The sequence below is a fragment of the Bos taurus genome, chromosome 9 (genome assembly GCF_002263795.3).
Source record: "Bos taurus isolate L1 Dominette 01449 registration number 42190680 breed Hereford chromosome 9, ARS-UCD2.0, whole genome shotgun sequence".
In the NCBI taxonomy this organism is placed as follows: domain Eukaryota; kingdom Metazoa; phylum Chordata; class Mammalia; order Artiodactyla; family Bovidae; genus Bos; species Bos taurus.
Window position 1 is genome coordinate 58,474,204 of NC_037336.1, and position 576,716 is coordinate 59,050,919.

The window sequence follows — 576,716 nt, forward strand, 5'->3', positions numbered from 1 at the left end:
AGGATAACTCAGGTCTTATCTATTAAACTGTGGTGAGATTGGAAGAAAGCATAGGAAAGGATATTCATATAAACTTATTGTGAAAGTGTAATTCTTAAAAATCATGTGGTAATTCAAGAATTACTTCAAAAACTAAAAAATAGGCCTTTCTTTTTATTGAGAAAGCCACTTCTTAACCCATAATGTCTTTTCTACTGCATAACTTGGAGTAACCAAAATGTACCACCTGTCTGTTAGTAGAAGCCCATTAATAGATCAACAGTAGTTTAATAAGACCCATAGAATAGAATCATCTCAGTGAGATATATGTGATACAGAGAAATGTTCATGACACATTTAAACTTTTAAAATATATGTATGCTGCTGCTAAGTCACTTCAGTCGTGTCAGTCTCTGTGCGACCCCATAGACGGCAGCCCATCAGGCTCTCCTGTCCCTGGGATTCTCCAGGCAAGAACACTGGAGTGGGTTGCCATTTCCTTCTCCAATGCGTGAAAGTGAAGTCGCTCAGTCGTGTCTGACTCTTAGCGACCCCATGGACTGCAGCCCACCGCGCTCCTCCATCCATGGAATTTTCCAGACAAGAGTACTGGAGTGGGGTGCCATTGCCTTCTCCATTAAAATATATGTATACATGTATGTATATGTTATTTTTATAGCTTCTGTATAAATGCATGCATATAGATATGTATGCTGCTGATATGTATAGGCAAAGAAAAACATTCTGAAAGAATAATCACCAAGTTCTTAATGGTGGTTTCAACTAGGTTAGGCTATTAGGGAAAGACAAAGAACTTTCACTTTTTACTTTTACTATTTGATTTGTGTGTGTTTTGTGTGGTATTTCCTCAGTGTGTCCAACTCTTTGCATCCCCATGGACTGTAGCCCACCAGCTGTCTGTCCATGGAATTCTCCAGGCAAGAATACTGGTATGATAGTCATCCCCTTCTCCCGGGGATCTTTCCTACCCAGAGGTTGAACCTGGTCTGCTTCACTGCAGGCAGATTCTTTACCATCTGAGCCACAATGAAAAACCTATATGTTTTTATTATTTGATTTTTGTTTACCTTGAACTTATATTAACTGTATAGTTTTTAAAAATTAAAACATGGGAAAATAAAGTAAGATCTTATTTCTGTTCTTTTAAATTGTGTTGTTAAAACTCAAGAGACTAGATAAGCCAGCAGATCTGTGTCTGAATTGGCCTTGAGTGCTAATGTGAAAGGTTAGCCAGTGTGATCAGGGGAGCTGCAGAGGACACTTTAAAAAACTGTGATGTCCCTGGCAAGATTGAGTACACAAAACTTCTTGGTGAGCCATTACTTAAAAACATGACACTCAAAGTCATTTTTCCCCACCTCACACACCATATAATAACTGTATAGATATTCTAGGTTCCAAACAGGATGAATCATTATCAAACATAATTTTAACTTGCAATTTTAATCATTAAACTCTTTCTTTTTTCCATAGACAGAGAAGTTCTGTGCCCCCTCATTCCCCACTTCATTCTCTATAGACTCTCATTGACCCATTCATCAGGGGAGTTCAAGTATGAACCCTTTCTAAATATGTAACTGAGTCTTTTGTAGTAGCTACTGTTTTCTAGTTTTCTTCTCATCTTCCATTTGACTTTAACTTTTGCCCCAAGTGATATCAAATCAAAGTAATTCCATGAATAGTCAAAGAAAATCCATGCTTGATAGTCAATATTTTAACTATACATTTCATTTTTCACTTTGTGAATGAATCACAACTGAATGCAGATTATCTCTATTCCTTTGAGGTATAATAGTTCAGAAAGAGTTTCTTCTCTTATTTAAGAGAAAACTCGTTAGGAGAAAATTTATACTTTGTGTTTTCTGCAGCAGATCCTTAGGAAGAGCAGAAGGTCAGGGAAATGAATAAATGAATGAATGAACATATGCCAATGTAGCATAATCAAGCTGAGGACAGTATTACTGTTTAGAGGTCAGATTATATGGATTAGTATTTCTTCTGTATTCCTTGCTTAATTCACTGCTTTAAAACTTGTTTTCTGGTTTCAACAGGAAGGTTATATGTCAGAAAAGGAGTCCATGTTAGAGCAGAGATATAGGTTTTATAATCCTTTCTTAAAAGAATTTAGTGCCACCCCTGGATTCAGGAACCCTTTCTGGTCAACCTCTTCATGTCTCTGTTGTGTGAGGTTTAAAATCAGGTCCTAGTGCTGAGGGAATACATTGTCTTTTTCTGAGTCAGTTGCTAATATTGGCTTCACAAATAACAAAACCAAAGTGCTCTCACTCACGTGGAATATAACCATTTTATTTTGCTATCCATTTCAATTTTACCAAAATGTTATCAAAGGATATTTTTCTCCCAATTTCCATCACCTCATATTAGCTTTGAATTTGTATTTATAGCAAAATATTTAAAAATCTTATCATAGCATAGTCTTTTAATTGTTCCTTCTTGAAAGTCAAAGTAAAGAACAAGAATGTATCAGTTTATCTATCAAACATATTAAGATCTGTAAAGGACAAGAAAGAATAATGGAGAATCTAATTTAGATTGGGTAAGATGGGAGAAATTTTTTGTTATAATAATATTCTTATACAAAAAATAAGCAAGTAGACATTTTTTTTTCTTTTTTTTAGGTAGATCCATAAAGCTAGGGAGAATATGATGCACACACACCAGTGATTTCCTTTTCTGCTAAAATTGTGGAAAAATCCGTACTAACTAACTTACCCTGCTTCACTGTGTTCAATAGCCTTGAAACATCTCATTTTCTTTACCAGTTAAAAGATCTAATGGAAGCATATGAAATTGCAGTGATGCTGTGAGGGGACACCATAGAAGATTTATTTTGAATCTTGTGTGAAAGTTTGGTGCTCATTAAAGTGGAGGATTAATAACGCTCTCCACTAGAGCCAGGAGGAGTGCAGGCAGGCCAGTGGGTGTCTGAGCACAGCTCTGCAAATCCTCATCTTGACCTGCTCCCTTCCTGGTTCTCTTGTCTCAGCCTCTTTGAGGAGAAACTCCAGATCACGCCAGATTTCCCAGTGGACATTGCCACCTGGCTATACATCCAAGGAGGTGGCTTCCTGGATGGCTCAGACAGTAGAGTCTGCCTGCAATGTGGGAGACCTGGGTTTGAGCCCTGAGTCAGGAGGATTCCCTGGAGAAGGAAATGGCAATCCACTCCAGTATTCTTGCCTGGAAAATCCCATGGACAGAGTGGCCCGTTGGGCTACAGTCCATGGGGTAGCAAAGAGTAGTACACAACTGAGCTACTTTCACATTCATATATCCAAGGAAAGTAGAAGGATACCCTGAAACTCCAATTTTTTTATCTGACTTAAAAAAAAATGCAAGTAATAGCATTGTGGTGTCTAAAATGATAGATGGAAAAGCCTTCTCTCTTTTAATGAAAATAAATAAAAACTCTTGGTGTCAACTTATGTCTACTCCAGAAGCTACAGTTGTTTCGTTCAGTTGCTCAGTCATGTCTGACTTTTTGTGACCCCATGGACTGCAGCATGCCAGGCCTCCCTGTCCTTCACCATCACCCAGAGCCTGCTCAAGCTCATGTCCATTGAACCGGTGATACCATCCAACCATCTCATCTTCTGTTGTCCCCTTCTCCTCCTGCCTTCAATCTTTCCCAGCATCAGGGTCTTTTCCAATGAGTCACCACTTTTTCTAAAGTACTAGATGCAAAAAATCTATGAAGTGAATATTATTAGTATACAAAGGGACAATCTTAATTATGGGAGAGATTTTAAGAGAGCATTTAGATGTAACTTGAAGTGGCAGAGTAAGAGGTATCTATTTTAAATACATCTTAGCATGAAGAGTACACAACACTGAATTTCTACTTTCAGGTCTTTCTGACCAAAAGTTGTTTGTTTTTAGTAATATTTATGTACTGTTTCAATACTTTCTTGTCTCCTTATTTATTCTTATATATAGTATGTATGTAAATATATATATATATATATGTATATGTATTTATATAAATACATATTCTTCACCATTGAGCTTCCCTGGTGGCTCAGTGGTAAAGAATCCCCTGCAATACATGGGACGCAGGTTCGATCTCTGGGTCAGGAAGACCCCTGGAAAAAGAAATGGCAATGCACTCTAGTATGCTTGCCCAGGACATCCCGTGGAGAGGGGCCTAGTGGACTACAGTCCATAGGGCTGTAAAAGAGTTGGACATAACTGAGCAACTCAATAACAACAACTTCAATATATTAAAATGGAATTTAATCAAGTATTTAACTGAAAATTCTGTATTATAAATTTTAAAAGGCTTTAGAAGACATATTATTTGAAATATTAAAAAAATCTTCCTCTATTTCAATCTTAAAGGCAAATTTTTCTATAGAATGAAATCTATCTAGAAAAATTTCTCTCCTTTTATTTTTTTACTTTTCATTTATTTATTTTTAAACTTTTTTTTTTTTTTTTTGGTCTCTGACAGCAAAAATAAAAGGGAGTGGGACTGCAGAGGATTAAGCTAGATCAATGTAGGCAAGTTTGGGCGGTAGAAACCCTGAATGGCAGGGCTTCCCCCATGGCTCAGTAGTAAAGAATCCATCTGCAATGCAGGAGATGGAGGTTCAATCCCTGGAGGAGGATGTGGCAACCCACTCTAGTATTCTTTCCAGGAAAATTCCATGGACAGAAGAGCCTGGCAGATTATGGTCCACATAATCGCAAAGAGTCAGACTCAGCTGAAGCGACCGAGCAGCAGCAGCAGCAGCAGCAGCAGCCGCCTCCCTGAGTGACAGCGACCATCATCTTCAATGGCAGACTGCTCCTCCTCCCACATGTAATTCTCTTCTCTCTGCTACACTTTCTCTCTCTCTCCCATTCTATTACTCTGTATCATTGCTTCTGTGCTTTCTTCTATGCTATTCACTTTCTCTTCTGTCTGCCTTTATCTTAGGCCTGATGGTGAGCCCCATAAAATGTAGTTTAGCCCTCTCTTTTGTTCAAAAAAAAAAAAAAATGTTTGTTGACTACTCTTTTGCCTCACTAATTTCTTTATTTTTCTGACATGCCTGAAATCTCCAGCATTGCCTTTAAAATAGCCACCACAGAAGTGCTGCATCAATACAATGATTTTGTAACCAATATTATCTGCTGCCTTAATTTAAATCCTGAAATCACAGGAAAGAAGATATGATTTTTCTTAGTCAAACCAGTTCCAGGAATGAAAGCACATGGTTTTATTCATTTGGAAATTTTTTGCAAGTTTTTTTTTTTTTTTATTCATTGTTTTCAGATACTGAATTTGTCAGATGAGTTCTAATGGAGTAATAGATAATAATCCCCCCAGATTTCCCTGGTGGTTCAGCATTTAAGACTCCACTTTCACTGCAGCTGATGCAGTTTCCACCCCTGGTTGGGGAACTAAGATCCCACAAATTTCATGGCCAAAGAAAAAAATAAGTATTTCCATTTTCCAGGATTTATGAAAAAGTTTATTTGTTAGGAAGAAAAATATTTACAAACATTTTATGGAAAACAGTGTATGGTAGTCCAGCTATACACATAAAACAATGGGGCTTTACCAAAAGAAAGAGAGGACATCAAATTAAAATAGCTATGAAAAGAAGAGAAGCGAAAAGCAAAGGAGAAAAGGAAAGATATAAGCATCTGAATGCAGAGTTCCAAAGAATAGCAAGGAGAGATAAGAAAGGCTTCCTCGGTGATCAATGCAAAGAAATAGAGGAAAACAACAGAATTGGAAAGACTAGGGATCTCTTCAAGAAAATTAGAGATACCAAGGGAACATTTCATGAAAAGATGGGCTCAATAAAGGACAGAAATGGTATGGACCTAACAGAAGCAGAAGATACTAAGAAGAGGTGGCAAGAATACACAGAAGAACTGTACAAAAAAGATCTTCACAACCCAGATAATCACGATGGTGTGATCACTCACCTAGAGCCAGACATCCTGGAATGTGAAGCCAAGTGGGCCTTAGAAGGCATCACTACAAACAAAGCTAGTGGAGGTGATGGAATTCCAGTTGAGGTATTTCAAATCCTGAAAGATGATGCTGTGAAAGTGCTGCACTCAATATGCCAGCAAATTTGAAAAACTCAGCAGTGGCCACAGGACTGGAAAAGGTCAGTTTTCATTCCAGTCCCAAAGAAAGGCAATGCCAAAGAATGCTCAAACTACCGCACAATTGCACTCATCTCACAGGCTAGTAAAGTAATGCTCAAAATTCTCCAAGCCAGGCTTTAGCAATACGTGAACTGTGAACTTCCAGATGTCAGGCTGGTTTTAGAAAAGGCAGAGGAACCAGAGATCAAATTGCCACCATCCTCTGGATCATGAAAAAGCAAGAGAGTTCCAGAAAAACATCTATTTCTGCTTTATTGACTATGCCAAAGCCTTTGACTGTGTGGATCACAATAAACTGTGGAAAATTCTGAAAGAGATGGGAATCCCAGACCACCTGACCTGCCTCTTGAGAAACCTATATGCAGGTCAGGAATCAACAGTTAGAACTGGAACAACAGACTGGTTCCAAATAGGAAAAGGAGTACTTCAAGGTTGTATATTGTCACCCTGCTTATTTAACTTCTATGCAGAGTACATCATGAGAAACGCTGGGCTGGAAGAAGCACGAGCTGGAATCAAGATCACCGGGAGAAATATCAATAACCTCATGCAGATGACACCACCCTTATGGCAGAAAGTGAAGAGGAACTAAAAAGCCTCTTGATGAAAGTGAAAGAGGAGAGTGAAAAAGTTAGCTTAAAGCTCAACATTCAGAAAACTAAGATCATGGCATCTGGTCCCAGCACTTCATGGAAAATAGATAGGGAAACAGTGTCAGACTTTATTTATGGTCATTTATGGATGTGAAATTTGGACTGTGAAGAAAGCTGAACGCTGAAGAATTGATGCTTTTGAACTGTGGTGTTGGAGAAGACTCTCAAGACTCTTGAGAGTCCCTTGGACTGCAAGGAGATCCAACCAGTCCATTCTAAAGGAGATCAGTCCTGGGTGTTCTTTGGAAGGACTGATGCTTAAGCTGAAACTCCAATACTTTAGCTACCTCATGCAAAGAGTTGACTCATTGGAAAATCCCTGATGCTGGGAGGGATTGGGGGCAGGAGGAGAAGGGGACGACAGAGGATGAGATGGCTGGATGACATCACCGACTCGATGGACATGAGTTTGGGTGAACTCCGGGAGTTGGTGATGGACAGGGAGGCCTGGCGTGCTGCAATTCACGGGGTCCAAAAGAGTCAGACACGCCTGAGCGACTGAACTGAACTGAACTGAAGGATTAACACCTGCATCTTCAGGTAACCCTGGAGAGGAGGAATTCTGCCAGCCAAATTTATGACCTTGGACAAATTACAAGTTCCTCAAGGGCTTCAGTTTCCTCATTTCTCAAGTGGGGAGCATGGACTAAATTATTTTCCCAATCCTATAGACAGAGACCATGAATACTGAAACTCTGATACCTTTGGCAACATTCATTATTTCAAGTTGCCAAGGGGGTTAATTTTCCACACACACTGAGATCACAATATTATTTAATTTTTACTATATTCTTTAACATTAATACAGAAGTAGAGAAAAACAATTCCATGTTCAGCTCCCATTCTGTTGGGAAACATAGCCTATATAGTTTCCTCTCTTCACCTGGTTAGTCACTGTTTTAGCATATTTTAGACTGTGCCATATTGGAATCCCCATCTGCCTTAACAGCAGTGAATTAGGAAATCCCTTAATGGTGCCCCTCTGCTTTTATTGCGAGTCCTAATCACTTTTTTATTTGAACTAAAATTTCTGATGTTATTAGTGTCATCTGTATGTCCCAGTAGAAGGCAATATAACTCAATTCAATAAATAATTGAGCAATCAGAATAGGCTATAAATGCTAACTAACTCCATGAGGAAGTGGTAAGACTTTCCTTACCAAGATCCAGGCACTGTGTAAATGTTTGATCTTTAGCTTATATACTATTTACAAAACTCTTCAAGGTAGACATTATCACCATTTTAACATATAATATGCTCAGATGATACATGGAAGGAATTAGAATTAATACATAGTGTTCTCTGAGTCTGAAGCCTGCAATAATTTTTCCATTTCAAATTTTGGGTAATATAAATTACAAATAGTAATTTGGCTTTCACAAGTCTATTGTTATATCTTTAGTTGAGCCCATATTTAACACTTTGTTTCTTTGCTCAAAGTTTTGACTTAGAAGTAGAACAGAGATAGAATTTACCTTTTCTACCTGACAGCCTTTTAAATAAGGACATAAAGATACATTTATCAAAGTAAATTTTCAGTGAAGAGGTGAAGAAATTACATTCATTTTACATTTTAGATCCTGGGCCATCAGATATTCCTTGTATGGGAACATCCAAAGGATAATCAAATTAACAAAAGCCTTTATTTCAGACTCCTCATTCACTAATGTACTAAGTTCTCAACTGTGCAAATCTTAGCCCTAGAAAGATAGCAGTAGACTTTACATCCTTCCTTTATACTTAAAGTATATAAAGAGTTCCTGATTTTCCAGCTGAAACTGAACAGTCCATTCAATCTGTGGCACTGAATAGCAAAAATTTGTAAATTATTTTATTTCAATTTTATGCCAAAGTCTATAATCGTTGTCTCTCTGTTATAAGCCTTTGTGTTTGCAATAGGAATTATTTAAGACTAGGTAGTTTTGGACCTACACTTCTGAATATTATGTGGAAGGCATCAGTGGTTTTCCCTCAGTGGGTTGTCTTAATAGAGTGGTTTGATTCCATCAGACACAGACTAAAATTGCACATGAACTTCTAATTTTAGGTTGCATCTTGAGGACTCATTGTGACATTTTCAATGAGGTTAAAGGCCAAAAAAATTCCTATTGTTGCAGTTTTCAATTACTGGAAAAGCCGCTACACCTTTCTAGTGCATGACCTGTCTCACATATTTTCTTTTTCCCCATATGTTATTTAACATGTAGGGCAAGTTTTGTGTGTGTGTTGTTAGCTAAAATATGGATCACATTAATATTTTTAAAGGGATAAAAGGGCAGCTGGATTCAGAAAAGTGAATTAAGTATTATATATCTAAGTGGAACAGGAATCTGCCTTCAACTTGTCCTTCTAAACCAGAACCCATACTCCAATGCCATAGCATCATGATCCTGTTAAACTCAACATCCTTGGAATCTCTCTTTGCCGCATGTATGCTCTCTACTTGCTGTTGTTGTATTCTAATTCTATCAATTTTGATCTCTAAAAATCAAGATTTTCACTCTACCCCAATTCTTGATTGAACCCAGTATTGCAACTTTCACTGATTTTTTGCTTCTCTTTCTTCTTTCTTTTTAAAGCAGTCAACTTTAATGATGTTCTGTTGGGTTGTCAATTTTTCTTATCCAGCACAGCATAGCTAGTGCATTAAAATGAGTATTCTTCAGAATTACTCCTATTAGCTCTTTTGATGGAACCCATGTACCCTTTCCCCAACTGAAGGACTCTTATTCTTCTGAAGCACCTTTCTGAGTTGGCTTCATGAGTCAAATGAGAAAATAAGCATAAACATATGATGGTCACAAAATGCATAGCCAATAGAGGTTTCTTTATTTTTTTTAGTTTCTTACTTTTACCAGTGCTTACATAATTCTATCTTTTATTTTCTCCCTCATGGTGATAACAAAACAATACCTAAGGTGAGCTCTCTGAATCATATTTTGCATATTGGTAGAAGAAGACTAAAATTACAGAAATTGGATATCATTTTCTCATTACTACAAATTCTTTTTTTTCTTTATAGAAATTCTCTTTCTTTTAAGGCACTGAAAAAGTTAATTACCTAGGAAAATCATTACACTATGGATCCTTTGTCGTATAAGAAGCAAAACATGAATGTTTTCTAGAATATTCTCTATATACTAATGGTCTTTGATAGTACCAAATTATGTTTGTGAGATCCTAGGAAAATCCTTCATGTCTTATGTTTACTTCAGCACCTTTTGAATGTGTAATGACATTCCTTTTCTAAGATACCTAGGGCACCGAATAAGTTAGTAAAACCTGGGTTATCTAAGCAATGAACAATGTCCCTTTTGGATCTAATCCTTGGTTTGAACTCACTGGTTGGATGGAGACAAGAGCCAACCAACCAAGTAAGCCTGTGACAACTGATCTACTGGAGATGATGATTCCTTTCTGTGAGGATGAGAACACTGTGTCGGGTCTGCTACAGAAAGAGCAGTCCCTCCTGGACTCCCTTTGCTTCTGTCAGTCTGAGCACACAGTCCTTTACCTTGATTACTGTGCACTGATCCTCTCCTGTGCACTGACCACAGCAGGGATAAGCGTAACTTCCAGCCAGGAAATCTCCATGCCACTCCACCTCCAGCTCTTCTGGGGACAGGAAGTTATAGAAGGCAACATTAAATTAATTTATGTGTATATTGTTTGGCAAGACCAAAATTTAAAACTCCACAGACAGCTAGAACTGTGATTTGAGAAGCAGTCCTTGACTATCACCTTCAAGATACTGTACAGAAAACAATAATATCAAAACATCATGCATTCCTAAAATTGACTACCCTTATTTGATAGTGTAACTGATTTTACATATGACTATGAAAAAATTGGCAAAGGTACAAAAAATTATAACTGATTTTTGTACATTTATGTGGTTTCTACAAGGATAAAATTCAAATAGAAAAGGCTGTTGGAAGGGAAATTCCTATTGCTCTAAGCAACCCAGAATGACAGTTCAGACATAGAAAGGGCCACTGTTACTAGTGATGGAGCCGAGATCAAAAAAACATATTGTACAGCAAGGAAGAATAGTACCAAAATGATGCAGCTCACCGGGTAAACGACCCATTACTTGAAGACCATGGACAACATGATAGCACTTGATAGAGTTTTTGCCATTGTTGCCTAGAAACAATGTGAAGGCAGGGGGGAGGAACTGGGTTGAGAAACGAAGGCTGAGACTTGATTTGAGAAATAATCATGAATTATAGCTTTTCATTTAAACCTTCCCACACTCTGGGTCAGTGCTAATCCCCAGTTGTCTCACGGACTCACTTATTTCCACACAAACAGCATTCATTGGCATTCTAGCAGTGAGAACCTGCGGTATACAGCTGCTTTCCCACCATTTGTAGCTGCTGTTTTACCATTGAATAGATTTTGAATAATATTTTTACTTGAAATGACTAATTGGACAAGTCTGTTTCCTTTATCAAGACAGTGTCCCCTCTCACAATCTATGTTATTACATTACTTGATATTGGCCTTTCCTGGTGGCTCAGACGGTTAAGAATCTTCCTGAAATGCAGGATACCCAGGTTTGATTCCTGGGTCAGGAAGATCCCCTGAAGAAGGGAATAGCTACCCACTCCAGTACTTTTGGCTGGAGAATTCCATGGATAGAGGAGCTCGGCAGGCTACAGTCCATAGAGTGACAAAGAGTCAGACATGAGAAACTAACACTTTCACTTACTTGGTATTAAAACACCAAAATATTAAAATTCTGTGCTTTAAATTTAAATATAAAAGATTATTGTATTCATTTGATTACATCTGTTGCTTTTATCAAAGAAACATCTGATAAAAAAAAATGCTCAATAGTCTAAATACAAGGGATGGGAGTAGGATAAGAATCTTGTTTAGTGATAAACGGTATTTTTTTTAAGTATTTCTTCCATCTGCTCTTCATGGATAGTGTTCTTGCTAAAGTGCATAAAATATGACAAGTTAACAGGTGACTAATCAAATTTTAATCAGTGAAATATCCTGGCAGGTTTAATTCCTGGTAAGAAGTCAATAATAAAACTTCAGTATCTCAGTCCATGGAGCTACTGTATTAACCACTGTGGTCAAATTCCTGTTTATTATCATGTGTGAGACAGGAAAATACTGCACTGTCAGATGATTATTTTTTAAGGGATAAAATGGCCATGCAGCACAACTTTGGAATGCTTATTGTTGCTCTGTGTCAAAGAGCCATACTATTAAACCCCATAATGGAAGTACCACTTCTTCCAGCTTTCATCAGTAGTCCAGAATGTCATGCAATGAGAATTTAATTGGACTAAAGTGACTATTTGACATGCAGAACTGAGCTATGTCATCAAGGCTCCACAGGTAGTGAGCACATGGTGACTGATGGGTAGAAGAGAATGAACATTCTAATAAGGGGTCAGGGGACCTCAGGAGTTCTACTCCGTAATTACTTGGAGTAGCAGGTGAGACCGAGCATGTCAAATAAGAAAAGTAAAATTCCAGCACTGAAGAGCAGTGCATCATACCCCCAAAATAAATATAAAACAGAGAGCCGAAGCCACAGTTATTTAAAACTGTGCTATCTGCTGATAGGCTTTTAAAATATTCTCTTTCACTGAAACATACAGTGGAAACTTTTTGTGATACTGATGTTATGGAAGAGGATGAATAACCACCTCATTGGTGAATCTATTCATAACATGTTTTGTTCAACAGGTATTTGTAGGGGGTAGGCGTTTACTTCAATAAAGTTGATTATATGTAATAAATGATCATATGTTTTATGAAATTTTTAAATGTTTGCATATTCTCTAATAATAAATGCCGTTAGAATTTACTGGTTTTTTTCTGATTATGTGAACAAGGAGTAAAAACTTTAATTTGAATTTTGTAATAAACTGAGCACTAGTTCACCTAACACAGTCAGTTATCAATGTATTCCTACTGAAAAAGCAGAGGCTGGCAGCTTGTGCCTTGAAATCCCTTTTCTAGAATGTGTGACTGCATTTGCTCCTCTCTGACTTGTGCGCTGTTATTTTTAGGAAAGATTTCCTTTATTAACCTGAATACTTCATTGTTGTTTCTGTTCATAACAAAATAATCAATCGTATTAGGAGTTGCATTGCCTAAAACATTAATTAATTAAGCTCAAATTGTTCTTTTCAAAGTCAGCTTTTAAAAGGCAGAATGTACTTTTAGTATAATTAACATCAGTGATTGTTAAATTCAGAAATCTGCTAAATAAGTCTATTTAAAGGAGGAAAACATCCTGGAAGAAAAAAAAAAAACAAACGTGTGCTAGAAATACAAAGAGTCTGATACAACACACCCTCCAGATTTATTTGTGTTCCTATTTAGGGATTTATGCGGTTAGTGCTAATAGCTAAGATAATTGTATTATAAATGGAGAAGAGTAAAGGGACTAAAAAGAATGTAAGGTTTCTAGACATTCAAACTGATGAATCAATGAGAGTCTGATACAACACATCCTCCAGATTTATTTGTGTTCCTATTTAGGGATTTATGCGGTTAGTGCTAATAGCTAAGATAATTGTATTATAAATGGAGAAGAGTAAAGGGACTAAAAAGAATGTAAGGTTTCTAGACATTCAAACTGATGAATCAATGACACCGGTAAACTTTGCTAAGTCCTGTGTATACAATGTAAAGCCTAGGGCAAGCAATCATTAAATATCCGTACAAAGAGATACACTGAAAAACACTGTGCATGAATCAAAATAACTCACTTTACCAGGAAATGTAATGGGATGAGTTGTGATTGTATCTTTATCATAAACGCCCCTGATTCACTGGTAAGAGATAAGATTCAGGGAGGAATTCTGTGTTCCATCATTTTCCTCATCTGACACATTTCCCACAGACTGGGCACTTCCTGTGAGGCTGCTGAAATGTTGCTGGAATGGTTCAGTAAACAGGAGTGCTTTCACCCTAAACTGGTTTGCAGGGTTATTGTCACAAGTTTTACAAGTTGTTATGTCTTCAATCTTAAAAATCATTCTGCTTATGTATTATATTGATACAAACAGCATCTGTGTCAACCTTGCTCTATGGCATGCTGAGGCAAAAGGGATTTTATGTCCAGGCGATCACTTTTGCCTCAATAGTGTAAAGCAAAGTCTTTCTGATTCGAGTAAATTTACCCTAATTTAATATCTTTTTGAGGTGTAATTAATATGCAATAAACTTGCACATAATTAAAACATAATAGTCACGTATTGCAATTTCCTTTATATAACATTCTCAAAATAACAACATCTACACATGTAATATAAATCTATACATGTTATCTAACATTGTTGCATAATAGTCTAGAACTACACAAGCACTATGTCAATGCTAATTCCTGATTTTGAAATTATACTATCACTACAGGAGATGTTACTATTGGGAAAGACAGGATACAGCATAAATTGGACTTCTCTGGAAGGCAGTGGCACCCCACTCCAGTCCTCTCGCCTGGAAAATCCCATGGACGGAAGGGCCTGGTGGGCTGCAGTCCATGTGGTCACAAAGAGTTGGACATGACTGAGCGACTTCCCTTTCACTTTTCACTTTCATGCATTGGAGAAGGAAATGGCAACCCACTCCAGTGTTCTTGCCTGGAGAATCCCAGGGACGAGGAAGCCTGGTGGGCTGCCATCTCTGGGGTCGCACAGACTGAAGTGACTTAGCAGCAGCAGCAACAGAGTGGTAGAAAGATAAAGGGATTGCTTGTAACTGGGTACGAGGTCATTTTTGGGGTAATGGAAATGTTCTTTAACTGGATGGTGATGATGGCTACATAACCTCACAAGTTTACTAAAATTCATTGAATCACGCTTTCAATGGGTGTATTCTTTGACATGTAAAATATACTCCGATGAAACGTAGAAATACTTTGTCATAGTGATCGTGGAAAAATAAGGTTATGTTGAATTTTTCTTAACTCATCTTTTAGAATGTAGCTCTATTGAGACTTTGAATTTCAAAGTGTCCGTATAAGAGCAGGGGGAGGGCATCCACAGCTTACTTGTGCCCTGGGCACTTAGGGGTCTTTCCCAGGCACTCGTGACCACATGTCAAGGCACATGGGTAGGGAGCGAGTCATGCAGAATGCACTGAAGGGTATTTCTTCTCTCTGTGGCTGCACTGGTTTAGAGTTATTATCCATTCCTATTGAGAGAGGAGAAGATACGGACATGAGGATTGTCCATACATTCTTTCCAGTTTGCTGTCTGTGGCTGCATATTTCATACACAGAGGAGGCTGTAAAAGGGTTGTCATGGCAGAGTGTGTGGTCATTCATTGTCAACAATTCATTTTGTCATCTTTACAAAGCCCTAAGGAAAAAGATGGACATTCACGCAAACAAAACCCCTCTAACCTCTATAATCAGGGTTGACTCTCTGTTTAGTATCAAGTTTCCAGTGTCCAGCATGAGAAAATAAGGCCAGTGTCACACTTTGCAGACTCTGCCCTGAGGAGATTTATTTCTGCCCAGGTGTGCTTCACTTGAAAAAGCAACACTTTATCTTTGTATCATTTATTTACTGCCTTGAGCTGTAATAGTGCATTCGCATGTTCCACTAGACTGTGGAGTTGGGGAGGGAGGGGTGGAAGTTATACTCAGCATCCTTGCTACCCATGAGTGGACCTTGCACCTACATGCTACTTAGCATGATTGTATAATTGATTAGTAGTTAGTAGTGAGGCTGCTGTAAGTGAAAATAGATACAGTAATAAAATTTGGAAATCAGTAACTCTCTGTAGATTATAAATCTACAACATATTATTCATAAAATACAGATAAACACTGTAAATTCTTACTGTGTTAAAGCATCTTATATCAAACAAAACCGAGACTCATCAAAGAGATAGGAATCTGAACTATTCAAGAGTGTGTGAGTTGGGATAAATATTTGAAACATAAAGGTAGAGATAAAAGGTATTAAAGTCAAGATGATTCTTTAAAAAAAGAAAAATAGGCAAAAAAGCTAGCAAACCAAAAACAGCGCAGCAAGTGAGATCATTTGAGTAGAAACTAGTTTAATAGAAAGTGGCAGTGATGATACAGCTCTGAAGTAGCCAGTATATAAAGAAATAAAACTAAATCAGAGCAAAAATCATTTTCCCCACTTAACATCAAAACTACCTGCTATGGTCTGAATGCTTGTGCCCAATTCACATTCATATGTTGAAATCTTAACACCTCAAGGTGACGGTATTAGGAGGTGGGACCTTGAGGAGGCCTGTAATCATGAGTTTGCTCACATGAATGGGATTGTTGTTGTTGTTATTTAGTCGCTAGGTCATATCTAACTGTTCTGTGACCCCATTGACTGCGGCCTGTTAGTCTTCTCTGTCCATGGGATTTCCAGTCAAGGATACTGGCGTGGGTTGCCATTCCTTTCTTTTAATTTTGTGGCTGTAGTCACTGTCCGCAGTGATTTTGGAGCCCAAGAAAATAAAACCTGCAACTGCTTCTACTTTTTCCCCATCTATTTGACGTAAAGTGATGTGACCAGATGTCATGATGTTAGTTTTTTGAATGTTGAATTTTAAACCAGTCTTTTTACACTCTTCTTTAATCGTCATCAAGAGGCTGTTTAGTGCCTCTTCAATTTCTGCTATTGGAGTGCTGTCATATGCATATCTGAGGTTGTTGATATTTCTCCTTGAAAGCTTGATTCCAGCTTGTCATTCACCCAGCCCAGAATTTAGCACAATATACTCTGTATACAAGTTAAATAAACAGGGCGACGATATACAGCCTTGACATACTCCTTTCCCAGTTTTGAACCAGTTTCTCGTTCCATGTCTGGTTATAGCTGCTGCTTCTTGACCTGCACATAGTTTTCCCAGGAGGCAAATAATGTGATCTGGTATTCCCATCTCTAAGAATTTTTCACTGTTTGTGGTGATCCACACAGTCAAAAGTTTTAGCATAGTAAATGAAGCAGATGTTTTCCCTGAAGTCCCTTGTTTTTTTCTATGATCCAGTGGATGTTGGCAATTTGATGTCTGGTTCCTCTGTCTTCTCTAAAACCAGCTGGCACATCTGGTAGGACTTGATTCACCTATTGTTGAAGCTAAGTTTGAAGGATTTGAGCATTACCTTGCTGCTGCTGCTGCTGCTAAGTTGCTTCAGTCATGTCCGACTCTGCACGACCACATAGACGGCAGCCCACCAGGCTCCCCCGTCCCTGGGATTCTCTAGGCAAGAACACTGGAGTGGGTTGCCATTTCCTTCTCCAATGCATGCAAGTGAAAAGTGAAAGTGAAGTCGCTCAGTCGTGTCCGACTCTTAGCGACCCCATGGACTGCAGCCCACCAGGCTCCTCCATCCATGGGATTTTCCAGGCAAGGGTACTGGAGTGGGGTGCCATTGCCTTCTCCGATTACCTTGCTAGCATGTGGAATTAGCACAATTCTATGGAAATTTCTGAAAGAGATGGGAATACCAGACCACCTGACCTGCCTCTCGAGAAACCTGTATGCAGGTCAGGAAGCAACAGTTACAACTGGACATGGAATAACAGACGGGTTTCAAATAGGAAAAGGAGTATGTCAGGCTGTATATTTGTTACCCTGCTTATTTAACTTATATGCAGAGTACATCATGAAAAACGCTGGGCTGGAAGAAGCACAAGCTGGAATCAATATTGCTGAGAGAAATATCAATAACCTCAGATATGCAGATGACACCACCCTTATGGCAGAAAGTGAAGAGGAACTAAAAAGCCTCTTGATGAAAGTGAAAGAGGAGAGTGAAAAAGTTGGCTTAAAGCTCAACATTCAGAAAACAAAGATCATGGCATCTGGTCTTCATGGAAGATAGATGGGGAAACAGTGGAAACAGTGTCAGACTTTATTCTTCTGGGCTCCAAAATCATTGCAGATGGTGACTGCAGCCATGAAATTAAAAGACACTTACTCCTTGGAAGGAAAGTTATGACCAACCTAGATAGCATATTCAAAAGCAGAGATATTACTTTGCCAACAAAGGTCTGTCTAGTCAAGGCTATGGTTTTTCCAGTGGTCATGTATGGATGTGAGAGTTGGACTGTGAAGAAAGCTGATTGCCAAACAATTGATGCTTTTGAACTGTGGTGTTGGAGAAGACTCTTGAGAGTCCCTTGGACTGCAAAGAGATCCAACCAGTCCATTCTAAAGGAGATCAGTCAGGGGTGTTCTTTGGAAGGAATGATGCTAAAGCTGAAACTCCAGTACTTTGGCCACCTCATGCAAACAGTTGACTCACTGGAATAGACTCTGATGCTGGGAGGGGTTGGGGGCAGGAGGAGAAGGGGATGACAGAGGACGAGATGGCTGGATGGCATCACTGATTTGATGGACATGAGTTTGAGTGAACTCCGGGAGTTGGTGATAGACTTAGAGGCCTGGCGTGCTGCAATTCATGGGGTTGCAAAGAGTTGGTTATGACTGAGCGACTGAACTGAACTGATGGTAGTTTGAACATTCTTTGACATTGTCCTTCTTTGGTATTGGAATTAAAACTGACCTTTTCCAGTTCTGTGGGCACTGCTGGGTTTTCAAATTTGCTGACATATTGAGTGCAGCACTTTAACTGTATCATCTTTTAGAATTTGACATAACTCAGCTGGGATTCCATAATCTCCACTAGCTTTGTTCGTAGTAATGCTTCCCAAGGCCCACTTAACTTCACACTCCAAGATATCTGGCTCTAGGTGAGTGACCACACCATTGTAGTTATCCTGGTCATTAAGACATTTTTTGTATGGTTTTTCTGTGTATTCTTGATCCAACTTCTCAATCTCTTCTGTTTCTATTAGGTTCTTGCCATTTCTGTCCTTTATTGTGCCAGTCTTTGCATGAAATGTTCCCTTGGTATCTCTAATTTTCTTAAAGGCATCTCTAGTCTTTCCCATTCTGTTGTTTTCCTCTATTTCTTTGCATTATTCACTTAACAAGGCTTTCTTTTCTCTCCTTCTTATTATATGGAACTCTGTATTTGGTTGGGTATCTTTCTCTTTCTCTTTTGCCTTTGCTCAGCTATTTGTAAGCTTCTCTTCATTTCTCAGCTATTTGTAAGGCCTCCTCAGACAAACACTTAGCCTTCCTGCATTTCTTTTTCTTTGAGATAGTTTTGGTTATATCTCCTGTGCAATGTTACAAACCTCCATTCATAGTTCTTCAGGTACTCTGTCTGCCAGATCTAATCCCTTGATTCTATTTGTCACCTCCACTATATAATCATAAAGGATTTGATTTAGGTCATACCTGAATGGCCTATAGGTTTCCCCTACTTTCTTCAATTTAAGCCTGAATTTTGAAATAAGGAGCTCATAGCTGAGCCACAGTCAGCTTCTGGTCTTGTTTTTGCTGATCACATAGATCCTCTCCATATTCTGCTGCAAAGAGTATAATCAGTCTGACTTCAATATTGACCATCTGATGATGTCCCTCTATGGAGTTATCTTTTGTGTTGTTGGAAGAGGGTGTTGCTATGATCAAGGATGTTCTTTTGACGAAACTATGTTAGCCTTTGCCCTACCTCATTTTGTACTCCAAGGCCTAACTTGCTCCCCATTACTCCAAGTATCTCTTGGTTTCTACTTTTACATTCCAATGCCCTATGATGAAAAAGACATCTTTTTTTAATATTAGTTCTAGAAAGTCTTATAGGTCTTCACAGAACTGTTCAGTTACATCTTCTTTGGCATTAGTGGTTTGGGCATAGACTTGGGTTACTGTGATGTTGAATGTTTTGCCTTGGAAATGAACAGAGAGCATTCTGTTGTTTTTGAGATTGCACCCAAGTACTGAATTTTTGGACTTTTTGTTGACTATGAGGGCTATTCCATTTCTTCTAAGGGATTCTCGCCCACAGTAATAGATAAAATTGTCATCTGAATTAAATTCACCCATTCCTGTCCATTTTAGTTCACTGACTCAGTTCAATTCAGTCGCTCAGTCATGTCCAACTCTTTGTGACCCCGTGGACTGCAGCACGCCAGGCCTCCCTGTCCATCACTAACTCCTGTAGTTTATTCAAACTCATGTCCATTAAGTCAATGATGTCATCCAAACATCTCATCCTGTTGTCCCCTTCCCCTCCTGCCTTCAATCTTTCCCAGCATCAGGGGCTTTTCCAGTGAGTCAGTTCTTTGCATCAGGTGGCCAAAGTATTGGAGTTTCAACTTCAACATCAGTCCTTCCAATGAATATTCAGGACTGATTTGCTTTAGGATGGACTGGTTGGATCTCTGTGCAGTCCAAGGGACTCTCAAGAGTCTTCTCCAACACCACAGTTCAAAAGCATCAATTCTTCAGTGCTCAGCTTTCTTTTCAGTCCAACTCTCATATCCATACATGACTACTAGAAAAACCATAGCCTTTACTAGATGGACCTTTGTTTGCAAAGTAATGTCTCTGCTTTTTAATATGCTGTCTAGGTTGGTCATAATTTTTCTTCCAAGAAGTAAATATCTTTTAATTTCATGGCTGCAATCACCATCTGCAGTGATTTTGGAGCTCCAAAAAATAAAGTGTGACACTATTTCCACTTTTCCCCTATTTGCCATGAAGTGATGGGACCGGATGCCATGATTTTAGTTTTCTGAATGTTGAGCTTTCAGCCAACTTTTTCATTCTCCTCTTTCATTTTCATCAAGAGCCTCTTTAGTTCTTCTTCACTTTCTACCATAAGGGTTGGTATCATCTGCATATCTGAGGTTATTGACGTTTCTCCCAGCAATCTTGATCCAGCTAGTGCTTCATCCAGCCCAGCGTTTCTCATGATGTACTCTGCATAGAAGTTAAATAAGCAGGGTGTCAATATACAGCCTTGATGTACTCCTTTTCCTATTTGGAACCAGGCTGTTGTTCCATGTCCAGTTGTAACTGTTGCTTCCTGATCTGCATACAGATTTCTCAAGAGGCAGGTCAGGTGGTCTGGTATTCCCATCTCTTTCAGAATTTTCTACAGAATTTTTCACTGATTCCTAGGATGTTGATATTCACTCATGTCATCTCCTGCTTCACCATATTTAGTTTACCTTGATTCATGAATCTAACATTCCAGGTTCTGATGCAATATTGTTCTTTACAGCATGGGACTTTACTTTCCAGCAGATACATCCACAATGAGTGTCATTTCTGCTTTAGCCCAGCTCTTCATTCTTTCTGGAGCTATTTCTCCTTTCTTCCTCAATAGCATATTGGAAACCTATCAACCTGAGTGGCTCATTTCCTGGTGTCACATCTTTTTGCCTTTGTTTGTACAGTTCTTGAGGCAAAAATACTGGAGTATCTTGATGTGAGATATCAAATATGGTTAACCAGCTACAATTAGAAAAGGTTAGGATTGTACCCAGGTCTTGCTAGTTTAAAAGCTGGTTTTCCTATTATATTAATTTTATGGGGAGGATTTTAGTTAGATGAGGTAAATATTATAGAATGTGATGACTTCATTCCCCACACTTTTTCCTTTTAAAAAATACCTGGGAAATTGTAAGTCATGAGTTTTTTAAATAATATGTTCCATGCCTCCTCAGCTAACCTTCAAGTTCAGATACAGCCCAAGTGAAAATATCCCATACACACTGACAGCCTCATACCCTTAGCTCCTGCCCCTCTCTATTTTTCTTTTTGGAAGTTTTGTTTAGTGCCATTGGAATTTGCTAAGCCCATGGGCAGGGTAACCTGTAGATAGCAGAGATTTCATACACTCAGGTGTAACCGTCAATAAAAGACTCTTGACAATCTTCAAAAATATTGTTAGCAAGGGACAACTCTGAAGAAATTTCTATTAAGATTCCTCTGAAGGTCCCCAGATGAACTGAGCCCAGTTACCCGCAGTAGCTGTACACTAACTGTGCATTTTCCAACCTACAACTCATGTTTCCTGGGTTGTTGTTGTTTAGGCACTAGGTCATGTCTTACTCTTTTCAGACCCCATAGACTAGAGCCCACAAGGCTCCTCTGTCCTTGGGATTGCTCAGGCAAAAATACTGGAGGGGGGTGCCATTTCCTTCTTCTAAGATATCTTCCCCATCTTTGGATCGAACTCGTGTCTCTTATATTGGCAAGAAGATTCTTTACCTCTAAGCTACCAGTGTTTCCTGGGATTCCCACTCAAATACAATCCATGCATGCAAGTCTTTAACTTGAAATCTGCCTTCAGCTGCCTAGACATATCCCCTAGAAGGTGATCTTTGTACCATCCCATCTCAAATTCAGAACAACTTCTGCATTATTTTTTCAAAACTAATTTTGCTTGGAAAAACATCAATTCTTTTAGAGAAATTAGTTTAAAATAACATTACCTTGTAGTATACATTTTAAAATGTGTTAACATAAAATACCTTTGTGATAATGTCTAAAAGAAAACTATTTTCAAAAAAAAACTATTTTCTTCTTCTTTGTCATCATCATTAAAAAACATTTATTCACAATGATTCTGCAAACTGTTTTTAAACCCCAGTCATTTCCAATGTCATCTATGACAAATGATTCATAGTAATCAGAATCATTGTCATTTCATTTATTTTTTTTTTTTTTGAGATTTCTGCTGCTGTAATTTGCATTTTCTCCTTGGTACCTTATAGCTATGAGTTAGAAAGGACAGCTACTACCATGATTTTACATAAGAGGAACTAAAAGCTTTGGAAGAGCTAAGGCAAACTCAGTTACACTGCTATATTTCTTTATATGCACAAAAATACAGTAATTCGTAATTCATAACTCTAAGGTTGTACAAGGTTACATTGTATTATTTATAATAATTAAATATATTTTAAAAATTTAAATGAACTTCTCTACTAGCTGCTTATTTCCTGTCTGTGCTGTGCTTAGTCTCTCAGTCTTGTCTGACTCTTTGTGACCCCATGGACTGTAGCCCACCAGGCTCCTCTGTCCATGGGGATTCTCCAGGCAAGAATACTAGAGTGGGTTGCCATGCCCTCCTCCAAGGGATCTTCCCTACCCAGGGATCAAACCCAGGTCTGTCATATTATAGGTGGATTCTTTACCATGTGAGCCACTAGAGAAGCCCATGAATACTTGGGTGGGTAATCTTTCCCTCCTTCAGGGGATCTTCCCAATCCAGAAATCGAACATGGTTCTCTGCATTGCTGCAGATTCTTTACCAGCTGAGCTACCAGGGAAGCCCCTGCCCCAGTCCATGGGGTTGCAGAAGAGTCAGAAAGGACTGAGCAACTGAGTACGCACACACGCACAGGTGAAGAGCCCAATGAAGAGATTCATAGAGGAAGGTCTGGGAGGGTCCCAAGTGCAGGAGTTGCTATTCCTATGGAGGTGGGCTGCATCAACCTCCTTGTATGTCTCCAGTTGTGTCCATGTACAGATGCTGCCATGTGAAGGAGCTGCCATTTTCACTGGCTAATCACTGCTTCCCAGAACCATCCTCACTTCCATCACCACTTGTCCAAGCCTCCCTGCTTTTTAGCAACACTACTGAGAGTAGTACCATCTAGCCAGGCTAGTGCTTGGTCTTCTCTTAATGTAGACAATTATAGACTTCAACTTCTCTGAAAATAGATGAGTGCAGTCCTAGACTGTTGTATGTGGATCATATCCACTTCTTGTGTGTGAATATGATCGTCAATCTAAAAATTCTCCAAACCCTAAACTTTGGGGATTTTTATGGAAGCTTCATCACATAGACATGCTCAGTCAGTCAGTTCAGTCACTCAGTGGTTTCCAACTCTTTGTGACCCCATGAACTGTTTCCCTATCCAACACCAACTCCCAGAACTTGCTCAAACATAGACATGAGCCATCATTAACTCTTTTTCCAGCCTCTCTCTCTTTCTCAAGAGAATGGGTGGCAGGGCTGAAAATTTTAAGCTTATTATCACATTTTGGTCTTTCTGGCAAACAACCCTCATTCAGAAGCCATCTAAGAGCCCCACCCTGAAGAGCTGTCTCATTAGAACAAAGAACATGCCTATTGCCTAGGAAATGATAAGGTTTAAGATCTCTGTGCCAGGAACTGGAAACAGAGATTAATATATAATTTCTATTATCTCATATAGACACAACTGTGTTCTTAATAAATGGTGTTTGTGGTCATGTTAATGTTATAAAGAGAAATATATATTCAAAGAGAGGACTTATGCAACATATGAAAACAGTGGACCATCATAGGATTCTGACACAAGACATCCTGCAACAAACACATTTTCCTCATTCTGAAACCATATTCTGATAAATGGGATGGGAGATGAAAATCCATTTTATAGAATACATGCTTTTATTAATTACACTGAAGAGTATAAACAAGATATTAAAAATGAAAACCATTGAGCAGACTCCTGATCCCTCAGGAGTCAGATCATGTCTCTAGGTCTGATCCACTTCACCTGATAAAAATCTTTTAATATCATTTTAATAGCTTGGCTTTGCTTTCATTAAAGTTAATTGACTTAGGCTATAGATTGCTGTGATTATACAATTTAGAAAGAAATTAGTTCAGAAACATAACCAAAAAATATTTTATAAGAAAAAAAAAAGGTTTTAATTAAAGAAATCATTCTTCTGTCATAAGTCTGCCTGGTAGTGTTCAGATGTATTGAAACTGTTAACTAATGAACTAGAGTAACCTCAAACTAATGGTGACATACTAGAGTTTTAAATAAGACTTGAGTTTAAATAGTTTCAGGTCTTTAATTGGAAGAATTCTCTTTGGTAAGACTTAAAAATGTAGCACAATTTTTTGATTTTACTTTTTAAAAGTTTTAGAACTGTTGTTTTTTTTTTTTTTTTTCCTTTTACCCATTTGATTACTAAGCTTTAGTGTCAAATGCATCTAACAAGAATGAAGTGGAGTTGAAACTTTGACTTATTATTCCCTGAGTTATTTTTATACATTTCATAAGGAACAAAGACTTAAGATTTAGCCAGCATCAGAGCTTCACTCTTTCCTAATGTTACTCAGTATGTGGAGTTTCACTGAAGAATTCACTGAAGTAAAAATCTGATCAAATAATAATGAGGATCAAACAAGGCATTCAGATACAATGAAACCTTAGAAAATGGTTAAATGATAACAATGAAGTACTTCCATACTTTATACAGAAAGACTGAAATAAAATGACTGCCTGACTTGTTAAATAAAGAAACACATCCTATCAATAAACATTTCTCAATATGTGCATTTCACATAGAGCAAAATTCTCATTGAGGCAGATGAGATGAGAATGTTTGTCATTCAAATAACTTTAGTTTAGTAGACGCCTTCTTAACTGTAAACCTTCATATAAATTGTCATCATGTCTGCCTTTGTTATCATATCTGACACTTCTCAGGGAATAATCATTTCCTGTGCTTCATTTTTATTGATTCAGTTAATGTCATATATTTGTTTTCTTTTTTTCTGACTCTGGTGCAAGTGCCATTCAAATTCAGAAGGTACTGAGGAGGTAAGTTGATTAAATCACTAGGGATGTTACTTAATTCTTATGGGAACTTCAAAAGAGAGAAATATTTACTCATTTAATTATTGAATTCCTAAAAAGTACATAGATAGAGAAGGCATTTTTATGGTTTGTTAGAATGTTAAGAATAAGACATTCTTAAGCAAGTCAGAAAGGAGATCTTTCTACATACCTCTATTCATCTATCAATGAGATTCAAAATCTGTTATCAAAATATCTATATTCCTCTAGTATTAAGACAATTTTAAGTTATATGCCTTCAACTCAAAAGATAACTAATGTTCATAACAGTTTTATATCTACTGAAAATTTTCTGTTTACTACTCACAGCATGAGAGCACCATGGAACTGCACACAATAGAAGCCTCTATTAATGGCAGAGAATTAACAATTAAACTATTTTCTGTTTTTTTTTTTTTTAACTATTATGGATTTTTTTCTAATCACTTTGTATGCATCATTATATGTGCTCAGTTGCTTTAGTTGTGTCTCTTTGCGACCCTGAGGAGTGTAGCCGACCAGGCTCCTCTGTCTGTGGGATTTTCCCAGCAAGACTACTGGACTGAGTTGCCATGCCCTCCTTCAAGGGATCTTCCTGACCTATGAATCAAACCTACGTCTCCTGCATTGCAGGTAGGTTCTTTACCTGCTGAGCCATCAGGGAACACCATGTATCATTGTAGAAACTGGTAAAAGTTCAATAAAAAGAAGAAATAAAAAGCTTGGATAATCTCACCATCAAGGATACATTGTTCTCTGCTGACTGAATATACCGATTCCTTTAAAAAAGATATATTGTTTATATTTTATTATATTTCCTCACACACACACACACACACACATATATATACACAAACAGATATACACAGTAGAAATTTTATATATGGTTTCATTTTTCAATATTTTGGAAACACTATGTAACTGGTTTATAATGTGCATTGCATTAAAATGCATTATTTTAATAAGCCATAATCTATTCCAATATTTGTTAATTCAAACTACTTCCCACTTCTGTTTCTATATTCAATGCTGTGACAATTTTTTTTTTTCCTCAAAGTTTGGTCCCCATTTCTTATATTTCATCAGAGAGAAAAAAATTGCATTCTCAGAACAAATGATATAAAAATTCAACTGTTGCAATCCATATTTGCCAAATTATTTCTGTGATATTTCTATATAAGGGTTCTGAAACCATTACTAAATCTGAAATCATATACCAAATTCTGCCAAATATTTCACTATAGTGTGTAAAATCCAAACAATTTTTGGCTCTGAATTTCTCCATCATTCTTGCATATTACAATGAAACTGTTCCAAATACTAGAGTGATAACTTATTACCATTAAAAATTGGGATAGCAATCTGTATGCTACCATTTATCTTTAAATAAGTAATGACACATTTGATAATACTTTTGTATTTGCCAAGTACACAGTGCTCTAATATTAGGATACTGTGCAGTTGTTATAGAAGAGAACAGTTATCTTGGAAATTTACAGAGTTGTCACATCCTTATTGTTTGACAATCTGGTTGAATACGATTAGAGTCATATATCACTTCGAATCAAAGAATTCCAGATAAAGCCAAAACCACTGCTAGAAACAATGAACCATAACATTGTTGGCTAAATTTTGCTGCCTCAGAAGTATCCTGTCAAATGATGTACAAATAGACAAGGGACTAGAAAACATACCAAGATACCCTGACCATCTGTTGGTAGATTATCAAACAGAAGTTAGTGCCAATAAGGCAGTAAATGTAACATCAAGGTCAGCATCTAAAGGATACGGTACTATATTTTCAAAAACCAATACATAGGTTCAGACTCAAACATCTTTCCTGTGCTAAAAATAAAAAGTTTTAGCTGTATCTTGCATGTTGTATTCAGTATCAAGTATGGACAGGGATAGCCTCTCTAATAGGTAATATGTTACTCGCTTTATTGTAAGGAGCAAGCCTGCATGTACTTTCTGACCTCCTACTTTCTTCATTCTGTCCTGCCCTGGTGTTATGTTTATAGGACAAGATACATGTTGAAATCCTTTCTCTAATTTACTAATCTACTCCTTACAAGCTAAAGTTTGGTCTCAAATTTCACAAATAGTTTGTTCTGAAACAAACTCTATCTCTACTAAACATGCTTTGACAGAAGTATTTAAACTACAGCCATTTTTAAAGGTGTAATTGACACATAACACTATTAGCTTCATCTGTACAACATAATGATTGATATTTGTGTATATTGTGAGGTGATTACCACAATGTCTAGTTGACATCTGTCACCATACAGTTACCTATTTTTTCTCATGATGAAAACTTTGAAGATCTATGTTCTTAGCAACTTTCAAATACACAGTACAGCATTAATAACTATGGACATCATAATGTACATTAAATTGCATGTATTATTTATTTCATAATTGGAAATGTATATATTTTGAACCTCTTCACCCATTCCGTTCACTTCTCATCCGCTGCCTCTGGTAACACCAATCTATTCTCTGTATCGATGAGTTCATTTGTTGTTATTATTTATAAGATTCTACGTGTAAGCCAGATAATATGGTTTTTGTGTTTCTCTGTCTTTTTTTTTTGAACTGAACTGATTTTGTTTTTATTAATTGAATTTAATCCACTTGTGATATATTGATTATTAAGCAGAGCTATGAATGATTCTTTTTTTTTAATTTTATTTTATTTTTAAACTTTACAATATTCTATTAGTTTTGCCAAATATCGAAATGAATCCACCACAGGTATACCTGTGTTCCCCATCCTGAACCCTCCTCCCTCCTCCCTCCCCATACCCTCCCTCTGGGTCGTCCCAGTGCACCAGCCCCAAGCATCCAGTATCGTGCATCGACCCTGTCTTGACTTATTTCACTTAGTATAATTCCTTCACAGTTCATCCATGTTGTTGCAAATGACAAAATTTCATATTATATGGCTGAAAGATATTCCTTTATTATATATATAATATAAATATAATAATAAATAATATATAATAATATATAAGTATATAATATATATATTGTCCATTCATCCATTGATGGACATTTGGATTGTTTCCATGTCTTGCCTATTGTAAATAATGTTGCAATGAACATAGAGGTGCATAAATCTTCTTGAGTTATTTTTTAATTTTCTCTGAATAGATATCTAGAAGTGAAATTGCTTGGCGGTGCTATTTTTAATTTTTTGAGGAGCCTCTGTACTGTTTTCCATAGTGAATAGCTGCACTAATTTACATTTCCACCAACAATGTACAAAGGGCTCCTTTTTTTCACATCCTCACCAACACTTATTATTTCTTTTCTTCTTGATAATAGCCATCTGACAGATGTTAACTGATATCCCATTGTGGGTTTGCTTTGTATCTCCTTGATGATTAATGATATTGCACATCTTTTCATGTGCTTTTTGGCCTTATGTATTTCTTCTTTGGAAAATGTTTATTTATGTCCTCTGCCTCCTTTTTAAACATTGGATCATTTGAGTGTTCTTTGATGTTGAGTTACATGAGTTCTTTGTCTATTGCAGATACTAACCCTTTATCATATATCTGGTTTTCAAGTATCTTCTCTCATTCAGGAGGAAGTCTTTTTGTTCTGTTTATAGCTCTTTTGCTGTGCACATTCATATATTCTTAAAGCTAGCCTAGAACAAGCTTGCTGTGATGATTAATTTTATGCCCAATCATTTGGCCAAACATTTCTTTGGGTGTGTCTGTGAGAGTATTTCTAGATGAAATTAATATTTTAATGGGTGGAGTGAGTAAAGCAGATTGCCCTCCCTTATGTGGATGTGCATCATTCAATTGAATATTTGAAAAGAACAAAATGAGTGACCAGGAACTCACTTCATCACAAAAATGTGACAATGGGCCCATGCTTAGGGGATTCATTAGTTTTACCATATTCCCCACCATCCTGAAGCAGCTGGCTTGACAGAATGATTGTCTCAGATACAGTGCCCGTTGAGTGGCAATACCTGAAAGAGAGGTAGGTCAAAATTCTTTGTAGAAAGTTGTGTATGCTCTGAATCAGTGTCTGATATATGGTGCTGCTTCACTTACAGCCAGGCTTTGAGGTCCAGGAATCATGGCCATAAGTGTTAAAGATATCACTCACTCTTACACTTAATGATCCCACTAGCAATATTTTCAATTCCTGTTCCCATGAGTTTATGCTCTGTTGGTCTAGAGGTCTAAGCTGAAAAGGAGGCATTTCCACCAGGAGACACAAGGAAGATTCCATTGAATTAGAAATTAAGACCAGAGACCAGCCATTGTCCACAATGCTTTTGCCTTTGGATTAACAGGCAAAGAAGGGATTTACTACACTTTCTACAGTGATAATCCTGAATATCAAGGGGAGATTGGACTACTACTCCACCAGGTAAAGAATCACAACAGGCTGAAGCACTTGCTGAAGGCAAAGGGAATACAGAATGAATAGTGGAAGAAGGTAGTTATAATATAAGCTATAACCTTGTGACCACTAAAGAAATGAGGATTGTGATTGTTATTAGTATTTTCTCCTTATTTTGTTGTGAATCTGTACATGCATATATGAAGTAAATGTGTTTGTTTTTTTCCCTCTGTATTCTCTCAGCATGTAACCTAAGATGTGTTAGCTTTATATCATAATGTTTAAGTACCACTAATTAGTTATGGAATATCAAGGAGAAGAATAAACATCACTCAAGGACTTTACTTTCTCTTCTGAGAAAGAGGTTAGTGTGTTTTCGATTGTACACAAGAGAGCTGTATTATGTTGGGTACAATTATGACCTTGTCCTTATTTGGAGCCTAAGTATGACTTAAGAAGATGCATATAGGTCCCAAGCTGACAAAGGGTGGACTTATGATCGTTAATCTTATGTGTCAATTTGACTGGGCCATCGGGTGGGTACTCAGACTTCTGGATGAACATTATTCTGGGTGTGTCTGTGAGGATATTTCTAGATGAGAGTAATATTTGAATTAAATGGGGCAAATAAGATAGCCCTCTCTAATGTGAATGGGATTCATCCAGTCAAAGACCAGAATAGAACAAAAAGTCTGAATGAGAGGGAACTCCTGCCAGACCACTTATCTCCCAGCATTGGTCTTCTCTAGCTTGTAGGCTCAGACTGAAACATTGGCTCTCCCTGGGTCTTGAGTCGGCAAGATTTCAGACCAGACCTACACATCAGATCTCTCCTGCTTCTCCAGATTGTCAGCCTCAGATCTTGGAGTTCCTGGTCTTGGGGACTAAGGCAATTTCAAACCCAGGCACCATGTTCCCTTTTATGAGTTGGGTGTCTGTCCTTTTAATAGTATATCCAGAAATTTTAACAATATATCCAGAACCTTTAATAGTATATCCAGAAACTGAACACTTCTAATCTCCTGCACTGCCACAATCTTGCTCCAAGCTGGGAGCTGCCCCCATTTCATGCCTAGATAATTGCAAAAGCCTCCTAATTTTCTTCTGCTTTGGCCCCTGCCCACCATCTCATAACCCTATTCTCAACACAGCAGCCAGAGTGAGCCTGTTAAAACATAAATCAAGCTGTATTATTCCTCTGCGGATAACCTTGCAAGGGCTTCCATCTCACTAAGAAAAAGAGCCAGCCTTACCTTAGCATGACTGAGCCTAGCTGATATGGCTACTCACCACCTCTCTTCTCTCATGGCCTACTTTTCTTGCTCTCATTTTCTCTGCTCACATACCTTCTATCCCCACTGGCCATTAAACACACTGGGTCAACTTCCATCTCTAAACCTCTCCATGTGCTTCTCTCGCTACTCAGAGGTTCTTCCCCAGATATCTGTGTGGCTTGCTCATATCCTTTTTGGATCTGTATTCAAATATCAGCTTTTCCATGAGACCAGATGAAGCTACTCTGTCTGACGTATACACACTGCCATATATAAAATAGGTAACTAATAAGGACCTACGGTATAGCACAGAGAACTCTGCTCAACACTCTGTAATGACCTATATGGGAAAAGAATCTAAAAAAGGATGGATATATGTATATATGTAACTGATTCACTGTGCTGTACACCAGAACATAATACAACATTGTAAATCAATTATATTCCAATAAAAATTTTGAAAGATAAACTAAAATTGCGGCCACCTTCTGATACTTTTTCCCCTTTCCTGCTTCATGGTTTCTTGCTACATTTACCATTATCTAACATACTATGCATTTACTGGCTTATCTTATTTATTATCTGTTCTTTGCCTAAAATGCTGCCTCCATAAAGACAGGAGATTTTTCCTATTTCATTCACTGCCACATCCTCCATCTCTAGAGCTGTGCCTAGCACATTTTATGTGCTCAGTAAATATGTGTTCTGTGAATGATTACAACTTAGAAATGCTGTATTGTATACGTGAGCAGAGGAAAAAGAAATTATTAAAGATGAAGTGGTAAAGGATCGGCCTGCCATTGCAGGGGACGCAAGAGAAGGGAGTTTGATTCCTGTGTTGGGAAGATCCCCTGGAGTAGGAAATGGCAACCCTCTCCAGTATTCTTGCCTAGAAAACTCCATCGACAGAGCAGCCTGGCGGGCTCCAGTCTACGGGTTTGCAAAGAGTCAGACATGACTAAGCAAACACTCACACACATGCACACACACACACAGTTGTCTTACAATATTGTATTAGTTTCAGGTGGACAGAAAAGTGATTCAGTTATACATGTATATATACATATATGTTTATATATAAATCTATCCTTGTTCAGATTATTTTCCATTATAGGTTATTACAAAATATTGAACATAGTTTCCTGTGCTATACAATAAGTCCTTATCATTTACCTATTCCATAAATTGTTGTTTTAGTCACTAACACTTTTAAGACCCTATAGATTGTAGCCCATCAGGCTCCTCTGCTCATGGGATTTCCCAGGGAAGAATACAGGAGTGGGTTGCCATTTCCTTCTCTGGGGGATCTTCCTGACCCAGGAATCAAACACATGTCTTCTGCATTAGCAGGCTGATTTTTTACCACTGAGCCACCAGGGAAGCCCATTCTATATATATAGTGATATGTGTACTCGTAATTGATCCCTCATCATCTCCCTTCCCCCTTGGTAACCATAAATTTATTTTCCACCCTATAAAAGAAAAAGATACAAATGAACTTATATACAAAGCAGAAATAGACCCACAGACATAGAAATGCTGTATTAACATTGCTGTATGCTGAATGAGTTCACCATCCTTAGAGAAGATTGTCTTTAAAGATGAACTTAGAGCACACCTTTTTTTTGTTTGTTTGCTTGTTTTTTACTCACTTCCAGAACTACTAAGGTATAAGACACAGTTCTGACCCTGAAAAATCTAGCAAGGAAGAAAAGGTACTTAAAATTGTAATACCCATTTTTGTAGAATGCCCACACCAGGGTTATTCCTAGGATTTACACCTCTAGCTGAGTGCTGATTGTAGGCTCAGTTTCCTTCTTCTTACTCAAAAGGCAAGAGAAGGAGAATGTGTATAAAAATGCCATCTTTATCTTCCTCCTTTTTTTCTGTGAAGCTAAAACTTCTCCTGGTTCACCTCTCAAGAATTCCCTGGAACATACTGGCCATCATGACCGCCCATTCTTTAATTTTCCACAGTGAGCTGCCTCCATTTATACACAATTTTTATCTTTTGATTTTTATTGGGGTATAGCTGATTGACAATGTTGTGATAGTTTCAAGTGGACAGCGAAGGGACTCAGCCATACATACATGTTTCCATTCACCCCCAAACTCACCTCCTACTCAGGCTGCCACATAACATTGAGCAGAGTTCCCTGTGCTCTACAGTTAGTCCTTGTTGATTATCCATTTTATTTTATTATTCAATTTTTTGTAGTTTATTTTTATTGGAATATAATTGCTTTACAATGTTAGTTCTGCTGTACAATAAAGAGAATCATTTGAAATATATATGTATACGTGTTGATCTCAAATTCCCTAACTATGCTTTCCCCCCACAGCCCCCACCTCCCATAAAGTCATAAAACCATAAATTCATTCTTTCTTTATTTTTTTTCTTTCAAGTGTTTCTCATTTTATTAAGCTATTTTTAAAAAGTAATTGTTGAGAGTTTAACAAAATATAGTTAATTTACAATATTGTGTTTGTTTCAAGTGTACCACAAAATGATTCAGTTATACATACATACATATGTTCTTTTTCAAACTATCTTCCATTATTGTTTATTACAAGACATTGAGTACAGTTCCCTGTGCCTCACAGTAGGTCCTTAATAGTTATCTACTTAAATATAGTAGTATGTACATATTCATCTCAAAGTCTTAATTTATCCCCTGCCCCACTGGCGCCATGCCTTTTCATAACCATAAGTTTGTTTTCTATATTTGTGAGTTTATTTTTGGTTTGTAAATAAGTTCATTTATATCCTTTTTAGGTTCCACATATAAATTATATCATGAGATATTTGTTTTTTTCTGACTTACTTCACTTAATATCACAATCTTTAGGAACATCCACAATGCTGCAAATGGCATTATTTTGTTCCTTTTGTGGCTCAGTAATATTCCACTGTGTATAAGTAACACATATTCTTTATCCATTCATCTGTTGATGAACATTTAGGTTGCTTCCATGTCTTGGCTATTGAAAATAGTACTATGAACGACCGGGTATCTTTTCAAATTAGAGTTTTCTTTAAATATATGCCCAAGAGTGGGATTGCACGGTCATAAGGCAACTGTATTTTTATTTTTTTAAATACTTAAAATCTACATTGTAAGAAATAAATTCACACAACCTAAACAAGGTACATCTCTGTCATTCTCTACTTTTCTGAGCTCCTCCCCAGAGGTAATCACTATTAACTAATTCTTGTTTTTCTTTCTCCTGTGCACAGTCTTAAGTTTCAGTAATAATTAACCCTTGAAATAGCTCCACTTTCACGTCATTTGCAAATTCTGTTGCCTCTACCTGGAACATTCTTTGTTTCCCTGCCTTTCTGGTAAATTCTGTGAGTCTGTTTTTGTTTTGTAAATAAGTTCATTTGTATCATTTCTCTTTAGACTCCACATAAAAGGGATATCATGCCCTAGAGATTTGGAGCTTGGTAACAGATTCTGGAAAAACCTTATGTCCCAAGACTAATGGGATTTTCTACCTCTACCCTCCCCAATCTGCTGCTTTTTCCCCCTCTTTCAACCCAGTGGAGAGCAAGTCCAAATTTGGACTCTTAATCATACTCAACCACATCTCTTCCTTTTGAATCTCACGGCTTTTCTTCCGTCAGTTGCATCATTTCCCATACGAGTTATCGTGACTAGTCTTCTAGGCTCCAGGCTGGTTTGGCTTCTGATCTTTTCGATACTCCATTTGATGAAAGATGGATTAAAAATTCAAACCTCCTAAAAGCTAAAGAGTGTGATTTCACTGCTTAAACCCATTCCATGGCTCACCAATGGCTTCAGGATCAAATTCAAACTCCAGATAGCCATGTTTGCTGGTGATCTGGCATCTGCAAAAGTCTGCAGACTTGATTTTTCTGATTCATGAAGTTTTACCATCCATCCATGTTAAAGTACTTAAGGATCTTTGAAAATGCTATGCTAGACTTTTTGTGCAGAATGTATTACCTTTCTTACCCAGACTCAGCTGGCAAATTCCTTCTCACTATTCAAAATGTAACTCAGATGTCTTATCCACCAAGAAGCTTTCCTGATCTCACTTTGCCTCTTCTTCAGTCATCTATTTTCCATTCTGGCTGGAATGCCAGTGCTCTGAGTACCCTGTACTCGCATTTTTAACAGAGAACTTGTCACACTGTGTTGTAATTACATGAACTCTTCGTACTTCATTTCCTATTTAAGTTGTAAAACCTTCAGGGCTTAACAAACTGTAACTTCTCATCATCCATCTGCATCTAAGCTTCCCATCCTCGATGTAGCCCGTCCTCTCTCAAAATGATAAACCTTGTAGGTCTTAGAATGACCATTACCTTGGGTAGAAGAGCTTAGCATGTCTCTAGAATTTTTAAATCAATGACAAAGTTAATCATTTCAGGTAAAAACACAAAGGTTTTTCTCATTTTATTATTTATGAAGTGCATCTCAGTTGATTTTAAAGGGAAGAAAGAAAGTCTTGGCTATTGAATTTTGTATAATTTTGTAGAGAAGCAAACTGACTTCACAGATTACCTCACTTTATAATTTTAATGGTAATAGACCTACAACATGTAACTAGAACCTTCATATTTATTTATCTGATTTCCCATGAAACTAAGAGTCTATTGCTTTTTTAGGGATTGTGGTTCTAATGCTACTTGTCCCCAGTCAACCACAAAGAAAGCTTTATTATCTGCCTGTTGGGGAAACTTGTGCATCAGATCCCTGACTCTGATGATATTTTCTTCTCTTCACACTGTGTGAAAAGCTGGGATATAGCTACTGTCGGCCTGTTTGCTTCTCTCCCATTCATACAAGATTTACCCTCAGGAATGGCTGACTTCATTTCTGATTTGTTCTCATCTCCCAGAATTCAGTTGCTTTAAGCTACCTTTTGGACTAACCTTCTGACCAGGGCACTTGGCAATATTCCAGTCTGTAATCTCCTCTCCATTGGTAAGTCTGCTTTCTGAGAAGCCAGGGAGAAGGAAATTTTGACTGTCTTTGGAGCTAAATATAATACCAGATCAGATATGTTAGGTATTAAATGCATAGAAATTATAAGCTGCTGCTGCTAAGACACTTCAGTCGTGTCTGACTCTGTGCAACCCCATAGACAGCAGCCCACCAGGCTTCCCTGTCCCTGGGATTCTCCAGGCAAGAACACTGGAGTGGGCTGCCATTTCCTTCTCCAAGGCATGAAAGTGAAAAGTGAAAGTGAAGTCGCTCGGTTGTGTCCAACTCTGTGAGACCCCATGGACTGCCGCCTACCAGGCTCCTCCATCCATGGAATTTTCCAGGCAAGAGTACTGGAGTAGGGTGCCATTGCCTTCTCCGAATTATAAGCTACAAGTGTTCAAAGACTACCATTTTAAAAACAGAAGTGTATGGAAGGTAACCAAAATGAATCTTGACAAGAATCGTGTAAAAGTCACAGAGCTTAAATTAGATATAGATTTGACATGAAGAAGATGGAATTGTAATAGAAAAAATAGCACATTCAAAAATTAATGATAAAAGAAATATATATCAACTGGTAAGTTTAGCCTTTTATTGGGCCTTTGGAATGGAATTCTTGAGGCAAGAATACTGGACTGGGTTGGCATTCTTTCTCCAGGGAATCTTCCAGATCCAGGGATCGAATCCAGGTCTCCTGTATTGTGAGCAGATTCTTTACTGTCTGAGCTATCAGGGAAGCCCATAAGATATGCAAGTACTATTAACTATTATTAATTGTATTATTATTATTATCATTGTTATAATCACTGTTAACCTTTCTTCTGAGATATGCATCTAAAATGATTAGAAACTTATTGCTGTTTGAAAAATAATAGAGAATTTTGAAAACATCTCACAGATGATGATGTTCTTTTAAGAATCTGAAAAATGGTGATGGCTCAAGGGTCTATTATTTTTAGAACTCATTTGGGGCAGGCCAAATATGTCCTACACTGTATTTTCATATATAGTATTCTCCTAATTACATATATTGTTATGAAAAAAAAAAACAACCCGTGTTTCTTTAGTGTCATTTAATAAAATTAAACCAATCAATCAATAAATCTCATCTTAGGTGGGATATTGCTGTGCCAGTCTGCAGACTGCCATTGTGAAGTGCATCATGGGACTGGAATGAGTACATGGTCCCCTTGGCTTACATCATCCCATATCTTAAGCTGTTTAATCCATAAAGCCCAGAACATGGTGAAATACTTTTATTAACCATACTTTTGGTAGGGGAAAGAGAATTACGGCTTGTCCTTTGTGGGTATGATGAGCTTTTTTTGAATTAGTATCTTATGAACGCTGATAATGCAGTGGCTCATAAACTTATGTTATTTGCTCCCTTGTTTAGGTTGCAGTTCTGAGCTCTTTAGTTGCTATGGTGACAGTAATACTAAAGGCTGATTGGAAGAAGACATCTTATCTGGGATTTTTGTTGTTGTTGAGAGAGGAGACCACACTCCATGTTGCCCTATTAGAGAAGATACTGGGTTACATCTATGTTGATTAGCAAGGCTCACTTTTTTTTAGAACAGATTGTTTTGGTGTGGTACTTTTTGACTAAACGCCTTAAGAATTGACTTGGGATTTAGCAAGTTTAACATAACCTAATATCCCTCCGATGAGCTTTCTCTGAGAGTAGGTGATCAGTATATGAATTATTATAAGAGAAGAAATACTACATTTAATACCAAAAAGCCAATTTCAGAAGTCCAAGCAATGGACAAAATAGCTTTTGTATTGATACGATTATTCAGTAAGACTCCATTAAACATTCAGGAAACTATAGGAACTCTAGCAATAAGTAAATTATGAGGGTTTATTTCCTTTTAATTCTCTGATCCCAGCTGGAACAAGGTGTGATTGGAGAATGGTTTAATTGTTCATGGACATCTGTCTTTGGAGTCAATTGAAAAATAATACCTTGGGCATAATATGGCCTCCAGAATTTTTGACATTTTTATATCATTCACAATCAAGCCTTTGTCAAAAAGTCAGGTAGTGAAACTCCTAAAAACTTATGGATACATTTAGGGTAGAGGGGAATAAAAACCTAGTAATATATCAATATGCACAGCTGGAAAGCAGATGTTCAATTGAATGATCTCAGTACTTAGAGAAAGCCATTAAACCTGTTACTTACTTAAATGAGAAATCCTCATAATTTATCGTCCTCATATTTGACTGACTTCTTTTGGCTCCTTTAAATTAACTCTGAAATGATTATTTCTATTATTGTTGTTGTTGTGGAAGCCAATTACCATGGAAGTTTGACTCTATGCAATACTGTAACATGAGTGCTAAGAAATGCCCAAGGCTGCTGTCAATCAAAGTAACCAGTCAGTTACGAGTTGTTTACTGCACTGGGAAATGAAGTGATAAATGTGTGCCAACCGGTAAAACGTGACACTGAGTATTAGAAACACCACGTTTAAGTAGATTTTTATTCATCTCTCAGAGTGCCAAAATGTAGTTTTAACCGAGTCCTCATTGTCAAAAGAGACATATAGCATTCAGCTTTGTAAAATACTGATGATTGTGTGGTTCGAATTTTTTAAGGGCTGTGCAGCTGGGAGGGTGCTGACATAATTCAATCTAGGTGCAGCTTCATCCTTTTTCTGTGTTACTGGCCAATCACATAAGTTTCCATCAGCTCTTTAGATTCAACCAAATTTGGGGGATGAATCAGTGTGGGCTCACAATATGACTAGTTTCCCAAGGATAGCATCAGAGCAAGCCTACAGGCTTACTACCTACAAGTTTTCCAGTCCCTGTCTTCACTGACTGTCCAAAGTGAAATGATGGTTCACCCACCTTTGGACTGAGGAGGGGCTTTTTGTTGTCTTTTTTTTTTGAGTCACTAAGTTGTGCCCAACTCTTTTGCAACCCCATGGGCTGTCCATGGGATTTTACAGGCAAGAATACTGGAGTGGGTTGCCATTTCCTTCTCAAGGGGAACTTCCTGACCCAGGAATTGAACCCATGGCTCCTGCCTTGTCTCATACATTGCAGGAGAGTTCTTTACTGCTGTGTCACCAGGGAAGCTATGACTAGTTTAGTGAACCTTAAAAAGAGACTTCACAGGAGTTTGTATCATCCTTAAAAAAAGTAAAGACCACATCTTGCTAGCATTATTTGATGTTCCATAGTTACTTTAAGTTCACATTACATGGCCTCTTCTCCTGAGATGTACTAACAGGATTCCTTTAGGGGTCCTATCAGAGGCCAAAACTGCCCTGCAGCACTAGAAACACTTAATGAGATGCCCAGAGGAGCTGGCAAGGAAGATTCCAACTCTGAAAATACCACTTAAGCATGAGTACTGTGTCCCCACTCCAGAGGGAGAAAGATCCCTTTTCTCATAGTCTCTTATTAACAACAAAAATTAAATGCTTGTGAATTGGTACTCTATGAGTCTAGCTCTGCCATCTCCCTGAACACATAATTAGATAATTACATTTTAGACAAAAGAGTACTATAGTAATTCACAGCACAAATTCCAGCTAGGGAATAGAAATTGATACATGAAATATGTATCAATACAAATATAAATACATGCATATGTGTTCTATGCAGGCTTCAGCTATTAAGGGCCATTAAAAACACTGGAGCAAATAGCTCCTGGGGATTAAGCTCTAAGAGCCCTCTTTATAATCAGAAGGCAGCTAATCCCTGCTTACTTATTTGAATGCTTAGTTTCCCCAATATAACATTAAACTATTATTTTTTATTCGTGATGCCACATGAGCAAGCAAATACTGCCCAAAAATATCACCCCCAAAAGATCTTGGGATGCTTCCAGATTGAATAAACCTAGAGGTGAAAAAAAAATACAGCTTGGATCACAGAATTTTTAAAAAGGTTAAGTCCAGGTAAAATTCATTAACTCATTTATTTCAGCTATCTTGACATTTCCCATGACTATCTCCCACTTAACTCCTTCCTCAAGCTTTTTTTCCCCTGCCAAGTTGCATTTCTAGGTTCAGAGAATAGGTCTTCAATTTTTCCTGACACCTATCTATAAATTTCCCATAAGTTCTTGGGCAGATTTTGCATCTGCTTTATCTGCTAAAATGTTATGACCTTGTAACCTTGAGGACATCAGCCTCTGTTTTGACTGAGACCATTGATGGTGGTCAGAGATTGTCATAGTTCTGTTCAGAAGGGAGCTAAGACATTCTTGAGGCTTCCTTCTTCAAGTATTTCCTGTATGTGTACATATACTATTGGCTTAAAAGCATATGGGATAAATACCATAAGCACTAAATACCAAAACTTCTGTTTTCCTATTATTAATGGATTTCAACAGAAATGCTTCTGGGCAACTTCCTTATGTTATCAATCATAGTTATCTTTTATGTAACAAAAACTGAGTAGCAAAATACTTACGTGTGCTCATTCACTTCAGTTGTGTCTGGCTCTTTGTGACCCTATGGACTATAGCCCAACAGGCTCCTCTGTCCATGGGATTCTCCAGGCAAGAATACTGGAGTGGGTTGCCATTCACTTCTCCACGGGATCGTCTCGACCCAGGGATCTAACCCAGGTCTCTTGCACTGCAGGCAGAATCTTTGCCCACTGAGCCACCTGGGAAGCCCTGCAAAATACTTTTATACAAGTCTGCTAAGAAGGTAAGTGATACATAAAATGAATAAACAAGAACCTACTGTGTAGTACAGTGACCTGTATGGTCAGTGTTCTGTGATAAACCATAATGGAAAAGAATATAGCAAGTAATGTATGTGTGTGTGTATATATATATATATATATATATATATATATATATATATATATGTATAAAGATTGCCTTGCTCTACTGCAGGAATTAATACAACATTGTAAATCAACATATTTCAATAAAATAATTTTAAAAATTAAAAAGAAGAAGATAAATCGTATAAATTTAGTAGAATTGCTTGTATTGCCTTTAAACTCACAGTTTAAATGCTCTACTACTGTATCTTTTATATTAATATGCAAATGCAATGAGAAATATTTTCTTCCCTTACTCCCATGTCCTTATTTTTATCAATTCTTCCTAAGGAAGATGGTCAATGACTTCTGATTTTCCAGGTAGTATTCTTTCTTAGACTTAAAATAATATTTATTTAAAAAGAAACCCATTATGATAATAAGTATAAATAGACTTCATATATATATATAGACTTCATAGACTATAGAAGACTTCATATAGACTTCATATATATATATATATATATATATATATGTTCATGTGTGTGTATGTGTGTGTGCGTGTGTGTGCACATCCATGCTTTGTCATTCAGTTGTGCCCAACTCTTTTTGATCTCATGGACTGTATGCTACAAAACTTTTTCCATGGGGTTCTCCAGGCAAGAATATTGGTTTGGGTTGCCATTTGCTTCTCCAGGGGATCTTCCTGACCCAGGGATCGAACCCTGTTCTCCTATATTGCAGACAGATTCTTCATCATCTGAACTACCAGGGAAGCCCATATTCATGTATCAGTTCCATTTAGTTCAGTTGCTCAGTCGTGTCTGACTCTTTGCAACCCCATGGACTGCAGCACATCAGGCTTCCCTGTCCATCACTAACTCCTACAGTTTACTCAAACTCATGTCCATTGAATCGGTGATGCCATCCAATCATCTCATGCTCTGGTGTCTCCTTCTCCTCCTGCTCTCAATCTTTCCTGCCATCAGGGTCTTTTTGAATGAGTCAGCTCTTCACGTCAGGTGGCCAATGTATTGGAGTTTCACCTTCAACATCAGTCTTTCCAATGAACGCTCAGGACTGATTTCCTTTAGGATGGACTGGTTGGATCTCCTTGCAGTCCAAGAGTCTTTTCCAACACCGCAGTTCAAAAGTATCAATTCTTTGGTGCACAGTTTTCCTTATAGTCCAACTCTCACATCCATACATAACTACTGGAAAAACCATAGCCTTGACTTGATGGACCTTTGTTGGCAAAGTACTGTCTCTGCTTTTTAATATGCTGTCTAGGTTGGTCATAACTTTCCTTCCAAGGAGTAAGCGTCTTTTAATTTCATGGCTGCAGTCACCATCTGCAGTGATTTTGGAGCCCCCAAAAATAAAGTCTGACACTGTTTCTGCTGTCTCCCCATCTATTTGCCATGATGTGATGGGACTGGATGCCATGATCTAAGTTTTCTGAATATTGAGCTTTAAGCCATCTTTTTCATGCTCCTCTTTCACTTTCATCAAGAAGCTCTTTAGTTCCTCTTCACTTTCTGCCATAAGAGTGGTGTCATCTGCATATCTGAGGTTATTGATATTTCTCCCACCAATCTTGATTCCAGCTTGTGCTTCATTCAGCCCAGCGTTTCTCATGATGTACTCTGTATATATTTGTATAGATATGTATTCATATAAATCCATATACACAGCTGTGACACTGGTTCTGTACAGTTTGCAAATGGCTTTCTAAGCCATTTCAACTGTCACAGAATTATGAATTGACACAAGACCCAAGCATGGGAATCCTTGCCATCCTGTGTTTTGACGGAGTTTCAGGGATCATAAGCCCAGAGAAAATAAATGCATTGAACAGTATAGATGCCCCTCTCATTTGGGGTCAAGCAGTCAGCACCAGCACACAGCACAACCTGGGACCCAAACCATATACTCTGTCTGGCGACTAACCTCTTTAAGACTCCAAGGTTATACTGATTCACTATGTTTTCCTTGTTTCTTCCAAAGAAAAGGTAACCACATTTGGATATAGTGGTTTATATCCCTGCTCAATTTAAAGATGGACAGTATTTCAGAGGGCAGGAGAATTGAGTTGTGGATGTGCTTAGGTAAGAAAAATTCAAATTAATGAACTTGTCAAATCCTTCTCTCAGAGAGTAAGAATGCAAGAGATTCTTGCATGACAAAGTGTTGTTTCCCAGGAGTGCTGAGTATCCATTTTCTTGCTTCTGTTCATATTCCAATTTATGGTTCCAGAACACTAAAAAATTAGCACATCAAGTACAAGACAGCTATGAAACATTTTGGCATGTAAAACAATTCTTATTATCCTTGAATTTGCATGTATGTTGCTGTGAATTTAAACATGCATGAAGTATGGAACCAATTTCTAAAATGCCAGGTACAGAGACACTAGACATTGTAAAGGACTCTATTTGTAAAAGCATATTACATAAAAGTTCATTAATTTTGCAAAAATTTAAGTTTTTATTTTTGTATATTTTTTGATTCAGTAATTATAAATTATGTTTTATATAGATAAACATTTGAATACTTAAGAGAAACTCTACTTAGGAAAACATAAAAAATATTTTTGATTCTCACATTTAATTTACTTTCCTTGAATATTTACATTTGCTTTCATTTACACTCTGTTAAATGATTAAAAAGAGAATACAATTGTATTCAAAATGCACACCTTAAGATCAGTAGTATAAACATTTAGTAAATCCCTTACTATAATGATATTATTTTGCTGAAATAAAGACAAGGAAAATACATTTTATGAAATACTATGTTATAATTTATGGAATTATTATTATTTTAGTTCTTATTTAGATGCCACCAACCCACTTAATGATAGCTAGTCATGAAAAAAATAATTCAGTTGTCTTTATATTCATTGGCATCCTGTTATATAAGTATTATGGCTAAACCAGTTTTTTGATATTGTCATTTTGAAGATGTATTTGTCATGATAGAAGGACAAAACACTCTTTACTTTGATTTATAATTTTAAAATATTTAGACGTGCAATATGTTTTCCTCATTTGTTTTTTCCAAACTAATATTCGATGTACAGTATGATATTTTAAAATGTTTTTAGAGCTGGTTTGGAAACAAGTGCTCAACTTTATATGGAAATTTTGATTTATTATGGGCCATAAAACCTCTCACCATATTCTGGAAGGCTGCCATTTGGAGAGCTATGAGATAGTTCTGTGGTATCTGCTGTTTTCTGAATTAATCGACCCCAATCTACTAAACCTTCAGAATCTTCCAGAACATATTGTCAGATAAACTTATAACAGATTTGAAGAAACCCTTGATTGTAGAAATCATCAAAACTTGAGAAATCTTAGAGTCTCAGAAAAACTAAATGTGGCATACGGTGGAGGGTGGAGAATTGGATGGCTGGGAAACAGGGCAAGAAGGAAAGAAAATGGACAATGACACCAGTTGTCCTTTCCTCCAAGCTAATCAGTCTATTTTCACAATAGTTTGCTAAGAACAAATTCATAGTTCACAGATTTAAATCTTTGATTTGTTTAATTTTACCCTTTTGACTGTTTTCTGTTGGTCTCTCTGCTGCCATGTTGCTGGCAGGTCTGTACAGGGTGGACAGATTAGGAGCTGGTGGTTTAACTTGTTATTACTGAGTAGAAAAAAGACTATTGTAGACTTTTGCCTAAATGTGAGACAGAGACCCTAAAAATTATTATTTTATTCCCACTTTATTCACTACTGGAGAGATAATGCTAGGTGTTTTAAATGACCTATTTCAATTCAATTTATGATCATTTTACACTGAGAAGAGATTTTGCAGTATATCACATATTCAGTACACTTTAACACCAATCATTTTAGGTTAAAACATCTAATGAAAATCAAGTAATAGGAATAGTCAAATACACCATGTTTCTTATTGATTTTCTGGAATAACCTGGAGTCCTAAATTTTTTTCATATTTTCATTTTCTTCTTGAATGTGGACAGTCCTATTTGAATAAACTTCCTTATTACCTATGAGCTTTGTTTTGCTTTGTTTTCAGATGTTTTATTTAATCTTCAGATTAGGGTAACATTCTACAAAATCCTAAACATTTCTAGTACATAAATAAGAGCAAATAAATTTGTATACCATTTTCCCACAGAAAAATCTTAAAACCTAAATCATGTGGGCTTTGTCAGACTGTATATAATAAATTAGACAAAAATTCAAGGGCTATCAATAGTTACCAATACTTTGATTTTCTTCTTTCCTATTCTTGTCTCTTTCTCCAAACGACCTTATTCTGTTGCAAGAGCAAATATTATGGTGCTTTTCAAGGTTATTCTCAGAAGTACAGTTTTCATTTAATATGATGTAAATGTATCCTTAAATTTATTTCTTCAAAAAAAATTGGAATATCATTATCTTCAAGGTTGAGGAACTTAATTAGCAGGATGGGTGTGGCAGAGTGAGCAGAGGAAAAAAGAACAGAGAAGCATGACTTTTTTTTCCTGTTAAGTAGAATTGTGAATTCTATGACTTAACGGTACTTAGTTTATATAATGCAAAGTATTCACATAAAGTTTGATCATTAATGTGCCTACATAAAAATATTGTTAGAAACAAGATTATGTAAGATGTACAGAAACAGGTTTCTGACTTTTCCCTCACAAATGAATCTCACCAATTTGCCAAAAAAGTGAATTTTTCTTCTGTACATTTATACTTTCTTTCAGGCTGACATATAAGATTTTCTATTTCAAACATTTAAATTTCTTTATTTTTTATAAAGGAAAAATGTACTAAAATAGGTTGAAATTTATGCCCCAAAATATCAATGAAAATTATATACATAATATTTAAATTACAATGCTGTTGATTCTATCAAATACCATTTCTCACTAGGTTACATAGTATTTTAGGTTAGGATTATATATTTGGTCTGTTTAGAGTTCATTGTGAATTACTATTTCCTAAATGAATGTTTTATTCTTCTGCAGATACTTTTCCACTCTTTGCAAAATCATAAATTGAAAGAATAAAGAAGGGACAGAGAAAGGAGAAGGAATGAAGGAAGGAATATAGGAAGGAAGGGAAGGAAACTTTTAAAATGCTATTAACTAAGTAAATGAATGTGAACTAGGAAGTAGATGAATGCAAAGTGGCAGTTTGCAGGCAAGATTCTGATACTGAAGAGTAGCAGATTTAAGTCATGTTACTTCTTATACACAGTACACTGACTGAAACAAATCTATTTTGCTTCCACATCATATATAAATACACCTGTTTGGCTATTCGATACCAGTCTATCTAGGTGGTGTATTTTTTTTATTATTATTTGAGTTGAGTTACAGTGTTGTGTTAGTTTCAGATGTACAGCAAAGTGAATCAGTTATATATGTATATCCACTCTTTTTCAGATCCGTTTCCCTTATAGGTCAATACAGTGTGTTTAATAGAGTTCCCTGTGCTATACAGTAGATCCTTATTAATTACCCTATTTTAATTATAGTGGTGTGTATGTCAATCCCAATCTCCCAATTTATCCCTCCACACCTTATCGCTGGTAATCATTAATTTATTTTCTACATCTGTAGCTCTATTTCTGTGTTGTAGATGAGTTCATTTGTGGTGGTATCTTGATCAGCTTCAAGTCTGCTATAGTCCTCATATTAGAACTGTCAGCACATCAGCTGACAATTCTTACTTAGAAACTAGGAAACAAAAGTATTTCCGTTTAAAAACTTTTTCATTTTTGTTTAAATGTCCTTTATTTTTGTTACCATAAACAGTAATATAAGTTAAGTGAAAGTAGCTCAGTCGTGTCCCACTCTTTGCAGCCCCATGGACTTTATCCATGGGATTCTCTAGGCCGGAACACTGGATTGGGTAGACTTTCCCTTCTCCAGGGGTCTTCCCAACCCAGGAATTGAATCCAGGTCTCCCACATTTGCAGGCGGATTCTTTACCCACTGAGCCGTGAAGGTAGCCCAAAATGGTTAAATAGAACTTTAGCATTTGAAAAACAATCCTTTCTAACGTTTGGAGCATCATGCAAGATTTTTAAATAAATATGTCATATGTTCTAAAATTTATACAAAACAGATTAAATGAGAATTCACATATCAGAGTTTCTAGTTACTAGGATTCTTTTAAACCAAATATATTTTAATGATTTTTCGTACTTCTTTTATCAATCCCAAGAACACTCAAGTGGTACAAGTTGTTATTACTGGAAGTTCCATTGCATATAGAAATAATAAAGAAGAGTAGCCTGCTTGACATGACAACAGTCAATCTGTCAAAACTGGCATTAGAAATAGAGGGAAATATGTTACTATCAGTATAACAATTGAAGAATTCACACAATTATTCTAATCATAACTTTGGATCAAACATAACAATATAATTCCAGCCTTGTCAATCTTTTCTATAAGTGTAGACAGATGGAGAATACTGGGTGTATTGAAAACTTAAGATCAAAAAAGAGTGGGATTGTTTCTAACAATATATATAGATGTAATTTATATTGTTAAACCACCATGTTGCTAAAACTGAAATCCGCTTATGATAATAGCATTTTTCATATATATGGCAATATAAATAATATCTGAAATTCCATAATAATGTGGACTAACATGTTATTATTTTCATCTTTGCACAGTACTCTAAAATATTTTTAATAGTGACTTCTGAATATGTAGAAATAATAGTTTGTAACTGTCTTTTTTTTTTTTAAACTTTACAATATTGTATTAGTTTTGCCAAATATCGAAATGAATCCGCCACAGGTATACCTGTGTTTCCCATCCTGAACCCTCCTCCCTCTGGGTTGTCCCAGTGCACCAGCCCCAAGCATCCAGTATCGTGCATCGAACCTGGACTGGCGACTCGTTTCATACATGATATTATACATGTTTCAATGCCTTTCTCCCAAATCTCCCCACCCTCTCCCTCTCCCACAGAGTCCATAAGACTGATCTATATATCAGTGTCTCTTTTGCTGTCTCGTACACAGGGTTATTGTTACCATCTTTCTAGATTCCATATATATGCGTTAGTATACTGTATTGGTGTTTTTCTTTCTGGCTTACTTCACTCTGTATAATAGGTTCCAGTTTCATCCATCTCATTAGAACTGATTCAAATGTATTCTTTTTAATGGCTGAGTAATACTCCATTGTGTATATGTACCACAGCTTTCTTATCCATTCATCTGCTGATGGACATCTAGGTTGCTTCCATGTCCTGGCTATTATAAACAGTGCTGCGATGAACATTGGGGTACACGTGTCTCTTTCCCTTCTGGTTTCCTCAGTGTGTATGCCCAGCAGTGGGATTGCTGGATCATAAGGCAGTTCTATTTCCAGTTTTTTAAGGAATCTTCACACTGTTCTCCATAGTGGCTGTACTAGTTTGCATTCCCACCAACAGTGTAAGAGAGTTCCCTTTTCTTCACACCCTCTCCAGCATTTATTGCTTGTAGACTTATGGATCGCAGCCTTTCTGACTGGCGTGAAATGGTACCGCATAGTGGTTTTGATTTGCATTTCTCTGATAATGAGTGATGTTGAACATCTTTTCATGTGTTTGTTAGCCATCTGTATGTCTTCTTTGGAGAAATGTCTACTTAGTTCTTTGGCCCATTTTTTGATTGGGTCATTTATTTTTCTGAAGTTGAGCTGTAGGAGTTGCTTGTATATTTTTGAGATTAGTTGTTTATCAGTTGCTTCATTTGCTATTATTTTCTCCCATTCTGAAGGCTGCCTTTTCACCTTGCTAATAGTCTCTTAAAAGCACATCTATGTGCTTTAGGATATCTTCATAAAATGTTTCAACATTGTTTGCAAACCATGAGCCAGTTCTACAGGCAGATCTTCGTTGCATCAAATATAACAACCACTTCAATTGTCATTCAAATCACAGAGGAAGCATACTGTAATGATATTTCTTAACATTTTATATGGTTTACAAGCCTGTGTTAAGAAATATCTTTATAAAATATTTAATGAAGAAGTTGAAATAAGACCTTTCAAAATAAAAAGAATATATATTTTATAAAGCAAAAGAGTAATAAAGTGAACTTGTATTTGATATTTGCCACCTGCAAATAATCAGAACATATTGAGTCAATTTATCTGATATCTAAAGTATTTTATAACTCTGAAATTTTTCCTGTAATTCTATCTTACATAAATGTGTTTAGTGAAACTATGTTACCATATATTGTAAAAGTAGCATGTTCCCAAAATGCAGGTGCTACTGCATTATATTTGATACGAGTGAGAATTGAAGCCCTCCAAAAGTACCATGGTATTCAGCATATCCCAAACATTTTGAACCTGAAAGACCTTTTTTCCATAAAAGGCATTTACAAACTATTTTCACACCAAATATTTTCAAGAGAACTTTTAGAAAATCAATCTCAATGAATAATTAGTACTTGATTATTTATACTCTCCAATGAGAAATTTCATTTTTAGCAGTAGTCTAAAGTCATGGATTTTCCATCTAGATTTTGCAGCATCATTAGGTAGCTTTATTTTTTACAATAGAATATTTTAAAAATATTCAACTTTCAAAGCAAAGCTATTTTAATAAAATTTGCTTTAAATAAGAAGTATTCTTATATAAGTACTACAATAAATCATGATGTAGTATAAGACTATGCACTTTGCCCAAATTAATCTGATTGATTTCCTGGGTTATTTAAATTCTGTAAAATAAATTTATGTTTTCTATGACAGATTGACCTATTATAAATAAACCTAACATATTCAAACCTGACATATTTAAATGTGAAAATATTTAACATAAAATAGCTAATTAATATGCATATATCATACCATTATTAATGTGTGCAGTTTAATATTAAAATAACTTCTACTCATTGAAAAGCATTAAGTAACCACCTGGCAATAAGTTAAGGACCTTATAATGAATTTGGTGGACCTATTACATGGTTTCACAGCTGTTTTGTATCTGATAGTATAGGCAAGAAATTAATACTTTCCAAATTAAAATAATGTGGAGTTATAAAAATTGTACTTAGATCAACTTCTATGTAAATTTGTCTCATACCTTTTTTTGAATATACCAAGCAAAACAACTAGCACTCATAATAAAGTTAATTATTTTACTTATAAACAGTAAGATTATCTAATGGTTTGAGCTACCTATGCACTTTTTAGTAACTTTTTTCTACTCTGCTAATAATACTATTAATATTTCCATCTAAGGTGAGAGAAAATACTTCAGGATCAAGTGTAAGGGATGTTGTTGGAGAATGTTTTCTTAAAAGGCAACTAAAATTTTGGTGCGCATAGAGTAAAGGCAGGTGAAATACTGTTCAACTATTTTCAACAATAATGATCTCACTTATGAGTTTTTTAATGGAAGTTTAAGTGCACAATAAGGTGAGAATACTTTGCAAACTAACACTATGAAATCAGCAGGTATTTTTATTTTTAGGATTTTAACATATAAACATCTTATTTGCAGAAATAAAAATGATGAAAAGAACATGGTAACCCACTATATATTCAGTAATTTACAAAATATTCACATAAAGAAGTCTTTATAAAAACTTAAACATTTTTTAATTGAAAAAAAAAGAAATAAAACCTTAAAAAAGAGTCCTTTAAATTCTCCCACTTTCCCAGGTATGTGGTGGTTGGAGAATGGCACAGTCATTTGCAATATGTCCTATCAAGAGGTAGACTCTATTTATCCACTCCTTCTATCTAAATTGGACTTGGATATTGTGGTAGTAGAAACGATGGGCAAACTCTGTATCTGTCATGAAGAAGCTATGGATTTTGTTGTATTCTTAAAACACTATAACCCTCCATGGGTACAAGCCTAAGCTAGGCTGCTGGCAGCCGGGAGGGCCTCTGGAAGAGGACCATGGCCTCCAGGCCAGCTGTCAGCCAGACCTGGACACTGACCAAGAGCATCAGCACCACGCAGAGCAGGGAGAGCTGTGAGCAGTGAAAGTGTGGACTGAGTAAGTCACCCTAAAGAAAATGTAAATTAGAAAAACCTACTCTGACACTTTTTTTTTTTTTTCTGTTTGGCTATGTTTGGTAAATGAATATACAAATGGCCTTCTTGTTGTCATTGTTTAGTGGCTAAGTTGTGTCCGAATCTTTGCAACACTATGGAGTATAGCCTACCAGGCTCCTCTGTCCATGGGATTCCCCAGGCAAGAATACTGGAGTGGGTTGCTATTTCCTTCTCTGGGGAATCATCCTATAGGATGTACACAGTCTCTGCACACAGAGACTGAACCCATGTCTTCTGCATTGGCAGGCAGATTCTTTACCACTGAGTTACCAGGGAAGCCCCAAAATGGCCTTCGACATCATTAAAATACCATGTTAGACTTGATTATTCAAATTTATCACCAAATATCCACATTCTTTTCTTAATATTCCCAGTGTTTATAAAAGGGAACAAAAAGACACAGATCACAAATGTAATTGGCAAGGTTAATTAACCTATTATTTTCACCACTCCAAAAGTGAAGCTTTAGCCCAGGAAAGTCCCCTGATTTATAGCTAAACATATTACCCTGTCTGTACTGAAGCATCATAAAACTGTATGGAAATAACTGGATCAAGTACTGAGTATTTGTGGTCACAAAGGTTGTAATAGCTACAGCAACAAGGAATGTTTTGAAAAGTAGCTGCCATGACTTAGGATAAAATATATCCAGCAAGACTCCTTATTAAAACTGAAGAAATACATTCATCTCTTGCCAAAGCTTCTACAAAAGCTAAAAAAAAAAAAAAAAAAGGAAAACAAAGAAACCTTAAAAAGGTATGTGTAGACAAAAATGGGAAGGGAAATTTTCCACCCATATTTTCTTACTTTGTACTTTGTATAATGTTCTCCCTCAGAGACGACAAATATAACTGGTGAAAAATCAATGCAAAGGCTGAATGATGCAGCTAGGAAGTCAAAAGAACCATTGTCTCTGAATAAGATGCTTTCATCCTCAAATTTCATCTCCCAGGCACATCAAGAATATTTGCTATCAGCATCACAGTTTTGCATTTTTTGAGTAACTGACTTTGTCCATATGGATTTTGTCCATAATCACTAATGCCCATAATACATTTCCCATAAAGAAAACAAAGACCCGTCAAATGATAAGATAATAAAAAAAGGCAAAGTCCTATTATTTAAACAGAATGTTGAATAGCTACAGGTAAAAATGTGTGGGGATTTCTTTATTGTATTTCTGTAGTAGTTTTCTATAGAAGTGTCTGCATTACTCAGATCATGGAGAAATCTCACAGGAAGGATCCCACAGCTCTCTTGGGCTTAGCTTTCTCATACAAAATTTAGACTTCTATTTTTCTCTTGTTTAAAGCTAATTTTCCTCAGAATCTAAATCATATATATTTTCCCAACTAAAATACCAACTCACTTTTCCGTTTTTCCATATAATTTATATTTTAGCAGATCGAACAATTGGTGTGGTTACTGTTCAATGAAACCCTCCTGCTGGGCTTGAGGTTCCTGCTGTGATGGCTGAGCCGCACACCAACCACTTACTTCACCTGGGACACCTTGTTAGTAAATTATAACCTCAAATCAACGGAAAACTGAAAACTCCTAATGTTTTCTCCAAAATAAGAAAATTAATCTCAGGAATAGAACAGAGCTATTTTAAAAGATAAAGTTATTATGCTAAAATGTTAGAGAATAAACATACAGGTAACACTTTAAACCTACTTTAAAAATATCTTACGCATGTAAAAGTTCAAATTCTCTTTCCATACACACACACACACACATAAACACACACACACACACATATATATATAAAACTTTGTGATGATGAGTTATGAAATGGAAAGCATTATGATTATTCTTTTACAAGCAAAGGTAATAACAAAAAATAGATACTGGAAACCTTTCAATATTTCTATGAAATATTTTTTTAAAACTATGTTTTAACAATAGGAAAAGGTGAAAATCAGAACTTAACTAAACATTCAGAATTAGCATAACTCATTGTGGAACAACTTGAAATTATGCAGCTTATAAAGTAATGCAATATAATGTATACACAACGATGTTTAATCTGAGTCTGATTAAACTTTAGACAGCTTCTGGTTAACAAGACATACAGGAGATGAAGAAACAAACATCACATTGAGGACATAATCAGATGAAACTCAAACATGGGAAATTCGACAAAACCATAGGCTTCAGTTCAGTTCAGTTCAGTCGCTCAGTTGTGTCTGACTTTTGCAACCCCATGAATCGCAGCACGCCAGGCCTCCCTGTCTATCATCAATTTCCGGAGTTTACCCAAACTCCTGTCTATGGAGTCAATGATGCCATCCAGCCATCTCATCCTCTGTCGTCCCCTTCTCCTCCTACCCGCAATCCCTCCCAGCATCAGGATTTTTTCCAATGAGTCAACTCTTTGCATGAGGTGGCCAAAGTATTGGAGTTTCAGCTTTAGCATCAGACCTTCCAATGAAACCCAGGACTGGTCTCCTTCAGAATGGACTGGTTGGATCTCCTTGCAGTCCAAGGGACTCTCAAGAATCTCCTCCAGCACCACAGTTCAAAAGCATCAGTTCTTCGGTGCTCAGCTTCTTCACCATTCAACTCTCACATCCATGCATGACCACTGGAAAAACCATAGCCTTGACTAGACGGACCTTTATTGGCAAAGTAATGTCTCTGCTTTTGAATATGCTATCTAGGTTGGATATAACTTTCCTTCCAAGGAGTAAGCATCTTTTAATTTCATGGTTGCAATCACCATCTGCAGTGATTGTGGAGCCCCCCAAAATAAAATCTGACACTGTCTCCCCGTCTATTTCCCACAAAGTGATGGGATCAGATGCCATGATCTTCGTTTTCTGAATGTTGAGCTTTAAGCCAACTTTTTCACTCTCCTCTTTCACTTTCAAAAAGAGGCTTTTTAGTTCCTCTTCACTTTCTGCCATAAGAGTGGTGTCATCTGCATATCTGAGGTTATTGATATTTCTCCTGGCAATCTTGATTCTAGCTTGTGCTTCTTCCAGCCCAGCGTTTCTCATGATGCACTCTGCATAGAAGTTAAATAAGCAGGGTGACAATATACAGCCTTGACATACTCCTTTTCCTATTTGGAACCAGTCTGTTGTTCCATGTCCAGTTCTAACTGTTGCTTCCTGACCCGCATATCGGCTTCTCAAGTGCTTCAAGACAATTTTATAAAATAAAAAAAAAAGATATATGGTGAGGAAAATTTTAGAGATGTAAGAGGCATAGTAATCATTTATATGTGAACATATCCAAGCTTAGCAAAAAAAACTGTTAAAAACTATGTTGGCCAAATGTAAACTTTGTATATAATTTGGATATTACAGTATATAATACTAAGGAATCATTTTTAATTTTTCTAAATATGATAATAGCATTTTGGTTATGAGGAAAATGTCCTTCTTTTTAGGAGAAGCATGCTGAAATATATGAATATTATAATTCTGCAGCAAACAAATGTACAGCATGTGTGTGTGATTATATACACATATTTTCCAAAATGTTAACTATTGCTGAACCTAGATGGAGGGACTACAGGTATTTGTTGTACCACTTTTTCAATTTTCCTTTGTGTTTAAAGATTTTTATAACACATGGTTAGAAACTATTATCATATATTTACATATATCAATGCGTATAAAGAACACAAATTTTTTTAAAATATCAATAAACAAGAAATATTCTTTAACTTGGAAAAAAATTCTCATTGCGCAGCAATGTGTGAGAGTTTGACCTTGAAGTTATAGCATTGTGATGCACCCCATTCTACTGCCTCTTTCTCACTCTCTTACTCTAAAGTTAGTGTTGTTCTCAAGGCCAAGAAGATGAGCCAATTACTTTTGCTTCTGATGACATTAGGTTGGGATAGTTAATCAATACTCCCTATAGTGCAAGGCAATAAATCTTCTCTCAGAATCATTTGATTCCTTCAGGTCAGTTCTGTCACTCAGTCTTGTCCAATTCTGTAGCCTCATGAACTGCAGCACACCAAGCTTTCCTGCCCATCAACAACTCCAAGAGCTTGTTCAACCTCATGTCCATTGAATCGGTGATGCCATCCAACCATCTCATCTATGTCATCCCCTTCTCCTGCCTTCAATCTTTCCCAGCATCAGGGTCTTTTCTAATGAGTCAGTTCTTCGCATCAGGTGGCCAAAATATTGGAGCTTCAGCCTCAGCATTAGTCTTTCCAATGAGTATTCAAGACTGATTTCCTTTAGGACTGACTGGTTGGATCTCCTTGCAGTCCAAGGGACTCTCAAGAGTGTTTTCCAACAGCACAGTTCAAAAGCATCAATTCTTCAGTGCTCAGCTTTCTTTACAGTCTAACTCTCACATCTATACATGACTACTGGAAAAACCATAACATTGACTATACAGACCTTTGTTGGAAAAGTAATGTCTCTGTTTTTTAATATGCTGTCTAGCTAGGTTGGTCATAGCTTTTCTTCCAAGGATCAAGCATCTTTTAGTTTCATGGCTACAGTCACCATCTGCAGTGATTTTGGAGCCCAAGAAAATAAAGTCTATCACTGTTTCCATTGTTTCCTCATCTATTTGCCATGAAGTAATGGGATTAGATGCCATGATGTTAGTTTTTGTATGTTAAGTTTTAAGCCAGCTTTTTCACTCTCCTCTTTCACTTTCATCAAGAGGCTCTTCAGTTCCTCTTGACTTGTGCCATAAGGGTGGTGTCATCTGCATATCTGAGGTTATTGATATTTCTCCTGGCTCTCTTGATTCCAGCTGGAATCAAGCACAAGTATTTGATTCTATACTTATCTCAGATCAGATCAGATCAGTCGCTCAGTCGTGTCCGACTCTTTGCAACCCCATGAATCACAGCACGCCAGGCCTCCCTGTCCATCACCAACTCCCAGAGTTCACTGAGACTCACGTCCATCGAGTCAATGATGCCATCCCTATAATTCCTAGGCTCTCTTCTTAAGGGAAATGATGGCTATTTATCAGCACAGTTGTCCAAATTGTTCAGGAGAATCACCCCTATTTAATATCAGTCAATTCTATTTATGAGATTTATGAATTTAATTCTAGTTCTTACAAATGAGTTAAATTTGGATTACTTAATTTTAAAATAGTGAGAACCTGCTTTATAATTCTACAGGGTTTGCTTTATTTCTACTCTACCATGAGCATTTCTTGAACTTTCACTAAGTCCCAAGCCTAGAAGTAGGAGCTGGCCTAGAAGTAGGAGCTGGAGATAGCATGGAAATATTTAGTTATTTATAGATTATTTTCTCATCCTTCTCCTTCCCTGCTTCACTCATCAGACTATACCTAGATTCATTATAAACCTCCTTCTTCCTTCATCACTGTACAGAAGTGAAATATTTTAAGAACGAGAACTCTCCTTTTGCTATATGTAACAATACGATTATTATAAGGAAAAAAGAAACTTGCTCACATCCAGAATAACAGCCTGCACATTCCTCCCCAGGGTCTGAGAGAGGACATTTGGGGAGCTGGGGGAGGGGGTTGGAGAGTGACTGCCAGGGAAGGATTACTACCTAACGTGGTTGTCAGAGGGCAGCCACGTGAGCAAGCACTTGGCATGAACGGACCATGCCTATGCCATCAGGAAGTAAGGAAGATAGAACAACTATGGCCAGCTTACCCAACAGGCATGACACCCCTTCCTTCTAGATAAAAGAAGTCCCCGAATATGAAACTCCAAAGTTGCGAACTTTCAAAGTTGCAAACATGCGTCTTGTTCTAACAAGGAACCAGAACCTGTGCCATCAGTGTCAGGGTTGAGTGAAATTGTAGCTTGCCTGCCATCTCTTATTGTTGATCATCCTTCAGCTCTACCGTCTCCCACTTCCTCTCCGTCCTCTAGTCAGTAACCCTTTCCTGTTCACTTGATGTCAGCCCCTGTATGTCAGTTGTTTTACTGTACTATTGTACTTTCAAGCAACTATAATCTTAGATTTTAAGTGTTTTATTTATTTTTTGTGTCTTTATGTATTATCTGTATGAAAAGTATTATAAATCTACTATGGTGCAGTACTATAGTACTATATAGCTGATTGTGTTAACTGCGTACTTAAACTAACTTCATTGGACTTATGAACTAATTGGCTTTATGAACAGGCTCTTGGAATGGAACTCATTCATATGTAGGGGACTTACTGTAATAGAAATTTTGTCATTGAGCCTCCTAGTGCTTTGCAGGAGGCTCATGTTCTCCCTCGGAGAAGGCAATGGCAACCCATTCCAGTACTCTTGCCTGGAAAATCCCATGGACGGAGGAGCCTGGTAGGCTACAGTCCATGGGGTCGCGAAGAGTCGGACACGACTGAGAGACTTCACTTTCACACATTGGAGAAGGAAATGGCAACCCACTCCAGTGTTCTTTCCTGGAGAATCCCAGGGATGGGGGAGCCTGGTGGGCTACCCTCTATGGGGTCGCACAGAGTAGGATATGACTGAAGCGACTTAGCAGCAGCAGCAGCAGCAGCAGCATGTTCTCCCTAGACCTACTAATTGAATTATAATTGATCACAGGCAATCACTACACCATTCCCTTTACCAACAACTGATTTTCTTCATAGACATAAGAAGAAATACGAACTAATGAATTCCTGGAAAATACCTTTTGAAAACTGCTAGGGTGGATTCCCTCCTGGATTAACATATATGCAATGGCACTAACCTTCCTATCTTTCTGCCTTTGATGTCACCGATGCCTGAAATGGAGACAGCCAACTTGTAAGCAGCCCCACAAGTACCAGTCCACATGCTACAGAAAGGTGGAAAGTATGTGGTTTCTTGATGACATCATTGAACTGCTAAATTCAACAAACTGAGAAATATCCTACCTGCAGAGTCATATGATGTGAAGTAATACATGTTCTTTATTTAAGCTGAGCCATAGTTTATTGCTTGCTGATGAAAACATACTAACTGATGCAACTATATAAGTGGAAGGGGATGATAAAATTTGTATAGCTCCAAACATGTGTTTTAGGATGTGGACATGGTGGAATAATCTGCCAAGCACTAGAAAAAAATGGAAGTATCTGGGACTAAAAACAAGACCCACACATTTGGTAAAAAGGACTTAGTGAACTGGTTTATTAGTGAGTCTGTCCTGCGATGTAGGGCTGGGCTGTTAGTCAGTCAAGAGAGAACATCTCTAGACAGCTTGAAGCCTGCAAACTTCAGCCGATGATTAGCGCCAAGGATGTCAGGGTGGGATAATGAGGTACAGAGAGGTCAGAAGATGATACAAATATGCTCTTGTGCAGGTAACAGTAGCAAAGGAAGAGTAAGCAGAAGCTCATCATCCGAGGGACAGGGGAGCCTGGTGGGCTGCCGTCTATGGGGTCGCACAAAGTTGGACACAACTGAAGTGACTTAGCAGCAGCAGCAGCAGCATCCAAAACCTCGGTTCCCAAGAAACAGGGCCTCAGGAAGTCCTGTGGTCCATTGTAGGGGACTCTGCTATTGGATAGAGTAACCAGCTGAAATTCTGAGTTGGAACTGAGGTTTATGTACTCAGTCAATGTGGAAATAGGGAGGGATACAAGTTATGATTTGAGGGAAAGAGAAAAGCACATCAACCATCTTAAAAAAGGAATAGAAGAGATGAATAAAAATTTAAGAATACAATATATGAAAGACAAGCTATGCCAAACCAACTATTCCTCACATTTTAAAGAAAGACAGATTAGGATAAGTACATAAGATGAGAGAGGAGATGCCAATAACCCATGCTGTAATGAAGAGATAAACAAGGGTTCTATTCTGTGCTGAGGCTAAGATAGGTTTTCCAGAAAGTAAGGCTAGAAGAATAGTGGGGCTTAGTTTGGGTGTGTCTGAATACATTGAAGGAAGCCATCTGGGTGTATGGTGTGAAGAGACTGTATGAAAGACACCAGTACTGAACTCTTAAGTCCAGCTCTTAGAAGCAGAGACAGTTGCTTCGTGTGTTCCAAAAGGGCAAAATCTGATTACTGCAAGCCCTATAGACCCATCTAAGTACTGGGGTCCAGAAGCTCAGGCTGATCACAGTTACTGGGGCTTCCGAAGCATTCTAAGCTTCCATATTATTTACTGGTAACTGTATGTATCATGTCTAGTTGACAATAAAGTGGATACAGGAAACAAGACAGGAGCCCCATGAACATCAGTGAGGTACTCAATGATGCAGTGTTTATACTCAGAGGCTGTGGGAAACTTGGTGCTGATGATTCATGGAGGTCATCGACTATCCTTATTTATGTAAACTCAGAGCTCAGGCAAGAAGAAGAGTTGGGGTAGGAGAAACCTATGCAGAGGAGAGGTCAATGGAAGTGGCAGTGAGCAGCTACGATAAATAGATAAAGGCTGGGAGAAAAGCGAGCTGGAGCTCTGCCCTTTGCACTTTTCATTGTGGATTCCAGAAGATTGCCTGACACACAGCAGGTGCTCAATAAATAATTGTTGGATGAATGATTTAATTAATTGAGGCTGTGTGGTAGCCCATTATGATCTAAGCGTTATCCTTCACAGCGAGAAGTGTGTGTGTATTGCTTCATCCCACAAGCTGACCTCAAGTTTCTTGGCCACTGCATCTCCCACATTTAAACTGGCCATACTTCTTATTTTATGAAATGAAATAAATGCTAATGTTCTAGCAGAGGAATGTAAACAAATGGGCTTCGACAAATTCAATGTGACTAAAAAGAAACGGTAGCAGGTGGATGAAAGTGGGTCCAATTAAGATATATTTGCTTTGTGCCACAGATTCTATGCTTTTCCAAATGCAACTGTTAGATGATAAGGGGATGGGGACTATTTTTGACTCTTTTTTTTTTATCTTGGAGAAATAAATTTTCAAATCGATAATTTATGCCATTCTCTTTTCCTACTTCGCTTTTGTGATGCTTCCTTTAAAGACTTTCTGTGCCATTTTATTTTGTGTCATTGTTTATGCTGGATTTGTTGTAGTTATTTTTGCATTTACATTCCTCAGAGAAATAATACTTAACAGCATAAAAATCCCAGAACCGCATCAGGATAAAAGAGGTGATTTATAAACACATAATAGTCATTTTTGGTACTTTTCATCATTAGTCAAGCTGAGAGAACAAATTGGAATTTGTGCTTCTGGTGGGCTTTCTGAAGGGATCCTCAGATAAATGTAGCCAAAGATGAAAGATAATTCCAATTAAAAGATAATGGATATTATACACAATTACAGCTGTGGCCAAGTCAAACACTTTGGAATTAAATGTCTTTGTGTGAGAAACCACGGTGTTAAATAAAATAATCAACAGGAATTTATTTCTGTCTTTGCTCTGATCTACTCACATCTCCTATTTTGGGTAGCAAGTGACAATTCTATTTAAATACAAAGACACAAAAACTTTCCAACCTGGAGTAAAGGCTAGCATTTAAACTAGTATAGTATTTTATTTAAAATTTTCAGAATTTAGCATCTGATTGTATTTATGTTCATTTTGCTAATTTAGAGCCCCAAACTGGAAAGCTTCTGCATGACAAATAATTTTTGATCCTAGTGATGACATCTTTGTAAATGTTCCATGTGCTAAATTTATCACATCTATAAGAAAATATGGCAAAACAGATAATAGAAGAAATGATAGGATTCTTACTTTAAAAGCTATGCTAACACATGTCAGTTCATAGGACTATACCTGAGACCCACAGAATAGTAGCAAAGAGAAAACAGTAAAATTAGTACAAGCAAATGAGTAAAACAAATGTATCATTAATTCCAGCAAAACCACTAAATCTAATGACTCATTGATATGACTGTGTCATGTGCAGATTTTAAAAAGAATTTTTAAATAATAGTCTTTTTTCCTTGGTAATCATGTTGATTATCTGATGTTACCAATGATAAAGTGCGATTCCTCTAAGGTCATGGAAGATGTATTATTTTAGTGTGTAGTTTCATCAAAAAGAGAAAGAAAAAAAAGCAAAGACAGACATATGTAGATGAAATACAGAGTGGGAGGATTATTATCACTTCATGCTTGATTGAGTTTAAAATCCCACAGCCTTCTCAATATCCAAGGCAACTTAATCTTTTGCCCCATGGATTATCTCTAGGTACCAAGTAAACATTTGACCCTGAAGCTCTGTGACTGCTAGCTATAGTTTATCAAAAGTTGTCACCCTCAAAAAATAAATCAGGTCACTGGGCTCTCCTCATTGTGTTCTGTTAGGGCTCTGATGAGTCTTGTAAATAATAAGAGACGTTGTATTTTTCCAGAAACTGGTTATATGGAGATATGCCTATTAACTTAATGTCTGTGTGTTTGTCCAGGTTGTCAATTTCAAAACCACGGAATGGGAAGGAGGACGTGAAATTAGAACTGGCTATCAAAACACTCCCCAAAGTGGACTTGAGGGACACTTTGGGAAAGGGTACAATAAGACCCCTAATGTTTATTGCTCCCACTGCAAAGAATACAATTAAGGTCCCTTAATGTTTATTGTTCCAGCCTGAAAGAACACCATTAAGTCTGAAGCATCACCTGATGGCATCCTCATCCAGCCACACTCCTTGAGCACAGATGGGACATTATGTAACACAAAGAGAGCTGGGTTGCTCACCTGGCTGCATTCGAAGAACCCTGTCAAGAACTTTTCTTTAAACAAATCCAGTAGCAAGATAATATGGCAGCCCACCTCCCCCATCTGCCAACATCCTGTAAGCTCTGTGGCAACATGAACAGAACTGAATCAATATTCATGATTCCTGTTTTTTGGAGGAAAAAAATGAAAGAAAGAATTAAAAAAAAAAACACACTATATGTTCTGCTGTATTAGTATGTCTAATGAGAATAAATTAAAACCCAGATGAGACATGACCCTGAACCTTTGCTTCCTCTTAACTGTCAGTTTAGCTTTCCTTAGCACTGTGATCAACTGCATTCTAAGTACAAGTTGACACTGGCTCAACGTTTTGCAAATACAGGTAAAATAGGAGGGGAACTGCCTGAAACTCGATGCTGATGGCACCTGGTTCTGCCCCATTACCCCTCATCTTGGTCTTCAGCTTCATGTAGCTCTAATTTCATTTCTTTAATAGCCTGGCTTTTGATAAGAGTCTTCCCCTCTCTGCCCCTTCCATTGCCAAGTTTCCTTTGTGGTGTCATTGCTAACTTCTCACAATGTGACTTCATTTCTCTAAGAAATTCCCAGCAGTGGTCTTTAATGGCAGGTTAATGGGCTGTTAAATCTCAAATTTTCCAGGATGATTTCGTTACTAGAAGTGGTCTTCCTCCTATTTCCAGTGTGGTCAATAGAGGCCTGTATTAGAGGCACTTAATGCTTTATACACTAAGGATATTGTGCTCCAAATCAGAACAAACAAGAGACACTTTTTACTCCTTTATGATATCAACACCATTTTAGGAGAATGTCTGCCATGGGTCCTATTTGTTATGCCTACATAAATCAATAAAGGTTATGAAAAATACAGGAAGCTTTGCCAGCTATGTGCTTACAAATATTAGATGAGAGGTTTCCCAGACAGCAGATCATCCATAAGCTGGTTCTTAAGCCTGTGTTATGGTATGCTTCATGACTTGTTTCATTATCTGCCACTGCTACTTTATGTTGGCTATTTCTTTCTGAACCCCTCATAAACAAAATCCTTAATGATACATAGCCCAAGTGAATTCATTTACCAAAAAAATAGAGCACAAGATTATATATAAACCAGAAACCTAGGTGCCTTGCTACAGAATTTCTGTAAATTATAATAGCCTGTTGGAGTTTATCATAATTTCCAATTGTATCAGCGCTATAGACAATTAGAAACCTGCCGGGGACCAGCCCCGGCTGATCCAGGGTATTCGAAGGAGAGACGGCATAGGCGAGGATCAGGATACGATAGCTTCAATTAGGTATTAATTAAAGATATAAAGAGTAATAGAATAAGGATAGCTCAGTAGGAAAATTCAGTGGAGAAAAGAGGCTGAGTAGCTTGGTTTACGCGGGAGACCAATAAAACTTCAAGACAAGAAGCTTGCACCACTTACGTAGGCCGCAGGCGTCCTTCCGTTCTCCCGAAGGAGAGGAGACACTGAGGCCTCCCCGGTCGGATCTTAGAAGCCCAGGCATAATTAGTAAGCATGGTGGGTTCCGCGCTCCAGATGGAGACTCAGCCAGAGTGAGAAAGAGAGCGACATGGGGAGACCAGTATTTCGAGAAACTGATCCCAATTCTTTATTTTCCAGAGTCTGTTTTTATACACTGAGATGTTATACAAAAGTCACGTGGGGACAGCAGTCCTGACTTTTATTAAAGTCAGGTGCTTCACACAAATGTATACAGAGGTCTTAGGGGTGTTACATCATCTTCTGGCCAGGGGGGCCTGCTGACAATTTACGACCCTCTCCTTGTGACAGCGGTCAGTCAATCAGGACACTTATTTCTCCAGGGCTGATTATTCTCAAAACAGACGCCACCCAAATAAAGTTACATTCCTACAGGGTGAGGGTGTAGTGGGTTTTAGTTAAGGAAAGAATTTACTTAGCCTAAGGTCTAACGTGATTAATATCAAAGGTTAATTCTATATATTCATTAATGTGTGTAAGGGCAGGGGATATGGAGACTTAGCAACAAACATTGGCTCAACAAATGAAAAACCCTTCACCAATACAATTTCTAATCAGCCCGTTATACTTATACTAATAGTTTTCTAACTTCTCTAAAGAACCCGTTTTTAGAGGGTTTAAAGCATCTTGTGCCTCTCACGGTTGGGAGGCTGTGAGCAATCACATGTGGCCGGACGAGCCTGTCAGGCAGGCTAGAGAACCTTCAGAGGAGTTTGTAGGTTAAAACACTCTTGTCACACCCAAGAGTTTTTATTGACTGGAGCTCTAGGTTAACTCCTTCTCCGAAAGAGGTGGTGGGGGACAGCCCCCCGTAAAGTCAGAGGTGTAGGTGAGCACAAAGTAGTAAAGTAGGCAGGCTCTGGTTATGGGGGTAGATGCTCGAGGAGTTCCAGGGGGACTCCTGAGGCTCGATCCCGCCTTTGCGTATGTCGAGCCTCCTTCCTCATGACCTTTGCCATGGGCGGAGTACCTCACTCTGGCCCCCAACATCTCCCCCTTTTTTATTTCTTAAAACAACCAGATGCAGCTCAGTCGCGAGCTTCCAAATGCTCTGCCGAAGAATCCTGACAATACAAGGAAGAGTGATTATGAGAAGTAGAATTAGAGACTAGGGATATTAGACAGAATATTTTTTCCAGAAATAAAGTTAGAGAAGGTGTGAAAAAAGTCATTAGCTGCTCCAGTGGCGGTAAAATCCAGTCGAGAGTGTTCCAAGGTCTGTATTTGATTATGAAGTTTCCCTAAGTCCAGGCCAATATCAGAACTGTTCCAAACACCTGAGATATGATTTTTAATCTTTTCCCATTCATAATCTGTCTCGTTTACCTTCAAAGATGTCACGCATATCCACCTGTAATCAGCGTGGCACGTCAAAACCATCTTCACCTTTAAAGCCTGTAACTCAATCCCAATATGCATAATTGCTTCTTCTAAGGCGTCTACTCTCATCTCTAATTTCCTATCTATAGCTTCCTGTGTTGCTAGAGTTAAAGAAACAATTTTAGACATGGTATCAACATATTGGGCAGTATGCACTTGTTGAGTCAATGATATTGCTGCCGCAGTAACAGAAGTAATTGTTGCTATCAAAGCTGATATTCCTAGGATAAGCAAGACCACAAACCATCGCGATCGCATTAAATCCTGCAGTTGTTGTAACACAGTAAGACCATAGCTATCATATAGGCACCATAAGATAGGATGGGCATTGTTAACACCACAAAGGAGCAAACATTACATTGAGGGTTTAAACAAGATGAAAGCATACATTGTTCACAAGTCACTACGTTAGGTCCACCTGAATAATTCATGCCTACATTAAGTTTGTTGGAGTCATTAGTAAAAAGGAGAACATAAGGCGAGGGTGGATAAGCTAAAACAGAATAAGTAGAATTATTTTCTGGTTGGAGTTCACGCTGCAGCTGCCCTGTCAGTCTCGCCGGGATCTCGATGTTTATCTTGTCTCCCCTGCCGGCGGGCTCCTCTTTTGTGATCGAAGCAATGGGGGAACTGGATGTCTGGGGGTCTGCAACATGGAGAATCAACCTGTCCCGGATCTAAATTGGAGAATTTGCATCCTGTGGAAAAATACAAGTACATCCTCGACCGCTAGTTAATAATGGGTCAGGACCCTTCCATTGTCCTGAGAGAAGGTCCTTCCATTTGACTAACGGTTTTGCATTTAATTGCTCCAGGCACCAATGACGAAGCATTGCAGTAGTTCCAGCCTAAACGGCATTTAAAATATTTATTACAAAAAGAGCAAGTTGCAAGATTTGATGGGGAGAGCTATACCTAAACTCCCCTTCTTTTAATTTTTGAATTTGAAGCTTTAATGTTTGATGTGCTCTTTCCACAATGGCTTGTCCCCGGGGATTATAAGGGATGCCTGTATTGTGTTTAATTTGAAACTGTAAACAAAATTCCTGAAAAGACTTAGAAGTGAAAGCAGGAGCATTGTCAGTTTTCAGAGCTTTTGGTAGGCCCAAATATGAAAAACAAGTAAAGAGATGTTGTATAACATCTTTAACTGCCTCTCCAGTACGAGACGTTGCAATAAGGACATGAGAAAAAGTATCTATAGTTACATGAACAAAGAAAAGTTTTCCAAATGAAGAGACATGAGTTACATCCGTCTGCCAGAGTACGTTAGGTTTGAGACCATGAGGATTAACTCCCGTAGGTAGACTATATTATAAACAGTGGGGCAGTGTAAGCAAGAGCGCACAATCTCCCTAGCAGTTTCTCTGGGAATTTGGAATTGATATCTTAAGGCAGTAGCATATTGATGATGAAGTGAGTGAGAGGCTCTGGCCTCCTCAATCACAGTAGCCACTGCATTTCTGGTTAACAAGTCAGCCAAGTCATTAAAGGCATTTAAAGGGCCAGGCAATCTGGAATGAGCCCGAATGTGTCCAATGAAAAATATTTTATTTCTTTTCCAAATTTGTTGCTGTAAATTACTTAACAAATGAAATATGGTAGTTTTATTTTCAGACAAAAAACGCAGTTTCAATGTGTGGAAACAACCTGACAATATACTGAGAATCAGAATAAAGGTTAAATTCCTCATCTCCAAACACAGCAAAAGCCTCTATGACTGCTGTTATTTCAGCTCTTTGAGCTGAAGTTTCCCGTGTTTCTAAAACCTTTTGGTGATTTTTAGTGACTATGGAGGCTTTATCATTTGCTGACCCGTCAGTAAAGGCTATTTGAGTATTTGGAACAGGAGATTGTTTACATCTGACAGGGAAAATAACTGGATGTCTGGATATAAAATTTCAGCAAAACATGCGAGGGTAAATGATGCAAAAATTTTGACCAAAATAATTTCCTACGGCAATCTGCCAGTCCTCATCAAACATTAGAAGAGCATCAAGTTGTTCCTTATTATATGGAATTACAATTTCTGATGGCTCTTTACCAAATAATTCAATGCTCTGCTTTTTTCCTTTAATATCAAAGTAGCTATCAATCCTGGATAAGCCACTACTTTTTTAGCTTGGGCGGGGAGATGGACCCATTCTAGGGGGCCGTTTTGCCATAAAACCAATTTTTTGTCTGGCTACCCCAATTACACCTATGGGGGTTTTATGGTAAAAGAATTGTCAAGCAGTTGTCAATTTAATTTTTTTAAATTTTTAAAATTTACATTTTAACAGCATAAATTTTGGGATATGTTAATTTAGGTGTAATGTTTAGTTTAAGTCTCTATATAAATTTAAATAATAAATGCATAATCTCCTTATCTCATTTTGGTATACAGATATATCTAAATGCAAAATGTATTTATATATGTATTTATACATGGCAACAAGTATAAACTTATTGACATAATCAATATACTTGAACTAATCTTTATAATTAATATGTTAATTAATATATATTACAGCAATACAACACGTACACAGCTAATACCAGCCAACACAAACCAATGTACTGCAATAATACATGTCACACATATACAATTATACAGTATATAGAACATATATCATCACAGCACATCAAACCATACCAATTAATATCAGCCACACACATTATATTACTGTAATATATATTTGATTATACAGTATATATATAATATGCATATATACTATACATATTAATTATATACAAATTAATTAAGTATAGATCTATAAATAGAATTAGGTATACCTCTATTATATTTTATTTATACCCATACCTAATTAGGCGAACTGCAATTAGGCAAATATATTTATATTATGTATTTATAATAATATATATAGTATTATTAATTGTACTGCCTGTTGATAACTAAGAAATTGAGAAAACCCTTCTCTGAGTATCTCCTATTTGAGACAGCATGTCCCTCCCCCATAGGGTAAAGGGGAGCGTAGGAACTACGTAGGGTTGGAAAGTTCCACAGGTATCTTCAAACTGCCAATCTAACATTTTTGAACTTTTAACTACTGTGGGGGCTTGAGGGCAAATGAAACAAAATTTGACCCCTGAAATCTATCAGGGCAACTTGCCAATCATCACTATTTTGTAAAAGACTTGCAGTTGATCCTTATTGAGTGGAATTACTATATTTGCTACTTCTTTTCTAAAAAGTTCCACACTTCCTTTTTCCTCCTTTTATAATTAATTGTGCCACCAAGCTGGGATAAGATAAAACTATTTTTCTTGGGGTCACTGGTAGATGGAACCAATGGGCCTTTTTGTCATAAGCACCCGGTAGGTGTATGTTTTGTGGCAAGAATAATTTAATCTCATCTTTTGGTAATATTAATCCTAATTAACTGACCATTTAAAGTCTCATACACTTCAACAAGAGCTAACTCTGTCTCATTAGTCAACTTTCTCTTAGAACTGGAATTAGGATCAATTTTTAAGCAATCAAATAAAGGCTTTAAATCTGCAGTAGTCAGTTTTAAATGAGGGCGTATCCAATTAATGTCCCCTAATAATTTTTGGAAATCATTTAAAGTTAGTAAACAATCTCTCCACAGCTTCAAAGGGGCATTATCAGTTTTTTAAAACTTTTGGCACACCTAAATATGAGAAGCAAGTAAAGAGGTGTTGCACAACATGTTTATAAGCTTCTCCAGTTAGTTTTGTAAACCAAATCTGGTCTATAGCTTTTTAGATGACAAGTAACCATCTAATCTTTGCTTGAATACTTCCAACAACAGGAAACTCACTACTCTTCAAGGTTTTAAACTCTCCCTCACCTTTTTTTTTTTCCTACAGCATTCTCACCCCGCATATCACTTTCTCTAATCCCACCAACTCATTTTCAGTATTATACGTGGGCCAGGAACTAGGCCAGTCTTTCCCAGCAATGTTAAGAGACGTCTGTTCTTGTGTCTAATAGCCCTGACATTTTATTTTCTTGAATTAAAAGATCTTTTAAAGGCCTTGGAGCTGTAATTCCCTGCACCCAAAAAGCTAGATCACTAAATCTAAATGCTCTGTGGCTCCTAGCCTGAGAAGTCAAGGTTTTTTCCTGTCTGATAGCTGTGTTACTCTTTGACCTTTATTAATTTGCACAGTTTTAGTAGGCGGTGAGAACAAAACTTTAATTTCTCAATATAATCAGAATCTACTACACCATGCACCACCGAAATTTTCTTTTTCTTTTTTTTCTTTCTTCTTTCATTTATTTATTTATTTATTTTTTTTAAGAAAGCGAGCTACGCCCTAGCACGAGTCCTACAATGCCCTCAGGTAGGGGGCCAGCCACTCCCGTTGGAATTGGAGTAACCTCGTCAAGGGTTAATATTGTTGCTAAATCCCCTTACCATTGGGCTTTTCTCTTAGCCTGGGTGAGACCCCCCTGAGGGGGTTTTCTCCAAGGAGCAGGCTCTGCATATTGTGCATGCAGTCTGTTTTAAAAGCTCCACTGTTTAAAAAACTTTTTATCTTTTTCAGGCTTAGGCAACACTTTGAGAGGCTTTGGGGGCCAAGTGGGGAACTCTTGGGCCCTGGAAGGTGCAAACGGAGGCGGCGGCTATCGCCCCAAATCAGAAAGTGGTGGATAAGTTTTTTTAAAAGTTTGCGCAGAGGGGGAGGTAGCTCGCCAGGGCGTCTGGCCACAGTGTCTTGTAAGTCCTCTCCTCTCTCCTCTGCTGATTTTTTCTTCCTTCTTCTCTTTAAATCTTTCTCAAGTTTTCTTTCCCTCACTCTATCTTTTTTCCTTCCTCTTCTCTTCTCTTTTACTTTCTATCATTTCCTTTTTGTTTCCCTCTTTCATTCTCCCTTCTTCCTTCTTACTACCTTCTCTTTCTTTCGTTTCTTTTCCTTTACCCTCTTTCTCTCTAACTTTTTCTTTCCTCCTCCTTCTCTTTCTCTCTGTGTCTCTTTTTCTAACTTCCTTTTTTTTTTCTTTTTCTATCTTGCTGCATTCCCTGATTCCTTCCTCCTCCGATCCTCTCTCCTTTTCACTCTTTAGTTCTTTTTCTATCTTTAGATCTTTCTCTATTTTCTTTCCTTTTTTCTTTTTCACTTTTTCCTTTTTTCTTTTTATTTTCTCTCTCTCTTTTTTTTTTTTTTTGCTTGGGTGAAGCCCCCCTGAGGGGGTTTTCTGCAAGGAGCAGGCTCTGTATATTGTGTATTTTTTAAAAGCTCCTTTGTTTAAAAATAAAACTTTTTAATCTTTTTCAACCTTAGGCAATGCTCTGGGAGGCTTTGGATGTAAACTGGGGAATTTTTAGGCCCTGGGAGGTGCAAGCGGAGGTGGAGTAGTCGCCTTAAATCAGAAATTGTTGGATAAATTTTTAAAGGTTTGTGTAGAGGGAGAGGGGGCTCGCCAGGGCGCCCGGCCGCAGCGTCCTGTAAGCCCTCTCACTCCTCGGGAGGTAGAGCACAGTGTCCCTCCTTTTCCTTGTCAATGGCAGAAAATATGATCTGCGCAGAAGGTGGAGACCCACTACCATCCACCGCTATAGCCTCTCCCATAGGTCATCCCACAGCCTCATGATGAGGGTCCAGAACATTTTTAATCATATTTATAGGATAAGTGTTCAGTTGTTTTTTTCCCCTTCACCCAAGTATCTAAATTAACAGTAGCTTTAACAGTTTCAAGATTACTTGTATAAAGAGTTGCCATTCTTAGTTTCAGTGTTATCCATGTCAGAAAGTTAAACATAATAGAAGATAAAGCTTTTAGCTTTCAAAAGATCAGGCTTTTCTTTGGCCTTTTAACTTCAGAAACCATTTTTTCTAACTCTAACTCTTTAACACTTTCAACACTTCCCACTCCTCTCGCCCTGTCTATCCTACAGGGGGGTCCGCGGCACCCTCGAGTGGGGTCCTAGCCGTCCCGAACATTGGAAGAACAATAGGGCTGATGGCCCAGATTGTTCCGGGGGGAGGAACAGTAGGCTGATGGCTCAAACTGTTCCGAGGGAGGAGCAGTAGGGCTGGTGACCCAAACTGCTCCGCGGGGGAACAAGAGGGCTGCTGACCCAGTTGTTCCGAGAACGGGGAGCAATAGAGCTGATGGCTCTGATTGCTTTGGGGAGCTTACCTTCGAAAGTCCCTGTTCGGGCGCCACCTGCCGGGGACCAGCCCCGGCTGATCCAGGGTATTCGAAGGAGAGACGGCATAGGCGAGGATCAGGATACGATAGCTTCAATTAGGTATTAATTAAAGATATAAAGAGTAATAGAATAAGGATAGCTCAGTAGGAAAATTCAGTGGAGAAAAGAGGCTGAGTAGCTTGGTTTACGCGGGAGACCAATAAAACTTCAAGACAAGAAGCTTGCACCACTTACGTAGGCCGCAGGCGTCCTTCCGTTCTCCCGAAGGAGAGGAGACACTGAGGCCTCCCCGGTCGGATCTTAGAAGCCCAGGCATAATTAGTAAGCATGGTGGGTTCCGCGCTCCAGATGGAGACTCAGCCAGAGTGAGAAAGAGAGCGACATGGGGAGACCAGTATTTCGAGAAACTGATCCCAATTCTTTATTTTCCAGAGTCTGTTTTTATACACTGAGATGTTATACAAAAGTCACGTGGGGACAGCAGTCCTGACTTTTATTAAAGTCAGGTGCTTCACACAAATGTATACAGAGGTCTTAGGGGTGTTACATCATCTTCTGGCCAGGGGGGCCTGCTGACAATTTACGACCCTCTCCTTGTGACAGCGGTCAGTCAATCAGGACACTTATTTCTCCAGGGCTGATTATTCTCAAAACAGACGCCACCCAAATAAAGTTACATTCCTACAGGGTGAGGGTGTAGTGGGTTTTAGTTAAGGAAAGAATTTACTTAGCCTAAGGTCTAACGTGATTAATATCAAAGGTTAATTCTATATATTCATTAATGTGTGTAAGGGCAGGGGATATGGAGACTTAGCAACAAACATTGGCTCAACAAATGAAAAACCCTTCACCAATACAATTTCTAATCAGCCCGTTATACTTATACTAATAGTTTTCTAACTTCTCTAAAGAACCCGTTTTTAGAGGGTTTAAAGCATCTTGTGCCTCTCACGGTTGGGAGGCTGTGAGCAATCACATGTGGCCGGACGAGCCTGTCAGGCAGGCTAGAGAACCTTCAGAGGAGTTTGTAGGTTAAAACACTCTTGTCACACCCAAGAGTTTTTATTGACTGGAGCTCTAGGTTAACTCCTTCTCCGAAAGAGGTGGTGGGGGACAGCCCCCCGTAAAGTCAGAGGTGTAGGTGAGCACAAAGTAGTAAAGTAGGCAGGCTCTGGTTATGGGGGTAGATGCTCGAGGAGTTCCAGGGGGACTCCTGAGGCTCGATCCCGCCTTTGCGTATGTCGAGCCTCCTTCCTCATGACCTTTGCCATGGGCGGAGTACCTCACTCTGGCCCCCAACAGAAACCTAGCCAATGCCAATATGAAATTCTTCCTAATGATTTTTAAGAATGGTAGGTAGCTATTAAAATCATGATAATTAGGACAGATGACAAAGAGTAAATGACAAAATAAAACACTTTCCAGTAGATAGTTTTTGGATCTGATACCCTTCATAGATTCTACCTTAAATTAAAATAACTCATTGCACATTTTTCATTGAACATTTAAGGTGAAGATTGTGCCAGTTCTTAACATGTAATCTTAAGGGATTTGCATATAATTTTATAGAACATAATATTCTTTCTTTCTAATTGAATAGTATAGACATATTATCATTTGTTAGAAATGAAATGGATACAATCCAAGGAACTTATTTTTTTTCTTTACTAAGAAACTTAAAATCTAGTAGGAGAAAAATTTACAAGTACACAAATGACTAAAGTTCAAAATGAAAATTTTAAAAGCTTTTGAGACACCCTATTTTCTTTCAATATGTTATTAAATGAGATATTACTAAAAGTCTTGCTAATAGTCAGAGAACAGGTAGAAAAGGTATAATGATGCATATATAAAAGAAGATACTTTATCATACACATAAAAGTTCAAAGCAGATGAATATCTTGCCTGTAGAGACTTGGGGATATAGTATCTTTCTACCTAATGGATCTACCACCCCTTAAGACCTCGCTGTCAATTGCATCTGTCTTCAGAAGGGGGAAAGGGAAGTGCAACCTGCATACCCATGTAGGGGAGGAAAAGTAACTTTTCATCTGCCTTTGTAGGTTCTTGCTCAGTCTGATGATGAAATTGATATAAGGTAGAATAAAAGGAGAAACATGTGCTTCCCTGGTGGCTCAGTGGTAAAGAATTCATCTGTCAATGCAGGAGATGCAGCTTTGATCCCTGGGTCAGGAAGATCTCTTTGAGAAGGAAATGGCAAACTACTCCAGTATTCTTGCCTGGGAAATCTCATGAACAGAGGAACCCAGTGGGCTACAGTCTATGAGGTCACAAGAGTCAGACATGACTTAGAGACTAACCACCAAAAACAACAGGAGCAGTACACACTTAATTTTGTATGGCTGTCCTGCAAATAAATGAGACTCAAAGAGAATCAGGCAATTGAGGCTTAAATACCATCTTGAGCTAAGAGGAAAAGGATCTGGGACATCCAAGAAAAAGCAGATGATCCACAAGAAGATGAGAAAAGCAAATATTTAGTAAATAAATGCTTGCTTGTCATGCATCTAAGTCTTTCAGATGAAAAAGTTATCTGTGCTATTACTACTTTACCTGGTACAGGCCCCTTTTCTAAATTATTTTAGGCAGTTAAGGGGAGGTAGGAAGACTTTCCTGAATCTGCTGGGTCTTGTTTGCCTTCAGTTCAATATGCCAAAATGGCATGCTTTGGGGTGCCTCACCTGGTTTTTAAAAACCCTTGGGCAGAGAAAGCACACATTGCTTCCATTCATATTCTGCTGGTTAGAATTCAATGGCAAGGACACACCAACCATAAAAGAAGGTAGAAAATGGATCCTAGTCGTAGCTTGAATAAAAGACAATGAATTTTAGTGACATGCCAGCTGGTGCTTCCTTTTATGGTACTGAGAAATGGAAAAATCCTACTGAGTAAACTTTCATCACTCTGAAGAGGAATCTTTAAAGCAGGAATCTAAGAGTTATTTAAAAGTGCAAAGACAAGAGAAACTCCATAAAGAGCAGAACTGATGTTGAAATCGGAATGTCACGAGCATAAACAAAGTGTAATTGTATTAGACACACTTGGGAGGTGAGTACTCTGGAACAAGGGAAAGCAGACGGGAAAGAACACCAAATGTTGGGTTATCTGGTTGTGAATGGCAGAAGCGTGAAAGAGCCAGTCCGTCCTTATAGGTTATAAGTTAATAACTAATATGATTCAGGAGGTGGTTCAGACCAGAAAGGAAAGGACATGAAATCAAGGTGAATGTGATCTGGTAGGGGGATAGTGAAAAAATGAAAGTTAAAGACCTTCCAGGACAAAAGTTCAGAGGTAAATAGCTAAGGAATAAAAGTCCACAGAAAAAGGTTTTCAAGGCAAGAAATTGGCAAGTAAATTATTTTTATTGATTCAGTTGTGGAATGGGATTTTGCCAGTGGGTAAATGGACTGGAGATAGAGATCACTGGATGAGATGACACGAAGAACTTCAGAGAGCAGGGTGTTAAAGAGGCATCAACATAAATCTGGGAGATTCTGATAATGACAGAAAGAAAGGCTCCACCAGAAGAAACTGGTAGCCACAAGCACAGCAGTAGGGAACAAGGAAAAATTTCACCCTACCCTAGATTTTTTGAGTTGAAAAGAAGTATACCTTAGTGAAGATGGTTGTGCAAAATGACACTGTGTCAGGGACAATGTTTTGCCACCCACTCCAGTATTCTTGGATTCCCTTGTGGCTCACCTGGTAAAGAATCCGCCTGCATTGTGGGAGACCTGGGTTCGATCCCTGGGTTGGGAAGATCCTCTGGAGAAGAGGAAAGCTACCCACTCCAGTATTCTGGCCTAGAGAATTCCATGGACTGTATAGTCCGTGGGGTTGCAAAGAGTCAGCCACAGCTGAGCAACTTTCACTTTCACTTTGCCACCGTACTGAAAATAGAGTTTAGAAATGAAATGATGGAATATTTAACAATGGATTTTAGGATTCATGCTGTATTTCTCTTCATCAATATAGTAAACACTTTTTTTAGTAAACACATTTTTTAAAACTTCAGGACAAATACTTTACATTAGATGTAAGGTGTGTGCCTGCAAGCATTCTCAGTCACTTTAGTCACTTCTGACTCTTTGTGACCCTATGGATTGTAGGCGCCTCTGTCCAGGGATTTTCCTGCAAGAATACTGGAGTTGGTTGCCATTCCCTCCTCCACGGGATCTTCCAGACCCAGGGATTGAACCTGCATCTCCTGCATTGCAAGCATATTCTTTACCACTGAACCACTCAGGAGGCCCTGGTGTAAGGTATCATGTTTTTAGCACTACTCTGAGAGCCCTAAAATTGGAATCTTACTAGTTGGAATGATATTACATTTGGAAGCAAGGATAACAAGGAAGAACAAAATGTAAATGCATAAACAGTGTTTATGTCTTTAATTCTACTCCTAAATCATATCATAACCTTAATATTCTTTGCTAAGTATAAAAAAAGTTTATTGAATGTAATTATTACAGCAAAATTATGATGGGCAAAATTTAAGCTTATTTTTATTTACAAAAGGCATGATAAAAAAAACAGCTGTTAGTTATTTTTAGCTGCCTTTAAGATTAGAAATGTGTGGATCAGTATAATAGATTAGTTGGCTAATTAATCTTTGTTTTCATAAACTCTAAATGTATAATTATAGTCTTTAGTAGTAGCACATGGAAGGCTCAGAGGAGCTTTCCTGGATTAAGATGCATTTTGATGAGCATAGAATCATGGCTGGCAGGGCATAGAGAGTCTACATCAACTATATTCTATAAGTAGTATCTGTATTATGAGTGTATTTCGGTCATAACTATCTACATATTCATAAAAGTAAAAATTATAGCTCAAATTTATATAACATAAGGAGAAAAGGGAAACAGTCTCATAAATGGTTTCTGGCATCTTCATGCAAGAAGGCACATTAGAGATGACAAGGAAAGAATAAAGAGAAAAGGAAGAAGAGAAGAAAGAAAATACTTTATTTTTAAGAAACACAAGGTTAGTCTCATTTCAGAAAACACAACACACACAATTATATGCAAAAGCTTCACTGAGCTGGGTGGAGAGTGATTTGATTTTCTACAAAAAGTTAAATTTTAGAATGTACAATTGCTGTTTGACTGTTTTTTGTAGTCTATAATAAATGTTTACTATAAATAATTTACAAGTCCACCACACATCACTCTGTTGAATAGACACTCAATAAATATTTATTGAATGAATGAAAGATAGGTACAATGGATCCTATTTCAAAGGGGATAAGTAAAATGGGAAGAAGACTATGAAATCTATCTTACACATTATTAATAGTCACTTCCTTTCTTACCCTTCAGAATACATTTCATGATTCCTTTTATGGCAGAGCAGAAATTAGATTTATTATTTTTTAGTATTTTTACAGTAAGAGTTACTATCAGAAAAAAAAAGGAAGCTATGGATTCCAAGTCATATAATGTTGGTTATCTAATAATAAAAAAGAAACCATCATATTCAACTGAAGTATGAAAACACAGGCTCAAGAATATGAAAGCTGCCTGTGGAATTCCATAGAGATCCACAGAAAAGTTGAATGTACTTTCTCTGTCACGATGAAGTTAGAAAAGGACTGACTTCAACACTCAGTGATTAACAAAACCGTGGAGTTGTGTAGGAAGAAGAAAGCAATGTCACAAGCAGACAGGCAGTCCCAGGGCAGTGCTTTGGTGGAAGGAGGTCAAGAGAAGCTGAGCTGGACAATGGCACTTCAAAGACATTTTCATGATGATTCTTGAGAGACTGTACAGGAATTCATTTTCTGTCTCATAAAAGAGTATAATTTGATGTGGTTTTATCCTATTTTTTGTCTTTACTTCCTTCTATACTGCTGTATCTAAGTTCATTTCTTGCTCCCTTTTCTACATATTAAATGCAAATCACTGGAAATGCCATGACTGTCCCATTTTCTCACAGTTGCAATGCCGCATGCAGGACTGTGTAGCTCATCACTTATTCATTTCTGAGGTCCTTGGGAGGCAAAGTAAGCAAACTTTCAGATACTTTCAGTTTTAGGATTTTGCTGCTTTCAAACATTTACTAATGTTACATTTGGAAATGTGTATTTGTTAGCTGCTGGTAGTCCTTGGCGGTCTTATTACAAGTGTCATTAAAGCATCATAATATTTGGAAGAATTGCTCTGCTTCGAGATATTCAGGTTCATTAATGAACATTATCCATCTGACACATTTGGTAAACACCAGAGCTTCAGAAAACAGCTCATCAGGGATAAACTCGGCCCTCTAGGCTCACTTGGAGAAGCTCATGAACTCACTACTGTTCACCCTCATTAGGCTTGAGATGCAGAGATGAAAAAAACAACACTGAAAACTGCCAATATTTGTACTTTCAAGTTTAGAAAGTCTAATGTCTTCTTTCATTGTTGTTATGGCGATTGGTGGGCAAGAAAAAAAAGAAATGCCCTATGCAAGTTCTGTTTGCTTTTCTTTGGAAAACGTCAGTGTTACCTTTGAATTAAGTTCTGAAAAAAATAAGTTGGAATTTAAATTAAAAAAAAAAAAGATTTTCTATCTAGTACCTCAGTTTGGGGGGAAAAATCAGGAATATCTTTCAGGGCACAAATATTGTTGAAAAATGGCATAGAAGAGTGTAAACATTATTTTTCTCAAAAACAACATTTCCTCTAAAAGGGTGATCTATGAAGCAGAAGGCCTGGGCCACATTTAGATATGACCCATATACTATAACCTATGGGAATATTCAATAAAAACTGAATTAGGTCCAACTTTCTAAAGCAAACATGATCCCAGGTATATACTTCTTTGGACACTTCAACTAAAATAGCTTCTGCCAAAAGCATAAAACATGCTTTCTCATCACTATGTAAACTATAGAGTAAAAATATTTGAGTATCTGTATAATTTTTTGTACATGAAAGATATGTAACCATATCTTACAATATTAATATTTACCTGGGAATCAAAGGATTTTAAAGATCATCATCAAAAAATATCTTTAACAGGTTAAGGTCTTATATTTTATTATTTAAAAAATATTATGTTGACTGAGCCTAGCACTTGATAAGACTCTCACTAATGTCTCTTTGAAATCATAAATAGTTCCCTGTTAAACATGTGAACTAAGAGCTTCCTTGGCTTGTTTTAAAGTTATGGGGAGATTCAACCTTCTGAATCCTCTGAAATCTTCATATTTCAATTGTGTCCACTGAGGCCATTCAGATATTTGGTCCCAGTGTAAAAATAAAAATACATTTGTATTTCAAAAGACTTTCTAATTATAATGAAAATGAAATATATATATATATTTACTGATAAAACAGTTGAAATCAATTGGATAATCAGAATTACATCCAAGAGAAATTCAGTTCTTAGTAGGATCAAAAATCTTCATCCATCAAATATTTATATCCCTTTTCTTCTTTTACTTTTAATTTGACATTCATAATAAAATCAAAATAATTATAAATGTGTGGGTAAAATAGTTCATTGTATTAACAAAAAGTATGTTCACTAGGGTAATTTGATAGTTTTCCAAAATCTTACAGGGAGGTACAATTGATCCTCATTTTCCATGGTTTCCATAGTTGAAAAAACTTGTCATCCCCAAATCAGTATTCATAGGGTATTCATGGTCATTTGTATTCATGCATAGAGTGGTGAAAAACTTGCCCAATGCACACGTTCTCAGCTGAGGTTGTATGAGGCAATGCTCTGCTATGTTTTGATCCATTCTGTCAAGAAGTATCCTTTCCAAGATTTATATAGTGCCGGTTTTTCACATTTTTGTGCTTTTTTCTTGGTGATTTTCCGGCATCAAACTGTCTCCAAGCATAGCGCTAAAGTGCTAGCTAGTGTTTCTATGCCCAAGAAGGGTTCAATTTGCCCCAGAGAAAATGTGTATTTCAGATAAACTTGATTCAGGGATGAGTTATAGTGCTGTTGACTATGGATTCATTGGTAATGAATCAACAATACATACTAAATAAGGTGTCTTTAAACAGAAACATAATACATAAGACAAGTTTCTGTATTATTCAGTTGGTTAAAATGTTGTGACCAGAGGTTCACAGGAACCTAACTCTGTGTTTCCCCTAAATGTAATAGTTCTGTATTCACTAATACAGAGTTCATGGCAATGTATAGAACATGACAACCACAAACAATAATAATCGAATGTATATATTATTTTGTAAGTCCTATTAGATGAGACTGGAACTGTTGATATCACTCTTTGCTTAGGCAATATACAAATTCAATTTTCATCAACACAAAGTCTTTGTATGTTACGTTCTCATTCCCATAAGAAGCAAATTCAATACTTTAAACATTCTGTCAGGTAACCAAACATTTTCTTTGGTTACCTGAGCATTTCAAAGAATGTGCATGCAAATTAATGACGACTGTCATTTGGTAGGAATAATTCTCCTGCAAATATTTTGGTAGGGTTTTGTTTTGATAAGTCATATTAAGATATTATCACTTTCACTGAAAGTGAAAGAAAGTGAAGTCGCTCAGCCGTGTCCAACTCTCTGCGACCCCGTGGACTGTAGCCCACCAGGCTCCTCCCTCCTTGGGATTCTCCAGGCAAGGATACTGGAGTGGGTTGCCATTTCCTTCTCCAGGGGTTCTTCCTGACCCAAGGATTGAACCTGGGTCTTCAGCATTGAGGGCAGATGCTTTTACCATCTGAGCCACCAGGGAAGCCCACATATACATATATATATATATATATATATATATATATATATATAGCACTATTTTATATACTGTACAAATTTTTCAGATAAGCTTGAAGATAATTATACATTTATTTTAGAAGTACTCTAAAGAAAATACCTATTTCAATGCCATTAACATAACCAGTACACAGAATTAAGAATTGAATAGCTTAAAAAATGTATTGATGATATTTTATAATAATCAGAAGTTTACAGATACACCTGACTAAAATAACTTCATTTGTAAAACAAAGATAAATGATCATTTTACTATTCTGACCCAAATTGTAAGACTTTCAAAATTTTCAAAATCTAGCCATGAAGTTGGTTGAGAATTACCATGCACTTGGACTTGATACTGACATCAGTAATCAGGAAGATAGATATAGCATCAAATGTTAAACTAATACTTACCTATAATAAAACTACATTTAGTTGGGATATGCTGCTGCTGCTGCTGCTAAGTTGCTTCAGTCGTGTCTGACTCTGTGTGACCCCATAGATGGCAGCCTACTAGGCTCCCCCGTCCCTGGGATTCTCCAGGCAAGAATACTGGAATGGGTTGCCATTTCCTTCTCCAGGGGTTCTTCCTGACCCAGGGATTGAACCTGGGTCTCCTGCATTGTGGGCAGAAGCTTTTACCATCTGAGCCACCAGGGAAGCCCATATATACATATATATACAGCACTGTTAAAATAGTTTAATATACTGCCATAGATGGCAACCCACCAGGCTCCCCCATTCCTGGGATTCTCCAGGCAAGAACACTGGAGTGGGTTGCCATTTCCTTCTCCAATGCATGAAAGTGAAAAGTGAAAGGGAAGTCGCTCAGTTGTGTCCGGCTCTTAGAGACCCCATGGACTGCAGCTTACCAGGCTCCTCCATCCATGGGATTTTCCAGGTAAGAGTACTGGAGTGGGGTGCCATTGCCTTCTTTGTAGTTGGGATATATCTAGAAACAAATGCCCTGTGAAGGGCATGATAGGAACCAGTTAGAACACCATGTGGCAGAAGAAGTGGTCATTGAAAAGACCTGAAGATCCTTTAGCTGAGGCTCTTATTGAGGGTGGGGCTGGGCTGGCAGCTTGTATCCAGGCAAAGATGAGGCACTGAGTCTTGGTAATGGTGGTGGTTTGAGCACAGAGTTTTAATCTTGGCAAGCTGGAGATTTCATGCCTATCTTATTTTCCTTTGAGAGGGACCTTTTCTTATCTCGGACACTCCTGCCTGGGATTCTTACTGTAATTTGTCATCCATAGATGGCCACTCAGCAAGCAACAGAGCTTAAGAAGAAGCATTTGTTGTTTCAGAAAGGTTTCTGGGTAGTTATACCATCGGACCTGTCAGAAAAACCAAGAGCACTGATTTAAATTCTTTGGTGTGTTACTTAATTACCTTTTTAATTAGGATAAAATGTCTTTTCACCCTCTCCTATTTGAATACCGCCATCCCTGCTTTCAGGGCCAAGTTATAAATACACTGCAATGAATAGCTCTCACCCCCTCCCTTCTCTTTCCCCAATGAGCCAGCTGCTCCTGTGTGTTCAACTGTCAGGATCTGTGCTGCAGAGATGCTCCGAGTGCTCCCTAATAACTTGGGGAATCGGTGCCGCTCAACGCCAAGGCTGACAGCTGAACACAGCTCAGGGGAACTAAATGTGCAAGAGGAGCAGAAAGAAAAGGGGAGATTGATTCTTTGAGATGCAAGGAAAAAATGCCTACAAAAATAGCCATAATCCTGCGGGGTGGGTGATGAGAGTGAGGACTGGGAAATGTGTTAGTCGACATGGGAAAAGGAAAATAAAGTTCCAGTTGGAAAGTCGAAGAAAAGATAATTTACAAGAACACTTGATTTATTTCCTCTTCTCATGGATAGAATTTTAAAACAATCTTCTTTGTCTGTTGAGACCCAGTACTGGGAGACATAGATGTCTGAAGTTGGGGACCCTTTGTCCACAGAGCCAGATTTTCCTTTGGGGAAGAGAATCTGCTAAGAAAGAAAGAGCCTGCTAGTAGCTCTCTGGATGGCCTTTATACGAGGGCTTCCAGAATTATAAAACATTCTAACAAGAATAATTCTGAGATGCAAATTTTAAAATTATGCTTAGTTGTAGCAAGATACACATGACATGAAAGTTGCCATCGTAAACACGTTTAAGCATACAATTCAGTGGTATTGAGTACATTGCCATTGTTGTGCAACTTTTGTCACCATTCATCTCCAGAATTTTTTTTTGTAAAACTAAAACTCTAGGCCCACTAAACAATAAGTCTCCAGCCTCCTTTCCTCCTACTCCTGGTCATGACCATTCTGCTTTCTGCCTCTGTGAATTTGACTGCTCTAGGTATCTTATGTAAGGAGAATCACACAGTGTTTGTCTTTTGGTGACTGGCTTCTTCCACCTCTCTTAATATCCTCAAGATTCATCTACCTTATCACACATGTCCGAGTTTCATCTCTTTTCAAGGTTGAATTAATTATATGCTCATTCATGCTTGAGAAAACTTGGGTTGCTTCCACCTTTTGGCTATTGTAAATAATCTTCTATGGGTATACAAGTAATGCTACTATGAATATGGCTATTTAATTCAGGCCAGTCACTCAGTCATGTCCGACTCTTTGCCACCCAATGGACTGCAGCATTCCAGGCCTCCTTGTCCATCACCAACTCCTGGAGTTTACCCAAACTCATGTCCATTGAATTGGTGATGCCATCCAACCATCTCATCCTCTGTTGTCCCCTTCTCCTCCTGCCTTCAATCTTTCCCAGCATCAGGGTCTTTTCCAATGAGTCAGCTCTTCGAATCAGGTGGCCAAAGTTTTGGAGCTTCAGCTTCAACATCAGTCCTTCCAATGAACATTCAGGACTGATCTCCTTTAGGATGGACTGGTTGGATCTCCTTGCAGTCCGAGGTACTCTCAGGAGTCTTCTCCAACACCACAGTTCAAAAGCATCAATTCTTTGGCACTCAACTTTCTTTATGGTCCAACTCTCACATCCATACATGACTACTGGAAGAATCACATCTCTGCTTTTTAATATGCTGTCTAGGTTGGTCATAACTTTTCTTCCAAGGAGCAAGCATCTTTTTCATGGCTGCAGTCACCATCTGCAGTGATTTTGGAGCCCAAGAAAGTAAAGTCTCTCACTGTTTCCATTGTTTCCCCATCCATTTGCCATGAAGGGATGGGACTGGATGCCATGATCTTCGTTTTCTGAATGTTGAGCTTTAAGCCAACTTTTTCACTCTCCTCTTTCACTTTCATCAAGAGGCTTTTTAGTTCCTCTTCACTTTCTACCATAAGGGTGGTGTCATCTGCATATCTGAGGTTACTGATATTTCTCCTGGCAGGCAATCCTGATTCCATCTTGTGCTTCATCCAGCCCAGCGTTTTGCATGATGTACTCTGCATGTAAGTTAAATAAGCAGAGTGACAATATATAGCCTTGATGTACTCCTTTCCTGATTTGCAACCAGTCTGTTGTTCCATGCCATTTCTAACAGTTGCTTCTTGACCTGCATACAGATTTCTCAGGAGGCAGGTCAGGTGGTCTCACTCATAATCACCTCCAGAACAGAACCTGTGAAGCCAATAGGGGAACAGTCCAAAATTAGAAATAGAGTGAAAAGGAGTATTGGGATAATTTGGATTGTGTATCTCTTTCAATGTTGAATTTTTTCTCATTAGTTCATTTATAGATTTGTGTGTTTATTTTTCTCTTATGTTTTCTTATAATTTTTGGAAAGAAATAATTAGATAAAGAGTTAAAATATAAGCAGTAAACATCAGAAAATTTTTAAAGCATTTATGTCATAATAGCCTCCATTGTATGTAGAGACTTCTGAAGAGTACCATTGGCCTTAGAACTTAGTAATGAATTATTAAATAGTTGTTCTTTGAAGGGAAATAATAGAGTTTTAAATTAATGTGAAGTCATGAATCTGAAACATGACTCAAGCTGAGTTTGTGGGGTTATTTGAAATAATATGATCTTATATCAGTTTAAAATGCTTATATGAATCCCTATATATCCTTTTTTTTTTCCTAATTTTATTTTTATTTTTATTTATTTTTATTTTTTTTAAACTTTACATAATTGTATTAGTTTTGCCAAATATCAAAATGAATCCACCACAGGTATACATGTGTTCCCTTAAAATTAGTCCTAAAGCTAATATTTGAAATACAAAAAGCTCATGCCCAGATAGGTAATGAACTATGACTCTCTCTTTTAGAGATAATCAGTCATTAAAACTTAATTTTAAGTCAACCATAGAAATAAATAGAATTCTGTAAGTATTCAACAATTCATGATTAAAATTTTTTTCCCAATGCTGTTATCTCTCCTTGTTCAAAGAAATTACCAAATTCTACCATGTCTGCATTTTTCAAATGTCTGGTTCCATACTCTCTGCTTTATCTGCCCTACCACTACCGCAGCCATGCAGAAGTCTTATACAGGATATATTGTATAAATCTGACTGGTATTTATTTATTCAAAGTCCTTCAACTTCTAATTGTTGGGGATGAAAAGAAAGATAAAAGGAAAATAAAGAATTCTTTAGCCTCCCATAGAGAATAAGACTTACTATGACCTAGCTCCTATCTGTCTCTCTCTGGTCTTGTCTTTCATTATGTCAAAAATAAATGGCAAAATAACAGAGAACGTCAGTAGTGGGAGGGATGTCTTTGAAGAAAAAGTCTTGTGGAATGAGCTACATTTAAGGCAAAATACTTTTTGAGAAGCACCAGTTGTTTGAAGCACAAAGGTAAGATCATTTCACTAAGGAGAAAACAGGAAGGTTCAAGGACTTAAGAGGAAGAAAGAGGTAACTTGAGCAGGATGAATAAGGTGTCCTATGTTGGAGATGTTCTTGGAGACAAAGGTAGTTGACCGATCACATAGACCATGATGTGGTCTTATAGACCATGGACTTATAGACCATGATGAAAAACTGGTGTTTCATACTAAGTGGGGATGGATTTAAGGAAGGAAATCACATGACACAACTTTTCCAAATATCACTATGAAAAAATAAAAGTATTTGTCACTCAATCATATCCAACTCTTTGTGACCCCATGGACTGTAGCCCACCAGGTTCCTCTGTCCATGGGGATTCTCCAGGCAAGAATACTGGAGAAGGATAGTCATTCCGTTCTCTAGGGGATCTTCCCAACCCAGGGATAGAACCCAGATCTCCCACATTGGAGGTAGATTCTTTACTGTGTGAGCCACTGAAAGTGAAAGTGAAGTCGCTCAGTCCTATCTGACTCTTTGCGACCCCGTGGACTGTAGCATACCAGGCTTCTCCGTCCATGATATTCTCCAGGCAAGAATACTGGAATGCGTTACCATTTTTTCTCCAGGGGATCTTCCCGACCCAGGGATCGAACCGAGGTCTTCCCGCATTGGAGGCAGATGGTATAACCTCTGAGCCACCAGGGAAGCCCCATAAAGCAAATAGCTTTCCCCATTTTAGAAATAATAAAACTTGATAGCCTGAGATGTTGCATCTTAAGTGGCAGAGGCAGCATTCAAACCTCCGTTTTGCCTGACTTTAAAGGCTTCTTTCTTTTCATTACACTGTGTCAAAGAGAAAGGTTTTGTTAGGATCTTTGTCGTTGTATTAGAAGAGAAAATAATTGAGTACTTCTTTTCCCACTCATTAATTTCTATAGCACTTTAAAAGCAAAATCTCATCCACAATATTTAAGCAAAAATAAATGAAAAAGTAAATACACTCATGGGGAAAGTACAGAAAAAAGGTAATAAGAAATTGGAAAAGGAAAAATAATCTTCTTTAGTATTAAAAAAAGTGGGAGGAAGAGGAGATCAAATAGTGGTTTGGCTAATTTGAATCTCCCCTGGGTGGGCAGCACCGCTCAGTTCAAAAATGCCTCTTAAAGTAGTTGAGTGCCCTCTTCCCTCCTGAAGTTGGTAGACCACATCGGTGCAGCTACACGGAAGGGTTAAATGGAGAACACAGAACAAATCCCTTACTGTGTGAAGCCAAAGGCCAACTTATGCTCTCAAATGGCTCCACAGCTGGTCGTGGCCTTTAGGGTCCTGAGAGCAGTCCGGATAATGTGAGGCTGAAGGCTGTGTGCCCTGATGAGAGATGCTGACAGCTTCTACCACCCCAGGTCCATTTAACACCGAAACCACGTGCAACCTATCTGGAGAAGTGGAGAAGGCAGTCTTTAGGCAGCCCCACAAATAATCCACTGACTTTTGATATCTCTACACATCCGTGCCTATCACTCACCCTTTGAACGTCATTATGGAAGAAGCAGAGCAGGAGAGTCAAATATCACAATAGATATTACTTTAGCTAAGTGGTGTCTTGGGAGAGAAAAAAACAAAACAAAAAAACACAGGAGTGACATTAGTATACAGAAGCAACTGGTGACACGGTTTATTTATTCAGCAAGGGATATTTTAAATCAATGCAATGGGCATGGACTCTGGAGTCAGACACAAGTAGATCGTAATGTGAAGTTCCCAGCCATCCTAAGAACTTAGGCAGGTTAACTGAATTACACTGAATCACAACATCAATATTGACAAAATGAGAAATAATAAGCAGTTTAAAATGTATTTGAAAATATGCCTAATACATAAATGTTGCTCAAAAAATATTTGGGTTTTGCCCCTTATTTGAATATTTTCTTGCAGCCCAAAGGGGTTGAGCCATGAAAGACTGCTTATTTATCCAAGCAACTAAAAAAAAAAAAAATCACTAAGATCTTGTGTCCTTCACCAGTTTCTTTAATATCTCTGAGTTTTAGTTTCAAAATCTTTCAGAGAAAACTATATCCCCAGAAAGCAATTATGAAAAAAAAGATAAGAATAATTATGATTCTCATAATCTCTACTCAGAGATCTTTACTCAGAGTTTGAGAAAAATATGTTGAAAAAACCAGGTACTTAGATTATTATAATTATTCATGTTTTTATTGAGACTAATTAATGCCAAAAATAAGCACCAAAGAGATATTTGAAAAGCAGTGCTATTTCTTTGGAAGTCGCTCCTTTCCAAAATGTATGATTTTAATGTTCCCTTAGATCGCTTTTTGTTAGAAATATTTTTACATAGATACATACCTATCCAATCCTTAGCCATTAGTACTAAAATGTATTTCTTTCTGAGATATAAATGATGTTCAAAGGCCAATCACTCTGTACAAATGTCACACTCCTCAAGATTGATTTAGCATTTCTCCAACCTTCAACAGATTCTTGAATCAGTAATACTCAGAGACACAAAGCACATCAAATATACTAGTGTAATGCTTACAAAATCAATAAATGGTGGTCTTGTGAGTCTTGTTATGTCTACTTTATTGATGGACTTTTTACTATATCTGTAATTACGTTCAAAAATACAGTTTGATGTTCTTAAGAAAAAGTATTAACTCTTAAATTCTCTAAACCATAGGCCTTTGACTTTTTCCTTTTTTTTTTTTTTTTTTTTAACTGTTCTATGGTGTAAACTATTCTACATCCAAACAAACAAGAAAGCCACAAATGAATCTTTGAGGTTCAGGGGCTGGAATGGAGGCTCTTATTGGATTAGTCAGATAGATCCACCTGTCTACCCAGAAAAGTACTGAGAAGGGCTCCTTTAACTTGGGACTTAATGGAGATAATCAAAGAAAGTGTTGAGACTGATTCATCCCACTATCTCTAAAGAGAATAGTACTTACATACAATAAACTCTAGAGATTGGGTGTGATTTCTGGTCATTTTCTGTTTCTTCTCACCGACAAGTGATGGTTACCAGTGCATGGCTAGGCAAATGGCTGTGGTTCAATTTTACTCTTCTTCTGGTTTTCTACTTCCTAGATCTCCTACAAGAAATAGACTATCAAGAACATCTTTTCTGCACTCCAATGCCCTTATTATTATTTTACAGGAGTACTAGAATTTACATACATAGGTTATGTATGTGTCAGCTATTTGGATATGGTCAGTTCTCTTAATCATAAATTCACTCCAAGGAGTAGTCAATATCTAAACAGGTGCCATTTTTGTTGATCAAACATATTTGAATATCATCCATTTCCTATGGTTCAAATTAATATAATGACCAGCATTTCACAACTTTGAGCAACATAGGCTTAGCTGTTTAGCTTAATCCATTTTCAAAGAAGAATTTTCATTGGTAAAATTAGTGACTTTGACATGCATGTTCATGGGTTTTGGAAATCATTTTTCCCTAGTAAAATTAATGCTATTCAGATATGTGGATTGGCTTTATTTCAGAGACAAACTATTCTCTTATGAACAGAATATAACAGTCTAACAAGCCCTTTAAAGCATAGCCACAAGGATGATGCCTGAGGCTTGATCTGCCTGAGGCTTGATCTTTAAATGGTCCTGTGTCCAGCCACTGGTCTCCAGAATACTTCTCATATCTGCTTCAACTGACCGTCCGATGCAAACTAGGATAGAAGAACCTACAAATATAGGAGACTGAGGTTTCGTTTTTCTTATAGAGTAAGTTGTTTAAAATGTTTTACACCTATTTGCCAACACATGATTGTTTAATATGTGTCTCTGTGGGTGGTTGAATTTGATCTGACGCTTGCTTACATTATTGCTTGGTTAGGAAGTATAGGAAGTGGCAGCTACATGATCACCTAAAATATCCTAACAGTTGCACATAACTAAGTTTTCTTAGGTCACTTGGTGACCCAATATCTTAATCTTCTAAATGTGTCCCTGATCAAAGTACAGTCTTTGTGAGGTAATTACTCATCTGTCCCTGTGGCAGACTTCCCTTCCTCCAGAAGGCTGTCCTGTGCTGAGAATCTCTGGGATGCCATGCTTCATTGACTGTAGACCAAGTGCTCTGTGTTAAAGTCATGTGGTTTCTTTCAGTTCTCACTGGGATCAGCATGCTCTCTGAGAGGATTTAAAGCCTTTTCAGCTGGAAGAGTCACTTCTTGCTTTGGGCTAGGACTCCATACATTGCCTTATCAATTTGAACAGTGATGGGGTTATGGTACTCAATGTTGATATTACTATACTCCCTGCCCTGAAGTGTTGGGCATTACTGCTTTATGGTCTTACAGGAAAGGCTTTATGTATGGCCATGCTTTATGTATGTTCATGGTCTTGCAGGAAAGCTTTTATGTATGTTCATGCTTTAAATCCTACTTTACAACTTATGTGAAAGCGAGGCACAGCTTACTATGATTTATAATGTAACATATTATCACATATGAATTTTGGAACATAAATGCCAGAGTTTAGGGTTCCCTGAAAAACAGATTTTGAAATACTGATTCATATCATCTGATCATTGGGTGTGAGCTGCTCTCGTAAAAAGGGTGTAATATTAGTCAAAGCTGCTGCTTTTTGCCAAGGAAGGTGCCCAGAGAGGGAACTGGCCATAAATTGTCAGCAACCAACACTCTCTGGAGCTTGAAGAATAAGGACCACAGTCTTGAAGGCTGGTCAGATCGGCACATCACAACATCTTTTCTAGTTAGTCTGAGATTCGGACTATTTTCAATGAGGTCCCTTTCTTTTTCTGAGAGTGTCTTCCTGGTCTGGTTTTGACTCAATCTCAACTTTGCCCTTGATTTCTCCGGCACTGCCATAATTATATGGGCTCTCCCACCTCTCCTCATAAATGTCATGAACCTCAAAGGCACAATATTTGTCAAGAGTATAGGAGAGGCTCCCTTTCCTGTTAACACCAACCCAAACTGTGTCCAGCACTAACAAATAAGGGAAAATGTAAAGGAAAACCATTGTTGAAAAGAAATATGATAATTTTAAAGTATTTATTTATTAATTTACTTGCTATATAGTAATCTCTACCTCCTCCAATGTAAAGATGGAAACAAAAGAAAACATAGAGGCTTCCAACTTGGAGCCAAGTGCCCCTGAGAAGTAGGAGAGCCTAAAAAAAGTGATTAGAGTAATTCAATATATCATATAACCTAGTAAGTTAAAAATGACTGAGAAGTGGTCAAAGGCAAATTAACACCAGAAGATTAGAGTTGTACCCCAGTGAATAAAGGAAATGATAGTAGGAAAAAGAGCTCAAGAAAATGTTAAATTACTTTGACATGATATTCCTGGGAAAACAGGAAAGCAAGAAAAAAGGAGCTGGAGTGATCAAAAGGCGGGTGAAGTGATTTCTGCTACTCTTAGACTAACAAGTGTTCTCTGATAGTTTTCACCTACAAGACCATCCTCAATTTCCTCAGGTTTACAAAACTCCATATTAATGCAACTCCCTCTCAAGGAGAGCAAGAGGGGGATTAAGTACAAAATTAAGACCTTCAGGAAAAATGTAATACTTTAAAACAGCATACTTTCTCCAAAGTTTCTAGCTAATATTTTCTAATTTTGGCCTTTTACTTAAATCCCATGTGGGCCTACCCTGCCAATTTTCACCTCACCAATTCTACTTTCATTCAAAGTGTTTTTGAAATGCAACATCTACCATGAAGGTTTCCCTCATAAGAATGGTTTCTGCATGTCTAGCTAATCTGAGTATGCAAATATATTGACATTCTCACTTATCTCGTCCTTACTTCATATACTCGGGATACTAGCTTGTTTAGAAATCTATTCCCCAGTTTTATTTATCCAGTTACCAATCCCAGAACCTTACAGGTAACTATGATGTCAATAAACTCCTGCAAAATTAAACAGTCTGTGGGGTCCCAAAGAGTTGGACATGACTGAGCATGAACAAAATGATGACATAGTTTGGCACTCAAAATGATTTCTAATGTGTCAGTATGGTCACATCTTATCCAAGAGTACACAGTACAAAAAACCAAGAAACCCTCCTGAGGGGCCACTGGTCATCCCTCAGACTTAATTTATTTATGTCTTTATCCGTCGCGACCAATATGAATATCTATAGCAAACTCTAGCTCTGTAATGTGTCATCTAAACCACAGATATAGAAACATAGATATAAAGGAAACAGAAGAGACCCATCATCTTTAAATAAAAGGGAGCAATGATCTTCACAGATTGTCTCCATGCAGAAGGAAGTCCCTGTAGAAAGGTCTATAAACAGAATAACTGTGCACTCACTATATTTTATTCAGAGATACCAGTATTTATTTTTAAACAAAAAGGAAGGTTCTCAAGGCCCATTAGTTTTTTCTTAACCACAGACAAACTTCACCCACCCCCTTTGGAATCGGTGATTATTTTCATAGTACTCTGGATCATTTCAAAAAGAATAAAATAGAATGAAGGGCTGCTCTTACAAACACAAATTTTATAGAATCCTTTGGACTGGCAGCTTTGGAAATTCTTCTCTCAAGGGAAGTAAATTTAAGTGGAGCTGCACTTGAGTTCAGTTTGTATTCCCCTCTCAATTACCATCAATGCAGCTGAATCAGGAGCTACACCAAAATTCCTGAGATAGCTTTTTAAAAATCTAAAATAAAAGAAGAAAGTGTTACTGCAGACTGAGGTGAAAGAAATTTTGATACAAGAGGGACAAAATCCCTGGAGGGAGGAGCTGAGGGCAAGAAATAATGAAACAAAAGCTTGCAATACCCAAAGCAGAATATGCACACTGTGATCTTTGTTCTTTCTTTTAATTGTTTAGGCCTGCAAATATTTGATATGAAGTTGCTTGACTTAAGAGGCAAGGGAATTTTTTTTAACAGATATAAAATGAACAACCCAGGTGATTATCATAATGTGGGAAAAGAACAGCAAGTTAGGGTAATATATTTGGAAGTTGCTGTGATTATAAAATTCCCCAACAATGGACCCCAGGCAGCAGGCAGTGGGAGAATCCAATCATGCCTTATTGCTTAGGCATACTGTAGGCCACTATTATATAAACACTTATTAGCTCAAAACAATAAGTTATGTTTATAAGACAAAACATTATTCAGTAATGCTTCTCCACTCCCAATAGCTAGATCTTTGCTTTGGCTTCGACTTTTCAGTAAGTAAGAGACGTTTTGACTAATTGAAAATGTGCAAAATATGTAAGTTTCAGAGCTGGTTGTTGGATTCGAGCAATTGCAGAAAAACAACTTTTTTGAAGATAGTACAATCCGATATTTATGAAATGCTATTGAAACTTAATACTCAAAATGGAGTAATTTTTGAGTTACTTATCTCTTTCTTACCTTCCTGTCAACTCACGCCTACGATTCCAGCCATACAAAACATTTAACTCTTTTATGAAAGCTTCAAGTGCTATCGGAGAGGGTTTTAACATAGCACTAAGAATACCCATGGGAGCATAATTATTGTTGCCCAGAATGTGCATCTTGGTGCATTACTTCTAGTCTGACAGCTCTGCTCTATCAAGCACACTCTGGTTCATGTATGCATGTCAGTACCATTGTAGCCTTCTCTGTGCTGACCTAAGTACCATTGAGCAGATTTAAATTGTAGATTTAAATTTAAATCTACACAGTGAGAATCTGAGCTCATTAGATATTAGAATCAAGTTTTCTGATTCCAGAAAGATTGATTAGGGTACTTCCACAGGCATTTTTGGAAAAAGTAGAAAACAACACAGTATTTGGTCCACATTTTGTAAATTGACTAAACAAATCAGTATCAGATTTGGGATGGTAAATGTAATGCTTGCATTTTGATTCTCATCTATTACAATAAAGAGCTTTCCTTGTGGCTCAGCTGGTAAAGAATCTACCTGCAATGCAGGAGACCTGGGTTCAATCCCTGGGTTGGGAAGATCCCCTGAAGAAGAGAAAGGCTATCCACTCCAGTATTCTGGCCTGGAGAATTCCATGGACTGTATAGTCCATGTGATCACAAAGAGTCGGAAATGACTGAGTGATTTTCACTCACTTCACTCACAATAAAGATGCACTAATTTTAAGGATTCATGGTGAGTACTGTGCCAAATACTATGGATATAGAGGTAGAACAGACCTAGGTTCTAAATTAACATATAGAGATGCACAAAATATGTAAAGTTAGGAACTGAAGGAAGTTAAGATTTTAGTAGATTCAAGACTTTGCTGTGAATAAAATCTGAGATTAAGACCTAATGCTTCAGGGAAATGGTTCTGTGATCTTATGCAGTCTCTTTCATCATCATAAACCTCAGTCACTTGTTCTGTAAAATGGATTTAATACCAAAAGCTGCCTCCTTGGGTGATTTTGTGATATAAGTGAAGTAATTATGTAACTCATTTACTATAGTATCTTGCTGATAATAAATGCTCAATTAATGTTAGCTAGATGGCATTTTAACCAGTGATTTAAAAAGCAACAAACAGACTTTGGGTTTGAAGTTCTAAATATACAACAATCATAAAGGTCCTAGTGAGAGTGAGAGAGAGGGAGAGAAGTGATGGTTAACGTGCGTTCCCCTACTAACTGGCGGCTTTAAGTTCCACTTCATAGGGGCTGTTCAAGAACATAATAACGGGCCACAAACACAACCGCCCTTCAATAACATGAAGGTGAGCTGCACGCAGAAGGTGGGCACGAGGACTACAAAGGTGCAGTGAAGCACAATGGGAGGAAACATAAAATAGCTGTTGATCACTGGGATGTAGTAACAGCAAGAGCTGGCGGGGACCAGTCAGAGAAGAGGTGGCTCAGAGGAAGGGAGACAACTGAGCTTCCCATGAGACAAATTCACTGAGCTCCAAACAGCAGGCGACTGGGCAAGTCTACCAAAGGATTTCCCTTTGTATTCTGGCCTGGGGTGCTGTCCAGGTCAGCAGGTCTCTCTCTCTCCACAGTTGGAACACAGATCCAGACAACGTCTCCTAGAGACAGCCCAGGAGAGTGAAAAGAGCAGAGGCTGTGTGTTTTCTCACAACTCCACCAGCTCGGTGAACTTGGGCAAGTCACTTGACCTCTGTGGGACTCAATAACACGGTCTATAAAACATGACAACATTGTCAACCCAGAAAGCAATCAATAAAGGTTAGTGTCCTCAGATTTCCTTCTCAGCCCTAAGTCATCTAATAGTTGGCTTATTTAAATGTGTATGTTTCTATATGAACACTAGATCCAGCCCTTAAAGCACCCAGGGGTTACTAAAGTGAATCTGTGGATTCTTTGCCATGGGGACAAGCAGATTTCTCTTCTCTGTCACAACAGGAAATCATCACCACCCATCATTCCTCTGCAATCATTTCAGCTGCAGCCGAAACAGGTCCCTTTCTTTATCTCAGGATTACTGTTACTCTGGGAAACTCTCTACAGCTTCAAAATTCTTGGTGCATTTAGTGAATTTTGCTTTCAATCCAGATTCCAGATACAGACTTTTAAAACTATGATTTAATATATATATATATTTTTTTTACATCGTGGCAACCAAACCTCAAATCTTTTCAAACCTCAAAGAAAGCCTGCTGTCATTGGTTTTGCCCTTATCCACATCAGCATGTACTTCCTTACCACAAATTAGGTCACAGATAAGTTTGGAGCTGCCAATCAGCCTCGGATTCATCAAGCATTTTAAACTGCTGGTGCCGCAGTACAGACGCGCCAGTGTGTGCCACCGATAACGGTATCATTTGCATAGTTACAATCAGTTAGTGATAGAATGCCTGAGAGGCAGAGGGGATGCATGGCAAATGCAAAGTCACTTTCAGATTTGCATTCATTTTGGTTTTAAACGGGGAACAGAGGACCTGACTGAAAGGGGCGTCACCTCCCATGCAGCTGGATTCTGCGGCGCCTCTGCCTATAGAGCGTTTCAACCCTTTGAAAGTGCTTTGTGATCTTCCTATGAACTATTCTTCTCAACAATGTCTGACATCCCTAGTAGGCATTATTATCCATAATTTAGTGAAAGGGAAGTGAATCAAAAACAGGTTGAATGACTTGTTCAACCCTGCAGGAAGTCACAGCGCAGGCAGAGGAAGAACCCACAGCTTTGTACAGGCTCCCCATCTGTTGCTAAGCCCCATTAGCTGTGCTTCCTACCTGGACCTAGTAATTAGCCAAACTAAGCGCTGCCAAATAAGGACGATGCATTGATTTTTTTTTTTTTTTAAATCACGTTCCCTTTGTTGAACTTACTTTTTGACTTGGAAAACAGTGTAAAAATCCGCACCCCTGCCCCGCAAAAAAAAAAAAAAAACAGGAGTAATTAAAAAAGAGAAGGAGAGTAAGATGAAGTTCATTTATTCTGAGGATTGAGAGCACAAGGAGTTAATGGTTCTAAATACTGTGGCCGGTGCTGGGAGAGAGGCTGGTAAACCTTGAGAGAATTGTGCTCTACTTAAATGACAAGTACCAGGATCTGATTGATATTCTCTGTAAAGTTTTCCCTGGTTACATCGTTTTTCCTTGGCACCTATGATTTATGGAATATACCCATATTAATTAGGCATATGCTAGTATTTGGGAACAAGCGGCAATAAGAAAATCCTTTTGCATTTCATTGCATAATATATACAATTTATTGAAAAGACACAAGTTTGGAAACTTGGGGAAAAGGTTAAGCACTTGCTTCAGGTCCCATAAAGGAAAATGCTGTCAAAAGTAGATCACCATCCCCTAAATATTAAGAAACCAAAAAATAAGTTCTATCATAGGGAAAAAAAAATTTAAAAACCATGGCAATCCCTGACTCAGCAAACAAAAGCAGTTGACAAATGTACCTGCTACCCTGTCAACAGCTGATCTTGCCTTTTCAGGATGGCCTTATCAACTTAAGATCTTGTTGGAGAGTAATGAACAGGAGAAAAGACACTGGTCCTCGGATTGCTGATCCTTAGAGCTCCTTACATAGCTTGAAGGGGAGCAGGGACTGGGATAAATCAGTGCTTTGAACCTCTTGATAATTGGTGTTCAAATCTCAGAATCTGGGTATTATTCTTGGCTAAAATATTTAATATCTACCACCTGGCTGGATTGTTCCCTATATTCATATGGGGAAGACATAGTAGGCAAGCGTTCACCCTTGCAAAAGTAGCTGGCAGAACTGAACTACATACAAGCCTGACCTAGTGTGCACTCCGAGCCCTCTCTTTTCTCCCAGTTTCTCCCATATGGATTAGGAATGCCAGTCATTTCTGGAGAGGGCAAGGGAGTGCACACAAGAGGAGAGTTTATTTTTAATTAGAGTGCCCCCTAAATGCAAAAGCAAACCTGTATCGCAGAAATTTAGCAACATGAATGAACCATTTGTTGAATACTGACTTGGATATAACATTTTACAAAGGATATTTCTAAACATCACAAGAACCCTGCAGAACAGGTAGCTCAGAATGACCTATGCAGGCAGCTAAAAAGCCGAGAGTGACGAGGTCTCTAACTCTGGGGTCAGAGGGCAGTGCTCCTGAAGTCCTCTTCGAATTCATTGGGCAATTCAGAGGAAGTCCCAAAGTGAGTTCTTTCTTATGTTATCTGTGATATTTAGACTTGCTCAGTTCTCAGTCAACTTTTATAAATATAATTACTTCCAGGGATGTCTTCATGTTCACATTTTCCTTATTATGCTATTTTCTTGGCAGTGTGCATCCTCAGGCATCCAGCCATCTGACCATGACCACAGGTTGACAGACACTGTCCTGTAAGTGGGAGCATTTTTATTCCTTTCTCCACCCCACCCGCACCCCATCAGCTCCAGATTCGTTCTCTTACTCCCACATGGTCCTTGGGATGGAAAACTTCTGCTCATATCAGATAAGTCCCACAAATCACTTAAAGATTTGTGGCAATCACATAACTGCAGCATCATTGGTTTTCTTTTTAACTTTTAAAACTTATTTATTTGGCTGAGCCAGGTCTTAGTTGTGGCATGTGGGATGTAGTTCCCCAACCAGGGACAGAACTTGGGTCCCCAGCATTGGGAGCATGGATCTTAGCCACTGAACCACCAGGAAGTCCCACAGAATCAGATTTTTCTAGAGTTTTTAAGATTGTAAAAAACACCAATGGCAATGATTACTCAACCTGGCTTGGGAAGGAGTCTGCTGATGAAGGACAGTCTAAGGGGTGCTCAAATCATGGTTCAGGCTGTGAACAGCCCATGGATGGTTATACCACAAAGGTCAATTTGTCCATCATAGATTTATCTTTATCTGATTTGCTTAAGAGGAACTCTTCAAATTTATTTGTCCCTGTTTTGTACATATTCAGCGAACACAGTAGAGATAATGATACTCTGCACAATGGACAAGTCTTTTTTTACTAAACCTGTCCAAGACATGCACATATATAAAATACATTGCATTTCCCAAAATAGCAAGTCTGTTTGCATCAAAATAAGGTGATTAAGAATGTATATCCTGGAGTCAGTTACTAAGATCCTTAGCTGTGCGTTTTGGGGAAATTTATTTCATTTCTTTAAGTCCTTGGCTTCCTTCTGTGAAAACAATATAAAAAGAGAACTTACATTATAGGGTTGTTTTGAGGATTAAATGTGATGATGTATATAAAGCCCACAGCACAGCATCCAACCGTACTAAACACTTGATGATTGTTTTTGCAAGTACCTCTGTCCACATGCACACACAGTGCACACACAAGGCAAGGAAGGAAGGGCGTCAGGAGGATGGACACTTCCTATAATGAATTTACTCCATTAGAGGAGATATTGCTATTCTCATCTTATCCATGAGGGAAAAGCAGAGACAGATTAAAATGGCTTCCACCAGCTCACACAGTTGGTTATTGATCAAGTCGGAATCAATTCAGGATTCTGATTGCAGCTTGTCTTCATACAAAAGCTCTTCAAATAGCTGCACTCTGCTTCTAACAGTGCTCTCTGCTATAGGTATAATCAGCCTGAACAAAAAGCAAAGGCATAATAAAAGAGCTTCATGGAAACTGCTTTCAACTTTATTCCATGATCTTTTCCCACAATTCTTCCTAACTATTCACCTTCTGGTTATCTTAGAGGATAGATACACAGGGCTGGGGCTTCCCAGGTGGTGCTAGTGGTAAAGTGTCTGTCTGCCAAAGAAGCAGATGCCTGAGACAGGAGTTCGATCCCTGGGTCAGGAAGATCCTGTGGAGGAGGGCATGGCAACCTATGCCAGTATTCTTGCCTGGAGAATCCCATGGACAGAGGAGGCTGGTGGGCTGCAGTCCATAGGATCGCATAGAGTTGAAAGTGACTTAGCACCCACACATGCACCCACACAAAGCTCATTCCAAGTCCACCTGGATCTAATCACCCACAACCTGGATAAAGCATAGGAGTAAGGATGTTGCTACCAGAGGCTGGGGGAAAAACCAGTAACACATCTTTTAAAGCTGAAATGAACAAGATTGAAACATGTTCTTAACCTTGAAGGATTTTTTTTTAAGGTTCCATTTATATGTAGTTATTTTGATAAGCCATTTTCATGTTAATTTTGTTTATACATATTCTAAGTTTCAATAAAATGTGCAGTGGCTTTTGTTTTTCCATTTTATGTAGATCTGTATCATCCTTATTGACTTTACATAATGAAAAAGTGGCTTCCCAGTGTCATTAGTATTGATCTTGATGAGGGCGAAAGTGACTGTTAACTCTCAAAATCATCTGTAAATATTTAATCATCCCCATTGATACTATGAAAAATAGATCAAGTGCTCATTTTCTTTCCTACAGTCATAGTATTTGACTCTATAAATGGCAGAAATCTGTATCGTCATGGTTAAAAAACAAAACAAAAGCAATAAACAAACCTTAGATATCTATGAGACTTTTCAGATTTCAATGAGAAAAAGGATGCAAGAATCTAAAAATAAATCTTTTTCTTAAGGTATTATTTTACCTCATTTCTAACAATAGTGATCCAAAAACATTTGAAAGAAGGTACTGCCAACATCACAACTGACTGCCAATATTCCCAGGACTCCTTTCCTCCTGGGTACCAGTGGGGCTGACCTACAGAGCTTAGTGCTCAGTCCTGTCCAACTCTTTGTGATCCCATGGACTGGAGCCCAACAGGCTTCTATGAACATGGGATTCTCTAGGCAAGACTACTGGAGTTAGTTGCTATTTCCTACTCCAGAGGATCTTCCTGACCCAGGGATCGAACTTGAGTCTCCTGTTTCTCCTGAAATGGCAGGTGGATTCTTTAATGCGCCACCTTGGAAGCCCTGCAGGCCCCATTGTAATAAGGTGTGGTCATAGGACTGTCTTTGGTTACTTAAGTGTTAGCAAAGGTAAAACATTTCAGTCTGAAACAGTTAATTACCAATGCCTTATCTCTAGCTCTTTCTGCCCTTTGAGGTTGTTTATGGAAGATTTCTTGTTGTGGAAGTTTAAGATGTTGAAGAAGCCCAAGCCATCTATTTACAGAGCTCCCTTTTACTCATAGATGGCATTGAGTGACCGAAAAGTACACTCTATTTTGTTAAGCTACTGAAAACTGGGGGATTGTTTAACCAAACCTGTCTTGATTTATTGGCCCAGCTATAAAATATTGATGTCCACTTTCTCTTTTACTAAAAGCAAAGATTAAAAAAAAATGCCCAAAGACCTCAGTAACAACGTGTGGCAAAATTTTGTCCATATATATCATTAGAAGCAAGAGATAACAAGAATTAATATTGTATGTTGATGCATATATGTGGAATCTGAAAAAAATCGGTATAGATGACCTTATTTACAAAGTAGAAATACAGACACAGATGTAAAGAACAAGCATATGGATACCAAGGGAGTAACTGGAGAGTAGAATGAATTGGTAGATTGGGATTGACACGTATACACTACTGATACTATGCATAAAATAGATAATTAATGGGAACCTACTGTATAGTGCGGGGAACTCGACTCAGTGTTCTGTGGTGACCTGAATGGGAAAGGAAAGGAAAGTGAAGTTGCTCAGTCATGTCCGGCTCTTTGCCACCCCATGGACTGTAGCTTACCAGGCTCCTCCATCCATGGGATTTTCCAGGCAAGAGTACTGGAGTGGGTTGTCATTTCCTGACCTAAATGGGAAAAAAAAATCCCCCAAAGAGGGAATATATGTATATGTATGGACTTTCCAGGTGGCACAGTGGTAAAGAATCGACCTGCCAATGCAGGAGATGCAAGAGACACACATTCTATCCATGGGTCATGAAGATTCCCTGGCGAAAGGAATAGCTACCCACTCTTGTATTCTTGGGGCTTCCCTGGTGGCTCAGAGGTTAAAGCGTCTGCTCGCAATGCAGGAGACCTGGGTTCGATCCCTGGGTCAGGAAGATCCCCTGGAGAAGGAAATGGCAACCCACTCCAGTATTCTTGCCTGGAGAATCCCATGGACAGAGGAGCTTGGTGGGCTACAGTCCACGGCATCGCAGAGTCGGACACAGCTGAGCAACTTCACTTTCACTTTCACTTTCCTGTATTCTTGCCTGGAGAATCCCATGGACAGAGTAGCCTATCGGGCTAGAGTGGATGAGGTCGAAAAGAGTCAGAAATGACTGAGCAACTGAACACACACATACACACACACACACACATATTAGAGATTAGGGGCTGAGAAGTAATGGGCTTAACAGTAATTGTCCATTTTACTGGCTCTGGATCTTAAAAAAAGAGATAATTTAGAGAGGATGTAAAATTATTGGCTCAATTATTTTATGTCACTAATTATTTTTTTTAATTTTTATTAGAGTACAGTTGCTTTACAATGTTGTGTTAGTTTCTACTGTATAGTAAAGTGAATCAGCTATACATATACATACGTTTTGTGTGTGTGCTCAATCATGTCCTACTTTTTGTAGCCCCATGCTACTGTAGTCCGACCGTCTCCCCTGACCATGGGATTCTCCAGGCAAGAATACTGGAGTGAGTTGCCATTTCCTACTCTAGGGCATCTTCCTGAACTTGGGATCAAACCAGTGTCTCCTGCATTGGCAGGTGGATTCTTTGCCACTGTGCCACCTGGGAAGCCCATAACCTCTAATAGTTTCCAGTAAGTAAAGAAAATGACTGGAACGAAACTCTATATTTATTCAATATTGTTTTAATAAAGTGAAATAATTAGACTATTTTTAAAGGATATATAGGGAAAAGAGGATTGCAGTCAAAAAGAAGTTATATTAGATTGAAAGAGTTCTGAGTTATTTTTGCCGTATTCCAGGTTAAATATAATTTGGTCACATTGCATTTTTTCTTTTTATTTACTTTTCCTCAGTTTAAAACAACATTTTTTGGCTCAGTTTCTATGGGTCAGGAGTCTGAGCACAGTTTAACTAGATTCTCTGCTTCAGGGTCTCACAAAAGTTCAATTACAAAGTTAGTCAGGAATACATTTCCATCCGAGGCTTTACTGCAGGTATCTGCTCTTATGGTTATTGGCAGCATTTAATTTCTCATGGACTGTTGGACAAAGGGCCTCAGCTTCTTGTTGGCTGTTGGTCAAAGACCATCCTCAGCTCCTAAAACCTGCTTCAATCATTCCCTGGATTTGTCTCATTAGTCCCAAGAGATCCATTCTCCAGGAGGCTGATGTCTTTGGAGTGCATCAGCTGAGTGCCTCTGCTTTCCATCTTCCAGCTGTGTTTGACCAGTGAGAGGCACCCAGCAGAAAATGTAGACAGGAAGGAGATTGAGTTTGTGTTTCTGTTTCCCTGATTTCCTCTCCTCCTTGCCAGGCATTGAGTTGGCTAATTTTTTCTAAACAAAAATCAAAGCATTTTTAATCAGGGGCCTTCAGGTCCAGCTGTTGTCTCTGGATCCTCATAGTTAATTCCCCACTTGCCACTTAGACAGAGTAGTAATGGCTTCCCAGTTGGCTGGTCCTGGGACGCTTTATTGTTCCCCTTGGTTTCCCTTAATTTGTTCATACCATTTAAGACATTCCTTTATTTAAACTCTCCCTATTTATCTTATTTGACTATGCACATGTTTGTCCAGGTCTCTGCTATAACCTACTTTCTAAAAATCAGCCTAATTTTAAATGACTCCTTAGTAGCATCAGTGACTTTCTTCTCTTTATGAATTATTTTACCCCAAGTTTTTACATAACATGAAATTTATTATCTTAACCATTTAAACTTCATGATTCAGTGGCATTAACTACATTCACATTTTTTTGTGCAACCATCTCCAGAATTCTTTTCATCTCACAAAACTGAAATTGTACCATTAAACTATAACTCCTCCTCTTCCCTCCCTACTCCCAGTCCCTGGCAACCACCATTCTACTTTTGGTCCCTACGATTTTGACTACTCTAAATATCTCACATAAGTAGAATCATAAAGCTTTTCTCTTTTTGCTTATTTTACTAAGCTTAATGTTTTCAAGCTCCATTTATGCCATATGTGTTTCCTTTCTAAGGTGGAATAATATTCTACTATGTACATATATCCGGAGAAGGCGATGGCACCCCACTCCAGTACTCTTGCCTGGAAAACCCCATGGACGGAGGAGCCTGGTGGGCTGCAGTCCATGGGGTCACTAAGAGTCAGACATGACTGAGCGACTTCACTTTCACTTTTCAGTTTCATGCTTTGGAGAAGGAAATGGCAACCCACTCCAGTGTTCTTGCCTAGAGAATCCCAGGGACGGGGGATCCTGGTGGGTTGCCATCTATGGGGTCGCACAGAGTCAGACACGAATGAAGCGACTTAGCAGCAGCATATACATATATCACATTTTCTTATCCACTTGTACATTGATTGGCAACTAGGGATGGTTCCACCTTTTAGTTATTGTGAATAATGCTACTATGAACATGGATGTACAAATATCTCTTTGAGACATTGTGTTCAATTTTGTTGAATACATAACCAGAAGTGGAATTGCTGGATTATATGTTATCTCTATTTTTAATATTTTGAGGTACCACCACACTGTTTTCCACAGCAGATATATCATTTTACAGCCCTATCAATAGTGTACAGGATTCCAGTTTTTCACATCCTCACCAACACTTGTTGCTTTCTGGGTTTTGGAGATTTTTTTTGATAGAAGTCATCCCAACAGGTATGAAATGGTAGTTCACTGCACATATTATTTGAATTTCCCTAATGATTAATGGCAGAGAGGGCAATGGCACCACACTCCAGTATTCTTGCCTGAAAAATCCCATGGCCGGAGGAGCCTGGTGGGCTGCAGTCCATGGGGTCTCCAAGAGTCGGACACGACTGAGAGACTTCACTTTGACTTTTCACTTTCATGCACTGGAGAAGGAAATGGCAACCCACTCCAGTGTTCTTGCCTGGAGAATCCCAGGAATGGGGGAACCCGGTGGGCTGCCATCTATGGGGTCACACAGAGTCGGACACGACTGAAGCAGCTTAGCAGTAGCAGTAATGATTAATGGGCAGAAGCACATGGGCTGTGATGGACAGTGCAGAACTGTGGCCAAGAGGAACTACCCAACGCCCGAGGTGAGGGGCAGCGGCCAGGAGGAGCAACCCCACCAAGGAATGGTGGCTGAGCAGGCACAGGAGGGCCAAGAGGAGCTACTCCAAGTTCAAGGTCAGGAGGGGCAGCCATGAGGAGATACCTCTCGTCCAAGGTAAGGAGCAGCAGCTATGCTCTGCTGGAGCAGCCGTGAAGAGATACCCCACGTCCAAGGTAAGAGAAACCCAAGTAACACAGTAGGTGTTGAAAGAAGGCATCAGAGGGCAGACACACTGAAACCATACTCACAGAAAAGTAGCCAATCTCATCACATGGACCACAGCCTTGTCTAACTCAATGAAACTAAGCCATGACCTGTGGGGCCACCCAAGATGGACGGGTCATGGTAGAGAGGTCTGATAGAATATGATCCACTGGAGAAGGGAATGGCAAGCCACTTCAGTTATTCTTGCCTTGAGAACCCCATGAACAGTTGAAAAGGCAAAATAATAGGATACTGAAAGAGGAACTCCCCAGGTGGGTAGGTGCCCAATATGCTACTGAAGATCAGTGGAGAAATAACTCCAGAAAGAATGAAGGGATGGAGCCAAAGCAAAAACAATACCCAGTTGTGGATGTGACTGGTGATAGAAGCAAGGTCTGATGCTGTAAAGACCAATATTGCATTGGAACCTGGAATGTTAAGTCCATGAATCAAGGTGTGATTCATGGCAAGAGTGAACATTGACATTGTAGGAATCAGCGAACTAAAATGGACTGGAAATGGGTGAATTTAATGCAGATGACCATTATGTCTACTACTATGGGCAGGAATCTCTTAAAAGAAATGGAGTAGCCATCATGGTCAACAAAAGAGTCTGAAATGCAGTACTTGGATGCAATCTCAAAAACGACAGAATGATCTCTGCTCGTTTCCAAGGCAAACCATTCAATATCACAGTAATCCAAGCCTATGCCCCAACCAGTAATGCTGAAGAAGCTGAAGTTGAACGGTTCTATGAAGACCTACAAGACCTGCTAGAACTAACACCCAAAAAAGATGTCCTTTTCATTATAGGCGATTGGAATGCAAAAGTAGGAAGTCAAGAAACACCTGGAGTAACAGGCAAATTTGGCCTTGGAATACGGAATGAAGCAGGGCAAAGGCTAATAGAGTTTTGCCAAGAGAATGCACTGGTCATAGCAAACACCCTCTTCCAACAACAAGAGAAGACTGTACACATGGACATCACCATATGATCAACACTGAAATCAGAATGATTATATTCTTTCAGCCAAAGATGGAGAAGCTCTATACAGTCAGCGAAAACAAGACCAGGAGCTGACTGTGACTCAGATCATGAACTCCTTATTGCCAAATTCAGACTGAAATTGAGTAAAGTAGGGAAAACCACTAGACCATTCAGGTATGACCTAAATCAAATCCCTTATGTTAATACAGTAGAAGTGAGAAATGGATTTAAGGGACTAGATCTGATAGATAGATTGCCTGATGAACTATGGTTGGAAGTTTGTGACATTGTACAGGAGACAGGGATCAAGACCATCCCCATGGAAAAGAAATGCAAAAAAGCAAAATGGATGTCTGGGGAGGTCTCACAAATAGCTGTGAAAATAAGAGAAGCAAAAAACAAAAGAGAAAAGGAAAGATATAAGCATCTAAATGCAGAGTTCCAAAGAATAGCAAGAAGAGATAAGAAAGCCTACCTCAGCGATCAATGCAAAGAAATAGAGGAAAACAACAGAATGGGAAAGACTAGAGATCTCCTTAAGAAAATTAGAGATACCAAGGGAAAATTTCATGCAAAGATGGGCTCGATAAAGGACAGAAATGGTATGGACCTAACAGAAGCAGAATATTAAAAAGAGGTGGCAAGAATACACAGAAGAACTGTACAAAAAGGATCTTCATGACCAAGATAATCACGATGGTGTGATCACTGACCTAGAGCCAGACATCCTGGAATGTGAAGTCAAGTGGGCCTTAGAAAGCATCACTATGAACAAAGCTAGTGGAGGTGGTGGAATTCCAGTGGAGCTATTTCAAATCCTCAAAGATGATGCTGTGAAAGTGCTGCATTCAATATGTCAGCAAATTTGGAAAACTCAGCAGTGGCCACAGGATTGGAAAAGGTCAGTTTTCATTCCAATCCCAAAGAAAGGCAATGCCAAAGAATGCTCAAATTACCACACAATTACACTCATCTCACACGCTAGTAAAGTAATGCCCAAAATTCTCCAAGCCAGGCTTTAGCAATACATGAACCGTGAATTTCTAGATGCTTAAACTGGTTTTAGAAAAGGCAAAGGAACCAGAAATCAAATTGTGAACATCCACTGGATCATGGAAAAAGCAAGAGAGTTCCAGAAAAGCATCTATTTCTGCTTTATTGACTATGCCAAAGCCTTTGACTGTGTGGATCACAATAAACTGTGGAAAATTCTGAAAGAGATGGGAATCCCAGACCACCTGACCTGCCTCTTGAGAAACCTATATGCAGGTCAGGAAGCAACAGTTAGGACTGGATATGAAACAACAGACTGGTTCCAAATAGGAAAAGGAGTGCGTTAAGGCTGTATATTGTCACCCTGCTTATTTAACTTCTATGCAGAGTACATCATGAGAAACGCTGGGCTGGAATCAAGATTGCTGGGAGAAATATCAATAACCTCAGATATGCAGATGATACCACCCTTATGGCAGAAAGTGAAGAGGAACTAAAGAGCCTCTTGATGAAAGTGAAAGAGGAGAGTGAAAAAGTTAGCTTAAAGCTCAACATTCAGAAAACTAAGATCGTGGCATCTGGCCCCATCACTTAATAGGAAATAGATGGGGAAACAGTGGAAACAGTGGCAGACTTTAGTTTTTGGGGATCCAAAATCACTGTAGATGGTGATTGCAGCCATGAAATTAAAAGACGCTTACTCCTTGGAAGGAAAGTTATGACCAACCTAGATAGCATATTCAAAAGCAGAGACATTACTTTGCCAACAAAGGTCTGTCTAGTCAAGGCTATGGTTTTTCCAGTGGTCATGTATGGATGTGAGATTTGGACTTTGAAGAAAGCTGAGTGCCAAAGAATTGATGCTTTTGAACTGTGGTGTTGGAGAAGACTCTTGCAAGTCCCTTGGACGGCAAGGAGATCCAACCGGTCCATTCTAAAGGAGATCAGTCCCGGGTGTTCATGGAAGGACTGATGCTAAAGCTGAAACTCCAATACTTTGGCCACCTGATGCAAAGAGTTGACTCATTGGAAAAGACTGTGATGCTGGGAGGGATTGGGGGCAGGAGGAGAAGGGGATGACACAGGATGAGATGGCTGGAAGGCATCTCCGACTCGATGGACATGAGTCTGAGTGAACTCCAGGAGTTGGTGATGGACAGGGAGGCCTGGCGTGCTACAATTCATGGGGTCGCAAAGAGTCAGACACAACTGAACGACTGAATTGAATGATTAACGATTCCCTAATAATCGTGTCCGACTCTGTGCGACCCCATAGACGGCAGCCCACCAGGCTCCCCCGTCCTTGGGATTCTCCAGGCAAGAACAATGGAGTGTGTTGCCATTTCCTTCTCCAATGCGTGAAAATGAAAAGTCAAAGTGAAGTAGCTCAGTTGTGTCCGACTCTTAGCGACCCCATGGACTGCAGCCTACCAGGCTCCTCCGTCCATGGGATTTTCCAGGCAAGAGTACTGGAGTGTGGTGCCATTGCCTTCTCTGCCCTAATGATTAGCCCTACATTATTTTCTGTGGATATCAGCTCAGTCTGGGGCTGAAGAGGCCATATTATCAAGTAGAAGGGATTTAAAACACTGCTTTGCAGCCATGAGTTTGCAGGTTTTACTCAATGGTGCTAATTTTTGCCTCTGAGCTCTTTCTTGTCCCTTTATATCTCCAATCCTATTTCTGCTGATCCTCATTCCCTATCACGGGTAAGAATGATGGTTGTGGAGATAAAATCCTATTGGAATAAGAGGTCTGAATTGGGTAGAGTAGAATGCCATAGAGGGGTGATGGAATACAAAACAGTCAGAAATTGGGTCTCTGCCACTCTATCAAATAAACTATTGACTTATTCCTGGCCTATTCTCTATAGGACTTACCACCAGTCCTAGACAGAGCTCTGCTGCTTTTAGGGTTTCCCAGGTAGTGCTCATGGTAAAGAACCCATCTGCAAAGCAGGAGATGCAGGTTCGATTCCTGAGCCGGGAAGATCCCCTGGAGGAGGGCATGTCAACCCATTCCAGTATTCTTGCCTGGAGAATCCCATGGACAGAGGAGCCTAGTGGGCTACAGTCCATAGGTCACAAAGAGTCAGACACGATTGTAGGAACTTAGGATGGAGGAATGATTAGTGATGTGTGTCTTTTCATGTGGATGAAGGAATGATTATCGATGTGTGTCTTTTCATGTGGATGAAAGAATCATTAGTGATGTGTGTCTTTTCATGCATGTATTAGACATTTGAATATCTTATTTGCAAAGAAAAAAAGAACATCTATGTAAATTCTTTGTTCACTTTTGAATTGGGTTATTTGTTTCTTTGTTGTTTAGATTTAGGAATTCTTTCTATATTCTGGATAATAATTCCTTACAAGATATATGATTTGCAATTTTTTTCTCCCATTCTGTGCATTGACTTTTTATTTTGTAGACAGTGCCTTTTGATGTGCTAAAGCTTTCATTTTCATGAAGTCCAATTTGTCCACATTGTTTTGATGCTTGTGCCTCTAGTGCCATATCTAAGAAATCATTGCCAAGTCAAACAATGTAAAGATTTTGCCCTATGTTTTCTCTTAGATTATAGTTTTAGATTTTGCATTTAGGTCATGGATCAATTTTGAGTTAATATTTGTGTATGGTGTTTGGTTAGGATCTGTCTTCATTGTTTCTCATACGGATGTCAATTTTACTAACACTGTTTGCTGAAAAGACTGTCTGTCTCTTCCAGGATGAGTGATCTTGATACACTCATCAAAATTAATTTGACCTTATATGAAGTTTTTTTAATGGACTCTATTATATTCCTGGGCTTCCCTGATAGCTCAGTTGATAAAGAATCTGCCTGCAATGTAGGAGACCCCGGTTTGATTCCTGGGTTGGGAAAATCTGCTAGAGAAGTGGTAGACTATGTACTCCAGTGTTCTTAGGCTTCCCCTGTAGCTCAGCTGGTAAAGAATCTGCCTACAATGCAGGAGACCTCAGTTTGATCCCTAGGTTGGGAAGATCCCCTGCAGAAGGGAAAGGCTACCCACTCCAGTATTCTGTCCTAGAGAATTCCAAGGGATCACAAAGAGTTGGACATGACTGAACAACTTTCACTATTCTATTCCATTAGTTTATATGTCTGTTTTTATCTTAGTATCACACTCTTTCCATTGCTGTAGCTTTATATTAAGTATTGGAATAGAAAGTATGAATCCTCACACTTTATTTTTTTTCAGGGTTATTTTGGATATTCTAGGGGCCCTTGAGTTTTCATATAATTTGAGGGTGGATTTTTTTAAAATTTCAGCAAAAAAAAAAAAAAAGATTAGGATTTTGATAGGGATCACATAAAATCAGTATGTAGATCACTTTGGTAGTACGATGTCTTAACAATATCAAACATTGTAATCCTTAAACATAGAATGTCTTTCAAATTGTATCTTCTTTAGTTTCTGTCAGCAATGTTTCAAATTTTTCATTGTACAAATCTTTCAAATGTTAGGTAAATTCCTAACATTATTTTTGATGCTGTTATAAATGGAATTGTTCTTGTGATTTCCTTTTTGGATTGTTCATTGTAACTATATGGAAGCACAACTGGTTTTTATGTGTTGACTTTGTATCCTGCCACTTTACTGAATTCATTTATTACTTCATTCATAAGATACTGCTTATAAGCAGAGATCATTTTACTTCTTCCTTTCCAATTTGGATGTATTTCACTTATTTTCCTTGCCTAATTTGCTCTGCTAAATTTTCCAGTACTATGTTGAATAGAAATGATGAAAGCAGGCATCCTTTTCTTGTTCATGATCTTAGAGAAAAATATTTCGATCTTTCAACATTGAGTTTGACTTTCCCTGAGGGTTTTATCCTATATGTTTTTTATTATGTTGAGGTACCTTCCTCCTGTTCCTAGTTTTATGAGTATTTTCATCCTGAAAGGATGTTGGAATATGTCAAATCCTTTTTCCACATCAGTTGAGATAATCACATGGATTCATTTTTTTTCCTGCATCTGTTCATGTAGTGTGTTACACGGCATGGTTTTTGTGTATGGAATCATCCTTTGATTCCAGGAATAAATCCCATTTTGTCATGTACATAAAATCTTCAATATGCTACTAAATTCATTTTTCTAATATTTTGTTGAGGATTTTGCATCAGCATTTATAAGAAATATTAATCTGTAATTTTCTGGCAGTGCCTTTGTCTGGCTTTGGCTTCATGATAAGGCTAACCTCACAGAATGAATTTTCTTCTCTTCAACTTTTTGGAAAAACTTAAGAATAATTAATGTTAGTTCTTTTTTAAGGTTTACTAGGATTCACCAATATCAATTAAGCCTGTGGCTTTTCTTTGCTGTGAGATTTTGATTACTGATTCCATTTCCTTACTCTTATAGATATACTCAGATTTTCTATTTCTTCACTAATCAGTCTGATAGGTTTCATCTATCTAGAAATTGGTTTGTTCCATCTAGGATTTGCAACCTGTTAGTGTACAATATAGTACTGCTTTTCAAATAATTTTACTTCTATATAGCATATCATCAAATCTAAATTTGAATTCCTTTAACAAAATTTTTATTTTTATTATTTCACTTTTCAGTTCCAGAATTTCTTTCTGTTTTCCTTTTACGTTTTCTTTTAATTGATATTAACATTTTGTTCATACATTGTTTTCTTGACCTTTTTCAGTTGAGTTCAGTTCAGTCGCTCAGTCGTGTCCGACTCTTTGCAACCCTATGAATTGCAGTACTCCAGGCCTCCCTGTCCATCACCAACTCCCGGAGTTCACCCAAACTCACATCCATCGAGTTGGTGATGCCATCCAGCCATCTCATCCTCTGTCATCCCCTTCTCCTCCTGACTCCAATCCCTCCCAACATTAGAGTCTTTTCCAATGAGTCAACTCTTCGCATGAGGTGGCCAAAGTACTGGAGTTTCAGCTTTAGCATCATTTCTTCCAAAGAAATCCCAGGACTGATCTCCTTTAGAATGGACTAGTTGGATCTCCTTGCAGTCCAAGGGACTCTCAAGAGTCTTCTCCAACACCACAGTTCAAAAGCATCAATTCTTTGGTGCGCAGCTTTCTTCACAGTCAAATTCTCACATCCATACATGACCACTGGAAAAACCATAGCCTTGACTAGACGGACCTTTGTTGGCAAAGTAATGTCTCTGCTTTTCAATATGCTATCTAGGTTGGTCATAACTTTCCTTCCAAGGAGTAAGCATCTTTTAATTTCATAGCTTCTATCACCATCTGCAGTGATTTTGGAGCCCAGAAAAATAAAGTCAGCCACTGTTTCCACTGTTTCCCCCTCTATTTCCCATGAAGTGATGGGGCCAGATGCCATGATCTTCGTTTTCTGAATGTTGAGCTTTAAGCCAACTTTTTCACTCTCCTCTTTCACTTTCATCAAGAGGCTTTTTAGTTCCTCTTCACTTTTTGCCATAAGGGTCGTGTCATCTGCATATCTGAGGTTATTGAGATTTCTCCCGGCAAGCTTGATTCCAGCTTGTGCTTCTTCCAGCCCAGCGTTTCTCATGATGTACTCTGCATATAAGTTAAATAAGCAGGGTGACAATATACAGCCTTAACACACTCCTTTTCCTATTTGGAACCAGTTTAAGCCTCCCTATCCATCACCAACTCCCGGAGTCCACCCAAACCCATGTCCATTGTGTCGGTGATGCCATCCAACCATCTCATCCTCTGTCCACCCCTTCTCCTCCTTCCCTCAATCTGCCCTTGACCTTTTTAACATCTTTTAATTCTTTGAGCATCTTTAAGACAGCTTTAATGTCTTTGTCTGGTAGATCCACTATCAGGACAGTTTTTCAGAGATAGTTCTTGCTTTATTTATTTTTTCTTGTTTAAATGGTCCATACTTCCTTTGTATGCCTTGTTTTTTTTAAGTGAAAACTGGACATTTGATATCTGCCATGACCAGAAGTAAGGAAATAACCCTTTCCCCAGTGTTGTACTTGGGTTCTGATCCCAACCACTTGCTAGGTTCTGACTGATTTCTCTTCTAGCTCAAGGTCATTGATTCTCCATTCTTGCTCCCCACTCAGCACTGCTTGATGGTAGAGGAAAGTGGATCCAAAACTGGACTGAGCCTGGTCCCTGGATATTACTGCATGGAGTCATGGATACATGGTGCATGAATAAGACATAAGCCATGGTTTTGCTCAGCTATTGAGATTCATGCACTTATGAGACCCAGCAGCTAGTCACCTGATTAATGTATGGAGAATAAAGCAAGCACACATGGTTTGTACATGTGTACTTTTTAAAATTTTATTTTGTTGTCATTAAGCTTAAAATTTTATGATAAATGCAGTGCTTATCATCATGAGTGGTTGGTTCTCTCTCCAATATAGGCAGAACCATTACCCTATAGGTTCATCTCCATCCACAATGTAGGAACATCCCAACCTGAGACACAGAAAACTTGAGCGGCTATGCATCAGTACTCATGGACTCAGAATCAGACATAATATTCACTGCTTAAGTCTTGGATCTTATTCTTTCCTCCTCTCATCATATTACTGAGTCTTGACTACTTTCTCTCAGTTCTTCTAGAGGTAAAGTATTTATTATCACAATATAAGCTTCTGAATTGCTCCTTGCTAGCAAAGTCTCTTCATCATGAACTTTTCCAAGACTCCAGACCTGTGACCAGATTTGCTGAAGATGCTGGCACAAGCCTACTGTTCACCAAGGTCTGTGGGATCCAGACAGAGCCTTTTAACATGATTTGATTGTCCACATATTCTAGGATCCTCTTATTTCTTATTTTTTGGAGAAATACTCCTTACTCCAGGCTTTTGATTCTATTCACCTGCTGAGCACTCAAATACCTGACATCCCAAAAGACACATTAAGTATCCATGTCCATAAGCATGAGCCAATGGATTAAGTTGCTTTTTTGATCACCTGAGAATCAGGGGAACCTACCTTCTTGTCCTGAGCTCCATGTTTACCTAGTCACCTAGCATCTCAAATTGCTATGTCTGGAAAACTGTATCATTCTATGCTCCAGATTTTTCAGGAACTAAAGTTATGCCTGACCTTCAGTCTTAGAGGCTGGATTTATGTATTTATTTATTATTTCCATGATTGTAAGTTCTCCCTTTTTTTAAAATTGATAACAATTACTGTATTTCTTTATCTTTTTCTTTTTGAATATAAATTTATTTATTTTAATTGGAGGCTAATTACTTTACAATATTGTATTGGTTTTTCCATACATTGACATGTATGAAGCCGCCTCCTACCTCCCTCCCCATCCCATCCCTCTGGGTCATCCCAGTGCACCAGCCCCAACCACCCTGTCTCATGCATCGAACCTGGACTGGCAATTTGTTTCACATATGATAATATACATATTTCAAATGCCATTTTCCCAAATCATCCCACCCTCACCCTCTCCCACAGAGTCCAACAGATTGTTCTATACATCTGTGTCTCTTTTGCTGTCTTGTATACAGGGTTATCATTACCATCTTTCTAGATTCCATATATATGCGTTAGTATACTGTATTGGTGTTTTTCTTTCTGGCTTACTTCACTCTATATAATAGGCTCCAATTTCATCCACCTCATTAGAACTGATTCAAATGTAGTCTTTTTAATGGCTGAGTAATATTCCATTGTGTATATGTACCAAAGCTTTCTTATCCATTCATCTGCTGATGGACATCTAGGTTGCTTCCATGTCCTGGCTATTATAAACAGTGCTGCGATGAACATTGGGGTACATGTTGACTCTTTCAATTCTGGTTTCCTCAGTGTGTATATCCAAAAGTGGGATTGCTAGGTCGTATGGCAGTTCTGGTTCCAGTTTTTTAAGGAATCTCCACACATTTCTCCATAGTGGCTGTACTAGTTTGCATTCCCACCAACAGTGTAAGAGGGTTCCCTTTTCTCCACACCCTCTCCAGTATTTATTGCTTGTAGACTTTTGGATAGCAGCCATTCTGACTGGTGTGAAACGGTACCTCATTGTGGTTTTGATTTGCATTTCTCTGATAATGAGTGATGTTGAGCATCTTTTCATGTGTTTGTTAGCCATCTGTATGTTTTCTTTGGAGAAATATCTGTTTAGTTCTTTGGCACATTTTTTGATTGGGTCATTTATTTTTCTGGAATTGAGCTGCAGGAGTTGCTTGTATATTTTTGAGAGTAAGTCTTTGTCAGTTGCTTCATTTGCTATTATTTTCTCCCATTCTGAAGGCTTTCTTTTCACCTGGCTTATAGTTTCCTTTGTTGTGCAGAAGCTTTTAAGTTTAATTAGGTCCCATTTGTTTATTTTTGCTTTTATTTCCAATATTCTGGAAGGTGGGTCATAGAGGATCCTGCTGTGATTTATGTAAGAGAGTGTTTTGCCTATGTTTTCCTCTAGAAGTTTTATAGTTTCTGGTCTTACATTTAGATCTTTAATCCATTTTTAGTTTATTTTTGTGTATGCTGTTAGAAAGTGTTCTAGTTTCATTCTTTTACAAGTGATTGACCAGTTTTCCCACACCACTTGTTAAAGAGATTGTCTTTTCTCCATTGTATATTCTTGCCTCCTTTGTCAAAGAGAAGGTGTCCATAGGTGCGTGGATTTATCTGTGGGCTTTCTATTTTGTTTCATTGATCTATATTTCTGTCTTTGTGCAGTCTTGATGACTGTGGCTTTGTAGTAGAGCTTGAAGTTAGGCAGGTTGATTCCTCCAGTTCCATTCTTCTTTCTCAAGATTGCTTTGGCTATTTGAGGTTTTTTCTATTTCCATACAAATTGTGAAATTATTTGTTCTAGCTCGATGAAAAACATCCTTGGTGGCTTGATATGGATTGCATTGAATCTATAGATTGCTTTGGGTAGTATACTCATTTTCACTATATTGATTCTTCCAATCCATGAACACGGTATATTTCTCCATCTATTAGTGTCTTCTTTAATTTCTTTCACCAGTGTTTTATAGTTTTCTATATATAGGTCTTTGTTTCTTTAGGTAGATATATCCTTAAGTATTTTATTCTTTTTGTTGCAATGGTGAATGGAATTGTTTCCTTAATTTCTCTTTCTGTTTTCTCATTGTTAGTGTATAGGAATGCCAGGGATTTCTGTGGGTTGACTTTATATCCTGCAACTTTACTATATTTATTGATTAGCTCTAGTAATTTTCTGGTAGAGTCTTTAGGGTTTTCTATGTAGAGGATCATGTTATCTGCAAACATAGCTTTGGAAGTTTTGGCCACAGCAATCAGAGCAGAAAAAGAAATAAAAGGAATCCAGATAGGAAAAGAAGAAATAAAACTCTCACTGTTTGCAGACGATATGATCCTCTACATAGAAAACCCTAAGTTCTCCCTTTTGCCTACCTTGATTATGCTTTGAGAATTGGTAATAACTTCTTCGACGCCCCCCCCACCCCCTGTGGAAACTATGAGAGTAGAAAAAAGGAGATTCTGATACTGTCCTCCTGAAATACATACTCTAGTTTAGGGGGAACAGGTTGTGTGTGTGTTAGTTGCTTAGTCATGTTCGACTCTTTGCTACTTCATGGACTGTAGCCAACTAGGCTCCTCTGTCCACAGGATTCTCCAGGCAAGAATACTGGAGTGGGTTGCCATTTCTTTCTCCAGGGGGAACAGTTTAAAAATGCACAAACCAACTGGTGATGCATAGTGACAGGAAGGTAATAGAAAAATGTTTGCTGGGGAGAGTTGCCATTTGCTTCTCCAGAGTATATTCCCCACCCAGGGATCAAACCTGCGACTCTTTCATCTCCTGCTTTGGCAGGCAAATACTTTACCACTAGTGCCACCTGGGAAGCCAAGCAATCTGTAGTCACTGCAAATAAGTTCCTGAGGTGCCAAGGAATATATAAGATAATTTCAGTTGAATGAAACTTAACTTGAATAATTTGCTTTACAAAATACACCTGATTTTTAATAAATTGCATCATTATATCATATCAATACTCATGATGATCGAAATGATATGATGAGGATATTTCCCTGCCGATTGGCACTGCTCCTTTCCACTGCTTGTAGATGCTCACTTGAGACTGAGATTCAGGCAGGTGGGAAGTGGGACTTCTTTACAAACTTCAAGGCCCTAGGACGTACATATTTTTACCCCAGTTTTCACTTTATCTGTGTTCCCAGTGTCACTACATCTGTGTGAGCAGCACAATATTATAAACAGCTTTAAAATGTAAACAAACAAAAGCCCATCTCAGGATGCAGATTCTGCCAGATCAAGTAAACCACACTTTCATCTGCACATACCTGCGTAGAATTGAATTATATCAGCCCACTGGAGGCTCTATCCTTATCATCTCCATAATCCTCTCTTCATTCAGTGGGTACTTGACTACCTCTGACCCTTAGAATAATAGCACATGCTCAATGATTCATCTCATGTCACAGCCTGGGAATCAAGAGTCAAAAGAAACCCCAGACTTCAGCTTAGACTGTTTTTAACCTCTGTCACTCAAACCATCCTTGGGACATCCTCTGTGCTCTGTTTTTAAAAATTTCAAAAGGCTTCTCTTTTGCTGATGGAAAGATGGAAGATCCCAATTTTTATCCTTTAAAGACCTTTTAACTCACTTGAAATTTGTTCTATCTTTCTCCCTCTGTCCCCCACCAAAATCACTTAACATCAGGGATCAAATCCTTGGGCCATTCTCCAGCCACATAAAATTCAAATTACCATGGGGCTTTTGTTTCTTCTGAGGTAAGTCCTAGCATAGTCAACCTTTGCTCAACAATTTAATTAGAGATTAAGACTTATTCCCTGATGTAAATGATTTTAAGAAGACTTTTTTTTTGGTGGGGGCGGTTATCCGTTCAGTTCAGTCACTCAGTTGTGTCCGACTCTTTGTGACCCCATGAATTGCAGCACACCAGCCCTTCCTATCCATCACCAACCCCCAGAGTTTACTCAAACTCATGTCCATCGAGTTGGTGATGCCATCCAGCCATCTCATCCTCTGTCATCCCCTTCTCCTTCTGCCCCCAATCCCTCCCAGCATCAGGGTCTTTTCCAATGAGTCAACTCTTTGCATGAGATGGCCAAAGTGTTGGAGTTTCAGCTTTAGCATCAGTCCTTCCAATGAACACCCAGGGCTGATCTCCTTTAGAATGGACTGGTTGGATCTCCTTGCAGTCCAAGGGACTCGCAAGAGTCTTCTCCAACACCACAGTTCAAAAGCATCAATTCTTTGGTGGTCAGCTTTCTTCACAGTCCAACTCTCACATCCATACATGACCACTGGAAAAACCATAGCCTTGACTAGACGGACCTTTGTTGGCAAAGTAGTGTCTCTGCTTTTTAATATGCTATCTAGGTTGGTTGTAACTTTTCTTCCAAGGACTAAGCATCTTTTAATTTCATGGCTGCAGTCACCATAGTCTAGTTCTATTTACTAAGTGTTGAAATCCACAGAACCACACCCCCACACACTCAAATATTAAAGTTAAATATCACTGTAGTTATGTAAGATTTGCAAGTTATAGATGTCATCTTTCTGCTTAATACTATGCAAATCTACCTCAAATAAGTTAGAAATGTCCTCAGAATACAGAAGATATAACAAGAATTGAGGAGAACTCTGTAACCTTAACTTTAGCGATGGGAAAAAGTACTTAAATGTTCAGATGTGTAAAACTGCCCCCAAAATAACCTTTATGTTCCCACTCTCTGCAGAAATATTTCCTAAAGCTTAGTAGAGCTAGGTAGAAATGGGCTCAGGATTAATTTTGACCTTCTGTGGCAATGCATTTTCAAGCCCAAGAATTTATGTGTGCAGAATATTAAATGTCAAATGCAAATATGAAAACGGAGCTACACAGTTGCAGATCGTCCCTAATTGATATTGAACAGACTATTCCCTTTAAATGTTAATGAAACTGTTGTAATTACTAAATGACCAAAACAGCGCAAAAGCCAGGGTTCACAGCTGTAAACCATTACTTGTAAATTACTGGCACAGGACCACATTAGCAGATGGCTCAGTCCATGGAAGAAAACTTCCTCAAGATGCTTTTCTTCCAGGCCTGGGCTCAGGAGCAAATTAGATGAGCATATTAGAGAGGGCCAGAGTGCCTGTTTGGACATGTCACTGAAGATAAGCACCTTCTTTGATCTTTTTTTTTTTTTTTTCATTATTATTACATTCTTTGCAGAAAGTGCTGAATATCACAGAACACAAAGAAAGGAGAAGGATAAACTGACAAGAGCTTATAAATGTTGCAGGAGGTCAGATATGCACATTTCTGCTGGCTTTTTAAGGAGCAGAGGGTTTCCTAAATTCTGAGGCAGAGGGACTGAATATTGAAGTGGGGGAAGGGAGAGAGAGGGAAAAAAAAAAAGGGTAAAAGAGAGAAAGAGAGAGAGGGAAAGTGAACACCTGAGACCTGCTAACAAGCCAGTGGCAGAAAAGCAATTAGAAGAAAAATAGGGCATTTGAATGGGTTTAGTACCCTCAAGACAGAGAACATCTATAAAGCTGTGTAAGCAAAAACTATGCAGTAGAAACAAGCGATGTCTTTATTAGAGAAGGCCTGTGGCTCTTCACAGCTTTGTTCTGTAAATTCCATACCAGCTTTGCAAACTCTCCGAGGTTATTAACTTTAGTGAAGCTTTTTTTTTTTTTAAAGAGTTGGGTGAGTCCTGCAGTTGATCCTTTCATTAATAAGAAAGAAAGATTAATTAAGACATCTGCCAAGAACAGGAGGAAGGAGGAGTTTGTCTTACAGTGTACACGGCAGTCTCCTAAAATGAAAGGATGGATTTTTCCAAGCCGTGAACTACTCTATAGAGAAAACGTTTAAAGAATGAGGTGTTGACAGTCAAACCGAGAGTGTGGGTAGTTCCCATCTTCTGAGCTGTTTGAATTCCAAAGTGGTATAGAAAAGAGTTGTTCGGATTTCAAAAGGCATCTTCACAGATAAAGAACATTGTAACTGCTTCTTACTTTGGAAGAAGTATAACATAAATTCGAACAACCTGACCTTATGTGGCAGAAGTGACAAAACATGGGTGGATGGGTATGAACCAGACCGTGGATCAGAGTTGCTGTGAAATAACCAGGCACAAAAAATTGAGACAAAATTTGAGGAATTTGTCAAGGGAATGCATAATACTGAATTTCCCAAGATATTTATGTTTTATGTGTAAAATCTATGAGACCAGAACCTGCAGGAGACACATGTTTGATTCCTGGGTTGGAAAGATCCTCTGGTATAGGACATTGCAACCCATTTCAGTATTACTGCCTGGAGAATCCAATGCACAGAGGAGCCTGGTGGGCTACAGTTCATAGGGTCACAAAGAGTCAGACGTGACTGAAGTGATTTAGCAGTAGCAGCATAAAATCAAAGACCAGTGATCAATGTGCTGATACAGTCTTAAGTCTGGATTCTTGGATTAAAAGCTATCATATGACATATGAAGGAGACAAAAATGATAAATCACATTGGAAAAATGAGTAGGACCTTGGAAGCCTTTTCAAGAAATCTTAACTCTGTTGGAGAGCATTAGAGGATCTTTGAATGGTCCTAAATAGAATTAGGTTTGCACTGTAGAAAGCTGACTCCAAGGGCCATGGAGAATGGACTGGAATGAGGGAAAGCAGTAATAAGTGCATTGCTGCAACATGAGGAAGTGGACTCTTGGCAAGGACATAAGTAGAAGTGGGTGGATTTATAAGAGTTTTGTAAGAAGTAGAAAAATATGAAATGTTATGTATTTGGATATGAAGGGAATGAGAGAGAAAAGATGAAAATTCATCTAAGATTTTTGTTTAAAGCCACTGAGTACCATTGATTCAAATAGACACCAGAGGATAAAAAAAAGTTTGAATAATAAAAGGTTAAGTTTTGTGATTATTGGATTTCAATCTCTGTGGGCTATCCAAGTAGCCAGTGGGGCAGCTCTGGGCTGAGGAAGGAGATCCTTGAATCAGTAGAATTTGGAAATAATTGAAGCCACAGCAGTTGATAGGATCATACAGAAAGAATGGCAGGACCTTAGTGAATTAGTAAAAGCTAACATACTATTACAGAAGAACCCTGTAATATGCTTGGAAAAAAAAGGTATAGTTTTCTCTCCAATGACAGTCCCAAGGTGAAGAAACCAAGCTGGTAGAATAGTTCAACTCTACACAGGCTCTTTGGGACACTTCTATCTGGGTGAAGTGCGATTCCATAGGTATTATCATAAGCATGGTTGAAGCTGGAAAATTGCCTTCTCTGGGTTCCAGCCATTTGACCAATTGTCATTATAATGGAGAGAAAAGAGTAGATCTACAGATGCAAGTTAGTTTCCAGGCTTGATGAAGAAAGGTAAGGAAACTTCTCTGTGAAGGAGAAATAAAAATCATCTACTGAGAGTAAGGAGGGGAATGCCAAGGTTATAAATCAAACGTGGAAAGAAATTTAGATTATCTTCATGGAGAACTGGAAACAAAGATTTTTGGAGAAAGTGAATGGTCCAGATTGCTGGTCATTCTGGAACACCTGGTTAAGTTTTGAAACCATCACCTCATAACAGTCGTACCTAGCTATTCAACTACAAAATGATCAAAAAGTAACGTGAAAGAAACCTTTAGAAATATTTATGTTTTCAGTGCTCACATGTATTTATAAACGTAATTAGAGGCTGTTTACTGAATAAGCCATCTAAAATTTAAGATCCAAATTTTACAAATATGACAAATCCATTTTTCTCTGAAGGAAATATCAGCAAAAGTACGATAATTATTCACCTTAAAAATATGGAATTCTCATAGCTGTGACTTGAAAATATGCATGTTATCTTTGACATCTAATTTTGATATTTTTGTTTATATGTTTAGGCAACTTTTCATGCTAATAACCTTCTTTACAAAGACATGTGAGTAGAATCAATGTTTCCACAAAAGGCTTTGCCAGGTGAATGTACATTGTCAAATATAACTGAATTCTCTGGAATTTCTTGACTTGAAATCCTGGCAAATCATTTGTCCCAAAGTCATATAGGTCAAAATATGCCACAGTGGTGCTTTTTGTGTCAGCAAGAAAAGGATCACAAATCCAGATTTCAATAGTTAAGTAGTTTGAGCAGACGTGACCTTGGGAAGAACTCTACAGTTTTTCCAGGGAACTATAGATATCTTCCCACAGAGAATTTGGCAAGGCTCTATTACTCTCAATGCAGACTAAAATCATGACTTCTGTAGCATTTATAACTTTTAGATACTTTCCTTTTTCTTGTGTTTGGTTAAAAACTGGTAACTTGGATACAATAGTTTGTCATTTGTTGTGGTGGTGGTTTAAGGGAGGGATAGGATGCTGTGCTTGTTTTGTTTTTAGCAGCATCTGTAATTCAAGGCTTTGCTTTGAATAAATTACCTCAATTGTATTGTCAAAAGTAGTCTTCCCTTAGTTAACATGTGGATCAACTCCTCCTTGTCCAGTATTTCCAAGTGAATTTTTCTTTATATCATTTTATCTTCCACCTGTTCCCCTGCAAAAAATAATTAACAAAGAAAGAAAGAAGAGAGAAAGGAGGGAAACGATAAAGGTAAAACTTTCCCAAAATGCAATCAAGCACTTCAAGTTTACTCTTGGAACATGCAGTAGAGAAGTTAATATTCTTCTCTCATCCTTTGACAAACCATGCCAAAATGAACGATTTAAACCTTTGGCTCTGGTAAACTTGATCTTTCCATGGCAGTGGAGGAAGACTTTTTCAGAATTGCTGGCAGTCTCATGCCACTGCTTGCCGATATAGAAGGCAGTGAGTCATTATGACATGTGGAGTGGCTTTCTTCAAGAAAGCAGCCAACCCAGATGTGTTGCCAGACATTGCAGGTGCTCCACCTGTGCACTGAACACCAAGATTTGTCTTCCAGTGGAAGCTTTCCCTGGCAAAGAAGTTTTTCACCATTTTGAAGACATTGACATCCTTTCCAGGTTCCAAAATGGACTCATAAAATGCAAATTTTTCTCTGATGGCAAAAATTTGCATGCAATCAATGAAAGCTAAGAGCTGGCTTCACTGAAAGTGAAGTCAAAGTCGCTCAGCCATGTCTGACTCTGCGACCCCATGGTCTGTAGCCTTCCAGCCTCTTCTGTCCATGGGATTTCCCAGGCAAGAATACTGAAGTGGGTAGCCATTGCCCTCTCCAGGGGATCTTCCTAACCCAGGGATCAAACCTGAGTCTCCTGCATTGTCGGTAGATTCTTTATCATCTGAGTCATGAAGGAAGGCCCAGCTTCACTGTGGCACACATGTTTTTGTCCAGCTGCATGCAGAATGAAAATTAGATAGCTGCTAATTTCTCCAAGAGTTGCTTTAAAATAGTGGAAAACATAGCAGTATTTCTGGAATGTATAACATTTATTGGCAAAAATATTTTTTCTTGAGAGCTCAAAGATATAAAATGGCTGAACATGATGCAACAAAATTCTCTCCAATATGGCAACTTATTTTGGCTAGGAATGAAAAAGAAACCACCTGTCAATGCAGGAGACATAAGAGATGTGGGTTCAATCCCTGCGTTGGGAGAATCCCATAGACAGAGGAGCCTGGCGGGCTACAGTCCATAGGGTTTCATAGAGTTGGGCACGACTGAAGCAACTTTTGCATAGCATGCATGAAATAAGCAAACTTGTGACGGTTTAATATCTGAATACTTGGTTGGGAAATCTAAGTTCTTGTAAATATCTAATACTGAAAAGTCAGTCTTTTTCTTTTAGAATAGAGTCATATCACCTGATGTCTTTGCTTGATGCCTAATTATAGGATTCTCCTTCCATTTGGTTGAATTTAACGCTGACATTTTTGTTCCATGATTTTTAAAAATGTGATATAATAATAAGATCAAAGGACATTGGTTCCTTCCTTTTTTTTCATTTGTGTTTGCTATCCTGAGCTGGATGTGATGTCCATAAACATAATAGCAGGGTAAATCTTAATATATAATGATAGAAAATATTTAAAAATTATTATATGACAAAGATTCGCTAACTGACTTAAAAAAGTATGACACATCTACTATGAGTCAAGTACTGCTATGGGAACTGAGTATAAGGCAATGAACAGAAAAGACCCAAATCACTTCCATTGTAAAGTTTACATAGTAATGTTTCACAAGTGTGTGTTTCCTAAATGTATATAGCAGCATTCTGTGTTACTCAATAATTGCTTTGAACAAAATAAAATATTAATAACAATTTACAAAAATCTGTGGTATAATTATGTTTTATAATTTTCAAAAAAACAACAAAGAGCTTTAAAGGAAAGAATTTTTTGGTTTCTTTATTAATTTATTTGATCACTCCTTGAAACATTTACCTGAATCTGTAAGGTTTCGCAGACCTAGTTCACAAAGTTTGGGCACCAAAAATAAATAAGTAATTAAGTAATTGTTGTAAAGTAATCTGTCTACAATGCAGGAGACCTGGGTTTGATTCCTGTGTTAGGAAGATCCCCTGGAGTAGGAAATGGCAATTCACTCCAGTATCCTTGCCCGGAGAACCCCACAAACAGAGGAGCCTGGCAGGCTACAGTCCATGGGGTCCTAAGAGTAGAACATGACTTAGTGCCCAAACTACCACCAAGCAGTTACCATATATTCAAAATAGAAAAAGAAAATACCCTATTTGAAAAGACTGAAAGATAGTATTTTCTGAGCTTCAACTCAGTGGCAATATACTTACTTATTTATATTACATTGTATCACAGAGTTTCTCATAATTTTTTTTAAGTTTTTGAGCACATGAAAGACTCTTGTTAATAAAATCTTCATGTCACTTTCCCTGACATCAGTTTAGTTATTATCTGTTTCCACAACCTTGGATCATTAACACAAAATGCCATAAAGTAGGTGGCTTATCAACAACAGGAATTTATTTTCTTGTAGCTCTGGAGGCTAGAAATGTACAATTATGGTGCTAGCATGGTAGACTTCTGGTGAGACCCCTCCTTTGGGTCACAGATTGTTGACTTTGTTTCTTGACATAATGGACAAGGGACAAACTGGCTCTCTGGCCTCTTCTTAGGAGGATGCTAATCCCATCCACGAGGGCTCCACCCTCCCAAAGCCTCCACCTCCAAATACCCATCATACTGGGGATTAGATTTCAACTTATAAACTTTGAGGGGTTACAAACATTCAGTGCATAATATCATCACAGAGTTACTTGTCTTTGAAAGGTTTTTAACCTTCTTAAGTTGCTTCAACAGAACAGTTTTCCTTTGGAACTAACCTGAGTTTTCCTCTCAGTATAACTTTGAAATATGTATGAGTGAAACTACTCTGTTAGTGGCCTTAAAATTGTGGAAACCCTTTTACTGTGCTGGAAAAAAAAGGTGGGGGGATAAGTACAATTAAGCTTCTAGGACAATGGTCTCCAATTGGAGAGTAGGAAGCCAAAACAAAGAGTTGTTAACAAACATCTGTTGTTTTGTTTGCCCAGTGTAGTAATTCACTACACGTGCACACACTCCCACCAATCTATGCTAGCAGTTCCCTTGCTGGTTACTGATGATTTCAAAGGAAGCTGCCATCTTTTTTATAGATTCTGATACCCTGTTCAGATACTGCTAATGGAGTCAATACCTGACTCAGGTAGGACCAACAAGAATCTTCCCTTGGGATTTATGAAACTAAGACGATATGGAAGAACTCTTACTCCCTGTTTGGGTTTTTTTTATGTTAGGAGTTTAAATGTAGAGACTGCCAGTAATAGTGTGTCTAGCAGTTACAGGAGAAGTCACAGAAAGAAAGAAAAAAGCAAAGCAAAGAGGATAATACTTATCTCTGAGCCCTTATGACAACTCTATCATTATTTTGGTTATGTTAGCCAATAAATTACTCTTGTTTGCTAAAGGTAGTTCAAATTACATTTATGAAACTTGAAGCACACTGTCCTGATTATATAATGGCTCACTGATTTTCAGTTTGTAAAAATGATTAGTTATCTCATTACTTATAGATTAATTGTATCAATAAAACAAGTGTCCTGGATGGACCTAGAATCTGTCATACAGAGTGAAGTAAGTCAGAAAGAAAAACAAATATCATATAGTAATGCATATATATTGAATCTAGAAAAATGGTACTGATGAGCCTAGCTGGAGGACAGGAATACATATGCAAATGTAGAGCACCGACATGTGGACACAGAGGTGGAAGGGGAGGAAGGGATGAACTGGGAGATTGGGATTGACATATATGCACTACCGTGTGTAAAATAGATAGCTAGTGGGAAGCTGCTGGGTAGTACAGGAAGCTCAGCTTGGTGCTTTGTGATGACCTAGAGGAGTGGGATCACCGGAGAAGGAAATGGCAAGCCACTCCAGAATTGTTGCCTGGAGAATCCCATGGACAGAGGAGCCTGGCAGGCTATAATCCATAGGGTCACACAGAGTCAGACATGACTGAGCACTCACACACACTCACACAGAGGGATGGGGTGGGAGGGAGGCTTGTGAGGGAGGAAGTATATGTATGCATGTGTCAGATTCACTTCAGTGTACGGTAGAAACTCACACAACATTGTAAAGAAATTATATTTTATTTTTTAATTGTTTAAAAATAGAATAATAATAAAAATAAAATAAACTTCATGAAAATGTTCATCAAGCCTCCTTAGAACCTTCATTCCATTGACCCCAGCATTAGTGAATGGAGTGGATGTGCAAGAATAAGGAAGTGAAAAAGGTGAGTGTAGAGAGATTTTAAGTTGTTTTGTTATGCTGTGAATGAGAGAATTGGCATCATATGTAGAAAGGAATAGAAAAGTCACTGGAGGTTTTTTTGTTTTCATTTTTTCTTTTGCATTAAAGCTTTGTTTTTTTTTTTTTTTTAACGTACACAAACAGTGATTAATGTGTAATGCACATGCTGGTACCAATTACCTAGCTTTGTTGTTTATCAACATTCTGACAAATTTGTTAAGAGACAGATTCTTAGTGGCAGAAAAACAATATTTTATATGCTACTGAGAAAGATTGAAAAGTAAACTGGGATGATGCAGCAAAGATAGGGAAAATGACTAGGGAGATTTGTGTACATGAGAAAGGATTGGGTTTAATGCACTTGAGGAGGAGTTAGCCTTCCCATGGAGAGTGAACAGCAAAATCCTTCTTTTATAGACACGGTGCAGATGGGAGTGAGATGTGGAAGTTCTAATCTGGATTCTTGTATTTCCTAAGTAAACTAGAATCAACAGGTCAGCCTATGCATAAGAGTGAGTAAAGGTGATGTAATTTTGGGGGAATGCGTGTATAATCCTCTGGGAAAGTGAATGGTGTGTAGATTTGGGGAATGTAGTGTGATTGTTCAGCAACCTTAAGGGCCCACTTAACCATGAATTTAAAGTGGGACCTGTTTACATGACAGTGTTGATCGCTAGCCACAGGCAGCTGTACTGGGTATAGTCTCAGAGTTTGTTTAAGTAGGAAGGCAGTTCAAAAAAGCAAGTACAATGAAGCAAGAAGACAAGGGCTGTTGAGAACTCAGCAAGGGAGGATTTATCATGATGGAAGTCAACTCTAAGTTGAGTAAACAGAGTGAAAAGGGTCTGATCAAGGTAGAGTTAGTAAGAAAAGGGAATTTCTGCAATATCTTCATTGTCTGAAATATTAAATGAATCAAAAATAATTGGCTTTGAAAAGAAGACTAAGAAAAATCTTATGACAACAATTTTCAAAGATCTTTGTGATTCGCATTTTAAGTCATTGTGCTCTTTGTATCTTTTGTTGTTGTTCCTTCAACTCAAATGTTTGGGAATTTTCTCTGTATTATTGTTCAATATTGTAAACAGGACAATACATTAGATGTTGTCTCACACAGTAAACTGTATACTCACACTTATGTGCTGATTTTTGAGATGTCTCTGGAAAGCAGACATCACTCAGAAGGAAATTTGAACAAAAAAATGATTTTTCTTCTTTACCAATATTATAGGGATGGGGGACTCCATACTCTATAGCTTGATTTTCTTTTCTTTCTTTCCTTCTTTCTTTCAGCACTTCTTCACTGTCAGTTGTGGTTAAGAACAAATTGTAGAATTAGATTACCTGAGCCTGTATCCCAGCATAGCAACCAAGGCTGTGTTTATTACCTTAGACAAGAGACTTAACAAATTTAATTTCTTTCCTATATATAAAATATGCCTAAGTGCATCAAAGTCATAGTGAAATTAATTATGTGCAGTTACATTCTATGAGATACCATCCAAATGAACCACAGACTATAGTACCTGGAATATACTAAGAGATTAATACACATGGTTCTGTCTTCTTGATTGGATTTACTCATTTGCTGCCATTGCTACTGGTGGAGCCTACTGTTGGTAAAGTCTAATTTATCTAAATACTCCCTGTTGGTAAACCACTAACCCAGTTCAAGTTTCCTTTCTACCCAGAAGTATTCTCTGTGCCTGGCCTATCAGATTCAGAAACCCTGTTGCTAAGCTCCACTAGTATGACATCTGCTATTCCCCTCTGGTATAATTTTTATGTACACATTTCTTTCTTAGGAGGAAGAAAGATTTCTGTTAGAGGAAACTGGGTCTGATTTCTCCATCTCCCAACCACCTCGTGGAGAGCCTAGATCACAGGAATTAGATACATTTTAAATGACTTTACAGAGAAGGCAACGGCACCCCACTCCAATACTCTTGCCTGGAAAATCCCATGGACGGAGGAGCCTCGTAGGCTGCAGTCCATGGGGTCGCTAAGAGTTGGACACGACTGAGCGACTTCACTTTCACTTTTCACTTTCATGCATTGGAGAAGGAAATGGCAACCCACTCCAGTGTTCTTGCCTGGAGAATCCCAGGGATGAGGGAGCCTGGTGGGTTGCAGTCCATGGGGTCACTGAGAGTTGGACATGATTGAGCGACTCCACTTTCACTTTTCACTTTCATGCGTTGGAGAAGGAAATGGCAATCCACTCCAGTGTTCTTGCCTGGAGAATCCTAGGGACAGGGGAGCCTGGTGGGCTGCCGTCTATGGGGTCGCACAGAGTCAGACACGACTGAAGCGACTTAGCAGCAGCAGTGACTTTATGGGCTTCCCAGGTGAGTCAGTGGTAAAAAGTCTGCTTGCCAATGCAGGAGATGTAAGAGACATGGATTTGGTCTCTGGGGGAAGATCCCCTGGAGTAGGAAATGGCAATCCACTCCAGTATTCTTGCCTGAAAATCCCAGGGACAGAGGAGACTGGTAATCTACAGTTCATGGGATGGTCAAAAGTCAGACACAACTCAGCATGCATGCACATACAGGTGAATACATGTTAATGGAATTTGAATTTATGGTGAGAACATTTCATGGTTCATGCTATTTATAGGTAGAGGCAAAAGTTTCATTCATTTTATTTAGTATTAATCACTGCTGCTAAAAACCATTTGTGTTTTACCTGCTTGAGTGTCTGAAGTTTTTTTTTTTTTTGGTTGTTGTTTTGTTTTCTGTTAGTTCTGTTTGGCGTTGCTTGTGTCTGCTGCAAAGTTCTCCTCTCAAGCTTTTCCTAGGGCTGCCCTATAGTCAATGTGCTATCCTAAACAAGCTGTTTTGTTTAACCTTTTATTGTATTTTATTTTATATGAGGGCCTGCCACTGGCTACCTGCTTAGTTTCTTCCTCTCAATCTTTTCTACTTAGAGCTTTGGAGCATCTGACCCCACATTTTTCCTCCATCACTTGCCTTCTTGTGGGAGTTCCTGCAGCAGCACAGCCCACCCCCTCAGTTGTTTCCAAACTTTGCTCCTATTGACATAGGAATTCCCAGAGTTGCTTCAGAGGTCACCATCAATGGAAACCAACAAAAATACAGGCTTCTCTTGTAAATATTTTATACATAGGGAATGTGAGTAAGATTTTTTTAAGAAAAAACATTTGGTAAATATTTCTTCACATTATTTTCAATGCCAAATAGTATGTACCTATGCTTTCAGGATATTTATTATTAATGTTTAAATATTTTTAACATGGATATTAAAACACAGATAATGTATCCCACCTCCCATCCACCTTATTCCTTGGAGGTATGCAATTTCCAAACAGTGGAATCAAGGGTTTCATAATTTAAAAAACAAATTGAGATGTTTAGCAAGGTATTTATATAATTTGCTTTTATTTGTCACTCTTTTAAATTTAATTATATGTGTCCATGAGAAAGTATGTAGATATGTGTATGTATAGACACATGCACATGTGAGAAGCATACATTGCAAACATGTTTTACATATATTCTGAATCCACAAAACAGCTTCCACTTAACTGCAAAATGCATTTAATAAGGAGATTATAAACATGAACATTAAAAGGAACTATAAATGATTTTTATTGATTTTTAAAATCTTTTTAGAAAAACACCACATATAAAACATATGAGAAAGTAACTGTAAATGTAGATTTAACATTTTTATTAAGACTAATTTGAAATCAGCAATTATACAGAAAACTTAACCATCTCCAGCAAGTTGAGACATCATGAGTTAAGGCTATTTATTGCTCAAGATACAGTCATAGTCCCCTTCCTGTAGGTATTTAACCATATAAATGACACAATGAAGTCATACCGAATTGAAGTAAAGTTTTAGGATGTGGCCAATGGTTTCTATTTTACTTAACCACCCTGGAGCTTATCATGCCTTTGATCATTCCCTCCCTCTTGAAATTCTTTCCCTCTCTTGACACTTTGACATTCTCTGTCCTACTCTTCTCGTACTTTTCTGGCCATTTATATTCAATTCCTTTTTCATGCTTTTAAAAATGTATCCATGAAATGCTGAAATTCCCCTGAGTTATTTTCAATATACTTGATTGTACTTGGGATTTCATTTGCTTCCATGATTAAAACTACCAATGTTTTATGTTCAGGACTCATAAATATATTAATAGACTTAAAACATAGTTCTTTACTTTTTATTTATCCTTGCCTATCTCACAGATAGAAACTTGCTCATCAAATCCTTTTTCCTTCCCTTATGAATCATCAGGGTAGGCTAAATTCCTCGGTCTCCTGAAGAACCAGGTATGACCATGTTACAGACCTCTGACCAGCAAAATGTGTGTTGATGTGATACAGGCCTCTTTTAGGTCTGCCCCATGAAACAGTCTTGCCTGAATCCTCTCATTCTTTGCTTGTCCATGTGCTCCACAGAGAAGGTTCTAAGAATGTAGAGGAAGGCTTATGGAAGGAACCTTGGTGCGTAAATGCCTCATTAAACATAGACCCTCCCAAATACCCTTCACCGGACTATGATACTGATGAAATAGTAACTTTTATTTGTTAAGATAATGAAATGATTTTTTATTACAGTAGTCAGCCTACTTTAACCATACACATTCTAACCCAAAATGTCTGATGTTGAATTTATAGCCTGTCTCTTCTTACTTTTCTCTGATTCAGATTCCTAAACATAGCAGAGAAACATATTGTCCCTACCTGATGTTCATCTTCATGGTTCATTATTCTCTTCTATCTCTGCCTTCCATCATTCCACTATTTTGCCAGAGTTACTGAGAGCTCTGTGATCTCCCAGCCCTGCATCCTACTCACAAAGATGACTCTCAAGCCTGTAATACCTCCAAGGGTACGCCCCCTCCACCCCGATGAACTTGGTTTACTCCTACTCCACATCAACATTTGGCTTATATTTCATCACCTTAAGAAGCTGACCAGTTGACTGATATATCCTTTTTTAGTGATTGCTTTTCATTCTGTACTAATTTCTATCATCAGATCAGATCAGTCGCTCAGTCATGTCCGACTCTTTGCGACCCCATGAATTGCAGCATGCCAGGCCTCCCTGTCCATCACCAACTCCCAGAGTTCACTGAGACTCACGTCCATCAAGTCAGTGATGCCATCCAGCCATCTCATCCTCTGTTGTCGCCTTCTCCTCTTGCCCCCAATCCCTCCCAGCATCAGAGTCTTTTCCAATGAGTCAACTCTTCGCATGAGGTGGCCAAAGTACTGGAGTTTCAGCTTTAGCATCATTCCTTCCAAAGATATCCCAGGGCTGATCTCCTTCAGAATGGACTGGTTGGATCTCCTTGTCATCCAAGGGACTCTCAAGAGTCTTCTCCAACACCACAGTTCAAAAGCATCAATTCTTCAGTGCTCAGCCTTCTTCACAGTCCAACTCTCACATCCTTACATGACCACAGGAAAAACCATAGCCTTGACTAGACGAAACTTTGTTGGCAAAGTAATGTCTCTGCTTTTGAGTATGCTATCTAGGTTGGTCATAACTTTCCTTCCAAGGAGTAAGCGTCTTTTAATTTCATGTTTCTGTCTTTGCCTAGACTACTTTTTAAATCTAAAAATATTAATCAATCTTTTTATACATAGCAAAAAGGAAAGGGCCTGGCCTGTGGCATACATTCAGTAAGTATATGCTGAAAAAAATGCATAATATGATGAAAGTTGCAGTATAGATGTGTCAATTTGGTTTCATAAACATACACTGGCCATATACACAGTTATCCAGTTGTTAAGATGCTGTGTTTCCACTGCAGGGGGCTTGGGTTTGATTTCTGGTCCAGGAACTAAGATCCCACATACTGTGCAATGGGGCCAAAAAACAGAAGGAAAAAAAAAAAACTAGGTGTTTTGAATACTAAACTTGAATAACATGTGCCTTGACCTACAGTTTACACATAATAGCCTGATATAGAAAAATACTTCCATAAAACTAAATTTTAACTACAGTTCTGTTTAAAGTTTAGAAGTTGTACTTGAATAAATTACATACTTTAAACAGCACTTGCTCTGGTGCTTAATAAGAGCAATGTATTTTTCTAATGGTTAAATGTTCAATCAATTTGGCACCAGTCTTACTGAATCTTACTTCAATACATCTCTTAATTCCATCCCATGTTCACCATTCCCCATGATACTGTCTTTTTTCATAGTGTCCTTACTTGTTATTGGCATTGTTTTCTTATTTTCTAATATTTCTACCCTAGACTTTCTGCTATAATATCATCAAATTGACTGATAATCAGAATACCTGCACCTGAGATTTCTCTTTGATCACAAACTTAATGTGGCTTTAAACTTATCATTTTCCCTGCCTCATCCCCTTCCCTCTTCTCTTCCTCTCTTGGATTCCCAAATTTTGGTAAATATCATCAATTATTGCTATTTTCCCTGCCAGAAATGTGGACATCTTTGTCAAGTAAAGGATTCTCCAATGTGTTTCCTGCTCCGTAGTGTCTCTTCTGTCATTTGGTTTATTTCTTGCACAGACTAATGGGAAAGTTCTATCATAAGTGTCTGGAGAATTCACTTCCCTGCACCAATATACCATTTACATTCTCTTAGAGTGATCTTTGTAATATTCAAATCTGACTGTGCTCCTTAGGCATAAATTTCCCCCACAGGATACAGCTTCAATTCCTTAGTTCTGCATCCTCTAGATCTTTATCATCTCATCAAGCCATCTTCTCTCTACTGTGTATTCTGACTGTATTTGTGGATTACAGCTAACTGAATATGTAGTGCATTCTTGTGCTTGTACACTGTCTTCTGATTGTAATACCCTGCCCCTTCTTTCTTCTAACTTTAACTCGTCCTTCTAGAAGTTATAAATATGAGCCGTCCAAACTGGAATAGAATGTGACACAAAATAATATGTTCCCTTTCACTTCAAGCATTTTAGTATCTGCTGAAAGATCAAACTACTTCAAATATATTCTTGATTCATCAACTGGCAAAATTCATTAATCTCTTAATATACTATAACAGTCATAATAGGAGTAATTAATAATTTAATATTTACCCAGAAACTTTTTTCTGAACTAGAATTCACTTTTTAAACATTTAGCTGAAATTAACTGCAATTAGTAATACAGTGGTTGGTATGTGAGGGCAATATAAACTGATAACAAAAATGATGACTAAAACATGCAGGTGTCTATATGACCTTAAACTCCATTATCCTAGACAAGTAGAGGTAAAACAAATTTTTTTACAGCATATTCAGTAAACATCAATTGTGCTCAAAGCCCCAGAAATAGACTTGTTCTGAGTCAAAAATGAAGTAAGCTGAAAGAGAAAATACCTTAACAAGATAAACACTAATAGAACGAAGTAATCAGGCTCTTTCATTTATCCCAAGAGTATGTGTATATTTATGCATACATAATCAGTTCAACCCAACAAATGTGTACTGGCTGCTAGACAAAATTTATAGACAATCCAGAGAGAGAACTTTGCAAATCTGAGAGGTAGATGTCACTGGTCTCCTGTCTCAGTGTCTGGGGTGAGTTGAACAGAGGCCTATATACTCCCTAAATATGAATGTGTAGTCAGTCCACTTGCCTATGCAAAGAATGAAGTCTAACGCATATTGAATAGATCACATTACATTTTAATTAAAGCATGTTTATACTGCTTATATTTTCATTCTTAATATTTATGTATCAGAGTTTTCAATATTTATGTCAGTGCATTTATTTATTTTTCTTAACAATTTATAACAGTATAACTTAATGTATCCAATGACAATATTACCAAGAAAGGAGTGTATGAAATCAAACCACATTTTCACTTAGATTCCCATCCTGACCAATGCTTCATCACTAATGAAGCATTAGCGATGCTTCATCTTTTTCTTTTTTTGGCCCCGTCATGGAGCATGTGGGATCTCAGTTCCCTGACTAGGGATAAAACCCATGCCTCTGCAGTGGAAGTTCAGTGATGCTTAATCTTAATTTTTAATAGATTTTAGTTGGAAGTGGCTCCTCACATGTCACTTCTGGTCCCTGTCACTTTGCTTTTAGTCATGGCTTTTATTATTGTTTCACAATGAACTGTTTATACCCCTCATTATTTTTATTACAAGTAATCAGTGAATCACCATCAACAGTACAAACCATACCATAGAAATATAAAGGAAAATCTACATTTTCACAGTATTTTACAAATTTCAATAAAGACATCTTTAGATTATTGTTTTATCTGTGAAATCCAATCAAAGTAGTATTATTGTTCAAACACAACTTCAAGTTGCCCTCTCTGTTCAAATTGTTGTGCCCTAAGATCTTCATGACCCAGATAACCATGATGGTGTGATCACTCACCTACAGCCAGACATCCTGGAATGCAAAGTCAAGTGGGCCTTAGGAAGCATCACTATGAACAAAGCTAGTGGAGGTGATAGGATTCCAGACGAGCAGTTTCAAATCCTAAAAGATGATGCTATAAAAGTGCTGCGTGCAATATGCCAGAGAATTTCAAAAACTCAGCAGTGGCCACAGGACTGGAAAAGGTCAATTTTCATTCCAATCCCAAAGAAAGGTAATGCAAAAGAATGCTCAAACTACCACACAATTGCCCTCATCTCACACACTAATAAAATGATGCTCAAATTTCTCCAAGCCTGGCTTCAGCAGTACATGAACCATGGACTGGCAGATGTTCAAGATGGATTTAGAAAAGGCAGAGGAACCAGAGATCAAATTGCCAACATTTCTTGGATTATAGAAAAAGCAAGAGAATTCCAGAAAAACATATACTTCTGCTTTATTGATTACACTAAAGCCTTTGACTGTGTAGATCACAACAAACTGTGGAAAATTCTTCAAGAGATGGGACTAGTAGATCACCTTACCTGCCTCCTGAGAAATCTGTATGCAGATTAAGAAGGAACAGTTAGAACTGGACATGGAACAAAAGACTGGTTCCAAATTGGGAAAGGAGTACGTCAAGGCTGTATGTTGTTACCCTGCTTATTTAACTTACATGCAGAGTACATCATGAGAAACACTGGGCTGGATGAAGCACAATCTGGAATCAAGATTGCCGGGAGAAATATCAATAACCTCAGATATGCAGATGACACCACACTTATAGCAGAAAGTGAAGAGGAACTAAAGAGCCTATTGATGAAAGTGAAAGAGGAGACAGAAAAATCTGGCTTAAAACTCAAAATTCAGGAAATTAAGATCATGGCATCCGATCCCATCACTTCATGGCATATAAATGGGGAAATTGTGGAAATAGTGACAGACTTTATTTTATGGGCTCCAAAAATCACTGCAGATGGTGACTGCAGCCATGAAATTAAAAGATGCTTGCTCCTTGGAAGAAAAGTTATCACCAACCTAGACAGCTTATTAAAAAGTAGACCTTTGCCAACAAAGGTCCATCTAGTCAAGGCTATGGTTTTTCCAGTGGTCATATATAGGTGTGAGAGTTGGACTATAAAGAAAGCTGAGCACTGAAGAATTGACGCTTTTGAACTGTGGTGTTGGAGAAGACTCTTGAGAGTCCCTTGGACTGCAAGGAGATCCTACCAGTCCATCCTAAAGGAAATCAGTTCTGAATATTCCTTGGAAGAACTAATGTTGAAGCTGAAACTCCAATACTTTGGCCACCTGATGTGAAGAGCTGACTCATTTGAAAAGACCCTGATGCCTGGAAAAACTGAAGGCAGGAGGAGAATGGGATGACAGAGGATGAGATGGTTGGATGGCATCAGCGACTCAATGAACATGAGTTTGAGCAAGCTCCAGGAGTTGGTGATAGACAGGGATGCCTAGTGTATTAGAGTCCATGGGTTCACAAAGAGCTGGACACAACTGAGCGACTGAATGGAAGACTGTTTAATCAGAAATTTTAGCAATATCAGAGACATTCAAACTATCAGGATATCACAAATGTGCTTGGCATCCCATCTTTTGTTCATGCTATTTTCCTAAGTAATGTTGGCCATTTCCTTATGCATTTTCCTCTACTCTAAAGCTGTGTAGTTGCTTCCTACCTGGCAGCAGGCTGAAAGTTTTCTTATTCTCATTCAATCTCTCTTTTCTGCTGCTGAATCCCTTGGAAAAGACAGTGTCCAATTGTCATATAAACAAAGAATTTTCTCTCATCTCGCCTTTTCACCAGGGGGGCAACTCCTGGGAAAACTCTGTCAAGGAAGCCATGGTGTCCTAAGAACTGAACCTAAGTTTTGAGCCATCCAAAGGCTCCTAGCCAGCTAAGACATTATCTTCACTCAGGACTCTCTCCCCAGACTGCCCTTTCTGCCTGTCAGGGCTCACTGTCCCCTCATATCTACCATACCTGAGGCACCCTGTACCATATAAGCTGCTATGGGTATCCAAGCCTCTCTACTCAGGGTGCTCTGCCACCTTTCCTTCCTTATTTTTAATTTGTAGGAATATGTAGAAAGCTACAGAAAAACTATTCCTTTTCTGTCTTCAAGAGAGTGTGGTAAGCGGGCCTGTAATGGCCCACTTATCTTTGAGATTTTTCTCAAGGATTTTCCCAGCTGAGAAGACAGTTGGCTTAGAGAGGAGGAATTTTCAACAATTTTGCTTATTTCCCTTTTTTTTTTTTTTCCTTCTCACAGCAGAAGGAATGTCATTGGCTTCATTTTTTTCTTGTCAATGATTCAATAATATTTTTTGTATAATGACTGTATGTGTGGAAAAAATACAGTCTGGGAATTTCCATGTTCTGGGAATATACTGGTGAATAAAAGAGACCAAGGCTCTGCACTCATAAATCTTACAGTCTCAAAACTAATAGAAAAACAAATCAGGTTAATCGTCTCTCCTGACCACTGAATACTGACCTTGCCTTCTTGCGTGCTAAGTTACTTCAGTCCAGGCTCCTCTGTTCATAGGGATTCTCCAGGCAAGAATACTAGAGTGAGTTGCCCTGCTCTCCTCCAGGGGATCTTCCCAACAGCAGGAATCAAACCCACGTCTCATACATCTGCTGCATTGGCAGCCTAGTTCTTTACCACTAGCACCACCAGGGAAGCCCAAATAGTGACCTTATCCCTCCTAGATTTCCATTTCTGTCAAAGAGGCCAGGGGGACACAGATATTCCTTTATGTAATGATGGTGTCTTGGTCTGTAGGTACTTCTTATATAATGGAATTTGTCCAGACACCTCTAAAATAATTCTCAGCCACTTCTATTTTCTGTAATTATATGCAAATCTTACTGAAAATATCAGGGCACGATCTGACTTCCCTATTCCAATTCACTCCTGTAGGTGAGGAGTTTTATAAAATGCATGAAAATATATAGAGTGACACAAAAATACAAAGCTAAATATCTGCATTAAAGAAATGCAAATTAACTTAACCACCATATTATTTTCCTAGCAGGAGATTCTAGCTAATATGAAATTTTATGAGGCATCACAGCACCCATAAAGTATGGAGCATAAATAAATGAATTCCTGAACAATGTGGTATAAATTTAATGCTACCTTTAAATATGAAAAAGAAGTCTGTGATATATATCTCCATTAGGATCTTGAATTTGTCTAACTGGTTATCACTAATGCCCTATTGAAATGCAATTGAAAATTAATATATCTGGCAGTAAAAAATATGACTATTAAGGAAAGTTCATGCATGGTATTTTTATAGACTTGCCAAGTCTCTTGAATTCAGAATGTGGGACAGATGGTCACATGGTAAATTGTTCTCACTCACCAATGCTTTCTGCTGCTTCACTGATTTTTGATCTTCAGATGACTTGTCTCATTCAGAATGTGTGGCAAATGAAAGTTTCCAATTGTCTTCACCAAATGTGAAAAATCATAATATGTTCATGACAGAAAATCATATAAATTTTATAAATCTAAGTCAGATCAAAGACTTCCTAAATTTCTAGGTCTTTTATGGGGAAATTTTAAGTTTATATCTAAGGTGAAAATTATTTTTCTGAGAGTGTAAGATACTCAAATCCTAATTTTTCCTATGTTTTCATTTATTTAGTTATTCATTAAGTTCCTATTCAATAAAGATGTTCATTCAATTATTTTTTCACTTATGTCAGTTCAGTTCAGTTCAGTTGCTCCGTTGTGTCTGACTTTGCCACCCCATGGACTACACCACACCAGGCCTCCCTGTCCATCACCAACTCCAGAGTTTACTCAAATTCATGTCCATCAAGTCAGTGATGGCCATCCAACCATCTCATCCTCTGTTGTCCTTTTCTCCTGCCTTCAATCTTTCCTGGCATCAGGGTCTTTTCAAATGAGTCAGCTCTTTGCATCAGGTGACCAAAGTATTGAGTTTCAGCCTCAGCATCAGTCCTTCCACTGAACACTCGGGACCGAACTCCTTTTGGATGGACTGGTTGGATCTCCTTTCAGTCCAAGGGACTCTCAAGAGTCTTCTCCAACACCACAGTTCAAAAGCATCAATTATTCGGTGCTTTCTTTATGTACTTAGCCATAAATTTAGATGTATTTGCCTGTTCAGTCTATCATATCAAAAAAAAAGTGGTATCATAAACCGGGTGGCTTAAACATGAGATATCTATTTAGCATAGCCTGAAGAGTAGAAACCACAGATCAAGGTTCTGGCAGATTTGGTTTCTGGTGAGCTCTCTCTTTCTGGCTTTCAGGTGGCCTCCTTCTTGCTGAATGCACCTGCCCTTTCCTCTATGGTTTGTGGAAATAAAGAAAATCTGGTGTCTCTTCCTCTTCTTATGGGACCATCAGTTCTATCAAATTAATGTCCCATCCTCATGACCTCATTTAATCTTTATTTTGGAGAAGGAAATGGCAACCCACTCCAGTATTCTTGCCTGGAGATTCCCATAGACACAGGAGCCTGGTGGGCTACAGTCCATGGGGTCACAAGAGTTGGACATGACTTAACAACTAAACCACCACCAACAACCTTTATTTGCTTCTATAGCCCTTGTCTCCTAATACAGCCACATTGGAGATTAGGGCATTCTGGGGAATTTTAGAGTGACATAATTTGATCCATAGTACTGGTATACCCATTTTAATCATTATAAAATAAAATGAATGTTACTTTTGAGATTTCACAGTAGGACATACACTTTTCTATTCTTCTCATTGCAAGTGATTATTAAAAGGTATATATTACACCTGCTGAGTGGCACAATAATCATTGACCCTGAATGGGCATAATTTTGAATCACTGGGAAACAGGTTGTAAATAGGACATATACAAGGTTCAAAGCCAAACAGTTGATAGTGTGGTTATCAATTATCTTTTTATCTTTTTTATTTTTTGGTTATCTTTTTATCAAAATAAAAAGTATGTTTTCTTGTGGAAGAAATCAAACTACTCTTAATTATCCATATTAAAAAGAGATGCTATTTATATTGGATCCTTCATTCATGATACCAACAAATCAGGTATTTCATGACAGGCATATGTTTTATTATACAGATGGTGACATTGAAAACAATTGCTTATTAAGGTTACATTGGTTAAACACCAGCGATTCATTGCTCTTGGTTACAGCTCATAGGATGAAGGTTGTGATTTGATTTAAAGACAGTCAAATGAGGGTTAGTTGGATTAGTCAGAAGCCCACAAAGAGGCTGTTAATAAATCTTTACACCCACACAGATTATGGGGATAAACTGGACCAATTCTTTCTCTTAGAAATTTGAGCTGAAATTCTGATCAAGTGTACCAGTTGGTAGGGGCACCAAAATAGGAAGACACAGTGAGAAGTGGTGAGTGGGTGGGTGGGTGATGGGTGAGAGGAGGAATAGCAGAGCTCAGTCAGTGCAGAGACCTGAAACAGATTCTTAGGAATGTCATCTGCAGAGGTGTGCAATAAAGAAATAAACCTTTCCAAAGAGAGGAGTTAGCTTCTATCCCTTGCAAAGTTGTCTCTAAATCCCGGGATACCTGGCTTCAAAAAACTGATTCTGTTTACCGGCAGGCCTAAGACCATCATCCTACATAATCTAACACTATAAATTATGCTGATTTACTTTGTGTCACAAGGTGTCAGCTGGACTTTCAAAGCAGCTGGAGACTGAGATGAGCCACATGCTCAGTCAGCCTTGTCTCTAAGATGGGACCCCAACAAAAGCTCAGGACTCAAGTTTCAGGTGAGCTTCCTTGGTTGAGTCAATACACGCTAGTCCTCCATGTGTATTGCCCCACTTTGCTTCTGAAAGAATAAATACTGTTTATGACTTCAAGAGACAGGACCTTTGGAAGTGTCATGTCTAGAACTTTCCTAGTTCCAGACTTTCTTGGCATACCTGCCAGGCAACTTGAACAAAGCCTGCTAATAGGCAATATTAGTTCTTCTTATGAATCCAGGTTGCACAGCCTTTTCCAGGTGGTGTACAAGTACATGAATGCCTCCCTTTTGTGTTTCCCTATAGTGTCCCTATGTTTCCCTACAGATGTCCCTATAGTGAACTCTGCCACTTTAACATCACTAAGGGAGTATATGAGAGCACAGCAAACCCAGCATTATAGTCCAATAAGTAGTATCTATTTTAGATCTCTTTAATTTCCACTTGCAAGATGTCATGATTTGTCATGGTCTATGACTATTCCTAAGGAAATGTAAGATGAAAGCAAGAAAACTAATAGAAATAGTTGTAAAACAGTAATAAAAATTTGCTGTAGAAACTGGGTTCTTTGCATTTAGAGGAAGAATATTCAAAGGTAGCTGGTAAGCTTTGTAAGAGGTGAAATGACTTTTGGTTGGAATATCTTTGTGTTTGCCCTTCAGCTACTGTGATGCCTGCCAAAGCTTTAGGCAATTCTTTCACACAGATGTGTGCACATGTGCACGTGTGCTCAGCCGCTCAGCCGTGTTCCACTCTTTGGGAGCCCGTGGACTCCACCAGGCTCCTCTCCATGGAATTTACTGGCAAGAATACTGCAGTGTGTTGCCATTTCCTCCTCTAGGGGAATCTTTATGACCCAGGGATTGAACCCACATCTCCTTCAAATCCCACATTTGCAGGCGGGTTCTTTACCACTGAGCCACCTAGGAATCCCGTTTACATGGATTCTCTCATGGAAAAATGTCTGTCCTGTGACTCATTTCCTTGAGATCTGGTTCCTTTCTTTCCAAGGAAAAGTGTTGATAATATTTTAAATTTTTCCTTGTTGGGTTATACAGTATTGTTGGCTTAATAACCACTCAGTAATAAGTTTTATAATTTGGGGAAGATCTTTTGTACTATGTATCTACAGATTAAAGAAACATCTCTAAAAAGGCAACTCTTTAGATAGACCAAGGGTGGGAATCTTTGGCTACTGTGTTTTTAGAAAGGAATTTTTAGGAGACCTGTGTTCTGTTCTGCTACTAATGAACTATGAGACTTCAAAGGGTTTGATCATCATCTGTATCCTCAACTGTAAAATGAGAGAAGTAGCCACAGTCTTATACACAGGGACATTCTGCCAAGGACTAATAACATTTTCTCTATGGAGGGTGACCATAGATCGAGGCTTGCAGGGACAGCAACAATTTATGTGTATTGCCCCAGCGGGTTAATTAATTAGTTATTAAGTATATCCCCTTCACACTCAAAAGCAGCCCAATTGGCTTAGTATGGTATCTAAGCCAATTTTGTGCCAAATGCCTAATTTACAGGAAACTTTCTCATTATTGTTCTGATAATCTTGTAAAGATGAGCTTAGGTAAGACTTACCTGCTCAGGGATCTGCAGCTAAACCTCACCCCAGAATATAAGTCATACTCTCCACTGCCTAACATAGGAGTCAGTTACAGTTATACTGTAACGATTTCTAAAAATTGTTACAGTATAACTGAGCCATTTTACCCAAAAGGTCTTCATATAAAAGTTCTATGTCAAAAATAATTAGATTGGTTTTAGGAAGCCAATATATTTTTCTTTCATTCTTTACTCTCTCTACCCCCTATCCTTCAACCCTGCCAATACTATAAATCAAAAGGGAGCAAAAGTTATCTAACTCTAATTATCTCGGTTTACATTTTCCTCAATTCGTTGAAATCCTTCCTTTCTGAAAAATCCCCTCCATCCAGGAGACTCCAGTGAGCATATTCATGTTTCAAACAAATCTGCCTTTGTTAATCATCAAAAGGTATTTTCTTTAGTAAGTGAAGCTCGGCAGGCCCTGCAGCTGTGTTGTTTATTTTATAGCCAGCACAAAGACAGTTTATTTTTTTAAATGCTATAATTAGATTAGTGTTCTCTTTACTGAAGCATCTGTAGGAAAATGAGAGTGTGTTTCTTTGAATGAATGAGCAGTCGCATTTATTTTTATTAAATCTGAACTTGTCTTCCGAGATAGCAGAATTTAATTTTATGTTCTAATACTACATGTAATATTCCAACTTTTTTCCAGATAAAGCTCTGGTTGCCCCAAAAAGGAGGTTGGACTAAATTGAATCTTCTGATTCCAATTTTATGAACTGCAATAAAATCTCTCTAGGGTGCAGGATTACATCTGTGTTGAAGAATGACTACATTAAGGTATGTATTTGCATACATAAACAAATATATCTGATAGTTATCTATGACCTGTCACTAACACAGGGAGCATCATGGAATATAATAATATTATACTTTTGTTATGACTTTGCATGTCTTTACTAAAAAGTTTTAGAAGTGCTGGTTATGAATCAGATTAAGATCCAAAATAGAAACATTTTGAAAAAGTTTTGGAGACTAGCTTATCAACATTGCATCTATAAAACTGCTACTTAGAACTGTCTAGACAGCAGTTAAATTGCCCAGGGAATAAGGCATCCCTCTTGACCAGACACTTTTCCTTTCCACTTTGGCATTGCCAATAAGGAAAGTATATTCCTTTCTCTATGCTCTTTTTGTCTTCATTGATAAAAGCAATTTTTGTGATATTATACCCTTAACAAGAAAAAAACTCTTCTAGTTTTCTATTGTTGGGTAACAAATCGTAAGCTAAGTAGCTTAAAACAATTTATGATTACCTTTCCTGGTCCGTGGGCTTGCCGGGTTTGACTGGGTGGCCTTTCTTGGTGCTTCTCAAGCAGTACAGTGATGAGGTGGCTCAGGCTCGAGTTAATTGAAGGCTCAACAGGGCTAGACATCCAGGTGGGCTTTGTATCCCACCTAACTGACTTTTCAGCTGAAGTGATTTGAACCAGAGCAGGAAACTGGCTAGTTAATCTTTCTCCACCCTTTTTTTTCTCCTTCTGGAGTGCCTTTTTTGTGTGACCCATTCAAATGGCTATTTGGGGCTTCCTCACACCATGTCCATCTTACATAGGAAGTAGTTTCACCCAGAGCAAGTGTTCTAAAGGCCCAAGGCAAACACTGAGTGCCTTCCATAAGCTAACTTCGGACATCATGGAGCATCGATTCCACTGCCTTCTATTTTCTGAACAAGGACCATTATAGGCTCAATGTGGGGGGGAACTTCTTAAGTAAGTTAAGGTTCATTGAAATGTGGGGAGGCATGGGCAGAATTTTTGTAGACAAACTAGCACAAAGCAAAATATTTTTTATTAAAATTAAAAAAAATAAATTTAGTTATAATAAATAATAAATGCCATCCATGCCTCAAGTGGATAATTTTTCTAAAGAGTTTTTTTATAGAATGTTAATGTTTTTTTTAATGTTACCTCATTAAATAACAATAGATACTTTTCTATTTAATTTTATTTATTTTCCCTTTTAAGTATACTATTGTACTTATTTTCTGCTATATTATTTAAAAAAAACAATTTTATTTAAATAACATGTGTTATTCAAAAGCCTGGATGGGATGTGCTAAGGATAGCCTTAGCACATAGAGGTAATCATAGCCTCTGACAGAATTATTAGTCAATTTGGGGACATAATTTATTTGTGTTTTAACGAATTCACATAGGCAAACATCCAAGCAATAATACAACTTGCTGCCAAAAAAAATAATAATAATAAAATAAAATGTTTTGAGAAAATATCTTTATTATTGTGTTAAGATCTAGCAAAGAAATATATCACTTTCTCAGTGTCAGCATTAGATTCCAGAATTTTATGCTAATTTTGAGTATAATTGTTAATATCTATAAATGGAAAGCAGAGGTTGGATATGAGGTCAATCTTTCATTAATCACCAGGGCTGATTGGGCTGATTTCACTGGCTAAGCAGATGTCTCCTTCCTCAATCAACACTCCAGGTGTGTTCCTCCCAAAGCTATGTGTCCAGTGGAAGAGGATGACCATCTGTCATAGAGGACAGTTCTTTGGTCAATGGAATATGAGTAGCTGTGCTACCCTGCTAGAAACTCCAAACAAGTTCTCAAGGTCCACTGGTAGGAGAAATAGGATCATCAAACTTCCAAGATTCCAGACACATCCAAATGAGGTGCTGAATGTGGCAGTCTGCTTTTCTTAAAAAAAAAAGAGAGGAAGAAAAAAAGAAAAGAAGATAAAGATTAATTCTTTTTAAGCCATGTTTTGGGCATTAGAATAATTTCTATTCAGTAATTTCTTATTCAATTTCTACATCTCTTCATATTTAAAAGCATTAGAGACCTAAGAAAATATAGTATTCTAATTATAATTTCCAAGAAATACAGAAAAATTTTCTTACCTAGGTGAAAACAATATAAATTCTATGGAGTGGAAAGTTATTAACTTAAAACAAATAATATGGAAGCCTTAAAAACTACACAAATTATTCAGTAATGTCTTTCAAAAGTAGCTTTGTTTTTCTGAAACATGGTCTTACTATTTAAATCACTAAATGTAAGGTGAATTGTGACTTCCGATTACCTTTTAAAACAAAAGGTTAGAGGAAGTTCTAAAAGCAATAGTAAAAGCAATACAAAGTATTGGAATCTATATTTTTCCATAAGTAAATTGATGACAAAATTGTTCTGGTTGAGATTCACTTTTTTAAAATTGATGTTATACCCAAGAGAAAGTTCACATAAGATATTCACTGGAAGGTGGGTCATAGAGGATCCTGCTGTGATGTATGTCGGAGAGTGTTTTGCCTATGTTTTCCTCTAGGAGTTTTATAGTTTCTGGTCTTACATTTAGATCTTTAATCCATTTTGAGTTTATTTTTGTGTATGGTGTTAGAAAGTGGCCTAGTTTCATTCTTTTACAAGTGGTTGACCAGTTTTCCCAGCACCACTTGTTAAAGAGATTGTCTTTAATCCATCATATATTCTTGCCTCCTTTGCCAAAGATAAGGTGTCCATATGTGCGTGGATTTATCTCTGGGCTTTCTATTTTGTTCCATTGATCTATATTTCTGTCTTTGTGCCAGTACCATACTGTCTTGATGACTGTGGCTTTGTAGTAGAGCCTGAAGTCAGGCAGGTTGATTCTTCCAGTTCCATTTTTCTTTCTCAAGATAGCTTTGGCTATTTGAGGTTTTTTGTATTTCCATACAAATTGTGAAATTATTTGTTCTAGCTCTGTGAAGAATACCGTTGGTAGCTTGATAGGGATTGCACTGAATCTATAGATTGCTTTGGGTAGTATACTCATTTTCACTATATTGATTCTTCCAATCCACGAACATGGTATATTTCTCCATCTATTAGTGTCCTCTTTGATTTCTTTTACCAGTGTTTTATAGTTTTCTATATATAGGTCTTTAGTTTCTTTAGGTAGATAAATTGGAAATAAAAGCAAAAATAAACAAATGGGACCTAATTAAACTTAAAAGCTTCTACACAACAAAGGAAACTATAAGAAAGGTGAAAAGACAGCCTTCAGAATGGGAGAAAATAATAGCAAATGAAGCAACTGACAAACAAGTAATTTCAAAAATATACAAGCAACTCCTACAGCTCAATTCCAGAAAAATAAATGACCTAATCAAAAAATGGGCCAAAGAACTAAATAGACATTTCTCCAAAGAAGACATACAGATGGCTAACAAACACATGAAAAGATGCTCAACATCACTCATTATCAGAGAAATGCAAATCAAAACCACTATGAGGTACCATTTCACACCAGTCAGAATGGCTGCGATCTAAAAGTCTACAAATAATAAATGCTGGAGAGGATGTGGAGAAAAGGAAACCCTCTTACACTGTTGGTAGGAATGCAAACTAGTACAGCCACTATGGAGAACAGTGTGGAAATTCCTTTAAAAACTGGAAATAGAACTGCCTTATGATCCAGCAATCCCACTTCTGGGTATACACACTGAGGAAACCAGAATGGAAAGAGACATGTGTACCCCAATGTTCATTGCAGCACTGTTTATAATAGCCAGGACATGGAAGCAACCTAGATGTCCATCAGCAGATAAATGGATAAGAAAGCTGTGGTACATACACACAATGGAGTATTACTCAGCCATTAAAAAGAATACGTTTGAATCAGTTCTAATGAGGTGGATGAAACTGGAGCCTATTATACATAGTGAAGTAAGCCAGAAAGAAAAACACCAATACAGTATACTAACGCATATATATGGAATTTAGAAAGATGGTAACAATAACCCTGTATACGAGACAGCAAAAGAGACACTGATGTATAGAACAGTCTTTTGGACTCTGTGGGAGAGGGTGGGATGATTTGGGAGAATGGCATTGAAATATGTATAATATCATATATGAAACGAGTTGCCAGTCCAGGTTCGATGCACGATACTGGATGCTTGGGGCTGATGCACTGGGACAACCCAGAGGGATGGTATGGGGAGGGAGGAGGGAGGAGGGTTCAGGATGGGGAACACATGTATGCCTGTGGCGGATTCATTTCAATATATGGCAGAATCAATACAATATTGTAAAGTTTAAAAATAAAATAAAATTTTAAAAAAGAAAAAATAATAAAAAAGAAAAAAAAAGATATTCACTGGAATTTAGGAACAGAAAATTTATTATAAATGTTTTAGATATGCATCATAAATTAAGAAAAAAAAAGCTCTGTAGTGAAATACCAGACAGAAGGAGAGATAAAAAGAAGTAGTAAGTTAAGTGGAAAAAATCCTTGAAATATATTAAAAAAAAAAAAAAGCCAGACTAACAATCAACAGAAATAAGTAGAGGTGGCCATAGGGAAATGTTTTTAATGAATTGAGTAAGTGAAAAAATATTGATAGAGAAATTCTTTTTTAGAAGTTCTGATTAGAGGGAACTTTTTACAGGCAAATTTAACATATAGAATGGAAAATGTTGCCCCCAAAAAGAAATCATAACTTGTAAGCCAATTGTAACCTTGAAGTAAATCACAGGGTTCTAAATTAGATCTATCAAGTGAGGTTGAATATTATATCTTTATTTTATATTCTATTCTTCTGAAACTATAGACCAATATCTCCTTTGCCTGTTTTGAGAGCTGATTTTCATTGACTGATGGCCTCAATGATTTTTTCTCTAAAATAATAACAAAAAACAGTCTATTTGTAAATAGATGTATGAGATGACAATTTCATTCAGTTTAATATTTTCTCTCTGTGTTTTCTATTCCTAGATAAATTTGTACCAGATTTGTCCTGAACACTCCACACAATGAATATCATTATCTTCTATCTTTTGGCATAGTTTTAAATTCTTAGAGAGTGATTAATTTTAACAGGCTTTTTTGTTTTGCAGCTCAGATTTACATGGCAAGATGCTATTAGTAGGAATGGGCAGAAAGGAGATGATAATGGTGGTGATGATGGTTTTATAGAGTGATTTAGTAAACAACAAAATAAAACATTAAAGTGATACTTCATACAGGAAAAAGTTTATGAAAATTTTATATATTACTATTAAAGGGAATGAAGTGTTAAAAGTAAGTCAATAAGCCCCAAATAGAGTTGCTTCTGCTAAGCCCCACATCCAGGTCACCAAACTGACATAATTAAAATTTTGGCTTTCACAGATGCAAAATCTTAAAGCAGCCAATCAGAAATCACCTGATTCAGAAGTACACCCGACAGGTTCCTGCTATCCCCTAAAGGAAAGCAACTTTGTAATAACCAACCCACATTTTTACCTATTATAGGACTCTGAGTTCTGTTTCCTTCTGCCTGCTGCTGCTGCTGCTAGGTCGCTTCAGTCGTGTCTGACTCTCTGCGACCCCATAGACAGCAGCCCACCAGGCTCCCCCATCCCTGGGATTCTCCAGGCAAGAACACTAGAGTGGGTTGCCATTTCCTTCTCCAATGCATGAAAGTGAAAAGTGAAAGTGAAGTCACTCAGTCGAGTCCGACTCTTAGCAACCCCATGGACCGCAGCCTACCAGGCTCCTCCGTCCATGGGATTTTCCAGGCAAGAGTACTGGAGTGGGGTGCCATTGCCTTCTCTTACAGTACTCTTATTTCATTCAGCTCCTTGGAGATCCTTTCTATCTGCTAGATTGGATCCTACCCAATTTGAACCAATTTTTGTTCCAATAAATCCTTAAAATTTTTATTGTGCCTCAGTTATCTTTTAGTAAGGTATTTTCATGATTAAGACACATATTTGAGAAACTCTCATGAATGTTCTGTACTCTGGGTCCAGTGGAAAAGCTTCTGTGGAAAGATGTATTTTTAATGTGCGTGCATTCGTGATAAGTCGCTTCAGTCCTGTCCCACTCTTTGTGACCCTATGGACTCTAGGCTGCCAGGCTCCTCTGTCCATGGGATTCTCCAGGCAAGAATACTGGAGTGGGTTGCCATGCCTACCTCCAGATACTTAAGTGTGTCTTATTTCAGCCCACAATTGCTTGTACTGTGCCTGACATAATTTGGGACTCAGTCCATTCTCAGATTGGGGACTTAACGGCTGAAGCTCCACCTTGGGGCATCCTTGAAATGTGACTTTTTCCAATTGCTCCACAATAACTCAGAATGTAAAAGCTGCCTAGAATTCCTGATCTTTTCCTTTCCCATTATAGTCCCTCCCCACGGGATGTTTTATTATCATGAGCATTGATTTGATTTGGTAGCTTGTCATTCTCAATTGTGTTGGCTGTGATCTTGTATTGCTCATTGGTAATTCTAAATAAACTACTCAGGAAATCCATTTTGATTCTGAAATCCATTCTGATATCTTTCCTATTCTTTCCAACATGGTTGAGACTCCCTGAGGGAAGCATGCAATAATTATTTCTTGGCAAATATTATTCATTTTTCCTTTTAGATATCCTCTGAATTGGGGATCAACCAAGTATTGTCTCTATCCAATTAATTCTGCTTCAGTAAAATATAAATAATAATCTATTCATTAGCCTATAGAATAATTTTCTAATGAATTTAGCTCCTGGATGATATAATGCCTTGCAAGTAATAAGGACTAAATAAATGTTGAATAATTATTTTTTCATTTTAAATAGTTGCCTTAAACACTTATTTTTACTGCTTTTTTTGAAGTCCTTAAAGATATATGCTTAACTGACCATTACACAGCTATTTTTATCACCATTAATTTCTCATTTATATTTCTATCAAATTCTCATTGTAATTGGTTACTACTGCTTTTATTCAAGTTATTTTATTATAAAAATAATTGCATGTACATTGGACAAAATGTTTAGTACAGAAGTTCCTTGGAATCTGCAGAAGGATTGATTCCAGGACCCCTGTGGATAGAAAAATCTGCAGATGCTTGAGTGCCTTGTATAAAATGGCACAGTTATTTGCATATAACCTACTCACATCCTCCAATATGTTTTAAATCATCTTTAGATTAGTTTTACTACATAATACAATGTAAATGCTATGTAAATAGTTGTAAATACAATGTAAATGCTATGTAAATAGTTGCCAGCATGAGGCAAATTAGAGTTTTGCTTTTTGGAACTTTGTGAAAAAATTTTTTCTTTAATATTTTTGATCTGTGGTTGGTTGAATACAGAGATACCAAACCTGCAGATACGGAGAGCCAACTGTATTAAATTATATAGCAGGAAGCATTTTTAAATCACTCATAGTCCCAAACGTAACGCCCAGATATGACTATCTTGAATATATTAATCTTGTTTCAGAGCTATGTTTGTGTGTATGTGTGTGCTTGTGGTTATGTGTTGATACTAAAGTACTAAAGTCCAATTGCAAGCCCCTCTTTTTTTTTTTAGAATTTTAGAGATTGTAAAAAATCCATTGGTTATAGTTTTTATATTTTACCTTTTCCCTGCTGTTTCACAAAGCACAGTTTTCACACTACTAAATATTTTTCTAAATTATGTTTTTTTCTTGAGTGACTAATATTCTATCCTACAAATTACTTCAATTCACTTAACCATTCACTGGTTATTGACCATTGCTATTTTCAAAGTCTTGCTCTTATAAATAATGTTGTGATGAAAGTCCATGAAAACAAATCTTTTAGTGCCATTCTGATTATTTCTTTTGGAAAGATTCCTAAAAATGGAAATAGAGGATGAGCCCCTCTTCAGACTTTTATCACGTTATCAAAATGTTTCCAGAGAAGTTGTGTTCAGATGCACTTCCACCAATGGCAACATACAAGAATGCCTGTCTCACTGCATCTCAGCATCCTTGCGTGCTTAGTCGCTCAGTTGTGTCTGAATCTTTGCAACCCCATGGAGGGCAGCCCCCCAGGTTCCTCTCTCCTTGTGGATTCTCCAAGCAAGAATACTAGAGTGGGTTGCCATTTCTTCCTCCAGGGACCCAGAGATCAAATCCAGGTCTCCTGCTTTTCCTGCGTTGACAGGCGGATTCTTTACCCACTGAGCCACTGGGAAAGCTGAGCATCCTGACATCCATAGATACTGATCTCCACCAACGACAGAACTATGTCTGTGTTGTTCTCGCCTGTGTCTAAGAACCAGCTCAGTTTGAACCCATAGTGACTCAATAATTATTTGAGGAGAAAATTAATAAGTATTTAAATCTTTGTAAATTAAAAAGGCAGACTGTTCATGTTTTTGAAAAATACCTATTGGTATCTGATATATAATAAACAGACCTAAAAATATGATTTCTGTTCTTGTGAGGCTTGCAATATGATGTTGAGATCATTAGATTTTTCATTTGAATTATTGTATTACTAGTAAGGTTTTTCCTTTGTATTGACTTTTTCTACACTATTTCTTTTGTGTATTATCTATTCATGGATTTTACTCATTTTTCCATTGGTATTTTTGAATGCTTTTCTAAATATTCCGTGAGAGCTCTTTATATATTATGAGCTGTCTGTCATATTTATTGCATCAGAAGTTGTACTATATCTTTTAATACTGTGGTTGATATACCATATAGCCATACCATCTTAGGAAAGTTAATTACTCTAAATTTCAGTTGATATTGAAAATAATCTACTTCAAAATATCTTTTGATGAACAAATTGGATAATTCATATAAAACTTTATAAGATCTTAAATAGTAAGCACTCAATACATGAATATTAGTTTTACTATTAATGTCATTATTGTTATTTCTGTTGCTCAAAGAAGACTTGCTCATATAAAAATCAACAACAACAAAAAAATAATGCACACTTTTTTTTTCTGTCCATAACCCAGACAAACTATTACAGGTTTCAGCTTTCTTAGTATCTAAGTGATTTTTTTCAGGGTATTTCTACATCAAAAAATACCACTAAGTAAATAGGTCAAACAATTTTAGAAGTATTTATATCCTACTGGCAACTTAGCTGTTTGAAAAACTTCACTCTAATTAAAACCATCTCAAAATTTTATTCTTATATAACCACAGTTACTAATGGAATGTGAGTACCTATTGAGTGCTGTTCAGTTCAGTTCAGTTGCTCAGTCATGTCCAGCTCTTTGTGACCCCACAGACTGCAGCACACCAGGCTTCCCTGTCCATCACCAACTCCCGGAGCTTGCTAAATTCGTGTCCATTGAGTTGATGATGCCTTCCAACCATTTCATTCTCTGTCATCCCCTTCACCTTCTGCCTTCAATCGTTCCCAGCATCAGGGTCTTTTCCAATGAGTCATTTCTTTGTATCAGGTGGCCAAGGTATTGGAGCTTCAGCTTCAGCATCAGTCTTTCCAATGAATATTCAGGACTGATTTCCTTTAGGATTGACTGGTTTGAAATCTTTGCAGTCCAAGGGACTCTCAAGAGTCTTCTCTAACACCACAGGTCAAAAGACTCAATTCTTTGGTGCTCAGCTTTCTTAATAGTCCAACTCTCACATCCATACATGACTACTGGAAAAAATATAGCTTTGACTAGACAGACCTTTGTTGGCAAAGTAATGTCTCTGCTTTTAATATGCTCTCTAGGTAGGTCATGGCTTTTATTCTAAGGAGAGCAAGTATCTTTTAACTTCATGACTGCAGTTACTATCTGGAATGATTTTGAAGCCCAAGAAAACAAAGTCTCATTGTTTCCATCTTTTCCCCATCTATTTGCCAGGAAGTGATGGGACTGGATGCCATGGTCTTAGCTTTCTGAATGTTGAGATTTAAGCCAGCTTTTTCACTCTCCTTTTGCACTGAGTGCTGTACAACTTCTCAAACCACACACTGAAAATCACCACCCTCACTTATTGATACACACTGCATTTGCTTCTATCACAGTATTTATTATGACAGAAAGATAAAATGCCAATGAAACAAATGTAGCTCAAACTAATGAGAAAACTCTATCTGGAATTAGTAACTTGTGCCATGTCCAGCAGATGTCAAATATTTCTATGTTTTCCTTGAAAATTTAAAATATCCTGTGGTGCTCTGAATTGACCCTCTACACCTAGAGATTTCGTGCAAAATTTTGGACCATGAGGTTATATGTTTTACATTAGCTTTTGTTTTCTTCTTTATGTTTAATTCTTTATTTGTATTTTGCTTTCAATAATTTAAGAATATAATTTTTCGTAGCAACCCTGACCAACATCATTGAAAATGTTTACTTTTTTTAGGCCTCTTATTTACTTTATAACATACCAAAGTAATACATAGACCAGATGCATGAGAGTCACGTTAGGTGCTTCCAAGTAATGCCAGGCATAATCAGAATACTTATGGATCGGGTCCCAGAATCTAGATATTTTAACCAACATTGACAGATGACCTTTGGGGACCCCACAATTGAGAATAATGTTCCTGAGAACTGTTTCTGGGTTAGCTATTCTATTCTGCTAATCTTTAGTTGAGTTTAGGTTGATTTTAATTGCTCTAGATACATACCATGTTTCCTTATCAGAAAGAAGAAGACTGTTACTCTTATTTTTATGGTTATTTGCATAAATCATTTGTTTCATCAGTATTTTCTATTTTATTAGCTTAGAATAGTATTTATATCTGCTAACTTTCATATCTGCTATCTTACAACTTAGATAAATTCAAGCTGACATGCTGTCTAGTGTCTAGTTCAAAAAGGCTGTGATGTGTTTAACGGAGAAAATGTATGTGTAGATCAGTTTTAACCAAGCATGAGTTATAGTGCTGTTGATCATAAGTTTAATGTTAATGAATCAATAATATGGTTTAACTAGGTTTCACTAAACAAAATCATGCATAAGTTTCTATATAAATCAGTTGATGAAAATGTCACAACCAGAGACTCATAGGACACTAATCCTCTATTTCCCCTGAAGCAGTAGTTCAGTATTCACTAATCTGGGGTTTGTGATGACTTTATAAACATAAATACTATGAATAATGTGATTTGACTGTATAATATTTCCACCTATAGATGAGATAGACCTAAGTAACTACAACATCATAGAAATTACTAAAATACAATAAAATTCTTAAGAGGTGATTCTCTTTGAGTACTTAATACCTCCATTCTTAACATAATTAATTATAAGTCTATAGTATTTATTTTTTAGTTCTGGGTGTGCTGGCTCAGAAAATTTCAGAAAATCTAGCAATGGGCACTTGTGAACTTGTATGAGCCAGCTCCTGGATTTTTAGATGTTTATCTTTCTTCTTTTTCTTTCTAGTTCTTTCATCACCTTAACCAATATATGATTTTTTTTTACTTCTCTGATAAAGATTTCCAAATTTATTCTCCATATTGCTAGCATAATTTTTGTTTTTAATTTATGCGTTTTAGTGATTCTAATAGAAAGTTATATTGACTATTAAACAATATGATGCCTTGCAAACCCTACTTCTCCATCTCATCACATTGGAATCTTATCTATGGCTGTTCTTTCAGCTTCCGTTCCTGTTTCTTTAAGGCCCTATCTTCTTTGAGCAGGCTAAGTTTGGCTCGCAAGCATCCAAGAATATATTCTGGCTTTTGGAGTAAATAATTTTTAGTTTTAATCTTCCTGTAAGTCTTCAAAGTAGAGTACTTTTCTTTCTTTTGAAATTTGTTTTGGTGATCCTTTAACTTGTAATTTTTATTCTTTCATTTTTCTGTTTACCATTCTCTGAGAAAAAAAAAAAAAACTAATTTTCTCAGGACATTTCACATTCTACAATATGTAGAATTACCTTACCTCTACTCCATAAATTCAATACTGCCTTTATCAGATGTGCAGTTGGGTGGTATGCTTATATCCATAATTTATAACCCAATTCCTGAAATCTAGCAGACTTCAATACATCATCGTTCTATTGGCTTGATATGAGCATAACTATCTCTCTGACACTTAAAAGAAGATAGATGATTAAAAAGAAATCCTCCAAAACTTCTGCTTGCCAGGCATTATTACTTTCTCCTTCTCTTTCCCACTATGTGAAAAGCAGTGATACCCAACACTCTCTACTTTTCTTTATTCTCTCTTGGTATGCATACCACTTTATAATGGAATATTATTAATTCCCGTTTATTTCTTATCAGTTATTTTGGTTCAGCTAGTGTCAGACAGGCCTGGCGTGCTGCAGTTCATGGGGTCGCAAAGAGTCAGACATGACTGAGCAACTGAACTGAACTGAACTGCACTGAATGTCAGACACTGTTCTGATAATATATATATTTTTTTTTGTACAAGACATGGATACTGATTGAACTGAGAGTGAATGACACTCTAGCTTCAGCAAAAAGAAGTAACCATGGAGCAGCTAAATAGATGAAGTTCTGCCCATTGTCTAGACTGCATGGAACTTGTGTTTTTGAAGCAGGCAGCAATGTACAGGATATGTTTTGAGTAGGGCAAAGAGTACCAGAAGATGATTTTTCTACCAGTTTTAAGGAAGGCAACTATATATACCCCTCCTTAATTTAGGGGCTTTCCCCATGGCTCAGCAGTAAAGAATCTGCCAGCGATGCAGGAGATGCAGGAAGCAGGTTCAATCCCTGGGTCAGGAAGTTCCTTTGGAGCAGGGCATGGCAACCCACTCCAGTATTCTTGCCCGGAAAATCCCATGAACAGAGGAGTCTGACAGGCTATAGTCCATGGGGTTGCAAAGAGTCAGACAGGACTGAGGACACAAGCACCTTTAATTTGGACATGTAACGAACATAGATTGGAACCTTCTCAAGCCTATTGATTTACAAAAGCAAGAGGTATCTTGGAGAAATCTGTACCAGCAAAGGTTGAGAGGGCCACGGAATAGGGAACCTGAGAAGTAAAAGATGTGTGCACCTCCTTTTCAGTTCTTTAAGGTCTTTAGACAACACAGGAGAGGACCAGTCCAGTGTCCCTTCCTCCAAATGAAGAATCATGGAATTTAGTTTAAATACAAAGGGTTACTGTACCAAGCAAAGCAACTTCACAACTAAACAGAGGATTTTTTTTTTTCCCATTACTTCTGAAAGGGTCAAAGAGGGCTTAAACTTTTAATACAGAATCTTTTCTGATGACAAGGAAGCTGAGGGGAAGTAAGTACTTCTTCAAGGAAATTGTGTAGTCTCCTCAGTGAAAATCACTAGTATCGGACTGCTGCTGCTGCTGCTAAGTTGCTCAGTCGTGTCCGACTCTGTGTGACCCCATAGATGGCAGCCCACCAGGCTCCCCCTTCCCTGGGATTCTCCAGGCAAGAACACTGGAGTGGGTTGCCATTTCCTTCTCCAATGCATGAAAATGAAAAGTGAAAGTGAAGTCGCTCAGTCGTGTCCGACTCTTCACGACCCCATGGACTGCAGCCCACCAGGATGTTCCGTCCATGGGATTTTCCAGGCAAGAGTACTGGAGTGGGGTGCCATTGCCTTCTCCAGACTAAACACTGTCAAACCACAGCGTTGATTAGGGATATTTACTCCACCACATGTGAGGGAGTGGTAAGTCACTTCAATCATGTCCAATTCTTTGTGACCCTATGGAATGTAGCCCACCAGGCTCCTCTGTCCATGGGATTCTCCAGGCAAGAATATTGGAGTGGGTTGCCATTTCCTACTCCAGGGGATCTTCCTAACCCAGGGATCCAACCTGCATCTCTTCTTATTTCCTGCATTGGCAGATGGGTTCTTTACCATATGACTAAATGAGGTCTCTGCCTTGAATCTCCTCTCTCTCTGTCCCCACCTATGGAAGACTAAAGACAGAAAGGGAAAATGAACAAAGCCTGGATGAGAATTCTCCGGCATTCAAGGTACTAATATGGAAAGAGAAGAGAAAGAATAGATCCCATAACTTGCCCAAATCCAAACACACATAATCTGTGCTGGGAGGAAAATTCCTATCAGCTATGAGATAGAATTTAATATGCACTCAACTAAGTTAAATTATAGAAAAAGATTTGAAAGCTTTGAAATCTTACAAATATAAAGTATTATAAAGGGAAAAACCTATATATTAATAGAATAGTTAAATAAAATATTGGGGGGAAATTGAAACGAATTTATGTAAATAATCAATTTGAGACTCCTTGGTAACCAGTTATATATACTTTTGAAAAGCTCATATGTTCTATGTTGACTAATAAAACATGTTTTCTGAATACATTCTTTATGTCCGATATATAATTATATTTTATTCTTACATATACACGTATATATCTTTCAGCCTCATTGTTCCAATAGGTATTTTAGAAAGTTCTCTATAGGTTCTTACTTATATGAACAAGTTTAACTTTTTTCTAAAGGTAAGGATTATTTCTTTCTCTTTTTTTTTTTAAATAGACAAAGCACCTGGCATGTGAACTTATATAAGCACATGAAAAGGAGGATACACCATTATGAATACATGAGAAAAGGTCACTGACTGGATGAAATATTTTTGAGAATTAGACATGGCACTGTAACATTTTCAAAGCAAGTACAATAGATGGACCAAGAAAGCATTCAAACACAAAAGTCAAAAAATAACTTATAATCAGAACCACAATAAATCCTGGAGGGCATGCAAAAGCCTACTCAGGAAAAGGGACCAACGTGCTCAGTCATTCAGCTGTGTCCAATTCTCTGCAACCCCCTAAACTGTAGCCCCCTGGGCTCCTGTCCATAGCATTCTCTAGCCAAGAATACTGGAGTTGGTTGCCATTTCCTCCTCCAGGGGATCTTCCCACCCTACGGATTGAACCCACATCTCTTGTGTCTCCTGTGGATTCTTTACCACTGAGCCACCTGGGAAGCCCAACAAAAATGAACCAATGTTTATCAGTTATCCACTATGTGTTGAGGACCAAACGTGATATCATAGCACCTCCTTCTGGCCCCAGAATCCTTTTCCCAGGTTCTCCTTCCCTGTGGGGAGTGATTCAGCAGAGAAGGGCCAGAGCAAGGCTGCTCTGGCGGCTAAGAGAAATAGTGCCCTTGGAGCAGGTCCAAACAAGAGTCATGTTTCTTGCAAAAGAAGTGCCTGATGCTGGATTTTCAGAGCAAGAGCTACGGAATGGGCAAAAAAGGAAGTATTAGGTATACAGGTGCCATGATGAAAATATCAAGTCCATAGTTTTTATCAACTTAGTCCTTTTGGGTGTTGAGGACAGAAATGGAGCTGCAGTCCAGAAAAAGTTTTCCTTCATCAACCAGCTCCATGATGTTAGACTGCTCCACTGAACTCTGTGGTATTCAATCTCTGAGTGACTGAGGAAAAGTGGCACTGTCCTGAAATGATAACTTTCTGCAGTTTTTGGAAGAGAGTAGAACACAATAGGTAGAGAAAGTGTAACATTTTCTTTTTCTAGGGCTGATTAGGTGTTAACAGTGGTAAAGAATCTACCTGATAATACAGGAGATGCAAGAGATGTGGGTTCGCTCCCTGGGTCTGGAAAATCCCCTTGAGTAGGCAATGTCAACCCACTCCAGTATTCTTGGCTGGAAAATTCTGTGGACCGGAGCCTGGTGGGCTACAATCCATGGGGTCACAAAGAGTCAGACATGACTAAGTGACTAAGCATGTTTTGTAATGAAGGATTTTAAAGTCCATTGTCTAGCAAAAGTATAAGCGCAGTTTTACACTTTAATAAGTTCAAAAGTTAAATACTACAACTTCATTTTGAAAACTATATTTGGAAGTATAATTGGGCATAATTATATTTTTTGGAACTTTGAATAAAATAGTTTTCCATTTAAAGTTTTTGTTTTAGTTAATGTTTGTCCTCTTCAATGGAGAGATTAAAACCAAACAGCGATATTAAAAATTTCATCAAAATATTTAAAAATAAATAAACGCTTATTAAATATAAATCATGGTGCTTTCAAATGAATTTTTATATAAGATTTCGCATTTGTACATCAGAACTTGACTAAAGCTATATCTGCACCAAAGCTTCTGGTACCCTTTGTTCATGATCTAGGTAGCTTTTTACGTTCTTTTAATGAAGTCAAAGCTTTACAGCCTTTCTTAAAATACTTCTTGGTTTAATATATGTGTAACATATTTTGCACCATTTGTGGCAAAAATTTCATAATTTTCATAAATTTTGAAAATGTATGTAGTTTATGTTAGTGGTTAAAACTAAGTCAGGCTGAAAGTATAACAGTGAAATTGGTATGAGGCAGAGTTGTAGGAGAACAAAGCTGGGCATGGGGGTGGGATGGGGGCCAGATGAGTTTATGGGGGAGGTGAAGAGGGCAGGGCCAGGCTGGTCAGCATCGGACAGATGGCAGAGATCAATAGGCCGAATCACTAATAAACAAAGGACAAGAAGGAAAGACAGAGGAAACTGACAGTCCTCTGGGTTCTGGGCCATGTCAAAAGAAGGTGGTTTTGATTGATATACATTTTCCCTGTGACGTGATTTGTGTTTTAAAACAAATTTCACTACATTTATTTTCTCAGAAGAAGGCACAAATTCTTATCTTTTCCCCATAGTGACACTTTAAGTATTAATTGAATTTTTGAAAACCAAGTAAGAGAGGAACATCTGGTCCACTATGCAGATTAAACCTCCCCCAAATTATGCATATATATATATATATACATATTTCTAGAAGTAAAATGTCTTAGAATTTAATGTATACATATGTAAAACTTAAGCCATATTATAAATAATTATCTAAGGCAACTATACAATTGAGACACAAAGCTAATAGGTCCTACACAATTGTATAGCGTTATCAAGAATCTTAGGTTAAAATTAACAGCTGGATGCCAAGAAAATTATTTTCTCCCTCTGAAATATTTTACCAAAGCTTCCCTGATGTATTTCCTAAACATTTATGATATTTTTCACTTGACACATATTCAAGTATTACTTCTTTACAAAGAAATCTACATTCTTTAAGGTATTAACATGTTTAAAAGGAATTTTAGAGAATGTGTTGGATTCAGAAGATGGGATTACTTTGAATTTTCCCATAGAATAAAAAGTACCCGATGCACAGACAGTTCAAACTTTTGATAAATGACCATGCTGAATCCAGTTTGACTGTCACCTCCATGTCCTATTCTCTAGCTAGTACACATCTGATATTGACATTTCCAGGGCAAATTCTCTAACTCAATATTCTGAGTTTTATTCATTTTTAAGGGGGAAAATGACATATCTCTTAGATGGATTTGATTGGTGCCTTTTAAACTCAGGAACCTCAACATTGCTACCACAATGTTGGGCACCTATACCAATTAGTAAAGTGATGAAGCAAAGTAAATTCTTAAGAAGTAGTTTGTCAATCTCACTTTTGAAATAAATCAGTCAAAATGTATTTATGAAGAATTGTTTCATGTCTAGAAATCTGCTAGATGCTATAGGGTAAAATGTTTCAGAACACAAGGCTTCTACTGACAAGGAACTTGGGATCTGTCCAAGAAGATTGTCCTACTTATTTTCAACTAGATAGCTCTGCTATAGTTACTATGATTTGAAACTATTTAAATTGAGATATTGTCGGATTCCATTTGAAACAAGAAATGACAGCCTTAGCAAAAACTTACAAAATTAGCTTCTGAGTAAAATTGAATGTGAATAATATGATGCTTCTAGTGTTTTATCCTTAAATCTTAATATAATTCTTGAAGGAAAAGATCCCCACACATCTAGTGTTTCACAAATAAGATAATCTGGTATTTTTCCTTCTCTTTTATTATGTACATATATAATAACAGGACACATATATACATATATCCTTCCCTTGTGGCTCAAAGAGCAAAGAAACTGTCCGCAATGTAGAAGACCTGGGTTCAATCCCTGAGTTGCAAAGATCTCCTGGAGAAGGGAATGGCAACCCACTCCAGTATTCTTGCCTGGAGAAATCCTTGGACAGAGGAGCCTGGCCGGCTATAGTCCATGGGATTTGCAAAGTGTCGGACAAGACTGAGTGACTAATACTTTCATATACTTTCACAGTTGATTTACAATTTTGTATTAATCTCAGGTGTACAGCAAAGTGAATCAGTTATACATATACATATATCTACTCTTTTTTAGATTCTTTTCTCATATAGGCCATTACAAGGTATTGAGAAGATTTCCCTGTGCTATACAATTGTTAGTGATTTATTTTATATATAGTAGTGTGCTTATGTCCCTTACAATCTTCCATTTTATCCCTCTCCCTTTTAAATTATACAAATAATATACATGCATGCTAAAATAAAAATAGAGGCTACTAAGAAAAAAATATCTGAAGATAACTACTTTTGAAAGTTGACTGGTACGTATCTGTATTAATTTCCTCTGGCTTCCATAGCAGAGTACCACAGCTTAAAGAACAAAAATTTATTCTCTGACAATTCTGTAAGCTAAAAAAATCCAAAATGAAAGTGTTGATGGGGTTAGCTTCTTCTGAGGTCTGTCTTCTTGGCATTGCAGAAAACCCTCTTCCCTCTGTCTTCACAAGTCTTCCCTCAGCACTTGTATGTGTCCTCATCTCTTATAATTAAAAGCCCATCTCCAAATATAGTTGCATTGTGAGGAACTGGGGGCTAGGATTTCAACATAAAAAATTGGGGGGATTCAATTCATCTCATAAAATCATCTAGATAAATAAATAATCGATAGGTGAAGCTAAACACACATATATGTCCACCTCTCATGTAATATATAATTTTATATAGATATAACTTTTATAAAGTCTATTAAATATTTTCTTATGGACTGTGGTCTACCAGTCTCCTCTGTCCATGGGATTCTCCAGGCAAGAATACTGGAATGGGTTGCCATTCCCTTCTCCATGGGATCTTCCCTGCCCAGGGATTGAACCCTGGTCTCCTACATTGCAGGTGAATTCTTTATTGTCTAAGCCACCAGGGAAGCCCAAATATTATATAGATATATATAGAGAGATTATATATATAGGTATAGATATATAGATTATATATATATATATGATACAGCACAGATCTATATAGATATATATATATAGATTATATAGGTATATGATACAGCACAATGTTTTGAAGCAGTTATCTGCTATTAGTCATTTGAATTGTTTCTAGTATTTTTTTCTATTTAAATACTATTCTATGAACCTTCTTATATATACACTTTAACATAATTTCCTGTGAATTTTCTCTTGATAAATGTCTAGTGGTGTATTCTCTTTGACAAAGAGTGTGCTTTCTTTTCCCCTCAGGGATTTTGATACTTCCTGCAAACTTTGCATCAATTTTCACTCCAGCAAGCATGAAATGCAAGTACCTCTCTACTAAGGCCATGCCAGCATATTGCTTCTATCATCCCTATTTTGTCTGATAAAAACATAACTTGCTCTATTTATATTTGTACTTATTAGCATTAACTTGATCCTGGAAGGATGTGGACTTTTTTTTTTTTTCCTCGTTTATTCCCATCTATATTCTTCCTCTTGTGAATGTAGGCCTCATCTGAAACCTCCCACCTTCTATCATCACTAAATATAATTAAAGCTTATTATTCTCTTCAGTGAATCACTGAACAGCATATGGCATTTGAGTCACTACCAGAAAAGTTCTGTAAAGTTAAATAACTCATTACTTTCCTTGCATCACATGCCCCCTTAGTGATACCTGCAAATTCTCTCACCTGGATTGTTGTTTAGTCGCTAAGTCGTGTCCAACTCTTTGTGACCCCATGGACTGTAGCCCACCAGACTCCTCTGTCCATGGGATTCTCCAGGCAAGAATCCTGGAGTGGGTCCCATTTCCTTCTCCAGGGGATCATCCTGACCCAGAGATTAAACTCGTGTCTCTTGCATTGCAAGCTGATACTTTATCCCTGAGCCACTGGGGAAACCCAAGCCAACACAGTGCAGCAACAGAAACCCCACCAGAGCTGTGGTTCAGTGAGTGTTGTGCTCTCCCATATTTGCCAAATATTGTAGCCTTTCCCTGCATCTAGACATTTGAAATATTTCAACTATAATACTTTCATGCCCCACAGGTTGCACACTGTGAGGCAATGTTTGACATTACATAGTTTCAGGTTAATGTGGCCAATAAAGCACAGTTTTAAATATTTTACTGTCTGTTCCTTTTTCCTGCCCTACTCATTTCCCTGCAAGCCCTCATTTATATTTTAAATTGAGATTTTTTTTTCCCTCTGAGACTTGGAAAAATGGCCTAAAAATGATATCATTAGATACTTGGTATGTCTCTCAGTGGTGGTTTCTCAGAAATGAGAGAAAAATAATCGATTTCCTCAGAGATACTGACACTTCAGTTCACAGGCTGTTCTTGGTTTGTTTCTATTCCGTATTGAATTCATCTAGGTGTTCCGTATGATCAATCTAAGTGTTCCAGACTGCTGACACCATATGCCTTATGAGAGTCTTTTTTTTCCCAAACTATTTTTCATAGATACAGAATGAGATGAATTATACAGCACATTAAACAAAGTGCAAGATTGAAAAAAGAAAGAAAGACAGAAAAGAGTGTGAATGCAAGATGATTCCTTTGCTTTGGAAAATGTAACTTTACTTACCAAACTATATGATCGCCTTTACAAAAACACCGATGCCTTCATCACCATCTTTGTTATACTCTATGTTTATCACAGCTCATTGCTGCAGGGTGATTCAAATCCTCTGTATGTTTCTGGCCACGGTCTTGATAGCAGCCAAGTCTCCCTTACAAAAAAAAAAAAAACACAAACAAACAGAGTTTTGAGAAAAATACATAAACATTTTCTAGGAAAGTCACTTAATCTGTCTTTCTCTTATCATTAATATTATTATTTGTTCTATCTCATTCTACTGCCAGATACATATCAATTTGAATTCACATTTTTACTTTTGGATCTACACAAAATAGATAATCAACTTGCAGGATGTAGAGTCTTCCTCAGACTGTAATGGCAACACAGGTGCTTATTTCTGCTCAAGATAAAGAATATATTCTTCAAACACTTGCTGAATATGTCTTTCATTCAGCAGAGCTAATTAGTTTCAGTTGCTTAAGCTGAGCAACTATTTGCTTCAAGGAAGATATTATATTTGCTTAATTGCTTTTAAGTGCTAAACACTGTAAAGGATAATGTTGTCTGAGAATAGAATGTTGTACTAACTAGTTAGAGGATAGTTTATGAAACAAGGGTCAGGAGAAATTTACAACCAGTTTGAGTGATAGTACTTTTCCTGGTTGTTGATATGGACTGCTGCTGCTGCTGCTAAGTTGCTTCAGTTATGTACAACTCTGTGGTACCCCATAGATGGCAGCCCATCAGGCTCCCCCATCCCTGAGACTCTCCAGGCAAGAACACTGGAGCGGGTTGCCATTTCCTTCTCCAATACATGAAAGTGAAAAGTGAAAGTGAAGTCACTCAGTCGTATCCGACTCTTAGTGACCCCATGGACTGCAGCCTACCAGGCTCCTCCGTCCATGGGATTTTCCAGGCAAGAGTACTGGAGTGGGGTGCCATTGCCTTCTCCAAGTGGGTGGACTACTTATCTTCAAACATCAAATACTCCATATCTAATCAAATTTGATCTTTAATCATATGGACTTCATAATCAAAATAAATGCAGGGCAATCGTTCAAAGCGTGTCTTAATAAGCAAAATGACAACAATACCAGAGAAAAAACAACCACATAAAACTACTCTTTCTGTATGTTTGGATAGAGTTATTCTATCCTCACTCTACGTGTTTGGGTTGTAATTAAGACATAGATCCAGCGAATCATTCTTAGCAAGACTGGTACTGTTTCTTTAGACCAAAATGAATTGGTAAGCAATAAATAAATAAAACAAAAAGGAAATAAAACAAAGCAAACCACTTTTGTTTTGATTTTCAGCTGAACAAAACAATAAGCCAACAATGGACACAACCGATGCCTAGAACTTGATAATATCAATCCATCACCCTCTAAAAACTGTTTCCCTTTGGTATAGGAAGCTTTATCTCTGACTCCAAATGAAGTGACGGCAAGATACCAAGTTTAAAATTCTCTAACTGTCAACGGCTGTTTTACTAATTATCCAGATTCCAAGGCAATCATACAACCGTAATCATTCACCTCACGCCTGGAAACATAAGTCTTGTTCTTTTGATGAATATTTATAAGACAGTGTAAAGCAGTCTACTTTCTTTTCCCTTCAGGCAAGACAATTTGGAGTTCATCAATATGTATTACCAAGGACTTTTATAAAAGGCACTTCAAAGAAAATTCATCAGGCATTCCTTTTGTCTTGATTTCTGTTAGACTGATACTTCCTTTTGACAAGTATCAATAAATTATCCTCTGATGGCTGGAAACTTGATGTCTTATTCAGAAACTTCCTCACACAGCAAAATCTGGGCTTTGAGTTTCAAGTGAAATTATTAAGATCCCACATCTAATTTAAGGACAGACAGAAGATATGCAAATTAAAAACAATAAAACAAACATGTATAAAGTCACCCTACAGCACACAGGATGGAGTTTTACCATAGTTGAGGGTTTTCTTGCTGTACAGAACTTGAAACTATTCTGTTTGCCATGCAAACATATTTAGAATTCCCTCACAAGTTTTAAAAAAAATGCAAGCCTCAGTTCCTGGATAAATGGAAGAACCGCAAAAATTAAAACCAAATTAATGTAGATATGGAAGTGGAGAATGACAAGCTGTCTCTTTCCATAAGGCTGATGAGTTTTCTTTTTTGAATATTATTGTTAGCTTCACATTTATGTAAGAGGAGGATGAATAAATACAATTGTCTAAAATAAGAATGAAAAAAAAAATCACCGTTTTATTTAATGAGATTTGAAAGGGATATAAAAATCCTTTTATTTGTATCCTATTTTTAAAAAAGCTTTGTTATTTTGTTTGTTATTCTCATGAAAAATATTTGGAATATGGGACCACAATTGATATCTATTTCTATAAATAAACACAAAATTGCATGTTGACTAAAGCATTCATCTTATATCATGGCTTAACTCATTCTTTACAAAGTTATTGTGGTTGTTATAAAAAAATATTTCCACGTTCTACAAAATTGTTTTGTCATTACCTGAATAAAATAAAGTATAAATCTAATTTAAGCTTAATTCAAAAAGGGAGCAAAGGGGTAGCATTTGAGTTTGAATACGTACTTTGCAAATCAACTATAACACTGATCAAACAATCATTCTATAGGACTTCATATATGTCATGTTTCTGAAAATATAATCCACAATGAATAAGTCATTTAGAATGTAGAGTTTATAAAAATAAAGGGAAGAAAGAAAGAAAATATTACAAGCGGAATATTTGTGGCAAACAAACTACTATAGTATCTGAGTCCCTAAGAGCTGGGATATGTTCAGTGGCTTAATAAACATCATTGGCTACAAGAATGTTATTTTCAAATAGTTTATTTTTAATATTATTTTGTAAGAATGATGATGATGTCAGTATGATATACATTTTCCAGCTCTGTACTCCAAATACAGCCTAGAAATGTTGCTATGTTCTTGACATAATGGCTATTAATTCCTGTGTGTAAAAGAAAAATAAAAGAAACAGATCAATTATTTCTGACAATACTCCTTGTGTCCTCTACGCACTCATTTTAAAATAAAATCTGCCTAAAGTGCTATATGAATTGTCTATTTTTATGTACAAATTACTACAAAATGTAATGGCCTAAACAAATAAACATTTATTTTCTTATTATATCCATGATTTTAAAAACAGGAGCAGTTTAACTGGATGGTTCTGTTTTAGGATCTCTCATAACATTGCAGTGAAGGTGTTGGCTGGGATTGCAATCATTTAAATGTTTGACCAACACTGGAAAATCTGCTTCCAAGCTCCCTCACAAGGACTTGTCAGGTGATCTCCATTCCTTACAGAAGGAGGAGATCTCAGTTTCCTACCACATGGTCCTCTCTATAGATCTCTTTGAGTGTCTTCATGGCAACTGGCTTTTCCTGAAGTGAGTGATCCAAGAGAGAGAAGGAAAAAACCACAATGCCTTTTACATTCTATTCTTACAAGTCACCCATTGTTACTTTCACCAGATTCTATTCATGAGAACTCAACAACCCAAAGTCCAATGTACCTGTGAAAGGAGGTGAATTAGGCTCCAATTTTGGAAGGGATTGTTACTGAAGATTTATGAACTCATTAGAAAAGCCCCTGATGCTGGGAAAGACTGCAGGAGGAGAAGGGGATGACGGAGGACAAAATGGTTGGATGGTATCACCGATTCAATGGACATAAGTTTGAGCAAACGCCAGAAGATGATGAAGGACAAGGAAGCCTGGTGTGCTGCAGTCCAAATAGTTGGACACGACTGAGTGATTGAACAACAACCAACATTACCAAAGATTTATGAACACAATTTAAAACTTGTAAATCTCACAATTGTGGGTTATGATAGTGCTCACATATCATGAAAATATGTAAAAAATTCAAATTTCACCCACTAGAGAGATCTGGATTAATTCCCTCAAATTAGTCAGAACAGTATTTAAAGAATGCAAAAGGGCAATGAAATACAACGTGCAGTTTATATGTGATGTCTATACCATATGAGACACTTTATTTGCTCATTCATTTATTCATATCTTAATTTTTTAAAATATATGTATAAGGAAAATTATAGAAGTGCTCCTATGCTTTTTTTTTTTTTTTGTCTGGAGAGAAAAATAAATGTAAATGCCCTTTACCCATCTCAGAGGAGATAATAAGGACTCATGCAAATATCGGGAAAGGGAGTGGCGTGATATACTATTTCAGAAAATCTTGGCTGGTGTCATACATACAAAATACTGAAGGAAAACTAAAGATGGAAGACCAATTAAGAATCAGTGAAATAATCTAGACAATAGACAAGTATTAAAATTTATGATAGTGGTCATGAGAAAGATAAAAAAGAAATGGATTTAGAAATATGTGAAAAAAGAGCAATTATCCATGAAATTAAAAGACGCTTACTCCTTGGAAGGAAAGTTATGACCAACCTAGATAGCATATTCAAAAGCAGAGACATTACTTTGCCAACAAAGGTTCGTCTAGTCAGGGCTATGGTTTTTCCTGTGGTCATGTATGGATGTGAGAGTTGGACTGTGTAGAAGGCTGAGCACCGAAGAATTGATGCTTTTGAACTGTGGTGTTGGAGAAGACTCTTGAGAGTCCCTTGGACTGCAAGGAGATCCAACCAGTCCATTCTGAAGGAGATCAGCCCTGGGATATCTTTGGAAGGAATGATGCTAAAGCTGAAACTCCATTACTTTGGCCACCTCATGCGAAGAGTTGACTCATTGGAAAAGACTCTGAAACTCCAGTACTTTGGCCACCTCATGCAAAGAGTTGACTCATTGGAAAAGACTCTGATGCTGGGAGGATTGGGGGCAGGAGGAGAAGGGGATGACACAGGATGAGATGGCTGGATGGCATCACTGACTCCATGGATGTGAGTCTGAGTGAACTCCGGGAGTTGGTGATGGACAGGGAGGCCTTGCGTGCCTCGATTCATGGGGTTGCAAAGAGTCGGACACAACTGAGCGACAGATCTGATCTGATCCTTAAGGAAGATTTGCATGCACTATATTTTTTTTTCCCCATTGGTCTTTGATAAGAATTTATATATCCATTTCACAACTAAAGCACATTCTTTTGCAGTAATGAAGGGAAACCAGCCTTAATTCCAGATCCACACTTGAGTATTCAGTTGACTCATGGCTTCTGGTGGAAAATGCACAACCATACCAATGTTCACACAGGCAGATGGAGCATGAAAGAATAAGAGAAAGTGAGAAACCATTATAACTAAGGCATTCTTATTCTTTCTCATGTTCAGTTCAGTTTAGTCCCTCAGTTATGTTCAACTTTTTGCGACCCCATGAATTGCAGCATGACAGGCCTCCCTATCCATTACCAAATCCCAGAGTTCACCCAAACTCATGTGCATCGATCGGTGATGCCATCCAGCCATCTCATCCTCTGTCCTCCCCTTCTCCTCCTGCCCCCAATCACTCCCAGCATCAGGGTCTTTTCCAATTAGTCAACTCTTTGCATAAGGTGGTCAAAGAGTTGGAGTTTCAGCCTCAGCAACAGTCTTTCCAATGAACACCCAGGACTGATCTCCTTTAAGATGGGCTGGTTGGATTTCCTTGCAGTCCAAGGGACTCTCAAGAGTCTTCTACAACACCACACTTCAAAAGCATCAATTCTTTTGGCACTCAGCTTTCTTCACAGTCCAACTCTCACATCCGTACATGACTACTGGAAAAACCATAGCCCTTTTGAATATGCTATCTAGGTTGGTCATAACTTTCCTTCCAAGGAGTAAGCGTCTTTTGATTTCATGGCTACAGTCACCATCTGCAGTGATTTTGGAGCCCCCAAAATATAAAGTCTGACACTGTTTCCACTGTTTCCCCATCTCTCTCCCATGAAGTGATGGGACCAGATGCTATGATCTTCATTTTCTGAATGTTGAGCTTTAAGCCAACTTTTTCACTCTCCTCTTTCACTTTCATCAAGAGGCTCTTTAGTTCCTCTTCACTTTCTGCCATAAGGGTGGTGTCATCTGCATATCTGAGGTTATTGATATTTCTCCGGCAATCTTGATTCCAGCTTGTGCTTCTTCCAGCCCAGCGTTTCTCATGATGTTCTCTGCATACAATTTAAATAAGCAGGGTGACAATATACAGCTTTGACATACTCCTTTTCCTATTTGGAACCAGTCTGTTGTTCCATGTCCAGTTCTAACTGTTGTTTCCTGACCTGCATACAGGTTTCTCAAGAGGCAGATCAGGTGGTCTGGTATTCCCATCTCTTTCAGAATTCTCCACAGTTTATTGTGATCCACACAGTCAAAGGCTTTGGCATAGTCAATAAAGCAGAAATAGATGTTTTCCTGGAACTCTCTTGCTTTTTCAATGATCTAGAGGATGTTGGCAATTTGATCTCTGGCTCCTCTGCCTTTTCTAAAACCAGCTTGAACATCTGGAATTTCACAGTTCATGTATTGCTGAAGCCTGGCTTGGAGAATTTTGAGCAGTTACATGGTTAAATTAAATGTAATCTGACAGTTAGCTTCTCTGAAGAGTAAGTGATACAAAAACATTAATCAAAGTTTGTTTGGTGGTGTTTTTGTATAAGTAACTACATATTTATTTTCCAACAAATTCCCTGATTCATTTTGGAATAAATCGAATAAGATGGAAACATGTTATAAAATAATATAGAGGAGATGGAGAATCTTGACACACAGATTTCTATTTTGATTTCACCAGTACCTAGATTTGTGATCTTGGGCATGTTCCTTAAAGTTTCTAAAACTTATTTCTTTAATTATCATAATTGAAATTTATTCAAAGGTTAAGTAAGAGGATTCAATAAAATAATTTATGTAAATACAAAATACAAAGGCCAGCACCTGACACTTGGTAAACTCTAATAAATATTTTTGACTAACTTTATTTTATAGATAATATTATTAGAACTGCTTTGATAATATGGAGCTAGCTGAGTTGAACTGGAGAAGAGAGTTGACAGTCTTGGTTAGGTCACAGCAAAAATCCTCTTTGAATTGTCTTTGGGATTCACATCATTCATTTATTGAGATTGGAATGGAGCCATGTTAGCAAAAGTGTATTGATGTCCTGGAGTCTTCACAAAGTCCTAAGAGAAAAAACACTAATGACTTCAATACAGCCCTCCTGAGGGCAGAAGAGGCAGGGGACAGAGACAGATAATTTTGCCAGTGGGAGATTATTTTGCTCTTAGTCAGGAATCTGAACCCCTTGAGGGTCTTAATGATTTCCACAGAGAGGATTTCAGAAGGCCTTAAACCCAGTGAGGACTTTGGATACTATCTCATGGATACTGAAATCTCCATTGAAATAGTTTAAGCAGGGAGTCATAAGGGCAACAGTGGCTGATGCTATGTGACTAATGCATTGGCTGCATATGGGTGACCTCAAAGTGAGGAAAACTGCAAGTTCAGTGAATTGCCATTAACAGGAGACAAAGAATGAACAAAAAGGAGCAGTCATCTGTATTTTGAGACTGCATTTCTGGAAGAAAGTTAATATAATTAACAGAAATAGATAAGTTCAGATGAGGAGTTGCCTTATTGAAACATTAATTTTTTTTTTTAGGAAAAATGGTAGATAATCAACCTTCAAAGTAGCCTTGAGTTTGTCAGAAATTATCTTAGTAATTCATTTCAAAGCAAAACTTTTACTAAGAAATTGTTCTTCATGGAGATCTATTTTTTTCATAAAATGTATCACATATATTCCCTATTAAATAACAGATCACATTCTAAAATCTTCAAGTATTATCATTCTTCTTCCTTTTGTAGCCAAAGATGCTTTTAGTTTTGAGTCATCTATATTACTTTTAATTTTTTAAATATCGTGTTGACAGCTGATTCTCAAGCACATAATGCATTAGGTCAGATTGTTAAACATGATTTTGAAAATAGTTATGCAATATTCCTTTTTGACATGTCAGTAAATTAAAATGATAAATGATTTTTTATAGCATCTGAAAAATAAAACTGCAAAAATATTCACAGGATGTATAAAACTCATTATATGTTTTTAATGAAAAGCATTTCCAATTTTTATGAGTTTTTGCTTGTTAACAAATAATTCTGTTGGCACTTTCTGATATATATTTCTAGAAATCAGTATGCTATAATCATTTAATTATTTTGGATTTTTAAGTTTCAAATTATTCTATTTTTTATATTCCTGATGAATACTAAATTATTGTAATAGAACCCGATACTCCATTAAAATATTATTTTCAACATGATCATCACTGATAGCTATTAAAGAACTCTTCTCACTGAGCAAATTGGACTTAAAACCCACACATTTAATGTGTTTTTCAGAAATTTTACTCCATTCCAAAGATATTCAAGTTGCTCTCCTCAAATGCAAATGTGTAATTCATAATTTTATAACTAACTTGCTTCAAATGTCAAAAAATTCACTATTAGTGTAAAATACCATTAAAATTTGCTTTTTAATTTGCTGTCTAGGTGGGTCATAGCTTTTTTTCCAAGGAGCAAGTGTCTTTTAATTTCATGGCTGCAGTCACCATCTGCAGTGATTTTGTAGCTCCCCAAAATAAAGTCTTTCACTGTTTTGAATATTTCCACATCTATTTGCCATGAATTGATGGGACTGGATGCCATGATCTTAGTTTTCTGAATGTTGAGATTTAAGCCAACGTTTTCACTCTTCTCTTTCACTTTCATCAAGAAACTCCATAGTTCGTCTTCACTTTCTGCCATAAGGGTGGTGTCATCTGCATATCTGAGGTTATTGATACTTCTCCTGGCAATCTTGATTCTATCTTGTGCTTCATCTAGCCTGCCATTTCACATGATATACTCTCTGAATATAAGTTAAATAAGCAAGGTGACAATATACAGCCTTGATGTAATCCTTTCCCAATTTGGAACCAGCCTGTTGTTCCATGTCCAGTTCTAACTGTTGCTTCTTGACCTGCATAAAGATTTCCCAGGAGACAGGTAAGGTAGTCTGCCATTCCCATTTCTTGAAGAATTTTCCACAGTTTATTGTGATCCACACAGTCAAAGGCTTTGGTGTAGTCAATAAAGCAGAAGTAGATGTTCTTCTGGAACTCTTTTGGTTTTTTGATGATATAGTAAATATTTGGGAAAAGGTAATGGCACCCCACTCCAGTACTGTTGCCCGGAAAATCCCATGGATGGAGGGGCCTGGTAGGCTGCAGTCCATGGGGTCGCTAAGAGTCAGACATGACTGAAGCGACTTAGCAGCAGCAGCAGCACTAAATGTTTGCAATTTGATCTCTTGTTCCTCTGCCTTTTCTAAATCTAGCTTGAACATCTGGATGTTCATGGTTCATGTACTGTTGAAGCCTGGCTTGGAGAATTTTGAACATTTCTTAAAAGATGTTTGCTCCTTGGAAAAAAAGCTATGACCAACCTAGATAGCAAAAAAATAAAAAAGCAGAGACATCACTTTGCCAACAAAAGTCCACCTAGTCAGAGCTATGGTTTTTCCAATAGTCATATATCAAGTCAGACACGACTGAGTGATTTCACTTTCATGCATTGGAGAAGGAAATGGCAACCCACTTCAGTGTTCTTGCCTGGAGAATCCCAGAGATGGCAGAGCCTGGTGGGCTGCCGTCTATGGGGTGCCACAGAGTCGGACACAACTGAAGCTACTTAGCAATAGCAGCAGCAGCATATATGGATGTGAGAGTTGGACTATAAAGAAAGCTTAGCACTGAAGAACTGATGCTTTTGAAGTGTGGTGTTGGAGAAGACTCTTGAGAGTCCCTCGGTCTGCGAGGAGATCCAACCTGTCCATCCTAATGGAAATAAGTCCTAAGTGTTCATTGTAAGGACTGATGTTGAAGCTGAAACTCCAGTACTTTGACCATCTGATGCAAAAACTGACTCATTTGAAAAGACCCTGATGCTTGAAAAGATTGAAGGCAGGGGCAGAAGGGGATGACAGAGGATAAGATGGCTGGATGGCATCAGCAACTCAATGGACATGAGTTTAAGTAAGATCCAGGAGTTGGTGATGGATAGGGAAGACTGGCGTGCTGCAGTTCATGAGGTTGCAAAAAGTCAAACACAACTAAGCAAATGAACTGAACTGAACCATTAAAATATAAAATTTACAAAAATTTTCTGTTAGTGAAAATAGATATAAATTTAACATTTGATAATAAGTCATTTGCCATTTAGAAAAATTTAACTAGTCTCACCTCAGTATCTTGAGGGAGACTGGTTTCAGGACTTCTATGGATACCAAATTCATGAATGCTCAGGTCCTTTATATAAAATGGTGTAGTATTTGCATGTAACTTCCTGTATACTTTAAATCATGTCTAGATTACCTAAATACCTAAAAAAATGTAAATGCTATGTAAATAGTTGCAAATGCTATGGAAATTATTGTTGGTGCACAAATAAAATTCAAATTTTGCTGTTTGGAACTCCCTGGAATTTATTTCCAAATAGTTTTCATCCACAATTAGTTTAATCTGTGGATTTGGAATCCTTGGATATGGAATGCCAGCTGTATAGTAGATCTGTTACTACAGTTTGGAAAATAAGGTCATCTATGACCCTCTGGAGAAGGCAATGGCAACCCACTCCAGTACTCTTGCCTGGAAAATCCCATGGATGGAGGAGTGTGGTAGGCTACAGTCCATGGAGTTGCAAAGAGTCAGACATGACTGAGCGACTTCACTTTCACTTTCATGACCCTCCACGAAGCTTCCCTCGTGGCTCAGTGGTGAAGAATTCATCTGTCAAGCAGGAATTGCGGATTTGATCCCTGTGTTGGGAAGATCCCGTGGTGAAGGAAGGCAACCCACTCCAATAGTCTTACCTGGGAAATTCCATGGACAGACTAAGCAGGTGGGCTACAGTCTTTGGGGCCACAAAGAATCAGACACAGTTTAGCAACTGAACAGCAACAAAAACAATGACTCTCCACAGAATGCTATAGCTCTGAAAATATTAGCACTGCACATAAAAAGAAAAATCAGTATACACACTTTAGGCCTTCATCACAAGCCCAGAAATGATCATACACATTACATAGAAATTTCCTCAAGCCCCTTTGTAATCTCTCGCCCTTCCCCGTTAATGTGTTTTATCTTTTCCCCACCGATATACTGATGTAACTTCTGGTACTACTAAAAGATTAGTTTTCATTTTCTAGAATTATATATAATTGGAATCACACAGTATTATTATTTGTCTATCTAATATAATTCAGTTCGGAGAAGGCAATGGCACCCCACTCCAGTACTCTTGCCTGGAAAATCCCATGGATGGAGGAGCCTGGTGGGCTACAGTCCATGGGGTTACTAAGAGTCGGACACGACTGAGCGACTTCACTTTCACTTTTCACTTTCATGCATTGGAGAAGGAAATGGCAACCCACTCCAGTGTTCTTGCCTGGAGAATCCCAGGGATGGGGGAGCCTGGTGGGCTGCCGTCTATGGGGTCGCACAGAGTTGCAGCAGCATATAGTTCAGTATGATGATGTGATTGTGTATATTGATTTCACCTTCAATCTTACTGTTGAGTATTCTTCTAAATGTATATAACAGTTGTTTTTTTTTATATATATACTTACCTGTTTATGAGTATTTTTTCCAGTTTTGGATTATTACAAATATAGATGTTGCATACATTTTTGTAGGAGTTTTTGTACAAATAAATGCTTTTTATTTTTCTTGGGTATTAATACCTAGGAGTGAAATATCTGAATTATGTAGTAAACATATGTTTAACATTTAAAAAGACAATCTATAGCAAGTGATATCTCATTTTGATTGTAAACTGGTCACTCCAATGATTTTGTTTTTCTCAATAAGAATTTGTATAGATTTTTTACTATTCCTTCCTTCTATGAATGGTAGTTGTTGTTTTTCAGTTGCTCAGTTGTGTCTGACTCATTGCAACCCCATAAACTGCCACACACCAGGCTTTCATCTCCTTCACTATATCCCAGAGTTTGCTCAAACTCATGTCCATTGACTGGATGATGCCATCCAACCATTTCATCCTCTGACACCCCTTTCTCCTCCTGCCCTCAATCCTCAGCATCAGGGTCTTTTGCATTTAGTCAACTCTTTGCATCAAATGGCTAAAGTGTTGGAGTTTCAACTTCAGCATCAGTCTTTCCAATGAATATTCAGGGTTGACTTCCTTTAGGATTGACAGGTTTGATCTCATTGCAGTCCAAGGAACTCTCAAGAGTCTTCTTCAGCTCCACAATTTGAAAGCATCAATTCTTCGGCCCTTAACCTTCTTTATGGTCCAAATCTCACATCCATACATGATTTCTGGGAAAACCATAGCTGTGACTAGATGGCCCTTTGTCAACAAAGTGATGTCTCTGCTTTTCACAGGTTGTCTAGGTTTGTCATAACTTTCCTTCCAAGAGCAAGCATCTTAATTTTATAGCTGCAGTCCACAGCTATCCACAGTAATTTTTGAGCCCAAGAAAACAAAATCTGTCACTGTTTCTACCTTTCCCCCTTCTATTTGCCATGAAGCGATGGGACTAGATGTTATGATCTTAGTTTTTGAATGTTGAGCTTTTGGTAGAATATACCAATACAGCCATAAAAGCCTCAAGTTGTCCCTGTGGAAGGCTTTTAACCTTAAATTCAATGTCTTTAATGGATGAAAGGGATATTCAGATCATGTTTTTGTTGAGAAAGTTTTGTTACTCATATCTTTCAAGAAATTTGTCCATCTCACTTACATTGTTTGAATTATTAGCAAAGTGTTGCTTGTAAAGTTTCTTTATTTTCAGGAAGCAACAGTTAGAACTGGACATGGAACAACTGACTGGTTCCAAATAGGAAAAGGAGTTCATCAAGGCTGTATATTGTCACCCTGCTTATTTAACTTCTACGCAGGGTACATCATGAGAAACGCTGGACTGGAAGAAACACAAGCTGGAATCAAGATTGCCAGGAGAAATCTCAATAACCTCAGATATGCAGATGACACCACCCTTATGGCAGAAAGTGAAGAGCAACTCAAAAGCCTCTTGATGAAAGTGAAAGTGGATAGTGAAAAAGTCGGCTTAAAGCTCAACATTCAGAAAACAAAGATCATGCATCTGGTCCCACCACTTCATGGGAAATAGATGGGGAAACAGTGGAAACAGTGTCAGACTTTATTTTTGGGGGCTCCAAAATCACTACAGATGGTGACTGCAGCCATGAAATTAAAAGACGCTTACTCCTTGGAAGGAAAGTTATGACCAACCTAGATAGCATATTCAAAAGCAGAGACATTACTTTGCCAACAAAGGTCCATCTAGTCAAGGCTATGGTTTTTCCTGTGGTCATGTATGGATGTGAGAGTTGGACTGTGAAGAAGGCTGAGCACTGAAGGATTGATGCTTTTGAACTGTGGTGTTGGAGAAGACTCTTGAGAGTCCCTTGGACTGCAAGGAGGTCCAACCAGTCCATTCTAAAGGAGATCAGCCCTGGGATTTCTTTGGAAGGAATGATGCTAAAGCTGAAATTCCAGTAGTTTGGCCACCTCATGCGAAGAGTTGACTCATTGGAAAAGACTCTGATGCTGGGAGGGATTGGGGGCAGGAGGAGAAGGGGACGACAGAGGATGAGATGGCTGGATGGCATCACTGACCCAATGGATGTGAGTCTGAGTGAATTCTGGGAGTTGGTGATGGACAGGGAGGCCTGGCGTGCTGCGATTCATGGGGTCGCAAAGAGTCGGACATGACTGAGCGACTGATCTGATTTGATCTTATCTGATTATCCCTTTAAAACCTGTTGATTCTATCATGATAGCATCTCTCTTGTTTCTTTGACAGTCTGGTTCTTCATTTTTTTTCCCCGATCAGTCTGGATAGATGTTATCAATTTTATAAACTTCCTCAAGATGTACATTTTAGGTTAATTGATTTTTACTTTGTTTCTGTTTTCTACTTTCTGATTTTCACTATGATCTTTATTATTTCATTTCATTTATGTTGGATTTAATTTGCTCTTTTTAAAATCACCTTACCTCTTAAAGTGGAAGTGCATGTTTCATATTTGAAACTTTCATATTGTCTAATATAGTCATTTAGTACTACAAAATTCTCCCTTGGTAATGCTTATGTGGCATCCAGCAAATTTTGTTATGCTGTGACTTTACTTTCATTCAGTTCAAAGTATTTTGGACCTGAGTTTTGATTTAGTTTTTGATCCCCAGGTTATTTAGAAGTATTTTCTTTATCTTCCAAATATTTGGAATTTCCAGATTTGGAGTTTCCAGATCTGTATTAGCATCTAATTTATGTTTGAGTTCCATTATGTTACGTTATGTTATGTTAAATAATACTCTGTATTATTTAAATCCTATGGATTTATCGTGAAGGAAATACAACCCACTCTAGTGTTCTTACCTGGAAAATCCTATGGACAGAGAAGCCTGTCTGGTTACAGTCCATAGGGGTGCAAAGAGTAAGACAAGATTGAGAGACTGAGTGCACATGCATAGATTTATTGAGACTAGTTTTATAGTTGATCTTGGTAAATGTTTCCTGCACAATTGAACACAATATCCAGTCTGTTGTTTTTGGACAGATTGTTCTAAACTTGTCAATCAGGTCAATTTCATTGATAGCATTGTTCAGGTCTTTTGTATTCTCCCTGATTTCTTTTTACTTAAGTTACAGTTTATTGAGAGGAGACTATTGAAATCTCTCACTTTAATAATGGAATTACTTTGTTCTCCTTGCAGTTCTGTCAACTTTCCTTTCACATTTTTTGAAACTCTATTAGATGCATAAACATTTAGGATTATTCCACCTTCTTGATAAACTGACCCTTTAATAATTATGGAATGACATTCTATATCTCAAGTAATATTTTCTCTGTAATCCACATTGGCTGACATTTATATAGCCTCTTCAAGCTTTCTTTGGATTAAAATTAGCATAGTATAAATTTTATTCCTTTTAAGTTATTTATGTCTTTATATTTAAAGTGAATTTCTCATAAGCAACATACAGTTGGATGTTTCTTCCAAATCCAACTAAGAAAATCTTCCTTGAACTGGAATATTTTGACCATTTCATGTGATTGTTGATACTCTTAGGAGATTTATTGTGAGAAACTGGTTCACATGATTATGGAGGTTGAGAAGCGGCACAATCTGCTATCTGTGAACTGAATTATAGTGGTATAATTCAGTCCAAGTCCAAAAGCCTGAGAACCATATGAAGCAGTGGTGCAAATATCAGCATGAGGTCAAGAGAAGATGACACGAGCTATCTCAGCTCAAACAGTGAGGCTAGAAAAAAAAGCAAAAATGTTTTTTCTCCAACTTTTGTTCAATTAAAGCATTAATTGGTTTGCTGTCCACTCACAGTAGGGAGGACAATCTCTTTTTACTGAACTCACTGATTGAAATGCTAATCTCATCCATAAACACCTTCTCAGACACACCAAGAAATAATGTTTAATTTGGGCACTCCATGACCAGTGATTTTGTTTGTTTTTTAGTCAGTAAGTCATGTCTAACTCTTTTGTGACCCCATGGACTATAGCCCATCAGACTCCTCTGTCCATGGGATTTCCCAGGCAAGAATACTAGAGTGGGTTGCCATTTCTCCAGGGGATCCAGGGGATCTTCTCAACCCAGGGATCAACCCCATGTCTCCTGCATTGACAGGTGGCTTCTTTACCACTGAGCCAGGGCTGCTCTTATGTGAAGTGACATGTTAAACATCTCATACAGGGTCTCCTTTTTCTAAAAAATATCAACTATTCATACAGTGTAATCAGCCAAAAGCATATAATGAATGCACATACACACAACACACAGCACACAGGCACACAGCACGCGCACACACACATAGTTCTTTTTTTATGGAAAACTGTAACAAATTGTTAGTTTTAAAGATGGCCTCAAATTATTTGACTCTTCTCACACTAAGACATTAAGTGAGGTCAGATTCCCTGAACATTGAATAGAGCCTGGCCTTAGAAAATTACTTGCATACTGTAGAAAGAATGATGCATGATTTTCCAAGGCTATGTCAGAAGAAGCCATGAAAATTCTGCCTCATTTGTTGGAATGCTCTCTCTTGGAGCCCTGAGATCCCATGTAAGACACATGACTCCCCTGAGACTGCCATGCTTTGAGAAACATAAAGACGCATAGCAACATTTCACGTAGACACTCCAGCCAGTATTCCAGCTGAGCTCATTCTTTGAGTCATATGAAGCCAGACATTGCAAATGAGAATAAGTCTCCAAATCTTTCTAGCTGCTAGCTTTTTCAGTTTCCATAATTCTTTAGGTCTTCCCAGGCAGAGTCTTAGATAGGGAGCGGGAACAAGCAAGCTCCACTGTGCTTACACACAGATTTATGACTCAAGAAATCAATAAACATAGGCAATCCTTGTTTTATGCCACTGAGTTTGAGACTCTTTTAAATAAAATGTAACCAACAGAACAACTCAAATATATTCAAATAATGCACTGAGACACACCCATTCTTAATAAAAATTTATATTATAATGTCTATTGATATAGGCTGATATCATAATGCCTAAATAATATATATCAAGGATTAAATTGTCATAGTCTATTTATTCACTTTTTTGATAGTCTGACTCACCTGATATTTCCAAAATTCTTCCAATCATAAGAGTCACCATGGGTATAGTAAAATATATAGTTTTTACAGGCTCTTCTTTTTAAGTTTCCAGTATACTAGGTTTGAGGTAAAAATCCAGAGAGCTGCATTTTTAGCAAGTATTTGGGAACACTAGCTGAATACAAGGTTAAATTTAACCATCAGAAGCAGAAGTTATAAATCAATAGAGCATTAAAAGTTCTTGACACCTACATTTGTAATCAAAATTTTGTACAAACATTATATATTTTCTTAAGAAATTGTGTAATATTTATTAGATTCCAAAGGCATTTCTGACCCCCAGATGAACAACCACAAGAGAAGTCAGTCTGAAGGAATCTTCAGAAGACCACACATTAATGTTTTTTCTTATATAAACTTTAAAAAAAACATTGATCAATGGTCACCTCAAAGCTAATATTCCTGACAAGTAATTTGAGTTCTATTATTTTTCCTTGCTGGTAGACTGGTAAAGTACAAAGCCATTCTCTTTAATATTTAAATAATCAAGATGTGAAACTAGACTAACATTTTAAAAATAAATCTCAGTTGTCCCAAGAAAGATAAATAAACAGAAATTTATTCCACCTCCTAATAATGATGAACCCAAGGTGCCTTATCCAGTGAACTAAGATTTTCCTCTGAAGAGATGAATTTTTTCAACTCTAACACATAGAGGAAGGAATGATCACAGGTCCCTAATACTGCATCATAGATCATAACCACACGCTCATTTCAGGCTGTAAAAAATTTCGAGCTGTGGTAACAAAATGTCTTTCTTGGCCATTGTTTCAGATTTATAGAATCACAAAACACTCACTCTTCCTGACATGAGAACCCTCTCCATCTAGTTACCTGAGACAGAATTTTTCACAGATCCTAGTAAGTGATAGTTATCTATGGAATTTAAAATTTGACTTCTCATGCACTGTTCAATCACATTTGCATAGTTATCTATCACTAAATACAAAATACTTCAAAACACAGTGGCTGAAAATAACAATAAGCACATATTATGTTACATGTTACTGGGTCAGGAATCCTACAGTAGCTTAGCTTTGTGGTTCTGGCTCAGTGTCTCTGATAAGGCTACAGTCAAGATGTTAGTCAGAATGGTAACCATCTGAAACTCCGGCTATGGCTGAGAAAAACAGTCTTATGCATGAAGTCTTTTTGACCCCTACTCAGCTATGTAAAGAATAGGTCTTGGTCATGGAGTGCTTCTTTACCAAAATATAAAGGGCTCACACAAGCTTACCACTTTATGTGGGAATCTCTTTCCTTGTTGGACACTCCATGAGTTCTCTTTTGTTTCTGCTTAAAGCTTGTGCCTCATGTGGCATCTGGCCAACTCCACAGTTATGTTTCTCTTCCTCAGGGAAGGAACAGGGTTCTTCCACTGTGGCACAAAGCTAATCTTGTTCTGTCTTTTCTATATATAAATGAAACTCTGTTCTATTCACTACTTGATTGAGTCGTGTTTCCCCTGGTGATTCCAATACCAAAATGCAATGGGCAGAAGTGTTTATGGCCCTCTCATAGGATTGGTAACTGGTACATGGTGCTTTACTTGACAGCTAGTGTTGAAGAATCCAACCCTATGGATTCTTGGTTGGAAATCCAGTCCTTATCTTGGTGAAAGTGTTAGTCACTCAGTCATGTCCAACTCTGCAATCCCCATGAAATGTAGCCTGCCAGGCTCCTCTGTCCATGGGATTTTCCAGGCAAGAATACTGAAGTGGGTAGCCATTCTCTTCTCCAGGGGATCTTCCCAACCCAGGGATTGAACCTGGGTCTCCTGCATTGCAGGCAGATTCTTTACCATCTGAGTCACCAGTGTAGAAAGACTCAGTTCATTTTCAGAGGGCCACCTGAATAATTTCATAGCATGGCAGCTTCTTTCAGAGCAAGTGATCAAAGAGAAATAAAAGATGAGGGCCAAGTGTTTATTGTCTCACATCAGGCATCAGTTTCCTAGAATCCTTTGAACAGTAAGCTCTCTTCACTTTGGTCCTCTTTACTGTCAATTTCCTTCATTGATTTGTAATAATTTGCATTATTTCCACAATACTGTACTGGTTACAAGATCTACTCTATTAAACGTGGGAGGGGATCATGCAAAGGAACACCAAATGAATCCTATAAATGGGAATCACTGGGGCCATCTTTAAGGCTGCTTACATGCAGTCAAAGTGTATATGTGGTTGGACACATTGAAGAAGTTGTCTAAAAGGTAATTGCAAAGTCAGTGTGAATAATCTTTTCAACAAAGTCCATCAGTCAGCTCCTTTATCTGCTCTTCCCTAATGACTTTCCCTCCATTTCAGTTACCTCTTGCTAGGGCCACCTTCTGGATCTTATCATTATTAGAAATGTTTTAACTGTGAATGTTGAAGTTTCAGGTATCCCATTTCCTGAAACTCCTATTCTGGTTGCTAATTACCTTATTATTTTCTACAGATGTTTGTCATTCAAAAATTTCCTGATAATCTTTACATTTTCATCATCAGCTCATTTTCACATTCTCCAAAACAACTATTTCAAATCTTCTGGGAGAGTTTCAAATTTCGGAGACCACCTGATTCCTTCCACTTTCAGCAGTTCATCTTGCTTACTACTCAGCAAAGAAAGCAGACATACTAGATGGGGTGTTCTTAACATCCTTAAAGAACTAACGAACTTAAAGAACTGGGTCCTTTATGTTTCTTTCTTTCATTTTCCTTCTTTTATAATAGAGAGAAATCTTTCCCCGCTTCCTGGCCCCTGTTTCTATCTGGACCCTTCTGCCTTTGAATGTATTTTACTCTATTGAATTTTCTCTTTCTACCATATATTATCAGATTTTTCTTCTTATCTGTTTTTTTCCCTATATAAATGTGATTCAGTACTTCCATAATTAAAAAAAAAAAAACAGGAAGGGATGATTTGAACTCTGTTAAAGTATTAGAAAAAAAATTAGCCATAGAGTAAAAATGATGGAGTTATAAATAGAAGGACTCTGGTGGTTTAATTACATGAAACTCAAACCTGCCTCATTTACCCCCAAGCTTCATAGTTCTCTTTACTGACAGGCCCCTTGAAAGACTTGTACAGACTGTCATCCTCCACTTTTTCTCATTATATCCACTTTAACATATTTAATCTGGCATATAGATCCTTATCACTACTTTAAAATGAACCCTGGAAGAACCTTACAAATAGAGAATCAACAAAAGAGCTGGTGGGAAAGAAGTGGGTGGAATTATTATCATGGCCCTTTAGAAAATCTAAACCTGTTTTAATATACTGTTCTGATTTCTTTTAAGTAAAGTTGTACCTACTTCTCTGTGTTCCAGAAGCTTTTCAAGAAGAGAAAGCTTTCTAACAATGAAATAAATCTTTCAATAGGAAACCTGGATAGGAAATGGTACAGCCCTTTTCCCTTGGATTCCAAAATTTAGGGACAGGAAACTCTGGCTTTCCCCATATAGCTTTGAGCATGGACAAATTAAAAGATTCAGGCAAACACTAATTTCTCAGTAGAAGATAACCTTTAAAATATAAGCAAATATTTGGAGGACCATAGAAGGAAAAATGTAAAAAATCCTGTTGGCTGACAAGGGGGTTAGGTATTCATTCTTCATATGTGAACTTTTTAGTGAGCATGTACTGTGCTGTAAGCACTGTGTTCATTCTAGTATGAGATGAAAATTGGAGACATCTTCTCGTGAGCAGTTATTTTGGTTGTGCCCTGTCATTAAAAACTCTTCATTAGAGAGATAAGAACTCTTTTTCTTGCCCTTCAAGGAGGGTCTGAATACCCATATAGCTTAATATAGCTACTGGTATCAAACTGTATGATATTAGTAAATACCTTTCCATCAAGTTTGTATCCGTATAAAAAGCTTATAAATACCTTACCACATACTCAAACCCTAGAAAGTGAGAATTACATACCTAAAAACTTTATCCTCTGCCTTTCCAAGACACTGTGTAAGGTATGCAAATGCGTCTTGGAAAACTCAGCAGCAATCAGCTTGTGTTGTATCAAGACAGATACTGCCAGTTTCCTTCTATTCTCCCTATGGCTTAAATTTAACTTTTTCTCCCATTGAACTAAATGCCACATCTTCAAAAGAAAAGTATTTGAAGAGTCAAATTGTTGTGGCAGAAGTCTACGGAATCTGCATGAACAATTGCTAAAGCTATAATTTCCTAGGAGAGTTAATCAAGAAGGCATTGTGTAGTGAACAGAGGTGTACTTACGATAAAGCACATCCAGACTTTTCACAATTAGAAGGCTGAATCACAGTGGACTCTTTACTATTGTTTCCTTTTCCCTATTGAAAACCTATAACTAAATAGGGATTCAAACAACTTTTGATTACCCATTTTCAAGAGACAAAGTTAGCCTAGATAAATTATACCCACAAATAAATCTAGAGTACAGTATTCTCTGGAGTCCTCTCTCCCAACAAATATTTCTCTAGAAATTTCTCTTGAAAATAAAATTACTTGATATTTACAGTTTCTTAATCTTTATGCTAATACTCTGCTGGAGAGGATAAGTCAAAAAAGGGGGAGAAGGAAAAGCATAGAAATATGGAGAAACATAAAGAAAGATCAAAAAGCATGTTAATTGTCAAAAGTACTGACTAGAATCTTGATGTTAACTATATGATAGTCTTTTATTCATTTATTTATTTACTGAACTCATGCTTCTATTTTTTAATTATTATTATTATTTATTTGGCCATGCAGTGTAGTACGCGGGATCTTAGTTCCCTGAAATGAAGGTGTATCCATTCAGTCATACCCAACTCTGTGAGAAACCACAGACTGTAGCCTGCCAGGCCATTCTGCCCATGGAATTCTTCAGGCAAGAATACTGGAGTGGGTTGCCATACCCTTCTCCAGGGGATCTTCCCAACCTGGGGATCAAACCCAGGTTTCCCTCATTGCAGGCAGATTCTTTACTGGCTGAGAGAGCTTAATTCCCTGACCAGGGATCAAACGTGCGCCCCCTGCATTGAGAGTGTGAATTCTTAACCACTGCACCTCCAGGGAAGTTGCTATGATAGTCTTTTAATTTGTTCTAATTTAGTCGTATTGCTAACTCTGGTTTTGGCTTCTTATCCAAGCACAGCTCCGACAATAATTTTGACCAGTTAGAAACGGCAACTACATTATTCCCAGATATTGATAATTAACAATTGATAACCAAATTCATTTCCATCCAAGCAAATTCCTTACTCTCAACTAGTAACTTGATTCTTTCTTCCCTGATAAAAAACAGAAACAACTGGAAAATAATTTAATTGCCTTTTCATTAACAAATCCAACCAACAGTCTATCTCAATTTATGTGTTGTTTTCTGTTTTCCACAAATGGGTGAATGATCCCTACAACTAAATCAAACCTTCCACTGTGGCTAAGATCACCTTTCTAACTTTGAACTATGTCATCAAGTTCTCCTCCACAAGAAAATACCCATTATCTTGTAAGTATGCTCTACTATCTCTTGTACTTTAAAAAGATACTCCTTTGACCTCACAACCTTTTCAGACTACATCTCCTGCTTTTTTGTTCTCATTTATAGAAACAAAAATTATCAGAAAGATTTCTGTATCTGCTACCTTTATTTCTTAATTCCTATTCTTTTATATTCTTCTCCATCCAGCATTTTATCCCCAGCAACCTACCAAAGTTCTCTCACTGAATTCTTCTGCTTGAATTATTTTTTTTCATACCTTCTCTTTTTTTGAACTGTAGGCAGCATTTAAAAAAGAAGATGCTCCCTACAACATGAGTTACTGTCTTTACTTGGCCACTGAGTAAATACACTCTCAAGGTTTCCCTCCTACTACAAAGATGATTTTTTTCCCAGTCTCTTTTTGAGGTCTTTCTTATCTTCAAAACTCTAAATATGGATTCTGCAGACCTCAATCTGTACATCTCTCTTCTAACCACATTAATACATTCAGGTCCCCCTTTCTCTCTAGCCCCAACTCTTCCCTTACCTCTACACATAAAATTAGCACTATCTTCTCAATAGTAGATGAATATTTGAATGTTTGTAAGACGTAGACAAATAATCTGGGCTTAAGCAGATATGTCCATTCTCCCTCTTACAACTAACTCTTAACTCAGTGTTTCACATCTAGATTAGCATCTGCAAGTCATCTTGACTTGTCCCATTCTCTCTATATCAGAAAGTGCTTTAAATGTGGCTACCTTCAGAATAGATTCTCTTTTTTTTTTTTTTAACTTTTATTTTATTTTTTTTCTAATTTTATTTTATTTTTAAACTTTACATAATTGTATTAGTTTTGCCAAATATCAAAATGAATCCACCACAGGTATACATGTGTTCCCCATCCCGAACCCTCCCCCCTCCTCCCTCCCCATACCATCCCTCTGGGCCTTCCCAGTGCACCAGCCCCAAGCATCCAGCATCGTGCATCGAACCTGGACTGGCAACTCATTTCCTACATGATATTTTACATGTTTCAATGCCATTCTCCCAAATCTTCCCACCCTCTCCCTCTCCCACAGAGTCCATAAGACTGTTCTATACATCAGTGTCTCTTTTGCTGTCTCGTATACAGGGTTATTGTTACCATCTTCCTAAATTCCATATATATGCGTTAGTATACTGTATTTGTGTTTTTCCTTCTGGCTTACTTCACTCTGTATAATAGGCTCCAGTTTCATCCACCTCATTAGAACTGATTCAAATGTATTCTTTTTAATGGCTGAGTAATACTCCATTGTGTATATGTACCATAGCTTTCTTATCCATTCATCTGCTGATGGACATCTAGGTTGCTTCCATGTCTTGGCTATTATAAACAGTGCTGCGATGAACATTGGGGTACACGTGTCTCTTTCCCTTCTGGTTTCCTCAGTGTGTATGCCCAGCAGTGGGATTGCTGGATCATAAGGCAGTTCTATTTCCAGTTTTTTAAGAATCTATCCTGGTGAAAACCCTAAAGATTCCACCAGAATAGATTCTCAACGCAAATGCTGCTCACTTCTTTATTGCAAACATCCTAAGCAATCCCACCATCCACCTGACCTGGACTCCCATATGTGTGCATGCTAAGTTGCTTCAGTCAAGGCCAAATATTTGCAACTCTATGGAGTGTAGCCTACCAGGCTCCTCTGTCCATGAGATTCTCCAGGCAGGAATACCGGAGTGGGTTTCCATGCCCAGAGTCTCCAAGGGATCTTCCTGACACAGGGAATGAACCTGTGTCTCCTAGGCTCCTGTCACTGACCTTCATCTTTCCTATTTCTCTCCCTGTAGACACTTTCCCAGATAAGAATAAGGAAATCCTTTTGAAAATGTAAATTAGGTCTTGGTACATTTCTGCTCAAAACCTTTCCACAACCTCCCATAAACACTAGAATAAACTCTACTTATCTAAATTTCATAGACTGTAAACCCTCCCTTGCCCAAATCTGTGGCTATATTTCTAGAAGTTTCTCCAGCCATGCTCCAAACATATTGGCCTTCTAGAAATTTTTTACTCACTTCAAGCTTATCTCTGTTGTTTCATGTCAGGTTCTAACTGTTGCTTCTAAACCGGCATAGAGATTTCTCAGAAGGAGGTAAACTGCTGTTTCCATCTCTTTAAGAATTTTCCACAGTTTGTTGTGATCTACACAGTCAAAGGCTTTGGCTAGTCAATCAAGAAGAAGTAGACATTTTTCTGGAACTTTCTTGCTTTGTCGATGATCCAAAAAATGTTGGCAATTTGGTCTCTGATTCCTCTGCCTTTCTAAATCCAGCTTAAACATCTGGAAGTTCTCAGTTCATATACTCCTGAAGCTTCGCTTGGAGAATTTTGAGCATTACTTTGCTAGCATTTGAGATGAGTGCAATTGTGCAGTAGTTTGAACATTCTTTGGAATTGCCTTTCTTTGGGGTTGGAATGAAAACTGACCTTTTCCAGGCCTGTGGCCACTGCTGAGTTTTCCAAATTTGATGGCATGTTGAGTGAGCACTTTCACAGCAGCATCTTTTAGGATCTGAAATAGCTGAACTGGAATTCCATCACCTCCACTAGCTTTCTTCATAGTGATGATACCTAAGACCCACCTGACTTTGGACTCCAGGATGTCTGTCTTTAGGTGAGAGATCATACCATCGTGGTTATCTGGGTCGTGAAGATATTTTTGTATAGTTCTTCTGTGTATTCTTGCCACCTTTTCTTAATATCTTCTGCTTCTGTTAGGTCCATACAATTTCTGTCCCCTATTGTGCCCATCTTTGCATGAAATATTTAACATCTTCAGTTTTGTGTATTTGCATTTTCTCTTTTACTCAACCAGTATACTTATTACTCTCTTTCATTACCTTCATTTAAATTACCATTAATCTCTACTCTTATCTATGTCTTTGTCCTCAGTCAAGATCTGTGTATAGAAATTTACATCCATCTATTAGATTACTTATGAATCAGGTCAATTTGGACTTGCACAAGAAACTTAAACTACATATATTCCAAACAACTCATCAGTTCAGTTAGTTCAGACACTCAGTCATGTCTGACTTTTTGCAACCTCATGACTTGCAGCAAGCCAGGCCTCCCTGTCATCACCAACTGCCAGAATTCACTCAAACTCATGTCCATCGAGTCAGTGATGCCATCCAGCCATCTCATCCTCTGTTGTCCACTTCTCCTCTGGCCCCCAATTCCTCCCAGCATCAGAGTCTTTTCCAATGAGTCAACTCTTTGCATGAGGTGGCCAAAGTAATGGAGTTTCAGCTTTAGCATCAGTCCTTCCAGTGAACACCCAGGAATGATCTGCTTTAGGATGGACTGGTTGGATCTCCTTGCAGTCCAAGGCCCTCTCAAGGGTCTTCTCCAACATGACAGTTCAAAAGTATCAATTCTTCAGCACTCAGCTTTCTTCACAGTCCAACTCTCACATCCATACATGACCACAGGAAAAACCATAGCCTTGACTAGAAGGACCTTTGTTGGCAAAGTAATGTCTCTGCTTTTGAATATGCTATCTAGGTTGGTCATAACTTTCCTTCCAAGGAGTAAGCGTCTTTTGATTTCATGGCTGCAGTCACCATCTGCAGTGATTTTGGAGCCAAAAAGAATAAAGTCTGACACCGTTTCCACTGTTTCCACATCTATCTGCCATGAAGTGATGGGACCAGATGCCATGATCTTCATTTTCTGAATGTTGAGTTTTAAGCCAACTTTTTCACTCTCCTCTTTCACTTTCATCCAGAGGCTTTTTAGTTCCTCTTCACTTTCTGCCATAAGGGTGTTGTCATTTGCATATCTGAGGTTATTGATATTTCTCCCAGTAATCTTGATTCCAGCTTGTGCTTCTTCCAGTCCAGCGTTTCTCATGATGTACTCTGCATATAAGTTAAATAAGCGGGGTGACAATATACAGCCTTGATGTACTCCTTTTCCTATTTGGAACCAGTCTGTTGTTCCATGTCCAGTTCTAACTGTTGCTTCCTGACCTGCATATAGGTTTCTCAAGAGGCAGGTCTGGTGGTCTGGTATTCCCATCTCTCAGAATTCTCCACAGTTTATTGTGATCTACACAGTCAAAGGCTTTGGTGTAGTCAATAAAGCAGAAATAGATGTTTTTCTGGAACTCTCTTGCTTTTTCCATGATCCAGTGGATGTTGGCAATTTGATCTCTGGTTCCTTTGCCTTTTTTAAAACCAACTTGAACATCTGGAATTTCACAGTTCATGTATTGCTGAAGCCTGGCTTGGAGAATTTTAAGCATTACTTTACTAGCATGTGAGATGAGTGCAATTGTGTGGTAGTTTGAGCATTCTTTGGCATTGTCTTTCTTTGGGATTGGAAAGAAAACTGACCATTTCCAGTCTTGTGGCCACTGCTGAGTTTTCCAAATTTGCTGTCATGTTGAATGCAGCACTTTCACAGCATCATCTTTCAGAATTTGAAAGAGCTCAACTGGAATTCCATCACCTCCACTAGCTTTGTTCGTAGTGATGCTTTCTAAGGCTTACTTGATTTCACATTCCAGGATTCTGGCTCTAGGTCAGTGATCACACCATCGTGATTATCTTGGTCATGAAGATCTTTTTTGTACAGTTCTTCTGTGTATTCTTGCCATCTCTTCTTGATATCTTCTGCTTCTGTTAGGTCCATATCATTTCTGTCCTTTATTGAGCCCATCCTTGCATGAAATGTTCCCTTGGTATCTCTAATTTTCTTGAAGAGATCTCTAGTCTTTCCTGTTCTGTTGTTTTCCTCTATTTCTTTGCATTGATCGCTGAGGAAGGCTTTCTTATCTCTCCTAGCTATTTTTTGGAAGTCTGCATTCAAATGGGTATATTTTTCCTTTTCTACTTTGCTTTTTACTTCTCTTCCTTTCACAACTATTTGTAAGACTGCCCCCCCCCCCACCCGAGACAGCCATTTTGCTTTTTTGCATTTCTTTTCCATGGGGATGATCATCATGGGGATGATCCCTGTCTCCTGTACAATGTCATGAACCTCCATCCATAGTTCATCAGGCACCCTATCTATCAGATCGAGTCCTTAAATCTATTTCTCACCTCCACTGTATAATCATAAGGGATTTGATTTAGGTCATACCTGAATGCTCAAGTGTTTTTCCCTACTTTCTTCAATTTAAATCTGAATTTGACAATAAGGAGTTCATGATCCGAGCCACAGTCAGCTCCCAGTCTTGTTTTTGCTGACTGTATAGAGCTTCTCCATCTTTGCCTGCAACGAATATAATCAATCTGATATCGGTGTTGACCATCTGGTGATGTCCATGTGTAGAGTCTTCTCTTGTTGTTGGAAGAGGGTGTTTTCTATGACCAGTGCGTTCTCTTGGAAAAACTCTATTAGCCTTTGTCCTGCTTCATTCCATATTCCAAGGCCAAATTTGCATGTTACCCCAGGTGTTTCTTGATTTCCTACTTTTGCATTCCAGTCCCCTATAATGAAAAGGACATCTTTTTTGGGTGTTAGTTCTAGCAGGTCTTGTAGGTCTTCATAGAACTGTTCAACTTCAGCTTCTTCTGCATTACTGGTTGGGGCATAGGCTTGGATTACTGTGATATTGAATGGTTTGCCTTGGAAACAAGCAGAGATCATTCTGTTGTTTTTGAGATTGCATCCAAGTACTGCATTTCAGACTCTTTTGTTGACCATGATGGCTACTCCATTCTTTCTGAGGGATTCCTGCCCACAATAGTAGACATAATGGTCATTTGAGTTAAATTCACCCATTCCAGTCCATTTTAGTTCCCTGATTTCTAGAATGTCGACATTTACTCTTGCCATCTCTCGTTTGACCACTTCCAATTTGCCTTGATTCATGGACCTGACATTCCAGGTTCCTATGCAATATTGCTCTTTATAGCACTGGACCTTGCTTCTATCACCATCACATCCACAACTGGGTATTGTTTTTGCTTTGGCTCCATCCCTTCATTCTTTCTGGAGTTATTTCTCCACTGATCTCCAGTAGCATATTGGGCACCTAGCCACCTGGGGAGTTCCTCTTTCAGTATCCTATCATTTTGCCTTTTCATACTGTTCCTAGGGTTCTCAAGGCAAGAATACTGAAGTGGTTTGTCATTCCCTTCTCCAGTGGACCACATTCTATCAGACCTCTCCACCATGACCCACCCATCTTGGGTGGCCCCACATGGCATGGCTTAGTTTCATTGAGTTAAACAAGACTGTGGTCCGTGTGATCAGTTTGACTAGTTTTCTATGATTATGGTTTCAGTGTGTCTGCCCTCTGATGCCCTCTCCCAACACTTACCGTCTTACTTGGGTTTCTCTTACCTTGGACATGGGGTATCTCTTCATGGCTGCTCCAGCAAAGCTAAGCTGCTGCTCCTTACCCTGACAAGGCGTATCTCCTCAGCGCCGCCCCTCCTGACACTGAAAGTGGAGTAGCTCCTCGGTAAAGTGTCTGCCTACAATGCGGGAGACCTGGGTTCAATCCCTGGGTTGGGAAGATCTCCTGGAGAAGGAAGTGGTAACCCACTCCAGTATTCTTGCCCACCCCCAACCAAAAAAGCAGCTCAAACAACTCATAATCTTATCCTTTTACCCTTTTTTGATAAATTTAATCACAATTCATTTTCCCCTACTTTTTAAAATGTCACTAGCATGTTTTCATATCCAAACCACAAATCTTTGAGGCCTTCTTCATTTTCTCCCATTTCCATACCTGTCAACGTCAATCAGTTGACCCTTTTAAAGCTTTTCATTGTTTCCTATTTCTACTTCCAGAACATTAATTCAAGATTTTGTTATTTCTTATCTGGACAGTGATAAGATTATTTTCCTTTGTGTTCCTTTGCTGGTTGCCTACCCAGCAGTAATTCATCTCCCCCTTTTCGTTTTTTTATTATATTCATAATTTCTTGTGAATTATGTGTAGCTAGCAGTGGCCATAGGACTGGAAAAGGTCAGTTTTCATTCTAATCCCAAAGAAAGGCAATGCCAAAGAATGCTCAAACTACCACACAATTGCATTCATCTCACACACTAGTAAAGTAATGCTCAAAATTCTCTAAGCCTGGCTTGAGCAATACATGAACTGTGAACTTCCAGAAGTTCTAGTTGGTTTTAGAAAAGGCAGAGGAACCAGAGATCAAATGGCCAACCTAAGCTGGATCATCAAAAAAGCAAGAGAGTTTCAGAAAAACATCTATTTCTGATTCATTGACTATGCCAAAGCCTTTGACTGTGAGGATCACGATAAACTGAAAAATTCTGAAGGAGATGGGAATACCAGACCACCTGACCTGCCTCTTGAGAAACCTATATGCAGGTCAAGAAGCAACAGTTAGAACTGGACATGGAACAACAGACTGGTTCCAAATAGGAAAAGGAGTACATCAAGGCTGTATATTGTCATCCTGCTTATTTAACTTATATGCAGAGTACATCATGAGAAACTCTGGACTGGAAGAAGCACAAGCTGGAATCAAGTTTGCCAGGAGAAATATCAATAACCTCAGACATGCAGATGACACCACCCTTATGGCAGAAAGTGAAGAGTAACTAAAAAGCCTCTTGATGAAAGTGAAAGAGGAGAGTGAAAAAGTTGGCTTAAAGCTCAACATTCAGAAAACTAAGATCATGGCATCCAGTCCCATCACTTCATGGCAGATAGATGGGGAAACAGTGGCTAACTTTATTTTGGGGGGCTCCAAAATCACTGCAGATGGTGATTGCAGCCTTGAAATTAAAAGATACTTACTCCTTGGAAGGAAAGTTGTGACCAACATACACAGCATATTAAAAAGAAGAGACATTAATTTGCCAACAAAGTCTGTTTAGTCAAGGCTATGATTTTTCCAGTAGTCATGTATGGATGTGAGAGTTGGACTATAAAGAAAGCTGAGAGCAGAAGAATTGATTCTTTTGAACTGTGGTGTTGGAGAAGACTCTTGAGAGTCCCTTGGAGTGCAACCAGTCCATCCTAAAGCAGATCAGTCCTGGGTGTTCATTGGAAGGACTGATGTTGAAGCTGAAACTCCAATACTTTGGCCACCTGATGGAAAGAGCTGACTCATTTGAAAAGACCCTGATGCTGGGAAAGATTGAGGGTAGGAGGAGAAGGGGATGACAGAGGATGAGATGGTTGGATGGCATCACTGACTCAATGGACATGGCTTTGGGTAGACTCCGGCTGTTGGTGATGGACAGGGAGGCTTGGTGTGCTGTGGTTCATGGGGTTTTGAAGAGTCTGACACAACTGAGTGAGTGATCTGAACTCAACTGTACTGACCCCCAATATAGTTAGAATCAACAGGACTACCAACTCTAGGTATTGCCTCTGATTGACAAAACCAGCAGGCACAATATCATCTTTCATGCTGCAGTATTTCACCTGGGCTAATAAAACCAAATCTCAGAATCAAAGATTAATCACTGTGGGAAAAAAGCATCTTTCTCCTCAGTTGTGAAAAATTGTATAATACCAATTAGTGATGTAGGCCATTTTGTACCTTGAGAGGACGCAGTTTGAGGACAAGTCAATTCATGGAGAAAGCCAGTGAGAACTAAGAGATAGATGGAGCCTAAGCCCTGACTGAACCCATACTTAACACTGGCTAGGAACAAGTTAATCATCTTTAAGTTATAAATGACCTTAGGTTGAATTTTTTGTTACTTGCCACCAGGTAACAAAAATTACCTGAATTAGACTCCCTAATTCAGTCTGATTGAACTCATGTATTTTATAGTTACCATAGGACTACAGGAGTGATTATGTCTTCTTACTGGAAGAAACAAAAACAAAACTGGTTTTATTGATTTTTTCACAGCTAAAAATTATTCAGTGAATTCAGGTTAAAGTGCAGTCTTTCTAGAGTTGCACATCCTACACTGTGGACATACTGAATTCTGCCAGTTCTCTGACTGTGCCATAAATAGCATGATGTGATGCTTTCATCAATGCTCTTTATTTATTTATTCAAATAGCTTTTCTGCCTTGGATGGTTATCTTTAAGCCTCATCCTATTGTAACTGCCTCTGTGAAATCTTGTTTACCTCTGAGCAGAGTTGCCAACTCTCTGCTCTGTATTTCCCATTCATATTTCTGATATGACTAAATTATGTCTTATATTGTCAATATCTCTCCTGGTGTGGTCATTATTGACTTTCTTATCTTTCTCCTTAACTAGACCACAAGTCATCTGTCTTATTTATCTTTATGTTCCAAAAACATTTCACATGTTCCATTATTGTTTCTTGAATGAATCAGACAAGAAGCTTACCCCCAGTAAAATTTACATTCTAGAAGTAATATGCATATAAGTTTACAAAATCAAGGGTCACATCCTGAAGCCTAAGGGAATGGTACAGATGACCTGACTTCACAAGAGAGGGTTCTAACTTTTTTCATTTGAGATGATTTAACAAAAGACCTTTAAGATAAAATAGAGTGAAACCCAAAATGGGCTCTTCTACCCTTATCCTCTATATAACACTTTCTTTATCTGTGATAATTTTGAAGTTAAGGACCACTTCACTTAAGTGAAGTTAAGTGCTAAAATAGGTCAAATGCACTCTTAATGATGTGACTGCCTTGGACATAGTGGCAACAAGTTCCCTGGTAAGAAAGTTATCAGTTCAACCAATTTATTTATATGCCAAGAAAATGATCTCTATTGTCTACCTTAGTTTACCAGAATGTAAACTAGTGAAGGAAAACCTTGAATGACTAATATTCTAGTTTTAATAACCAATATCTTAGTCTTTTACTTTTTTAACATGCTCTTGTTACAAATACCTTCTGTTTTTCCAGGTAATCTTTATTTGGCTTCCTAACTATAATTCTATATGCTTAAATTTGTTTAGCATAGATGTAATACAGTAGCTTTAATATCAGTTCTACACCATTATATTTTCTACCCCAAATGGAATATGCAAGTAAAGAAAATAAATTGTGTAGGAAAATGAATAACCCTTATTCATACGTTTGTATTACCCTCCAATAATCTATAACATACAATCTTTAAAGTTGTTTCAACATTTATATTATTTATGCATGCTTTGTATGGTGATAGGGCTTCCCTGGTGGCTCAGGCAGTAAAGAATCCTCCTGCAGTGCTGGAAACCCAGGTTTAATCTCTGATTTGGGAAGATCCCCTGGAGAATGAAATGGCTACCCACTCCAACATTCTTACCTAGCGAATCCCATGGACAGAGGAGCCTGATGGGCTACAGTCCATGGAGTCACAAAAAGTTGTATACAACTGAGCAACTAAGCATTTTATGGCAATACACATACACACACACGTATGTACACATATAAACACACATATACACAAACACAAACGCTGTGAGCTTGAGAATTAAGAATTCATTCAGATACTGTTTTTTGAATAAGGGGCACTTACTATTCAGGGCTTTCGGTAATTGTGAAGCACTTGGTAAGTCTCCTTTCAAAGGTGCTCAGAGTCACACTTCCCACTTGGTGTGCGGAGCAGCCTGGGCACTTACACACTGACATACAATGTGAAACATGAGGTGCAGCCTCCCTTCAAGGTATTTTTCCATCATCACCACCACTACCTGCCCCCCAACAACCCTCCTCATCACTCAATTCTCCACAATCTATTTTAGAAGGTAAGCATTTTCACATTTTTAGTTTTCTTTTGTGAAGTACCCATCAAAAAGAATGCATTTCATTGCAAAGGTGTTTGTTTTATAACTATGGACACATTTAAAAAAATGTGTTTTAAAGTGTAGGAAATGCCTATATTTAATTAAACATATATTTGCCTCTTGATTTCACACTTTTCCAGCAATTCAGGGGAATAGATATTTGATTCCAAGGGCTCTACATAAAGACCTCTTTCACAAAACACTTAAAATTTTCCGTTTCTCCACCATTCCCATTACTTAATGTATAGACATAACCATTTTTTTTAGAGAAGGAAATGACAACCCACTCCAGTATTCTTGCTTGGAAAATCCCATGGACAAAGAAGCCTGGCAGGCTACCGTTTATGGGGTCATAAAAGAGTTGGACACAACTTGGCAACTAAACAATAAGAAACCAATATTTGTATACCCAAAGTAGAGTTTTTCTAAGTGTTTTCACTTATTTCACCTCATTCCCTAGACATATTTGATGAGGTTAAGGCAGAGAGCTAGGACCATCTGTGTCTGGTACAGTTACACACTGTGTGATCAGAGACAAGTCTATTTGGTTCCCAACTCAATCACATCCAGTCCCTGTGAGCAATAGGGCCAATCACATCATTTCTCTGATCAACAGTTTCTCAAATGAAAACGTGGAAGCAACTGTGCATTTTGTTAAGTCTGGTAGGCAGAAAACACTTTACAATGTATATAAAATGTCTACTCCTTACATGCAGTAGGTAATCTATACATATTGGCTTACTTTTCTCATATTTCTTATTTATACATATTTTGAGCCACTTAGACTCTGAACAAGCTCCTTGCGAAATGCTTATCACAATACAGAAAATTATTTCTGAAAATTTAGCAAGTTCTTTGTCACAAATTTTCTCTATTTTCAACCCCCACAGTAACAGTATATATATTTCATTTAAGAGCATGATGAGGTAAGAATTATGGATAGATAAAGTCAAATTTATTTTTGATCTTTCTTTCTCGATTTCCTATTGGATTCCTCTTCACCAAATGAGCTGGGGAAAAAAAAAAAAAAAAACTAGCTATGATTTCCTTTTGCTTTATGTTCTTTCTTCAATCAGAAGTCTAAATATCTCCCCTGAGAAGTACTACAAAGTGCCTAGATATTGGCTTCTTTTCTTTTGTTTAGATCTTTTAGAAGCAATCTCTAACTAAAACATTCTTCTGCTTAAGAATGAGGTATTAGAAGAAAAAATCATTTTACTGAAGGACTTAGAGACTAGGACATTATTTAAAAATTATAATGAGCTTTCTCTTGTGGATCATTAAGAAAAGAATCTATGTAAGAGTCAAATGAGCAAAGATAATTTGGATTTTATATAGATTTAGGTGAAGGCACTGCATGGAAATTTCAAATAGCCTTTTCCATTTCTACGGCAGACACTCTTGGTTGTCAGCTTAAAAGCCATCTGCCCAACAGGATGATGAGTTTGTTACATTAAAAAATCTTGTTTTTCAGTGAAGGTTGCATTCCTGCACAGCTGATAGCAGGTTCAGTTCAGTTCAGTAGCAGGTTAGTAAATCATAATTAGTATGAGCAAATCTACATATATTGTTGGTGATCTGTGTACAAATGGGTGTGACCCAATCATGAGAATGAGAGAGATTCCATTGGGGTTGGAGTTGTATGTCCATACTACTCAAAATCATCTATAGATTCAATGTAATCTTTAATAAGATTCCAGTGGCATTTTTAAAGAAATAGAAAAATTCCAAAAATTTTTGGAACCGGAAAAGATTCCACGTAGCCAAAGTATCCTAAAAGAGAAGAACAAAGCTGGAGTCACCACAAATGATACAACCAAATATGGGCAAAGGACCTGAATAGACTTTTTTTTTTCAAAGAAGATAGTAAAATGGCAAACAGATACATGCAAAAATGTTCACATTACAAATGATCAGGAAATGCAAATCAAAATTACATCAAGTTGTAACTTCACATTATGATGGTTAACATAACAAATGTAAGAGATAACAAGTGCCATGGAGGATGTGGATTAAAAGGAAATTTTTTGCATGCCTGGTGGAATTGTAAATTGGTAAAACCACTATGGAAAACAGTATGAAGTTTTCTCAAAAACTTGAAAATAGATTTACTATAGATTCAGCAATTCTACTTCGGGGTATTTATTTGAAAGAAATAAAGTTACTATCTGGAAGAGATATCTGTACTCCATATTTATTGTAACATTCTCTACAACAGCCAAGACATGGACATACACACATACACATATATAGACAATGGAATATTATTTAGCCATAAAAAGAAGAAAATCCTGCTGTTTGTGAGAATGTGGATGGAACTTGAGAACATTGTGCTAAGTGAAATAAAACAGTCAGAGAAGACAAATAGTGAACAATCTTTCTCATACATGAAATCATAAAAGGGGGGGAGCTCATAGAAACAGAAAGCAAATTGGTGTTTTCCAGGGGAAGCGGGAGGCAAATGTATGAAGAAAGTCAAAGGATACAAACTTCTAGCTATAAGATGAATAAGTCCTGGGGATGTAATGAACAACATAATGACTATAGTTAACAATAATATATTGTATACTTGAAAGTTTCTGAGAGAGTAAATCTTAAGAGCTCTTACCATATCAAAAAAAAAAAAAGAAAGAAAATGTCATACTATGTGGTTTGATGAGTGTGTTAACTAATCTTCTCATGGTAATCATTTCACAATATATACATATATCAGGATATTACATTGTACACCTTAAATTTACACAATGTTACGAATCATTTATATCTCAAATCTGAGAAAGAATTTTAAAATAAGTGTCAGGTAATTATTATACCATGATATGTGGGTTCCTCATGTCTAGGAGGGGACAAGTATCAGAACAGAGGTTAAGAGCTGAGGATGATGGGTCAAAATGGAAAAATCTGGCCCCTTGACATTGTTCAAATCTAGAATTAACTAACCTTGGAAACTCATTTGAGGACTTACTATATGAGAGAAATAGCACACTTAATAAGCAGCTTCTCATGACTTCTGGTAAGAAAGAGATTATCAACAGTACCCCACTCCTCTGTTACCTGACATTGAAATTATCCACATTGATACAAACACTAAGAATTATTCAGATATGTATGGACAGCTTTAAAAAAAAGGGGGGGGGATTGAGAAAGAGTACATGCTCCATTGCCTGCATCTATAGAGGACTGACAAAGAACTTTAGGGACTTCTGAATTACCTATCAGTAAATGGTGAAGTCTTATGTAATAGCCAATTACTGAGTGAAATCCCAGGCTATTAATTTTATGCCAGAAAGGACATCCATTTACTGACTGATGATACTCTAGGCTGGAAAATGCTCTCGCCTTTTTCCTTTTGGGACTCTGTCACCATATTATTATTACTGCACCTGCATCTTTTTTGTCCCTTGCACAAATATTCCATGATACCACCATCATTTTTAATTATTCTGTGATTATGGGAACATGCTGGATAATTTCCAAGGCCAGAGAAGATTGTGTTGTTTCCATTAGCCACTTCTTGCTTCACATTAAAGGAAAATAGTTAACTCTGGACTATCCTACATGATTGCTATCAGGCACTATTTCCAAGATCTGCAAAATTCATTTATTAGGCACAGACTAAACTATTAACAAGCAACTGGTCAATATGAGATTACTGGGTGAGAAAATTAAAATGCAGAGGGTAGTAAGTCAAGATCTCCTTCAATTTATATTTACTGACAGAATATGGGGGATTGGGGAAGTAAAACACAGTGCTAGTAATGGCTCTCCTTGTAACAAACTCTCTGCAACTGACAGGTATCCAGAAAATAAAGGTAGCAGTGCATTTTTCATTAGAAGTCGATAGACTGCGAAGCTGTCAAATGTTAACTAGCTTACCTTCTGCTCTTTGCAAAAAGGTTAATGGATACAGCACATTTTCCAATGTGACTCTGAAAAACAAAGAATTACAAATAGTGTGTGGTGGTATTTGTTTTTCTTCTTTTTTAGCCTACTCTATGTAACATCTAGAGGTTGAATGCCACATTAAAGCTTTCAGCTATCAAAAAAATTGTTAGTGATCATATGTGAGGTGGGCGGTGGGGGTGGGTCAGAGCTTTAGTGGAGGGTTTGTAAGTGAATTTATAGTAGTTAGTCTGTCATATTAAGCATGGACCTGTATTCATATAAGAATAAAACCTTTAACCTTCACCTTCCATAGGAACATGCTCTTTATTTATCATTTGTCTAATTTGTTCAAAAATATTTTAGAAGTATGTGTTATGAAGTGTTGTCATTTATGCCAAAGAGAATGGCTAACCTGTATGTATAGATGAAAATAGCACACTTAATGAGCATCTTTCACCACTCTTGGTGAGTAAGAAAACATCAACAATATCCTCCTCCTCTGCCCAGGAAGTGAAAAATGAACTAAATTTAGAACTGACCATTCCTTTGATTTTCCTCAGAGTTTTACAATATGCATATGTATTCTTAAACGTGACTAGGTTTAAGTCTTGTGTGTTTGAATATTTTAGTCAAGGAAACATATTGTATATACTCTCGTGTGCTTATTCACTCAGCATTTGGCTTTGAGATTTATTCTAATAGATGGTTCATTTAGTTATCCTGACTCTAGGAATCTGTTGCTAAATGCACTGCTGTTTTTAAATATTCTTGTGCACATTTCCTAGTTCACTCGGGAGTTTCACTAAGATGTCTGTTTAGAAATGAAACCACCAGTGCAATGATTGTGTGAATTCTTATTCAAAACAATGAATAACAAAAGCTTCTGAGCTGTTATTTTCACCTTTAAAAGTTTTGCCAATCTGGAGGATGTAAAGTGACCCTTATGGTAATTTTTATTTGTATTAAATGATAACTAATAGATTTAGCACATTATTTACACATTTATTTGCCATGTTTGCTCCCTTTGTTGGGATTATTTTCCTATTGGAATTTCTTTTGCCTTTTCATTAGTTTTGGGTGGTTTTTCACATATTTTGGACAATAACACACTGTTAATAATTGCAAGAAATAACCCTTCTATGGTCATGGTTTGTGCTTCCACAATTTTTATGAAGTGCATTGCTAAACAGATATTCTTAACTTTAGTGCACTCAGACATAGCAACTTTTTCCCTTTATACTTTATGTATTTTGTATTTTTTAATGAAATAATTTCCTACTTTAGTTTCATATTTTCTGATATTTTTTACTTAGTTGATTTTAGATATTGATTGCATAACTGATCACTTGTGTATGTTTCTGAGTAAACATTTTTTTGCATTTAAATGTATAAACCAAACTTTATATATACATGGCCTTTGGAACTCCTAGACCAATGGTACCTATCAGTATTAGATAAGCTAAGCTACTCTTAACAAAGAGTCCTGAATACAGTGGTTTAAATAAGATGAAAGAGTTTTCACTCCCTCCTCTCTGATTTCAAAGATAGGTGAGCAGTTAGGAGAAGTGGAGGGCACCACTCTACAAGGTCATCTGGGAACCCAGGGCAGTGAGCAGTCTGCCAGCCTCTGAGAGTGAAGTCCTTCTCTGGGTCAAAAGCAGCTTCTGCATTTCCCAGCCGTCAGGAAAGGAGAGTGTGTTCACAGCAAGCATTCTTTTTATTCTTTAATATACTTTCTTTTTTATTCTTAATTGGAGGGAAATTGCTTTACAATGTTGTGTTGCTTTCTGCTGTATAAATATGCAAATCAACCATGCGAATAATAATTAATAATAATGCCCTCCCTCCTGAGCCTCCCTCCCTACCCTACCTCTTTTCCTCCACCCTACCCATCTAGGTCATCACAGAATGCCAGGCTGGGCTCCTTGTTACACAGCAGCTTCTCACCAGCTAGGCAGCATGGCCGCGTGACAGCATATTTCTGTCCATGCTACGTTCTTCATCACACTCTCTCCTCCCCCACTGTAGCCACAAGTCCGTTCTCTAAATCTGCCTCTCCACTCCTTCCCTGCAAATAGGTTCAACAAAACCATTTTTTCTAGATTCCCCACATATGAATTCAGTTCAGTTCAGTCACTCAGTCGTGTCCGACTCTTTGCGACCCCATGAACCGCAGCACGCCAGGCCTCCCTGTCTATCATCAAGTCCCGGAGTTCACCCAAATTCATGTCCCTTGGACATGTCCCTGAGGTGGTCAAAGTATTGGAGTTTCAGCTTTAGCATCAGTCCTTCCAATGAACACCCAGGACTGGTCTCCTTTAGGACAGACTGGTTAGATCTCCTTGCAGTCCAAGGGACTCTCAAGAGTCTTCTCCAACACCACAGTTCAAAAGCATCAATTCTTCAGCGCTCAGCTTGCTTCACAGTCCAACTCTCACATCCATACATGACTACTGGAAAAACCATAGCCTTGACTAGACAGACCTTTGTTGGCAAAGTAATGCCTCTGCTTTTTAATATGCTGTCTAGGTTGGTCATAACTTTCCTTCCAAGGACAGTATTTGTTTTCTCTTTTTGAGTTACTTCTCTTTGTATAACAGGCTTTAGGTTCATCCATATCACTAGAACTGACTCCAATTCACTCTTTTTAATGGATGAGTAGTATTCCATTGTATATATGTACCACTTGATAAACTCTTAATGTCACATTTATTGTAGTTCACGTTAGCATATTTATATGTGTCTGAGTTACTTTTTCCGTTCTGTTCATCTGTTCTCCTATCACTGCCTCAACAGTATTCTGGTTAAAATATTGCCACTTTAGGATGTGTCATCTGACAGAAAAACACCTCCCAATCTTTTTCTTCTTCTTCAGAAGAGTGTTAAATTTTCTTAATCCTTTCCACTTTTTTTACAGAGTATATGTAATTATGTATAGATTATAATCCATGTATAACATGTATAGAATATAATCTGTACATTGATTTTCATTTACAAAGATATAATTTTATATATGTTAAATATATATGTATAAATATATATTAAATATAGTATATATATATTTCCCAGGGAACCTCCTTAGGAAAGATTCCTTACCCAGTCCTTTCCCCAGTGTCCCCTGCACTTGATTACAGAAAAGCTTGTCCTACTAGGCCTTCCCTGAATTCCAAATATTAAATGTAATCAGAGAAGTGAAAATACAGAAACAAAGGAAAACAAGAAAGACAAAATAATATTAGTTCAGCCATAAAACAAAGTAGAAACTGTAGTTCCTCCTCAAGTGCTATAGATAATATACTCACCCATATCCTTCAGTTGTTTTGCAGACACTAAAACCCCCAGAAGTTGGAGGAAGTTAACTGCATGCTGACCATCAGCATGTCAACTTGAGACAGGTTGAAATCAGAAGGTTGATGATTGAGATTCCCTGAGTACCCCTGGCTACCTCGGCATAAACCAATCAGAGAATTGAGCATGAGTTGGTCAGGTACCTGCCACCCTCTCCCTCGCCTTACCTTTAAAAACTCTTACCCATCTGGGAGTCTGGGTCTTCTGAGCATGAGCTGCCTCTTCTTGCTTGGCCCCACAATGGGCACCTTGTGATAAACACTGTACTTTCCTTCATCACAGTCTTGTGTCAATAGTTTGGCTTTGCTGTGCATCAGGTGAGCAGACGCAAGTTTGGCTTGCTAACAGTCTTTCCAACGTCAGGTATTTCTGCCTATGAGTGTAGTGTCTCTCTCTCCATCTATTTAATCCTCCTTAAATTCTTTCATTATCTTTTAATAATATTCTTCAAAATGAGATTCCCGCAATTCTATTACTTTCAGATCAGAGCAGTTGCTCAGTCGTGTCCGACTCTTTGTGAAACCCATGAATCGCAGCACACCAGGCCTCCCTGTCCATCACCAACTCCCGGAGTTCACTGAGACTCACGTCCATCGACTCAGTGATGCCATCCAGCCATCTCATCCTCTGTTGTCCCCTTCTCCTCCTGCCCCCAATCCCTCCCAGCATCAGGGTCTTTTCCCATGAGTGAACTCTTCGCATGAGGTGGCCAAACTACTGGAGTTTCAGCTTTAGCATCATTCCTTCCAAAGAAATCCCAGGGCTGATCTCCTTCAGAATGGACTGGTTGGACCTCCTTGCAGTCCAAGGGACTCTCAAGAGTCTTCTGCAACACCACAGTTCAAAAGCATCAATTCTTCGGTGCTCAGCCTTCTTCACAGTCCAACTCTCACATCCATACATGACCACAGGAAAAACCATAGCCTTGACTAGACGAACCTTTGTTGGCAAAGTAATGTCTCTGCTTTTGAATATGCTATCTAGGTTGGTCATAACTTTCCTTCCAAGGAGTAAGCGTCTTTTAATTTCATGGCTGCAGTCACCATCTGTAGTGATTTTGGAGCCCCACAAAATAAAGTCTTCCCCTGTTTCCACTGTTTCCCCATCTCTTCCCCATGAAGTGATGGGACCAGATGCCATGATCTTTGTTTTCTGAATGTTGAGCTTTAAGCCAACTTTTTCCCTCTCCACTTTCACTTTCATCAGGAGGCTTTTGAGTTGCTCTTCACTTTCTGCCATAAGGGTGTTGTCATCTGCATATCTGAGGTTATTGATATTTCTCCCGGCAATCTTGATTCCAGCCTGTGTTTCTTCCAGTCCAGCGTTTCTCATGATGTACTATTACTTTATATTTATAAAATACGTTATGTGTATAAATATATATATATAAATATGTTTAAATTCTTATTGTAAATATAAATTAATGTACTTTAATTGATATTTTTATAAAGTTGATAAACTGCTTTATTAAATGTAATCATTTTAGACTACAAACCAGTAGTTGGCATTTTTTTTTTCTGCAAAGGACCAGATAGAAAACATTTTAAGACTCTAAGGGTCATATGGTCTCTAGAAATTATTCAACTTTGTCACGGAGGCATGAAATCAGCCATAGACAATTCCTAAGTATTTCTAACAGTTCACTGATGTATGATATTTGTTGTAGGTCTGCATAGATTATTTGAACAATGGAAGTTTTCCTCTATTCCTACTCTGCAAGAAGTTTTATCATTATTTTCCCTCCATATCTATTGAGGAGTTTAACTGTTTTTTATTCTTCAACCTGTTAATATTATGAATAAACAATAGATTTTGTAAAGTTGAACCAGTCCTATATCCCTTGTACATTTGTACACAATGGTATTTTCTTTTAAAAGTATTATTTAGTTTGTTTCAGAACGTTGGCTTCTACTTTTGATAAGTGAAACTGACATTTTTTTTTAGTTTTTATTTTCCCCCTCTTACTGGCATTTCCTGATTTGGAAGTAGGCTGAAAGAGTTACATTAATTAAAAAGAGTGATTGAGTATTCCCTCCTTTTTTGTTCACTGCATGAGTTTGCCTTCTATCAAATTAAGTCTGCCTTGGATTTTCAGTTGACTTCTGTAAAACTGTCTGGCCTGTTATAATATCTGTGGAAAGATTCTTTATCACTGATTGAATTCCTTAACAATTAGAGAAGAATTCAATTTTTTGTACTATTTCTTGATTCCATTTTGGCAATTTGTATTTTTCTAGAAATGTGTTTTGATAAGTTTTCAAATCTTTTGGATTTATTCAAAAAATTGTTAAATTCTCTTTTTAAATTTCTCCAACAATTGTAGTTATATACATGCTTTGATTCTAATATCATTTGAATATTTTCTATATATTACTTGGATAAATCTTGCCAAAGTATTGTCAATTATATTAATCTTCTCAAAGAGCAATGGTGTACCTTCATTAATCCTCTGTAATTTTTTTATTTTATTAATTACTCTTATTTTTATTCCCCTTTTTTTCATTAGTGTTCACTCTGTTTTTCTTTTTCTGATTTCATAAGTTGAACACTTAGCTTAAAAATTTTTGTCTTCTTTCAAATAGAAGTATTTAGAGTTACAAGTTTCTCTGCTTTTTAAACCATATCCTATAATTTATATTTTATTTAATTATTATTTATAACTATTTTCTAGTTTATGTTATGATTTATTCTTTGGCAAATGAGTCAGTTGGAAATGTGTTTTTTAATAAATTTATAAATATATAGTGTTTTAATGTAAACTTTCAATATTGATTTTCAACTTTAGACCATTATAATCAGACTATTTTATATTATTCCAGTTCTTTGATTTTTTTCATTACATAGTACCCAGTCAATTTTTGGAAGATTTGTCAATCTCTCTATCTACAATGTTAGAGGTACACAATGCATGATGGTTATGTCTCCCTGTTGAGTTGAAACTTGTATTTATTTTTCCAGAAAGGCTTTTTAAAAGAAGTATACATATTTTTTTAATAATTCCAAAGTTTCTACAAACTAATGTTCCATCCTTATGTTTTACTAAGTGTGCTTAAAAAAAATTGTGTATTTTCCCTTTCTTGTGTGAGGGATTCTATCAGTGTACATGAAATCAAATACTGTTTTCATTTTCTTAATGTATCTCAACTAATAGAAGAAGTGCATTACAATCTTTGTGTAATTTCTTCTCAAACTACTGGTGAAGGCATATCTATATATCTGTATTTGTCAACCTCTCTATCCACAATGTTAAATGCACACATTGCACGATGGTTATTCTCCCTGTTGAGTTGAAACTTATATCCATTTTTCCAGAAATGCTTTTTAAAAGGAGTATACTTTTTTTTTAAATAATTCCAAACCTTCTACAAGTTAATGCTCCATCCTTACATTTTTTTAAACACTATGAGACTAAAATTTTAAAGTCAGTTCTGAATGTATTTAAGAGTCTAGTACATATATACATACTAAAATACTGACATTTTTTGGTGTATGTGTATATGTGTGTGTGTGTGTGTGTGTGTGTGTGTGTGTTAGTTGCTCAGTGGTGTTCGACTCTTTGCAACCCCGTGGACTGTAGCCCACCAGGCTCCTTTGTCCGTGGGATTCTCCAGGCAAGAATACTGGAGTGTGTATATATATATATATTTCTATGGTTTTCTCTAATATTGTGATTGATCCCCTTCAATTTTTCCTCTTCTGCTTACCTTAAGCAAACACCTATTTCTAATCATTTAATGATCATCATGAGAGTCCCTTGGACTGCAAGATTCTTGAGAGTCCCTTGAATAGCAAGGAGATCAAACCAGGCAATTCTAAAGAAAATCAGCCCTGAATATTCATTGGAAGGACTGATGCTGAAGCTTCAACACTTTGGCCACTTGATGTGAAGAATTGACTCTCTGGAAAAGACCCTGATACTGGGAAAGATTGAAGGCAGGAGGAGAAGGAGACGTCAGAGGATAAGATTATTGGAAGGTATCACCGACTCGATGGGCATGAATTTGGGTAAACTCTGGGAGTTGGTGATGGACAGGGAGGCCTGGCATGCTGCAGTCCATGGGGTTGCAAAGAATCTGACATGACTGGGCAACTGAACTGAACTGAACTGAATGATCAGCTTTGAAATTTAATGTACCATATAGTGCCACAAGGGCTTCCCTGCAATGCCTTGCAATGCAGCAGGCCTGGGTTCGATCCGGGGTTAGGAAGATTCCCTGGGGAAGGGCATGGCAATCCACTTCAATATTCTTGACTGGAGAATCCCATGGACAGAGGAGCCTGATTGTTTTCGGTCCATAGGGTCACAAATAGTTGGACACGCCTGAAGCGACTGAGCACCTACATAATGTAACACAGTCTTCACTGTGACTTGACTCTGCTTTACCAATCTGCTGAAAAGTACATTTTATTGTGCTCATTCCCAGCTTACACCTTTTCCAGTGTTCTATCTTGCTTTAACACTAGGTTATGATGTTATGATTTTATAAAGTCAGTATTTTTTAGCTTTATATGTTTCTTCTTTTGTCTTACACTGTCCTGGAAAATCTTTTCTTTTGTGAGCGTTTTTGCAAGGTCCTTAAAAAAGAACATCTTGATTGTAAATTCTCTCAATACTTATGAGACAAAAGAAAAATCTCTCTTTCAACCTTTTTCTTGGTGGCTTTGCCGGGTACATGATTCAAGTTATTTCTTCCTCAGGATTGGAGATACTATTCCATTCCTTTCTGACTCATGTTGTTGCTGACAAGAAACCAGCTCTCAGTCTAATTTTCATTCCCTCGTCAGGAATTTGTCTTTTCTTCTTGATGTTCACATTGTTTCTTTTTCTTACATGGCCTTCACTTTTACCACAGGATTCCTAAGTATAGATTTCAAGCTATTTATTTTGTTTAGAATCTGTTGGGCTTTTGAAGACTGAGAATTCATACCTCTCTTCAGTTCTGGAAATTCTGTCTGTTGTTACACTTTCAAATAGCGCCTACTACTCTATCTCATAACCCTCTCTGCTAAGTCTCTCTTTCAGAGGTCTTATCAGATGAATACTTGCCTGACTTTAATCACCTTGATTCTGAATCTCTCATTATTTGATCTCTCATTGTTTTTTCTCTGTGAGACACAAGCTTTGTCAATTCTTTAGTTCTATTTCCCAGGTCACAGACATGTTCAACATCTTAATATTTGACTTGGTTTTATTCAAGCCACATAGAGAGTATGAATATTGGCCTCAAACCCAAAGGAGGGTCAGCTTAGGAAATAATTTCTTAGGGGAGACCTTATTTCCTCAAGAAGGATTATCTGAATGTATCAAATATGATGATATATGTGAATAAATAATGCATTTTCAAGGTGTCTTCCTTAAATACCCCTTTACCCATTTCCTTCTAATCTGTATTCAGTTTATCTTCACCTTTTCAATTCTACAGTTAGCCTCTTTACTTTTTCAGATTTATGTACTAATCTGACAGAACAGCAAACACAAATTTTTACTGTATCATTTCTAAATTCATAACATGTTTTTAAATTATCTTTATTTCTCTTAGCAGCTTTACTGACGCTGAAATTATCTTAATTATCTTCTTTAGCTATTGTATTTCCTCTTGGTTATCTGGCTTCTCTAATATTCTAAAGAGTGTTCCATGTACATTTCTTCTCGGATTCCTGGATAATATTATTTTCTTGTTATCTTTTATATCATTTTAGTGCATTGATACAGTTAATTACACTGGAAACACTAAAACCTGTAACCAGCCTTAAATTTATTACTAATGTCTTATATGGAATTGAGAAAAATCTTCCCCTTATTCCATCAAGATCCCCAGTTATAAATATCCATTACAGATAATATTTGGGGTTGAAAGTCCTTGATGAAGCCCAAGTATGAAAATATATTAAGTGATCCAATTCATTAATGTTGTCTGATGTGTACGACTCTTTCTGCAGCAGCTTCAGTGAATTAGTACCCTGCTACCTGCAAAATATCAACTTATCCCTTATGGAATGTGTAGGACTAGAGAGAATTCCAAATTTTATATTATGTTCAACTTTACACAATGCCTAAAAGTTCAATGCAGAAACACATTTAAAACCCTGCCCTGATCTTTTTCAGTAAAAATGCATTTGTATGCAAATTATACTGTACAGTGTACACCTGAAAGTGTATTGCTTTGCATTTTTCCTAAGCCCTAGCAAAATAGTTAAAGGACGTCTGAAGGATGTTTGATTTGAAAATGCTTTTGAATAAGAATGTAAAATAAATTTAAAAACAATTTCTGCATGCCTGCCACAAGATTGGTGTCTGGTATAAAACTGGCTCAATATTCAAAGGCATTGTTTTCACTGACCTTATTATTGTATATGACGGCCCATGGCAGAATTTGTTCTACATACAAGGCAATGGGGAGTGTATATATTGTTAACAACCTTTGGCACAATGTGGCTTTCTCTTATCTGGTCAGAGGCAAAAGTGAATGTGGAGGCTGGGAACAATCACTTGTCTTAGAAACTAAGTACATGATATAAATCTTTTTTTCAGCCATTGCCTAAATGTATAATTTGAAGTAAGTTTTAATCATCTCTAGAATTTTATTTCCTTATTCATAGATGTATAAAGTGTTTAAAATTAATATTGATATGTTAAATAACAATCTAAAATTTTAATGTGATCTTTCCAATCAAATATTTATTTAAATCAAATTCAGTAGTAAGTTCCCCATCTCTAGACTAAATCTGATAAAGATGTGGCTAAAATTACTTGCATATTCAGTGTAATCTCTAGGAAATAACCAGAAGAGAGAAACGCTGATATACTGTAAATTCTCCTGTTTCTTTTAATGAAAAGGAACACACCTGTAAAAATGTGAAGGTCAAATCATAAGCTGAGCACTTACTAATCTGTATCTGGATTATGTACTGATACTATGTTTAAAACAAATCAATATTTAACATATGTCCCAGTTAAGTTTTCTTATGTGGATTTTTAAATAATTTTTACATAATTGAGCAAAGAAATTGTTAGTTATGGGTATTTGTGTTGATCTTGGTATCTGTTGCCTGTCAAATTTTATTTTTGATAAAAAACAAACCAAAAAGAAAATGAGAATTTTATTAATAAATTATTATTATATCAAATTCAAACTGGGGAAAATAGGCTTTTTTAGAGGTACTTCTTAAAACATAAAACAAGTATGCCTGTATTGCCTTCAATATCCATGTTTTCTCATATTCATAAAGATCTCACATGAGGTTAATGATGATTTCTGTATTTAAAAAATTATTTAAACAATAACTTTAAAGTTCCATTGATAGCCTGAAAAATATTACTTTAGAGAGTGGCCATAAATTTTCATCTGTGACCTCTTATGCATTCATACACATTTCTCTGATAAGCCAACCAAAGTGTATTATGTTACACAAAACATCAGGCAAATACATAAAAAGAATAGCCATAATATACATTAGTTCTCTTTTTAAATTGAAAGTATATATTTTATTTCCAATTGATTCTTGTTCTTATTGCAAGCTTTTAAACGTCTTCCTCAAAATTATGGTGTTAAGGTGGTTCATAAAACAACTGCTTATAATTTTTATATATCACATTATCTGGGTACAAAAAGTAGTGTCATTTATAGTCAAGATGAAAATTGATCTGGAGTATTTCCTAGTAACTTCCAAGGTGGCACAGTATAAAGAATTTCCCAGCAATGCAGGAGACATGGGTGATGGATTTTAATCCCTGGGTTGGGAAGATCCCCCAGAGGAGGAAATGACAAGCCCCTCCAGTATGCTTGCCTGGACAATCACATGGACAGAGGAGATTGTCAGGCTACAGTCCATTGGATAACAAACAGTTTGACAAAATTGAGTAAACGAGCATGTCCTAGTAAAGAATACAGTCTTTCTAAATTCAGTTCAGTTCAGTTCAGTCACTCAGTCGTGTCTGACTCTTTGCAACCCAATTGACTGCAGCATGCCAGGCTTCCCTATCCATTACCAACTTCTGGAGTTTACTCAAGCTCAAGTCCATTGAGTTGGTGATGTCATCCAATTATTTCATTCTGTCGTCCTCTTTTCCTCCGGCCTTCAATCCTTCCCAGCATCAGGGTCTTTCCCAGTGAGTCAGTTCTTCACATCAGGTGGCCAGTATTAGAGTTTCAGCTTCATCATCAGTCCTTCGAATGAATATTCAGGACTAATTTCCTTTAGGATGAACTGGTTGGATCTTCTTGCAGTCCAAAGGACTCTCAAGAGTCTTCTCCAACACCACAGTACAAAAGCATCAATTCTTCAGCGCTCAGCTTTCTTTATAGTCCAAATCTCACATCCATACATGACTACTGGATAAACAATAGCTTTGACTTGATAGACTTTTTTTGGCAAATAATGTCTTTTTTTAAACATGTTGTCTAGGTTGGTCATAACTTTTCTTCCAAGGAAAAAGGATCTTTTAATTTCATGGCTGCAGTCAACATCTGCAGTGATTTTGGAGGACCCCCAAATCTGCCACTGTTTCCATTGTTTCCCCATCTATTTGCCATGAAGTGATGGAACTGGATGCCATGATCTGAGTGTTCTGAATGCTGGGTTTTAAGCCAGCTTTTTCACTCTCCTCTTTCACTTTCATCATAAGGCTCTTTAGTTCTTCTTTGCTGTCTGCCATAAGTGTGGTGTCATCTGTGTATCTGAAGTTATTGATATTTCTCCTGGCAATCATTATTCCAGCTTGTATTTCATCCAGTCCAGCATTTCTCATTATGTATTCTGCATATAAGTTAAGTAAGCAGGGTGACAATATACAGCCTTGACATACTCCTTTCCCAACTTGGAACCAGTCTGTTGTTCAATGTCCAGTTCTAACTATTGCTTTTTCACCTGCATACATACATATTTCTCAGGAGCAGGTCAGGTGGTCTGATATTCCCTTCTTTTTAAGAATTTTCCGCAGTTTGTTGTGATTCACACAGTCAAAGGCTTTGGCATAGTCAATAAAGCAGAAATAGATGTTTTTCTGGAACTCTTTTGCTTTTTTGATGATCCAATGGATGTTGGCAATTTGATCTCTGGTTCCTCTGCCTTTTCTAAATCCAGCTTGAAAGTCTGGAAGTTCAGGGTTCACGTACTGTTGAAACATGTGTTGGAGATTTTTGAGCATTACTTTCTAACATGTGAGATGAGGGTGATTGTGTGGTAGTTTGAGCATTCTTTGGCATTGCCTTTCTTTGAGATTGGAATGAAAACTGACCTGTTACAGTCCTGTGGCCACCTCTGAATTTTCCAAATTTGCTGGCATATTGAGTGCAGCACTTTCACAGCATCATTTTTTAGGATTCAAAAGAACTCAACTGAAATTCCATCACCCGCACTAGCTCTGTTGGTAGTGATGCTTCCTAAGGCCCACTTGACTTCACATTCCAGGATGTCTGGCTCTAGTTGAGTGATCACATCACCGTGATTATCTGGGTAGTGAAGATTTTTTTCTGTATAGTTGTTCTGTGTATTCTTGTCACCTCTTAGTATCTTCTGCTTCTGTTAGGTCCATACAATTTCTGTCCTTTATTCTGCCCATCTTTTCATGAAATGTTCCCTTGGTATCTCTAATTTTCTTCAAGAGATCTCTAGTCTTCTATTGTTTTCCTCTATTTCTTTGCATTGATCACTGAGGAAGGCTTTCTTATCTCTCCTCACTATTCTTTGGAACTCTGCATTCAAATGGGTATAGCTTTGCTTTTCTCCTTTGCCTTTTACTTCTCTTCCCTTTATAGCTATTTGTAAGGCGTCCTCAGACAACCATTTTGCCTTTTTACATTTCTTTTTCTTGGGGATGTTCTTGATCACTGCCTCCCATACAATGTCATGAACCTCCATCCATAGTTCTTCAGGCACTCTATCAGATCTAATCTCTTGAATCTACTTGTCACTTCCACTGTATAATTGTAAGGGATTTGATTTAGGTCATACCTGAATGATCTAGTGGTTTTCCCTACTTTCTTCTATTTAATCCTGAATTTGGCAATAAGGATTTCATGGTTTGAGCCACAGTCAGCTCCCGGTCTTGTTTTTGCTGACTGCATAGAGTTTCTCCATCTTTGGCTGAAAAGAATATGAGTCTTCTCTTGTGTTGTTGGAAGAGGGTGTTTGCTATGACTGGTGCACTCTCTTGGCAAAACTCTATTAGCCTTTGCCCTGCTTCATTCTGTATTCCAAAGCCAAATTTGCCTGTTACTCCAGCTATTTCTTGACTTCCTACTTCTGCCTTCCAGTCCCCTATAATGAAAAGTACATCTTTTTGGGGTGTTAGCTCTAGAAGGTCTTGTAGGTCTTCATAAAACCATTCAGCTTCAGCTTCTTCAGCATTACTGGTCAAGGTGTAGACTTGGATTACCGTATTATTGAATGGTTTGCCTTGGAAACAAGCAGAGACCATTCTGTTTTTGAGACTGCATCCAAGTACTGCATTTCAGACTCCTCTGTGAACTATGATGGCTACTCCATTTTTCCTATGGGATTCTTGCTGACAGTAGTAGATATAATGGTCATCTGAGTTAAATTCACCCATTCCAGTCCATTTTAGTTCTCCGATTTCTAAAATGTTGATGTTCACTCCTGCCATCTCCTGTTTTACCACTTCCAATTTGCCTTGATTCATGGACCTAACCATATGTAAAATTAGATAGCCAGTGGATATTTGCCATATGACACCGGGGGCTCAAAACTGGTTCTCTGTGACAACCTAGAGGGGTGTGATTGGTTGGGAGTTTGGAGGGAGGTTCTGGAAGGAGAGGACATATGCATACCTATGGCTGATTCATGTTGATATATGGCAGAAACCAACACAACATTGTAAAGCAATTATCCTCCAATTAAAAAAATTTAAACAAATAAAAGAAACAAAAAACAACACCACAAATAGAATATAGTCTTTAATTTACAAGGTCTCAAAAATGTTAGTTAATGTGAATGTCATTCCTATAAAGATAGCTTCCTGATGTTATTATACTTGTGGCAAGAAAGAAAAAATATAACTTATTTTCTTTTCAAGCTTAGTTTAAATAAAAATAATTGGGAGGAGGTAGAGGTTTTCTTTTTTCTTACTTAAACAATCTGAATTTAATCTTCATCTAGGTATCTTCTATTTCCGACTGAAACACAAAAGTGCAATGAGATAACGTAAAACTGATAGACACTACATGTAATTCAGTTAAACACTCATCAAAAATACAAAACGATAGATATATAACATTACCCACAATATTCACAGTCGTACACACCACATTTAATTTCAAAACATGCCCAACTGTCCACATTTTTTTCCGATGCACATTCAATAGTCATAGTTAATTTATTTGGCTTTCCTATTAGAATGCACATTTCTTGCCATCAAGAGTCTTTTCCATTCCTTCGTGTTTGTAGCTTCTAGGTCTCTACTTCAAATAAATTAGGTGTTTTATAAGACGTTTTGATAATGAATAAATGAGGGAGGGAGAAGAAGGAAAATGAACACAGAGAAGAAAATACAAGCTACCTAAACCATGATAGAAGCACCTCTCCAAGGAGGTGTGCATAAGACACTCCAATCTAAATGTTCTTTGTAAATTAACATTTCCACACATGCATCTGTCAAATAGTGCAAAACAAGTGGGCTGTAATGACTAAAGAATTTTAAATCCAGTAGGTCTGAAAAAAATAAACACATAGTTTATTCAAAACAGATATCTATTGGGTTTTGAAAAATAGATACTTAATTGCTATTAAACATCTTATTCCCAGTTGTTCTACTTTTTAACTATACAAACCCCAGGCAAATAAAACAACTTCTGTGACTCAGGGTCCCTAAAGGCAAAATGAAGATGAAAATATTGGTCTTCCCTGTTTTAGAAAGTCACGAAAACCAGAGAATTAATGTGAAATAAAGTGATAGCCATGTTCCAGTAAAAATATTTGACATGTTAGTGCCTAGCCATCTGACTGTTTATATTTCTAAGACTGCTTTTGTATATCTAGACTCAGATAATATATTTTTGATTGTGAGATAATATTTGATAAACCATGTTAAGCAATTTCTCTTCACTGTTATTTTGAATTTTAATTTAGTAATTTATTATGCTGTTAAATCCATGACAAGTGTTTCATCAGACATAGTTATAAAACAAAGAGTAAACATTCAGCTTGCTCACAAAATCACACCTGAGAGGGGTTCCTCTGACATCAGATGAAATAATTTCAAATCACAGAAGATTTTATACAATTCAACAGAGAAATCAAAGCCTCAAAGAGAGACATGGGATGATAAAATGAGGTGAAAATATAATTATGAGAGGCAAGTTAGCAGATAATTCATGTAGCATGCCTGTGTAGCTGCTGCAGTTTACATATGCAGAGCTGTCATATGATATTCAAGAAGTAGGATTTGTACTGAGGAATTTTAAACATAAACACAGGTAAATCTTACAGAGTATGTGTATATTGACAGGGTTTTTAATGAGCTGAGCTACACAGAAACATTAAAAAAGGAAATATCACTTATACATAGAATCTAAAAAAATAATAAAAGTAAATCTATTTATAAAATAGATACAGTCACAGACATAGAAAACCACCTATGGTTACCAGAGGGGAAAGGGAGGGCAAAGAGGGATAAATTAGGAGTATGGGATTAACCCATACACACTACTATATAAACAATTAAAAAGCAACAGGATTTACTGTAGCAGAGGGAACAATGTTCAGTATCTATGGTAACCTGTAATGGAAAATAACCAGAAAAAATTATATGTGTATAGATAGATAGATAGATGAACCACTTTGTACACCTGAAGCTAACACAGTATTATATATCATCTATAAAAAATAAAAGTCATTTATTAGTCAAGAAAAGAAAAAAATGAAACAAAGACTAAAGTGAGCTTTCCAAAAGAATCACAACCACACACACACACACATAAACTTATACATACATATACATACACATGTTAGCATTAATGTTGAGCAAACAGACTTGTCAAGAAAATCTGTTTGTATTCTAAATCTCTCATTGCATGTGTGCATATACATATTGACAAAGTAAACAAAGTTCATGTTTTTAATATGCTGTCAGCATCTGGCTGCATTTACTTAATCATTTACTTACTAGTATATGAAGACACAATAAAACACTGCAAAGTCATACTTTATAAACCACGTGTGAAGAGAAGAGAGAAGCCTGGCCCAGTGTTTAGGGTCTGAGGCCTCTTAAAATAAGTTGTGAATTGCCCTTTTTAATCAGGACACCGGGGAAGAGAATGATTTCTTTTGAGTGCAAGCACTTCAGAATTCCTGGTGTCAAGTGGAAGCCCACAGGCCTCAGAAGCCAGGCTCTTCTCCCTTGAAGAAGTTTCAGTGCATGCACATTAGATGCTTACATGCTCTTGAATGCAGCCTATTATAAGGACAACAAAGACGAGATCAGTGAAAAGAATTTCTTACAGAAATAGGCACCACCCCAGGAGCCAGTTTTAGGCTGGGAGTAATAGAAAGATAAAATAGAAAGGTGGTGACCTTCATTCTTCATCTCCCTACAACTTGATGGCTTATTTTTGATATAAATCCTTCTGGCTAAAATATAGACTTTAAAAAAAGCATTAAAACATCAGACTTTAGTGAGGTGTGGGGAAGTGGAGGGGGTTCCTGTGGAGCAGAACTCTGATTACACAGAGGGGGTCAGCTCTTTCTACAGAACAAAATTTATTTTGTATGATTTACTCTCAGAGCTCACTCTTTATATCAATTCATCCTATGAGCTCATCAATTAATTCCAGATATTTTAGAATAGAGGAGAACAGTACTCTTTAAATAAAATCTAAAATGTTTGCTGATTATGTCTTCCTGTATGCTGTTACCTTCAGCCATTTTCATCTGGCTCTAATGAAAATTTTGAAGTAACTTACTAAATGCACCAAACAAAACTAACATTCTAATCTCAGGAGCATTCCAGTTATTACATAAAAACATAATTTATGTAACTTCTACTTTGCTCGTTATCTTTCTTTACTTTGCATTTAAGTATTACTTTAGCTACTAATTACCCTGGTGTATGCATGCTACTTAACTCATTTTCATTCTAACCTGTCCCTAACTCAATTCTCAGTGACTTCAACTCATTCAAAGTGAAAAGAGAAAGTGTTAGTCACTCAGTCATGCCTGTCTCTTTGCAACCCTTTGTACTCTAGTCCACTAGGCTCCTATGTCCATGGGATTCTCCAGGCAAGAATACTGAAGTGGGTTGCCATTTCCTTCTCCAGGGGACCTTCCTGACCCAGGGATTGAACCCCGTTCTCCCGCATTGCAGGCAGATTCTTCACTGTCTGAGCCGCCAGGGAAGCCCCACTAATGGCAATTCACACAAACCCCCTCAAAAAAAGACGAGAGTAAGAATCATGCTCTCCAATTTTAGCCCAATTAATGGAATGACAGCATTTACTTCATGATAGATCATACCCATAACAGAGTTAACTGTAATAGAGCTTCACAAGCCAAGAATCTACAGGACTCCCATGAACACAAAAAGTAAGTTTTCCCTAAATGAAGCGAGAGCTCTCATGGGTTCTGAATCATTCATTTTAACTGCACATGTATAGTAGGTATTTTTTAAGATCTAATAATAATCTGTACATATTTCCCAATTATCTGTATATGTAACCTAAGTTTTCTAAACCTATATCTTCTTGGACTTTCTCCAGGTAATTAAAATTGCTTTATAAAAATAATAATCTAGTAATCATTTTGCTAATTTCCACATGTCCCTATGTGAGAAGGAAGCAATGCTAGGATGTTGTGAGAGATGGTATTGTCCTATCCCCACCTCTAGAGACACCAGAGCAGAAACCTCAGCGCTGAAGTTTCCAATCTTGTAAATGGCAGAGCCAGGTTTCTCAGGAATTCCAACTCCTTTCCTATTAGGGTGGGTATTCTACTGCTTGGAAAGGAAGTCCTCTGTGGAGGCTACCATGAAGGTTATGAAGGCTGATGCTTACGGGACTAGCAGGGAAGAATTCTGGAGTTCGGAGAGAATGTATGAGATGGGGAACCTGAAAGAACCATGGAAACTAGAAAAAAAGAAGCAGCTGGGTGTAGTATTAAAATGGTTACCTTGAGCCAATCACTTAATATCTCTGGATGCTGTGCATGTACTTGAGTTTGAATAGGCCGGCAAGTAGAGGACCTGTATGGGTCACTTGTTTCGTCCAGTGCATTTTTTTTTGTTTTTACAAATGAATAAACAAACACCAATCTAAGCTCTCAAAAATGATAGAGTTAATTGTGGAACTAGAAAGCAAAGAATTTTTCAAAATTTGGTGATAATATCTACTTTGTCTAAGCCTTAGGGTTGTTTGAAAAATCAAATAAAGTATATGAAAAACACCATTGAAAACTGGTTCTTACCCCATTTTGCCTGAGACAGAGGGCATTTTCTCAAACACAGAGCTAAAAGAGGGAGGTTCTGGCGAACTGGGACAAAATGTCAGTGATGCTAGGTACAATGTACATTTAATGTGTTACATCAGTTCAAATATTATATATATATATAGCACAATTCTATGGACAGAGGTCAAGGATGTTTTGAGTTGAAAAAAATGAAGCTTGTACCTCAAACTGAAGAGTATCTGTGATTCAGACCAAAGAACTTTGTGTCCTCAGGGCCAAAACCTGAGAATAATAGCTTTGGAACAGCTGAGAAAGTGCCAACAGACAGGAAAGAGTGATAGATTCAGGGGTAGAGTAAAAAAAAAACAAATACAGTGGATGGACAACTGTAAAAGGAAGGTTCTGGCAAAAAAATGGCATCAAGCCAAGCCAGAATGAATTTATCCCAAACTGGGCATACATGGTGTAACTTCCTTTTGCATTTCAACTTAATTCTGTTATTGTTTTGGTTTACTTTTACACACTTCTACAGTAGTAAAAAGAATGAAGAGAAGACATAGCAAAAGAAACTCAAAAGCAAAATGTTCAAATTTTTATAGACCATCATTTTCTGAAAAGCAAAACTAAGAATTCAAACGCAGCAAAACAGGTTGTGTTTGCTTTGAATGTGCATTTAATCTCATGAAAATTAGGTGTGATTTCTGAGGGCTTCTTTGGTGCCTTAAACAATAAAGAATCTGCCTACAGTGCAGGAGACTCAGGTTTCATCCCTTGGTTGGGAAGATCCCCTGGGGAAGGGAATGGCAACCCACTCCAGCATTCTTGCCTGGAGAATTCCATGAACAGAGGAGTCTGGCGGGCTATAGTCCAGGAGTTACAAAGAATCAGACAAGACTGAGGGACTAACATTTTACTGTGATTTATGTAGGAGGTCGAGAAGAGTTGGACACGACTGAGCGACTTCACTTTCACTTTTCACTTTCATGCACTGGAGAAGGAAATGGCAACCCACTCCAGTGTTCTTGCCTGGAGAATTCCAGGGACGGCGGAGCCTGGTGGGCTGCCGTCTATGGGGTCGCACAGAGTCGGACACGACTGAAGCGACTTAGCAGCAGCAGCAGCGAATACATTCCAGTATGGCTCCACAGAAGTGAAGTCTAGCCCCGAGCCTACTACTAGAAACGATAATGGCATTGAATCCATCAGGTTTCCTCTGTGAGTTTCATGTGCTTCCTCTGTATAAAAGGGCCCTTAAACCAGAACACCTCCAAATTCCTTTGAAATTCAAAAACTTTGTAATTGGGGAATCACAAAATTCAGATTCTGGTAATTTGATTCTTCCTTTACATTTTTATCTCCTGCTGGAAAGGTGACGTTCTTGACCACCAGTGAAATTGGGAGGCAAGTGACAGGGGTAATTGATATTCTTATAGACTGTGAGATATCTAACCAGACAGATCTTTTGAGTCCTACCTCCAAGACTTATTGGCCAGAGAACTGCAGCTGGTTGCAAAGTCTAAGATCACTCATTTGAAAATGATGTTGGCTATAACTCAGAGTGTGACTGCGGCGATTGAATAAGACAGTGTCACAGTGTCTGGCACATGGTCTGCAGCCCATAATTTTTTTCTTGCTTGCTTTCCTTTTGGATTAAACTGACATAATACATAGTTTGTAGCTAAAAGAGTAAAATGTAATAAATGACTTGAAAAACAGTAAATTTCTGCTCTCCGTCATAATGAGTATTTACCATCAGCCCCAATACACAGACCATCCATTTGTGATTATCTTGACCTGCCTTCACAACCCCCAGGCTAATCTCTTTTAATAACATTTTTAAATAAAGTGAAATAAATAATACACTTGAATGCTGAAATCTACAGCACCACTAAACTTCAGTTTTGAATTTCTATAAATACTTATCCCTAATGATTCCATTGAAATTTCAGTAATTAGTACAAGTGATTTAAACCAAGCATATTTGGCTTCATGACAATAGATACAGCTACTATGGTTATTTATTGTATGAATTGCTGTACACCATTTCTTTTTCTTCTCCCCACAGTGATAATAATTTGTTCTAGTAGCAGCAGAAGAAAGCAGTTGTCCTAGCCATATCACTTACTGTGTTGGCAAAGAATCACTTTAATTCCTCTTTGAATTGACATGGAATGAATCAGAAGATTCTGTTCTTGAGTGGTTCAGTTTACTCAATATCTGTATTTATCAACTTTAATATACATAGGCATCTTCAAAATAATTATACAACACACATATCCATGCATATAATTACACAAAGGTAATGTTTAAAATCTGGACTGCAAGGAGATCCAACCAGTCCGTTCTGAAGGAGATCAGCCCTGGGATTTCTTTGGAAGGAATGATGCTAAGGCTGAAACTCCAGTACTTTGGCCACCTCATGAGAAGAGTTGACTCAGTGGAAAAGACCCTGATGCTGGGAGGGATTGGGGCCAGGAGGAGAAGGGGACAACAGAGGATGAGATGGCTGGATGGCATCACTGAATCGATGGACGTGAGTCTGGGTGAACTCCGGGAGTTGGTGATGGACAGGGAAGCCTGGAGTGCTGCGATTCATGGGGTCGCAAAGAGTCGGACACGACTGAGCGACTGAACTGAACTGGACTGAATGTTTAAAAAACAAATTACTTCATCTATAGGTGCTGATTTTATTCAAAGCACACTGGCACTGTTACCACCTAGCGCACAGTCCTAATTTGAGGAATCATTCTCAAAAGGGGCTGAACAAATTCCAATTTGCAGTACCAAGCAGGCTCATAAGGAAAGGGTTATCATTTCTTTAATGAGTGGGGCTCTGATCCCTTCATTCAAGGTGAGACTGTGAAAATGTTAAATGACACATGAGGCATGAATATTCATTTGACACCTAGATATACACACACCAATGTTTGTTTTCATATAAGTTACTGGTGTGGTAGAGATTTCTCATTAAAGACAAATTTTTGGTTGAACGCTATTACTAGCTTACCAAAGCACTGTCTGCTTTTACAATATATATGGCATTTGATCCAGAATGCCACATGGGCAGCCACTCTCTCAATAGGCTTTGTCACCCTGAAATACACACCCAGGATCTGTCCCTCCCGAAATTAGATTACTAACTCACAATCAGTTTTATCTGTGTCCAAGAGGGCTTCAGGCAGATATGATGATTCACGGACTGAAAATGATCATTCCCCTCCATTCCCTCTTCCTGCACCATCAAATGGCTTCACATTCTGCCTTTTCTTGCCTGAACTGCTGCAAGAGTGCTCTGATTGGTCTGCCAAATTCTAGTCTTACTTCTTTCAAATATGTTTTTCACATTGAAGTCAAATCTGATCTGGCCCCTCTTTTAAATAGTCAAAACTATTAACACGACTGAGGGGTGTCTGGTGCTTTGTCTTGTTGCTTCTCTGCCTTGTGAGCTCTGTCCCAGTCATCTTGAGACACTTGCAGTGCTCAGAACTGGATATGTATATTCTTGCCTCCGGGCTTTCCCAGTGGATCAGAGGTAAAGAATCTGCCTGCATTGCCGGAGACATGGGTTCAATCCCTGGGTTGGGAAGATCCCCTGGAGGAGGGCGTGGCAACCCCTCCAGTAGTCTTGCCTGGAGAATCCCATGGACAGAGAAGCTTGGTGGGCTTAAGTCCATAGGGTCACAAAGAGTTGGACATGCCTGAAGTGACTGAGCACATATGCACTCTTGTCTCCAGGACTCTGCGCATTCTATACCCTCTGCCCAAACTGTTAGCTCTCCTCCTCCCAACCTTCCCATCAGCCCCTAGAGCTTCACTAGATGAACTCTTGACTTCTCTCCTTTAGATATTAATGTAGCCGTGACTCACTCTAAGAATCCTTTCCTGACACTCCTCCAACCTCTTCTAAAGAGCTCATGATTTGTCCCTACATGATAATGGATTACTTGTATGTGGGACTCAGCATACTGTACCATAATTTCTGGGATTCCCTTGTAGCTCAGTCTGCAAAGAATCTGCTTGTAATGCAGGAGACCTAGGTTCAATTCCTGGGTTGGGAATAGCCCCTGGAGAAGGAAATAGCAACCTACTTCAGTATTCTTGCCTGAGAAATCCCATGGACAGAAGAGCCTGGTGGGCTACAGTCCCTAGGATCGCAAAGAGACAGACATGACCTAGCAACTAAACCACAACCACCATAATTTCTGGTTTGCTTTTTTGTCTCTCCCATAAAATATTCTTATAAACTCCTTGAGTGCAAAGATTATATATTATCAACTGTGGTGTTATACCACAAGTAGAATAGCCAGCACATAATAGATGCTTAATAAATACTAATAATGAATAAATAAAAATAATTAAAATTAGTTATAAAGCTTCATGTGTTTAAGAGATGTCTTTATTCATTTACTTCCAAACAAAAATTCCATTCCAATCTAAGAAATATGCTCTACTTAATAAATGAGTAATGAAAAATTCTTAAATTGTTCTATGTTTAATTATAAAAATATGTATCCTTTAAATAAATATTGTTAAATTTACTTTCATTTGAAAGCCTGTTACTCAATTTCACCAAATAGAAAAACACAAGAAAAATAAACTTCAGTTTTAAAACATTCCTTTCTTCCTTCTATTTTAAGGAAAGCAAATATGGAAAAAGTAGCCTTAATCCTAGCCTTTGCTGATCATTTCCCATATAACTCGTTTAACTACCCTACTGTTCTGGTTACCAACTGCTGCACAACAAATCACCCCAAATTTAATTGCATAAAAATGAGGATCGTTTATTATCATCTCTCATGGTTTGGGCTGCTGACCTGGTTCAGCTAATTGGTTGTTGCTCAGTGCCTTTCATATGGTTTTGGTCAGATGGTGAACTTGAGTTATTTTGATCATTTCCTCAGTCATATGTCTCATGATGGATGCTGGCTGTCAGCTGCATCTTCAGTGGGAGCTGTTGGCCAAAATACTTACAAGTAGACTCTCTCCATGAACTGGGTTTCTGCAAAGCATGGAAGCTAGGTGCCAAGAACAGTTACTAGTCTTTCTAACCTAGTCTCAAAACTCATGCAGTCTTGTTTCCCTCCAGTTTGTTCTTTGGAAGGAGGTTCATAAGGCCAGCCTATATTTTAAAGAGAAGAGACTTGGACTCTAGCTCTTGATGAGAGGGCATGTTTTAAAGCCATCAAATTTACCTAACCACTAGTCTCCATTCTTGGGTGTTTTTTTTTTTTTGGCTGCACAAGGCATGTAGGATCCTAGCCCGCTGACAAGGAATTGAATCCGTAGGCCCTCCATTTGAAGTGGTGGTAATGGTTTAGTCATTAAGTCATGTCCAACTTTTGCAATCCCATGACTGTAGCCCATCAGGCTCTTCTGTCTATGGGATTTCCCAGGCAAGGATACTGGAGTGGGTTGCCATTTTCTTCTCCAGGGTATCTTCCTGACCCAGGGACTGAATACAAGTCTCCTACGTTACAGGCAGATTCTTTACCAACTGAGCCACCAGGGAAGCTCCCTTTGAAGGGCAGTCCTAACTACTAGACTGCTAGGTAAATCCCTAAACATTCTTCTTTCTAATGGACATACTACTTCATCTACCCCTCTCACTGCAAGCTTGTTTTCCCAACATTTGATTGTCTATTCCTTCATGTTTGTGTTTTCTTTCTGTAAGGTAAGCTCAGCCTGTTGAGAGACTACATGGGCACCGGCGTTTATAATCCTGCATCCATGTGGACATGAGAATGTTTGTTCTGGATCTCAGAGAATGGATACCTGTGTGTTCACATGTGTGGAAGGATGCAGCTGCTCCAAGATGTACTCCATTGTTGCTGTAAACTCCCCTCTGTTTTTCTCTATTAAATCGATTGATATACATAAGACTATTGGGAACTGTAGTTTTCTTAGGTTATGGTTGACTTTCTCTGAATCAAAAGTGGCTGATTCTTTTTTAAAGTACTCTGTTTAGGGTGATAAAAAAACATTTGAAAATAGATCATAGTGAGAGTTGTACGTTGTCGATGTAAGTAATGCCACTGAATTGTATGCTTCAGTTCAGTTCAGTTCAGTCACTCAGTTGTGTCCAACTCTTTGCAACCCCATGAATCACAGCACACCAGGCCTCCCTGTCCATCACCAACACCTGGAGTTCACTCAGACTCACGTCCATCCAGTCAGTGATGCCATCCAGCCATCTCATCCTCTGTCATCCTCTTCTCCTCCTGACCCCAATTCCTCCCAGCATCAGGGTCTTTTCCAATGAGTGAACTCTTCGCATGAGGTAGCCAAAGTACTGGAATTTCACCTGTAGCATCATTCCTTCCAAAGAAACCCCAGGGCTCATCTCCTTCAGAATGGACTGGTTGGATCTCCTTGCAGTCCAAGGGACTCTCAACAGTCTTCTCCAACACCACAGTTCAAAACCATCAATTCTTTGGCACTCAGCTTTCTTCACAGTCCAACTCTCACATCCATACGTGACCACTGGAAAAACCACAGCCTTGACTAGATGGACCTTTGTTGGCAAAGTAATGTTTCTGCTTTTGAATATGCTATCTAGGTTGGTCATAACTTTCCTTCCAAGGATAAGTGCCTTTTATTTTTTTAATTTTTTTTTATAAGTGCCTTTTAATTTCATGGCTACAGTCACCATCTGCAGTGATTTTGGAGCCCCTCAAAATAAAGTCTGCCCCTGTTTCCACTGTTTCCCCATCTATTTCCCATGAAGTGACGGGACCAGATGCCATGATCTTCGTTTTCTGAATGTTGAGCTTTAAGCCAACTTTTTCACTCTCCACTTCCACTTTCATCAGGAGGCTTTTTAGTTCCTCTTCACTTTCTGCCATAAGGGTGGTGTCATCTGCATATCTGAGGTTATTGATATTTCTCCTGGCAATCTTGATTCCAGCTTGTGCTTCTTCCAGCCCAGCATTTCTCATGATGTAGTCTGCATGTAAGTTAAATAAGCAGGGTGACAATATACAGCCTTGACGTACTCCTTTTCCTGTTTGGAACCAGTCTGTTGTTCCATGTCCAGTTCTAACTCTTGCTTCCTGACCTGCATACAGGTTTCTGAATTGTATTCTGAATTGTATGCTTAAGTGGTATTAATTGGCAAGTGATATATATTTATGTATATTTACATACATATATTTATATGATGTATACATATACATATATGTATATAGAAAGAGAAAGAATTGTAGTTTAAAAAATCAGTAATGGTGTACACTAAAAACCATTGAATTGTGCAGTTTAAATGGTGAACTTGTCTGAGATATGAATTACATCAATCAAATTGCTAAAAATGTTCAAGGGAGAGAAATGGATACTGCTGTTCACTACCCACAATTCTAAAGAAAGGTGTTCTTTTATCCATGGGATTCTCTTGGCAAGAATACTGAAGTGGGTTGTCATTTTTTTCTCCAGGGGATCTTCCCCACCCAGGGATTGAACCTAAGCCCCCTGCACTGCAGGTGGTTTCTTTACTGACTGAGCCACTGTCTATTCTATTCAATAATAGAAGAAATAAAATTATGTATTATGCATTCATTATGTTTATAAACAGTGATATAGGGTTTACTGGTTACTGTTACAATACAGCCTATTAATTGTGTACATTTTGCCAGATTTAAGTTTTCAGAGGTTTATTTTAGGTCTTCTGTGCTTTTGTTTGTTTTACAGACAATTATCAGACGCTCTTTATGCTTCCAAATTGGAGGCACTTTATCTATGCTGACACTAGGTGAGTATCACATATACATCCAAAGACACTAGCCCTGGCCTAGGTAAGAAATCTAAGTCAGACTGTGAAGAGTTACGGATGACCCTATGCATAAACGCTTTTCATTTTTGTATAAAACCTTTTCCTGTGTTGTACTTCTAATGATTTCCATCGTTGAAATTTTTGGCTCTCAAGTGAAAATGTGGTCGTGGAATCAGCATATGGAAATATATATGTGGAACAAAGAGTAAAAGTAAGACAACATGTGGGTGTTGAATTTTGTGTTTTGATTTGTTTTCATTTCAGGCTGGAACCAAAGAATAATAAAAAAAAAGTTATCCATCCAACCTCTTACTTTTAGTGAGGCTCAGTAAAAACTTTTCAGCAAACTGAAATTCCAAATGAGCCCTGGCTATGGATCACTCATATTTCTGAATATCTGGTTCCAATTCTATTCTAGTCCGTCCTATCCCATTCAGTCCTAACAGGAACTACCACCCTCAGTCCACCCTTCTGTTAGAGCTCAGCTTGTTAGTAAGTAGAAAAAATTACACTGGTCTGATTAATCTAAATAGGCTTTTTCTGCTCCTTTACGTGGATGTTGAGAATATACAGAAAATGTGTCAGATACCCAAGATCTAGAGAATCAGAGAATAGCAAGGAGAGATAAAAAGACCTTCTTCAATGAACAATGCAAAGAAATAGAGGAAAATCATAGAAAGGGAAAGACTAGAGATCTCTTCAAGAAAGCTGGAGATATCAAAGGGACATTTCATGTTAGGATGGGCATGATAAAGGACAGAAACAGTAAACACTTAACAGAGGCAGAAGACATTAAATAGATGTGGCAAAAATACACAGAAGAACTGCATAAAAAAAGATCTTGATGAGCTAGATAATGACTATGTGTGGTCGTTCACCTGGAGTCAGATATCCTGCAGTGTGAAGTCAAGTGAACCTTAAGAAGCATTATCACGAACAAAGCTAGTGGAGGTGATGGAATTCCAGCTGAACTATTTAAAATACTAAAAGATGATGCTGTTAAAGTGCTGCACTCAAATGTCAGCAAATTTGGAAAACTCAGCAGTGACCACAGAACTGGAAAAGGTTAAGTTTTCATTCAAATTCCAAATTAGGGTATTCCTAAAGAATGTTCAAACTGCCAGAAATTTGTGCTTACACATGGGAAGTAAGAAAGCAAGCAAGGGAATTCCAGAAGAACATTTACTTCTGTTTCATTGACTACTAGAAAGCCTTTGACGGTATGAATCACAACAAACTGTGGAAAATTCTTAAAGAGATGGGAATACCAAACCGTCTTACCTGTCTCCTGAGAAATACATTTGCAGGTCAAGAAGCAACAGTTAGAACCAAACATGGAAAAAGGGACAACTTCAAAATTGGGAAAGGAGTATGAGGAGGCTGTATACTGTCACACTGCTTATTTAATTTATATGCAGAGTACATCATGCAAAAAGCCAGGCTGGATGAGTTACAAGCTGGAATCAAGACTGCCAGGAGAAATATCAACAATCTCAGATATGCAGATAATACCATTTTAATGGCAGAATGCAGAGAGGAACTAAAGAGTCTTTTGATGAGAGTAAAGGAGGAGAGTGAAAAAAAATGGCTTAAAATTCAACATTAAAAAATCTAAGATCATGGCATTCAGTCCCACTACTTCATGGCAAATAGAAGGGGAAATGTGGAAGGAATGAGAGATTTTCTCTTCTTAGGCTCTAAAATCACTGTGGATGGTGACTGTAGCCATTAAATTAGAAGACGCTTGCTTCTTGAAAGGAAGGCTATGACAAACCTAGAGAGTATATTAGAAAGTAAAGACATCACTTTGCTGACAAAGGGCCATGTAGTAAAAGCTATGGTCTTTCTAGTAGTCACATATGGATGTGAGAGTGGGACCATAAAGAAGGCTGAGCATCGAAGAATTGATGCTTTGAACTGTGGTGCTGGAGAAGAGACTCTTGAGGGTCCCTTGGACAGCAAGGAGATCAAACCAGTCAATCCTAAGGGAAATCAACCCTGAATACTCATTGGAAGCTGAAGCTCCAATACTTTGGGTACTTGATGAGAAGAACTGACTCATTGGGAAAGACCCTGAAGCTGGGAAAAATTGAAGCAAAAGGAGAAGAGGGTGGCAGAGGATGAGATGGTTGGATAACATCACTGATTCAATGGACATGAACTTGGGCAAACTCCATGAGATAATGAGGGACATGGCGTTCTGGCATGCTGCAGTCCATGGGGTCTCAAAGTCATGGGGACACGACTTAGTGACTGAATAACAACAACTCAAGATCTAGACCCTAGACTACTCTATTATAAAGATCACATTCCTCACACTTGAGTGTCTAGAAAATAACTAAACCAATGAAACCTCTGAAAAAACATCTTCTCTGGAGGATGTAAGCTAGCATACACTACTTAAAAAACAAAACTTTAAAGAAATGACTATTAAGTACATTATCTAACCAATTGTCTTACCCCTATGCCCCATTTTACTATTTCCGGGACACCCTGATTACACTATTTAGTCATATCTCTTTTAATGATAAACTTAATGACTTCAATTAAGTCATATTCTCTACATCTGTGATATCTGTTCCTTTGGGCTGTTATAACAGAAAACCATGAAATGGGTGGTTTATCAACAACAGAAATTTATGTCTCAAAGTTCTAGAGACTCTGCTGCTGCTGCTGCTGCTAAGTCACTTCAGTCGTGTCCGACTCTGTGCAACCCCATAGACGGCAGCCCACCAGGCTCCTCTGTCCATGGGATTTTCTAGGCAAGAGTACTGGAGTGGGGTGCCATCGCCTTCTCTGCTAGAGACTCTAGTCCATGATAAAAGTGCCAACAGATTCAGTGCCCAGGAATCTGTTTTTTGGCTCAACCTGTTTTTTGGCTCATAGAAGGTTATCTGGTAGAAGGGGTAAGGGAGCTCTCTGGAGTCTCTTCTACAAGGGCGTTAATCCTGGCTCCCAAAGAATGTTTTCTAATATTACAGAACCTGAGAGAAGATTCTCAACCTTGTCACACCTACTTCCCCTTTTATTACAAATATTTGACATTCTGTCCACTATACTGAAATGAAGTTTGTAGATAATATAATCTACAGTACATACAACTTCAAAGAATCAATATAATGACATGACATGTAAAAATAAAATAAGAGGAAAGTAATTTATCATAAGGTACTGTGTAGTTTACATGTAAGTGTTTGAAAACTGCACTAGAAAACAAAATAAAGAGATTACACATTTGCATCTGTTAGCAATAACTTAAATGAAAGAGCTACAAAGCTTACTGATTTGAGGTGTGTTTTATTTGCTATATAAATTCCACTACAATAAGAGTGTTGGTAATTTGATTTTCTGTTATGTAAGAAAAAAATAATTTTATAGTTCTGAACAAAATAAAGTGCAGCCTTCCCTAGATTTATACAATATTTGCATTCCAGGTAATTCAGCATACACCATGATCATGCAAAAAAAAAATTTACTTTGTGTTTATGTGTATAAAAGTATTATGTTCCAGTCTCAGAAAATTAAAATCTGTTTCTGAACTCACAAAAATATCTGATGGAATACTTCAAAATCCTATAAATATTAAGACAAATTTTCAACATGCTAGCTAGCTAGCAACCCAGGTCACTCCTCCTAAATGGCTCTCATTCCTCTAAACTTGAGACAACTAAACATGCCTTCATAAATGCCCCAAAAGTCCTTTAGAAAGAAGTATCACCCACCATGAGAACTATGTTCTCATTTGCCAGAATGAATTACTCTTCCTATGCTGTGTTCTGGACTGCCCCGGTCCCTTGGTGGACAGGGTGTCCTCACACTGCTGACGGCCAATGGTCTTACTTTTGGGTTTAGATTCTCTAGAGCATTAGATTGTACATCTGGTGTCTTTTTACATAGTCCCCATATTTCAAGAAGGCATCCGCTCCCCTTTATGGTTCTACCTAAATGTCAAGGAGGAAATCCATGGGAATTTCCCCCTGATTTGGAATTCTTCCTGTAGCTCTAAAGCTCCACCCACGGTCTCTCATCCCTTATCTTGAGGCTCAGCCTCTCACACACTGGATGCAGGGCACTGGATGCACCAGATAAGCTGTCCCTTCTATTTCTGAGAGAGGCTTCACTCCAACTCTGCTGTCCTTCCTGTCCCTTAATAAGGTTGTGTTTATTTTGCAAAGGGACAAATCCATGCCTAGTCGGGATTATCAAGGTGAAATAGCAGAGCCTCAGTGACCTTTCAGTTCTCTCAGTAAATAAATACTAGACTGAATATTGAATCTGGGATTCTGGTAAACTTTAGACATAGACATATTTGTTGTTGTTATTCATACTAGACAGAACTTTCCACCCCAGGAATGTGTCCTCAGCCTTCCTTCATTTTTCTGAAGTCAGCAAGAGTGTGGGTTTTGTAAGTGTCAAACAAAATGTCACAACTTATCATACTTGATCTGTTCCAAGCTTTTTATTCTCTTCCCTCCTGAAGCATGGACTTCCCTGGTGGCTCAGACCGTAAAGCGTCTGCCTATAATGCAGGAGACCCGAGTTCAATATCTGGGTCAGAAAGATCCCCTTGAGAAGGAAATGGCAACCCACTCCAGTACTCTTGCCTGGAAAATCCGATGGACGGAGGAGCCTGGTAGGCTACAGTCCATGGGGTCGCAAAGAGTTGGACAGGACTGAGTGACTTTACTTTCTTTCTTTCTCCTGAAGCAACATCTAAAAATAATCAGTCTATGTAAACTGGGAAAATGCCACACTGTTCTTCTCTGGGCTAGTCCAGCCCTCCTCTGCCTAAACCTAGAACAGCATTTTCCTTGGAAGAAAAATCTGATCATGATGATATAAAGAGAGGAGAGGAACAATTAACCATCTACAACTGCATTTAAGGTTGTCATGAGGCATATTCACAGCAGTTAATATGATCTAACATATTAACTCTGTAATAGTAGTTTAGTTATAAAACTTCTGCAATGTAGTTTAAATGGAAATATTTTTTTAAACTGTGACAGACCAAAAAACAAAAAGTACAACACACACACACACACACGCAACTATTCTCCAAATTGCCATTTTCCCCTATATTCCTTTCAGTCATTTTCCTGCTTTCTCTGGGGAGAAATCCCCACCCCACATCTGTACACACATACACAGCTTTGTGAGTAAAGATAAATAAAGACCAGTCACTTTGTCCCCTCCCTTTGTTCTGTGATTCGCGTCTGTGAAGAGTTGTCAGTCTGTAGTTGCTGCCTGCTGGCAGAGCAAGTGTACTTCTTAATCTATTTCACACGATTATGGCCCAAAGAGAGATCACTCCGTTTTTCCTTAATTTTGCTAAAGAGGCCTGTGCTTTCAGGGTGGAGCTTAGAAAGAAAACCAGCAGGAAAGTCAAGTGCACTTGATGAAAAACCGCCCACAGCTCCGAGTTTCACAGGTCGGGGGAGCCCCCGCAGCTCTGCCGGACCAGCAAGCGTCTCCGCCGACGTTGTAGGCACACAAGTTCACAACACGTTAAGAAATGAGACTTTCTCATTATGAGGCAGTCTACTCAACTGAGTTATCAGAGGATTGAAATAAAAGGATTTCAGTCATCCTTTCTTGAAAAATCAGGGCATCCATTAGGAAATGAATCAGAATTCCAAAACTGTTTTTTTTTCCCCTAGTAGTATGAAAATAGTGATAAAAGCAATAATTCTAATTATTTTTTATAAAAGGCCTAATATGTGCCACACACAATACTTAATATTTTATCTGCATTAATTTTATTTCTGACCTCCACTCTGTAAGAATGAAGAATACTCATTCTTAATTCAGGTAGAAGTAAGAATACTCATTGTCATTAAATTATATCTTTTAAAAAATTAGAATATTAGTATGTCTGAATGTTAATCTTAGCCTGATAACATCTATTGTACAATGCTCCATTTAAAATTTTGTGTATGAGTTTTTGAGCCAGTTTCATTTATGCTCAATGTTTTAAATAAACTGAATGTAAGTACTGATGCAACATTTTCAACTTTCTGTTTTAGGTGATTAAATATTCTGTTAGGGGAAAATTGTTAGACTATATCCATTAACATGCTCTAAATAGAAGCCCAAGCAATATAGTAATTGTTTCACTTCTTTTTTTTAAAAATCCACGTGTAAAGAATAATGTGGTGGTTCAGACTAATAATTTCACTTGCAAATATTTTCTTTCGAAATGAGTTCCCCTTCAATATGATATTTGAAGTGTTCTTACTCTATGCACTTTGGGTGTTTTCATCCATTTAAAATTATAATGATTATAAATATAAAATGCAGCTTACTTAGGAAAAAGTACTTAAAACTAAAATCTTAGATTTAAAACCAAGGACAGTAATAATATGGAAACCATGATGGGGAATTACAAATAAAAATAAACTGAATTTAAAACATATTTTCTAGTCTCTTAACACCCATTCACCCTTCAGATAGACAATTGTAAAGTATTGTATAATTTTGATGTGTCATATTAAATCCTTTAAAGTTTTCATTTATGCTTTCTGCAGGTGACATGTGCATATTGTATATTATTCATATTCCTGAAATGTTTGGAAAACTTTAAAATAAATCTTAAATTATGACAGAAATCATACTTTTTGAATAATTCTTTGAATCACACTTTCCAGAGTTCAGAATAGGATACACTCTGCCCTCTGGAGCATTTTCAGATAGCCATGGCAGAGGGCTTTTGCCCATTAGTCCTTGCCCCCAGTTCATATAGACAGAGTTGGAGAAATGAAAAGAAGAAATCACTCATCAAAGACTCCATCTCAGCGCTATCATTTGATATAGTAACTCCTGGAATTTATTAGTGCCCAAGAAATTGAGATTCTACACATAGCCTTCAAGGCTGAAAATACTTTACCAATTTGGAAGCAAATCTGTCTTATTCAGAGGTGCCCCAAGAACAGAGAGTTAAATGTCTCCTGTGCATGTGACACCAGGCAGCAGGACGGAGAAAGTAAAGAGGAACTGAAGCAGAAGGAGGAAAAGCAAGGGGGCTTCCCTGGTAGCTCAGCTGGTAAAGAATCCACCTGCAATGCAGGAACCCCGGTTTGATTCTTGGGTCCAGAAGATCCCCTGGAGAAGGGATAGGCTACCAACTCCAAGATTCATGGGTTTCTCTCATGGCTCAGAAGGTAAAAAATCTGCTTGCAATGCAGGAGACCTGGATTCAGTCCCTAGGTTGGGAGGATCTCCTGGAAGAGGGCATGGCAACCTATTCCAGTGTTGTTGCCTGGAGAATCCTATGGACAGAGGAGCCTGGCAGGCAACAGTCCACGGGGTCACAAAAAGTTGGACATGATTTAGTGACTAGATCACCAAAACACCACCAACACTATATATTGGAATGCATTTTTAAGGTTAACTTAATATACGGTCTACAATACAAATAGATTGTACCTTTTTTCCTCCTGTGCTATACTGTAGGTTCTCATTAGTTAATTATTTTATACATAGTAGTATTTATATGTCAATCCCAATCTTTTAATTTATCATCCCTTCCCCTACTTGGATTCCATGCATTTGTTCTCTATATCTGTGTATCTGTTTCTATTTTGTAAAAAAAATTCATCTGCACTATTTTTTCTAGATTCCACTTATGCTGTGCTGTGCGATGCTTAGTCACTCAGTCGTGTCCAACTCTTTGTGACCCCCTGGACTGCAGCCTGGCAGGCTCCTCCGTCCATGGGGAGTCTCCAGGCAAGAATACTGGATTGAGTTGCCATGACCTCCTCCAGGAGATCTTCCCAAACCAAGGATTGAACCCAGGTCTCTCACATTGCAGGTAGATTCTTTACCTTCTGAGTGACCAGGCAAGCTCATGAATCCTGGAGTGGGTAACCTATCCCTTCTCCAGGGCATCTTGCCAACTCAGGGATTGAAATGGGGTTTCTTGCATTGCAGGTGGATTCTTTCCTACCTCAGCTACCAGGGAAGGCCCAGATTTCACATAAATGTGTTAATATATAGTACTTGTTTTTCACTTTCTGACTTCACTCTGTATGACAGCCTCTAAGTCCAACCACACGTCTGCAAATGGCACAATTTCATTCCTTTTTATAACTATATGGCTTAAATAATATGCTTTACATTATGTGACTTTTATTGTAATTTTTAAAAAAAGCATTACAGAAAAGAATGCACAGCTTCACTGGCCACTGGCACAGGCCACTGGTGCTTACTCTCACCTGGACCTTCTGGGGAACCTTAAGAAAGGCATCTCTAAACTATTCACACAGGAGTCCAAAAGAGGTAGTATTACCAACAGGCTCCTGTCTCCCACTGGCCAAGATGCCCTCATGGACATCAATACCCTCTTACTTCCAAGTGGTATGTGTGTGTAGTGAGGGGGGTGTGTGGGTGGGTGTGTGTGCTCAGTCATGTCTGATTCTTTGTGATCCCATGGTCTGGAACCTGCCAGGTTCTTCTGTCCATGGAATTTCCCAGGCAAGAAAACTGGAGTGGGTTGCCATTTCCTACTCCAGGGAATCTTCCCAACCCAGGGATCAAACCCACATCTCTTGCATCTCCTGCATTGGCAGGTGAATTCTCTACCACTGAACCATCTGGGAAGCCCTAAGTGGTATATGGGTGAATGCCAATTGTTTTCTTCAGTAGGTCTTATGAGGCAGCAGTGAAAGCCCTAGGTCAGGAAGCAAGAGGTATAACTGCCCAAGTCACTGTCAAATGCTCACATGTTACATCTGTTAGAACGTGGCTAAAGCCTGGACATATCTATTATAATCAGCCCTGCAATGGCTGAAGTTGAGGCTAAGAGATTTGAAATGGTGCAGAAGAGTCCGAAACAACTGCTAAATGACTCAGTTCCTTTCTTACATTTAATCAGGAGCCTACTTAAATCAAAGATATCAATTACAAAAAAAGATGACAATTTGCTAATATTGATGTCATGATAGTTACAACATTTATGTGTAAAGATGTGGCAAATAATCAATACTAATTGAGTCTAAAGGTAGATTATTAGTATACAAGACTCACACAATAATATAATTTGATATGTTATGAAGGAGAAGCTTGTGCACTAAAGCTTGAGGACTAAGACAGACTACAAAGATGAAAGTGTTAGTCTCTCAGCCTTGTGTGACTCTTTGACCTATGGACTATAGCCCTCCAGTCTCCTCTGCTCATGGAATGCTCCAGGCAAGAATACTAGAAAGTGAAAGTCTTTCAGTAGTGTCCCACTCTTTGCGACCCTGTGGGTTATACAGTCCATTGAATGAATTCTCCAGGCCAGAATACTGGAGTGGGTAGCCTTTCCCTTCTCTGGGGGAATCTTCCCAACTCAGGGATTGAACCCAGGTCTCCTGCATTGCAGGCAGATTCTTTACAAGCTGAGACACCAGGGGAACCTTAAGAATACTGGAGTGGTTAGTTATTCCTTTCTCCAGGGGATCTTCCCAACCCAGGAATGGAATCCAGGTCTCCCATCTGAGCCACCAGGGAACCATTTTGAGACACAGTGTGAAGCCCTCATCAAGGTAATAGCCCTTCTACATATTTCATGTTTTACAGACATTATTTAGTTTATAATTTGCTTAAAAGATTAACTTAAACCCACTTTTATTCCCATACAATTTGTTTTTCTTCTATACTTTATATGGGTACTTTTGTAAGAATGAGAGAACAGAGGTAAAGGAAAAAATAATGGAGAGAGAGAAAGAGAAATTGCAAATTCTTGCTTGGGATTTTTTTTCTTGGAAAAAGTGTTAAATGTGAAATAGCACCATGAAACACTTCACAGTCCATTCACTTTCTTTTGGAAAATAATAGCTGGACTGAAATGAATACTTTAGAAGATATTTCATTTCTTGGCATTTAAAATCAATAGTTCTCTCACTGTCATGAATATTTGGGAAAGAAGCTGGGGCTGCTATTTTTGTTCATTGCAATTGTGGCTCCACTGTGGGTGAAGATGGAACACCTTTCTCTCATTATTAAGAGCTTAGTAGCCCTGAGCTAAAGGCTGTGATTCTTCATGTCAACACTGTGGTGGCAAATGAGAATTCTCAATTAGTTTCTAGTAACCTCATTTGTCAAAAAGACTGTATTTCAAGTGTATATAGATTTAAGGCAAACAAAAATGAGACCACTAAATGCCTCTTTGTTCATAAATTGCATTCATCAATTAGAGAAAAGTTAAACTAAGGAAAGATTAACTGTACAGACCAGTAACCTATTTCAAATTTTATTTTTTAAATATGTGTGAAGTTAATTTAATTTTCAAATTGATTTTCCATTAGTAATAGTGTCAACGTGCTGCCGATGTGGAAGAGCACTTATATGAACCACATTCCAAGTGAGGGAAATTTTAAATTCCCAAAACTTTACTGTGAATATGAGAGTGAAAATAACATTAGCAGAATGTTCTGCATGGCAGTTTAGAAAGATATTTTTAAGTAAAAGCTTTGGAATTGTTCTTGTGTTCCTTTATTCTTTCAATTTTAGCCTGATTTGATCAAGAATAAAAAAAGGGGGAGGTGTCATGTTTTGAGAAACTTTAACACTGTCTCAATCTTGAGATGACGAGCCTTTCAAGCCAAATGATTAAACCCCTCTGAGAAGAAGCATCTCTGTCGCTCGGTGCCTCAAATAAACTCCTCAAATAAACTCACTAATACAACCATGTGACACAGACTTGTGTGGCTTTATAACTGTTTCTGAGTTCAGATCATGCTCCATCATTTCCCATTAGCTGCCTATCACCCAAAAAGGCTTAACTATAGCTTCACATTTAGAATCTGATGCAATTAAAAATTCAACAAAACCAAGAACTTGTTAATGACAAAACAAACCCAGTGACACATTATGGGGACAACTCTCACCAAACCCCTACTGTGCTGCTTTCTCTTCTATTTGAATCACTGAAATAGTAAAGACTACTCTTTTGAAGATCATAGAAATTCTTAGACAAGTTGTCATCAGCATCATTTCTTTATGTCATTTCAGCACACAGTTTTCTTATTTTCTCAGAATCTACCAGACTGAGCTAATATTACCTAACTTTCCATCAATATCCAATTGATTTTTCCAAGTTCCTGATCAATATTTTTTTCATTTTTTTCACCAACCAATTGATCTAAGTTATGCTTCAAACATGTGTACATTTGCATATCAGTATGAAACAGGCAAAGCAGTGAAAAAAATAACAATCTTATAATTTCTCTAGTATGCATTTCACTAGCTGTTTTAAACATTGTGTTTTATTGTCCAGATATCTGAGAAAATCTGCAAATATTTTTCTCTAACACCATTATTGAACACATAAAAATTTATACAGCAAGTAAAATATTATTTCTCCAACTTTTCATATTATTTTACAGAGAATGAAAAGTTTAATCCAATCAGATGAGAATTTATAGCTTAAAATCTATTATAGCTTGCAAAAAATGCTGAATCTAGCTATGAATGAGCATTAGCACATCATTTGCTATCATGGAAAGAATTTCTATGATCCAATCTCAAACCTCAGCATATATATAAAACTTCAGGTTATATGTAAAAGTACCCATATCTTGCTTCTGGAGTGAGGCCCAAGAACCACCATTTTTATTAGCCACCTGTGGGTTATGGGGGTTAGACAATCCTTGGAAGAAGTATCACTTTGATTAGATTTATACTGCATTCTATCTTCTTTGAATTTTTTTCCAGCTTCATTGATTAGTAACTGACAAATATAATTGTATATATTTATAAAGTGTACAGTTTGGTCATTTGATAAACATATATATCATGAAACGATTACAAAGATCAAGTTAATTAGCACATTTACCACCTCAGACAGTTGACTCTATTTGTGTGCACATGTGGTAAGAATGTTTAAGATACACTCTCAGCAAATTTCAAGTGTGCAATAACATATTAACTATTATGATCATGCAGTATAGTAGATCTTCAGAACTTATTCACCTTATGACTGAGAGTTTGTACCCACTGACCTACATCTCCTCATTTCCCATTCTCTCTAGTCCCGGGTAATCATTATTCTACTGTATTTCTATAAAATCGGTTCTTTTTTTAGGTTGCTTATTATGAATAATGCTGCAATGAACACAGAAGTGTATATATCTCTTTGATATACTAATTCTATTACCTATTTGATTCATAAGTAATAAAAATGAACCACAGGAAAACACATTAATTAGCTTGAGTCTGGTATTTGATGTGGTTCTGTAAACTAGAACCTCATTCTCAGAGTACTTTTTTTTTTTTTCCTGAGATGGGGGGTAGAGTATTCCTATAATTTTAATATTTTAACTTAAACCATCATTTATTGTATTTCAACACAAGTTTACTGGAAAATCTAATGTGAATCTAAAATACTTTGATAAAAGTTCAGTGTCTGCAGTAAGTGAGATGATAATTCCTTTCTGCAAAATATCAGACTTTGCCTGGTATATTGCCTTTTGTCCTAGACACTGAGCTCTAATAACAGTGGCAATTTTCTAAACAATCAGAGGAAAGAACCAGTGAAGTTTAAGAGACATCAGTAGGGACATGATTAGTCATTTGGGCTTCTAGATAAGCAGCCCTAATTGTGTTCTCAAAGTGACACTGTCATTAACAATGTGGCTCAAAAATGGACATTACAAACAATTCTTGACAGAGTGGGAGTTTGGTGTTTTAATGAATTTTAACTATATCTTATACAATTTCTAAACTCTTACATTTATTTTGAATTTGGTTCTCCAAATTTTGGTGATCTGGGGTAAAATCTATTTGTGTCTTTAAAAATGAAGACTATTTGATGGAATTTTTTTTTTCCTTGAAAAGAATAGGGATTCGTTTATTCAACTTTGTGTTAGAATTCTGAGTTACATACAACAAAAGGTCAGATTAAAAAGAGTAGAGTCAATAAAAGGACATTAGGAATCTCAGAGAATCAGAGACCTGGGATGGGCATTGTTGTTATCAAGTCCCTAAATCGTGTCTGACTCTTTGCGACCCCATGGACTGCAGCACTCCAGGCTTTCCTGTCCTTCACTATATCCTGGATTTTTTTTCAAACTCATGTCCATTGTGTCAATGGGGTCATCTCCTTCTCCTCCTGCCCTCAATCTTTCCCAGCATCAGGATCTTTTCCAGTAAGTTAGCTCTTCACATCAGGTGGTCAAAGTATTGGAGTTTCAACTTCAGGATCAGTTCTGCCAAAGAATATCCAAGGTTGATTTCCCTTAGGATTGACTGATTTTATCTCCTTGCTGTCCAAGGGACTCTCAAGAGTCTTCTCCAGCACCACAATTTGAAAGCATCAATCCTTCAGTGCTCAGCCTTTTTTATGGTCCAAGTCTCACAAACTTAGACAGCCATATTAAAAAGCAGAGACATCACTTTGCTGACAAAGGTCTGTATAATCAAAGCTACGATTTTTCCATAGAATTGGACATGACTTAGTGACAGAACAACAATTACTGACATATCCTTACATGACCACTGGAAAAAAACCATAGCTTGAATTGATGCTTTCAAATTGTGGTACTGGAGAACGCTCTCAAGAGTCCCTTGGACAGCAAGGAGATCAAACCAGTCAGTCCTTAAGGAAATCAACCCTGTATATTCATTGGAAGAACTGATGCTGAAGCTGAAGCTCCAATACTTTAGCAACCTGATACGAGGAGCCAACTCATTGGAAACAACCTTGATGCTGGGAAACATTGAAGGCAGGTGCAGAAGGGTGTGGGAGAGGATGAGATAGTTAGATAACATCATTGACTCAATGGATGTGAATTTGAGCAAACTCCAGGAGATAGTGAAGGACAGGGAAGTCTGGTATGCAACAGTCCATGAGGTCACAAAGAGTGGGACATGGCTGAGCAGCTGAACAACAAAGAGCAGCAGGTAACTATAAAATTATATTTATTGAATAGTATCGGCAGACTTTTTCCTGAGTATGAAGAGAAGTACTTTTATATACTGCAATTCTTAGAAATAAGACTAAAGTTAAAAAGTTATGAGAAATCAATCTCACCACAATACCAGTGAATTAATTTTTAAAGTTGCTTGTATTAAAAGGAATTTCACATTATTGAAATCTCATTAAAGTTTGTTAAAATTGAAAACCAAATCAAGATAGGAACTAGAAAACTTTAGACTAAAATTTATTTTTAGTTTCAGTAGACTCAAAAACTTCAATAATCAAGATGCTTAGCAAAGAGTGAATTTTATTATTTCAAACTAAATATAATAGTTTATCAAAATAGTAAAAGAAAAGGAAAAAGTTCCTAAATGTCAAATAAGCAAATACAGAACTGCCCATGAACTCAAATGGAGACTCAGTGAGCTTCTGATCATCAAGATAAATTGCAATACAGTTTATAAGCCTTTTTGTTAAAAAGGAATACAAGGCAGTTTAAGCAGACAGCCACTCAGAAAGAGCAGATGTTGATTCCTATTCTACTCACACAAAACACATTTTTCCTGGACATAAAAACTCCATCACAATTGCAGTTACATATATTCAACAGTTGCAAAGAGTCAGACACTACTGAAGCAACTTAGCCCGCTTGCACATATATCCAACAATATCGCATGCAAATCATAGTCCCTCAGCAGCTCATCAAACAATATAAGGAACAATTATGTCTCAAGATTAAGAAATAATAATAGCTAATAATTGTTTAGCACTTACTACGTGATAGTGAGTTTGAGCAAACTCATTTAGTTCTTGTAAAAAAAATCTTCACATACATTATCCTAATTTTTTGGATGAGGACAAAAAGATAGAGATGGGTGAAATCATTGCCCATAACAACTAGCAATTGGAAGAGCTAAGATTGGAGCAAAACAAGGTGATCTCCCATATCTGGTTCTGTTTTCATCACAGTGCTCTAGTGTCTCGAACTAAGTAAGTAACTAGCTTATTAACTATTAACTGATTCAACCTTCCCCAAAGGTGTGCCATAACACTTTAATATGTAATGAATGAATATGTCAAGTCAGCCTGAGACTAATCTCCCCCAGGCCTTGGCAGCCATGCACAGTCAAAGGACAGGAGAGAAAGAGCCCTACTAATGAACAAAGTAGGATTGAAAAAGAGAGCCACTGAATCCTATGGTTTCCAAGGTAAAATTGTTATCTCTGAATTATCTTTAGATTGAAAAACAAGTTCTTGTGGATGCTGTTGACTTAAAAAAATAGTCACAGTCTAGAAGTTAAGCATGCATGCATGCTTAGTCACTCAGTCCTGTCTAATTCTGCAATCCTATGGACTATAGACCACCAAGGTGCTCTGTCCACTGGATGCTCCAGGCAAGAATACTGGAGTGGATTACTGTGTCCTCCTCCAGGGGATCTTCCTGACCCAGGGATCAAACCTATGTCTCTTAAGTCTCCAGCATTGCAGGCAGATTTTTTGCCACTAGCACTATCTGTGAAGCCCAATGGTGGTGGTGGTGGTGGTGGTGCTGGTGCTGGTGGTGGTTTAGTTGCTACGTCATGTCCAACCTAAGAGTTATGTTTTATTTGGTGGGAATTTTTAGGACTTCAAGCCGGGAAGATAGCATCTCAAGTGACCCTGAGAGAATTGTTCAGAGGAGGGGCAAGGAAGAGCCAGGTTTTATAGAAGTTTGCAACATGGGGCAGGTAGTCTGAGCATTAAAAGATTATTGTTAATTAAGGAAAACCAGATATCTCAAGTTAAGGAATTTAATCCTTTTCTATGTATTGGGGAGATGGAAGTGTCCGGGCTTACTAAAATCATTCCTTTCATAGGCATCTCAGCTATCTGGGGCCTGCATCCTGCAATTTGATTTTTCACATTCTTAGCATCACCGACTCAATGGTCATGAGTTTGAACAACCTCCGGGAGATGGTGAAGAAGAGACAAGCCTGGTGTGCTGCAGTCCATGGGGTGTCAGAGTTGGACACAACTGAAAACAACAAATTTCCGTGTAGGGAGTGGAATCAGACTGATTGCTACCAGATTGCTACCAGATATGGGGCATTTTTCCTATTATTCCTCCTGGGCACCCTTCATGCTAAGATTTTTGCATTTGGAGGGCCAGAATAGTTGATGACTATGGCATCCTTGTTTATTGATATGACAGGAAATACCTTATTTCAAAACTCATACACATGCTTTAAGTTGTCTCAAAGTAAAGTCCCTCCATTTCTCCAAAGATTTAGTAAACCCCGAGAGTAAACACACAGAGAGGCATGTGTGAATTCTGCATGGACATCAAGGAAAGGGTTGAGCTGTAATAAATGGAGTGGAACTAACCCCTGCAGAGCAATCTTTAGAAATTAACACAACATAAGAAAGACAGCTTCCAAATAGAGAGAAAGTTGGAAAACTACCAACTAATTCCTGCACCCTGCACCCCCCACCCACAACCTGCTCCAAACCCCAAGAGAGTTTGGAAGGGATGCAAGATCTGCTCTTGTTCAAAAAGAGTTCTCAAAGGACATAGTAACTTAATTGACTTCTAAGTTACACTTTTAATTAAATGTATTCTAAAATGAAATGAATGGTCTCAAGAGATACAATGCTTCCTTTTTTTGAAAGACAGTTCAACAGATTCTTGAGCGAAAAACTTCATCCAATCAATCTCTAAGATTCTAAAATTCTATAAATAGTTGTGGAAAAATTCGTGTGCCTTTGTGTCTTTCAAAACAAACATAAAAATCAGTTTTTGCTTTTGTTTTTTAACCAATGAGGAAGGATGTTGGGAGCCGTGTTAGGCATTACTGACAAAATGCAGGCACGGCCCCCAGCCCCCTCTCCTCATTCCGCAGGCACGGACCCGGGATGAAGGAGTTAGGCCTTGTAATTCTGACTTGTCTTTTCCTCTCCTCGGCTGAGTTGACTGAAAAGGAATACTAAGGTGCTTATTGTTCTTGAGAGGAGCGTGAGAAGGCACAAAGCCTTCTGCAGCTGTGCTCAGAAAATAATTCATAAAGTTAATCATTGACATTTGTTCAAGGACTTTTACAAAAGAGTATTCCAGGATGAGCACATAGGCCATAGCTTGGGGCCATGGGAGGGATTGATATCTGAAGCCTATTTGTGAGGAGAATGTTTATGGCAAAGGAGTTTACTGAATTTAGGGCTTAGATATAATTAAAATAGTTAGAAGTTAAAGATTTAAGGAATGTTGTAAAGTTAGCATATTTTACTATAGCTTATAGAAGTAAAGAATTTTTAGAGACACTATAGCTAGAAGCCTTTTTTAAGAGATAGTGAGCTCAGTATGTTAGGGGCAAACAGGACTTAGGAAGGTAAGTAGTAAACTGAGGAATGTAGCATGAGCTACAGTGTAATCACAAGTTAACTATAGGACACATTAGAAGAGGTAGATAATAGATGATAAGGCAGATTCCCAGAGAATCACTGAAGCAGGAACTCTGTTTGAAGAGCAACAATGATTTATGGAGACAATAAATCTGGGAGAGGGGGAACTGAAAATGTCAAACCTCTGGCCTAATGTTTTTGTAAAAGTATAAAAGAGAATCTTAAACTTGGAATAAACAGGCAGTCCATAGAAAACTGAGAGGCTGTCTCGTTACTCGCCGACACTGTCCATCTCTTCAGGTTGAATCCCTTGGCTGCTGGAGTTGGACTCCAGCAAGGAAGATGCAAATTCCAGGAAGAACTAGTAATCATTATTTTATTCAGGAAAATGTCATGTATTCTAAAACTATATGTCTGATAGCTATCAGAGGCTTCAGAATCAGTTCAGTTCAGTTCAGTTCTTCAATTGTGTCTGACTTTTTGCGATGCCATGGACTGCAGCATGCCAGGCCTCCCTGTCTATCACCAACTCCTGGAATTTACCCAAACTCATGTCCATTGAGTTAGTGATGCCTTTCAACCATCTCATCCTCTGTCGTCCCCTTCTCCTCCCACCTTCAATCTTTCCTAGCATCAGGATCTTTTCCAGTGAGTCAGCTCTTTGCATCCGGTGGCCAAAGTATTGGAGTTTCAGCTTCAACATCAGTCCTTCCAATGAACGGTCAAGACTGATTTCCCTTACAATTGACTCACTTGATCTCCTTGCAGTCCAAGGGACTCTCAAGAGTCTTCTCCAACACCACAGTTCAAAGGCATTAATTCTTGGCACTCAGCTTTCTTTATAGTCCAACTCTCACATCCATGCATGACCACTGGAAAAACCATAGCTTTGACTAGATGGACATTTGTTGGCAAGTAATGTCTCTGCTTTTTAATATGCTATTTAGGTTGGTAATAACTTTCCTTCCAAGGAGTAAATGTCTTTTAATTTCACGGCTGCAGTCACCATCTGCAGTGATTTTGGAACCCAAAAAATAAAGTCTGCCACTATTTCCACTGTTTCCCCAGCTATTTGCCATGAAGTGATGGAACTAGATGCCATGTTCTTAGTTTCCTGAATGTTGAGCTTTCAGCCAACTTTTTCATTCTCCTCTTTCACTTTCATCAAGAGGCTCTTTAGTTCTTCTTCACTTTCTGCCATAAGGGTGGTATCATCTGCATATCTGAGGTTATTGATATTTCTCCCAGCAATCTTGATTCCAGCTTGTGCTTCTTCCAGCCCAATGTTTTTCCTGATGTACTCTGCATATAAATTAAATAAGTAGGGTGACAATATACAGCCTTGATATTCTCCTTTTCCTATTTGGAACCAGTCTGTCGTTCCATGTCCAGTTCTAACTGTTGCTTCCTGACCTGCATACAAGTTTCTCAAGAGGCAGGTCAGGTGGTCTGGCATTCCCATCTCTTTCAGAATTTTTCACAGTTTATTGTGATCCACACAGTTAAAAGCTTTGGCATAGTCAATAAAACAGAAATAGTCAGTAAAGCTTCAAAATAGATCTCCATTAATATACTTGGGCTTCCCTGGTGGTTCAGACGCAAAGCGTCTGCCTGCAATGCGGGAGACCCGGGTTCGATTCTTGGGTCGGGAAGATCCCCTGGAGGAGGAAATGGCAATTCCCAGCACTCTTGCCTGGAAAATCCCATGGACCGAGGAGCCTGATAAGCTACAGTCCATGGGGTCGCAAAGAGTCAGACACGACTGAGCAACTTCACTTTCACTTTCAATGGCATACTTTAGTGGTATAAACACAAACCAAACATAAGTTTGAATTCCCCCTTTTTATTAAAAAGAAGCAAACTATAATTATCTCAACCTCAGTTTAAAGTATAAACAATAAATACTTCTCAAAAAAAAAAGAGACCCTTTGAATGACAGAAACAACTTGTTTATATTCAGAAACAGAACTGTGCCTATGAGAGAGAATCAATTTTTCTAAAAATATATGCCCTTGAATACTACATCCCAACAGAAATAAAGAAGGAAAGTAGGAAATAATAAAATAATTTTTCAATATTGTCTTATCAAAATGTATTTTTCAAAAGGGTCATGACACTGTTCTTAAGGAACAAGTGTCCTGTAAATACCTAACCTAAGGAAATGCTAGTAGGAACTATCAGAGGGCAATTAATCTGGGATATAAAAGTAATCAAACACAAAAGTCCAGACACACACACACATAAACTCAGATAATATCTGTAAATATATTTATTACACCCATATTCCCCAAATCAGAGGTCATTTTAAATGATTTTACATATATATATATGTAAGATCCTGGATATTATATATACATATATATACATTATATATATATACACTATACATATATATACATTATACATATATATATTACATATATATATATATATGTAAGATCCTGGATATTATATATCTTTTTATTGAGACAAAACTGAAAACATAAATTGAATGTGAAATTTCCAGTTAGCATTCTAAACACTTACCATTCTTCTGATTCTACCAATATGGTGGACTATATATATATATATGTTTTTAATTTCCTAATATAAAACACCTAGAAATGAAAAAAGAATGTAAAATATGATATTTCAGCTATTTACCTGAGATTAAACAAAGTATGAGAAATCACTAGAATCTAAGTGAAGAAAAAGATGAAAACCAGAGTAAGATTATGTTGATGCTTAGCGTTGATGAAGCAACTCAATAAGAAAAAAAAAAAAAAAACAATTACACAGGCAAAAAACTGAATGGACATTTTTCCAAAGAAAATACACCGATGGCCAATAGGTACATGAAAAGCTGCTCATTCACTAATCATCAGAGAAATGCAAATCAAAACCAAAATGAGTTATCTCATCACTCCTATCAGAAGGTTTATCATCAAAAAGTCTACAAATAACAAATGCTGGTGAGGATGAGGACAAAAGGGAACTATTCTACATTGTTGTTGAAAATCTAAATTAGTGCAGTCACTGTGGAAAACAGTACGGAGGGTTCTCAAGAAACTAAAAATAGAGCCAACATATGATCCAGCAAGTCTGTATCTAGATACATATCTGAAGAAAACAAAAACACTAATTTGAAAGATACATGCAACCCCGTGTTCATAGCAGCATCATTTACAATACTTGAGATATGGAAGCAACCTGAGTGTCCATCAATAATGAATGGATAAATAAGTTCAGTCACTCAGACGTGTCTGATTCTTCGTGACTCCATGGACTGCAGCATGCCAGGCTTCGTGGATAAATAAGATAGAGAAATTGTGTGTGTGTGTGTGTGTGCGTGTGTGCGTGTATAACAGAATACTACTTAGACATAAGAAAGAATGAAAATTTGCCATTTCTAACAACATAAATGGACCTGGAGGATATTATGCTTAGTGAAGTTAGTCAAAACAGGAGACAAATACTGGATTTTATCACTTATATGTGAAACCTGAAAAATAAAACAAATAAATATATATAACAAAACAGAAACTGACTTACAGAGACAGGGAACAAGCTAGTGGCTACCAGTGGGGAAATAGAAGGAGTGAGGGGCAACATAGGGGTAGGAGATTAAGAGGTCCAAATTACTACATATGCACTAAATAAGGTACAAGGATGGACAGGGAGGCCTGGCATGCTGTGGTTCACGGGGCTGCAAAGAGTCGGACACTACTGAGAGACTGAACTGAACTATTATACAGCACAGGGGATACAGTCAATATTTTATAATAACTTTAAATAGAATATAAGCTATAAAAACATAGAATCACTATATTGTACACCTGAAACACCTGAAACTAATATAATATTGTAAATCAACTACTCTTTAATTAAAAAAAATATAGAAGTTCACTAGAAGCTGAAAAAGCAACTCTCTTAACTTTCAGAGCATTTAAGGGAATAAAATATTAATTATAAATACCAATCCAAAATACCAAAAAGCTAAGAGTAGAAAAGTCAAGACAAATGAAAAATACAAAGCATTATACTTAAAGCAATTAAAATATACCAGTAATAACATGAAATGTGACTGGATGTCACTTGTTATCCACTTGCCAGTTACATATTGGAAAATTTCTGCTATCCAGTCAAAAGAGACATACCTGAAGTATAAAACCTAAAGTTCGAAACAAAGTAAAACCTCACAAGATTTGTACAAGTAAAATAAAAACATTATAGGCCAGTGTTTCATGCAAAATCAATTCCAAATAGATTGTAGATATAGATATAATTGTGAGAGAGGAAAATATCTATATCTAAGATTTTAACATAGAAAAGGTAGTCATGATCTTAAGTTAGGAAAGTATTTCTTAAAGAAGACTCAAGGAAGCGCTAACAATAAAAGAAATGACATAAATTGGATTTTACTAAAATCAAGAACCTCTGTTTATCAAGAGATGTTATCAAAAGAGTGAAAAGGCAAGCTAAAATTAGAAGATATTGGCAATTCATATATCCATCAAAAGATTTTCCTAAACATCAAAGAAAAACAAAAAGACAATCTAGTTACAAATGGCTAGACACTTGGAAAAACATGTCCTAAAGAGAATGCCCATGCTTCGATAAATATCATTGTTCATTAAGAAAATGGCTGCTTAAATCACAATACTATACCTATCAACACCCACTACAATGGCTTCAATTTTTGTAATTGAAAGGAGTTATGACAATGTGGAGCAAATGGGCTATCATCTACTACTGATTGGAAAATAAACAGGTAATACCATTTAGGAAAATGCTCAGTATCTACTGAACATAACTATACACTATAATTAATACCTAACAATTCAGTTATTGGGCATAAACTCAACAGTACATTCATTATGTATACCAAAATCATGAATTGAAAAAAAAATAGTATTCTCAATATCATAAAACTACAAACAACCCTAATTCTATCAAAAATAGAATTGACAAATAAAATATGGTATTTTCCATAAAATGGAACACTACACAATACTAAAAAAAATAGTTACTACTACACATAGAAACATCAGTCTCACAAATATTATATTGAATTAAGTGAAATATTAAAAATATTCTCTATTGTTCCAACAATGTAATGTTAAAAGCAATTGAAGCTAATCTACAGTTTGCCTTCAGTGGAGTTATGGTTAGGAAGAAATGTGGAACACTCTTCTATATTTTGATCTGGATTGAGGCTATCAAGGTATGTTTACTTTGCAAAGATCTATCAAATTGCAAATGAATGATTTGTATATTTAAAATATGATTTTAAAGATACTGTCTTTTGCCTTCCATCCTTTGATTTCCTACTGGTTCCTCCCACTTGCTGAACCCATGGAGAAGCCAGAAGGGAGAGAGCAAATCATTGCAGTGAGTAGAATATCAGGGTGCTAGAGCCCTGAGCAAGGCCAGAAATACATCTAAAGTGGCCAGAGCAGAATAACTAGCTCAGGGGCAGTTCCAAATGCACATTGGAGCTTAGATTATAACAATGGAAAACTGGAAATAGATTGAATGTCCATGATCAAGTGAATAAGTAAATTACATCTAAAATAACTATACGATGGTATATCATATATCATTGCAAATTAGAAGTGCATGAGTCAGGAATAATGAACAAACTAAAGCACAAAATGAAACTTCAGAAAGAAAATACAGGGTGACATCAATTTTCTGTATTTTTAAAACATATACGACTGTGTGTGTTTGTTAGTTGCTCAGCTGTGTCCAACTCTTTAGCATTAGAAGTAAAATGCTTAAGAAAATTAATATCAAATTCAGAATAGCTATTTTTTCCTGGAGAAGAGTGAAATGTGGGCAAAGTTTTTACTTGTCTTTGTAATATTTTGTGTCCTAAGCTATGAGACAGTTATCTACGTGTTTATTGCATCACTCTTTACACCTTGGTGAATATCTAAAGTATTTCACAATAAAACACAATAAAAAATTCTGAGCTCATAGAATATCTGTTTTATAGGGCATTACTTGAATTGGGAATAAAAAAAAATAATCATTCCCATAGGGTTAATTTTGACCCATCAATGAAGGGTGAGTGGACCCCATCAACACAGCACATCCTTGACATGTTTACTCCTAGATTAAGGGCAGGGTCTGGATGCCCTGTTTGTGGGCAGCTGTGTGCAGTTGTTGGCTTCCCAGGCAGCACTAGTGGTAAAGAACTTGCCTGCCAGGTTCCAAATGTAAGAGATTAGGATTTGAGCCCTGGGTCAGGAAGATCCTCTGAAGGAGGGCAAAGCAACCCACTCCAGTATTCTTGCCTGGAGAATCCCATGGACAGAGGAACCTGGTGAGGCTACAGTCCATAAGGTCACAAAGAGTCGGACCCCACTGAAGTGACTTAGCATGCAACACACACACACACACACACACACACACACGACTGAAGCAACTTAGCAGCAGCAGCATGTGCAGTTGTGGAAGTGATTTGCGATAATAGAGTCATCCATGGCTTTTGAACACAGCAGAGATAACTGGTCCACAAAGAGATTTAATCCTCAGCTTTGACTCATCAGCCTAATGCTCTCTAAAACTGAATTCACTTTAGTAAATGTATATATGCTTCATGATGCTTTCTACTGTGATGTTTATATCTATTTATATAACTGTTAGAGATATCTACTATCAAATGACTATTCTGATTTGTATTCCTTGAAAGTTACTTAATATTTTTTTTTCTTTTTGAGGAAGACCTTTAGGTATTCTTGCTTTCTACTCATTTAAAGGTTTAAAATTTACTTCTTTAGATCATATCTTTATCCTTATAATAATGCCTAATAGAGCTGTCCTTATTTTGCAAGCATAACAAAGACTATATGTTGTGTAATCCTGGAGGCTTTCTGATGAGTACTGCATAAGTTGAGGTCCATTTAACAAATATGATCTCATGCACTGTCAGCATATGTGTACTCACTATAATTAAAATGCAATAACAAGAAATGCATGGCAAATGAGTTTTAAACCTCTACCGACATATGAAATAACTTCTCCCTCCCAGGGTCAATTGAACCACATTTCTCACTTCTTTTACCCTATGTCTCCACATAGATCTATAATAGTAAGGGGAAAAAAATTCCCTTTCTCATTACAGAGAAACACTGTAATAATTTAATTTCATTGCTCAAGCTAAGGACTTTTAAATATCACAATTTCTATGGCAATCCCCTTTCCATTTATTGTACTGGAGAATATCTTTTTATTCAAACTGCATCCATAATATCAAGTGCAAGAAAATTGCAGCTAAACCAATCACAGCATGGTAACTCCTGAATTAATATTCTTAAACAATGAACATAATTTCAGAAATGCTTCCATGTTTCTCTCAACATGGAAGGAATCAATTCAGTGTGTCTTGTGACCTCTAAACCTAAAGATTTAAAGTGGAAAATTTCAGGATCCCAACACTTGGCCTCAAAATTTATTAACAAAACACCTGGACTTTGGATATTTTTCTTTGATTAAGGTTGGCATTTGTTCAGCTAAGCATTTAGCTATAAGGAAAGCTTCTTACCTCAGACTGCTGTTTGCCTGGCATGTGCAAATAGTTTCTCCTCCACAAACACCTACAGCAGCTAATACATTCCACTGTCTAGAATAATCTGAAGATTGGATTTATTTAGATAATGGTGTACTTTGTTACGTGAAAAGCACTTTCATTTACATAGATAGAATTTTCCATAAAGTTTTCATTCAAATATTTGATATCATATAGATACATCTTTAATTTGAATGGACAGAAGAAATCATCTGTTTCCTTTGAGAAATAACAAGACAGTTAAACATTTTTTTTTTTTGGTGTTATTGGACATTACACATTATTTACTTACCCTAACAAGGAACTTCTTGTGGTTTTTTTTTTTTGTCTTTCTTTTTTTTTAAAATGTGGCCTTCGCAAGAAACCCTCAGTGCCCAGAGCATATTTTCATCATCTGGAAGCCAGAGCCAGAGTGGGAGCCCAACCAAGATTGGAACCAAAAGTGAAGTCCTCACCTTCAGCACCATCCCTGAGATACCTGTTCCTTTATGGTCTTTTAACATTCAGTTTTGTGAATGTTAAATGTCTACTACACACAGCATTTTTTTAAGTATGAAGGAAAAACATCAATGAACACATTGAAACTTATTAAGTTAAATGTCACTAATAAACAATTCTGAAAGATGATGCTGTGAAAGTGCTGCACTCAATATGCCAGCAAATTTTGAAAACTCAGCAGTGGCCAGGACTGTTCAGTTTTCATTCCAATCCCAAAGAAAGGCAATGCCAAAGAATGCTCAAACTACTGCACAATTACACTCATCTCACACGCCAGTAAAGTAATGCTCAAAATTCTCCAAGCCAGGCTTCAGCAATATGTGAACCATGAATTTCCTGATGTTCAAGCTGGTTTTAGAAAAGGCAGAGGAACCAGAAATCAAATTGCCAACATCCACTGGATCATGGAAAAAGGAAGAGAGTTTCAGAAAAACGTCTATTTCTTCTTTATTGACTATGCTAAAGCCTTTGACTGTGTGGCTCACAATAAAATGTGGAAAATTCTGAAAGAGATGGGAATACCAGACCACCTGACCTGCCTCTTGAGAAACCTGTATGCAGGTCAGGAAGCAACAGTTAGAACTGGACATGGAACAACAGACTGGTTCCAAATAGGAAAAGGAGTATATCAAAGCTGCACATTGTCACCCTGCTTCTGTAACTTATATGCAGAGTACATCAAGAGAAACACTGGGCTGGAAGAAGCACAAGCGTGAATCAAGATTGCTGGTAGAAATATCAATAACCTCAGATATGCAGATGACACCACCCTTATGGCAGAAAGTGAAGAGGAGCTAAAGAGCCTCTAGATGGAAGTGAAAGAGGAGAGTGAAAAAGTTGGCTTAAAGCTCAACACTCAGAAAACTAAAATCATGGCATCTGGTCCCATCACTTCATGGCAAATAGATGGGGAAACAGTGGAAACAGTGTTAGATTTTATTTTTCTGGGCTCCAAAATCACTGCAGATGGTGATTACAGCCATGAAATTAAAAGACTCTTACTCCTTGGAAGGAAAGTTATGACCAACCTAGATAGCATATTCAAAAGCAGAGACATTACTTTGCCAACAAAGGTCCGTCTAGTCAAGGCTATAGTTTTTTCTGTGGTCATGTATGGATGTGAGAGTTGGACTGTGAAGAAGGCTGAGTGCCAAAGAACTGATGCTTTTGAACTGTGGTGTTGGAGAAGACTCTTGAGAGTCCCTTGGACTGCAAGGAGATCCAACCAGTCCATTCTGAAGGAGATCAGCCTTGGGATTTCTTTGGAAGGAATGATGCTAAAGCTGAAACTACAGTACTTTGGCCACCTCACGTGAAGAGTTGACTCATTGGAGAAGACTCTGATGCTGAGAGGGACTGGGGGCAGGAGGAGAAGGGGACGACAGAGGATGAGATGGCTAGATGACATCACCGACTCGATGCACATGAGTTTGGGTGAACTCTGGGAGTTGGTGATGGACAGGGAGGCCTGGTGTGCTGTGATTCATGGGGTTGCAAAGAGTTGGACACGACTGAGCAACAAATGAACTGAACTGAATGGAATAAACAATTTTATAAGAATGAATTTTAGGAACAGAATGGAGAATGACTATGATATTTCTTTATTCTTTACCCATGTCAATTAGCTATTTGTCAGCAGCTACTAGTATTTATATTATATAATTAATATATTTATATAATTTATATTATATAATTGGAGAAGGAAATGGCAACCCACTCCAGTGTTCTCGCTTGGAGAATCCCAGGGATGGGGGAGCCTGGTGAGCTGCCGTCAGTGGGGTCGCACAGAGTCGGACACGACTGAAGCGACTTAGCAGTAGCAGCACTGGTATTTATACTATACATTAATAATTTTAAAGAACTTAGTTCTTACATCTAGTAAAAATACAATATAAGTAGTTGATTAATTAAAAAGTAATGAAGCACTAAGTTTTAAAATTTATTACAGAAAAAGGATTAGTGACAAGGAAACAGATTCAACTACCTGGTAAACTTATTTTGTATGTAATTCTTTCTTTTTGCTTTTTAACTGAAGGTTGGAAAATCAAGTTTTCCAATCGAAAAAATTTGAAGACAGTTTAGTTAAATTGAACATTATCCGCAATGTCTAATGTTACGTTGCGATCAGCAGTGTACCCCTATTCAGTTGTGTCTCATTTCTCTTTCGTTATGTGTTTTCTGATAAGACTCACTTAGGTGATTTTAAGATGATAAAGAGTGCATAAGGTGTTTTATTTATCTATGTAAGCACTAAACTGGCAAGTACTACGTCCTGAATATAGTAGTATCTTATTTAAAATGATTCACACTTTTTTCCCTGTGTTCAAAGCACCATGCTAAAGACTGAAAATATTCAGAAAAATTAGACATGGTATAACTTGTCTATCATGGGCTTATAATACATCAAGAGAAACAAGTTTCTAATGAACTAATGTAAATTCTCATAATATTTTGCGCTATGTTCAGTGGAATCACCAAGGCTGTTAGTTAATTAAGGTAGCTTAAGAAAGACTTTCAGAAAAGGGCATAGGTGAGCTGGATCTTGAGAAACCAGTGGGAAGGAGGAAGGGACTGCAAATGATGAAGTTTCTCAAAGTTCAGTCATTATGGATCACACCTAAGACCTACATTAACACCTCTCTAAATAGTTATGTCATGTTTTCCTCCATGTGATTCATTTTATCAAATTTTAAATAAAAATGAAATGTTGTAGGGCTTCCCATAATGAAGGAAAATAAAACTGTCATCTGCCACAAAGAGAAGGTGGAGTTAAAAAAATATATAAATGTTGAAACAAAGAAAACTATATTTGATGTAGCTTTTGTTGTACCAAGGACAGTAAATAGTCAGGTGCAGTCTAGGTCTGCATTCCTTCTTAAAAAAGGAAATCAACACAAGTTACTGAAAGTAAATAAAGATTCCTTTAAAAAAATAACAAAAGGATTCTGGAAAGATCTCACTTGTGTGCTCCCAAATTCATATGATAAAACCTTAACCCCCAATGTACTGGTATTTGGAGACAGGCCCTTCTAAAAAGAGACACAAGAAAGCATGCTTTCCCTTTCTGCCTGTGGGGACACAGCAAGAAGGCAGTCATCTCAAGACCTTCAGATTCTTTCCTTTTTAATAAAACAGACTTCCTAGTCAGACCACAGACAAAGACAAATTGACTATCAGAAATTAAGCAATGGCAGTATTTCACAAATGTGAACAGAAATTTATTAAATCATGACATTTATCTGTTCACTACTTTGATAACATAGATCTATTCTATTTTTAATCCTGAATAATTTAAATAATTACTCTACATTAAATATTTAACCTATTCAAAATGATCCTGTCCCAAATATATCAATTAAATGCATACATTATATGCAAGATCACTTTTATTAAACCAAATTAAATATTGAACTAAATTTAATAATTAAACTGGATTTCATATTAGATCAATTTAACACACAGTGTAAAAAGTTCAGTTTGTGTAAGAATGAAAGGGTAACAGAAATAAATACTGGATAGGTTAAAAAAAAAGACAACTATAAATTTAGTTAATAAAATTTCAAACATGTAAACTTTAAGGTACTAATTCATGTGGCACACACACGTGTGAGTATCACTGTACTGATGCATGTAAAGATAGAAAAATGTTGTTATAAAAGTAGACTTTTATTCTGGAGAGCTATAACAAGTTATTCATGACTTCCTAGAATTATCAGTTACCACCGTGGCATATATATTTCCCTATTAAAATGCAGGCAAATTGAATTAAAAACCCTAAATTATCTCCTCAACGCCTAATGAGAGCTACCATGTTCCTAATAAAAGATGAGTTTAGATCATGTCTGAGCAGTTAACCAGCCTCACTCTTCAAGTTTATTTATTAATTGAAAATAAAAGTGTTTATTCAGCACTCAATTGTGGATACTGTTTTAGGTCCTGAGGATATAGAAATGAATAAATTGGGGAAAAACTCTGTTTCTATGAAGTTTCATTCAAGTGTGAGGAGTGAGGAGGTGACAGAGAACCAAACACATAATGTGCAAACAACATGAAGAAAAATAGAGAAGAGGAAGGAGGACAGAGAATGGCAGGAACGGAAATGATATTTTATTTAGGGGAACTGCGACAAGGCCTTTCCAGAAAGGTGATATTTGGGCATTAAGAGAGGAGGGGGTGTTTCTGACCTGAAAGAAGAGTGGTTAAACCTCAAGACTGAAGGAAAGTAAGTGACTCCTTCTCATACTTCTGATACATCCAGAGGATTCCAGGATTCTTTACACACTGTCCCAAATAGAAATATTAAATGTGAATATTCAGAAAGTTTTAAAGATCATAGACATCAAAGAAAGCTCTCAAAATCTTAAACTTTTGTGCAACTATCAATTTAGATGTTAGTTCTGACACATATATAAACCCCAGTGAAATTCAAAATATAATTATTGGGACTTTCCTGGCAGTCCAGTGGTTAAGTCTCCATGTTTCCAGTGCAGAGGGCATGAGTTTAATCACTGCTTGTGGAACTAATATCCCACATGCCACGGGTGGCCAGAAAAATAAGTAAAGTTCTTGCCTCACTGAACTTGTTTTTAAGAAAGCAAAAAATATACTACAATTGTTTATATCCAAAATTTAAATCAACTCTGGACTCTAATCACTGATACACAAGATGAATGCTATCTTCTGTTTAATTTAAGGCAAACCAAAATGTGCTGTCCATTTCTCAAATGCCACAGTCCCTTTTCTGCCTTTATGAGGAGGACACATAGAAGATGACTGAAATTTCTTTGTTATTTGAAAAGCTTGCAGGGCCTTGGAGTCCTCATTCTGACCATTCATCCCCACTTGTCTTTACTTGTCTGCAGAAGTAAAAGGTATAGAAACATTACACTGAGTTTACACTAAAAGCAAGATGTAAGCTGAAAATTTGGGGCTAAAACTCTAAAATAAAACTTTTAAAAAATGAATTTCAGTAAATCTTCTGAATTGTATTATTGGGGTCTATGATTACTGGCCTGGAAAATCCCATGGATGGAGGAGCCTGGTGGGCTGCAGTCCACAGGGTCACTAAGAGTCAGACACGACTGAGCGACGTCACTTTCACTTTTCACTTTCATGCATTGGAGAAGGAAATGGCAACCCACTCCAGTGTTCTTGCCTGGAGAATCCCAGGGACGGCGGGGCCTGGTGGGCTGCCGTCTATGGGGTCGCACAGAGTCGGACATGACTGAAGCGACTTAGCAGCAGCAGCAGCAGCAGCAATGATTACTTAACTTCTAATGAGTCAATTTAATTATATAACAAGTGTTTGATGTTTTAAATTCCATTTCTTTTCATTTCAAACTTTAGCAATTATGAAAAGAATCAACCCAATGTAATTTATCTGGAATAGTAGAAAATTGGGACAGCTCAATATTTTACACATATTCGATTTTCCACTTCATTGTCGCAGCTCTGCCAACACAGACTGACATTTTGTCTCATGGCATAAGTAGAGCAGTGAAAGTTAAAATTCTCTCAGTCCAGAGCTCTCATCTGTGAAACTTGCTTCCTCAGGAGATGCTTCTTTTCCATTGCTTGAGATTTTATCTGGCAAAGAATCTCTAAAATGTCTATTTGGTAGCTTTGTATATTCCTAACTAAACTAGTGAGAAATCAAATTTATTCTAGACAAAAACACTTACTTACCTTGTAAACATACTTCTATCACTGTAAGTTTCTTAAGGTCTCAGAACAAGTTATTCTTTTCTGGATCCTCATACTCTGAATAAATGTCTGACATGCTACAGGTAGCCCCCAGATTGAATTCAAATAAACCACAGTGAAATACCCAGAAGCACTTAGTTCCTCTACCTCTTAAATCTCCATTGTTTGCCTCTGACATGATTTTGACCAAACTTTATTCAACAGCATTTGTCTTACTGCATGTACACCAGTCTTTACTATTTTATCTCAGTTAAAAAAATAATGAAAATAGTAAAACATGTCCTGAATCTAAATATACCTTGGCTATTGCTCCACAGACTGTCCTCACTTTTGTTGACTTTCCCTTGATTTCACTTCCAAGAAATTAAATATACCTGTTTATAACTTACATTTGTGCTCTTCACTAAGCTCTCTTGATAAAATTCATGAAAATAAGATAGTTTGAATTGCGTTTAGGTGATTTTCCAAAATAACAATTCTTGATATCAACTTATTCTCAAATGAAAAAAAAAAATATATATATATACTTTATTTAGAACTTAATGTCAATGTTCCTGATCATTGCAGTTATGTATTTTTAAAATATATGCATTTTTCTTCTACTGTACTCTTATAATATGCAAGACAATATTATACATATCAGTACTAAAACACACCAGAAAGATTTATTCATGCAACTTTGAAACTGAAACAATTAGTTCTCCAATGTGATTTTTAGAAGAACTATTAATTCCTCTATTTAATAATATATTCACAATACTTTAGTACTATTTAGTAGGGACCATCATTATTTCTGATGCAAAATCCTTGTTTTAGAAAGATTTAAACTAGCTATGCTCTGGTCCTAATATGTTATTAATTGGAAGGGAAGTGAAACAAGTTAAGAGACATGCAGACTAAGGCTGGCTGTTTGGGTTTTTTTGGTTGTTGTTCCAATTTTTATTCCTTGATATAAAAGGATAGTTGGATCAGAGTCATGGTTTCCTGTGAGCGTGAGAAAATGAATTTAAGGACATAAAGTGGATATGATTAGACATTCTTAAAACTACTTACTAAACTGACTTTTTAAAAAGCAACTGTATAATTTAATTTTATAATACCTGTGTCCACACAGTGCTATTTATCTGAAGTTTCAACATCTTTTTGCATTATCCCAACTATCCAGCCTGTCCCAAAACTATGTCCGATGAAGACTTCATTGTGGTACAAAATCCCAGCAAGTATTTTTTTCAGGAACAAAACCTCAGTTATGCTACTGCCACAAAAGTATTAGGAAGGGAGAGGAAGGACATCAGATGTTTCAAACCTCAGCAAGCAGAATTCTTCTTCCGTTGTGTCATACAGATTCATCTCTGTCAATTTTCCAGGACTTCCCTTACACAGATCTATACATTCACAACCTTTTTCAGGACTTCATAGTTCTCCAACTAGAGGAAGAGTGTGTTACTCTGCCCTGCTGATGTTGGAATTGATGGCACATACTTGGTCCATGGAATGTGGAAGAAGTGAGGATGTGTTAGTTCCAGTCAAAGGACACAGAAGACATGAAGTATTTCTGCTTATCATTCTTTGCTTCAGTAATTCACAGTGCTAAGAATTAAATCCTGGGTAGCTGCAGGTCCATAATGTATAAGAAGGTACAAGGAGCTGACCTATCCCTATTTCAGCCTGGAGACACTGTGAACAGCAACCCTCCCCTCCCCACCAGGGCTATACATGCCCACTCTCAGGGCTAGCATTAAGCAAAATGAATGGTTATTGTTATAAAACTCAGACTTTGGGTACTTTCATTATGCAGCAGTACTGCAGAAATAACTGACTAATACAGATAGTGTGACTAACATATTCACAGAACAAAAGGAACACAGTGCTTCCCAGTACTGTAGCTAACAGTAGCTAAGTTCAGTTCAGTCACTCAGTGGTGTCCAACTCTTTGTGATCCCATGAACCACAGCACGCCAGGCCTCCAGTCCATCACCAACTCCAGGAGTCCACCCAAACCCATGTCCATTGAGTCGATGATGACATCTAACCATCTCATTCTCTGTTGTCCCCTTCTCCTCCTGCCCTCAGTCTTTCCTAGCACCAGGGTCTTTTCCAATGAGTCAGCTCTTCGCATCAGGTGGCCAAAGTATTGGAGTTTCAGCTTCAACATCAGTCCTTCCAATGAACACCCAGGAATGATCTCCTTTAGGATGGACTGGTTGGATCTCCTTCCAGTCCAAGGGACTCTCAAGAGACTACTCAAACACCACAGTTCAAAAGCATCAATTCTTCCGCACTCAGATTTCTTTATAATCCAACTCTCACCTCCATACATGACCACAGGAAAAATCATAGCCTTGACTAGATAGACCTTTGTTAGCAAAGTAATGTCTCTGCTTTTTAATATGCTATCTAGGTTGGTCAAACTTTCGTTCCAAGGAGCAAGTGTCTTTTAATTTCACTGCTGCAATCACCATCTGCAGTGATTTTGGAGCTCAGAAAAATAAAGTCTTCCCCTGTTTCCACTGTTTCCCCATCTATCTGCCATAAAGTTATAGGACCGGATGCCATGATTTTAGTTTTCTGAATGTTGAGCTTTAAGCCAACTTTTTCACTCTCCTCTTTCACTTTCATCCAGAGGCTCTTTAGTTCTTCTTACCTTTCTGCCATAAGGGAGGTGTCATCTGCATATCTGAGGTTATTGAAATTTCTACCGGTAATCTTGTTCTAGCTTGTGGTTCCTCCAGCCCAGTGTTTCTCATGATGTACTCTGCATATAAGTTAAATAAGCAGGGTGACAATATACAGCCTTGATGTACTCCTTTTCCTATTTGGAACCAGTCTGTTGTTCCATGTTCAGTTCTAACTGTTGCTTCCTGACCTGCATACAGGTTTCTCAAGAGGCAGGTCAAAGTGGTCTGGTATTCCCATCTCTTTCAGAATTCTCCACAGTTATTGTGATCCACACAGTCAAAGGCTTTGGCATAGTCAATAAAGCAGAAATAGATGCTTTTCTGGAACTCTCTTGCTTTTTCCAAGATGCAGTGGATGTTGGCAATTTGATTTCTGGTTCCTCTGACTTTTCTAAAACCAGCTTGAACATCTGGAAGTTCACAGATCACGTATTGCTGAAGCCTGGCTTGGAGAATTTTGAGCATTACTTTACTAGCATGTGAGATGAGTGCAATTGTGCAGTAGTTTGAGCATTCTTTTGCATTGCCTTTCTTAGGGATTGGAAAGAAAACTGACCTTTTCCAGTCCTGTGGCCACTGCTGCATTTTCCTAATTTGCTGGCATACTGAGTGCAGCACTTTCACAGCATCATCTTCCAGGATTTGAAAGAGCTCAACTGGAATTCCATCACCTCCACTAGCTTTGTTCGTAATGATGATTCCTAAGGCCCACCTGACTTCACATTCCAGGATGTCTGGCTCTAGGTGAGTGATCACCCCATCATGATTATCTTGGTCATGAAGAACTTTCTTGTACAGTTCTTCTGTGTATTCTTGCCACCTCTTCTTAATATCTTCTGCTTCTGTTAGGTCCATACCATTTCTTTCCTTTATTGAGCCCATCTTTGCATGAAATGTTCCCTTGATATCTCTAATTTTCTTGAAGAGATCTCTGGTCTTTCCCATTCTTCTGCTTTCCTCTATTTCTTTGCATTGATCACTGAGGAAGGCTTTCTTATCTCTCCTTGCTCTTTGGAACTCTGCATTCAAATGGGTATATTTTTTCTTTTCTCCTTTGCTTTTCACGTCCCTTCTTTTCACAGCTATTTGCAAGGCCTCCTCAGACAACCATTTTGCATTTTTGTATTTCTTTTTCTAGGGTTGGTCTTGATCCCTGTCTCCTGTACAATGTCACGAACCTTCATCCATAGTTCATCAGACACTCTGTCTATCAGATCTAGTCCCTTAAATCTTTATCTCACTTCCATGTATAATCATAAGGGATTTGATTTATATCATACCTGAATGGTCTAGTGGTTTTCCCTACTTTACTCAATTTCAGTCTGAATTTGGCAATAAGGAGTTCATCATCTGAGTCACAGTCAGCTCCGGGTCTTGTTTTTGCTGATTGTATAGAGCTTCTCCATCTTTGGCTGCAAAGAATATAATCAATCTGATTTAGGTGTTGACCATCTGGTGATGTCCATGTGTACAGTCTTCTCTTCTGTTGTTGTAAGAGGGTGTTTGCTATGACCAGTGTGTTCTCTTGGCAGAACTCTATTAGTCTTTGCCCTGCTTCATTCCGTATTCAAGGCCAAATTTGCCTGTTACTCCAGGTGTTTCCTGACTTCCTACTTTTGCATTCCAGTCCCCTATAATGAAAAGGACATCTTTTTTGGGTGTTAGTTCTAGAAGGTCTTGTAGGTCTTCATAGAACTGTTCAACTTCAGCTTCTTCAGCATTACTGCTCAGGGCATAGACTTGAATTACCATGATATTGAATGGTTTGCCTTGGAAATGAACAGAGATCATTCTGTTGTTTTTGAGACTGCATCCAAGTACTGCATTTCGCACTCTTTTTTTGCCTATGATGGCTACTCCATTTCTTCTAATGGATTCCTGCCCACAGTAGTAGGTATAATGGTCATCTGAGTTAAAGTCGCCCATTCCAGTCCATCTTAGTTCACTGATTCCTAGAATGTCAATGTTCACTCTTGTCGTCTCCTGTTTGACCTCTCCCAATTTGCCTTGATTCATGGACCTAACATTCCAGGTTCCTATGCAATATTGCTCTTTACAGCATCGAATCTTGCTTCTATCACCAATCCTACTCAAAACTGGGTGTTTTTTTTTTTTATTCCATCCCTTCATTCTTTCTGGAGTTATTTCTCCACTGATCTCCACTAGCATATTGGGTACCTACTGACATGGGGAGTTCATCTTTCAGTGTCCTATCTTTTTGCCTTTTCATACTCTTCATGGGGTTCTCACAGCAAGAATAGTGAAGTGGCTTGCCATTCCCTTATCCTGTGGTCCACATTCCGTCAGACCTCTCCAACATGACCCTTCCATCTTGGGTGGCCCCATTCAGCATGTCTTAGTTTCACTGAGTTAGACAAGGCTGTGGTCCATGTGATCAGATTGGCTAGTTGTCCATGACTGTAGTTTCAGTCTGTCTGCCCCCTGATCCCCTCTCTCAGTGACTACCGTCTTACCCGGGATTCTCTTTCCTTGGATGTGGGGTCTCTCTTCACAGATGCTCCAGCAAAGCACAGCCACTGCTCCTGACCTTGGGCACAAGGTAGCTCCTCTCGGCCACCGCCCCTGAACTCGGGGCGCAGGTTATCTCCTCTCGGTCGCCACACTCGTGCGCCATCGCAGCCACCACGCCGTAGCTAAGTTCAGTTCAGTTCAGTCGCTCAGTCTTGTCCAACTCTTTGTGATCCCATGAATCGCAGCATGCCAGGCTTCCCTGTCCATCACCAACTCCAGGAGTTCACTCAGACTCACGTCCATTGAGTCAGTGATGCCATCCAGCCATCTTATCCTCTGTTGTCCCCTTCTCCTCCTGCCCCCAATCCCTCCCAGCATCAGAGTCTTTTCCAATGAGTCAACTCTTCGCATGAGATGGCCAAAGTACTGGAGTTTCAGCTTTAGCATCATTCCTTCCAAAGAAATCCCAGGGCTGATCTCCTTCAGAATGGACTGGTTGGATCTCCTTCAGTCCAAGGGACTCTCAAGAGTCTTCTCCAACACCACAGTTCAAAAGCATCAATTCTTTGGTGCTCAGCTTGCTTCACAGACCAACTCTCACATCCATACAACACCACTGGAAAAACCATAGCCTTGACTAGACGGACCTTGGTTGGCAAAGTAATGTCTCTGCTTTTGAATATGCTATCTAGGTTGGTCATAACTTTCCTTCCAAGGAGTAAGTGTCTTTTGATTTCATGGCTGCAGTCACCATCTGCAGTGATTTTGGAGCCCCCCAAAATAAAATCTGACACTGTTTCCACTGTTTCCCCATCTATTTGCCATGAAGTGATGGGACCAGATGCCATGATCTTCGTTTTCTGAATGTTCAGCTTTAAGCCAACTTTTTCACTATCCACTTTCACTTTCATCAAGAAGCTTTTTAGTTCCTCTTCACTTGCTGCCATAAGGGTGGTGTCATCTGCATATCTGAGGTTATTGATATTTCTCCCTGCAATCTTGATTCCAGCTTGTGCTTCATCCAGCCCTGCGTTTCTCATGATGTACTCTGAATAGACGTTAAATAAGCAGGGTGACAATATACAGCCTTGACGTACTCCTTTTCCTATTTGGAACCAGTCTGTTGTTCCATGTCCAGTTCTAACTGTTGCTTCCTGACCGTCATACAGGTTTCTCAAGAAGCAGGTCAGGTGGTCTGGTATTAGTGACATATAAATATAAGAATAGTCACTCATTCTAATTATGAAACTGAGGGGATTTTTCTTCAGGTTCCAATGAATAATCTCTGTGAATAAACCCAGATGAAAGGGACTAGGCAGTTTGGGCTGAAATAAATATCTTACTGAATATAAAATGAAAGCTTGAGCTATAGATTTATTTATGAACAAGCATGTGAAGTTGAGTTTTGTTTTCCCATTTCTGTAATTATAATTTATAAAGTTCTCAAAAATATAGCTTAAATAGATATGTTTGATTGGAAGAATCTTTGAAAACTCTGCCTCATAACACAGTTACTATCTCGGAATCGACCAATGGTCTATCCCAACCTGGCTAAAAATATTTGCTTTCTCAAAACTTGTATAATCTCCTAAATCATGCATTTTCACATCTCTTTCTACCCTTTAATGCCCTCTTCTATGCAAAATATTGACATGACATAGGGGACTAAATAGAGGGAAGATCATTTAGGAGAATTTGAAACTTCAAAGCTTCTTCTAGGGAATTCCTGACTGGTCCCTTCTAACTTTTTCTGTGACCTCCTGAGAAAGAGACAGAGACAGTGGGAAAGGTTCATTTTTGTTTGTTTGTTTTGTTTTTAGAGGATTTGTTCTATTTCTCTTGAAAACAAACACAATCATATATACATACATATTCGGGCTTCTATGAAAAAACATTAAATTCTTAAAATAAATTTCCCCTTTTACTTACAAAATACTGTCAATATTTTGAATTGTATTCCTGCTGGTTGAAAATAAATCAGTCCACTTGAGTTCATTTGCTGTCATGCCGGACTCTTTGCAACCCCATGGACTGCAGCACACCAGGCTTCCCTGTCCATCACCAACTCCCAGAGCTTGCTCAGGCTCATGTCCATCGAGTCAGTGATGCCATCCAACCATCTCATCCTCTGGCAACCCCTTCTTCTCCTGCCTTCAATATTTACCAACATCAGGGTCTTTTCCAATGAGTCAGTTCTTTGCATAAGGTGGCCAAAGTTTTGGAGCTTCAGTTTTAGCATCAGTCCTTCCAGTGAACATTTAGGACTGATTTTAAGTAGGATTTAATGGTTTGATCTCCTTGCAGTCCAATGGATTCTGAAGAATCTTCTCCAGCACCACAGTTCAAAAGCATCAATTCTTTCATGCTCAGCTGCCTTTATAGTCCAACTGTCACATGCATACATGACTACTGGAAAAACTTCAGTATTCTTGCCTTGAGAACTCCATTAACAGTATGAAAAGGCAATAAGATATGACACTGAAAGATGAACTCCCCAGGTCAGTAGGTACCCAATATGCTACTGGAAAGGAGTGAAGAAATAACTCCAGAAAGAATCAAGAGACAGAGCCAAAGTGAAAACAATGCCCAGTTGTGGATGTGACTGGTGATGGAAGTAAAGTCTGATGCTGTAAAGAGCAATACTGCATAGGAACCTGGAATGTTAGGTCCATGAATCAAGGCAAATTGTAAATGATCAAACAGGAGATGGCAAGAGTGAACAGAGACATTTAGGAATCAGTGAACTAAAATGGACTGGAATGAGCAAATTTAATTCAGATGATCATTATATCTACTACTGTGGGCAAGAATCCCTTAGAAGAAATGCAGTAGCCCTCATAGTCAACAAAAGAGTCCAAAATGCAGTACTTGGGTACAATCTCAAAAATAACAGAATGGTCTCTGTTCCTTTCCAAGGCAAACCATTCAATATCACGGTAATCCAAGTCTAGGCCCCAACCAGTAACACTGAAGAAGCTGAAGTTGAATGGTTCTATGAAGATTTACAAGACCTTCTAGAACTAATACCAAAAAAAGATGTCCTTTTCATTATAGGGGACTGGAATGGCAAAGTAGGAAGTCAAGAGATACCTGGAGTAACAGGCAAATTTGGCTTTGGAGTACAGAATGAAGCAGGGCAAAGGCTAAGAGATTTGACGAGAGAATGCACTGGTCATAGCTAACACCCTCTTGCAACAGCACAAGAGACAACTCTACACATGGACATCACCATATGGTCAATACCAAAATCACATTGATTATATTCTTTGTAGCCAAAGATGGAGAAGCTCTATACAGTCAGCAAAAAAAAAAAAAAAGACCAGGAGCTGACTGTAGCTCAGATCATGAACTCCTTATTGCAAAATTCCAGCTTAAATTGAAGAAATTAGGGAAAACCACTATACCATTCAGGTGTGAAAATAAATCATAGATAAATTAATTCTAGCAGTGGGCGTTACAATTCACAAGTCCTAAAATATGAACCTGGAGGAGGTAAAATTACGTATAGAACAACTAGAATTGAGCTCAACCATCTTTAGGAAAAAGAACTTATTATTCAAACTCTTCAGTTTCTCAGGAATTAATCCACATACTCTAGAAGATGTAGTAGAAAAAATTGGCATGGTAGTTGAGTAAATTTGCATTTTTATATAAGCAATATCAGTGATAGTTCTCATAAAAACTGAAAGGGAATATTAGAAGAACTGTATAGGTTTCCCAAGAAAAAGCTTTTTCTGCCCTAAATTGTGAAATGTGCCCAATCTTGTCTGACTCTTTGCAACCCCAAAGACTTAGACCTCCAGGAGCCTCTGTCCATGGAATTTTCTGGGCAAGAATACTGGAGTAGATTGCCGTTTCCTTATCCAAGGGATCTTCCTGACCAGGGATCAAACCCACATCTTCTACATCTCCTGCATTGGCACATGGTTATTTACCTTCTGATCCACTTGGGAAGCATTTCTGCCCTAGTCATATCCTAGTCAAACACGGAAGAACTGACAAAGTTTAAATGATATTTAAGTAACAAAAAGCCTCACTGAAGCCAGCAATCTCTGACTCAGTTGCGTTCTAAAGCCAGAGAAGAACTGGGAGGTTGTACAGGGACAGATTACTTAAAATATGCCCCCAAAGTGACAAAGGTACAATAGGAAAGACATGGCTCAAAGGTAGATTAGAAAAAAAAAGTGCCTCACTCTGCCTACACCAGCCTATGTTTTCCCATCAATGCTCTGAGGCAAGAACGAATACTGAGAGAACAAATTTGATGGGAGAATTCATAGACCTGGTTCTAAGAATTAGAAATCATACAGATAGCGCTCAGTTTTGACTGCAGGCTAGAAAACAGTTGAGGGTCAGTCAATTATAGCTTGAAGATAAGCTTCACGCTCACTGAATAAAGTGGTGATTAATTAAAAACATGGCTATGTTCACAATCATTGGCCATGCATAATCATCCCCACCAACATTAAATGGACTACATGGATAGCATGAAAAATCCTAACACAAAACCCTCTCAGGACTGACCTTCAAAAAAAGAGCAAATCCTTCCAGCGGACAGAATTGAAGCAGCTAGCTTGACTGACCCAGCTGCCACGAAACTTAGTGCTTGATAGCAGACAGAACGGGCTTCCCATGTGGCACAGTGGTAAAGAATTTGCTTGCCAATGCAGGAGATGCAGGAGACACAGGTTCAATCCTTGGGTCATGAAGATCCCCTGGAGTAGGAAATGGCAACCCATTCCAGTATTCTTGCCTGGAAAATTCCATGGACAGAGAAGCCTGGTGATCTACAGTCCACAGGGTCACAAGAGTTGAACATGAATGAGCACACACTCACAGCAGACAAAAATCTCTTGACAGGCTCTGCAACACATTCACATAATCAGGAGGCCAGTTGACGGAATGACAGCATGATAGATAGCTCCAAGGGTTAACAGATGTAGAATAATAATTTCCTTATTCATGAAACTCACAGTTTTCAGGAAGAGTCCCATCCTAAAACTATAGTGTTTTCCCCAAACTGCAAATGCTAAACTTTCAGCAAATTCAAATGCTTCAAGTGATATATTCATGTAAAGTTGTGGGGTCATACTATATGTGATACAAACCAGATCTAACTTTTTTCTGAATAACATAAAATGTCAATGTTTTCACATTATTAGTCATAATTTAGCACAGCTTTCTTCATTGATCCACCCCACTTCTCTGTGTCTCATTTATAATACTTGAATTACATCAATGAATATCCCTTGGGTTTTTGTATTTTATACATGTTTGACACATCTGCTAGTTATTTCAAATTTTATTTAGTCTTTTGGTTCCATAAGAGAAAAGGAATCATCAGCAATCTTTAACCTGTAAGTCTGAAGTATTCCGAGTCAAGCAAAATTTGTCTGTGGGAGACATTGCCTAACCTAGTCTCTTTTCAATATACTTTTTTTTTTTCCATCAGAAACCTCTTCCATCACTAGTTTATATTTTGGCCAAACTAGGAAACTGAGAGGTCATTAGATTTCATTTTCAATATCTTGGCAGATTCTTTACCAGCTGAGCCACCAGGGAAGCCCTTAGCATCTCTGCCACACTCCTGACATGGGAAAGGACTTGACTGAGAAATTACCCTAAGATCCAGATCAGCTCTCATTCTATGCAGGTCTTAAATCTTATATAAGAGATTTGGTTATGTATTCAATGGGGGAAAAAGGGTGGAGTTTGAGGAATTACCCCCATCTGAGTGTGATCATGCTGAGTTCCAGTGTTGCCACCCAGACTAACAAGTATGAAACACAAGGAGTAACTGAGGGTGATACTCATGAACTTGGATGAGACATCTGATTTTCTATACCTTTCTGAGGATGAATGTCTAATACAGAAATACTTGCTTTCTTTAGCCTCAAAGGACAAATGACTGTCCTATCAAACAATGAATGCTCCTGTTTTCAGTGTTCATGCTACATCTTAAAACGTTTTTGTTTTCACAGTGACTAACGTTTAGTAGATGTTCATACATAAAATGGTGAAAAATTGGTCCTGGATTAGGCTTGCACCCAGAAAATGGATAAAGTCTACAGTGTAAAACTTGCAAAGGAAGAGTATTTGCAGTCTGTACGTTAAAGAGGTGAATCACCACACACTGGAGGCTGTCCGTGTCTGGATATAGTGACAGTGAACCCGAGGTCCTTGATGCTGATAAAGATGCAGCTGTGGTTATCCTGGGAAGGAAGTGAGTTTCTTGATGGCAGATTACATCTCATTAAATTGTGGAAGGACACATTCCAGGGAAAAAGTCAATAAGAAAGTAAGAAATACAGAGCTTTATAAAGATCAACAACAGGTGACAAAGAATTGAAATGTTCTACTAAAGACAAACTTATAAAAGAAATATAACCAAAAGATAAAGTATCTTAAAAGGACTGTGTAATACTGGGAAGAGCAGAGAGTTTACAATATAACATACGGATTTTCATTAGAAAAGTTCATCAGAGGGCAGCCGAAAGGAGAAATGGCACTAGAAGAGCAGGATGAGATTAATTACACAGCAGAACAAAGACATGATCCTCTCACGGGGAGGCAAGCAAGGCTTTTCTCTTTTTATAGATAATTACGCCTAGTACAGCCTAAGATCCAAGTTTTTCCAAACAGGCACTTATTCTAGAAGTGAAATACTAAAAATTTTACTGAGCCAAATCTTTCACGGCATCTTCCTCTATTTCCTTTTTCAGGTGTACACAGTTTGAAAGGAATAAATGCACCCTCAGCCAGGGGAAATGGAGAAACAAAAAGGCTGTACCTGGTGTAAGCCTTGCTGATGGCAGAACAAGTGGGCCAATTCTGTGTGTCACAGAATTGCAGCGATTCTGGTAGGAGATTTTCACGACTTCATAAGAACTTAATAGTAATCAAAGAGCTTTTCCTCCTTCTGTTAAAAAAGAAAAAGTAGGGGGCTGAGCGGACAGGGGAAATCTTTCACCTGAGAGTTAGAAGGGACCAGTTTCCCATTCACAGGCTAGTCCTGCAGGACCACGTCATTAGCCATGAATGCTTTGTTCTTTTGCAGAATGTTGTGCAGCCCTGATGAGTTTGGCTTTGAGTGTCTCCCTGGAGGAGGGAAGACTTAGTGTTGGGAACACAGCAGGCTAAGCCTGTGTTCTAAGGAGAGTGTACAGTTGCTAATAAAGTGTTTGGATTTTGCTTTTCTTCTTTTCAGGTGCAGAAAGCTCTGGTGACCCTGATGTGCTGCCTGAATATTTTGATCTCTTCTAAATCTATGCAGTTTTTGTGCATCTAAAAATAGTCTTTAAGAGAATGTATTACTTAATATGTATTCAGAGTAAGTAGGAGGAAAAGGAGGGCATTTTATCAAAAAAGTTAAAAGTGAATGAATCTGCAATGACCTTATGCCCAAAAGATATAGAATCATAAGATCTAAAAGCATTGAAAAAGACCTCAAGAGTTCACCCTCGCATCTCATTCAAACCATCATCTCAGAAGCTAACCTCTTCTTGAACATATTGAATGATAAAGGAGGGCCCACCTCCCAAGACAGCCCCTTTATTTTTGGCCATTCCTAATTATTCCATCATCTAAACACTGGTCTCAATTCTGCCATCAAATAGCTTGTTGACACGAATCTAAATTCTCAGCCATATTTGTTTATTGAATTTTGTCAAACATCATGTCCTTTGTCAGCTTTTGTTTGGACTAAATAATGTTAATTTTTTTCTTCACTTCTCATATGGTTTCAAGACTTAAAATCTTTGTGCTTAGGGTCTTCCCTGGTGGTCCAGTGGTTAAGATTCTGCACTTCCACTGCATGGAATGTGGGTTTGATCTCTGGTCGGGGAATAACATCCTGAGTGCTGTGGCTGTGCAGGGGGGGAGGAGGGGGCGCGGGGGGAACAAAGCAAAACTTTATGCTAGCATTTTATCTAAGATTAGTTACCATGTTAGCACCTTAGTTTTAAATGACTAAAATTCCGTGGAAACTAGTTAGGTAAGGAAGGAAATGCATTATACAACCACTGGGATTTTTCACAAAATCCAAAATTTTTGAATCAGTTATCTTCTGGACATTCTTTAAAGAGTAAAGTTTCTTTCAAAATGTGATGAAAATAACCTCAATAATTTCTGACCAGTTCAAATTAAAGTCTATTCATTACGTCTTTTTTTCTAACCCATATCTGCTTACTAACACAGCCATGTTCAGCCCAGCCCAGTCATTGTAGAAGGTGTTCCTGTGAAGAGTCAGGCATTCTCTGGTTCCCTGCTTGTAATACTGGTGTTACTGGGTAGGGACTATGAATGCTACCTTTCTTGCCAAACTTAGGCTGTTCTGTAAGATGACAAATAATCCTGCCCAAAATTCTAACAGCAGGACCACAGAGAAACACTGTTAATGGAGTCAAAGTTTTTGGATGCCACATCATTATTTCACATGAGATTTCAGTAAAGTCACATCTCTTTATCTCATAAATTTTGCATTTGTATTTTTAAATCAAAGTGTAGGCTTCATATTTGTTTTAATTTCATTCACTCGTATTATTGTTCATCATGCGTTCCAAGCTATTATTTATTACCTTTTTAAATTTTTAATTTTGAGTAAGTCCTAGCAGAGGCACTGAAAATTACTGGCTACATCATGGGTTAGATCCAATAGACATAGGTTTAAGCACTGACTCTACTACTTTATAGAGAAGACAATGGCACCCCACGCCGGGACCTTGCCGGGAAAATCCCATGGACGGAGGAGCCTGGTGGGCTGCAGTCCATGGGGTTGCGAAGAGTTGGACACGACTGAGCGACTTCATTTTCACTTTTCACTTTCATGCATTGGAGAAGGAAATGGCAGCCCACTCCAGTGTCTTGCCTCGAGAATCCCAGGGATGGGGAGCCTGGTGGGCTGACGTTTATGGGGTCGCACAGGGTCAGACATGACTGAATCGACTTAGCAGCAGCAGCAGCAGCAGCTACCACTTTAAGCTGAATGATTGAAGACAGATTAATCTCTCAAATCTTGCCTCTGCCAGGTGAGCAGCTCATGGTTAACTCATCATTTGGTTGTGAAAATAAAATGAGAGAGCCTACTATGGGGTCACACAGAGTCGGACACGACTGAAGTGACTTAGCAGCAGTAGCAGCAGCAGGATAAAATTGTTCAATGTATGGTTGTAGTTACACTGGTAGTCATTATTATGAATTCTCACAAATTGCGTGAAAATGCCTTACACTCACCACAGTATTGATACAAATGCTAACATACCTGTACTCTGTCCTCCTTTTAGGAGGCCTCCGCTTAGAAAGATATTTTTCCGTTGATCACCATCCCCAGAAGACTTGCTTAACATAAAAGACAGCTGTTATGTAGTTGATTATTTTTATCAGCTTAGGTCATAGGCTGTCCATGTGTGCATTTCTTGAGCTTCATTTCCACCTAAATCACGCCCTGGCATTCAAGTAGCAAAATGATTCTCTAAGTAGAGATGGAGCAAAATCTGTTTTTGTGAATAGTGAATCCAGAATTCACTATTTTTTCCAATGGAAACTAATTAGGAGAGTAAAGTTGCAAGTTAAAAAAAAAAAATCATTCTGTTCCAGCAGATATTTTAAAGTATTCACAGAAATCCTAAAATTTAGGCGTAATTATCAACTCTTCAAATGCAGTCTTCAAATGCAATCATTTACATTCCCACATCAAAGTTTATTGACTAGGCAATTATCTGTGGATCCAAATAAATGATTAAATTCACCAAGCCCTGAGGCAACACAGAGCATTGCTAGAGCACATGGTTCTCCTTTAACTTAGGATCTAAATGAAAGAGACATATGTTAAATATGTGGGGTATTTTTTTTGGGGGGGTGGAGAGAAGAGATCTGTAAATGATGCTCAAATTTAAGGAAAAATTAAATAAAGAAAGTGTTTAGGATCCAAGTGTATCCCTCCATTCTCCTAGAACCAAATTGAGACCTTAATTTGGAAAAACCATATAAACCTAGGCTAGTAACAAGTTACTTAATCCTCTATTGGATAGAAATGCTGGGTGTGCAGCAATTAATATATCTTTTAGGAATGACCCATTAGTGCCATATAGGAAAAACCACTCCTTCCTATGTCCTGAGAATATGGTATTACAGCTGTGTTCCATGTAAATATTACTCATTAGCCTAGTTGAGGGTGTGGCCTGGAACAGAGCTAAAGGCTGTGGGAGCAGGCTGTCTGCTCATACTACATATGGGTAGACACAGGCATACCTCCTCATAGGGGGGCACTGACGACAGCCCAAACCCTGCATCTGTCTAGGAAAATGCATGCCCAAGAGCTAAGAGCATCCTCCAGTAATTCCATCATCTGCTCTTTTCCATGCCATTGTTACCCTCATCATTTAAATTTTGCAAAGCACCATCAAGTAACATATACTGAAACTTTTTGATGGGCTGGGATCCTGGGTTTCAAAAACAGAGAGTCACGGTGGCCCATGCATTCCTGGAAAATAAAAAATTTTAGGGTTTTCTGTAATAAAAAGTTTATGCTTTACCTTTAAGCCACATCAATTTATTCTTTCTAATATGCACATTATTTTTTACATGTTGAAAATGTGTGGAGAGTGACATGGGATTAGAGTTGAAAGTGGTGTTTTAAAGTTAACTTAGCCGTAGTTCACTTTTGTAAGATCCATATTTGACTAATAATTATTGAGTCTATTGAGAGTCTGAGCACTCTTGCTGCATTTGATTCTCTCCACAAATCTATGTTACAAATTGTTTTAATCTTTATTTAGTGGACAAAATAGAAAAAAGAAGAACTGTTCAGGTCAACAAAGGAATGAGCTTTGCCCAAGATCACAGAGTAAGATTTCTAGAGAAGTTATTTTAATAGTCACAAGTTAAATAATATTAAATATGTGTATATACACATATATTTTTGTATTTACATATACAAATAAAATTAATTTCATGTGATGTTTTAAAACATAGCTTTAAAATGTTATATATGTATGTATATACATGCATGCATGCCAAGTCGCTTGAGTCATGTCTGACTCTTTGTGACTCTATGAACTGTAGCCCACCAGGCTCTTCTGTTCATGGGATTCTCCAGGCAAGGACAGTAGAGTGGGTTGCCATGCCCTCCTCCAGAGGATCTTCCCCACCTAGGGATCAAAGTCACATCTAAGTCTCCTGAATTGGCAGGCGGTTTCTTTACCACTAATACCACCCGGGAAGACTACATATATACATATATATAGTAAAATTCTATATGTGTATATGTGTGTACATATTAACAGTATTTGAAATAGTAATTATAGTAACAGCTGCACATAGTGTTTTAAACTTTTAAGATTATTTACACATATATTGAGTGAAGTTGCTCAGTCGTGTTCGACTCTTTGCGACCCCATGGACTGTAGCCTACCAGGCTCCTCCATCCATGGGATTTTCCAGGCAAGAATACTGGAGTGGGTTGCCATATATTAAATGCCAATAAAAGTAATACTGTTATTACTAATGACTTTTTATTGTCAAAAATTTTGCTAATATTTGGGCATATGTAATTTAATCAAAGCAAATTTTATTATCATATTTTACAGATGAAGAAATAAATAAGGAAAATACCTAAAATAATTTACCCAATGATAAGGGGGAAAGGAACAGAACTGTTATGATTTAAACCCAAATTTTCTGGTTTCAAAGCATGTGTTCACTGGAATATATGTGTGGGCTGAAATTTGACGTTATGGACTTTATATACTTGATCGCCTTTCTCCATGACCAGGAAATGTGTCAGAAATTATTATAAACCTGAAACATAGCTTGTATCACTGAAAAATGATAGAAAATGTGTAATGCTCAATAATGGCACAGGCCTTAGATATTTCAGTTTCCGCTGCACAGACTTTAGTCACAAACTTTCTGTTCAGGATTGGAAATCATAACATTCTAAGTCAGGTTAACTCTCTACATGTGAAACCAACCCAGAGCCATGTATCTCCCCCATGTCATCTCCATAAAAGTTTAGGAATAAAATATTTTTGTACATTGCTTTTTTTATCATTTTAAATCACAAATTACTGTGCAAATAAGCAACCAAAAGCATAATGTGTTACTAGTTTAGATTTAGAATACTTTTCTATGTCTGTGAGTCTGTTTTTGTATAGCAGAAATTAACAACATTGTAAATCAACTATATTTCAATTAAACTTTTTTTAAAAAATTAAAAATAGAAGACTTCAATATGTGAATATCAGAATATAAGTACTATAAGGAAGCTTGATTGTATTGATCTTTTATTGGCTAACAAAAATATGAGGTGCTCACTCCAATGCTGGAAACCACTATTTGGGCTCCATACTTAGCTTAGTAGAATTGGGTAAGTCCCTGACAAAGTCAAGTAACTGGTTGGATTATGGCATAATCATGGCAAATGTAAAATGTTAACTAATAAAACATCTATCATATGAGAAGTCACATACATCTCATTTACAATCTTTAGTCAGATGTCCTCACAGACAGTTTATTTGACAAAGATTTTAGTGGCGCATTCTAACATCAGTGAAAGTCACTCAGTCATGTCCAATTCTTTGAGACCCCATGGACCATACAGTCCATGGAATTCTCAGGCCAGAATACTCGAGTAAGTAGCCTTTCCCTTCTCCAGGGGACCTTCCCAACCCAGGGATCAAACCCAGGTCTCCCAGCTGAGCCACAAGTGAAAAGAAAGTGAAAGTCACTCAGTCATGTCCAATTCTTTGAGACCCCATGGACCATACAGTCCATGGAATTCTCAGGCCAGAATACTCGAGTAAGTAGCCTTTCCCTTCTCCAGGGGACCTTCCCAACCCAGGGATCAAACCCAGGTCTCCCAGCTGAGCCACAAGTGAAAAGAAAGTGAAGTCATTCAGTTGTGTCTGACTCTTTGCGACCCCATGGACTGTAGCCCACCAGGCTCCTCCATCCATGGAATTTTCTAGGCACAAGTACTGGAGTGGGTTGCCATTTCCTTCTCCAGGGGATCTTCCTGACCTGTGGATCGAACCTGGGTCTCCCACATTGCAGGCAGACACTTTTCTGTCTGAGCCACCAGGGAAGTCCAAATAAGTCCCATGGTATTCTCCAGGCCAGAATACTGGGGTGGCTAGTCTTTCCCTTCTCCAAGGGATCTTCCCAACCCAGGGATCGAACCCAGGTCTCCCACATTGCAGGCAGATTCTTTACCAGCTGAGCCACAAGGGAAGCCCAAGAATACTGGAGTGGAACATCAAGGAAGGGGAAAAAAGAAATAACATTTAAATAAATACCTGACCTATTATTCTGGCATGCAAATTAAATAGAAATGGAATAGTTGCACAGACTGTAACCTGGCTGTGGTCTAGTTGGAACTGCATCTGTATTTTGATGGTAAATTCAGAGTGAGAAAAGACAGAGTAACTGCAAGTTTGGCTTTTCTTTCCTAATAACATTTGCTCTGTGCTAGGATGCCCGACTTCGATGGTGGTGGTAGGGTTTTATATTTTACAGAGTGAGATCATTTTAAAAATACTCTTATGCAGGCAATTAAGATTAAAGGCAAATTCCCCTTCACACTCCCTAGTAATATGCTTCTGTATCCAAAAGATAAGAACTTGAGAAATGGCTCACTGGGACAGGCCAATGGGCCTGGAGTCCAGGACTCCATTTCTGACCGAGATGGCAGAGGGTTTTATAGAGGAATGCATGGCTACCCTCCATGACATTAGCCTGAGGAAGCAGGAGATGGATATTAAGAACACGTGATGACCTTTCCTCATCTGTTATGAGTCTGACATCTAAGGATTTATCGCAATCGTTTGTGAATGTCTACATTTTTTTGTCCTCTGATGCCTTTATTGTGTTAGGCAGCCTTGGACTGGGAGTCAAAACATCCTTTGTTTCTGTCCAAATTCTTTCACCTACTAACTCAACGAACTTGGCAAATCTTTTTACTTCTCACAGCCTCATTTTTTTAACTTTTAACTTTAATTTTTTAACAGCAACATTTCTAAATATCTTACAGAATCCAGAGGCTTGTCCCCAGAGCCTAGCTGTTGACTCCTTGGAGATTATCAATATCAAAATTTGGAGTTCTCACTAGGCCACCCCTCTCTCAGATCATTGAGAATGCAAAATAAAATCAGCACAGTGTTATTCTTAAAATAGACAATTGTTAATTTATCTCACCCAGGGGAGTATCCTTTCAACCTTGCCTTTAGTTTTCAAAATCAAAAATAATTTGTCCAAATACAATTATTAAATACTTACTATGTCCACAGGCTGCTCTTCTAATGACTAGTAATTTTTCCATGGTTTTATATACCTGTACACACTGCTGTTTTTAAAAATAGAACTCATTTTTTTTAATATTTATAAACTGTGTCTTCCTTCATATGTTTATTTACCTCTCAAAAAATTCAAGTTACTGAATAAACAATAACAGATCCTTCCAGAAACCTTGTTGTTTTTCTACAAAGAGAAGATATGAACATTACTGTAAAAAGAAATCTGAGGAAAAAATAAATCAGTTTGTGAGAAGGAAGGAAGAAGCAGAAGTTTCCCCTCAAAGAGGGGATTTGCCATTAAACAAATTTTCAGAAATTCAAGTATATTGAACCAGTCAACATGCATTTTGCCTTCCCCAAAGAAGTTCCCGATTTGTATTTTTTTATCAGTTACCTACACTTTACCATTTCTGACATGTACTGACCTTTCCATATTAATGTGTTCTTTACTAGATCTACAGTTTTGCTAATACAGCTGTCAGAAGAGTGTTGTTGTCAGATGTGAGGATGGGAGCGGTCAGCAGTTTCAGTAACATCCTTTTTAGTAAGATCATGAATTTAAAAAGATGGTCCAGAACCGTAGCTAACTCTCTCAGATAATATAAACTGGGAGACAAGTGGAATATTGCAAATAATGTATTTCAAAGAGCTCAAAGAGAAAATTTTTTAAAAAGAAGGAAATTAATAAATTCCTAGGAAGATGAAGCCTTTTCTCTCTCACAAACATCACTCATTTTGAAAGAATAACTCTAAAAATTCCCTTTGTTCATATTTACCTTTACCAAGACTGCTACTCTTGTTCAAATCAAGTGCAGTTTTTGCTTCCAGTGATTTATTCTGTAATTCCACTTTGCTAATGATCGTTCCTCTCCGTTTTCATTGAAACATTTATGAAGTAAACTCAGGAAGAGAACAGGGGAATTCCTTTGAAACTTACCCAGCTCCTGCTGCGTTTGACCTCCCATTTCATCAAGCCATCCTGTGTGATGGTGGACACAATATCTGAGACAATTAGATTTCAAACCTGCTAACCACTTTGTCGCATTTGTAATCATTCTCCAAGTAGCATTTGGCATCATTATCTTGGTTTCTTCATTCACTTTAAGACCGAGTCCTCAGAACAACCTTATTTGTTTGTAATTGTTCTGCCCAGTCTCTAAAATATCTGTAATTGTTTTGCATTTGAATCAAATTTATTAACAGACATATGGTTATAACAGAGAAAGCACTCCAGCTGGTGAAGCCCTAAGCAAAGCCCACAATAATTTGATCATTTGCAAATCATTGTCACTTGAATGTTTTCTTAGTGCAGCTTAATTATGACTCAACCAGTCCAGAATACAATGCACTTCCTGGGAAGAGAAGAAATTGAGAGTTCTCAGTACAAAGCGGGCAAGCTTTGTTATGCATGTACACCTCTTCTGTACAACTGAACATCTGCTAATAAATGTGTTTCCAGTCTCAATGATAGCTTTTGCCTTCATCATTCAAACCTGGCATGAAATTTACATCAACTGAGAATTCATGTTATTTACTCATTGCTAACTATTACAACCCCATTAAAATTTAGCCTATAATACCCTCTGGAAAATTAGAAATGTTTATAAAAATAAATGCACAAATAAGACAGAGCCTTTTTTTCCCATAAGTTCCTTGACAGGTGGTCACCTTGAAATTATGCTACAATAATACAGCCGATTTTTTTAAAAAATGATCTCGATACAGAAGGTAATCAAGAGCTCTTGGGAGCCACCTCTGCGTTTTTCCAAGCAATCTTTTCTGCAGTTTAAATGTGTTCATACAAATCCTAAATGACATAGAAAGCAATTTTTCCCTTCAAACGATGGAGATCAGTCATAGCATTATAATTAAATGTCACAGAATGGCAAATAATTATCTTACTTAAATGGTTAATATAGGAAAAACCCATTAACTATCAGTCCTGAATATGCAAAAATGATGCTTGCGACTCTATTGATATAATTAAACTTAAAAGCAGGTTTTGCTTGTGTGGTCTCACCTGCTACTGACATATCAAGTTTGAGAATGGGTATTAACTAGAGGATACCAAGTCCAATAATTTTAATCATACTCCAGCCCACCCCTATTTAGATTAAGTATGCAAATCTAAAAATCCTCACAGTCTTTATTTGCCAAAAAGAGTATCAGGATCAACTTTTTCCATGTGAGGGGCTCAGTAAATGTGAAATTAGTAGCAGCTTTCTTGCCATGGCCTGTCTTTCTTTTCCAACTGTTTCCTACTGCTTTGGCAGATTCTTGAAATTTACTCTAATGCAGGACTTTTCACCTCTTCCAAGGGATAAGGACTAAACTAAGCTCATAGCTTACTCCTGGCAGCCAAAACATTACACAGATCCTATCATTCAGAATGTTACTTAATTCTGCAAACCTGCTGAAAAATCCAGTAATTGTGGTGCAACGTGGTACCACACTGTCAAATCTTTCTCTCAGCATCCTTTTCCCCTTTCTTATAGTGGAGACCATTATCATCCAACTTTCTTGCTCAGGGTGGTTGCTTTACTCCCCAAGAGCCTACACTTCTAGAAAGAAATAAGGAGTTTGTTGTGAGCAAATCCCTAAAGTCTGGCTCATAACCATTTCTCCTCTGAGAGGGCCCAGGGCGGTTCAGTAAATCCGATGCTCACATCATGCCAGGAGCATCCCATATAACACAGGGCAGATACATCAACTAGGCAACAGGGCCTCATGAAGGAATATGATAAAATGCCCATACAAGTCCATCCCTCTGACCTTGATGCTTCTGTATTTGTCAAGACAAAAGATCAGCAAATAAAAACCAGAACAGAAATAGAAATATTACTAGAACAACAAAAAAAGACCATATTTTTTCCTTTAGTCAATATTGTTGAAGTTTGTATCAATCCACAGGGGAGGAAAGATTGGAAGTTAAAACCTGAACCACACTCTTACAAACAAGTACAATGTATGTGTTACAGATACATTAAACAAGCAAGACTCCTGGGTATAGGAGTAAAACAATGTGTTTTTTTTTTGTTTGTTTGTTTTTCTCTCTCTCTCTCTCTCAACAACTCTCTAAAACATATTTAGTTGGAAAATATTCTTACCTGCTCCTGGATGAAAACTCCAAGGGTACCTAACTTTCTTGATCCATCTTAGGCAACGAAAAGTCCTATGGTTAAATAACAAATCAATTTCAAATCAATTTCAGTGCAGTTATTGAAATATCTGGTTTTAAAATCAGTAGAAATTCTGGACTTGGCTTGAAGTTAAATCTTCTCTGAAGTACTCTACCTGGACCCATATAAAGCAGAAAGTCAAGTAAAAGAGTTATTATGATCCCTCTATCTTTTCCTGCCTTATGCTTCAACCCTCCTCTCATCTCACCCAACAGGGGTCTGATTACATTTCTTGAGGACAACTGGGGAAGGAGAAAAGGTGAAAGAAGAAAGATTCTGCTCCCCAGACCTGGCTTGTATATACAGTCAACTGTGCATTTGTTAGGCTTTTTGGAGATCTCTTAATTAATGTCCCTTTGTACAGTAAAGGCAAGCTCCTCATTTTGGCTTATAAGAAACTTTACATAATTTTTTCCCTAAGGTTTCTTTCTTCCCATGAGTAATATTCCTGGACAGGACTCAGAAAATCCAATGGTGCCTTTCTCTCTCTTTGTCTTTCCCTTTCTCATTCTGTGCATGTGTTTGTATGGGTTGGCATGGCCCATATTGTACACAGAAGACACACATACTATTACTATACACAGACTTGGGGCAGGCAGGTCAACCTCTACACAACAGCAAACTTTATCATCATTGCCACCTTCTGGGCAACTAACCACGTCATGTCTCCCAAGTAGGAGACCAACACTGATCCACTGGGTTGACCACATTTGGGAGATGCATATTAAGTTCTCCAAGAAATCATTTAAGTCTTCTCTCTAGATGCGAGGTGAGTAAAACTCACAACACAACTCTTGCCAAACAATCCTCCTCCCATATTTGTCCTTACCTCTAAAATCTAATTCCTTTTATAACTTTATTATAATTATAAAGTTATAACTTTATATATGTAGACTTTGTCAGAGTCTACAAAACCATCTTTAGTCTCTCTGGGACCTTCCAAGGGTCACTGGGAAAATGGACATCAGAATTGTTACACTGAAGGACAGGGACACTGGGATATCCCATGCCTTGTCAGTTAAGGGTTTCTTCTTTAGGAATTATCTCCTCTGTTCATCTTATATAGAAGGAAAGTGGGCTACAAATTTAAAGTTGAGGAAGCAAGGCACATGAAGGACAACTCAAAAGTAGTATGATGGGATGAAATTGTTATAAGGAGTTGGAAACAGGATATAGTTAGGAGAGGGTGGGATGTTTGAAATTAAGATTATGGAAATATTGCCACTGCTAGTAAGGAAACAGTGTAGCTATCTGTTGGAATTGGATTGCTGAAGTGGGATGGGAGACAAGATCACTGAAAGAAAATGAAGTCGCTCAGTCATGCCCAACTCTTTGCGACCCCATGGACTGTAGCCTACCAGGCTCCTCTGTCCATGGGATTTTCCAGGCAAGAATACCTGAGTGGGTTGCCATTTCCTTCTCCAGGAGATCTTCCCAACCCAGGGATTGAACCTGGGTCTCCTACATTGCAGGCAAACGCTTTATCATCTGAGCCACCAGGGAAGTCTCTAAGATCACTGAAGTAGAGATCAAATTGAGAATGTATTGAAAGATTTCCCCACTTGAATGATGAAATCTCAAAAAAAAAAAAAAAAAATGAATACAAGTGTTGAGTCGGAGAGACTGACATTGAGCTAGAAGCTGAAATCTTCAAGTTAATGAAAGAAGTAGCCTAGGAGTTGGTAGATGCCTACAGAAAGAAAGAATAGTGTGCAATGATATACCCAAGGCTTTAACTATTATTTAGAATTACAGGAGCATGGTGGTAATAAAAGACATACTGGATTTCTGTTTGTTTGTTTTATTATAGTTTTGTTTTTTTTTTAAATTCTCTACAGACCATAAATACCTTAATTACCTGGAGCTGGAGAAGACTACACCACCACTCATTTTGATACATCTTAGAAAGTGTGCAGTATATATTGAGGGTATGAGATTTCTTAAATTTTAGTGACACTAAGGGTAAACAGAATGCTCTAAAAGCATCAGTAGAGACTGAAAAATGTTTCTATACCACTTCTAGGCACAAGAGTATGAGGAATAAAGGAAAGATTGTTTAAGAGGGCTATACAAGAGGGAGTATTCCAGGGGCCAGTCAGGAAAAATACGTTGAAGAACAAATTAGTAATGGTGACTTCCAGAGAGAGCAGTGGGTTATTTTAGGGTTTGAGGTTCTGGATAAAGTATTAGAAAAACTTGAGAGTGTTGAAGAGAGACCAGCCAGGTATTAGGTAGAGCAAGAGTGGGAAGGAATGTTCAGAGCATTAATTGAAGATTTAGGAGATTTTGCTAAATACTGACTGATTTCCAGAAGGTACATGTTAGTTGCTCAGTCATGTCTGACTCTTTGTGACTCCTGGACTATAGCCCATCAGGCTCCTCTGTCCATGGGATACTCCAGCCAAGAATACTCAAATAGGTTGACATTTCCTCCTCCAGGAAGAGAGTACAGTGAGGTTGGGTACAACCCTCCTCCAGAGGGTACAGTGAGGTTGTTTCAGGAGCTGGAGAAGATGAAAATGGTATTAGTAAAGTAACTGTCAAGAGTCATGTTGGAATTAAAGGCTTGGAGATGTGGAATCACCTAAATCCATTAATCATTAAAGAGATCTAAGATTCTTAAAGAAATAGAATCAGTAACTTAAAATCAGTAAATTTCCGAGTATAGAAAAATTTGATGTCCCCTTTCAAGTTACTAATTATTGCTATTGTAAATGGAATATTCATTACAATTCCATTTTTAATTTACAGTTTCTGAGTATAAAAAAACTATTGATTTTTGTATACTAATTTATTTCCAGTGAAATGTTTGAACATCATTAATTCAAAGGATTATCTATAGATTTTCCTAGATTTTCTGTTTAAACAATCATAACATATATATATAAGGAGGGTTTTGTTTCTTCCTATCCAGTCCATTTAGTTGTCATTTATTCTTATTTTTTAATTTTTTATTTTATATTGAAAGTGAAAGTCACTCAGTCATATCTGATTCTTTGTGACCCCATGGACTAAACAGTCAAATACTAAACAGTATTCTCCAGGCCAGAATACTGGAGTGGGTAGATGTTCCCTTCTCCAGGGGATCTTCCCAACTCAGGGATCAAACCCAGGTCTCCTGCATTGCAGAAGGATCCTTTACCGGCTGAGCCACCAGGGAAGCCAAAGAATATTAAAGTGAGTAGTCTATCCCTTCTCCAGCAAATGTCCACAACCCAGGAATCAAACCAGGGTGTCCTGCATTGCAGGCAGATTCTTTACCAAATGAGCTATCGGGGAAGCCCCATAAATCAAATCCAGAAGGTTATAGGTGAATCCTGTCCGTCTTTGAGGGAATAAAGCATCCATTTCTGCTTCATAAGCACCATTCCAGAAAGGTGAAAAACAAGAAAGTCCTCCCCAAAGTCTACATGAATTCTATACTAGAAGGAAAAGTATAGGCAAATCTCACTTCATAAACTAGCTGAAAAAATCCTGTAGTAAAACTAGTAAACTGCATCTATCCATTATTTTAAAAATTATAAGAAGGCAGAATTTATCAAGAAAGGTTAATGACACAAAACTTATTCACCATACTAAGGAGAAAAATAAAAAGCTTATAATCTCCTCTATAGAAGTCCAACATTATGACAAAATTGAACATCCTTTTATGATTAAACAATAGCAAACTAGAAATACAATGGGATTTTTTAATCTGAAAAAAAAGTTATCCAAAGTCTACAGTGACTTTTATTCTTAATGGTACATTATCACTTGCATAATAAGTACAAGGATAAGCACAAGTCTTTGAATGCTTCACCAAATGATTTAACTTTTTTACAATCATCTCTTGGCCCTTTATACTTTCATGCAAGCATTAGAGTCTGTTTTTCGTGTTCAGATTTTTTTTTTAATCACATTTAGCATTTTAAATGAAATTGCATTGAATATATAGATTAATTTGAGAATTGTTATCTTTAAAATATTTACTCTGCCTACATATGAACAAACAGGAACACATTCCTCTTTTTCTAGATCTTTTGTTTAGTTCTATAATAGTGTTATATTTTAAAGTTTTAAACAGCATATATTAGATTTATTCTTTTGTACTTAATTGCTTTTATTGCTATTGTAAATGGCATCTTTATTAAAATTATATTGTAATTAGCCTCCAATTAAAATAAATAAATTTATATTTTTAAAAATTCCATTTTTAATTTACTGTTTCTAAGTATAGAAAAACTATCAATTTTTGTATACCAATTTGTTTCCTGTAAAGCTTCTGAACATCATTAATTCAAAGAATTATCTATAGATTTTCTTAGATTTTCTATCTAAACAATCATAACAACTATATATAAGGAGGGTTTTGTTTCTTCCTATCCAGTCCATTTAGTTGTCATTTATTCTTATTTATCTTATGAATTCAATAAAAACATCTACTACTGCTTTATTGATTATGCCAAAGCCTTTGACTGTGTAGATCACAACAAACTGTAGAAAATTATTCAAGAGATGGGAACACCAGACCACCTGACCTACATTTTGAGAAATCTGTATGCAGGTCAAGAAGCAACTGTAGAACCAGACGTGGAACAACAGACTGGTTCCAAAGCAGGAAAAGAGTACATCAAAGCTGTATATTGTCACCAAGCTTATTTAACTTATATGCAGAGTAAATCATGAGAAATGCCGGGCTGGATGAAGCACAAGCTGTAATCAAAATTGTTAGAAGAAATATCAATAACCTCAGATACTCAGATGACACCCCACTTAGGCAGAAAGTGAAGAAGAACTAAAGAGCCTCCTGATGAAAGTGAAAGAGGAGAGTGAAAAAGTTGGTTGGCTTAAAACTCAACTTTCAAAAACTGAGATCATGGCAGCTGGTCCCATCACTTCATGGCAAATAGATGGGGAAACAATGGAAATAGTGAGAGACTATATTTTCTTTGCGGTCCAAATTCATTGCAGATGGTGACTGCAGCCATGAAATTAAAAGACCCTTGTTCCTTGGAAGAAAAGTTATAACCAAACTAGACAGCATATTAAAAAGCAGAGACATTACTTTGCCAGAAAAGGTCCATCTAGTCAAAGCTTTGGTTTTTCCAGTAGTCATGTATGGATATGAGAGTTGGACTAAAAAGAAACCTGAGCACTGAAATTGATGCTTTTGAACTGTGGTGTTGTAGAAGACTCTTGAGAGTCCCTTGGACTGCAAGGTGATCCAACCAGTCCATCCTAAAGGAAATCAGTCCTAAATATTCATTGAAAGGACTGGTGTTGAAGCTGAAACTCCAACACTTTGGCCACCTGATGCAAAGAACTGACTCACTGGGAAAGACCCTGATGCTGGGAAAGATTGAAGGCAGGAGGAGAAGGGGACTACAGAGAATGAGATGGTTGGATGGCATCACTGACTCAATGGACTTGAGTTTGAGCAAGCTCTGGGCGTTGCTGATGGATAGAGAAGCCTGGCATGCTGCAGTCCACGGAGTTGCAAACAGTCAGACAAAAATGAGCCAGTGAACTGAACTGATTATTATTTTTAATTTTTTATATTATATTGAAGTACTTTTGAATTACATTATTCTGTTAGTTTCAGGTGTACAGTAAAGTGATTCAGTTATACATATTTATATGTCTATTATTTTTCAGATTCTTTTCCCATATAGGTTATTACTGAGTACTGAGTATAGGTCCCTGTGCTACATAATACAGGGTATTGTGTTAGGTCTACATTGATTATCTGTTTTATGAATAATAAGCACATATGTTAATCTTAACCTTGTAATTTATCCCTTCCTGTAGCCTTTCCTCTTTGGTCACCATAACTTTGTTTTCAAAGTTTTGAGTCTTCTGTTTTGTAAATAAGTTCATTTGTATTATTTTTTCTATTCACATATAAATGCTATCATAAGATATGTGTCTTTCTCTCTCTGATTTACTTCACTTAGCATGATAATTTCTAGGCCCATCTATGTTGCTGCAAGTGGCATTATTCCTTTCTGCTTTCTAGCTGAGTAATATTACATCTTCTTTACCCATTCATCTGTCTATTGTCTTTTAGGTTGCTTCCATATCTTGGTTATTTTAAGTAGTGCTTCAGTAAGGTGCATGTCTCTTTTCAAATTATGGTTTTATGCCTGATCTTATTGTATTAATCTGGTAACTTTGAGTAGAAGCAAGTGGTCACTGCCTCCCCTAAGATTTCTAATAAGAAAAACTACTAGTTACATGACAAATATCCATGACAAACAGAAGCAAGAAAGAGAATATATGTAGCTGTAGTTTTGATGTGTTTGTGGCTGGAGGTGATCTCAGGGTCTTCATACTTTGCCATCTTGATCTCACCTTTCAAATTATGTTTCTTTTCTATGATGCTACAAAATGCAAAGATAACTCCTTTTTTTTTCCTTTGTCAACCAAAATGTAGCTGCTAAGAAACTAAAAATGCAAGGAAGTTTTTTTTTTTTTGGATAGTTTTATGAAACTGAAGAAACCAATATTTGAATAAAGAACCATCAAAAAGTAACCGCCATAATAAATATTTCAAGCTTGCAGTTGAAACTTCTGAAATGGGCAGGTTAAGTTGATAGGCTCATATTTTGTTAACTTTCTGGAAGCTTGAACTACCTCTGAAAGGAGATGGACTCATCCATTACCTCTACAATGTTTCATGCTCATTGTCCAACATTCACTACAAAGTGTCCATGTATGCAAGGAAATAGGAAAAAATTACTAAAACCCGGGAGAAAAGACAGACTTTAAAACATATGGAGGGTTCAGGATGGGGAACACATGTATGCCTGTGGCAGATTCATTTTGATATTTGGCAAAACTAGTGCAATTATGTAAAGTTTAAAAATAAAATAAAATTTAAAAAAAATCATATCTATAAATTATCTAAATGTTTTATGCATCATAGAGGAAGTTTAGAATAATTATGAACAAGGTAATAGAGAAATATACAGAGAATTTTGCCCAGCATTAGAATACACAGAAAGAGAAAAAAAAAAAAAAAAAACTGAGAAGTAGTCAATTGAAACTAATACTTAAGTGGATGGATTTGACAGCATATTGCACAAATAGGAATGGAAGGTTTGGAAACAAAAAGGAAGATGATGAGTAAATACTGAAGTAACATCAGCTTTAACATTTTTTAACATTAGTTCATAATATAAATTTTTAATATGTGCTTACTTCACATTTGAATGATAGATGTTTTTAGCTTTTCAAAAATTTTATTTGTACAGTATTTGGAAGTTCTACTGAGATGCCCAAATGTATTACCTCATGAGGGAAGGCACACAGACCGTCTGGTGTTAGCTGACAGTAAAGGGAATGTAAATGGATATGAAGGAGTACGTCAAGGCTGTATATTGTCACCCTGATTATTTAACTTATATGCAGAGTACATCATGAGAAATGCTGGGCTGGAAGAAGAACCAGCTGGAATCAAGATTGCTGGGAGAAATGCCAATAACCTCAGATATACAGATGACACCACCCTTATGGGTGAAAGTGAAGAGGAACTAAAAAGCCTCTTGATGAAAGTGAAAGAGGAGAGTCAAAAAGGTGGCTTAAGGCTCAACATTCAGGAAACTAAGATCATGGCATCTGGTCCCATCAGTTCATGGGAAATAGATAGGGAAACAGTGACACACTTTATTTTTTGGGGCTCCAAAATCACTGCAGATGGTGATTGCAGCCATGAAATTAAGACGCTTACTCCTTGGAAGGAAAGTTATGACCAACCTAGATAGCATATTCAAAAGTAGAGACATTACTTTGCCAACAAAGGTCCATCTAGTCAAGGTTATGGATTTTCCAGTCGTCATGTACGGATGTGAGAGTTGGTCTGTGAAGAAAGCTGAGTGCTGAAAAATTGATGCTTTTGAACTGTGGTGTTGGAGAAGACTCTTGAGAGTCCCTTGGACTGCAAGGAGATCCAACCAGTCCACCCTAAAGGAGATCAGTCCTGGGTGTTCTTTGGAAGGACTGATGTTGAAGCTGAAACTCCAATACTTTGGCCACCTCATGCCAAGAGTTGATTCATTGGAAAAGACTCTGATGCTGGGAGGGATTGGGGGCAGGAGGAGAAGGGGACGACAGAGGATGAGATGGCTGGATGGCATCACCAACTCGATGGACATGAGTTTGAGTGAACTCCGGGAGTTGGTGATGGACAGGGAGGCCTGGCGTGCTGCAATTCATTGGGTCGCAAAAAGTCAGACACGACTGAGTGACTGAACTGAACTGAACTGAAATGTGTGTGAATAAAAGGACAGGATGTCTATCAGTTATATCCTTGGGTCCAAATGCAGCAAAGGATGTCATTGTTTATCCTATTAACACCACTCTTTTAAGGACTCCTAGAAATTGTAACCAATAAGAAACTAGGAGAACCTGCAACAGGATAGAGTAGATTTACTGTAAGAAGTGAGTGCATATGAGTAGCTTAAGGTTTAGACTATAGAAATTACTATTGATGATTTACCCATACACATTTGAATTCCTTTTACCAGGTTGATGTGACCATTATCCAGTTGCTAAGAGTACTGCTGCCCACATCTGCAAACTTCTCTGAGGATTATCACCTCTCCAGGAGTGCCTGGAATTTATTCCTATCTTCTCTCAAGGGAAGTCATAGCCAATACCTGATTGCTGTAAGAAGGTACAAAAGTCTTGCAAAAGTTCCAGTCTCTTGCTTCAGGATATGTGCGAGGGGATTGATATATTCTGCTTTTTCATTCATGCTCCAGAGACTTCCAAATAATTATACTCAGGCTGGATTTCACCTGAAGACCTTCCTCACTGTCCTCTTTCTTCTTTCTCTAAAGTGTTCACCCAATAAATCACTTGCACAAGGAGGCCACATAAGTCGTTTTATTATACTTCACTTTCTCACACTTCACAAATACTGCAGTTTTTTACAAATTGAAGATTTGTGGCATTCAGCAATACTATCAGCACTGTTTTTCCACCAGCATTTGTTCACCTGACCTCTCTGTGTCACATTTTAGTACTTCTCACAATATTGCAAACCTTTTACTATTATTTTGTTTGTTACAGTGATCCATGATCAGGGATCTTTGCTGTATCTATTGCAAAAAGATCATGACTAGTTGATGATTCAGATGGTAGAATATCACATGTTTGACCTAATGTTTACCCATAGGCTCAAGAAGATGTTGCTCCTCTGAACACCTGCCTTCACATAGCACACTTGCCCCATGAATTTCACCCTCTTTAGCACCATCACTGCTGTGTGTTTGAGCTTGGCTTCTCTGTACCACAGTTTGAAACTACTCCTCAGAGATGTTTCTCACTTACAAGGATCAGAGTTCTAAGCTATATATTGTCTAATATTTGGAAACTAACACTTCCCCAACTCAATGGACATGAGTTTGGGTAAACTCCAGGAGTTGGTGATGGACAGGGAGGCTTGGCATGATGCAATTCATGGGGTCGCAAAGAGTCAGACACAACTGAGAGACTGAACTGAACTGAACACTTCTTATATGGCTGGAGTCATGGCTGCATGGCAATGGAGCGACTTGGAGAAGATACCCTATGTCCAAGGGCAGAGAAGTCACAGCAAGATGGTAGGTGGGGCAAAATCACATTTAGAATCAAACCCCATACTGGCCAGAGATGGTCAGATGGCTCAAAGAAACCTTGTGCACACCAGGACCCAGATAGCCCACAGAGACTAAGACAGAACTGTGTTTGAGTGTCTCCTGAGGAGGTACGGGTCAGCAGTGGACTGTTGTAGGGGCAGGGGCTCTGGGTGCAGTAGATCTTGGTATAGCATAAACCCTCTTGGGGAGGTCACCATTAACCCACCATGGAGCCGCCAGAACTTACACAGGACTGGGAAACAGACTCTTGCAGGACACAAACAAAACCTTGCACACTCCAGGACCCAGGAAAAAGGAGCAGTAACTCCAAAAGAGACTTGCCCATGAGTGTTCAAGCATCTCCAGCAGACACATGGGTCGGTGGTGGCCTGCTGCAGGGTTGGGGCACTGCATGCAACAATGCATGCATAGTGCCTGTTGAAGGTCTTCCTTCATTACCTCCACCATAGTTTGGCCTCAGGTCAAATAACAGAAAATTGGATTAAAGATCTACTGAGCAAGGCCTCGCCCGTCAGAACAAGACCCAGTTTCCCCCTTAGTCAGTCTCTCCCATCAGGAAGCTTCCATAAGCCTCTTATTCTCCATCAGAGGGCAGAAAGAATGAAAACCACAATCACAGAAAACTAACCAACCTAATCACACGGACTGCAGCCTTGTCTAACTCAATGAAATGATGAGCCATGCCATGTAGGGCCACCCAAGATGGATAGGTCATGCTGGAGAGTTCTGACAAAATGTGGTCCACTGGAGAAGGGAATGGCAACCACTTCAGTATTCTGGCCTTGAGAACCCCATGAACAGTATGAAAAGGCAAAAAGGTAAGACACTGAAAGATGAACTACTCAGGTTGGTGGTGCCAAATAGGTTACTGGAGATCAGGGGAGAAATAACTCCAGAAAGAATGAAGAGATGGAACCAAAGCAAAAATGACACACAGTTGTGGATGTTACTGGTGATGGAAGTAAAGTTTGATGTTGTAAAGAGCAATATTGCATAGGAGCCTAGAATGTTAGATCCATGAATCAAGGCAAATTGGATGTGGCCAAACAGGAGATGGCAAGAGTGAACATAAATATTTTAGAAATCAGCCAACTAAAATGGACTGGAATGGGTGAGTTTAACTCAATGAGCATTATATCTACTACTCTGGGCGAGAATCACTTATAAGAAATGGAGTAGCCATCATAGTAAAAAAGAGTCCGAAATAAAGTACTTGGATGCAGTCTCAAAAATTACAGAATGATCTCTGTTCATTTCCAAGGCAAATCATTCAATATCACAGCAATCCAAGTCTATGCCCCAACCAGTAATGCTGAAGAAGTTGAACAGTTCTATGAAGATCTACAAGACCTTCAAGAAATAACACCCCAAAAAAGGTGTCCTTTTCATTACAGGGGACTGGAATGCAAAAGTAGGAAGTCAAGAAACACCTGGAGTAACAGGCAAATTTGGCCTTGGAGTACAGAATGAAGCAGAGCAAAGGCTAATAGAGTTTTTCCAAGAGAACACACTGGTCATAGCAAACAACCTCTTCCAATAACACAAGAGAACACTCTACACATGGACATCACCAGATGGTCAATACCAAAATAAGACTGATTATATTCTTTGCAGCCAAAGATGGAGAAACTCTATTTAGTCAGTATAAACAATACCAGGAGCTGACTGTGTCTCAGATCATGAACTCCTTATTGACAAATTCAGACTTAAATTGAAGAAAGTAGGGAAGACCACTAGACCATTCAGTTATGACCTAAATCAAATCCCTTACGAGTATACAGTGGAAGTGAGAAATAGCTTCAAGGGATTAGATCTGATAGACAGAGTGCCTGAAGACTATGGACAGAGGTTTGTGACACTGTAACAGGAGGCAGTGATCAAGATCATCCCCAAGAAAAAGAAATGCAAAAAGGCAAAATGATGGTCTGAGGCGGCCTTACAAGTAGCTGAGAGAAGAAGAGAAGCTAAAGGCAAAGAAGAAAAGGAAAGATATACCCATGTGAATGCAAAGTTCCAAAGAATAACAAGGAAAGATAAGAAAGACTTCCTCAATCATCAGTGTAAAGAAATAGAGGAAAACAATGGAATGGAAAAGACTAGAGATCTCTCCAATAAAATTAGAGATACCACGGGAACATTTCATGCAAAGATGGGCTCACTAAAGGACAGAAATGGCATGGACCTTACAAAAGCAGAAGATATTAAGAAGAGGTGGCAAGAATACACAGAAGAACTATACAAAAATAAAAAAAAAGAGAGATTCATGACCCAGATAATTATGATGGTGTGATCACTGACCTAGAGCCAGAAATCATGGAATGTGAAGTGAAATGGGCCTTAGGAAGCATTACTATGAACAAAGCTAGTGGAGGTGATATAATTCCAGTTGAGTTCTTTCAAATCCTAAAAGATGATTCTATGAAAGTGCTGCACTCAATATGCCAGCAAATTTGGAAAATTCAGCAGTGGCCACAGGACTGGAAAAGGTCAGTTTTCATTCCAATCCCAAAGAAAGGCACTGCCAAAGAATGCTCAAACTACCGCACAATTGCTCTCATCTCACATGCTAGCAAAGTAATGCTCAAAATTCTCCAAGCCAGGCTTCAACAGTACATGAACCATGAACTTCCAAACTTTCAAGCTGGATTTAAAAAGGCAGAGGAACCAGATCAAATTTCCAACATCTGTTGGATCATTGAAAAAGCAAGAGAGTTCCAGAAAAATGTCCCATTTTCTGACATTTTTCTGGAACATTTATTGGCTATGCCAAAGCCTTTGACTGTGTGGATCACAATAAACTGTGGAAAATTCTGAAAGAGATGGGAATTCCAAACCACCTGACCTATCTCCTGAGAAATCTATATGCAGGTCAGGAAGCAACAGTTAGAACTGGACGTACGTCAAGGAGTATATTGACGTATATTGACTCAAAGGAGTACGTCAAGGCTGTGTATTGTCACCATGCTTATTTAACTTATATGCAGAGTACAGCATGAGAAATGCCAGACTGGGTGAAGCACAAGCTGGAATCAAGATTTCTGGGAGAAATATCCATAACTTCAGATATGGAGATGACATCACCTTTATGGCAGAAAGCGAAGAACTAACGAGCCTTTTGATGAAAGTGAAAGAGGAGAGTGAAAAAGTTGGCTTAAAACTCAACATTCAGAAAACTAAGATCATGGTATCTGATCCCATCACTTCATGGCTAATAGAATGGGAAGCAATGGAAACAGTGACAGACTTTATTTTGGGGGGCTCCAATATCACTGAAGAAAGTGACTTCAGCCATGAAATTAAAAGACCCTTTTTCCTTGGAAGAAAAGCTATAACCAAACTAGACAGCATATTAAAAAGCAGAGACATGACTTTGCCAATAGAGGTCTGTCTAATCAAAGATTTGGTTTTTCCAGTAGTCATGTATGGATGTCAGAGAAGGCAATGGCAACCCATTCCAGTACTCTTGCCTGGAAAATCCCATGGACGGAGGAGCCTGGTAGGCTGCAGTCCATGAGGTTGTGAAGAGTCAGACACGACTGAGCGACTTCACTTTCACTTTTCACTTTCAGTCATTGGAGAAGGAACTGGCAACCCACTCCAGTGTTCTTGCCTGGAGAATCCCAGGGCCTGGGGAGCCTGGTGGGCTGCCATCTATGGGGTTGCACAGACTTGGACAGGACTGAAGTGATTTAGCAGCAGCAGCAGCATGTATGTATGTGAGAGTTGGACTGTGAAGATAGCTGAGCACCAAAGGCTATTCAAATAAAATTAGAATGGCAGCCCCTGGAAATATTAACATAAGGATAATGTCAGACTAAATTTTCTGTGAACCTAAAATTGTGCTCTCCTTCATCAATAATTGGAATACAGACATCCTTTGAAAAGTTACCAAATTTTTGAGAAAAATTTAAAATAGAATTTTGGTCAAGAAATCAAGAAAACAGTATTTTCCTTGTACCAAACTAGCTTAAAAATATTCTTTATCCTGAGGAGACCATTATGATTATCTATGTGATCAGACTTTTCTCAACCTCCATCCAAAATTCTGACTTAGTACACAAATAAATGGAGAAGGAACTGGTAACTCACTCCAGTATTCTTGCCTGGAGAATCCCATGGACAGAGGAGCCTGGAGGGCTAGAGTCTGTGGGGTTGCAAAGAGTCGGACACGACGAGCACACACACACACACACACACAAATAAATGGCAACCCATTTCAGTATTATTGCCTGGGAAGTCCCAAGGACAGAGGAGCCTGGCGGATTATAGTTCATGGGGTCACAGAAGAGTCAGATTGACTTAGCCACTAAACAACACACAGATAAAGCTAAGAAAATAATAAATACTTTTCATGTTATTTTTCTTTAGAAAGCAAGGAAATGGAGAAATTTGCCATTTAAGTGTTTTCCTAACTGCTTAAGCTGAATTTGAGTTTAGTTTTGCAAAACATGTTTTAAAAGTTTACAGATTTCTTAATAGCTTTTCTTCGGGGAGACATTCTTTCATTTAATAACAGTTACTATCATAAACTTGCAGTGGAGGTTAAAGGCAGATCTATATCAGGGGTCTATGTTCATGTTACATTTAATCAAATTTCACTGATATTTTAAAAACTAGGGTCTAATTTGAATTCACACCAATCATGTCTTCTCTATCTTGTGGAATCACGGAAAGCAGTTAGAATACCTGGACTTTTTAGCCCAGAGTACACAGTTGAGTGATACAACATGCTCACCCCAAACACAAAACAGCTAGAGTTAGTGAACAGGGATTCACTTCATTGTGATTCATACAACACACACACTGTCATGAAAAAATTAGGAAGTATTCACAGATGACTTCCCAGGAGCAGATGGAGCACTTATATAATTCTTTTAGGCACCATGCAGCATCGCAGACATTGACTCATAAATCTGATCAACTCCTCTGTATTCCATGGCCTCTGTGCTCCTAACAAACCGTACTTGACCTGGAGAAACTAGAGGAATCCTTTTTACAGTTCACATTGTTTTAACAGTGTAACAGTACAAAATCTTCACAAGCAGGAGCTCACAGATTTTTGTGATTTATAAGCTCATCTTCATATGACAAGATTACTTAAACAAAAATTGCTTAATAAAAAGGTAAGGGTTTATTCCCACATAGCTCAAGAAAGAAAATAAGTCCGATGTTTGAAATTAAAACATTTTATGTTCTCCTTTATGTATAACCAACACTATTTTTTGTAAAAGACACTCTATTCCCCAGTGTGGGAAAATAAAAAAGCAAAGAATACAATTTTTAGTTTTTCTCTCTCTCTCTCCCTCTTTTTCTTCTCTATTTTCTTCTCAATTTGAAAACATTTTTATGCAGGGGCCGTGGTTTTAGCCATAGAACAATGGCTAGGAATTTAGAGGCTTAAAAAGTCTAGACTCACTTTTATCACTGAGAGATTTCCCTTCGGTTACTTAGCATCTCCATGATTCAGTGTCTACCTTTAAACTTGGAATCACGATGCACAGTCTTACTTATTCGATCAAAATATGGTGAAGGCTAAATAGGGTTAAAGAGTTTGGGAATAACAGTTGCTGCATAAATCAAGATATGGTATTTTGGAATAATTATTATAGCCCATCAACTTCTCATTGACAGCTAATAAATCATTTAGCATGTTAGTAACAAAAACTACTAATTATGCTAAGCGAATGGTACCCTGATATAATTCTGTGCTTTATTCTGAGTAACTTATTTAACATGGATAGTCTCTCTCCTTCCTACCACTTAGTGCTTTGCCAGCATTTTCTTTAATCTTATCAGATCTCTTTGATTTAATTGAGAAGTCACTCTAGAAGAGTGTCATTTTTCTTGCATCTCTTCAACAAAGTAATATAATTAAGATTATGCAAAACAGAGAAGATTCCCTGAGTACCAAGCAAGAGTAAAGGCCTGTGAAATCCCAAAATTAGGAATTGCTGTAGTCAACATAAATAATTGACATTTAGATGACCTAATTAAAATAAATTACATCTCTGTAGGGGAAATTCAAACACAGGATATTCTTGAAAAAGCATAGACTAAATAGCCAGGATAGCTCTGTTTCATGTTGCCTATAAAAATCATGCAAAACTGGGCTTTATTCTTGACAAAATAATATTCAGTGTGTGGCAGAATTGTGGAAATTTGAAAATATATTAGAAAGAGTATATTCATGACTACCATTAAGGAAAAGTAGTATAGCAGTTGAGTGGGACAACTGCACAGCCAGACGATAGACTGTTAGATCACATCTATGCAAATTTCTTAGTCTCTGTGCCTCAGTTTTGTTGTCTATAAAATAGGTCCTTCCTGGGGCTTTTGATGGAGAAGGCAATGGCACCCCACTCCAGTACTCTTGCCTGGAAAATCCCATGGACGGAGGAGCCTGGTAGGCTGCAGTCCATGGGGTCGCTAAGAGTCGGACAAGACTGAGCGACTTCACTTTCACTTTTCACTTTCATGCATTGGAGAAGGAAATGGCAACCCACTCCAGTGTTCTTGCCTGGAGAATCCCAGGGACAGAGGAGCCTGGTTGGCTGCCGTCCATGGGGTCGCACAGAGTCAGACACGACTAAAGCGACTTAGCAGCAGGGGCTTTTGGATGATTAAATCATATACTGTAGGTAAAATAAAGTAAGATTTGGAAAAATCTAAGTTGCTTCAGCCCTATCCAACTCTTTGTGACTGGCACGATGGACTGTAGCCCTCCAAGGCTCCACCGTTCATGGGATTCTCCAGGCAAGAATTCTGGAGTAGGTTGCTGTGCCCAATTTTCAATTTTTCACATGTCCACTCAAGTACTCTGATGATAAAAGAAAAATTGGAAGCCTTGTAAAAATAAATTGGGCAATTGACCTTAATATTTTTTCAATTAATTTACTTTCAGAATTGCTTAAGAAAAAGATACAATTTTTTCCCATGAAAATTACTCTTATTCCAAGAGGACTTTATTACCTTTTCTCATGAAGCCATACGTTTTTATACAAATCCTCTCAGTCATTCAGAAAGGTGCTCTCATTTTGGAAATGTATCAGTTATGCTCTAATGCTCTAACAGCTTTGAATTTTGTTCATTGTGTCAAATCACCTTTAATAAAGAAATAGAATTATAGATGTTGACACCATAGGGAAAAAAGCACCTTCAAATTCTTTTTATAAGGAATTTGGTTCACTCACTCACATTAATGGAGTAATATCTACCACATCTCCTGATGAGTGGATTTTTTTTTAAAGCAAAGAACCTGCTGATAAAACTTTGTTAATATTTTATCAAAATCCTATTTCAAATGTCCATACCAAAAGTACTTGTGTGGGCTATAGTATCTACAGAGTGGTGAATTAAAATGATTATCTGTTGAAACCTTATCAGTGGGGTATTTTAAAATATTGCTTTCTCTTGTCAAAAGTAGAAAGTGGTCTTTGGTGAATATGTACAAAATTCCATTTACTTTTGGAATATAGTAATTGCTCAATATTGTACTGCTCAACCTCAAAACACAGTGCCAATTATTAAGTGTGTGGTCTTACAAGAGTTACGTGATCTCTCTATGCTTCAGGTTTCCATCTGTAAAACGAGGAACACAACTGTATTTAGTCAACGGAATTGTGGGAATTGAGGAGAAGATACATGTGAAACATTTGAATCGTTCATGGCACTTGAGAAGTACTCAAAAAGCTTTGCCTCTATCATCATGGGTATGTGTATTTTCTGATCAATAACTGGTATATGTATTTAAAATATTATTATGGAAATCAATCCAGAAATGCAGCTCACTAATTTTAGGAATACTGTCATTGGATAGCATGACGCTTAGCTGTACATTTGGAAACATTGGTATAAAAAATGTTTTCTTAAAAGCCCACATCCATGGGATTTCCCTCGTGGTCTGGTGGTTAAGACTGTGGTGCTTCCAATGCAGGGGACACGGGTTCCATCCCTGCTCAGGAAACTAAGATCCCCCATGCCCCAAGGTGCAGCCAAAAAAAAAGAGAGAGAGAGAGCGATCTATATTAAATAGTGATTAATGTAAGATTTTAGAAAGTGACTAAGTATCCAGAACAAATGAATAACAAATATGGTATCTATATATGCTCAGTCACTTCAGTCATGTTCAATCCTATAAACTGTAGCCTGCCAGGCTCCTCTATCCATGGGATTCTCCAGGCAAAAATGCTGGAGTGGGTTGCCATGCCCCCTTTCAGGGAATCTTCTCAACCCAGGGATCATATCTGCATCTCTTACATCTCCTGCATTGGCAGGTGGGTTCTTTACCACTAGGGCCACCAGGGAAGCCCAAAATATTAACAATTATTTAATATTAAATACTATCCTAAGTGCTATAAACATTATTTCAAATTCTCTCAACAATCCTCTGTAATGATTTTAAAAAATCATAAGATAAATACCATATGATATCACTTAAAGGTGGAATCTAAAAAGATAATTCAAATGAACATATTTACAAAATAGAAAAAGACTCATAGACTTCAAAAGCAAACTTATGGTTACCAAAGGGGAAAGGTTGGAGGAGGGATAAATTGGGAGTTTGGTGTTAACATATACATACATATATATACATATATATATATGTAAAATAGATAATTAATAAGACCTACTGTATAGCACAAGAATTTCTACTAGATATTCTGTAATAACCTATGTGGGAAAAGAATCTGAAAAAAGAATGGAGATACATATATATATATATATATATATATATATGTAGATATGTATACATACATATATAATTGAAACACTTTTCTGTAAACCTGAAAGTAACACAACATTGTAAATCAATTACACTCACAATATAAACTAATGATTTTTTTTTAATGTCAGAAGGAAAGAGAAAATATAATTCATTTTTCATAATTAATTGGAGGCCTTCCATCCCCTGGTTAGCATGAAAAACTGAATGCCCAATTTAAATGTAATCCAATCTGATTATATAAACAGCTGCTGTAGGGCCTGATTTCTAGCAGGGGTAACGTGTTCTCTCCTCCTGGCCTTTCTCTAAGATGAGGTAACAGAGGAGTGTGTGGATGACGTGACCTTGGGATTTTGGAGGGAGGCAGAATGCACTGACCTTGAGTTAGTCCCTGGATCTGCATTAGTTGTTATTTACTGGATTCCATGGCAATACTTCCTGTCACCTGTTGACTATTGAGGTTTCTATCTGTGTCTGATGCATTCATGGTCCTTCATTTGAAGCCTGGCAACACTCTGGAGGTAGCTTGAACTCCCTTCAGCTCTCCCAATTGTGGGCCCAGAGGCCCCCACCTACCCCAGTGTCCTGAGGTCCACCCAGCTTCTAATGCATGGATGAAAACATCTGGCAAGCTCACTGGCTTCCAATCAGCATGCACCCCACACATGAGCTAAGAGGCTGTGAAGGCCAACCAGATCCTCTCCCTGCCTGATGACAGATCACACTCTTAACTAGACTGGGTTGCCTGAGATGTTACAGTCTCCTTCTAGAATTCCAAAAAGAGAAAGGGGAGGGGGATTTTTCCATGCTAGATACATCCCAGAACTTATTTAACACATGGTCCTCTTCAAAGAAAGGAGATTAAAACCACACTGACTTGTTTAATCCTCTCACATTCTCTCCCTCGTCCTTTCCATAATCCTTCAGGACTGAGAGTTTCTTACCTTTCCTATATCATACACTCTATACCGTAGAACAGCAAACATCATGGATTTTTACTAAAAGCAGAAAAGCTTTTATTCTACATTTTGGCAGAATATCTGCACCTGGGTCTCCTCCAGGTTTGGTTATTGAAATAAAAATATAACTACCATATGACCTAGCAGTCCCACTCTGGGACATATAACCTGAGAAAACCATAATCTAAAAAGACACACACCCCTCAGTGTTCACTGAAGCATTGATTACAATAGCCAGGGCATGAAAGCAATCTTAAATATCCATCAACAGAGGAATGGATAAAGAAAATATGGTACATATATACAGTGGAATATTACTCACCCATACAAAGAAACAGAATTGTGTCATTTGCAGAAATATGGATGGACCTAGAGACTGTCATACTGAGTGAAGTAGGTCATAAAGAGAAAAACAAATATTATTTATTAATGCATATATGCAGAATCTAGAAAAATGATACAGATGAACCTATTTGCAAAGCAGAAATAGAGACACAGACATAGAGAACAAACATATGGACACCAACGCAGGAAAGGGGGGAAGTGGGACAAATTGAAACAGTGAGATTGACATGTATACACTGCTATACATGGAATAGACAACCAGTGCAAGTCTACCATATAGTGCTAGGAACTCTACTTGATATTCTGTGGTGACCTAGATGTGAAGGAAATCCAGAAGGGAGGGGTTATGTGTATACGAATGGCTGATTCACTCTCCTGTGCAGCAGAAACTTGCGCAACTTGTGAGGCAACTATACCTTAATAAATAAATTTTAAAAAGAGAATGAGGGAGAGGAAGGGATTAATAAAGAAATACAGCAAAATCTTCTGTCTCCACAAAGCCTGGGTCTCAAGCGTATTCATTTGTTCAGGGCTCAACACCCAGTCTCTCCCAGAGAATGTTGAGAAGCTGAAATAAAGTATGATCTAAAAAGTAAAATAAATTTCTGACAAAATTCTATCCACTTTTACACTTGTAACCTATATTATTAATACTAGAAAACCGAGACTCAAAGAACTAAATAACTTACACAGGTCGAATTCTTACTTTTCTCAACTGCATGGACGCCTATTTGCCTTCATTAATAAGATGCTGATACCTTAGCTGAGCATGTAGTTCTCTCTCCTTTGAAGAAACGCCCAGTAGTCTTTGCATAACACATCTCCCTAAAGAACTTGACCAACATTCCTCCTAATGATCTGATGAACTTTCTTTCAGAACTTTCTATAAATATGATGTAAAATGTAAACATAAAACATCATTAAATATATTATACCTCCATTGCCTCCCAGTTAGTTTGAAGGTAGAATTAGATGCTGAGTCAAATTAAAATTGTATCTAATGCTATAATGTTTAAGGATAAACACTTACTCTAAGGAAGATAGAAAATAACTCTTTAAAATCACTCTTGTAGTCCAAATCATTCAGTCAACAAATATTTACTGAATTCCCATTTTGTCCCAGGCATATTTTAGGCACTGGAATTACTGTTTTGAATATAACAAATTTCTGAGGGAGAGAGGTCTACATAAGTTTTGAAAGGATTCCAACCCATGGGAGGAAGGAGATGAATAACAAACAGATTAATGCAAAAATATATAATATTTCACATGGTGATAAGTGCTATGAAGGAAAATAAACAGGTAAGATAGAAGTGATGGGATGTCTGTTTTACAGATGGTGTTGGTGAAATTCTTTCTATACTTACATATGAGCAAAAGTCATGAAGGAAGCCAGAGATGAAGAATGCATATTTCTAGGGAAAGTCTGTTTTAGGTACAGAGAACCACAAAGGCACCTAAATTACTGGAGAATAAACAAATTTGAAGAAAAATACAGGCAACAGGGGAAGGGTTATGCCAATGAAGGGCACAGGCATGGAAAGCCGATTATGTAAGATCTTTAAAGACATCTCATCATCTGTCATGCCCTTCTCCTCCCGCCTTCAATCTTTCCCAGCATCAGAGTCTTTTCAAATGAGTCAGTTCTTTGCATCAGGTGGCCAAAGTACTGGAGTTTCAGCTTCAACACCAGTCCTTCCAATGAATATTCAGGACTGATCTCCTTTAGGATGGACTGGTTGGATCTCCTTGCAGTCCAAAGGACTCTGAAGAGTCTTCTCCAACACCACAGTTCAAAAGCATCAATTCTTTGGTGCTCAGCTTTCTTTAGAGTCCAACTCTCACATCCACACATGACTACTGGAAAAACCATAGCCTTGACTAGATGGACCTTTGTTGGCAAAGTAATGTCTCTGCTTTTTAATATGCTATCTAGGTTGGTCATAACTTTCATGCCAAGGAGTAAATGTCTTTTAATTTCATGGCTGCAGTCATCATCTGCAGTGATTTTGGAGCCCTGCAAAATAAAGTCTGCACCTGTTTCCGCTGTTTCCCCATCTATTTCCCATGAAGTGATGGGACCAGATGCCATGATCTTCGTTTTCTGAATTTTGAGCTTTAAGCCAACTTTTTCACTCTCCTCTTTCACTTTCATCAAGAGGCTCTTTAGTTCCTCTTCACTTTCTGCCATAAGGGTGGTGTCATCTGCATACCTAAGGTTATTGATATTTCTCCCGGCTATCTTGATTCCAGCCTGTGCTTTATCCAGTTCAGCATTTCTCATGATGTACTCTGCATATAAGTTAAATAAGCATGGTGGCAATATACAGGCTTGACATACTCCTTTTCCTATTTGGAACCAGTTTTTTGTTCTATGTGCAGTTTTAACTGTTGCTTCCTGATCTGCACACAGATTTATCAAGAGGCAGGTCAGGTGGCCTGGTATTCCCGTCTCTTTAAGAATTTTACAGTTTGTTGTCATCTACACTGTCAAAGGCTTTGGCATAGTCAGTAAAGCAGAAATAGATGTTTTTATGGAACCCTTTTGTTTTTTGATGATCCAACGGATGTTGGCAATTTGATCTCTGGTTCCTCTGCCTTTTCTAAATCCAGCGTGAAAGTCCATCTGAAAGTTCATGGTTCACATACTGTTGAAGCCTGGCTTGGAGAATTTTGAGCATTACTTTACTAGCATTGAGATGAGTGCAATTGTGTGGTAGTTTGAGCATTCTTAGGCATTGCCTTTCTTTGGGATTGGAATGAAAAATGACCTTTTCCAGTCCTGTGGCCACTGCTGTGTTTTCCAAATGTGCTGGCATATTGAATGATGAGACGAGATAGTTGGATGGCATCACCGACTCAATGGACATGAGGTTGAGTAAACTCTGGGAGTTGGTGATGGACAGGGAGGCCTGGCGTGCTGCAGTGCATGGGGGTCACAAAGAGTAGCACATGACTGAGTGACTGAACTGAACTTAGAGACATCTCCTTCCATTTTATGAAAGATGCAATGCCACTGAAAGGTTTTGAGAAGAGTGTCACCAATAGACTTTGTTCTTAGTTGCTCAGCTGTGTCCAACTCTGGGACACCGTGGACTGTAGCCCACAAGGCTTCTCTGTCCATAGGGATTCTCCAGGCAAGAATACTGAAGTGGGTAGTCTTGCCCTCCTTCAGGGGATCTTCCCAACCCAGAGATCAAACCCAGGTCTCCTGCACTGCAGGCAGATTCTTTACTTTCTGAGCCACCAAGGAAGCCCCATCAACAGACTCAGTGAAGATAAGACAGACAGTGGGAAAGCAGCAGTGAAATCAGGAAGAACTGTGAGGAAATGTTTGCAAAAGCCCTGGAGAAAGATGACCACAAAGCCAAGGCAACTTTAATGTTGCATAAGGAAGAGTCATAAAGAAACAGAAGAATCTATTAAGAAGCATTTCCTATGAGTAATTTTTTTCACCAAAGACTTTATGGATATGCATTTTTAAAAGATCATGTTTAATTTTTTTCTCCCTAGGAAAATAACATTTATTCAATACAGCATGGGGATTAAGACCTCAAGCTCTCAACACTGTCAAAGGTTTAAATCATTCCTAGATCACTTCTTAGCTACCTAATCTTGGACAAGGTATTCTGCTTTCTCTGAACCTTCAGTTTCCTTATCTGCAAACTGGCCATAGTAATCAATAGAGTTTGCAAAGTGTTAAATGTGCATGTAAAGTTATATAGAAATGCTTGATGAATTTTAGCTCTTACTACACCCCCACCCCTTATTTTTCGAACTTTGGAAAATATGATAGTGCCCACTGAAAAAAATGCATAACCTAAAAGTTGAGGATTATGTTTTATTCTGAAGACATGCTGAAGGGTTAAGCCTAGGCAATACCCTCTCAGATCACTCTGAGGGACTACTCTGAAGAGGCAGGGGAGGAGCCAGGATATATGAGAGTTTTTGCAAAAAAAAAAAGAAAACAAAACAGGTTGTTGAAACATCAAAAGATTACTGTTAATTACAGAAAAACAAGAGATGAATTAAACGAATGAATTTAGCACTTTTCTGTGTACAGTGAAATGCAAGAGTCTGAGCCTAATGAAATCATTCCTTTGATATGCATCATAACTATCTAGGGCCAGTATCCTGTTTTTTATCCATCCTGTTCCCCTCAGGGTGCATAGTCAGGGCACCTGTAGTGGCTGGTGGTCACAACATTCTTTGTTAACTGATGCTTCAGGAGACTTTGTTTTGTCCACAGCAATATAAAGAAAGCAAAAAAGACCAAGGAGGATACTATCCATGTCTTGCATGTGTGGGTTCTAAGTCACTTCAGTCATGTCCAACTCTTTGCGACTCCATGGGCTGTAGCCTGCCAGACTCCCCTGTCCATGGGATTCTCCAGGCAAGAATACTGGAGTGGGTTGCTGTGCCCTCCTCCAGGGATCTTCTAGCACCACCTGGGAAGCCCATCCATGCCCTGCAGTCACATCCACAGCTGGGTATTGTTTTTGCTTTGGCTCCATCCCTTCATTCTTTCTGGAGTTATTTCTCTGCTGATCTCCAGTAGCACAGTGGGCACCTACTGACCTGGGGAGTTCCTCTTTCAGTATCCTATCATTTTGCCTTTTCATACTGTTCATGGGGTTCTCAAGGCAAGAATATTGAAGTGGTTTGCCATTCGCTTCTCCAGTGGACCACATTCTGTCAGATCTCTCCACCATGACCCGCCTGTCTTGGGTTGCCCCACGGGCATGGCTTAGTTTCATTGAGTTAGACAAGGCTGTGGTCCTAGTGTGATTAGATTGACTAGTTTTCTGTGAGTATGGTTTCAGTGTATTTGTCCTCTGATGCCCTCTTGCAACACCTACCGTCTTTCTTGGGTTTCTCGTACCTTGGGCGTGGGGTACCTCTTCACGGCTGCTCCAGCAAAGTGCAGCCATTGCTCCTTCCTCACTGCTGCCCTTCCTGACCTTCAACGTGGGATAGCTCCTCTAGGCCCTCCTGCACCCTCGAAGCCACGGCTCCTTAAATGTGCTGCTGCTTCTGCTAAGTCGCTTCAGTCGTGTCCGACTCTGTGCGACCCCATAGACAGCAGCCCACCAGGCTCCCCAGTCCCTGGGATTCTCCAGGCAAGAACACTGGAGTGGGTTGCCATTTCCTTCTCCAATGCATGAAAGTGAGAAGTGAAAGTGAAGTCGCTTAGTTGCGTCCGACTCTTCGTGACTCATGGACTGCAGCCTACCAGGCTCCTCCGACTATGGGAATTTCCAGGCAAGAGTACTGGAGTGCGTTGCCATTGCTTTCTCCATGCCCTATGACTCTTAATTATTATAGTAGCATGAACTGAATGTGAACAAAGTTATTATATTTTATTTTCTTTACAGGTTTCAGTGTCTTTGGGTAACAGAGCACTTTTTTGCTGTCAGTTTCTTCATTTGTATTAATTATTACACTCACACATGTGTGCACACACAAAACATATATAAAATAAGTAGCAAACTAAGGTATAGACTTTGCCACAGCCAGGGAGGCTTTGCCTTGTTCCAAAAGAGTAGTAAAAAATGGATTTAAAGTAAATGGAGATTAAATGTAAACACAGCCTAGGCTAAATAAAATACAAAAATGAATTCTTCTCAAGGTGCTATTCATTCAAATAGAGGATTTGAAATTCGATCAAATGCCAATGCAAAGGCATATAATGCTTGAATGACATTAATTAGTTGAATAGTGAGCCCCAGAGCAAGTGAGGCTCATCCACTGAATATGTACATAAGATTTTCCTATCAAGGAGAACCACAGAAAAATATCTGGAGCGGCTTCCACCTCTTATTTACATTCTATTTCCTATTAACATTTTCCTGAGAAAGAATTTCATGCAAATACAAGCCTTCCAACTTAATAGCAAACTGATAATAAAGCCAGCACTTTCTTTTGTGAGAAAATGCCTTTAAGAAGCATCTGAACCATGAAAGTATTTAAGAGACTATGATTTTAACCAGACTGTGTTTTAAGACATCAGCATTTGAAAAGGAGGATTTCAAATATCCCCTTATATTCTATTCTTAATTCCAGAGAACTTTATAATTTCTAGCTCAACACCACTATTTGACAAATAGTAAATCCACATTGCTTAAGCTTCCATCAGTTCTTTTACTAGCTTTGTCTGTTTTTGACATTTTTTTCTTTTTTGTTTATGTAAGGTGAGATCATGAAATTTTACTCAGATTTGCATCTTTTCCCCCCAAATGTATTTTATGAATCTAACCAGGTAACCAATCTAACAGCTTTCATATCACAAGCCTCCTTGAGTTTTTTAAACAAGTTTATCTTCACCATTCAAATTTAAGAATGCATAAGCAGTTTCAATATATTTGGATATAAAAATGTTTTCTGTACTAAACATGTATTAATATTTACTTTGAAAGTTCACAGTAAAACATACTATTATGCTACTTTCTTACATATGTTATATTTTATCACTTAAGAAAATTCATCCTTTTTGAGCTTCAGAAATCCGTCACAGACAAAACAGCAAAGGGCCAGAAAAGAATCAGTATAGCAGGAAATAAACTGGAAATTCAAAGATCATGACCTCTGATATCTTTTCGACTATTAACTATCATCTGACCTTTTGATAGTCACTCACCCTTGCAATAGCCTCCTCTCTGCAGTTTGTAAAAATGAGAAGGATGACATTATGGTTCCCGCCCAAAAAGACTGGGTAGAAAAACCTGGTCCAGGGCTGGAAAATACATTACAGGCCATAAAATGCTACGTAAATGCTTGATAATAAAACAGTTACAAAGCCCCTGGTTTAATATAAAGCTGATTTTTCAGCTAAACTAAATTCTGGTAGAAACAACTGAGATCAAGTAGGGAAATTTGCAGAGCTCCTAGTCATAGTAAAAGTGTTTACTTGTTCGAATTGATTTTACAGACTGATTGGTAAGTGTCTGCACAGACTGTTACCAAACGTATAGAATAATCCAGTCATCACATGGTACTCTTAAAATGTCAGTTCCATCAAGCAGGCTGAAATCAGAAGCTAGAAGGCATATCATTACACAGTCCCATGGGTGTGTTCCACTTTCAATGAGTTTGTCTGTGTGTGTTTTGTCTAATAACACTGTTTTATGGTAAACAACCAGAAGTAGAGGAAATAGTATTGACATATTTTTTACCAGCCCTAGTTGAATAGGTTCATTATGCCATTTTTCTTTTGAAATTCTAATTTTATTTACTTAAAACTAACATTATTTATTTCAAAGAATCTTCCCCAAATTATGATTTTACTCTGAAATTTGTTCACCACTAGCAGTTGCCTGACATAATTTATATAACATCCAGGAATATCTTAATCATTTTCCAGTTTTGCCTTTTTGTTCCTCAGAAGAGAAATGAGAACAGAGGATAGAACTTGTCACCCGTCACAGAAAGCTTTAGTCTTGGTCCCAGAATCACTTGTTAACTTGATATTTAATACTTTTTAAAAAAATATAAACCACCTGAAGAATAAGTCTGTAAGCAGGAGAGAGAAGACACATTAACTCATATAAAGAAACTTTAATATGTATTATTTGTATGTAGTAAGTAATATATTTTTACTAGAATTTATATTCCTCAGCCATAACTAGTTGAGGACACAAAGAAACATACTACAACTCTTTTTATTTATTAACTAGATGTCCCTGGTGGCATAGTGGTTAAAAAAAAAAAAAATCCACCTGCCAATGTAGGAGACTCAGGAGATGCAGGAGACAGGGTTCTATCCCTGAGTCTGGGTTGAGAAGATCTCCTGGAGGAGCAAATGGCAACCCACTCCAGGATTCTTGCTTGGAGAATCTCATGAACAGAGGAGGCTGGCAGGCTACAGTCCACGGGGTCGCAGTCAGACACGGCTGGGAACTCACACAGTATGTATGGTGTATGCTATATATGGTATATGCATGGTATATCCGTGAACAATCACTAAACTTTAAAAAAAAATTATCGAAGTATCATTTATAATGCGACATTAGCTTTTGCTGTACAGCAAGCGAGTCAGCTATACATATACATACAGCTCCTCTCTTTTTTTATATTTCCTTCCGGTTTAGGTCACTACAGAGCATTGAATAGAGTTCCCTGTGCCATAAAGCAAGTTCTCATTAGTTACCTAGTTTACACATAGTTGTGTATATATGTCACCCCAATCTCCCCACTCATCTCACTCCCCTCTGCCCCCTTGGCATCCATATACTTGTCGTCTATGTCTGTGTCTCTATTGAAGTGAAGTGAAAGTAGCTCAGTGTGTGCGACTGTTTGTCAACCATGGACTGTATGGTCCATGGAGTTCTCCAGGCCCGGATACTGGAGTGGGTAGCCTTTCCCTTCTCCAGGGGATCTTCCCAACCCAAGAATCGAACCAGGGTCTCCTGCATTGCAGGCAGATTCTTTACAAACCGCGCTATCAGGGGGTCTCTGTTTCTGCTTTGTAAATAAGTTCGTTTATACCAAGTTTTTCAGATCCACATATATATATCAATATACGATTCACTAAACTTTTATTTATTTTTTTTTCTACCAACCTGGCCTGTTTATTGACTTTTTTTTAATTTTATTTCATTTTTAAACTTTACAATATTGTATTACTTTTGCCAAATATCGAAATGAATCCGCCACAGGTATACATGTGTTCCCCATCCTTAACCGATTCACTAAACTTTTAAATTCACCATTTTCTTCATTCATTCAACAAAGATTTATTGAGTCCTGCTATATGCTATACATTCTTCTAGGCACCAGATATTCACCGAACAACAGAAATAAAAGTCCCCAGCCCTCATGAAGCTTGTATTCAAGTACACATTGGAAATGATACAACCAACAATGATTTATGGGAAAATGTTTTGTAAATTATTATTTTCTGTAAGAATATGTTATTCCCATGATTATGGTTATTGCTAGCATTAATAAGTATTATATACAAAGTCAGGTTTTTAAAGATATATAATAGATTTCTGGCATGAGTGGATGTAAAGGAAGAAAACAAAGCATCTAGAAATGGAACAAGAACAGATCTTGCAACTTTGTCAGATTTTCCAAGAGCAGCTAGTAGTCTTCTGTTTTTCTGGTATGTACAATGTAAGAAGTGTGAGTTTGTAAGAAGTTAACTTGAGAGCCTGATACTGGCAAGATGGCAGATTAGGAAGGATTAGCCCATGTGCCCCTACAGAACACCAATTTAAAAACCACCCATGGAAGAAAGAATGGGTTTAGAATATCTGAATGGCTGCTGGAAGAGGTAGTGAGGGAAGGTCTCAACTCCCTTCTAAGTTGTATAGGTGATCACGCTTTTTCTTTTCTCTCTCCTCCTTCTTCCCCAGTCTGAAGTTGCAGAAAACAGTCATGAATTTATACATACCAATTACCTTGTGTTGGGCAGCCTTTGAATCTGAATGGGAGTGGAGGAAGCAGAAAAATGAAGGAGAAAAATACAAATGAAAATGTACAAATACAATCTGTACATACTATTTTGAAGGAAAAGCAGTATTAATCATGTATTTATTATTCATCCTCTCATTCATTAAACAAATGTGTACTGAGAACCTATCTTATGCTAAGTGCTCAGAACAATGGAGAATATAAAAAGAAATAAAACCTGGTCTTGGCCTTTGAGGAATTTACAGTCTAGAAGAGAGGAGTTCATATTAGATTTTCTTCTATACTTCAAATCTAAAAGATAAGAGAATCTGAGAACTTTAATAATAGAAAGCCCAGAAGAGTAAGTTATGCTTTCAAATAATTTTGTCTATATTTATTCTAATCACAAAATATAAAATACATCAAGGTAATTTATTCAATGTGCATGAAAGAATTTCTGTTTAAATAGCACCAGTGTCAAGCTTTGGTTGGTTGGTTGGATGAGGTGACCTTCAAACCTCTTCTTAGTTCCAATCAAATAAACTCTTCATAGAATCCCCTATGACAAGATACTCAGTCCATTTCCAAAAAGCTAAATCTTTTCCTTCATGTTGAATGAAATGATACATTTTTTTCTCATGTCACTATTTTAAATCAAATAATCCATAACAAATGATTGTTGCTGATTTATATATTTATATATATATGCATATATACATGTATATATTCCAATCCCAAGCTATAATTCTTTTATTCATAAGTGCTCCTTCTAGCATCCTGGACTGGATATTTCAAATGCTACCTTTCAAGAAAGGCATCTATTTCCTTTCTATCCTCTAGCATCTTTTAAAAAGAAATCAATTTAAAGGCCCATGATATTTAATTTCTTATTAATTTTCAATATCTTACTATAAGTATAGGCATGATATTCAAATCCACAGCATTCAACTGAGCTTTTAATAAACTGAGCTTTTTTTTTTCATTAGTCATATTTAAAACATAATCACGAGCTTTAGAAATGTCTGCATAGTCATTTATATAAAATTTAATCATTAACCTTTTCATCCTTACGTCCTTCTCCTTTCAACTATTCATGAAGTTTTATCACCTGGAGATAAAGTCATTTAAGTTTGTTTTTTTCCAGTTTGCTCTTTTCTGTATTCACAAGTTTGCCAGATTCTAAAAAGACATAATAATGCAACAAACATTCAAACCGAGCATACTTTTGTGGTTCAGCAAACTAAACATTTGCCAATTTCAAGATAGTTCAACTAACCCATTTTTTTTCCATATGATTAAGGAAGGGTAGGTTCAAGTGAAATATTTTATTGAAAGAAAACAGGAAGACATGCCAAGGTGCAATAATTCCATGCATAATTCTACATTAGACATGTGCATTTCAGAGAGTAAATGTACCCTTTCTTTGGCCAGAGCATCATTAAAGAAAACATAAAACACACAGAACACTGTACCCTGTGCTTGCAGTGATATGGACACAAACAAGAAAACAAAATTTAAAGATAAGCATAATTTTCAACTGCCATTGTTAGGACTGTCCATTTGGGCTCTGGAGCTTGAAAGATCAACATCAATATTAAAAGAATACTGTAAACAAAGGCTAAATGTCAACCCTTAAACTATTTCCTTTTTATGTTTTTTTTTGTTGTAACTGTAAATTCTGTCACTTTGAAAGCAGATGATTCATTGCAATTGTGAGGCCATTTTCCACTGAACAATCAACAATAATGATGTGTTGTGAATAATACAGTTGAAAATTTGGTATGATTTCTTAGCAAGATATTTTTGCCATGTCCCAGGCTTCAAACGGATTGAGCTGTAGTGCAGATTATATTGCTTTTCTGTAAACTCTCTTCAAGGGTGGAGATTATTTGAGTACCACCATACTTAAACATTATAAATCAGCCTCAAACATAATTTCCTCCCCTTTTCATGGAAAATAGAGTATTAATTCATTGTATTATATCAGATGAAATTGGTTCCTTAGAGTAGGGCATATAAGCTGTATATAGATCCACATATGAAGTATGTGTCAGATTTAGGTCTGAAGTTTTTGTGTAAGAACACCTCTCAAAGAACAATTTTCAAACAGTATAAAGACACCGTACTAAGTGTCAGGAAATCTGATTTTAGTCTCAGCTTTACTGATGTCTAGTTGTGTGACCTTTGACATCCCAAATCCTTTGTGGATTTCTTTTTTTATCTGATTAAAAGGGACTAGCCCAGTGGTTCTCAAATTGGCTGCACATTAAAATTAGTTGGAAAGCTTTTTTTAAAAAATATAGATGCCACCAACCTTCCCCAGACAAGTTGAATCAGAATTTCTGAAGTTGGGGCTGAAGCATTATTTTCTTAAGCTCCCTGTGTGATTGTAATATGCATCCAACAATCACTTTCAACTCTAAAATGCTCTGACATTTTATAAACCTTGCCGTTTGAGAACCTCAGCATGTGTTTCAAATGAGTTCTGAGGAGACAATTTCCAGTGTTAGGTGTTGGTGTTTGTTCTATCAGTTGCATTCATAATGTAGGCTGACAAGAAAAAAAAAAAAACTAAGGAAAAAAATTAACAGGGAAGGTAGACAGGCCATGCAAACGAGAGCTCAATTACAGAAGAGCTGTCTCCAGGAGACCAAAGTCATGCTCTTTAACATTCTAAGTGATTGGTTTGTGCAGTGAACCAAATCTGAGCAGTTCCAATGTTTGAAAATGTAATGACTTAAATAGAAATACTAATATACCCTTCAAGGTCATGAAACAGTTCCTTGGCCTTAGGAAACGTGTAACTTCTGGGAGCTCATGTAGGTCAATTTGACGGACCTCTTATAACCTTAAGATTCATCTTGCTCTTTTCTCTGCATTAAAATATGTTAATACCAGCTTTGGAATCAAATTGATTCGTTTTTTTAAAAATCTGCCTTTCTTTAACTTCCTTTTCATTTGCAGAATTACCAAGGAGTTGTTCAAAATTACCATATTTTCTAACTCTGAATGAAATTAGGCAAAGGATCAAAGTAGAAAAAGGCCATAAAAACAAGAGACTATACAAGAAATCTGAGAATAGCTTTATATTGCTAATGATAGCTTAAAACTTAATTTAAGGTGAATCCTGAAAATGTGTAATGGTTAAGGATTGAGTTTCAGTCCTCAGACATGTTTATAGGATTTTTTGTATTGGCTATCTCTAACCAAATTAGTGGGAACGGAAGAGCATGGGTAACAACTCTCTAACAATTTACTCACCTCAAGTTCTTTGATCTTTTCATTTAGGAGAGCAAATTGTTAAATATATATATATATAGATAGATAGATAGATAGATATAGATATAATGTGGTACATAAAATGTGATTAATACTGAACCTAATACACAAAGTCTGCATTGTATTATAGATCTACTATGGATTACAGATCTATGTATCAGAATTAGCAAAGTTAACATATATCCAACTCCTAGCAACTGCTGCACTATTATGGCCATACCCATAATTTCAAACCCACCGCCCTCTTTTTGAAAACAAATATTTTTGGAGACCACCTTACCTTCCAAGTAATACACTCTATCTTCAACTCTAATTTTAAAATAAATGTAAATACATTTAGAAGAATGAAATATTTGTGAGTATGCTTTCATAACTATCTGATATTCCTATGTATACACTCTGCTTAATTATGATGAGTAAGTTACGATCAACTTAATGAGTAAAGTTATGACCAATCTAAACAGCTTATTAAAAAGCAGAGACGTTACTTTGCCAACAAAGGTCTGTCTAGTCAAGGCCACGGTTTTTCCAGTAGTCATGTATGGATATGAGAGTTGGACTACAAAGAAAGCTGAGCCCGAAGAATTGATGCTTTTGAACTGTGGTGTTGGAGAAGACTCTTGAGAGTTTCTTGGACTGCAAGGAGATTCAACCAGTACATCCTAAAGGAAATCAGTCCTGAAAATTTGTTGGAAAGACTGATGCTGAGGCCAAAACTCCAATACTTTGGCCACCTGATGGGAAGAACTGACTCATTTGAAAAGACTGTGATGCTGGGCAAGATTGAAGGAAGGAGGAGAAGGGGATGACAGAGGATGAGATGGTTGGATCGCATCAACAACTCAATGGACATGAGTTTGAGTAAACTCCGGGAGTTGGTGATGGACAGGGAGGCCTGGTGTGCTGCATCCACAGGGTCGCAGAGAGTTAGACACGAGTGAGCAACTGAGCTGAACTGAAGTTAGAATCAAGGAGAGCAATATGAGAAGTCATCCCATACAAGAAGTTCAGCAAAATGGAAAAGCAAAGGTAAAGATGGACTCTAAGCTAGTTAAAGATCAGTCTTATCTGTATAAGATCACAGGGAAATGTGGGAAATAGGAAATGGGCGGGGGAACAACTTAATTTTAGTATAGATAATGTGCCAACGTAAATTACAGTCTATCAGTATTGACCAAAAGTGAGAATGTGATATTCTTGTGAATAAACTATTTGCAAATGTACTTTCAAAGCAATTCACCATGTTATGGAATGAGATAGTGGGGGCAATGAAGTGCCACTGGAAACATACTTCTCATCTTAGAGCCAACCACATTAGCAAAAATGCATTTAGTCTTTGTCATTCAAGAATTCTCTGAGATAGTACCCTTCCCAAGGCAAAGGGGTAATTGAAGATGGACAAGTAATGAAAGAAGCTGTACAGAAATTATGCAGATTTTTTCTAGGGACAGTTTCAGAATAAGACTGAAAAAAATCTTATAAGTAATCTAAATAAATTCAATATATACTTTTAGTGTCATAGATTTCTTTAAAGTGTGCTAAAAACATTTTAAAATATAAATGGTCTTAAAATAACTTTCAGTAGTGTGATCCAATTAATTACATAGTAGTTGGTTGTATGTTTTAAAAAGAATTTTACTACACCTCTCACATTTTTCCAAATAGTTCTGCTTTTGCTGAAACTGTACTACTAAGCTGGAATCTCTTCAAATTTGTATGTAGTTAAGTAGAAGAAAAAACTAACAGTAATTTAATTTATTTTTAAAGATGTGGACATGAAAGTTTTAAATGGATCCAAATCCTTTCATTTAGACTAATTAAATTGTGCTTTGGTCTAAAAATTGTTTTAGCCCAATTAACTGCTTTTCTGTATCTTGGCTAACATGTTCCACAATCATTTCAAATGGATTAAACACCTAATTTGGCATTATATAATTCATTCAGATTTTTAAATCTAAACATCATATCTTATTTATTAGCAAAAATGAGAGTAATCTATTCCCAATTAATAATCTCTAAATTGTTGCAAACACAGACACTTTGAAAATTCTCAGTAGCAGAGTGAGTTTTTTAATTCTGTTTTATTTTTAATTGGAAAATAATTTTTTAAAAATATTGTGTTGATTTCTGCCATATATCAACATGAATTGGCCATAGGTACACACAGGTTTCTTCACTCTTGAACCTCCCTCTCACCTCCCACACCATCCCATCCCTCAAAGGTAGTCACAGAGCACAGGATTTGTGTTCCCCCAAATTCCCACTGACTCTCTGTTTTACACATGGTAATATACATGTTTCAATGCTACTTGATGAATCCCCTGATTATTTACTTCATGTTAAAGAAATTGATCTAGTTCTGGTACAGCTTATTGTGACCAAGTATACGTTAAAAATATGTCCCATCCATTCACATATCCATTCAACATATCAATCACAAACTTTATTTTTGTGGTGGTTGAAGTTTAAAACCGAAACAGAATTTAACAGTAAATAGGATCTGCTTTCAAGTCTACTCTTTGAGTACTATCTTACTTTTGTGTCTTGGATAAGGTGTTCAAACATCTTAGAGTACATTCTGTGTGGAGTAATCAATGACTCAATGATTTATTATTAATTGTGTTATTAGTTCTGTTAAAAACATTTATTGATTTGTAGAGTCTTTCATAAATATTCTCAGGGACTGCATGTTGTTCATGAATAATGCAGTGAATTGCTAAAGCACCTGGTGCGATTTTTAAAGTTAGCCATAAACCGATATCGCCAACAGCCAATGGCTGGCAGTGCCATCTGTAGCACAGGCAATGACCCCAAAACCAGAATTATCCTTTTTCATAAAATGATTTTTAGAGATTTCAAATATGGACAAGCCCTTCATATTTATTATCAGTAATTTTTAAAATAATGTTTCATCTATGAATTTTTCATTCCACATGAACCTTTTAAATGCAGGCAGTAAAGCCTCATTATTCAGAGGACTTATTTCACCCACTTGTAATAAAAATTCATTTTGACTACAGTTCTACTCACAGCTAATTTTTGACATATTTTGCCATCTCATCAATTATTCGTCAAATTATTCCACCTTACTCAGTGGAAGAGAAAAAATATTTCACTTGGATTTCTTTGGTCAGCATACCAAAAACATTTTGCATAGCTAGTAAAATTAATTTTTCCTCACTACTGTGAGCGTACCATTTGTAATCATGTATTCACATGTATGAAGCAAGCAGAAAATTATACTTTTATTAAAAGTATTTTAAAATCATTCCAGAGACATGTTAATTTTTTCAAACTTTTTCTTTAATCTTGAAAATATAATATATGCCTGCTAACTCTGTCAACATTTAAAAAAATTCTGGTTCTATTTTAACAGGCTGATTGCTTCATTGGAAAACGATGTGTGAACAAAGTGAACATTGGTTCATTTGCAGACCAATCTATAATATCTAATTTCAAACTGATATTTAATACCTTTAACTGAGTTAAATGAATATATTAAAAGAGTCGGAATTACTGTGAATGCAACAACCACTAGCCAATGAATGTAGATGTAATGTATTGTTCTTAGCACTGAAGCATCTAGATTTCTGGTGAAAGTATTAGTCTCTCAGTTGTGTCTGACTCTTTTTGACCCCATGGGCTATAGCCCACCAGGCTCCTCTCTTCATGAAATTCTCTTGGTACCTTTTCGGTGCTGCCTCCAAATTCCTGCCACACCTCAAATCATTGTGACAATAAAAATTGCCCACAATTTTTCCAAAAAATCTTTAGGGTATAGTATTATTCCTATTGAAAACCAGTGCCCTAGACCTTGTTTGTCAAAAATATCACTTTGCAGAGACATCTTGGTTTCAAGCACAAGACTCTCCAAATACTACCTCGTGTGTGTCCAGGTTACTCCTCTGATATTCTAATTTTGGAAAAAAAGAATCATCAAATTGGGATCTCAAATCCTGTAATTCCATCATCTTTACTCCTTTTATCGTATCTCTCATGTCCTTTCTGCTTCTGGGTCTAGTCACATTACATTCTATGACCCACCAAATGCTCTCAATTCTGTTGTGACACTCCTTTGTTAAGTCACAATCCTGGGTAAAGCCAACTCTCCATACCACCCAGCAGAATGGTTTCAGCTTCAGTGTTTGCTTATGAATCTTAAGGAAGAACCTTAAGCTCTTTGGTAGTTCTACTAAATTTTCCTAATCTGCTCACTTTTATTCTTCTAGACCATTTATCTTCTTTTCTTCCAATATTTAATCCTGCCCCTAGTCTTCAAACTTCTGGTTTCACTGGAGCAAGAGAAGAAATCAGAAGAGAAATTCCATATTTCTCCAGCAGTGTCTCCCACCTTCTTAGAGGTGAGCTCCCTGCTCTGCCTCCTGCCTCCTGCATCCCTGAGAACTGGCAGCACTCTGGTCTCCATTTAATCTCACTAGCCAAGAACTGTGTTCCCTCTATTCTCTTCCCATTTGTTTACCATCAATTTTTACCTCTAGATCATTTTTATGAGCATTTTAACAAACTGTAAAAATTCATATCGTTTTTTACATAAACAAAATAAAAGTCTCTTAATCCCACCTCCCTTCTAGTTTGGGTCTCATTTCTCTGTTCCAATTACAGCAAATTTTCTTTCCTTCTTTCTTTCTCTTTCTTTCTTACCAAGCTTCTTTTTTTCTGTATTTACTTATTTTGCTTTTTAAATATGTCACATAAGCTGTATTTTCTCTTTCTAGAATATATTTAAGGCTTCCTTGGTGACTCAGGTGGTAAAGAATCCACCTGCCAATGCGGGAGATGTGGGTTCGATCCCTGACCGGGAAGATCCCATGTGCCACAGGACAACTAAGCCTGTGCCCCGAGACTGTTGAGCCTGTGCTCTAAACCTGGGAGCCACAACCACTGAGGGCTGCACATTCTAGAGTCTGTGCTCTGCAACCAGAGAAGCCGCCTCAGTGAGAAGCCCATGCACCACAGCTAAAGAGTAGCTCCCATTTACTAAAGCTAGATAAGGCCCCTACAGCAATGAAGACCGAGCACGGCCAAAAATAGGAGAAAATAAATATTTTTTAAAGGAATATACTTAAAACAACTTCATTAACCCAGTTAAATATAATGCAAAATATATTGCCTTTGGTGTGACTTATTAGCCATAAGGCATAACTTAAATTGATAACCTTTGAAATTAGTTAATTCCATGAAAGCCATTCTGGATCTACTTTTACACACTCTGTCCTGTCATCCTCCATGCTTCCTTCTTTCTCCTCCTGAGACCACTTCAACTAGGCTTTTTTTTCATCATGCCATGGGAGGTGGGCTTATCAAACTCAACAAATATCTCTCAGATTGCTCAATGCAATGCTCACTTCTCATTTGTCAGCTTGACCCCTAAGCAGCTATTGATACAGTTGATGAGTCTTTCCTGATACTGGGTTCACTTTGCTTCTCCTTGCTGTCTCTGCATCTCTAACTGAACCCACATGGTCAGTATCCTATGCAAGATGTCCTTCATATTCCCAAACTGCAAGCAATATTTAACCAAGGCTCAATATTTGGTTTGCTTCCCTTCAGTCCCTGTAAGTAATCTTCTCGACTCCTATGACTTTAAATGCCACTTATAATGGTACAGCTATTCCAACATTTAAGAATCCTGCCCAGCTTTCTCTCCTAAACTCTTTAACCAATTGCCTATTTAACATTTCAGCTTGGGCGACTAACAAACATCTCTAATTTAATATGTGTAAAACTGGGCTCATAACTCTCCCTCCCTAAAGAGCTATTCCTCCCAGTTTTCCCATCTGAGCAATGACAACACCATTCTTTCAGTTGCTATGGCTAAGACATTAGAGTCATTCTTGTCTTCTCTATTTCTTTTGCACCTCACATTCATTCCATTAGAAAATGCTTTTGGCTCTAATCTCAGATGTATATTCAAACTGAATCACTTTTTATCACCTCTAAACATATAGTTCATTTCATAGAACTAAAAACTCTGCATCTCCATTAGTACTCTTTACTTGCATTAAAGAGCACTTTAAAACTTAGTGGCTTAAAATAACAGCCATTTATTGCAACTTTAAAAATCTGCAGTCAACTGAAGTGAGTTCTCCTGACCTGTGCACAGTTCAGCTCATCCCAACCAGGCTACCAATATCTCTGGAGCTTTGACTGGGAAGAATGAGTAGACAGACTTCTGCTCCACATGATTTCTCATCCTTTAGGCATTAATCTGGGCTTGTGATGGCAGCTGGCAATGTTCAAAGACAGCAGAACCATGTTAGGCCTACTCAGTTCAGTTCAGTCTCACAATGTGTCCGATTCTTTGCGACCCCATGGACTGCAGTGCACTAGGTTTCCCTATCCATCACCAACTCATGGAGTTTACTCAAACTCATATTCACTGAATCAGTGGTGCCATCCAACCATCTCATCCTCTGAGGTCTCCTTCTCCTCCCACCTTCAATCTTGCCAAGCATCAGGGTCTTTTCAAATGAGTCAGTTCTTCCCATCAGGTAGCCAAAGTATTGGTGTTTCAGCTTCAACATCAGTCCTTCCAATGAATACCCAGGACTGATCTCCTTTAGGATGGACTGGTTGGATCTCCTTGCAGTCCAAGGGACTCTCAAGGGTCTTCTCCAACACCACAGTTCAAAAACACCTGTTCTTTGGTGCTCAGCTTTCTCTGTAGTCCAACTCTCACATCTATACATGACCACTGGAAAAACCATAGCTTTGACTAGATGGACCTTTGTTGGGAAAGCAATGTCTCTGCTTTTTTAAATATGCTGTCTAGGTTGGTCATAACTTTTCTTACAAGGAGCAAGCATCTTTTAATTTCATGGGTGTAGTCACCATCTGCAGTGATTTGGGAGCCCAAAAAAGTAAAGTCTCTCACTGTTTCCATTGTTTCCCCATCTATTTCCCATGAAGTGATGGGACTGGATGCTATGATCTTCGTTTTCTGAATGTTGAGTTTTAAGCCAACTTTTTCACTCTCCTCTTTCACTTTCATCAAGAGGCTCTTTATTTCTTCTTCACTTTCTGTTTTAAGTGTCGTGTCATCTGCATATCTGAGGTTATTGATATTTCTCCTGGTAATCTTGATTCCAGCTTCTGCTTCATCCAGTCCAGCATTTCTAACACCTAAGTAATGAAATCAGAAATGATACAATGTAACTTTGCTGTATTCTATTCGTCATTCTATTGCTCCATTCTATTCATTTAAGTAAAAATTCCATTTAGATTCATTATGACGAAGAGTTACACAGTGACACTACATAGACATATGGAAGGGAATGATTACTACAGCTTTGCATTCAATCTACTATACAATTTCAGGCTTCCCAGGTGGTTCAGTGGTAAAGAATCTGCCTGCCAATACAGGAGACATAAGAGATGCGAGTTCAATCCTTAGGTTCTTACAGAACCCCTGCAGCAGGAAATGGCAACTCACTTCAGTACTCTCACCTGGAAAATTTCATGGGATAGAGGAGCCTGATGGGCTACATTCCAGGGGATCACAAAAAGTCAGACATGACTGAGCATCTGACCACATACTACATCATTTCATTCAGTATAAGTTCCCCAAATCCTATCTCTGGACTACAAAGGATTTTGTTGCTGTTCTTCTTCTTCTTTTTAATTTTTACTTTTTGGCCAAGTCGTACAGCCTTCAGGATCTTAGTTCCCTGACCAGGGATCAAACCTGTGCCCCCTGCATTGGGAGCACAGTCTTAACCACAGGACTAACAAGAAAGTCCTACAAAGGTTTTTGTAATCTGGCTACTGTTGCTTTTCCAAACTTAACTCTTAACCTCCTTTCTTCCTCGCTGCATTCAAGCTACATTGAACATCCTCCCATTTTAGTGTTTCTTCATTTTTTGGTCTTCCTCTCAACTTGAAGTGTTCTTTTCTCATATCTGGTGGACTCTCTGCCTCTCGGTGTTTATGTCTCTGCTCGAATCAGAGAGATGTAGCCTGAATCAACTATTCAAAATGTCACCCAAACCCCTCCACACTCTGAAGGTGCTTTATCATTTTTTAATAGCACCTAGAGAAGGCAGTGGCACCCCACTCCAGTACTCTTGCCTGGAAAATCCCATGGATGGAGCAGCCTGGTAGGCTGCTGTTCATGGGGTCGCTAAGATTCAGACACGACTGAGCAACTTCACTTTCATGCATTGGAGAAGGAAATGGCAACCCACTCCAGTGTTCTTGCCTGGAGAATCCCAGGGACGGGGGAGCCTGGTGGGCTGCCGTCTATGGGGTCGCACAGAGTCGGACACGACTGAAGCGACTTAGCAGCAGCAGCAGCAACATTATTTCTTTGGTTTTAGGCTATTGTTTGTCTTCACTAGAGGAAAGTGTGCATCTGAAGAGCAGGGGCTTTGTATTATGGACACCTCATCAACCATAAAGTAGATCAGCACTGCCCAGTAAAAATGGTATGAAGACACACAAGTCATTTAAAATTTTCTTGTAAGCACATGAAAAAAGGTATAAAGAAGTAGAAGAAATTGACTTTAATAATATTTATTATTTCACCCAATATATCCAAATATTATTTCAATATAAATCAATTTTAACAAGGATTAAGATATTTTATTTTACATTCCTTTTTTAAAAAAACTGCCTTTGAAATCTGGTGTAAATTTTACCTTTTTTACACATCTAAACTCAGATAAGTGCCAATAGTTTCATGTGGTTAGTGGCTCCAATTTTGGACAGTCCAAATCCAACTTATTTTTAGTACTCCATAAGTGTTTAGAGATGAACGCTTTATTTTTTTAAACTTTTTATTTTGTATTGAAGAATAGCTGAATAACAGACAATGTTGTGACAGTTTCAGGTGAACAGTGAAGGGACCCAGCCATACATACACATGTATTCATCTCCTCCCAACTCCCCTTCCATCCAAGCCAAGGTGTAACATTGATCAGAGTTTCATGTGCTATATAGTAGGTTCTTGTTCAGTTCAGTTCAGTCACTCAGTCATGTCCGACTCTTTGAGACCCAATGAATTGCAGCAAGCCAGGCCTCCCTGTTCATCACCAACTCCCGGAATTCACTCAAACTCATGTCCATCAAGTCAGTGATGCCATCCAGCCATCTCATCCTCTGTTGTCCCCTTCTTCTCCTGCCCCCCAATCCCTCCCAGCATCAGAGTCTTTTCCAATGAGTCAACTCTTTGCATGAGGTGGCCAAAGTATTGGAGTTTCAGCTTCAGCATCATTCCTTCCAAAGAAATCCCAGGGCTGATCTCCTTCAGAATGGACTGGTTGGATCCCCTTGCAGTCCAAGGGACTCTCAAGAGTCTTCTCCAACACCACAGTTCAAAAGCATCAATTCTTCGGTGCTCAGCTTTCTTCACAATCCAACTCTCACATCCATACAACACCACTGGAAAAACCATAGCCTTGACTAGATGAACCTTTGTTGGCAAAGTAATGTCTCTGCTTTTTTAAATATGCTGTCTAGGTTGGTCATAACTTTTCTTCCAAGGAGTAAGCATCTTTTAATTTCATGGCTGCAGTCACCATCTACAGTGATTTTGGAGCCCAAAAAAATAAAGTCTGTTTCCACTGTTTCCCCATCTATTTCCCATGAAGTGATGGGACCAGATGTCATGATCTTCGTTTTCTGAATGTTGAGCTTTAAGCCAAATTTTCATTCTCCTCTTTCACTTTCATCGAGAGGCTTTTTAGTTCCTCTTCACTTTCTGTCATAAGGGTGGTGCTTGGTTATCCATTTTAAATATAGCACTCTGTACCTGCCCCTCCCAAACTCCCTAATCTGTGAGTCTCTTTCTATTCTGTACATAAATCCATTTGTATCATTTCTTTTTAAATTCCACATATAAGAGATGTCATATGATATTTTGCCTTCTCTGTTTTACTTACTTCGCTCGGTAAGACAATTTCTAGGTCCATCCATGTTGTTGCAAGTGGCATTATTTCATTTTTTAAATGGGTGAGTAATATTCCATAGTATATATGTACCACATCTTTATCCAGTCTTCTGTTGGTGGATATTTAGGTTGCTTCCATGTCTTGACTGTTGTAAAGTGTGTTGCAATGAACACTGGAGTGCATCTGTCCTTTCAGATCATGGTTTTCTCCAGGTATATGCTCAGGAGTGAGATTGCAGGGCCTATGGGAGCTCTGTCTTTAGTTTTCTAAGGAAACACCATACCGTTCTCCATAGTGGCTGTACCAATCTACATTCCCACCAACAGGAGTATTGCATTCCCCCCAATATAGAAGGCCCCTTCTATCCACATTTTACTAGCCAGGGTTGTTTTACCTCAAGCAATCTAAGCTCAGGTAGGCCAAATGCAATTGAAGAAAAGCTCCGTGGCAAAACTGAAAGTACTAGTTTCCATAGCTTTATTAGTTTAAGGCAGATTTTGCTACTTTCTCTACTTCTTTATCGATTGTCCTTGAAGATTTTAAAGCTAGGTTCCGCAACTTGATCTCAGTGTTCTTGGATGTTTTACTATTTCTCTATTTTTCTTGATCTCATTGCTCTTAACTTTTTCAAGTGAAGAGTTACACATTCAAAACCACTGAGCTAAAGGTAGGAGACTCACAAGAAGAAAAGAGCACAACACAAAATACTTCAAGTCAATTCATATCCTTGTTTCTCTGTTCACAGAAGTAATATTTTTTTCTCAGCATCCAGTTAGTTGTTTTGGCCAGATGTTTTTAAAATCAATACCTTGTCTTCTTTCTCATCTCTTTTCATTGTAGGAGTCTTGTGGTCAAAAACCCTGTCATGGGCAGAGATTCCTCTGAGCCATATTCATACCAGCAACTAACAAACACAAGTTTCCCCATCTCCAGGCAATTACACTTGCAATTCATTTTGCCTGGAAAGCGTGCCTCCCCTCTCTCCATCCAGCTTCGCCCTTCAGATGTCAGATTAAATAACTCCTCCCCAGAGAGGTCTAAATTAGACCACCCTCCCTATTATACATGCTCATAGAACTCACTTTCCTTCATAGCACTCACTATGATGGTAAATACATAATCATTCAACTAATTATACTTGAAGCACAGGATTATGCTGTGTCCCTGGTATATGGCATAGTTTTTGACACACGGCAGATGCTGTGAAATCTTGAGTAACAAATGTAATAAGTGAATGAATGTGGTGGTGGAATACAACAGAATGGGAAAATTTAGAACTAGAAAATTGTTACCATCAATGAATGATAAGCTCCTTCAAGACAACAATTTTAATGTTGACATTGGAAAATTCTTTAAGCAAAGGAATCAGTGAATAGACAAATAGCTGAGTAATGTATGTGTCTATATGTGTATACATACATACCCGCGGGTGAATGCATTTATTAATAACTTATTGGGCTGCTTATTTGTACTTGAAAAGTTTACTAACTTTTGAGTAAGTATAGTGTAAGTGGGGAAAATGCCACAGGGCAAGGTGCAGGGCACCATAAGAAAAGCTGAGCAGATGGCAGGGGATATGGCTATGCTTCATTATGAAACAATTGTGTAACCTTCAGGCACTCTGGACCTTAAGTTCATTCTTTATAAAATGACTTAACTGACTTTAATCTCCAGGAGCTCTATTTTATCAATTCTAAAATGTACTTACCCACACACAAACACATTTTAACCTCTCTGAAATCAAGATGCATCTTACAATCAATGGCATTTTACATCCCTGTCAAGTGTAGTTGTGAGTGACATGAACAAAATAAAAATTTTCCCTTGATACCTTCTGGGAAGATCAAGAAAGCATGAATAGAAAAGAATTTTCTATTTCTATTTCTAAAAAAGCAAAGAATTTTAGCTTCACTGAAATATAGGGACTTAGAAGCATACAATTCTATAATTCTGAGCTATTTCTTTCATTACCCATTTCCTAAAATTTTAAATTAAAAAAAAAAACTTGTATAAAATAGCATTTCTTGCTTGGATCACTGACTAGATCCCTGTTAATTATTTTGTAGGACAAAATGCCTAAGATGTTTAGGCTTCTAACAAACATAGAAATCTTTACAGTGTGTTTTCATATGTGGCTAACCAAAATGCTATTCAAATATATATATTCATCTGAAGACATACTTTTCCAGTTGAAGAAATAGTCCTCAACCGGAATCCTCCAAATAAGAAGCTTTATTTCCCTACTCAATGTGATCAACATACACACTGTGAAAACTTAGAATTAAATGGTTTGCCACTTTTTATATCCTTTTATTACACTACGGTGGATTTTTATTTTTTATGGATCTAGCAGCATATATATATTCTAACCATCATTGTATATCTTGATAAATAAACACCATATTTACTGGTCCCTCCCCCCACCTCAGAAGCATTTGGGAGGCCTTTCACTGCTCATCATTTCTTTATTTATTTTTTAATTATTTTGTGTTTCAACATTCTGGTCACGGTCGATTTCAGTTAATTACCCTAGGAAACGATCTAGGGGAAAAAAGAAAAGAGAGAGAAGTAAATGTACCCATTCTCCCAGACACAGAATTTTATACCCAGAGTCAACATCTGAATGTATCTGTACATGCCACCCCACCTCCACAAGGACTTTCTTCATTGGGCTTTTTCATTGCTTTGTCTTAATAGTTAATGCTTTTCTATAAACCATATGGAATTCCCCCTCTTTGGTTAAAAATAGCACAATTTTTAATCTCCTCTTTATTCCTAGCATCAGTTTGTTTTAAAACATATTGATTTCATGTCAAATGTTCACTTATAACTGGCTTTTTGCTAATTTTTATTAGGCAGTGACTATTATTTAAACAGAGGTGTTTGCACTTACAGCCAACTTGAAGGCAGCATGAGCAGTGGAGATTGTGCATTAGGGAGAACAGCTGATGGATTACAAATCTCTGCTTTTCACCAACAGAAATGAATTTGAATCCATCAATTTTATTCCCTTCTGCCAAATTGAGGAAGTTCAGTTTATGCAGATCTGTCAAAATATTACATTAAACACCTAGATGAATGAGTTAAATTAATTTAATTTTGCAGCTTGCCTTGATTGGGTTAGGCTAGTTCTCTGCACAAAGCAAAAATTCCCAGGGAAATTGAGCCCCATTAGAGAAGCGTTCATGGCAGCGGCAGCTTTGCTCAGCTGAATGGTCAGACAAAGTGTTAGAAATCAGTGACCAGGGAAGGGAGGTGCCTGGACTTTCCCTGTGACATCGACGCCTGTCTTTTACTTAACACCTATCTGATGTCCCCGAAAGAAAGTAACCACAGCAGTGAATAAAATTAAGATGAAAAAAGGCCACTGAGCTTGCAATGCAGAGCAGATCAGTCAGGGCGACCAAAATGAAAGAGAAAAGGGAACAATAATCCTGCTGTGTGGTTATATAGCACCTTTCAAGGAAACAATGTGAGAATTCTCTATTTTTGCAGGCCAGCTCCCCAGAGGGCTTTGAAAGCAATTCAGGAGGGAAATAAAAGGATTGCAGAACAGATTTCAGGCTTGAATGATAAAATGGACATTCTGCAAGACAGATTTTACTGAATTGATAACTGGATGATTGAGGCTGTCACACATAAATAAATTGAAAAGGAGTAAAATCCAAAAGAAAGCAGAAAATTTTGAAAGGATATAAAAGTACAAAGAAAACCCAGTGACCTTGAAAGAAGGTCAGAGAACCAGCCTCTGTATTCAGAGACAGTCAAGAGGATTCAAACCTGGAAACCTAGAAGGCCACTGGTAGATATGATCAGGACTAAAATATGAAATCCATACTTTCTCAACCCACTGCAGCGCTAATACTGCACTGCTGGCAAGGGTGAAGCAGTTATCAAATCATGGAATAATTACACTGATTTAAGCAGTAGTCACTCTGTAGTCTAGTCTTCCTTTTTTATCTCTTCTTTTCTGGAAGGAGGGACCTATGAACAGACCACTATGGAGGGACCATCATGCAGGATCTGGAGATTTTCTCTGCTGGAGATTTTCCCAGGTGTCTCTTCTAGGAAACCCTGGGCCCTACAGGATATGCATCCCATGGGCTGCATCTCATTTCCAAAGGAGTAATAGAAAGATACTACCTTGGCCAGCTCTGTGGCTCACAACTTAGACCCTGGAGGAGCTATAAATGGATGATTAATTACAACAAGAGTCTCGGAAGGGAAAGGGTTCCACTGGAAGTCCTCTCTCCCCCTGCTGTTAGAAAATGTCCATCCAACTTACTCTCCAATCACTAGAGATACTGGTAAGTCATGGTTGGGTCATTCTTGTCTCATAAACAGTGAGGAAGAGAAGTTGGAGGATGCTGGCTGAGATGTCCAAACCAGCAGTTTGTCATGAGCAAGGAGATGTGCTCTGTATCATGTGTCTCCTTTCCATATGACTCGAAGTCTTGGGGTCACTTTCTTCCTGGAAGAAGTGGTCTCATTTCTTCCTGTGGAGAGGCTGTCTTGCTATGCGGCTAGCTTTTCCAGGAGGCAATCCATATATCCTTTCTCAGCAGTTGAAGACACCCGTGAGAAGGAAACTCAACAGTGTCCCCAAATAAATACAAAATAGACTTTCAGTCCCCTCACATCATTAGCTTCTCTCCTGCAAATTCGAAGATTGATGGATCAAAGTGCCTCATTATGTTTGCAGACATTAATGGCAAAGATTACTCTGTTTCACCTTGAGGCTGAGCCTGGTTGTCACATTGAGGGAAGAATGACGAGCAAATTTTTAGAACAGCTTTCTGGATAGAACTATCTGGTAGAAAGTAATGATTTGTTAGTGCTGGTGATACCTTACACTTTCCTTATAAATGTAGTCTATGGGCATCCTCGGAAACTGAATTTCGTCCTGTGATAGGAATGTACATACCTGTGTATGGGTATACATGGAGGTGTTCACGGACACACAGGTGGTCATTCTGGAGTTGAAATATAATGTTACTTAAGAATAATGAAATGATGACATTGCAGTGAACTGTCTCTGGCAAAACTTCAGCACTGACTACAGTGATGTCTATGTAGCCCAAATGAACAAAATATGATATTTAGGAAAAAAAAAAAAAACAAGGCGCTCAAAAGCAGACGCAGTCCAAATCTTAACCCTACCAGTGAGCTTGGCTAAACTGAATTCTGTCTTCACTCTGAAAGGAAGGTATTAATACCCACCTATCTAGGTTAATGGCGAGATTAAAAATTATGTAAATAGAGTGGCTTTCACACAGCAGGCATTCAATAAATCATAGTTACTATTATTACTAAGAAATAGCACAGTGTAGAACAAAGAGTAGGGGATTTCAAAAGAAAGCAACTGATTTGAAGTCCAATTTGATATGTATTAGCTGAGTAACTTTGGGATAAATTCTTAACAACTATGACACTCTGTTGCCTCACATGTCAAATGGGCATAATAATAATTTCTTAGGATTGCTGTAGGTAATAAAACAAGATGAGATAAGGAAAATGCCGACCTGGAATATAGTAACTGCTCAGAGAATGTGAATTCCCTTGGTCCCCTGCCATGTGACCAAATAGACCTACTTTTGCATAGGTTTGTTCTTCAACGATAAAAAATGAAAAGCATTTCTAACCAGATACCCAGAGAGTCTTCCGATAATTACTCCTAAAATAGCCATGGTATGCCATCAGAATATTTAATTACACAGAGAGTCATTTTGCGAATTAGAGCTTCCAGACTCCTCAGGAAATTTCTTTCACTTATCAATCTTTTTTTTTTTTTTTTTCTCTTTCTGCCTGCTGGTTTGTTCACCTCCTTCCAACTTTGATAAAGCATCTGCTCTGTTTAAGGTGTGACCTGAAAGCTGGAGTCCAAGGGAAGGGAAAACCTTTATCCAATTAATATACACTTCCCTTAAGGTAAGACCCTTCCCTTCCCTGCCTTATAAAGCCTATATAGTGCTATTCTCTGCCAATAACACCCTATTACTCTTCTTTCATCCATTTATTGCATTTCCATTGTCCTGTCCTGATACTGTGTTAAACCAAGCACTGATGCCAAAAGGGAGAGTGATTTTAGTGAAGGATTCCTGCCCAGAGATCCTTACAGCCCCTCTCTTGACAGTCTGGCCAGGGTAAAACACAATTTCACCAGCAGCTGCAGCAGTAGTTCACGGCCCTGTGAGAATGTGACAACTCACTCTTTCATTCAGAATGCCTCTCTGCTCTCAGCTTCTCTTAGATTTCAGTTTGCCTGCCTCTGGGACTCAGATGCTTTCATAAAATTGATGCAAACCCCTGGGAAATTTATTTGTCCTCTGATATCTTCCACGCTAATGCTCCCCTCCATTAGCTCAGATAATCAAGAGTTGACTATACATAGAACTGTGGGGGATTACAAAAGCACTTAAAATCTAATGAGAGTGGAAAACTGAAGGAATTTTTAAAAAAAAAGAGAGGGAGGGGAGCAGAAAGCAAGCTACAAATATCTCCATAAATCAACTTATAATGTCCCAGCAAAACACAAGAATTAAAGAGGATATGTGATAGAATAACTGGTATAAATGCCACTAAGACTGGGTCAGGGTCTCAGTGCCAACAGAGAATAGCAAGTCAGAATTTTATGAAAGTGGGTCAGGGTTTAAGAAAGAGGTTCTGTGGTACTCTGGGGGAACAAAGCCAGATGATTGTCATTCTAGTTGATTCTGATCCCTCTGAAGTTAGTTTCTTACTCAAAAACATGGTAAGTGTAACTCATATTGAGTCCATATGAAAATCAAGATACAAGGCAGGGCCAGTTGTCAATATTAATAGTAACCTAGCCATTGTGTATTATGGGCAGTTCCATCTAGGAAATGAAGTTGTAGTGCCAGTTCACAATGTAAATACACAGACCCATTAGTGTGGGTCCCTGGAAATGTAAGAATCACCCCACTGTTCTGGTGGTTCAATCTCATCAAAATATCTTACTAGCAGAGTGAAAGAAACCATAGGTCCACCAATATCGTGAAAGAGAAGGGATTTGGTAAATTCCAATTTCCCTTTTAATATCTGTTATATTTTATATAACAGGATAGGGCATTGGAGTGGTTCACTGCAAATGAAAATAATGGTGCCCATGACAGCAGTGGTTATATGACCACAGAATTAGCATGTTGTTCAGATTCCAGGTGAATTTTTGTGATAAGCGACTTCATAAATACTATTTTCTCCTTCCCCAGTCATGGATACCAGCCAGTTCACATTCATTGGGAGGGTTGTAAAGCACACCTTCATAACCCCTTTGGATCGTGCCAAAAAAGGATATATATGCTTATTTTTGTAAAGTCATTCACCTAAGATTTAGTGGAAGCAAACTTAATGCCTGATAAGCAGGTCCATCATTTCAGCAATGACCTATTTACTGGAATCACCAGGAGGTGATGAAGGCCCATATATGGAAGAGAACCATTTGCAACAAAATTCTCAGGCATTGGTGTTTCAATGGTAGAATTTTTGCCTGTCATTTTCAACAAAATCAAAGTGCTACTAACAACTGTCAACATCTGGTGATTCACTGCACAGAATGACAATATTCAGAAAAGATGAAAAAAAAAAAAAGAAGCTAATCTTAGATGAGGCACTTCACTTGTAAAGAGGAGGCACTAAAATTTTTAGATTCTCTGGATATAAGAAAATATAAATCTGAAAGATCTATCAGAGTCCTCATATGAAATTTAAAAAATGAATTTCTGTAGAAAGCTAATTCTATTGTCATAATCTCCTCCAAGATGGTTTAGGTAAATTCTTTCATTATCCAACCTCATGAGGCAAGATATGGCATTAAGTAAGAAAAGTAGGGTGATCTATCTGAGTTATCAGAGGGTGTTCATTGTATTTTTATGGACACAAGAAGATGTTTTTCTTAAATACAGGAGAATAGAGTATTCCTTCTGTTCTCTCATCCCTAAAAATATCATCAAGTTGTGGGAAGACCCAGAGGTTCCAATCCAGAGGAAAATATGTTTAAGTAGCATAGTCTACTTTGCCTGAGACTAAGATAATGGGGCAGGTAGAGATAATTACAGAGCATTTGGCAAGTATGCAATGAGTGTAGAGAAAGCAAAAATATACGCATTGTAAACGTGCTGCAGCGGGGGTATAGTCCCTTAACAAACATCACCCTGGAAGTCCAATGTTGTGCAAAGCGGCAAGTTTGTATTAGTCAAACTGATCCTCTTGGCAATGATTCCCACCCCCCACCCCCCAGAGTAGTCTTGTTGCATAGTATCACCAGGACACAGAATGACCTCCATAGCTAGCTGGCCATGTATGAGTATGTCCACTGGAGAAAGATTGAGAACACTTAAGCAACTGCTTTGGTGGGAAGAGGGTAAATAACTCCAATATCGTGATCTAGTGAAGTGAAGTTGCTCAGTCGTGTCTGACTCTTTGAGACCCCGTGGACTGTAGCCCACCGCCCATGGGATTCTCCAGGCAAGAATACTGGAGTGGGTTGCCATTTGCTTCTCCAGTATCATGATCTAAGGAATGCAAAATGCATTAGCACATACACTTCAGCAGCTTCAAGAGCCAAAGATAAACCATGCTGGGTCTGGAAGCAAAACACTGTATCTTCTCAGAGCACAAGATGTTGTTTTCCTGGGATTTTTTTTTTTCCACTAAATATGAGTTCCTTTTTATGTTTAAGAAGATACTGGTATAGAGTTGCGTGGTAATGAATAGCACTTTTTGTGTTCTTATTATTTTAAATGCTTCTGAATTCTTAATATTAAATTTTGATTTTGAGATAATTGTTGAGTCACGTGCAGCTGTAAGAAATGATGTAGATCCCTGCACCATTGCTTGGTTTTCTTCAATGATAACATCTTGCAAAAGGGTAGTAAAATATCAAACATAAAATAATGATATTGGTACAGTCAAGATACATAATATTTTCATTATCAAAAGGATCATTTTCTTTTCTTTGTTTTTTGGTCGTATTGTACAGCATGTGGGATCTTAGCTTCCTGACCAGGGATTGAACCCATGCCCCTGTACTGGAAACACAGTCTTAACCATTGGACCACTTTATCCCTTTATAACTTTATCCTTCACACCCCTGCTTCTCCTATCCTTGGCCCAGGCAACCATTATTCTGGTCTACATTTCTGCAATGACAACCTTTTAAGAATATTATAAAAATAGAATTATACAGCACATAATCTTTGAGGACTGGCTATTTATTTTCATTCATTCAACATAATTCTCTGAAAATTCATCTGTGTTGTTGCATGGATTAATATTTGTTCCATTTTATTTTTGAGTAGTGTCCCATGGTTCAGTTTAATCAACCACTGGACCTTTGAAAGACATCTGAATCATTTCCTTTTCTGGCTATCACTAATAATGCTTCTATGGAACACCTGTTTATAGGTCTTTGTGTGAACATACATTTTTATTTCTTTTAGAGTGAATATCCAGGAATGAAATTTCTGAGCAATATAACAATTGCATATTAAGTTTTGTAAGAAGCTGTCAAACTGTTTTACAGACTGGCCATTCCATTTTACACTGCCGGCAACAATGTATTAGGGATACAGCTTTTCTGTATCCTCATCAGTATTTTTTATTTTAACCATTCTTATAGGTGTATAGTAATATATTTATGGCTTTAATTTTCTTTCTCTAATGATTAATGATCTTCAATATCATCTCATGTGTTATTTGCCATCTGTATGCCCTCTTTGGTGAAATGTCTATTCATGCTTTTTGCCCATTTTCTAATGGCATTGTTCTTTTGAACTGAGTTTTGAAAATTCTTTATGTATTCTGATATCTATAGATAGGCTTCTCTGGTGATTCAGACAGTAAAGAATCCGCCTGCAATGCGAGAGACCTGGGTTCGATCCCTGGGTTGGGACTAATTTTCTGTCTAACAAGCACTTTGCAAATATTTTCTTCTGGTATTTAGCTTCCCTCTCCATCTTTTTAATAGAGTGTTTCATGGATCAAATGTTTTTAAATTTGATGACATCCAGTTTATCAATTTTTCATATAATGAATCATGCTTATTATACCAAGTCTAAGAATTCCTTATCTTCCCCTAGACTTACAGACTTTTTTCATCCTTTTACTTTTAATTTACCTATATTATAGTATTTGAAGACAGTGTTCTGTTGATAACATATAGCTAAATTTTCCCCCATTCTGCCAACCTCAGCTTTTAATTATATATTCAGATCATTTACATTTAAGGTAATTGTTGACATGTTATAGCTTAAGTCTGGCAATTTGTTATCTGTTTTATGAATACTACCTCTGCTTCTCATTCCACTGTTCTTTTTACTTACTTTCTCATTAGTTATTTTAACATTTCTTTAGCATTCCAGTTTGACTTAATAATACTATTCTTGAGTATTTCTAATTTTCTTAGTAGTTGGTTTAGGTATTATAATATACATACATAAAATCATAGTCTACTACAATTGATATTTTACCAAAATTTATTGTACCTAATCATCTTGAGAGAAATTCATCTGTGTCAGTCAATATTTAATTAGTATCATATCAAGCATTACATATCTAAGAATAGATATATACCCTTCAGATATTCAATATTCAAAATATATTCATCTAAAACCAGCAGAACTGGAATGAGAAATAGACAAATCTACGATTGTAGTTGGAGATTTCAACACCTCTCTCTGTCTCAGGAATTGATAGAATTAAGAGTAAATCAAAAAAGATATAAAAGACCTAACACTTTTTTTTTCTTAAGACCTAATACTTTCAATAAACTTGACCTTATTGGCAGAATACAGCATAAACCACATTTTTCTCAAGTACATGTGAAACATCAACATAGACTGTAGTCTGACCATAAGCAAAATCTTAACAAATTATAAAAACTATAAATAATGTAGAGTAAAAGTTCATAAAGGCATTAGATTAGGAATCAAAACAAAAATATCCCAGAAAATCTTTGAGTATTTAGAAACTAAATAACATATACTAAAATAATTCTAGGTCAAAAAGAAATATTCAAGGGAAATTAAGAAGTATTTTCAACTGAATTAAAATGAAAATACAAGCTATCAGAATTTCTGGGATACAGTTAAAACCACGCTTAGAAGAAAATGTGTACCATTAAATGCTTATTTTGGAAAATAAGTAAGGTTGACTGTAATCAACCTTAGCTTCAGAAACTAGAAAGAGAAGAAAAAATGAAACTCAAAGATAAAAGAAGAAATCAAATGATAATCTTAAGAGCAAGCATGAATACATTTTTTAAAATGAAAATAGAGAAAAGCAATGAAAACCAAACAGGTTTTATAATAATGTAAATAGAATTGATATCTATGTCCATAGATTCAGCAACTTAAGCAAATCAACCTACACCTTGAAAGATACAAACTACCACAATTCACCCAAGAAAGAAGAAACAGAATATCCTGACATCTATAAAAGAATTTAAGTTAATAATTAAAAATATTTCACCTAAGAAAACCTCTGGTCTGAATGCCATCACATGTGACTTCTATCAAGCACTTGGGAAATAAATACAACCACATCTACATGAACATTTCTAGAAAACAAAGAGAAGGGACTACTTTCTAAAAGTTCATTACTCTAATAACAAAACCAGAGAAAGACACTACAAGAAAACTATACACCAATATCCCTTATGAACATGGATGAAAAAATCCTCAATAAAATATTAGCAAATCAAATCTAGCAATATATAAAAAGATTAATAGATTACAAACAAGTAGAGTTCATTTGAAGAATGCAAGTCTGGTCCAGAATTAGAAAATCCATCAAAATAATTCACTAGATTAACAGACTAATGAAAAGTCACATAATCATGCCAATGACTGTAGAAAAAGGCTTTTGACAAAATCCAACGTTGATTCATGATTTAAAAAAGAAGCTCAGGAAACTAAAAAATCTCTGAATGTCTCCTTGACGTAATAGATGGATTTTATGTAAAATTGAAAGTTGTTATTATAGTACTTCAAGATGAAAGACAATACGTTCCCCATTAGACTGGAAATAATACAAAGATATCCTGTCTCACAATTCTATTCAACATTATATTGAAAGTCCTAGATAGTGGAATAAGAGATAGAAATAAGAAAAGACACACAGACTAGAAAGAGAGAAATATATCTGTATACACAAGTGACGTGTCTATGCATAAAATCCTAAAATGTCTTTAAAAATCTATGGCAAAACCAATACAATGTTGTAATTAGCTTCTAATTAAAATAAATAAATTTAATTAACAAAAATCTTCTAAATCTCATGAGTCAGTTTAAAAGGTTTCAGTTCAGTTCGTTCAGTTCAGTTGAGTCTCTCAGTCGTGTCCGACTCTTTGCGATCCCATGAATCACAGCAAGCCAGGCCTCCCTGTTCATCACAAACTCCTGGAGTTCACTCAAACTCATGCCCATTGAGTCGGTGATGCCATCCAGCCATCTCATCCTCTGTGTCCCCTTCTCCTCCTGCCCCCAATCCCTCCCAGTGTCAGAGTCTTTTCCAATGAGTCAACTCTTCGCATGAGGTGGCCAAAGTAATGGAGTTTCAGCATTAGCATCATTCCTTCCAAAGAACACCCAGGTTTACAAGATACCAAGTCAGCATAAAAAATCAATTATATTTTTATATAATATTGATGAATAATTGTAAATTAAAATATTAGTATACAGTAAAACTTATAACAGCACATAAAAATGATATGCTTAGGTATAAATCTAACAAAATATGTTTAGGATAAGTATGCTGAAAACTATAAAACATTGATGAAAGAAATGAAAGAATATTCAATAAATAGATACACAGTGTTCATGAATTTACAGAGAATATACAGTGTTCCTGAGTACTATTCAGGTATAAAATTATCTCCAAATTAAACTACACATTCAATTCAACCCAAATTAAACACCCAGGAGGCTTGTTTTTCAGATTGTAAATCTGAATCTAAAATGCATCTAAAATAATCTGCATCTAAAATACAGAACAATGAAAAAACCCTAAAAATCCAATTAATTTTGAAAATGAAGAACAGAAAAAAGAAGACTAGCACTACCTAATTCAAGATTTAATAGAAAGTTCCAGTAATCAAGATAGTGGTGATAAGTCACATAAGTCAATGGAACAGTGTCCAGACATACACCCCCAACATCATAATTAACTGATTTTTGAGAAAAGTGTAAATCAATTCAGTGAAGGAAACATAGTTTTTCAGCAACGGAGCTAGAAGAACTGTACATATGTATGTCCAAGGTAAATAATAAACCCACATGTTATTAACTCAAAATGTGTCATAGATCAGAATGTAAAACTACAAAATCATAAAGCTTCTGACAGAAAATACAGGAGAAAAATCTTTGTAATAGCTGCTACTGCTAAGTCACTTCAGTCGTGTCCGACTTGTGTGACCCCATGGACATTAGCCCACCAGGCTCTCCTGCCCCTGGGATTCTCCAGGCAAGAACACTGGAGTGGGTTGCCATTTCCTTCTCCAATGCATGAAAGTGAAAGAGTGAAAGTGAAGTCGCTCAGTCGTGTCCTACTCTTAGCGACCCCATGGACTGCAGCCCACCAGGCTCCTCCGTCCATAGGATTTTCCAGGCAAGAGTGCTGGAGTGGGGTGCCATTGCCTTCTCCATGCAATAGCAGGCTAGGCAACGTTTTTATATACTTTGCTGAGTGTTTAGATAAAAGATATTCTAGCAGAATGAGAAGGGAAGGCAAATGGAATACAAATGGCAACAGATGAACTCGACTGTATTACCTTGAGGTAAGTAGGGCAGACAAGAGCTAACCTAACCTAAGTTACTTTGGGAATCAACACTTTGACTGGAGACTGTAAATCAATAAAAAAGGACGACCCAGAGGGATGGTATGGGGAGGGAGGAGGGAGGAGGGTTCAGGATGGGGAACACATGTATGCCTGTGGCGGATTCATTTCAATATATGGCAGAACCAATACAATATTGTAAAGTTTAAAAATAAAATTTAAAAAAAGAACATATTTTACTATATTTATCAGATTTGTTTCTCCTAGGGGTATTTTGGGTCAGCAATTTTGAAACTAATTTTTGTGCATACAGGTTTGAAAAAATAAGCGAGCATATTGTAGATAATGAAAGTACGTTATATATATATATATATATATATATATATATATATATATATCAGACAAAAAAGTTACAATTGAGGAATATAGGAAGGACAGAGTAAACTTGTGGTCTTGGATTAGAATCAGAGGTCTATTAGGAACCCAGTTTTATACCATACATGCTGACAGATACAGAAATAATTAAAGGTGTGTGTGTCTCAGGTGGCTCAGTAGTAAAAAATCTGCCTGCCAATGCAGGAGATGGCAGAGACACAGCTCTGGTCCCTGGGTTGGGAAGATCCCCTAGAGGAGGAAATGGCAACCCACTCCAGTATTCTTGACTGGGAAATCTCATGGACAGAGGAGACTTGCGGGCTATAGTCCATGGGATCATGAAGAGTCGGACACAGCTGAGCAACTGAGCACATGCACACACACACCTGTGTGTATAGCTGGGTTACTGTATATACATGCATTTCCAAATTTTATCCACTGACGGGATCCAGATGCAATGACGTTTTATTAGCAATGAGTGCTCCTTCTATCCAGATCTTGATTTCTAAATACCGTCATCTAATTAAAGGAATTTGAGATCTTTGAAAAAATTGTTGATTCCAGGACTGGAGCAAGAAAATGCACGATGAAACGGGACAATCTTGTCTTGGCATGAAGTAAAGAAGTAGTCAATTTTAAAGTTCTTTCAACAACCTGAAAGAGGTTTTCGACCAAAGCTGGACATTTTGAGAAATATAATTAACAAAGATAGCATTAGAGTGTGATCCGTCTACTATACTACTTTAGTTATGTCCAACACCTTCTGACCCTACGGACTGTAGCCTCCTGGGGGCCTCTGTCTATGGAATTCTCCTGGCAAGAACACTGGAGTGGCTTGCCGTGACCTGCAGGGGATCTTCCTGACCCAGGGACGGAACCTGAATCTCTTATATCTCCTGCATCAACAGGTGGGTTTTTTACCACTAGTGCCACTTGGAATGCAGGGTAAAATAAATACTAAGTATTTCGTACCTATATAAATGAATATTGGAACACGTGAATAAATAACAGGGGAAGTAGCAGCTCTTCCTTACAGAATATTTTGGGTTAATAAATATGGAAAGAACAAAGGAAATGGAAAATCACCATTACAAAAATCACAGTAAAAATTGTTGCAAGTAAGCTTGAAAGATGAATGCTAAAAGTAGTGGGCAAAAATTAGACAAAAGGGTATTTTTCAGTCTTAAATTATCTTCCCCAGGATATTTATTAATTCAAAAGGAGAAAATAGTATTATGGTGAAGAAGCACAGCTGACACCACATTAACCGGGTGATAAAGGCGAAATGAGAAATATTAACTTTGTGTACCCTTCACGTATGCTCTGTAAGTGTATGAATGATACACTTACGAGAACACACCATTTCTGTGGCATTCTTGCCAAAACTGCATACCCTTAATCTAATTATGAGAAAAGATTGCCCAAATAAAGACTATAAGGCATTCTGCAAAATAATTAACCAGAATTATTCAAAAGCATCACAATCATGAAAGGCAGGAAAGACCATGGAGCTTTCACAGATTGGAAAAGACAAAGAAGATCTGAAAGTAAATGCAATGTGGTATCTCGACTTGGATCCTGAAATAGAAGTACATTAGTAGTAAAATGATGAAATGCAAATAAAATCCATAACTTAGCTGGGTATTGTATCAAAGTTAATTTCTTACTTTTGAAAATTATACTAATAGTACACAAGACGTTGGGAAGCTGGATGAAATATATATATCACAATTTTCTGAATTAATTTTGCAGTTCTGCTCTAAGCCTAAAATTATTTCAAAATAAAAATTTTAAAGTTATATATTAAATTCTTCTTATAATGTCAGCATAATACTGTTATTTCACATAACACTTGTTCTCAGACTCCTTTCTTGATCCCTAGAACAGGACACTATTTTTCTTTCCCTTGGGATACTACAAGAAAAATCCTATGAAAGTGGTTGTCACAGGTAGAGTGATGATGATATTTCTATGTGAAAGAATTACTCAGTCCATTTCTTCAAGCTCAAAATGGCATTGGTTGAGTACCTTTACAGTAAAAATAAGAAAATAATTTGTCTGTTTCTCTCTGACTTCCCCAACTTTCTCGTAAAATGGATTCTATGTAAAAGACCATGCCACCTGTGGGAGGAAAATCTGATTTATCCTGTGTTCTATAAGATCACATGTGGCACAAGTTAGAATGAAAGTTAGAGTTCAGGTCCAGGGTCACAGAACTAGTGAGTGGCAGTGCTGTGGTTTACTGAGCACCCCGGCCCAAGGCTTTTTCATGCATCCTTCATTGCATCCCATTTTGTATATTTTATACAGCATGTTAAGGGTTTCAGTTGGATTGTTTTAATGAAAGCAATAATATTTGTAATTAATTTTAAATCTAGTAATTGAAGAACAAGGGAAATGGTCTTTCAGTGAAATTTCTTTGCATGATATCTCAGATGGTTTTGTCATCACCGGTTTCACTGAGAACATCACCCTGTTGGAAACGGCGATCTGCATAGATGAAGCACCTTTCAACCTGAGTAATTACCTCCCAGGGCTATAAACCCTCTGTGTCCAACACATAACCAAGCCTTGTCATTAAAATATAAATTACCTTTCCCTTTTAGATCTATTTTAAAAGAGAATTGCAGACCTGACAGCTGACAGGGAGGCAGGGGGTAGAAGAAATCAGAGTAGAGAAGAATGTTGGCCTGGAAAGAAGCTTCACCTCCCCTGAAAATGAGCTCTGCTTTGAGGCTTGGCTTAGGAAAATTTGGGGGATTAAATCAATAGATGGGGCTGGAACGAGGAAATCAAGAAACAATTAAAATAACAGCTGCTTCCCATCCTTTCCACTCTTTGGCTTTTTCTTATCCGCTCTTGATGATGAGTTTTGTAGCCCTAGTTGGCTACAGAGCAGAACAAACTAAAACAGTCACCATGGATTTTTTTTCTTCCAAAACATTTTTCAGTACAAATAACTTTAGGATCCACACATCTCAAACATTAAATTAACAATCTTTTGTCCTCTGCTGCCACCAAGATCCCCCAGTTGTATAGAAATGAGGATTGGAAAATATTACAGGTGGACCTCTCAGGCAACTTGAACTTCTGAAAAACAGTAGCTACAACAGATGTTTCTTTCATATGATCTGTGTTTGATCTCCTAAAAAATATTCACTACCATTGGCAAAGGGTAAGAAAATGTGTATAATTCAAGGGGAAAACATAGAAAACAAAGGAAATATCCCATGATACCCTACAACAATTGCTAGAAATTTCACTGATCAAAATATGGTTTATGTTACAGCAAATAATCTTTATTTTAGATGTCTAATATCCAAAGATACTTAAATTTTCAGACAAAGGCAGGCAGCAGCCATTTTCAATAAAACCACACCATTTCAATTTGCAGACAATAGTGAAGTCCTAAGACACATATGGATGTCAAAAGTCAGGTTCTCCCTAATACTGTCCACTGATTTTTTTTTTTTTCCCTGAATCAGTTTTTGGAAACCTAGTCTATGCCTTCTCCTATCTGACCTTCAGAAGTTTATTTAGATGTCTAATTTAACTTCCTTCTTCTTTATTCCAGGTATTCCTCTTGAGATAAGAATCTATCAATCAATTACTCATAATGATGCTACATTGAAGGGCACCACTTGGGTATACATCTTAAAAAATCTCCCTTCACACACACAGATACACACACAATTATATTGCCAGGTGGTACCGGTGAACTCACCTGCCAATGCAGGAGATACAGGAGATGTGGATTTGATTCCTGGGTCAGGAAGATCCCCTGTAGAAGGAAATGGCAACCCACTCCAGTATTCTTGCCTGGGAAATCCCATGGACAGAGGAGACTGGTGGGCTACAGTCCATGGGATTACAAAAGAGTTGGACACGACTGAAGCAATTTAGCATTTATGTGACTAACTTTTAAACAATTATTTAAGAATCTTTTTCTCTTTCCTGTGATCAGTGTGAATATTAAAAACCCACATTCTCACTCATCAGAATATTCTGAGGTAATATTTTCTTTTTCTTGAATAGTTGTCTATAACCAACTCCTAATAAGCCTGCATTGTGTTCTTCCATTTTACATACTGTTAGCTAAACAGTTCTCTTCCTCATATGTCAATTCAATTTCACCTTCTTTTGGTGTCACTCAGAAAAGTTATAATCATTAAAACATCAGCTCTCAGGGATCAGATTTCTGGGAAAAAAATGTGTGTGCCAGTGGTTTGAATTGACATATAGTGATACCACACTTACCTTAGGAAAGGAATACACATGGAATCAATGTGGTCTATCATGCAAAGTATTTATACATATACAATATGAAATTCAAGGTCACAACTGGTAAGAATGCCCAGTCTGTGAAATAGTATCTTACCCATCTTTGTATGACCCATTCACAATCATAGAACAAACACATGCAATATAAATCAAAAAGTGAAACAATTTAAGATAACCAGAGAGATGCAAAGTTATTTCAGTTTAGAGTGAAGCTAATATGCCCCATACTCAAAAGTCCCACGTTAAATGTAAAATTGTGCTGATATTCTAGAGTCAGAAATGGTTTTCCCTGTTTCTTTCATAGGACTAATCTCTCAATTTCATTATTATATATTTGCTCTTTTAATTCAAACTCCTCAAAAGAACCTATGCTTCCCTGAGGTGTCACTCCAAAGCACAATCTATTGCACGTCTAAACCCTGGAACATAGTAATTCTTTAGCCATATGGCTTTTAGTATCTGAAATGAGATCCCAGGAGTGAAATTCCTTGTAATCAAGATCAGTTTCCTTCTCAAACTTTAGGTATAATAAGATTTGAACTTCAACTGATGGAAGTAAATGCAATTGTGAGAAAATGAATTTTTTTCAAATAGTGAGAAATTCCCTATCAAATAAAATCCCATAGGAATCCCTAAACTCAAAATAAGAATTATTGGTTTTCAAAGAATTCACCCGTCCATCTACACTCAAGTGAAAAATGGCGCTGTGTTAAAAGATGCAAATGCTTGTTAGCTAAATTTGTCATCAGATGTCACTGTTTTGTATGCACCATCTGTTTTTTTTTTTTTTCTGTTTTGAATTGAGGGGAATATGTTTTGAATGTGGCTCAATTTGAGCAGTATGCCTCCACTTAAGCTATCTTTGTTTTTTAGTGTGATTTTCTATTTAATAGTGAAATAAGCAGAGAGCCTTACTTTTATTTAAATGATTAATTTTAAAGAAAGGAGAAAAGAATTTATTCACCTTCAATGTTTGATCTAAAAGAAAAACTTTTACATGGTAGATAAAGATTACTACATTTAATAAGTTTTCCCTTAGGTGTCAATTATTTTAAATCCAGATTTCACTTATTTCTATAAGAATGTGGTGGTTATTTAGACTATGAATACCTTTAAAGAGATCAAAGGCCTTTAGAAAACTAATGTATGAAGTAGAAATAAACTTTTCTTTTTCAGTGGTTATGAGAAGGTCCCTTTCAATTCAAAGGCAGCAGAGCCCACTACTGGCCTAGTTGTTGAAACTTTTCTCTAGTCAAACAATTGGGTGTTGCTCGGAATTAAACATTTACGGGATAAAAGCAAAGTTTAAGAATATAAATAACAGAGATTTCAATTACCTTTTAAAACCTAATGATTTAGTGCAATACAGTGTGGTGGTCTGTTTAAAGATCAACCTAAGGATGCTACCATCAAATATAGAATTGTGAAGATACAATTTTGGGAATTTCTATCGCTTCTGGACAAGGAAGGAGTAACTGTGATATGCAGTGGAGTTAGTGAAAGTCACTCAGTCGTGTCTGACTCTTTGTGACCCCATGGACTACTCAGTCCATGGGATTCTCCAGGCCAGAATACTGGAGTGGGTAGCCTTTCCCTTCTCCAGGGAATCTTCCCAACCCAGGGATCAAACCCAGGTCTCCCACACTGCAGGCGGATTCTTTACCAACTGAGCTACAAGGGAAGCCCAAGTTGCTGGAATAGAGCATGTGGGGAAATTTTAAATGAAGGTTTAGGAGCTTTGTGACCCTCTTCTAACTCCATGGACTATGTTTTACAAATGTAGTAATCAACATGAATTTAATCAACCAATATTTAGTTTTTGCTATCATTCCACAAAGAAAAATGGCAGAGGAATTTGCCTTAGCTTTGGCTTTTTATGCAGCATATCTTGGCTTCTTGGAGTGCCTGTAAAAATGACCACAGACTAAGTAGTTTGAAGCCATATACATTTATTCTCTTGCAGTTCTGGAAGCCAGAAGTATGAAATCAATAATACTGGGTTAAAATCCAGGTGTCAGCAGGACGGTACTCTAGGGAAGAATCCATTCTTTTCCCCCTTTCAGCTCTGGTGGTGCTGGCATTCCTCAGCTTGTGGCTGCATCACTGCTATCTACTCCTCTGTAGTCACATGGGCTTCTCCTTCATTTAAAATCCCCCTCTGCCTCTGAATTATGAGGATGCATGAAACCACATTCAGGACCTGTCTCCTTAGCTCAAGGTCCTTAACTTAATCACATGTGCAATGACCCTTTTCTCCAATAAGGTAACATTCACAGGTTCCAGAGATTGAAGTGTATCTTTGTGGGACCATTTTCAGCCTATCATAGAAAAATTAATTTAATCTCCTAAAATTTCATAGCTCTTCATCTTATTTGAGGATCTGAAAAATACCCAAGCCAATACTTATTTTAGAATTGTCTGCTTTTACTTCTTACTTCTTCATGCTACCTTTTCCCATCCCATGTTAACAAGCTTCTCTGATTCTTAAAAACTGTACTGTAATAAACAATAGAATTCAGGTTTAAAAAAATTGTCACAAGGTAGCACATTTAGAGCTTGATGTAAGTAAATTCAAATCCTCTTTAAGAGAATACACCTTTATACAGCAGAGAAAAATACCTAAATGAAAATAAGGTCTGAGGAAAGAAAAAAAGTACAAGGAAGCAACATAATAAGCAAAAATATTTAGAAAAAGCAAACATCAAAATCAGATCCACAGAACCTTCAATATAGTAAAATCCATCAAAAATGTTTCCACAGTTCACAGTTTAAAATACTGATTACTAAATCCTAGGATCCCAAAACACAGCAGGCTAGTTACAATGGCTCAACATAATCATTTTATTAATTTGTAATAACACAAAGCCAATTTTTCATGATATGTTTTTGAGCACAACTCATAATTTTATGGACTTCAACCAACTAGAATTCCTAGACCCAGAACAAAATTAATGTGTCTAGTATGGCTAGAGAAATAAAAATGGGAATCAAAGTCATGAAGAGGAAAAAAAAAAAAACTATTAAGAATAATAGAGGATCTTTTAAATTTCATGGCAATTTTGAAATAAAAATACAAAAATACTTGAAATTTAAAAGTAAATGGCTAGATTAGATAGCAGATTAATAGAGAATAACAGTAGCTAACTCTTAATGAGGTTTATTATATGCCAAGTACTCTTTTGAACACTTACATTAATTTAAAAATTTAATGTTATAACAATCCATGAAGTATTATTATTTACTTCATTTTATAGATATAAAGGGCTTCCCAGGTGGCACTAGTGGTAAAGAACCTGCCTCTCAATGCAGGAGACAGAAGAAACACGGGTTCAATCCCTGGGTCAGAAAGATGCCCTAGAGGAGGAAATGGTAACCCACTCCAGTGTTCTTACTTGGAGAATCCCATGGACAGAGATGTATGAGGAGCTACAGTCCATGGGGTTGCAAAGAGTCAGACAACTGAACAACTGAGCACAGATTAAAAAAAAAAAAAAAAAAAGACAACAAATTAAGACATCTGTTTAAATTGAATAACTAGTGGATAGCAGAACTAAGGTTAAAACCTCAGCAATCTGTCTGCAAAGGCCACTCTCTTCTACAATATTCTGCCAACTTGATTAGCCATAGTTGAAAACAGAATTCCAGAACTAGGACACAATCCAGAATAAATTAACCAAATTATAGAAATGAAGAGAAGGAAAATATGAAAGAGAGTTGAGAAAAAGAAGATAGAGTAAGGTGGCATAACATACATCTAATTGAATTTCTAAAGGAGAGACTAGAGAAAATGCGGGGAAGATAATATTCAAATAGATAATTTTCAGAAGTTCTTCAAATGAATAAAAAAGATGAAGCCATCTATTCAGGAGTCACAAGCAATTCCAAAGAGGACTGAAAAAAAGAAAAACTCACACACAGACACTTGCTAGTAAAAATGCAGACCACCAAAGAAAAGTATTATTCAAGAATAAAGGTGAAATAAAGGCATGTACAACTAAAAAGAAACTTGAAGTGTGTAACAACAGAGAAATTCAGCAGAGGAAATTACAGAGGAGTTGAAAAATGATCCTAGAATATTGTAGTTCTAAAGAATAAGTGGGAAAGTCAAGTTTAAAAAATGGAATATATGTTAGGTAATCTATACAAGCATTGATTATATAAGTCAGTAATGAAAGTGAAAGTCACTCAGTTGTCCCCGACTCTTGCAACCCCATGGACTATACAGTCCATGGCATTCTCCAGGCCAGAATACTGAAGCAGGTAGCCTTTCCCTTCTCTCAGGAATCTTCCTAACCCAGGGATCAAACCTAGGTCTCTTACATTGCAGGTGGATTCTTTACCAGCTGAGTCAACGATATCTAATTTGGTGTTTTACACACATCAAAATAGAGCTGAGATACTGATCAACAACCTCTAACAACAGCAATAACAACAAAAAGAAATAAAACACAAGATTTTCAGATAAGTGTGAACTGTGATTTTCAGACCAGTCTTCCAATTCAGAATGTATGGTAATTCAAATGTTGAAAGAACACACAACAACATAAATCTGTTTAAATTAATTTATTGGAAAATGTCTAAGGAAGAAATAAAATGGCAACATACTCCAGTATTCTTGCAGGGAGAATCCCATGGACAGAGGAGCCCGGCGGGCTATAGTCCATAGGGTCACAAAGAATCAGACACAACTGAAGCAATTTAGCATGCAAAGAAGAAAAAATTTGCAGGTCCATAATCCAGGATAAATAGCAGTCTAGAAAGATAAACTTGACTAGCTATCGCTATCAGAGAGGGGTATCTCCTCACACCGCTCAAGTGCCTGCCTCTTTCTGGGGTTTCTCTGAACTTGGGCATGGGGTATCTCCTCTCGGATGCTCGCAGCTCCAGTGCCACCCAGCCGCTGCTGGCTGCCCCAGAGCTGCCCAAAGGAGAAAATGAAAGATATACCCATTTGTATGCAGAGTTCCACAGAATATCAAGGAGAGATAAGAAAACCTTCCTTGGTGATCAGTGCAAAAAATAGAGGAAAACAATAGAATGGGAAAGACTAGAACTCTCAAGAAAATTAGAGCTATCAAGGGAACATTTCATACAAAGGTGGGCTCAAAAAGGACAGAAATGGTTTGGACCTAACAGAAGCAGAAGATATTAAGAAGAGGTGGCAAGAATACACAGAACTGTACAAAAAAGATCTTCACAACCCAGATAATCATGATGGGATGATCCCTCACCTAGAGCCAGACATCTTGGAATGTCAAGTCAAGTGGGCCTTAGAAAGCATCACTATGAACAAAGCTAGTGCAGGTGATGGAATTCCAGTTGAGCTATTTTAAATCCTAAAAGATGATGCTGTGAAAGTGCTGCACTCAATATGCCTGAAAATTTGGAAAACTCAGCAGTGGGTCCAGAACTGGAAAAGGTCAATTTTCATTCCAATCCCAAAGAAAGGCAATGCCAATGAAGGCTGAAACTACCGCACAATTGTACTCATCTCACACAGTAGTAAAGTCATGCTCAAAATTCTCCAAGCCAGGCTTCAGCAATACGTGAACCGTAAACTTCCAGATGTTCAAGCTGGATTTAGAAAAGGCAGAGGAACCAGAGATCAAATTGCCAACATCTGTTGGATCATTAAAAATGCAAGAGAGTTCCAGGAAAACATCTATTTTTGCTTTAGTGACTATGCCAAAGCCTTTGACTATGTGGATCACAATAAGTTATTGAAAATTCTCAAAGAGATGGGAATACCAGACCACCTGACCTGCCTCCTGAGAAATCTGTATGCAGGTCAGGCAGCAACAACTGAACATGGAACAACAGACTGGTTCCAAATAGGAAAAGGGGTACGTCAAGGCTGTATATTGTCACCCTGCTTATTTAACTTATATGCAGAGTACATCATGAGAAACGCTGGGCTGGAGGAAGTACAAGCTGGAATCAAGATTGCTGGGAGAAATGTCAATAACCTCAGATATGCAGATGACACCACTCTTACGGCAGAAAGTGAAGAACTAAAGAGCCTGTTAATAAAAGTGAAAGAGGAGAGTGAAGGTTGGCTTAAACCTCAACATTCAGAAAACTAAGATCATGGTATCCTGTCCCATCATTTCATGGCAAATAGATGGAGAAACAGTGGACAGAGTAACAGACTTTATTTTTGGGGGGTCCAGAATCACTGCAGATGGTGACTGCGGCCATGAAATTAAAAGACACTTGCTGTTTGGAAGAAAAGTTATGACCAATCTAGACAGTATATTAAAAAGCAGAGATATTACTTTGCCAACAAAGGTCCGTCTAGTCAAGGCTATGGTTTTTTCAGTAGTCATGTATGGATGTGAGAGTTGGACTATAAAGAAAGCTGAGCACCAAAGAATTGATGCTTTTGAACTGTGATATTGGAGAAGACTCTTGAGAGTCCCTTGAATTGCAAGGAGATCCAACCAGCCAATCCTAAAGGAAACCAGTCCTGAATATTCATTGGAAGGACTGATGCTGAAGCTGAAACTCCAATACTTTGGCCACCTGATGCAAAGAGCTGACTCATTTGAAAAGACCCTGATGCTGGGAAAGATTGAAGGCTGGAGCAGAAGGGAACGACAGAGAATGAAATGGTTGGATGGTATCACCGACCAATGGCCATGAGTTTGAGTAAGCTCTGGAAGTTGGTGATAGACAGGGAGGACTGGGACGCTGCAGTCCATGGGGTCGCAAAGAGTCAGACATGAGTGAGCAACTGAACTGAACTGAACTGAATCTCTAGAATATATAAAGAACAGTCAAGATTCAATATTAATAGAACAAACAGTCCAAATGGAATTTGAATATATTCATTGAGGTTCTCCAAAGAAATATAACTTATAGGATTGATTGATTGATTGATTGATCATAGGAACTGGCTTACTCAGTCGTGGACACTAAGAATTATCTGCCTTCTTCAAGTTTGAGAGCCAGGAAAACCAGTGGTGTAATTCGGTTTGAGTTTGAAGGTTTGAAAATTAGGAGCTCTGATATCAAAGAGTGGGAGAATATGAATGTTCCAGCTCTAGCAGAGAAAGCAAATCTCCCCTTTCTCCATGTTTTTGTTCTGTACAGGCCCCCAACAGATTGGGTGATGCTCATTCACAAGAGAACAATTTTCTTTTTCTTAGCAATTCACGTGTTGATATCTTTTGAAAACAACTTTACAAACACAACAGAAATAATGTTTTTCCAGAGGGCATAGCTTAGCCCAGTCAAGCTGACACATAAAATGACCCACCATAATGAACGAAAGACATGAATGGGCATTTCATGAAAGGGATATGCAGACGGCAAACAATCCGTGAAAAGATATTCAACATCAGTAGACACTGCTGCTGCTGCTGCTGCTAAGTCGCTTCAGTCGTGTCCAACTCTGTGCAACTCCATAGACGGCAGCCCATGAGGCTCCCCCGTCCCTGGGATTCTCTAGGCAAGAACACTGGAGTGGGTTGCCATTTCCTTCTCCAATGCATGAAAGTGAAAAGTGAAAGTGAAGTCGCTCAGTCGTGTCCGACTCTTAGCGACCCCATGGACTGCAGCCTACCAGGCTCCTCCGTCCGTGGGATTTTCCAGGCAAGAGTACTGGAGTGGGGTGCCATTGCCTTCTCCGTCAGTAGACACTAGAAATGCAAATTAAAACCATAATATATCACTATATACCTTTGAGAATATATAAAATTAAGAAAAAAAGCGAAGTGACAACATCAAGCTGGCAAGGATGTAGAGAAATTGGTCACTCATATACAGTTAATGGGAATGTGAAATGGTACAGTCTAACAAAAGGTTCAGCAGTTTATTAGAAGTCTAAATATTCAGATATCATGCACTCTAGCAACTGAAATCTTCAGCATTTATCCTGGTTAAATAAAAACATACTTACATGAAAACTTGTTCTTATTGATTTTATTTATCATAGCCAAAAATTGGCAATAAATTATACGTCCTTCAACAGTTAAATGGTTAAACAAACCAAAGTATATGTATACTCTGAAATATTATTCAGCAACTAAAAGAAGCAAAGTACTGATGCATGCAACAATTTAGGTAATTAGATTGAGTTAAGAGAGATAGCCCCCCAAAACTACATGCTGTGTCATTCTGCCTATATATATATATTTTAATTATAAAATTATACAGAGAATAATCTTACAGTGGTTGCAAAGAGTTAAGAAATGATTAAGAGTTGGGGGAGGAAATCATAGCTACAAAAAGGCACACAAGGATTCCTTGCAGTGAAGGGACTCCTATATCTTCCTGTATCAATGTCAATATCCTGTTTGTGATATTGCACTATGATTTTGAAAGGCATTGCTGCTGCTGCTGCTAAGTCTCTTCAGTCATGTCTGACTCTGTGTGACCCTATAGACGGCAGCCCACCAGGCTCCCCTGTCCCTGGGATTCTCCAGGCAAGAACACTGGAGTGGGTTGCCATTTCCTTCTCCAATGCATGAAAGTGAAAAGTGAAAGTGAAGTCGCTCAGTCGTGTCTGACTGTTCGCGACCCCATGGACTGCAGCCCACCAGGCTCCTCCATCCATGGGATTTTCCATGCAAGAGTACTGGAGTGGATTGGCATTGCCTTCTCCGTTGAAAGGCATTACCATTGAAGGAAATGAGTAAATGATATATTGTAGTTCTCTTCATTATTTCACAAAGTTGTATATGAATCTACAGTTTCTCCTCAAAAAGTTTAACTAAAAAGAAAGGAAAGAAAAGAAGAGAAAAGATAGATGGGGAAAAAGAAATCTTACAAAGAAGAGCAGTAAGGGGAAAAATAGCCCTGTCAAATATTAAACCATACTAACAAAGCCTTTGTAATTAAAATAGTGTAACTCCAATACACAGGTAGATTCACGACCAATGAAACTTATGGGAAATGCCAGAAATAAATGTAAGTACATATGAAAATGCATCGTGTGACAAAGATTCAATTTGAAATCACTCAAGAAAGGAAAGATTCAGGGAAAAACCATGTTTGAGTGGCAACTGAATAGCCAGCTGTGAAGTAATGCACACTATACATCAAATAATTTCCAACAGAAGTAAAAATCTAAATGTAAAAGCTAAAAGCCAAAAACAAACAAGAAACCCAACAAAGAGTCATGAAAGTGCTACAGAACTGTGGGGAACCATTATAACTTGGGTGTTGGGAAGCCTTTCCAACGAAGCTTCTATGTACAGCAGACTACAACTAATATTTTTGTTTGTTTGTTTCAAAAGAAGATCTATAAACAAGGGAAAAGCTAAATCATGAATTATGACATCTAGTTAACAGTACATATAGCCAAAAAAATATAAGTAGACTAGGTACATAACAACAATAAGACAAAGTGGAAAAATGACCAAAAACCAAGAATATGTTTTACATAATAAATAGGTATGAGAATATGCAAACCTTATCAGTTTTCAGGAAAACACAAATTCAGATTACAATGAAGTAACATCCTGTGAGATAGGTAAAACAGAGAAATCCAGTAATATCAAGTCTCGGTGGGGATATTCAGTTCAGTTGAGTTCAGTTGCTCAGTTGTGTCCAGCTTTTTGCAACCCCCTGGACTCCAGCATGTCAGACCTCCCTGTCCATCACCAACTCCCAGAGCTTGCTCAAATTCATGTCTGTTGATTGGTGATGCCATCCAATCATCTCATCCTCTGTCATCCCCTTCTCCTCCTGCCTTCAACCTTTCCCAGTATCAGGGTCTTTCCCAATGAGTCAGTTCTTTGCTTCAGTTGACCAAAAATAGTGGAGATTCAGCTTCAGCATCAGTCCTTCCAATGAATATTCAGGAAGGCTTTCTTTAGGATTGACTGGTTTGACCTCCTTGCTGTCCAAGGGACTCTCAAGAGTCTTCTCCAACACCACAGTTCAAAAGGGTCAATTCTTTGGCACTCAGCTTTCCTTATAGTCCAACTCTCACATCCATACATGGCCACTGGAAAAACCATAGCTTTGAGTAGACAGACCTTTGTCAGCAAAATAATGTCTCTTCTTTTTAATATGCTGTCTAGGTTGGTCATTGCTTTTCTTCCAAGGAGTAAGTGTCTTTTAATTTCGTGGCTTCAGTCTCCATCTCCAGTGATTTTGGAGCCCCCCAAAAAAGTCTGCCATTCCTTCCACTGTTTCTCCATCTATTTGCCATGAAGTGATGGGACAGGATACCATGATCTTAGTTCTCTGAATGTTGAGCTTTAAGCCAACTTTTTCACTCTCCACTTTCGCTTTCACCAAAAGGCTCTTTAGTTCTTCTTCACTTCTTGCCATAAGGGTGGTGTCATCTGCATATCTGAGGTTATTGATATTTCTCCCAGCAATCTTGATTCCAGCTTGTTCTTCATCCAGTCTGGCATTTCACATGATGTACTCTGCATATAAGTTAAATAAGCAGGGTGACAACATACAGCCTTGACATTTTCCTTTCCCGATTTGGAACCAGTCTGTGGTTCCATGTCCGGTTCTAACTGCTGCTTATTGACCTGCATACAGATTTCTCAGGAGGCAGGTCAGGTGGTCTGGTACTCCCATCTCTTTCAGAATTTTTCACAGTTTGTTGTGATCCACACAGTGAAAGGCTTTGGCATAGTCTATAATGCAGAAGTAGATATTTTCTCTTTTGCTTTTTCCATGATCCAACGGATATTGGCAATTTGATCTCTGGTTCCTCTGCCTTTTCTAAATCCAGCTTGAACATCTGGAAGTTCACAGTTCACATATTGCTGAAGCCTGGCTTCAGCATTGGAGAATTTTGAGCATTGCTTTACTAGCATGTGAGATGAGTGCAACTGTGCAGTAGTTTGAAAATTCTTTGGTGGGGATATAGAGCAATACAAGAACATATTAATTGCCTGTGGAAGTATCAATTGATACAAACACTGTGAGATTAAGCAGGTACGTATTTTGATCCCCAGTATTTTTTCTTTTATATATCTGGGAGAATCTTTTGCTTGGGTGTATCAGGAGATTTCTGTGAAGCTGATTGGAAGACAATTCACTTAGAAATAATGAGTGTGACCTTTAAGGCTAGATCATCTGGTTTCCAATCCAATTTCCAACATTTCTAGATCTGAACTGTGGGCACATTACTAAAATGCTCCATACTTCAGTTTACTTATGTTAGCTGTAGGGCTAATACTGGTACACGGTGTTTTCCTCATAGGTTTGCTCTGAGTATTACATGAGTGAATATTTGCTAAGTAACTTTGAAGTAAATGATGATTATGATGGCTATGGTGGTGATAATGATGATGTTAAAGAAAAAGATCACAGCTATGAATGAGCTATGATGACATGCATCAACCTGAACGAATTGCACAAAGAACTCAGTGAAAAAAAGTCAAGTTATCAAAAATAAATAAATAAAGGAATACTAACATGTGTATATAAATTTAAATATGAAAAATTAAAGTATATTGCTTAGGAATCATGTATTATCAGTACAACTCTAAAGAAAACTGTTACAAAGGCAATTTCATGCTAAATCATGGGGGAATAAGTCGGGGAGAATAGGAATGGAAAATGACATATTTGGGGAAAATAGGAAAATTCAGCAGTATTGAGAATATTCTCTTTCTTATCCTGGGTATTGGGTGTGCTAGCATGCTTTCTTATTCTTTATACTTATATAATTTATACTGTTTATGTTATTCACATTATTTTCTAAGTGTGGAGTATTTCATAATAAAATTATTATTCAATAAAAAGGATTGAATCCTTTTGTATTACCCTCTTCCAGCATGTGCTTTTCTTTAGTCGTTGGAAAACATATGATGACAGGCTCCCTAACTTAAATTCTTTCAAGTTTAGTTCTGATAATTGCTGTGACATGGAGACATGGAACTACCAGTATGTCATTCAGGAATAAAAAGTAAAAATTCTGGATTCTCCGATGCTACCTACCTCCAAACCTTAAAATTTACTCCAATTGTGGTCAATTTACTCTTCAAATATATATCTGTGAACATTGCTCTTCCTCATGACCTAGTTTCATTGGAACTCCTGGAATTGATGGGTTTTATTCCACTGCTCAGATTCAGCTAGTGTTTGTGAAGTGTCAACTACTTGTCAAATTCTGTACTAGCTGCCTAGAAGGGACTCCCTTGTGCAAGATAATCATGGATACTGGCTTCATGGGATCTAGAGTTCACCCAGGAAGAGCAGAGATAAACAGGTATTTTCAAATTTGATGATTGTTCCTAAGCAATACATAGCATGAGATCACAGTATTTCCTCTTGTCACAGTAAGCAGGATAACATGGACCTAATGTAGGTGGTCTAGACTTGTGATTAGGCACATAGGATTTTGAGTTGGAAGACCTGGTTTTATGTCTCTGTAACACCATTACAGACTTTTGTCTCTAAGCAATTTATCTAACATTTCTGATCTCTAGGTTCCTTATAACAAAGTACCTAATGTGGTATAAACACTCAAATATTTCTTGAATTCATGAATGAATTAGTGACTGAGTGAATAAATAAATGGATGGTATTTTATACCATATGTGTTCAGTTCAGTTCAGTTCAGTTCAGTCGCTCAGTCGTGTCCGACTCTTTGCGACCCCATGAATTGCAGCACGCCAGGCCTCCCTGTCCATCACCAACTCCCGGAGTTCACTCAGACTCACGTCCATTGAGTCAGTGATGCCATCCAGCCATCTCATCCTCTGTCTCCCCTTCTCCTCCTGCCCCCAATCCCTCCCAGCATCAGAGTCTTTTCCAATGAGTCAACTCTTCCCACGAGGTGGCCAAAGTACTGGAGTTTCAGCTTTAGCATCATTGCTTCCAAAGAAAGCCCAGGGCTGATCTCCAAGAAGATCCAACCAGTCCATTCTGAAGGAGATCAGCCCTATATGTGTTAGAATGAATATTAATTGGTCACCAGTTATTAATGAGATAACCAAAAAAGTCCTATTGTATAGCATGGGAAACTATATTCAATGTTTGTAATGACCTATAATGGAAGAGAATGTAAAAAATGATATATACTTATATATACATGTACAATTGAATCATTTTTCTGTATACCTGAAACTAATACAGCATTGTTAATCAACTATATTTAATACAAATTTTAAAAATAAAAAGTAATTTTAAAAATATTAATGAATAATTATCATAAAGACACAATTTTGTCAAGGAACTTGGAATTATGTAATAATTGTTTTCCTGAAGAAGTTATGTACACAGAAAAATGTTGGTGAGATTTGAATATAATAGTAGCAAAAAAAATTTAATTGCTAAGACTACTTGTATTTATCTTAGAGCTTTATTTCTTTTTCTCATTTATGCAACAGAATGAACTCACAATCATACAAATGGGAAATAATTTTATTTTTCTCCACATTCTAATTCAAATATGAATCACCATTCCCCCTCCCTTGTCCATAGAAATGACAGATTCCAAGGTTTCTCCTCTCTCCAGTTAAGGTTTAACCACTGACTCAGGAAAGGATACTCATCTGCTTCTCTTTCTTACATCTTTCCTTTCATCCTGTTAGGACCTTCAAGGTCAGGAGAAGGATAGTAAATTAAAGAAAAATAAGCACAAAGTCATTTATTAGTTGGTGCTGTTCTTTCTTCTCTCTTGCCTGTTGATATCATCTGTCATGGAGCTTCCCTTGTAGCTCAGTCAGTAAAGAATCTGCCTGCAGTGCAGGAGACCTGGGTTAGATCCCTAGGTTGGGAAGATCCCCTGGAGAAGGAAATGGCAACCCACTCCAGTATTATTGCCTGGGAAATCTCATGGACAGAGGAGCCTGGTGGGTAGAGTTCATGGGCTCGCAAAGAGTCGGGCACAACTAAGCGACTAACACCTACCATCTGTCATAGTGGACTTCTAAATGACAGCTTCTTATATTTCAGGATACTCCTTCTTGCCTGGACTCCATAGCAGAGGAACTCCTGCATTGGACAGCTTCTGGATTGGAAGGTGCTTTCTTCAGTTGACCACTTGGGATGCACCATTAGCTCTTGCTCTGAATTCTGCTTCTACCTTCCTATAGGCAGCCAAGCAGTTTCTGAAAGGCCAGGGCTGAAATGGGGGGATCTTTTGAGAACCATGGAACATACCAGAGTAGAGGGAAGAATGGAAGGGGAAAGAAGAAAAGAAAATATGAGACATCTAAAAACTAAATGGGGGAGTCTGAACCAGGATGTTTCTAAATTATAGGGAACAGAGACAGTCATTTTTTCTACAGATCAAGGAAGTTGCAATGGGAGAGTATACCAAGGGTCTGGAACAACTGCCTAGAAACAACTTCCGTCGACAATGGGGGTGTTTAATAAAAGGATATAAAAGGTCTCATTTAGGATGGATGTAAGCCACCAGTTTAATGGGTGAGTCAAGGAAGAAAAGAGTACAAGCGGGAAATAAAGATATAAATCACCTATGTAGTTATAATCCCCCAAATGCACAAGGTCACGGACCATTCCACTAATATTTTACTTCATTTTGGTCAGATTTTTAGTGTTAAAAAGACAAATGTTCTTTGGATAATATATGGACTCTATTGAAATGGCATAGTTACCACAGAAACTCATAGGTTTTGTTAATATACATCATGTTAAGAGAAGTGCAATTTAGGGAAAGCTAGCCTACTAACTTTCAGAGGTTAACAAAACATTCATGGAATGTCAAGTGCATGTCAGTGCCAACACAGTAATAGCTGTGCCTTGGTATTCAATATCTTGATGCATGACTTGGAAGCAATGGCCATATATTGCTATCCTATTAGGACACATGGTCACTTTCCTGTGTGGAGCGAGCATAGTATAAACACGTGAAATAACAAGATAAGATCCAAGCATGGCAACAACCCAAAGCACATCAGCATCACTGAAACAGAGACCATTGTGATTTCAGCACTGTTCCCCGAGGAAGCTGTATCTCTTGAATAGAGGTTTTTAAAATCCCATAAGGAAATTGTACTAAAGGCAGCAATATGGCTTCATCATTACTGTACTAATGGTAGGCCATTGGCCTTTTCATATAGGAATGCAGATAAAAGCTCACTCCGTGGAAGGTAGAATTCCCAGACACTCCTTAATATGTGCCTTTCAACTGCAGCATATGAGCCTAATGAAACATTTGGTGCTGTGTTATTATTGTATATTTTGGATATGTGAGGGAATTGAGTAACTCATTTATACAATAACATATTCCATGTGCAACTAACCAAAAGCTGATTTCACAAAGATCCCTATATTTCAACATAGAATCACAAGCTCATGAGGTTAGATAGAGCAAATATTACTCTGTTTTACAGGGGTGGTAATCATGGCTGGGAGGTTACCTGCCCAAAATTAAACAGTCTGTAATCATTAGAGTTAAAATTTGTTCTAAGTCCTGTGACTCCAATCTAGTACTCTTTTGGTTTATAAAATGTCAGAGAGGTAGAAAAGTATTTATGTTTCTGGTAGAAAAATTAAGCCAATAAAATATTCTGTATATTTTGAGTATTTTTTCTATGACATTAAAATATGATTTATGGACAATTTATTTGCAAAATAGGCACAAATTGACATTAATTTTCTATTAAAATGACACTGTGTAGGACAATTATATTAATAAAATGAAGAAATTAGGTCTAGTAGACTTTAATAACAGATAGAAAGTAATGACTTCATTGTTTGAAAATCACTTTAGAACTGTCTTATATTATTTTTAAGGAGAATAGTGCAGCTAAAGAACTCTCTCCTGAGAGTTTATCTGCAGTCTTCTAAAGTAGCTTGAATTTTCCCTGAGTGTCCAGGTACCTCTGGACCAAAATATAGGCTAAATGTATTCTTTACAGCAAACTTCCAGAAAAAAGAAAATTACAAGATATCCAGCATTAACATGGGGCTTCCGTGGTTTCTCAGGCAGTAAAGAATCTGCCTGCAATGCAGGAGACCCGGGTTGAATCTCTGGGTTGGGAAGATTCCCTGGAAAAGGGAATGGCTAAGCATGGTGGTATTCTTGCCTGGAGAATTCTATAGACAGAGGAGACTTGTTACAGTCTATGGGATCACAAAGAGTTGGATATAACTGAGTCCGGGTACCTCTGGGACAAATGAGAGTTAAAGTCACTCAGTCGTGTCCTACTCTTTGCAACCCCATGGACTATACACTCCTTGGAATTCTCCAGGCCAGAATTCTGAGATGGTTAGGCCTTTCATTTTTCCAGGGGATCTTAGCAACCCAGGCATTGAACCCAGGTCTCTGGCACTGCAAGTGGATTCTTTACCAGCTGAGGTGCCAAGTAAGACAAAATAGAGGCTAAGAATCATCTTTCTTTGGGATTGGAATGAAAATTGACCTTTTCCAGTCCTGTGGCCACTGCTGCATTTTCCAGATTTGCTGGCATATTGAGTGCAGCACTTTCACATCATCATCTTTTAAGATTTTAAATAGCTCAAATGGAATTCCATCAACTCCACTAGCTTTGTTTGGAGTGATACTTTAATCCCAAAGAAAGGCAATGACAAAGGCTATTCAAACTGCTGCGCAATTGCACTCAGCAGTGACATTGTACAGGAGACAGGAATCAAGACCATCCTCATGGAAAATAAATGCAAAAAAGCAAAATGGCTGTCTGAGGAGGCCTTACAAATAGCTGTGAAAAGAAGAGAAGAGAAGAAGCAAAGGAGGAAAAGAAAGATATAAGCATCTGAATGTAGAGTTCCAAAGAATAGCAAGGAGAGATAAGACGCCTTCCTCAGTGATCAATGCAAAGGAATAGAGGAAAACAACAGAATGGGAAAGACTAGAGATCTCTTCAAGAAAATTAGAGATACCAAGGGAACATTTCATGCAAAGATGGGCTCGATAAAGGACAGAAATGGTATGGACCTAACAGAAGCAGAAGATATTAAGAAGAGGTGGCAAGAATACACAGAAGAACTGTACAAAAAACATCTTCACGACCCAGATAATCACGATGGTATGATCACTGACCTAGAGCCAGACATCCTGGAATGTGAAGTCAAGTGGGCCTTAGAAAGCATCACTATGAACAAAGCTAGTGGAGGTGATGGAATTCCAGTTGACCTATTCCAAATCCTGAAAGATGATGCTGTGAAAGTGCTGCACTCAATATGCCAGCAAATTTGGAAAACCAGCAGCGGCCACAGGACTGGAAAAGGTCAATTTTCATTCCAATCTCAAAGAAAGATAATGTTGAAGAATGCTCAAACTACCGCACAATTGCTCTCATCTCACACGCTAGTAAAGTAATGCTCAAAATTCTCCAAGCCAGGCTTCAGCAATATGTGAACCATGAACTTCCAGATGTTCAAGCTGGTTTTAGAAAAGGCAGAAGAACCAGAGATCAAATTGCCAACATCTGCTGGATCATGGAAAAAGCAAGAGAGTTCCAGAAAAACACCTATTTCTGCTTTATTGACTATGCCAAAGCTTTTGACTGTGTGGATCACAATAAACTGGAAAATTCTGAAAGAGATGGGAATACCAGATCACCTGACCTGCCTCTTGAGAAACCTATATACAGGTCAGGAAGCAACAGTTAGAACTGGACATGGAACAACAGACTGGTTCTAAACAGGAAAAGGAGTACGTCAAGGCTGTATATTGTCACCCTGCTTATTTAACTTATATGCAGAGTGCATCAGGAGAAATGCTGGGCTGGAGGACCACAAGCTGGAATCAATATTACTGGGAGAAATATCAGTCACCTCAGATATGCAGATGACACCACCCTTATGGCAGAAAGTGAAAAGGAACTAAAAAGCCTCTTGATGAAAGTGAAAGAGGAGAGTCAAAAAGTTGGCTTAAAGCTCAACATTCAGAAAACGAAGATCATTGCATCTGGTCCCATCACTTCATGGGAAATAGATGGGGAAACAGTGGAAACAGGGTCAGACTTTATTTTGGGGGGCTCCAAAATCACTGCAGATGGTGTTTACAGCCATGAAATTAAAAGACACTTACTCCTTGGAAGAAAAGCAATGACCAACCTAGACAGCATATTAAAAAGCAGAGACATTACTTTGCCAACAAAGGTCATCTAGTCAAGGCTATTGTTTTTCCAGTGGTCATGTATGGATACGAGAGTTGGACTGTGAAGAAAGCTGAGCACCGAAGAATTGATTCTTTTGAATTGTGGTGTTGGAGAAGACTCTTGAGAGTCTCTTGGACTGCAAGGAGATCCAGCCAGTCCATCCTAAAGGAGATCAGTCCTGGGTGTTCATTGGAAGGACTGATGTTGAAGCTGAAACTCCAAAACTTTGGCCACCTCATGCGAAGAGTTGACTCCTTGGAAAAGACCCTGAGGCTGGGAGAGATTGGGGACAGGCGGAGAAGGGGAGACAGAGGATGAGATGGCTGGATGGCATCATCGACTGGATGGACATGAGTTTGGGTAAACTCCGGAAGTTGGTGATGGACAAGGAGGCCTAGTGTGCCATGATCATGGGGTCGCAAAGAGTAGAATGTGACTGAGCGACTGAACTGAACTGAACGCGTTAGCAAATTAATGCTCAAAATTCTCCAAGTCAGGTTTCAACAGTACATGAACCGAGAACTCCCAGATGTTCTAGCCGGATTTAGAAAAGCCAGAGGAACCAGAGATCAAATTGCCAACATCATCTGGATCATTGAAAAACTGAGAGTTCCAGAAAAACATCTACTTTTGCTTTAGTGACTATGCCTATGTCTTTGACTGTGTGGATCACACAAACTGTGGAAAATTCTTAAAGAGATGGGAACACCAGATCACCTGACCTGCCTCATGAGAAATCGCTATGCAGGTCAAGAAGCAGCAGTGAGAGCCGGACATGGAACAACAGACTGGTTGCAAATGAGGAAAGGAGTGTGTCAAGGCTGTATATTGTTACCCTGCTTATTTAACTTATATGCAGAGTACATTATGAGAAACGCTGGGCTGGAGGAACCACAAGCTGGAATCAAGATTACCGGGAGAAATATCAATAACCTCAGATATTCAGATGACACCACCCTTATGGCAGAAAGTGAAGAAGAACTAAAGAGCCTCTTGATGAAAGTGAAAGAGGAGAGTGAAAAATTTGGCTTAAAACTCAATATACAGAAAACTAAGATCATGGCATCTGGTCCCATCACTTCATGGCAAATAGATGAGGAAACAATGGAAACAGTGAGAGACTTTATTTTGGGGGGCTCCAAAATCACTGCAGATGGTGATTACAGCCATGAAATTAAAAGACGCTTGCTCGTTGGATGAAAAGCTATGACCAAACTAGACAGCATATTAAAAAGCAGAAACATTACTTTACCAACAAAGGTTCATCTAGTCAAGCTATGGTTTTTCCAGTAGTCATGTATGGATGTGAGAGTTGGACTATAAAGAAAGGTGAGTGCAGAAGAATTGATGCTTTTAAATTGTGGTGTTGGAGAAGACTCTTGAGAATCCCCTTGAACAGCAAGGAGATCCAACCAGTCCATCCTAAAGGAAATCAGTTCTGAATATTCATTGGAAGGACTGATACTAAAGCTGAAACTCTAATACTTTGGCCACCTGATGTGAAGAACTGACTCATTTGAAAAGACCCTGATGCTAGGCAAGATTGAAGGTGAGAGGAGAAGAGGATGACAGAGGATGAGATGGTTGGATGGCATCACTGACTCAATGGACATGAGTCTGAGTAAGTCCTGGGAGTTGGTGATGGAACAGGAAGCCTCGTGTGCTGCAAGCAGTCCATGGTGTCACAGATGGTCAGACACGTCTAAGCAACTGAATTGACTGAAGAATCCTCTTTACAGTAAACTTCCAGAATAAAGAAAATTACAAGATACCCAATAGACAATGTGTAATTAGAAATACAAACCTGAAGCTTAGCAGACAAAGATTTCAAACTTAATAGTAATGAGGAGAGAAAGTAATTTTAAAAAATTGAGATTAGGGTTTATGTGAACAAATTCAACACAATCATCAATCTTCATATATTCCAACACAAAGCAGAAAGCTGTCACACACAGTTCTGTCATTTTTAGATGATAATTCTCTGAAGAAAGTCACCTCCATCTAAAGTTGCAAGGAAAACTCCTTCCATGAAACAGAAAATCATCCAGTCAGTTGATATTCTTTTGAAGTTAGCAATAATGGATCTACCATATAATAGGGTTTAAACTGGGAATAAAGATTGCTGAGAGAAATATCAATAACCTCAGATATGCAGATGACACCACCCTTATGGCACAAAATGAAGAGGAAAGTGGAGAGTGAAAAAGTTGGCTTAAAGCTCAACATTCAGAAAATGAAGATCATGGCATCCGGTCCCATCACTTCATGGCAAATAGATGGGGAAACAGTGGAAACAGTGTCAGACTTTATTTTGGGGGGCTCCAAAATCACTGCAGATGGTGACTGCAGCCATGAAATTAAAAGACGCTTACGCCTTGGAAGAAAAGTTATGACCAACCTAGATAGCATATTGAAAAGCAGAGACATTACTTTGCCAACAAAGGTCATCTAGTCAAGGCTATGGTTTTTCCTGTGGTCATGTATGGATGTGAGACTTGGACTCTGAAGACAGCTGAGCGCTGAAGAATTGATGGTTTTGAACTGTGGTGTTGGAGAAGACTCTTGAGAGTCCCTTGGACTGCAAGGAGATCCAACCAGTCCATTCTGAAGGAGATCAGCCCTGGGATTTCTTTGGAGGGAATGATGCTAAAGCTGAAACTCCAGTACTTTGGCCACCTCATGGGAAGAGTTGACTCATTGGAAAAGACTCTGATGCTGGGAGACGTTGGGGGCAGGAGGAGACGGGGACGACAGAGGATGAGATGGCTGGATGGCATCACCAACTCGATGGACATGAGTTTGAGTGAACTCCAGGAGATGGTGATGGACAGGGAGGCCTGGCACGCTGTGATTCATGGGGTAGCAAAGAGTTGGACACGACTGAGCGACTGAACTGAACTGAACTGAACTGAAACTGGGAAACTCTTGACCTACTCTAATTCTGCTAAACTCCAAAGTGAATTTCATGAGTACTTAGGTTCCAAATTCAAATGCTAATTTATTCTCTGTTCTGTGTCTTAAATATATGGATATTCCACATATAATATATCATTACTTCCCTGTACGTCAAGGCTGTATATTGTCACCCTGCTTATTTAACTTATATGCAGAGTGCATCAGGAGAAATGCTGGGCTGGAGGACCACAAGCTGGAATCAATATTACTGGGAGAAATATCAGTCACCTCAGATATGCAGATGACACCACCCTTATGGCAGAAAGTGAAAAGGAACTAAAAAGCCTCTTGATGAAAGTGAAAGAGGAGAGTCAAAAAGTTGGCTTAAAGCTCAACATTCAGAAAATAGGATGTTTATTATTCAGACATAAAGAATAAAATAATAGGTTCCTTTACTGTGGAGAAAAATGTGTCATTATATAATTAAATATATAGTAAAAGATCATAAAAAATCAGAAAAAAAAAAACAAAATACATCTGTCAGTGTCAACAACAACAACAACAACAAAAACCACTGCATAATGTAATAGAAAAATCACTGGACTTAGGTTTAAAATATTTTACCCAAGTACCCACACTACTATTTATAAACTGTGACAATTTACACAAAGAATTTAACCTCTCTAAACTTCAATTTTTATCTACAATGTGGGGCATGGTGGATCATACCTGACTTGTAGGTTTGTCATTGTAATTAAATGAAAATCCACATAGAAAGCAATGTGCAAACCACGTGCCATGATGCCATGTAAATTTTGGTTAAAGATGGACTGTTTAACCAAGTGTTCATTAAATAGATAAATAGGAGAAAACCTTGACTGAAACAAAGTCCTGGACATGACTTGGGAACAACAGAAGACTGAGGGTGTAGCTAAATCCAGTTATATTTCTACTCAACACTTGAGATTCAATAGCCTTAGATGTGCCAGGCAGCTAAAGACAGTTATTTCTTACAGTCTTTCAAGTTAGATGGGGTTCTGCCAAAAAGAGGAGTGGAAACAAAAAGAGGACTGCAGAGCCGACAATCTCATTACCTGAATTATAATTGAGTAAGGACAATTTCATTCAAATAGCTTAAGTACCAACTAGTTCAATGACAAATTTAAGCTGTGATTCCTTTAAGTTTAAGGTGAAGCTCTAAAAGCAGTAGCCTGAAAACAAGAACACAGTGACTGTCTGAAATGCCTTATGTGCTGAAGCTCACAAACTACTGTTAATTGCTAAGAAAAGTCAGCTGTTTGAATCCAGAAGAAAATGCTTTTCATGGAATATAAATGTTAGTTTATGTTCTATATTGTTTTGCAATAACCTGTACTAAAATCATATTGTTCTAAAAGGTGTTGACTACAAACTAAACACAAAATTTGCTATTTTAAAGAATTAAACATCTCTGTTTTTGGTAAATTAAGTGTGGTATCTAATAAAAAATTGAAAAACTAAAAAGAGAATGTTAAACTCTTTAATCTAAGTCAGAAATTCTCAAATCTAGCTGACCATGAGAATCACCTGAGGAGCTTTGTAAAAGTACCACTTTAAGGGTTTCAACCCTAGAGCTTCTGATTTAACATATGTGGGCAAGACCTGGGCAACAGCAGTTTTAAAAGCTCCACAGGACACTGAACATCTCTGATCTCCACATAAGATGTATGGCCTTTACATAGATCCTCGAGCTTTAATGCATTTAGACCTTTCAAACATTACCACCAGAAGTCACTTAAGAGATGGAGTGGAATTGTAACAAATAATATTTTAATTTAAAGGGACATAATGCCATACCAAGCCCTAATCACTTTACAAGTATTCTCATTTAATGTCTCCAGACACTAATTTAACAAGTAGTAAGATTAATAGTCTTCTCCATTCTGTTGATCTTCTGACCAAATATTACTGTAAACAATAGCTCTACACCACAATTGTCAAAACCATCAAAATCATCATTTATTTCTCCTTACAAAATTTCAACTGATGAGGTTAGCACATTCATTGATCTGGCAGTACATTTTGAAGAATATTTAGTCTACAAGAATAATCAGAATGGAACCATCCTCAAGGGTGTTAGATTCTTCAGGAGTCAGGTTAAACTCTTCCTGGCAGTGATGAGCAATTGATTGTTGTCTTGCTCAAACTTTTTCATAACTTTAGGTCTTCTTAAGAAGACCAAATACTGGGTTGGCCAAAAAAGTTCATTCAGGTTTTCTGTATCATCTAATGGGAAAACCCAAACGAAAAACTTTTGAGCTAACCCAAATACTTTGCAAATTAGAGCAGAAAATTAGCAGTGTGTTATGTAAATCCTGTCAATTTTATCTTTAGGCTGTTTTACATCCTCCATTCATGCAAACATTCTATAACCCTCCATGGAGAATACATGTCCAATACTTTATCCCTGGTAACATTTGTTCATGCCTGCTATCTAAAAACAAGAGCACAACACTTTAGGCAAAGCCCACTCCATATCACTTGCTAAACTGTTCTACAATCCCTGTCAAGAGCAGTGCTAATATACTGATTTGAATTTTGGGACTTTGCTGGTGGCTCAGATGGTAAAGAATCTGCCTGCAATGCAGGAGACCTGGGTTGGGAATATCCCCTGGAGAAAGAAATGGCAACTCATTCCAGTATTCTTGCTGGGAAAATCCCATGGACAGAGGAGCCTAGCGAGCTACAGTCCCTGGGGTTGCAAAGAATCAGACATGACTGAGCTACTAACACACTTGAATTTTAACTCACAAACTGCTTATTTATTTAGATTATAAGGTCTATCTTTAAACCAAAATAGTTGATAAGAAAGTTAAATAACTGGTCTACTTAGAAAGTTTTAGCTTATGTCATGATATCATCACATTAGCTTCAGTTCAGTTCAGTTGCTCAGTCGTGTCCAACTCTTTGTGACCCCATGAATCGCAGCACGCCAGGCCTCCCTGTCCATCACCAACTCCCGGAGTTCACTCAGAATCACGTCCATCAGGTCAGTGATGCCATCCAGCCATCTCATCCTCTGTCGTCCCCTTCTCCTCCTGCCCCCAATCTCTCCCAGCATCAGGGTCTTTTCCAATGAGTCAACTCTTCGCATGAGGTGGCCGAAGTATTGGAGTTTCAGCCTCAGCATCAGTCCTTCCAATGAGCATCCAGGACTAATCTCCTTTAGGATGGATTGGTTGGATATTCTTGCAGTCCAAGGGACTCTCAAGAGTCTTCTCCAACACCACAGTTCAACACCATCAATTCTTCAGCGCTCAGCTTTCTTCACAGTCCAACTCTCACATCCATACATGACCACTGGAAAAACCATAGCCTTGAGTATATGGACCTTTGTTGGCAAAGTAATGTCTCTGCTTTTCAATATGCTATCTAGGTTGGTCATAACTTTCCTTCCAAGGAGTAAGCGTCTTTTAATTTCTTGGCTGCAATCACTATCTGCAGTGATTTTGGAGCCCCCAAAAATAAAGTCTGACACTTTTTCCATTGTTTCCCCATCTTTTTCCCATGCTTACAAGAAAATAAAAGAATTTAAGCATATGTATAATTTTAAATAATATAAATAGCATATACAACATAATATTACATAGCACATATAATCTTTAAGACCAATTTATTATTAAATTTTAAAATATTAAAACCATCAAGATCCAGTGGAACTTTCCAAAATAATGAGAAAAATGTAAATGAATTTCTGTATGAATCAATAAAACAGCCACTAGACATGGAGCTCCATGGCTACCATAATGAACCCCAGGAGATTCATAAAAACTACCACTTTATGGGCTTCTCATGTGTCCCACTTTTGACACGTGGCAAGGACAACTGAAAAATTTAGAGTTCTTTAATTTTCATTCCCTTACCTTTGATTTTAATCAGACACTTATGGCAGCTGAGATTTAGACAAACTTTGAATTTTTCAAATACAAAATTATGAATGCTTTATTGCTTAAATTATGTTTTGAACTGTGGTGTTGGAGAAGACTCTTGAGAGTCCCTTGGACTGCAAAGAGATCCAACCAGTCCATCCTAAAGGAGATCAGTTCTGGGTGTTCACTAGAAGGACTGATGCTGAAGCTGAAACTCCAAAACTTTGGCCACCTCATGCAAAGAGTTGACTCATTGCAAAAGACCCTGATGCTGGGAGAGATTGGGGGCAGGAGGAGAAGGGGATGACAGAGGATGAGATGGCTGGATGGCATCACCAACTCAATGGACGTGAGTTTGGGTAAACTCCAGGAGTTGGTGATGGACAGGGAGGCCTGGCGTGCTGTGATTCATGGGGTCACAAAGAGTGGAACATGACTGAGTGACTGAACTGAACTGATACTGATGTATTTAATACATAGCTTGGATTTGTCAAGGGCTTCCCTGGTGCCTTGGATGGTAAAGAATCTGCCTGTAAAATAGGAGACACTAGGTCAGGATGATCCCCTTGAGAAGAGAAAGGCAAGCCACTCCAGTATTATTGCCTGGAGAATTTCATGGACAGAGAAGCCTGGTAGGTAGTCCATGGGGTTGCAAAGACTCAGATGTGACTTAGCAACTAACATTAACACTTGGTTTTTCAAGAAAAAAACTATAAGATGACAAATATGTCTAACATGTATAATATATTATGTGATAATATAAAAAGTTGATGAGAATGTATATACATATATATTATTTGAAATATGGTATCTGATATTCATGCATTTCATGGTTTAAAAGTCACTTGCATTCTTTTTATAATTTTGAGGTATTGTTTCTAACCTATAACTTAAGAAAGATTTGACATGATAAATCAAAGTACTTCTCAAATAATGGATTGAGGGATTTGTTAATAATCTTATTCTCAAATTGGGTAAGCCATGACTATATCTTTTTATTTTAACATTTTCTTGTTCTTTTGAATACCAGAGACATCCTAACATGCTATAAAGGAATTCTTATGAAATGTACAATATGTTGAAGTAGTAAAGAGAATCATAAAAGGAATTATCAGAATTAGTATCATTCATATACTCCTGATTAATTTATGCTTCAATAGTTGTCCCTAACAATGTTTCACTATTAGTGTTAATTGTTTAATTTAGGACTAACAATAAAACTGATTTAAAACTAATATACAATAGCCAAAATCATTATACTGGTTTAAAGAGCTTGGGTGAGTGATAAACCGATTGCCTAAATTATGAATTATGCTTCTAACTATTTGTGATTCACTCAGAGATAACTCATATGGTTCCAATTCAAAGGAGAAATTTGGGGGGAACATCCTTTGGTGTTTCTATTTTAAAACAGTAGTTGCAAAAGCAGAATTTTTAACAAGGCAATGCCCCAGTGGTCACCTTTCAGGCTTCTCTGTCCATGGAATCTTCCAGGCAAGACTGGAGTGGGTTGTCATTTCCTTCTCTAGGGGATCTTCTCGACCCAGGGATCGAACCCAGATCTCCCACATTGCAGGCAGACACTTTACCCTTTGAGCCACCCAGGGAAGCCCTTAAGAACCTCTCAGTTCAGTTCAGTCTCTCAGTCGTGTCCAATTCTTTGCGACCCCATGAATCGCAGCATGCCAGGCCTCCCTGTCCATCGCCAAGTGATGCCATCCAGCCATCTCATCCTCTGTCGTCCCCTTCTCCTCCTGCCCCTAATGCCTCCCAGCATCGGAGTCTTTTCCAATGAGTCAACTCTTTGCATGAGGTGGCCAAAGTACTGGAGTTTCAGCCTTAGCATCATTCCTTCCAGATAGTCTCTATTCTCTGGTTAGGAAATGCTGCTGCCTCCGGGTTACAATTCACTTCATTTGCTTCCCAAGTCCCTTTAGGCACACAGCACAAGAGCATCACCAGGTGCTGCACAGCACTGTGCCAAGTCATAGTGGTCTTCCTTCTCCTTATTGAGACATGCGAAACTTAGAAAGGCACATTCATGGCCACAGAAGCTTCCCGGAATATTTCTCACAAATTATGTGACACCGTTTTTAAACATAGCATAAAACAATTTGCAATTTTTTTTTGTTTGTTTCTTTACACTTGTTTCAAGATTCTGATAAATCCTGGAATTGTTCCATGAGTGGTTCACCTATAAAAATAATTGCATCCTCAGGTCTCTTTTATCTATAAAGTCAATAAAAATAAAACAAAATCCTAGAAAATGTGACCTCACCCAAGAGATACTTTTTATACTCAACAAGGAAGCTTTGAAGTGAAGGCTTCTGGGAAGATGACAGACTGAAAGTTTATATATATTTCTCTCTTTTCCCAATTTTAGTCAAAACACTCTCCACTTCTCCCTATTTGGTACTTAAAGTACAAAACTGTTTCTATTTATCTAATCAGAGAAGCCTAGAAATGGGTATAGACATTTTAAAGCCTTGTGGTAAGAGTCAGGAGTGGGCAGAGAAATTTAACATGTTAAATATCTAAATAACTCATTTAATTTTGAAGAGAGTTTGACAATTAGAGTGCATTAGTTGGGTGTGGGGATATAGTTGGTTATTTATATCCTTAAAATAAGAGATAATTTGTGTTAGATTAAGAATATTACTATACATAGGTAGCATATTCAAAAGCAGAGACATTACTTTGCCAACAAAGGTCCGTCTAGTCAAAGCTACGGTTTTTCCTGTCATGTATGGATGTGAGAGTTGGACTGTGAAGAAGGCTGAGCGCCGAAGAATGGATGCTTTTGAACTGTGGTGTTGGAGAAGACTTTTGAGAGTCCCTTGGACTGCAAGGAGATCCAACCAGTCCATTCTAAAGGAGATCAGCCCTGGGATTTCTTTGGAAGGAATGATGGTAAAACTGAAACTCCAGTACTTTGGCCACCTCATGCGAAGAGTTGACTCATTGGAAAAGACTCTTATGCTGGGAGGGATTGGGGGCAGGAGGAGTAGGGGATGACAGAGGATGAGATGGCTGGATGGCATCACTGACTCAATGGACGTGAGTCTGAGTGAACTCCGGGAGTTGGTGATGGACAGGGAGGCCTGGTGTACTGTGATTCATGGGGTCACAAAGAGTTGGACATGACTGAGCGACTGAACTGAACTGAACTGATACATAGGTAGCACTAATGAAATAGAAGAGTTTCAAAAATTAATATATATATATATGAAAAGTATAAATGATAGCTTGGATCAAATCAGCATGATTAAAAAGAATTAAGAAAAAAACAAAATAACATGTGTATAATTTAGAGACATATATTAAATTAACCACATCACTTGTTATAATTAATGTGAGTTGATAAAATTCCTAATTTAAAAAATTGCACTAGAGTTTCAGAGTTGAATGTTAATTTTAAATAAAAAAATATATAATTTAAATATAAAACTTTTAAAATATAAATCTTTAAATGAGAGAATATTAGTATTTGTTGTGCTCAATCACATAACAAAACAGAAAATTCAATCATTATTATACTCTTTCCATTGTATTTTCTATTGAACTATTATTGAGAAAATATTAGATTAAATATTTATTGACTTAAAATATTATCTTAGTGTACAGCATTGTGATTTGATACTTTTATGTATTACAAAATAATCAGCACACAAAGTCTAGTTGCCATCTGTCACCATGCAAAGTTCTTAACAATAATACTGACAATACTTTCCATGCTGTACATTACTTCTCTTTGTCTTATTTATTTACTTTATACCTGGAAGTTGTGCATTTAATCTCCTGTGCCCATTTCGATCATCTCACCCTCCCCTCTAGCAACCACTACTTTGTTTTCTGTGTCTATGAGTCTTCTTTGCTACATTTGTTCATGTGTTTTGTTTTTTATCTTCTACATATAAACAGAATCATATTTTGTTTTGTTGATAGTGTCCTTCAGTGTGCAAAAGCTTTCTAGTTTGATGTAGTCCTGTTTGATTATTTTTGCTTTTGTTGACCTTGCCTGAGGAGATGCATTAAAAATAAAGTATAGCCAAAACCAATGTCAAAGAGCATACTGCTAATGTTTTATTTGAGAAGTTTTATGGTTTGGGGTCTTACATTTAAGTCATTAATCCATTTTGAGTTTATTTTTGTGCATAGTGTAAGAATAATCCAGTTTGACGTTTTTACATGTAACTATCCAGTTTTCCCGGCGTCTTCCCAGGTGGCACTAGTGGTAAAGAACCCGCCTGCCAATGCAGCAGATGTAAGAGAGACGGGTTCCATCCTTGAGTTGGGAAGATCCCCTGGAGGAGAGCATGGCAATCTATTCCAGTATTCTTACCTGGAGAATCCCATGGACAGAGGAGCCTGACCGTCTAAAGTCCACAGAGTCGCAAAGAGTCAGACACCAATGAAGCGACTTACCATGCTGCACATCCAGTTTTCCAAGCACCATTTATTAAAGAGGTTGCCTTTTCCTCATTGCAAAATCCTGCATCTATTGTCAAAGATTAATTGACCATTTAAGTGTGGGTTTATTTCTGAGCTTTGTATTCTGTTCCATTGGTCTGTTTTTGTGCCAAAACTGTTCTGTCTTGATTACTGTAGGGCTGTAGTATAGTTTGAAATCAAGGAGCATGAAGCCTCCAGCTTTGTTCTTCTTTCTCAAGATTGTCTTTGCTATTCAAGGTCTTTTGTATTCCCGTGTAAATTTTAGAATTACTTGTTGTGGTTCTGTAAAAAATAAAAATGCCCTTGGTATTTTGATAGGGATTGCACTGAATCTGTACCCTGCCTGGGTAGTATGGTCATTTAAACAATATTAATGCTTCCACCCATGAACACAGTATACCTTTCCATTTGTTTGCATTGTCTTCAATTTCTTTCATCAATGTCACATTGTTTTCACCGTTTACATCTTTTACCTCTTTGATTCAGTGAAATTTTGAAGTCATTTTAACGTTACCATAGTACTAAATTTTTTAATCAAAAACTGTCACATATTTAAAAGTTTGTTTATTTCTTTTATATTATATCTAGAGTATTGCATCTATTTTTGAAAATACATGTAGGTAGGTAGGCTATGTTATCTGTATTTAAGGATAAAAGAATCATTAAATATTTTCATAGAAAGTAGACATTACATCTAACAGGTTTGAAAATTCTAATTTATATAATTAGGGGAAAAAGAAAAGTAAAGCTTTTTTTATTGAGAAAAATAACCATTTAAGTGTCTAAATAATTGATTGCAAATTGAAGGGGTATTTTTTGTAACCTTTGGGCCTTTCTCTTATGGTGATGAGGGATGACTGGAAAATAATAAGGCTGATTTAAAGGCCCTGATAAATTCTGGATCAGGACTGTAGGTGGGTAACAACTTTTGATTCACTTTTCCTATCTTCCAACAGTCCTGCATTAAAAATATTTTGCAAGTCAGATGCTTTCTCTCTGATTGAAATTCTCCACCAAAATCACTCTATATTCCCAAATAGTTACAATTAGTAGGAGTATTAGAAATCATCTAGTCTGACAGCATATGAAGAAAGAGACTTAACATTTAATGTCTTTCTCAAGAATATACAGTTTCAAGGAGCAAAGCCATGATTCAAACTCAGAAATTCTATTTTCAGATCTACTGCTTTTTCCACTCCACTGGACTTTGTCTTCTCATGATGGCAAGCAAAGAAAAAAGTCAAAGTACAGTGCAGATGACAAATATAAAATAAGTTAATATCACTCATTATTTGTGTGTGTATGTGGGTGTGCTTAAGAAAATCTTGTCCCATAAAAATAAGAAAGCACAATAGAGCAAAGAAATGAATCTTGCTATGGCAGCCATTTAATTAACTTTTTCCTCCCATACTATTTAGGATTTTTGTTTCTTTACTGTTTCTTGTTAATATGCTGGTTTATATCAGCAGCAACTTCTTATTCCATTTTGTCTTTCATATCAACTAATAAGTTTAGTTGTAGATACTTAGTGAACAGGATATTCAGATCTCATCTACATCCAATCTCAACTTTTCTGGATATGAAAATCCAATGCATTTTGCTCTAATATCTGAGATCCAATTATGCCTCTTTTTAAAATTTAGAATGGCTACTATTTACTGAAAACTGTAGAAGATACAGGAAGAATCCTTGAATGTAACTTAATTATCAGCAGTAATTGCACAGAAAAAAAATGCATCAAGTTTATTTTGAGAGGTAGCTCAGCACAGCACATGTGGCTCATTACATGCATTGTCTCTGCTCAACTGAACATGATCTATCTCATCTCTATATTTTATATCATAAAGCATCCTCAATTTAGAGTCACTGAGATTATTTTCTGTTTTCATATTGTCTTCATTCAATTGCTTCTCTTGGGAACATATATTTTCAACAAATAAAAAATGTATAACCCTGGGTAAATGATTAGAATAAAAATATGGGATCTTAAAAATGCTTTTCAAATGGGTGCAAGGACTGAAAAAAGTACCAATGTACTTTTCTTTTCTCACTCCCTCACCCCTATGTGGAATGATGTAAGATAACTTAATGTTTACTATTATAATTTGGATGCAAAAAATGCACACACATTATTATCCTTACCTTTGAGTTATTTATATAAATACATTTTATGAGTTTATGCAAAGTATAATAGAAACAATACTCCAAACAAGCTTTAGAACTGTAGGTATATGTTTGTATAAATTCTTCTCAAAAGTAAAATGCTCAAAAATCACACAATCACTCTTCTCCTATAGTTAACTCCTAATTAACTTTTTCTTTACTTGGTGAAAATGAAGAAATTCGTGTTTTTGTGTGTGTGCATGTGTATTTTGGTTTTGAGTTACAGTCATAGAAACAGTCACAGGTGTTTCACAATGAGAAGAAAGGGCCTTGTATATTTGTTTTGAGTTAACATTCCATATATGACTTTTGAAAACTCCTGTTCTGACCTTATGTCCTAATTCTGATGCAGTTTTCAAACCAGTCTAAGTTCTAGGGTCAAAGTTTTATAGGCACTCTAGTAAGTATAATAATTCTTTGACATCCACAAAAATGGATATAACATACGAGGTTGACAAAATTTTAACAAACACACAAAACATGAGCCAAGTCAAGATTGAGGCAGAGATTTATTTTGTATTTTTTTTTTAATTTGAGGAGACTTTTTTCTATTCTTCAAATATGTTATTTTAAAGATATACACATGCAAAAACAGGAGTCTCTGAGTACTGGCTCTACTCAGATAAAACTAATAAAAGCATAAATTTTGTGCCATTCTTCCCCAGATTCACTTAATTGCCTTAAGAGATCTGTGATGAAATTGCGGTTAAACCAACTAAGTGACACGTTGAATTTTAGGGATGGAATATTCTAGTAATGATTCCCATTGAGTTTACTATTAGTCCAGGTACATGTAATTTGTAAATGACTCACCCAGTCACATAGTAATCTCAGATACATAGTCAAAACATATGTTTTCAAAATATCATTATCTTTACATTTCTCACTCTTTATTCCTGGGATAGTTTCCTGCTTGTAGTTTCTTTCAGTAACATTGGAAGGACAGAAAACATAATAAGAAGATGAAATGTTTTCTTTAAAATAAAACTATTTTTAGTTTTTAAAGGAACATCCATATTGTTCTCCATAGTGACTGTACCAAATTTACATTCCCACCAATAGTGTAGAAGGGTTTCCTTCTCTCTACACTCTCTCCAGGATTTTTTTTTTTTTTTGATTTATTGTTTGTGAATTTTTTTATGATAGCCGTTCTGGTTGGTGTGAGGTGATACCTCATTATAGTTTTGATTTGCATTTCTCTAATAATTAGCAATGTTGAACATGTTTTCGTGTGCCTCTTGGCCATCTGTATATCTTCTTTGGAGAAATATCTACTTAGGTCTTCTGCCCATTTGTTGATTGGGTTGTTTGTTTTGATGCTGTTAAGCATCATGAGCTGTCTGTAAATTTTGGAGACTAATCCCTTGTCAGTTACATCATTTGCAAATATTTTCTCCCAATCTGTGGGTTGTCTTTTCATTTTGTTTATTGTTTACTTTGATGTGCAAAAGTTTTTGAGTTTAAGTAGGTCTCATTTGTTGATTTTGTTTTTTTAATTTCCATTATTCTGGGAGACAGATTAAGAAAGATATTGCTGCAATTTATGTCAAAGAATGTTCTGCCTATGTTTCTACTAGGAGTTTTATAGTGTCTGGTCTCACATTTAGTTTTTTAATTCAGTTTGAGCTTATTTTTGTGTATGATATTAAAGAATAATCTAATTCCATTTTTTTCCATGTAGCTTTCCAGTTTTCCCAGTACCATTTGTTGAAGATACAGCCTTTCCAAAATTATGTAGTCTTGCCTCCTCTGTCATAGATTAATTGTCCATAGGTGCATGAGTTTATTTCTGGGTTTCCTATCTATTTTTCTAAAAATGGAGCTAACGTATGACCCTGAAATCCCACTTGTTGGCATTTATCTGTAGAAAAGCATGATACAAAAGGATCCATGCACCCCAACATTCATTGCAGCACTGTTTACAATAGCCAAGACACAGAAACAAACTAAATGTCCATCAACAGAGGAATGGATAAAGACGAAGTGGTACATACATACAGTGGAGTATTACTCAACCATTAAAAAGAATGAAATAATGTCATTTGCAGCAACATAGACGGACCTAGAGAGTGTCATACTGAGTGAAGTAAGACAGAGAAGGAGACGTATCATGTGGCATCCCTTATATGTGGCATCTAAGAAAAATGAGGCAAATGAACTTACAAAACAGAGACAGACTTAGACATGAACATAGGGTTGTTGGGGGGAAGGATGAGGGGAGGAATAAAGGAATAGTTAGGGAGTTTGGGATGGACATGTACACATTGCTATATTTAAAACTGATTACCAACAAGGACCTACTGTATAGCACATGGATCTCTTTTCAATATTATGTGGTAGCCTGGATGGAAGGGGACATTGGGGGAGAATGGATCCATGTTTACATACAGCTGAGTCTCTTTGCTGCTCACCTGAAACGATCACAGAATTGTTTGTTAATCGGCTATATCCTAATACAAATAAAAAGTTAAAAAATACAATAAAAAAGATAAACAACAAGGACCTACTGTATACCCTGAGGAATGATATTCAATATCTTGTAATAACCTATATTGGAAAAGACTCTGAAAAAGGATATATGTGTATATATATATATACACACACATATATATAGATCACTTTGCTGTACACATGAAACTAACACAACATCGTAAAGCAACTATATTTCAACTTAAAAATAATAATTTTAAAAAAAAATTAAAACAAACAAAAAAGCTATTGTCACAGACAAAATTTGAAGGGAGGATTTGCATGGGAGATCTTTATCTGGGAGTGTTCTTGATCACAAACCTTTTAACAGAGTGAAGATTGAGTAGAAAAAAAGGGTGGATGGAGACACAACTTAGAAAGAGGACTCAGCAGATTCCACGGCTTGCTGTGGAGTTGGGATTATCCTACAGAGATGTCCCAAGAGAGCCACGAATTGCAGCCCTCACAGCACCTTGTCACTGAATGTAGGCTGCCCCCCAGTGAGAAGATGCAGCCTTGAAGGAAGTGGCTCTCCTTGGGCAGAGGAGAAGTACTCAGCTGTGGTGCACCTCAGCATCCACTACAATTAGTAAAAAAAAATGCAGGAGCAGGCTGGATGCCAACAGTACATAAAGGGAGGAGGAGTTGAGCATCTTGTTATAAAGCTTTCATTGTCTTTTGGCATTGGAGCTCTTACCATTTCTATCTGTGGTGATGGTGGTGGAGCAAGTAAGAGGAGATGTCTGGATCGGTTCTGGAGCCACTGTTAGCTAGCTTCACATTCTCTCTAGCTTATGCAGAGGTACACCCCAATTATTATTTACTGGTTAATGCCCCTTGTTTTTTTTATCTATGGACTTTTAATATATACAGAACCAAGAGAGTTAAATTAGAACCAAAAGAGTTAATTTAGAAGGTGCTGGGCAACATATTATATATATATTAGAGAGAGCTTTTATATATACTTACGTGTGTGTGCATGCTCACTCACTCAGTCATGTCTGACTCCTTGTGACCCCAAGGATTGTATCCCACCAGCCTCCTCTGTCCATGGGACTTTCCAAGCAAGAATACTGGAGTGGATTGCCATGCTATTCTCCAGTATATATAAAATAGACAGATATATGCTACTGCTAAGTCGCTTCAGTCGTGTCCGATTCTGTGCGACCCCATAGACGGCAGCCCACCAGGCTCTGCCGTCCCTGGGATTCTCCAGGCAAGAACACAGGAGTGGGCTGCCATTGCCTTCTCCATTATGTGAAAGTGAAAAGTGAAAGTGAAGTCGCTCAGTCGCATCCGACTTGTAGCGACCCCATGGACTGCAGCCCACCAGGCCCCTCCATCCATGGGATTTTCTAGGCAAGAGTACTGGAGTGGCTTGCCATTGCCTTCTCCGAGACAGATACATAGATAATAGCATAATGTATCATAGAATAACAATAACAATAAAAGTGAAAACTGTGCTATCAAAATAAGAAGCAGACAAAAAGGAGTTTTTATTCAGCATAAGCATAACACACTTAGGATATGTTGATCTATTCCAATCCCAGCAAACTATTTTCAGAAAGAAAATTTCTTGTCTTATATCAAAGAGCATACTAAAATGAGTCAATAAATATCAACTATTATACATAATTTAGATTAAAGTTAAAACAGACAAATCAAGGAATTTAGAGCTGCATTATACTTCTCTTAGGACGAGCTATCTTTAAGCTAAGCTTTCATTTGTTTGTTGGCTACCTAGAGAGATAATGTGGAAAATTTTAAACTTATGAAAATTACATAACCTTGACTTTCATAAATGTTAAACTGGAGCATACCTGTATCTCTTCTTTGATTCCCTTCTGTTATCTGACCAGAAACACCTGACTTCAGTCTCCTTTCCAACCTCTTTGTTTCCCACTCTATTCATTGGATTTTGATAGTTTCCAAATTACTGAATGCTGGGTTTTGATTTGCTAACTATCAGGCACCTGGTGTTAGAAAAGAAACAGAAAGAAAATGCAATTTCCTTAAGGAGAAAGTGATACATAAATTGAACCTGCCTTTCTGACAAAAAAGAATAATTGTCTTACTTTTTGAAAACACAAACCCTATTATTGTTAGTATGGTTGTCATATAACCTTTGGAATCAGGTGTAATATAAATGCATTTCAATAATAAATATTGTTACCATGGTTACAATATGATTGTCTGATGAGAGACAACATCCTAAATCAATTGTAATGAAGTAGCTCAGGGCTTTATGACAACACAAGCTGCAGAATTCATTAAGATGCCTTCCTCTCCTTCATACTCCATATTCATCTGTCACTAAAATCCAAAGGACTCTTTATCTGCACTATAACTTACAACTATACCTTTATTTCCATCCTAATTGCTTTTAATTTAGTTAAATCTTTGTCATTTCTTACCTGGCCTTTTTGGTGGTCTCCTAATGAACTTTGCTTCTCATCTCTTTTTATTCCAAGGTAGCCCTCAGATAACTTAGTAAATGAGGGATCAGGTGTCTTTTATTCCTTTTCTCCCCCCAGATCTCTCAATGAGTAATTATAAAACGAAGTTCAAAAGTTTTAAGCATAGAATTCAGTTCTGTGAATCCAGCTGATAGTATTTCCCCATCACGTCCACTCTTGTCTCTCATCACTCTTTATCTTGATCCTACCAGGAAAATCTCTGCACCCATAGTATTTTGTACATGATCTCAAAACTCAGTATGGCTTTCCTCAACTATATGTCTTTGATCCTGTTTAAGGTTCAATTTAAAACCTCTTTTCCATTGATTCTCTCTAATATCCAATAGAAAGATTCTGATGCACTTAATTGTCAACTTACCACAACTCATTTGCTTTTTGAGTATGAATTTCTTCATTCTGTCTGTAGTATAGATCATAAATGCTTTAGAATAATTATCCTTTTGTCTTAATATTTGTGTTCTTCTTTCTCTCAGAATCTAATATATTACCTTATATGTGAGATATAATCTCTAAGCATAGTAAAGTACATGGATTGTGGAAATCAGATCATCTTGGTTCAAATTCTGAATCTCCTATTTAGCAGCATCAGATCTTGAATAAATTATATGACTCCTTCAAACCTAGTGAAATGGTTATGTTTATAGTATCTATATTAGAAGAATCTTATGAGGGTTTATTGAACACATATTTATTGAGACTCTTCTTTGGTCCAAGTATAGACTGGGATATACAGTGGAGAAAAAAATAGTTGTGCTTTTTTCCAAGGGTTATTGTAAAGATTAAATGAGATGGTACATTTGATAAACACTTTATACTTATGTTTTAAGTGCTAAATAAGGATTGCGTACGTGCTAAGTTGCTTCAGTCGTGTCTGACTCTTTGCAACCCCATGGACTGTAGCCCACCAGGCACCTCTGTCCATGGGATTCTCCAGGCAAGAATAATGGAGTGGATTGCCATGCCCTTCTCCAAAATAAGGATTAGCGATGAATAATATTGTTGCTCAAATGTTTTATTTATAAATCTTCACCCAATGTTTATTGAAAAACTACACATGCCTGATTCTGTCATTACTCTAGAAAGAGAGAAACAAGGATGTCACGTTTTTTTTAATTGGTGTATAATTGCTCCACAGTGTTGTGTTAGTTTCTGCTGTACAGCAGTGTGAATCAGCTGTATATATACATATATCCTCTGCCTTTTGGACCACCACCAACCCCACCCTCATCCCACCCATCTAAATTATCAAAGAGCACTGAGCTGAGTTTCATGTCTCTTAAACTCTACAGCCTAAAACATAATAGGAGAGCTAGCTAGTATACAAGCTAGCCAAAGATGGATGTTGATGCAACGAGTACTATGAAAACACAGGGGTTGATAGAATTCAGTGCCTGTGGAGGGGCTGAGGTTCAAGACACTTTTGTCAACTCTTTATAGTCTGAGAGAAAGTTTCAGATGGAAAAAGAGAGAAGTGACTTCTAGGCAGACAGAAGAGTCTGTACTGAGGAAGGAGGCATGAGAGACCATTACATAAATAAAGATCTACATGTAATTGGATAAAACTTGGAAATATGGCAAGGGCAGGGAGACCTATAGGAGCCAGATCATGATGAATTCTGAATGTCATGTCAAGAAATTTGCACTTGATCTTGAAATAAATAAGGAACTATTGAAAGATTTTAATCAGGTTAATAATGTGAATGAATTTGCATCACTGAAAGATCACACACCCTGTAGTTGGGATGTGGAGAATGAACCCAGAAAGAAAAGGCTAAAGGCACACAGAGAAGCTGAGGGATATTACAGTAATTCAGGCAAGATGACTGTACCTGGAGGCTTTCAATAAACCTTAGTTGTATAAACCAGCAATTTTAACAATTTGCACCCTTCAAATCCAAAAGCTAAATCTCTACTATTATTTTATTATTTAGAATTGGCTCTTGCACCATAGCTGTCTCCTTTTAAACATTTAGGATGTATTCACTAAGGGCTGGCCATTGTTCAATATTTTATATGCTGATGTGAAAAGATAAATTTACAGTATACAGTCCCAGCCTTCCAGAAAAACCTTACCACAGAATACATAATGGCAAATATAAAAGTAATAAATACATAAATATACACACAAATAATAATAACTTGGAGAAGCCCCAGGCTTCTCAGATGGCACAAGTGGTAAAGAATTCACATGCCAATGTAAGAGACACAAGTTCAATCCCTGGATTGCAAAGATTCCCCTGGAGTAGGAAATGGCAGTTTGCTCCAGGATTCTTGCCTGGAAAATTTGATGGACAGAGGAGCCTGGCAGACTACAGTCCATGGGGCCACAAAGAGACAGGACTGAGCACAGAGTAATAACAATAGATTTCTGAATGCCAGACCTATTTGGAATACTTATTAAGTGATAAAGTGATTGTTAAGATTGGGCTAGTCAGGGAGGCTTCATGTGGACTGGCCAAGAAGAAATTTGACTAAGTAGATTTAACTTAGAACATAAAAAGTAATTATTTTCCTCTTATTCCCAGACTATTAAAACGGAAAGAATTTGGTCAAAAGGACCACATAATAGTTGGAACGAAGATAGTATTAAGTCATTGCTACTATCTTTGGCATTTTTAAGGCAGGCATTAATGTAAACATAGTTAGATATTTCTTGATCAGTCACTTTAGTCATTTCAAAATACCAATTAGCCCTTGTAAACATTAATAATATAAGCCATAAAGAACAGATGGCCACATGATCAGAAAACAGCTGCTATTTTCCCGTCAAACCAAAAGATGTGAGCAATGTTTCTAAACAAGGGCCCAGCAGAGAAATCACGATGATGAAATTTTCTGCTCCCAGTCCAGGCCATAGATCTTCTATCTAAAGCTGCTTAAAGGCATTTATGGCGCTAAGTGCCCTAATGGCGTTGATGATCTCTGTGGTGTGGAGTGCTCTGAGATAACAGGCAGGTCACTTTCGGCAGGCCTGCCAGCCAACTTGGGGGATAATCTCCTCAAAGCTCAGGATAAGCTCCTGGGCATCATTCAGTTCTCTGCTTTTAGGATCTTCAAGAGTTTAGGAACCAGGCTGGAGAGACACTTAATCTAAATGCGCTCCAGTGTTCCATACAAATGGGATCATCGCCATCAACAAAGACAAAAGGAGGCTTTTCCTGAGTTTACCTGGAATGGTCATTTATGCTCTGTAGGCTGCTCGCTCTGGAGGTTTGATTTCCATCTGCCTGGTCCTCTTTCAGTCTTCCCTTCCCTTCCCATCCCCCCGCCTTTCTCCTGTGCCAGTAGGAGCAAAACCAAGAGAAAGAGTGTGTCCAATTCTTTAGCGATACACTTGCTTGATAGCGTTACAAGAATCCACTGTGCACAGTTGCCTTCTGAAATATTTTTTTCCTTTACATTCATCTGCTATAAATGTGCATACAATTTCTTCTGGGCAAAAATGCATAGTCATTTATATACACATGCATGCTCAGGCACTCAGTGGTGTCTGACTCTTTGCAACTCCATGGACTTTAGTCCGCCAGGCTCCTCTGTCCATAGTATTATCCCAGCAAGAATTCTGGAGTAGGTTGCCATTTCCTCCTCCAGGGGATCTTCCTGACCCAGACCCAGGAATGGAACCCCCATCTCCTATGTGGCCCTCGTTGGAAGCCAGATTCTTTACCACTGAGCCACCTGGGAAGCCCCTCATTTATGTATACTCACAGACTAAACTTACAAATGATCATAAATATCACATTGTTAGGTGTCTAAATTACCTGTGTGCAATTTATGGTGTATTTGGATGGGCAAGGAATTTAGGCACCTGGGTGGAGTCAGGAAAGGTCAAGATTCAGATGCCTGGACTCTTCTAAGTGGTAGTAGACGTCCTAAAGAAGGCATTTGTACACTACATGTATGCACTGCTACATTTAAAACGGACAACCAACAAAGACCTACTGTATAGCATGGGGAACTTTGCTCAATGTTATGTAGCAGCTTGGATGGGAGGAGAGTCTGGAAGAGAATGGATACATGTATATGGATGGCAGAGTTTCTCTTCTGTCCACAAGAAACTATCACACAGTGTTAATTGGCTATACTCCCATATAAAATAAAAAGTTTAAAATAAATTTAAAAATAAAAAGGTAATTCTTAAAAACCATAAAATATTTATAAAATATATTTAATTTAAAAAATAGAAGTCCTGTAGGAGGCATTTGTAGCTCCGTCTCTCTTGTGTGTGTGCTCAGTCACCTCAGTCATGTCTAAATCTTTTCAACCCTATGGACTGTAGCCCACAAGGGATTCTCCAGGCAAGAATACAAGAATGCGTTGTCATTGCCTCTTCCAAGGGATCTTCCTGACCCAGTGATCGAATCTGCCGCTCCTGTGTCTCCTGCCTTGCAGGTGGATTCTTTACCCACTGAGCCACCTGAGAAGCCCCCATCTGTCTGGACCTATGGCAAATTTCAGTGAAAGCAGCTGATATGCTGGTTCAGGGAAAATGAACTTTCTGGAGCCAAAACAGTGGTGTCCAGAGTGACATCACTTAACATCAGTTCATACAATTTTGGAAATTTTTCTCTTTGACGATGGAGGTAAAAGGGTTGGGCAGCTACTCGTGAGCAGAATATCCCTGCTCCTGGTTCCAAGATCAGATTAACAATCCAGAGTAGATCGTATTTTCTCAGCCAAGGAAGCCTTCCAGCATCTCATCCTTCCTAGATACCTACAAGCCCTCCACTCCTCATATACATAGAGATCGGCTAATTGCATACCAGAGTTAATTTCATTTCTTACTGGCTTACAGTCAGATCGCATTTCCAAGTTTTGTGTGGAGCTTGCCATGGACATGAGCTTGTTCTAAATAGTGGGAAAAGAACACCAATAAAGTGCACTTCAATGCCTTGTTGTTCAGTCAATGAGTCATGACCAACTTTTTGTGACCTCATGGACTGAAGCACACCAGGCTTCCCTGTCTTTCACCGTCTCCCAGAGTTTGCTCAAACTTATGTCCATTGAGTCAGTGATGCCACCCAACTATCTCATCCTCCGTTGCCTCCTTCTTTTCCTACACTCAATCTTTGCCAGCATCAGGGTCTTTTCCAGTGAGTCGGCTTTTCACATCAGGTAGCCAAATATTAGAGCTTCAGTTTCAGCATCAGTCCTTCCAGTGAATATTCAGGATTGATTTCCTTTAGGATTTACTGGTTTGATCTCCTTGCAGTCCAAGGGACTCTCAAGAGTCTTCTGCAACATCAAAATTTGAAACTATCCATTCTTTGGCACTCAGCCTTCTTCACGGTCCAACTCACAGGCATACAGGACCGATAAAAGCCATAGTTCTGAGTATATGGACCTGGTCCTTGCCAATTCCCATGTGCGATCTTCATCTTTTTCTCTTTCCAGCTGCCTGACACAAACAAGCATGATGTCCTTGATAGCCCAATGCTGAAGATGAAAGAGACAGAAGATGGAAGAAACCTGGGTCCCTGAATGCCTTAGCTGTATTCTTTGTTAAGGTAGCTCTAGCTCACTTTGGTTCTCAGAGTTTAAGCTCCTAGAATATGACCCTTACCCTAGGAATGGTTCTTACCTGGAAGGTTTGGCTTTCTGGCCAGAATACTCAGTGAAGTCTCTCCTCTCCAGTTATGCCAGAACTCTACCATGTCCCAGTACTTCACAACCGCTGCAACTCTGTTCAGTCCCCTGCTCTGTGGGAGTCTCTCTGCAAAGTCTAGGAAATTTCTCCCATTCATGTGGGGACCAGTGCTGGGGTGAAAACTTGTAGTGAACTAGTGAACACTCACAGAACGTCCCCCTCCACCCCCACACCTCACACAAAGCTATCACTTCTCTTGTGCCCTGCCGGTAAGTTCCTCCTGCATGCATGCTCTCTTCAGTCAGTGTCCGACTCTGCGACACTATGGACTGTAGCCCTCCAGGCTCCTCTGTTCATGGGATTCTCCAGGCAAGAATACTGGAGTGGGTTGCCATGCCCACCTCCAGGGGATCTTCCCCAACCCAGGGACAGAGTGGAGTCTCCTGCATCTCAAGCAGATTCTTACCACTGAGCCACCAGAGAAGCCCATAAGTTCCTTCAGGAACCCTGAATTATAGTATCTGCCCCTTACATCTCAGAAAAATTGTCACTTTGCTTCCAGTTCACCTCAATGCACCAAAATTACTCAACAAATACTCTGAATGCTACTGAAGCATGTCAATTTACATTATTCTTTGTCTCCACATCACTAAAAGTAATTCATTTCTGCCATTCTAATGATTTATCTTTTTTATAAAATCTACATTTCACAATTGTGTGTGTGTCTATTTTGCTAGCAAGTTACAAAAATCACTTGAGAGTATAAATTCAGGAAAATATAGTAGTTCCTTTAAAATATCTATTGTTTGAAATATGATACCATATGTTTATACGGTATAAACAATATGCTCAATTGGAAATTACAAGAAGGTGACTTGTTAAAGACACTTCTTGTAAAAGTAGGGAGTTTAGTGTCATTTCCAGACACAACTTAACTTGAGTGTAATGGGAAAAGAAAGAGGCATTTTTGATATTCATAAAGAAAAGTCCATAAATTGGACTTTTAAATTTTAAAAGTCAATTTAAAACTTGATTAAAAAACAAAACAAAACAGGAAAATAGACATCCTGGAAAAGAGATCAGATATTATTATTTATATGAATGTTCCTGTTAAAGATATATATTAGTATTGTCTGTCAGATACATTTTTACAAGGAATATGTATCATATAATGAATTTTTTTAAAAAAGGCATGCAGCCATATATTGATACTAGAAAACCTTTAGAGTGAAAACAAAAGAAAAATAGTTAAGATGTAAAAATATAGTGTGTTAGATTCTTTGAACAAAATTTTATAAAATTTTCACTGTCAATTAAATTAATAACAATGGTTAGATGTGTCAATAGCTATTTATATGCTTTCATACATCATCAGATTATCTGGTATATGTTAAAAATTTGTTAAACATATTGGTCATGTTATAATTCAAAGAAAAGTATACTGAATTGATTTAAAATGACAAATTACGAAATTATGTTCAAAATGTTAAAATCATGATAAATTTTGTTATTTCTCTCTCCCCTCATTCTTACAATAACCATGTTTCGATTAATTGACAATTTCCCACAAAACCTTTATTCTTATGTTTCAGAAATTGAACTAGATATTGGAACTCAAAAGAGGCAGATGAGCAAAGCTTGCATTTTCGGTATCTTAGAGATTAGTTTGAGAAAACTCAGCTAAATTGTATACTTTTTATGTCTCAGCTTTCAAGTCAGTCCAGACTCTGAGCTCCGGTCTAAATACAAGGACGCTGGATACCTCCATTTCAAAGCTTTTCATTTCTCAGGATGAGGTGTTCAATTTTGAAATGTAACATTCCAATTCCCTCATGATCAAATGGTTTTTGAAAAAGAACAGAAGCTTCTGAAACATTGTTATAACCTCCAAAAAAGGAAAAATAACTACAAAAGAAGAGATTCTTGCTTAACCAAAACTAAAAGGCGAAAGGACATATTCCAAATAGTTCTATCCAAGGACAAAAACCAACAGAAAAACAGAAAAACCTTTCAGCAGGGGCAAAACACTGCAAATAAAAGAAGTATCCCAAGCGTGTATGTCTCAAAGAGCTAAAGGTAATGTAAACTTTTTCATATAACTCACTGATACAGAACCACTTAGCAATAGCAATTGGGCAGAGGAAGTGTGAACAGTTAAAGACTATCATTATTCTTGTATATATGTTAATAAAGAAAGGAAATAGCTAATTTCAGTTAAAACGCTTCAAAATTTATAGTAAGAAAGTGCTATGCAAAGTGGTATGTATGTGTACATACGTGTAAGTCACACACACATATACTTATGTCCTTGATTAACTAAAATTAAAACAATCCATAGCTCCTGTGTTCAGTTAGTTCTTCCTCATTCAGCAAATATTTGATCTTCTAGGAGCCAGATGCTGCATAAGGCAGTGAGAATACCTTATGAATACAGCATATATGATGCCTCACTTATGGTTCCTAGCAATTTCTTGGGGAGGTGGATAATATTCACATAATCATAAAGACAAGTATTTAGCTAATTAAATAAAGAGTAACATGTGCCGCCCAAAATGAGAGTTTTCATAGTTGCAAAAGAAAAGTATTTACAGAAGAATCTCTGAGTCAGCTAATGCAAGTTCAGACATTTTGAATCCAAGTGCATATTCTACACAAGTTGTATAAAGGAAAACAGTGTTTAGCTGGGAACATCAAATTTTCCCTGTCATAGTATTATAACTTTAAAATCTCTAGAGCTTCTCTGATGGCTCAGTAGTAAAGAATCCACCTGCCAGTGCAAGAGACAAGGGTTCCGTCCCTGGTCTGTGAAGACCCCACATGCCACTGAGCAGCTAAGCCCATGCACCAAAACTACTGAGCCTGTGGCCTAAAACCAGGAAGCCACACTACTGAGCCGAAGTGCCGCGAGTACTGAAGCCCACGTGACTTCTGCAACAAGAGAAGTTACTGCAACGAGAAGTGTGCACACCATAGCTAGAGAGTCGTTCACGTCGCCCACAACGAGAGAAAAGACCACCAGCGATGAAAACCTAGCACAGCCTAAATAAGTAAGTAAGTAATAAAAAAATCTCATATTGAATCATAGTGCAAATAAATTTAAATTCATAGTTAAAGCTTTTTAAAAAATAACTGCATCTAATGTTCCACATGTACATATTTGGGGATCATTAAACATTATTATTAATACTATAGGCCTTTTAAGATTGTTATTATTACAGTGGCAATGAAAGCATTGTCACCTTCTAGGGACCAACATTCTCAGTGTGATTGTCAGACCAAGAATGCATAGTAAAAACTCTTCTTCTGAATACTGCAATATGAATTTCAGACTTGGCAGAAACAGCCAGTGAAACAAGTTGGCAGCTCAGAATCTGCGTAAGCAATAATTTCTAGTTTTTACTTGTGGGCAAATCCTAAATAATTTATATTTAATAGAAAAACAATAAAGTTCATGAAAGTTATCACCATAAAAAGGCTCCTGCTTCAGTATCCCCATGCCTTTTGTTCTGGAGTTGATTTTACAGAGTGGTTTCTCCTCCAAAGACCATTATCCATAGCTATCTCCCATTTTCTTTACCAAATTTCCTCGAAGACAGAAAGCTCACTCAGTAATTTAGTAATTATGTGAAAACAAGGTTATTTTATTTTAAATGCAAAGGATGCTTAAGGTCAAATTCTAAACAGAGTGGATAGGTAACAGGTGTGAATCTGACATATTTCAGTTCACTTTGGCATGGGTTTGGAAGCCTTCGCTTTGACTCAGGAATCTGCTTTCATCCCCATTTGCAGAATCCAGTCCATAACTAGAGTGCTCTTTTCAGTTTGGGTGTCAACTCCCTTGATGAGTGGTAGGTCAAGTTTCTTCTCTGAAAAAAGAAAAAACAAAACAAAAAAGAAAAGAAAAAACAAGCTACAAATTCAAAAACATCCCAAGTCTCCCTAGACACTCTGGTCAGGGTTCTCAAAATGTCACCCCATCCACCCAGGCAATGACATCAGTATCATCAGAGATTTTATAACTGATGCAAATTTTCAGGTTCTATCATTGACCTACAGAATCATAAATTCTGGGGTGGGATAACAGATATTCCCAGTGATTCTGATACACACTCATGTATGAGAAGCATGACTCTAGGGACACAAACTATTTTCTCCATTTTTGGTCACAAAGTTGCTTACCAACTGCCCTAACTTCCTCCACAAGCTCTTTGAAATCTCAGCCTTCCTCTAAAAACGTTCATTTCTTCTATGGGCTTATTTTTATCTGCTTTTTTTCCTCTCCTGTATCCATAATCTTTCTGAAAGTCCAAAGTTTTGTTGGTAAATTTACCACAAGGAGATCAAACCAGTCAATTCTAAAGGAAATCAACCCTGAATATTCATTGGAAGGACTGATGATGAAGCTGAAGTTCCAATGCTTTGGCTACCTGATGCAAAAAGCTGACTCATTAGAAAAGACCCTGATGCTGGGAAAGATTGAAGGCAGAAGGAGAAGGGGATGGCAGAGAATGCAATTATTGGATGGCATCACTGACTCAATGGACATGAGTTTGAGCAAGCTCCGGAAGATGGTGAAGAACAGGGAAGCCTGGTGTGCTGCAGTCCATGGGGCCGCAAAGAGTAAAACAGGACTGAGCGACTGAACAACAACAACTATCACAGGAAATCACATTTCCACGGACTTAGAACACCAGGCTCCTCTGTCCGTGGGATTCTCCAGGCAAGAATACTGGCGTGGGTCGCCATTCCCTTCTCCAAGGAATCTTCCCAACCCGGAATCAAACCCAGATCTCCCCCATTACAGGCAGATTCTTCACCATCTGAGCTACCAGGGAAGCTCCAACTTTTAGTACCACAATGAATCACATTCTCCAGAGACTTTCTTCTCCACCACAGATTCATCCTGAGTATCTTTAGAAATATAAGGTAGTGGCACCAAAAAGAGCCAAAAATATAGTGGCCTTACCTTAAATCATCATAATCACAATCATAATCATGATAGAAACTGTTTTCTTCCTTAAATGTCTACAGGAATCTCAGGCCACAGAGTCACTCAGGAACTCAAGATTCTTCTGTCTTGTATCCCCACCATCCTCACAGCCCTGTCCTCATCTGCATAGTTGAAGCCAGATATGGGCACCTCCTTATTCCAACTCAAGAGAAAGGGAAATAGAAGTCAAAGGAAAGGGACTTCCTTTTAGGCAAGTGACACAAAATTTGCTGCTCACTTTCCCTCACAATCAATCATTCATACTTTGCCTCAGGGGAATCCGGTCAACCATGTGCCCAGGAAGGAGAGAGAACTGACCGGACAGTCAGCCATCAACACCACCTCTTCCTACCACTGTCTTTTTCAAAAGGCCCCTCTCCCAGCTGTCCACATTGTATACTATCTTCTTTTCACAGACAAATTGCAGCTTGACCATATCTTAATCAACGATTTACTATGGTTTAGTTATTTACAGATCTTTTTTCTGTGATTTCAAATCATCAGATGATTAGGTATAGCGGTAGAGCTCTCAATACTCAGATTCCAAAAGACCTGTCTGCACTGCATAGGAAAAAATAGGTGTCAAATTAGAAGCCAGAGTACTAGTGCTTAAAGACTCCAAATGTCCCTTTTTCTGCTCACAAATCATCTTCAGTTTAAACTTATATGTATGTGTATACATGTGTACATATATGTATAAATACATACTTGCACAAATACAATATTTATACATAAGCCATGACAAAAATATAAACTGATTTGTCTCACTACAATTAATCTTAAAATCCACTCCTTAAAACTTATAAAATATTTCTCCTGAGGAGAAAAGTGATTATAAATGAGGGGGAAAGTCCTTGACTATCATGCAAAGTCATCCTAATTTCTAATAAATTAATACATGCTCTGACTCTGTTGTGTCTGACTCTTGGTGACCCCATGGACTATAGCCCTCCAGGCTCCTTTGTCCATGGGGTTGTCCAGGCCAGAATGCTGGAGTGGGTTGCCATTTTGTCCTCTAAGAGTAAATTAATATAGGGGTATAGCAATAATATTTATGAAGGTGATCATATGAAATAACATAACTAAATATATTTTTCATGAACTTCCATGGGGGGTTTAAAAACCTTTCCCTTCCTCCCCTCCCATCACCCCACCCACCATAATGTGATTGGGGAGTGCTCATTACTTTTACTAAACTTGTACCTGGGAACCAGTGAAAACAGGGACCAAATCTAAGCTGCCGGGGTACCCTTTGCTTTGGCCAGGGGTCCACCTGGACTGTCAATGCTGAAAGGGTTGAGAGTCAAGATTGCTTTCTAGGGAGCCCTGGTTAGGCCCTGTGGGTCAGAATTTCCTGGTAGGATAATACTGTAGAGAAAATTTCCAGTCTTCAGGGCCTTCTCATTCGTACTTCATTTCTCCTTCTGAGATCCCCAGGGATTGGTCCATTTGTATTGCTTTTCAATTCAACCCATATGCTGTTCACAGCAAGAGTTTTTATCTGCTCTATACTACAGGTGAACATGTATTTCATGATATTTATAAGACATGATGGCCTTTTAGAGGATGACACTGGTGAATCAATGAGGGCTGAGATTTTCTTATTTCATATGCCCTTCACTTTCTTATTTATACTCTAAGGGTAAAAGCCCAAGTGCAGGACTGCTTCAGTGGGGTTTGGACATGAAGGATTCAGAGAGCTCTACATGCGGAGAAAAGTAACTGGACTAGGATTATTCTAGACATTTCATCACAAAAGTCAGCATGAAAAAGGCTGAAATGAGTTAAGTGGGACAGGGTAGAGGAAGGGAATGCAGAGGCCACAAAAAAGTGTAAGAAGTCATTCAACTAAAAGTGAACATTTTTAAAATTAGTTATAGGAATATGTGAAAGTTTTATAAAGTACATGAATTACATCACATAAGCATATTTTGCTTAATTTTTACATTCATATGCTTAAAATTCATCCAGCATTGCATTGACATGTTCACATATTTGTGATAGCTATGTGGAAACAGCAAGCATACATATAAAATCATGTTAAAGAGGATGGGAAAGTGTGCCAAAAATAGAAGAAAGTCTTTTCAGTTTATGGAAATGGTTCTGATGAAAAAGTTCTTTAACAAGAAATACATACATTCATGTATAACTTGAACCACAATGTAAGCATCTTATTTATTAACTACCACTAATTCAGAGGGTTTTACTATTCAATTAGATTTAAGTGTATCTTAGCATAATCTTTTCAAAGGAAATTTCCAAGTAAAAAATAATCATCAGTTATCAAAAAATATCCTTACTTAGAAGAATAAAATATTCTTGTGTAATGTAGGATTACCTATTTGCATGGAATCTATGAAAGCACTGATATTGAAAAATCCTTTCTGATTCATAAACTGCATTGTTCAAAATATCTACTGAGAAATGTGAGCCTAATTATTTATTTAGCATTATTTAAAAGTAGGCCTTCCTTGGTAGCTCAGATGGTTAATAATCCGCCTGCAATACGGGAGACCTGGGTTCAATCCCTGAATTGGAAAGATCCCGTTGGAGAAGGCAATGGCTACCAACCCCAATATTCTTGCCTGCAGAATTCCATGGACAGAGGAGCCTGGCTGGCTACAGTTCAAGGGTTGGAAAAGAGTCAGACATGACTGAGCAACTTTCTCTTTCATTTAAAAGTCAATAAATTTATCAGTTAAAACTTCTATGATTTCTCTTATTGAACAAAATCAATATCTTCTAGATCAGAGCTGACTTAAACTCAGGTCCACATACAATTACAAAGATTTTCTATTGAGTGCCTAAAAACTGATTTAAGAAAATCAGCTTCTAGAGCCTCAACTTTCATATGTTTTCTTTGCAAAAGTGATCTGCTAAGATAGGGTCTGACCTCAAGTTCTTTCCTACTTCCCCTTTCAGAATTGTATTTCTCTCAGTTGGAAATAAAAGATGTACCCCTCATTCAGATGCCATTTTATGATTATGTGAAAACCTCTACAGTGCCAAACAAAAAAATGATTTTTCAGCTTATTTAACAGAAACATATGCTCTAACAGTTTTTATTAAGAGATGCAGTCTCAATAAATTTAATTTTTATTTTTTAATCAAAATTTCTTATTTAGTATGCTTTGATCAAAAGTATATTACTAACAATGGCTGTAATAATATAAACAAAAGGTTTTTAAAATGGCCTCAGGTAATTAAAGAGAAATAATTAAATTTGGATACACACTGGTTTTTTGAATGTATAGGGAGATTGTAGATAATCCACAAAAACTTCCAAACATAAGAAGATATTATTTTAGAATAAAAGTCTGTGAAGGAATCTGGAATTGAAATATAAGTTCAGGGAGAGAAAGAAAAGATATAAAATTTTCAACTATTTAAAAAGCCCTTGCTCATGAATTCTTTTCATTGGCAATGAAAGACAGCACATCACTGTGTTATTTGTACTTCATTTGAGGCACTTAAAATAATGCAAGTTTTGTCTCAAATAAATATTTGGTGCATTCTGACCAATATGGGCTCCCCAGGTAGTATTAGTGGTAAAGAACTTGCCTGCCAATGCAGGAGAAGCCTGAGATGCAAATTCAATCCCTGGGTGGGAAATATTCCCTGAGGGAGAGCATGGCAACCTCCTACAATATTCTTGCCCGGAGAATCCCATGGACAGAGGAACCTGGCAGACTACAGTCTATAGGGTCTCAAAGAGTCAGACATGACTGCAGTAACTTAGCACATACTCACAACCAATATAAACTTTAAAATAAAGTAAACTTATAATGAAAAATTTAAAATATCAGCCTTAAACACATGCAAGAAGGTAAATAATGTTCAACATTCTTTTACAGTATACACAAACAAAAAACAATTATTTGAGGACTACTTTCTTATATTATTCTGAATAATTTAGGCTCTAGTTTACCCATCACTTGTTCATTCATCCAATTCAACATACCCAAAGAACTAGTAAATGCCAGTAACTGGGATAAATGTGAGGGATTGGGAGTATGGGGTTACCTAGAGATAAAATAAGAGTTCTTAAAATCAAAGAGTTAATAGTCTATAAGAAAAATAACAAAGAAATAATGTTAATTCATGATAGTGTCATAATGAAGATAAACATAGCTTTATTGAAACAACCAAAGGGCACCCAATTCAGACTGGTATTGGGTGGGCAGACTGAGAAGACAACCAGATTTCACAGGTCATATGGCAATCCCTTTGCTGAATATTAAAAGATTATTAAAAGTTACTCAGATGAAGAACATTACACATATGTGTGTTGCAAGACGAATAATGGAAACAGACCAGCTAGAAATTTTAAGCCAACGTCTGGGATGCAACAATAATAATCTGGACTCTTCATCTGTGGATTATCAATGATTCTTCTTCTAGCCCCACCCCAGCAGCATCTCCCACTCAATACTTGTAGACTGGGTCACCCAGATAGCAATTATTAGGCTGAATAAATGCACCAGATTTCTACCTCCAATCTTAAACAATTGTGAGAAAAGTGTAAAGCAGAATAGGTTTGAAGGAAGACCCCATCAAGTTGAAAGAGTAATTTCCTGGCTCACACACCAAAAGCAGCAACGTCCTTCAACCTGGGAGGAGAGCCATGTTTGAAGAGGACAAAGATTTCGATGCACTGTAGTACCCACTTTGCCTCACGCTCAGATAACCTAGATTCACGCAGGGACATGGCACTTATTTTCCAGTTCTTCATATTTGTTGATCTAGCAGAATCCGAATTCAGGGAATAGTATCTCTTTACTTCTGGAACTCAACCTCACTAATGCACCTCTTGATACAAGAGCATGACAAAGGGGTAGAGACAGGGTGGTGGGATGTGCCTAGGAAGAAGGAATTCCAGACAGAGCCCTGCCTGAGTCTCTAATTCCTCCTTGATGAAAGAAGCAGGGATATTGAAATTCCCAGAGGCCCAAAGAATGATGAAGTTAATGGAGAAAAAGACTCTCTGGGACTTACTAAGGGCACTGCCTAGCTTATTGAGGTTTAACAGTTTCAACAGTAATCTGGTAAGAGGTTTGACCACCAGCTCCAAGCACCCAAGATGGAGTGACATCAGCAGCACTAGGGAAGCCAGCTTGGAACCCATTCAGATCAGAACTCACACATGACACACCCTGTATCATACTCACCCTGGTGCCCTTTGAATAACCCCCTAAGAGCTGTGGTCAGGGGAGAAGACACAGAGTAGTTATCCTGATTACAATTGTATTTCAAACAGAAATTGACTGGGAAAATTCATGATTTGGACAGAGCAACATGGAAAGTGTCTAGATTAAGTTGTCTGTCATTGTACAGAGTTCCAAGAGTAGGAAAATCAAATTGAGTTACTGAAATAAAGGTTACATTTTTGCACATCAGAGTTTGTAACTTGGATATTTATAGCTACTGCACATGAAAGGCCTTGGATGTCAGACTGAGGATTTTGGGGTTTGTCCTGAAGGCAGTAGGAAGCAATTGAAGAATTTTAAACAGGAAACTGTGAGACGCAGGGCTGAATTGTATAGAACTCATTCCTGCAGCAGTGTGGAGAATGGATTGGTGAATGAGGAGTTGGAGAGATGGAAAACCAGAGGAAGGAACCCAGCAATGGGCCTTTTGACCTAAACATGGACAGAAATAAAAGAAATAAACCATAACTGCAGAGATGGAAAGCAGAGGCCTCATTTGGGAGTGTTTAAAAGACAGTGTCTCCTCCCAGCTCTGTCCATTCAACCTCAGCAGCTGAGTAACTGGAACAAGATTCTGCCCACAGTGCCATCAGTCAACTATCTCCATTCGTTGCTCCTGTGCTGGTCTCAACAGCTCCTGAATTCATGCCTATTTGCTACCACATTTTTATTCAATTTACTTTACTTCTATTTCTTCAAAAGTGATGTTACCATCTATGCACATTTACACCATTTTACATATATTTATGTCTATTGACCATATACTATAGCAAAAATACAAATGTAAAGTCTTTCAAATTAAAACTATAGAATTTAAAGCACTATTGGTTGACTGAGTGTATCCTTGTATTCTTAATGCTCACTTGCTATTTCTATGAAAGCTTTCAGCAGAATAGTGTTTGAGTTTCAGTCACTGGGAGTAGAATTTCTAGTTTCAAATTCAAGCTCTAAAATGAATTTTAGGGCCATAATCTTTAGCGAGTTGGTTTATCCTGCTGCAGTACCTCTTAGGATCTGTAAAATGGGGGTGATACTAATCCATTTCATTAGCCCATTTAAGGTGCTTAGTATAGGGCCAGGAACAAAGGAAGCACACATTGATGATAATTGACTCTATGGCAAACCTGACATTCCTTAAATGTGCTTAAATTTTTAAGTTGCACATAGCACAAAGAAGCTTCCTCACCAAAATCTGTTTGATGCTGATATGTAAACAAGATGAATTTCATATTAAAATCTATGGGTATGAAATAAATAATAAAATAAATAAAAATACGGGTTAAGAAAGGGACTTCTCTGGTAGTCCAGTGGCTAAGATTCCAAGCTCCCAATGTTGGGAGCCCAAGTTCAACCCCTGGTCAGGGAACTAGAACCCATATCCCACAACTAAAGATCCTGCATGCTGCAACAGAGATAGAAGATCCTGTACACCGCAAGTAAGATCCAGTGCAGCCAAATAAATGATGAAAGAAATCTTAGAAAAAACAAAATCTGTGAGTATGAAAGGACAAACAACCACATAATTTACACATTCCTCATTAGTCTTCACTTTGTTCTGGCCATCTACATACAGATATCTGAGCTTCATTGGTGACTCAGCTGGTAAAGAACTCACTTGCCAATGCACGAGACACGAAAGACACAGGCTCAATCCCTGGGTCTGGAAGATCCCTTGGAGAAAGAAATGGCAACTCACTCCAGTATTCTTGCCTGGAGAATCCCATGGACAGAGGAGCCTGGCAGGCTGCAGTCCATGGGGTCACAAAGAGTTGGATACCACTGAATGGTGGAACACACAAACATACAGATATCTATCTATCTTTACATTGAGTCTAAAACATTTTGCAGAAGGGCAGAATAGAAGCTGTCCTTTGTGTTTTATGAGGTGCTGAGTTCAGATATAAGCATTCAATTTACAACAATAATAAAGGCTAGATAAGAAATAATCCAAATGGAAAGAAGATCTTGCCAGTTGGGTTATTTCTTGTGAGCAGAATGTTTATTTTTTCATAGAACAAATTAGAAGTTTTCCAGATGGTTTATCTAAAGTATTTTTCTCTCCTCCAGGCAGAGGATAAATTAGAAGTGTTCAGAAAAGGTCATTCCCTCCTCTCCAAGAAGTACATTTTCATAATTAAAAGAACTAAAGTTCAACCACATATGAAGTGATCTCTACTCAACACAGGAGTTACATTTGTCTGTTACAGGTAATTGTGTGATTTGAAGTTTGTCAAAAAATATTTTAAAGCAAATAATCACCTTTTGTGGCTGTCGCTTTGTTGAAAGCACTAATCTTCATCATAACACTAGCAAAAGAAAGGCATTACACTAATTTACCAACAGCAACAAAGGGAGAATTTTTAAATTCTACTCGTTAGCTAGAAACATCTAGGTGGGCACAATGATTTGTCACATAACAACACATTGTCAGGGTATTATCAGAGAGAAGAGGGGTTTTGTCTCTGGTACAGCATCTTCAGGTTAGGTAAACAATTTATTTCTAACTCAATCCTCCTGAGATGGTGAAGAGGAAAGAATTTAATATAGAGTTTTGCAGGAGAGATTTTATCACTTGTCAAATTAAGATAGCTACCTTTGTGAAGTAGAAAATGAATCAGAAAACAAAGCTGAGGCTCCAGCAGAAATTCGTCTCAATGCTGTGATGGTTTGCAGAGCGATCTTCCATCAGCAATTCCACAGGACTGTTGGCTCCAGAAGTCAGAGGAGACCAGGCTTTCCACTGCCAACCAAGCAGAAGTCAAGCCTCCTTGGGGCCCTAAGCTGACCAGCTTGCTATGAGCTTTTGTCCTGGTCATGAATACATTGCAGACTTTTGGTTTTGTGCATGCGTTTCAGAGAAAGGAGCAGTCACAATTATGAGGCAGTCATAATTTTAAATAAAAAGATACCATGGAGGCATTATTGAGTCATGCGTTTGCTCTTCTTTGTTTGAGGAGGACAGTTGCACTGAAAGTAAACTTATTTTTGAATAGTGGATAATTTACTTATGGTTTAAAAGGGAATCTGGGTCAGCTGTGATGGAAGATGATTTAGGGTCTTCTCAATATCTTTGAGTCTTAGATTCGGAAGAGTGAATACACAGCAGCAGCATCTATGGTCTTTAATAACTATGAAAACTGCTCAATGGAATTGAGTTTCTAATGTAAGTTACTATCAATGTACCAATTCATTAAAGTGATAGATGAGGAGAATTATTCAGTCTATGATTAGGGAGGACTAATCTGTTTCTCATTATGAAAGTTTCCCCTCTCTCCCTACAATGACTACATGTGGCAATTTATTGGCATACTTTTATGATTCTTGCTTTATTAAAAATAAACAACATTATAGTTGTAACATTTAAGTCCAAATGATCCAGGGGAATTTTAAAGGCTATTATCACATCTCATGAATAAGTTTGAACATAAACTCCAACTCAATAAAAAGACTCTGTAAGCCACGCTTGCAATATTCCAGCTTGGAGGTGATAAATTCTTTAAGAGTTATTTAGCTCTTTGAGGAAAAAATGATATACATTTTTTTTTTTTTTGGTATGTGAATAAGAGTCACTTCAAGGTTTTACCCCCTTTCCTTGTTTTTCCTTTATGTTCAAAATGAGTGAAATCAGAGTTTTTTAGCTCCCCAAATAATTTGGCATACGCAGAACCATCTGTGTTTGTTCAGTGTGTTGGGACACCATCTCAGGATGCCTTACTGGAATCTAAGCATTGAGCTTTCTGAGGAAGGCAACGCGGCTGTGTACTCTTATTCAGTAGCTTCCAGAATGTCAGCCCTCACCCCTAGTGAAAGTGAACATGTTAGTGCTCAGTTGTGTCCCACTCTTTAAGACCCCATCAACTGAAGCCTACCAGGTTCCTCTGTCCATGGAATTCTCCAGGCAAGAATACTAGAGTGGGTAGCCATTCCCTTCTCCAGGGGATCTTCCTGACCCAGGAATTGAACCTGAGTCTCCCACATTGCAGGCAGATTCTTGACCATCTTGACCATCTGAGCCACCAGGGAATAGTCTCTGTCCTAAAACCATTTGGGAAGATTTTTTTTTTTTTTTTTTTTCAGTTCTTGTATTGCTTCTGTTTGATTTCTTCACTTTATGGTGGGATCCACGGAAAATGCATCAGAAGGGGAAGTGGGTGGAATGCCTTTGTCCACACTCATCCATAGGACTCCACCCCAACCCCAGGCAGCTCCAACATGCACTTGTTTGCATGTTTTTATAAACTATTTCATTTGAAGAAAGTACTCCCCAGCTGATAAAACAAACATATTAGTTCTTTTACATTGAATTTCAGAATCGGATAGTTGCCAAATTTACCAGTGTAATATATTATTGTCCCTGCTGAGAGGAGAAGAAGAGATCCAAGTGTTGAAATCTTAATATTATTGTGTTAGAGTTTAAGGAGGTCATACTATTTTTACAGGGTCACCAGAAAAATGTTATTTGTCTCCACTGCTTTATTAGTTGTATTTAGTTCATTGTTTAAGGCATGCTAGGTAAGATTTATACTTTGTATACAGTATAAAATCTATGCTATATATATACTTTAAAAGTTAAATACTATATTCTAAAAAGTTTACTTTTTTAAAAAATGGTTTTCAACAATTAAATGTTTACCTAGGAGTATAGATGAGGTTCTCTATTAATAATTTAATTTTAGAATATGTCACTAAAATCCTGCCTGCTGCAATGAAAATAGAAGATCCTTATCTCACTTTTTAAATTTTAGCCTGCTACAATTTTGCAAATATTCCAAGCCAAGTGAAAACATCATCAGGGCCTTTCAATTTTGGCCCACTCAGCAAAAGGTGTAAGAGAGACTATGACAGACTGTTTACCAGAATGAGATACACTGAAATTATCTGCTAAGTATGAAGCTAATTTAAGGTTTTTCTTAAGGACTTCCCAGGTGGTCCAGAGGTTAAGGATCTGTCTGATGATGCAGGGGACAAGAGTTTCATCCCTGGTCCAGGAAGATACTACACGTACAGAGCAACTAAGCCCTGCTCCAGAGCTACTGAGCCTGTGCTCTAGAACCAGGGAGCCGCAGCTACTGAGCCCATGTGCTGCAAACAGTGAAGCTTGTGTGTTCTAGACTCTGTGCTCTGCAACAAGAGAAGCCACCGCAATAAGAAGCCTGCACGTAGCAACTAGAGAATGGCCCCCACTCTCCGCAACCCAAGAAGGCCTGTATAGCAACAAAGACTCAGCACAGACAATAAATAAATAATGTTTTAAGAAAAAATGCTTTTGTTGAATAGAACCTGTAATTTCAGGATGTTTTCTCCTACTTCTTTCCAACAGATTTACTGTAAAGAGATATGGAATATTTTAAGTGGTTTTGCTGTATTTATGAGATAACCACGTGATTTTCTTTTCTAGGCTGTTAATATGATAAATTATAGGTATGTGAATATTATCACGTTTGTAGATTAGTGTTTCATGACAATGAATTTTTATATACATGTCTGGATTCATTCAGCTAATATTTAACTTAAATTCCATCTATGTTTAAAGTGAAGTTGGCCTATAATTTTCTTTCAAGGGCTATCATTTTCTCTAAAAACTAAGGCGATACTAACTTTAAAAATGAGTTGGACTGTTTTCTCTCTTTTTACTATTTTGTGCTGCAACCAACCTGTCTCTGTATAATTAGGTAGAACACACCTGTACAACTATACGAGTATGAATGTGAAGACTGGGTATTTTGGGGGATCTTGGTTTGCTGGGATTTTGTTTGCATGTTTTGTCTGGATTTTTTTACTGAGGAGCTCTGATTATTATTTGAGTATTTCTTAATGGTTATTAGTAGACTCAATTTTTATGTTTCTCCCTGTAAAACTGTTCGACTTTGTCTAAGTTTAGAATTTATGAAATTGAGCATAATATTTTTTAATGTTGTCATAGTCTTTTTTTTTCTTTTTCAACCTGTATAATTTAGGTATTTTTATTTTTATGCTCTATTCCACTGAGTTCTGCTTTTATTTTTTATTTTCTTACTTCTTGTTTCTTTGGGCTTATTCTACTGTCCTTTTTCTTCATGTTTTATATTGAATACATAGCTCATTTTTAAAATTTATTCTCCATTGTGTATTTAAAGCTATAAATTTATCTCTCAGTTCTGTATTAGTAAAGCCTAACAAATTCTGAAAAGTAATGCCATCATTGGTGTTTCTAAGCATGAATATTTTGTTGCTGCCTTTATAATTTTTTCTTTTACAAAAATGCTGACAGTTTTTAGTTTCTTGACAAAAAAGACTTTTTTAAAAAATTTTGTCACTTTTATGTTGCTATTTATTTTTTAATGTCATTTAATTATGGCCCAAAACCATAGATGGTGATTCTTTCTTATTGCAACTTCCTTTATGATCTAAGAAATGGTTGATTCAACATTACATTAAAAATAAATATATTCTCTGTTAGGCTTAAAGTTATTACTATACATATGGATACTGGTACAGACATATTTCTAAGTATAACCTTAAGTATATTAATCAAATCTTCTCTTTTTTCTCTTCTAGACCTTTCAAATATTGATACAGGAAGTGTAAATTTCCAAATACAATTTTTTATTTAGCTACCTCTTCCTACATTCTTGGCCTTGTTTCTTTATTTGCTTTTATCTGTTATTTATATATTTGACATATCCTACATCAAATGATATATTGTTAATACATTTAGGTTTGCAATCACTTTATTTCTTTAAACCATTATTTCTTTTCAAAATAGAAAAGTCTAGGAAATATCCATTTTAAGATGGAAATATATTGACGAAGACTATTTTCTCAAAGAAGACAAGCACCATAACATGTAAATTTTAGAAGTTTTTTAAAATTGTTCTTTTGCTTTTCTTTTTAATATAATCAATGTTATTGATGATATAAATTATTATAATGTTGGAGTGGTATCACCTCCTACTTCCTGGGGTTTCCCTGATAGCTCAGTTGGTAAAGAATCTGCCTGCAATGCAGAAGACCTGGGTTTGATCCTGGGTTGGGAAGATCCCCTGGAGAAGCAAACTGGCTACCCACTCCAGTATTCTGGCCTAGAGAATTTCATGGTCTGTATAGTCCATGGGGTCGCAAAGAGGCAGACATGACTGAGTGACTTTCACATCACATCACCTCCCAAGCTAATCAATACATATGTGGAACATAACAGAGAGAGATGGACTGTGAAAATAATTCCAGAGTTAAATCCAGTACTGTAACTATTACACAGGATTTTGAACAGTCCACAACACTTTTTTGTAACACCTTATATTCATTTCTAAGGACTATATCTTCCATCACAGTAGTTATCCTTATAAAAGAATCTTGCAAGTGCACTTACCAAGGTTTCTATAGCCTTGGTCTGATGGCTTTGAACAATAGTGGCAATTTGCAATATAGTAGCTTCTTTCGCCAATACTCAGAAAAATCAAAGCATACAAAAGCTATTTCTCCTGATGTAGTTTAGGATCAAATGAAAGGAAAAAAAAAAAAAAAAAGCGTGTGGTCCAACCTAGGAATACTAATATTTACCTCACACATTTTTAGTAAGAATAAATAAATGTTTCTGAGGTTTATTTCTATGTGTGTTCTATTATATAAAGACAAATGAGAGAACATAAAAATTTTTCCTCTTTAAAATTTTATGGCATGTTTATTTGGAGACTTTAAAAAATAAACTTTCTTTCTTAATCAGACTATGAATTAACCAAGTACAATAAATTTAATCTAACATTTACTATAATCAAACATTTGGTTTCTATGGCTTCAGAGTATATGTCTTCACTTCTTCCATACAGAATACTTCAAATAACTGTATAAACTTGGAACATGTGTAAGTCATAAATATCAAATATCATTTTCAAAAATAAGATGAACCTTATGAAATGGGCTTTCAATAATAAGCATATTAAATACCTGAGAGTTCAATCATCTTATAGAATTGAATTATTATTGGGTTCCATAAGTCCATTCTTGATAGAATTTTGAAGGCCTATAAATCTGAAGCTGAAGCTCCAATACTTTGGCCACCTGATGGGAAGAGTTGACTCATTAAAAAGTTCCTGATGCTGGAAAAGACTGAGGGCAGGAGGACAGGGGGGCAGCAGACCATGAAACAGGGAGGCCTGGTATGCTGCAGTCCACGGGGCGCAAAAAGTCAGTCAGGATTTAGTGACTGAACAACAATAAACCATAAACATGTAAACTCAGTTTAATAGATAAGAGCAGTCAGTGAGAAAATATTTACCAATAATTACTATTCACTTATCAAACAATTGAATACCTATCGTATTGCAGCTAGCAAAAAGCTATTTGTTGCTTCCCTGTTCAGAGGAAGTCCACACTCTAGTGTTCAAGACATAACCTTGAATGGTATGCAAGGTGACTTGCATTCACCTTGAATGGTGAATTCACCATTCACCTTGAATGGTGAAGCATGCTTCCCTGTTCAGAGGAAGTCCACACTCTAGTGTTCAAGACATAACCTTGAATGGTATGCAAGGTGACTTGCATTCACCTTGAATGGTGAATTCACCATTCACCTTGAATGGTGAAGCAAGGTGACTCGTTGATAACAACCAATGCTCCCTTTTCAAGCTTTGTTTTTCTCTTCTGTCTGGTAACCCTCTCCCCACCCCTCTGTCACCACATGGCAGAAGGTAGGGCCCTCTATCACCACATGGCAGAAGGTAGGGCTCTCCTTCCCCACAGCTCCAGAGAATAGATGTGACAAGGAAAGTGTATAGTGTCCAAAAAATCTTGATGAAAGACCAGCAAAAGCCAAACTCGTGTCATAAATAATGAACTTGGAAACACTAGTGAATCAGGTTTCTTTTAGCTCACTAGTGTGTTTTTATCCTACACTTGGTAAAACTTTGATGGCCTGAAACATGAAGTGAGTATTCTAAAGAAAGCAAAAGAATTGTAACCAACTGGGATGTCTGTTGCTGCTGTTCAGTCACTAAGTCATGTCTGACTCTTTGCGATCCCATGGACTCTAGCACACCAGGTTCCTCTTTCCATGGTATTTTCCAGACAAGAATACTGGAGTGGGTTTCCATTTCCTTCTCCATGGGATCTTCTTGACCTGGAATTTAACCCTTGTCTGCTGCAGTGGCAGGCATTGGAAGGCAGATTCCTGTCTGAATATAAGCTATGATTACCCTCTAACATGTCAAAAAAGGGCTATTCTTTGTTAACTGGAGTTTATGGAAGGTGATATTACCAAACCTCTAAGTTTTGAGAATTTTAAGGCAAAAAGAGTTGATTTGGACCTGCTTCCCACCAGCAACACTGGAAGGTAAAGCTAACACTTCCTCAGAAGTTCTCTTTATCACTGTAGTCAGAAAATTAGAGTCGCATCAAAACTCTGCATGACATGTCAGGTGTAGAGAGAGCCCAAGGCAGCACTTTCATTGTTTCTTGATGTACAAAATGACTTTGGAAAACAGCCGAAGTTATGTGTGCCCTTCAGAAGGGAGCATAAGTTGGAGAGTGAGAGATTGTGTGTCAACAGACCTGAAGGTGTCTTAAGTAATTGACAAGCGGATGCCACAGAAGAACATGGTATGAACTAGAGATGAGTTACATGGAAATGTGGACACTCAAGGGATGTCAATAAAGATAAATGCAAATAATTAAAGACCAGATTCTGTAGCCTCCCTTCCCAACACTTCCTGTTCCTTAATAGGACACTGAACATCCAGAAACATAGGCGGCGTAGTGGAGCAAAAAAACAAGGGGGAAAAAAAACCCAAAATGAATGCATATAAACCTGAAATACATTAATATATTACTGAGAAACTCTAATACCTGGAAAAATGGAATATACTAATATTCCTTTCTTAGGGATGAGGTATTAAAAGAAAAGCAAAGTTGAATTCTAGAAATATAACTTTTCTGCTCCTCTAAAATTCATGGACATTTAGAGAGTTAAGTAAGAAGGAGTTTTCAAAATGTTTAACATAGTCGTGGATCTGAAATTTGAATCTTTTTCCAAATTAGTTATGTGGACGGTAGAAGACTAGATTCTTAGCTCAGTGAGGAAAAACGGCTTATTACTCACAACAGCAACAGTGACTGTGTGTGTTTGTGTGTATCTGTGTGAGACCACAGTGTAGAAAGCGATAAAATTTCAAGAGCATTAGAAATGTATTTAGATATCAGCTTCCAAACTGCATCATAGATTTTTGGATACAGGCATACTAAACTAAACTAAAAACTAAACTAAAGAAAACTAGAGTCACTAAAAATGGTGAAAAGTGAAAATTAGTTTCACAGTCGTGTTCGACTCTGCAATCCCAAAGACTACAGATTGCCTTACTCCTCTGTCCATGGAATTCTCCAGCCTAGAGTACTGGAGTGGGTTGTCATTTCCTTCTCCAGGGCATCTTCCTGACCTGGTGATCAAACCCGGGTCTCCAGCATTGCAGCCAGATTCTTTACCAACTGAGCCACAAGGGAAGCCCCCAAATGGTCTTTACCTTCTCGTGTAATAAAACAAAGACTGCAACCATAATTGGATTATTCCTACCATAATGAGGAGCCTTAGGACCATAGTATTTCTCAGATCAACAAAATATGTTTAGTTATAAGTAGATACAAACTCTATCAACACTGTCAAACATTTTGGTAATAAGGGCTTTCCTGCATTTCTGCCAGGAAAATTAAAATGCAGTCTGATTCACTACATGGTAATTTCAAAAAGTGTTAGAACTTTAGCATTTTTAACAAGCTTCTAATCAATCCATTTGAATTCTATAGCTTACCTTTGACGTAAAATTTTCTCAGTCATGTACAACTCTTTGTGACCCCCTGAACTGTAGCCCACCAGGCTCTTCAGTCCATGGGATTCTCCAAGCAAGAATACTGGAGTGGGCAGCAATTCCCTTTTCCAGGGGATTTTCCCAACTGAAGGATCAATCCTGGGTCTCCTGCATTGCAGGCAGATTCTTTGCTGTATGAGACACTAAACATTTCCCAAGTCTCTCTTTGAATAAATAACAATAATTGAGTTCTGAGTATATGACAGACACACATATTATTGAATCTTGACAACTTATAAAATAAAATAAATATATGAGATGTAGGTTCTATTATTATCCCTAAATGAGAAATACTGGGGAGGATACAAGAGGAGTAAATGATTCAAAATACAGGCAGTGGCATATCATTGAGGGACATGTAAGATGTGGTGGTGGTGCGGAGTGCTGTCTGACTCAGCTCCGTGTCCAATATGTACAATGTAATGCACTTTATATATGGATCAGTTCAGTTCAGTTCAGTCACTCAGTTGTGTCCGACTCTTTGCAACCCCATGAATTGCAGCACGCCAGGCCTCCCTGTCCATCACCAACTCCTGGAGTTCACTCAGACTCACGTCAGACTCACATCAAGTCAGTGATGCCATCCAGCCATCTCATCCTCTGTCGTCCCCTTCTCCTCCTGCCCTCAATCCCTCCCAGCATCAGAGTCTTTTCCAATGAGTCAACTCTTCGCATGAGGTGGCCAAAGTACTGGAGTTTCAGCTTTAGCATCATTCCTTCCAAGTAAATCCCAGGGCTGATCTCCTTCAAAATGGACTGGTTGGATCTCCTTGCAGTCCAAGGGACTCTCAAGAGTCTTCTCCAACACCACAGTTCAAAAGCATCAATTCTTTGGTGCTCAACCTTCTTCACAGTTCAACTCTCACATCCATACATGACCACAGGAAAAACCATAGCCTTGACTAGACAGACCTTTGTTGGCAAAGTAATGTCTCTGCTTTTGAATATGCTTTCTAGGTTGGTCATAACTTTCCTTCCAAGGAGTAAGCATCTTTTAATTTCATGGCTGCAGTCACCATCTGCAATGATTTTGGAACCCAAAGAAATAAAGTCTGACACTGTTTCCACTGTTTCCCCATCTATTTCCCATGAAGTGATGGGACCGGATGCCATGATCTTCGTTTTCTGAATGTTGAGCTTTAAGCCAACTTTTTCACTCTCCACTTTCATTTTCATCAAGAGGCTTTTGAGTTCCTCTTCACTTTCTGCCGTAAGGGTGGTGTCATCTGCATATCTGAGGTTATTGATATTTCTCCCTGCAATCTTGATTCCAGCTTGTGTTTCTTCCAGCCCAGCGTTTCTCATGATGTACTCTGCATATAAGTTAAATAATAGAGATATCTATATTACATACACTCATATATGTGTAAAAATGAGGGACAGTAACATATATAGAGATAGAAGATTGATAGAAAACTGGATAGATAGATAATGAGGGGTGCATTACATATAAAGTATTTGAGAACAACAATAACTAAAAGCCAATCTGCTTTAAATTTATAGGTGGTTTAACATCTTTCCCAGGGAGAAAAAAAAAAAGCTTTTGTTAAAAAAAATCTAAATAGTTGCTACTATTGCAGTTGAGATTTAGTTTATTTTGAAAATAATTTTCAGCATAGATTTGTTTTTTTTTTTTTTAATTTTATTTTTGGCTATGTCAAGTCTTAATTGCAGCACCCAGGATCTTTCACTGTAGCACATGGGCTTAGTTGCCCCACAGCATGTGGGACCTTATTTCCCCAAGCAGGGATCAAACTCATGTCCCCTGCATTAGAAGGCAGATTCTTAACCACTGGACTACAAGGGAAGTCCCCAGTTGAGATTTAAATTATCTTGCTTTTATCATTTGCTTTTTAATAAACATTGTAGCTTACACGGTGATTTTAAAGATGGAAACACTAATCATGTTTGGATGTGCAGTAAACCCAAGAGTACCATTATACCATGAATAAAGATTATATGTTGCAAATTACTGATAGTCATTCATAGCAGTTGACCTGTTAATCTTTTTCTGAAAGCACTTTTACTCTTTCTGAGAAACTAAGATCACAGTTATCTTCTCTTTCTGAGTCTGTATCAAGTAAGCATACATACATACACAAGGCAGGGTTGGGAATTGGATGGAAGTTTGAGAGCATTTGGTATTATTTTACTATAGGATTATGTATTACCCAAGCCATGATCTGCAAAGCACCCTTTTACTCTGTAGGTACCTGAAGAAGATACATGTATAAGAAAAGCTGGGGAAAATGAGGCACTTCGTTACTAGTTAGACCACAGCACAGTTCTTCCCAATTGTCAGCACTCGTGTATCATGATGGAAGTAGGAGGCTCAGGGTCCTATCAAATACAAAACTACAAGGTCAGTGTGCCTTTTTCAACTATGTGTAGGCTTTTCAAAGGTTCCAATAACTCTCCGCTTTAAATTTTGGTATTGTATAAGGATTACAGAGATGAGAGGTCTGGGAAGAGTCAACTGATCCCAAGATTAACTGTAGAGGCCATACATGGCAGAGGACCCCAGGGCTGCACTAGCTGTGCCCAGTGGTGATGAAAGGCAAGATTACTGAAGGGCTGGAGTGGAGCCTGCATAGCTATAAAGGAGCCACCTCCTGCCTCTCCCTCTCTCATTATCCTCCAGCACGTGGGCCTCCCGAACAACCTCTGATATCTATAACTTGACAATCCCGGGCCATAGAGCTGATTGGTCTGTGTGAACCTTGTAATAAAGGCTTCTGTGCTTTTCTCAGGGTCTTTGACTTCCTTCTCAGAGCTGTGACTATTTATACTTACTCCCGAGTTATCCCCAAATGATGTCCCTGGACTCTCCAAAGGACTAAAGAGAAAGGAACTAAGCTACTTTTGTGACTTCTACCATATCTATTCCCATTGATTTCACTTTTGTCTGCTCTCTTTAACTCTCTGTGTCTCTGAAGATGAGGACTTGTGCCACAGACCACACACTGGTTGATCTATGGCCTGGAGTCCATTTCCTCTTATTTTCTTTGGTTACTATGCTGCACATTTGCATCTTAGCACTAAGCAGTTCATTCCATGTTGGGGTGCAGGATATTGTAAAGGTGACCTACACAACTTCCTTTCCCTGATAACCTTGCCCCCCATTCACATAGGAGAAAGCTCCTGGCAGATGTGTGTGTCCCCTGGGACACCATCCACTGGGCACACCTGATAGATCCAAAGTGGACAGCTGACCCAACCTGGCCAATCAGAGCCTCTTCGTCTGAGACCTGTGGTTGGCAGGAAGAGATTACATTCTCAGTGGGGAGTGTTTCTAACATTTTAGGCTATGCGGTAAACTTATTTTCTGCATACACACTGGGAAGCTCAGACAGCTTCTCTGCAGGGATAAAAAAAAGAGATTGAAGCAGGAATGCAGGGACTTGAGTGAAAGAGAGAGAGAGAAGAGGGATAGAGAGAAAGTCCAAGCTCTGTGACTGACCACATGTGCCTTGATAATTAATACGTACTCAGAGGCTGGCATAGCTCTGGCCCAGAAGAAGTGCTCAATAAACATCTATTAAATGAATCCATGAACAATTATGGAAAGATTCCAAGCAGCTTTCCAGTCCCCGATTCCAATTATCTTCCTAAGGTCTAGGAGGTACCCATTTTATTCATACATAGGCTTTCTATTTCAACTAGGTCAAGTTTGTTTGTTTTTTCCAAAAGACTGAAAAAAAAAGAAATATAGTTTATTCCTATATACCTACTAAGGTCACACTCTGCTTAAAAAAAAAAATCAATGTGATAACATTTTCAAATCTCTTTCAATTTCAAGTCCATGGAATTGACAATTTGCTTCTGTATGACTTTACAGATTAGCGCCAAACATCCCCATATCTGACTTTGGTACATTTACCTCCAGAGGAACCACAGTGAAAAAATCACACACACACACACACACACACACACACGCTTTTATGATTTATGTATCCACTACTTACTCCTTTAGAAGCTAGAATGATACTGTGCAGATAAAGCGTGACACTGTAGTCCTTGCCAAACTGAAGGTCTGTAAAATTGTAAAAATGATTAAAGAAGACAATGTAGGTGATACAAACAAACTGTAACACTTCATGAAGCAAACAGTCTTATTTTGGAGAACTGCAAAATGGGGCAGAGGGCAGAAAGCTTTATAGGATAAAGAATAAAGAACAAGAGGGAGAAAAATGGAAAATATCTGATTGGCTGAGGCCACAGAGTCCACCTTGTCTGGGGGTGAGAAAGCCCAGATTTTGTTTGGTGTCTGGGGATTGGTTGACTGAATATATCCTGTTTCTGATTAAATGAAGCATTTATGAGACATGACCATTATCTAAGTTTGAGTTTGCTAATGTGACACCTTTGGCAGGAGCAGCTCCATCTTGAGCCTACAAAGTTATTTCAACAATGATCACAATACTGTCCCCTTTTATCTCTGATTAAATGTTTTAGGCCTATAATACATATTATATATCCATCTTCTTACATCGTCATTCTTATGTATAGGCTCTATTGAGCATCACTTGAGAGACTAGGGCAATGTCTCTCCATTAGAGATGATTTTAGCTCCAAGATCACAATGGCCAAGTTTTGAGACATTTTGGTTGTCCCAACCCATGGAGGGGAGTGATATTGACATCCAATGGGTGGAGATCACATATCTTACTTGGCACAGACAGTCCTCCACAACAAAATATTTTCTATTCCAACCTTGGTCCAGCACCACTTATCCTGAAGTCCTGGAATACAGTTAAGCAAACACAGATGTACATTTGTGACTTGAATAGAGATGAAATGGCTGGTAAAACCCGCATAGACAGGCTGAAGTGAGATAACCATTAGCAAAGTGCTCTGTCAATATTTAAGGTCCAAATGAACAGTATAGCTAACAATGTGGTATCCATATAGATGATGGGAAAGTCAGATGGCAGACAAGATTCAAAACATGACTATTTCCAGTGCTCTTTGAGAGAGATTCCTGAACCAAATCCAACTGAAGTGTTAAAGCTTCCTGAAACTTTGACTTTACACATGCAAAGAAAGAAACACCACCAGAAGGGGGAAAAAACAAAAAAAGGCTGTGAGCCATATCAATAACTTTGCTCTCACTCGATGGACTATATTCTTAATCAGTAGCAGCATCTTCAAACATGAAAAATAAACCCAAGTGTGCTTGGGTCCACCCCAGCTAAAAATCAAGCAGAAAGTAATGTACAGAGCAAGCTAAAATTAATTAGAATAGAATTGTAGACAAGAGCACACTGCATGCATTCTGAAAGTGTAAGCTTTTAAAAATCCTCTACCTAATTACTAAAGTAATTGCAGGGAAATGTGGCCTGGACCTTCAGGCTTTGATCTCAATGAATTCTATAATGTTGTCTGAAGTTTGAGCACATGATTTAAAAATGTAGCATATCACCTTGTGTTAATGACTACAGATAGCTTCAACTCAGAACTGACAAACAGCTGGATATAAAACATAATTTAACAGCATTCTAATCAATAAACAATTATTTTTCCTTAGTTCTAGGTTAATTTTTAGGTAATTAAACACATCTATGGTTTTTCCCCACAAAATATCATTAACCCATTTTCTTTGTCTGATAAAAGTTTATCACCACAATTTGACTACAAACTGAAACTAAACTAGGTCTTTTTTTTGCAGGCTGTACATCAGAGATTTTCAGACTGTAGTCCACAGGATATTGGAATGGATCAGTCAATCTATATATTTATAAAAAACACAGTCTTTAGAATAATTTATGTTCTTTACACTGTTTTTTTTTTCTATATGTGACTGCTGATGTAGTTAATATCTTATTTGAATTATTTAAGACATGCATTCTCAATCCATAAATAGTAGAATTATAATTGTTATCAACTAGACATTTTTATATTATTTTTAAAATGAGATTTTTATCTTCAAAATACTAAGAAGCACTCTCCCATGCTAGAAGAGCTGGGTTTCAGTTTTTATGTTCCTTGCATTTATGTAAAAAAAAGTCAGTTAACCATGGGATATTTCTCCTGATTCCACATTTGCTCACTGTGGCATTCATAGCACAGCTGTCCAAATCTACCTTGGAATTCATATTTTCCTTCAAGACCAAAGTTTAGTGTACTTAGCTGTGGGCTTTGTTGATCCATTCCTCTTGAACTTCATTTGGGCCCATAATTACATGCCCAATATAGAGAAAAAAATGTCAAGAAAGAAACAGATTTCAATTTCAAGCTTCAGAGGAGTTCTGATAATAAAAATGTGGTGAAAATGATGAAAACTACCTTGACTGATGTACTCTTGTTTTTAGGGACAATGTCCTGTGTGGTGGTGGAGAGAAAGGATATGCGTAAATTCTGAGATGAGGACTTTGTGGGGGGAAAGTTGTCATTTTACAAAAGGAAATACTCTTTTTGACATAGGAAAAATGTCCGGCCGTGATACTTGTTATGCAAAAACAGTGGGATTGCTTTCTGCCTGCCAGAAGCAGGGCAAAGGTATAACACACCCACTGCCGGGTTCCATTAGCATCTTTTGTCATAATACATGGCAAATGGACCAGTAACTACCCACTGCCAATTAGAGTGATGATGAGCCAACCTAAAATAGGCAGGTGAGCAGACTAAGTGCCCCTGTGGTTTGCCAATTACCTAAATTATCTGCAGTACTTTTAGTGCACAGCTACCATGAATACAAATATAAAACACTCTAGTATTCAGGGGAGTTAGGTGCTGCTTGGTGTCAAAAAGCAGAGAGAAAATAAGCAGGATTTTTAGAAACTGAGTTCTAGCAATTGTGATAACCAGCGTCATCCAGATGAAATACTATCCTGCATTTTGTTTGACAATTCTGTCTCCTCTCAGAAGAGTTCTCGAAATGAGGAAGCATCAATTCTGTTCTCAATGTCACCAATCAATTGCACAAATTGTTGTCAGTGATTCTCACTAAACGGACATTGGAACGGATCTACAGTGCTGAATGAAGAGTTGGTATCGGAAGATTTCAAGGAAATAGAACTACTTTTGCCAGAGGTGGGGGAAATCATTCATGGTGGATATCGGGAAATAAAAAGAAAGAAAAGGCAAACAAGAGATTTGTGATTCCTGTCATTCTCTCAAATTATAAAGATCATAAAAAAAAGCAACAGCATCGTTTGTCACAAACACTTAAGTGTAATCATGAAACCTGACTCAACGGCTTTGGGAAAAGACTTCATCTTATAGGACCTTGACTTGGCAATAGTTCCACTTACATTATCAGTAGAAACTACTTTCAGTTTCCCTTTGTTTTCACATTTGCTAGGAAAAAGGAGAGAGCTCAATACTATTTTAAAGGCAGTGAAAGATTTTGTAATAAAAAAAATGATGCTAACTTATGTGCTTAACATTTCACCATCTTTAGAAAAATTACACATGTACTTGCATTTGAATACAGCATTGGATGTGAATACACAATCTGATGCCATTATATTCATTTTCACTTAAACTCTATAATAGATTAGTATGTAGTAAATGACTTCAGAAGAATGGCACCATGCTCAGTGGATAATATGTACAGTGGCTGGGCTTAATGTTAATAGCAGCAGTCAGAAATCTGAGTTATATTGCTCCAGGACTGAACCAATATGTGATCTTTGACAAGTCACTTAATCTTTCATCTTTCTTAACTATGACGATAGTTTATCTAAATTATAATAGCAGATAATAATACCTTGCTTGGAGTAGTGTGGTAAGATGTGATTAATTGTCATGCACGGAGCACTTTCAGGTCTTTGGATAAAATGTATTACTAAAGTGCACACATTAATATTATTCACCCATTAGCAATGTTTTTCTGTGTAATGGTCCAATATACCATCAGTTTAAGACACATTTGGGGATACTGTGAAGGTGGAGTTGCAGAATGATAAGAATTTTACTGTTCTCTGTGTACATCTGTGTTATACAAACTGGTCTACTTTATAGAATATTCAATATAGTTACTAAATTCCACACTGACTGTTTTATTATGCTAATTGATAATCTAGTGTGCTCCAAAGATTAAAGAAAAATGAAATTAAACTGAAAAATCAAAGGGTAACAACTTTATAATGCCTCTTTAATTTAGCGAAATACGATTAAAGTCACACAGTGATAGAATTGACTGTGAATACTAAGATGACTGTAATTGACAAAGTAAATGTTACAGAACCAAGCTGAATAAAGGCAAAGGAAAATGCCAATAGAGTTCAGCGCCATGGGATATCTATGTAGGCTCACAAAAATGAACTGGAAGACATCCCACGATGTCACTGAAAAGAAGGTTCTGAAGAACGCTAAGTCACTGGAAAAGGTTTTTCAAATTAGATGAAAATGTACATGTTTAAAAGTAACACAAAAATTCATTATTGTCTGTACTAAGAGAAAAAACAGACTGCTGAGAAAGAATCAGATTTGATGAAAGTTATTTGAGTTGATATTTATAAACACACAGGACTCCACAGAGCCTGATTTAAATGGAAAAATGTGCACAAAAGGCACATAAGCATCTGCCTGCTAACACGTGTGCACACAGAAGAAGTCTATGAATGTGTGGTTTAAAAATCCAATTGAATTAGTAACTCTAGTGAGCTTCCCTTATACAACCAACAGGATCGGGGCTCTTCTTTTACACAATTCTACAACCAAAGGTCTTTACATGATTACAGCTTGACTGAACAAAACGAGTATACTTAGATATTGCTGAGGGAATGGTAAATTATTTCAGTCTTAGGTCAGCAATGCACAATATCTTTAAAATACTTATAAAATTCCCCTTATAGAAATTTACATTCCTAAGGCTATATTCTTGCATTCACGGATTTTTTTCACCAACCAAAAACCTGGGAGGGAAGAGCAACCTTCATGAAGGAGAAATTATTTCTGAAGAGTAAGGTTCTGACTTTTAAATTAATGGAAACATTATATTTTATTCTATGTTAATGCTTTGTTTTAGACATAAGTAAAGTTTTTTCCCAAAACTTTGAGATGAATTGGTCAACTAAGATGGTATAACATATGGATCTTTACATCTGTCCGTAGCCCTCAGCAGCATACCACAAGCAACAATTCAAATATATAAGTAGAAATGTTGAAAAAATATAGCATGAGGTAAATGAACAGGTGACAGCAACAGAGAGCAAATCATGAGGCATTTAATAGAATGCCATCTTTGAGGAGCAAACATGTGAGAGTGGGGCGAGGCAGGGATAAGCTGATTGAGACCTTTCCTATAAATGCATATATATTTCCCTCCTAATTAGCTTATTTATTATATCATAAGTTTTAAGAGCACATGGTATGTTTCAACAGGACATACTGTGCCAATTTTCTCTATGTGATAGGATTATGGATGATTTTTTTAAAATAAATTCCTTGAGTTTTTACAATGTTTGTACTACTTTTACAATTAGAAAGAGAAAAATGCTATTAGCATTATGGGCAGAATATAGGATACTGTTGCTCCTTGAAACATTGAAGATTGTTCCAAAAATTCCAAAGTTTCTCTCATCACTGATACAATCTTAATATGAAGAACTTACATGATTAAAATACAAGAATAATATTTATGTCTGAGAACAATAGAGTACCAGAAACACCTACTAAGTTTCATACATTTAAACAGCACATCTATAGCTCTCATGAGAATCATGAGAAAAACTAAAGCAACACTCAGTGTCTCTTGAATGTATCTGATGGAAATTATTCTGCTTCAAAGTGAAATTTCAGGGAGGTTGTTCCCAATGAAAGACAATAAAACATTCCAGATTCAGAACGACACTTTTTATAAAGTAGCTATATATCTTCTAAACCCGGTGCCAGAAATAGCAGGAAAAGCATTGATGATGCAAAATTCCTCCTCCACACCTACACAAATGAATGTTCATCACACCTGCCAAGGACATCAGAGGGAAAATTAATTCCTACTCTCCTCATAATATTTCTAGAAGGGAATCATCATTAGTAACAGAAATAATGCATAAGAGTAGGACCATGACAGACAAGATTTATGTGCCAGTCTGTTTATATAGGTCTCTGCTCAGTTGGATTTCTTCAGAGTCTCACCTCCTCTCTAAAAGGTAATCATATTGGATACAAAAACACCCATTTGGTATAGGGCACCCAACCAGAACAACCCCAGGAACTCTATAATAGGTAAATCTAGTGGACTGTGTACCACACTGTTTTCCAAAAGCTTAATCTCTCATAATACATTTTAAAATTTATATTATGAATTTTGGCTAAAAGAAAAATAAGAATCCATCCCTCTGTATGCGGCCTTGTACACTTGGCCAATTCAATATTGGGCCTGTGGGCATTTCTTAAAAATTGCTTTCTTGGTTACATTAACCAGGATATAGTCTGGTTAGTTATTATTCAGATTAAATGAATGTATGAATAACTTTCTGGAAATGTATTATAGCTCTGTAAAATACGTTATTATGTAAAGAGATGAGGCAGCATCCTAGCAAAGTAAGATATTCTCGTCTTCAATCATGGTAATGTCTTCATTTAACAAAACTGACCAACTTCCCAAGAATTTATTCTATTCTTTATTATTGTGTTATTAGTAGTAACATTATTAGCACCCGCTGTAGATTGATAAAGGATCATTGTGTCACTTTAATGGGCAATGAAGTGCATTTTTAAAAGCAAGGCACTACAATTGCTCACCTGGCCTCTTATTTCTGGTTTTACTATCTATGATCATGAGTAAGTTAACTGGACTTCAAATGTCAATATACCCAGGAAGATTCTCTTAGGAGTGTCACAACAATTAAGTAAGATAATCCAGAGGCACTAGTGGTAAAGAACCCACTTGTTGATGCAGGAGACATGAGACATGAGTTCAATACCTGGGTCAGAAATATCCCCTGGGGTATGAAATGGCAACCCACTCCAATCTCGTTGCCTGTAGAATACCATGGACAGAGGAGCCTGGCGGGCTCAAAGAGTCAAACACAACTGAAGTTACTTAGCATGCAGAAAATCCATGTAAAGCAGTTACTATGTTAACTAACATATACTAAGATCTCATATTGTAGTTATTATTAGAATTCATCTTCAAAATAATAATTTTCCAAAAAAGAACACTGCCATCTTGCAGACTTCAGGGAAACTGCTATTAAAGTAACAGAAATAACAGTTGGAGTTTTGTAACTATAGAAATAAAATTTATTATGTTTTCATTGCTATATTACTCTTAATTTAGTGTATCTTTTATTTTTGAGAAAAGTAATTTAAATTATTAGGTTTCTGGATAAATTTAAGGTTTTGCCTTCATACGGCTGGCAAAGCTGGCTTCATCTGGCTGTTCATCTGTATCCAAACTGATAATGGAAGCCGTGTTTCCCTGAGTTTTTTTGAGCCAAATGGCAACCCACTCCAGTGCTCTTGCTTGGAGAATCCCAGGGACGGGGGAGCCTGGTGGGCTGCCGTCTATGGGGTCGCACAGAGTCGGACACGACTGAAGCAACTTAGCAGCAGCAGCAGCAGCAGCAAATTACTAAATCTGAAAGCTGGGGAGAGGATAATACAGGAACCCCTGTCTCTGTAGCCAAGTTGGACAAAAGTGAGGGTAACCTGGGGCTTCACACTTGCATCTGGTGTCTGAAGTGAGGGTAGTTTTGTGAGTGGAGTCCTTAAGCTTGTGGAGTCTAATGCTAACTGTGAGTAGCTAGTCTTAGAACTGAATTGTAGAACACCCAGAATTGACTGGTGTCAGGAACACAAAATAACCTCTCTAGAGATCTTGATTTAATGTCTCATACATTTATCAATATTTAATTTTTTTCTTTAGTTCTGAACATATTGATTTTTTCTTTTCTTAAAAATGTTGCTGCTTCAATAAAAAAATAAATACCAGAAATTTTAATATTAAGATTATTTGCATTTTTACAGTTTAGAACTGTTTTCTTAAGTCTTTAATAATCAAAAAAGCTTAAAATTCTTCAAGTCTGTTGTCTTGAATCATGAAAGCTTCATTTGTAAAAATTCAACCTTTCAACCTGACATACTGTGTCTCAATGAAATATCTGTCTTTTACTCCATTTGTTAATTCATGTCTATTTTATACCTTAGTCACTGAAAATTTTTATTTATTCCTAAAACTTTAATAATCTTAGCATCAGCTCAATAGTGTAACTCTATGATGTGAATTATTTATGTGTATATATAAACATAAAATTTATATATATATGTCTATAAAGGTAAGCAGAATTACTTTGAAACTTTTATATACATAACATTCAAAGGGAAACACCTTTTTATTATTACTGTAGTTGAGATGGTTACATGATAGCATTCAATGCCTATGGCAACAAAATAATAAGGACAATAAAAGGCTTATTTGACTCTGTATTGATTGATTAATTTGTAGCAGTTGTGGAATCAAATTTCTGTTCACTAGGAATAGTAATAATCTTACAAAACTCTATTTTCTGGTGGAGTTAAGTTAGAAATGCATGAGGAGAAAAATGTCTGTATTAATTTCAAAAACTAAAACCAAAAGGTAAGTGAAGAAAAGCAATCAAACAAACAATTATGAAAAAAAAAAAGTCTATGTTAATTTGGGGACTTCCTTTACCCAAAAGAAAATGTTAAGGATGCAATTTGTAGATTTTAAAAAACTCCTTTTGAAACAAAATTTTTGTACCTTATCTAAATCATTCAAACAGTAATTCTGTATTTCAGATCTCAGGCTAAATATTTATGTTAAAGTTACTGAAAAATTAATATGTGGACTTTCCTCTCTAATAACACTGCAGTTTTTAAAATAAATATAGAGTTATATTGTTTAAAATATCCATAAGTATTTATTTTAAACTTATTCTATACCAGAAAATTGTTTCTTTCCTTTCTAGTTGCTCCACAAACTCCAAACCGATAATGACCCTTTTGAAATATGGTTACCACAACTGAACATGATTATTTTGGAATTTCACTAGATCTGTAAGAGTTTAGCCAGCACAGTCCCTCATGTGACCTTGATCCTATTCTTCACCATAACATCATTTTAAACTTCTAGCAGCTGCATCATTTTGTTGAAGGTTAATGAAAAGCACAAGTCATTTTCACCTTCGCTGATGTCAAATTTCTCTCATTAGAGACTTATGGGATTGATTTTTTAACCTAAATGCATAAGCTTACAATTATCTATAAAGTCTTACTTTAGTCTATTAGGGTGAATTTGCATCTCAATTTTATCATTCAGTGCATTGGACATAGTTCCCACTTTTGTGTCTTCTAAAAACATGAAAAGCACTATATTCTCATTCAATATTTTCAAAGTCCTGAGTTTTACTTATTTTCACTTAAAACTCTTCAAATAATTCTTGAATATTTCAAGACTCTTTAAAAAAAAATGTTCCTACCACATATTTTTTCTAATATTGAACAGAATAACCAAGGGCATCTGACTTATTAGTAAGTTCTCTCCAAATCAACACCATTCTATTAATCAATGGCTTCTGAATATGAATGCATATAATATACAACAACAACAAAAAAAGAATTTTTGGTAGGAGGACATTACTTGTTCTTAATGTATTCATGGGAGAAGGCAATGGCACCCCACCCCAGTACTCTTGCCTGGAAAATCCCATGGACAGAGGAGCCTGGTAGGTGGCAGTCCATGGGGTCACTAAGAGTCGGACACGACTGAGCGACTTCACTTTCACTTTTCCTTTCATGCATTGGAGGAGGAAATGGCAACCCACTCCAGTGTTCTTGCCTGGAGAATCCCAGGGACAGCGGGGCCTGGTGGTCTGCCGTCTAGGGGTCGCACAGAGTTGGACACGACTGAAGCGACTTAGCAGCGGCAGCAGCAATGTATTCATGACTATTTCTCCCTACTATACACGTCATTCTAAGGTCTCACAGACTTACAGCTTCTTCCTCTGCTACAGAATGATAACAAATATCAATAGCAATCTTTATTGAGTGTAACTCTATCCATTTTTTAAATGATATAATTCTTGACCAATTTTCACCTTCTGGGATTTCTCTTTTTCCTATGATTTTCCATGATTTCTCCAAAATCGTAGGCAAATTATACTTGAAAATATATTATAGTTGTTTTAGAAACCTGAAGAATTTAAGAGTCAAGGAATTGTTCAGAATTTCAGTGTAAAGCAACAAGTAATTCACAGAATGTGGGTTACCCATAACAAAATTCAGGATAATTAGTAAATGCTTGGATAATAATAGTCAGGAGTAATAAGAGGATGTCAAAGAGGGAGGGACAGGGAAAAGCTGGGCTTTGATGACTTCTTGAGACAGGAGGAGAATAGCTTCCATTGGGATAGTTAGAGCAATAGATAATAATTTAAGGAGAGATGAGAAAGAGACCCGAAAGATAGTATGTGTGTGTCTGTGTATCTGTGTATGTGTGTGTGTTTGTGTGTGTAGCAGAACAGGCTGAAATCAAGAATAGTGATTCACCACACTTAAGCTGCCACATAGGTTTAAAAGGTAAAATCTCTCTCTTTAATTGAATAGTTACTTATTAAAGACCGGTGTGGGACAACTGGAGTAAGAAACCCTGACATCGAGGAGATAACAGTCCTGGAGAGGAGGCAGACAGGCAGAAGAATTAGAGCATTAAAAGTCTAACAATTAATGAAGGCATATCTGTTAGTCGTCTTTTCCATTCACTTATTAATGGCTGAATACTACAAGGTCAGGGATTTGTCCTGTTCCCCATCACCATCCCGGCGCCTGGAAGAATTCCTGGCTCACAGTATGCCCTCAGTAAATGTTTGTCTTAATCGATTAATACACCATGAAATAAGTATTATGAAAATGATTTCAAAGATTAGGAAACTGATACTATAAATGGTTAAGTATCTTGCTATATAACTAACAGTAGGTGCCAGAGTCAGGATTCCAAGGCTCAGGACACTTGTATAAAATTTCCTATCTCAGTCTCACATTTGCCTTTTAAATATCATTCACATATAAACACTTTGAAACTGATATGTGGAAAAACAGGTGTGGTCTTTACTTAATATGGGCCAATTTGTACAGCTGAAATAGAGAAAAACATTAATTGCCATTCAGTCCACCTAAAATGCCAATACCCTTAAAAATAGGGCCATTAGTAATGCAAATATATGGTCCCAGGATGGTGAAAAGCTTGCTTAACTAAACAACTGGTCTCATGAGGCAAGACTGCTTCCAAAATTCTTTCTGGCTTGGCTGTTCTCCATTTTCGTATAAACGGCCAGCTTGCCAGACCCTAAAGAGCTAAACATCTACAGTCTGTGACAGTGAAAAGACACTACATACTGTATATTCAAACTCTCCCACTTAATATTAGAGCATCTGAATGATCATTTAAATCTCATCTGTACTGTCTACAAAATACAGGCCTATTATTTCTTTTTATTGGAAATACATAAAGCGAGACATACTCATATAGTAAAAGCAACTCTTCAAGTTGAACAAGATGAAATGTATATTTTCTTGAAATGGAAGTTTTCCAGGGCTCAAAGACATTTGGTCAGCACTTCTGGAAATCTATAGGAAACCAGTTAAATGTATGCTCTCTGAAAGTCTCATATTATAAAATGAGTTATAAATTAAACCCAAAATACCAATCACATGTTGTCATCTCCCTTTCTCTTGTTCTCTCATTTGTTTTATTAATACCCTCTTGTTTTTAATAGCATTCAGAATATTTGTATAATACATCTTTCTATGATAAACATTGATTTTTAAAGAAAGAAAAATAAGTTAAATAAATGATACATGGAGTAACATTTTTCTTATTTACAATGTTAAGTCAGAGAGACACATTGTTTCTAATATTGATTTAAATGAGGATGAAAAATGTCCTAGTTTTTATATTGGTCCCTGACTCTCATTCTTATTGCCAGAATTAAGAAATGAATACTGATTCAAACTTAACTAGTAAAACTTAATGAAGAATGCATGTAAAACATAATTAGGGGTGTAATTAATTTCACAGTAAACAATTTAACTCATTAAAATATTAAAATATGTTATTACTGATTCTCATTTACTTTGGTTTTTTTTGTTTAGTAAGTTGATGGGTATTATAAATGTTGCTATCCCCTAGCTCAGGGGCCACAGTCTTTTTATATAAAGGAAGAGAAGTAAATAAGTTTGGTGGGCCACGTATGATCTCTTTGTTATAGTCTTCTTTCCTTTTCTTTAAAGAATATCTTTTAAAACATTCTTAGTTCATGGACAGGATCTGGGCAGTGGCCTATAGTTTGCCAGCTCCTATTTTCCTCTTCTAGCTTTGTCCCCACAAGGCAAAATTCTAAACCTTCTGTTGATATTCTCAACTTGCTTGCATGGAGGAAATATTTGCTAAGAAGTGAGAAAAACAGAACTTTCCCAATTCAATTGCTTTTTTCCCCCCTTTATAGCTGCATTCCCTAAGACTCACACATTCACAAGTATAGACAATTGCAGAGCCTGCTGTGTGCCAACATAGGGGTTCAGGGGTCCCCAAACCCAATGACACAGACAGCAAGTCCTCAGTGATACAAATACTCAGTTCTAATAATACATGCAAGTGAAAAGGCTGGTTTTATAGTGAACTCTGAGTGTGTGAACACACAAAGTCCAGCTGGTCTGAATCTGTCCTTTCACTTGGTAAATTGTCACTCAAGCTCGCACATCTGAGGCACCATGAAAGCCCTAGAGGATACAGTGGAGATCAAACTTGGAAGGCCTGTGCCCATGTGGCCCTTGAAGCAGAGAAAGGGAGATAGAAATAAGCATGTGTGCAAAGGAGTAAATAAAGCCAAATGATGATGAGAATCAAAAAGGGTCATTCACCTTTTAAAGTACAAAATGTATCTGTTGATTATTAAGTTCAAATATAGTAATCCTCTCCAAGAACACTCAATTCAGGTCAACAATACTTACACAAATTGAGGACTCATATGTGGAAAAATGGAGAAGGAAATGGGAACCCGCTCCAGTATTCTTGCTTGAAAAATTCCATCTGGAAGAAAAGGGATTTTTTTCATTTTGAATTAGTATATCAGTTGCTTTCATTCTGGAGTGCTAAATAGAAAAGTCTGGGAATTTGCTTATAATAGTAAATGTTACATTAAAAAAATACCAGTCTTTTAATGTGTAATTTATCAAGAAGAAATAACAACTGCCATGAAACATCAATAACTCCTTCTAATAATCTGGTAATCTTCATAACTTTCACAGAAAGATCTTGGCAGATTATCCCAATTGTTAGCAATAGATGTAATACTCAATAGATAATTCTATTGAGAAATTTTTCTATTTTACCAAGTGTGCAATGCATTTACCAGTGCATTATTAAGCATTAGAAATAGGTAAATAGTTCTTCAAGATACAAGATAAATGCAGAATATTTGATATTTCTAATTCACATCCTGTGATTTCATATTCTTGCTAATAAAATATAATAACCTATAATAAATTTCACATTATTATTGCAAATTAGCAAGCTTCTATAACATTATATTTCATTTCCTTACCATTAAGGATATTCAGATCATGCAACTTATTAAACCTAGCTTTCATTCTAAACTGATTTATTTTGCTTTTCATGACATGATTCTAAATTTATTTTAAATATAATTTTAATTAATCAAAACAACTAATAGAGCACACAGTTTTTCTGCCATAAATCCTGCCTTGGGGACTTTATGGAGTACTTGAGGTTTCAGGTTATATTTCGAGAAAGTTTTGATAAACCTCATAAGAGAAATAGTTGGAGAAAAGCCACTAAAATCAGGTTTTAAAATGTGGCCTTCACAGAAAAAGCAAAAAAAAAAAAAAATTTTAAGACAGTTTGACAATGAGAAACAAAAGACTGGAACAAGCCAGGTCTTCTCAAGTGCAATGAAGTTTAGAGAAAAAAGTGCACGGCTTTATCATTCAGAAATTTGGATTTGTTATAAAACGGATGGCAGAAGAAATTGTAAGAGAATTAAGAAAATCACCTTCTCTTAAATATACTATAAAATAGATTCTTATTGATCATTATTATGTATGAAAATCGAATAAGATTTAATTCCGAGATTTTTTTAGTATATCACGGAGGCTTTTCCTTTTTCTTTCCCTTCTGTTTCCCTGAGGAGGAATTTTCAGGAGCTCGTATTTATTGCCACTTCTCACTCATTTATGTTAATGGTAAATCTAAGGGAAGAAATTGAGCCTGTTCAGCTCAGTAACCCACCCCTAATCAGGTTCCTTTTCTTGTTTCCTTCTTCTTTTCCTTTTCCTTTTGGCAGCCCATTGCTGTGAAGTTGACAAAAAGCAAGAGAGTTCCAGAAAAGCATCTATTTCTGCTCTATTGACTATGCCAAAGCCTTTGACTGTGTGAATCACAATAAACTGTGGAAAATTCTGAAACAGATGGGAATACCAGACCACCTGATCTGCCTCTTGAGAAACCTATATGCAGGTCGGGAAGCAACAGTTAGAACTGGACATGGAACAACAGACTGGTTCCAAATAGGAAAAGGAGTTCGTCAAGGCTTATATTGTCACCCTGCTGATTTAACTTCTACGCAGAGTACATCATGAGAAACGCTGGGCTGGAAGAAACACAAGCTGGAATCAAGATTGCCGGGAGAAATATCAATAACCTCAGGTATGCAGATGACACCATCCTTATGGCAGAAAGTGAAGAGGAACTAAAAAGCCTCTTGATGAAAGTGAAAGAGGAGAGTGAAAAAGTTGGCATAAAGCTCAACATTCAGAAAACGAAGATCATGGCATCCGGTCCCATCACTTCATGGGAAATAGATGGGGAAACAGTGGAAACTGTGTCAGACTTTATTTTTGGGGGCTCCAAAATCACTGCAGATGGTGACTGCAGCCATGAAATTAAAAGACGCTTACTCCTTGGAAGGAAAGTTATGATCAACCTAGATAGCACATTCAAAAGCAGAGACATTACTTTGCCAACAAAGGTTCGTCTAGTCAAGGCTATGGTTTTTCCTGTGGTTACGTATGGATGTGAGAATTGGACTGTGAAGAAGGCTGAGCACCAAAGAATTGATGCTTTTGAACTGTGGTGTTGGAGAAGACTCTTGAGAGTCCCTTGGACTGCAAGGAGATCCAACCAGTCCATTCTGAAGGAGATCAGCCCTGGGATTTCTTTGGAGGAAATGATGCTGAAGCTGAAACTCCAGTACTTTGGCCACCTCATGCGAAGAGTTGACTCATTGGAAAAGACTCTTATGCTGGGAGGGATTGGGGGCAAGAGGAGAAGGGGACGACAGAGGATGAGATGGCTGGATGGCATCACTGACTCGATGGACGTGAGTCTGAGTGAACTCCAGGAGTTGGTGATGGACAGGGAGGCCTGGCGTGCTGCAATTCATGGGGTCGCAAAGAGTCGGACATGACTGAGCGACTGATCTGATCTGATCTGACACTTTGTTCTCTATACTGTAGGATCACAGAGAAGGCAATGCCCCCATGGGAGGCTGCTCCTGTTTCAGCACTGCCTGTAACTGAGTGAGAAATCAGGCTGATTCAGTGATGAAATATTAGCCAAATTCTCTAATCAGTTCTTTCTCCACATGAATGTGTTTCAGCTGGTTCTAAACTAACAGAACTCAGTGAAATGATGAGCCATGCCGTGTAGGGCCACCCAAGAGGAACATGTTATGGTGTGCAGTTCTGACAAAACGTGGTCCACTGGAGACAGGAATGGCAAACCACTTCAGTATTCTTGCCTTGAGAACCCCATAAACAGTATGAAAAGGCGAAAAGATAGGACACTGAAAGATGAGTTCTCCAGGTTGCTCAGTGCCCCATATGCTACTGGAGAAGAGTGGAGAAATAAGTCCAGGAAGAATGAAGAGGCTGAGCCAAAGTGAAAACAATGCCCATTTGTGGATGTGACTGGCAATAGAAGTCAAGTTCAATGCTGATAACAACAATTATGCATAGGAACCTGGAATGTTAGGTCCATGAATCAAGATAAACTGGAAGTGGTTAAATAGGAGATGGCAAGAGTGAACATAGACATTTTAGGAATCAATGAACTAAAATGGACTGGAATGGGCGAATTTAATTCAGATGATCATTATATCTACTACTGTGGGCAAGAATCCCTTAGAAGAAATGGAGTCACCTTCATAGTCAGCAATAGGGTCTGAAATGCAATACATTCAGTGCAACCTCAAAAATGACAGAATGATCTCTGTTTTTTTCCCAAGGAAAACCATTCAGTGTCACAGTATTTCAAGTCTATGCCTCAACCACTAATCGCAAAGAAGCTGAAATTGAACAGTTCTATGAAGACCTACAAGACCTTTTAGAACTAACACACACACAAAACATGTCCTTTTCATCATAGGGGACTGGAATTCAAAAGTAGGAAGTCAAGAGATACCTGGAGTAACTGGCAAATTTGGCCTTGGAGTACAAAATGAAGCAAGACAAAGGCTAACAGAGTTCTGCCAAGAGAATGCACTGGTCATAGCAAACACTCTCTTCCAACAACCACAAGAGAAGACTCTACACATGAATAGATGGTCAACAGCAAAATCAGATTCATTATATTCTCTTCAGGAGAAGATGGAGAAGCTCTATACAGTGAGCAAAAACAAGACTGGGAGCTGACTGTAGCTCAGATCATGGACTCCTTATTGTAAAATTAAAATTAAATTGAAGAAACTAGGGAAAAACATTAGACCATTCAAGCATGACCTAAATCAAATCCCTTATGATTATACAGTGGAAGTGACAAATAGATTCAAGGGGTTAGAGCTGATATATAGAGTGCCTGAAGACCTATGGAAAGAGGTTCATGACATTGTATAGGAGCTGGTGATCAAAACCAGCCCCCAAAAAAGAAATGCAAAAAGGCAAAATTCTTGTCTGAAGAGGGCTTACAAATTGCTGAGAAAGGAAGAGAAGTGAAACACAAAAGAAAAAAGAAAGATATATCCACCTGAATACAGAGTTCCAAAGGACAGATAAAAAATACTTCCTGAATGATCAATGCAAAGAAATAGAGGAAAACAATAGAATGGGGAAGACTAGAGATATCTTCAAGAAAGTTAGAGATACCAAGGGAACTTATCATGCAAAGATGGGCACAATAAAGGACAGAAATGGTATGGGCCTAACAGAAGCAGAAGATATTAAGAAGAGGTGGCAAGAACATACAAAAGAATTATACAAAAAAGATCTTCATGACCCAGATAGCCATGATGATGTGATCACCAACCTATAGCCAGACATTCTGGAATGTGAAATCAGGTGGGCTATAGGAAGCACCACTAAGAACAAAGCTAGCGGAGGTGATGGAATTCCAGCTGAGCTATTTCAGATCCTAAAAGATGATGCTGTGAAAGTGCTTCACTCAAAACACCAGCAAGTTTGGAAAATTCAGCAGTGCCCATAGGACTGGAAAAGGTCAGTTTTCATTCCAATCCCAAAGAAAGGCAGTGCCAAAGAATGTTCAAACTACTGCACAATTGCACTCATCCCGCACATTAGCAAAGTAATACTCAAAATTCTTCAAGCTAGGTTTCAACAGTATGTGAACCATGAACTTCTGGATGTTCGAGGTGGATTTAGAAAAGGCAGAGGAACCAGAGATCAAATTGCCAACATCCGCTGGATCATAGAAAAGGCAAGAAAATTCCAGAAAAACCATCTATTTCTGTTTAACTGACTATGCTAAAGCCTTTAACTGTGTGGATCACAAAAAAAAAAAAAAAAAAAAAAAAAACTGTGGAAAATTCTTCAAGAAATGGGACTATCAGACCACCTTACTTGTCTCCTGAGAAATCTGTATGCAGATCAAGAAGCAACAGTTAGAACCGGACATGAAACAAGAGACTGGTTGTAAATTTGGAAAGGAATATGTCAAGGCTGTATGTTGTCACCTTGCTTATTTAACTTATATGCAGATTACATCATGCAAAATGCTAGACTGGATGAAGCACAAGTTTGAGTCAAGATTGCTGGGAGAAATATCAATAACCTCAGATATGCAGATGACACCTCCCTTATGGCAGAAAGTGAAGAACTAAAGAGTCTCTTGATGAAAGTATTGGATGCTTGGGGCTGGTGCACTAGGACAACCTAGAGGGATGGTGGGGGAGGGAGGAGGGAGGAGGGTTCAGGATGGGGAACACATGTATGCCTGTGGCAGATTCATTTCGATATATGGCAGAACCAATACAATACTGTAAAGTTTAAAAACAAAATAAAATTTAAAAAATATTAAAAAAAAAAGAAAGTGAAAGATGAGAATGAAAAAATTGGCTTAAAACTCAACATTCAGAAAACCAAGATCATGGCATCTGGTCCCATCACTTCATGGCAAATAGATGGGGAAACAGTGAGAGACTTTATTTTCTTGAGCTCCAAAATCACGGCAGATGCTGACTGCAGCCATGAAATTAAAAGATACTTACTCCTTGGAAGAAAAGCTATGACCAATCTAGACAGCATATTAAAAAGCAGAGACATTACTTTACCAACAAATATCTGTCTAGTCAAAGCTATGGTTTATCCAGTAGTCATGTATGAATGTGAGATTTGGACTATAAAGAACGTTGAGAGTTGAAGAATTGATGCTTTTGAACTGTGGTGTTGGAGAAAGCTCTTGAGAGTCCCCTGGACTGCAAGGAGATCCAACCAGTACATCCTAAAGGAAGTCAGTCCTGAATATTCATTGGAAGGACTGAGGTTGAAGCTGAAACTCCAATACTTGGCCACCTAATGCGGAGAACTGACTCACTGGAAAAGACCCTGGTGCCTGGAAAGACTGAAGGTGGAAGGAGAAGGGGCAACAGAGGATGAGATGGTTGGATGGCATCACGGACTCAATGGACATGGGTTTGGGTGGACTCCGGGGGTTGGTTATGACAGGGAGGCCTGGTGTGCTGCGGTCCATGGGATAGCAAAGAGTTGGACACAACTGAGCGACTGAACTGAACTGAACTGATATATTGCTAAATGACTATTTACTAAGTGGTAGCTACTTTGCCAAACATTTTATATTCATTAGCTAACTTTTACTTTTCACAACACTCCTATGAGGTGTCAGTTTTCGCTGTTCAATAACCAAGTCCTCTCAGATTCTTTGTGAGCCTGTAGACTGTAGCATGCTAGGCCTCCTTGTCCTTCACCATCATCCTGAGTTGCCTAAGATTTTGTCCATTGAATCAGTGATGCCATCCAACCATCTCATCTCCTGTCGCCCTCTTCTTCTTTTGCCTGCAATTTTCCAAGCCTCAAGGCCTCTTCCAATGAGTCAGCTCTTGGCATCAGATGACCAAAATATTGGAACTTCAGCTTGAACATCAGTCCTTTCAATGAGCATTCAGGGTTGATTTCCTTTGGGAGTGACTGCTTTGATCACCTTGCTTTCCAAGGGACTCTCAAGAGTACTATTAACTCCAGAAAGAATGAAGCAGCTGGGCCAAAGCAGAAGTTATCAATCTTCAGTTCAGTTCAGTTCAGTTCAGTTCATTCGCTCAGACGTGTCTGACTCTTTGAGACCCCATGAATCGCAGCACGCCAGGCCTCCCTGTCCATCTCCAACTCCTGGAGGTCACCCAGACTCATATCCATCGAGTCAGTGATGCCATCCAGCCATCTCATCCTCTGTCGTCCCCTTCTCCTGCCCCCAATCCCTCCCAGCATCAGAGTCTTTTCCAATGAGTCAACTCTTCGCATGAGGTGGCCAAAGTACTGGAGTTTCAGCTTGAGCATCATTCCTTCCAAAGAAATCCCAGGGCTGATCTCCTTCAGAATGGACTGGTTGGATCTCCTTGCAGTCCAAGGGACTCTAAAGTCTTCTCCAACACCACAGTTCAAAAGCATCAATTCTTTGGTGCTCAGCTTTCTTCACAGTCCAACTCTCACATCCATACATGACCACTGGAAAAACCATAGCCTTGACTAGAAGGACCTTAGTTGACAAAGTAATATTTCTGCTTTTTAATATGCTGTCTAGGTTTGTCATAACTTTCCTTCCAAGGAATAAGCGTCTTTTAATTTCATGGCTGCAATCACCATCCACTGTGATTTTGGAGTCCCCCAAAATAAAGTCTGACACTGTTTCCATTGTTTCCTCATCTATTTCCCATGAAGTGATGGGACCAGATGCCATGATCTTCGTTTTCTGAATGTTCAGCTTTAAGCCAACTTTTTCACTCTCCTCTTTCACTTTCATCAAGAGGCTTTTTAGTTCCTCTTCACCTTCTGCCATAAGGATGGTGTCATCTGCATATCTGAGGTTATTGATATTTCTCCCAGCAATCTTGATTCCAGCTTGTGCTTCTTCCAGCCCAGCGTTTCTCATGATGTATTCTGTATAGAAGTTAAATAAGCAGGGTGACGATATATAGCCTTGACATACTCCTTTTCCTATTTGGAACCAGTCTGTTGTTCCATGTCCAGTTCTAACTGTTGCTTCCTGACCTGCATATAGGTTTCTCAAGAGGCAGATCAGGTGGTCTGGTATTCCCATCTCTTTCAGAATTTTCCACAGTTTATTGTGATCCACGCAGTCAAAGGCTTTGGCATAGTCAATAAAGCAGAAATAGATGTTTTTCTGGAACTCTCTTGCTTTGTCTATGATCCAGCGGATGTTGGCAATTTGGTCTCTAGTTCCTTTGCCTTTTCTAAAACCAGCTTGAACATCTGGAAGTTCACAGTACAAGTATTGCTGAAGCCTGGCTTGGAGAATTTTGAGCATTACTTTACTAGCATGTGAGATGAGTGCAATTGTGTGGTAGTTTGAGCATTCTTTGGCATTGCCTTTCTTTGGGATTGGAATGAAAACTGACCTTTTCCAGTCCTGTGGCCACTGCTGAGTTTTCCAAATTTGCTGGCATATTGAGTGCAGCACTTTCACAGCATCATCTTTCAGGATTTGAAATAGCTCAACTGGAATTCCATCATCTCCATTAGCTTTGTTCATAGTGATGCTTCCTAAGGCCCACTTGACTTCACATTCCAGGATGTCTGGCTCTAGGTCAGTGATCACATCATCATGATTATCTGGGTAGTGAAGATCTTTTTTGTACAGTTCTGTGTATTCTTGCCACCTCTTCTTAATATCTTCTGCTTCTGTTAGGTCCATACCATTTCTGTCCTTTATCGAGCCCATCTTTGCATGAAATGTTCCCTTGGTATCTCTAATTTTCTTGAAGAGATCTCTAATCTTTCCCATTCTGTTGTTTTCCTCTATTTCTTTGCACTGAATGCTGAGGAAGGCTTTCTTATCTCTTCTTGCTATTCTTTGGAACTCTGCATTCAGATGCTTATAACTTTCCTTTTATCCTTTGCTTTTCACTTCTCTTCTTTTCACAGCTATTTGTAAGGCCTCCCCAGACAGCCATTTGCTTTTTTGCATTTCTTTTCCATGGGGATGGTCTTGATCTCTGTCTCCTGTACAATGTCAGGAACCTCAGTCCATAGTTCATCAAGCACTCTATAAGGTATTTGTTTTTAGGAATCGAGTATATATTCCAAAGTGATATATCAATTAAAATGTAGATTTGGGATTCATCTAAGTTAGTGTGGCTTTAAAATTCATATAGTCAACTAACAAATAGCCTTATATCAAAATTTCTTAGTATTAATATGTTTTTTTATATAAGGTAAATGAATTAAAATATTCTAACACTAGTTGTATGATTTGTCCCCCAAAGCCCATTATCATTTTTTCCTCTATATATTTATCTTGCACACATAATAATATAGTTTTAAAAATTCACAGATGTATATACTATATATTATATATAATGTTGTATTATATACTACATATTATAGATTAATATATTTAAACTATGATATATACTACAATGTATATTATATATTGTGAATATATATGTATACAAATAAACTTTTGTTTTAGGTTCTGTATTTTCAACTTCTTATTTAATCAACATATAAAACTTCAAAGTATGTATCATGGCCAAACTAATAGATTAAAAACAAAGGAAAATAACTGCCCTTCATACACTACTGTGGGTGTGTTAAAGAAATCACAATTTAGATGACAGAAAAAAAAATGGTCAAATGAAAAACTACTGATACTTTCTCATATCAATTTATCTTCCTGGCATATTAAACATCTTTATGTATATATTTTTGTTTAAAAAAGAAAAGACCTGGAATCCCCAAAATGACTAAATCTAGTAAAATTGGAGAAGCTATCAACCTCCACTTTTCATAAATAATAATTAAATTTTGCTCATAATTTTTAGGTTTTGCATGAGACACTAATTTTCTTATGCACTCCAAAGTCAATGAAAATATCCCCTTAAGAATTTTAATGTTTCCTAAGGCAATTAAAATATAGTACTTGAATAATGGTAAGCTTAATGTCCTCGAGAAAAGATAGAGTGTCTTAGTTTATATTTCCTTTTATGTAAATCCACTTTGGATTTAAAGGTAATGTGATCTATAATTAAAATGCCTGAAACAAGAAAAGACATCATAAAAAGTTTTGTGAAGCATCAGTCTCCCAAGAATCGTAATAGACTTAAAGCCAACAGATTTGCATTATCCTGAAGAAAGATACAATGTTAATAACAACAACAACAAAAAAAGAACAGGAAAAACAAAATGAAAAGCCATTTCAATACTGTGTAAAGCCAGTTAGAAGAGTGGAGCATTACACATCAGTCTCCCATTTTAATTCTGACACATGTTACATGTGTGACCTCCAACATTGGACCTCTCCTTGTGAAATATTCCTTCCATCTGCCCACTCCAAAGGGTCATATGAGGTAACTGACACAAACTTCCTGCAATATATTAACACAAAGAGCCCAACAAATCATAGTTATTATGTTAGTGAGGATATAATATTATATTCATATATTTTCAAACAAAAGCTAATAAAATCTACTTTTCCCAGATTATAAGAAGCAATCAGCGGGCTTCCTTGGTGGCTCAGATGAGAAAGAATCCTCCTGCAACACAGGAGACATGGGTTTGATCTCTGAGTTGGGAAGATCCCCCTGGAGGTGGGGATACATGGCAAACCATGGGATACATGGCAACCCACTCCAGGATTCTTGCCTAGAGAATCCCCATGGAGAGAGGAGCCTGGAGGGTTACATGGGGTCACAAAGAGTCAGACATGACTGAGCAACCAAACAAGGAGCAATCAATAGCCTGATTATTCACACTGCAAACATTCTTTTCTGTAAAAAAGCATTGATCCTTTACCCTAAGCTTTAAAATAGCTCTCTCTATGTGTTGTTATAATGAAGTCACTCTTTGAAAATACTGAAAGTGAAAAATCCATGTTGTTGAGATGCTTGGTCATGTCCGACTCTGCAACCCCACAGACTGTAGCCCTCCAGGCTCCTCTGTCCCTGACATTTCCCAGGCAAGAATACTGAAGTGGGTTGACATTTCCTTCTCCAGGGCAATTTTCCCAACCCAAGGATCAAACCCATGTCTCCCGCATTGGCAGGCGGATTTTTTAAAACTGAGCCATGAAGGAAGCCAAAAACATCACTAGTATTTCTTAAATCTGAAGAATCAAACTTGGAAAATATAGATATGAAACGCTATAAATGTAACAGTGTACCACATTACCCTGTAGCATCTCTAAATATTCATGTGCTTAATAAATATTTTCAGATTAATGCTTGTTATGGTATGTTGTAAAGTGTGGTAAAGCTGAGCATTGTTGTATAAACAATGGCTATGTTTCTCATAGACTTACATAAATTCATTCATAATTAAGGTCTCTTTTATGAGCTAGTGTGAAAGATTTTGGACTTCTGAGGCAATAATAAGGTTTTATATACATATATATAGCACATACCCCAGGGGAACACATGTTTGATGTATACTCATCACTGACCTGACTATAAAAAAAAAAATCAAAGTTTCAGTAAAGAAATTTAAAGACTGATATTAAAAATCAGTATTGATTTGTTATGGCCCATTTCTCAGCATGCAGGCTGTCTGATTTTACCCAGAGGGTGTTACAGACCTGGGTTTCTATTTAGAATATACTGAAGTTTACACCTACCAGACACACTTATGTCTTTAACTAAATTAGTAAACAGTCAGTAATGCTCCCTGTAATTTTTCAGATCTGAGAAAACTATAGAGGTACCTTCCACGATGGAGCACAGAGACATTTCAGAAATAGGCATTGCTTTGTAAGAAACCTTCCTCTAAAAAATGACTGAAATGTCTTTTGAAAGAGTCAGTGTAGTATTATCTTCTACAGTGAGTAGCACAGTACTCTGATGGTCTATCTGAGTTTTGTTTTATTTTCCCTGCTTCCTTCTAGCCCTGACTTTCAATTGCCTGTCCACAAAATACATACCTAGGATATTTTGAGGCATGACACTTTATGGCAGAGCAGAGATATTTATAATGCTAAACACCCAAGCCACACTCTTTGGTGTTTTATTTTTCCTTTTGGCATGTATAAAATAATATCTATTTTTCTGTTATTTTCAAAAATTCAAGCAAATTCAATTGTGTCCCCTTGGTTGTCGAAAAGTGTTTTGTTTTGTTGTTTTAATTGATCAAGTAACCTTTTTTGGATGCATATTCTCTTCGAGAATCTTTGACTTTCTCAAATACTAGTTTGGTATATGTTGTAATATTTGGTATGCCTTCCACTGTGCGTCAATTCTCAGAGGGATAGTGAAACCTTTTATAGAATTGGTTGAAAATCAACTGCACATGGAAGTAATTTGTAATCTAGAAATCTCTCTGCCCTAGTGCCACCCACCACGAGGGAACACAATAGTTAATGATTAGAGGGACAGTGATAATGTTAAATCCAAGTTACTCTTAATCTTGGGCACTTAGTTTGTGTATGTGTGGTGGGAGTGGGAGTGGGATGGAGGGGCTGCAGGGAACAGACATTGGAAAATGACCAGATAGATCATTTTTGCAGAAGTCTTCATGCTACGGGAGAAAAGTCATAATCTGTGCAGTCAGATAAACAGGGCTTCCATTGCCAGTTCTGCTGATCACTACCTACTTATTAGACATGTTACTGCATGTAGCCAGGTTTCACTTTTAAAGTAGGGATAGTCATTCCTACTTCACAGTACTGTTGGAAAGATTAAATTTCAAGTATGTGTAAGGTTCCTGGCACATAAAACTTCTAGTCCATCGTTATCTTTCCATAATGTTCATGTCATTCAGTCTTCCATCCACTTCTACATAATTTAAATTACTTTAAGCAATTAGATACTAAGACTTTGTATGATAGTACAGTAGCAGCTAAGAGATACTGCCCTTTAGCAACTCAAATCCTAGTGAAGGGTATACCTAGCCCATGTACCACATACATAACCAAGGACACACAACCAATAGCTCTTTTTGTTAATGGTGTTTTCATTCTTCCATTCCCTTTCTTTCCACAAACTGGACTCCGACTCGTCATCAATCATCATATCCATCAGATCCTGAATATTTTTGTTGTTTTAGTCACTAAGTCATGTCCTTTGCATCTGGTTTATTCTTTGAATTCTCCTGCTGGCCACTATTCCATTCTTTGTGTTCCTCTAATGGCCACTGCTCTCATTTAGGCTCATAGAAACTATGAGAGTTTCTCAACAAAATTTCCTTCCTCAGCACTTTCTAATGAATATTTTGCAACACTAATTTGGTTATTATCATTTAACAAACTTATTTCCTTCTTCTACTTTCTAAAACCTTTGACCACCCCGTGCAAAACAAAGCTGATTTGTTTAAATCAGTAAAGATCTTGACCTCTTCCTGTAATTCTATCTTCTTCTAACTGGCCAACCCAATCCAGGTCATAATGATAATAAATGTCCTTTAAGCATGACCTGCATTCTTTTGCCTTTTCTTTATTTCTCAAGTTGGAACTGCCTTCAGTGATTCATCCTTCACCCTCCACAAAATATTGTCGTGTCAAATCTCATCCAAACTTCAAGATACTGATCTGCTTTGTTGGCATGAATCTTTCTCATACCTATATTATGACCTTCATAAATATGAGCTCTCTTAGAAATATGCATGCCTGTGCCTATATATCTTATCCACTGGAATGTGACATCCTGAAGGGCAGGAAATATCAGACCCAGTTATGGATTTCCCAAGGCCTTAGAATAACACTTTGCTTTATCTTCAAGTGGTTTAAAAAAAGAGTCTCTCAAATGGAACTGGATTCAGCTTCACTTAGGCAAATTGTTCTCACCAATTTTTCTTGTATTTCTCTCTCATTTATCCAGATATTACCTTTTTCAACTTTTTAACATAGTTCCCTAACCCTGACTAGTGAGATTCAGTCTCATACTTTCTTTTTACAGTTTAACAATGGCATATATAATTAGTCAGCTTCCCATATTCATTACAGAGAAGCTGTGTAATGTTTTTTTCTAATCCAGCCTTTATGGGATCCTGAACTTAGAGGAGAAATTTCATATACTGATTGAATGAATTGAACACAGCTTAGAGTATACTATATGTCCACAGGAGGAAGAGAACACCATAAAGCAATCATCTTCAAGTTGAGAATTCCCTTCAACAAGTGCTGCACAGCAAACTACCTCAGATCTTACTGTGCTGTGCTTTCGCTCAATTGTGTCCAACTCTTTGTGACCCCATGGACTGTAGCCCTTCAGGCTCCTCTGTCCATGGGGATTCTCCAAGCAAGAATATAAGAGTAGGTTGCCATGCCCTCCTCCAGAGGATCTTCCCAACCCAGGGATCAAAACATATCTTAGCAGTGGCTTAAAACAATAACACTTATTTTGCTGGATTCTGGAATTTATTTATGTATTATTTATTTTTGGCTGTGCTGGGTCTTCCTTGCTTTGCCTGGGCTTTCTCTAGTTGCAGCAAATGGAGGCTGATCTTCGGTGTGGTGTGTGGTCTTCTCATTACTCTTGTGGCGGAGCACAGACTCTAGGTGCGTGAACTTCAGTAGTTTCGACGTGCAGGCTGGGTAGTTATGGCTCATGGGCTTAGTTGCTCTGCAGCATGTGGGATCTTCCTGGACCAGGAATCAAATCCATGTTCCCTGCATTGGCAGGAGGATTCTTACCCACTGCACCACTGGAGAATTCCCAGAATTTATTTTTTTAAGCACTCTACTTTACTTAGCATCTGGTGTGTAGCTTAAAGCCTGGGAGCTGGAAATAAAGGAAAGCTAATTCATTTACATGGCTTGTCAACATAAGCCTGTGCTCAAAGCACCTGGAGATGGCTTTTCCAAGTGTCTTTCTTGCTGCATGGAGGCTGAGTTCTAAGGGCAAGCATCCCAAAAGGAAGAGGTAGAAACAACAATGCATTTTATGCTAGCTTCCAAAGTCACATAGCACCCACCATTTCAGCTCTAGTAACAGGCCTCTCAGGTTCAAAGAGAAAGGCACAAAGAACCTGTCTTTTGGGGGAGGAAGATCAGCATCATACTGTAATGAAAGTATATGGATGGGAGACACTGGCGTATAATCTTGGAAAAACACAGTCTACCATATAAAGCTTAAAGGTGACATCTACAGGCATTATTATCCTCCTGCGTCTTGATAATGTTCCCCAGTGCACATTATGGGATGTGGGTTGCTATGATATTGGTGGGGATAAGACTAAGATCATCAAATACATTGCCCTATAGAGTTTATTCTCTGGAGTTGGAATTAAGATATCTCATAGCTGTTAATAACTATAGATATTACCAAATTCTAGGGTACTTGTTTAAAGATGTAGATTTCTAGTAATCAGAGATATAAAATTAGTAGGTCTGACTTAGGGACAAGTTATGTGATAAGGACCTTCAGTGATGCTGAGGTGATTGATTTAGGGTCACACTTTGAGAAACACTTGCGTCTTCTATGATTTCAGCACATATCATATAATAATCTATTCATATGAGTCTTTTCAATACACAGCCAACATTATGAAGGGGTAGAAGTGAGAAAGAAAATGCTCAGCTGTGCTGATGTTTTATTTTCTCAGTCTTACTGTCTTGGTCTTTAGAAGGAAGTTAACTAGGATGTATGCTCATGATTCCCTCTTTGCAGCTGCATGGATTGTAGCCCACCAGGCTCCTCTGTCCATGGACTTTTCCAGGCAAGAAAACTGGAGTGTGTTGTCATTTCCTACTCCAGGGGATCTTCCCAACCCAGAGATCGAACCCAGGTCTCTTGTTCCTCCTGCATTGCAGGTGGATTCTTTACCAGGGTGCCCCCTGTGAAGTCCTGTTAACTGGGATTTGGATGCCAAATGGGATGTGGGAAATCAGTTCAGTTCAGTCCAGTCGCTCAGTCATGTCCGACTCTTTGCAACCCCATGGACTGCAGCATGACAGGCTTCCCTCCCATCATCAACTACCAGTGCTTACTCAATCTCATGTCCATTGAATCAGTGATGCCATCCAGTCATCTCATCCTCTGTCATCCCCTTCTCCTCCTTCAATCTTTCCCAGCATCAGGGTCTTTTCCAATGAGTCAGTTCTTCAAATCAGGTGGTCATAGTATTGGAGTTTCAGCTTCAGCGTCAGTCCTTCCAATGGGTAAGTGTGAAATACAAATTGTTAAATGTAGTCAATCTCTATACATATTTCTTTACCTCAAACTTCAAAATAATTCTGTATTTTATATAAAAATAAACAAATAACTGAAATTTTGGAGATGAAATTGCATTCAGTCTGAAAGCTTGGGAGAGATAAGGGCCAGGATCCAAAGTTCCTCTAACTCCGAAGTCATGACCTCTTTGTCCACCATCTGTCCATGTTCAGCATCAATGGAACAAAATCTAAAGTTGACTGCATATCCTCTAATGAATCTGTGAATGACTTACTCAAAACCAGACATCCTACAGATCACGAAAAGATTTTTCACTCCCAACAGACTAGAGATTTTCATAACACTTGACATAAATATGTTTCATCCTAAAGTCATCTTGTCTCTGCAATGCAGCACTGAACATAGAGAGTCGCCCAAATACTCTTAGAAATGTTGTATGAGATACAACACCCCTCTTTCTTAAAAAGAAGGGCACCCCTTTTATGTAACCCTGTTCCCACAACTGAAAATGAATCAAGTTGACCTTCTGTCTGGGCAAGAATAGAAGTTTCTCTCTTAAACTTTCTCAAATTGGGGAACCACTTTTCCTTCTTAACTGTAAGTTTTTCACTTTAGCACACAAGTAGATGACCCGCACTGCAGGAACCTGTGAGAATTCAGTCACGAGTGAACTGCCACCCAACACAGAACAAAGGCTCTCCTAAGACTTATGATGTTGGCAGGATAATGGGTGTATTAACTTCCCTTTCTCCCAGCCTCTAGGCATCTCCCTCACTATCAAGCTTAATCATCAGAAAGTGGAAAACCTTGGCCATTTACTCTTATCCGCTGCAGAAAGGCCTTCTCTGAGCACAATTGAATGTTATGTTCTCAGCCTGTAAAGTGAATCAATACTACAGTGGTTCATTCCAACAGCATTTTTGTTTCTTGCAGATGCTGTCCATTATTTTATTCAGCAACTTGTACACGAGGAACCTCTTGATAAATTTCTCCTCAAACTTGGTTCCGGGAAAAAGTTTGTTTCTACAGATGAATGTGTTTATTTTTCCTGTCAGACAAGGAAAAAGAAACCATGTAAACCGAGGTGTTTATCTTCCTGTCTTTCCTGTTAAAAATCTTAGTAATGCCCAATTATAGTAATTCACTTATACTAAGAGCCTGCTGACATCTGCTTGACTTTCTTGCTCCTTTTTGAAAATATCTTATCATGTTATATTTTTGCATCTGGGGGTTAACATTATTTTGAGATTAAAGAGTAAATTGTAAACAATGCAGAGTAAAATAAATACAGATAAAGTAACTTAAAACAACATCTCCCAAGACTTCATGATTCTTCACTCCAGAATTTTATAAATTTTCTCTCAATAAAAGCTGCAGTAACAGAATTTTCTGATTAGTTCTAGCATACACGTATTAGAATCCCAGAAAGTCTTTTTTATTCAAAATTACTCCTTTCAGCTCTTATCAACACATTAGGGAAATCATGCCATTGTCAAGTGTTGCTGCCAGTCATTTGTCAGTTACCAAGATGATGGTAAGTAGTGTAGTCATGTCACATCTGGACCACCTTTAACTTCTTTATTTCTGTAGCCCAAATCACTCTGACTTTAAAAAAAGTATTATAATTCTCTCTAAATTTCTATAAGAGACACTGAGGTAATAATGCGTGTGTGCAAACCTAGATTTTCATAAGTTCATATGCATTGATATGGGACTAGCACTGCTTTCCAGATTGTTGACGTAAACAGGTATCTCTTTTAGTGGATCAAGCAGAAACCAAAAACTGTTTTACACTGAAACTTATCTGTAAAGCTAAAACTAGAAGTGAATCTGCTCATATTCTCTCTAACTTTGTGACAGTATTATCGTAATGAATAATTTCGTTGCTTAGTCGGGAATTTACTTTGTAACCAAGCCTTCATTTTAATTGGTCAGGTCCGTAAAATATTACAAATGTTTAGAAAGGTTATAATCCTCTCAACTGGGTCACTTGAAAGTACTTTACTGTTCACTTATGTCCCAGAAATATTTTTGCATAATTTGCTTGAATAAAAGGTTGTTTTTTTCTTGTTTCCAGACTGTAAAGTCAAAGGAAACTAAAATCACCTTTATGGAAAGGTTTTTACCTTCATCAGCTCATTATACTTGTAGGACTAAGAGCTCTAATTTTCAGGGTATGTGACTGCCCCCACCTCTCCAACACATGCACGCACACACACACACACACACACACACACACACACACATATTTTCCGAGTGTGATTCTTTCCTTTGATCATGGTGCTGAAATGAAAATTTGGTTGAGTATCTTTCCCATAAACATAGATGTGAGCACTGATGGGAATTAGACTACGATTTATAGACAAAGAACTTTATGGGGCTCCTGAGATTCTTTGTGAGGAAAAGGTAAACTCTGCCTGATGTGTCCAATTTCTTAACGAAGTTTTACAAAGAAACACTTCTTATAAACAGCCCTGGGATGAATACACACCACACATGTGCACACATTACATAGTAGGGAATTGGGTTTTACATTTTAAATAAAATATCTCCATAAGCAGTGTGTGGCCTTGGAACCTTTTCAATGTTTTCTTCTCATCTCCAAAATATCACGCCTTTATGTACAGATGGATAAGGGGATGTCCCTTCGTAACACTTAGTTACCACCACTCACGGAGTGAAGAATGCTATTTAGACTCAAATTCTCATTCAGTGGAAATTAATTCACCTTGGCAAAGGTGGTATTTAACATACATTATAATTTCCTTCCTAGTTGTATGACACTTCCATTTAAACATATGGAATAAGCGACATGGAGGGAGTTTATATAAAAATAACCAGTCACTCTCTCCAGAAATCTGCTGAAGATGACCAGAGTTCTGAGGTACTCATTAGACGCCACCCAAATATTTAATTAACACAGGTAAATGAACAGCATTATTTATGTCTTGGAGGTTAAAAGGCAAAACCACACCCCAAATGGCTTGGGATTCCCTGGTGGCTCAGTTGGTAAAGAATCTGTCTGTAATGTAGGAGACCCAGATTCCACCCCTGGGTGGGAAAGATCCCCTGGAGAAGGGAATGGCTACCCAATCCAGTATTCTTCCCTGGAGAATCCCATGGACAGAGGAACCTGGTGGGCTACAAGACTATGGAGTCCCAAAGAGTCGGACCTTTAAAAGATTAGGCTGCACTACTCCCAACCTAGCATCCCTTTGCATACAAAAAGGAAAACCTATATGAAGGACTTTTGAAATACCTGCCATAGGGGTCTCATGTTGGTATACTTTCTATGCATTTATAGCAAGAAACAAGTTACAAATAAACTATTAAAATAAACTTTTCTTGTTTTATAAAGAAAGTGGAAGGGAATACACTTTTGTTGTTGTTTTTAAACTTAGAAGATGAGCTACTGGAATCTTTGGAGAGCTTACATCTTTCAAATATATATATATATATATATATATATATATATCCTTTCTTGCACTACACACAGTTACACATCTCTGTCTCCTGTCATTCTGGGAAGCAAAACATAAATCATGTATAGTTTCCTTCTGGATATGTGAGATCAAGTTTCCAGTGTCTATCTTCTCATTTCTCCCCTAATACACAGTGATTCTGATGACAGTTATAAAAATACCTTACATTCATATCTTTTTAGTTGTTAACTGACTGAGTAGTAGTTAAGGTAATTCTTTTTTAGCAGATAAATAGGAATTTATTAAGAAAAAAAATTATCTTTAACAATATAAAAATTAAATGTTAAGGCACATTTTACTTCCATCTTGGTATATGCAGCAAAGAGAAATGGTAAGGTAATTCTTAAATTTAATGAGATTGATTTATTTTCCAGCTCCTAGCTCATGGAGATCCACACAGAGAACTGCTCTGATGAACAATTCTTAATTTTTGGAAACCTATGCTCTCACTCATGAGCAAGACATGACTACAACTCAGGCAGCTTCTGAAATGCAAGGAGAGGTATAAACAAATCCAGAGACCTCTTCATGTCTGCAAATTTGATAAAATGTGTGATGGGCAAAGGGAAGACTTTCTGAATCAGTGTTTAATGGTTTAGAATTAAAGCTATAAACATCCATTTTCTTTCTGGAAATATAAAGCCAGAAAATGTTATCAAGTAGACTTCTCAGAAGAGAAATTTCCTTTAGTTGGTAAAATATGCCTTTAAATTAGAAATGACAAAATATTGTAAAAATCATAGATGCTAGGAGTAGGAAGAGACCTAATAAGTCTGATTACAAAGGTTAACTGTTAATGAGCATCTACCATGGGCTGGGTGTGGTGAAGGCTTTTACATAGAGTTCTCCTTTAATACTCACAAGAAACATGTGAGGGAAATATTATTATTGTTCCTATTTTATGGTTGATCAAATAAGGCTCAAAGAGGTTAAGATACTTGCTTGGGGACACACAGTCACCATGAGAAGTGCTTGGATGGCTTCTAGAGAGCCTGGCTCCAGAGTTCAGATCTGGTCACTCTGGCTGTCTAAAACTAACCTCTTGTTTTTCTTGAAGCAGTCTGGGGCAATTACATACCCTAAACCATTCAGCCCCTTAGGGGCACAACTGGAATTAAAACCAAGGTCAATCTCTCACTTAAAAAATTTACTTCCTAAAGAAGGAAAACTGGAGAAGGAAATGGTAACCCACTCCAGCGTTCTTGCCTGGAGAATCTCAGGGACGGGAGCCTGGTGGGCTGCCGTCTATGGGGTCGCACAGAGTCAGACACGACTGAAGTGACTTAGCAGCAAAGAAGGAAAGCAGAAACAGAAAACATACTTATGGTCACCAAGGAGGTAAGGACAGTTTGGGATTAACTTTAAATTAAATAAATTAAATAAAATAGGAGTTTGGGATTAACAGATACATATTACTATATATAGGGGAGATAACCAACAAGGACCTACTGTACAGCACAGGGAACTCTAAGCAATATTTTGTAGTAACCTAGAAAGAAAATAAAAATCTGAAAAAGACTATATATGTGTAACTGAATCACTGCACTGCACACCTGAAACTAGCTGGGCATTGTAAATCAACTATACTTCAATAAAATAAAAAGAAAGAGCCATGACACATGACATTACTTATGTGACCCCAAAAGCAGAAGTGACCGCTCTATAGGAGTTGTGGTTCCATTTGGACTGGTTACTCCCCCACCCCCACCCTGCATCTTCTCCCCACTCATTTTCAAGCCTCATAAAATACTCCTGGACGGATTACACTGGCTAAGCACACCACTGCAAGGCTGGCCTGGTGCGTGTAAATTGCCTCTCAGTGGGTGGCTATTATATTTATATTGGTTTAAACTGTTTCCATTGCCAATCCATTATGCTGGAATTCCCCCTTGCTGAGGGCAGCTGTGTTATTCTTTTCTTTGACTGAAGCCCAAGAACTCTCTCTCCAACTCCTTGGGAACCAACCCTTTAGGAGTAAACAACTTGAGTCCAAAGGGGCCCCTTTTTAGCCCTTCTACCACTTGCTAAATCAGGATCTTTCCCGTCCAGCCCCAACCAGTTCATATCGCTCATTTTTCAAGGAGATAGAAATTGGAGTGGAGCGAGAAAGGGATGTGATGCCTATTTATGCAGAGAGTGAAAGCAACACACTGGGAATAACACTTGTGTATGTAATTCTGTTTCCTTAGAATGCAAAAGATTCAAGTATCACCACAAAGAGGGTCCAGATGGTCCTGGGTATGTCCATACCAGTACCTTCAAGTACAACACAATGTTGCAAGTGCCCCTTTCTGAACAGAGTCTCCTAGCAAACACTTAGGGCTACTTCATCCTTAAAACAAAAGATCTTTCCTCAGCTGAGAATTCAAAACTAGCCTCTGGTTCATCCATATGGGGTACTGCCCATGCTGATCTAGAAGAGTCTTTTTTGGTTCTCTTAACACCAGTCTTCGTTTTCATGTCATCTGTTTCATCTTAGAAAAAGAAGGGAAAAGCAGAGAAAAGCCATGAAGCAGTGAAAAGTTTGGCACAGTAGACTCTTAAAAATGAAAAATGCCACATGGGAGAGATCTTTGATTAGAACATTGATTTTCGCTTCCACCAAATGGAAATTTGTTTCCATTTTTTTAACTCGGTCATTTTCTTCAACTTAGGCCCAACATAAGTCTTCAAAATTGTCTTGGAAACTTGAATAAAATATTTCTTTTGATGAATGAAGCAAACAAAAAACTAGTGACAAAGTCAAGAACTAATTGAACATTAGTAATCAGCAATTCTATGTGTAACTGAGCCCAAGAAAATGTGTTATGTTCAATACTATGCATTTCTGTCTATATTTCCTAGTGATCTGAAAGAATTAGGAAGCAAGTTTATAAATTTTATTGTTTCTTGGAGTGCCAGGTTTATCACTACAAACTGATAACCTTGATAACCTCACCTATGTACGTGTCCTATAAGCTCTCTGCTCTCTTTTTCTTAGACCATTTACTTTGGAAAACTTAAAATTATGATTACTTTTGTCTTTCTTTGAAATGTATAGAATTTTGTCATCTCTAAGATCCACAAATGCCTTTCTTTAGGATTCAGGGATATCCCGGGGAGTATTTCCCCATTTGCCTCTTTTAATATCTGTGTGGTGGGGAGAGGGGAAGGAGCCTAACTTCAGTGGGCACCTAGTTCAAGTTGCAAAACTATCTCTTCATATACAGATAAGAAAAATTTGTTTTCTGTGAATAAAGCCTATTAGCTAATACAGATCAAAGATAGTCATTCAAATTACCAGGTAAAATTAGGATGAACTGTGTGTGGTGAAGGAAATGTGCTGTCAAGTCCTCTCACTTGAGGACCCTTACTTGAGAACTAGTTATTGTTTGTCTTGAAAACGTGTATAGAACGGTTTTTATCTGCCTAGATGTACTAGAGGGTAAGACTAATTTTTGCCTTTGCAGTCTCTTAGTGATTGCCTGTGATTGACATCACATTCTGATTTAATGCTTATTCAATAATACAAGTAAATTATTTTATTTTGTAAAATAAAATACTAGAATCAATAATTCAAATCATAAAAGTGAATAAAATTTTCTTTGCTACTTTTGTAAAGAGGATTTCTTTGGGGTGGGAAGAAGATTTTGTTTCTCATTATAGTACCCCAACACTGTTAAATTTTGAGGGGAAGGAGGATTTACATGGACTTTGGAGGCCATGTGTAATGGAGCAAGATTTTTTGGACTCAAGACCCAAGATTCTAGTATCAAGGTGCGTGTGCAAACCAACCTCTGTTTCAGTCAAAACCACAGTCAGACATGAAGCGTTTGTTCTGCTTTTACTTGCCTGTGTAATGTACTTTGGGTCCATTAAATTGACATTATCTTGTTATAACAAAGTCTCTAAAGCAAAAAAGAAAAATAAACTTTTCAAATGCTCATAAGAAAAGCAGATGAATGTCAAGTTGAAAATCATGTCAAGGAAATTTTAAGGAGATAAAAAATAGTTTGTTAAATATATGAAATTCACATACATAACAAATTAAAGTACTATCGGAGAAGGGTGATTTATTAAGACTCAATTTTAATGTTTGTGTTTAAAGTATATGCCAACTGTTCTCAAAATTTAATAAGTATTAGAGTCATGTGAATGGTTGCTTTAATACAGTTTCAAGGAATCTACCCCTGAGATTTTGCTTCGGGACATAGGTGTGGGTCCCTGAATTCTCCAATTTTCAGTATACCCCAAGTGATCCTGATACAGGTGATCCAGAGGCTCTAAATTACAGAAACATGGTATGTGCATTAAGTGCATGACATTCCGAATTCCAGCCACTGGAACTCAAGCCGACCTGGTCTCATTTTTTAATAACTAAAATATATACAGTCATTGTTCGGAGAAGGCAATGACAACCCACTCCAGTGCTCTCGCCTGGCAAATCCCATGGACGGAGGAGCCTGGTAGGCTGCAGTCTATGGGGTCGCTAGGAGTCGGACATGACTGAGCGACTTCACTTTCACTTTTCACTTTCATGCATTGAAGAAGGAAATGGCATCCCACTCCAGGGTTCTTGTCTGGAGGATCCCAGGGACGGGGGAGCCTGGTGGGCTGCTGTCTATGGGGTTGCACAGTGTCGGACATGACTGAAGTGACTTAGCAGCAGCAGCAGCATACAGTCAATGTTATTATTTTATTCAAGGACTATTCAGTTGTCATACTATTTTCATATACATAGTCAGAAAAGGCAAATATTAATAATTATGGGAAAGCATTTTTTCTAAATTGTTACACTGATGTCTTTCAATATTCCTAAGATAAAGAAGACCCAGAGTTATATTTTAAATATTGTATTAATTTGCAAAACCAGAAGCCAGATTATAAGGAAGGCAAAAACACATCAAAATAAAAATGAGTAATGACAATAATTTGGGCTTCAAACTCTATGCCAGAAGTTTAATAAAATAATAGAAACTTCATTTATCTTTGCTATAAAAGGGAACTCCATACCTGAAATGTCAAGGAGATAAGTCTTTAAAGTAGAGAGAGATTTACCTGCCCCTGGAGAGGCACTTTACTCTACCTGGATAGCCCAGGAAGGAAGGATTTCTGGGAGGTAAGTTCAATGGGAATTACTTTGGAAATTTTTCCTTAGAGGCACAAAATTTAAACTTACATCACTGTGGAAAGATTAGCACTGTTGAAATTGAACTCCCTTGGTGAGAGTTGTAGCAGAACAGTATCTCCTGTTAAACTTGCTGTCGATTCCAGCTAACTCAATCTCAATTTCTTTGCTTTTTAAAGCCCCCTGAAGCTTTATAAAATGCCACTGATATACTTTCTCTTATGACACGGATCAGTACTGTCATAAAGGAAAGCATTCCTGACTCTTATCTCCATGAGATTTCCAATATCACCACTGCCTTCTTTTAATATTTCAAATCAGTAAGGTCTTTAGTCATAGAAATCATAGGCTGCCCTGCTCAGCCTTACAAAGTGATAGGTCATTTTTCAACACAAAACAAAAACAAAATACAGTGAAAATCCAGTGTGTTGTAGAACTGGATTCCTCTTTTTTTTCCTTCTCTTTATTTTTATGTCATTGTTGCACTTCTGCTTCTTTCTTTCTGTGTTAATCGTTTATGCATTCTATTTTATATCTGTGTACAACTATTCAACTTTTATTTTACATACTCCGTATATTGATTTATTTTATTTTTTGTTGGCTTTTTTTTTTCACATCCATTTCCTATATAAGATTTTCTAACTAAACAAGAGTTTGTTTTTTTTTTTTTTTTAATACTTTATACTTTACACTCTTTTTTTCTCTCCTGATTCCATTTATCTTTGTGCTGTTTGGTTGCTGTCATGTCTGACTCTTTGCAACCTTATGGACTGTAGCCCACCAGCCTTCTCTGTTCACAGGATTTCCCAAGCAAGAATACTGCAGTGCATTGTTATTCCCTTCTCCAGGGGATCTTCCCCACACAGGGATCAAACCCAAGTCTCCCACCTTGCAGGTAGATTCGTTACCCTGAGCCACCAGGGAAGCTCATCTAAACCTTAATCATTTCCCCTTCTCTCTCCTGTTATGGGCCACCCAAAATTCATTTGCTGTGTACCTACGAAATTAGTATGTTGAAGTGTTAACTCCTAGTAACTCAGAATGTGCCTATATTTAGGGATAAGATCTTTTAAAGTAAGATGAGGTCACGGGGTGGGCCCTAGTACAATATGACTGGTGTCCCATAAGAAAAGGAATTTAGGACACAGGCCATGCAGACTGAAGGAAGAACAAGTGAGGACCAGGCCAGAAGGCTACCGCGATCAGAGAGGCCTCAGAGGATACAAACTTATCAAAGCCCTGATCTTGGGCTTCTAGCCTCTAGCACTGTGAGAAAATAAATGTTTGTTGTTTAAGCCCCCCTGAACCCACTCCAGTCAGTGTGATTTTGGGATGGCAGCCCTAAGAAAACTCATCTGTCCTGTTTCCACCTTTCCTCCTCTTTACATTCTTATCAGAGCTCATCCTTGTTTTTTGAATATTCAGAGCAGCAGACATGCCCTGGGGCTCCCTCACTTTCCTTCCTCCTGTTTATTCACTTCTCTTCTTCTCTATTAATTAACACATGAAATATTAAAAAGTATTCAAAAGTTCTTTTACTGTTCAATGCATTGTTCTGTGAGGGTTTCAACTTCTCTGTACTATAGTTTCATTATCTGGAAAGCAGAGAGGATCAAAGTATTCATCTCATACAGAACCGTTGTAAATATTTTACTTATTAACACATAGAATGCTGAGAATACTGTCTGGCACATAGCAAGCCCAAGTAAATGCATGTAGTGGTTTTGTTATCACTGTTCTTTAATTCTGTAAGTATCCACTGAGTGCTGATGCTGGGCCAGGAACCAGATTCAAGATTCTCACAAAGGAGGAAAACAAGAGAATATATAAACTAACCAATAAATAAGAGAGTACTGTTAGATTTTGATAAATGCTATATTCAGTCAATTTTAAAAGTTGATATGATACCAAGTGACAAAGTGGCTATTCTAAATTTGGGGCTGTTTGTAGAAGTGACTTTAGTTATAAAAGAAGTAAAAAAGCCAGCCCTGCAAGACCAAATGAAGTGGAGAAAGAAGCAGCGGGAATGGTTGTGCAGGACCCTATGGTGGGCATGAGCTTGGTGATTTTAGGGAGCTGGAGAAGACTCTTGCTATAGGTCAGTGGGTAAAAAGGAGAGAAAAGGTAAAATAAAGTCATAGGGAAGCCCAATTCACATTGGGCTTTGTAAGCTACTGAAGCTTTGAGACTTTCCCAAACACAAACACTGTCCATTTTGGGGCTGATCTTATGGAGTGTTGGGGAGGTGGTCGGGGCTGGTGAGACTCTGAGCTGCCAGGAGATCGTGGGCTTCCCTGGCGGAGGGGTGTTAGGGCCCGTGTAATCTACAGAGGCAGCTATACCTGGGAGACACACCTCTGACTGCAAACAGGTACCAAAATATACACTGTGCCCTCCCTTTTATTCCAATTCTAGTAATTTACCATGAGGAGATAGGTCCATTAAAGGATATGAAAAGATGCTGGTTATAGTAGGAAGAAATTTGGAGGGAGAAAAAGAAAGGGGTGTTTGGAGTAGGGAATTTGTTTAATGTGTTATCTGCCATAGAAGGAAAGTAACCCGCTCGTGCCTTCACTAAGTATTTATTCCCTCCTTCCAGGCGATAGCTACTGGAGTATCTTCCCTTAGCACAAAATGCCTCTGTGTTTAGGTCCATCTCTCCCTCTCAGTCCACAAAGATAAGCATCCAACAGCTATCCAATCAATCATTCATTCACTCAACAAAGATATACTGCGTGCTTTGTTGTAGACGATAGTGACACCAGCAAACCACAGCCCTCTTATTTCACTATTAAGTCCATGGGGCTGCGAATAGTTTAAAACATATCTTTAGTTGAGGATGCATGCATGCATGTGCACTCAGCCATGTCTGACTCTCTTCAACCCCACGGACTGTAGCCCTCCAGGCTCCTCTGTCCATGGGATTTCTCAGGCAAGAATACTGGGATGGGTTGCCATTTCCTACTCCAGAGAATCTTCTCAACCCAGGAATTGAACCCATGACACTTGTGTCTCCTGCATTGGCAGGAGGATTCTTTGCCATCTATTGAGTATATGCCTAGGAGTGGAATTTCTGGGCATCCAGTATGCCTACGCTCAATTTTAATACATTCCAGGACAGTGCTGTTAGAAATATGACACAAACCACAAATATAATTTTAAATTTTTAGTAGTTACATTAAAAAAGTAAAGAGTCACAGATAAAATCAGAGTAACATATTTTAGTTAACTCAATATATATCCAAAATACCCTCCTTTTGACATACAGAGTTAATATTTAAATATATTAATGAAATATTTTACATTACTTTTCCATACTAGGTTTTGAAAAACCCAATATATCCGATATAGGAACAGCGCATCTCAATTTAGATCAGCTACATTTCAAGTGCACATGTAATTAGTGATTAGTCCATTGGACTGTGCAGTTTTAGAGGGAAAGGATTTTTAGTCTCTTTCATTTCCTACTGTAGAAAAGGAAAACTTTACATTGACTCCAATACTTGCCTAGAACATAATAAAATTGAGTTATGTGTTTCTTCACAACCAGTTCTAACATGTCAAAGCTGATAGACTGCTAAGAACTTTGAGTGACCCAGAAATGCCAGGCCCTCACTCAACCTAAATGAAGATTTTTTCCTGATCAATGACCATGTTGCCAGAACTAAATCTGGTTCAAGACAGTAGGGAGGATCACAGATGACTCCACATGGTACAAGATAATGAGGCAGATGTGAGCAGGGTCTTCATGATTTTGTAAACATTGGAGCTTTTATCATTTAGGTCAGTAATTTTTCAACATTTTTTATAAGTGCACATTCCAAATTCTGGAAGATACATTTTTGTCTGTGTATGTGTGCTCAGTCATGTCTGATTCTTGCATCCTAATGGATTGTAGGCCAGCAGGCACTTCTCTACATGGAATTTTCCAGGCAAGAATACTAAAGTGGGTTGCTGTTTCCTCCTCCAGGGTATCTTCCAGATCCAGGGATCAAACTCACATCTCTTGTGTCTTCTGCATTGGCAAGCAGATTCTTTACCACTCTGCCACCAGGGAAGCCCTGGAAGATATTTTTTAACAGTGATTCTAATGTAGGAGATCAAAAGTTCACACTGAGAGATGTAAATTGTGTTTTGAGGAATCCTAAGAGAGTTTTAAAACAGGTAAAGGATATTCAAGTTTTTTTTTTCTTTAAGATCTCTCTTGTAGAAACATTTAGCATAGATTTTACAGGGTGAGATCTGGAAGTAAGGAAAGCCAAAGTGAAGCTGTTGCAATTGTTCAGGTAAGAAATAATAAAAGCCTGATGTGGCTACATTTGGCCAGAGATAGGAGAGGGTGCATTCAGGAGATATGAGGACAATCTGAACCTAATATGCTCTGCAAAATAAAGTTGGGAGAGAAACATGGAAGTGGGCTGCAATTACTAGATGGACCATTGTGTTGTTGTTCACCAAGATAAGAAATTCCAAAAGGAAAGTGGAAGATGAATGTTTGTCCATTCCAATGCAGAATGAAAGTGTGCTATTTGAACAGGCTGTCTTGTCAGTTTCTCTCAGCCTATTTGCCCTTCCTGGCTAGCAGTGGGCACAATGTGAGCAATCACAATACTAGAAATGAAGTGATTACAGTCTTAAAGAGCAAACTTATGGGTTATCAAGGTGGGATTGGAGACAGAAAGGGATAGATTGGGAATTTGAGATGTCGCTAAGTCAAATCTGACTCTTTTGTGATGCTATGGACTATTGCTGGCCTGACTCCTACGTCCATGGGATTTTCCAAGCAAGAATACTGGAGTGGGTTGCCATTTCCTCCTCCAGGGGATCATCCCAACTCAGGGATCGAACCCAGGTCTCTTGCATTGCAGATGGATTCTTTAACACTTAGCCACCAAGTAAGCCTAGGATTAACATGTACTTACTGCTCTATTTAAAAATAACTGATGAGGACTTGTTGGTTGCTGTATAGCACAGGGAACTTTGCTCAATATTCTCTAATAACCTAAATGGGAAAAGAATCTGAAAAAGAAGATACATGTATACGTATAATGGAATTACTTTGCTGTACATCTGAAACTAACACAACATTGTCAATCAACTGTACTCTAATATAAAGTAAATAATTAATTAAAATAAAATAAATCAACTTGACCCCCTCTGGACAAGAGACTTTTCAGACACGTGAGTACACATTCTGCAATTCCATTTTTAATGATGTTGCTCTCCTATCTCATTGTGAAAATTGGGAAGTACAAAAGAAGTCTTCAGTCTAAGTACTTGTCTTTCTGTCTTATTCAATGATTGCTAAACATAATATACAATGATTTAGTAAGTAATAGGCCAGGCCTACCAAAAGAAAAGAAATGGAGTAATTAAACAGAAATAGCAAGAGCTAGTTAGTATTGCCTCAGAGATATCTGATACTCTGACCCAGGAAGAGCCTAAAACACTATGCTTAATACTTGTAAATTAAAACAGATTTTCCCAATCAGAATATCTGTATATCTCCTTGCCTCAAAATTTCTCCAGAACTCAAAAGAAATCTGATTCCTCTGAGGGAACATGACCACCAGAGAGACTTCAAACAAAGAGTGTTCACGTTAAACAGAGAATGGCAACGTTATATCTCTCTTGGGTTTAACAAGAAACACTTCAGATTTATTAGGGATTAATGATAAGGATACTGAAGCCAGAAAAAAACCTTTCAAGGTCAGTCAGAGTCCTTGATATGCTGGAATGATATGCCTTAGTCCTCTTTAGAAAGTTCTCAATGAAAGAGCCTTTCCAGGTACAGTTAATTAGAGATTCCTCTCCTGGATGGATGCTGTTGGACTTTTAAAATCAAATTCTGACATTCAGAATGAGAAAAATTAGAGAAGCCATCCCTCTTTACAAAGTTATATGTGAGCGCACAGCCCATTATGAGAGCCTGTATTTCAATATAAGTTATACCAATACAATAGACTTTTGTTGAATTAAATTGCTTTCTTCTCTCCAACACAAAAGAAAACAGAAACTTCCCTTATAATTGCAGAGAACTGGGAATGGTATGAACACTGAGCTATCACCCTTTGTGAGCTTTCTATTTCTTGCTAGGATGGGATCTGAAACCAAACTTCTCTAGTACTACAGCTTAGATTTTTCCATTGCAAGAGCTACTTCCCAGCATATTTGCTTTAGAAGGCCCTGTTTTCCTAATGTGGTTGGTATTCCTGCTTGAATCTAGGTTGTGGTCACCAAAGGATTCAGGACTGAAATATACTTGAAATACACACCATCAGCTCAAAGACAATTGGACTAGGATGGATCGATCACCTACTCAGTCTGGCTTCCAGATACCTACTCAAATCCTTTTTTAAGGATTCTCCAATAAGGGAAATGAAAACCAAAAGGAGAGTTGCTTGCAAAACATCAAAAAGCAGAAGCTTTGACATCTTGGTGCCAGCACAGAACAGTGGCAGCAACAACAATCTTTCCTGTAGCAACACTGTCACAGTTGAGATTTTGGCAATGAGTTACAGTTTGGGGGCCCAGCAATATTAGGACACATTGTTCAGTGAAACAGACCTGGAGAGAAGGAAAATGGTGGTCTGTGTCTCCACTGTTCTTTCTCTTCTCTCTGATCTCTACATAGCAAAGTATAGAGGGCTTTAGTCCTTAGAGCTTCTCTGATCATCCCATAGGTGACAATATCGGTCTGTGGTCTCAAATATACCATACACTTGTTGTTCAGTCACTAAGTCATGTCTGACCCTAATGATTTTCAAATTTATGTTATCTAGCCTACATTTTCCCCTTGAACTCCTGGTTTGTATATCCAAATAACTGTTTGATTATTTTCATCTGAATATCGAATAGGTATTTCAAAATTACTGTATCCAAAATCGGAATTTGATTGTTTCCTCTAAATCTCCTCTTTTCACACTCTTTTCTTTCTCCCAAATGACTGCTCTGTCTTTTGAGTTGTCCACACCAAATAGCTCAGAGTCACCATTGATTTTTCTCCTTGGCCCATCCCATGTTCAGTCCATCAGCAAACCCCCATAGTTTTTATCCTCAAAATACATCCAGCATCCACTCCAAGGCCACTGCCACCACGTGGTCCAAACTCCATCACATCTGCCCTGGACTGCACTAGCTTCCTTACAAGTCTTCCAACTTCCGAAGCTGCCATCCTAATTGGAAGTCTTGATAGAACTGGCAGAGTGATACATCTAAACCACGCATGGATGTTTTTCAGCCTCCTTCTCCATGACTGAAACCCTTCGATGGCTCCCCATACAGTCATGAGGAAAGCCGGAGTCTTCACACTCACTGTCTCATGTGCAGCCCAACACCCTCCATCTCCTGCTCACACTGTCAGCACCAGACACACCGACCTCTTGCTGATCCGGGAATACAGTTGCTCGCTCCCAATTCCAGGGGTTGGGACCTAGATGCTCCCTCTGTTTAGAATTCCCTCCTGAAAAATATTTATGTAGCTTTGTTCCCCCAACTTCCTCAATCTCTATTCAAATATCACATGATGAAAGTACCTTGAATCAAAAAGCAGCTCTGCTCCCAAACTGACTTTACCTCCTTTTCTGCATCATTCTGTACCTGACTTACTACATACACTTTTGCTTATTTAATTGTGCAGTGTCTATTTCCCCTAGGGAATGAAAAATTTAAGAGGTCAGAATTTTGCTTTTTTTCACTGCTTATATCCAACGCCTAGAACAATGCTTAGAACACAGTAGGTTGAAAATATATATGGAAAGAATGATCAGTGGAAATAAAGTGGGGATTCACAGATCTGCTTGATCATCAATTGATGTACAATGCTAAAGATATATGTATTCCTGGGCCGAGCCACAAATGTGGTATTTCAAATTATTGGAGAGTGGTGCCTTAAAATCTGAGTATTAGATAGCTCCCAGGAGATTATGAGACTTAATAACCACGAAACCTAAAAACTAGCTCTCAGAGCTCCTGGAAAAAAACCTTTGAGAACCACTGAAACTACTTGGGAGCTAGAATTCCCAAATATAGGTCAGGCCAGAATCAGACAGGGTTAGGGTTTTATAACCGATGTTTGACCCTGACCTACCTCCAGGCTGCCCCAGTTTGGGAAATGTAGGTAACAATAGAAAGTGAGTGATTCTGACTAAGCATCACATTTTGCTAAGAAACTCCAGGCTAGCCCCCTTCTATCTTTCTCTAAGACACCAGGACCACCTACAGCTAAAGGGGAAAGGTAGAAATGCTCCTGATTTGTACTCACATGAAAGCAGAGAGTAAGAGAAGTCTTGGTCTGCACAACCCTGAGCACAAAATCTATGGGTCATATACTATCTAGACCAAAGTGAGTTAATTACTCCTAGGTGTAAGATGGATAGACTCCTGCAACAGGAGTCAGGACACCCTGCTTCTGGGGACAGATCTCTTTAACTGGACCTGCCTCTGCTCTCTTTTATGTAAACTGAGTTTTTCTGACTCTAAGGAGTCCAGGGCATGGTCTCAGCCCTTCAGGACTTAAAAGCCTTGCGCTAGAAGTACTTTTCTCTCCTGAAAATGATGAGAAGGGGATCTGAGTAGCTAGAGTAGGTGATGGCAAGAGAAAAGGGACAGGAGCTTCTTGTGGATAATCTAAGCCAACTGACATGGACTGGGACTGGGGATCTGGGAAAAGAAATAGTTCAGTTCAGTTCAGTTGCTCAGTCGTGTCCGACTCTTTGTGACCCCATGATTTGCAGCACGCCAGGCCTCCCTGTCCATCACCAACTCCCGGAGTTCACTCAGACTCACCTCCATTGAGTCAGTGATGCCATCCAGCCATGTCATCCTCTGTCGTCCCCTTCTCCTCCTGCCCCCAATCCCTCCCAGCATCAGAGTCTTTTCCAGTGAGTCAACTCTTCGCATGAGGCGGCCAAAGTACTGGAGTTTCAGCTTTAGCACCATTCCTTCCAAAAAAATCCTAGGGCTGATCTCCTTCAGAATGGACTGGTTGGATCTCCTTGCAGTCCAAGGGACTCTCAAGAGTCTTCTCCAACACCACAGTTCAAAAGCATCAATTCTTCGGCGCTCAGCCTTCTTCACAGTCCAACGTTCACATCCATACATGACCACAGGAAAAACCATAGCCTTGACTAGACGAACCTTTATTGGCAAAGTAATGTCTCTGCTTTTCAATATGCTATCTAGGTTGGTCATAACTTTCCTTCCAAGGAGTAAGCATCTTTTAATTTCATGGCTGCAGTCACCATCTGCAGTGATTTTGGAGCCCCCAAAAATAAAGTCTGACACTGTTTCCACTGTTTCCCCATCTATTTCCCATGAAGTGATGGGACCAGATGCCATGATCTTAGTTTTCTGAATGTTGAGCTTGAAGCCAACTTTTTCACTGTCCACTTTCACTTTCATTAAGAGGCTTTTTAGTTCCTCTTCACTTTCTGCCATAAGGGTGGTGTCATCTGAATATCTGAGGTTATTTATATTTCTCCCGGCAATCTTGATTCCAGCTTGTGCTTCTTCCAGTCCAGCGTTTCTCATGATGTACCCTGCATGTAAGTTAAATAAGCAGGGTGACAATATACAACCTTGACGTATTCCTTTTCCTATTCGGAACCAGTCTGTTGTTCCATGTCCAGTTCTAACTGTTGCTTCCTGACCTGCATACAGATTTCTCAAGAGGCAGGTCAGGTGGTCTGGTATTCCCATCTCTTTCAGAATTTTCCACAGTTTATTGTGATCCACATAGTCAAAGGCTTTGGCATAGTCAAAGCAGAAATTGATGTTTTTCTGGAACTCTCTTGCTTTTCCCATGATCCAGTGGATGTTGGCAATTTGATCTCTGGTTCCTCTGCCTTTTCTAAAGCCAGCTTGAACATCAGGAAGTTCACGGTTCACATATTGCTGAAGCCTGGCTTGGAGAATTTTGAGCATTACTTTGAGATGAGTACAATTGTGCGGTAGTTTGAGCATTCTTTGGCATTGCCTTTCTTTGGGATTGGAATGAAAACTGACCTTTTCCAGTCCTGTGGCCACTGCTGAGTTTTCCAAATTTGCTGGCATATTGAGTGCAGCACTTTCATGGCATCATCTTTCAGGATTTGAAATAGCTCAACTGGAATTCCATCAGCTCCACTAGCTTTGAATGTGAAGTCAAGTGGGCCTTAGGAAAAGAAAAAACTGCTCACTTATCCAGGCCCAGCCTCTCTCACCTGGGACACAGGTAGAGAAGAAAAGGCTCACTTCCAAGAAATGCTTTGCTCTCACTTTGCCTTGAATTCATGAGGCCAGTTGCATTAGAAGAAGACCTGTCGAGTCTGATGATGCTCTTTTATCTACAGCAGGTTGAGTAAAAATGATGTTCAGTTTGAGAGTGTCTTAAATTCTGTAATTATAATACCAGTTTACTTGAATTCTGAAAATATCCTTCTTCTAAACCCACGCTGCACTGAAAATGACGTGCCTTTCTCATCCCTCCTCCCGACCCCAGCAGACCAGATGAGCAGAAGTGCACTTCCACAGTGTTCCTCTGCGGTGGTAATGTGGACAAACATATGCAGCAAGGTTCTTTTCAAGAAGATTAAGTGAAGGGGGAAGTTTAACACAGAAGCTCAGCAGTTCTGCCAGGATCACTTGCAAACAGTCATTAAAAAAAAAAAAAAAAACTACGTAGGAGGGAACGGGTTGATGCTTGCTGTTTGCTACAGGGCATCTCAGAAATAGCAAAGGAAACCACAGACCAGGCCAAGGATTGCTGTGTCTTAACTAGCTTCCCTGGGGAAAGCAGCGCCCGATATTATCTGGGAACTGGATGGAAAATGGCAAGCACATGACACTCCTTTCTAGGTATAGAGTGTTTTTCATATTCAAAGCTCTTTAATGCTTCCCTCAGGAGCCTTGTGAGATAAGAGGGGAAGTGATTATATCCTCAGTTTGTGAAAGGGAGAATCAAAGCTGAAGGGTCAAGCAATTTGCACAGAAAATAATTGGAGTCAGTGTCCAACCAACATCAGGCCTCAGGGGCTCCTGGTGTTGAAGCCAGAGCTCAGAAAAATGAGGCCCAGAGCCTGAGTTTGAAAAGAATATATCAAAGGAAACAAGTACCCAAGTACAGCCTCATAATTAAAAGTGATTGGACAAAATTCAGTCACGGTGCACAAGAATGCAGGCAGATTTAGAGCTGAAATGACAAATAAGTGGCACTTCACTGAAAATTAATTTCCCTGAGCTTATTTCTGTAGGCATATTGGCATTTGATGGACTTCAGTATGCATTGATAAGAAAGCAGAGATGAAAATCAAGAAACCTCTGGATGCCTGAATTTGTCTCTAAAGAGTCAGTTGCAACATTTCAAAAGGAGCTCGAGTTAACTTGAATTAATAAAAGCTTAACTCAAAATCTCCTTTCCTCCATATCTAGCCTTTTCATTGCTTTCTTTCCTTTAACTCTTTTTTCCTGCAGTGCTGTTGGCAAAAAGAAGGAGATTTGGGGGGAAAAACAAGTTACATCATCTTTACTCAAAGAATATAAGAAATTTTACAGAATATATACCAAGCACTCCTATTTCTTTTCTGATAGAAGCTCACACATGAATCAGAATGTCTTCTCCATTCATGCTTCCTTTGATATTTGGTTTTTAAGAACACGCTCAGGTGAGTCCTCCAAAATCAAACCTGTGAGAATATATATACACACGCACCTGGCAACCAATAGGGGTGTGAAGAATGAGAGGTCAGAGGTCAGACTGCATGTGTTTAATCCTGGCTCCATTACTATGGAATATATGTCTTAGGGAGCTAAGTCTCAGTACTCATAACTATTACCTGAAGACACTACTTTAAAAGATTTGTTTTTTCATTGCTTTCTTGAAAATTATAAGGAATAATATGCATCAATAAAATGGTGAAGTAATGGATGGAAAGCAAATATTGGACAAGTGTTAACTTAATTTTTTAAATATTTATTTGGCTGCACTGGGGCTTAGTTGTGGCACATGAGATCTTCGTTGTCTGAGGGCTGGTTTGTTGCAGTGCACAGACTTCTCAGTTGTGGTGCACAGGCTTAGTTGCTCTGCAGCGTGTGGGATCTCAGTTCCCCTTCTAGAGATAGAATCCACGTCCCCTGCATTCCAAGGTGGACTGGACTATTGGACCGCCAGGGAAGTCCCAAAGGATAACTTTACAATAGAGCACTTTGGCCTCTTTCTTCTAACAACTCACACAAACTCAGTGACTTAACATGGGCTTCCCTGGTGGCTCAGATGGCAAAGACTCTGCCTCCAATGTGGGAAACCACATGGGCTTCCCTGGTAGCTCAAATGGCAAAGACTCTGCCTCCAATGCGGGAAACCTGGGTTTGATCCCTGCATTGGGAAGATCCCCTGGAGGAAAGCATGGCAGCTCACTCCAGTATTCTTACCTGGAGATTTCTCATGGACAGAGGAGCCTAGCAGGCTACAGTTCATGGGGTCACAAAGTCAGACATGACTGAGCGACTAAGCACAGCACAGCACAGTGACTTAACATAAACATACTATGTTACAATTTGACAGGTTAGAAGTCTGAATAGGTTTGTTTCAATGGACTAAAATTAAAGTGTCAGTGGGGCTGCATTCTTTCAGGAGCTTCTAGGGGAATTGGTTTCCTTACCTCCATTTGTGAAGCCAGTGATACTACATCTCTGTGCCTTTCTTCCATATGTGGCATCTCCTTCTGACCCTCTTCCACATTCCTCTTTAAAGACCTTTGTGATTACATTGGACCACCTGGAAAGTACAGAATACTCTCCCCATCTCAGCTCATCCCCATCTCTCAGTTAGCAATTGTGTCAGGTAGGAGAAATAAGTTGTGTATTCAGTGACCTCATCGCTAAAAATAAATGTTCAAAATAGGCTCCCAGCACTATTAATTCCTTAGCATGAAATCTTACAGAAAATTTGAATCAGATGAACAACCCTAAGTATAAATGGAAAGATTCATGCAAAGCAAAGGAATAGTTAAAGCAAACAGGGAAATAAAGGTAAATGTTTAAGGCCATATTTTAAAAATAATAATAACTTTAACTTACTCAGGGCTTGTATTTAACTTTGTACTGGAATTTTGTATTAAAAAGCAGTGACATTACTTTGCCAACAAAGATCCTTATAGTCAAAGTTATAATTTTTTAAGTAGTCATGTACAGATATGAGAGTTGGAACATAAAGAAGGCTGAGTGCCAAAGAATTAATGCTTTTGAACTGTAGTGTTGAAGACTCTGGAGAGTCCCTTGGTCAACAAGGAGATCAAACCAATCAATCCTAAAGGAAATCAATCCTGAATAGTCATTGGAAGGACTGATGTTGAAGCTGAAGCTCCAATATTTGGCCACCTGATGCAAAGAGCCAACTCATTAGAAAAGACCCTGATGCTGGGAAAGATTGAAAGCAGGAGAAGAAGGGGATGACAGGATGAGATGGTTGGATGGCATCATCAACTCAATGGACATGAGTTTGAGCAAGCTCTGGGAGATGGTGATGGACAGGGAAGGTTGGCATGCTACAGTCCATGAGGTCGCAAAGAGTCAGACACGACTGAGTGACTGAACAACAACATCAACATTGGAATTTCTGTTTTACATATGTTATCCAATTCAATTCTTCCAATATTTCCACTTTGCAGATTAATAAAGCTTATTGTATTTGGGGAAAAAAAAAAAAAAAGAAGAATGGCTTTCCAAAGGAAACCCAAGTCCTAATCCTTGGAATATGTGAATGCTTCCTTCTATGGCAAAAAAGACTGTGCTGATGTGATTAAATTAGGATCTTGAAGCTGGGAGCTTGTCCTGGATTGTCAGGGTAACCTTTAATTGTCTCTTGCGTCTCTTGCATTGTAGGCAAATTCTTAACCCGCTGAGCCACCAGGGAAGCCCCAATATACACATGGTTAATATATCTTGCTTTGTAGTAGAAACTACATAACATTGTAAAGCAACTATACTTCAAAAAAATTAATTAATAAGCAAGAAATAGTGGTTTTAAACAACAATCATTTGTTATTTTATAATCGTGTGCTGTGCTAAGTCACTTCAGTCATGTCCGACTCTTTGCAGCCTTATGAACTGTAGCCCACCTTTAGCTCCTCTGTCCATGGAATTTTTCTGGCAAGAATACTGGAGTGGGTTGCCATGCTACCCTCCAGAGGATCTTCCCGACCCAGGGATCAGACTCGCCTCTTATGTCTCCTACACTGGCAGGAGAGTTCTTTACCACTAGCGCCACCTGGGAAGCTCATTTTATTATCTTATAGGTTATCAATTTTGACTCAGCTTATTTGGGCAATTCTGCTGCTTTCACTTGAGCTCACTTAAGAGGCAGCTTTCAGCTCAGCAGCCTTCATGGTCCCAGATAAGCTTCCTGCCATGGCTGATGGCTGATGGCTGATGAGATGCCCACAAGTCATTGAAGCCTTATGGAGAGTAGCCCAGGTTCCTGGGCATGGAAGTCCAGTCTCAGAACTAGATCTGCATCTTCAGGCCAAGGCTCAAAACTCTCAGTTGTCATGTCTACTACATTCCACTGGTCAAAGTAAATCCTAAGAACAACCTGAATTCAAGACTGGCCAGAGAGATTCTACTGATGGATGGGAGGAATAGAATAGTCACCTTTCAAAGAGATGTGCAGACAGTAAAGGGAGGAATTTGTGGCTGTTTCTTGCAATCTACCACTGTGAGTTCAGGGAAAACAGTCCTGTATCTGAAATTTTGCCATTGCATGAGCTTGGGCAAATCACATAATCTCTGGTACAATAACAGCATTTGGGGGCCTATATATGCTAAATATTGTGCTAAAATCTGCTATTTGTGCTGAATTGTGCTATGGACTTTCCTGGTAGCTCAAACAGTAAAGAATCTGCCTGCAATCCTGGGTTTGAAGAAGACCTGGGTTCGATCTCTGGATGTGGGAGATCTCCCAGAGAAAGGAATGACATCCAGGATTCTTGCCTGGAGAATTCCATGAAGAGAGGAGCCTGGCAGGCTACAGTCCACGGGGTTGCAAAGAGTCAGACACAACTGAGCAACTAACACTTACTTAAGAAAGACTGAGACATGTTCCCTCTTCTAAAGAAGGTAGTTTATAAAATCCAGGTAATATTTATCTTAAAGAATTAGTGTGAAGAGGAAACAGGTAATGTATCTGAAATATGAAATGTCTAATTCAGTGCCTAGTAGTATCTAGGGATATAGTGTAGGTACTCAATAAATGAGAGTGATCATTATTATTTAATTTTCACAAGAATGTCCAGATTTCACTTATAAATGAGTATGGAAAGACATGTTATTTGTATTGATATTAGTCTTCTCAGGTTGCCATAGCAAATATCATAAACTGAATGGCTTAAAAAACAAAAACTGATTTCTCACAGTTTCAGAGCCTGGGAAGTCCATGATCAAGTTACCAGCAAAGCAGGTTTTACTCTGAGGCCTCTTTTCTTGGTTTGTAGGCAGCCACCACCTTGCTGCATAATCATATAACTTCTTCCTTGCACATACTTGTGGAGACAAAGAGAAAGCTCTCCACTCTCTCTTTTTCTGACGACACTAATCCTATCAGGTGGGCACCACCGTCTGGACCTGGTCTAAAGCTAGTGTGTGTGTATATGCATGTGTGCTTGCTCAGTCATGTCCAGCTCTTTGTGACCCCATGGCCTGACAAGCTCCTCTGTCCATGGGATTTTCCAGGCAAGAATACTGTTAATTGTAAATTGCACTTCCTTCTCCAGGGGATCTCCCTGACCCATGGATAGAACCTTCATCTTTTGCATTCCCTGCAGTGGCAGATGTGCTCTTTATCACTAATACCACCTGGGAAGCCGATCTAACCCTGATTATCTACCAAATGCCCCATCTCCAACTGCCATCACACTGGAGGCTAGGTCTTCCACATATGAATGTGAGCGAGGAACACAAGCATTCAGTCCTTAACACTATTCAAAGTCTTTCATCTTTTAGACCCAGAAGATAAAAAATTGGGTGGTGTGCTCTCTAGTGGACTGGAATTGATTTCACAGCTTTGAATCAGAGCCATCTTTTAAGTAAACATTTGCAATCAAAACTAAAAGTATGCATTCAACCTCAGATTTGTTCTAGAAATACAATCCTATGCATAGGGTGCAATTACCAGAGCTACAAACATAATGCACTAATTCACTCTTCAACAGGGACAGGTGTTTAAATGCCTTTCACTGTCCAGAGAGTGGCAAAGCCTGGATAATAACTTCAGTCTCAGACACAGCTTATTTTTTTTGTTCAAAGGCTTATTGCAAATCCTGGGTGTCAGAATCAGGCAGTATAAAAAGAGAACAGGACTGAGAGTCCCCCACCTGGCTTACATGTCCAGCATTAGCACTAACGAGCCCTGTGACCTAAAGTAAGCTATCTAACCTTTCACAGCCTCGGTCTCTTAGTGTGCAACAAATGGAAGGATTGGCTCAGTGTTTCTGCACCGTGTGCTGTTGTGCCCTGGGGTAACAAAGACGCGCAGCACAGGGAGGAGCCAGGGACAGCTCGAGAGCCTGCCACATCCATATCAGCTCAGCACCTCTCTAAGCCTCACTAAGTCACTTGAAGAAAGGGTCCAGTGCAGAAAAAATGGTAACAGGCTAGAGATGAGTGGGCTAGATCAGAGAGTTCCAAACCTCAATGTACTTACAAAGCAACTGAGGATCTGGTTGACATTCAGATTCTGATTCACTAAGTCTGGGGTGGTGCATTTCTAAGAAGCCTGGAGCTGCTGCTGTTGCTGCTACTGTCTGTCTCCAGGCCAAGCTTTCTGTCTAGTAAGAGACTAGATAATAGTATGAATTTCTAAGTCCAAAATTTTCATTTACTGAAATAAAAATATTTCTAGGGCAGGTGCATGAGTATCATGTGAGAAACAAATGAAGCTTTGTAATCTTAGGGATGTTCCAACAGATCTCATATCCAAGAAAGCTTATCCTCCAGGAAGAACAGATCTGAAATGATATTTGAAGGGATGCGTCCAGCAGAAAGGATTTGGGTGAGGTTGGTGGGTGCCTCCACCTCTTGGGAAATCCAAAGCAGATCTCTTCAAGGGTTGAGTGCGATTCTATTACCCTTTCCATTTTTCTGTTCATTTCCTCACTCCTTCACACTGCTTGTATTCAGGTGAGATGAGAGATAGAAAGACCAAGATACCAATAATAAGAAAGGATTTTCTTACAGTGTTTGTAGTCCAATTGGAATTAGGAAGTAACAAATTTTCACAAGCAAAGCAACTCTTGAGGCCATCCAATTTGATGAAACCCTGAACGATTAAGAATATAATGGGGAGAATACCCAAAGTGTAAAGACTCCAAAGCCCCCGCATCATTCATTTCAATACCAGAGATTTCCAGTCCTGACACCTCTGGTTCCCCAACAAGTTGGGTAATTAGCTTGCTATCTGCCTGTCAGGGAACTGGTCTTAACACTATTATGTTCATAGGCACACACCTCTCTGATGAACTGTATCATTAAAGGTTGCAAAGATAATCCAGAGATGAATAGTCAGCAAAGCCACATGAAAACTGCCAAGATGAATTCAATTACATCCCAGAAACTAAAAAATAAATTGGAAATGAGGCGATTTCTTATTCAAGAAGACTTCCTCCAGATTCTCTCTGAATGTAAACACAGGGCTTTCTGCTGAGGATGGGGTCACCCACTGCCTGGGGAAAGCAGCTTGAATTTTATTACCTTGGTGATCCCTGGCAGCATACACACTTCAGGAGGTGCACACCCTGCTCCCCTTTACTTTGTCTCATGTGCTGGTTTCCAGCTCTCATAACATTTTAATTAAATTTGGGCTTGTCTTTCTTGCTCACCTTACTCTCTGCATCAAAGGAGAAGCTTTGCACATGCCGCCTGGCTGGGGTCCCTGCAATTCTTCCTTTCCAGAAGCAGGCTGCTTTGCCAGACAAGGAGAGCGGCAATTAAATCAAAGCAGAGGTAACTGCAGCGTCTCGGGGAGATAGCTGCACAGAACTTCAATGTGACTTATAGAGGAAGGTAATGAATTCTATAATGCAAATTTACATACAGGTCAAATAAGAAATGGTTTTGCATTTGATCGTACATTGGGTATCAGGCAGTTGTCACACAATAAATAATTCATCTTGCGTCGTCACTTGTTATGTAAATGATAGTCTATGTATATTAAAGCATTTAGCACTTGGAATAAAATGGACAGCTGGGGCCAAATGAATCTCTCTCAGGACATATTACCATTACTGCTCCCCAGTGAGTTTAACTGTTCACTTTTGAGGATGGTAATGGGGATATTAATTGAATAGGGCACAGGATTCATTGGGATTCATTTTGATGAAGTCAGGGTTACTCAAAAACAAGGGAATAATTTTAGTGCGCCTTGATGGCATTAAATTTGGCACAGTCTGGGTTAATAGTCATGACACACAAATCAATCTGCTTGGGAATCAACAGAATTCAGGAGAATGATGAAGGTTAGCTATTTTCAAGTGGCAAACTCCACTTATATTCATTTTCTTTAAAATGCCACTTGGCCACCTGAAAAACACATTTAACCTTCTAACCATTCAACCAGATGTCTTGGTTTCTTCCAAAGAAGCTATTTTACTATCTAACTGGACTAACATCGACTATCCATTTGAATAGCAAACCTATGGAAAGGAGAAGTCTTTTCTCAGTTTGCTTCAGAGTCAAATCATAACAAAATTTCCCCGATGTCTGAATTTTCAAATCATTATGAAATCCCAACCAAAAAAAGAAAAGAACATTTCTTACTGGTAGTGTTAGGCAATATCTCTCACCATATGTCCATTTATGTTGGACTCATAAATAGACATATGGTGTGTTTTTGACTCAGGTGTGTTTTTGAAAGTTATTTGAAAACTTCAGCTCCGAGGTTTAGATGATTAATGGAACAGGATGACCCAAATGGAGATAAAGTCCAGGGAGAGCATGGAGCAGGAGAGGTGGCCCTGCGGAAGTACCTGCCGTAGGGCAAACATTGGCCACTGAAAGCCATACTCAGTCCCAGGACCAAAAAATAGAAAAAAGGAAGGGAGGTGACTTCCAGGAATCTGTGTCAGTCTTTGTTCAGCCAGAGAAGCAGAACATCAGTAGCACACATGGATCCAGTTCTGCTGCCATTAACTGGACTCCAGTTGAGACAGAAGTGATGTCAATAGCAACAGCAGCAACAGGAAATGCTTTGCTTTGACAGGGCTGCTCTGCACAGCCAATGAGATTGGAGGACCCAGCTTCAGGGGTGAGCAATAATGATGAATTCATAAACATATGTTGTTAGCATATCTGGGATACCACACAAACACTTGACAGAGTAGGAACCATAAAAGACTAGACATTCTAGAGTCAATTATGTAAAGGAACTGGAGCCATTACAAGTTGAATAATTATATAACTGGGACTACTGTTATATCCTCTCCAATGACTGACGTCTTAGGTACTGATGTAGTAGCTGCATATTCATACTTAAATACCAGAGTCCCTATTATGACAGCATGATACTAAGCCTGGGCCTGTGTAAGGCTTAGGCAATCAGAGCCAACGGACGAGCAATCAGAATCAGGTTGTTAGGGCAGGGTTGAAAATAGCATCAGAATCTCAGGAAAGGCAGACAAAGGAAACCAGATATATGACAGGAAAATGGTAATATAACAAAACCAAACTCAAAGCAAAATAGTAGGAATGTAGAAGCTACTCAATGGCCAGGCCAATAAGCTAGTCCCCGAAGGTCAAAGAAACCTTGCTCCACCTGGAAACATTTCCATTTCCCCAACTGAGCTGGCTACAAAATAAGCTGTCTTTCAAGGACCACCTTGTTCCCTTATAGAATTCTAGCCACAACTCATCCTTAACCCCACATGTTCCTCATGTAAAGGAAAATTGAGAGTTTTTAATGGAAATTTCAGAGACACACAAAGAATAATATAATAATCCAATAGGGAAGCGATTAACTTGTCATCACTTGAAAAAAGCTACCACTTGGCTAATTTAAGTTGATTTAGAAACTTAAATATCAGCATAATAGTGACCTCCAACCTTCTTCTGTGGAAATTCACATCATCATTAATCATGAATATAAAATACAATATAAACAAACAATTGAAAGACAAACAATGGATCACTTTGTTATTAAGATGGAAATGAGAAACCCAGAATCCCTTGAATTTCTTGGGAGGAGAGTAGACAGGAGAGACGAAAACCCCCAAAATGGAAATACGAAAGAAATTTTTATTATAATGGAGGTTAGGAACATTCCACCTAGGACTCAAGAAATCTGTGTGTACAACATAGGAAGCACATACAGACATTTCACAGATTCAAATATGAATATATAGTTTGTATCTGTAATGTGTATTTGTTTTTCTTCTGACACCTCACAGCTAGAATTGTCAGTAGGAAGGGAGAAGAGGGTGCAACAGGTATACTCACAAGACAAAGACTGAGAAGAGAGGGGAGAAAGAGAAATTGAACGTAAGCGGATGAACAGGGAGGGGACTGGGACAAAGAGAGAGCAGGAAAAGGCAGAATATACGGAGGAGTCCTGCAGAAGTAAGGAAAACAGGGAAATAAAAAAAACCGGGAGAGAGGAAACCAGGAAAGACAGGAGAGGCATGACATAACTTTTTTGGAGAGTATTTCCAGAGAGCTCTGCTGTGTGAGTGGACTGTTCTGTAAGGCTGAGGGATAAACTGAAGTCTAACAGAGAGGAAAGGAAGAGTAATAGGGGGCAGAAATAAAATGTACAGTGATTAAGGTTGAGACACCCTACAATAAGTCTTAATGAAAAATTAAATGAGCTGCTTGCTGACTTCCCTAGACCTTTGATCTAATTAGAAAGAAACCAAAGAAAGATTTTTAAACAGCTTCAACAGAGAAAAAAGGATGCATTTTTGACCGAAAAAGTTGTTCTCCTGCAATCCTTCTCCCCTCTAGTAACAAAGAGGAATCACCCACATCCAATCCCTAAGAAGCCCTTTCTGCTCCTTTTCAGAGTTTCTGAATCTTCCACCTCACTCTGCCTACCAGCTCCTTCCCTTCAACAGTCAAAATTCACTCTCTCACAGCCCCTCCAGCCATCTCCATGTGTGTCTACTCTTCAGGAGAAGGAGATCAGAGAGTTCTTTCAAAAGTGCATCCAATCACATTACTCTTTCAAAACCCTTCCAAGCCTTCTCCTTGTAGTCTCAACATCTCCACCATTTGATCTACAAAGTGTTGCCTGATCTGGCCCTTACGTGCTCTGTCATCCACTGTGCTTTAGCCACGTGGACCGTCTTTAAAGTTCCTTGAACAGCCAGTGCCCAGTTCAGTCCTGCCTGAGCTGTTCTTCCCTCTGCCTGAAAGTCTTGCCTAGACTTTCATATGCCATTCTTTAACTTAAATGGTCTATCTTCAAAGAGGTATTCCCTTTGACTAGAAAAGAAATTATGCTAAATCACAGCACCGTCTCCTTCTATCATGACTTTTTTAAAGAAGATTTTTTGCATGTAGACAGTAATAGTTGGATGCCTGTCTCTCCCACCAGAAAAGTCATGGAACATTTTACTTACGTCCATATCTACATAAATAAATGTACAATGCAGCCTAGCAGCAGGTCTTATAAGTACAGAAGTAGGTGCTTCTACCCTCAGTCTAGGGATTTTTATGTTGAGAAGTTTAGCAATGCCTGGAAAATTCATCATCTGTATCAAATGTGTTCTGTAAAGGGCCAGATAGCAAATATCTGGGCCTTTGAGGTAGTAGGGTTTCTGTTGCAGCCACTCAGCTTAGCTTGGAGGATAAAAACAGCCATGGATATGCATAAGCAAATGAGTATGGCCATGTTCCAACAAAATATTATTTTGGACACTGAAATTTGAATTTCACATGTCATTATTCTTCTTTGTAAAAACTATTTTTAGCTTTATCATACTGTTATAGCTAGAGGACAGAGGACGAGACGGTTGGATGGCCTCACTGACGCAATGGACTTAAATATGAGAAAGCTCCAGGAGATGGTGAAGGACAGGGAAGCCTGGCATGCTGCAGTCCATGCAGTCAAAAAGAGTCACACACGACTGAGCAACTGAACATAACAAACTTCTTAGCTTGGGGGCCATACAAAGGTAGGCAGAGGGATAGATTTGGTTTGTGGGCTGTAGTTTGTCAACACTGATTTATGTTAGAACCACTTGCCATCTGGTCTTCCTCTTTCCCTTCACAACCTCTCTTCATTGTAAAACCAACCTAATGACAATGACAACAGCAACCAATACTGCTTCCAGAGAGAGAAAATAACCATGTCATGAATACACACATGTGAGCGCACAGGCACACACACGCGTGCACTCACACACTGCTTAATTTCCTTCAATGCCTTCCCATTTCTCTTTCTGTTGCTGTTGTTCAGTTGCTTAGTCTTGTCCAACTCTTTGCAACTCCACAGAATGTAGCACGCCAGGCTTCCCTGTCCTTTTCTTTATTCCCTGTTCATTTCTCTTTGATTAAAGTCAAAACTTCTCAATAGGGTTTATGAGGCTCCTGGAATTGTTGGTTGAGACCCCACCTCAAGCATGGGCACTGGCTGGGCTGGGTACCTCTCACATCATTTCCCTAGCCTAGCTCGTTCAGTTCCAGGTGTCCACAAGGCTGCCTCACATTTTTCTCCCTGCCCTTCCCTAACTAGTGATTTACCTTTGTAGGGAACACTTCCTTGCAGGGGTGATGTCAGTTGCCTATTCTGTGTTCCCTGGAGCCAACAGTCCCCCATGGGGCAGATTCTCTGTGGCCAACCCAATGTCCCCACCTTCTACCTCCTGTGACTTTCTTCCTGGCAGGGCTCATCTTCCACCAAAAGTCTAGAGATCCACTTCCTAATGAGTTTTGTGGTTTTTTTTTTTAATTCCTAAGTTTGTGTGTGTGTGTGTGTGTGTGTGTTGCCATTGTGAAATATACTGATTTTTTTGTCCCATTTTTGATAGTTTACTCTTGTTATATAGAAATGGGACTGATTTTTTATTGTTGTATATTGAGCTGAGTGCAGGCCTTTTTGGCTCCACTTCCAACTTCCCCCATCTCACCATGCCCAACCCTCCCTGTCCTCTTGGAACCAGGAGCAGAGTCTGGGAACCCTATTACTGGGTGATCATCTGAAGCCTGATTCTAAGTTACCAGCCCCTTGCTGTCATCTTCCTCTCCCTGAAGACGTGCTCTCCCATCTTTCTCAGGAATGTTAAAGATGAGTAAGGCAGCAAGTGGCGCTATTGGTAAAGAACCCACCTGCCAATGCAAGAGATGCAAGAGATGTGGGTTCCATCTCCAGGTTAGGAAGATCCCCTGGAGGAGGGCATGGCAACCCACTCCAGGATTCATGCCTGTAGAATCCCATGGACAGAGGGGCCTGGTGCACTACAGTCCATAGAGAGTTGGACATGACTGAAGTCAGGCAATGCAAGGCAACAGGAGCCTCAGGGCATCAGCATGAGTTGTTTGACTTGACTGAGACCAGTCACTTGTTTTCTCTAATCCAGGTGTTGTCACATAATTGCTAGGCGATGGCCATGTGATCTTGTTGTGACCAATGATATTTGTTAAGAAAACTTCTTGCAGTTTTGTTGATATTTGTTCATAATCCTTAGCTTGAAAAATTAGATAATAATAGGCACAGATATAGAGATTTTCCATTTTTAGAGACGCAAGTATCATTTGAGCTTCAGAATATCCATGAGAGACTTCAAATTTTTTAAACTGCCTTAAAATGTCAGATGCCTGTGACCAAATATTTGAAACACTAAGAAATATAATTAAAGCCATCTCTGGCTTCCAGCCCAGAGCCTTAGCTGGTCCCCCACCCCACTAATGTTGACAATCTAATGGTGGCAGAAACTGGAAATTTACCTTCACTTATTAACCGTGACAATATATATGTATTGTGATCCATATGAAGAAACTAGCTGATACTCACTTAAAGGGCTGTTGAAAAGTAAAAAAATAATAGAGATGCTATTAGAAATGTAGACTATTTTGCATGGTTGTTTTAGTTCAGGAATTACTATTGACTGAGTGGCTTATCAACCATGGAAATTTATTTCTCACAGTTCTGGATGCTGGGAGTCTAGATTATTGTGCCAGCATGGCCAAGTTCCAATGAGAACCGCCTTCCAGGGCTGCAGATGGCCGACTTCTCATTGCACCCTCCTCTGATGGAGAGGGAGGCGGAGAGGAGGCAAGTTCTCTTGTGATTCTAATTCCATTCAGGAGGGCTTCATCCTTAGAGCCTCATCTAATCCTAATTACCTTCTAATTACCAGCACACTGGGGCTTCCCAGGTGGCACAGTAGTAAAGAATCAGCCTGCCAATGCAGGAGACACAAGAGACTCGGTTTCAGTCCCTGTGTGGGGAAGATCCCCTGGAGTAGGAAATGGCAACTCACTCTAGTATTCTTGCCTGGAAAATTCCATGGACATAGGAGCCTGGTGGGCTACAGTCCATGGAGTCACAAAAGAGTCAGAACACATACACACACATACTCCACACACCTCGGAGTATGGTTTCAACAGACAGACTTTAGGGAGACACAAAACACTCATTCCTTAACAATAGTTGAAAGACACTATGAATTTGAAAAATAGGAAAAAGCATTTTTGAAATATTTCAATGTGTGAAATAACTTTTATGTTAGAAAGTCTAAAGAAAAGTTTTGCATTTAGGAGGGACTTGGCTAATGAAATAATGAATATAAAATGAATTGGAAAATCAAAATTTAGTCTGTCTTAAGGCCGATGTTATTCTTGTGTGTGTGTGTGTGTGTGTATGTTAATCTCTGAGGACATCCACTTGAAGACTGAAGTGTGTGCATTGGTGTTCCACACAGGGTCCCTCTGCAAGGCCCTTGTCACCCTCCTGCATTCACAGGAAGAGCCACTGCTAACTGGCTCACAGCTCACAGCTGATCCTTCACTGGGAGTTGCCCTTTGCAGTCAGACAAGTTCCATGTGCAGGGTCATGAGCCCTCCCTTGGGGTGCTTGTTGACCTGTGACTGTTATATGCTGAAAGACAAAGGTGCATCCCTTTTGCCTAAATTTTTAAGATCACTCAAGTTCCAGAGTTTCTTCAAGAATATTGTTGGAGTCTAATTTGTAATCAGATCCTTGAGCCAGAGCCAGGCAGTTCTAACTTCCTTACTTGCTTAAAAGGGTATCTCCAGGGAGTGTTTTCCAATAAGCACGTTGGGTATGCAACTCTCCCTCTCAGATATTGCAATTTTTGTTTCTTGAGAGATGAATAAAACAATATGAGGGAACTGCTAAACTTGGCTTATGACAGTGAAAAGTGAAAGGCGCTCAGTCGTGTCTGACTCTTTGTGACCCTGTGGACTATACAGCCCATGGAATTCTCCAGGTCAGAATACTGGAGCAGGTAGTCTATCCCTTCTCCAGGGGATCTTCCTGACCCAGGAATCGAACCAGGGTCTTCTGCATAGCAGGTGGATTCTTTACCAACTGAGCTTATTTCTGAATAAATTTGAAAAAAGTGACTGGTTGCTGAAGTAGAAGGCATGAAAATGAAGAAAATATAATATACCATCAGATATTTTAAATAGTCAATTTTAAATACAGAGAAAAAAGCAAATGTATTCTTTCTTCTCAAAGTTCATGATAATAATGGGCTTCCCAGGTGGCTCAGAGGTAAAGAACGTGCCTGCTGATGCAGGAACTGCATGTTTGATCCCTGGGTCAAGAAGAACCCCTGGCAAACCACTCCAGTCTTCTTTCCTGGAGAATCCCTTGGACAGAGGAAGCTGGTGGGCTACAGACCAGGGGTTGCAAAAATGTCAAATATGCCTTAGTGACTAAACAGCAGTGGCAGCATATCACCTACATTCAGAGAGAGAAATCCTCTCGTCATATTTATACAAGAAACTCATCAGATTGTGAGACTCATCAGAGCTGGTTCTATGGACCAGCTTTTGCTTATTTAAAAAAAACTGTAAGAGATATTCTTAAAATAACAATGCATAAAATTTTCCTGAAGGCCAATGGGTGAGAAGAAAATCTATTCTATCTTTGAGAAAGATCAGATAGTTTTGTACCTGAATGTCAAATGCAGACTAAAGTTATTAAATATCTATCACCCAGGAAGAATGACTAATTTTTCTTATTTCTGTTCACATGGGTATGTAAAGGTTTATTATTTTTTTAATTTTATTAAGACTATAAACCCTAATTAGTACTTAAAAGTATACAGGGAGGTATTTGGTTCTATTCAACAAAATGTACGACATAAATTCAAACTATTATTACTTATAAAATGCGAACAGTTATTGGCTGAACTGTGGGCTTTTTATTTACTGATCAATTTTGCAATGGAAAATAATACATTAATTTAATAATTGTCCATTGTTGAGACATCATTAGCCAGTTAGGATTCAGCAGAGATTTAGAGTTAAAGGTCTAGAGCACAGACTTTAGTGCACTAGAAAAAACAATGTTCTAAATGATATCTTGATGACCTATAAGAGTTAATGCATTTCCTAAGTAAGCACTTTAGACCATTGTTAGTGGTAGAAATGGCCCTACTAATGTATAGCCGGCAGAGCATAACATTTTAAAGATATGTGTCTTACTTGAAGCACTAGAGGTTAATTAAGGGAGGATGTATTTGAACTAGGAGAAGAATGCTTTCCTTTAAAAACAATCTTAAGCACTAAATTGTCAGCATAAGATTCCTAAGCAATGCCAGCACACAATTGAGACCCCCAAACAACTTCCTGCTAAAATATCCAGCCCAAAAGAGCAGTTTCTTAGGCACTGATGAGTCTTCACAATGGGGTTTATGAGCTAGGGTCAGCACTTTGAATTATATTAACCAGCAATAGGAGCAGACTCTGGGATAATCTAAAGGCAAAGACCTCAGTGTAATAATTACCCTGAACCTTTCATATATATGGAATCCAAGCAAAAGCCATAAAACACACATGTAAAGATGACTGATGTTAATGAAAAAATAGCCACGGAAACCAGTACAAGAAACCTGAAACAGTGAAAGTCACACCACCCTAGGACCCAAGGACCTAGCCCACTGGGGCTTCCCTGGTGGCTCAGAAGGTAAAGACTCTGCCTGCAATGCTGAAGACACAGGTTTGATCCCTGGATGAGAAAGATCCCCTGGAGAAGGGAATGGCTACCAGCTCCAGTTTTCTCCCCTGGAGAATCCCATGGACAGAGGAACCTGGCAGGCTATAGTCTGTGGGGTCACAAAGAGTCAGACATGACTGAATGACAAACACTTTCATTTTAATATATTCTTCTCATTCACTTCTTGCTTTGCTTGCAATGTGCAACTTTACGTACTCACTTTATCAAGTTCTGGGTTTTAGAGAGATAGTTGTATGTTTTTTTCCTTGCTTTTCTTTTTTTTCATGTACTGTGTTTTTTTTATTATTGTAGGTAAAAATTTTATCTCTACTTCATGATTCCTGTTTTTATTTCATCATTTCTAGGGTGTGCATTCTCTTCCTCAATGGTTCACTCTTCTGAACTCTTCTGAAGGCAGTTCTTATCTGTATAGTCTCTCTGAAATCTAGTGATAATGTTTTAATAAATGTTACATTGAGGCTGAAATTCCCCACAGCAGGTAGCCCAGAATCATTACCATTCTGAATATTTTCTGTACTGAGATGATAATGATAAACACAAAGCCTCAGCTGGAGGTTTACCACTTATTACTTAATCTACCAACCCCCTGAGGGTATATTTTGGTGTCTTCAAATGCCCACCCAAGGGTTGTACAAAAGCCTGGAGCTAAAATACATAAATAATTTTTAGAAGGTCCTATTATACAACATAAGCTTTTGGTTTTAGGGAGATTGTTATCTTACTAACAAGAAGCCCAAAGTAACCCAAGTATTTGAAAAACTGTGCACACCACTAAACATCCCTTCTAAGTATTTTGAAAACTCTTCCAAAAATATTTTTCTTCTTTTGACTGAAGACCACCTGAAATGCTTCAAATCTCCATTTAATGAAATGTCTAGATAGGGGTAGTTGAAGAGTTTTTTAAAGAACTGTCTCCAGACATTTTGAACTCTGCGAGTCAGGCTGGCCTAGCATTAGTCAAGTTCTAAGGAGGACTGCACACCAGGCACAAAAGGCCAAAGGGCTGAACACAATCCCAAGCAAAACAACAGCGGAGATGGCGATGTGTAGGAGAGTGAACCCTTTATATTCTTCATGGCACTTGGTGTCTCCAAGCTGCAAAGGTGAATCCACTTCTCATAATATGAAGATTCACCAGATTTGCTTATGTTAAATAAAAATATATATGTGATGGGCAGTTAGGTTTTGAGATCAAAACAAAGAAGTGAGAGAGTATAGATGTGTTGAAAGGCCCCAATTCTCCTTCCTCTCAGATGCCAAGGAGGGTTGAAATGTAGCAATCACCAAGTGAGAAATTTAATCAGCTGAGAATTAAAATGCTTTCCACATTTAAATTCCATTTTTGGATGATTACATGAAGGGGGTTTTAAAAATCATCTCTTTAGGCAGCCTGAATTGACGGGGGTTTTGGGAGAGAATGGATACATGTGTATATACGGCTGAGTCCCTTTGCTGTTCACCTATAACTATCACAAAATTGTTAATCGGCTATACTCCAACACAAAATTAAAAGTTCAAAAAAAATAAAAAGAAATATTAATAATGTAATTAATTTCATTGATAATTTTAAAAATGAAGTAAGTGCTATATTGGGTTAATTAGAAGTTAACCAAAGAAAATAAAGTTCAAAATCTTCAAACATCATCTCTTTAGAACACAATGCTTTAATTTTCAAGTTAAAAAAAAATCCACATGCTCTTTGAGCTATGGTTTGCTTTATAAGGAGAGCTTATCCACAGGGAGTCATGGGGAGTCCTGGGTGACAATGACCAAGCACTTGATGCAGGTTGGAAGTGACCTGGTGAGCAATGACTTGTGTAAATTAACTCTTGTAGAACATATGTTCAACAGTCCCAGGCTGTGGCTGGTACTATGCTAAGGTACTATGTTTCTATGACGTAAAGAAGAATAAAATATAGCCCCATCCTCAAGGAACCAATGAGGAAAAAAAGAATTTCTTGAGGAGAAAAGTAAAAATTAGATATAACTATGATACAAAAAAAAAAAAGAAACAAGTATCCCATGTCTCCTTTTATAGGAATGACCAAGGAAAGCCTAATGAAGGAAAGAAATAGCATTTGATCTGAATGTGAAAGCAAGAATAAGAGGCATGTTTCTTTTTTAACATTTCTTATAGCAAAAGAAATACACATTCACAGTAGGAATTTAGTGCCTATAAAAAGACAAATAAAAGAAAACTACAGTTCCTACCAACATTTTGGTGTATATGCTCCAAAAAGCTTAGTTAACACACGTAATTTAAAACATCATGTGAAATGCTGGGCTAGATGAATCACAAGCTGGAATCAAGATTGCTGGGAGAAATATCAACATTCAAAAAACTGAGATTATGGCATCCGGTCCCATCATTTCATGGGAAATAGATGGGGAAACAACGGAAACAGTGAAAGACTTTATTTTCTGGGCTCCAAAATCATTGTAAATGGTGACTGCAGGCATGAAATTAAAAGATGCTTGCTACTTGGAAGAAAAGTTATGACTAACCTCAGTTCAGTTCAGTCACTCAGTCGTGTCCGACTCTTTGCGACATCATGAATCGCAACAGGTCAAGCCTCCCTGTCCGTCACCAACTTCCGGAGTTCACTGAGACTCACGTCCATCAAGTCAGTGATGCCATCTCATCCTCTGTCGTCCCCTTCTCCTCCTGCCCCCAATCCCTCCCAGCATCAGAGTCTTTTCCAATGAGTCAACTCTTCGCATAAGGTGGCCAAAGTACTGGAGTTTCAGCTTTAGCACCATTTCTTCCAAAGAAATCCTAGGGCTGATCTCCTTCAGAATGGACCAGTTGGATCTCCTTGCAGTCCAAGGGACTCTCAAGAGTCTTCTCCAACACCACAGTTCAAAAGCATCAATTCTTTGGCTCTCAGCCTTCTTCACAGTCCAACTTTCACATCCATACATGACCACAGGAAAAACCATAGCCTTGACTAGACAGACCTTTTTTGGCAAAGTAATGTCTCTGCTTTTCAATATGCTATCTAGGTTGGTCATAACTTTTCTTACAAGGAGTAAGCGTCTTTTAATTTCATGGCTGCAGTCACCATCTGCAGTGATTTTGGAGCCCCCAGAACTAAAGTCTGACACTGTTTCCACCCTTTTCCCATCTATTTCCCATGAAGTGATGGGACCAGATGCCATAATCTTCGTTTTCTGAATGTTGAGCTTTAAGCCAACTTTTTCACTCTCCACTTTCACTTTCATCAAGAGGCTTTTTAGTTCCTCTTTACCTTCTGCCATAAGTGTGGTGTCCTCTGCATATCTGAAGTTACTGATATTTCTCCCAAGAATCTTGATTCCAGCTTGTGTTTCTTCCAGCCCAGCGTTTCTTATGATGTACTCTGCATATGAGTTAAATAAACAGGGTGACAATATACAGCCTTGACGTACTCCTTTTCCTATTTGGAACCAGTCTGTTGTTCCATGTCCAGTTCTAACTGTTGCTTCCTGACCTGCATATAGGTTTCTCAAGAGGCAGGTCAGGTGGTCTGGTATTCCCATCTCTTTCAGAATTTTCCACAGTTTATTGTGATCCACACAGTCAAAGGCTTTGGCATAGTCAATAAAGCAGAAATAGATGTTTTTCTGGAATTCTCTTGCTTTCTCCACGATCCAGCGGATGTTGGCAATTTGATCTCTAGTTCTTCTGCCTTTTCTAAAGCCAGCTTGAACATCAGGAAGTTCACGGTTCACATATTGCTGAAGCCTGGCTTGGAGAATTTTGAGCATTACTTTACTAGCACGTGAGATGAGTGCAATTGTGTGGTAGTTTGAGCATTCTTTGGCATTGCCTTTCTTTGGGATTGGAATGAAAACTGACCTTTTCCAGTCCTGTGGCCACTGCTGAGTTTTCCAAATTTTGGGAAAATTCTATCATCAACTTTTAGGATTTGAAATAGCTCAACTGGAATTCCATCAGCTCAACTAGCTTAGTTCATAATGATGCTTCCTAAGGCCCATTTGACTTCACATTCCAGGATGTCTGGCTCTAAGTGAGTGATCACACCATCGTGATTATCTGGGTCCTGAAGATCTTTTTTGTATAGTTCTTCTGTGTATTCTTGCGACCTCTTCCTAATATCTTCTGCTTCTGTTAAGTCCATACTATTTCTGTTCTTTATTGTGCCCATCTTTGCATGAAATGTTCCCTTAGTATCTCTAATTTTCTTGAAAAGATCTTTAGTCTTTTCCATTCTATTGTTTTCTTCTATTTCTTTGCACTGGTCACTGAGGAAGGCTTTCTTATCTCTCCTTGCTAATCTTTGAAACTCTGAATTCAAATGGGTATATCTTTCCTTTTCTCCTTTGCTTTTTTTCCTCTCCTTTGCTTTTTGCTTCTCTTCTTTTCACAGCTATTTGTCAGACCTCCTCAGACAGCGATTTTGCTTTTTTGCATTTCTTTTTCTTGAGGATCATCTTGATCCTTGTCTCCTGTAAAATGTCATGAACCTCTGTCCATAGTACTTCAGGAACTCTGTCTGTCAGATCTAGTCCCTTAAATCTATTTCTCACTTCCACTGTATAATTGTAATGGATTTGATTTAGGTCATACCTGCATGGTCTAGTTTTTTCCCTACTTTCTTCAATTTAAGTCTGAATTTGGCAATAAAGAATTCATGATGTGAACCACAGTCAGCTCTCGGTCTTGTTTTTGCTCACTGTGTAGAGCTTTTCTGTCTTTGGCTGCAAATAATATAATCAGTCTTATTTAGTTATTGACCATCTGGTGATGCCCATGTGTAGAGTCTTCTTTTGAGTTGTTTGAAAAGGGTGCATGCTATGCCCAGTGTGTTCTCTTGGTCAGATCAGATCAGATCAGTCGCTCAGTCATATCCGACTCTTTGTGACCCCATGACTCGCAGCACGCCAGGCCTCCCTGTCTATCACCAACTCCCAGAGTTCACTGAGACTCATGTCCATCGAGTCAGTGATGCCATCAAGCCATCTCATCCTCTGTTGTCCCCTTCTCCTCCTGCCCCTAATCCCTCCCAACATCAGAGTCTTTTCCAATGAGTCAACTCTTTGCGTGAGGTGGCCAAAGTACTGGAGTTTCAGCTTTAGCATCATTCCTTCCAAGTAAATCCCAGGGCTGATCTCCCTCAGAATGGACTGGTTGGATCTCCTTGCAGTCCAAGGGACTCTCAAAAGCCTTCTCCAACACCACAGTTCAAAAGCATCAATTCTTTGGTGCTCAGCCTTCTTCACAGTCCAACTCTCACATCCATACATGACCACAGGAAAAACCATAGCCTTGACTAGATGGACCTTTGTTGGCAAAGTAATGTCTCTGATTTTGAATATGCTATCTAGGTTGGTCATAACTTTCCTTCCAAGGAGTAAGCGTCTTTTAATTTCATGGTAATTCTCTTGGTAAAAGTCTATTAACTTTGCCCTGCTTAATTCTGTACTCCAAGGCCAAATCTGCCTGTTACTCCAGGTGTTTCTTGACTTCCTACTTTTGCATTCCAGTCCCCTATAAGGAAAAGGACATCTTTTTTGGATGTTAGTTCTAGGTCTTGTAGTTCTTCATAGAGCCATTCAACTTCAGCTTCTTCAGCATTACTGGTCAGAGCATTAATTGGATTACCATGATATTGAAGGGTTTGCCTTGGAAATGAACAGAGATCATTCTGTCGTTTATGAGATTTCATCCAAGTACTGCATTTCAGACCCTTTTGTTGACTGTGATGGCTACTCCATTTCTTCTAAGGGATTCCTGCCCACAGTAGTAGATATAATGGTTGTCTGAGTTAAGTTCACCCATTCAAGTCCATTTTAGTTTTCTAATTGCTAAAATGTTGACATTCACTCTTGCCATCTCTCCTTTGACCACTTCTAATTTACCTTGATTCATGGACATAATATTCCAGGTTCCTATGCAATATTTTTCTTTACATCATCGGACTTACTTCTGTTACCAGTCACATTCACAACTGGGTGTTGTTTTTGCTTTGGCTTTGTCTCGTCATTCTTTCTGGCGTTATTTCTTCACTGTTTTCCAGTAGCATATTGGGCACCTTCTGACCTGAGAAGTCCAGCTTTCAGTTTCATATCTTTTTGCCTTTTCATACTCTTCATGGGGTTCTCAAGGCAAGAATACTGAAGTGGTTTGCCATTCCTTTCTCCAGTGGACCGCATTTTGTCAGAACTCTCCAGCATGACCCTGTCCATCTTGGGTGGCCCCACATGGCATGGCTGATAGTTTCATTGAATTAGACAAGGCTGTGATCCATGTGATCAGTTTGGTTAGTTTTTGGTGATTGTGATTTCCAGTCTATCTCCCCTTCTGATAGATAAGGTTAGGGGGCTTATGGAAGCTTCCTGATGGGTGAGACAGATTGTGCAGGAATGGGGTCTTATTCTAATGGGTGAAGGCATCAGAATGCTCAATAAATCATTAATCCAATTTTCTGTTAAAGGGTGGGGTTGTGTTCCCTCCCTGTTTTTGGCCTGAGGCCTAACTATGGTAGGAGTAATGAAGATAATGATGATCTCCTTCAAAATGGCTTGTGTATGCATTGCTGTATTCAGTGCCTTTGACCCTGCAGCAGGCCACTGTCAACCCACACCTCACCAGAGACTCTTACACACTCACAGGCAAATCTGGCTCAGTCTTTTGCGGGGACACTGCTCCTTTTTCCTGGCTCCTGGTGCTCACAGGATTTTGTTTGTGCCTCCAAGAGTCTGTTTCCCCAGTCCTGTGGAAGTTCTGTAATCAAATCCCACTGGCCTCCAAAGTCAAATTCCCTGGGTATTCTCAGTCCCTTTGCTAGATGCCCAAGTTGGGAAATCTGTTGTGGGTCCTAGAACTTTCTTAACAGTGCAAGAATTTCTTTAGTATAATTGTTCTTCAGCTGTGGATCATCTCCTTAGTGGCTCTATGGTGGGGCTAATGGCGACCTCTTCCAAGTTGCTATGGTGGTCATTAATGGAGACCTCTTTTATTTTGTTGGGCTCCAAAATCACTTCAGATGGTGACTACAGCCATGAATTTAAAAGATGCTTGCTCCTTGGAAGAATAACTATGGTAAACTTAGACAACATATTAAAATGCAGAGACATTACTTTGCCAACAACAGTCCTTCTAGTCAAGGCTATGGCTTTTCCAGTGGTCATGTATGGATGTGAGAGTTGGACCATAAAGAAAGCTGAGCACCAAAGAGTTGATGCTTTGAACTGTGGTGTTGGAGAAGACTCTTGAGAGTCCCTTGGACTGTAAAGAGATCAAACGAGTCAATACTAAGGGAAATCAGTCCTGAATATTCATTGGAAGGACTGATGTTGAAGCTGAAACTCCAATAGTTTGGCCACCTGATTCAAAGAACTGACTCATTTGAAAAGACTCTGACACTGGGAAGGCAATAGGAAAAGAGGATGACAGAGGATGAAATGCTTAGATGGCATCACTGACTTAATTAATGTGAGTTTGAATGGACTTGAGGAGTTAGTGATGGACAGGGAGGCCTGGGGTGCTGCAGTCCATGGGGTCACAAGGAGTCAGACAAGACTGAGTGACTAAACTGAACTGGGATCATATTAGACCCACTTGATAATCCAAGATGATCTCCCCATCTCAAGGTTCTTAGCTTAATCATGTCTGAAAATCCCTTTTGCCAAAAAGGTAATATATTCACAAGTTTAAGGAATTTGGATGTGAATATCTTCAGAGGCTTCCTCGTCTGCCAACCACAACCTGTTTGTCCTTATGGAAAGAGTTCATGGAGTGCAGGACAGAATTAATGAAAAGAATACCCACATAGATCCTGATACAAGGATAAAGTGAGACATTTTTTAAGGAGTACTGGATTTTAAAAAGGAAAGAACAACATTAACATAAAACCTGTGACATTATAGTCCAAGAATTATCTTAGATTGGTTATGGTGAATAGTAGAAAATGCTGTTATGATGCTCCATAGCTCAGTGGCTTAATAAAGTAGAAGAGTTTTCTTCCTGCAAAGCCCAGCAGGTATTTCTGTGCAAGTTACCTTCCTTGTGCTCATTCAGAGATTCAGGATTTTCTTTTGGGCTCCATCTTCTAGGTTCTCAGACTTCTTTGAAAGTCAGTAGATAGGGAAAGAGAGACAGGGACATTTGTGGGGTGTTTCTAAGATAAGCATGGAAAGACCTCTATCAGTTCCCTGATATTCTATTACTCAGATTTTTGTTGTTTTTTAGTTATTAGGTCATGTCCTACTCTTTGAAACCCCATGGACAGTAGCCCACCAGGCTCCTCTGTCCATGGGATTTCCCAGGCAATACTGGAGTGGGTTGCCATTTCCTTCTCCAGGAGATTTTCCTTACTCAGGAAATGAATGCATATCTCCTGCACTGCAGTCAGGTCTTTACCACTGAGACAGTCGGGAAGCCCATTACTCACATAGCCATAGTTAACTGCCCAGAAAACTAGTAAAGCTTTGCCTGGGAGGAACAGATGGGACTTTTAGTAACAACAACAACAAAAACCATAGCTCTCCAAGCAACGGTGCTACAAATAGCTTTCTTAGGATCAAAGACTGAATTTCCATAATTCTTTTATTGCCCAGTTAATACTCACTTGAAGACACACACACACAGAATAATGTAAGGTATTATTATTTATAGCCCTCATAAACACTTCCTGAAAAATTACCTAAGAAAATCAATAGATAAGATATCAACATGTATAATATCATGTAATCAAGATCATGTACATGAAATTTCTTAAGTGCTCAAAAATTTTCTGAGTAGTTATTGAATAAGCTGGGGACTACCCAGGTGGCTCAGTGGTAAAGAATCTGCCTGCCAAGCAGGAGACATGAGTTTGATCCCTGGGTGGGTAAGAGCCCCTGGAAAAGGAAATGGCAACCCACTCTGGTTTTCTTGCCTAGGAAATCCCATGGACAGAGGAGCCTGGTGAGCTACAGTTCATGGGCTTGCAAGAGTCAGACACAACTTAGGAACTAAATAAAAAAAAAATGAATAAGCTATGTTCTTAGACTGTAACAAAGCTAGAGTGTATCTGAAGAATAGCATACAAACAGACCTAACAAAATGTTATCTATTTGATAACTATGAAGTACCTAGTGGTGGTGCAGAGTGTGACATCTTTGGAGGAAATGGGTAATTTTTCTGCCAGAGCCCAGGGTGAGAACCAGGCTCCACTTCTTACTAACTGTATGACTTTTGGAATGTCATTTAGCCTCCCAGTACTTAACTTTCTTTCAGTAGCAAAACTGGAAATAATATTAATTCTTATCTCATAAGGTTGCTATATTAGGTAATTCATGTAAATAATTATGAGAGTGAAAGTTGCTCAGTCGTGTCCAACTCTTTGCAACCCATGGACTGTATAGTCCATGGGACTCTCCAGGCCAGAATACTAGAGGGGGTAGTCTTTCCTTTCTTCAGGGGATCTTTCCAACCCAGGGATTGAACCCAGGTCTCCTGCATTGCAGGCGGATTCTTTACCAGCTGAGCCATGAGGGAAGCCCGAGAATACTGGGGTGGGTAGCCTATCCTTTCTCCAGCGGATCTTCCTGACCCAGGAATTGAACTGGGGTCTCCTGAATTACAGGCAGATTCTTTACCAACTGGGCTATAAGGGAAGCAATAATGATAGGAAACATCTAAAAAGCCCTTTCTAATGTCAGGCACTTTTCAAATATTATTTAAATATTTCACACATCATGCAAACTATTTTTATTAGTTGAAGGAACTCATAGCAAAGATATAATGAATATAAAAATAACAAATATCTAGAAATCAGATATAATGAGGAAATTATATTTGCATACATATTAATATAAATTAATTATATATACACTAATTTTACTCTTCAGATATGCCTATTTTGATATTTAACCAATGCACTGAAGTTTTAGGGTCAACAATTCTGTTTTACATTTCTGGAAATTATATATGGCAATTAAAAAAAATCCACTTTTATTTTCTTAATAGTGTGGTATTCTTTATAGTTTCAATTCTCTTATTTTTTTGAATTTTAATCATAATTATTTTCTAACCTCTTTTAAATTTTTCTGTAATCTCAAGTTTGTCGTGTGCTAATTATGACCTGTTGCATCTGTTGATTCCACTTAATAACTCGTTTCTTACGTAATTTGTAGCTTTTCTCTAGTGAGTTCCTGGGTCTTTAGCTCTTTATTTCGATGTTGTTGATTTGCTTTTTTTGTGAACCATGTGTAGTAAATGGGTGCCTTCAGGCCACTGTTGAGCTTGAGTCTGCCCTGTAAAGTTACAGTGGTCCTGGACTAGTTAAAAATATTACTTACTCTGCCTATAGCTAAATTACAATGGTGCAATAGATTTGGACCTCGCGGTTTGGACCTCGCAGATGAACTTGCAGAGAAGGCAATGGCAACCCACTCCAGTACTCTTGCCTGGAAAATCCCATGGACGGAGGGGCCTGGTGGGCTGCAGTTCATGAGGTCACGAAGAGTCGGACACAACTGAGCGATTTCACTTTCACTTTTCACTTTCATGCATTGGAGAAGGAAATGGCAACCCACTCCAATGTTCTTGCCTGGAGAATCCCAGGGGGCTGCCCTCTATGGGGTCACACAGAGTCGGACATGACTGAAACGACAGCAGCAGCAGCAGATGAACTTGATGAAGTTGAGATTTTGACTTTTTTCTTTTCACTCACACTCTAGATATAGTCAAATCCTCTCACCCCTTTATTTGTAAGCAGAAGAGGAACCTCTTGTATGCTTCTGGCTTATAGAGATGGATCAATTTTGGCTCCTTGTCTGTCCTCCCATTGGACAGAGGCCACATCTTTTACTTCCATCAGGCATTAGGACCCAGCTTCTGACCTCTTAGAAATCCATTTGTGACAAAAAGCTCTGTGAGTGGCCAGGTAATCTGTTCTCATGTTTTGCTTCTTCATCTCATTTCTGGAACCAGAGATATTCCTTCTTTTTTATTAATGGAATGGATTTTTTAAAGTTATGTTTTATCCATCATTTTTTTCATTTTTTGCAAGAGATAGGGTGATGGAATCAGTTACATCAATTTAATCTGCCATGTTCAGCTATATTCTTTAAGTCCCTAAGTATTAGAAGGTTATAGTTTGACAATAAGAGCAAGCACATAAAAAGAACAATTTCATGCAGCTAAATATAGTGATCATTCATTAATTATAAACCATAGTAAAGATACAATAGAAGATCCTAGTCTTCATGGGGTTGACATGTTAGCAAAATGAAAAAAATTCAAAATAAAATGTAGCAAATTGAAACCAGTTGGGTATTAAACTAATAATGTATTATAGACAATTGAATTTACTCCTAACATCCAAATATATTAGGATATATCTTAATGAAGTTAAAATAATCAACCTATAAGTTGATAATATGAACACATTATAATCCTCTCAAATGATGAGACTTTTAATATCCACTTCTGATAAAAACAGAATATACTAAGATTCAAGAGATGGTTATTTAACATAAAAAGAGTTTCACTAAGAAACCAACAGTCCCTGTTATTTTAAGAACTGCAGTAGATGAAGTGTTACTATTAAAATCACAAACAAAACAAGGATGTCTATTGTTATTCAACATTATGTAGGAAGTTCTCATGCAATTAAAGTAAAATGTCGATTTTAGAAATCAATATAAACTATCATTATTTTTAAGTTATGCAATTGCTTAACTGAAAAATCCAAAAGATTTCATTGAAAAAAAACTAAAAACAAAGAAAATCTTAGATGACTATAAAAATATATTTTTTAAAAATGAAAAACTAGATAAATTTATCCCAACTGAGATAATATTTTTTAACTTTTCATGGGCAGAAGAATAGACAATTCTACAAAGGATGAAAATAAAAGATGATTCAAGTTAGTAAACTGACATATATCTTCTTGACATGAACTCTCCATATTTAAGATGTCAGTTCTCCCAATTAATTTAAAAATTGTGTGGGAAATCATTCTCTTTTGATGAAATTTGGAGGGAACTTGACAAAATAATTATTAAGTTAATTTGTAAGAGCAAGTGTATGAGAATGCCCAATACAGTTTTGATAAACCAGAATAATAGTAGGCATGATGAAGATGTTGGCTATATACAATGTAAAAATGTATATAAATTCACAGTCATTAAAATATTGTGTAGCTGGAAGACAGATAAATGGAAATGGCAACCCACTCCAGTGTTCTTGCCTGGCGAATCCCAGGGACAATGGAGCCTGGTGGGTTGCCGTCTATGGGGTCTCACAGAGTCAGACACGACGGAAGCGACTTAGCAGCAGCAGTAAATCTAGAACCTCAATTTCAACTTAACTGAACTGAAGTTAAATAGAAATGTAGCACATGGTAATGATAGCATTTCAAATCAGAAGGGGGAGAAAGAAAAATCATAAATGGTATTTGACACCACCAGACACATCCACAGTTGAATAAATAATCTATCATTTTAGTTCTTTATTAGGCTTTTACCTAGAAGAATCAAAGACAGTTATATTTTTGAAATGTCCACAAAACTTTAGAGGTAGTATTTGTAACTTTAATTTACACTATGGAAATGAGGTAAAATTTGTCAATTCTACCTCCTCTGTGCTTTTGTCTTTCTCTCATAGACACACACAGAAGTACTGGGATGGAAAAAGGCATACAGTCATCCAAGAATTTCAGAGAGTGGAAGTTCATAATCTGTCTATGAGAAGGGGTACCAAACTATGAGTGAACCTTAATTCTCCCCCTCAAGGGAGAAAATCCAACATTCACCCAATTACAACAATAAGCTTAAACTTCGGATATCCAAGAGATGCCAGATTATCCCTGTATCAGGCTTGGAGAAAACTCCTCTTAAACTGGTAACTTGTACACTAAATATGAGTTATATGCTCCATCCTTATCCTTCACACGTCTGCACACTGATGGAGCAGGAATAGCATCACCCCACAGTACAATTCCCATCGAGAAATGAGACACCAAAGAGGGACACAGCTGAAATGCCACAGCACAGATATCATACCGTTTCTTGCATAAAACTTCATTTTCCTCTCTGGGAGTAGCAACTCATTGTTCTCTGTGGCCCTTGATTCTTTTCTCTAGGAGTTTCTTCCTTTTCTCTTTTTCTCCTTAATTATTTCTGTAAAGGACAACAGAGATTACAAAGAAGATTTTTTTGTATTATCATTAAAAAAAAAATTATTGTGGTGTGAGCCCTTGATGTGAGCACTATCTTCTTGGCAAAATTTAAGTGTAAATGATAGTTGACTGTAGACACGAAGTTGTACAGCAGATCTCTGGAGTTTATTCATCACTTTTTGCCTGTTTTGGTTGATTAATAATTACCAATTCCCCCTTCTCAAGTAACCCAGGCCCTGGAAACCACAGTTCTAGTCTTCAATTTTGTGAATTTAAATATTTTAGATATCTCATGTGAGTAAATTACGCAGTACTTGTATTTCTGTCTCTGATTTATTACACTTAACATAATGTCAATAATGTCAATTCATGTTGTCACGTGTTGTGAAATTTCCTTTTTTAAAAAAAAGTAGAATAGAATCCATTGCGTGTATAGACCACATTTTCTTTATCCGTTCATCTGTTGCCTGGCATTTAAGTTGTTTCCACATCTCAGCTAGTATGAATAGTTCCTCAGTGAGCATGGGGGTGTAAATATCTCTTGGTGATCCTGATTCAATTATTCATACTCAGAAGTGAGATTGCTCAATCACATGGTGGTTCTAGGTTTCATATTTTAAGGAATCTCCATACTGTGTTCCACATTGGCTGTACCATTTGTACTCCCACTAATAGTATGCACAGATCCCAGTTTCTCCACATCCTCATGAATACTTGGTGCTTTTAATTTTGTTTTTTTTAAGCAATAGCCATCCTGACAAATGTGAGACAATATCTTACTGTGGTTTTTATTTGAATTTCCTTGATGTTTAATGACCAAGAGCATTTTTCCATATACCTGTTGACAATTTGTATGTCATCTTTGGAAAAATGTCTAGTTAAATCCTTAGCCCATTAAAAACTCTGATTACCAGGTTTATGTTGTTGTTGTTATTGAACTTTGTTAGTTCTTGACATATTTTAGAGATTAACACCTCATCAGATATACAATGTGCAAATACTTACTCCCATTTCATAGGTTCTTTTTATTCTGTTGATTGTTTTTTTTTGCTGTACAGAACATCTTTTCCATAAGTTTTATCAATCTAATAAGTGTCCTAAGGTTATTTTAATTCTCAGATAGTTATAATCTCTTTGAGGCCAGGTTGAAGGTAATTTTGGCAGTTAAATTAAAAAAAACATAGTCAGCTTCTTGTTTACTTGCTTTTAATTAGTATAAATGTGCCAGGACTTGGCATCTACAAAGTTTTCAGGACTTGACTTTCCACACTTAATTATGGGTATTTTGAGTTTATCAATCTAGGATTTGGGAAAGCCTTACCTCTAGTCTCTTTTACCTGAATTTACTGGGTGCTAAAATCAATTCAGTTTCAACAGGCTTGATTTGGGCCTTGCCAAGAGGCTGAGTTTTAATTATCCTTTGTCACTCAAAGGCTTTCTGGGTTATATCTTTCCCTGGTTGGTGACAGAACTCATTGCATCATTTAGCATTGTAATCTCAGTGTTTCTAGACTCTCTTTTCTCTGTGGAAACCAAGTAAATTCTTTTAATAATTCATCTCTTTTTAGAAGTACAGGCTGAAGGAACCAAATAGTAACCTAGGCATGCTGCTAACATTCTGCTTTCCAAGTTCTTCACTGAGTAATGCACTCCTTTGGTCCAATTTGACTTCCAAGTTAGGGCTGAGTGTTTTTACCATTACAAGACCTGGATTCTACCCATCAGTTTCTGATAAGAATTTATTCACTGATCACTTATCAGCCCTGAAGTGAACGCCATGTATTTGGGGTTCTTCTTGTTAGTATTTCTCACCTTTGGTTCAAGTTATGAAATTACTCCCTAAGGCTAGGTTATGCTAAGGAAACAGATGATATCAGGCTGCCATCAGTATCTCACAGCAGTAAAACTCTCACTCATATTGTTTGCTCATTATGGGACAATCTTGGTTCTTCTCAGGAACAGCTTCTCCACAAGAGCAACTTTCCTCAGGCATTGTCTCCAGGTTTTCAATCTATGGCAGAAGGAAGAACACGTAAACAAAGAGCTCATTCTTAAAACGCCTGAGAAGAGGCATGTCGCATCCATTCCAATTTCTTTCAGAGGGTTCATGTAACCACACGTGAGTTCACCTCTGGGGTGCACACTCCTCTCATGGATAGAAGCACCTTAGGGAGAAGCTCTGAATACAGGAAACTATAATCCAACCTGTCGCACATGGTCATATGTAAGTGCAAATGACCCCAAATATGACCCATATATAACTTCAATATAACAAAGCCTCACTAGAAATAAAATGCAACTTAAAACAAAAAAGGATGCCACTTCTCATCCAAATGTTGAGAAATAATATTGAAAAATGATAATACCCAGTATTTAAAAGTTTGTAAAAAGGAAAAACAGGCGTCCCTAGTGGCTCAGTCTGTAAAGAGTCTGCCTGCAATGCAGGAAACCTGAGTTCGATCCCTAGGTCAGAAAGATCCCCCTGGAGAAGGAAATGGTTACCTATTCCAGAAAAACAAATTATAACACTATTTTAGGGTATTTAAAATGCATAAATGTGCACAATTTCCAGGAAGGTATTTGGGCAATACTCAAGGATAGCCTTTAAAGTGGGCATACCCTTTGTCCAAAATTTCCCCTTTTAGAGATTATCTGAGATAAATAATGAGAAAATGTACAAATATATATATGGGCTTCCCTGGTGTCTCAGCAATAAAGCATCATCCTGCAATACAGGAGACTCAAGTTTGGTCCCTGGGTCTGGAAGATCCCCTGGAGAAGGAAATGGCAATCCACTCCAGTATTCTTGCCTGGGAAATCCCAAGGACAGGGGGAGTCTGGCAGGCTACAGTCCATGGGATGGAAAGAGTCAGATACGACTTAGCGACTGAACAACTGCCATATCTGTGCATGTAGAAAGTATTTCATAATAGGATAGTCACAGAAGCATTATTTATATTAATAAAAGTTGGAAAATTTTGACAATGTCTAACAATAATTGTTAATTAAAGTATGATTTAGTCCTTGTATGGACTATAATGCAGCCATTAAAATAATATTATATTAATCCCTGGTAGGAATAGATGTTTTTTCCACATTGTTAGGTAAAACACCATTTTGTTCAACAGTATGCATTATGGAAACAGAAAATTATAAAGCCTTAAATACTTTGATTTAGTCTTGATTGAAATTATAGTTGAAACCATATGTTGATTACAACATAGAAACATTGATTCAAATGGTGCTTGGTGGAAAACTTTGGCTTTAATAATCTGTTTACGTTGTCAGTCTCTGAGAATGCAAAGCAGTGACTTGGCCATTACCCTTTGTTTAGAAAGATAAGAATGAAGGTTAAAGAACATTTGCATTCCATTACCATAAATATTAAGTTAAATCTATACTTTTCCTGTATCTTGTCATCACAAAGTTGAGCTTCTTTCTGTTTATCATAAAGGACAAAGGGGTCTGCAATAAAATTCACTGTTCTGCTTTAATAGCTTTTTTCCTCAAGAATTGTTGGCTTATAACCTTGAGACTACATATGTTTTGTTCTCTGAAATCACAATTGTTAAGAATTATGTAAAGAATTCTTATTTGCTAGAAGTTGTAAACCACATTTTTCCTAAGTGTTTGAATTTGCTGACCAACTTAGTGATAATTAAGCAGATATTATATATTGATTTTTGTTATATTTAACCAACCAGGACATTAAAAGTTTGTCAGGTATTTTATTAAGTTAAAAATGTGTTTAAAAGCCATTCTCTTTAAAGAGAAAAATTCAAAAGTATTCTATCACAGCATATATGATTCACTGTGTGTATTTTATACATGAATTTATAAATAGCCAATTCAATCATATATCTTTACTTAACAATAGTGAACATATTTCCATGTCAATAATATCCATCTTATCAATTATAACAATTGTTGTTGTTCAGTCTCTTACTCATGTCCAACTCTTTGCAACCCCATAGACTGTAGCACGCCTGGTTTCCCTGACGTTCATCTTCTGGAGCTTCCTCAAACTTATGTCCATCGAGTCAGTGATGGCTTCCAAGCATCTCATCCTTTGTCATCCCCTTCTCATCACACCTTCAATCTTTCTCAGCATCAGGATCTTTTCTAAAGAGTTGCCTTTCGCATCAGGTAGCCAACGTATTGGAACTTCAGCTTCAGCATCAGTCCTTCTAATAAATATTCAGGATCGATTTCCTTTAGGATTGACTGGTTTGATCTCCTTGCCGTCCAAGGGACTCTCAAGAGTCTTCTAGCACCACAGTTCAAAAGCATCAATTCTTCAGTGTTCAGCCTTCTTTATGGTAAAACGACCACATTCATACATGACTACTGGAAAAAACCATAGCTTTGACTAGATGAAACTTTGTCAACAGAGTAATCGCTATGCTTTTTAATATGCTGTCTAGGTTAGTCCCTTATGATTATACAGTGGAAGTGAGAAATAGATTTAAGGGCCTAGATCTGATAGTTAGAGTGCCTGATGACCTATGGACTGAGGTTCGTGACATTGTACAGGAGACAGGGATCAAGACCATCCCCATGGAAAAGAAATGCAAAAAGGCAAAATGGTTGTCTGGGGAGGCCTTACAAATAGCTATGAAAAGAAGAGAAGTGAAAAGCAAAGGAGAAAAGGAAAGATATAAGCATCTGAAAGCAGAGTTCCAAGGAATGGCAAGAAGAGATAAGAAAGCCTTCCTCAGCTATCAATGCAAAGAAATAGAGGGAAACAACAGAATGGGAAAGACTAGAGATCTCTTCAAGAAAATTAGAGATACCGAGGGAACATTTCATGCAAAGATGGGCTTGATAAAGGACAGAAATGGTATGGACCTAACAGAAGCAGAAGATATTAAGAAGAGGTGGGGTCGGAAAGAGTCAGACAAAACTGAGTGACCAAGAGTTTCACTTTCATTGGTAGTTGCAGTTTCCGTTGGGTTTTTATTAGTTTACAGACACCTAAGTGTTATGAGATCAGGGCATTAATATGATCTTTATACCCTGCCCAAATATTTCTGCCTTGCTCATGTCTTCCCAAGTTAGCTTTAAATCCAACAGAAGTCTTTCTTAAGACAAAATCGCTCATGGGAATAGAAACCTATTACACCAGGAACTTGGTCACTCAGTTATGTCTGACTCTTTCCGACCCCGCGGACTGTAGCCCGCCAGGCTCCTCTGTTCGTGGAGTTTCCCAGGCAAGAGTGCTGGAGTGAGTTGCTGTTTCCTTCTCTAGGGGATCTTTCTGACCCAGGAATCAAACCCAGGTCTCCTGCGTTGCAGGCAGATTCTTCACCATTTAAGCCACCAGGGAACAAGTGCCAATACACCATTTTAATTTTTCTTCCTGATTTTTCGCTTTCATTTGGAAATCTCTGCTAACGTATGTTCTCCAATCATTCTCCCACCTCCAGAACAAGTGTGAAAATTCCCTGAGTCTACCAATATTTCTAGGTTATCTTGGTATGTTATATGATGTATGGAAATTCTGTGTTTATAAATCATCTAGACATTTTTGTGCAAATAGTCCTTCCTGATATCAATCAGGAAATCTACATGCCACCATTGGGAAGCACCTGGTGTGGGTCCAGGTCTGCAATGCAAGCAGAAATAGAGGGGGAAAAGCTCTGAGAAAGACTATATTAATATTACCATGTCAACTGCAGTGCTTCCATGATTTAAAATATTTGGATATTTTAAATTACATCTACACTTAACATTTTCTGCTGAAGATTTTTTACCCTGATTCTTGTTTAGGAAACACAGTTTATGTGGTGGAATAAATGTGTGACTCGTTTTGCTTAAAAAAAAAAAAAAAAAAGAAGAGGTGGCAAGAATACACAGAAAAACTGTACAAAAAAGATCTTCATGACCCAGATAATCACGATGGTGTGAATACTCACCTAGAGCCAGACATCCTGGAATGTGAAGTCAAGTGGGCCTTAGAAAGCATCACTACAAACAAAGCTAGTGGAGGTGATGGAATTCCAGTTGAGCTATTCCAAATCCTGAAAGATGATGCTGTGAAAGTGCTGCACTCAATATGCCAGCAAATTTGGAAAACTCAGCAGTGGCCACAGGACTGGAAAAGGTCAGTTTTCATTCCAATCCCAAAGAAAGGCAATGCCAAAGAATGCTCAAACTACCACACAATTGCACTCATCTCACACGCGAGTAAAATAATGCTCAAAATTCTCCAAGCTGGCTTCAACAATGCATGAACTGTGAACTTCCAGATGTTCAAGCTGGTTTTAGAAAAGGCAGAGGAACCAGAGATCAAATTGCCAACATCCGCTGGATCATCGAAAAAGCAAGAGAGTTCCAGAAAAACATCTATTTCTGCTTAATTGACTATGCCAAAGCCTTTATGTGGATCACAATAAACTATGGAAAAGTCTTCAAGACATGGGTATACCAGACCACCTGAGTTGCCTCTTGAGAAATCTGTATGCAGGTCAGGAAGCAACAGTTAGAACTGGACATGGAGCAACAGACTGGTTCCAAATAGAAAAAGAAGTACGTCAAGGCTGTATATTGTCACCCTGCTTATTTAACTTCTATGCAGAGTACATCAGGAGAAATACTGGGCTGGATGAAGCACAAGCTGAAATCAAGATTTCTGGGAGGAATATCAATAACCTCAGATATGCAGATGACACCACCCTTATGGCTGAAAGTGAAGAAGAACTAAAGAGCCTCTTGATGAAAGAGGAGAGTGAAAAAGTTGGCTTAAAACTCCACATTCAGAAAACTAAGATCATGGCATCTGGTCCCCATCACTTCATGGCAAATAGATGGGGAAACAGTGGAAACAGTGGCAGACTTTATTTTTGGGGCTCCAAAATCACTGCAGATGGTGACTGTAGCCATGAAATTAAAAGACGGTAACCTCTCAGAAGGAAAGTTATGACCAACCTAGACGGCATATTAAAAATTAGAGACATTACTTTGCCAACAAAGGTCCAACTAGTCAAGGCTATGGTTTTTCCAGTAGTCATGTATGGATGTGAGAGTTGGACTATAAACAAAGGTGAGCGCCGAAAAGGTTATGCTTTTAAACTATGGTGTTGCAGAGGTCTCTTGAGAGTCCACTAGACTGCAAGGAGATCCAACCAGTCCATCCTAATGAAAATCAGTCCTAAATATTTGTTGGAAGGACTGATGTTGAAGCTGAAATTCCAATAGTTTGGCCACCTGATGTGAATAACTGACACATTTGAAAAGACCCTGATGCTGGGAAATATTGAAGGCAGTAGGAGAAGGGGACAACAGAGGAAGAGATGCTTGAATGGCATCATCAACTCAATGAATGTGAGTTTGAGTGACTCCAGGAGTTGGTGATGGACAGTGAGGCCTCGCATGCTGCAGTCCATGGAGCTGCAAAGAGTCGGACAGCACTGAGTGACTGAACTGACTGACTGTGGGCAAGAATCCCTTAGAAGAAATGGTGTAGCCATTATAGTCAACAAAAGATTCTGAAATACAGTCCTTGGGTGAAATGTCAATAACAGCAGAATGATCTCTGTTCATTTCCAAGGCAAACCATTCAATATCACAGTAATCCAAGTCTATGTCCCAACCATTAATGCCAAACAAGCTGAAGTTGAAGGATCTGTGAAGACCTACAAGACCTTCTGGAACTAACACCAAAAAAAAGATGTCCTTTTCATTACAGGGGACTGGAATGCAAAAGTATGAAATCAAGAGATACTTGGAGTAACAAGCAAGTTTGACCTTAGAGTACAAAATGAAGCAGGGCGAAGGCTAATGGAGTTTTGCCAAGAGAATGCACTAGTCATAGCAAATACCCTCTTCCAACAATCCAAGAGACGACTCTACACATGGACATCACCAAATGGTCAATACCGAAATCAGATTGATTATATTCTTTGCAGTCAAAGATGAAGAAGCTGTATACAGTCAGCAAAAAAACAAGACTGGGAGATGACTGTGGCTCAGATCATGAACTCCTTGTTGCCAAATTCAGAGTTAAATTGAAGAAAGTAGGGAAAACCATGAGACCATTCAGGTATAACCTAAATCAAATCCCTCATGATTATATAGTGGAAGTGACAAGTAGATTCAAGGGATTAGATATGATAGACAAGTGCCTGAAGAACTATGGACAGAGGTTCATGACATTGTACAGGAGGCAGTGATCAAGACCATCCCCAAGAAAAAGAATGGCAAAAAGGCAAAATGGTTGTCTGAGGAGGCCCTATAAACCGCTGATCAAAGAAGAGAAGAAAAAAGCAAAGGAGAAAAGGAAAGATATACTCATTTGAATGCAGAGTTCCAAAGAATAGCAAGAAGAGATAAGAAAACCTTCCTCAGTGATCAGTGCAAAGAAATAGAGGAAAACAATAGCATGGGAACAACTTGAGATCTCTTCAAGAAAATTAGAGATCCCAAAGAAATATTTTATACAAAGATGGGCACCATAAAGAACAGAAATGATATGGACCTAACAATAGCAGAAGATATTAAGATGAGTTGGCAAGAATACAGGGAAGAACTATACAAAAATGATCTTAATGACCATTGAATCATGATGGTTTGATCATTCACCTAGAGCCAGACATCCTGGAATATGAAGTCAAGCAGGCCTAAGGAAGCATCACTATGAACAAAGCTAGTGGAGGTGATGATATTCCAGTTGAGTTATTTCAAATCCTCAAAGATGATGCTGTTAAAGTGCTGCACTCAATCTGATCCCAAGAGGCCCTGAAATTGGAGAACCTTTTGCAGCTGTGGCAGAAAGAGACATGACAAGAAAAGCTGTGCCAGACAGATGTAAAAATTACTGGCTTTAAAAGTGGAGGAAGAGGCCATGAGCCAAGGAATGTCAGTGGCCTAGAAAAGACAAGGAAACAAGATGTACTTCCCTCTAGCATCTCTAAAAAGGAATACAGCCCTGCTGGAAACCTTGGTTTATCCCAGTCAGACTCATGGCAGATTTCTAACATATTGAACTGTAAGGTATTATGGTTGTATTGTTCTAAACCATTGAGTCTGTGGTAATTTGTTTTAGCAGCAATAGTAAACAAATAGCAAAATTCTTCCCTGGCAGTCCAGTGGTTAAGACTCTATGCTTCCACTGCAGGGTATATGGGTTCAACCCCTGGTTGGGGAGCGAAGATCCCACCTGACACACAGCCCAAAAAAAGGGGGGGGGAAAGGAAAACAAAACAAATACACAGGTCTTCTGGTCGTTTCAGGGTATTTTATTGTGCTATATTGCTTTTCTTCTACAAATTCTATTGTCTCCTCCTCAAATTCGAATGACATATACTGAAATATCCTTGAAGTAAATATATCCTTCATTGCTTTCTTTATTACAGTCCATATTTTTTTTCCATCTGCATTCTGGTCTTCTAATGTGTTAGTTATGTCTTAGCTGATAATGAATGTGCTTTCCTTGGGAACAATTAATTTTTTTTTAGTTCAGTAATTATTGTTTTAAAGCTCCAAAACTGTATCACTGCATCATGATCTTTTGTCAGTGAAAAATTTTCTTCAATCTCATTGAGAATCTCTACAAGCTCTAAAAAATGTCTCCAATTTCCCATAATAATTGGAGATCATATGTTCTGAATGCTCATAGTGGTTCTCCTCTTTTAGACTGCTAATTTTCTTCATGTGCCAACTTATTTTTCTCTGCTTTTCATCCTTCTGAAAGTGAATATAATGATTAATTTTGATATTTAAAATAAACAAAAAACATAAGAAGAAAATACTTGATATATTGCGATTTTTTCCTTGTCTTAGATAGTAGTCCGATATTTCCTACATGGTAGGATGATGTTGTAAACAGTGGGAGGTATATGAAAGGCATGGTGTTCACTCTCGTTTAAAACCAATTTTTCCTTTTGTCTCTCTTAGCCAGCTGGATATGGAAACCCTCTCCTGGCAACATGGCAGGATCTACTGGAGGACTGCTCAGAAATCCACACTTCAATACCCACAGGCAGCCCACTCTTCTCACTTTAGCACTGAAAATAATAAGAGTTATTGAATGGAATTGCCCTCATTTTTATCTGAGGATATTTAGGAGAGGGCATTTTAGGTGTAAAGAGAAGAATTCTTGTAGTAAAGGGACCAGCAACATATTGAAGAAACAGTGCAGGTTCTAGGTTTGATTGGCATCATATTACATTGTTTTATGCCTCAAAGAACTAAAGATCCATGAATTTTCTTTCAGAATTCTGATGGACTACTTGTAATGATCATTGTTGGTTAAAGAGGAAATAATACAGTTACTGGGAATGGCATTTTAAGAAATACTTATTTCTCATAATCAAATTATATTATCAGAGACCTGGACACTTCTGAGTAGAAGAATAATAACATGTAATGAACAGCACTATGAGAAATGATTTTACAAATATTATCTCATTCATTCTTGTTTAATTGAATTAAAAATCTATTAAATAAATTTTATAAGATGTATTACAGAGAAGATAACTGAAATTCAGAAGATTAAGTGTCGTTCAAGAAAACATAGCTATAAATTAGCACAGCCAGGATCAGAATTCAAACACAGATTGATCAACTCCAAATTCAAGTTCTGAGATTGAAGCACAACTATATTTAGTGGTAAACAGTTTCAGGATAACATGTGATGTCTGTGTATAAAGGTAACCTCAATGTCCTGAGACATCCACGGTGTAAATAGTGTCAGTCTGTCCTACGTATCCCCAAATGCTATCAGAGTGTCATGTGAAGCTACCTATATCACAGAAGTAATGTGATTGATCAAGAATCCTTTGCACTTTTTAATATAAATTACATTTCTGTGATTTTTCACAATGTAATTGCTTCTGTGTGTAGTGCCTTTTCATGCTAAATTTCACATTTCCTTGATGTGGTCAGTTCCGATGAATTCGAATCAGTGGAATTCAAACGGGATTACATTTCTTTCATCTAAATAATTTATCTTAAAAAAATGGATGTGAGGAGAGTGGCTTAGAAATGGAAAGCATTGGATACAGAGAATCTGCTCTTGGCTTCCAGGAGTAGGAAGGAAATTGTGCAATAAATCAATTTTTATGGATGCTATTGACTTGCAACATTTGCTGCTTTTAAAAATTAATAGCTGAAATAATGAACATTCAAAAAACTCTCCCCACTGTCAGTTTGATTAATTCCTTGATATGAAGTACAGATGACAGATACAATATTTGAAACTAGATTTTCCTGCAGTTCAATCAGAGGAAATCCAGATAGAGACCACAGTGGCCAATATGGCCTTCTAACTTTTGTTTTAAATTTGTGCAAAACAGCCCCTTGCATAGACATGCTCTATCCAATAAAATGAAAGTTTAATTATTTGTATAAATATTATTGTAAATGCACAACAGTGCCTCCACAGTCCAAGTGTCATCATTTTCTATTAATATTGCATTACAGTAAAACTGGTAATAAAGTGCTGCTCTGAAGAAATTGTGCATGGATTTTTAACATGGTGCTCAGCCAGGAGACGAGTTTATTAAAGTTACTGAATTATGTAGTGGAAAAAATGGAGTTACTAAAATCCTACATGTGGAAACTGCAACAAAACTGAGACAATGAAATGGTTACAAGAAATTAGAGGCCAAACTTTCTGAGTTTTTTTTTTTTTTTTCTTTTTACAGTAGTAGGAAATTCATTCAGCTGTCTATAAGCCAGGCACATATATCCAAATTAATTTCCAGTGAATTCACACAAGCTCATGAAAACAAGTGATAACATAAGGCGAAAAGATGCATATTAATACTGGAGCAGCAAACCCAGTTAGGACTCTAGAAATTAAAAACTTCACAGAGCCCCACTCGAGTATCTTAAAGAATCTCAAAGGCAAGAGGAGAAGATGAAGAATGCAGTTGTCCTTTGTATGCTAAATCATCTCAGTCATGTCCAACTCTTTGCAACCCTATGGACTGCAGCCTATCAGGCTCCTCTGTCCCTGGGATTCTCCAAGCAAGAATACTGGACTGAATTGTCATGCCTTCATCCCCACCAAGGGATGGAAACTGCATCTGTTATGTCTCTTGCTTTGGTAGGAGGGTTCTTTACCACTAGCGCCATCTGGGAAGCCCTCTCTGATTTGGATCTTATCAAAAAAGGCACTGGGCATCTTTGGTAGCTCAGCTGGTAAAGAATCTGCCTGCAATGCAGAAGACCCTGGTTCAGTTCCTGCATGGGGAAGATCCCATGGAGAAGGGATGGACTACCCACACCAGTATTCTTGGGCTTCCCTGGTGGCTCAGTTGGTGAAAAAATCCACTCATGATGTGGGAGAGCTGGGTACAATCCCTGGGTTGCGAAGATTCCCTGGAGGAGGGTATAGCAACCCATTCCAGTATTCTTGCTTGTTGAATCCCCATGGACAGATGAGCCTGGTGGCTTATAGTCCATGGGGTTGCAAAGAGTTGGACACGATGGAGTGATTAAAAACAGCGCAAAAGGACACTTGTCATTCTGTCAGTTCAGTCCCTCAGTCATGTCCGACTCATTGTGACCCCATGAATCACAGCACGCCAGGCCTCCCTGTCCATCACCAACTCCCGGAGTTCACTCAAACTCACATCCATCGAGTTGGAGATGCCATCCAGCCATCTCATCCTCTGTCGTCCCCTTCTCCTCCTGCCCCCAATCCCTCCCAGCATCAAGGTCTTTTCCAATGAGTCAACTCTTCACACGAGGTGGCCAAAGTATTGGAGTTTCAGCTTTAGCATCAGTGCTTCCAATGAACACCCAGGACTGATTTCCTTTAGAATGGACTGGTTGGATCTCCTTGCAGTCCAAGGCACTCTCAAGAGTCTTCTCCAACACCACAGTTCAAAACCATCAATTCTTTGGCACTCAGCTTTCTTCACAGTCCAACTCTCACATCCATACATGACCACTGGAAAAACCATAGCTTTGACTGGACAGACTTTTGTTGGCAAAGTAATGTCTCTGCTTTTGAATATGCTATTTAGGTTGGTCATAACTTTCCTTCCAAGGAGTAAGCGTCTTTAAATTTCATGGCTGCAGTCACCATCTGCAATGATTTTGGAGCCCCCGCCCCCAAAATAAAGTCTGACACTGTTTCCACTGTTTCCCCATCTGTTTCCCATGAAGTGATGGGACCAGAGGCCATGATCTTAGTTTTCTGAATGTTGAGCTTTAAGCCAACTTTTTCACTCTCCTCTTTCACTTTCATCAAGAGGCTCTTTAGTTCCTCTTCACTTTTAGCCATAAGGGTGGTGTCATCTGCATATCTGAGGTTATTGATATTTCTCCCGGCAATCTTGATTCCAGCTTGTGCTTCTTCCAGCCCAGCGTTTCACATGATGCACTCTGTATAGAAGTTAAATAAGCAGGGTGACAATATACACCCTGACGTACTCCTTTTCCTATTTGGAACCAGTCTGTTGTTCCATGTCCAGTTCTCACTGTTGCTTCCTGACCTGCATACAAATTTCTCAAGAGGCAGATCAGGTGGTCTGGTATTCTCATCTCTTGAAGAATTTTCCACAGTTTATTGTGATCCACACAGTCAAAGGCTTTGGCATAGTCAATAAAGCAGAAATAGATGTTTTTCTGGAACTCTCTTGCTTTTTCCATGATCCAGCAGATGTTGGCAATTTGGTCTCTGGTTCCTCTGCCTTTTCTAAAACCAGCTTGAACATCTGGAAGTTCACGGTTCACGTATTGCTGAAGCCTGGCCTGGAGAATTGTGAGCATTACTTTACTAGACCATTTATCTATGACCGAAATCAAATCCCTTATGATTATACAGTGGAAGTGAGAAATAGATTTAAGGGACTCGATCTGATAGATAGAGTGCCTGATGACCTATGGACTGAGGTTCGTGACATTGTACACGAGATAGGGATCAAGACCATCCCCATGGAAAAGAAATGCAATAAACAAAATGGCTGTCTGAGGAGGACTTACAAGCAGCTGTGAAAAGAAGAGAAGTGAAAAGCAAAGGAGAAAAGAAAAGATATAAGCATCTGAATGCAGAGTTCCAAAGAATAGCAAGAAGAGATAAGAAAGCCTTCTTCAGCAATCAATGCAAAGAAAGAGAGGAAAACAACAGAATGGGAAAGACTAGAGATCTCTTCAAGAAAATTAGAGGTACCAAGGGACATTTCATGCAAAGATGCGCTCGATAAAGGACAGAAGTGGTATGGACCTAACAGAAGCAGAAGATATTAAGAAGAGGTGGCAAGAATACACAGAACTGTACAAAAACAATCTTCACGACCAAGATAATCACGATGGTGTGATCACTCACCTAGAACCAGATATTCTGGAATGTGAAGTCAAGTGGGCCTTAGGAAGCATCACTACAAACAAAGCTACTGGAGGTGATGGAATTCCAGTTGGGCTATTTCAAATCCTGAAAGATGATGCTGTGAAAGTGCTGCACTCAATATGCCAGCAAATTTGGAAAACTCAGCAGTGGCCACAGGACTGGAAAAGGTCATTCATCTACTGTTGTATAAACTTGAATGGCTGACATATTACTTTTTAAACCCCTGGACTTACACTGAGGTTGTTATTTTAAAGGATAACATTATTAGACCATCTAGGTGAATGTGTATTTTATTAAAGTTATCTTAGTTTGGCATTTGGTCTGTGTGAGTGTAGAGCATGATGATTGAGAACTTGGCTTTCGAGTCAGTCTCCCCGCAGTTGGTTTTGCAAATCCACCATTTGCTGTGTGTGTGCACGAGTTAATTAACATATCTGAGCTTCTCACACTCTTGGAGGGCTAATGTGAAAAAAAAAAAAAAAGAATTATCCATGTAAAGTAGTTAGCAGATATTCTGGCTTAAAAAGCACACTGTAAATATTAATTATTTTCACAATGTTTTATTATAATTTTAGTTGTTTCTACATAACATTACTGTAAGTCCAGAAACATAAGTAGGCAGTTAAATATATAAAAAAGGAGAACTTTCTAGAGGATGAAACTGGGTTGATGTGGTAAAGCATTTAAGCAAAACTGATTATAAAGGGAATGAGTAGCTCTTGGAATTTGAGAGGAGGAAAGAATATCCTTTAATAAGTAAATGAGATTCAAAATCTTTCATTATTGTTCTCTGGTATTAGAGTGACTTTTTATAAAACACATTTTTTTCTGTGTTTCTTACATAAACAATGTTTCAAACTGGGAATTCATGAAGAATTTTCCCAGTACACTCCAGTTAGAGTGTTCTTATTTACAGATCTGTTAAATCCTTTGTGACAGCTATAGTTTTTAGCCTTTTGAAACATGATGGAAATGTTAAATCCCAGTATAAATTTAAGGACAGTTTTGTTAGTAAATTATTTTGGTTCCAAATTATCACTTCTAGCAAACTATACCTACCAAAGGATGCATAGCAGAAACACAGTCTACATTCCATTCTCTGACTCAACTGTAAATATAGAACAGAAAGCTCCAGTCTCGAGAGAAAAAAATGCAACAAAACTGCCACTAAAATTGCAGGCAAATCTTGTCTGGCATATATACACGGTGGCTCTACAATCTGAATGCCAGATATTGTAAAATGATTCTAAGAAGTATAAACCAGGCTGTCTTTCTTTGAACTTTCAAATCAATGTTGTTTGGCATTAGATGTTGATAAGCTAATGGTCTACAAATAGTATTTCATATTTGATGCCTTAGTTAGGCAGCCTAGATTAACTGGATTGAAAAACCAGGAAATGTAAAGAAAAATCACGCTTAAAAAAATAAAATTTTTTAATCTGTTAATATAAAATTCAAGCATTATTAGAGGATTATAAATACAAATTATTTACCCTTTAGGGAAGTTCAAAGAATTTAATGAAGATTTGCGGAAATCACTTCACTAATATTAAAATCATAAACTGTCAAAATAGATTTAAATATGCAATCCAAAGTACTTGCCTTAAAACAGTTAACATCGTATAGCAGTATCAATACTTTAACTTTTCAATTTGCAAATTCAATCAAATATTTTTAACATTTACTGACTAGAAATAAGAATATCAGAACAAATGTGCATTGATGATAATAAATGCCTAGAATATGTTGGTATTATTTTAAGTTTTGATTTAAATTTTTGAAATTACCATAAACAGTTTTTACTAATGTGTCAAGGGTCTCCAAGACCACCCTCAGATTTGATGATTTCCTAGTAGTACTCACAGAACTCAGAAAAGTTGTTGTGTTCTGGTTATGCTTTATTATAGAGAAAGAATACAGATTAAAATCAGCAGAGAAAAAAGGCTCCCTGGTGGCTCAGAGGGTGAAGAGTCTACCTGCAGTGCAGGAGACCTGGGTTTGATCCTGGGGTCAGGAAGATCCCTTGGAGAAGGAAACAGCAACCCACTCCAGTATTCTTGCCTAGGAAATCCCATGGGCAGAGGAGCCTGCTGGGCTACAGGTCCTTGGGGTCGCAAAGAGTCAGACACCACTGAGCGACTAACACTTTCACTATCAGACTACAATCAGAAGAAACCAGCCAGGAACTTCCAGTTGTCCTCTCCCAGTGGAGTTGCATGGACAGCTCTTAAACCTTCCAGCAATGAGGTATAACAGGTACGAATCATTACCAACAAGGAATACTTGCCTGAACCACGGGGTCCATGGTTTCTATTGGAAGTTAGTTACATAGGTACAGAGCACCCGCACGACTGCCCTTTATTCTGCAGATGTCAAACTGATACAGTGTGGCCCAGGATCCCACGTGTACAAAAGCAGATGTTGACCATAAATCACAATGTGAGCAGAAACTATCTGACATGGCTCAAGGCTCAAGGTTTAGAAATTCACTCTTATCACACAAAATAATTCAAGGACTTAGTGATGTTCTTGCAGAAGTTGGCTTGTAAAATAGGGGGGCCAGACACAAAGCAGGGGTCATTCCAGGAAATGTGCATCAGCAGAGAAAACTTAAGGAGATGCTTTCCTTCCCTGGTTTGCTCTAATGAAAAAGTCATGGATGGATGTAAAGGAACCAGACTGTTGTCAAATTTCATAGAACCCAGTCCACAGCTGAGCACCCACAATTATTCACTAAGTTAAACCCAGGAATAGCATCAAGTTTGAATGGAATTCTCTTGAAAAATGACTCCATCACAGTGATGGCTCCAGGTATAGTACACAGCAGTTAATATTGTGCTTCATAAAGGAAATCAGTAGATAGTAGCAGTTTCAGATAGTTTGGTAAATTAGGGGTTTGGGAGAGAGTTGATAGAGAATTTGTTGAATCTTAGAGTTTGTGCCTCCCTCTTCTGTCCTCCTCTTCCTTTTTAAAATTTTACTCAAGAAATGTCCATGTTTATTCAGAGTAGGCTGTATAATGGGCGCACAGAGACTACAGGTCCTAATCTCCTGTAAATGCTGCCTTATTCTAAAAGAATTGATTCGATGGATGTGAGTCTGGGTGAACTCCGGGAGTTGGTGATGGACAGGGAGGCCTGGTGTGCTGCGACTCATGGGGTCACAAAGAGTCGGACACAACTGAGCAACTGAACTGAACTGAACTGAGGCTCTCTGCAGATGTGCTTTAAGATCACAAGATGAGCAGTGTTATGGATTGTATTGTGTCCCATCAAAGTTCATAGGTTAAAGTGGTAACCCTTCAATATCTCAGAATGTGACCTTATTTAGAAATAGGATTGCTGCATATGTAATTAGTTAAGATGAAGGCATATGGGAGTAGCCTGCTTGAGTACATGCTCAGTCGTGTCCAACTCTTTGAGACCCCCATCTCTCCATGGAATTCTCTAGGCAAGAATACTGGAGTTGGTTGCCATTTCCTCCTCTAGGGGATCTTCGTAACCCAGGGATTGAACTCACATTTCTAGCATCTCCTGCATTCAACAGGCATATTCTTTATCTCTGAGCCACTTGGGAAGACCTCGTACTGGAATAGGGTGGTCTCTAATATAATATGACTAGTGTTATCCAAAGGGGAAAAGAAAGGCATGTGAAGACATTTCACCCAGAAATCAGGATGATGTGTCTACAAGCCAAGAAACACCAAAGATTGCCAGCAAAACACCAGATCTAGGACCAGATCCTCCCTCACAGCCTTCAGAGGAAACCAGCCCTGCTGACACCTCCATCTCATCCTTCTGGCCTCCAGAATTGTGAGATAATATGTTTCTGTTGTTTTAACCACCCAGTCTGTCATCCTGGTTACTGCAGCCCTGGGAAACTAATCCAAGGAGATCTCCCTGGATTTTCCAGTTGGACTCCAAATGCAGTCATATGTATTCTTATAAGAGAGAGGCATGGGACAATAGATATAGAAGAGAAAACACAGCCAGAAGAAGAGGTGATGCAACCACAGAGGCAGAGAAAAGAAGGAACAGTGGCATCTACCCAGAGCTAGACAAGACAGGAAGACATTCTCCCAAGAGCCTTTGGAGGGAGCACAGCTCTACTGACACCTTGACTTCAACCCAGTGATACTGGTTTTGCACATCTAAGTCACTAGGATTGTGGAGAATACCTTTCTGTTATTTTAAGCCCCAAAGTTTGTGGCAATTTGTTGCAGTAGTCATGGGAAAATATTGCATCATATATTAGCTATAATACATTGACATAAGACCTGTATATCCTTATGTTTTCTGGAATAGAACCTCTGAAGTTAGCTATGGCAAAGGGCATCCCAGGGAACTCCAGTGGATGGCTAGCATTTCATCTACAGTAAATTTTATACTTACATATTTAAGATACTTCATCAAATACAGGAATCAAATTTTAGCAACTATGAAGTCAAAGATTTTGAGGATGTTTTATCCTATGATCCTAGTATAAAATTTTTTGAAGGACTTTAACATATTTGGTTACTATAAAGACATAAGCATTTAGACCAAAAATAAGTCATGATCATTGGAAAATAGCATGGATTTGCTAATCACAAGTTATATAAGACCAAACATATTTATTTTCTTTGCCAGCATAGTAGACAATACATGCTGAAAAATAGGATAGGTCTGGAACGTCTGGATTAAGACCTTCGAAAAAAGGGAGAAAAAAGATGGTCTGAGTGTTAGATAGTAATACAGTAAATACATGTAAATAGAAGTGGATCTATAATTTGTTAACACTACCCTAAAGGGTGCTGTGGGGCTTCCCTGGTGGCTCAGCTGGTAAAGAATCTGCCTGCAATGTAGGAGACTTCAGTTCAATTTCCTGGGTTGAGAAGTTCTCCTGGAGAAGGAGATAGGCTACCCACTCCAGTATACTTGGTCTTCCCTGGTGGCTCAGACTGTAAAAATCTGCCCACAATGAGGTAGGCCTGGATTCGATCCATGGATTGGGAAGATTCCATGGAGAAGGGCCCGGCAATCCACTCCAGTATTCTTGCCTGGAGAATCCCCATGGACAGAGGAACCTGGTGGCCTACAGTCCATGAGGTCTCAAAGAGTCGGACACGACTGAGCAACTAAGCACAGCACAGCATAGCAAAGGGTGCTATAGGTCAATGTCAGGGTGAAAGGAGGTTTCTGGTAATAAGAACAAGCATTTCCAGGACTCTTTCTACGGGCCAAACGCTATTTTAAACCCTCCATCCTGTTTTTAAACATTATCTTTTCTTTCCATCTCTTTAGCGTTTCTTGGTCAACATTTTCCTGCTGCCTTGTGCCCTTCCTCCTCTTCCCTTCTCTCCTCTACTTTCTCTGCAATCCAGTGTTTCTGCTTACTTCTTAGGCAGATTTAGAGATGATTAACTTCAGTTCACTTCAATGCAATAGGTACTGAGCATTTTAAATATGGCTGGCTCAAATCAGAACACTGTAAATATAAAATGCATACTAGATTTTAAAGACAGTATTCAAAATATAACAGCTTATCAATATTTTTATATTGATTGCAAATTGAAATGATAGTATTTTTGATATATTATGAAAACTATATTATAAAGATATTGTGTGTGCTTAGTCTCTCAGGCATGTCCAACTTTCTGCAGCCCCCACCGGGCTCCTCTGTCCATGGTATTTTCTGGGCAAGAATACTGGAGCAGGTTGCCATTTTCTACTCCCCGGGATCTTCCCAGCCCAGGGATGGGACCTGAGTGCCTTGAATTTCCTGCATTGGCAGGCAGATTTTTTACCCCTAGCGCCACCTGGGAAGCCCATATTATGAAGATAATTTTACCCAATTGATATGGCTACAAAAAATTGTAAATGACAGATGTGGCTCCCATTTGTGGCTTGAGTTATAATTCTGTAACGCAGCCCTGCTCTAGATGAAAGCTTAGGGGCTTTGCCTTTGCAGCATAAGAGAGAAATTTCATTAAACAAAATGTCATCTACTCTAGAAAGATTTTTGTGCCACTACTTTAGGGCTAAAAGTTGGACACAGACAATTGTGATTTTTAAAAAAAAATTACTTTTTATCCTATCCAATGACAAAAACTACCTCTTCAGTTTACAGAACCTGCTGGACACAGTTGTGTGATTATCCAGAGTACCTCCCTCCTCCCTCGCACTCTTTCCAATCATGTCCTGCAAAGCTGATCTTTCCTACCCCTGGCCGAAATTGCCAGCAGTTCCCAAAGCTTTTCTGATTCCTTTCAGAAAGAATAACAATCTCATTGCAAAAATTTAAAAATCTCATCAAGTCTAACAGTACAGTTTAATCTATTATACAATTTAAATTATCTTTCCCCAGCTGGGGCCTGCCTCAGCTGTGCATCCTGCAAAGAGCAAGGAGAGCGTGCTTGGAGTCTAAATTCTCAACACCAGCCTCTCCACTGCTGTCCTTTCCAAAGCAATGGGTTACAGGGGGAGGGGTGACAGGGGGAAAAGCTCCCAAAGGCCACCTGACTGGCATAGTTAGCACATGGCTTCATGGTCCTCTGGGCAGTAGCTGGACACTTGTTTTTTCTTTCCTGGCTTAGTTAATGCCTCTGAGATCTTCCTGGTACAGACCTCCAACCAGGGCTCTCATCTCTCTTTGATGGAGAGCACATCTATTTCTGGAAAACTTGATCTTTCTGTGTCCTCCACCCTCAACTGCCCCCCAACCCCAACCATGTGCCCTGCCCTGGGTTTTATTGTTTTTAACTTTTTATTTTATATTGGGATATAGCTGATTAACAGTGTTATGATAGTTTCAGGTGGACAACAAAGGGAACTCAACCATACATATACATGTATCCATTCTCCCTTAAGTTCTGCACCCATCCTGGCCACCACATAACGCTGAGCAGAGTTCCCTGTGCTATAAAGGAGGTCCTTGTAGGTTATCCATTTTAAACACAGCAGTGTGTATACATCCATCCCAAACTCCCTGACTATCTCTTTCCCCCATCCTTCATCCCCCTACTCCTGACTAGGCAACCATAAGTTCATTCTCTAAGTCTGTGGGTCTCTTTCTGCTTTGTAAATAAGTTCATTTGCGTAATTTATTTTTAGATTCCATATATAAGGGACATCATACTATATTCCTCCTTCTCTATTTGACTCACTTCACTCGTATGTGACAATCCCTAGATCCATCCATGTTGCTGCAAATGGCATTATTTCATTTAGAGTCTCTCTGTGTCCCAGATTCAAGGAAAGATAAAAGCTTTCCAAGTGATTTACTCCACACACCCCCTTTTTTGACTTGAGATGGTATATACTTCCCCAACCATCCCATGAGAAACTAGAAAGGGGAACTTCTAAAGCACTCCAACAACTTGTTCCCAGAGAATTTAGGTCTGCATTAGTTAGGGTAGGCTAGACAATGATACCAAAAAGAATACCAAATTTCAGTAACCTAAAAAAACGTTTATCTAGCACTCACGTACCAGTGCTGGATGGGATTTAAATAAATGGCTGGCTTCCAGGCAGCTCATCATTTGGGGATTCTTTCTGTCTTCAGCTACACAAGCCCCAGGGCCCCATCACCTTCTGCATCCAGACTGAAAGCAGGAGGAGAATGCGGTGGGACATCCCCTCTCGCAGAAGCCTAGTCTGGAAGTGGCACAAATCTCTTCTGTTCACCTTCCATCAGCCACCTGTAACTGCACGAGAGCCTGAGTGTGTTTCTCAGTCATGAAGGCTGGGAGAAATAGTTTCACAGTGCTTTACAGCATATCCCCCATCAGGGATCACGCAGGGGTGCTTGTACCTGTGTTATTTATTTTTTTTCCTTAGCATTTTGAACTGAGACAAAATGTGTGCTTGTAACACTGCTTACTCAATGATCCATGGAGTATCCATTCCACACCATGCATTTTCTGTTTGCCAGCTCATTTATTCTTACCATTCTTTGATGTAGGTATTAGGCTCAGAAAGGTTATTTGCCTTATTTTAATTTAATTAAAACAGTCAGCATAAAGAGGAGCTGAAAATCAACCTCCAGTTTCCTTGCTCTTATGATAAACTACCTCTTGGCTGCCGCCTTTCAATCTTAACATTTTATCATATTTGTCCATTTTGGTTACTTTTAATTTCCCTGTTAAATTCTGACATGAAGGATATAAATAAGAGAAATATAGATATGCATAAATACCTACAATGTTCATATGTAATACATATGCAGTGTCCTGATTGTAATTGAAGGGAAATGGAAAAAACACTCTGACATTAAGATTTTTTTGATATGGAAAGTTATTTCTTCAAAAATATTTATTATCCATGGATTATATCTTAAAATTTATTATTGAATGAGAGACTTGTACAAGGGAAATCATTATTCAGAAAATAATAATTTGTCAATTAAAATAAAGGCAATTACAACTGTGTATAAAAAAATAACATGACCCAAAATTTCTAATATATTCAAACACTTAGGGAAGATTTAAGGGAAAAAAATACTAGCATTTTAGAATGATTTTTTACCTGCCAAGGAATATTAGTCAGGGATCAGTAACTGGAAGGGCTGGGGGAACAGATTCGATACTGAGCTTCAAGGACACCCACTGAGGGTCTACGGAACTGTCATGATCTGCCCTGATCTGGAACACAGAGGGGTTCTTGAGCGAACACCACACCTGCTGCTGCCAAGATGCCACCCCCTCCCATGTGCTCTGAGCCAGCACATGGGGTCAGGGCCCCCAGCCCTCAGTACCCATGGATTCAGAAGGTGGGCATTCAGACCTCTGCTGCAGCTGGTGCCAAAACCCTCCACAAAGACACTTGTGAGCAGAAAGAGCAGAAGCAGCAGAAGCGTGGCCTCTGCTTCAGGACATAGGTATCTCCTTTTCAGGTTTCCCTACAGGTCCCCTGCTTAGTGAAAGCTCCATTCTGTTCAGAAGCCGAGCCATAATGTAGGCTGACTTTAGCTTCAGCCTCCATAGAATCATATTGCAAGGAGTGGGAATGAAGGTGGGAAAAGAAATGTGTTATATTTCCCAAGGGTGGGAAGGATGCAGTTAGTGGAAACCATCAGACTGTAAAAAAATAAAAATTTTTGATTTAAATATCGTTTTGATGTGGAAGAAGGATAATTACTGTTGGATATTTTACAAGCAGGCACAAGCATTTTGATTGTGTGTTTTAAATATACTGCAATCTTTCTTCAGATGAAAATATTATCCCTATTTGGAAAAGTCTTGACATGATAAATAAGGAGTTATCTGATGACTTCAATTAGAGCTGTTTTTATAAGGACCCTTGAATGGGTCATGCTAGGATGCATTACTTTTTCCATTTCAAACAAAGTAATTAATTGTATTCATTTGGGAATAGCTTTGTCTGGATGAAAAATATAATTCTATTCAGAAAGTTTATTTCCCTTCATTTAAGTATGTGTTAGACACTGAGACATCTCTTTTAAACTTTACAACAACATTCAAAGATAGAAAATAGGAGCTCTATTTTGTAGTTATGAACTTGAAGCTCAGAAGAGTTAAGTGATCTGTCCAGAGTCATATCACTAGGAAAAATGTCCATACTAGAGTGTGAGCCTGGTTTTCTTGATTTCTCTTTAATATTGGGAGATTGCAACACACTTGGTGCTAACCTGTGTGTTTAATAACTGCTCACAAATTTTCTTTGCACCTGTGTTCTTCACCAATCTTCCACACAGACAGTCTTCCACTGTGTAGAAAAGGGCTGCCATTCATATCTAAGTAGATGCATAAGCCAGTGAGGTGAGTAATTTTTGTTATGATGAGCTTGTCAAACAATAGAGAAAGTCAGTAGCGGGAAAGATTATTGAATCATGAGTTTGAATTCTTAGAGATTAATAATAATAAATAGAAAAAATATATATCATGTCTCAAGCTACACAGGTAATTACAGTTTTAATAAAAATGTATTTATGTAAATTCATGGAGAAACCACTTTGTATTAAAATAAGATGGAGAACTGTATCCTAAATGAATTATAATTCAGCTGATTTTCAGTATGCCTAGATAGAATTCAGAGTAAAAGTAATAAGTGTCATCAAACATAAAGATATTTTAAAATAGTTTATAATTATGCTGTAGATATATCAATATATAATTTCGGTGAAATGAAGGGTTTAATCTTTCCATGTCGATATCTTGTCATTGTGACAAGTATGAGCAATGTAAATAAAGGGAACTCTTTACCTGGTATCATCAATATATTTGAATTAATTCATTTTCAGTAATTTTTTCTAGTATTCTTGTTCACTTATTCAACAAATATTTATTGAGCACCTCCTTCACATAAGCCACTTCTAAATCAACCAAAATAATCCAATCACAATGCATGGAATTCTAATCAGAAACTTTATTTTAGAAAAGAGTATTTCCAGTAATTCTCAGATTTTATAACATACTTAGTATCTGTGTAATACTGTGTAATAAGAAATCAGAAGTATATATTATACCAGTGTGACAGTATAAACTTTTCTGCCCACAGAGAAAAAAGTCTCTTCACATTCAACACTCCCCACATAGAGATATTTGATCATTCATGCCTTCACATTTTTGTTCAGCATTATTAGTGCAAATAAAATTATATTACTACACTAAGCCAATCTATCTGCATATAAAGCCCAAGACAGCTAACTGTAGGCCATATTCACTTACAAGTAATATGAAATACTCTAACAGAGTTTAACTCTTGACTTGGTACATTGGGAATTTGTTTTTAAAAAATTGAAGGGCCATCCATTTTTATCATGAAACAATGAATCATTGAAAAGTTATTTTATGATATTGCCAGTTCAGATATTTTTCAACCAAGCTTAAAAATGCCACCTTTCCATGTAAAACAATTGTTCGCTTGAAATAATTTTTAATCAATCATTATAGGTAATAATCAAGTAATAATCGATCACAAGTAATATTATTCATCTTAAATTTATTTCAAATTTAATTTAGCATTATCTCTGATATCAGAATAATCAAATATGTTTTCTAATTACCTATGTTTTTTACTGGGTTCCTGGTTTTATTGGTTTATAAATGACAATTTTAGTTAGCCAATGTTATTAGAGGAAAATAGAGAGTCTGAAGAGCTATATTTCTACATGGTTTCTGGTTATGAACTGAAAAGTAAGCCAGAAATAAACTGAAAAATTATGGATAGTGAATCCATCTGTAGGGGGTTATTACTGCATCCCTAAAGGTCTCATCTGTATGAGAGCAAACATCTTCCTGAACGGTAATGAGACTCGGTGTAAATCTCTTCAGGGTCATGTTGAACAGTCTCTGCCTATGGAAATCATAAGACTATCTGCAACACTGCTCAGATTCTTTCTGTTTCTGGCTGAATTAATTCTGCTCTGTTGCACAGTTGAGCACCTGAATGATTTCTAAAACAATAAATATGATGATCCTCAGGCTCTGAGAGGCTGACTTTACCTTTCCTGAAACTTAGAAAAATAGTTTATGTTAATCATAAGGGTAAAAATTCATTAACAGTTATTGAAATGAAAAAAAAATAGTTTAACGTCTTTACAAATCTTACTCTATACCCTGCTGACTCAGAGCTTGGGTCAGCAATGTTTAATAAATACAAAGACGAAAGAAGCCAGCTAATATCACTCGGCTACAACAATAGAATAAATTCATGCCATTGCTGCAGCAACATGGATGGATCTAGAGATTATCATACTAAGTGAAGTAAGTCAGACAGAGAAAGACAAAATACCACATGATAGTACTTTTTTTAGACGTGGCATCTAAAAAATGATACAAATGAATTTATTTACAAAGCAGAAAGAGACATATGACAATAGAAAACAAACTTATATTTACCAAAGGGAGAAGGGTGAAAGGATAAATTGGAAATTTGGAATTAACAGATACATGTGCTGCGCTGTGCTTAGTCACTCAGTCGTGTCCGACTCTTTGCGACCGACCCCATGGACTGTAATCTGCCAGGCTGCTCTGTCCATGGGGATTCTCCAGGCAAGAGTACTGGAGTGGGTTGCCATGCCCTCAACACATACATACTATTCTGTAAAATAGATAAACAAGGACCTAATATAGATAAACAAGGACCTAATATATAGCACAGAGAACTAGTTTCAATACCTTGTAATAACCTTTAATGGAAAAGGATCTGAAAAAGAACACACACACAAATACACACACACATGCATATAACTGACTCACTTTGCTGTACACCTGAAACATTGTAAGTCAACTACACTTTAAATAAATAAAGGCAGATTTTTTTTAAGCTAACCATCTACAAAGCTTTACTCAGCCTATACTCTTGGATATTATAATGCTAATAATGAGAATGTGGAAATCACATTTATACTAGAAATGCGGTAGTGAAAGGAAGTATATAAAAGAGGAAAGAGTTATACTTTTCTCTTTGAAGCAATATACAAACAACTGTGGAATACAGAAATATTGAGACAAGAAAACTCTAGGTCTACATCTTTTACTTACTATCAGAAACATATTATATTCAGACAGCCATAAAAGGTAGCACATAGAAAACAAAACATGCTTTATGAAATGTATTTGATTGAGCAATAGAATATGCATCAAGAAATGTATAAGCACACATACACTCAAAATATATTCAGCTAAGTAATAAAACACAGAGGGACTATACTATTTTTAATTGATAACTACATAACTATAATTTCACACTACTAGTACTTGAATGAGTAAAAACTATAAATGTGATCACCAGAGAATAAGAAATATTGCTTAGAATTTGCTTTCTACTCACTGATAAGTTACATACATGAAAAATTATAAATAATAACAATAAGTTGCACGACAAGTGAGAAGTACTTTATTTGTATCCCATGTCATCTAATTGGATCTATTATTCATGAAAGACTCCAGATGGACAGAAGTGAGGACTGAAGTAATTTACAGAGAGACAAGGCACAGGTCATCAGGCAGCACGTGCTCACAGCTGTGACTTCAGTTACAGCCCTGCTCCTTCACGCAATATGTGCTCTGCTAATATCTGTTTCCACACCATGAGATTCAAAATAATACCCCCACCCTTTTCCCAGCAGATGGTCTAAGGATAAACAGATGAAACATTCACTAAGCAATGTGAAGAGGTCAAATCTATAGTCATCTCATTATCCCTATAAACTCACAGCTATGGTCAAGTTAGTGAAAACTCATAATTTTCTTTATGGATTTATTATTCATGTTTAACCTAAGGTCTCAGTTCTCACAGAAAACTGTTTCAAAGTATTTTAACTTTCTTTTTGCCTATTTGATTTTTCCCCAATCCTTTAATATTACTGGTCATGTTGAGTTTACAGAGAAAGTAGTAAACATTGATGACCTTGATCTGAAAGGTCAGAGCAGTATAGAAGAAAAGAGCTGAATTTGGAGCCCACATTAATATTCACACTCTGACATCATTTGTATTGTCCTAAGCAAGGTCTAAATTGGTCAGAGTCAGTCTTCTTGTCTACAAAGTAGGAGTGACAATAGCTACTTCATAGAGCTGCTGTGATGAACTAGACCAGGTACCCATAGGTCCTTGGCTGCATCATTTTGAGAACTGAATTTGAAGATAATCCAACATTTCCGTTGTTCAGTTGCCCAGTCACGTCTGACTCTTTGTGACCCCATGGTCTGCAGCCTGCCAGGCCTCCCTGTCCCTCACCATTTCCCAAAATGTGCCCAAGTTCATGTCCATTGCATTGGTGATCATCAAGCCATCTCATCCTCTGATGTCCTCTTCTCCTTCTGCCCTCAGTCTTTCTCAGCATCAGAGATTTTTCCAATGAGTCAGCCATTCATATCAGGTGACCAAAATATTGGAGTTATAGCTTCAGCAACAATCCTTCCAGTGAGTTTTCAGAATTGATTTCCCTTAAGATTGACTGGTTTGATCTCCTTGCTGTCCAAAGGAGTCTCAGGAGTCTTCTCCAACACCATAGTTCAAGGCATTAATTCTTTGGCACACTGCCTTCTTTATGGTCTAACATTATAACATTATCAAGACATAAACCATTTTCAGTGAATGTACCCAAGGGTTTGAGTGTTCTGTCCTAGAGAGTCATATGTTATCATTCATGTGTGGGAAACCTGAAAAATATCTCCTTAATCTATTTTTCCTTCTCTGTAGAATCGAAGATAATTTTTTAATTTTTAAAAGTCTATGATAGGGACTTCCCTGGCAGTCCGTCGTTTAAGATTTGCCTTCTGATGCAGGGGGTGAGGGTTTGACCCCTGGTTCGGGAGCTAAGATTTTACATATCTCATGGCCAAAAAGCCAAAACCTAAAACAGAAGCGATACTGTATCAAATTCAATAAAGACTTTAATAAAAATCAACCACATAAAAAATCTTTTTTAAAAATGTCTATGATAAACATAGCAAATCCAAGTCAAAATGGAACTACATGTTTACTAACTCATTGTTTCACAGAGCACTTCACATTTACATTAACTTCTCATCTGGCACTGTATCCTATTTTAGACAGCTATGGGCAAGCATAACTCTCCAGTAACCAGGGGAAAATGAAGCATGAAAAGTCTGGTCCAGTAGCTTTTATATTCGCTTACGCAAGAGTTGATTCAGAATTGAATCACTTTTCATCCACATGAAATCTCTGGTCAGTGCTAGTCTCAGATTAATTTGCAAACGTTCAAATTCATATGTAAATGTTGCTGTCAGTGTGACAGTTGATATAAAATTTTATATACAAAGTATGAAAATCTTGGAGGCACAGATTGTGTCTTGTGAGTGTTTATGTGTGTGTGTGTATGTTTGTGAGTGTGTACATGCATATGTTAACCACATCCCCATTCTATGAAAGAATAAGCAAGAAGATATAAGTCAATATATTTTTTATTTTGAAAAAAAAAATGGTCAATAATGGAGACTGACTGACAGTGTCTCAAAAAAGAATCCTTTGCTCCATACACTTGAATTTTCTTACCTGAATCATAAAAGTCTCACAACTTCTGTCTTTATCTGCGATCTCCATGTGCATGTCCAGGCACCCTTCTCCCCCTACATACACACACTGATTTCAGGAAAACATACAGACTTACTTAGGAGCACCCTTTGCAGCCACCACCAGAGCTGTGAGCCCAGACAAGACACAGGCAAGGTTTTCCTTAGTCATTCTTTGTCTTTCCATCCTAACGTTGCCTGAATGTACACCTACGTTGAAGTCATCCTTGGATGGGCCATGTGCCTATATGCTCCTTGCTGTTTCCTCAGCCCGACATATCTCTTGATAGCCTGAGATATTACTTCTCCGACTGGCAAAGTCTTGGATAACTTCTAAGTCAACTTCTATATGTCCTCTTTCAGAAATCCTTCTCCAAACACCCGCTTAGTGAACATTTGATCCCTACTCACTTAGTGCACACTTGATCCCTACTCACTTCTTTGTACACCCACTATGTTTTCCACTTATCCCCATTGCTATTTCTATTCATGCATGTCACAATATTTTTTAATTAATTCAGCACTTCTCACATGTCAGTCACCTTGTCTTGTACAATTGGTGAGACATGAAAGGGAAATAGAATATAAGTGAGCTATAAAAGGCATTTTTTATAATAGAGTTCTGAAACCAGAGTGGAGACAAAATCCACCTTAGTATCTCTCTCCATATATATATAAACATAAATATTCATACACACATATACTTCTAACTCAAAGAAACTATGAGCCATGCTGTGTAGGGCCATCAAAGAAGGACAGGTCATGGTGTAGAGTTCTGACAAAACGTGGTCAACTGGAGAATGGAATGACAAATGACTTAAGTATTCTTGCCTTGAGAACCCCATGAACAGAATGAAAAGGGGAAAAGATAGGACACTGAAACATGAACTCCCCAAGTTGGTAGGTGCCCAACATGCTGGTGGAGATCAGTGGAGAACTAACTCAAGAAAGAATGAAGAGACGGAGTCAAAGCAAAAACAACACCCAGTTGTGGATGTGATTGGTGATGGAAGTAAAGTCCGATGCTGTAGAGAGAAATATTGCATATGAAACTGGAATGTTAGGTTGATGCTGCTGCTGCTAAGTCTCTTCAGTCGTGACCAAGTCTGTGCGACCCCATAGACGGCAGCCCACCAGGCTCCCCCAACCCTGGGATTCTCCAGGCAAGAACACTGGAGTGGGTTGCCATTTCCTTCTCCAATGAAAGTGAAAGTGAATGTGAAGTCGCTCAGTCATGTCGGACTCTTAGCGACCCTATGAACCGCAGCCTACCAGGCTCCTCCATCCATGGGATTTTCCAGGCAAGACTATTGGAGTGGGGTGCCATTGCCTTCTCTGGTTAGGTCCATGAATCAAGGCAAATTGGAAGTGGTCAAACAGGAGATGGCAAGAGTGAATATTGACATTTTAGGAATCGGTGAACTAAAATGGACTGGAATGGATTAATTTAACTCCGATAACCATTATATCTGGGCTTCCCTCTAAGCTCAGTTGATAAAAAATGTGCCTGCAATGCAGGAAACATGGGTTTGATTCCTGGGTCAGGAAGATCCCCTGGAGAAGGAAATGGCAACCCACTCCAAAATTCTTGCCTGGAGAATCCCTCAGGGAGAGGAACCTGGCAAGCTACAGTCCCTGGGGCCACAGGAGTTGGACGCGACTTAGCGACTAAACCACAACCACCACCATAATATCTACTACTTTGGGCAAGAATCCCTTAGAAGAAATGGAGTAGCCATCATAGTCAACAAAAGAGTCCGAAATGCAGCATTTGGATGCAATATCAAAATGACAGAATGATCTCTGTTAGTTCCAAGGCAAACCATTCAAAATCACAGTAACCCAAGTCTATGCCCTGACCAGTAATGCTGAAAACCTGAAGTTGAACGGTTCTATGGAAAACCACAAGACCATCTAGAATTAACACCCTCCAAAAAATGTCCTTTTAATTACAGGGGACTGGAATACAAAAATAGGAAGTCAAGAGATACCGGGAGTAATAGGCAAGTATGGCTTTGGAGTACAGAATGAAGCAGGGCAAAGGCTAACAGAGTTCTGCCAAGAGAACACACTGGTCATGACAAACACCCTCCTCCAACAACACAAGAGAAAACTATACACATGGACATTACCAGATGGTCAATGCTGAAATCAGATTGATTATATTCTTTGCAGCCAAAGATGGAGAAGCTCTATACAATCAGCAAAAACAAGACCAGGAGCTGACTGTGGCTCAGATCATGAACTCCTTGTTGCCCAAGTCAGAGTTAAATTGAACAAAGTGTGGAAAACCACTAGACCATTCAGGTATGACCTAAATCAAATCCCTTATGATTATACAGTGGAAGTGAGAAATAGATTCAAGAGATTAGATCTGATAGAGCGCTTGAAGACTATGGACAGAAGTTCATAACATTGTAACAGGAGGCAGTGACCAAGATCATCCCCAAGAAAAAGAAATGCAAAAAGGCAAAATGATTGTCTGAAGAGGCCTTACAAATAGCTGAGAAAAGAAGAGAAACTAAAGGCAAAGAAGAAAAGGAAAGATATACCCATTTGAATGCAAAGTTCCAAAGAATAGCATGGAGAGATAAGAAAGCCTTCCTCAGGAATCAATGAAAAGAAATAGGGGAAAACAATAGAATGTGGAAGACTAGAGATCTCTTCAAGAAAATTAGAGAAACCAAGGGAACATTTCATGCAAAGATGGGCTAAATAAAGGACAGAATTGGTATGGCCCTAACAGAAGCAGGAGATGTTAAGAAAAGGTGGCAAGAATACACAGACCTATATAAAAAAGATCTTCATGACCCAGATAACCATGATAGTGTGATCACTCATCTGGAGCCAGACATCTGGAATGTGAACAAAGTATCACTACAAACAAAGCTAGTGGAAATGATGGAATTCCAGTTGAGCTTTTTCAAATCTTAAAAGATGATGCTGTGGAAGTGTTGCACATGCCATAAAATTTGGAAAACTCAGCAATGGCCACAGAACTGGAAAAGGTCAGCTTTCATTCCAATCCCAAGGAAAGGCAATGTCAAAGAATGTTCAAACTACCACACAGCTGCACTCATCTCACACTCTAGCAAAGTAATGCTCAAAATTATCTAAGTCAGGCTTCAATGGCACATGAACCATGAACTTCCAGATGTTCAAGTTGGATTTAGAAAAGGCAGAGGAACCAGAGACCAAATTGCTAACATCCACTAGGTCATGGAAAAAGCAAGAATTCCAGAAAAACATCTATTTCTGCTTTATTAACTACACCAAAGCTTTTGATTGTCTGGATTTCAACAAACTGGAAAATTCTTAGAGATGGGAATACCAGACCACCTGACCTACCTCCTGAGAAATCTGTATGCAGGTCAAGAAGCAACAGTTAGAACTGGACATGGAACAGCAGACTGGTTACAAATCAGGAAAGGAGTACATCAGGCTGTATATTGTCATCCTGCTTATTTAACTTTATATTCAGAGTTCAGTTCAATTCAGTTCAGTCGCTCAGTTGTGTCTGACTCTTTGCAACCCCATGAATCGCAGCACGCCAGGCCTCCCTGTCCATCACCAACTCCCAGAGTTCACCTAGACTCATGTCCATCGAGTCAGTGATTCCATCCAGCCATCTCATCCACTGTCGTCCCCTTCTCCTCCTGCCCCCAATCCCTCCCAGCATCAGAGTCTTTTCCAAGGAGTCAACTCTTCGCATGAGGTGGCCAAAGTACTGGAGTTTCAGCTTTAGCATCATTCCTTCCAAGTAAATCCCAGGGCTGATCTCCTTCAGAATGGACTGGTTAGATCTCCTTGCAGTCCAAGGGACTCTCAAGAGTCTTCTCCAACACCACAGTTCAAAAGCATCAATTCTTCGTCGCTCAGCCTTCTTCACAGTTCAACTCTCACATCCATATATGACCACAGGAAAAACCATAGCCATGACTAGATGAACCTTTGTTGGCAAAGTAATGTTTCTGCTTTTGAATATGCTATCTAGGTTGGTTATAACTTTCCTTCCAAGGAGTAAGCGTCTTTTAATTTCATGGCTGCAGTCACCATCTGCAGTGATTTTGGAGCCCCCAAAAATAAAGTCTGACACTGTTTCCACTGTTTCCCCATCTATTTCCCATGAAGTGATGGGACCAGATGCCATGATCTTTGTTTTCTGAATGTTGAGCTTTAAGCCAACTTTTTCACTCTCCACTTTCACTTTCATCAAGAGGCTTTTGAGTTCCTCTTCACTTTCTGCCATAAGGGTGGTGTCATCTGCATATCTGAGGTTATTGATATTTCTCCCAGCAATCTTGATTCCTTGTTTTTCTTGTGTTTCTTCCAGTCCAGCATTTCTCCTGATGTACTCTGCATAGAAGTTAAATAAGCAGGGTGACAATATACAGCCTTGATGAACTCCTTTTCCTATTTGAAACCAGTCTGTTGTTCCATGTCCAGCTCTAACTGTTGCTTCCTGACCTGCATCAAATTTCTCAAGAGGCAGGTCAGGTGGTCTGGTATTCCCATCTCTTTCAGAATTTTCCACAGTTTATTGTGATACACAGAGTCAAAGGCTTTGGCATAGTCCATAAAGCAGAAATAGATGTTTTTCTGGAACTATCTTGCTTTTTCCATGATCCAGCGGATGTTGGCAGTTTGATCTCTGTTTCCTCTGCCTTTTCTAAAACTAGCTTGAACATCAGGAAGTTCATGCCAAATGCCGGGCCAGATGAAGCTCAAGCTGGAATCAAGATTGCCGGAAGAAATACCAATAACCTCAGATATGCAGATGATACCACCTTTATGGTAGAAAACGAAGAAGAACTAAAGAGCCTCTTGATGAAAGTGAAAGTGGAAAGTGAAAAAGTTGGCTTAAAACTCAACACTCAGAAAACTAATATCACAGCATCTAGTCTCATCACTTCATTGTAAATAAATGGAGAAACAATGGAAAGAGTGACAGACTTTATTTTTTGGGCTCCAAAATCACTGCAGATGGTGACTGCAACCATGAAATTAAAAGACACTTGCTCCTTGGAAGAAAAGCTGTGACCAACCTAGACGGCATATTAAAAAGCAGAGACATTACTTTGTTCACAAAGTCCGTCAAGTCAAGGCTATGGTTTTTCCATTAGTCATGTATGAATGTGAGAGTTGGACTATAAAGAAAGCTGAGCACCAAAGAATTGATGTTTTTGAACCGTGGTGTTGGAGAAGACTCTTGAGAGTCCCTTGGACAGCAAGGAGATCCAACCAGTAAATCCTAAAGGAAATCAGTCCTGATATTTATTGGAAGGGCTGCTGCTGAAGCTGAAACTCCAATACTTTGGCCACCTGATGCAAAGAACTGACTCATTTAAAAAGACCCTGAAGCTGGGAAAGAATGAAGGCACGAGGAGAAGAGGGTGACAGAGGATGAGATGGTGGGATGGCATCATTGACTTGATGGACAGGAGTTCGAGTAAGCTCTGGGAGCTGGTGATGGCTAGGGAGTCCGACATGCAGCAGTCCATGGGGTTCCATAGAGCTGGACGTGACAGAATGACCTAACTGAACCTATGTTTGTTTTTAATCTCTGAACAATGTAGAACCTAAACTAGAGCCTTCTAATGAAATATGAGCCCCTTGTGCTGGGATTTGAGTACTGGAGTGGAGTGCCATTGCCTTCTCTCGAAATAATTGTAGCAGGTATAGCTCACCTTTGCAAATAGGAGTCTGATTTTTTGATGTTAAGTGTTAGGGAGGATATTGGCCTCTTCCAAATGTCATTGATGCTAAGATGCCAGGGGTTCCAACGTAAAACTCTCCCAGTGGGAATGGATAAGTACTCAGTAGTATACCAAAACATATCATGTGTCCTTAAACATGCAAGATCATTAGATTAGAACTTCACATTCAATACAAATTTTCCTTTTATGGGTCACTTCTATTTCCCGTTTTAACATTCTGGCTTTTACAATGGGGTATAATAGAAGGTTGATACGGAAATAGACCTTGGAAAATGGAGCAATAAAGGAAAATGTTTTAACCCATAAAGTTCCTTGTCATAATTACTTATTTGAACTTTGAGGCATTATATTGCTTAGTTCTACATTGTTGGCAAACATCTCACAGCCTCTAATACCTCCTAAGATTATCTAAACCAAAGACAACTCCAGTGGACAGAGAGTTCCGAAAGGCTCTCAGTCATTCCATGAAGTGTATAGTATATTCTCTCCATTTTATAGATGGAAAAAATCTGAGATGATAAGAGATTACTGTGGATTACCTGGTTCCTGGTGTTCATAATAGTAACAAAATTTCAACATGCATCTATTTAGTTCAAAACCTGTCTTCTTTTCTACTTTTTAGTCTTTCATTCAATAAATGTACCTGACAAGTCTCAACCACAAGTAGACCCTGAAAATGCAATGGTGGGGAACCTGTACTTGTTGTTTATTATTTGTTATTATGGACTGTTTAAGTTGTGATACTTGATACTTGCTCTCAAGGGGTTTGCAGTCTCTATTGAGGCTTATTGAAATCCTAATTTAAATATTATTGGTTCAAAGTATGATTTGCATAGTTCAGAGAGGTTGACCAATTGCCCAAGATCACATAGCTTGTAATGTGGCAGTAAGGTAAGAATTCTCAGTTATTCCAGGTTTTCTATTATTTCATTATATCATGCTAAGCACATGAGTTTTTCCAGATTTAAGTTCCAAACGTTAAATACAAAATTTATTCTGTATGTTCATGAGAGTTGTTAGCTTTGGAAAGTGCCTCCTTGGTGTGAAATAGAGCATAGAATATAAACCTCGTTTGGATATGTGAACAGTTTCATTTTTTAATGGGCAACAATGGCCTGTAATCAAACTATAGCTTGTTAGGTAAATAAACGATTACCTTGTTAGTTGGAAATTTAAACATGGGCTAATGCATTCATTTGTAAATTGTTCAGTCAGTTTCCATCAGCCTACATTGTCTTAGGCTGTGTTTATGCCTATGTGTGGGTAAGGGTGTATTGGGGATCTGGATAAATTCAGGTTTAAGACTGGAGATCCACTCCACCCTCAAACAGCTCTAGGAGCCCGTGATAAGGTAGCTACCTAGCTCAGGATTGAGAGAAAGATCATTCAGTTAACCATCACCCAATGACAGGTGCTTTTTTTTTTTTTTTTTTTACACGGGAGGCAAATTTCTGGGAATTTGGTCCTTTTGTTTCTTAGTTCTTCTTTTATTTTAATACTAAGACTCTTACTCTTCGAAACACCACGACTGTTCTATACACATTTGCATATATCTGTTGGCTCCTAAATATGCCACTCTTTAACTTCCATCATTAAAAATTCACACATCAGAGCATTAGATTTGCATTATTTGTTGTTGCTATTCAATTGCTATGTCATGTCTGACTCTGTGACTCCATGGGCTGCAGCATGCCAGCATACTCTGTCCTTCACTATCTCCCAAAGTTTGCTCAAATTCACGTCCATTGAGTCCCTGATACAGTCTAACCATCTCCTTCTCTGCTGCCCTCTTTTCCTTTTGCTTTCAATCTTCCCCCAGCATCAGGGTCTTTTCCAATGAGTTGGTTCTTTGCATCAAGTGGCCAAAGTTTTGGAGTGTTAGCAGCAACAGTTTTACACTATATGTAAAAAATTAACATTAATATCAAAGACAGCACCTGGAGACTAACAGAAGCGATAAAAATAGGAATAGCATTCTGCTGAGAACTTGAAAATGCTGATTATTTTCTAGTGAAAAATTTACAATAAGTGAAAGAAATATGCCTTGATTGTGACTGTTTTTAAACTTTTTCTCCATGTAAGTTTCTGACTTGAAACTATGAAAACATTTTTTTTAATCTATTTTACCAGGACCCAGTGATATCAGTGGACAAGCACTTGTGTATGGCTATCAGGTCTTCCTACTGGTCAGGCACCATCCATGTCCTCTCATCAAGTGAGAAGTGATTTTATTTCTGGCATTTTGAACACCTTGTGGCAGGAATGAGAAAAGAAGAAGCTGTTTATCTCCTCAAAAAAAAAAAAAAGAGAGAGAGAGAGAGAGAGAAAGGGAGTGAGAGCAAGCTCAGTAAAATTAATGACTGGGAAAACAAGCAGACTGAATCCAATTTTTTCATTAAATTGCCTAGCTTCAATTACTCTAATTGAGTTCCAAGTGTCCTAAATATATTTGAATAGGGACTGCCAGTTTCTCACAATTCTCTGTTTTCAATGTGGCTGAGGCTTTTTCCAAGCCTGTACTCTGGGTGAGAGCTCTGCCCAGCCTGAGTATCTGAGGCACAAATAGGAGAACCTAGAAGGGACTCTGCTTTAGGTTTCCAACTGGTCACAGCTCTATTCACAGGAAAGGAGATGGTACTAAAAGAACAGAGCAGACAGGTGTCTATACAGAATTCGTAATATGGAATTTAAGCTGGATGATGATATTCACAAATGCTAGGAAGGATGTGCACACAACTGTTAGAACCTGATATTTTTTAGCATAGGAAAGATTTTTCTACTTGGAACAGTGATTGCTTTACATCCATCCAGAAGTTGTAGTAAGTGATCTGTTGATGGAGTAAAATACTCTTCTCTTCCCTTTGAAAAAGGTTGTTTTTAATCTATTAAGAAAGATGGCTCTTGTATTTTTATGTAAAATAAGGCCACTGCTCTGTCACTATAAACTTGATTCACATGAGCATTTTTATGGGTCTCCATGTTCATAGTCAAGGAGCAAAACCTATTTGGTGGGAGGCACTGACATTTTGATTGTAGAAGAAGGAAATGGCAATAATTTCTCGGAAGCTGGGCAGATTATAAAAGAGATATAGAAAATGCGACCCAGGCTGATACTGTAACACCTTTAAAACACAGATGGTTGGCAGCACTCTGATAAGATGTCCCCCCACTGCATAAAAGTACAAAGACTGAATAAATCAAATGCCCACCACTGAGAACCATCAAGCACATGGAACCATTTTCCCTGCATCTCATTCCTTGTTCTGTTGGGATGACCTCAGGCAAGATGAAGAAGCTGTACGTGATAAACCCCCCAAACCTCTAACCTTTTCAAATTCAGTAAAGTATTTTATGATAACTGTTCTCCAGTTACATATATACAAATTTCCTGCCGCACCAAATAATTGTTCTGACTAGCTGCACACTTGTTCTATCCTCGCAACTCCAACCTCTGAAAAATGTAGCAAATGTGGGACTACAGAGTAAACATAATCACTGTTAAGTGTCCCAAAAGTCATCCTCCAAGGTGTTACCAAGGAAAGTCTATAGCACAGGGAGCAAAGGGAGGGACTTATTTGGTTTTTCCTTAAAATAAGAGACCAAATAACTAACTAACAATAATTATATGTTAAGGTTGTTTCACAGAGTATGAGATGGTTGGATGGCATCTCCAACTCGATGGACATGAGTCTGAGCCAGCTCCGGGAGTTGGTGATGGATAGGGAAGCCTGGCGTGCTGCAGTCCCTGGGGTCGCAAGGAGTTGGACATGACTGAGCGACTAAACTGAAGGTTGTTTCAATACAATGAAAAATTGCTGCCATTCACTGAAAAAAAATCTCATTTTACATCCTTCCAGTGTCTTCAGGATGCATTAGTCTCTATTACTCTCTGTTGTCCTCACTTTTGTCTTTAGCCCAAATACAAAGAACAATCAATATATCATAGCACTTAGGAGCATGATTTGAAGTCAAACAGAAAAGTTTCCAAGTTCCAGTGCTACCATTAATTGTATGTACGTGAGCAACTTACTTTACATCTCTAGGCCTTGGTTTCCATGAAAATGTAAATAATATTAGTACCTTTCTCATGGGTCTGTTTTAAAGAGTAACTGAAACATTACATGTGAAGAATAGCACATAATGAGACTTTCATAGTAAGCCCTCAGGAAACACTAGTTACTACAATTATAACAATAATTATTATTATTAGATGGTTGATATGATGAAAAATACTGCTGTCAGTACAGATTATTTGTTAAAATACCACATATTTTCCCACTAAAATCAGAACTGTTTAATTTTAAAACTTAGTCTGGGTGAGGAAGAGAGGGAGTTTCTCACTGAACTCGGGTTGTGCTCTCAGTCTAGTTATAGAAAGGACTCAAGAAGTGTTAAAAGAATAGCAAGAGGATAAAGAAAGGAAGAAGAAAGTGAAGTCACTCAGTCGTCCGACTCTTTGTGACCCCATGGACTGTAGCCTACCAGGTTCCTCTGTACATGGGATTTTCCAGGCAAGAATACTGGAGTGGGTTGCCATTGCCTTCTCCAAGAGGATAAAGATATTAAATAATAAACCATTTCCTCTATATTCCCTGCTGCTGATAAATTCCACTACAGTGGAATACACAGCTCTGTGGGGACAATGCCACCATAAGGTTGATTTGTTTGTTTTTTTAATTTTAGTTTTTGTCCCTGCCAGGTGGCATGTTGGGTCTTAGTTCTCTGACCGGGGACTGAGCCTACATTCCATGCCTTCAAAGCATGGGGTCCTAACCACTGAACGGAGAGGGAAGTTCCCCACCGTAAGTTCTTATTGCACAAAACCAGGCAGCGCTCTTACTTCCCTGTTCTCACTCCCCTCACTCCACCAACAGGTCTTTGTCCTGGGTTCCCGGCATGGATATTCCAAAAGCCTTGCTATGTCCTGAGTGGTAGGGGTGGCTTTGTTATACTAATGAGGTATCCCTGTGGAGCCTCTAGAGAACTCCAGTTTAGGGGTTGGGCACCAGAAACACCAGCCACTTGATTTTCATAAGTTTGGAGCATTCAAACACCTGACCTCTGAGAAGTTAGGGTCTGGAGACTGAGTTCAATCACGTGACCAATGATTTAATAAATCATGACTACATAAAAACCACATAAGATTTATGTCACATAAGTTTAGCAAAATAGAAATATAATCACACACACATTTTGTATTCTAGCTAATAATATTTGTATAATCATAATACTGCAAATGCTACTTGTAAGTGCTACTTACTGGTTTTCAGTGTTTAGACTAACCAAGATACATTCAGTATTTAATGTTGGCAGCACACTGGAATTACTTGGAAAGAATCAATAATATCTAATATAGATAAACAAAGAAATAGAGGTTGAAGAACATTATTTAAAGTTATGAAGATAATCACCAATAGTATTTAAAAAAAAAGGTTAATTAGGAAAATCTCTAAGTATTAGGGTAGCAAAGGAGGTAGAAAGTATCTAAAATCAATTAATCAAGAAATTGAAGTAAGATAGCACCCTCATGTTTATAGCAACATTACCTATAGTAGCCAAGATATGGAACCAAACTAAGTGTCTACTGATGGATGAATAGATAAAAAAGTAGTATATATATATATATATATATATATATATACACACACACACATATATACTAATATATATATAAGTACTATATACACATATATATACATATTATATAACTATATAAAATATAAATACATTAAACCATATAAAGAAGGAAATTCTATCGTTTGAGATGACATGGAGGGACCTTGACGTCATTGTGCTAAGTGAAATAAGTCAGACAGAGAAAGACAAATACTGTATGATTTCACTTTTACATGGAATCTAGAAAAACAAGCAACAGCAACTGGGAAAAAATGAGCTCATAGATACAGACAATAGATTGACTGTTTCCAGAAGTGGGGATAGGGAATGCGTAAAGATGGTCAAAAAGTACAAACTTCCAGTTATAAGATAAAAGTTCTGGGACTGCATGGTGACTATATCTAAGAAAACCACTTATATATTTGAAAGTTGCTAAGTGAGTAACTCTTAAAAGTTCTGATCTCATACACATACACACAAATTTGTAACTGTGTGGTGATGGATGTTAACTAAACTTGTTGTGGTAATCATTTTGCAATGCACACATATTTCAAATTATTGCATTGTACACAGAAAATTGTCTGTTATATGTCAATTAGATCTCAATTTTAAAAAAAAAGAAATAGAGGCACAAACACCTTAGAATAATATCTGTATTCAAGAGAACAGCTAAATACATTAAAAAATATATATACCCACCCCTAGAAAATGATCCTGGGAAGAGGTGGTATGGAGAGAAAATTTTGCTTTTAATTTTGTACCTTTAGTGACGTGGAATGATTTTTACACTAGGTGCATGATCTTCATTTGAAATTATTTTATTAAAACAGTATTTGTCAAAGCCGTTTTCAAACTTTACAATTAAAGGTCACATGGAAATTCTCTAATACAAAGTAGGGAAAACATCAGGCACAATATTATATCACTCATTTCTTTTGAAAGCCAAGGTCAGAGTTAACTCAGCAAGTTAATATGACATTCAGTTATTCAGTTAACTTGAACCAAGAAATATATACTATAATTATATTATAGCACTTGTCCCAACCCATTCTAGATAAGCTATTAAATACTTTATGTACTCATAAGTGAAATAGAAACTCATTTTACTTAAGCTGTCAGATTTTCATAAGGGATTTTTAAAAGAAATCAGTATTATTTAAATTACCTATTCATTGATATATAATTTCTATAGATCAAATCCACACAAATGAACATGTTTTTCTACACTACAGTATTGTCTGTTGTTCATTCTTCCTCTTTCAGTCACTATGGTCTAAAACTACTTTCTGTCTTTAAAAGGAAAAAAAAATTTATGATGTGCATTTGAGTTGACAAGTACTGCAGACTACAGTAGGTCTTCAGCTGATACGGATTAAAGTTCTTTCAAATCAAACAGTTTGCAAGGTTATAGTAGGTAGCTCACATCTGAAACGACATAAATCTAACCTGGGTTTTTTTTTTTAAGTATTACCTTATTAACACTGGTCATTATTTTTATTGTTCATAATAACAACCTATGATAACAAGGTGTATTATAAAATGCTCACAAAGAACTTTGAAATATATTACCTTAGGTAAGCTCATAAATAGTACATAAAATTGATATTAAATCCCCATTTTAGAAGCGATGAAACTGAGACTTAGCATAATAATTTTCTAAAATTTTACAGCTTTTTATGAGAAAACAGGACTCTCAGCCAGTTCTTCTGCTCCCTTTCCTCCACCTCATGCTTCTTGCTGGAACTCAATGGCTTGAAAGAAACCACCTGTTTTGCAATTTTGGTATACAGATCATTGAATAGTTTAGTCAAAAGAATATAAGACTATACTACCTGTCTTCATTAAGCATTTTACAAACTAGAAGAGAGCTATATCCTTACAAATGTTCCATCTCAGAATGATTTGGAAAATAAAAATGACAATTTAACCTCTTATTTATGCAGGAGCATCTAACTTTCTTAGATTAACTGTAAGGTGACTTGCCTCACAGCATTTGGAAATACGTTTCAGTGCAAAAATTATAATTGTTAAGCACCAACAGTAAACAAAGAATTCAGCTAAATATGCGTTTTATGGAAAATTGGTTATGTTTTGTCCTGCTGCTTCACAGGATTCCACTCACCGGCTGAAGCGTCCAGTGATTGGATGATTATAATTTCAAGGTTGAATTGCAAGATGAGCATTAAAAACTATTTCAGCTGTAATGGTTGTGACAGCCAAAGCTTTTCTTTGCAAGAGCCAAAATTTATGAGAGATATTCCAGAAATTTCTCTTTAAATATCAAGAACCAGTGGCTAGCAGCCCAGGAGAACAATGTTTTTCTATTAATATGGATTAATGAAGATACTAGATGCAAAATACTTGCAGCTTCATCTATCCTAGGAGGAGATTTAAAAATCCTTTCCAGAATGGGTTGAAGGCAAAACCGGTGGGAAGAAGGTAGTGGGAGAGAAAAGGAATCAAGAGAGCTATAATCTGTGATGTGGTGAGGCCTTTCTTTGTTCCTCTTCTTGGATTTGAATCTCCAGCCTACTGGTGGGATAGAGAATAAGACTCAACTCCCAGGAGAGACATGCTCCTTTATGGGGAGCAACTGACTGCTGTCAACAAAAACCAACAAGGAGGCGTGATCGGCATAAGGAAATGAATGGGCTGGTAAGAAGAGGTAACAGGACACAAGTAAAACCAGGGCAGGACAGCAGCAAGGATATGGGGAGGACAGAGACAGCGTATCAGACTCATCTGCCTTGCAGGGAAGAGAAAAGAGGGAAACAGCCTGAATTCAAATACTTACATTAAAGATACAATATACAGGATTACAGTATTTTAAAACTATTTATATTTTTGCAGTCATTGGGAATAATAATAGTAAATAGTAACCAATCAGTAATTTGAATTGAGTTCTAGAAAATAAAGTTGTGTTTTTGTACATCTCAAGGTGGGAATTTTTTACTGGTGGAAATACAGGAAAAGTAGGTAGATATTAAATTAATGCCTGTCTAGAAAGAATGATCAATATTTAATTGTTTTAAATAAACTGGGGTATGAAACATCAAATCCAGAACTTACATATGAGGAAGTCAAAAATATCAACATGTGAAGACCAAGGGAAAACAACAGAGAAAATTTTTGGCTGCATCTCCTGATTCAATTTCTTGTTAGAATCTAAAAATAGGTTAGGGCTTCCCTGGTGGCTCAAACAGTAAAGAATCTGCTTGCAAGGCAGGAGATCTGTGTTCAATCCCTGGGTCAGGAAGACCCTCTGGAGAAGGGAATGGCACCCCACCCCAGTATTCTTGCCTGGAGAATTTAATGGACAGAAGAGCCTGATGAACTACTGTCCACAGGGTTGTAAAGAGTCGGACATGACTGGGCAACTAACACTTTCACTTTTTCACTTCACAGTATTATTAACTAAAATACAGATTTTTTTTTTCAAATTTCACATTTCATACCTTTAAGTGTAAGCTGTATCATAACATAATTCTGATTTTTTAAATGGTTTTCCGGTTTAACAGTGTCTTGTGTTTGTTTGCTTTAAAACTTAATTCTTTCAATAATTCTCTTCCTGAGACTTCAATAGTTGAAAGACCTATTGAGCCAAAACTTTTGAGAAGGTATGTATGTCTACATTTGTCCCACTCTTTTCCCTGTAGCTCATTTGTCAATAGCCATACTTGCCTTGTGGTTCTTTAAAGAGACTCTTGCCTTAAAGGCTTTGTGCTCACTCTTCCTTCTGCTGCCTGAATGCTCTTGCCATTAACATCCACAGAAGTTATCTCCCTGACCTCTTGCAAGTCCTTACTCAGATTCTGCTTTGAATGTGGCAACCTGACCCTCCATGGAGCACTGCTGTGGCCCCTCACCCTGCTCTACTTCTCTTGTTTTAATATCACTCATTACCTTCTAAATATTATGTAATTTACCCATTCATTACTAGCTTACTGGGCACTCAATGCTACCCACACTGAAATGTAAGTTCCAGGTGGGCAGGGAGCTTTGTCTTCCTTTTTTATTGATAAACCCCAAGCACCTAGAACAGCACTTTGCATTCAGAGAAGGCAATCAATAAATGCACATGGAACAAAAGTGTTCACATTTCACCTCCAATCTCAAATATTTCTTACGTTGTTTCATCTTTTAAAATAAAATATAAGAGTTAATCTCTCAAGTTCGGAAGATCAAAGGGGACTGACGGTCTCAGTGTCTCCACTAATTTCTAGACTGATTCTTTCAAATCCAGTGAACGCTCACTTGTCCATCTCAAACCACCCCTTTTTTCTCGTTCAGGAAGTGCTTTTTTGCACGAGACCTCATCCTCTTAGTTCATCACTTGCACAAACTCTGAGTTCTGACCAGAAATTAATATGATATCCAAACATTCCTAAGCTCTTAGGTGCTCTTGTCCATTCCATTTCACACCCTTTAAAACTCTCACATCCCTCCCCCAATTTGGTCTCTCGATGGTCCATCATCCTGCAATAACCAACACTGTTTAATCTACGCCTTTGGATGACAGTTTTATTCCCTTCACCCAACAATTTGTACTCCCCTAACAGCCCCTTCATTCCCTATTTTCTAGGGAGGAGTTTGCAGCAGATATGTCCATGTTCTTTACAGCATCATACTGTACTTCTGTCACCAGTCACATCCACAACTGGGTGTTGTTTTAGCTTTGGCTCCGTTTCTTCATTCTTTCTGGAGTTACTTCTCCACTTTTCTCCAGTAGCATATTGGGCACCTACTGACCTGGGGAGTTCATCTTTCAGTGTCATATCTTTTTTGCCTTTTCATACTGTTCATGGGGTTCTCAAGGCAAGACTACTGAAGTGGTTTGCCATTCCCTTCTCCAGTGGACCACATTTTGTCAGAACTCTCCACCATGACCCAGCCATCTTAGGCGGTCCTACTCAACACGGCTCATAGTTTCATTGAGTTAGACAAGGCTGTGGTGCATGTGATCAATTTGACTAGTTTTCTGTGATTGTAGTTTTCATTCTGTTTGCCCTCTGAGGGATAAAGATAAGAGGCTTTGGGAGCTTCCTGATGGGATAGACTGACTATGGGGGAAGCTAGGTCTTGTTCTGATGGTGGGGGTGGGGGAGGAGGGCATGCTCAGTAAATCTTTAATCCAATTTTCTGTTGATGGGCAGGGCTGTGTTCCCTCCCTGTTGTTTGACCTGAGACCAAACTAAGGTGGAGGTAATGAAGATAATGGTGACCTCCTTCAAAAGGTCCCATGCATGCACTGCCCCACTCAGTGCCCCTGACCCTGCAGCAGGCCACTGCCAACCCATGCCTCTACCAGAGACTCTTGGACATTCACAGGCAAGTCTGGGTCAGTCTCTAGTGAGGCCATTGCTCCTTTCTCCTGGGTCCTGGTATGCACAAGATTTTGTTTGTGCCTCCAAGAGTCTGTTTCCCCAGTAATGTGTAAGTTCTGGGGGCTCGATGGTGGGGTTAATGGCAACCTCCTCCAAGAGGGTTTATGCCATACCCAGGTCTGCTGTATCTAGAGCCCCCGCCCCTGCCGCAGGCCACTGCTCACCCGTACCTCCGCAGGAGACCCTCAAAAGGCAAGTCTGTCTCACTCTCTCTGGGGCCTCCTGGAGCACATAAGGTTTTGTTTGAGCCCTCCAAGCATCTCTGGCAGGTATGGGGTTTGATTCTAAATGCAATTTTGCCCCTCCTAGCAACTTGCTGGGACTCTCCTTTGCCCCTGGACATGGGGTAGCTTTTTATGATGGGATCCAACATTCTCCTGTCGATGGTTGTTCAGCGGCAAGTTGTAATTTGGAGATCTTGCAGGAGAACATGAGTGCATATCCTTCTACTCCACCATATCTTCTTTACTTTATATCAGAACTAAAGTCAAATGCTGTAAAGAACAATATTGCATAGTCCAATGCTATAAAAAACAATATTGCATAGAATGTTAGGTCTATGAATCAAGGTAAATTGGAAGTGGTCAAACAGGAGATGGCAAGAGTGAACATGGACATTTTAGGAATCAGTGAACTAAAATGGACTGGAATGGGAAATTTTAATTCAGATGAACATTATGTCAGTTATTGTGGACAAGAATCCCTTAGAAGAAATGGAGTAGCCATCATAGTCAACAAAAGAGCCCGAAATGCAGTACTTGGGTGCAGTCTCAAAAACGACAGAATGATTTCTGTTTTTTTCCAAGGCAAACCATTAAATATCACAGTAACTCAAGTCTAGGTCCAAACCACTAATGGCAAAGAAGCTGAAGTTGAATAGTTCCATGAAGACCCACAAGACCTTCCAGAACTAACACCCAAAAAAGATGTCCTTTTCATTACAAGGGACCGGAATGCAAAAATAAGAAGTCAAGAGATACCTGGAGTAACAGGCAAGTTTAGCCTTGCAGTAAAAAATGAAGCAGGGCAAAGGCTAACAGAGTTATGCCAAGAGAACACACTGGTCATAGCAAACACCCTCTTCCAACAACACAAAAGACTCTACACATGGACATCACCAGATGATCAATATTGAAATCAGACTGATTATATTCTTTGCAGCCAAAGACAGAGAAGCTCTATACAGTCAGCAAAAAAAAAACACAGGAGATGTCCTGGCTCAAATCATGAACTCCTTATTGACAAATTCAGACTTAACTTGAAGAAAGTAGGGAAAACCACTAGACCATTCAGGTGTGACCTAAATCAAATCCCTTATGATTATACAGTGGAAGTGACAAAGATTCAAGGGATTAGATCTGATAGACAGAGTGCCTGAAGAACTATGGATGGAGGTTCGTGACGTTGCACAAGAGGTAGTGATCAAGACCATCCCCAAGAAAAAGATATGCAGAAAGGCAAAATGGTTGTCTGAGGAGGGCTTACAAATAGCTGAGAAAAGAAGAGAAGCTAAAGGCAAAGAAGAAAAGGAAAGATATACACATTTGAATGCAAAGTTCCAAAGAATAGGAAGGAGAAATAACAAAGCCTTCCTCAGTGATCAATGCAAAGAAATAGAGGAAAACAATTAATGGGAAAGACTAGAGATCTCTTCAAGAAAATTAGAGATAACCAAGGGAACTTATCATGCAAAGATGGGCACAATAAAGGACAGAATTGGTATGATCCCAACAGAAGCAGAAGATATTAAGAAGAGGTGGCAAGAATACACAGAAGAGCCGTACAAAAAAGATCTTCATGACCCAGATAACCATGATAGTGTGATCACTGGACTAGAGCTAAACATTCTGGAATGCCAAGTCAAGTGGGCCTTAGGAGGCATCACTACAAAGCTAATGGAGGTAATGGAATTCCAGTTGAGCTTTTTCAAATCCTAAATGATGATGCTGTGAAACTGCTGCACTCAATATGCCAGCAAATTTGGAAAACTCAGCAGTGGCCACAGGACTGGAAAAGTTTACTTTTCTTTCCAATCCCCACGAAGACAATGCCAAAGAATGTTCAAACTACCACACAATTGCACTCATGTCACATGCTAGCAAAGAAATGCTCAACATTATCCAAGCCAGGCTTCAACATTACGTGAACCGTGAACTTCCAGATGTTCAAGCTGGATTTAGAAAAGGCAGAGGAACCAGAAATCAAATTGGCAACATCCATTGGATCATCAAAAAAGCAAGAGAGTTCCAGAAAAACATCTACTTCTACTTTATTGACTACGTCAAATGCCTTTGATTGTGTGGATCGCAACAAACTGTGGAAAATTCTTAAAGAGATGGAAATACCAGACCATCTGACCTGCTTCTGAGAAATCTGTATGCAGTTCAAGAAGCAACAGTTAGAACTGGACATGGAACAGCAGACTGATTCCAAATCGGGAAAGGAGTACATCAAGGATGTATATTGTCACCCTGCTTATTTAGCTTATATGCAGAATACATCATGCAAAATACCAGGCTGGATGAAGCTCAAGAAGGAATCAAGATAACCGGGAGAAATATCAATAACCTCAGATACACAGATGATACAACCTTTATGGTAGAAAGCGAAGAACTAAAGAAACTCTTGATGAAAGTGAAATAGGAGAGAGAAAGAGTTGGCCTAAAACTCAACAATCAGAAAACTAAGATCATGTATCTGGTCCCATCACTTCATGGCAAATAGATGGGGAAACAATGGAAACAGTGACAGACTTTATTTTCTTGGGCTCCAAAATCACTGCAGATGGTGACTACAGCCATGAAATTAAAAGATGCTTGGTCCTTGGAAGAAAACCTATGACCAACCTAGCAGCATATTAAAAAACAGAGACATTACTTTGCCAACAAAGGTCCATCTATTCAGAGCTATGATTTTTACAGTAGTCATGTATGGATGTGAGAGTTGAACTATAAAGAAAGCTGTGTGCCAAAGAATTGATGCTTTTGAACTGTGGTGTTGAAGACTTGAGAATCCCTTGGACTGCAAGAAGATCAAACCAGTAAATCCTCAAGGAGACCAGTCCTGACTATTCAGTGGAAGGACTGATGCTGAAGCTGAAACTTCAGTACTTTGGCCACCTGATTCAAAGAACTGACTCACTGGAAAAGACCCTGATGCTGGGAAAAATTGAGAGCAGGAGGAGAAGGGGACGACAGAGGATGAGATGGTTGGATGGCATCACTGACTGGATGGACATGAGTTTGAGCATGCTCCATGTATTGGTGATGGACAAGGAAGCCTGAGGTGCTGCAGTCCATGGGGTTGTAAAGAGTCAGACACGACTGAGCAGCTGAACTGAGTGGCTGACTGATATCCATGTTTCCATGCCAACAAGGGTCACCCACAAGCCCTTGTCTCTTTGTCTCCTGGAACTTTAAAATCAGGCTTCTTTTATTGAACTGTTACTCTAACAGCTAATACAAGACACGTTTTATGACTAAGGAATTTATTTTGTTTATCTTACAGCCCCATGAGGCAAGTTTTTAAAATAATTTCAACAAAACAATTTACTTCAAATGTCTTCAATTACATTTAAAATTTCAATGGTTCAAATCTTGACCCATAGGAAAGTGTTATGTCAGTATAAGAACTCTATGCCCATTTTTTTCTTGTCTATAGCCAGTGAGGACTGAACTTTAAAAAAAAAAAAAAAAAAAACTCTAAATTCTACCTTTTCAGACACTTTTTAAATATAGTCTCCATTCTAATGTCTGTGCCCTCAATAATCTCACTTTTGGGACCTTTCCCCTTTAGCTTAGTTTTTCAGCTGTTTAATAATCCTTCTAACTTCCCTTGACCCTGAACTACAGTGTTTCATCATGATCATTTCAATTTTGCAGCTACTCTTCAACCACTTCTGGAGGCAGAAAAATATTTTTTTTTTCATGAGAATGCAACATATCAAATATCTACATTAAGGTGCAGCACATATAAAAAGTCTTTTTTTTAAGGAAAATTGTAAATGGTCTTGATGATAACAGAATGATATTGTGTCACCTTACTCTAGAGAATCTGAAATATTAAGGAAGATAAATGAAATTAGTTAAGTAATATATATATTAGATGCATATGTGTGCTACACACACACACACACACATACACATACACATGCATGAAGAAGGAGTAAGGAAGGAAAAAGTCTTTCCTGGTGGCTCAGCAGTGAAGAAGTTGCCTGTAATGCAGGAGATGTGGGTTCATTTCCTGGGTCAAGAAGATCCCCTGTAGGAGGAAATTGCAATCTGCTCCAATATTCTTGCTTAGAAAATTCTATGGATAGAGGAACCTGGAGGGCTACAGCCCACGGAGTTGCAAAGAGTCAGACACGACTTCGTGACTAAACAACAAAGGAAGGAAAAACAGGAAGGGAAGCTGTGTTGTATTTTTCATTATGATATGATGTCCTCATGCTACATGGTGAAGAATTTTTTTTAAATGAATGAGTGGGATGAAGAGAGCAGGGCTTTGCAGCTGTAATTTATTTCTGAGACAGAAGGATAATTGTGCTCTCCAGCTCCGTAAATCTCAGTCCTAGTTGAGTTATAGGCAGGTCCTGACAACACAAGCTGAATAGTTGAATGCAGGCAGTATAAATGATAAGAAAGACATTTGAATAAGAAACTATTAAGTTCAAAGATTTGAGAAAACTAACATGGCAATGTGCTGGCTCAAACATACAATCAGACCTGTGAGCTTTCACAAAACACAATTTCTTGGTTGTTACTTGACTATTTTTCATACTGATAGATGTTTTGCCCTTGGGGTGCACTGCTTTGCACATAAAGAATGATTCTTCTTTGTTCCCATTAGTTTGAAAGACAAGACAGTGACACTGTGTAGAACAGAGTCCAGTATGAACACTATATTCAGAACAAAACCACTTTCAAAAGCCCTATTCTGATGATAAAGAAACAGAGATGATATTTTTTTGTGTCTGAATTTGTGATCCCTGCAGTATGAGGGGAAAGACATTGCATGTGTCCCCTGAATAGCAATGAAGTATTGGAAAGCAATGACATTCTAATCACTGCCTCAAATGTCAGTGCAAGGATGCTGTGGGTAGCAGCCCTGGTACATAAGTTAACAGCTTTACTGTAAAACCACAAGGGAGCAATTAATGGAAAGCTGCTACTAACCTTCATGAATTCCATTGCTCAAGTGTCTAGAGAAAAAGGTCTAATTATAGTTCTAACCTTTCCCAATGGGCCATGAATGACTCTCTAAATATAGGATGTTGTGTAAGAAAAACCAGGATAAAGACATGAAATTGACATATAATTGAATTTCCTAATTCAGTGCACCCATGATAGAACAACAAATAATATTGGTAACTTGACTTTTAGTAGTTTCTCATTAAAACAAAAATGAGAAATTTTGTGAAAAGATATATGCAATTCACGTGAAAGATGTAGTAGATATACTACCAGAATATTATACTATATCTCAACTAAAAACATAATAATTTAGAAGGCAAAAATTATATCTGAAGAAAGAACTAGTACAAGCAGGGAATGTGAGACTTAAAAACATTCAACAATGTGATTAAAGGGAATCTGGTTAGCCAAGTATTTTCATTTCATAAAAAATTTAATAATTAGAAACAACATGAAAATGCTTGCTTACAACAGAGAAAAATTAAAATCTGATATCACTTTTTGATAGTCATATATCTCAAGATGATGGTACATTTATTTGACATTTGTTCTAAGATGTTTCTTGCAGTGTAGAAATTGGTATTTTTATAAAATCAAGAAGCCTTACTCATTTAAAAAACATTCATTGGGTTCTTTGTGCAAGGCAGCTCATATCAAGGATGACAAAACTGCTACCTTCAAGAGATATACAATGTATGGAGAGACATTACTAAATAAATGTATAAAACAAGTATGTAACGGCAGTTCTATGAGTATCTGGCAAATCTAGTGATGCATGATATAAAGAGAGAATACATTAAGTCCAGAGGATGGGGTGATCAAAAAAGCTTCCTGGAGAAGCTAGGGCTGATGGCCTTGCTGGACATTCAGTGAGCAAGGGGCCATTCCTTACGTGGTCCTTACTTATTATTCTCCTTGAATACTGGAGGGAAGAAATATTACATCAAAGAAAAAGCTATAGACATTACAGCAACCTAAAACGCCTGACATGATCCCCTCTTGCTCTTTTCCTTCTATGCCTGTCTCCTCCTCCCCATTCCCACCTCAGCTTTGACTGCTTTCCTCTTTGCTCACTCTGCTCCAGTCACATTGGCTTCATCCATAAACACTGCAGAAGCTCAGGCACCACCACTGCTCCTGGACGTTTGCACAGCTCTTTACTTTGCATAGACCATTTCACTCTGCACAGACCACTCTTCCACTAGACACAGGCAAGGCCAGTTAATGTTCTTTCTCAATACATCCCCCAAGACTATAGTATTAAAGATGAAACCAGAACTCCCAGCACTGCCTCACACCCAGCCCCATCACCTTGCTCTTTCATTTTTTTCTTAGCACTTATTATCTTCTATTATTTGTGCATAGGGACAGAGAAGCCTAGCAGGCTGCAGTCCATGGGCTGCAAAGAATTGGACACAACTGAATGGTTAACACACATGTGTATATATAACATGCATGTTATGTATGTGTAAGCACTCATAATCAGTTGTTCAGTAGTGTTTCACTCTTTCTGACTGCATGAGCAGTAGACTGCCAGGCTCCTCTGACCATGAGATTATCCTAGCAAGAATACTGAAGTGGGTTGCCAGTTCCTTCTCCAAGATAAAGGTATATCAGATCAGATCAGATCAGTCGCTCAGTCATGTCCGACTCTTTGCGACCCCATGAATCACAGCACGCCAGGCCTCCCTATCCATCACCAACTCCCAGAGTTCACTCAGACTCACGTCCATCGAGTCAGTGATGCCATCCAGCCATCTCATCCTCTGTCGTCCCCTTCTCCTCCTGCCCCAATCCCTCCCAGCATCAGAGTCTTTTCCAAGGAGTCAACTCTTCGCATGAGGTGGCCAAAGTACTGGAGTTTCAGCTTTAGCATCATTCCTTCCAAAGAAATCCCAGGGCTGATCTCCTTCAGAATGGACTGGTTGTATCTCCTTGCAGTCCAAGGGACTCTCAAGAGTCTTCTCCAACACCACAGTTCAAAACCATCAATTCTTCGGTGCTCAGCCTTCTTTACAGTCAAACTCTCACATCCATACATGACCACAGGAAACACCATAGCCTTGACTAGACGAACCTTTGTTGGCAAAGTAATGTCTCTGCTTTTGAATATGCTATCTAGGTTGGTCATAACTTTCCTTCCAAGGAGTAAGCGTCTTTTAATTTCATGGCTGCAGTCACCATCTGCAGTGATTTTGGAGCCCCCAAAAATAAAGTCTGACACTGTTTCCACTGTTTTCCCATCTATTTCCCATGAAATGATGGGACCAGATGCCATGATCTTTGTTTTCTGAACGTTGAGCTTTAAGCCAACTTTTTGACTCTCCACTTTCACCTTCATCAAGAGGCTTTTGAGTTCCTCTTCACTTTCTGCCATAAGGGTGGTGTCATCGGCATATCTGAGGTTACTGATATTTCTCCCAACAATCTTGATTCCAGCTTGTGCTTCTTCGAGTCTAGCGTTTCTCATGATGTACTCTGCATAGAAGTTAAATAAACAGGGTGACAATATACAGCCTTAACGTACTCCTTTTCCTATTTGGAACCAGTCTGTTGTTCCATGTCCAGTTCTAACTGTTGCTTCCTGACCTGTATACAAATTTCTCAAGAGGCAGGTCAGGTTGTCTGGTATGCCCATCTCTTTCAGAATTTTCCACAGTTTATTGTGATCCACACAGTCAAAGGCTTTGGCATAGTCAATAAAGCAGAAATAGATGTTTTTCTGGAACTCTCTTGCTTTTTCCATGGTCCAGCGGATGTTGGCAATTTGATCTCTGGTTCCTCTGCCTTTTCTAAAACCAGCTTGAACATCAGGAAGTTCATGGTTCACATATTGCTGAAGCCTGGCTTAGAGAATCTTGAGCATTACTTTACTAGCGTGTGAGATGAGTACAATTGTGTGGTAGTTTGAGCATTCTTTGGCATTGCCTTTCTTTGGGATTGGAATGAAACTGACCTTTTCCAGTCCTGTAGCCACTGCTAGGTTTTCCAAATTTGCTGGCATATTGAATGCAGCACTTTCACAGCATCATCTTTCAGGATTTGGAATAGCTCAACTGGAATTCTATCACATCCACTAGCTTTGTTTGTAGTGATGCTTTCTAAGGCCCACTTGACTTCTCATTCCAGGATGTCTGGCTCTAGGTCAGTGATCACATCATCATGATTATCTGGGTCATGAAGCTCTTTTTTGTACAGTTCTTCTGTGTATTCTTGCCATCTCTTCTTAATATCTTCTGCTTCTGTTAGGTCCATACCATTTCTGTCCTTTATCGAGTCCATCTTTGCATGAAATGTTCCTTTGTTATGTCTGATTTTCTTGAAGAGATCTCTAGTCTTTCCCATTCTGTTGTTTTCCTCTATTTCTTTGCATTGATCACTGAAGAAGGCTTTCTTATCTCTTCTTGCTATTCTTTGGAACTCTGCATTCAGATGCTTATATCTTTCCTTTTCTCCTTTGCTTTTCGCTTCTCTTCTTTCCACAGCTATTTGTAAGGCCTCCCCAGACAGCCATTTTGCTTTTTTGCATTTCTTTTCCATGGGGATGGTCTTGATCCCTGTCTCCTGTACAATGTCACAAACCTCTGTCCATAGTTCATCAGGCACTCTATCTATCAGATCTAGGCCCTTAAATCTATTTCTCACTTCCACTGTATAATCGTAAGGGATTTGATTTACGTCATACCTGAATGGTCTAGTGGTTTTCCCTACTTTCTTCAATTTCAGTCTGAATTTGGCAATAAGGAGTTCATGGTCTGATCCATAGTCAGCTCCTGGTCTTGTTTTTGCTGACTGTATAGAGCTTCTCCATCTTTGGCTGCAAAGAATATAATCAATCTGATTTCGGTGTTGACCATCTGGTGATGTCCATGTACAGAGTCTTCTCTTTTGTTGTTGGGAGACGGTGTTTGTTATGACCAGTACATTTTCTTGGCAAAATTCTATTAATCTTTGCCCTGCTTCATTCCGTATTCCAAGGCCAAATTTGCCTATTACTCCAGGTGTTTCTTGACTTCCTACTTTTGCATTCCAGTCACCTATAATGAAAAGGACATCTTTTTGGGGTGTTAGTTCTAAAAGGTCTTGTAGGTCTTCAGAGAACCATTCAACTTCAGCTTCTTCAGCGTTACTGGTTGGGGCATAGACTTGGATTACTGTGATATTAAATGGTTTGCCTTGGAAACGAACAGAGATCATTCTGTCGTTTTTGAGATTGCATCCAAGTATTGCATTTCGGACTCTTTTCTTGACCATCATGGCTACTCCATTTCTTCTGAGGGATTCCTGCCCGCAGTAGTAGATATAATGGTCATCTGAGTTAAATTCACCTATTCCAGTCCATTTCAGTTCGCTGATTCCTAGAATGTCGACATTCACTCTTGCCATCTCTTATTTGACCACTTCTAATTTGCCTTGATTCATGGACCTGACATTCCAGGTTCCTATGCAATATTGGTCTTTACAGCATCGGACCTTGCTTCTATCACCAGTCACATCCACAGCTGGGTATTCTTTTTGCTTTGGCTCCATCCCTTCATTCTTTCTGGAGTTATTTCTCCACTGATCTCCAGTAGCATATTGGGCACCTACTGACCTGGGGAGTTCCTCTTTCAGTATCCTATCATTTTGCCTTTTCATACTGTTCATGGGGTTCTCAAGGCAAGACTACTGAAGTGGTTTGCCATTCCCTTCTCCAGTGGACCACATTCTGTCAGATCTCTCCACCATGACCCGCCCATCTTGGGTTGCTCCACGGGTATGGCTTAGTTTCATTGAGTTAGACAAGGCTGTGGTCCTAGTGTGATTAGATTGACTAGTTTTCTGTGAGTATGGTTTCAGTGTGTTTGCTCTCTGATGCCCTCTTGCAACACCTACCGTCTTACTTGGGTTTTTCTTACCTTGGGCTTAGGGTATCTCTTCACGGCTGCTCCAGCAAAGCACAGCCATTGCTCCTTACCTTGGATGAGGGGTATCTCCTCACCACTGCCCTTCTGACCTTCAACATGGGATAGCTCCTCTAGGCCCTCCTGCGCCCACGCAGCCACGGCTCCTTAAATGTGCTGCTGCTGCTGCTAAGTCGCTTCAGTTGTGTCCGACTCTGTGCAACCCCACAGACGGCAGCCCAGCTGGCTCCCCTGTCCCTGGGATTCTCCAGGCAAGAATACTGGAGTGGGTTGCCATTTCCTTCTCCAATGTATGAAAGTGAGAAGTGAAAGTGAAGTCGCTCAGTCGTGTCCGACTCTTAGTGACCCCATGGACTGCAGACTACCAGGCTCTTCCATCCATGGGATTTTCCAGGCAAGAGTACTGGAGTGGGGTGCCATTGCCTTCTCTGGCTTAAATGTGCATATATGTATAAATAAGTGTATATGTGCATTCTAGCACATATATTAGAATATATATGCACATATACACGTACTTATACATATATGCACATTTTACACATATATACACTTATATTATTGTTGATTTTCTCCCTTTCCTGCTGGAATATAGGCTTCACATAAACTTTTCACTGACACATATCAAACCTCTCAAAAAATTTCTGGCATGAGATGGATGCTCAGTAAATATTTGCTTAATTGAACGTTTTAAAGTAGTGCCCAATAAGTAAATTATAAGTTGTAGATCTGTGTTGTGATAGAAATGGGTCAATAATGTGTTTTCCCAAATTGGAAAACAGTATCTTTTCTCTTTTTCATATGTATAATCTGGAATCACAGTCATCTATTTTTAATTTGGCTTGAATACAAATTTAATCTTAATCTCAGTTTTTTTTCTGCTAAAAATATTAATTGACTGTGGTCTATTTTAAAAGTATCATTGTGATAAGAGCAACTGGAAATGGCAGATGGGTAAATACTTGCCAATGCTTTCTTTGCTTTACTTTAAATTCCTCAAGTCACATCTACAAATATGAAGTATGTCTGATAATTTGAGAACAATACTGTTTTGAGGAAAAATTTAAAACTGTGATAATATAAATCTTTTCTGAATTTTTCATTAACTAACTTTTAACAATACAATTACACTTAAAAAGTGGTATTATTGTAGATTCTTTGAAAATGTCTATACATTTTGCATAGAATTAGTATTATTTCTTCCTTATGGTAGCTAGGGCCAAATATAACAAAGTACCAGAGACTCGGTGGCTTAAACAACAGACATATTTTCTCACAGTTCTGAGGTTAGAAATAGTGGGTCAAGGTTTTAATTAGCAGGATTGATTCCCTTCTAGAGCCTTGAGAGATGGATCTGTTCTTGTCCTCTCTCCTTTGTTTGTAGAAGGCTATATTCCCACTGTGTCTACATTTACTTCCTTCTGTTCATGTGTGTCCAAATTTTGTCTTTATATAAGGATATGAGTCATATTTTATTAGTGTCCCCCACCACCAAATTACCTCATTTTAACTTATTTAATGAGTTCAGTCTGGAAAATTCTTAAAGAGATGGGAATACCAGACCATCTGACCTGCCTCTTGAGAAATCTGTATGCAGGTCAGGAAGCAACAGTTAGAACTGGACATGAAACAGCACACTGGTTCCAAATAGGGAAAGGAGTATGTCAAGTCTGTATATTGTCACTGTGCTTATTTAACTTCTATGCAGAGTACATCATGAGAAGTGCTGGGCTGGATGAAGCACAAGCTGGAATCAAGATTGCCAGGAGAAATATCAATAACTTCAGATATGCAGATGACACCACCCTTATAGCAGAAAGCAAAGAACTAAAGAGCCTCTTGATGAAAATGAAAGAGGAGAGTGAAAAAGTTGGCTTAAAACTCAACATTCAGAAAACTAAGACCATGGCATATGGTCCCATCACTTCATGGCAAATAGATGGGGAAACAATGGAAACAGTGACAGACTTTATCTTGGGGGGCTCCAACATCACTGCAAATGGGGACTGAAGCCATGAAATTAAAAGCTGCTTGCTCCTTGGAAGAAAAGTTATGACAAACCTAGATAACATATTAAAGAACAGAGACATTACTTTGCCAACAAAGGTCCATCTAGTCAAAGCTATGGTTTTTCCAGTAGTCATATATGGATGTGACTGTTGGACTATAAAGAATGTTGAGCACCGAAGAACAGATGCTTTTGAACTGTGGTATTGGAGAAGACTTGTGAGAGTCCCTTGGACTGCAAGGAGAGCAAACCAGTCCATCTTAATGGAAATCAGTCTGAATATTCATTGGAAGGGCTGCTGCTGAAGCTGAAACTCCAATACTTTGGCCACCTGATACAAAGAACTGACTCATTTGAAAAGACCCCAAAGCTGAGAAAGATTGAAGGCAGGAAAAGAAAGGGACAACAGAGGGTGAGATGGTTTGATGGCATCACCAAACTTATGGACATGAGTTTGAGTAAATTCCAGGAGTTGGTAATGGACAGGGAGGCCTGGTGTGCTGCAGTTCATGGGGTTGCAAAGAGTCAGACACAACTGATCAACTAAACTGAACTGAACTGAACTGAATGAGTTCACTTTATACAAGTGAACTTATATAAAAACTCTTATCTCCAAATAGGGTCACATTTTGAGATACTGGGAGTTGGGACCTCAGCGTATGAAGGAGGGGTGTAATTAGCTCATAACAAGTGTTCTGGCTAGAAAGTACCTGTGTGTGTGTTAGTCATTCAGTCATATCCAACTCTTTCCAACCCCATAGACTGTAGCCCACCAGCCACCTCTGTCCATGGAATTCTCCAGGCAAGAATACTGGAGTGGGTAGCTATTCCCTTCTCCAGGGTATCTTCCCAACTTAGGGATAGAACCTGGGCCTACATGAATTGCAGGCAGATTCTTTACTCTCTGAGCCACCAGGGAAGCACCAGAAAGTGCCTGAGTATGTTCTTCTCTAAGCTTTTTGGATCTATAATTCATTCTTTCATTAATTTTGGTGAATTCTTAGCCAGTATCTCTTCTAATATTTCTTCTGCCCTGATTTCTCTCTCTCCTCCTTCTGTGACTCCAATTTACTTTTTACTATATCATTTTGTATTTTCCAACAATTCTTAGATGCTCTTTTCTTACTTTTTCCCCATTTTGTTTCAGTCTGCATGATTTTTATCAATGTATCTTAAAGTTTACTGATTTTTCCCTCTTCTGTATTCAGTCAGCTGATAAGCTCATTGAAGGAATTCATCTCTGACATTGCATTTTTCAATTCTAGACTTCCTACTTGACACTTAATTATAGTTTGCATCTGTAGGCAAAAAATACCCATCTCTTTGTGCATAGCTTTTCCATCAGGTACTTTAAAATATTAACCATAGTTATTTTAAAGTCTCTGTCTGAATGTTTTAATATTTGAGACATCTCTGGGTCTCATTCTGTTGATTGATTTATTTCTTGACATGGTTTATTTCATTTCTTTACTTTTTTCATACCTCACAATTTTTGATTAATGCCATATAATAGAGCACCATAGACTGAGGTAGATAATTTACAGCAGAAATGAGCATGCCAGTCAGACTGTTAATGTGGGGAGGGGAAGAGGGAGGCTGAAGAGCTGAATCAAACCAGTAAACTGTTGCTGTAGTTACATTCACTGCACCTTTGATATCAGATCCCTCTACAAATGGACCCTTGCTACCTTGGAGTTAGCAAGGCTGAGCATCTCTCAGTGTTCCTGCTCTGTTCTAAACTTGCTGCAGCTCCGGCACATCTGCACAGCAGAGAGGATGTCTCTTCACATTCTCTCTTTTCCTTTAGGCCTAGACTGCTTCTCCTCATTTCTCAGTTTAAGCACCCTAGTGGAAACAAAGGACGATTTTCAATTCTACCATTTCAGCTTCAGTCTTGAGCATGTCCTAGGCACTTGAGCTTTATAGAGAGAACTTTCTCAGCATTCCCTATGTACCTCCTTAATGCCAAAATGCTTTTAATTGCTGAGGAGCCTCAGCATGAGCAACTTTGCTTCTCCACTCCCAGAGGCAGTATAACTGTAATTTCTTTGTGTTAAAACCCTGGGTGTGAGTGGGTCCCCATTTCTCACCTTCAATGGCAGATAGCTTTTATTTTTATCTTTCCCTCAGCATAACCATGTCTTTGGTCACTGGGGGAAGCAGAAGAGTTTCCTCCCCCTTGCCCAGCCATAGGCAACTCTTGCCTCATGTAAGAGAAGGGTCCAGAATATAAGTGGATTCCATGCCTATCTACCAGTGGCAGACCAACACTGGATAGTATTACCACCCACACCACCAAACAGGTTTCTCTGAGGTCTTCTGCCTTACCCCCCTTCCTTTTCCCGAGTATCCCTTGAAAGTCCATGGAAAAGGGGAGTGAAGAACTACATACTCTTCTTGTGCTGAGGCTCCCACAGATTCAAACTGTCATGCTACCATCCTCAACCTTCTAAAATTCATCAAAATTCTAATTGTTTCCTCTTTGCTTCATCCTTGTATGGCTGCCATCTCTTCTTCCTGTGGTGCCAAAGGCTAAATTTTGTGTCCTACTCTCTTCCAAGAATGTTGTGGAATTCAGGTCACCTTGGTGCCTTGCAACGTCAGCTGGATGACAGGCTCAAAAAAAGTGATGATTGCACACACCCTAGCTTCTTCTCATTGTTGGAGGAGAAATAACTTTCTCTGTGTCCCCCAAATCCTAAGAGAAGTCAAACTTGTTCTTCTCATATTTTAAAGGGACACTGACAAATAACCCATCAAGAAATGATGAAGGCAGAAAAACAGTCATTCTTCTATCTTTTCTCCTTCTGGTTCCACTGCACCTTCCAGGTCAAGCCATCAAAATAGTCTCCACAAAGATCTTCAATTCCCAGTTCTTCTCCCTAAACCAGTCCAAGAACAGCAGTCAGAATAATGTGTCATTTGAAATGTACATCAGATCATGTCTTTGGACCGCTTAAAATTCTTCAATGGTTTCCTATTCAACATCAGATAAAATGTAAAATCTTTACCACGATCTATACAACCTTGCTCATTGGCTTAGCTGGTAAAGAATCTGCATGCAATGTGAGAGACATGGGTTCAATCTCTGGGTTGGGAAGATCCCCTGGAGAAGGGAACAGCTACCCATTCCAGTGTCCTGGCCTGGAGAATTCCACAGACTGTATAGTCCATGGTGTCGCAAAGAGTCGAACATGACTGAGCAACTTTCACTCTTAATTTTTCCTATTGTTACTTTCCTTCTGTGTTTTGGTTACCTTAGACTCTTTACTGATGTTTTACTTTTACTCTGAAACATTACAATCTGCTACCATGTAGCCCCAACACACACACACACACACACACACACACACACACTGTCTTTACATGTTTAAATAACTGGCATCTCATCCTTAACATCTCAGTTAAAGCCTGGGAGGTACTTTATAACCATCTTTTCTCTCTCTGTCAAAATTATTCTACATTTTTGCACATTGTTTCTTTTTGACACTCACAAAAATGTATTTGTATGGCACTTTGCTTGTTTGCTTTTTCACTCCTTTATGGATTTTCCTCTCCATGGTAGTCTTCAGGAGGACACAAAACATTTATGTCTTGCTGACTAGAACATGTCCTGCACTTATGATAAGCTTTGCATACCACTCATTCAATAAATGCATTTTAAGTGTATATAAAAATGTGATATCTGATTATTATATATTACTAAAGGTTATATTATATATTATAGTACATTCAAATAAATTATTGTATTGTGCATGCCCTCAGTCACTCAGTTGTATCTGACTCTTTTGTGACCCCATGGACTTTAGCCCACAGGCTCCTCTGTCCATGGGATTTCCAAGGCAAGAATACTGGAGTGGTTTGCTGTTTCCTTCTCCATGGGCTCTTCCTGACCCAGGGATAGAACCTGAAACTCCTGAGTCTTCCTGTATTGATGGGTAGATTCTTTACTACTGAGCCATTTTGTGTGCATAAATTATTGTATTACTATATATAAAATATTGACCATAAAATATCTATATTAATTTAATTTAGCAATGTAAATACTAGTGAAGCTAGACAAGGCTTCAGCCAAATGATTGGACAGAATCTAAAAAAGCTAATCCCTTTGAATCTAGGTAGACTGGCACTTAAATTACCCTAAGTGAGTTTCTAGCCATTCCTTAAAAATAGAAAATATTTATGTAAAGAAACATGCAGGTGAATGCAATTTTCTGAGAAAAAAATATCCAGGGATATAAATGAAAGTCAGTTTGCAACCTCTATTTCATAAGAGTCTGTTCTTCAGGGATTTTTCAACTTCATTTTGCAACGTCAAGTAGCTCAGTTATTTTGAGTAAGCATATGTACTTTTAAGTGGTTTTTCAAACTGAATTGGCTGAAGCTGTTAAGGTTTAGTGCTCACTAAATGTTATATGGAACCAGGAAAAAATGGATAGTAAAATTGTAGGGACTCACCAAATTATTAACATTTCATTCTTCTGTGAGCAAGAAAATAGCATCAAGTATATTTATATAAGGTAGAATGATGTCTTAGAATACACAAGTCAACCACTTGCTTGAAGTATGCTCAGGGATATTGAACATTTGGTTTAGTCCTGTAGACTTGCCATAAAATAGAAGATTTTTTGCTGACTAATACATTGAAACAAGGCCTCCTTATTAAATTAGCCCAGTGGCCCAAAGGATCTTATATATCTATAATTTTATAGATATAACTTTATTCTGTGACATCATTTTAAAGTCTTCCAATAAATAGAATTTTTTTTAAATCCACCTTCAAAACACCTTAGAACTTCATTTTTCATTAATGCTATGAGTAAGCATGTAAAATTTTATCTTCAAAGGATTTTTTCCATAAAAAGCTGAAAAGAGTAAGAAAGAAAAGGTTCAGAGACTTGTCCTTTAGGAAGACTAACTTCTGTGAACATATAATGGAATAGGAGGCAAATCCCACCCTTGATCTAGTTTAGACATTTTAAATCATATTATTAAAAATAAAATAAAGAGTCTAAGTACAATTTATCTGGAATGTAATATTTCTTAAATCATTAAAAAGTTTGAGTAAACATCAGATAAAAGACACTCTCATAGTGAATTAACAATTGCATGCTGTCCTTTTTGCCTAAAAACATATCGCAACTCAATCAGAAAAGCTCTATTAAAAAACGGGCAAAGAACTTGAATACATATTTCTCCAAAGAAGATATACGATGATCAATAAGTGCATGAAAAGATGCTCAACACCATTAATCTTTAGGCAAATGCAGATCAAAACCACAATGAGATACACCCATTAGGGCGACTGCTGTAAAATAATAATAATAAATAATAATTAGAAAAAAAAACAGAAAATGACAAATGTTGGTATGGGTGTGGAGAAATTGAAACCCTTGTACATAGCTGGTGGGAATGTAAAACAGGGCTGCAGCTATGGAAAAGAGTATATATGTCAGTTCCTTCAAAATAAAAAACAAGTAGAATAACAATATAATCCAATATTCCCGCATCTGGGTAGATAACCATAAGTATTGAAAGCAGGGTAAGGAAGATATATTTGCACCCATGTTCTTAGCAGCATATTCACAATAGCTAAAAAGTGAAAGCAACATAAACATCCATCAATGGATGAATGAATGAATAATCGGTGTACATATCCATACAGTGGAATATTGTTCAGCTTTTAAAAAGAAAGAAATTCTGACACATGCTACAACATGCATGAACCTTGAGGACACTATACTAAGTGAAATAAGTCACAAAAGGACAGGTACTGTACGATTCCATTTATGTGAGCTTCCCACAAGAGTCAAATTCACAGAAACAGAAAGTAGAATGGTGATTGCCAGGGGCTGGGTAGGCAGAGAAATGGGGATTTATTGTTTAATGGGAACAGAGTTTCAATTTTGCAAGATGGAAGAGTCCTGTGGATGGATGGTGGTGATGGTAGCACAACAATATGAATGTACTTATTGCCACTGAACTGCACATTTAAAAATGTTTAAGGTCATAAACTTTATGCTATGTGTATTTTACCATAATTAATGAACAAAGAAAAAATATATAACAATATCATTTTTGGTATAAATTCTTCAGATTTAAATAAGTTTTAAGACTGTCTTCATTTTATTCACCATCCTATCTCCAGTTTCAAGCACAACTAGGCATTTAATAAATAGTCTCCACTTAATCTGAAGACTGAAAGGATCCCATATTATTCTCCCATGAGTTGTATCATTTGCTATCACTAGTACTTAAATAGAAAAGTTTGATGATACAATCATACCTAGCAGTTTATTAACATCAAGTGCTTTCAGAGACACAGCAACAACTTTCCCTATCGTTGCTTCTCTATTTCAAGTGATTATGCACAAATAAAGATGGCAGGTAAAGACCAGAATGATTTCTATGGTGACCCATACTTAGAATTAAGATGATGGCCATCATGTGACCTTCTCAAGTGAGCGACCCATAAATAATACAGCTGTTTAGAGTGCCACACAGTAAACCTACAATTTAAACTTTCCAGGAACTTCAGAAATCAAGGTACAAGTTGAAAATTGGGGGGTGCAGAACTAAGAGATTCAAAGGGAAGGATAAGTGCTAGCAGTAAAGAATGCACCTGCCAATGCAGGAGATATGAGATCCACAGGTTCAATCCTTGGGCCAGGAAGATCCCCTGTAATAGGAAATGGTAAACCACTCCAGTATTCTTGCCTGGAAAATTCCATGGGCAGAGGAGCTTGGTGAGCTACAGTCCATGGGGCCACAAAGAAACTGAGTGACTAAAACACACACACAATAATTATAATAAAGAAGTATCAGCAAAGCACAAAGGTAAAAGAGTTTATAGAGTTAATATTTAGAAAGTGTCTCAGTCCATTCTGAAGGAGATCAGCCCTGGGATTTCTTTGGAAGGAATGATGCTAAAGCTGAAACTCCAGTCCTTTGGCCACCTCATGCAAAGAGTTGACTCATTGGAAAAGACTCTGATGCTGGGAGGGACTGGGGGCAGGAGAAGAAGGGGACGACAGGATAAGATGGCTGGATGGCATCACCAACTTGATGGGCATGAGTTTGAGTGAACTCCAGGAGTTGGTGATGGACAGGGAGGCCTGGCGTGCTGTGATTCATGGGGTCGCCAAGAGTCGGACACGACTGAGCGACTGAACTGAACTGAAGTTCTGAGATCATCTAGTCATGTTTCTATTATGTCATCTCATTTCATCCTTACATGAACTCTGCTGATTTCAACCATTAGTTTTACAGACTAGAAAATGGACATTCAGAGAAGTTAAAGAAAAGGATATCTTTTAGGTGACAGATTCAGGAAATGAACACAAGTCTTAATGATGTAAACCAGTATTGTTCCACAATTATGTGAACAGTTCCACTTGACAAGTGGTGGTAAGAGAGCTGGAAGGACTTTGAAGATTTAAAGACATATGGAAGAAGGGTTTAAATTATTTGATTGGTTTTTCAAAGCAGTAAGTGCCTTCCATCTGTACCTGCACTCAATGACCATAATGATAAAAAATTAATATGCTGCACATAAACATTGATACATGTATATACAGGAGGGAGAGAACTTTCAGCCCATAGGATGCCAAATTCTCTGCTATGTACCAGCAAAGATTATAGGACAAGCCTTTGTGTAGAAGCCTGATTGTAACAGAGCAACTCAATCTTTAAACATTTAAAAATGTTGTCCCTAAAATATATAAAGTTACACATAATTCTTTCTATATTAAGATTTTGGTTCTTCTCTCATCTTTCATTCATTCTGAGTTGACTTTTTATTTCCTCTTCCTTCTTTTCTTCCCACTTTACTTTTACAGAAGCAACAGCTTCACCTTTACAGAACTCCAGCGACTTTTCTCCACACAGAAGTGGCAGCAGGCAGCTTTACCACCAAGTGAGGTGGAAATTTTCTAATGTCAAACAGGCTGGTGGGAGAGGCCCCTGGAGCATCATAAGATGAACGAGGCCTCTCTGTGTGCACCGCCTTGCTTCACAGCAGCTCACGGAGGAAGCATTCGTTTCCTCCAGGGGCACTGCTACAGAGCACACTTCCGGAACATTCTTAAGTGTTCAAGTCAAACCTCAGTCTTCCGGCAAGTCTGTCTCAGGAGTGGAAAGATGAGTTTAAGTCATGACAAGCAGAAAACTGACTTTGAAGTATTTCTCACTTACATCTCCTCCTTGTCCTTATTTGTCTTTTTTGAAGTGGAAAGTAAAAAGGAAGCCACAACAGTGTGACTATTACAGGAGAGCTTGGAAATAGAAGGTCTTTCAGGGGAGAGACACTGTAGTCAGACAAAGCAGAAAATGATGAGCCTTCCAGCCTGCGGACACAGGCTCACTTACAGACTCGCTTTCCATTCTATCCAGACCCCTGCAAGGATCTGCAACAACATGATGTCTTGATCTTGCCTCTGTTGCCCTTTGCAGAGGGGGAAGTGGTATGTGGACTTTTCCAAAATGCCAACCATCTACCTGCTAGAGCTGTCAGAATGCGAAGCAGAAATAGAGACACAGATGCAGAGAACAAGTGTATGGATACAGAGTAGGAAAGTAGGGGTGGAAAAATTGGCATATTGGCATTGACATATATACACTAATATGTATAAAATAGATATTAATAATTAATGAGAGCCTACTGTATAGCACAGAGGCAACAAAAGGTACAATCTATTTGGAGGACATGTTAACCTCAAAAATGCATTCCAACATACAGTAGTTGAAAATACTGTTTGATTCCCCTTATTTGAGGTACCTAGAAAATCAAATTCATAGAGTCAGAAATTATACTGGTAGATGCTAGGGCCTGGGGGGTATGGGGGGATGGAAAGTTAGTGTTTAATGGGGACAGTTTCAGCTTAGGATAGTGAAAAAATTCCAGAGATGGATGATGGTAGAGTTGTGCAGTGATGTGAATGTGCTAGGTGTCACTGAACTGTTTCCTTGAATATGGTTAAAACAGTATGTTTTACATGACCTTCACCACAATTTAAAAAAATGTTTTTAAACCATAATGATAAAAAACTGACAAGAGAGATGACACCATACACTGTCTTCCTACCTGGTAATGACATAAGGAGTGTATTTGAGATGGTATTCTGGATTTTCATGAAATCTTGTAGAGTTTTAGGACTTTAATAATTTAGACTATCGGCATGATAGACACAGACAGTGAATGGTTTTTAAGGTAAATTGATAACTTTTCCTGCAACTGAAAAACATGAAGATAATTTGTCCTGGTCCAATGTGGTTGTCATTTTTGATTTGTCATAGGATCTGAGATAAAATTCTTTATGTAAAAATTATGTAATGATAACACCCTGCACTTTAACATGTTCACTTTGAAATCTCCGTTAAAGTTTCTATTAGGAACTTTCCTAGTATCCAGTGGCTAAGACTTCACTTTCCAATGCAGGAGGTAGGGGCTCAATCCTTAGTTAGGAAGTTAAGATCCCACATGCTTGTGGCCAAAAAAAAAAAAAAAAATACAAAGCACAAAACAGAGGTAATGTGTAACAAATTCAATAAAGACTTTTAAAATGGTTTACATCAAAAAAATCTTAAAATTGTTCTACCATAACATAAACTATTGTATATGATTTTATGAAAACTTTTTTTATAAAGTATGTAATTTTGGAAGAAATTTATTAAAAAATAATAGTGAGATGGTGTTTATTGAGATATTAACATGGAACAAATTTTAAATTTTTGTTTAGGTTACTTAACCTATAGATTACTATGACATATAGCATATCAATTAATTTTCTATAGGTGTTGTAACAAATAATACAAATTTAGTAGCTTAAAACAACAGAAATGCATCATTTCACAGTCTATAGGTTAGAAATCCAATACAGACTTCATGAGCTAAGATCAAAGTGCTGGGTGAGCTGGGTTCCTTTGTAGAGGCTCTAGGAGAGAATGTATTTTATTGCTTTTCCCAACTTCTATAGGCTACCTGTATTCCTGTGCTCACGGAATTTCATTTTCAGAGTCATTTTTTAAAGTCAGCAATAGTAAGTTCAATCTCTATCAAACATGATCATCTCTGTGGTTCTCTATTCTGCTTCTTCTCCACTTTTAAGGAGTCATGTGATTAGATACAGGCCACCCACTAATACAAGGTAATCTCCTCAGCTGATTTAGCAACCTTAATTGCATCTGCAACCTAATTCGCTTTTGGGTTATGAAGCAATATTCACAGATTCCAGGGACTAGATGTGGATCTTTGCAGATATAAAGCATTATTCAACTATAGTATCTATTTATAGCAGAATATGATAGTTTATTATGACTATTATAGATCTAATATACTGTTCCTATATCTAAGATATGGGCTAAATAACTCATGAAACATAGGATTGTTTTCCATACATTATGAAATACTCATTATCAATTTGAAACATGCAACATTATTTGTGCATTTCTCTTTCTATCCCAGTCAAGATCATTTCTACTAAATGATGTATTTATCAGTAGGAATATAAAACAGAATAAGACAAAGAGAAATAAGTAGAAGCCTTAAATTATCAGTTTCAAAGGGCTGAATTCTGCCTGACTGAAATCACTGCCACAGAGTAAACCAGCTGTCATGCAATTTGGGACAAATCACAATGTCACTGTGCTTGCCAATCTGAGCTCCAGGACAACCTCACCAAGACCAACTGAGACCAAAGGCTGGAACTGGTCCCAAGCTTTTGCAGGAAACCAGACCCAAAATTTGTGTTGCATCAGTTCTCAAATTCCCCAGAACATATCTGGCCTGCAGGACGTGGTAGTGCTTTAATATCACTCTTTATACACTGAGCACTAAGCAGAGCGACATTCGCCAAGCAGCTACCATGAGCCAGGCACTTCTCATCGGAGTTACATGGTCTATTGCTATGAATACATATATTGCAACATTTTATTTGCATAACTTAAAGAATTGTGTCTCTTCCACAGCCCTCACTGTAAAAATAAAGAAACTGAGGCTCAGTGAGTAACAAAGTTGGGATTTGAATACTGGTCATTTTGATCCCAAAGGTCGTAGTTGTCTCCTGACATCACATTAAGTCTTCAATCCAAAATCATAACACACAGCCAAAAACTGGAAACAGGAAAAGGAGTTACTTATAAATTTACATTTAAATTTAAGTTGTACTGAATATAATTTTTAAATTACAGTTCAGTTCAGTTCAGTCACTCAGTCATGTCCGACTCTTTGCGACCCCATGAATCGCAGCACGCCAGGCCTCCCTGTCCATCACCAACTCCCGGAGTTCACTCAGACTCACATCCTTTGAGTCAGTGATGCCATCCAGCCATCTCATCCTCTGTCGTCCCCTTCTCCTCCTGCCCCCAATCCCTCCCAGCATCAGAGTCTTTTCCAATGAGTCAACTCTTCGCATGAGGTGGCCAAAGTACTGGAGTTTCAGCTTTAGCATCATTCCTTCCAAAGAAATCCCAGGGCTGATAAAATAATGCAATTCTCAGGCTCATGTAAATGGAAATTATCATAGTAATCCCAAGAGTTAACCTCATCCCTATTTTACTTCCAGTCTCTAATAGGGGGTAAGTCAAATAATAGCCTCCCCAAAATGTCCACAACATAATCCCTAGAACCTATAAATACATTATTTACAGTCAAGGGAAAGGGAAAACTGAAATCAGCAGACCAGATAGAGATTACACTAGATTATCTGGGTGAAACCACAAGTGGCCTTCAATGGGAAAGAGGGAGGCAGAAGTGTCAGAATCAGAGAAAGACTTGCCTGACCATTGCTAGCTATAAAGATGAAAGGGGCTCATAGACTAGGGAATGTGGGAAGTCTCTAGAAACTGAAAAAGGCAAGAAGGCAAATTCTTCCCTAGTGCCTCCAGAAAGGAATGTAGACTTGCCGACCTTTAATTTTAGTCCACTGAAGCCAATGCTGAACTTCTAACCTCTAAACTATTAGATAATATATTTGAGTTGTTTTAAATCATGAAAGGTTTGTGGTAATTTGTTACAGCAATAATAAAATACTAATACAAGGGGTATTAATTAAACCCACTCAGGGACAGAAGAACCAGGCACCATAAAGGGACTCTGGAGTCTTGTTAGTATTTCCATGACCTAGAAGTTCATTTCTGAAAGAGAAAATAGTATCTATGTGATGGTTCTAGATCTGGTAGAGGGAAGGAGAAAGGAGACTTAGAAAGACATCAGGTGGAAATTTTGGGAGATTTTTAAAAAGATCTTCCTTCAGATGTTATCATTTACTAATTTGTTTAGTCTTTTTAAATTTGTCATAATCTTAATTAAAAGAAAATATAATTTGCTTTGCATCTGTCATAACCAAATAGAAGAGATGATTACTTGAAAAATAAAGCAATTTTTAAAGCCAACTCTTCCACCTTTAGCATTTCACTTTTCAAATCTTCAGAAATGCTGGACTTCCAGTTTTTATGCATTCCTCTATCAAAAATAACTCGACTAGATGTTAACGGTACAGCACTGAACTGTATTGCCCAATAAACTGAAAGACAAAAGTCCAGTTCAGGTTCTTTCTTCCTATATTTCTCCATAAAGGTGTATTTTCTGTCTTCAGAGGAATCTTGAATTATTTTTAAATTATCTTAAAGAGAAATTATTTCAGGAAAAATACTTCTTACTTTAAATAGAAAAATAATATTGAGCGATGTTTGTCTCTAAATTATTGAAACAGACAAACACCACGGGCTGTGTTTATCTTAAAAGTACCGTTAGTGGAATTAAGTGACTGGAAGGCATTGTTGCCCAAATTTTAAGGTTCAACAATTAGGATGGGGGTTCACATTGTGGTAAATCATTGGTGAAACTAACCGAATATGGAAAAGGATGGGTGGTTTTAAGACAAAAGAAGAGTTCATAAAAATAAGGGGGTTAGAAAATAGCCTCCCGGTGGAAATGTATCTGGCAGTGCTAACAAATATCTCCACAACCCTGATTTCCCTCGTGGTGCTTTCTGAGCACTAGGGCTGGGCAGCCGAACCAAAATGGATGGCAATAATTAGATTCTGATGAGTGAAGGACCCACATGAGGGCCAATGTTTCTGGAAGAGTTAATGAAAGGAGAGGAAATCACCCGGCTTCACTAGGATGTAAAATGGATGCAGAGCCTCCAAAAGTATTTTAAATGACTGGCTTCTTTTTCCCACTCATCTAACAGCACATTTCACGGGGGAGGGGGCATGTACACAGAAAATGGATCACCAGTGGAGAATTTTAATATGTGCACACTTCCAGTGTAAGATTCAGGGTCACCCAGAGCTATTATTCAAAGTCAGTATCAGACCATTTAATTTTCTGCTTCAGTTCCTTCCTGCTTCTCCTCCTCCAACCCCAGTCTAATGGTCACACACCATCTTCTCATTTTGCTGTCCTTCTGCCTCTTCGGAGCGCTGTTTGTATCCTGAATGGAGTTATGACTGATGTCTCCAGGTACTGTATCTATTCTTAATGAAATCCTAGTTGCTGTGAGGGCTAATAGCTCAACAAACATTTTTAAAATCCACAAAGAAAGTGTGTAGAGCAGACACGGACATAGTTAGCACTCAGCTTGTAAATAGAAAGCAGGACATGGGTGGTACAGTTAAGACTGTAAATGATTTGTGCTGCCTTCCACTTCAGCTGGCTTTTCTCTTCCGCCCCTTACCGGAAGCCCCAGAATCCATTTTAAGTTAATTCCAAAAGCTAAGTCTGAAGCAAATTGTATAGTGACAGGTGAAAAATGTAAGTGAAAAAAGACTGCCAGGGCCTTTTTGCCAATGCCTTAATCCTTTCAGACAAAAGTCTCTGTAAAATGTCTGAAAACACAACCATGTGCCTTTAACTGCTTGGATGGTTTTCTTTTTGCTTCTTTTGATAATCATATCCTGGTGCATTTGATATTGCAATTTCTCCCCAAATTACAATTGCTCCCTTCACCATTTCTTCTTACACACCTCAAATCCAATTGAGAGACTTCTTTTTCTCTCTCATTTCTTTGGTCTTTCCACCGGTTCCATTTCTGATTTAGCGTTTGTACCTAAGGATCAAACTTGGGCTGTAGATGAACAGACACAGGTATATGCACCAACTGAACTAATAAGATGCCAGCTGTTTCTGCTATTAGCCCAGCAGCTGTTTTGCTCAGTTCATCCCGGTGGAAAAACTAAAAAACCTTACAAGTGAAAAAAGTGAGAGAGAGAATGAAATGGAAAAATAAGGGGTGGGGGGAGGTAGGGGGAGAATGAGCATGCTATTACAGCTACTGTTCTGGGAAGAGATTGAATAGAGGATGGTTGAGATCAAAGAATCATTTGTTTGGACTGTGAAATCTGGTAGCGGTCCATTTCAAGGACAATGTGACCTCTGAAAGGGAATTGGTTGTGTGCTCCTCAGGTACAGAGGCATTTTCAGAATTCTAAACTTTGGTGGAGCTTTTCAGTCCTATTGAGTAGTTCATTAGCTTTTCAACTGCAAACAATTGATCCATTTCAACACATGAATCACGAAAGAACATGACTTTGAAGTAAGTACCTAATCCCATGATATATCTATCATTTTGTATCAAATAAAACTCAGCTAAGGACAAGCATTCAAATACAGGTGTCAATTAATAAAGGATGAATTGAGATTGTGAGTCCCATAGTCAAGATTACATGGAAATGATGACATTAATAGTAATTAAATTGAGACAGCTTAGGTTACTCAAATTCTTTTATGAAACATTAGGGTCATCGTTAACACCATATTATTTTCCTAGCAATAGTAGAATATTGCAACATGCACTTGGATCATAGCAGTTATTTACCATGATGCATATGATAATAATTACTTGAATGATAATTATCTAAGTAATAGCTACCATTTGAGTGCCTAATGTTTTATTTAACATTTACAAAAACCTAGTGAAGTTGGTATTCCTGCCTCCATTTTACAAAAGAAGAAATGGTACCTCAAAGAGTTGAAATAACTGGAAGTCAGTCACAAAGAAGTGAATGACAGGGCTGGGATTCCAGCCTAATTCCATGAGTCTCAAAAGCCCAGGTTCCCTCTTCTGTGCTCTTGGACCTCCTAGGATGATATTGTTATGAGTTGAACTGTGGCTTCCCTAAGAAATAAATTCTGGAGTACGACTTCTCAGTCCCTCAGTATGTAACTGTATCTGAAGACAGGGTCTTTACAGAGGCAATCCAGTTAAGATGAAGTCATTAGTATGGGCCTTAATCCCGTATGGCCAGTGTCCTTACAAATGGGGACATTTGGACCCAGAGACACACACGTAGGGACACCACGTGAAGATGAAAGCAGAGACCAGTATGAAGTGGCTACAAGTCAAGGAACTCCAAAGATTGCCAGCAAACCCTCCCAAAACAAAGAGTCATTGAACAGATTCTTTCTCACAGTCCTCAGAAGCACCAACTCTGTAGGTACCTTGATTTCAGATTGCTAGCCTCCAAACTTGTAGGAATACTTTCAAATGCATGCGGAGCACTTCTTAGGACTGCTACTTCTACTCCTCTGATCTAAGTCACTCTGGTCTTTCACCCACCTGGAAAGGGGTTACCTTTCCCTATTTCCAGTCTATTCTGAAAGGGACAGGTGGAGCAACCCATTAAGAATGCAAGTCAGATTACGGCCTCTCTCTGCTCACCATCCCACACAGCTTTCAGATCTTGCTAATGGGAAAACTCAGCAGTTACCTGGGCCAGCCAGACCTTACATGCACTGTATTCATGGTTTTCTGATCCTTCTCTCTAACTTTATCTGTCACTTAGCAATCCCAGTCACTTCACTCTGGCTGTAGAGCCTGATTCTGAATCTGTGAACAGGAATACTCCAAGTATGTTCCTGCAACAAGGGTTTGCTCCTGCTAATTCCTCGGTCTGGAATTCTTTTCCCCAGATGCCTACATGTCTTGCATCCGAATGTCCAAATTCCTTTCAGGTTTCTGCTCAAATGTCACCTTATCAGTGAAGCTTTTTTTTACCTCCCTATACAAATATCAGCACCCACACCAGTGCTCTCCATACCCTTTCTCTGCCTTCTATTTCACCACAACACTTATTTTTACCGCCTGATATACCATATATTTTTATAGATTTTCTCAACAAGGACTGTCTTTTTCCATAATTTCTACTTTACATGGCAACTGTGTGACACAGTGACAACAGTTATATTCTTCAACAAACTTTGATGGAAGTTCTATGATGAAATTCACAACTTACACCTTTCTTTTCAATTCAGACCACACTTCTGAAAAGACTGGGAACCAATAAATTGTGATAGTAAGCAGAAGCAAGCAGAGAATTTACTAGAAGATGAAATTAACAGATCGATAATTGAGCACAGTATTAAAAATTCAGCTTTTAAAAATTAAGTTGATTATATAAGGAAATGTTCTCTCTTTTTCATATTAAATTAGATCAGTAAAACAAAATAATTTTAAATAAAATATAATTTTATAATACCTGGATTTTCCCTCTGGAACAAATCACAATCAATGAAAACCTAAATTTGATAAACAAAAGTGTCCATTATTAATATTGCAATATACTACATAAGTTTTTCTTCTCAGACTTTACTTTAAGGAGTAAAGCCACTTGCATGAAAGTGGTTTTATTTGTAAAATATTTTTAATACAGAAACACACCTATTGCATAACATTAAATTGCTGCAATGACTAAAGCTAAAAGAATATGATTGACATTAATAAAATATTGTGCAGAAACTCAAAGTGAAGTCTTTCTTAAGCAAAATAAAAACCTAAATTTAAATATAAAATCTGACCAAAAACTAAGTTAAAATTTAATTAAACAGAAATGCATGTTTGTTAATTAACAATTACTGAAATTCACTTCATAGATTCTTCTGTGTACTCTGTCATCTCCCAATATTCAGTCAACTACTAAATCTTCTTGATTTTACCTTCTAATTGTCTTTTAAAACAAAAACCTTACAGAAATTTTCCTTCTACCAACAAATGGAACCTCTTACTTGTAGAAAATTGAAAATATATGGACTAACACTTTTTGTGTTTCTATAGGCAAATTTTTTTATTAATAAATTGAAATAAAGATCCAACCACCCAAAGGGAATATATGCTGAATTTTCATCATCCCAAAGGGACAGCTGTGTCCAACTCTTTGCGACCTCATGGGCCATACAGTCGGTGGAATTCTCCAGGCCAGAATACTTTTTTTTTTATCTCTAAACACCCACATAATTTTTTTATTAATTTTTTTTTAATTTTAATTGGAGGCTAATTACTTTACAATATTGTGGTGGTTTTTGCCACACATTCACATGAATCAGCCATGGGTGTATATGTGTTCCCCATCCTGAACCCCCCTCCCCCCTCCCTCCCCATCCCATCTCTCAGGGTCATCGCAGTGCACCAGCCCTGAGCACCCTGCTTCATGCATTGAACCTGGACTGGCAATCTCTTTCACATAAGATAACATACATGTTTCAATGCTATTCTCTCAAATCATCCCTCCCTCACCTTCTCCCACAGAGTCCAACAGTCTGTTCTTTACATCTGTGTCTCTTTTGCTGCCGCACATATAAGGTCATTGTTACCATCTTTCTAAATTCCATATATATGCCTTAATATATTGTATTGGTATTTTTCTTTCTGACTTACTTTTGCTCTGTATAATAGGCTCCAGTTTCATCCACTTCATTAGAACTGGTTCAAATGCATTTTTTAATAGCTGAGTAACACTCCATTGTGTATATGTACCACAGCTTTCTTATCCATTCATCTGCTGATGGGCATCTAGGTTGCTTCCATGTCCTGGCTATTATAAACAGTGCTGCGATGAACACTGGGGTACACGTGTCTCTTTCAATTCTGGTTTCCTCGGTGTGTATGCCCAGCAGTGAAATTGCTGGGTCATATGGCAATTCTATTTCTAGCCTTTTAAGGAATCTTCATACTGTTCTCCACAGTGGCTGTACCAGAATACTGGACTGGGGAGCTGTTCCCTTCTCCAGGAGATCTTCCCAACCCAGGGATAGAACCCGGAGATTTTGATCTCCCACATTGCATGCGGATTCTTTACCAGCTGAGCCACCAGGGAAGCCCAAAGTTTCTCTCTCCTTTGAAGCCACCTTCCACTTTGACTTTATTTCTCCTATAGAACTTACAGATTACAAACACCTATAATGGACTTTACAGGTAAGTATTAGACAAGTACCAGAGTCTACTAAACATTTAAAAGGGAATAGCCTAGTTTGCTTCTTATCTCAGAAATTAGGGCTAATTCTGTCAGAATAGCAACCTGCAAGGTTGTTCCTGAATCCTTCCCTATCCCTTCAAGCCTGGATATATGCATCCTTAATTGTCTGCAGAAATCTCTGTCACAAAGCTTACCAGATGGCATTGCATCTCCTGCTGGTTTCCTAGGGCTGCCACTAGTCCAGGGGCTTCTGGATATCTTCTGCTATACACACAGAGCCTCCCAAAGTCATTGACAAATAGAAGATACTCAATAAGTGACTGAGGAATGAATAAATGCATCATCTGATTCTTGAATCACTCTCAAAATCAGTTTCTCACAAATATGCCTCATTGAAATAAAATTAAAATGTAGAATATCTCACCTTAGATCAGAGTGTACTTCCTAAAACTGTAAAAAAAAAAAAAAATCTTTTCTGGACGTCTGTTTTGTTGCTTTTAAAAATGCAGACAATTTAGCTGATTACCCTGTAAATCCTCTTTCTTCCCACATTAATTTTTGCCCTTACATCTAACAATAGGTGCCAAAGGAAAGTGTGTGTGGGTGAAGGGGTGGGGTGGGGTTTACCTTTGGAAGCATCATCAGAAGCAGTGCAATCAGTCAAAAATGGCTGCTACACTTACCTAGACCTTTTTAGGGTCAGGCACTTTGGGAGGCTCTGTGTGTACAGCAGAAGACATCCAGAAGCCCCTGGGCTAGTGGCAGCCCCGGGAAACCAGGAGGAGATGCAATGCCATCTGGTAAGCATTGTGACAGAGGTTTCTGTAGACAACTGAGGATGCATATATCCAGGTTTAAAGAGATGGGGAAGGATTCAGGAACAACCTTGCAGGTTGCTATTCTGACAGAATTTGCCTTAATTTCTGAGATAAGAGGCAAAATAGAATATTTATATGTTTAGTGGACTCTGATACTTATATAATACTTATCTCTAAAGTCCATTATAAGTGTTTGTGATCTGTATGTTCTATAGGAGAAAAAAAAAAGTCAAAGTGGAAGTTGGTTTCAGAGAAGAGAGAATAATAGAGAAGGAAATATCCAAATTTGGGATGTGCTTAGAGAATGAGGTCAGATTTCACAGGTAGCCATAGGATAGGATGCTTCTTGAAAAAGCACAGTCTGAGTAAAGATTCATGGCATTTAGTAGCAGCAGAACATGTTATATGAGCAGCATAGTCTTTTCTTAAACAAATCAGATAAGTTTAGGGGAACTGTGAGACAGAATGTGTGCAAGGGCATTATGGAGTCATATTCCAGCCTTCATTAGTCTTGTTCCAGTTCGTGAGCAATGAAGATTTATTAAAAAGAAGTAAATGTGCAAAGATTTTCTTTAGAAATAACATCTTAAACACACATGACCAAGTCACATACTTTTATTTTTATTTTCCCAGTATAAATGATTAGTCAGTTTGCTTGTAAACAGGGCACTCCTATCCTTACAGGAGACTGCTAGGAGAAATCTCTGACTTCAAAAAGCTTATAATCTAGCTAGAGAACAAACTATAGATACCGAGTAGATTAAAGAACAAGAGTTAAATAGACATAACATTTCTTACAGAGTGAAATAAGTCAGAGAAAACAAATATGGTATGCTATGCTATGCTAAGTCACTTCAGTCGTGTCCGACTCTGTGTGACCCCATAGACGGCAGCCACCAGGCTCCCCCGTCCCTGGGATTCTCCAGACAAGAACACTGGAGTGGGTTGCCATTTCCTTCTCCAATGCATGAAAGTGAAAAGTGAAAGTGAAGTCGCTCAGTCATGTCCGACTCTTAGCAACCCCATGGATTGCAGCCTACCAGGCTCCTCCATCCATGGGATTTTCCAGGCAAAATATGCTATATAAATGCATATTTGTGGAATCTAGAAAAAAATTGACACAGACATAGAAATAAACAATTGGATATCAAAGGAGGAAAGGAGGGGCTGGGATGAATTGGAACATTGGAATTGACATATATTCACTATTGATACTATGTATAAAATAGATTAAATAATGAGAACCTACTGTATAGCATTGAAAATTCTGCTTGGTGGTCTCTGGTGACCTAAATGGTAAGGAAATCCAAAAACGAAGGGATTTATATACATGTACAGGTAAGGTTGATTCACTTTGCTGTACAGTAGAAACTGGCACAACATTGTAAAGCAACTATCAGATCAGTTCAGTCACTCAATCGTGTCCGACTCTTTGCGACCCCATGAACTGCATCACGCCAGGCCTCCCTGTCCATCACCAACTCCCGGAGTTCACTCAGACTCACGTCCATCGAGTCAGTGATGTCATCCAGCCATCTCATCCTCTGTCGTCCCCTTCTCCTCCTGCCCCCAATCCCTCCCAGCATAAGAGTCTTTTCCAAGGAGTCAACTCTTCGCATGAGGTGGCCAAAGTACTGGAGTTTCAGCTTTAGCATCATTCCTTCCAAAGAAATCCCAGGGCTGATCTCCTTCAGAATGGACTGGTTGTATCTCCTTGCAGTCCAAGGGACTCTCAAGAGTCCTCTCCAACACCACAGTTCAAAAGCATCAATTCTTCGGCTCTCAGCCTTCTTCACAGTCAAACTCTCACATCCATACATGACCACAGGAAAAACCATAGCCTTGACTAGACGAAACTTTGTTGGCAAAGTAATGTCTCTGCTTTTCAACTTGCTATCTAGGTTGGTCATAACTTTCCTTCCAAGGAGTAAGCGTCTTTTAATTTCATGGCTGCAGTCACCATCTGTAGTGATTTTGGAGCCCAAAAAAATAAAGTCTGACACTGTTTCCACTGTTTCCCCATCTATTTCCGATGAAGTGGTAGGACCAGATGCCATTATCTTTGTTTTCTGAATGTTGAGCTTTAAGCCAACTTTTTCCCTCTCCACTTTCACTTTCATCAAGAGGCTTTTGAGTTCCTCTTCACTTTCTGTCATAAGGCTGGTGTCATCTGCATATCTGAGGTTACTGATATTTCTCCCAACAATCTTGATTCCAGTTTGTGTTTCTTCCAGTCCAGCGTTTCTCATGATGTACTCTGCATATGAGTTAAATAAGCAGGGTGACAATATACAGCCTTGACGTACTCCTTTTCCTATTTGGAACCAGTCTGTTGTTCCATGTCCAATTCTAACTGTTGCTTCCTGACCTGCATACAAATTTCTCAAGAGGCAGAACAGGTGGTCTGGTATTCCCATCTCTTTCAGAATTTCCCACAGTTTATTGTGATCCACACAGTCAAAGGCTTTGGCATAGTCAACAAAGCAGAAATAGATGATTTTCTGGAACTCTCTTGCTTTTTCTATGAACCAGCGGCTGTTGGCAATTTGATCTCTGGTTCCTCTGCCTTTTCTAAAACCAGCTTGAACATCAGGAAGTTCATGGTTCACATATTGTTGAAGCCTGGCTTAGAGAATTTTGAGCATTACTTTACTAGGGTGTGAGATGAGTACAATTGTGCGGTAGTTTGAGCATTCTTTGGCATTGCCTTTCTTTGGGATTAGAATGAAAACTGACCTTTTCCAGTCCTGTGGCCACTGCTGAGTTTTCCAAATTTGCTGGCAGATTGACTGCGGCACTTTCACAGCATCATCTTTCAGGATTTGAAAGAGCTCAACTGGAATTCCATCACCTCCACTAGCTTTGTTCGTAGTGATGCTTTCTAAGGCCCACTTGACTTCACATTCCAGGATGTCTGGCTCTAGGTCAGTGATCACACCATCGTGATTATCTGGGTCGTGAAGACCTTTTTTGTACAGTTCTTCTGTGTATTCTTGCCATCTCTTCTTAATATCTTCTGCTTCTGTTAGGTCCATACCATTTCTGTCCTTTATCGAGCTCATCTTTGCATGAAATGTTCCTTCGGTATCTCTGATTTTCTTGAAGAGATCCCTAGTCTTTCCCATTCTGTTGTTTTCCTCTATTTCTTTGTATTGATTGCTGAAGAAGGCTTTTTTATCTCTTCTTGCTATTCTTTGGAACTCTGCATTCAGATGTTTATATCTTTTCTTTTCTTCTTTGCTTTTCGCTTCTCTTCTTTTCACAGCTATTTGTAAGGCCTCCCCGGACAGCCATTTTGCTTTTTTGCATTTCTTTTCTATGGGAATGGTCTTGATCCCTGTCTCCTGTACAATGTCACGAACCTCATTCCATAGTTCACCAGGCACTCTATCTATCAGATCTAGCAACTATACTCCAGTAAAAAAAAAAAAAATACACAGCATTTTTATACAGCTACACATCACTATATTAACTGGAAAAGACACTCTGTGTGTGTGTTGTGTTGTGTGTAAGTCGCTCAGTCATGTCCGACTATTTGAGACCTCATGGGCTGTAACCTGCTAGGCTCCTCTGTCCATGGGATTCTCTAGGCAAGAATAATGGAGCAAGTTGCCACTTCCTTCACCAGGGGATCTTCCAGACCCAAGGACTGAACCCCGGTCTCCTGCATTGAAAGTAGATTTTTAACCATTTGAGCCCCCAGGGAAGCCCCAGAAAAGACATTAAATGTTCCTAAGTATTACTTTTAGGAGAAATGTTCTAGAAAGCCTTCAAAATACTGACTAACCCCACTCGTGCTGTATATCCCAAATTGTTCTAGAAATTTATTCATAACCAGAAATACAAGATAACTTGAGATGATTTAACTTCCATTTTATTTTATTGTTCTAAGTAAATTGATCAAAGAAGAGGGAGAAAGCAATATTTTTGTCTTCACATTTCTACTGTTTGACTGAAGTTTCATTTAAGTCATTTAACTTAATCTTCATTACAATAAGTTAGGTGTACCACATCAGTTTTCATACAATTGAGGTCTAGAATCGTTAAGTGATTTGTCAGTGATGATACAGCTGCAAAGTGGATGGGGAAGGTTCAAAACCAGGCCCACTGCCCACCCACCCCCACCCACCACAGTCCTTTCTCTCTGCTACACTGATCTTCCCAATATCAGATAAACGGAGATTTCATTTTTGCTGATGTAATATAAGCCCTCTAGAAACCTCAGCCACTTGGCTCTATAAGTCTCTTTTATAGTAAATAATATTTATATGAGTACAATGTTAGCTACATTTCCCAACCCATAGAAAAAGCAAAGTTTATAGTATTAACTCACATTAGAAAACATTAATTTGTGGCGCATTAAAAACATAGTAAAGCCCACATTTGTTCTAATATGTTGTGATTATCACTTTTGGGATTTAGATATTGGCCAAAGGGCTTACATTTTTCCAAATGCAATTTTACCACACTATTTCAACAGTTGTGAGTTTCATATATTCTAAAGTTGTTTAGTGTGATGCTATTTGTGGAATAGACTTCCATTTTAAAACATAACAATCTGTCTTCAATTTTATCATGTGGCCATTTATCAATGCTATCTTAAGAATGTTATTATTTAACTTTTTATATACACTTTATTCTAGAGAGTATCTCCCAAGTTTTTCTTCCACTTGCAAGTTCCCTATTTAGAAAAAAATTCTAAATTTGGAGAAAGTCAGTATCATTCAGTAGAGTATATTATTGCACATAAAATCTAAGATGGGTGGAAATGGGAGACTGAGATTTAATTTTTTCACTTGTTATACATTTAAGATGTATGAAGTATGAAAGTGAAAGTGAAGTCACTCAGTCATGTCTGACTCTTTGAAACTCCGTGGACTGTACCCCACCAAGCTCATCTGTCCATGGGATTCTCCAGGCAAGAATACTGGAGTGAGTTGCCATTTCCTTCTCCAGGGGATCTTCCCGACCCAGGGATCGAACCCGGGTCTCCCGCATTGCAGGCAGACACTTTAACCTCTGAGCCACCAGGGAAGATGTATGAAGTATAGATATCATAATTTATTATGGAGGGGAAAATAAAAGAGATTTTTCTTTGAAGTTTTTTTTGTTTCGTATCCCCAAAGCAACTTGGCTAGCTTGTACTCTGACTTTCACACAATTATAACAATTGCACTATGCCTTCAGAGGCAAAGGTAAAAATATTAAACATTCTTTAAGATTGCTACTTTTACAAAGTTTCCCATTCTGGTAAAAACAAATGCACTATAAAAACAAAAATAGTTCCACAAGTCTAAGGAAGCTGGAAACTCCATTCTGAGGCTCTCTGGGGTCTTCAGACTACTTTCTTCACCTACAGATAATAGTACTCAGGTTTCAAGGTTACAGTGAAGATTAGAGGTAATATCTGTAAAGCATCTGGCACAAAAGCTTGCTCATGGCAGGTATTCTTGTAGCATCTGCTATTCCTCTTCCTGTTTGCATTCTGCATATTAGGGCAGAACCATAGGTCTTGCTGCATCAACTTAGGTCCACAATAAACGGCATTTCTTTCTCTCATTCTGTTTTATAATGACTCCTGTCCAGATCAGCAGGAAGGCCACTTTTCCGATGTCTTCACCCCATGCAAGTAAAAGCGCAGGTGCACACACCACCATCATGACCCAGAAGACCCCGGCATAGATCACTGCTCCAAGTACTTGGCCCCAGATTACTCATCATCCAGAGGATGCTAGTTAGTTGTGCTCGTTTACCAATAGGCGTACTTTCCCCCGCAGCTGCTGCTGTTGCCAGCATATAACAGCAGCATTTGCAGGATGGCTGAACACCTGCAACAGCTGCCCTGGGGTGAAGAATGAGGTCGAGGCCAGAAGGAGCCTTTCATCAGAACTTAATTGAGCCAAAGGGACTGCAAAGGCAAGGACGTTGTTGGAGTCTCAAAGGGAACATGTACGTGATAAACAATGAAAGAGGGGCCCATGATTCCATCCCCAACAGTGCCAGACCAAGGATAACCACATATTTGATCAAATAAAATCCAGTCACTTTGCCTGCTTGTATTGTGGCTTCTTAAATAATAACGTTCAGGAAACAATATAGATTTGCTCATCAATGTGCCTGGTTGAAAAAGCAAGGATCCTGTACAAGTGATTCTCCAGGCAAGAATACTGGAGTGTCATGCCCTCTTCCAGGGGATCTTCCCAACCCAGAGATCAAACCTGAGTCTCCTGCATTCCCAGCAGATTCTTTACTGTCTGAGTCACCAGGGAAGCCCCATAGATTTAAAATAATCCCTCCATAATCCTCAAGAACATTGTGTCAGGTACTAGGTTTTTCAAGTCACATGAGATACGGATTTCAGTATACTATATTTGGTGGCTCAGTGGTAAAAGAATCCATCTGCCAATGCAGGAGATGGCTTCCCTCATAGCTCAGTTGGTAAATAATCTGCCTGCAATGCAGGAGAGCTGGGTTCAATTCCTGGGTCGGGAAGATCCCCTGGAGAAGGGAAAGGCTACCCAATCCACTATTCTTGAGCTTCCCTAGTAGCTCAGCTGGTAAAAAATCTGCCTGCAATGTGGGAGACCTGGGTTTGATCCCTGGGTTGGGAAGATCCCCTGGAGAAGGGAAAGGCTACCCACTCCAGTATTCTGGCCTGGAGAATTCCATGGACTGCAAAGAGTTGGACACAATTGAGCAAATTTCACTTCACTTCACACAGGAAATGTAGGTTTGATTCCTGAGTCGGGAAGATCCTTTGGAGAAGAAGTGAAATGAAGTCAGTCATGTCCAACTCTTTGAGACCCCATGGACTATAGCCCAACAGGCTCCTCCATCCATAGGATTTTCCAGGCAAGAGTACTGGAGTGGATTGCCATTTCCTTCTCCAGAGGATCTTCCTGACCCAGGGATCAAACTTGGGTCTCCTGCATTGTAGGCAGATGCTTTACCCTCTGAGCCACCAGGGAAGTCCTTTGGAGAAGAGAATGGCAACCCAATTCAGTATTCTTGCCTGGGAAATCCCATGAACAGAAGAGCCTGGTGGGTTGGTTCATGGGGTTGCAAAATAATCAGACACAACTTAGCAACTAAACAACAATACTATATTTAAATATTGTTGTAAGCAGATTAGAGACTTAGGCAGGTGATCTCTCTCCACAAACTGGTTGATCAGCCATACTCTGGTTGACCATTAGCCAGGGAGAATTAATAAAGATCTTCAGAATAAATGGATATGGTTTAGACCAGCCATTGATTCTTAAACTTGGCTGTTCATCAGAATTACCTAGAAAATTTATTTAAAATAGATTTATTGGCCTTAACCATGGAGATTCTTGACAATGTAGGTGTGGGTTAAAGCTCCAAAATTTGGTATTTTTGACAAGAGTTCCAAGTATTTCTTATTCCATTTGGAAACAGTTGAGTGAAAGTTCAATTCAAAAATCTTCCATCACTGAGGTTCCATATCTCTGCCCAGAGACCAGAGGACTCCAGGCAGCATGGAGTGTCCTTGGTGTAACCCCCAATGCTTCAAAGACAGGTTGGGAGAATCAGTTGCCTCAAGCTATTCTCAGAGAAGAGTAAATTATCTTCACTCATTTATTTAGAAAAACCAAGTTAGGAATCCAGGAATTTTCTACAGCTGGCCCCTAGAATAGAAGTCAGTTGATATTCAAAGTCAACCCCTAAACATTGGGTAAAGATATATCGTTACAATATAAAACATTTCCATTGTCCATTTTTACCGATTAATAGTAGAATACCCTTTGTTTTAATATGTCTACACATAAAAGAGCAAAAGCAGTAGGAGTGTCATACCTTTTTATGTTTTACTTTTTCTTCCTTCTCAAGAACAGTAAAAGTCAAATGTCATAGGAAAGGAAAAAATTCTCAACTGTTTCTACAACTTTGTGGAATAAGAGATGGAAAAATGCATTTTTATTTATGCCTATTTATCCCTCTGAGCTTAAACTAACCCAAAAGGGTTTGAGCAAAGAGCCAGTAACACTAATGCACTGGACCAACAGGTGATTTTAATTTACTTGCTATAAATTGTTGAGGGTAACCTATGCTAAGTCTGTTCTCATTAATTCATCTACCATCTCCTTTCCTGGAGTGAAAGTTGCTGATTGCACAGACAGGATCCAGAATGAAAGGCTGAACTAAGCAAAGTATGGAATGTCAGCTTTTTGTGAACACAACTGGGATATTCTCCCATTGCATCCAACACATCAAAACTCCTCAGATCTACAGAAACCATAAAATAATGCTGGGGGAAATTAACATGGTTTCCAACATTTTGTCTAACTGAAAAAATGTATATTAAATGATATTCAATGTATTCATTCTTTTTCAAATGTTTCTAAATAGTTAAACTTCATTCTGAAGTCTCCAAAACTTAAGAATATGAAGAAACCATGTCCCATTATGTAGTGGGTGTGAGCAGCAATATGTTCCTATCAAGCAATCCAGTTCCGCCCATCTCGGCTAACAGGAATTCATTCCATAAACAATTATTTCCCATTGTATTCAAGACACTGTATTATTTAGTAATGGGCATAAGAATGAATATAATAATGATCCCTGTCAGCTTAAAGGACCCCCAAAAGAAGTAATGGCCTGAAGAAATCAAATAGAAAAATTTCAAAACTTAAAAGTATTCTGTCTCCACTGGATCACCCATATGGGGCTTAATCTCTCTTCTCATTTATCTTCAGTGGTGTCATATGGAGAGCAGCCTTGGGTGTATTTGTTGCCTTAACTAAGGGTACAGTCCCCATCTTAATGGACAGGGGAACTCTTAGGTATAGGGGGATATAAAGCTTCAGAGTTTATTAGGAAAAACCAGAGTGCTAAATATAAAATCGGAGTTAGCCACAGTACAAAAATGTGCTGAATGCTGCCCAAGTCCTCAGCTCCAGCATTTATCTTACCAGCGTGTAATTTCCCACATCCATCTCTGTTCGTCCCAATGGAAGACACAAAGTCAGGAACAAGCCCCAGGGTATTAGAAGGATTGAGTCCAAATCTTGGCTTTGCTTCTAACAAACTATGTGATACTGGTCAAGGGCTTATCCTCTCTAAGCTTTAGTTCCTCACCTGTAAAATGGAGGTATTAACAACTACTTAAAAATTTGAGGATTAAATGAAGTAATGACTCTAAAGTACCTGCAGAAGCCCTGGTACTTAATCAGTGGTTAGTGCGTGGTGAAAGTGAAATGAAGTCGCTCAGTCGTGTTCAACTCTTTGCGACCCCGTGGACTGTAGCCTACCAGGCTCCTCTGTCCATGGGATTTTCCAGGCAATAGTACTGGAGTGGATTGCCATTTAGCTAATCTTATTATAGGTGCCTTTACCATGTTTTTATCATGTGTACAACAACTTATTTCTGCAAGCCCCATGGTAAGTCCTCAACTTCAACACATTTTCTTTCTAACTTTGAACCAGGAGGTTTGGCCTCTGTTATCCTTGCCCAGGTGGCCATGACTGTAATCACTGCTCCAGAGGTTTTCTGATTCAAGCACAAATCATGAATCTGCATCCTTTGAACAAAACTTGCTGCAATGATAACCATCCCGAGTTTCCTGCTCATCAGAGTAGTCTGTACTTTCTTGAAAATTATAATCTAGGAGATAAAAAAGGATTAGAATTAGCAAAGAAAGAAGTGGGAAAGCCCAGCTGGAATGATCTTGGAGGCAGTGAGTGGCATTTAAACTTGGTTCTCACATGGCTGAGTTGAGAGAACTGTACATCCAGACTCAGGGAGTAATATCAGCAAAAATAGTAAAGCCATAAATACTCAAAACATGTCTGAATGGTAGCAGGCACCATGTGTGTTGTTGAGAAGCAGTCTTTGGAACAGTCTCTAATCCTTAATTGAAAACCCTTGGGGTCAGATATATTTTTGCAATTCAGAATTTTTCAGATTTTAAAAAAAGGATGCAGTTCACGTACTCTATATAAAACACACCTGTAACATCTGGGAAGCAACTAGTAATCAAATACAGTAGTATTTATACATCTAACATGCAAATATTTGCACAAAGTGATATACATAAAGGACATAAATAGCCTCATGTCAGTTCAGATCAACTTTGGTCACCAAATGTGTTATGAAAAATAGTGCTTATAAATTTTGGATTTCTGTACTGCTGAGGCTGCAGAGGGAGATGCAACCTGAAAGGTGGGTTAGGAGCATATTATAAGAGATATGAATGCCTGGCAGGGGAGTCAGCTTTCATAATAGGCTGATGGGACAGGCTTACAAATCACATCACACATCCAATTTTTGATAATTTTTAATGTCTTTTTTGAAAATATAATTGTTGTTTGTACTATATCTTATTACATCAGTCTTTCTTTTAGCTTTTACTTTAATGTGTTAATCTGTCAATCAAATCCCTCTTCTTATTCTTCTCTGACATGCAACAGAACTATTTTGAACTGGAATTTAACTATAATTCTTTATATTACTATTTTTAATTTCCATAGAGTAAAACTGATTCCTTTTGATGTACAATTCTATGTGTGTTAGAATGTGTAGAGATTCACATAATCATAACCACAATGAAGATACAAAACTGTTCTATCACCTTTCAACCTCCTTGTGTAGTAGTTTTTAATTACACATCATCAGGAACATGTGAAAGGTCCACCGTCTTACCTCCTTGAATCCCTCTGCAAGGTAGGAAAACCATGGCTGTTGGTTGCATCTAGAATCAATGTGTTGTTGGCCAAGATGCATATGACCTCTGCCCCTTTATTGTAATGGGTCCCATTTTCTGAAGGATGCAGCTCAAAAGGGCATTCATTTTCCAAATGTTTATTGTTGCTGTTGCTTAGTCACTGAGTCATGTCTTTTGCAACCCCATGGATTGGAGCCTGCCAGGCTTCTCTGTCTTCCGTTCCAGGCAAGAATGCTGGAGTAGTTTGCCACTTTCTTCTCCAGGGGCTCTTCCTGACCCAGGGATCAAACCTACGTTTCCTGTATTGGTAGGCAGATTCTTTACCACTGAGCCACCAATGAACTGAATTTTTCAAAAAGTTGCTTGAAGTAATCCCCACTGCCTTTTTTGAAATGCAAATGCAATTCTATTCAGGTGGAACCTCTTGTGTGAGTCCTCTAGCTCTCAGATGTTTAACACACACCTTCCCCCATCAGATCTCTATATTCATATATTGTTTAGCTTCAGATACAGCCTACAGAATCCCATGGACAGAGGAGCCTCATGGGCTACAGTCCATAGAATCGCAAAGAGTGGGACTTGACTAAAGCGACTTAGCACACACGCACGCACAGCCTCTACAAGTTGCTTAGATTTGACCCACACTATCTAAAAAACTGCCATTTGCCTTTAGGGTAAATGGATGCTTAATCTACACCTTCAGCTGTCAGATAAGTGGTATCTGTATTGTAGCTCCAAAATTGATGTGTGATTGTCCTGTGGGTCTGTAGGTAGGAGAGAAAAACTCAGACATGAAAATACTGAGCTATTTTGAAATACTTGATGCTATGCTTTAGTAGCTCAAGGCTCCCAATTGCATAGAAATCAAATGAAGATTCTTATTTGTATACCGCTCAACCCACTGTGTTCTAGTGCCTGGCATGTCAGTTCCAAAACTACTCTTTGCTAGACTGCTCTGTCTTCACAGCTCTTTTCCTTCATCCTAGATACTGCACATCTTAGGAAATGGCTTAAATATAAACTTTAGAAATAAAGGTGCCCGCTCAACCTTGTGGAGTTTGAGGAAATAACACAAACAAACCAAGTCAAAATACAACATAGAACTTGCAGTCAAAAAAAAAAAGTGTGAGAATTTGGGAAGATTAAACACATTTCTCCTTTTTAGAAATACGTTCAAGCTTCAGAGTATGCTTTTTTTTCTTTTCTGATGTAGTTAAAAATAACTCAAGAAGGAAAACATTCAGTGAATTTTTGAATTTCCGTAGGAGGGTATGTGAAGGAGCCCTTTCAAGGAAGGACAGCTGAAAGGGAGACACAGAGTTTGAATGAACTTATCTCCTGGTAAGTTGACAAGGCTTTATTTCCCTTGAGCAGGACAAAATGACACTAGAACTGTATGTTCTCTACCAGTAGAGTTCTTGTTATAGATTTTATATAAACAAAAAAACCCACATATTTTATAGGCTGTGAAATTATCCTGTTTTACCTCTACAAGGCAACTGGGAGAGGAGTTTACAGGTGGAGAGGATATCATAAATGAATACTGGACTGGAAACATCACAATTAATTCAATAATTGTTTTTTATGAAGTGCTTGCAGAAATGACTGCTAGATGAAATGAGCCCCAGTAGTGCAGTAGAGTTAGCAATGTCATCTCTAAGAGGGGGAAGAATGTAAATCTTATAACAGTTTACAGATGTTTTTATTGAAGATCTGTAATCCAAAAGTTCTGACAAAAACGTGGCCACCCTGGAATTGTACAATGGCGGTCTCTGCTAGGCAACAGCTTCCTACAAGCAGCAAATCCTCATTAATCCCTTTGGAATTCATTGTAATGACACTAATCATGTCAAACTCATTGGGTGTTAATATAAATGTTTTATGTAATGCCATAGGAATCCAGAACAAAACTCCTCAAGTAGCCTACATCTATCCTCCTGAACAATTGAACAACAAAAATTGGGTTACAGCCTAAGTACTCAGTTATTATGCCTAAATGGTACTCATTATAACTTCTCTGATTGTATATAACTCATTTACACCAGTGGAGGGGCACAGGTATGCAAGAAATGATTAGCAATTTAGTTTTTCGGGAAGAGCTAATGGACTCAAATAAACAAAGTAATTCCACATTAGTTCTAAGTTAAGTCTTTTGATATTCTGCCCTCCTTTCTAAGGCACCAAGAATAATATTTCTGGCAACGATGAATAAGCAGCAAATGTTCTTTCAGTGAAAATCCTTGGAGTGTGAAACAAGAGAGATGCCTTGCTTCTCCAGTGATCAAACTTACTATGGCTCCTAGTCCTCTGTTAGTGATAAAGTGTGACCTCCTTTCAGAGCTGCAGCCCATTCCTAGTGGTTCCTTTATAGTTTGAAACAACAACAACAAACTGTGTTTCTCTCCATCGGGGTACCCTGAACTTCCCAAGCATAGTGAAAGTGTTCAGGGCTACTTAGGAGAAAAGTGTTCAAGAAATGAGGCAGCAGCCACAGAGAGAAATATGCGGAAAAAAGGCAACTTTCACATATATGTGTCTAGAAGGAGCATTATCTCAGAAAAGCCATCATCGGCTGCTTCTCTTTTCAGATGGCTTGATTTTAAATATTGCAACTGTGTTACGATCTCTGGTCATATTTGCATAACTATTACAATTAATAGTGACATTATCCCAGCAAACTTCTGTGGGAAAAACTAATCACATCCTCACTATGCTGCGTTATGGAATATTAAGTTGATGATATCCTGTTAAAGAGAATTCTATGAATTCTTTTATGTAACAAATAAATGTTGACTAAAGTGAGTGATCTAGTCCCCACCTATCTTGACCAATGCAGAGCTCAAGTTTATGGATTCATCCTCTATCTCAGCAAGAAGTAAAGACATGTTACACAAAGCTCCAACAGGAATTTTAGTCACAGTATGAGTCACAGTCAAATTATGAGTCCCAGAAGACAGGCCAGAAACCGTCTATTAGATTGATAAAATGAATGGAAATCTCTGGGTGGACACATTTGCACTGCACCCACAATATTATTCTTGGTTTGCTAAGAAGAAAGCAATTTATTCTGTCACTTTCTGGGGACTTAGAGCTAATTGGCCTTTCATAGTTATGTGATTCTGCAAATGAGCATAAAAGTGAAAGCTGACAAAATTCAAACAGGAAATCTGAATCTGCCTATTTTCATAAGTATCTTATAATGGTTTGTAGAAAGGGATGAGATTTTGATTAGAATAGCAAATTTCTTCATGCAAAGGGAAGTGCTCCAAATTACCCATCACTGTAACAAACAGAAAGATTGCTCTTCATTCAGCCTCCTGGGTGAAAAAAAAAAAAAGAAAAGAATGTTCTTTCCTGAATCCCACCTCCACCCGCCCCCTCCAGACCATCCATTGTGATCCATCCGCATTGTTATCAGTGGGCGTTCCTCAGAGCATATGACCTCTCAGAGCTCACCAGCTCTTTGTGGCTCTTCCCACCCCAATCCACTAGAAAGGACATGCATAATACATCACATCTTCGAGACAACGAGACAGTGTGTCTACAAATGCAGCAGCAGGAGAAAAGAAAGAGAAAGAAAAATAACGGAAACTGCCACGCAAACTTAATAGAAAAGAAGCTGGAAAAGATTAAGTTCAACACTAAAGAGTCCTCAAAGCCTGAAAAGAATGCTACGGAATTTTCAGTGTCTGGCACAGAGGGCAAAATGGACATCGTTGAAGGGAAAATGAAGAGAAGCAAACTAAGGCAAACCCAAAGCACCATTTTTCAGGCATAAAATCTACAAAATGAATTTGCTGAGGCCAACAGATCGGGGTTATGAATGAAACTGAGTCCAGCCTAGGCCAGAAGCTAGTTTGTCTTTCAGATTTTGGGGGTTCGAGTAAATTTTTCCTTTCTTTCTCTTTCTTTCCTTTTTCTCTTTTTTAATGAACAGGCTCCCCTCTCCATGGCTACCATGTGACAAAATCTATAGGAAAGGCTGCAAGTCAAGCAGACCCATTTGGGATGTACATGATGTGGTTATGCATTTTGTAGAATGGGGTGGGCACTGGGTAAAATCTGACATTTCCAAAACAGCACCTCTTCTGCTTTTCTGACTGCTGGTCGGTTTTGCCATATTGAGGCACTAAAGCTCCTTTTTTTTTTTTCCCTCCCTGAGCTTGAGCTTTCAAAGTTATTTTCCACTCTGATGATTACAGACAGCTCGACAGACAAAGAAAAGGGGGATTTAAAACAGGCAGTCACTACTAATATGTACTTTGCTCTTTCTGACCAGGAAAAAGAAGCCCGGGTGTCATATTGCCATTTCTTAATCATCAATGTCAAAAAAAAAAACCTTCTGGAAATGCAGACATAAAAATGCACTTATATGGAAGAGATCAGGGGAGAAAAAGTGACAAATCTTGCTCACAAACAGTGCCCTGGGTTCCTACAGGAAAATGGGGATTAGAACAAAAGAGAATGATGGTGAGTGTGAGATTGACTTTGTAATAAGAATAATATAAAAATAAGGTGAGAAATGTGTTTAAGTTTGCTGCTGCAGACTGTACTCTGGGAACTGATTATACAGTCCATACTTTCCTTTGCAGACCTTCAGTCTGTCGGCTCCTCTGTGTTCTAAGAAATCTACTGTGTTGGTTTCATCCTCATATTTTAAATTTCTGGTCTGCTAGTTCTCTTTCATTCATTCTCCTTTACATCAAGCTTGTCATATTTAAACATCTAAAACGTCCAAAAAACGAAGCTAAAATGTATCCTATCTTATTTCAGAATATTGTGAGGGGTAGTTGACTGACGGCAAAGTAAAGTGCCATCAGTATCAAATTTTAGTAGTGAAAAGGAAAATAAGGTAATTCTAGATTCATCCATAGTGAACTAGTTTCAACAGTCGTCTTTCCTCAAATCATGTCGTATATATTCTAGATGTGTTATTTGAAGTGTGACTTTACATACATTAACGGCTACAATTTATTGAGTGCCTACTTTGTGATAAACAGAATGCTGTGTGTGTTATAGAAATAGTTTCTGCTATTTAATGTGTTCTACAGAGTCTTTATATCTCTTGTTCAATTTCACAAAGGGAAACAAGGTTCATAGAAATTGCATCTGAACTGAGGCCACCCCTCAGTGATTGACGACTGGCACTGAAACCCAAGATTCTCTGGATGCTAAATTGATATTCTTCTCTTTTCTCAAATCACGTCATCTTCCCCCAGTTCGCTTCCAAGGAACAAATTATTCTGCAGGGTAAGGGACAGTTAATGGATTTATTCCTCGTAGACTAAACCACAGAAGGTTTCAATAACTGGCCTGTGACATCCCATAAATGAGTCAGCAAAGAACCAGAAGGCAGGACAGAAGTGCTGGACCACGGTCTAAAAACAACGATAAAAGTTTTCTCAAAGACTCACAGCACTGGCTTGAGACATGTAGGGGAATATGAAGTGAGCTATCTGCCAATGAGGAACTTAAACTCTCACAGATAAAACTAGCCTAACACAGATATTGAAGAAAAAAAAAAAGCCTAGATATAGTAATACCTAAAATAGCTGGCATGATCAGAGAATAAGAGGATTCACACATTTATAAACTAACACGTCTTTAAGCACCAAAAATGCTTGTTTCTTATTTGATGTTTGGTAACATTCTAGACTTTATTATACACTTCCCTGGCTCCATCAACATAGCTTACTACACACCATTTTTCCTTTCCTTGATGACTGGAGATCCTAACTCTGTATCAGTACCTGTTCTGACCTGTGGGAGCACACTGCTTCCAGAAGTTATTGAGTCCTGGCAAGACATCTGCCTGGGCACCGATTGGCCTTGGTTTTAGGACTTCTAAGGTTCTTTTAC

General features: G+C 38.0%; 2 long non-coding RNA genes across 8 annotated transcripts; one reads left to right on the forward strand and one right to left on the reverse strand.

Annotated features, from left to right (window-relative positions):
- The first annotated feature begins 25,636 nt into the window (after nucleotides 1-25,636).
- Nucleotides 25,637-354,159, forward strand: LOC101902249 (uncharacterized). Of its 4 annotated transcripts, XR_009495818.1 has the most exons (11): nucleotides 25,637-25,853; nucleotides 92,679-92,865; nucleotides 95,409-95,467; nucleotides 138,178-138,284; nucleotides 140,533-140,660; nucleotides 224,303-224,363; nucleotides 267,279-267,416; nucleotides 286,528-286,676; nucleotides 295,214-295,352; nucleotides 326,092-326,177; nucleotides 352,573-354,159. It is a non-coding gene; the product is annotated as an uncharacterized lncRNA (long non-coding RNA). The 4 variants fall into 4 exon arrangements; XR_009495817.1 differs by lacking the exon at nucleotides 138,178-138,284 and having other exon boundaries at nucleotides 25,639-25,853; XR_001501008.3 differs by lacking the exons at nucleotides 25,637-25,853; nucleotides 138,178-138,284 and adding an exon at nucleotides 40,279-40,499.
- On the reverse strand, nucleotides 142,099-164,719 carry LOC112448054 (uncharacterized). 4 transcript variants are annotated; one of them, XR_009495822.1, is made up of 4 exons: nucleotides 164,569-164,719; nucleotides 162,862-163,063; nucleotides 161,213-161,357; nucleotides 142,099-142,543 (listed from the first exon to the last, which is right to left on the reverse strand). It is a non-coding gene; the product is annotated as an uncharacterized lncRNA (long non-coding RNA). The 4 variants fall into 4 exon arrangements; XR_009495821.1 differs by having other exon boundaries at nucleotides 164,543-164,719; XR_009495820.1 differs by lacking the exon at nucleotides 162,862-163,063 and having other exon boundaries at nucleotides 164,569-164,689.
- Nucleotides 354,160-576,716: the final 222,557 nt, after the last annotated feature.